The 460,654-nt window shown below is 43.6% G+C and overlaps 4 protein-coding genes, 1 long non-coding RNA gene and 1 pseudogene across 11 annotated transcripts; 3 read left to right on the top strand and 3 right to left on the bottom strand.

Annotated features, from left to right (window-relative positions):
- Positions 1-8,572: 8,572 nt before the first annotated feature.
- Positions 8,573-53,498, top strand: CCDC14 (coiled-coil domain containing 14). Its single transcript, XM_060010780.2, is given in 14 exon segments — positions 8,573-8,635; positions 8,637-8,747; positions 15,568-15,623; positions 15,943-16,015; positions 16,259-16,328; positions 16,418-16,543; positions 24,853-25,089; positions 25,203-25,297; positions 26,175-26,676; positions 29,056-29,197; positions 43,062-43,144; positions 45,402-45,620; positions 45,913-46,045; positions 51,842-53,498. Coding segments are annotated over 14 exon segments (2,835 nt in total). The 3' UTR covers positions 52,767-53,498.
- A 24,968-nt stretch (positions 53,499-78,466) lies between these two features.
- MYLK (myosin light chain kinase) lies at positions 78,467-346,711 on the top strand. Of its 4 annotated transcripts, none has more exons than XM_060010779.1 (33): positions 78,467-78,629; positions 83,101-83,159; positions 169,716-169,883; positions 213,917-214,124; positions 227,797-227,845; positions 228,766-228,931; positions 229,889-230,054; positions 232,317-232,335; positions 233,494-234,029; positions 234,564-234,770; positions 239,180-239,314; positions 242,401-242,553; positions 257,524-257,661; positions 259,273-259,470; positions 260,170-260,419; positions 266,960-267,031; positions 267,464-268,593; positions 275,533-275,649; positions 283,697-283,783; positions 297,520-297,570; positions 298,341-298,468; positions 300,441-300,594; positions 307,894-308,196; positions 315,835-315,867; positions 315,966-316,059; positions 317,370-317,573; positions 323,012-323,229; positions 324,503-324,626; positions 332,671-332,823; positions 335,455-335,578; positions 340,746-340,875; positions 342,342-342,470; positions 344,694-346,711. In XM_060010779.1, exons 3-33 carry the CDS (start codon positions 169,719-169,721, stop codon positions 344,942-344,944), a joined length of 5,892 nt encoding a protein of 1,963 aa, XP_059866762.1. In that variant the 5' UTR covers positions 78,467-78,629; positions 83,101-83,159; positions 169,716-169,718; the 3' UTR covers positions 344,945-346,711. The 4 variants fall into 4 exon arrangements, with proteins under 4 accessions (XP_059866762.1, XP_059866759.1, XP_059866760.1 ...); XM_060010776.1 differs by having other exon boundaries at positions 342,339-342,470; XM_060010777.1 differs by lacking the exon at positions 78,467-78,629 and adding an exon at positions 78,829-78,843 and having other exon boundaries at positions 342,339-342,470.
- On the bottom strand, positions 120,316-120,573 carry LOC132424108 (small ribosomal subunit protein eS27-like). Its single transcript, XM_060009918.1, has one exon. It carries the CDS (start codon positions 120,565-120,567, stop codon positions 120,316-120,318), a length of 252 nt encoding a protein of 83 aa, XP_059865901.1. The 5' UTR covers positions 120,568-120,573.
- LOC132423892 (eukaryotic translation initiation factor 4 gamma 2 pseudogene) lies at positions 251,707-255,346 on the bottom strand (annotated as a pseudogene).
- Positions 345,553-367,088, bottom strand: LOC132424753 (uncharacterized). 4 transcript variants are annotated; one of them, XR_009519260.1, is made up of 4 exons: positions 367,024-367,088; positions 349,714-349,805; positions 347,171-349,640; positions 345,553-345,662 (listed from the first exon to the last, which is right to left on the bottom strand). It is a non-coding gene; the product is annotated as an uncharacterized lncRNA (long non-coding RNA). The 4 variants fall into 4 exon arrangements; XR_009519259.1 differs by lacking the exon at positions 367,024-367,088 and having other exon boundaries at positions 347,171-347,360; positions 349,510-349,640; positions 349,714-350,997; XR_009519258.1 differs by lacking the exon at positions 367,024-367,088 and adding an exon at positions 349,920-350,997.
- Positions 367,089-367,199: 111 nt separating this feature from the next.
- Positions 367,200-459,475, top strand: HACD2 (3-hydroxyacyl-CoA dehydratase 2). Its single transcript, XM_060010775.1, has 7 exons — positions 367,200-367,398; positions 369,925-370,042; positions 388,222-388,240; positions 428,637-428,725; positions 448,838-448,959; positions 451,012-451,190; positions 456,063-459,475. The coding sequence occupies exons 1-7, from the start codon at positions 367,244-367,246 to the stop codon at positions 456,143-456,145; spliced, it is 765 nt and encodes a 254-aa protein (XP_059866758.1). The 5' UTR covers positions 367,200-367,243; the 3' UTR covers positions 456,146-459,475.
- Positions 459,476-460,654: the final 1,179 nt, after the last annotated feature.

Below are 460,654 nucleotides of genomic sequence, written 5' to 3'. Positions count from 1 at the left end.
AACAACTACTCCTCCCCGCGGTTTGCATCAGCCAAAGCGGCCCAGCAGTTGCATCCACTCTGGGACCTTTGGCTGTTTGAAAGCCTGAAGACTGCAGGTGAAACCCTGAGCTGTAATTAACCAGGTTTAGAGAATGAGTAAAATACTTTAACCTGCCTCAGTCTCTCTGTTTCTCTCTCACTGCAGTCAAAGAATTTAAATATGATCTGGCCTGGGAATGAGGAGTGAATGGAAGCAGAGGGAACTGCCCCAATGTGAAAAACCCTAAGACAACAAGTTCATAAAATAATAAAAGTTAAAAGATCCTTTGTACCTTTGAGAAAAACAGCTTGAAATTAGAAACCAAACCTCAGTAGCCCTGAGCATAATCCCTGAAGAGGGAAGCTAATGAAACCCCAGCTATCAGAGTGAATCCTGATTTCATTCACAGATATGAAATCATTGATGATACTATAGCCATCGGTTGAGACTAAGCGCGATTGGCAATACCAGTGGGGCACTGCCCATTGCTTGTCTTCAAAGCCACCACTTGGTGTCCGCCGTTTTCCTCCTCTCCTGCTCTGGCTCACTGTGGCGATGCTTCCTATAAGCCACTGATATTGCTAAGCCACAGATGCTCATCAGGTCCCAGCATGTCTCCCAAATCAGCCTGCTTCAGCAGTCACCCCAAGGGTGTAAAACCTTTCCCTCTACCTGCGCTATGCTGTGTTAACAATACTAAGAATACTGTGGTAATGATACTAGCCAACATTTATTAAGCACTTACTATGTGCAAGTCACTGTGGACAACACTTTACATACATTCTCAAATTTTTCTTTATGACCTGACCTTACCAAGTCAGTACGATTAGCCCCATTATATAGACGAAAAAACAGTCTTAGAGAAATTAAGCTATTCATTGTCTCTGGTAAGAAGGAATTTGAATCCAGGTCTGTCTGATTCCAAACTTGTGCTGCCCTGTATGCACACTGCCTATGTTAGTATGGAGGTTCCCCCCAGAAACAGCCTCTGAGACAGGGATTTAAGTGCGTGCAGTTTATTTGGGAGGTAATCCCAGGAACAGTGGAAAGGGAGTAGGGAAAGTAAGATGGTGAATGGAAGAAAGCAAATAGAGGTGTGTTATCAAGCCAGTTATCCCTGGAGCCCAATCCTGCTGGAGGACTCTGGGAGACAGTGCAGAACACACCCCAGAGCTACCCCAACCTGAGGGGTGAGGAAGTTCTCCATCACTGGCTAAGGGCTGCTTCCTCACCCTGTTCCCATCTGTCATTGACCGAGGGCTTCTTCCAGGGCCATTAACTTGCTGGCATTAACAGCCTGCCCAGCTCATGGCCTGAGCTTGCTCTTTTTGCTCCAGAAAAAAAGCTCTTAGATAGGAAGTCACATTTGTACACAATAAGCAACCTTTTTAAAAAAAATTTATTTATTTAATTTTTGGCTGCATTGGGTCTTCACTGCTGCGTGTGGGCTTTCTCTAGTTGCAGCGAGTGGGGGGCTACTCTTTGTTGTGGGGCACAGGCTTCTCATTGTGGTGGCTTCTCTTGTTGCAGAGCACAGGCTCTAGGCGTGCGGGCTTCAGTAGTTGTGGCTCGCGGGCTCTAGAGCCCAGGCTCAGTAGTTGTGGCGCACGGGCTTAGTTGCTCCGTGGCATGTGGGATCTTCCCAGACCAGGGCTCGAACCCGTGTCCCCTGCATTGGCAAGCGGATTCTTAACCACTGCGCCACCAGGGAAGCCCCAATAAGCAACCTTTGAAAGCATGTGGATGGGTGCCAGCAATCTCCACACAACGCCTTACAGAGATTTTAATAATTTTTAGCATTTTAATCACTACTGTTTCTCTCCTTCGGTAAGGGACGAGTCCATAGGGGCTGCAGGGCAATAAGTGACTGGCACTGTGCTGTAGTAAAATCACACTTGACCTTCAAACCTGACACATTGTCCCAAACCAGCTACTTCGTGTAACTTCCCTAGATGAGATCATTCCGAAGGGGCTCTCTTGATCCTTGCTGCATCAGACCCATCCCACTGGCCTTCCTATCGTGACCAGAAATATCCGAATCCTAGGATGACCTCAGTTAAGCTGTCAAACTGAGACCCCTGTAACATATGGTTTGTATTTCTCCTTTAAAAAGAACAACACTCAGGAAGCAATAAAACCAAGATTTTTTTTAAGAAAAAGAAGTGGGCTCTTTCTTTCCTAAATGAAGCTATTTTGATTAAAGTGAAGACTGCAGATACTTTTAAAGCTTCTGTTGGAAGTGCAAAGATTATGGCTCAATTCCATTTTCTCCGTGCTCCATGCCCTCTCTCTCCTTGATGCTATTCAACCTGGCACCTCCTTCTCCCTTGTTAATTAACCAACAGCTTCCAAGATCACCAGGGCCCTGTAGCAGAAGGCGCTGGACACTCAAGTGTGGAAAGCTGGTTTTGAATTATGTAAGAATAGGATGCTTAACCTGAAATTCTTGGAGAGGCTCCTGAATGCCTCTGATAAAATTGTATACATCAATGTTTCATAAATGTGCACATTAGCATTTTTCTGAGGAAAAACTATACAGCTTTTAGCAAATGCTCAAAATTGAATAGGATTTCAAAAGATTAGGAACCCTTGTGTTAGAATTAATTCCAGATGTCACCAGATGGCTTGAGGAAAAGCAGTAGGGCAGTCTCAGCTCTTTCCAAGCAGAACTGAGCTCGTGTTCCTAACATTTAATTTATTATTCAGTCCACAGCTTTTGTGAATCTTGTCTCCTAGCTACAGATCTTAACTGTGTTTTTAGTTTGGATTTTTATATACTTTGCAACTTTGGTGTTTTCCTATAAACTGGAACATGGTTAAACATGAACAAAGGTTTTCACACTTTAGAGGCGAGCTGATTGGATAAAGCCACTGGTCCAACGTACTAAATTACAAAATACTGCCTAGACCAAGCTGAGTTGTTAACCATGATACAAAACTTCGCTATCAGGGGCTCCCTGGTGGTGCAGTGGTTGAGAGTCCGCCTGCCGATGCAGAGGACACGGGTTCGTGCCCCGGTCCGGGAAGATCCCACATGCCGCAGAGCGGCTGGGCCCGTGAGCCATGGCCACTAAGCCTGCGCGTCCGGAGCCTGTGCTCCGCAACGGGAGAGGCCACAACAGTGAGAGGCCTGCGTACCGCAAAAAAAAAAAAAAAAAAAAAAAAACTTCGCTATCAGGCTCAAAGGGCTGAGTCCTGAATAATCCTGAGTCTTGGAGCATTCAAGTGGCTGGCAGCCCCAGTGCAAAAAAGCAGCCCAAGCGCTGGTTGGTTCATTTATTTACTCAACAATTTAAAAATTCCTACTCTGTGTGAGGCATTGTGCTACATATTAGGGATGCTACACTGAATAAGTTTCCTGCTTTCATAGATATTAAATTCTACTTGGGAAGACAGACATTAAATAACTAACCACATAAGTGAAAAGTGATGCTGTAACAGCACAGTATAGGGGCACATGAACTAGGTTGCGGGAGTGGGGTGGAAGGAAAGGCTTTCTTGAGAAAGTAACCAGAGAGCAAACTCAGAAGCCTATGGCTTCAGTTACCACAGATGACTTGAGAAATGTGTTTCTGTAGCCCATATCTCTCCACCAAGCTCCAGACTCAAAGGACCAGTAGCCTACTTGATATTACTTGTATGACTCCAAGGCACTTCTAATCTACATGCCCCCAAATGAGAGTTCCTAGTTTGTAATCTTTTTCATAATAAAATGTTGGGGGGAAATGAGTTCATAAACTTCCCTCCTAAATATCATCTCTCCCACTACCCATCCAGATGCAAAACCTAGAAACCAAGGCCAATGTAAATACCTCCCCTTTGCCTTACTTCCCAAATTTATCTCTAAGTCCTGTTCATTTTACCTCCTATACTTCTCTCACATCTGTTCCCTCACATCTTCCCACACACCACCCTCTATTCTAGCTACTAACGTATTTCCTCTGGACAATATGGTGGCTTTCTATGAGTCTGATCGTGGTAGGAAACAGAAAACACTCTCAGCTAGACTTCTAATGACAGAGTTGTGGATGAGGAAACCAACAAGGAGTGTTCAGACACCCAGAGAGTAGCAAAACATTATCACCCTGAAGGGACAAGGGGAGCAAATGTTTTATTGGAGCCTGGAGAGAACTGGAGCCCAGTGGCTTCTCTGAGTTGTAGTCTCAGAGAGCCAAGGCATCAGCCAGAATGGTGCTAAGAGGGGAGGAATTCTCCAATATCTTTCCTCTTTCCCTCCTATCTTCTGCCAGGTGACTCCTATTGACTAAACAAAACCGAAAGCTGAAACGCAATTCTGAGTGATGCCATCCTTGCACACAGCTTGCGGGAGCCAGGGAGGGCAAAAATCTCCCTGTCCTCCAAATACTGCATATCTGTGCTCTGATCATTGATTGATGTTTCTGATCACAGAGGTGCAGACAAAGAGGTGGGTGGCCACTGTTGTTGCACATCCCTCCATTGTTGTAAGCCCCTCCCCCTCTGGTTGAAGTGACTCACAGGATTTAAAGGGCTGGCACCCTTTCTTCCTCCTTTCATTTTTCTCTTTTTCCTCTTTTGAGAGTCAGACATTAAAGACTGGGATATTCAAAAGCAACTATTGTTGCTATACAGGGAAAATTAGAATGTGACCATGCATGCCCAGGGAAAATCTTAAAGATTCAACACACACACAAAAACGTTAGAACTAATAAATGAATTCAACAAAGTAGCAGGATACAAAGTCAACACACAAAAATTAGTAACATTCCTGTACAACTAACAATGAACAATCTGAAAAGAAAATTAAGACATTTCCATGTATGTACAATATGGAAATTTCCACTATGTATAATATTATACATATTATAATTCCATGTATAATAGCCTTAAAAAGAATAAAATACTTAGGAATTAACTTAACCAAGGAAGCGAAAAACTTGTACAATGAAAACTTCAAAACAATGATGAAAGAAATTGACATAAATAAATGCAGCACATCCCATGTTCATGGATTGAAAAATATTTTAAGATGTCACTATTACCCAAAGTAATTCACAATTCCAATCCCTATCATAACCCCAGTGCCAGAGATGGAAAAACTCATCCTGAAATTCATATGGAATCTCAAGGTACCCTGAATAGCCAAAACAATCTTGAAAGAGAAGAGCAAAGCTGGAGGAGTTACATTTCCTGATTTCAAACTTACCACAAGGCTACCATAATAAAAACAGTTTGGTACTGGTATAAAGGCAGATAAATAAACCAATGGAATAGATAGAGAGCCCAGAAATAAACCCTTACATACATGGCCAAATAATTTTTGAAGGGTGCCAAGACCATTCAATGGGGAAAGGACAGCCTTTTCAACAAATGATGCTGGGAAAACTGGATATCCACATGCAAAAGAATGAAGTTGGACCCTTACCTAACATCATATATGAGAATTAACTAAAAATGGATCAAAGATCTAAATGTAAGACTTAGAAGTATAGAAATCTTAGAAGAAAACATAGGGCAAATCTTCATGATATTAGATATGCCAATAATTTCTTGGATGTGACACCAAAGACATAGGTAACAAAAGAAAAAAAGGGACAAATTGGAAACTTCGTGAAAATAAAAAAACTTCATTTTTCAAAAGACAATATCAACAGAGTAAAAGGGCAACTCACAGAATGGGAGAAAATATTTGCAATCATATATATGGCAACAGATTAATACCCAGATATGTAGAGAACTCCTAAAAATCAACAACAAAAATACAAACAACCCAATTTTTAAAAGGGCAAAGGATTTGAATAGACATTTCTCCAAAGAAGATATGGAAATGGCCAATAAGGACATGAAAAGATGCTCAACATCACTAATCATTAGGGAAATGCAAATCAAAATTACGAGATACCACCTCACACCAGTTAGGATGGCTACTATTAAAGAAACAAAAAAATAGGGCTTCCCTGGTGGTGCAGTGGTTAAGAATCCACCTGCCAATGCAGGGGACACGGGTTCGAGCCCTGGTCCAGGAAGATCCTACATGCTGTGAAGCAACTAAGCCCGTGCACCACAACTACTGAGCCTGCGCTCTAGAGCCCACGTGCCACAACTACTGAGCCTGCGTGTCACAACTACTGAAGCCCACGTGCCTAGAGCCCATGCTCCGCAACAAGAGAAGCCACTGCAATGAGAAGCCCACGCATCACAACAAAGAGTAGCCCCCGCTCGCCGCAACTAGAGAAAGCCCGCACACAGCAACGAAGACCCAACACAGCCAAAAATAAATAAATAAATTTAAAAAACAAAAAAATAAACAAAAAACCGAAAATAAGCATTGGTGAGGATGTGGAGAAATGGGAACCCTTGTGCACTGTTGTGAAGTAAATCAGAAAGAGAAAAGCAAATACTGTAGGCTAACGCATATATATGGAATCTAAAAAAAAATAAAATGCCACTGATGAACCTAGTGGCAGGGCAGGAATAAAGATGTAGACATAGAGAATGGACTTGAGGACACGGGAGGGGGGGCGCCGGGGGGTGAGGCTGGGGCAAAGTGAGAGTGGCATGGACATATATACACTACCAAATGTAAAATAGTTATAGCTAGTGGGAAGCAGCCGCATAGCACAGGGAGATCAGCTCGGTGCTTTGCGAGGACCTGGAGGGGAGGGATAGGGAGGGTGGGCGGGACACTCAAGAGGGAGGGGATATGGGGATACATGTATGCATATGGCTGATTCACTTTGCTGTACAACAGAAACTAACACAGTATTGTGAAGCAATTATACTCCAATAAAGATCTATTTAGAAAAAGAAAATATCATAAATCAAAGATGCATTTAATACACCTAACCTACTGAACATCATAGCTCAGCCTAGCCTACATTAAACATGCTCAGACACAGTACACTGTAGAGTATCCATCGTTTACCCTCCTCATTGCGTGGCTGACCGGGGGCTGAGGCTCCCTGCATTGCCCAGCATCATGAGAGAGTATTTTACCTCATATCGCTAGCCTGGGAAAAGATCAAAATCCAGAATTCAAAGTACAGTTTCTACTGAATGCATATTGCTTTCATATCATCATAAAGTTGAAAAATCCTTAGTCGGACCATCATAAGTGTGGACTGTCTGCACACAGTTGGAAAAAGTCTAGAAGGGAACGCACCAATGTTAAGAGTGGTGTTCCCTGGGTAGTGCGATCATGGGTGATTTTTATTTCTTATCTATAAGCATGTACTAATTAATACATGCTTTCTTAAAATAAGCAGGTATTAATTAAGAAAAATCAGAATAAGTTTGTTTTTGTTTTTTTTTGCGGTACGCGGGCCTCTCACTGTTGGGGCCTCTCACTGTTGGGACCTCTCCCGTTGCGGAGCACAGGCTCCGGACGCGCAGGCTCAGCAGCCATGGCTAACGGGCCCAGCCGCTCCACGGCATGTGGGATTTTCCCGGACCGGGGCACGAACCCGCGTCCCCTGCACTGGCAGGCGGACTCTCAACCACCGCGCCACCAGGGAAGCTCCAGAATAAGTTTTGACAAGTCAAGTCAACTAGGAAAAACATCTGAAACCTCAGGTGAATATGTGAAACACTTATAGAAGAGGGATGAAGAAGGGAGAGGTTTTCACAATTTAATCTAATTCAAAGCTAAATTTATTAAATACCTAGTTTCCCCAAATCACTCAGTATGAGTGTGCAATATATTGATGGACAGATTTCAGTTTCTGGGTTATTTTAATTCTAATTAAGACTTTCAAAACGTAGATTTTTTCCCTTTAAAAAAATGAAATCAATTGGGTTATTAATTTTTCCCCAACTTGATTTAAAACATTAACCCAAAACTAAATGCCTTAAAAGAACAAAGCCATTCACATTAAAATTCGTGCAGCATGCCAATGGTAAGAATATTGTTATTCTTTATTAACAGTGATTACTTCCACGGAAGAGTAAACAACTATGCTTGGAAGTAAAACCAAAATCGCAACTAATGAGCGCCGTTCTGAGATCGAGGGCCACAAAGTGAAAAATTTGCAACTGTCATCAGAATTACGCAGAGATAACGAGACCGAGGATTGATTTTTATTGATTATCAAGAACAAATACATTCAAAATGGTATACTAAACATCAACTAAAAATACAGTCAAAACCCAGAGCCAGAGGAATTCCTTCAGAAACCTGTTCGCCCTCTACAGCAGTCCCTTCCTCTGGTCCCGGCGGGTCCCCTTCGCCACTTCTCCCAGATGATGCAGGGCAGCGCTCCTCCATGGAAACCCTCGCTGCAGGGACGCAGGACGCAGAACTCAGGTCTCCCAGGTGATCCGAAATCCCGCTCAGCCCAGCGCTCCAGCTGCTCGCCCGGCCCTTCCCGGTGCGGCCTTCCCCCGGCCCCGCCCCCCGCCCCGCCCCCTCCAGGCCCCGCTCCGCCCCGCACCTGGCCAAGCCGAGCTCGCCGGCGTTCTGTGCGTCTCTCGCCCTCCGCCGGAGTGTGACGAGCCGAGGTCCGACAGGGGCCTATTGCGCAAGCGCAGGGCTGCGGACTGCGGGTAGGAGAGGTTTGTCTGCGCGCCGGAGACAATGAGGCGCGGCGTTCGGCGGGCTCCTTCCCGGAAGCGGAAGCTTGGAGGGCGGGCCAAGAGGGGGTCGGGAGTCCGCGGCGGTTAATTCCTTTTACAGTGCGGCTCTGCTTCCCTCCGCATGGGCTTTTCTGAAGCTGCGAGAGATGGTCAGGTCCGGATCTCGACCGGGCCAGGTGAGGTCTGCGGACCTGAGGAGTCCACTGTGAGGGTGGAGAGGGACGGAGGGAGTCCTCGGGCCGGGAGACGTGCAGAGCTCCCTGGGACAAAAAGTAAAAACGGAGACAGTGCTGCCGCACTAAAAATAAATGCTGGGAGAGGAGACGAGGCGGGGGTGGGGTGGGGACCTAATCGTAACACCCTAACACAGCCGCTCTGCCCTTAGATGTATATTCTGTTGTAATCGTTGGGGTCCACCTGAGCGCTGGCTTTGGTGTGGGCCCCGGGTTCGTGTCCAGCCTCCGCCGCTGGGTGGGTGACTTGACCTCTCGGAGTCTCAGGACGTTGTTGCACCAACTACAGGTTCTCGGCTTTTCCAACAAGTGCCGCTACTAGCTGGATCTTCCGTCACAGTTGCTGGTATTTTACTACTAGTTAAAAAAAAAACCACAACTCTCCCAGTTAGTGTCCCTGCATTTAGCCTTACCCCTCCTCAAATGCACGCCCCTCATCGATTCTCTTTTCTGCTTAAAATCCAGCTCTGGAACACTTCTTCCTGTTTTTTTTCCAAGATAAATTCTCAGTTCTTTGGCCTGTCCACACAGCCATTTTTCGATCGGGCCCGTGCATTCCTTACCAGCCTCCACCCCCATTCCAGTAATACCCAGAGCTCTTCACCTGTGTGTTCTCCAGTGCCCTGGGCGCCCGTGTTCTCTCAGGCCTCTGTGCCTTTCCTCTTTGTTCTGACTAGAATGCCCTTCTCTGCCTGAAATCTTCACTTTCCGTCTCTTGTCCCTCAGCTCAAGGACCACTTACAGAAGTCTTCTCTAACACTCTCACATTTCCATCGTTTGGGTGCCCCTCAGCGCCCCTTTTGTGCCCTTGCTAACCCTTATCAAGCCATTTTTCAGCCTAGAGACATTGCTCGGCTTCCTCCGCTACTAAACAGTTTATCTCTGTATTTTCAGGTAATCAGTCAACCAATAGGAATCAGTCAGTCCTCACTCAGACCCTCTACTTAGAGTGATCTTACTCCTCCTTAAGTATATCCACACATGCATCCCTTTGTTTGGTCTTCCTTCATTTATCAACTCACTTTTAATGCTGTCTTCCCCATTAACGTGAATTTTACATTTTTTTCCAAAACCTGGCTCCAGATTTTCTTCATGAGTACTTCCAGAGCAGCCCCACCCTTATAGATCTTTCTTTTATATTGAATGAATGCAGAATACGTGCAGTCAGCAAGGGGGAAAAACATGGTTTTTGTAGTCACAGTCACCTCCGGATTCAAATTCCAATTCTGCCACTACTGTCATAGTGATAGTAAGCAAAGTACTTTTTACTGCTCCGAGCCTCCTTTTCCTTATCTATAACATAGGTGTAAAATTCTGCCTCAAAGAATTGGGGAGATTAAATGAGAGAACCTGATAAAACATCTGTTTCACACTTGGCATAAATTGTGCAACACAATTTAGCCCCCTTAGAAACAGTTTATTACCATCTCAATGATAATAATAGCAGCTAACATTTGGGTAGCACTACTACAGATATTACATGTAATTTCTCATTTAATCTTCACAACAATCTTAGGAGGTAGATAACACTACTCATTTTATTGATGAGGAAATTGAGGGATGGAGACTTCAGATAACTTCCTTGCAGTTACACAGCTGGTTAGCAGTGGAGACAGGATTGAGACCCACATAGCTGGTGCCAGAGTCCATTCTTTTAAACATTACTCTTTTAAACATCTCTTAGATATATGACTTTGAACAAGCCACCTTTCTGAAATTTAGGTTCCCATCTCACAGAAGTAATAACAACTCACAGGGTGTGGATTAAGTGGAAATGAAAGGCTTTAGTACACTAAATTATTCTACTAATGTAATTTTATCTTGCACTTGTTGGTAGGAGATATGACTCCTAAGAAATATTTATGATTTTCTCAAATAGCAAAGTAGAAAGTTTAATGATAATACTTAGCGGGAGTAAATGTGAGATAAAGCAAACTGATTCTGTCATGCATTGCCATTTGGGGCACTTGTTTTGGAAAGTGGTTTTGCAGTTTGTATCTAGGTCCTTTAAACAACTAATAACCTGTTATCAAATAATTAAGCTTTTAATCTTGAATGTGAAAGGCTATTTTCAGTATGTGAAAACATTTCAGGTTTGTGTTTTGACTGTGAAAAATATGAAACAAACCAAGGGCATATTATATTACTTCCACTCAAGGAAATACTACACAACCATTAAAAAATTTGAAGACTATGTTAATATGGAAAAAGACTTAAAAGTAAAAACACAAGACTCAAAATTGCAACTATCTAGTCATGATGACTAAATAAATAATCCATATGAAGCTCCAGTAGCAAATAGCACAGCTATTGCCTAGATTTTGGTTTTTAAATACTGTTGTCCACTAAAAGGAACCATGACTTTTGGGAAAAATGGTCAACTCTAGGGCTGAGACCTAGATATATAAAAATAAAATGGAAACAACAGAGTGAAAAGGCAACTTATGGAATGGGAGAAGAATTTGTAAACCATATATCTGATAAAGGGTTCATAAACAAAATATATAAGGAACTGCTACAACTCAACAGCAAAAAACCAAACAACCTGATTGAAAAATGGGCAAAAGACTTGAATAGGCATTTCTCCAAAGAAGACGTACAAATAAATGGCCAACAGGTATATGAAAAGATGGTCAACATCACTAATCAAGGAAATGCAAATCAAAACCGCAATGAGATATCACCTCACACCTGTTAGGATAACTATTATTAAAAAAAGCACAAAACAACAACAGCAAAAAACAATCCAGAAAATAACAAGTGTTGGTGAGGATGTGGAGAAATTTGAATCTTTGTACACTTGTTGATGGGAACGTAAAAGGGTGCAGCCGCTATGAAAAACAATGTGAAGTTTCCTCAAAAATTAAAAATAGAACTATCATGTGATACAGTAGTCCCCCTTTGGATATTTATCCAGAAAAATTAAAAACAGAATCTTGAGATATTCGCACTCCTGTGTTCATGTAACATTATTCACAATAGCCAAGATGTGGTAACAACCTAAATGTCCATTGATGGATTAGTGGATACTCAATGGCATGTTATTCAGCCTTAAAAAAAGGAAGGAAATCCTGCTATATGCAACATGAATGAGCCTTGAGGCTACTATGCTAAGTGAAATAAGCCAGTCACAGGGCAAATATTGCATCATTCCACTTATATAAGGTATCTAAAAATAGTGAAACTCATAGAAGCAGAGGGTAGAATGGTAGTTGCCAGGGGCTGGAGGGAGGAGGAAATGGAGAGTTGCTATTCAATGAGTATAAACTGTTAATTATGCACGATGAGTAAGTTCTGCTATAATCATCATACTATAGTTAACAATACTATGTTGTGCACTTAAAAGTTTGGTAAGAGAGTAGATTTCATGTTACCACAATGAAAAAAAAACTGGATCAGGTTATTGTAAGCATTAGCTCAAAAAATAATGGGGACATGTTAAAAAGATACAGGAGCCGGTTTAAAAACACTCCTACTGACAGAATCTGGGACAATTTGAGCGTTAGTATAAATAATGATAATAATGCATCATAACCCGTTAAGTAAAACAGGAATCAGTAAGTCCGTACTAACAAATGAAGAAGTACTTCACTAAGGTTGAATGCCAACTAATAAATGTAGAAGGAATGATGTAAGTTAGAAAAATCACCATTTGACAAATGATTAAGGCAAGAATCCTCAACGGATGCTACTGGACGAAAGTTTGATTAATAGGATGTCTGTGTAATTTCAAAGTATCTCTCCACAAAATGCTTAATATTTACAAAGGTAAAAATAGTAACCTTGTAGTGAAAACTCTGATAGGCACCATCTTTAATCAAACTTAACATCGCCAGTAATGGGGCAAACTGACATCATATGCCTGCTCATATTGTATTGAGAAGGATACAACATCCCTTTTGTGGTATTCCTGCCAAAAAAGCACAACCTGAAACTAATCATGGGAAAGCAGACAAGTCTAAATGTCCAGAGGGACATTCTACCAAAGTAACTGCTCATACTCTTTAAATATGTCAAGGCTGTAAAAGACAATGAATGACAACCCGAGGATCTGTTCCAGATTAAAGGAGGCTAAAGAGATAGGACAACTTAAAAGGCAACATATGATCCTCGATTGGATGGGGGCCAGAATTTTTTTTCTATAAAGTACAGTGTTGGGATAATTGGCAAAATGTGAATAAGATCTGTAGATTAGATTATAGTATGGTTTCAGTGTTAATTCCCTGATTTTGATAATTATACTTTGGTTATATGAGAGAGTGACCTTGTCCTTAGGAAATATTTAGGCATAAATATTTTTGTATAAATTTATTTTATTTATGTTTGGCTGCGTTGGGTCTTCGTTGCTGCGCACGAGCTTTCTCTAGTTGCAGCGAGCAGGGGCTACTCTTCATTGCAGCACGCGGGCTTCTCATTGTGCTGGCTTCTCTTGTTGTGGAGCATGGTCTCTAGGCACGTGGGCTTCAGTAGTTGTGGCACAAGGGCTTAGTTGCTCCCCGGCATGTGGAATCCTCCCGGACCAGGGATCGAACCCGTGTCCCCTGCATTGGCAGGCGACTACCCAACCACTGCTCCACCAGGGAAGTCCCAGGAGTAAATATTTAAATATAAAGTGGTATCATGTCTGTAACTTAATCTGAAATGGTTCAGACAAAACGTAATTATATACTTTTTTTTTGAGAGAGAACATGGCAGATGTAGTAAAATGTCAGCAGTTGGGGAATCTTGGTGACATGTATACAATTATTTGTACTATTATTTCAAAATAAAGAATACAAAATAAATTTGAAGGAAATGTGCCAGTGTGATACTGTTACAGGGTGCTTTATTTTGGTTAATTTTCTCTACCTGGTTTTCTGTAATATAACCTAATGTGTGTGTTTTTTGGAGAAATGCTGTATATAATCTTACAATTATGCCATTATTTATCTCAGATAGTATACTAATTTTAATTTTGAAAGATAATTATTGTGGTAGTTGTTTTTAGACCTAGCAGCACAATGGTTTGGCTTTTTATTGTGGTCCTGGCCAGGACACCGACATAGATATTGTGAAAGGAAAGACCCTGAGGGGGTCATGCAGGGGCCAGCGGAGCTATGTTACATGGGATCTTACTTCCGCCAATGTTGGTTCTCACTGCTGGCTTTATGACTCCATCATATTCGAAGTTATCTTAAGGAGAAGTAAAACTTTTTATCAACCCAATTAAAAAAAATGTATTCTCAGTAGCATTCTTAGAAGGAGAGTGTACATATTCAAGCAAATAATAGAATATTGTATAACTCCAGAAAGTTTAATAGTTAGTGCTCAAAGCTGTCTTGGAATGAAATATGTAAACATGTCAAGAAAAATCCTAAGTGTAACTGCCAACAGTGACTACACCTGAAGGCTAGAATGAGGGAGTGAGTAGGGAATTTAATTGTGTCTTTTAAAAGTTGTATTTTGAATAGAGATTATATGATATAAAGTTTTTAAGATATAAAAAGGTATACCATGGAAAGTCTCCCTTCTTGCTCTGTCTCCCAGATTGTTTCCCTCCCCAGAGGCAACTACAATTAACTATTTGTTTTGTAACTCTCAAGGTATTGGATGCATGTAGAAGCAAATTTTTTTCTTTATTCTACACAAAAGGTACCCCACCTAAGGTATTTTTTAAATCAAAAATTAAAAAAACAACATATGTTTTTAAAAAGAAAGATTGAGAGAATGAGATATAGATAAAGAGGAATGGTAGAGTTTTCATGTGCTAATCTTGTCAGGCATTCTAAAGAACGTGGATAAATAAAATCAGAGTTATGGACTCTGCCCTGTATCTTGAATTAACTTGTATGTTTTGAAGAACTGGGGAATGTAAAACATGTTCAGCGGTTGAGTATTGTCCAAACTTACTATGGTAGATACTTCTGATTAAAATAATATCTCAACTTCATTTTCAGCTTAAATAGACTTAAGACACAAATGTATGTGTTGTTTGCTTGACATCTATATAGAACAAATTATAAGAGTTCAGTTGTAATTGTGGGTTTTATTAAAAATAGCATGGTACATATATAAAATGGAGTATTGGGGCTTCCCTGGTGGCACAGTGGTTGAGAGTCTGCCTGCCGATGCAGGGGACACGGGTTCGTGCTCGGGTCTGGGAAGATCCCATATGCCGCGGAGCAGCTGGGCCCGTGAGCCATGGCTGCTGAGCCTGCGCGTCCGGAGCCTGTGCTCCGCAACGGGAGAGGCCACAACAGTGAGAGCCCCGCGTACCGCAAAAAAAAAAAAAAAAAAAAAAAAGAGTATTATTCAGCCTTAATAAGGAAGGAAATTTTGTACATGTTACAATATGAAGATATTGTGCTAAGCAAAATAAGCCAGTCACAAAAGTACAAATAGTGTATGATTACATTTATATGAACTTCCCAGAATAGCCAATTAATAGCAACAGAAAGTAGAAGGGTGGTTACCAGGAGCTTAGGGGAGGAGGGGATGAGACGTTAATGATTAATAGGTACAGAATTTCAGTTTGGGAAGATGAAAAAGTTCTGGAGATGGATGGTGGTGTTGGTTGCTCAGCAATGTGAATGTATTTAATGCCACAGAACTGTATACTTTAAAATGGCTAAAATGGTACATTTTATTTTGTGTATGTTTTACCACAGTAAAAAAGGGAACGGAAACAATGAATAACATTTCAGGTTTTGTCCAAACAGCATACTGAGAATGTAATAGAAAAAATATTTGTATATATACTACAATATAATGCATTATGTCATAGGTATTATCTTCAGGAAAGCACACTGGACCTGCTAAATTAACAAATGGAAAGAAAGGGTAAGTACGTAAAGAAGTTTACAACTTCAGGAAATCTCAAGAGATTTTCAAGTGTTTGGGCTAGACTAAATTTTTCCTACCCTAGAGAACTAAATGGGGCTCTACCTTCACAAAAGTCTGCGGAGGGACTTTTCATATCTTACCCATGTTGATCATTTTAGTCTTTACAATCTTCATAAAGTCCTGCATAAATCCATCTTTTACATGGACAAACTTTCTTATCCAACCTTCACTGGAAAGAGAATGTCTATTTATAATATATTTTGGGAAAACAACTTTTTGTGTCATATGTAAAGATATTAACAAACTTGTTTTCTAGGACCCATTTGAGAAAGATATCTCGTCTTAATGCAGATTCTGGCTACCCCACTCATTCTGATTCAGAAAGTCAGGTAAGATTAAACTGAATAGATACAATATATGCTATTTTAATTAGTTTTCAGGTAAAAGCTAAGAAGTGGGAATAAAAATTCAAAAGTAAAGTATTAATTGCTCTAATGAAGACTTTTTACTTTAAAACAAGTCTTCTACCGATAATAAATTGCTTCTAAATAGGGAAATTTTTAAATTACAGAATTTTTTTTTCCTGCATTAAAATTTTGTATACAAATTTCTAAATGACTTTCTCTTTGCAGACTGAAACTGTACAAGGGCTTGATGGTTGTGCTGCTTTGCTGCGGGACATTTTGAGAAATGAAGATTCAGGTTTTATTTTTTAAATGCTTCTTTGCTGATCACCTTTTCTCAATTAAGTAGTTCTTTTAATGCTAATGAATTTTTGTTTTGATTAATAGTAGGTTCAGAAATAGCATATTCAGAAAATAGATATAACCCCAGACCTGTAGAAAGCAAACAATATGGATCTAAAAAGAAAGGACATGAAAAACATACTGTACCTTCTGTAGTCTGGAAGGAAATTTGTAAGTATTTTTTTCTCTTATTTATTTAAATATAATACTTAATTCTGGGGGTTTTGATAAATTATTGGGATTATGCAGTTGGATTCATTTTAATAACATTGGTTATTCAGGTGTGTGTGTGTGCTTGTGCTTTTTTTCCCCTCTGTTCAGCTTCTAATCACTGAGTAGTTACTTTTCCAAGAAGAAAAGTAGAAAAAAAAGTGGCTAGGTTTGTAGGAGGAAAGGTTCAAACTCATTTTGACATTTGGGAGGTGTATAGAGTTATCTTTGTTCTCCCTGCCCCTTGTTTTCATAGATATTCACAAATTGGTTGGGTTTCATGTGTATATTTATTGTTTTAAAAATACTTTATGTATATATATATATATATATTTTTTAAGTAGGTTCAATAGCTCAATTTTTGAGCTGCACAGTTAGAAGACATGGTAATAGGAAGGTAAAATTCCAAGTTGGATAAGATATGTAAGGAAAGAAGGCCTGCCACTGATTGATGGTGACTGTGGCCAAGGATGTTTTATACCCTCACAGTTAATCTTGCTGACTTAATTAAGTGTAATAATTCAGCAAGCAGTTTAGAATAATCAAGTTTTGATTATGTTGTTCCGTAGAGGCCTGTAGAACAAGATAGCCCAAAATGGAAATGAAAAAGTCCATAATGGGGCTTCCATGGTGGCGCAGTGGTTAAGGGTTCAATCCCTGATCCAGGAAGATCCCACATGCCATGGAGCAACTAAGCCTGTGTGCCACAACTACTGAGCCTGTGCTCTAGAGCCTGCGAGCCACAACTACTGAAGCCCGTGCGCCTAGAGCCCATGCTCCGAAACAAGAGAAGCCACCACAACGAGAAGCCCTTGCACCGCAACTAAGGGTAGCCCTCACTCATTGCAACTAGAGAAAGCCCACATGCAGCAACGAAGACCCAACACAGCCAAAATTAAATAAATAAATTTATTTAAAAAGAAAAAATAAAAGTCCACAGTGGGAATTCAGATGGTCAAGAATGGAACCAGCTAGTTCCACAGTTCAGGTGGGCCAAAAATGTTAACACAGCAGTGCACACTTAGATTCAGCTTAGGCAAGGAGTGAAGTCTAGAAAATTATCTACAGCAATAGCCCTGGGTATTAAGAGATCAGGATCCAGGCAAAGAGGCTGAGAAAACGAGGGCAGAACATTCATAGGACTAGAGGTTGATGTTGCAGGTGGTCCTGAGTCAGAGAACTAAGGCAGAGGAAACAACTTACTAACCTATCTTGGAGGCCAGTCACATTTAGCCTCGTATTGTCTTGACCTGCTCTGCTCAAGATGGCAGTCTGTAGCCAAATGTGGCCATTGAACATTCCAAGTATGGCTAGTACAACCAAGGAGCTGAATTGTAAATGTTATTTAATTTTACTTAAATTTAATTTTAATTTGAAAACTGGTACTTGATCCAGTTATTAGAAAACTTTTGAGTATGTTTGGAATAACAGGTACATGAATCTACTTTTTTCAACTGTAAATTTTTTTTTTTTTTCGGTACACGGGCCTCTCACTGTTGTGGCCTCTCCCATTGCGGAGCACAGGCTCTGGACGCGCAGGCTCAGCGGCCATGGCTCACGGGCCCAGCCGCTCCGCGGCATGTGGGATCTTCCCGGACCGGGGCAGGAACCCGTGTCCCCTGCATCGGCAGGCGGACTCTCAACCACTGTGCCACCAGGGAAACCCTCAACTGTAAATTTTATTAAATCTAATACAGATCAAGGATTTCTGATGAAAATTTACCATCCAGATTGAGATGTGCTTAATAGTAAAATACACAGTATGCTTAGAATATTTAATGCAAAAAATAACTTAATGTTAATTACATATTGAAATGTTAATATTTTGGCTATATTGATTTGAATAAAACATGAAAATTAATTTTACCCATTTTTAATTTTTTTAATATTGCTACTGGAAAATTTAAAGTTGCATATATGGTTTACATTATATTTCTATTGGACAACATTGGTCTAAACCAGGGTCAGCATACTACAGCCAATTTTGCTTTATAAATAATGTTTAGTCATTTATTTTGTAAATAAAGTTTTATCAGAGCACAGCCATACTAATTCATTTATGTATTTTCTTCTTTTTTTTTAAGTATTATTATTATATTTTTTTGGCTGCATTGCGTCTTATTTGCAGCACACTGGATCTTCATTGAGACACGTGGGATCTTTTGTTGTGACCCACGGGTTCTTCATTGTGGTGCACAGGCTTCTCTCTGGTTGTGGTGTGCAGGTTTTCTCTCTCTACTTGTGGCACGTGGGCTCCAGGGTGCGTGGGCTCTGTAGTTTGCAGCACGTGGGCTCTCTCCTTGAGGTGCTCAAGCTCAGCAGTTGTGGTGCACAGGTTCAGTTGCCCGGCGGCATGTGGGATCTTAGTTCCCCGACCAGGGATCGAACCCGTGTCGCCTGCATTGGAAGGCGGATTCTTTACCATGGACCACCAGGGAAGTCCCTCATTTATATATTTTCCATGGCTACTTTTGTGCTGCAGTGGCAGAGTTGAGTAGTTGTGACAGAGACAATCGGCCCTGCTAAACATAATATGTTTATTCTCTAGCCTTTTAAGAAAAAGTGTGCTAACCCCTGGTCTAATTCTTAAAGTAGAAGCCCATTTTGGGGGCCCAGTGGACAAAGAAAGGAGTGGTAGCGCCATCTACCTATTCCTCCAGTCTCTTACTTTTTTTTCTCAAGGCAGGTTATTTTTTGTCCAGGGCTCCCTTTCTCAGGGAACTCTCATTTAGAATGTACATGGCTGGCAATGGTGCCGTGGTAGCAACTTGTTGGATCCCAGCTTAGCTGTTTGTTATCAGAGTTCCAACAGAAAATAGATGGCTACACTCAAATTAAGATAATTCTAAGATGGTTTATTTACAAAGAAACTCATTACAAAGATGTGACTAGAGTATATGGAAACCACAAGGGATTGTGCTAGCCCAGTGCTAGCAGCAGGAACAGAGCTTTTATTATCCTTAGGCCTTAAGGAATGAGGTGAGGAAGAGGGTACTGGGACTCAAGAGATACTGTTGTGTAGAGTAGGCTGCCTTGAGAAGAGCAGTGACAAAGCCAGCCCAAGGTGGCCTCATAGAGAGGGAGTTGGGAATAAATACTTTGAATTCATGCTTCTTCCTTTCCATGATAATGCTGAGACTCCCATTGGATTGGACCCAACTGGAACCCTGTTGTATATCTGGTCTGGGATTTGATTTTCATTCTTACAACTAATAATTTAGCCTTACTGTGTCATGCATGTTGACAGGAGACACGAGACTCTGGGTCAGAGACAAAGGACTTTATTACTCATGCACAGCAGCATATTTGTCTTGGTTCTCCCTTGCTGCCATTTCCCACTGGGATGATGGGATGGACCCAGGTGGATACTGCACATGCTGTAGGTTTAAGCTTCAGCTGACGACCGCTGAGCTTGGGGAATCCACTGGTTTTGTAGTAATTAGTAAGCAAGCCTGTACTTGTCTCAGGGGGAAACATTACCTTATCCCTCAAAGTTGCTCAGTACAAACACAACCCTGAGAAATGGCCCAGGTAAAGAGCTTAGGTCAAGGCCTTACTTTTTTGGTAGACCCAGCAAAACATGTAGGAGCAGAAGAGACCCATGAAGGAATGTCTCTTAACAATGTAATCCATACAGATTAGCATCCCAGAGAGAGCAGAGCAGGGTGGAGACGGGTAGAAGACGGGTTTGGGGAAGCAAATGAGAGAGATCTAGCATTCTGGGCCCCTGGCATTAAATTCTTCTTTGGATTAGAGTCAGATCAGCAGTTCTGGCCCGTGATCAGGATATAATCTTATTGTCATTTCCCCTACACTTTCATCCTCGGAAAGACCTATATCCCATAGGACAGTCTCCCTTAGGGTTGCAGTATTAGAAGTGGTTCTCATTGACTTACTCCTAAGGTTGACTCTTCAGAAGCAGAAGCCTCTTTCCCTTTGCTTAAATTACTCTTTTTTAGTTTACCAAACTGTAGCACTGTCTAGAAAGGATCATCTTTTTTTTCTTTTTTGTGGTTAGCAGCTGTTAACCAGTACAAGGTTTTTGCTCTGTTGGCACAGTGCTCAAAATACACAAAAACCAAACTCAGCACTTGCTTTCTTTTCCATCTCTGCATAAGTGAGATAATCATAACTAGAACTTCAGGAATCTATTACAGCATGTTAACTGGTATCTATGTATCATTTTAACTTTAGCATACATTATCTTACTATTTGGTGTTAACTGTCTTCTGGGGCTTGGGCTCCGTACTTACTTTCTGTCTGGTACCTGCCTGATCACTGAGCGTCTGTGGAGTCACGCTCACCCACCCCGTTGCATACTGGGAGGAAGGAGGCAGAAAGGCAGTTCCAGAAATGCGTTGAGAGCTTGCTTGAGAGTGCTCCTGACACTCAAAGAAAAAAGACATTTTTTTAATAAGCAACTTTTTACATCTTGATAGCTGTGTTGAATGCTGTGGGCATGTGACCTACTTTCAGTATCATGTATATATTTCTGCCCTCACCTTGGGGAAATAAACTGCTACAGGCAGAATATTTTGAGCTTCGATTGCCCGTATCAAGGCCAGGTGTTCTTTCACGTATTTCACATTATAATAGGTATCCAGCAGCTCTTATCCGCAGTAGATGTCTGTTCTGTATTTGGGTGGCAGGAATTATCTTACCTGTCAGACAATGCTTGTACATCCAAGCAACAGTGCTGTACAGCAGCTAAAATTCAAGGACAGAAAAAGTTTTGTGGACTGAATAAATAGTTATCACCTGACACCAGTTAGGCATTGCTGTCCTAAGCTGTTTGGTAAAATGTTTATGTAGGGTGCTTTTTTATAGTGAACAAGAGCAAGAAAATATACTTCGTTTGTATTTGTGTAGTAACAGGCTTATTTTGTTGTTGGTGGTGTTTTTTTTTTTTAATTTTAAAATTGTGTATCCATTTATGGTTTTTAACTTGTCTTAGATAATTTGCTTTAAGATTTTGTCTCTTAAATACAGATATACAACATTCTCAGTAGAGTTTCACATAGAGTGAGTTAATAAAGGAGCAAAGTAAGTCATGTTAATTCTAAAGCTTTGAATTTTAAGAAGTGTTTGAGGTTTATTAATTTATGTTGGATGATGCCATCTGCTGGCAAAGGCATAATATTGTAGCTCCTCTTTATCAGAGATTGTGAAAACCATCCCTTGAAAAGTGAATGAGTGCCAGTGCTTGGGAACTATGAGTGTAAAATCTGAGAATTCCTCAAACCAGACAATTCTTATCTTATGGGACCAAAAGAAACCCAGGAGCAGAAGAGAGACCTAGGAATCAGGAGGAAAGGAAGAGTAATGTGCTGGATGGCCGTGGGCTGCCTGTGATCTCACCCTTCATCATTTTAGATTTCAAAGTTAAACTATTTTAGGAGGATGCTTTTCCATTTTGTTTATTATAAAATTGTATTTCCACTAAGAAATAATTTTTTTTTACAGAAATGTTTATTAACCAATTTGTTGTAGCTCATATATTCAGGGAGTGAAGAATAATTGTTACTGCATGTCACCTCAGAGGGCACATGGTTAGAGATATTTTATTGACAGCAGTTGGGAAGATTTGTGAATATGAAATATTTATTTGTCCGTATTAAGACTTTGTAGCCATTTGGTAATAGATATAACATTTATTGTGTTCTCACTATGTGCTAGACATTGATACTTTACATGTGCTGTTTACTTTTCACAACAATCTTATGAAACAGATAATGCTCTTATCATCATTTTTCTGATGAGGAAGAGGAGGCCAAGAGAGGTTGAATAATTTGCCAGAAGTTATTCAGCTAGTAACTGTTAGAGCTCATATTCAGGCCAAGGAAGTATGTTCACAGCAATAGATTATCTCAAAAGGAAGAGTATAGCCCAAGTCAAAATGGAAGCATCCAATATCTCCAACCATTTTCATAGTCAAATATTAATTTAGTAGTATTTTTCTATCTTTATTGGTTATAATATTTCATCTGCCTTTAACTTTTTGCTTTTACTTGTAAGTTTTATGCTTTTAGCAATGTTTTTATTTTCAATAAATTGTATATGTATTTGGGGAATTCCATACCATTTTAAAAAATTTAACTGTTTTCACTTTTTAAATAATTAAGGAGTAACTTTCATAAAGCAAGTGCATAAATCTCAATAAATTTTTGCATATGGGGTACACCCATATCACCCAGATGAAAATATAGAACATTTTCAGTACCCTACCAGGCTCCTACCCCTCAGTATTCTCACCACCACCTATCTCCTCATCCTTGAGTAACCACTTTTCTGACTTCTGTCTCCATTGGATAGTTCTATTAGTTTTGAACTTCATGTAAATGCAGTTGTACACTATGTAGTCTTGTGTCTGACTCTCACACAACATCATATCTGTTAATTTCATATAGGTAGTTTGAGTATATCAGTAATTTGTTCTTTTCCATTGCTGTATAGTTTCAGATGACTATACCACAATTCATCCATTTCTACTATTCATGGCTATTTGGGTGTTTTCAGTTTTTGGCTACTGCAAATAAAGCTGTTGTGAGCATTCTCATACACATCTTTTTGTACAGGGGTCCCCAGTTCCTCCCCCCACGGCCTCTTAGGAACCGGGATGCACAGCAGGAGGTGAGCCACAGGTGAGCCAGCAAAGCTTCCTCTGCCGCTCCCCATGGCTCCCCACCGCCCCCCACCGCCCCCCACCGCTCCCTCTGGCTCCCCATCACTCCCCATGGCTCGCATTACAGCCTGAACCATTCCCCCACCCACCCCGGTCTGTGGAAAAATTGTCTTCCACGAAACCGGTCCCTGGTGCCAAAAAGGATGGGGACCACTGTTTTAGTAGACATAAATACTCATTTCTGTTAGGTATATACCCAGAAGTGTAATTGCTATGTCATAGAATATATATTTAGCTTTGGTAAGCTTTTGCCAAAAGCTGTATATTTTTCTGAACTTACTTTGTACTCTGATAACCTATGATCTACCAAGAACACTCTCATTTCTATTAATAGTCTTTAAAAAAACATTTGGCAAGGGGATCTTATTAGACAAAGAAATAGATTTTGATAGTGATCTATAGAGTAGTGCTATGTAGAAAACTCTTGTTTTTCATGTATTAGTTTATTAATACCAGGTTTCTACTTTGTACTGCTTTGTACATAGATTAATACAAGACACTGTGGGAGAAAGTAATGAAGTATAAATACAGTCCTGCCTAAAGAATCTTATAGTTTAGTCAGGTAGACAAGAGAATGAAAGATAAGCAATATAGTACAATATGCAAGTGATATATGATTTGTATAGACAATATGTGCTCTGGGATGGTGGAGAGCAGTCACTAGACTAGAATGACTGGAAAAGGCTTCGTGGGAGAGAGAAGCCTTCAGATGAGCTTTGGTGAGTAGGTAGAATTGAATTGGAAAGAATGGTTCATCATGAGTGATGTTTTGGGAAAGTGAGAAAAGCTTGTTTTAGGTGTCTAAAATGGCCTGACTGGAATGAAAAATTTCTTAGTTGAGAGTGTTGGGAAGATGGTTGGAAAAGTATGTCATGGTTAAGCTTTGGAGACTTTAAATGTCAGGTTAAGTTCTTGTCTGAGAGCCCAATGTGTAGATTAAATCTACTTTTATTCTCACTCTAAAAGCTCTGATTTATTTATCTTTATCATTATTATTATTATTGTCAAAGCATCAGAATTGTACAAGGTATCTGTCTTTTCTATTGCATTCCCCCTCTCAAGAGCATGAACTGGACAAGGAGCAAGGTGAAAGAGTTTTACTGGATTTTAGAGAGAAGTAACCCCCCTAAGAGAGGTCTTTATAATTGGAGAGATTTTATTAGTAGTGTTTAATAAAGATTTTAAAGACATAGTGTAGATGATTTTTGACTGGAGAACCTAATTCATTACTTACTTTAAAAAAATCATTTGAGGGCTTCCCTGATGGCGCAGTGGTTGAGAGTCCGCCTGCCAATGCAGGGGGATACGGGTTCGTGCCCCGGTCCAGGAAGATCCCACATGCCGCGGAGCGGCTAGGCCTGTGAGCCATGGCCGCTGAGCCTGCATGTCCGGAGCCTGTGCTCCGCAACGGGAGAGGCCACAACAGTGAGAGGCCTGTGTGTACCGCAAAAAAAAAAAAAAAATCATTTGAGGTGATTTTCTTTAGGGGTGATAGCTACTTCTGAGAGTCCTTTTTTCCCTAATATCTTATGGTAAAGGTTTTTGAAGAATTGTATTTCAAAAACTTTTTTCCCTTCTTCCACATTAGTATCTTCAGATAATAAGAAACAGATTCCTAATGATGCTTCTGCTGGAAGTGAAAGAGACTCATCAGATAGACCACAAAATTGGTCACTACAAGATCATTATAGAATGTATTCACCCATAATATACCAAGCCCTCTGTGAGCATGTGCAGACTCAGATGTCACTGATGAATAACTTGGCTTCAAAGAACAACCCTAAAGGAATTCCTACTGCACCTTGCCACACTGTGTCTGGTTCTGGTTAGTATGAATGACGTTTTAAAAGGCATGATTATAAGCTCTAATTAAGTTGCCTGGTAATTGTATAAGCAGTCTGAGATGTGAATGACATTTTTTTCCCTTTTCCCTTTTAGAATCTCAGGCATCTCCATATTCTAATTATAGCTTATCCACCTCTACCCCAGTCCAGTTACCTCAGCAACCACCCTGCCCTCCAGTGGTTCATTCTGTGAGTACAGTTTATATACTATATAAGTAGTAATTTGCTTTTAGAAATTGTCGTCTTGAGAGAAAATTGAATTTGCTGATTGTATCTTAATGCCCTAGGATGTAAAGACCAATTATTTTTTCAAGTTATTTTGTATTAGAAAAGTTTTACTTATTAATTGGGGGAGGGGGAAAGGGTGAAGGGGGAAAGGGAAAGAGATTACTTGAAAAAAGAAATCACCCATACCTACCACCCAGGCATAATTGCTGTTAACACGTTGATAGAGCATGTTCCAGTTATTTAATTCTCTGTGTAGGTTTTGTTTTCTGGTTTTAATTTGTTAAGTTAGTTTTCTTTTAAAAATATCATCATAATTAAATTTTATAACGTTTTATATACTGCTTTTTTCACTTAACACTTTATTGTAATTTACCTTTTTGAAATTTTTAATAAGTTGTTAGTACTCTGTGTAGTGAATATACCATGGTCTGTGTGACTACTCACCTATGGTTAGACATTTAAGGAAGTTTTTACCACTATAACACTTCTCTAAATATATTTGTGCAAAAGCTTTTTCACCTTATTTTCTTACATTGTAATTTCCCAAAGTGGGATTTTGTTTAGTCCCAAAGTAGACTAATTTTTGATGTCTTTAAACCATGTGTGATATTTGTAAACGATCTATTTTAGTCATGGCTTTATAATGTTCCCATATTGCAGAGGCTTTAAAAAGCTAGAATATTGTGCTGAGGGGAAATTCAGTTTATTTACTGGTAATCTATAACTCTATCCTGCAAATGTCATCTTCTAACATTTTTCGTTTGAGTTTATTATAGTTAATGCCTACAAGTCAGTGCTCACATTTTTGAAGGCTTAACTTGTTTTTTTCTTTCTTTAGGAAGTTCAGACTGATGGTGACAACCAGGTTATATCACAAGGTAGAACAATTCCTGTGGACTGTACTGATGATGTTCTAAGGAATTCCTTCAGTACTAGTCTTGGAGTTCCATGTAGCCTGCCCCAAACTGACAAACCAGCTACTCCAACATTTCAGCAGCTAGGTCTTGCTAATGGAATTCTGCCACAACAAAGAGTTCCTAAGGAACCGGACCTACTAAAGGGTTTCCAAACATACACGAAACTGTTGGGTTCTCATCCAGACAGTCAGACTTGCTGCAGCCCCACCCTATTACAGCCAAATTTCTTGGCTATTAAAGAAGAAAAATATGTTAAAGAACAAATTGGAGAGGTTAGAAGTGAAAGAAAGGATTTAAACATACCCGTGCAAGATACAAGAATAAAGGATGTGCAGAATGCAAAAAATGTGAACCAGAGTGCTGAAAAAGTTAGAACTATCAAGTATTTGTTGGGAGAGCTCAAGGCCCTGGTAGCAGAACAAGGTAGATAAAGACTTTCTTTATAATTTTCTGTGGCACGTCATTTATTTTATTTTTTTTTAATTTTAGCATTAATTAATTAATTTTTAAAATTATTTTTTATGGCTGCATTGGGTCTTTCGTTGCTGTGCACAGGCTTCCTCTAGTTGCTGTGAGCAGGGGCTACTCTTTGTTGCAGCGTGTGGGCTTCTGACTGCAGTGGCTTCTCGTTGTGGAGCACGGGCTCTAGGCACACGGGCTTCAGTAGTTGTGGTGTGCATTCTCAGTAGTTGTGGCACGGGCCGTAGAGTGCAGGCTCAGTAGTTGTGGCACATGGGCTTAGTTGCTCCACGGCATGTGGAATCTTCCTGGACCAGGGATCAAACCATGTCCCCTGCATTGGCAGGCAGATTCTTAACCACTGCACCACCAGGAAAGTCCCTGTGGCATGTCATTTAAATTCAGAATAACTGACATGGAGTTTGTGATATTTTCCATAGAAATATGTCTTGTGCTAATGAGGAAATGAATTTTGTCTGTTTTATTCTTATTTTTTAGGTTTTGCTCCTCTTGTTTCCTGTGGATTTGAAATGTGCTAGGGAATATCAGTCTTTTACTTGAAAGTGTGTATTCATTCTGCTTGATTCAAAGGACCTTGAAAAGATTCAACCAGTTATAGAGATAAACTTTAAGGGGTTAGAGGACTCTAAACATGATTAACTCCCTAGAATAGAATGATAATTTTTTCCTATTTTAAAAAGGTGCAGAAAATTTCCTCTCATCATTTCTTTAATAACCAACTGTTATAATGTTTAACAAATCTCACTTTGAGAAGGAACCTAAAACGTTTTATGCCCTTTTAAATTCACTCTTGGGATTTTTTAATTAAATCAAGAAAAATGTCTTGGGTGGAGTTAAGAGACATTTGAGCCAGGTCATATTCATATGTTTTCATTATAGGTGTATATTCTAAATAATGGCTTTCATTTGGAGTGAGTTACAGATTTGTCATCTAGAAAACACAGTAATTAATTGTGGAAGCACTGATTGAATACCTAATATTTGCAGGCTGACAAAAAAAGTACCAAATGTTAAAATTTATCTAAAGGATTGTAGCACTGTTGATCCAGTGGTTTAATATATTAAAATCTCCTATGGTTTTAGACTTTAAGTTTGTTACTATTTTCTTAACCAAATACTTAATCATTGGCAACAATAATAATAGTAACAATATCATTTACTGAGCGCTTACCATGTGCCCAGCACTGTGCTAAGTGTTTTATATGCATTATCTCGTTTAATCCTCACAGCAACCCTATGAGGTACTGTTATTGTCCCCATTTTACAGATGAGGAAACTGAGGCTTGCAGAACAGTATTTCATTTAATCCTCTCAGCAACCCCATGAGGTACTGTTGTTATCTCCATTTAACTATGAAGAAACCTAGGCTTCAACAGTTAAGTAATTTGACTAAGGTACATTGCTAGAAAATGGTGGAGCCCAGGTCTCGGCCTCCAATGCTTACAAGTAAAACCCCTCTATGGAGGATTGGTAGAAGTCTGCTCTGTAATTGGGCACAGTTGTTTACTATGTGCATGTAAACATTCCATCAGGGTGTTAAAATACTCATGGAATTGAGTAAATTTTTGTAACTAGAATACACTTTACCTCTTTTGGATATCAGACAGTTAATATTATATTTATCAAATGTTTTCAGTTCACAGAAAATTTGAATAGAAATGAGGGGACAAAAATTAAAGGACAAAAGATCTAAAATCTACCTTCTCCCTGTGGCTGTTTGCCACCTCCCAAACCATCCACTCCCCACAATTAATAACAAAAATGATAACTGCTTTTGATGCTACATCAAATGAAGTGTAGCTGATTGTGTTAACCTACTTTATAAAATTAAATAATAAAATCTTATCTTAGTAGACCTTTCCTCAATGTGTTGCCAAATTGAATCACCTAAAGTGAGTTATTTGTTTATGCCAGGATCAAAGGTTCTATTATAAATGTTAATACTGTAATTAATTATAGGAAACCCTTTAGCAATTATAGGAGTCTAATATAGTCTTTTGGTAAATGTGAACTAGGAGATATATATAAACCATCTTCCTACTAGACATTTTAACTGAAAAAATCACTGATATAATTCTGTGACTTAAGATTAATCTTTAGTTTACTGAACTTAATGTCTTTAGAATTCTTTTCAGTAAGGAAATGCAGGTGGCAGGAAAGAGGAAAATAGGATTTGTATAATAAATTCATAAATGAGTTGAGTTTGTTTATAGCATGTATGTATATTTCTGAAATATTTTCTTTTTTAGTAATACATATGAATAATCTTATCCAAAAATAATTTATGATATTGTCTTTACTCATTTCTTCTGCCTTTTATAGAAGATTCAGAAATTCAGAGGTTGATTACAGAACTGGAGTTGTATATATCTCTGCTTCCAACAGTAAATGGAAACACAAATATTCAGGTTGAAATAGCACTGGCCATGCAACCACTAAGAAGTGAAAATGCTCATTTACGCAGGTAAGAATTGCTCTTTGAATTTTTTTGTCTCCATGCAAAGATGTCCCGTGGCCAGAACAAAAGTGCCTAATGATATATCTAGGGCTTCATAAGGAAAATAGATATATACTGTCTTACTGTGCTTCTACTGTGCTTCTACATTCCCTATTTTCCAAATATTGCTGGCATTCTCTAACTCTTCTGTTACTTCTGCCCACTAGTACATATTTTTTTACATCTGTTATCACTTGGTTGGTAGTGAATGGAGAGGAAAATGAACTACCTCAAGGTATTTATCAGGCCAGTCTAGGCCATACAGTAACAAACTCCAAAATCTCAATGGCATAGCACAGCAGAAGTTTATTTCTCCCTCACACCAAGACCAGCGTGGGTCATCTGAGGCTATCCTGTGACTCAGGATTTAGATTCCCTCCGTCTTAGGATCTACTATCTCAGTATATGTTATTTAGGAAAAAGAGAACATGGATATGGCAAACCAACTCTTACATGCCCTGGCCCAGAAGTATGATAGTCTCACTTCTACTTGTATTTTATAGGCTAAAATGAGGAATATGGCCCTGCCTAATATAAAGATCTGGGACATGAAATTTTCTCATACTTCCATATACTCCAAAGGAAAGGAGAACCTAATATGGGTGAACACCAGTCACCCCACTACATTCAGACATAGGAAAAAACTCATTTAAATTCTTAGATAATTTTTCTTTTGGCTATCTTAACTTATGTTGATATTATGGCCTTAATTTGTTTAGAAAAGATATAAACCAGAAATACAGAAATCACTTACACGTTATCAATAATATCTTAACTTTGAACATTTTGGTGGTGATCACCAAGGCCCCTGCTCCAGTGTCTATCAGTACACTTTGCAGAGGATTGGAGGACACTTTCAGGTGCTTCTGCAGCACTGCAGTGTGTGAGTGTGCCCTGAGAGGGCATTATAGTTGCGTGAGCTATAGACATTGTATCAGATGGGAACTGCAAGGACCTGCATAATTTTAAAAAACTGGAAAGCAACAAAATAGGATTCCTGGTTGGAGGATAGCTTAAATTCATGGATCTGGAGCCTGCAAAGGCACGACACCTAGTGAGATTTACTCATTTAGGATTATTTCTCTAAAGGTCATTAGTCTTTAGATACTGTGGTATATGGTGGGGTTTCTGGTTTAAATTCTAATAATACTGTATTTAGTCCTGACCTAAGGGATCCCTGTAATAGCATTAGTTTTTCAAAAGCAACACCAAGTATAAATAATAATAATGGTAATAGCCAATACTACTACTAACATTTATTGAATGTTTCTTATGTGCCAGGCCATAAGACATAATATAATATGTGCCATATATTATCCTTTATATGTCATCTCTTTAAATTCTTACAGCAGCTCTATGAGGTAGGTATTATGTTATTCTTATTCAGATGAGGAAACCAAGGCACAGAGAGGTTATGTAACTTAACCCAAGGTCACATACCTAAGATATAACAGAGACAAGACTCAAACCTGGCTGGGCAGTTTGATTTTAGAGTGCATTGATCTTAATTTCTACGCTTCTGCTAGGAAGTAGAGACTAACTTATTTATGCTTCTGCTAGGAAGTAGAGACTAACTTATTTATGCTTCAGTATTTATGTGTATTTTGTGGAACAAAAGAACATACTGTAATCCATTTAAAATAAACACATATGTTTTTAAAGGTATGACTATCAAATAGTTTCTTAAACAAGCATACTAAAACTTAGTCTCCAGATATTATCTATTTTAACATTGTGACCATGGGAAATATCAGTAGTTGTTATTTATTTATATTCCTTAGAACATTTTAAACTTGCTTTAGGAGCTAATTTATAAGCCATTTAAGAAAATGAGACTTAATACTTTATTGGTCTCTGCTTGTTGTTAATTTTTTTTAAGGGTATTAGCTTAACGTCTCACCTAATTCTTCAGACTTGGCATCAAAGCTTTTTGGCTGTATCCTTAGAGGACAAAGATTAAATAGCATGCTACTGCCATTGTTTACCTGACCTTCTAAAATTGAAATTATTGAAAAATGAGGAATTTGTCAGATACTCTTTTTAGCAGAACGAGATTTCCAGCACAAGTATAGGAATTTTTTTGCCTCTTTGGTAATCTTTATTTGGAAAGAAACATCCATAATCTCCATTACAAGTGAAAGTTGGAATGCATAGACTTATTCAAAAAGTGTTTTTCAGCTTTTTCAATCAAAAAAAATTTTTCTTTCTTTTTTGGGCATTTTGAAACTTCCTGTTCCTTTATGGCCAGAAAACTAATCTTTAAGGACTTTCTTGGTGTTTATTGCCATCTTGTGGCTTAAAAAAAAAATAGCTAGGTGCATTATTTCTTTGGCATTTGGGTCTGGGCAGTTTTTATGTGAGACTCCTGACACAGTGCTCAACATTTAGCCTTCCTGGTCCCTACCCATAAAATGTCTGTAGTGCCCTATTCACTGTGACCACCAAAAGGCCTGGCACGTTCCAAACTTTACTGGGTGAGGGCTGTGGGGGTTCCAGTTCAGCTAGAGAGGGACTTTAATATTCAAAGGGCAACTTAGAATTCACGACCATTTCCTGATATTAGACTCAAATATGAGACCATTGTGTACCCACACAGAACAAAAGCTGAAGTGGATGTCAATAGGAGGAGCTGGAGTGTGGCCTTCAGTCTTTTGGCCTGATAATTTGACATATGGTAACATAATTCTTCCAGATGGAAGTTACTAGAGGAAGAATAGATAGTTTGCTTTTATTTCACTTTTTATTTTTAGCTTTTTATTTAGTTTTTGAATTTTATTTAATTTATTTTTTATACAGCAGGTTCTTATTAGTTATCTACTTTATACATATTAGTGTATATATGTCTATCCCAATCTCCCAATTCATCACACCACGACCACCACCCCCTGCCACTTTCCCCCCTTGGTGTCCATACGTTTGTGCTCTACATCTGTGTCTCTATTTCTGCCCTGCAAACCAGTTCATCTGTACCATTTTTCTAGGTTCCACATATATGCATTAATACGCGATATTTGTTTTTCTTTTTCTGACTTACTTCACTCTATATGACAGTCTCTAGATCCATCCATGTCTCTACACATGACCCAATTTCGTTCCTTTTTATGGCTGAGTAATATTCCATTGTATATATGTACCACATCTTCTTTATCCATTTGTCTGTCAATGGGCAATTAGGTTGCTTCCATGTCCTGGCTATTGTAAATAGTGCTGCAAGGAACATTGGGGTATATGTCTCTGTTTAATTTCTGGTTTTCTCTGGGTATATGCCCAGTAGTGGGATTGCTGGGTCATATGGTAATTCTACTTTTACTTTTTTTGTTTGTTTTGTTTTTTGGTTTGTTTGTTTGTTTTTGCCATACGCGAGTTTCTCACTGTTGTGGCCTCTCCCGTTGCGGAGCACAGGTTCTGGACGTGTAGGCTCAGTGGCCATGGCTCACGGGCCTAGCCATTCCGCGACATGTGGGATCTTCCTGGACCGGGGCACGAACCCGTGTCCCCTGCATCAGCAGGCGGACTTCAACCACTGCACCACCAGGGAAGCCCTATTTTTAGTTTTTAAGGAAACTCCATAGTGTTCTCCATAGTAGCTGTATCAATTTACATTCCCACCAACAGTGCAAGAGGGTTCCCTTTTCTCCACACCCTCTCCAGCATTTGTTTGTAGATTTTCTGATGATGTCCATTCTAACAGGTCTGAAGTGATACCTCATTGTAGTTTTGATTTGCATTTCTCTAATAATTAGTGATGTTGAGCAGCTTTTCATGTGCTTCTTGGCCATCTGTATGTCTTCTTTGGAGAAATGTCTATTTACGTCTTCTGCCCATTTTTGGATTGGGTTGTTTGTTTCCTTAATATTGAGCTGCATGAGCTGTTTATATATTTTGGAGATTAATCCTTTGTCCATTGATTCGTTTGCAAATATTTTCTCCCATTCTGAAGGTTGTCTTTTCATCTTGTTTGTAGTTTCCTTTGCTTTTCAAAAGCTTTTAAGTTTCATTAGGTCCCATTTGTTTATTTTTGTTATTTCCATTACTCTAGGAGGTGGATCAAAAAAGATCTTGCTGTGATTTATGTCAAAGAGTGTTCTTCCTATGTTTTCCTCTGAGAGTTTTATAGTATCCGGTATTACATTTAGGTCTCTAATCCATTTTGAGTTTATTTTTGTGTATGGTGTTAGGGAGTGTTCTAATTTCATTCTTTTACATGTAGCTGTCCCGTTTTCCCAGCACCACTTATTGAAGAGACTGTCTTTTCTCCATTGTATATGCTTGCCTCCTTTGTCATAGATTAGTTGACCATAGGTGTGTGGCTTTATCTCTGGGCTTTCTATCCTATTCCATTGATCTATATTTCTGTTTTGGTGCCAGTACTATATTGTCTTGATTATTATAACTTTGTAGTATAGTCTGAAGTCAGGGAGTCAGATTCCTCCAGCTCCCTTTTTTTCCGTCAAGACCACTTTTGCTATTTTAGGTCTTCTGTGTCTACATTACAAATTTTAAGATTTTTTGTTCTAGTTCTGTAAAAAATGCCCCAGGTAATTTGATAGGGATTGCATTGAATCTGTAGATTGCTTTGGGTATTATAGTCATTTTCACAATATTGATTCTTCCAATCCAAGAACATAGTATATCTCTCCATCTTTTGGTATCATCTTTAATTTCTTTCAGCAGTGTCTTATACTTTTCTGAGTATAGGTCTTTTACCACCTTAGGTAGGTTTATTCCTAGGTATTTTATTCTTTTTGTTGCAGTGGTGAATGGGATTGTTTCCTTAATTTCTCTTTCTGATCTTTCATTGTTAGTGTATACGAATGCAAGAGATTTCTGCACATTAATTTTGTATCCTGCAACTTTACCAAATTCATTGATAAGCTGTAGTAGTTTTCTGGTGGCATCTTTAGGATTCTCTATGTATACTATCATGTCATCTGCAAACAGTGACAGTTTGACTTCTTCTTTTCCAGTTTGTATTCCTTTATTTCTTTTTCTTCTCTAATTGCCGTGACTAGGACTTCCAAAGCTATGTTGAATGATAGTGATGAGAGTGGACATCCTTGTCTTGTTCCTGATCTTAGAGGAAATGGTTTCAGTTTTTCACCATTGAGAATGATGTTTGCTTTGGGTTTGTCGTGTATGGCCTTTATTATGTTGAGGTAGGTTCCCTCTATGCCCACTTTCTGGAGAGTTTTTATCATAAATGGGTGTTGAATTTTGTCAAAAGCTTTTTCTGCATCTATTGAAATGATCATATGGTTTTTATTCTTCAATTTGTTAATATGGTGTATCACATTGATTGATTTGTGTATATTGAAGAATCCTTGCATCCCTGGTATAAATCCCACTTGATCATGGTGTATGATCCTTTTAATGTGCTGTTGGATTCTGTTTGCTAGTATTTTGTTGAGGATTTTTGCATCTATATTCATCAGTGATATTGGTCTGTCATTTTCTTTTTTTGTAGAATCTTTGTCTGGTTTTGGTATCAGGGTGATGGTGGCCTCATAGAATGAGTTTGGGAGTGTTCCTTCCTCTGCAGTTTTTTGGAAGAGTTTGTGAAAGATGGGTGTTAGCTCTTCTCTAAATGATTGATAAAATTCACCTGTGAAGCCATCTGGTCCTGGACTTCTGTTTGTTGGAAGATTTTTAATCACAGTTTCAATTTCATTACTTGTGATTTGTCTGTTCATATTTTCTATTTCTTCCTGGTTCAGTCTTGGAAGGTTATAGCTTTCTAAGAATTTGTCCATTTCTTCCAGGTTGTCCATTTTATTGGCATAGAGTTGCTTGTAGTAGTCTCTTAGCATGCTTTGTATTTCTGCAGTGTCTGTTGTAACTTCTCCTTTTTCATTTCTAATTTTATTGATTTGAGTCCTCTCCCTTGTTTTCTTGATGAATCTGGCTAATGGTTTATCAATATTGTTTATCTTCTCAAAGAACTAGCTTTTAGTTTTATTGATCTTTGCTATTGTAGTCTTTGTTTCTATTTAATTTATTTCTGCTCAGATCTTTATGATTTCTTTCCTTCTGCTAACTTAGGGCTTTGTTTGTTCTTCTTTCTCTAGTTTCTTTAGTTGTATAGTTAGATTGTTTATTTGAGATGTTTGTTGTTTCTTGAGGTAGGATTGTATTGCTATAAACCTGCCTCTTAGAACAGCTTTTGCTGCATCCCATAGGTTTTGGCTCGTGATGTTTTCATTGTCAGTTATCTCTAGGTATTTTTTTTATTTCCTCTTTGATTTCTTCAGTGATCTCTTGGTTATTTAGTAATGTATTGTTTAGTCTCCATGTGTTTGTGTTTTTCCCCCGTAATTGATTTCTAATCTCATAGCGTTGTGGTCAGAAAAGAGCCTTGATATGATTTGAATTTTCTTAAATTTACCGAGGCTTGATTTGTTACGCAAGATGTGATTTATACTGGAGAATGTTCTGTGCGCATTTGAGAAGAAAGTGTAATATGCTGTTTTTGGATGGAATGTACTATAAATATCAATTAAATCTATCTGGTCTATTGTGTCATTTAAAGCTTGTGTTTCCTTATTAATTTTCTGTTTGGATGATCTGTCCATTGGTGTAAGTGCGGTGTTAAAGTCCCCCACTGTTGTGTTACTGTCGATTTCCTCTTTTATAGCTGTTAGCAGTTGCCTTATGTATTGAGGTGCTCCTATGTTGGATGCATATATATTTATAATTGTTATATCTTCTTCTTGGATTGATCCCTTGATCATTACGTAGTGTCCTTCCTTGTCTCTTGTAACATTCTTTATTTTAAAGTCTATTTTATCTGATATGAGTATTGCTACTCCAGCTTTCTTTTGATTTCCATTTGCATGGAATATCTTTTTCCATCCTGTCACTTTCAATCTGTATGTGTCCCTAGGTCTGAAGTGGGTCTCTTGTAGACAGCGTATAGATGGGTCTTGTTTTTATATCCATTCAGCAAGTCTGCGTCTTTTGGTTGGAGCATTTTATCCATTTACCTTTAAGGTAATTATCAATATTTATGTTCCTGTTACCATTTTCTTAATTGTTTTGGGTTTGTTTTTGTAGGTCCTTTTCTTCTCTTGTGTTTCCCACTGAGAGAATTTCCTTCAACATTTGTTGTAGAGCTGGTTTTGTGGTGCTGAATTCTCTTAACTTTTGCTTGTCTGTAAAGCTTTTTATTTCTCCACCGAATCTGAATGAGATCTTTGCCCGGTACAGTAATCTTGGTTGTAGGTTCTTCTCTTTCATCACTTTAAATATGTCATGCCACTCCCTTCTGGCTTGTAGAGTTTCTGCTGAGAAATCAGCTGTTAACCTTATGAGAGTTCCATTGTATGTTATTTGTCATTTTTCCCTTGTTGTTTTCAGTAATTTTTCTTTGTCTTTAATTTTTGTCAATTTCATTACTTTGTGTCTTGGCGTCTTTCTCCTTGGGTTCATCCTGCTTGGGACTCTCTGCACGTCCTAGACTTGGGTGGCTATTTCCTTTCCCATTTTAGGGAAGTTTTCGACTATAATGTCCTCAAATATTTTTTCAGGTCCTTTCTCTCTCTCTTCTCCTTCTGCGACCCCTATAATGTGAATGTTGTTACGTTTAATGTTGTGCCAGAGGTCTCTTAGGCAGTCTTCATTTCTTTTCATTCTTTTTTCTTTATTCTCTTCTGTGGCAGTGAATTCCACCATTCTGTCTTCCAGGTCACTTATCCATTCTTCTGCCTCAGTTATTCTGCTATTGATTCCTTCTAGTGTAGTTTTCATTTCAGTTATTGTATTGTTCATCTCTGTTTGTTTGTTCTTTAGTTCTTCTAGGTCTTTGTTAAACATTTCTTGCATCTTCTTAATCTTTGCCTCCATTCTTTTTCCGTGGTCCTGGATCATCTTCGTTATTATTATTCTGAATTCTTTTTCGTTAAGGTTGCCTATCTCCACTTCATTTAGTTGTTTTTCTGGGGTTTTATCTTGTTCTTTCATCTGGTACATAGCCCTCTGTCTTTTCATCTTGTCTATCTTTCTATGAATGTGGTTTCTGTTCCACAGGCTGCAGGATTGTAGTTCTTCTTGCTTCTGCTGTCTGCCCTCTGGTGGATGAGGCTATCTGAAAGGCTTGTGCAAGTTTCCTGATGGGAGGGACTGGTGGTAGGTAGTTGGCTGTTGCTCTGGTAGGCAGAGCTAAGTAAAACTTTAATCCTCTTGTCTGCTAATGGGTGGGGCTGAGTCACCTCCCTGTTGGTTGTTTGGCCTGAGGCGACCCAACACTGGAGCCTACCCGGGCTCTTTGGTGGGGCTAATGGTGGACTCTGGGAGGGCTCATGCCAAGGAGTGCTTCCCAGAACTTCTGCTGCCAGTGTCCTTGTCCTCACAGTGAAACAAAGCCACTCCCCGCCTCTTCAGGAGACCCTCCAACAGTAGCAGGTAGGTCTGGTTCAGTCTCCTACAGGGTCACTGTTCCTTCCCCTGGGTCCTGATGCGTACACTAATTTGTGTGTGCCCTCCACGAGTGGAGTCTCTGTTTCCCCCAGTCCTGTCAAAGTCCTGCAATGAAATCCCACTAGCCTGCAAAGTCTGATTCTCTAGGAATTCCTCCTCCCATTGCTGGATCCCGATGTTGGGAATCCTGACACGGGGCTCAGAACCTTCACTCCAGTGGGTGGACTTCTGTGGCATAAGTGTTCTCCAGTTTGTGAGTCACCCACCCAGCAGTTATGGGATTTGATTGTATTGTGATTGCACCCCTCCTACCGTGTTATTATGGCTTCTCCTTTGTCTTTGGATGTGGGGTATCTTTTTTGGTGAGTTCCAGTGTCTTCCTGTCAATGACTATTCAGCAGTTATTTGTGATTCCAGTGCTCTTGCAAGAGGGGGTGAGGTGAGAGCACATCGTTCTACTCTGCCATCTTGAACCAATCTGTCACTTTATTTTTAGTTAGAAAATGTAATGGGAGAGCCAATGAGTTAAGAATTAGATATGCTGGATGTATCATTTAGACCATCTGGAGACATGTATGGTATGATCCAGGATAGAAACAGACTTGGGAGTTATTCACTGACCACATTTTTATTGAGCATTTACTACAGGTCTGGCACTGTGTAGACACTGGAGACAATAATAATTAAAAGCAAGTGATTTGTTTTCAGCGTGTAAGTGGTAAATTACCCAAGAAGGTATAGAGTGTGAACAAAGCCAAAGGGGAATTGCTGGGGAACAACAGCTTTTTAAGGAAAGAACACAGGAAGAGGAGCCTGTGAAAGAAACCCAAGAAGGAACAAGTAGAGAAGGATCAGGAAAACTGGGAGAGAGCAATACCACAAAAGCTGGGAAGAAAGAATTTACGGAAGGGGAGAGATGTTTGTATAACATTCAAAATAAACAAATTGACAAAAGGGACAAAGGTAGGTCAAGAATAAACATCACAAGGCAGTTCACCCGAAGAAAACCCAGGAAAACTTGAAACAGTATTCTATAGGTTCAAGGAAATTAAATATACTAGAGTCTCTCTTAGAAGCAGGAAGACAGAGATTGAAAAGAGAGAGTGCTTAAAGAAGAAGAGACAGTAAGAGGAGAAGAAAACTGGATTAGGTGACCTTGGAAAAATAAGAAAGCTAAAAATTACAGAAATGAAAGCCTTGTTAGAAACAAATAAATTAACACCAAACAAACATCAAGTCAGGGATAATGTATTCCATTAGAACCTAAGCAGGGGACTTTCCTGGTGGTTCAGTGGTAACGAATCTGCCTTCCAATGCTGGGGACGCAGGTTTGATCCAGTTGGGGAACTAAGATCCCACACACTGCGGGGCAACTAAGCCCCCGTGCCACAGCTACTGAGCTCGCACACCTCAACGAGAGAGCCCGCATGCCGCAACCTACAGAGTCTACACTCCCTGGAGCCTGCACATCACAACTAAAGAGAAAACCTGCATCCCCCAACTAGAGAGAAAACCCCGCGCACCACAACTAGAGAGAAGCCCACACGCCACAACAAAGACCCCGTGTACCACAACAAAAGATCCTCAATGAAGACCCCATGTGCTGCAACTAAGACCTAATGCAGCAAAAAAAATAAAGAAATAAAAAAGAAGCTAAGGAATATGAAGGCTGAATTTTGTTGTTGTTTTGTTGGTTTTTGTGTTTTGCTTCCCCGCCAAATAGTTCTGTTTCAGTTGCTACTAAATTCATAGTTCACTGTCTCCTGTAAGCCTTATCTTATTTCTCTTTATAAACCCCTTAAATATTTTTTATTAATTTATTTTTATTGCAGTAAAATATGACATAATATTTATTTTTTAACTACTTGTAAGTGTACGTTGCATTAAACGCATTCACAGTACTGTGTACCCATGACCACTGTTTGTACGTAAAACTTTTTCATCCCCAACATAAACCCTGTGCCCACTAAAAGTAACTCCCCTTCTCCCTTGCCCCCAGCCCCTGATAACCTCTATGCTCTTTTTTGTCTCAATGAATTTGAGAAGGCTGAATTTTTGTCTTTTTTGTTTGCTGCTGTATTTCTAGTGCCGAGAATTGTGCCTAGCACTCACTCTAATAAATACTCGTTAAATGACTGAATGCGTGGTGGATAAGCTTCAAGAAATCATACCAAAAAAATAGAGAAAGATTGATCTAAAAATTATTTTTAAGAACGTGGTATACATGGAAGAGAAACAAAAGAGATGCAAAATTGGCATAGTGTTCCTGCAAAAGAGAAGAGAACGAATAGATTAAATATTAAAAGATAGATAAATAAAGGGAAACTTACTAATCTAAAGATCTGTGTCAGCAGATCAATAGGGTATAGAAGTTCTCAGAAAAACTATGCAAAACGATCAATACCAAGACATGCTGGTGAAGTTACTACACCTCGAGGACAAAAAAATTTAGCTTTTACAGACGCTCAAAAGAAAAAGCAAATCATAAGGAGAAAAATATCAGATTGGCCTCAGCCTTTTCACAGCAATATTAATTGTCAGAAGATTATAGAACATCATTTACAAAGTTCTAAGGGAAAAGAAGATATGTGGTCCAGTGATCCTTTTAGTGTAAAGGTAATAGTCATATTCTAAAGTGTGGGAAAACTTAGGAAATATAGCACCCTTGGCCTCCTTTTGAAACAAAGATTCTTGAATGGCAAAGTCTAGTCAACCAAGAGCTGAGTTCAGGTAAAGGAGTAGATTAGAGATGAACATTGAATCTATACATAGAACTAAAACAACTGAAATTATGGGCTCAGAATGGACTGTTAGTAATCTTGACAGTAAAAATTCCAAAATCAATGTTTTTCATATCCTATTTCCTTTAGGCTGTTTACGAATAATTTTTAAAAATTTATTTTACTGAGGTATAGTTGATTTACAATGTTGTGTCAGTTTCTGCTGCACAGCAAAGTGATTCAGTTATGTATATACATTCTTTTTCATATTCTTTTCCATTATGAAAAGTAAACTTAAATATAATACATAATACTTTTAAATAGCATGTGTAACATTATCCATTTTTAAAAGACTTTTATTTATTATCATGTATCATTTTTATAGAACAATCATTTTTTAAAAGTCCGGCCCAAAAACTGGGAATGAGAGGGAAGAGAGTAGCTAGTGGTACAATTAGGTTGGAGGGAATGTTTTCCTAAATATGGGAGCAGTTTTATTATGCTTCTCAGCTCAGGTCCATGAACTTGTAAAAGAGAAGAGGAGAGAAGAATCTGACCAGGGACATACAGAATTGTCAGGGAAAGCGTCTGTCACACACTTGGTGTGTACAAGGACCTGCTGTTTTTCTGGAAAATATCAGAAGAAGCACTCCAGTTGGAGTTATGGGTTACCAGTCTATGCTGCCTTTTCTAAATCTGCCCTCTTTGTTGTAAAGGAGAAACCTTTTCAGAAAAGCTGAATTTTATTAAAACAAAAATGAAATCATGTTATACTATTGTTCTGTAGCTTGTTTTTTTCACTATATAAGGTCTCTTGGAAATCTTTCCATGACAGTCTCTTTATTTATTTATTTTTAATAAATTTATTTATTTTTATTTTTGGCTGCGTTGGGTCTTCATTGCTGTGTGTGGGCTTTCTCTAGTTGCGGCGAGCGGGGGCTACTCTTCGTTGCGGTGCACAGGCTTCTCATTGCGGTGGCTTCTCCTGTTGCGGAGTACAGGCTCTAGGCATGTGGGCTTCCATAGTTGTGGCATGCAGGCTCAGTAGTTGTGGCTTGCAGGCTCTAGAGCACAGGCTCAGTAGTTGTGGCGCACAGGCTTAGTTGCTCCACAGCATGTGGGATCGTCCCGGACCAGGGCTCAAACCCGTGTCACCTGCATTGGCAGGTGGATTCTTAACCACTGCGCCACCAGGGAAGCCAGTCTCTTTTTTTAAATACCTGTGTATTAGTATTTCATAGTATGGATATATCATAATTTATGTAGTATTTTGTTTCCAACGTCTATTAAATACTGCTGTTGAGAACATCCTTATATATATCTACAAGATTATAGATGATTTTGCACATATAGAACTATTCCTGAGGCTAGATAACTTAGAGCTGGAATTATTTTGTCACAGATTGTGAACATTTTACATTTGTTGGATAATGCCAAATTGACATCCAAAATGGTTACACCAGTAGACTCCCACCAATTGAAATAATCCCTTTCCCTATACCGTCACCAACAAAAAGTGTTATTTCCTTTCATTTTTGTCAATCCTGTGGCCATAAAATATCTCCTGTTTTAAATTTGCATTTCTTCATATTAGTGAAGCTGAGCATTTTTCATATGCTTATTGGCCATTTCTGTTTCTTATGTGAATTGCCCATTCTTATCGTTTGTCACATTTTATTGCCCTTCTTCCTGATTTGTAGGAGTTCTTAAATGTTACAGACCCTTTGTCTGTTATATTTTGATGTAGTTAAATCCGTCGTTTTTTCCTTGGTGGTTGCTGGATTTTGAGTCTTGCTTAGGAATGCCCTTCCCACTTTTTAAGATTATGTAGATTTCCACCTAAAACTTGTATAGTTAAGTTTTGTTCATTTTTATATTTTATGTTTAGCTCTTTAATCCATTCTGAATTAATCCATACAAATGATGTGAGGTAGGATCTATAATTTTAGATTTTGTAACAATAATACTTTAGTTTTGATTATTTCCAGGTAAGTAATTCTGGAAAGATACCAGAGATACATTTTTTTAACTATTAACTTCTTAGAAGTAAACACTTCCTTTTGTATGTTCCTATTTGTGAAGCAGCTACATATTGTGAAGTTCATTTTGGGAAAGAGTTGCTGCTTATTAGCATTCTCTTTACTTAATGACATTAACTTTTACATCTAATAAATTAGTAGAAGCATAAATTTGTGTTTTCCAATTTTTACAGTGCATGACAAGCCAAGCAGATAGATGTCTGATAGCAGTCGGTCCCTGTAGGTATTCTGGTTCGTAGTTATGACAGATCTTTTAAAAAGTAGATAATTACTACAGTAATAAAAATACTTCCTGGGAAGGAAGACAGAAGAAGAAAATAGCAAGAGGAGACAGAAATGAAAGAAATAGAAACAAACAACGAAATCACTGAAAAGGGAACAAAAAAGGGAAGGGGAAAAATAAGTTAACCTTTTTCTAGTGAGGGGTGGTTTTATGCTATCCCAGACAATCTTTTAAAAATTATCTCAGGCCTTCTAATAATAGCAGTAGTGTGGTTTTGTTGCTTTGTTTATTTTGTTTTTGTCTTATATTTGGGGGATAAAATGGAGTTCTGCTGTTCTAGCCACTATTTGTGTTGTCTACTTTAATAGGCTGTCAAATGTATACTGTTAAATGAGCTTGGGATTCTTGCATTCATGTTTCTTCATTATTTCATTTAGGCAATTGAGAATTTTGAACCAGCAACTTACAGAACGAGAAAAAACTCAAAAGTCATCTGGTTCTCTGGAATGCAACCTTGAATGTAGGTAAAAGAACTTAAGAACTGATGGTAAATTCTTTGTGGCTCTGGAGATGTTGATAAAGAATTGAACTTTCTTAATTACTTTGTGTTAAGTGGACTTTTTGTTAAGAATCAACATGAAAAAAGTAAGAATAATACTCATTAAAATTTAAAATAGTGCAGAAACACAAAAATAAAAGATTCATGCTGTGAATTCCCAATAATACCCCTATTTTTAAAATTTATTTATTTATATTTGGCTGCATTGGGTCTTCATTGCTGCTCACAGGCTTTCTCTAGTTGCGGCAAGCAGAGGCTACTCTTCGTTGTGGTGCGCGGGCTTCTCATTGTGATGGTTTCTCTTGTTGCAGAGCACGGGCTCAAGGAGTGCAAGCTTCAGTAGTTGTGGCACGAGGGCTCAGTAGTTGTGGCTCAGGGGCTCTAGAGCACAGGCTCAGTAGTTGTGGCACACGGGCTTAGTTGCTCCGCGGCATGTGGGACCTTCCCAGACCAGGGCTCGAACCCCTGTCTCCTGCATTGGCAGGCGGATTCTTACCCACTGCGCCACCAGGGAAGTCCCAATACCTCTATTTTTTTTAAAAAAGACTGTATTTCCTTTCACATATCTCCTGTTCATATACAATTGATTTATTTCATAAATACTGCGTATCTACTAACAGATGGGCACTAATAAAACTATATATGTACTTCTTTTGTGAAAATGAGATTACACTGTATATACTCCTGCAGCTTGTATTTATTCACTTAATATGTAGTGGACATTTTTCTCTATCAAAATATATAAATATGTTTCTTTCTGTTTAAGAACTGTGTAGATATTCTGTTTATGTAGTTCTGTCATAATGTATTTAAAGTCCTCCGCTGATAGATATCTAAGTACTTTCCCCATTTTCCCAGTACAAATAATCCTGCAATGAAAATCCTTGTACAAATATCTTTGTGCACATGTGTGACTGTTTTTGTAGATTATAGCCGTAGAATTTCTGAGTCAAAGGGTATAATATATACTGTTGCAGTTTTGACAGATATTGCCAAGTTGTCCGTATGGATCACAGAGCTTAAAGTAAAAGAAAAGAAAAAAAAAAAAACTAATAGTACTAGAGGAGAAGATAAGAACTTTTTTTGTATTCTTAGGAACTTTTCCTAAGCCCAACAAAAACTCACATGCTACAAAGGAAAGATTGATAAAGCATGTCCCAGAAATCTTTTTCATTTTATGCACAACAAAATTATAAATACATTCAAAACGCATCAACAAAATGGGGAAATTTTTTTTGTGTGATATGACAAAGGCTTGATTTTCCTAATATATAAAAATATCTCTTACAAAGAAATTTTAAAAATATGAGCACCCAACAGAACACGCACTTCATAAACGCATTCAACTTCACCAGAGTAATTTTGGAAAAGATCACTCTGGTTCCATTATGAATAAACCATGGGGATGGGTGGGAGAGAGGAGGCCAAGATGGAAAGTGAGATCAGTGGTTGCCATTCTAAGCAGCCTATCTCTTTTTATTCTCTACCATCTCCCTTCTTGTTGCCTTGAGAGCATGTATTACTATTCATAATGACTTGTTTGCTATCAGCTCCATGAGAGCAGGAACCATGTCTCTGTTGTTCACCACTGTATGCCCAGATTCCACTTCACTCAAGGCTGCAACTGTTAAATGAAAGGTGCCATTTTATAGCCATTAGAAAGAATGTGATAGGTCTGTGTGCTGATACATAACAATCTTATGGAGGGGGGAAAAGGGAAGGTTAGAAACTACGGGTATAGTATGATTCATTTATGCTTAAATATATGTTATATGCAAAAGTATTTTCCAGAAGGATATCAAAGTTAATATTGCTTGCTTCTTGGGGGAGAGTGGAGGTGGGGTGGGAAGGGAGACTTTTCATTGAGACTCATTTGGTATCATTGGTATTTCATGGTGTTTGAATTTTTTTTACTTTGTATATATATTACTTTTTTGTTAAAAAAGGTAAATGAATTTTTTTTACTTTGTATATATATTATTTTTTTGTTAAAAAAGGTAAAAAAATTAATGCCTGAAATACCAATTGGAGAAGAAAGATATGACTTCTGCCAATCAGTTCTTTTAAATACATTTAGTATTTACATAGAACTGCTCAAGCATATAATTGTTAAGCAAAATCAATAAATTCTAAGCCTTTTCTTTTAAAAAAAACAGCTTTTCCAGGTTTGTGGTTTTTAATCTGGGGTAATAATTATTTGATCGATTTTGTCTTACAGTGTTTTCTCTTCAATCATTGAACAAGTCACTGCAAAATCAATTACAGGAGTCACTAAAGAGCCAAGAATTACTACAGAGTAAAAATGAAGAGCTTTTAAAAGTGATAGAAAGTCAGAAAGATGAAAACAAAAAGTTTGCTGGTATATTTAAAGAGAAAGATCAAACTTTACTTGAAAATAAACAGCAATTTGACATTGAGACAACAAGAATGAAAATTGGTATGTGTTTGAACTACAGTTATGGTCACTTTTTAAAAAGTAATAGGGGGCTTCCCTGGTGGCGCAGTGGTTGAGAGTCCACCTGCCGATGCAGGGGACACGGGTTCGTGCCCCAGTCCGGGAAGATCCCACATGCCGCGGAGCGGCTGGGCCCATGAGCCATGGCCGCTGAGCCTGTGCGTCCGGAGCCTGTGCTCCACAGCGGGAGAGGCCACAACAGTGAGAGGCCCGCGTACCGCAAAAAAAAAAAAAAAAAAGTAATAGGGAAACTAAAACTTTTCTGTTGTTTTAGAATTGGACGAAGCTTTAGTCAATGTGAAAAGCTGCCGGTTTAAGTTAGAAGCTGCAGAAAAGGAAAATCAGATTTTGGGAATAACATTACGTCAGCGTGATGCTGAGGTGACTCGACTAAGAGAATTAACCAGGTAATATTGACATCATTTGAATAACTTATGCCTTTTGTTAGATGTATTTATGAACTTCAAAATAATTTTGGACCTGCTTTCTTACCCCTACCCTTTTCTCAATGTTTTTGCTAATTTCTAATGATGTTTTCTTCTGTTCCAGTTAAGATAAATTCCAAACATGGCTAACTGCTTTTTTAAACCATGTGAAAAGGCCTCTGATGAGGAGCTAAAGACTTATTTGGCAAAATGGTTAAGAGCTCTCTGAAGCCAGAGGAACCTGAGTGGAATCCTAGCTCTACCATGTATTAGCTGTATGACTCTGAGCAAGATAGTTAACCTTTCTAAACCTTACCTGTAAAGTGGGGACATGATTAGGGTTGATAGGAGGACTAAGAAATCATTCATGAAAAGCACTTAGCACCGTAAGCCCTCATTCATAAGATCTTGGGTAAGTCATTTAGCCTCTTTGAGCCTCATTCATTTCATCAGTAAAATGAGGGAGTTGGCAGCAACTTCTAAGATCCCTTTATTCCTTAACATGTCTTAAATAAATAAAACCACCTCACTCAATTTTTAAATGATATGCACTTATAAAGTTCAGTTTTCTCTTGAGATGGTTCACGAGAATTAGATTTTAAACAAATTTTTTAAATCCTAGAGTAGTCAGTTATTTTAGGCCTGAATATCATCAGATCTGACCATGCCTTTGAATGATCCTGGAAATTCATAGTTCTAAACATAAAACAATCCTGAATAGAAAACAATCTTCTTCGTACTTCAAATGAGAAGACCCATTTTGAATTACAAGCTTTTTTCCCCAATTTTGAACTATAAACTTTTAGGGAAATAGATGAACTATATATATAAATAATAATATATATAATATTAATTTTGCTTTGTAAACATATTTGAAGTGACTTTATAAAAGCTATTATTAATATAGAAATATCACTTTTTTCCTCATTCATCTTTCACAGAATAATTTCACTCAAACTTTTATTGAACAGTGAAAAAAACAAAATACACTTCTTGTATCCATGTAGTATTATAATTAATTAATTAGGTTCTAGGCAGAGTTTCTAAAAATTGGTTTATACCACTCTTGTTCAAAGTGAAGTAATTAGGAGAATGTCCCTTCTTATGAAAGTCTTTATAAGGTCTCCAAAGGAAAGCGTCTTCTTTTTTCTGAGGAGTAATTTGGGGTAAAAATTCTGTTATTTTTAAATATTTATGGTAAAAGAAGCCAATCACAATAAGCCACATATTATATGATTTTATTTCTAAGAAATGTCCAGAATAGGCAAACCCATGGAAACAAAAGGTAGATTAGTAGTTGGCAAGGGCTGGGAGAAGAGGGGAAGAATGGGCAGTGACTGCTAATGGGCGCAGAGTTTCTTGTGAGGGTTCTGAAACTAGGTAGAGGTTATGGTTGTACAACTCTGAATATACAAAAAACCCACTACGTTGTACACTTTAAAATGCCGTATTTTATAGTTTATAAATTATATATCAGTAAACTTTTTTTAAGTTAAAAAATAACTTTTTTAATACATATTTTTTAACATATGTATTAAAGTACATATGGTATATAGTCAGTTTGGAAAAGAGAAACAGGACAGCAAGGTAACATGGTCAAGTTCCATGAATGGTTGCTTCGGTGTCACTGGCAGCATCTCCTCATTCTAAGGGGCATGGTTGTTGGCCCCAAGCAGAAAATCTAGCTCCCTGGGAGTTTTCTTCCCTCAATTTCTTTTTCATACTACTAAACCCAGCTCCTTTATGGGCATGACATTAGAAGCTGATGTTATCTTTTTTTTATAAAGCACTTGGATTTTTTTCAAAGTCCTCTCTTTATTATTTCATTTGTCCTCATCTATGGAGGGAAGATTTAAATATCTGCATTTTCATGGTTGGGGAAACTAGGGCCATGTAAGTTAAATATTAATAGAGAGTTAATAACAGAGCTGGGACTAGAACTCACATCTCTTAATTCCTAGCCAGGTTTTCTTTCACCCTCGTACATGGTATGGTCTTAACTAAAACAGTTTATTCCTGGTGACAACTCCATGCCTAATCTAGTCTACGTAAACCTTAGGATTTTTTCCCCGGGGAGATGGATGGATAAATGGATGGGTTCATTTGCTTATTCATTTATTCAACAAATGTTTATTGTATACTGTGGTCCAAATATATGAGTGTGAAACACACAAGAAATATTTAATCATTTTAGTTGCTAAATATCCACATCGTTAAGCAAAAAGCTATTCTAGTTCTTTGATGATGTATGAAGGGAAATAACATCTTTTTTTAAGGATAAACGTGTGGTACATTTGTGAAGAAAATTGATAGCAAAAATGTAAGAACAGTTTTCAGAGTAAGTAATAGTACAGTTATTCTAGAAATTAGCATAAATGGAAGCCCAAAGAAATGAAGGCACATACCTGACTTTCACACCCAGTTGGGACGTGAGCTGGACTTCAGCCAAGACTTCAGATTCCCTCCTTAGCCTTGCAACGACAATGGATTCATTTGCCAATTGGAGCCTTAACATTTACCCTAACATAGAAACTGAGAAAGGTCATTAATTCTTATATATTATCTGCTTTTAGAAAAGACTGTGTCTAAAATGTTAGATATAGACATTTTGTTCTCCTTTTCTTAAGACTCAAGAACTTTCCTGTCAGTTTTTTTCCATTGTTGTTAAGGACCTTTTCTTTTTATGCTGAGCATAAATCCTGCCTCATGACTACTATTTCAGCTATTAGTCAGACTAACTAGACTCTAAATGATTATAGAAACATAGTAGGCAGGCTTAGCACAGTGTCTTATAGTTCTGCCACTGCATTTTCTGAAGATTCAGTACTAGCTTCAAAATGCTAAGTATATATACCCACTGATGGCAATTTTTGTTTTGCCCTTTAAATTAAAGAGCAAAACAACAAAAAAAATGCTCTTGGAGCTCAGATGTCAAAATTCACCCACACTGGTGATTTATGATATATTTGGTGGTACCCTATGTAATTCAATTAATTAGGAACATCTCCAGTCCTATAGCTGGGCTAACTGTGACCATTTAAATTTTACTTTTGACGTTAGAGAGTAAAGCAATGACATCTGACAATACAGATAAATCTTCATGTTCATCTATCCCATATCTTTTCCCTATAGCCATGCACCTCAGATAGGTATATATTTTTGTGTGTGTGTTAAATAGTCTCAGAGATTTCACAAAATTTTTTAATGCCTTTCTCAGACTACTGGGGAGGGATGATGGAACTAGAAGTTTCACATACAAGTTCTAAACAGATTTCCTAAACCATTTCTTTCTTCAACCTTCAATAGTTTTTTGTTTTGTTTTGTTTTGTGGTACGCGGGCCTCTCGCTGTTGTGGCCTCTCTGAGCACAGGCTCCGACGCGCAGGCTCAGCGGCCATGGCTCACAGGCCCAGCCGCTCCACGGCATGTGGGATCTTCCCGGACCGGGGCACGAACCCGTGTCCCCTGCATCGGCAGGCGGACTCTCAACCACTGCGCCACCAGGGAAGCCCCCTTCAATAGTTTTGAAATACATCTTTATCACTTTTTAAAGATTTTACTAGAATACATGTTATAAAACCATTAAAATGTGAGGAAAATTAATATATTTTCAGTAAATAATTAGTAAATATTCTTCTAATAGCTTCTGAGAGCACTCTTACAAGTGCTGATAGTTATTTAAATTATTATAAATAGCCAAGAAAGAACTTTACATTTCTTATTATGAAAATGTGCCAGTTTTCCAAGCATTAAAAATCAGTGTGTTTAGCTGAGTCTCATATACTAGAAACACAAAAATAACTACTTCGTAGCTATCTAGGTGCTTGTATTGCTTCCTTTTAAATTTTGGCCTATTTTTACTTACAGAGATTTAATTTCAAAGACAATGGTGAGTCACATTTTGTTTACACATGCGAAGCTTAGTGATTGCTATTAATTTCCAGAGATTAAACTCTTATTACATTGTCCTTTCCTTCCTTTCTGTATTGCAGATTTTGTGCACAGCAGAGATAACATTTTTAAGTCTGGAAAGGAACTTCAACATAAGGATTTCTTTACTAAAAATAAATAAAAATCGCAGTGTGCAGTCTTGTTGAATTAACTAGTGGATCATTATTCATTACAGCATTTCTTTAAATATACATTTCTATAGCATATTTTTTAATCTTTTAATAGTAGCTCATTAGCTTCTTGAAAGAGGTATGAGGAAAAAGTGGCTGGAGCCATTGCCATTTGAATGGTAATCAGAACTCAAAACATAGCATATTTAAGATGACAGTGAAAGCCAGGTTGGAAAAAAACTATTTTTTTCCTTTTGTAGGAAAAGAATCACTCATTCTGTATCCAAAGATATAATCACTGCTAATGGTTTCGTATAAAGGTTCCTTTTAGTATTTTATTTGGATGTGTGTAACTGTTTTTACAAAAGTAATATTGTTATTGTGTTGCTTATGGTCTGTCTTTTAAATTTAACCTGGTATAATAAACATTTTCTTATCAATAAATATTCTTTACAACATGGCTATAGATGGCTGTGATGCAATAAGACCATAGTTTACCTAAATCAGTCCACAGTATTTGAGGATATTAACCCCATTTATTTTCTGTTATAAATTACATCTTTGTAAATATATCTCTGGGTACAGCCTCTTGGTGAATATCAGTAGGATAAAGTTCCAGAAGTGCAACTTGGTGGGTCAAAAGGTGTGGGATATACAAATCTTTACGGCTTCTGATATATTGCTGGTCTGCTCAGAGAGTGTACACTCCCACTAGTAATACCTGCTTCTCCAAGCTTCTCTAACAATGGATATTCTTATTTTCCTATGTTAGCTTGATAGGCCAAAAAAAATCACATTTAAAAACTTTGAATTTCTCTGATAAGAGTTGAACTTTTAAAACATACTTATTGGCTAATTGTAGTCTTTTAAAATTACCTGTTGATGTTCCTTGTATCTTTTTTTAAAATTGGTGTGTTTCTTTTTCTTACCTGTATTTAAGAGTGTATTATGATTCAATTCAAATAGACTAAAGCCTTGGTATAAAATGGTTTTAATAGGACTACTAATAAAAGCTGCCACGAAATAAAAACTCACTTAGCCTGAAACTGTGCTAGGCACTTTACCCTTATGTTTTATTATTTTATCTTATTTAATGTTCACTCTAATTCTGAAGTAGTTACCTTCATTTTGCAATTGAAGAACTTGAGATTCAGGAAGGTTGAGTGACTTGCCCAACATCACAGCTAGCGATAGTGTGAAGATATTATTCCATTTCTGTCTGACTTCAAACCCTGTGTGGTTTTCCTTATATCACACTTTTCCTGGAGCCTAGCTGTTGCTACCTAATTATACTAGATAATTATCTCTATCCTCTTTTTTTTACCCAGCACTATTCCAGCGTCCTTTGCATATATATTTTGAATGGAAAGTAATTTAATTACTAACAGAATCCACTAACAAATGAGTAATATATTTACCATTTTGCAATGTTGCTCAAAAATAAAGCATCTCTGTACCTTAAGAGAGAAATTTTTCTGAGCCTCTATTTTTAGATATAATAATAATCGATTTGATGCAGACCAAGATCTTTTATCATTTCTTATTTTAATTTACTCTTTCCAGAGCATATTCTGTGATTTTGTGCTTTTAGTTGCTTTTTCCTGTATTAAGAACCAGGTGCTTGCCTCAAATACTTTCTTTTAAAGATGAGGTATATTTAAATAAATGTAAGAAATGGGTACAAAGAAATAATTAGTGTACTAAATTCTTCTTAACAGAACTTTACAGACCAGTATGGCAAAGCTTCTCTCAGATCTTAGTATGGACACTGCTCGTTGCAAGTCTGGGAGTAATCTTACGAAATCACTCCTGAACATTTATGAAAAACAACCTCAACATGACCGAATCCCTGCTCACACTTCCATAATGAGCTATCTAAATAAGTTAGAACCAGTTCACACTATTATTACACGTTCAGAGCCACTTTCTACAATTAACAATGAGGAAAACACAATGCCAGATAGACCCTATGAAAATGTTCTGCCCTCTGAAGGCCCTCAGCATACTAATGCTAGGAACATGGAAGCATCAGCCCCTGGAATCATTCCTGCCCTTTCAAAACAGGATTCTGATGAGGAGAGTGAAATTACAACTTTAATAGAAGATGAGTGTAATTTGGATAAGACAATTTACATTCCGTTTGCTAGAAGCACTTCTAAAAAGAAATCACCACTATCTAAGAGATTATCCCTCCAGCTACAGATCAGTGTTGCTCCACCGCAGATGGTCAGTGGACTTGTGGCTGAAAAAGAAAATAAATTGTGTGCACCTGGAGTTTGTTCCTCTTCCAAAGAGGAAGGAGTTGCACCTGAGAAACTTTCCAGAACAGCTGATATGGAGGACAAGCAACTCCTCAGGATAATAAAGGAAGCCATTCGCAAGATCCCTCCTGCCACTGAGGAGGCAGAGGAATTGGCTGCGTGTCATGGCCCCTCCACTTGTCAGAACAGCAGCATTCAAGTGAAAAGTAGTGCAGTCTCTGATGGTAGCTTTTTAAATTCTGATTTAACCTCTGACTGGAGCACTTCTTTTTCAACGTTCACTTCTCGTGATGAACAAGACTTCCAAAATGGCCTTGCAGCACTGGATGCCAACATTGCTAGACTCCAGAAGTCCTTGAGGACTGGTCTTCTGGAGACGTAAACTCAGAAGAAAAGTTGTTTTTAAGAATAGAACTTGGCTACATTGAATATATATTTTAAATTTCTTTAAAGTTTTATATTATGTGTGAAATAATAAATTGTATGAATAGTAAATTTATTATTGGAAAATATTGACACTGGAACTTTTAAAAACAAGTCATCTTAAGAAAGTGACATTTGCTAAGAGAAGAAGGTTGTGTGTAACTAGGAAAATACTGTAAGTATTGTAAATAATATTTAATTTAGTATTTATCAATTAAGAGTTTATTCTTACTCTGCTGGGCTAAGGGTGCAGGTTGGAAGGACTCTGGTTATTCTAAAGGATAATGGGAAGGGAGTCTCTGGGTACAATTTACTATATTAAAACTAGAGTTTCTTTTCTCTTTCAGGATTCCTGTTTGGTTTTTAATGGCATTGTGTTTTTATGTGGAATGCTCTGTGCTACAGGCTGGTGTTATTGGTGAGACATAGAAACATTTATTTTAAGAGAAAAAGTGCCAATATCTCTATTTTAAAAAATCATTGATTGGTCCAAGAAAATATAGATAACATCCTAAGTTAGCATATGGTTTCTTAAAACTTTGGCACTTTATTTTTGTCACAAATACATTTAAGACCATTAAAAAGTAAAAGACTAATAAATGCTAACAAAGAAGTTTTAGTTTTGGAAATTTGGTTTTTTAAATAAAGAAGTGTTTGTTTTTTGTCATTATATTTGAACATGATGGACTTTTTAAAAACAATATTTATTTATTTATTTATTTTGGCTGCGCCGTGTCTTAGTTGAGGCAGATGGGATCTTCATTGTGGCATGTGGGATCTTTTAGTTGCAGCACACGGACTCTTTAGTTGCAGCATGCGAAGTCTTAGTTGCGGCATGCATGCCGCAACTTAGTTGTGGCATGCATGGGGGACCTAGTTCCCCGACCAAGGATCAAGCCTGGTCCCCCTGCATTGGGAGCACAAAGTCTTACCCACTGGACCACCAGGGAAGTCTCTGAACATGATGGATTTTATAAATCTTGCACTGGTTGTAATTCTGCCTTTCTGGACCAATTTTTTCTTTTTTTCAGCACTTTAGCTGAGAACATTTTCTATTCTATAAATAATACGAATTAGGTTGGTCTGTGCTTCTCTAAACTAGCACTCCCTGACTACTTGGTATCATTTCCTTCCACGTAAACAGCACATTTTAACTCTTAGAAAACTGCGTAGTGTGCTATCACTGATATGCCATACAAGTCACCTCCCTGGTGTCATTGTATTTAGTGCTTGGGCAGGCTTTAGCATTAAAGAGTGTTCTGCTGGTCCCAGAACCTCTTCCTGCTAGTTTTTAAGTGTTGGGGCTGCAGATTCTAAAGGGCCCAGATATAGTCTCTTTGACATGTTCAGATTTTATAGAAAGAGATTTCTTAGGTCTAAATATTAAATGAATTCTAAGCTATTTTTACAGAATTGTCCATTAATATTTTTAATTTCTTACTTCCAGTATTCATAAATTAATTCCTTGTTGTATGTGGAGGTAACAGTTCACAGCCCTTGAACACATAAGTTCAGAAGTACAGTTCAGAAATACAAAATAATAAAGCAAGGGAGAAATTTGTGTCATCTGTGTATTCCTAAATATTCAGTTGTTATTCATATGCAGAAGTAAATTCTTAAGATTATTATATGATATCCAAGAAGATTGTCCTCTTTTACCCTTAATATAGGACGGGCATCCTAACATGCAAAGAAACATTTTTAATGTTTATGGGTTCAGTTAACTAAGGGTTAATAATTTGATTGAAGAACAAATGAGACTAGAAAAATCCTTGGGGGACCTTTACCAGGAGCTTACTGTTTATTTGATTAAAGACATACACATGGCATAGAAACATGAAAGAATTTGGTTAAATTTTAGGATGGAATATGACCCTAGCAAAATGGATGGAATAGACAGTGAGTTTCATAGAAGTTTAGAGTAGAAAGAAGTCCCAAAATGGTAGAGGAGGACCTAGAAGAGAAGAAACTTCATTTGGATCTTAAAGAATGTATAGGACTTGAATAATTCTGTAAATATCCTCAAAATGTTAACCCCCTATAAGGTCAGCATCATCAGAATGTGGAGGCTGAGTGGTATATTCAGAGAATGTTAGGTACAGCAACCTGACTAAAATAGAGGGTTGACGTTCCTTTATGGTAATGGTAGTAATAGATGACGGTAACACAATTTAGAAGAGCTGGGGTCAGACTGTAGAACGTCTTGAGCTCCAGGCTGAGGAATGACCATTATACATTATGAAATCATTGGGTGTAAGGGTATCCTGGGGGTGTTTTTTTTTTAAATTGAGGATCACCAGATGAAACTGGATGTTCTTAAAACTGCATAGAGTAATGGTAAATAAGAAGGATTAGAGGAGAGAGAGGCTAGAGACTACTTAGAAAGCCATTGCAGTAGTCCAGACATAAATTGATAAGCCTTTAGCAATAAGAGTGAAAAAGGAGAGACAAATGGAAACGTTTTCAATAGGCTTGGTGACTTAATAGGAAATGAAAGAGAAGGAGAACTCAAAGATGACACCAAGGTTTTTAATTTGATCAGTTCAAGTCTCACTGAGCAAGCACTGTCTAAAATGAAAAATCAAGTTCTTGGTTAAGTTCAGAGTTAAATTCCAGTGTAAGTCTTGATAACGGTAGTGATAATGGAGAGTGGGCTAAAAAGGAGAGGAAGAGGGCCCATTCTCAGTAGTTCTGATCTTCACACTAGGAGTCATTGTAACTGCCTCATCATCGTCTCAGTAGGGTCATTCTAGTCCCAAATCCCGGTGTTCTCACAAAACCTTTTCTGATATCCTAGAATGTGAAAAGCATATGGACTGTCCCCTAACCTCTGAAAGGATGAATTCAGGGTCTCCTGATAGGTACTGGCTGTAGAATAGGAAGGAACTATTCTCCAGCATTTTGTCACTATTCTACGGTCCTTTCTTGGATCTGTGGAGATAATGTACAGGTTGTTCATTATGGATTTAGTATTTGTGAATACCACTGAAGATGGAAATTAGAATCTGATTCTATTTGACCAAGCGTAGGGATCCTAGAATCAGGGCTAAAGAAGCCAAAGAAGTACTTGGTGCACATTTTTCTCTTATTCTTGCCACCCTTGGAGTTTAGTGAATTGTCCAGAAATCTCTACTTTTTACTAATGGTGGCATTTATGTCAAGTGCCTTAAAAATAAAGGCCTTCAACCACATGGAAAGTAGGGCAGAATTGCAAAGCCTAGTTAGGTAGAAAGGGCATATGCAGCCAAATCACAACTTAAGTGTATCTAGTGCTCATATTATGGGGCAATCCCTTCAGCTAAAGGTTCATTCATTCATTCAATGAATAAATGAGATGAAAGCTCTAATATGTGCCAGGTGCTATTCTGGGTTCTGAGAACACAACAGTGAGCAAGACAGGTATTCTCTACCCTCAAGGAGCTTATGTTACAGTGTGACGCAAGCAAAGGGTAAGTGCTGTGAAGGAAAAAATGGGGTAAGGTCACAAAGAATGACAGAAGTGGTTAAAGTTTTAATTATTAGAGTAAGAGGCCCTTTCTCAAAATTTATTTTTAGGAGTCTAGAATTTAAGCATTACACTAAAGTTGGATTTGATTTATGAGCTAACACTCCCTTAATCATTTTTCAAATCTGTTAATTCTTGCTTTCCTTTTGCCTAAAGTTGCTTAAACAAATGTGTTCTATGACTATATAACTTATATATTGGTGTTTTAGTATATCATGTGTAGAGAACTGGGCATATTTTATTTAAAGCAGTTGGCCCGAGTATGACCTCCCAGAGAATTATTATCAGAGATGGTAAGATCTTAGGGACTTCTGAAGGGCTTAAAATTGGTTTTTGAAAGCACTTCTATCTATAAAAGTCTTCTCTCTCACTCTCATACCCGAAGAGGAAATCTGTTTTACAGTGATACCTACTACTGGTAATATCCCAAATGTACCTTTTGCTTGGACCACCCTTTTCCTCAGGCTCATGACAAATTCTTACTCATTCTTCAAACCCAGAGTACAACTTCTGCACCTTGGATATACCTCTACTGATGCATCAGTTTACATTTCAGCCTCTCCTACCCTGTGTACGTAAGAGCAGGGACCAGGATTTATTCATCTTTGACACCCCGTGACACTAGGTACCTATTATATAGTAGGCAGTTAATAACTACTGCTGGACTTAACTAAATCCCTGACAAATGGTCATCGAGGCTTCAGTTAATTTCCTCCTGGTGTGGGCAAGGTCATGCAACAGCTTGTTATAGCTTTATTACATACATCTAAGCTCCTAGCGTTAGCCTCCTTGTAACTTTTATTCTTTATACCTATTATTAACTTCTGAAGCAAAATTCACTTGTTTAGCAAACAGTTGCACACTACTGCTTGTGCTGTGGAGAAGCCACAGATTCTTAGATCTTTAGGAGGGGAGATAGGGCAGAAACTTAAACTGTCACCAGTGCAAGGATAATTTAGAAATATGGAAATTGAAAACAAAAATATTGAAGACGTTTGCTCAAGGCCCCACAGCTAACACCTGAACCAGATATTGTGATTCTCAGTCTACTTTCTTCACTATGCTGTCTCCTTGATATCAGGTGAATCTCATGACCACTTGAACCCCTGGGTCCCCAAATCTGTCACCAGAATCTAGCTGTATGCCATTCTCTCTCTACTAGCATGGTCTAATAATAAAGGAATTCCTTCTGTAATTTATCATGAGGATTAGATAAGTAAAAATGCTTTGCAAACTGTCAGTGGTAAATAGTTGTTAATGATCACTAATTATATATAGTTGGTCTACATGTATATGGGCGTGTACTGTGCTGGACACTTAAGGTTTCATTTTTGCTTTATGAAAGACACACAATGTTCTTAAATTCTCTGTTTAACATGTGGCATAATGCTAGTAAAACAATTTTCCCACTTGGCCATTTCCATCAAAAGTCATTATCTAAACTTGCTTTTAAAATGGATGGAGAAAGTTACATGAGTTTTCCCCCATCAACACTGGCATTCACAGTGAGTTCGGACATTTCCAGGACCCCAGCAATATCTTCTGTTCCGCTGGAGAGTAAGAGGGCTCATTTTCCATGGAGATCTCAAGGAGACATGCAGAAGTATCACAGACTCTCCAGCAGGAAGATGTGGTCCCCTTTGGAGCTGGAGACGGACACATTTGTTCAAATCTAAAACAAGGAATGAGGTCCACTGCCCAGCAGGGAGCACACAGCCAAGGTACATATTTTCACCCCACCATCCTTTCCAGATTATTCTGCACTTGGCTGTGAGCTCTAGCCCCAGAATGGGGTTGGAGACCAGAATCAAGTATTTTAAGAGTCAGCAGCTCCAAAACAAGCAGAACAGATCCTTCTGGAGGGTAGTAGTTTGTGGTTTGGCAAGAAGAAAGGAGTAAAGGAAAAATAAAATTTTAAATCCAGAGCCTCAATAGATGGAGAGAAAATTAATCTTTTTTCTTTTTCTTTTTTTTAGGTCAATACTATCCAACTTGCTGTCTTAGGATAGGGAGATAGATTGGTGGAAGATGGTACACAAACTAGAACAAGCCAATAAATATTTGAGTAAGTAGGTCTTCACCATTTAGAGCAGTGACCTCTATGCCACCACTCCACCCTTCCCCTGCCACAAAGCTAATGATCATTTTTTTTCACCAGAGACTCAGACCACTTGTCATCACCTCTTCCCTCCCCACCATCTCAACTGGTCTAAAAAGCCATCTGGTCAGATTTCTGTAATGATGGATGACTAACACATAAGGCAGCTCCTCTTGTCCCCTAACTTACCCATAAAGAGTATGAGAATTTAAATTGTCGTTTTGTATCTCTGGCCAAAGTTTGAGAAAAGGTCATGATAGATCATTGATGAATGTAAGACACTTGAAAAGGCAATGATATTTAAGTCTATGGGAAAGTTCATTTTAATAATGGTGCATTAGAAGAGAATGAGCCCTGGATTGGGAGTCAGGTGACCAAGTGAGTCTGTCTTCATAGTCTTTGTGACCTTCAACCATTTATAATTCATTAGCTCTCTAGTGTGTGCCACACTGAGTATTTAAACACAAGACAAAGTGTGCCTCTGAGGGACCTAGAGCCCAAGGACCTGCCAAATGAGGAAATATGATCTCAAAGACTCTCCAGCTCAAAATGCTACAACTTCCAAGGAGATGGTTTGCAACCAAAGGAACTAGACACATAGTGCTGATGGACACTCACACCATGTTGGTGTCATATAGAATTTTAGCTTTGGGTTGCTGTTCTTTCTCTTTTCCTCTAATACTCATCTCTTAGGTGTCCTCCATATTTATTTTTCTTCTAGATGATATCACTTTTAAAGAGTATCTTTGTGTGGTGACTTTCTGAGGACTCGAATATTTTTTTTTGTCACCCTCACATTTAAACTATAGTTTCCATTGGATTTCAATGTGAAGATGGAAGTGTAAAGTTGTCCTTTCCCCTTCTTTTGTAGAAATCAAAAACAAGAGAAGTACAAATGCCATTTGTGAGGAAAACTAGGAGGCAGCTCTAAAACCAAGTCACAGATGAGCTAGAAGAACTGCCAGAAGCAGTAGTTATCAAGCAGGGTACATATGATAAGAAACAGAGAGGGGATGCTATGGGTTCCAGGTAGCAGAAAGAGCTAGCAGAGTACGCTTCTTAATGATGAACAGCTCGCCCAGAGGGAAACGTTGTAAATCCTTAGTTTACGAAAATGGAAAGAAGTTCGATAAGCTTTATGTTGGGGGGAAAATATAGATGCCTATTGCCATGTAGAGAAGTAACGCTAAACAAATCACTGCACAAAACTGAAGATTAAGGAAAATTCCAACCCTTCTTATACACAAGCATTCTGCAAATAGCTGATCCAGGAAAACCTTCCTTATCTGCTTCAAAAAAAAAAATCAGTCATCAAGAAGGACCAGCAGAGGATCTATACTAGAATTTTTTGAGGAAAGAAAAGAGAAAAGAAATAGAAAAATAAAACTAAATTAAAAGCCTTATCAAGGACGTCCCTGGTGGCACAGTGGTTAAGAATCTGCCTGCCAATGCTCGGAACATGGGTTCAATCCCTGGTCCAGGAAGATCCCACATGCCACAGAGCAACTAAACCCGTGCACCACAACTACTGAGCCTGTGTTCTAGAGCCCGCGAGCACAACTACTGAGCCTGCCTGCCACAACTGCTGAAGCCCACGTGCCTAGAGCCTGTGCTCCACAAGAAAAGCCACCACAATGAGAAGCCCACGCACCGTGAGGAAGAGTAGTCCCTGCTCGCCGCAGCTAGAGAAATCCCGTGTGCAGCAACAAAGACCCAATGCAGCCAAAAATAAATTTTAAAATAAGTAAATAAAAACATCAAAAAAATGTTGCCATAGGGCTTCCCTGGTGGCGCAGTGGTTGAGAGTCCGCCTGCCGATGCAGGGGACACGGGTTCCCGGTCCGGGAAGATCCCACATGGCGGAGCGGCTGGGCCCATGAGCCAAGGCCGCTGAGCCTGCGCATCTAGAGCCTGTGCTCTGCAATGGGAGAGGCCACAACAGTGAAGAGGCCCGTGTACCGCACAAAAAAAAAAAAAAAAAAAAAAAAAGGTTGCCTTAAAGTTTTGACTAAATATTTGGGCATGAACCTTTTTTTTTTTTTTTTAATTTTTTAACTTAAAAAAATTTTTTTTGGCTGTGCCAGGTCTTAGGATCTTTAGTTGCAGCATGCGGGATCTAGTTCCCTGACCAGGAATCGAACCCGGGCTCCCTGCATTGGGAGCACAGAGTCGTAACTGCTGGACCACCAGGGAAATCTCTGGCCATGAACTTTTAAAACTGATTTTAACGAATATTTATTAAAATCAAGAACATTGAACAGAGAAGCAAAAACTTAGGGACAAGGCGATGAGACAGCAGGAGGAAATGAAGCAGAAGCTGGCAGAGTTTAGGAAAGAAATGGAAGGAAAAGATTAAGCCACCTCAGAAACGAAGGCAAAATTGACAGTAGGATGAGGGAATATCAGATTTAAAACATAGTGGCTTTGATATAAAATCCTAGGTTCAAACTTGTTTTCCTTCAGCACTTTGCACATTACACTGTTGCCTTCTGGCTCCCAGTGGCTCTGAGGAAGACTGTCATGGACCAGAGCCTTGTTGCTTTCAAGGTGATATAATTTTCCTCTCTGGAAGCCTTTAAAATTTTCTCTGGCTTTGATGATCTTAAATTTCACTCTAATGAATATGACAGTGTTTTGTTTTTGTTTTTAATGAATCCTGTTAGTGCTCTATGAGCTCTTTAAATCAGTGATCTTACATCCTTTTATAATTCTGGAAAATTCTCAGTCATTATTTCTTCAAATATTTCCTTGTAATTTGTTTTTCTCTCTGCTTTGATTCCTATTAAGCTTCTACTTCAAACCTATGTGTCGCTTAATTTTTATTTTGACCAAATAATGTATATGTGTAAGATCATATCATGCTTGCTTTTTTTCACCAACATTCATTCTACACCTCCTATCCCCATATTAGCCCCTTTTGTATTCCCTAGCCACACACCTGTAACCTATATTCATAACCAGTATTTTCTCCATGCTCATAAAATCCTATATGGATCCTTGTATTTATAGAAATTTCAGGGAGTTGATCATTGTTTTGCAAAAATGGGTCATAAGATACTCATTTTTCTGTATTTTTATTTTCTCACACTTAGAAGTACCTATGAAAATCCCTCTAGATGACTAGTATGTCATTTATATGGACCTAATTCATTCTTTTAATATTCTATGATATGGAGATGTAATACTACAATTTATTCAATAATTTGGATCAGTTGTATATAACAGAAACTAGTTATTTTAAGTAGAAAATGATTTAATGTAGGAAATTTGGGACTTAGTAAATCATTAGAGGGACCCATATAGCAGGCTCTAGGCTGGGCCTCCAGGGATGACTCCCACAACGGTCCCAAAGAACCTGCCCCCCAAGGGAACTACAACATCCAAACAGTCAGGAAGTTGCTGTCCCAGCTGCAGGTTCCAGAATCATGACACCCTACCTGCAACCTGGGGGGGTAGGAAGCTACCGCCAGAACTTTTGACTCCAGACCCATACTGCGTCTGTCAGAGCTGCACTAGTACATCTGACTGGTGAAATTAAATCACAGTCTAGAACACTAGCTTCAAGGCAGTCTGGGAACCATGTCTTTAGTTTTTCAGCCTCTGCAAAATAGAAAGACACATAAGAAAAGGGTGAACTAGAGGGAGTGTGGACCAGTCTACCAAATCTGCTGTAGACTGTAGATGGCTGTAGATTGGGTTCCCCTATGAACAGTTTCACAGTAAACATACCTGTAATGTGGCTTTGTGGATTTCTACTTCTATTCCTGAGGAATAGGGCCCCAGGAGTAGAATTTCTGGGACAAAGGATATATGTATTTTAAAAAATAGATCTTGCCAAATTGCCTTCTGCAAAGGTTGTAACACTTTACATTTCTGCCAGCCATGTGTGAGAATTGCCTTCATGCATACCACGCAGTCAGCAATAGGAACGATGGCTTGGGTGTGTGTGTGTGTGTGTGTGTGTGTGTGTGTGTGTGTGTGTGTGTGTTTGCTTTTTATTGTGGAGAATTTCAAACATGCACAAAGTAGGCAGATAATATAATGAATTATCATGTTCCTATCTGGCAGCCTCAACCGCCATCTGCCATGGCTGATTCTGTCCCTAATTCCCCCTGTTTTATGTTATTTTAAAGCAAATTCCAGATGCCATATTATTTCATTTATAAATATAAGTATAAATGTATGTCTAGGGCTTCCCTGGTGGCGCAGTAGTTGAGAGTCCGCCTGCCAATGCAGGGGACACGGGTTCGTGCCGCGGTCCGGGAAGATCCCACATGCCGTGGAGCGTCTGGGCCCGTGAGCCATGGCCGCTGGGTCTGCGTGTCCGGAGCCTGTGCTCCGCAACGGGAGAGGCCACAACAGTGAGAGGCCTGCGTACCGCAAAAAAAAAAAAAAAAAAAAAAAAAAAAAGTATGTCTAAAAGATAAAATCACACAATATTATTATAATATCTAAAAAATTAACAATAATTATTCATTAAATATTCAGCCAGTGTTTACATTTTATTTGAGTAAGGATTCAAATAAGGCCTACAAATTGCAACGAATTAAAGTGTTTTATGTGTCATTTAATTTATAGTCTCTCTCTCCATCTTTTTGTTCCTTACAATTTATTTGTTAAAAGAACTCAGTTGTCAGTGCCGTGAAGTTTCTTGCAGTCTGAATTTTGTAGGTTGCATCCCTATGTTGTAGTGGAATGTTATCCTAGTTATTTCCTGTGAATTGGTAGTGGAATCTAGAGGCTTGGTCAAATTCAGGTTTGACCTTTATGACAAGAATAATTCATAGATGGTGTCTGTTCCTCTACTGGGACTCACATAATGTCTGGTTGTCTCTCCCTTTGTGATGTTAGCAACCACTGATTGTCAATGTCCAGATCCATTAGGGTTGCAAAATGATGACCGTCCAACTCTATCCTTTTTCATTTGTGACACAGAATACATCTATAAAGAAAAACTCCCTCCCATCTGCTATTTGGTTGCCTAACAGTTCATTTACATAAATAAGAAAAATGCTTAATTCTTTCCAGTTACTTACCAGTTTTCAAAATAATGAATTGGTTCCCTAGTATCCTTCAGTGGTGAATTGTTTTTCAGTATCGTTATGAATTCATGGATTAAATTTATTTGATGTGTTTTAATCCACTGTTGTTATGACTCTTATTGGTACTTAAATTGTCCCACATTTGATCAGTGGAAGCTTTGCTATGGCTGTTTTTGTGTTTGCCAGTGTGATGGGTGTCAAGCAATTTTATGTTACTTTCATTTTTATTTCCCTGATTTCTACCATATGAATGAATTTGACCATACTCATGTGTTTGTTGGGCCCTTTGGCTTTACTCACTAGTGAATTCTTTGTCTGTATCCTTTGCACAATTTTCTATTCCCATTGTTGATTTTGTCTTACCAATTTTTAAGGGTGCTTTGTATAGAAAGTAATCCTTTGTGAGAATATAGTAGCACAAACATTTTTCCAGACATATTGATTGCAACTAACTGTCTTAGTATCTTTTGCCAAAACAAACAAACAAAAAAAAATTATTTGTATATGGTCAAATATGCTTGTTTTTATTTTATAGTTTCTTAGTTCTTGGTAAGGAAAGTCTCCCCAAACCATAGATTGTACATATAATCTCGTAGACAGTTTTCTTCAAGTTTAAAAATATTTTTCTTTTACATTAAAATCTTTAATCCATTTGTAGTTTACTTTTGAATTTAGTATAATATAGTAGTCCATTTTTATTTTCTTTCAGATGGGTAGCCTGTTATGACTGCACTTTAAAAAAAAAAAGAATTCATCTTTTTCCCATTGAACTACCAGTTTGGCACACAAACAATAGCCACTGTAATATAATTATCAATTATTTATTCTGTTCCACAAATACATTTTTATACACCCTTACTAATGCCATATTGATTTGAATACATAAACTTTATAGTACAACTGATATCTTAGTAAGCCCCTGTACATACCCACTCTGTCTTTTCTTACATTTTTATAGTTGTGTTAACTATTCTTTGGCATTCTTTTTCTATTGAATTTTAGAATCATTTTATCTAATTCCAAGAAAAACCTTGTTGGAATTCTAATTGGAACTACATTAAATTTATATATTAAAATTTGTAGAATTAACAGTTTTTTATTGTCTTTCCTTCTAGGAACATGATATGACTTTCAATTTATTAAAATCCTATTTTGTGTCTTTTAATAGTTTTTTCCCTCAGTTTGTTTCAATATAGATTTTGAGTCTATCTTGTTAAATTTATTTATAGTATTTAGAATTTTTGTCACTAACATGATTTGAATGGAATTTTATTAGCAGCATGAAGATTCTAAAGGCATAAGAAAGAACTTTTTAGACAGACTGTCCAGTCACTGGAACTTGTAATTGAATTGAAAGCTCCTTCTCATATTATCAGGAAGGAAAGGTGGATATGCATCTCTCTAAGATCATTTAGGTAAGGTCTTGCTAAGAGGTTGGGGGAGGGAACCAGATGAGCCCTGGAAGACCCACAAAGAAGAGGAATCTGGAATGTTGCTGTTTTAGCCAACATCCTAATGTCAGCCCTCATGTGAGGGCTCTTGACTTAATTAGCCAGTTTTTCTAGTGGGTACATGGACATGTAGGAGACCATTATAAAACATGCTGGGATAATCCAGGGTAAAAATTTCCCAAGGAAGTTTTTCTTCTGTTTGTTTTTTCCCTCTTAGAAATGCCATTTTGCTGTTATGATGTTGTTTGATTGTTTTGGTTTTGCAATGAATACCTTTTTGTCGTTGTTTATTTCCACAGATAAATAATTACAATAAATATACTCCTTCATTCACTTTGTGTATTCATAGATAATGGAAAGAATTTTAGCCCACTGGAGGCCAGAGTTAATATGATTTGCAGTGCATCTTCTCATTCAAGTTTCAAAACAACACCATGAAGTAGACAGGGTTTATTTCGTTTGTATCTCATTTTTTAACAATTAGTAAATTAAGGCCCAGAAGAATTTACTTGTCCAAGGTCACACAACTAGTTAATGACAAAGCTGCCATGCAAACCAAGTGGCTGACTCAGAAGATCTTAGCACTAAACTATACTCCCTTCACACAACAAATTTGAGGTGGAAATGTATGACTTACTCTCTAACCTCCATTTCTACTTCTGAAAAACAAAGGATTTTTAATAGATGATATCATCTGGCCACAGATTCTCATTATGCAGAAAACTGAGTTTAACCTTAATCCACTAATGCTGATCTAGGTGGATTTAATGAATTCATAAACTAAGGTGAGCTATTTAATATTTGACACTTGTCAGAGATTAATCAATTATATTTTACCTTCTCTTTCTTCCCTTTCTTTCTCCTTTGGCTTTCCTAATAAGGGCCCAGCAATGAAGAGGACCAGGCCAGAGAAGGGATCCAAAGACAGGAAGGAAGTGCAGAGGATGTGCACAGACAGATGGAGGCCAGGACTTGCAGATTAAACTTCCTAGGAAGGCAGTAAAAATAAATGGAAACCCCATCCCCATCAAGCAAAGGAATATTTTCTACAACTAGTGTCTTGCTGTGAGGCGATGGGGCTAACTTGCATTATTTCAGGACATCAAAGGGGACAAACAGAAAAATTTCTCTCTGAAGCTGACTTATTTAATCTTGACAAATCAGCCATCGTGCACTAGGTTTGTGTGTTTGGACCATGGTATTTTTCAGGTTAAGTGATATATTTCCAATAACTTTATGCAAACCCTCTTGATCTCTAGTCATTAGCCATAGTTTATAAGGACTGGTACAGTCCAGCCCCCATTAACTCTTAAAACTGACCAGCCAGGATTCCCTTTCAGGACAGGACTTCACATTAAGGATAAATTTTTGGAAGTGGAATAAAATTGTCATAATAGGGCAGGATACAAAATCAATAAGCAAAAATCAGTTGCATTTCTGTATGCTAGGAATGAGCAATCAGAAAAGTAAATTAAGAAGACAATTCCATTTTCAATAGCATCAAAAATGAATAAAGTAGTTAGAAATAAATTTAACCAAGGAGGTGAAAGACTTTTACACCAAAAACTACAAAACATTACAAAAAGAAATGAAAGAAGAAAAGAAAGAAAATAAATGAGAAGACATCTTGTGTTTGTGGACTGGAAGGCTTAATATTATTAAGATGACAATACTATCCAAAGCAATCTACAGATTCAATGCAATCTCTCTCAAAATCTCGATGTTTTTTTGCAAATATGGGGGGGGAAAAGGTCCTAAAATTCATATGACATCCCAAGGGACCCCCAAATAACCAAAACAATCTCAAAAAGATGAACAAAGTTGGTGGTCTCACATTTCATGATTTTAAAACGTAATACAAAACTCCCAATAATCAAAACAGTGTGGGATGGCATAAGGACAGACATATAGACCAATGGAATACAATAGACAGTCCAGAAATAAACCCTTGCATATATGGCCAATTGATTTTTGACAAGACTGCCAAGACCATTCAATGGGGAAAAAGCAGTCTTGTCAACAAATGGCACTGAGAAAACTAGATACCCACATGCAAAAGAATGAAGTTGGACCTTTACCGTACCCCATTTACAAATATTAATTCAAAATTGATTAAAGACCTAAATGCAATAGCTAAAACTATAAAATTCTTACATAGGAGAAAATCTTCATGACCTTGGATTTGACAATAGTTTAAGTATGGCATCAATATCACAGGCAACAAAAGAAAAAATAGATAAATTGAATCTCATCAAAATTTAAAACTTTTGGCATCATAGGACACAATGATGTGAAAAGGCAACCCACAGCATGGGAGAAAATATTTGCAAATCATATATCCAACAAAGGATTAGTATCCAGAATATATAAAGAACCCCTAAAACTCAATGATAAAAAAAAAAACAACAATCTAATTTAAAAAGGGGCAAAATAATTCAAAGACATTTCTCCAAAGAAGATATACAAATGGCCAATAAGCACATGAAAATATGCTTAACATCATTAGTCATCAGGGAAAGGCAAATCAAAACCACAATGGGATATACTTCACAACTGCTAAGATGGCTATTATAAAAAAAAAAGAAAGAAAAAAAATCCCAGAAAACTTAAAATGTTGATGAGAGACTTCTAGTTTCTGGTCTGGAATGTAAGAAGTATGGACATCTCCACCCTGACAACACATAAAAAGCTGAACAAACTGAAAAATTAACAACACTTCTTAGATCTGTAAGAGAAGTGATCTCACAGGGCAAACCATTGCTTCCAATATTGGAGAGACAAACAGATGGAGACAAAGGATCACAGCTTACTGCAAAAACCCATGAACAGACACCTCTGCAGGAATGAGCGCCAGGGGAGGAAAAACCTGGATTGACAAATTGACAATTGTCAAATTGACATCAATTGACAAATTGATGGAAGCTCAGTGTAGAGGAGTCTAAGAGTTAAAAAATTTAGAGACACCCAGACATGGAGTGGGGAAGTGGCCTGCACTTTTGTGCTTCACCTCCAATACCTAAAGTTGGTTCTCACAGTGAGTATCAAAGAAAAGAACAAGGATAACAAATAGAACATAGTAAGAAATATGGTAGCTTATTACCCAACTATACCAATAATCACTTTGAATGTCAATGGTCTAAATGCACCAACTTAAAAGACAGATATTGTCAGAGTGGATCAAAAAACAGGACCCAATTCTATGCCGTCTACAAGAAACCCACTTTAAATATGACACATTCAAATTCAAAGTAAATGGTTGGATAAAGATATACTATTCTGGGCTTTCCTGGTGGCGCAGTGGTTGAGAGTCCGCCTGCCGATGCAGGGGACACGGGTTTGTGCCCCGGTCTGGGAGGATCCCACATGCCGCAGAGCGGCTAGGCCCGTGGGCCATGGCCGCTGGGCCTGCGCGTCCGGAGCCTGTGCTCCACAACAGGAGAGGCCGCAATGGTGAGAGGCCCGTGTACCACAAAAAAAAAAAAAAAAAAAAAGATATACTATTCTGACACTAATCAAGAAAAGCAGGAGTATTTATACTAATTTCAGACAAAGCAGATTTCAGAGCAATGAAAGTTAGGGATAAAGAAGGGCATTAAATAGTGCTGAAGGGGTCGATTCTCCAAGAAGACATAATAATCCTTAACATGTATGTGTGTAACAGCAGAGCAACAAAATACATGAGGCAAAAACTGATAGAACTACAAGGAGAAATAGATGAATCCACTATTACAGTAGGAGACTTCATCACCTCTCTATCAAAAATAGATAAGTCAGCAGGTAGAATCAGTAAGGACATAGTTGAATTCACAACACCATCAATCAACTGGAAAAAAATTGACATCTATAGACCATCTAACAACAGAAATATACACATTCTTCTCAAACTCACATGGAACATTCACCAAGATAGACCACATTCTGGACCTTAAAGCACACCTTAAATTCAAAAGAATAAAAACCACACAATGTCTGCTCTCAGACCACAATGGAATTAAACTAGAAACCAATAACAGAAAGATAGCTGGGAAATGCCCCCAAATACTTGGAGATTAAACAATATGCTTCTAGATAACACATAGGTCAAATAAGAAATCTCAAAAACATTGGTAAGGATGTTGAGAATTTGGAACCTCTGTGCATTGTTGGTGGGAATGTAAAATGGTACAGACACTATGGAAATAGTTTGGTTGTTCCTCAAAAAGTTATAAAGAGACTTATCATATGACCCAGCAATTCCACTCTTAGATATATACCCAACAGAGTTGAAAACAGGGACTCAAACAGATACTTGTATGCCAATATTCATAATGTCATTATTCATAATAGCCAAAAAGTGGAAACTATTCAAGCAGCCATCACTAGATGAATGGATAAACAAAATTTGGTTTATACATACAATGGAATATTATTATTCAGCTATAAAAAGAAATGAAGTTTTGATACATGGTACAATATAGATGACCCTTGTTTTATGCTAAATGAAATAACAACACCAAAAGGACAAATATTGTATAATTCCACTTATATGAGGTATCTATTAGATTAGGAACATTGATAGAAACAGGAAGTAGAATGGAGGTTACCACAGACTGGAGAGAAGGGGGTATGGGGAGTTATTGCTTAATGTACATGGAGTTTCTGTTTGGGATGATGAAAAAGTCTGGAAATACGTAATGGTGGTGGTTATACAACACTGTGAATGTACTTAATGTCACTAAATTGTACATTTAAAAATGGTTAAAATGGTATATCTTACGTATATTTTGCCACAATTTTTAAAAAGTGAAAAAAAATTGACATGATAGGGAAAACAGAGTTGAAGGAAAAGGAAGAGCCAGATAAAAGTGAGTGAGAGGAGCAAAGCCAGGAAATCTCAGAAGTCCAGCCACCAAAATTTTTTTTAACATTCCACAGAAACAACAAAATGGAGAGTTCTGTGAAGTTAAAAAAGCTATCTGGGGCTTCCCTGGTAGCTCAGTGGTTGAGAGTTTGCCTGCCGATGCAGGGGATGTGGGTTGTGCCCGGGTCTGGGAAGATCCCACATGCCACGGAGTGGCTGGGCCCAAGAGCCATGGCTGCTGAGCCTGTGCATCCGGAGCCTGTGCTCCGCAACGGGAGAGGCCACGGCAGTGAGAGGCCCGCGTACCACATACACAAAAAAAAAGCTATCTGGATTAAATCTCCTTCTAGAAGTTCAGGAAAATAAAATTCATGTTAAAATGAACAACAGAAAAGAGTCAAAGTCAACTCTCCAGCAAAACTAAGGAAAAAAAAGGGAATAAGGATCAGATCAGATTAACATCCCTACGATGAATACCTGCCAGAAAGATATGCTCAAAAAACAAATCAAAGCTCTAATGTCCTAAGAGAGCTGAAAGTCATTGAGAAAGTGACATAAGAACAACATACATCAGAATTAGAGAAACTCAGAAATTGGATCAGAATTCAAAGAAGAATTAGAATAGTAAAAAAAAAAAATTGAGAAATGAAGATTAAAGTATAAGTGACACAAAAGCAAAGAAACACAACAAACAAAACATTGAAAGAGAAGGTGAAAAGGAGAGAAAATTTTAAAATCAAAAAGAAATGAAGGGGGGTTCCCTGGCGGCACAGTGGTTAAAACTCTGCCTGCCAACTCACGGGACATGGGTTCGAGCCCTGGCCCGGGAAGATCCCACGTGCCACAGAGCAACTAAGCCCATGCGCCACAACTACTGAGCCTGTGTGCCACAACTACTGAAGCCCACGCACCTAGAGCCCGTGCTGCACAACAAGAGAAGCCACTGCAACGAGAAGCCCACACAGCACATCGAAGAGTAACCCCCACTCACCACAACTAGAGAAAGCCCGTGCGCAGCAATGAAGACCCAAGGCAGCCAAAAATAAAAATTAATTAATTTAAAAAAAAGAAATGAAGAAGGAAATTCAAAGTATTTGAGGGAAAGGAACAAATATTGGAGACAGGCAAAAGAGGTCCAACATACAGATGATGGAAGTTCCCAGGGAAGCAATTTAAAGCAAGGGAACAGAACAAATATTAAAAATTATAATTACAGAAAAACTTTCCTAAAATTAAATATATAATGTAAATATAGAGAAATTTAATATATATGTTTAAAGCTACATTTTAAAAGAACACACTGTCTACCTGAGAAATAGCAAACCAGAATAATCAATATACATATTCTAGTAAAATCACTGGACTTTAATGAAAAAAGATAAAGTTCTTTAAGTATCTATGCAAAAAGAGCATATAACTTAAAAGGGATAGAAAAGTAGACTATCAGACTTTTTAACAGCAATTCTTTATGCCATAAGTAAGTGTCAAAACATATTTAAGATTTTCAAGGAAAGAAAATGCAAGTCAAGTAAAATATCCAGTAAAATTGACCTTCAAGTATAAATGGCATAGATATATTGTAATCAACATAAAAAAACTCAGGGAATACTCTTTCCATAAGCCCATTCTAAGGAATCTACAGAGGACAAGCTTTCAGACAACCAAAATGGCTAGATTAGAGAGACATAAGGAATTTATGATGAGGATTAAATATGTATTTACCTATGGAACTAAGATTAAATGAGGGCTGGGAATTTCCTGGCAGTCCAGTGGTTAAGACTCCATGCTTCCATTGCAGGGGGCACGGGTTCAATCCCTGTTTGGGGAACTAAGATCCCGCATGCCGTGTGGCATGGCCAAAAAAAAAAAAAAAAAGATTAAATGAGGGCTAAATGAGGAAGATTATAGTACACACGGGCTAGCTATAGAGGCTGACAACTATTAGAGCCCAACTATAATAAAATGGATAATATATGCAAAAATTACCTGTTTTCAACAATTAGAATTGGTGATGATAGTATTAATATTGTTACTTTGTGATTGTTGTGTGTTTAATATGAAATAAAACAAAGTAGTAAATAAATTCTTTTTTTTCAATAGGTTTTATCTCCAATTGTTTATTGCTAGTAAATAAAAATAAAATTACTCTTTGTATATTAACCTATTGTTCTCTAATGTTGGTAAATTTATTTATTAAATACAATAGTTTTGGTGTATATTTCTTAGCATTTTTAAAATAACAATTATGAAATCTACAAATAAAGACACCTTTGCTTCTTCCTGTTCAGTCTGAATGTCTTTTAATTCTTTTTTACACGTTATTGCTGAAATGTTGAATAAGAGTGATGAGAGAGGACAATCTTGCCGTGTGCCAAATTTTATAGCAAAAACATACAGTGTGATAACTAAGCATGGCGTCAGTGCTATATTTTTCTGTAGAAGTTCCTTATCAGATTGAGGAAGTTCTGTTCCTAATTTGGTGATAGTGTTTCTTATCAATTTGTTGTTAAATTTTTGTTATATGTTTTTTCCTGTCTTTATTTAGATGATCATATGGATTTTCTCCTTTATTCTGTTAATATGGTGAAATGTATTTCCAAATGTAAAACCAAATTTGCACTCCTGATATAAACATTACTTGGTCAATTACTTTATATATAAATCTTTTTTTTTTACTGGATTTTATTTGCTAATATATAAAAGTTTTTTCTTTTTGATGATCATATGGTTTTTATTCTTCAATTTGTTAATATGGTGTATCACACTGATTGATTTGCGTATATTGAAGAAACCTTGCATCCCTGGGATAAATCCCACTTGATCATGGTGTATGATCCTTTTAATGTGTTGTTGGATTCTGTTTGCTAATATTTTGTTGAGGATTTTTGCATCTATATTCATCAGTGATATTGGTCTGTAATTTTCTTTTTTTGTAGGATCTTTGTCTGATTTTCGTATCAGGGTGATGGTGACCTCATAGAATGAGTTTGGGAGTGTTCCTTCCTCTGCAATTCTTTGGAAGAGTTTGAGAGGATGGGTGTTAGCTCTTCTCTAAATGTTTAATAGAATTCACCTGTGAAGCCATCTGGTCCTGGGCTTTTGTTTGTTGGAAGATTTTTAGTCACAGTTTCAATTTCATTACTTGTGATTGGTCTGTTCATATTTTCTATTACTTCCTGGTTCAGTCTTGGAAGGTTATACCTTTCTAAGAATTTGTCCATTTCTTCCAGGTTGTCCATTTTATTGGCATAGAGTTGCTTGTAGTAGTCTCTTAGGACGCTTTGTATTTCTGCATTGTCAGTTGTAACTTCTCCTTTTTCATTTCTAATTTTATTGATTTGAGTCCTCTCCCTCTTTTTCTTGATGAGTCTGGCTAAGGGCTTATCAATTTTGTTTATCTTCTCAAAGAACCAACTTTTAGTTTTATTGATATTTGCTATTGTTTTCTTTGTTTGTATTTCATTTATTTCTGCTCTGATCTTTATGATTTCTTTCCTTCTACTAACTTCGGGTTTTACTTGTTCTTCTTTCTCTAGTTCCTTTAGGTGTAAGGTTGGATTGTTTATCTGAGATTTTTCTTGTTTCTCGAGGTAGGCTTGTATTGCTATAAACTTCCCTCTTAGAACTGCATCCCATAGGTCTTGGATCATCATGTTTTCACTGTCATTTGTCTCTAGGTATTTTTTTATTTCCTCTTTGATTTCTTCAGTGATCTCTTGGTTATTTAGCAACATATTGTATAGTCTCCATGTGTTTGTGTTTTTATGGATTTTCCACATAATTGATTTCTAATCTCATAGCCTTGTGGTCAGAAAAGATGCTTGATATGATTTCAATTTTATTAAATTTACTGAGGCTTGATCTGTGACCCAAGATGTGATCTCTCCTGGAGAATGTTCCATGTGCACTTGAGAAGAAAGTGTAATCTGCTGTTTTTGGATGGAATGTCCTATAAATATCAATTAAATCTATCTGGTCTGTTGTGTCATTTAAAGCTTGTGTTTCCTTATTAATTTTCTGTTTGGATGATCTGTCCATTGGTGTAAGTGAGGTGTTAAAGTCCCCCACTATTATTGTGTTACTGTCAATTTCCTCTTTTATAGCTGTTAGCAGTTGCCTTATGTATTGAGGTGCTCCTATGTTGGGAGCATATATATTTATAATTGTCATATCTTCTTCTGGGATTGATCCCTTGATCATTATGTAGTGTCCTTCCTTGTCTCTTGTAACATTCTTTATTTTAAAGTCTATTTTATCTGATATGAGTATTGCTACTCCAGCTTTCTTTTGATTTCCATTGGCATGGAATATCTTTTTCCATCCCCTCACTTTCAGTCTGTATGTGTCCCTAGGTCCTAAGTGGGTCTCTTGTAGACAGCATATATACGGGTCTTGTTTTTGTATCCATTCAGTGAGCCTGTGTCTTTTGGTTGGAACATTTAATCCATTCACATTTAAGGTAATTATCGATATGTATGTTCCTATTACCATTTTCTTGGTAATTGATTTGGGTTTGTTTTTGTAGGTCCTTTTCTTCTCTTGTGTTTCTCACTTAGAGAAGTTCCTTTAGCATTTGTTGTAGAGCTGGTTTGGTGGTGCTGAATTCTCTTAGCTTTTGCTTATCTGTAAATCTTTTGATTTCTCCATCGAATCTGAATGAGATCCTTGCCAGGTAGAGTAATCTTGGTTGTAGGTTCTTCCCTTTCATCACTTTAAGTATATCATGCCACTCCTTTCTGGTTTGTAGAGTTTCTGCTGAGAAATCAGCTGATAACCTTATGGGAGTTCCCTTGTATGTTATTTGTTGTTTTTCCCTTACTGCTTTCAATAATTTTTCTTTGCCTTTCATTTTTGCCAATTTGATTACTGTGTGTCTCGGCATGTTTCTCCTTGGGTTTCTCCTGTATGGGACTCTCTGTGCTTCCTGGACTTGGCTGGCTATTTCCTTTCCCATGTTAGGGAAGTTTTCAACTATAATCCCTTCAATATTTTCTCAGGTCCTTTCTCTCTCTTTTCTCCTTCTGGGACCCCTATCATGAGAATGTTGTTGCGTTTAATGTTGTCCCAGAGGTTTCTTAGGCTGTTTTCATTTCTTTTCATTCTTTTTTCTCTATTCTGTTCTGCAGCAGTGAATTCCACCATTCTGTCTTCCAGGTCACTTATCCGTTCTTCTGCCTCAGTTATTCTACAATTGATTCCTTCTAGTGTAGTTTTCATTTCAGTTATTGTATTGTTCATCTCTGTTTGTTTGTTCTTTAATTCTTCTAGGTCTTTGTTAAACATTTCTTGCATCTTCTTGATCTTTGCCTCCATTCTTTTTCTGAGGCCCTGGATCATCTTCACTATCATTATTCTGAATTCTTTTTCTGGAAGGTTGCCTATCTCCACTTCATTTAGTTGTTTTTCTGGGGTTTTATCTTGTTCCTTCATCTGGTACATAGCCTGCCTTTTCACCATGTCTATCTTTCTGTGAATGTGGTTTTTGTTTCACAGGCTGCAGGATTGTAGTTCTTCTTGCTTCTGCTGTCTGCCCTCTGGTGGATCCGTAAATTCTTGAGAACTGGAATTCTCCATGTGGAATTTCTTCTGAGATCCTGATGTAATTTAGAAGGGGTTAATTGAAAACACTGTAGTCCTGAAATTGAATTAGAAATAGTAACATGAACTCATGAAGTATTCTATCCCAATTTTACCTATTGAAAAGACCTAGAAACAGTTACCAACCTAGTAGCAATGAACACCCCCTAGTGTCCATATCAATAAAGGTATCAATAAATAAAGGTAATTAGTGCTTCTTTTGGAGAAATGGCTGATTCCAGGTCTGGAGCAGCAAATGTACAAAATGAGCCTGGAACATCTTGTCATACTAGGTAGAAAGGAAGATACCTACTGGCCAAAGATTGGACAGTTTGAGCTTTAATAAAGATTAGAATTACAGTAGATTGAAACACATCAACTAGATGTAAATCCATGAATTATAATGACACTAAGAAACCTAATTAAGTCACCTTTTGAGGATGACAGAGAACCAATTCATTATCTTGGAAACTGGTAAATTAAAAGAAAAAAGCAAGTATTTACCCAAATTTTCTCTTAAGAACTTATCTCATGGTAACAAAATACTGGATGAGAGGAAACATCTCCTTATAAACTTATTCAGCTAAAAAATAAAAACAAAATTATAGAATTAAAATATCACCATTTTGCAACCCTCAATGACTTAATTCAGGGTTCTCGGAATTCAGCATGAACACCTGCTAGCCTCAAAAGAAAAAGAGCAAAACCAGACATTACCAACCTCCTGATGAAAGAACACACCACCATCTGCAGTTTTGCCAGACAGATGGAACCTCAGACTGGTGAAACCTCTGGGGCAGTTGCCAGTTTGCAAGAAATGCAGAGGACAGAGGAATATACTGAAGTACCCTATTAAAATACAGTTCTCAGGGCTTCCCTGGTGGCGCAGTGGTTGAGAGTCCGCCTGCCGATGCAGGAGACTCGGGCTCGTGCCCCGGTCCAGGAAGATCCCACATGCCGTGGAGCGGCTGGGCCCATGAGCCATGGCCGCTGAGTCTGCGCGTCTGGAGCCTGTGCTCCGCAACGGGAGAGGCCACAGCAGTGAGAGGCCCGCGTACCGCAAAAAAAAAATAAAAATAAAAATAAAAAGTACAGTTCCCAGACTGTGGGAAACTCCACAGATCAAAAGGCCTACTGTCCTTCAACAGATAAATTGTAACAAAAGGCTTAAAAGGCACATCAAGTTAAAAAAAAAAATGGGCAAGATGCAACTTGGGAGATAATTATGTAAAGAAACTAGCAAAAGTGATAGGGATAGGGATGGGGCACATGGAGAGGCTTCTGGGGTGGCTGGCAGAGGTCTATTTGCTGACTTGGGTGGTGACTACAAGGATGTTTGCCTCATAAAAATTCACCAGTCTATATAATCTATATACTTGTTTTGTGTGGTTTTTCTGTACTTGTGTTTTATTTTACTATAAAAAGCATAATAAGTACTCCTTTACCTGGAATAAACAGTTTGGGGGGGGGAAGGAAAGGGTCCAAATGAAGAGATCAGGAAGCTCTACAAAATATTTCATATCAGATGCAAACTAAATATTAGGCAAGAGGAAAAATATTAATTTTGAAAAGGCTGTATAGTTATCCTCCAAACCAATGAAGGATTCTTAACACACAACAAAGGAAAATATCAGAGGAACCCTGGGGCTAAAGTTTCAGAGCTGGAAGATGCCTGAAAAAAACAAAAAAACAAAAAACATCCCAAGGAGCTTCCTCATTTTCCAGATTAGAAAACTGAGGGCCAGAGATGGTGACTCCCACAAGCTCCACGAAGCTAGTGCCAGAACCAGGTCTAACACTCAGGTCTCTCAATCTGGGACTCTCCACCACAGAACAGACTTTGCTTCCTTTAGATTCAATTTTTTTTTTTTTTTAAGAAGTAGCTGAGTTGAACATTTTTAATATTTATCCAGAACATCCCATGATAACGTTTCAAATTGCATTCACAGCTGGATCTTCTGAGGGGAAATAAGATATAGAAATGCTTTCTCAGAGCTGGGTCTGGTTAGCCTAACAGCAGAATTGGGTGGGGGAACCCTGGCCTGAACCTTTGAGAGACTGTCTCTAATCTTAGGCCGTTCTCTCTTTGCCATCTATAGCCTCTTCCTCTACCTCTACCTTCCTCTTTTTTGCCTCGCCTTGGTCTGATTGCCTCTCCATTAAGTAGATATAGATCATACTCGCACGTTTAAAAGTAACTGTTAGGCGCTATCCTAAGCACTTTACCTGGCTTATCTCAGTGAAGCCTTTACATTCCTATGAGGCAGATTGTCCCATTTTAGAGATAAGAAGACAGAGTAACAGAGATTAGTAACTTGCCCCAAACTTTGCAGCTGTAAAGTAAGCGGTAGGGTTCTCAACTCCAGAACCCGCCTTTTTTTTTTTTTTTGCGGTACGCGGGCCTCTCACTGCTGTGGCCTCTCCCGTTGCGGAGCACAGGCTCCGGGTGCGCAGGCTCAGCTGCCATGGCTCACGGGCCTAGCCGCTCCGCGGCATGTGGGATCTTCCCGGACCGGGGCACGAACCCGTCTCCCCTCCATCGGCAGGCGGACTCTCAACCACTGCGCCACCAGGGAAGCCCCAGAACCCGCCTTTTTAAGGACTGTGTTATCTAGGCAGAACAAAATTGCACCTTGTGTCCAATTTTGAAAATGAGCAAGTTTTTCGCGATACTTTGTCCAAAAACCAAAATTGCATTCATTTGGGGGAATCTACTCGATTCGTTGTTGTTTTTGATAGCCATATCAAAGAAAAAATTAATTTTAAAGTCTACAGAGTTTTTCCAGTGTGTTCTTCTTTTGTGTATCAAGTGGTCTTCCACGGGAAAACATGAGAAAACACCCTGAAGGCCACCAGTCCGGTGTGCAAGGAGGAGTTGGGGCGGTGCGGGGGAAGGGCGAGGTGAACCGACGTCCAGCGCTCGGTTCCGCTCCGGATTCTCCTCTCCCGACCAGTGGGAGGAGGGCGGGTAGGCGTGGCGGAAGGACCGCAGGTCCATTCCCAGAGCGCTATGCAAATGACATGCAAATCAGCGCGTGTGAGCCAGAGGCGGCCTTTTGGGTCTGGACTCGGAGCGCCGTGCTCTCAGTCGCTAGCACGCTCGCGTTTGCTCTCCCACTTGCTCGCTTTCTCGCCGGCTATTCACCCTCGCCCCGCCCCGTCCCGTGCGGGACTGGCCTCGCGGGCTCCCAGCGCCGCCCGGTCCGCAGCCGGCGGCGGATTGAGCGCTGAACCTGCGCTGCGCGCCGGTGGCCGGGACGCCCCCGCCGAGCGCCGTGCCTCGGCTCCCGGGCCGCTTTCGCCGCGCGGGTGAGTGAGCCCGCCCCACGCTTTTGTCCCGGCGCGGTCCCTGGGAGTCATTCCTCGAGGGCGGGGGTCCCGGGGTCGGGACCCTCCCTCGGGAGCCTGCCCCTGGCTCCACTGTTCGAGAGGGGTTCCTACGTGCGGCGAGGAGTTGGGGCGGGGTGTGGCGCGTAAGGCGGCGACCCCAGCGTTTCCAGGCAGCACGGTTTTCTTTTGAAAGGTGAGGTGCTTGGAGACAGTTATGCCGTTGTCTCTATAGGCGTCATCCGAAGGGGGCGCTTTTGATTTGAGGGCTGCAAATAGCCGCTAGCCTTCAAGGAAGAGAGGTGGGCTCTTCTCCCAGCTGCGGGGGCGAAGGTGCCACGTGAAAGTCCTTCTAGCCTAAACGCGAGTCAGGGAAGATAGGGCAGTGGCGGCAGCCCCGGCGTCCTAGGCAAAACTGGGGCGTCGGGCGTCACAGTCTTGCTCTCCCTCCCTGCTCCTCACTGAAGCCCCTCGCCTGCTGTGCCTCCTTGTCTTCGACCGGAGTTTCATGGTTGAAGGACCCTTGTTCGCAGATCATTGCGGTTGGAAAGTTTAGGCTAAACTAATTCCCAGGTGTTAGCTGTCTATGGTTAAGGCAGAGCTCCTCCCTGGGACTTGTGGCTACTTACACTCTTCAAGACCCAAAGGGCTGAATTTCTAGGAGTGGTATTGCAGATGTGAAGACGGGCTGATGGGGAGAGCATCTCGTTGTCGTTGGGAGGGCACATCCTCTATATAGTAATCTGAGGGAGAAAGACCCAGCTTCTTTGAGTCCTAGAAGGGGTAAAAATAGCCCTTGCAATTGAAGGAGCTGGGCCCTGGTGGGGGAACACCCGGGCGGTGGGAACAGTGCCAGGCCTCAGGCCGCTGGTTTTACCATCCCTCCTCTCTCCAAGCGCAAAGAGCAGAGTATGTGCAGTCCGCCCCCGCACCCCCCAAGACCTCGGGAGCCTGCCTAGTGTTGCATCCCCCTTCCAGCTGGGGCTGTAGGTTCTTCCCTGCTTTAGTGCAATCTTTTGTCAAAATGCACAACTTGTCAATGAGTTATTTGCAAATGAGGGGCTTGAGAGAACCGTTTAGGGAACCCCTCACACTTCAAAGCATCAGGGATCCACAATGCAAGTCTCTGGGGGAAGTGTAGGTGCTTCTGGGTGCCTAAAAGGCATTTCAGGTTCTAGTAAAATATTTTTTGTTTTTTTCACTTTATTTCCCTCTTCCCCTCCATCTCTTTACTTTTAAATTCCTGACCCCCTTCCCTTCTCTCTTCGGTGATCCTCTGTCGTAGTCTCTTTCCCCGCCCTGCGTACTGCAGGGATGTAGAAGGTGAGGCTGCTGGCACCATAGTGCCCCAGGCTGGTATGGAATGTTCTTTCTTCATGCCCAGAGTGAGGTTGGCCCTTTGTCTCCCATCCTAGGTGGGCCAGTAGCCTTCATCCAGAGCAGGGAGGAGCCTGGGTACTTGGCCCTGGGTGGGGAGTGGCTGGACGCTGGCTGCTGGATGGGGTAGTGGGTACTCTGGGGACAAGAGCCTTTTCACCAAGATGTGCCTCTCTGTCCCTTCACTCATGATACAAAAAAATGCTGGTCCTCGGGCACTACTAGGCATGAGCTCGGAAAACTACCCCACAGTGGCAAAGGATCTGTGTGTTTGGTTTCTTTTGTGCAGTAACTAAATAACTGAGGAGGGGGTAGCTGGGGCCTTGGAGTATTTTCTTTATATGAGGTTTGCTGATCCTCTTATCAGGAGACTTTCCTCGGGGGTTAGATCTTGGGGGACATGTACAGAGCAGACTAGGCCCTGGGGAAGTTCCTGGTCTAACTGGTAAGCTTAGGTGGACTCACCTGCAGCCTGGACCTTAGACAGACAGGTGTAGTCACTATAGGGCAGGGGCCTCTGGCTGGCAGCTGCAGGGGAGTCTGCTGGGAAGGCTTGTCAGAAAAGGAGGCTGGCCCCAGATGGTGCTGGGGTTGAGAGGCCCTTGCAGTGCCACAAGTGGAGGAGGGGTTTTGATCGTAGCTGGGGAGTTCTGCCCCAGCCTCAGAGAAATAGACTGTGAATGCTCTGGGGTCACCGTGTACTCAGTGTCTACAAGAATGACCCCTTGCTTCCCCCCCAAGATAAGAGTCTGAGTCTGTGAAACAGTTGATTTATTGGCGCTTTGCTTTTTAAGAGGTTCAAGAGGTGACAGTTTGAGAATGCAGCCCAGCCTGGAGGTAGGGGTGCAGAGATCCCATGAACATGTGGACTTTTAGTATCTTTCTGAGAACAACACTTCTTCGTATTCTGGAAATATACACCAGGGCCGCTTGGAAGCCTAACTGCCCTTCCCCCAGTTCAAACCAACACACTCTGATTGGGAAATTGTTCATTCTTAAAAGCTTCCTGTCCTATCCTTTCTGTAAATGTAGGGAAATTTAGAGTACAACCCTTAGAAAGTAACCTTTCCCAACAGAAGACGTTGTCCTCTCCCAGCTTGACTATTTGTCATTCTCCTCTGACCTGCAGAGAGTGCACCCAGAGGACACGAGGTAGGACTGTTTGCATGTGGACACTTGGGTGGCATGGGGCTGGGAGTCCAGAGTGAGAACAGCGCAGAAGAGTCACTAGGACAGGATCCTGTGCCACGTGACATCTGCCTCCTCCCTTCTGCTCCCTTAGCCCCCTGCTCCACAAGCACTGAAAGGTGAGTGTGCTGGGCCAGGGTCTGCCGTGTGAGCCTCTCCCACCTGTGCAGTTCCGCAGATGAATGCCCTTGTCTCTTTATTGAGTTTTGGCTTCATACTTTTCCATTTGTTTTAAGCCAACAGGTTGAGCAAATGCAGTTCTTACACTCTCAAGGTGGGTGGACCTCAGTATTTGTCACTACAGGTCAGCAGATGCGTCCCTCCTGCCCTGTTGGATGCACCTGTTGTCAGGGCTGCAGCCCTTGTGAAATGGAGGCGAGCCAGTAAGAATTGCTCCCTGTTTGTAGCTTGTGGGGATAAGGCTGGATTTCCAGAGGCTCACATTGTTCCGCTGCTCACTGTCCCTTTTATCTGAGGGTGAATGCGTACAATGGACACCCTACAAGGGAGCTGTGGCAATTTATGTATAGATCTGGCTTCTTGAATATCCCACTGTTGTCCCCTCCCCCCATTGTTGGTACTTCTGTCCCCCTTTCTCCCCTCCCCTCTTCTCTTGGGCCGTCTGGAGACAAAAGAAATGGGATGAGGAGAGGATTTCCTTTTCTTTCGGATCTGCTGCTTGATTCCGCCCTCCTCCCCCCACCCCGGACCCTGGGCCCCCAGATCGGATGGATGCTGATTTGTTAACGCAGGACCTCATGAGTTAGTTCTCATAATCTTTCAGGAACCAAATAGCTACACTGTTGAGCTTCCGTCGTTGAGGATGCTGTTTATGTTTTTTGTTTTCAGAGATGGATATTTCTGGTACAGCGTAGCTCTCCTTCAGATTTCTGGCAGGACAGGCAGCGTGAGAGTAGAATGTGATCTTTGGAATTAAACTTGGGTTCAGAGCCATCCTGTTCCCTTACTGGCTGGATGTTCCTGGATGTATGATATTCAACCTCTGTGGGCTGACTGCAGTTTCTTCTTCTGACAATGAAGGTGGTCATAAAAATGAAATGAATATGTGGATATAAGGAGGCACAAAAGAAGGAATACCCGTTCTTCTACATATTGAGTAGTGTTCGCTAGGTCTGTGGAATGACCTGTACATCAGCCAACAAACATGAATTACAGACCTCCTCTCCACCTAGCCCTGTGGAGGATTATAAAAGGAAGTTAGTATGCCCAAGAGACTTCGGGTTTTTGTGGGGAGACAGCTAACATGTATGAAGTATATAATTAGAAAACAGGGATAAGTTCTGTGGCACAGACTCATTTGGGGGAATTTCAGAGGCTGGCGTGACAAGGAAAGGCCTCGAAGATGAGGAAGAGGGAGGGTGGGTACAGGCCCGAAGAGAAGAAGGTGGGAACGCTTGGTTCCAGTGTCCAGATGCTCTCAGCTCCTCCTTTGTTAGAACCTGGTGAAGAACCTTTGACCCTGTGGAGAGCTCTCAACCATGCAGGACAGCTTGTCCTGAGATTTATTTTGGGGGTGTTTTCCCTCTGCTGCCCAGAATATTCCTGGAACAATTTTGTTTTCACTTTATACTGGATCAAAAATTATGTGAGGCAAATCTATAGCCAGAGTGCAAGCCCATCCCACGAAGACTTTTGGGTTCCCGGGGCTCTGTGTTCTTTCCTCATGCTTCATTTCTGTCAGTCCACCTGACACCTGCATTATCGTGAGGTGGACGCCCTCGTCTAAGGGGCCAAGGCGTTGGTGGCAGAACCGGGAACAGCCAGAGCTATTATCACTCCACCCTGGTGGGGGATGGTGATGGGGTGGGAAGGCCTGACCTCGGCCAGAGAAATGGATGCATTTCGGTTCTATCATCTGTCCCACCAGGTTCTCCGAAGTCCTTGAAGGCTGGCCTCTTCAGTCTGAGGGTGCCCTGAGGAGCAGAGGTGAGTGTTCCTTATCTGGTCTGACTCTGTGATCACTGCCATCTCTCTGCTGCCAGGGCCCCTGCGTGCCTTATATCTGCCCACACAGCTTCCACCCGTCCCTGACATCCTAGCCCGCGTCCCACCTGATAGCTAGACTCGACACCTGTGGCTGACACTGTCTTCTGGGTCTGCCTCGACTCTGGAATGTACCATCTTTCACAGGAATTTTCACCCTATGAACCATTGGAGGCTCTGGCCATCTGCACTGACCCTGGCAGGAATGCTCTTCTCCTTTTTTAGGGCTGGACTAGGTAGAATGTCTCCTGAGGCTGTGTGACAAACCAGGAAGAGGCCGTGGTTTGGAGTCAGCTCCAGCGCTGTCCAGGTCTCTGCAAGGGCACATATAAATGGAGCCCAGCCTGGAGTTAGGGGTTCAGAGATCCCATGAACACGTGGACCCCTTCTCTGCTTGCCTGAGGAGGCCGTGGGCAGATAAACAAATGCTTGGTAACTTTTATTGCGATGCAGTTATAAGGTGTGGTGGCCCACTAGGCCTCGAGTTCCTGAGGGCAAAGGCCATGGTTCATCTCCGTGTCCTTACTCTTAGACCAGTAAGTAGTCTTAGTACCTGACACGCCACAGGTGCTGGGTTGAAGGCCTGGCTAGTGAGTGAGTGGGAGTGTTCAAGAAAGATCCTAAGGCATCTCCCATCTGCTCCCAGAGAAGGTACTTTTCACTCATCTACCTCATGGTTAGGCATAACTTCCATTTTTCTCCTAAACATTATGCACTTTTCCTGCAGAGTACTAAGCCTATTCAGAGAATGTGTCTAAAACGGACCTGTTTCTACCCTTCCTCATTATCCAGGTTCATTTCTCAGTCCATATTTTTGTTTTAGTGTCAACAGAGCATAGTCGCTTGGTTGGTAACCTTGTGGAAATGGATATGTTCAAGAAGAGGCAGTAGGCTGTTTCAGTGTGCCCATAACTTTCCTCTTATTACTACCGAAGCTTCTATCTTCATCGCAGGGCCTCATGCTGGGCATGAGACAGTTAACGCAGTTGCTACTGATTTTACCCCATGGCGTTTCAACGGAAGTGTTTTAGGGAGTTCTCAGGCTTTTTTTGTGATTGGGCAGTCACCTAGGGCACCGGCTGGTTGCAGATGACCACGGCCACGCAGCCCCTCCTCCTGTGGTTACCCCCTGCTCTGGTTATCCCAGGCAGAGAGAATCCCTGGGTTTTACTTTCATATTGCTATTGCTCACGACCAGACCTTTGCTAGCTCACACTTGGACCATAAACTGGCTTCTCTGTGGCACAAATACATGTTACACTTGATTGCTTTGTTAATCTTAAAGCCCAGTCTGGCTGTGTCACTCCACCTTCAGAAACCTTCAGTGGCTCCCTGCTTCTCACAGAAAAGCCTTAACCTGAAGCGCAAGGGCCTCTGTAATCTGACCTCCAAGGCAACAAGACTCATTAACTTACTGTCCCTGAACCCAGTTTCCTATCTCTTTGTGTTTATGAGTTTATCCTCTCCAGGAATATTCTTCGCTTGCCTCTTTGTCTGACAAGTTCTTCTATCCTTAAATATTTGTTCAGGGAATGAATTAAGTTCCTAATACATGTCAGGCACCTGCCCCAAAATGGAGACTGCCTTTGACCTCCTGAGCTTCAAGTTCCCCTCCTCATTTGAACTTCCGTAGGAACCTTGAATTGGTCCCTGTAAAATTTGTTTGATGGTGACAAGTCATATATTATTATGGGAAGTTTACTTGTTTAGTTTTATTCATGCTAAAATTTTTATATCTACAACCACACAGAAAAAACTTCAAGGGAAAGACATGCCTAAAGCCTTTATCTCCTAATAGCAGTCTTCCAGATCCCACTAATAACAAAAATTCCTTTGGGAGCCTTGTTGGCAAAATAATCCATGCCTCCTAGTCCCCAGCCTAGACCTGGGTGTGGTCAGGGAATCTGTTTTTACAAAGCTCCCCAGGTGTTTCCAATGTCAGCCAGATTTGAGAATCAATCTTGGTTGCTTTTTCACTATGTAATTATTTCTTTGATTTGTGTATTAGGAAAGATTCTTCAAAATTAACAGAAACCAACTCAGGCTAGTTGAAGAGAAAAAAAGAGGTAATAGTTGTATAGTGAAAGGAGATAACATTCCCATATTTTCTTGATTTCAAGTTACCATAGGCTGTAAGATTCATATCACTTTCTAGATTCTTAGGGGAAAAAAACACTTCCTTTAATATACACAATTTTAGAAGAATTTCTAAATTTCAATATGCTTTTATTCATATTCACTTTCTTTATCATTATCACAATCAAAGTATTCAGATCCTTCTGAATTGTGTTTGTCTATCAGAATTACACAAGACTTCAAGATAAAATGCTGTTTTTGATAATGTGTGCTCATGATATTTGAATGTTGAGCCATCCTTGAATTCCTAAGATAAATTCTTGAATAAATACTTGGTCATGTATAGTTTTGGTAAACACCTTGTCGGCTTTGATTTTCTAATACTCTATTGGAATTTTTTTTTTGCATTTATGGTCATAAGTGAGATAGAACTAATAACTGTCTTTGCCCTTGGCTGATTTTGTGTGTGCCCACGATTTTGACATCTTCAGCCCCTTTAGGATCGACAGACTAATTCTGAGGAGTACCAAAGTATACCAGGGTTTTATCTACGTTTCATTTAGGTTAAACTTTTAGCTCTGGTTTAAGTCCTATAAGAAAATAATGTTGCTAAAAGTCTTCTTCTGAAAGTTAACTGGAAGCTTTGAAAAAACTATTGTTCAGTACCCAGCTGATCATGTGTTGCACGTGAATTAGTGACACCAACTTTTCCTATCTTTGAAAAGTCTATGCTTTATTCTGATACATGTGGCAGTTTCTATTGCCTTTGATTCCATTGCTTGACAAGTGGTAGGTGTTGTTTTAGTTACACAATAACTTTTCTTTTCCATGCTGCATCATGGCGGAATCTTTTCTTTTTTTTAATTTTTAAAATTTTGGCTGCATTGGGTCTTCATTGCTGTGCACGGGCTTTCTCTAGTTGCGGCGAGCGGGGGCTACTCCTCATTGTGGTGCACAGGCTTCTCATGGCGGTGGCTTCTCTTGTTGCGGAGCCCAGGCTCTAGGCGCGTGGGCTTCCGTAGTTGTGGCTCATGGGTTCTAGAGTGCAGGCTCAGTATTTGTGGCGCATCGGCTTTGTTGCTCCGCGGCATGTGGGATCTTCCCGGACCAGGGATCGGACCTGTGTCTCCTGCATTGGCAGGTGGATTCTTAACCGCTGCGCCACCAGGGAAGTCCCCAGAATCTTTTTTAAGACATTTTTTTCTCATTAAAAAAAATTGAAGTATAATTTATGTATAATAAGATTAACTTATTTTGGTGTACAACTTTGCATTTTGACAAACATAGATAGTCATATAAGCATTACCACAATCAAGATACAGAATATTTCCCTCACTTCCAAAAATTGCCTTGGACACTTTAAAAAAATTTCTTTTTAAAATTAATTAGTTTTGGGGGTGCTGCATTGGGTCTTCGCTGCTGCGCGCAGGCTTTCTCTAGTTGCGGCGAGCAGGGGCTACTCTTCCTTGCAGTGCATGGGCTTGTCATTGCATGGCTTCTCTTGTCACAGAGCATGGGCTTTAGGTGCACAGGCTTCAGTAGTTGTGGCTTGCGGGCTCTAGAGTGCAGGCTCAGTAGTTGTGCACGGCTTAGTCGCTCCGTGGCACGTGGGATCTTCCTGGACCAGAGTTTGAACCCGTGTCCCCTGATTTGGCAGGTGGATTCTTTTTTTAAAAAATTTTTATTTATTAATTTATTTATTTTTAGCTGCATTGGGTCTTCGTTGTGGTGCACGGGCTTCTCATTGTGGTGCCTTCTCTTGTTGCAGAGCACCGGCTCTAGGCATGCGGGCTTCAGTAGTTGTGGCACACGGGCTCTAGAGCACAGGCTCAGTAGTTGTGGCTCACAGGCTTAGTTGCTCCACGGCATGTGGGTTCTTCCCAGACCAGGGCTCAAACCCGTGTCCCCTGCATTGGCAGGCGGATTCTTAACCACTGCACTACCAGGGAAGCCCTGGCAGGCAGATTCTTAACCACTGCGCTACCAGACAAGCCCACCTTGGGCACTTTTATAGTCAACTCTTCTACCACCTGAAGACCCTAAGTGGGAATCACTGGTCTGATTTCTGTACCTATGATTTTGCCTCTCTCAGAATGTCATATAGTACGTAGCCTTTTAAGTTTACCTTCTTTCATTTAGCCTATATTCTGCTATTCATACCTATATTCTAGTAGGTATACTTTTATCAGCGTGTTGCAGAGTTATCTGTGTTGTTGGCTATACCAGTAGGTCATTCCTGTATGCTACTGAGTGTTATTCCATTGTATGTATTTCTCTATTAGCCAGTTGAAGGACATTAGGGCTGTTTCCAGTTTGGGGTAATAATGAATAATTCACTCTGAGTATTTGTGTACAGGTTTTTATGTGAACATAGATTTTCACTTCACTTGGGTAAATAGGAATGGGATTGCTGGGTGATATGGTGTATTATAATAAAATGGCAAACTGTTTTCCAAAGTGGCTCTACCATTTTGCATCCCCAGTAGCAATGTACAAGGGTTATAGTTTCCATATCCTTGTCAGCACTTAGTATTGCCAGACTTTTAAAAATTTTTAGATATTCTAATAGGTATACTTTTATCATTGTGGTTTTAATTTGCAATTCCTTAATGAATAATAATGTTTAGCATCTTTGTTTCATTTTCATTGAGTTTTGAGATATAATTTTTCATTTTCTGGACATGAGTCCAGACATGTTTAGCAAATATTTTTTCATTGTCTATAGCTTGTCTTTTTATTCTCTTAACAAAGTCTATTTTTGCAGAGCAGAAGTTTTTAATTTTGCCGAGGTCCAATTTATCAATTGAAAAAATATATTCTTTTGGTGTTGTATCTAAGAATTACCTAATATGAAGTCATTAAGATTTTCTCCAGTACTTTCTTTAAGATGTCTTATAGTTTTAGGTTTTACATTTAGGTCTAATCCATTTTGAGTTAGTTTTTGTACATGGAGCAAGGTATAGATAGAGGTTCTTTTTGCATACAGATGTCCAATTTCTCTAGCACCATAGTGAAATGACTATCCTTCCCCTTGAAGGATTGAATTGCCTTTGTATCTTTGTTGGAAATCAGTTGAAAATATATGTGTGTGTCTGTTTCTGACTATTCTGTTCCATTGGTTTATGTGTATATCCTTTCAGCAATACCACACTGTCTTGATTATTGTAGGTTTGTTTTAAGTTTTGAAATCAGGTAGTGTGAATCCTTCAACTTAGTTCTTCCTTTTCCAAATTGTTTTGACTATTCTATATCTTTGCCTTTCATATATATTTTAAAATCATTTTATTGGTTTCTGCATAAAATCCTGCTGGAAGTTTCATTAGTATTGTATTGAATCTATAGATCAGTTTAGGGAGAATTGACATGTTAACAATTTTGGGTCTTCTAATACATAAATAAACTCCATCTCTGCACTTATTGAGGTCTTTGATTTCTTCATCAGTGTTTTGTAGTTTTAGCATAGTAAATATTGGACATATTTTGCTAGACTAATAGCTATGTATTTCATATTTTTGGTGTAATTGTAAATGGCACTTTCAGTAAAATTCTGTTTTCCAGTTGTTCATTGCTAGTACAGTTGACCCTTGAACAACTTGGGGGTTAGGAGTACTGACCTTCCTTGCAGTTGAAAATTCGTGTATAACTTAGAGTCAGTCCTCTGTATCTGTGATTCCTACTTATCTGAGGTTCTGCATCTGCAGATTCAACCAACCGAGGATCATGTAGTACTGTAGTATTTACTATTGATAAAATTCATGTATAAGTGGACCCACTTAGTTTAAACCCATGCTGTTCAAGGGTCAACTGTAAATACAATTGACATGTTATTTCAGTGGATTTTAAAAAGATTTAAATCAGAGGATAAAGTGTACCAAAATATGTACCTATAGAATTTGGAAATTAATATAATTGGTATATAATTGTTTGAAGCTAACCAACACCATAAAAATATGTAATTTAGGAGGCTGAGTTATAGAACCAATTTTCAACCCTCCTCTGCCTCTTAACTATTTCCCTGAGCTTTTCTCTTTCTAACAATTGATTTTTGTATATTAATCTTTGTATCTTGTGACCTTTCTTATAAATTTATTTATTTATTATTTTTGGCTTCATTGGGTCTTCTTTGCTGTGCGTGGGCTTTCTCTAGTTGTGGCAAGCGGGGTCTGCTCTTGGTTGCGGTGAGTGAGCTTCTCATTGTGGTGGCTTCTCTTGTTGTGGAGCACAGGCTCTAGGCATGCGAGCTCAGTAGTTGTGGCTCGTGGGCTCTAGAGCACAGGCTCAGTAGTCGTGGTGCACGGGCTTAGTTGCTCCACGGCATGTGGGATCTCCCAGACCAGGGCTTGAACCCATGTACCCTGCATTGGCAGGCAGATTCTTAACCACTGCGCCACCACGGAAGTCCCTGTATCTTGTGACCTTTCTAAACTCACTAGTTCTAGTAGCTTTTTTTTAAGATTCTTTGGGATTTTCTATGCAGGTAATATGTTATCTGTGAATAAAGACAGTTTTATTTTCAATCTAATTTATTTGACTTGTATTTATTTTTCTTGCCTTGTTGTGCTGGTTAGGATCTTCAGTATAATGTTAAAAAGGAGAGGTGAAAATAAACATCTTTGTCTTATTTCCAATCTTAGGTGGCAAGCATTCAGTCTCATACCATTATGTTTGATGCTAGCTGTGTGATTTTTGTAGATATTCCTTATTATGTTGAGGAAGTTCCCTCTACTCCTAGCTTGTTGAGATTTTTTAATTTGAATGGATAATGATTTTTTTTCAAGTGCTCTTTGTAGATCTGTTGAAATGATCATGTATATCTTTTTTTTTTGTCCAAGAGTTGGCAGATGTTTTCTTAAAGGGCAAGTGTCTTAGTCTGTTTAGAATGCTATAACAAAATACCACTGAATGGATAACTTATAAACAACAGAAATTTATTGCTCACAGTTCGGGAGGCTGGTAAGTTCAAGATCAGAGTTCCAGCATGGTCAAGTTTTAGAGTGTCCTCTTCCTGGTTCATAGCCAGCACTTTCTTCCTGTGTCCGCTACATGGTAGAATGGGTTAGGGATCTCTTTGGAGTCTCTTTTATAAGGGCACTAATCCTATTCATGAGAGCTCCATCCTTATGACTTAAGCACCTCCCAAAGGTCCCACCTTTTAATATCATCATCTTTGGGGGTTAGGATTTCAACATATAAATTTTGGAAGGACACAAGCATTCAGATCATAGCAGCCAGAGAGTAAATATTATAGCCTTTGTGGGCCATAAGGTCTCTACTCGACTCTTACAAGGTCTCTAATCAGTGACTCAGCTCTGCCATTGCAGCATGAAACCAACCATAAACAATACATAAATGAATGCGCATGTCTGTGTTCCAGTAGTTATTATTTACAAAGACAGGCTGCATAGTTTGCTGATCTCTGCTTTAGTCTGTTGATATGCTGAATTACATTAATTAATTTCTGTATGATTAACCAGCCCTACATTCCAGGAATAAACTCCACTTGGTCATGATATATTATTAATCTTTTTGTATATTGCTGGGTTGAATTTACTAACATTTTATTGAGGTTTTTTGTGTGTGTGCATTTATACTTATGAAGGATATTGGGCTAGTTCTCTTCTTATAATGTCTTTGTCTGATTTTGGTGTCAGGGTATTGGTTACCTCATAAAAGGAGCTGTGAAGTGTTTCCTCCACTTCTATTTCCTGGAAGAGTTGTACAGGGTAGCTATTGTTTATTTCTTAAACTCTTGGTAGAATTTTCCTGTGGAGCCATTTGAACCTGGTGTGTTTTCTGGGATAGTTTTAACTGCAAACTAAATTATTTAAGTGTAGGGCTATCTAGGTCATCATTTTTTCCTTGAGTGATTTTTTTAAACATCTTTATTGGAGTATAATTGCTTTACAATTGTGTTAGTTTCTGCTTTATAACAAAGTGAATCAGCTATACATATACATATATCCCCATATCTCTTCCCTCTTGCTTCTCCCTCCCACCCTCCCTATCCCACCCCTCTAGGTGGTCACAAAGCACTGAGCTGATCTCCCTGTGCTATGTGGCTGCTTCCCACTAGCTATCTATTTTACATTTGGTGGTATATATAAGTCCGTGTCAACTTGAGTGTTTTTTGGTAGTTTGTGCTTTGGGGGTAATTTGTTTCATCCAAAATGTAGAATTTATGGGCAAATATCGTTGATAATATTTGCTTATTATCCTTTTAATGTCTTTAGGGATTATAGTGATGTCTCTTCTTTCATTACTAATATTTGTAGTTTGTATCTTTTTTGCTCTCTGCCAGTCTGGCCAGAGGTTTGTCAACTTTATTGATATTTTCAAAGAACCAGCTTTTGGTTTCTTTGATCATTCTCTGTTAATTTTCTGTTTTCAAGTTCATTGATTTCTTCTCTTTATTATTTGTTTTCTTCTGCTTGCTTTGGTTTAGTTTCTCTTCCTTTACTAGTTTGCTAAAGTGGAAGCTTAGATCATTGATTTGAGACCTCCAGAATTCTCCTTTTTGGGGGTAGTTGGGTTGGGAAGGTGAACATGGAGGTATAGAAGGAGTCTTCTGCATTTTATTATGAAAGCTTTAGTAAAAGCCTGTGCCAGATTCTTCCAGAGAGCCCTGAGGTTTTTACCTGCGAGTGGGACCAGTGGGAGGGAGGAGTGGAAGTTGTACCTTGGTCTGTTTTCCTTGTGGAAGGCAATGGCCTGGTCTTCCAGCCCTGAGAGTCTGGGACCCTAATGCTCGCATCTGCTTCCCAACCTGGTCTGTAGAACAGAGAGTAGAGGGAGTTGGAGTTGCTGTAGTTTTATGGGTGAAAGGGCTCTTTCCCAGTAATTTAGATCAAGGGTCAACAAACTTTTTCTGAAAAGAGCCAGTAGTAAAAATTTTCAACTTAGCAGGCTATATAATGTCTGTCACAAGTATTCAACTCTGCCATTTTTTTTTGTAGAATGAAAACAGCCATAGATAATATGTGAATGAATGGTCATGGTTATGTTTCAATAAAATTTTATTTACAAAACCAGACAGTTTGGCCTATGGGGCATAGTTTGCCCACCCCTGCTGTAGTCTGTTAATGTGGTGAATTACATTGATTGATTTTCAAATGTTGAACCAGCCTTGCATTCCCGAGATAAGCTTCACTTGGTTTAGAGCATCTGGTCTGCACCTATCCGTGTCTTTGTTTCTTAGCTTGTCACCGAGCTGGGAGCTTCTCAGGACCAGGGTCATAGTATAGTACCACCTCTTATCTCCCATCAAGCATATAGTGGATGGTTAGTAAATATTTGCGGCCCATGGAAAGAACTGTGCATGTCCATGGTGCTCCTGCTGACCTCCCTTTATGGTCCCCTCAGGGGCTCAGAGGAAATGGGGGCTGTGTGGAGGAGTTGGGCCCAAGTGCTGTCACTGCAGGCACAGGCTGATCTTTCATTTCGGAGTCTATTTTGGAAACATGACTTAAGTTTGGTCTGTGGGGCACTGCTTTCTAATTACTCTCTCCTTTTCCTAAGAATTGTGGTTGACACAGGAAGTCAGGCATCCAGATGCCAGCCTAGTGCTGGTGTTCTGAAAGGGCTTGACTGACCCCTACCAGGGCCCTGGTCTCCTTTTACAGAGGGTGTGCCGTGTGTGGGAGAGCCGGAGCAGGAGGGGGTCCCGTCTGGCTCCTGAATGTGAACACGCCTGACCTTTGTGTCTCTGGCAGCTATGTGTTGACCACGTAGTGCCATGGCAACTTGGTGCACCAGACAGATTTTGTGTAGGCAGGTTGCAGAATCCATCTCGGCTACTTCTTCTCGTTGACTGGGAGAGCAGGTGTGTGGTTGATGGGGAGGTCCGGGCTTTGCAGCTCACACACCTGGGTTTGAATCCCAGCTCAGCAACGTATTAGATGGGTGATCCTGGGAAATTATTTAACTACTCTGAACTTCCCTTCACTCATTTCTAAAATGAAGATGCTCACAACCTCCCAGCATTGTTGCGAGGGTTACATTAAACACCCCACCCCCTCTCCTGAGAGATGAGGGGGGACTCTGAAGGATATTAAGCAGGGAGTGGTGGGCAAAAGAAATGCAAAACAGGTTACAAACATGATGGGAAAATCCACTAGACATCTAGGGTATGGAGAGGGGTGTTAGTCGCTTTCTCCCTTCTCAGGTATTTTTTGACTGAAGGCTGGGGAGGGGTGACTCAGGGGCTGAGTGTCTGATTTTGCTCTGGAGTAGGGAGGGGCCGGCTACCAGGTCTGGGTGGGGCCTGGGATTGTTTGGTGCTTTTGCCTTATTCAGCCTGGTTCACTGGGATGGGAACAGGGTCCTGGGACTGTGCCAGACTCTGGTGAGTGGAACCGATTGCATAATTGCCTGGTGTTTGACAGTGTCAGACCCCTAGGACCTGGTGACAGTAATAACCGTCCTTTATACATGTGTAGGCCCTCACTGTGGACAGAACACATCTGTACCATCCTTACTGCCCAGTGACGTGCGGGAGGGGTGAGGAGAGTTCTCTCCAGATGCCATCAGGACGCCCCCACCTCTTTGTGTGCTCTGGGGTCTCTGCTTTCCTTTGCTGGCATTCTAGACCCCTGAGTACGGTTGTTAGGGGATGAGACCCCTGTGTCTCCTGCCGGAAATCAGTGAATCAAGGAAACTGTTGCTTCCAGGCCCACCCTGCTCACCCTCTGGAGGAATCAGACCAGGGCTTTTACTAGAGAGCTCATAAAACTTGTGAGAGGATTGGAAATTAAATAAAGTTCCAGTTTGCTCATCCTGAGATGATTTTATATTATCGTACCTCAAAACAACATTAACGTGTAACATCCCTGGTTAAAAAACAGTGTTAATCTTCTACTACATGAAAGACAAAATTCTAACTGTTCAACTCGGCATGCAAGATAGGCTACAATTGGACTCCCACCCCATGAGATATTCAGTTGTCATTGAGTCTGTAAGTACTTTTCATTTGGATAATGATTTTATAGTTTACTTAATGGTTCACACATTTTGCATTTAATTTTTTCAGTCTTATGGTGTTATTCTTGTTCCTGTTTTATAGTTGAGGGCCTAAGACTCAGGGAATTTAAAAAGAACTTGTCCTATTTCACATGGCCATGGTAAAGTCACTACTCTAAGCAGAGGGCATAAAGTAGTGGTCACTTGCCACTTGCTAGCTGTGTGACCTTGAACAGGTTTATCTCTAAAAAAGGGATAACACAGCTTTGTCATAAGATTTTTATGAGGGTGAAAGAAGATAATCAAGCAAAACATTTGGTGTATTGTCTGCCATATAGTAAGGGCTCAGGAAATGTTAGGTACTATTATGACACTCTCTTTTAACTGTTCTGCAATTAATGTTTCCAGTTTTTATTCCACAATTATGAGTAACACTGCTATAATTATCTTTGTCCAAATTGTTTGTTTTTTTTCTGTTGTGTCATTTCCTTGGTATTCCAAGAATAGCATTAGCAGGTTGAAAGGTACATTACGATCCTCTTCTTTTTTTTTTTTTTTGCTTTTGTTCCATATTGCCAAAGAGCCTATTACTGGGATGATTTTTGTTTAATAGGTCGCTATTGGACCCATGAGAGTGACCAGTCTTCTGTGGATGGTACTTCCCTGTGACCTCTCAGCTTGTCACAGGGACCATCAGTCGTTCTTAAGTAGGATAAAAAGGCCAACAGATCCTAGACTGGTTGGAGCCAAACCGTATACAACAGGTTGTGCCCATAGCAAGACATAGATCAAGGTGGTCAGCAAATTGTACCCCAAACCCTAGGCATGACTGGCTTCTCACCTGCTTCCTGCAGGCTCCCTGGGTGGACTCGGTACATGCACTCTTGGTAGATATGAAGGATGAGGAGTGGTGAAGGGGGAGGTGGGAGCTGATTCTGAGTAACTGACCTGGAATTACAGGGAGAAAGCCTGTGTATGGGGACCACGGGTACCTCCAGACTTTTTATATACGCAAGGGTGTTAGTTTCTTAGGGCTGCTTAGAACAGCAGAAATTTATTCTTTCACAGTCCTAGAGGCTAGAAGTCTGAAATTAGAGTGTCAGCAGAGCCACATTCCCTGTGAAGGCTCTAGGAAAGACTGCTTCCTCGTCTCTTTTAGCATCTGGTGGGTTGCTGACAAACCGCTGGCATTCCTTGGCTTGCACATGCATCACTCTAATCTCTGCCTCCATCTGCACGTGGCTGTCTCTCTTCTGTGTCTCTGTGTGTTTTGTATGTGTCCAAATTTCCCTCTTCTTGTAAGGACACCAGTCATTTCATTAGGGAGCATCCTGCTCCCGTGTGAACTCATCTTAACTTGCAAAGACTCTATTTCCAAATAAGGTTATATTCACAGGTTGGATGGGAGGCGGGGGGTGGTTAAGATTTCAACGTGACTTCTTTTTTTTTTTTTGCTTTTATTTTTACTTATGTTTTTTTGAATTTTTGAATTTTATTTTTTTATACAGCTGGTTCTTATTAGTTATCCATTTTATACATATTAGTGTATATATGTCAATCCCAATCTCCCAATTCATCACACCACCATCACCACCACCCCCACTGCTTTCCCCCCTTGGTGTCCATACATTTGTTCTCTACATCTCTGTCTCAATTTCTGCCTTGCAAACTGGTTCATCTGTACCATTTTTCTAGGTTCCACGTATATGCGTTAATATACGATATTTGTTTTTCTCTTTCTGACTTACTTTGCTCTGTATGACAGCCTCTACATTCATACACGTCTGTACAAATGACCCAATTTCATTCCATTTTATGGCTGAGTAATATTCCATTGTATATATGTACCACATCTTCTTTATCCATTCGTCTGTCGATGGGCATTTAGGTTACTTCCATGACCTAACTACTGTAAATAGTGCTGCAATGACCATTGGGGTGCATGTGTCTTTTTGAATTATGGTTTTCTCTGGGTATATGCCCAGTAGTGGGATTGCTGGGTCATGCGGTAATTCTATTTTTAGTTTTATAAGGAACCTCCATACTGTTCTCCATAGTGGCTCTATCAATTTACATTCCCACCAACAGTGCAAGAGGGTTCCCTTTTCTCCACACGCTCTCCAGCATTTGTTGTTTGTAGATTTTCTGATGATGTCCATTCTAACTGGTGTGAGGTGATACCTCATTGCAGTTTTGATTTGCATTTCTCTAATATTTAGTGATGTTGAGCAGCTTTTCATGTGCTTCTTGGCCATCTGTTTGTCTTTGGAGAAATGTATATTTAGGTCTTCTGTGCATTTTTGCATTGGGTTGTTTGTTTTTTTAATATTGAGCTGCATGAGGTGTTTATATATTTGGGAGATTAATCCTTTGTCCGTTGATTCATTTGCAAATATTCTCTCCCATTCTGAGGGTTGTCTTTTTGTCTTCTTTGTAGTTTCCTTTGCTTTTAAAAGCTTTTAAGTTTTATTAGGTTCCATTTGTTTATTTTTGTTTTTATTTCCATTACTCTAGGAGGTGGATCAAAAAAGACCTTGCTGTGATTTATGTCAAAGAGTGTTCTTCCTATGTTTTCCTCTGAGAGTTTCATAGTATCCGGTATTACATTTAGGTCTCTAATCCATTTTGAGTTTATTTTTGTGTATGGTGTTAGTGAGTGTTCTAATTTCATTCTTTTATGTGTAGCTGTCAGTTTTCCCAGCACCACTTATTGAAGAGACTGTCTTTTCTCCATTGTATATCCTTGCGTCCTTTCTCATAGATCAGTTGACCATAGGTGTGTAGGTTTATCTCTGGGCTTTCTATCCAATTCCATTGATCTGTATTTCTGTTTTGTGCCAGTACCACGTTGTCTTGATTACTGTAGCTTTGTAGTATAGTCTGAAGTCGGGAGTCTGATCCTGCAGCTCTGTTTTTTTCCCCTGAAGACTGTTTTGACTATTCAGGGTCTTTTGTATCTCCATAAAAATTTTAAGATTTTTTGTTCTAGTTCTGTAAAAAATGTCACAGGTAATTTGATAAGGATTGTATTGAATCTGTAGATTGCTTTGGGTAGTATAGTCATTTTCACAATATTGATTCTTCCAATCCAAGAACATGGTATATCTCTTCATCTGTGTCATCTTTGATTTCTTTCAGCAGTGTCTTATAGTTTCCTGAGTATAGGTCTTTTACCACATTAGGTAGGTTTGTTCCTAGGTGTTTTATTCTTTTTGTTACAATGGTGAATGGGATTGTTTCCTTAATTTCTGTTTCTGATCTTTCATTGTTAGTGTATAGGAATGCAAGAGATTTCTGTGCATTAATTTTGTATCCTGCAACTTTACCAAATTCATTGATCAGCTATAGTAGTTTTCTGGTGGCATCTTTAGGATTCTCTATGTATAGTATCATGTCATCTGCAAACAGTGACGGTTTGACTTCTTCTTTTACAATTCGAATTCGTTTTATTTCTTTTTCTTCTCTAATTGCCATGGCTAGGACTTCCAAAGCTATGTTGAATAATAGTGACGAGAGTGGACATCCTTGTCTTGTTCCTGATCTTAGAGGAAATGGTTTCAGTTTTTCACTATTGAGAATGATGTTTGCTGTGGGTTTGTCATGTGTGACCTTTATTATGTTGAGGTAAGTGCCCTCTATGCCCACACTCTGGAAAGTTTTTATCATAAATTGGTGCTGAATTTTGTCAAAAGCTTTTTCTGCATCTATTGAGATGATCATATGGTTTTTATTCTTCAATTTGTTAATATGGTGTATCACATTGATTGATTTGTGTATATTGAAGAATCCTTGCATCCCTGGGATAAATCCCACTTGATCATGGTGTATGATCCTTTTAACGTGTTGTTGGATTCTGTTTGCTAGTATTTTGTTGAGGATTTTTGCATCTATATTCATCAGTGATATTGGTCTGTAATTTTCTTTTTTTGTAGTATCTTTGTCTGCTTTTGCTATCAGGGTGATGGTGACCTCATAGAATGAGTTGGGAGTGTTCCTTCCTCTGCAGTTTTTTGGAAGAGTTTGAGAAGGATGGATGTTAGCTCTTGTCTAAATGTTTGATAGAATTCACCTGTGAAGCCATCTGGTCCTGGACTTTTGTTTGTTGGAAGATTTTTAGTCACAGTTTCAATTTCATTACTTGTGATTGGTCTGTTCATATTTTCTATTTCTTCCTGGTTCAGTCTTGGAAGGTTATACCTTTCTAAGAATTTGTCCATTTCTTCCAGGTTGTCCATTTTATTGACATAGAGTTGCTTGTAGTACTCTCTTGTGATGCTTTGTATTTCTGCAGTGTCCATTGTAACTTCTCCTTTTTCATTTTTAATTTTATTGATTTCAGTTCTCTCCCTTTTTTTCTTGTTGATTCTGGATAAAGGTTTATCAATTTTGTTTATCTTCTCAAAGAACCAGCTTTTAGTTTTATTGATATTTGCTATTGTTTCTTTGTTTGTATTTCATTTATTTCTGCTCTGATCTTTATGATTTCTTTCCTTCTACTAACTTCGGGTTTTGCTTGTTCTTCTTTCTCTAGTTCCTTTAGGTGTAAGGTTAGATTGTTTATTTTAGATGCTTCTTGTTTCTTGAGGTAGGCTTGTATTGCTATAAAATTCCCTCTTAGAACTGCTTTTGCTGCAGGTTTTGGATCATTGTGTTTTCGTTGTAATTTGTCTCTAAGTATTTTTTGATTTTCTCTTTGATTTCTTCAGTGATCTCTTGGTTATTTAGTAACATATTGTTTAGCCTCCATATGTTTGTGTTTTTTACGTTTTTTTCCCCCTGTAATTGATTTCTAATCTCATAGAGTTGTGGTCAGAAAAGATGCTTGATATGATTTCAATTTTCTTAAATCTACTGAGGCTTGACTTGTGACCCAGGATGTGATCTCTCCTGGAGAATGTTCCGTGTACACTTGAGAAGAAAGTGTAATCTGCTGTTTCTGGATGGAATGTCCTATAAATATCAATTAAATCTATGTGGTCTACTGTGTCCTTTAAAGCTTGTGTTTCCTTATTAATTTTCTTTTTGGATGATCTGTCCATTGGTGTGAGGTGTTAAGGTTCCCCACTAATATTTTGTTGCTGTCGATTTCCTCTTTCATAGCTGTTAGCAGTTGCCTTATGTATTGAGGTGCTCCTATGTTGGGTGCATATATATTTATAATTGTTATATCTTCTTCTGGGATTGGTCCCTTGATCATTATGAGTTTCCTTCCTTGTCTCTTGTAACATTCTTTATTTTAAAGTCTATTTTATCTGATATGAGTATTGCTACTCCAGCTTTCTTTTGATTTCCATTTGCATGGAATATCTTTTTCCATCCCCTCACATTCAGTCTGTATGTGTCCCTAGGTCTGAAGTGGGTGTCTTGTAGGCAGCATATATATGGTCTTGTTTTTGTATCCATTCAGCGAACCTGTGTCTTTTGGTTGGAGCATTTAATCCATTCACTTTTATGGTAATTATCAATATGTATTTTCCTTTTACCATTTTCTCAATTGTTATGGGTTTGTTTTTGTAGGTCCTTTTCTTTTATGTTTCCCACTTAGAGAAGTTCCTTTAGCATTTGTTGTAGAGCTGGTTTGGTGGTGCTGAATTCTCTTAGCTGTTGCTTGTCTGTAAAGCTTTTGATTTCTCCATCGAATCTGAACGAGATCTTTGCTGGGTAGAGTAATCTTGGTTGTAGGGTCTTCCCTTTCATCACTTAAAATATATTGTGCCAGTCTCTTCTGGCTTGTAGAGTTTCTGCTGAGAAGTCAACTGTTAACCTTATGGGAGTTCCCTTGTATGTTATTTGTTGTTTTTCCCTTGCTGCTTTCAATAATTTTTCTTTGTCCTTAATTTTTGTGAGTTTGATTACTATGTGTCTCAGCATGTTTCTCCTTGGGTTTATCCTGCCTGTGACTCTCTGAGCTTCCTGGATTTGGGTGGCTATTTCCTTTCTCATGTTAGGGAAGTTTTTGACTATAATCTCTTCAAATATTTTCTCGGGTCCTTTCTCTCTCTCTTCTGCTTCTGAGACCCCCATAATGTGAATGTTGTTGCGTTTAATGTTGTCCCAGAGGTCTCTTAGGCTGTCTTCATTTCTTTTCATTCTTTTTTCTTTATTCTGTTTTGTTGCAGTGAATTCCACCATTCTGTCTTCCAGGTCACTTATCCATTCTTCTGCCTCAGTTATTCTGCTATTGATTCCTTCTAGTGTAGTTTTCATTTCAGTTATTGTATTGTTCATCTCTGTTTGTTTGTTCTTTAATTCTTCTTGGTGCTTGTTCTTTAATTCTTCTAGGTCTTTGTTAAACATTTTTTGCATCTTCTCGATCTTTGCCTCCATTCTTTTTCCGAGGTCCTGGATCATCTTCACTATCATTATTCTGAATTCTTTTTCTGGAAGGTTGCCTATCTCCACTTCATTTGGTTGTTTTTCTGGGGTTTATCTTGTTCCTTCATGTGGGACAAATTCCTCTGTCTTTTCATTTTGTTTATCTTTCTGTGAATGTGGTTTTCCTTGCACAGGCTGCAGAATTACAGTTCCTCTTGCTTCTGCTGTCTGCTGTCTGGTGGATGAGGCTATCTAAGAGGCTTGTGCAAGCTTCCTGATGGGAGGGACTGGTGGTGGGTAGCGTTGGGTGTTGTTGTGGTGGACACAGCTCAGTAAAAGTTTAATCTGCTTGTCTGCTGTTGGGTGGCACTGGGTTCCTTCCATGTTGTTTGTCTGGCCTGAGGTGACCCAGCACTGGGGCCTACCGGGCTCTTTGGTGGGGCTAATGGCGGACTCTGGGAGGGCTCACGCCAAGGAGTACTTCCCAGAACTTCTGCTGCCAGTGTCCTTGTCCCCACGGTGAGCCAGAGCCACCCCCTGCCTCTGCAGGATACCCTCCAACACTAGCAGGTAAGTCTGGTTCCATCTCCTATTGGGTCACTGCTCCTTCTCCTGGGTCCTGATGCATACACTACTTTGTGTGTGCCCTCTACGAGTGGAGTCTCTCTTTCCCCCAGTCTTGTCAAAGTCCTGCAGTCAAATCCCACTAGCCTTCAAAGTCTGATTCTCTAGGAATTCCTCCTCCCATTACCGGATCCCCAGGTTCAGAAGCCTGATGTGGGGCTTGGAACCTTCACTCCAGTGGGTGGACTTCTGTGGTATAAGTGTTCTCCAGCTTGTGAGTCACCCACCCAGCAGTTATGGGATTTGATTTTATTGTGATTGCGCCCCTCCTACCATCTCATTGCAGCTTCTCCTTTGTGTTTGGATCTGGGGTATCTTTTTTGGCGAGTTCCAGTGTCTTCCTTTCGATGATTGTTCAGCAGTTAGTTGTGATTCTGGTGCTCTCCCAAGAGGGAATGAGAGCACGTCCTTCTACTCCGCCATCTTGAACTAGTCTCTCAACATGACTTTTTGGAGGACCCAGTTCAACGCACAACAGAGCAACTAAGAAGAGAAAGTGGAAGATGTCCATTTTCTGTGTCACTGACTGCATTGTGGAGGGGCTGTTGATGGAGGTGTTATAGGCATTGGTAGCACTATTGGTGGGAATGCTGGCTGTTGTCTTGGGCCAGTGCTGGTTCTAATCTTGGACTCCCTTACCCACCCACTCTGGGGACTGGTCTCAGACTATGTCAGTGACAGATGGGGAGGATCAGGTGCAACTGGCTGGGGTGATGCAACCAAGGGAGAAAGAGCTTAGTTACCAAGGGAGAAGGGTTTTCCAGTAATCAGTGGAGAGTAGGAGCAAGAGCCCAGGGCTGGGCAGACGTGCACGTCTCAGGTTAAGTCTTAGGCCAGCTGGAACACCACGGCTTCAGTTTCTCCACTGAAAGGTGAGGGGGTGAGAATGGATGGCTTCTGAGGGCCCTTTCTGCTTTGGCATCACGTAATTCTTATTTGAGAGTTGTGTTGGAGAAGCTCCTTGACCCTGTGGATTTTTGTGAGGTCTGTCTAGCTGATGGGGTATGAGCAAGTGACATGGGAAGGGTGCTTAGAAGGAGACAGCCATGGGGGCCTGGTATTCCCATCCCAGGACTTTCCGAAAGGGCTTTGTTCAAGTCACCTTCTCCATGAGGCCTTTCCTGGCCACCCTCTCTAAAATATTGATCCCACACCCGTCTCCCGGCTTTATTTTCTCTCCTTATATTTAACCCCTATCCAACGTGGGTTATATTTTCCTTACTTGTCTCACTTACTGTCTGTTTCTACATTAGGTAGTAAGCTCCCGGAGGGCAGGGATTTTTATCTAATACTAAACAGTAACTGTCACATCTAGGCAATTAATACGTTATTTGTTGAATGTTAAACGATTGAAGATATTATAAACTTGATAAATGGGGTAAAAATTTTAGAGGGGTGTTCCAGTTACAATCTTTGGGGGTGTCGCTCTTTGTTGGATTCAGGGCCCCGGCTTAGGCTGCCCAGGGCCCTGCCATGAGTAGCACTTGTTTTTGAAGGGATTGTTCCAGTCATCCATTGCTGGTAACAAAACACCCCCAGACATAGCAGCATAAAACAACGTTATTATGTTCAGCATAGTACTACTAATAAATATTGTTCTTTATTATGCTCAGGAGTTCTGCAGGTCAGGAATTTGAGCAGGACATGGTGGGGATGTTTTCTGAAGACCTGGGTGGCTCAGATGACTCAAATGGTTAAGAGCTGGAATCACTGGAGGCTTCTTTACTTACAGTCTGGTGCCTAGGCTGAGATGACTTGAAGGCTGGGGTCATCTGGGGCCCATGTAGCCAGAGTGCCTACATGTGGCCTCTGCATGTGGCCTGGGCTTCTTCACAGCATGGTGGCTGGGTTCCAAGAGGGAGTGTCCCCAGGAGCCTTTGGAGAATGAGCACTCCATGAGAGCCAGGTGGAAGCTGCCTGGTCTTCTATGACCTGGCCTCAGAAGCCACACAGTATCACTCTTCCTGTACTCTGTTGGTCAAGACAGTCACAAGCCTGCTCAGATTCAAGGGGGAGGGAACACAGATTCTCCCCTACCTCAGTGGGAGGAGTGTCAAAGATTTTGAGACCATGCTTTGAAACTGCCACAGGGATCTCACTACCCTTTCACCAGACTCAATCTGGAATGAACCTTGAGTGAGATTTCTGGTACTGCCACCTTCAGGATAGGACTTACCATGAATTCTGACTATTCTTCAATCTTACTCTCACTAACTGGGTTTCTTCAGGCTGGGGTCCTGTCACTTTACCTCCTTTGCAGCCTCTAGCAGATTATCTGGCTATAGTAGGTACTTAGCAAGTGAGTTAGAGAGTAAATGAATGAACGAACAAGTGAATAAAGGAAGTAGGTGCTTTCTGTGCTGGCATAACACTGCTGAGTCTCTGTAGGAGGCCTTGAAACTCATACCTGTCAAGGCCAAAGTTTTCTGACCACCTTCTGTTCATGTGCTGAACTGCTGAGACCTGTAGCTGGGCCCCTGGACACCCAGGAATAGGTTCCTGTAGAGGAGGCAAGGGTGTTGGGATAGGAAGTGTGTGTTGTGTTAGGGGATAAGTAGTTGTTTGACTGTAGCCAAGAATTTCTGTATTTCCATAGGACAATCATATTGATAGAACGAGGCCGGAATGCAAAGGCCTTGTTGCAGGCTGAGAGTTTTGAGATTGTTAAGGGAGAGTCATCAAAAGTTGCTGAGCAGCAGCGTTCACATAATAAGAGCTGTGAGTGAGAAGATTGACATTCAGGATGGATTGGAGTGAGGGAACACCAGCAGTAGGGAGGACAGTAGGTCTGCAATCCAGGTATGAGTCCATGGCTTGGACCTAGCTGGAGATTGCAGAAGAGCCAGCGAAGGGAGGAATGTGAGTGATGTAAAGGTAGCAGGTGTTGGAGACCATGTGAGTGGTGACAGGAAAGAGGGTAAAAGATGGTAAAGCAATCTTATATTGTAGGTACTATTTTCTGTTATTTCGTTATGAAAAGTTTCAAATATGCAGCAAAGTTGAAACAAATGTACAGTGAATACCTATATACTCTCCACCTAGATTCTAAAATTAACATGTTGCTGTGTTTGCTTTGTCACGAATCTATCCATCCTACTGTTATCCATCCGACCATCTTGTTTTTGTGATGCATTTCAAATTAGGTTGCAGACATTAGTACATTTTCCCCTAAATACTTAAGCACACGTACCATTAATTAGAGCTCAATAGTTGTTTACATTACTTTCCTTTCGAGAAAAATTTACATATGTGAAATGCACAGATCTTAACTGTACCATTGTCTGACTTTTGACAAAAGCATGCAACTGTGCAACCCAAGCCCCTTTCAAGATTTGGACATTACCAGCATCCCAGGAAATTCCTTCATGTTCCTCCTCAATCAGTCCCTGTCCCCACTCTTCAGAGGCAACCACTGTTCTGATTTTTAAATCATAGATTCCTGTGCCTTTGCTAGAACTTCATATAAATGGAATTGTACAGTATGTACTCTCTGGTTTGAAGTTTCTGTCACGTGGTATAATGTTTCTGAGATCCCTATATCTTGCTTTCTGAGTGTTGTTCAAATATTTTGCCCATTTAAAAATTGTGGTTTTTCTTATTGAATTTTAGGGATTCTTTATTTATTCTGAATACTCCTTATTTGTCAGATACGTGATTTGCAAATCTTTTTCCTAATTGTGGCTTGCCTATTCATTTTCTTAACAGTGTCTTCCGATGAATAGAAGTTTTAAATTTTGACAAGGTCTAATTTATCATTTTCTTTGTAAGGCTGTTCTTTTCTCCATATCCTGAGAAACTTTTGCTGACTCCCATATTACAAAGATCATCTCTTATATTTCCTTCTAGAAGCTTTATAGCTTTAATTTCTGTGTTTAGATCTATCATCCATCTCAAATTAATTTTTGTGTAACATATGAAATGGGGGAGTCAAAATTCTTTTTTTCCCCTAATGGATATCCAGTTGTTCCTGCCGCATTTGTGGCAAAACACTTTCTTTTTTGGTAGGTGCTGTTTTTATCCTCATTTTGCAGATCAGGAAACTGAGACAGAGCTAGATTAAGTAACTTGTTCCTAGGTCCTGCAGCTGGTAGGGTCAGATCCAGAATTTGAACCCAGAGCCTGTATTTTTATTCAGTATGCTCTGTTTCCTTCTCATGCTGATGACTCTGAGGTTTCAACGTGAATACCAGGCAGCTAAGTGTAAAGCGTTGGCAGAGAAGTCAGGAAGCAGGGTGAGTTTCATTTGGGGTTGAGCTGGGGAGCCCGTGGGATACCTGAATGGGTGTATTGGGAAGCAGATAGAAAAAGGAGAGAAGGACAAGTAGGGAAGGGGGAGGTGGACAAGGGAGGAGGGATGCAAGAGGTGCTGAAAGGCGATATTATTCGGCCCAACCTGAACTTCACCTTGTTTGTTTAGCATCAGGGGTTTGATAGCCTGTCACATCAAACCTGGTCCAGAAGAGCCCGTGAGATAGGCAAGATCCAATTTGTTTAGATCTTTTGAATATAGGTGATAAGGGTGACGTGAGCAAGAGTCATAAAGCTAGAGAAGAGAAATAGATTAAGTGAGGCAGGGAGAGTCAGCAAGCCTCGTGATCAGAGTGCTTACTCTCAGACCGACTTGGCTTCAGGCCTTAATCCAGCCCTGCAGCTCACTGACCATGGGAGTGCAAGCAAGTTACTTCATCTCTGTGTCTTATTTTCCTCATCTGTAAAATGAGAATAATACCAACCTCCCTGAATTAAATTAGACAATGGACTGAGGGCACTTAACACAGTATCTGACACATACTCAATATTCAGTAAATGGCATGTTAGTCATTTTTATTACGATTTGGTATTTTAAGAATGTGGTTAGTACCTGGAATATAGAAGACCCTCTAGGAAGCTTGCTGAATGAACAAATGACCTCGAGAGACACAGGATTCTCCAACTTAAATTGCACAACTTGGCAGTTTGAGAACACGTGGCCAGGAGGTCAGAGTACGAAGCTAGGATTGTGAACTGGAGCTGGTCTCTAAATATTCCAGGTGGCACAGGAGCCGGTCCAGATGGCCGGGGCTTAGCCAACAGGGCCTTAAAGACTTCCTGGGGAAAGATGCAGACGGCTGCCCGGATTCTGCACGGGGTCTCTGCGGGCCTGGAGCTCTGCTGCGGGCAGGGAGGATTCTCCTGCTGAGAGCGACGAGAGCTCCTAGACAGCGAGTAAGAGAGCACCCTGCCTGTGGCAGGGGTGGCACCTTCTAGTGCCGTTGTCCAGTGGATCACAGAGACCCATCTCTATCTCTGGTTTTGATGAATGTATCCTGCAAAGTTTAGCTGCGCTTCTAGAAAAGCCCATTTAAATGGAGTTTGTGTGATTAATTTTGAGTCCAGTTCACTCTGCATATGAACAGCTAGCAGGGTCAATCAGATATTTGTTGAGTGCTTACTGGGGACCAGACTCTGTGCTAGGTGAAGACACCACTTCTGCCTTCCAGGAGTTCACCATCTAGTTAGGGAGATGACACACACCCAAAGGGCTACGAGGTAAGTGTCAGAGGTAAATGGCTGAACACATGAAATGGCCAGAGGACAGCTTGGGCAGAGCACATGAATAAATGCCTTCTACAGGGGTTGTCAAACCGGTGATAGACATTCGAGTCCTTCAGCATTCTCTCCAGCCCACCACTTCTCCCTTCCAGGGGTGATAACTAACATTTGAGTGCTTCCTCGGAGAGCAGGGCTTTCAGTGGATTAACTCATTGCCCTTTCTGATGACCCTATGTGGTGAGCTCTTTTAGCATCCCCATATTTCAGACAAGGAAATGGGGGAACAGAGACGCCAGGAGACTTAGTCAGGGTCACCGAGCTGGAAGTGATGGTGCTGTGGAGGAAACCCAGAGCCCACCTTATTAGGCCCACAGGACACAGCTGACTCTGTTTTATGGCTTTCTTCTTTCAGCTGTACAGCAGGAAGGAAGATTCTTGACATTTCTTTCATGATCTTAACATGTAATCATTGTGTCCAACCAGTTTTTAACTAAATACAGCCTCCTGTACATTTTGCCCTGGCACTAATTCAGCTAAAGTATTCTTAATTTCAGAAGAGAAGGCAGCAAGACTGAACCACTGTGTTTATTGACCAATTTAGACTGTCTCAGGGCACAGCTTTGAGGATTGGAGCACGCCGTGAGTGAATATTTTAACAGCCTGTGGCAAGATGACAGCATCTTGGCCTCAGACACAAGAATTATTCTCAGACAGGGCTTTTTTCAGTGCCGTAACTTTAACCAGCTGGAATTCTTTTCCATCCTATTCAACCTCCCGAAGTCAAGAATTTTGCCTTTTATTGGGAAATCTGCATTTCATTGTATAGATAGAACACTATGTCCTTGGCTCAGTGGGTCTCCAAGAGAAGCTGAGTCTTTATTTTATTGCAGGCGCTGGGTGTCCTAAGGGCTCAAATACCAGCAAGTCTGTTTCAAGCATGAGAGGTTGGAGACCCAGCAATGTTCTGATCAAAGAATGTGAGAGGCAAACTGTCCACCCCAGTGCAACCCGAGCCTTGTACGTGAGAGAGTGGGGAGGAGAGAGAGGGGTGTTGCTGAACAGCATGGCGTCCTGTGCCGGGCCTGCTGGGGATGGGCGCTGCCACACCCGCCAAGATAGGCCAGCAGAGTTGGGAGATGGGCGTCTGAATCACCACACTAGGAAGTCCTCGTCTAAATCACAGTAGTCCTCTTAGGAGGGTGCGTATTATCACCTCTTCATCTGGTGATGCCACATTGCTGTAAATGTTTTTCGAATTTCAGTTTTAGAATAGTGTTTAAGGTTTAGAACAGTTCCTTCTTCCTTCTGAGGGTGAGTTTTGCTTTTTATTTAGCTGCATCCGAAAACACTGAAAATCCCCTTAAAAATGTATTTATGTATATGAATGTATTGTTTCTACTGCCTACAAGAAATTACTAGTAACAGTTTGATTGCCCATACCTTACCAAAACCAGATGACATCAGTCATTTAAATTTTTGTTAGTCTAATGGATAGTAAATGCTATCTCACTGTTAATTTAATTTTTACTTACCTCTGGTAAGATTGGGCACGTTGCCATGTTTTCTCGCTATTTGTAAATCGTTCTTGTCCTTAGCTCATTTTTCTATTAAATGATTTGTCTTTTTCTTCTTGAGTTATAGAACCTCTTTATATGATAGTGATAGTTGGACAGTCTTTCTATGATAGTGATAGTTGGACAGTCTTTCTATGATAGTGATAGTTGGACAGTCTTTATATGATAGTGATAGTTGGACAGTCTTTATATGATAGTGATAGTTGGACAGTCTTTCTATGATAGTGATAGTTGGACAGTCTTTCTAACATCTTGTGTTATGATGACACTTCATCTTTTGAACATGGGTTAGGTTTCTGGAAATGGCTGGCATTTGGTATGATTGAATCAGGCTGAATTATATGTGAATTCACTTATATAATCTAAGTAGTAAATACAATTGGAAAAAGTGGTTTTGGGGACAAGCCAGCTGACTCTTGCAAACAGCTTACCTGGAAGGAGCAGAAGGTTCAGGTATACTAGAGAATACCTAGTAGCCCTGAGCATTCAGCATGGTGGCATCAGGCAGTATCTGGTACAGAGGGAATGGAGAATGTTGCCTAAAAGGGTATTCTGGTAAATGGAGGTTATTTAAAAGGGCTTCTACTCTAGCTAACATTTACTGAGTGAGTGCCGTGAGTCAAATGTGCTGTGGGCCAAGAACCCTTCTGTCCACTCCAATTGAACGGGCATCCTTTAGAAGACAGTGTGTGGGAAGGTCACAGAGCCTAGCCCTTCACCAGTCAAAATATGGTGTTGACCAAGCATTGCCCAATCCCCCCAAATCCCTGTAACTAATTATAGACACATATTTTACATCCATCTTTTCTGTTTTTTCTATGAGGCTATTTCTGTAGTAGTTTAGCATACAGCCTCTGCATCAGACTGCTTGGTTTCAAATCCTAGCTCTGTCATTTACTAGCTGTGCGATTTTGTGTAAGTTATAAAACTTCTCTTTCCCTTGGTTTTCTCATCTATGATGTGGAGATAATAACACCTATACCTCATAGGATGTGATAAGGATGAAATGAAGTAATGCCCACAAAGCACTTAGCACATTAGGTGTCAGGATGGAGTGGGGAGAAGCATTTTGGTGAGCTGAGGCCCATGACTCTCCCAGGCTGTCCAGGGAATTACTAAAGAGGCCAAAGGAGTGAGTGGAAGGTTAGAGCCCATCCACATTTCTGGGAAACCAGCTCCAGTTTTCCTTTCCTTTGTACTTCGAGGCCTCTCCCTTTCTGGAGACCTCTCAGTTCTTCCAAGTCCCACTGCATTTTTCTGCCTATTATATACCATCCTCAGGGCCAAGGCCAATACCACGGGATCTGGGCACCACTGCAAGTGATAAAAATAAGCTTCACAAGGAGACAAATCCCCAGAGCTTAGGCAGCAGGAAAACTACGAAACCTTGGGGCCCTGAATGAGAAGGGCCCAGAATCCAATACCAATAGCGACCCAAAAATTCTTGTTGCCTCTGTCTGATTCTGCCTGTAGCTGAGAGTTGTTAGGTCATAGGCCCCAGAAGCACAAATGGCAGAATGGAGGTGGGAGGGGAAAATGAATATATACAGGCCAGGGGACAGCTCCGGAGTGGGCTGTTTTAGGCTGGCCTTGCCTCAGTGTAGAAAACTTAGGGCCATAGCCTGGAACACACAGTTTCTCTATAGGAAAGAAGGGGTGTCCTCAGATTGCAATAACAAAAACATTTTTGGTTTTGGAGTCATATCCAAATTCAAGCTCCAGCCTGTGTGACTTTGAGAAACTACTAAACTTCTCTAAGCCTGTTTTCTCTATTGAAAAATGAAGATAACAGTGCCTACTTTGAATGACTAGCGGCTGTGAAGATTAAATGAGTATATAAAATTCACTGTCATGCAAACAGAGGGCCCCGTTACATAGGAGCTGTTCTTATCAGTAAATGCTCAATAAATATTGGAATGAGTCGTGTAGCTAAATGGAAAACTGGCTGTGTTACGGTAGACTTGGCAGAAAGCAACCCCCCAGATGAGCACACATACAAAAGTAAACCCCTGGAAGTTAGTGCTGAAACTGATGTGCCCCATCTCATCCCACCTGGTACCCTGATGAGGCCAATTCGGGGAAGTTCCCGGTGGATAAACAGATGAGAGTTGTGGTGGTATGTTATAGGGGAATGCCAAATTGAGTTGTTCCAACGGAAAGTGAAATTTCTCCCTATATGCTTATAGGCAAGGAAGACGTCTCTCTCCAGGTCAAGGGGAAGGAAAGCTACTTGTGTTGTGCGTTCTCCACTTATTAATTCCAGACTAAGTTATATCCCTTTATTTGTCCAGTAACTATAAGGACAACGTCACAGACACTGAAGACTCAGGTGCCCATGCCCCAGTGTAGCAAGTTCTGTTCCAAAAAGAATGGACTTGTAGTTTTGAATATGCCACATCACAGTATTTCCTGTGTCCTCTTTCCATCCCATTCTTTCTAACTGAAGTTTTTGAATGAATGGGAAAGATTATATTAGTCTTTCAAGTTCTTGCCAAAGTCCTCTGTTCTGGTTCGTTTGATCAATAAATAGCTTAGATCTAAAAGGAGAAGTTCCCAGATCTCCAGGGTATATGGTAGCCAAGAGCAGTGGTTCTCTTTGCCGTCCTCACCATGCTTGCCTTTTGGACAGAGAGGCTTTAGTGAGGTGGAGATGCTTCTCTGGCTCAAGAGAGAAATGATTGACATTCACATATGATCCCCTTGTCCTTTGTTAAAGTTTCATTTTGGGGGCACGTGCAACTTTGGGAAGGAGGACCAGATTCCTAATGTACATTTTGTTTACATTTTGAAAACTGATTCCCCAAACTCATATCTCTGAGGGACAAAAGGAAAGAGAAACAAAAAATGGACATCACCAGCCTCAGATGTGAAGTAACCGTCTCTGTGGATCATAAAAGAAGAGAATTGCAAAAAGGTGATCAGAGACTGAAGTTTCTTGTGCTGTAGGTTGGTTGGAGGCAGTGGCTATGAAGAGTTTGACTCCTATGAAATAAAGGGACCCAAAAAATAAGAGTGCTCTGCAGGCATTGAGAAACCAGAGTAAGGCTTGAAGCCAGGGCTGAAGAAGAGCTCACCAAGTCAGGAAGGAAGGCTGGGTGTGTGAGAGGGAAGGAGGAGACTGGGACAGGAGTTGTGGGCTAAGGAAGGCAAGAACAAGCACATAGCCTTGCTACCAGGAACTGAGCCCAGCTGCCTGCTGGTTCTGTGACTGCGGCTGCCGTGTTCTTGTGGGACTGTAACACCCAACGTGCTTCTGCACTGGGGGCTCGGAGGGTCAAGGAGAAATGGGGTCAGAGAGAGAGGAACAAAGTAACAAAAGTGAGAAGAACAGACTCAAAAGGAGCTTGCAACTCCAAAATTGCAAATAAATGAGGTAACAGAATCAACTGTAAGAATAAGAAATTATCCCAAATGAAATTAATTTTATAGACTAGTCTGAAAATAACTTTATAATAAGTAGGTAGAGGATGTGCCCTGCCCTAAAAAAAGGCATAACTTTCATTAAAAAATAAGGAATTATGAAAAAAAGCATAAATTAGATCAGATATATATAAAAAATTAAAATGTGAAATGAAAACTGTAGTTATTGAAATAAAGATACAATAGATAGGGTACACTGATTCCTAGATACCACTGAAGTAAGTTAACAGATTGGAAAGCAGTACAGAGAAACTTACCCTGTAAGTTTAGAGATATGAAAGATAAATTGACTGGCTTCAACATTCTATAATAAAAGTTAAAGAGAGAACAGAGGGAATGAAAGAGAAGCAATATTTAAATACATGGCTAATAATTTTCCAGAGTTGACTAACTATGAGTTCTTGGATCAAAAGTATCTCCGAATACTACGGAGGTTAAATAAAAGTTAACCCACAGTTACACATATTGCAGTGAAACTGCATACTATCAAGGGCAGGGGGGAGACCAGTATATGAAGCTGCTTGGGCTGCCATAACAACATGCCATAGACTGGGTGGTTTAAACAACAGACATTTATTTCTCACAGTTTTGGAGGCTGGGAAGTCCAAGATCAAAACTGATTTAGTTTCTGGTGAGAACTATCTTCCTGGCTTGTAGATGGCCGCCTTCTCACTGTGTCCTGACGTAGCAGGGAGAGAGAGAATGCGAGCTCTCTCCTGTCTATTCTTCTAAGGACACTGATCCTATCTGATCAGGGCCCCACTGTTATGACTTCATTTAACCCTAATTACCTCCATAAAGGTCCGGTCTCCAAATACAGTCACATTGGGAGTTGAGACTTCATCATATGAATTTAGGGGGGACACAAACATTCAGTCCATAGCAACCAATTAAAAATCAGAGTTAAAAATATGTCATGGGGCTTCCCTGGTGGCGCAGTGGTTGAGAGTCCGCCTGCCGATGCAGGGTACACAAGTTCGTGCCCCGATCCGGGAAGATCCCACATGCCGCGGAGCGGCTGGGCCCGTGAGCCATGGCCGCTGAGCCTGCACGTCCGGAGCCTGTGCTCCGCAACAGGAGAGGCCGCAACAGTGAGAGACACATGTACCGAAAAAAAAAAGAAAAATCATATATAAATAAATGACTAATAGATGTTTTAGCAGCAGGAGAAGTAAGAAAACAGACTTACAACTTCTAAGTGTTGGACCTAGAATACTATGCCTAGACAAACTATCCTACAGCAGTGAGAGAAAAATAAAGACCAAAGGTATAAACTCAAGACTCTCATTAAAAGAACTATTAAAAGATATACTTTAGAAGGAAAAAAATCAAACAATGAGAACGGATGCACAATATAATAAACAACAGTGAACACAGAAATTGATTAAATATATTTATATTCATTTAACTGTTAACCTATAAAAAATTCCTGAGTGTGTGTGAGTGTGTGTGTGTGTGATTTAAAAATATGATTAAAATGAAAATTAGGCGACAATAGCAATATGGGGCAGGCTATTCTGGGGGGAGGGATGTTAAGGCCATATTCAGAGTCAGGAAGATGATAATTATGGACTATGTAAAAAAAAAATTATAATTGTAACAGTTGAGGTTTGCTGCATAACAGACCACTACAAAACTTAATGGCTTAAAAGAAACACTATCTTATTCAGCTCTAGAATCTTTGGGGTAGCTGTGTAGTTTTAAAAATCTGGGCCAGCTCAGCTGATCTTGACCATCACATACATCTGTGATGGGCTGGTGGCTGGCTAGATGATCTAGGATAGCTTCAGTGTCTGGAAGTTGACGGCCTGCATGCTGGGATGCCTTAGTTCTCTTCCAAATTGCCTCTCATCTTCCAAATTGTCTACTGAGGCTGTTCACATGATAGTCCAGGCTTCCAAATGCAGCCAGAGAGCCAGCCTCCTTTTGCAAGCACTTTTTAATCTTCTGTTTGTATTACATTTACTAATGTCCTGTTAGCAAAAACAAGTCACGAGGCCAAGCCCAGATTCAAGGGGTGGAGAAACAGACTCCACCCCTTGGTAGGAGGAAAAGAATTTGTGGCTGCTTTTATTTTTTTTAATTAAAAAAATTTTTTTAACATCTTTATTGGAATATAATTGCTTTACAATGGTGTGTTAGTTTCTGCTTTATAACAAAGTGAATCAGCTACACGTATACATATATCCCCATGTCTCCTCCCTCTTGCATCTCCCTCCCTCCCACCCTCCCTATCCCACCCCTCCAGGCGGTCACAAAGCACTGAGCTGATCCCCCTGTGCTATGTGGCTGCTTCCCACTAGCTATCTGTTTTACATTTGGTAGTGTATATATGTCCATGCCACTCTCTCACTTTGTCCCAGCTTACCCTTCCCACTCCCCGTGTCCTCATGTCCATTCTCTATGTCTGCTGCTTTATTCCTGTCCTGCCCCTAGGTTCTTCTTTTTTTTTTTTAGATTCCATATATATGTGTTAGCATACGGTATTTGTTTTCTCTTTCTGACTTACTTCACTCTGTATGACAGACTCTAGATCCATCCACCTCCCTACAAATAACTCAATTTTGTTTCTTTTTATGGCTGAGTAATATTCCATTGTATAGACGTGTGTGGCTGCTTTTAGAATCTACCACAGTTTGCTCCTTTGCCACAAATTATTCACATTTCTCCCAGTTTACATGTCTCATCCTACATATAGCATCAGGCTGGAAGGTTGCGATCTCATGATCTTATCACATCAGGATGAATGAGGATCCTTGGGTAAGGCACCTCTTGATTCAGAGATCTGTGAATTAAAGTGACAAGTCACCTTCTCCCTGCACACCTGACGTACAGTGGTGAGACAGAGACAGGTTAACTGAATAGACGCATCCCTTCAAAGGGGGGAAGATCAGAGGATACATAAAATCACTGGTCTAAAATTCCCCCTAGGCCCTTGATCAGGGCTTAGTTCTGCTTCCTGGGAGTGCCTTCCCATTCCATTGTTCTCCAAGGCCCTAGACTCCATTCTCTAGTCCCTTGGTTCCTCATCTTGAGAAATCTTTCCTTTCCATAAGAAATGGCCATGTTAACAGTTCAGCAGCTTTCTCATCTGGCTTCCTGCCCATGGGTAGTTGAGAGCCTAGAGCCTTCTTTGCAGTTTAATCAATCTTAGTTCCCTCTAGTCCAAGCTGATGGTGCTTTTGCTGGTATAGTTTTGTTTTGTTTTTGTTTTTTTAAACATTTTGGGCTTTCGGTGTAACAGATTATAGTCTGCTTTATTCAACAAAAGCTATACCCACAATTATTTTTTCTCTAGATTTATTCGCTGTGATTTGGGATTAGGCTTCTGTCATGCCTTTTTGTCTAGTTGAGAAAGTATACTAGGCACTATCTTAAATCTTTCAGAGATCTTAACAAGTGGCCATACCCTTGCTTTTCTCTTTGTCCTAAGGTCTCCTTTTACTTTAAGAATCTTGTACTTGAAGACTATTCAGATATGGGGAGACTGGAGATGAGAGTTTTATTTTCCAACACAGCAGGCCCTGGGCCCGCTGTATTCCATCTAAATTCTGGTTGCAAACTGAACATTTCCTTCTTTTGCCCATTCTTCTGTCTTGCCATATTTTATCACATGCAGTGAAGAGTGCCCAAGTGGCACTTTCCAGATTCTCTCTGGAGATCTACTTAGCTGTAACCGAAAGTTCATTAGGTTCATTTTTTTTCCTCTCAAGGTAGTGTCAACTTCACTTTTACCAACTGTTCTGTCTCTACATAGTATGAGTCGTCATTTTCCAGACCTGCTACAGCAGGTGGGTTTCTGGGTTTGTTTGTTTTTTCATTTTGGCCACCTTTGCAGTCTGTTTCCTTACTGATTTTCTGGTCGCTGCCCTATTCCAAAGCCAGCACCACATGTTTTAGGATTTTGTCATGGCAGCACCCGACTCTTGAAACCAATTTCTGTATTAGTTAGCTTTTACTGTATAACAGACCACCCCCAAATTTAGGGACTTAAACCATGGCCATTTTCATTTATATCACTACTTTTTGGGTTGGCTAGGTGGTCTTTCTGGTCTGGACCAGCACAGTTGATCTCTCAGTTTAGTCAAGAAAGCTTTTCTTTCAGGAAAATTTATGACCTTAAATACATTTATTAAAAATAAAAAAAATGGGCTTCCCTGGTGGCGCAGTGGTTGAGAGTCCGCCTGCCGATGCAGGGGACACGGGTTCGTGCCCCGGTCCGGGAAGTTCCCATATGTCGCGGAGCGGCTAGGCCCGTGAGCCATGGCCGCTGAGCCTGCGTGTCCGCAACGGGAGAGGCCACAACAGTGAGAGGCCCGTGTACCGCAAAAAAAATAAAAATAAAAATAAATAAATAAAATGAAAGATAGTTGAATATTGTATTATTTAAAATGGCATTTGGCTGTGTGTAAATGATCATGGGTTAAATGACCTAGAGGTTTAATCTTGTCATGTAACAGGAAGTTTGTTTTGTCAAACTCAAGTTCCTGTACTGATGCACAGTAAGGCCAAACAAACTGAAACATCAGAGTTTGGAGCAGTTTATTGATAAGAGGGTGCCAACCAAGAAGATATGAGACATAGGTTTTTCTCAGATCCATCTTCCTGGCTCGCTGGACTATAAGGTTTTTAAAGGCACCATTTGGGCTGAAGGTTGTGGAGGGCATGATTTTCTTCTGATTGGTTGGTGGTGAGGAAACAGTGTTGTGTTTCAGGAATCTTAATCACCAACCTTCTGGTTCCAGCCAGTCTGGGGTCTCTGTGCTTGTGGTCAGCATGTAGTCACCATCCTCCACCTGGGTGGGAGTCTTAGTTCCTGAAGAACAACTCAAAGATATGCATCAGATGGTTACTTATATCCCTTGAAGAGGAACTAGGACTCTGATTGCTGAACTATTGTTTCTTGACTGCCTTTCCTTTGTTTCTGCATTCTCTCACTTCCCTAAATCATAACTGGCTCAGCTCTTTGGAAATCAGGGAAGGCCTAGGACACTAAAGCCTTTTTCTACAAACAGGAAACAGGGGACACAGAAAGGCTTTTGTACCTGGGAGGGCGCTGCAGGGTCCTGCTCAGTTTCAGTCCCCCCTTTTCTTTGATACTCCTCAATCCTGAGGGAAACTGGTGCAGTATAAAAAAGGAAATAAAGTTTTGGTTGGAGAGGTTAATCATAAACTTTGCAGAGGTGAAACCGCACACCTCAGATTGGGACTTGAACCCAATCACACCTCAAATGGGACTCAAACCCAGCCAAAATTCAGACTTGGACTTGAACCCACTGTCTTTTCATTGAAATCGCACACCTGGTCTCAGGATTTAATGAAGCTTAGGTTTTTTATGTCTCATAGCAGAAAGAATTCAGTGAGAGACAAAGTGATAGGTAAGAAATGGATTTATTTAGAGAGATACACATACCATAGACAGAATACAGTCTTATCTCAAAAGGCAAGAGCAGCCCCAAAATATGGGATGGTTAGTTTTTGTGGGCTGGGTAATTTCATAGGCTAATAAATTGGAAGTATTCCAACTATGTTGGGGAAGGGGCGGGGATTTCCAGGAATTGGGCCACTGCCCACTTTTTGGCCTTTTATGGTTGGCCTTGGAACTGTCATGGTGCCTGTGGGTATGTCATTTAGCATGCTAATTATTACAGTGAGTGTGTAATGAGGATCAAGGTCTACTGGAAGTCAAATCTTCCACCATCTAGGGCCTAATAGGTTCTAACCAGTTTATGTCATATTCTGTTCTTAATGGTTGTATCATTCTTTTAATGGTTGTGCCCTGCCCTCTTCCCTCCTGTCTCAGAGGAACACAGTTTTATGGGGGACTTGATTTCATTTGGAGGTAGACAGTTCAAATCAGATATGGAGGTTCCATGATGCCATGATAGCCCAGGCTCTTCTAACTTTTGACTCATCTAAACTTAGTTTTCATACTCATGCTAGCTGCCTCATGGTTGTAAGATGGCTGCTCTACTTCCAGTTTTGTATGCACATTCCAAACATGATGAGGAAGAAAAGGACAGGTTATGAAAGAGGCATGTACCAGCTGAGTCTGCTACCTGTAATTAAAGAGTTTTCCTGGAAGCCCTACCCAATAATTTCCACTTATATGTCGTTGGTAACAAGTGTGTCATATGGCATTTCCTAGCTGCAGGGGAGTCTGAAAAACATAATTTGTTTGTCTTTTAGCTTGGCATATTGATTTCCCAAACTAAATAGGGGTTATGCTAATAAAGAACAAAGGGAGAATACATATTGTGTGGATGACTATTACTGTCGATGCATGTCCATCTCAAGAAGATAGACAAGGAAGAAAATAAGCCTTTAGAAAAGTAAAAGTAAGGAAACTAAGAGGACAAACAAAATGAAATAGAAAGCAATTTAGAGGATCAAAAAGAGTTATAAAATAGATAAATCCCTAGTTAAGTTTCTTATTTTTCAAAAAAGAGCTACAAATAATATTTTGAAAGAAAGGGAACTATAACTACAGATGCGTAATAGATAATAAAAATCATAAGATTCTACTCTGAAGAATTTTATGACAAAATTTGGATTGGGAAAAGACATAGTTTTCTAGGTAAATATAATTTGCCAAAACTACTTTAAAAAATATAGAAAATACCAAAAAGCAAAAATCATTAAAGAACTTAAGCTGATAACCAAGACCTCATCTCTCCAAAATATCAGGCTTAGGTGGTTTACATCTGTACTTTATTCAACTTCTAAGAAGTAGATAATCCTAATATTAACAAACTGTTTAAAAGAATAGAAAATTAGGAAAAGCTATCTACTTTTACAATGATAATATAACCTAAATACCCAAACCAGACAAGAAGAATACAAGAAAGGAAAATTATAAAACAGTCCAATTTATAAACATAGATGCTTATGGAATAGTTGCAAATCTGTTTCAAATATTTACATTCTAAGTAGAGTTTATGCATGAAATTAAGAATGATCCAACATCAGAAAATATGTTAATGTAATAAATCATGTTAACAGATCAATAATACCTACAATCTGTAAGAAACAGAAAAGTTAGTTGTCAGAATTTAGTGTTTGTTCACGATTGAATAGACTTCTCAGGAAACTTAGAAGGGAATTTCCTTAACTTGATAAAGAGCATCTATCAAAATATTCCAGCAAAAACTATCCTTAACAATAAGACCCTAGGCTTCTTTTCAGTAAAGACATGAAAAAGATAAAGATGCCCTCTCTCACCATTCATATTCAGCATTGTACAGGAGATTCTAGCCAATGCAACAAGATAAGAAAAATGTTGTGAATGTTGGAAAGATATGTCCTTATTTGCATACAATATGATTTTCTTGAGTTTTTTTAAGTAGAAAATATATAGGAAGAGCTTGCCAGTTTCCCTAGACACAAAATCAGCATATAGAAATCTTATTCACCGGTAATAACCAATTAGAAAAATTAATAAATAAAGGATCCCATTTTCAATAGTAATAAAAGCTTCAAGATACCTAGTGGTATGCCTAACCAAAATATGTACAGGAAATTTTTGGAGGAATTACAATTACTGAAAAGAAAAAAGTCTTAATAAATGGGAAAAAAGGCAGTGTTCATGAACTGGAAGACTCATTATAAAGATGCCAGTTGTCACCAAATTAATTTATAAAATGAATGCCCTTCCAAGTATGGATGAGGACGTGGAACAACAGACTCATTCACTTCTGAAAGGAGTGTAGATCAGTACAACAGCTTTAAGGAACAATTTAGTTACACCTTTTTTTTTTAATGCTTCAAAGACACAAGTCTGAAGATTTATTGAGGACAAGGTTATATACAAATCAGAATGTTCCCTAGAAATGACACCTGAATAAAAAAGGACAAGTGGCCTCTGGATATAAGAGATCATTGGTGATCCAAGGAAATGTTTTAGGTTAGAGGGATTAAAAGTAACAGTTGAATCACCATACATTGTCACAAACTTGGTGAAGGGAAGCATGTTACCTGGAGTTAAAGTGCACAGGAAAGGTAACAGGCACTTTAAAGTGGCAGAGGATTGAAATATTCTTTTGTAAGCTGAAAAGAAATGAGAGACTCAATAATTGTAGTTTATTACGTTAGAGAGGTAAAAAGCCAAAAAGAGGTAGAGGAGCCAAGTACAGTTCACCCCTTTTTCTCTGGTAAGAAGCAAAAGAATTTCTTAGAGGGCTAGGTTTTGAGTGCTTCAGCTAGATACCCTTAGGACCACACAAGATTTTTAATGCAGCGTCTGTCCTGGATGTATTAAATAACTATTATCTTCTTTTATTCTGCCAATGCGTCGATCAGTGTGAAGATTAAGGTGTCCTCCAGAAGTTCTTGGGTTCTTACCAGATTTTCCTCTTTACCCTCTTTGCGGTGTTGGCATCAACAGCTTTCCTCTTTCTTGGTAAGGAGTCCTTATATTCAGCCCTGTGGACTTTTGACTTGGAAACTGCCTTCCTTTGATTTCACAGATTGCCCCAACTGACTCTAGAGTTGCCCCTGAATACGTGAGGTAGGAGCTTCCTAGCAGTAAAACAAGACAATAAACAGGATGTATCCAAAATGCGTTTATTGGGATGGTTTCCCATTCATCTTGATTCTGGGTGCTTTTAGTGCTGCTTCCATCTGAAGGAGCATCCTTCTGTAAGCCTTGCTTTTCCTCCTGTAGGCTGGCAGAGGACAATAGAGCAGCCAAGACACAAAACCACTGTTTGTGCACGGCTAAAGACGGTGGTGATTTTATAGCAACCTGGGCATTTCACATCCATGAAATAGGAATTGGGGCTCTGTACCAGGCACTTCTTGTGTTTCTTCTTCTCCTCTTCTGGAGAGGGATGAATGAGATCCTTTGCGAGAGTCATGTTATCATGGGAAGGTCATCTCCACCAGAAAGCTGGTTACACCTTTTAATGCAGAAATTCTAGTCCTAGATGGAGAATCTTTCTTATGTTTCAGCAAATGCATTAAAATATCTATTGCAGCAAAAAAAAGAAAAGAAAAGAAAGAAACGGTTTAAATGTCCATCAGTAGGAGAATGATAATAGTGGTGTACTCATAGAATGAAATGCTGTACATCTTATGCACAGGAGCAAAAAGAACTATTGCTATATTTCTTAACAGATGGATCTCAAAAACATAGTTGAATGAAAGAAGCAGGGTATGGAAGGATATGAAAAGAATAATATTTATATAAGTTTTAAAGTCTGAAAAGCAATAATAAATAGTGTTTATGCTTATATTTTCTTTTTAGGAATCCATGCAAACATGCCAGGGAATGATAAACAATGAGTTTGTGATGATGCTTCTCTAGGGAGAAAGGAAAGGGCTTGAAAATGGGAAGAGAGGGCTCAAAAATAGCCTCCAGTGTATCTGATGTTCTTTTTATTGAAGATCTGTTTGTCGCTATGTTGGAAATCTTTCACCATTTAAAAGTTGTTTTATCCTAAATGCAATGAGGTATCCTGGATTGGATCCAGGAGCAGAAAAAAAGACATTAGTAGAAAAATTGATGAAATCCAAATAAAATCTGGAATTTAGTAAATAATGTACCAATGTTGGTTTTGTAGTTCTGACAAATGTACCATGGTAATGTAAGATGTCAAAATTAGGGGAAATTGGTTAAAGGAACTCTCTGCATCATCTTAGCAACTTTTCTAAAAATCTAAAATTATTCCGAAATGAAATGTTTATTTTAAGAAGTGAGGGCAGAGTTTAGAACACTTTAGAACACTCCTAGAGGGCAAGACCAGTCTCTCTGGTAAGTCTGATTTATTCCCGTTTCATGTTTGGTACTCCCTTAAAGTTCAGAGATCTTAGAGCAGGAAGGGGCTCTAAGAGAGCACCGTATCCAGCCCCTTTCCTCTGGGAGGTAAGACAGGTAAGGTATTTAAAAAGAAACTCCTGGAGACCAGAGAGGCTGAGGAACTCAGTGAGCAGGGAGGACTGGAACCAAGTTTTATCTCCTAGGATGATCTTTGTTCCTACCTCATTGCCTCTCATAATAAAGACAAATGAGGTTGAACAGCCTCCCTTATTTGTTTGTTTTGAAAACCGGAGGAAAAGAATTACATATCACCCAGAAATGACCAAAGTCACAAGGTAGAGAGGTCAATGCGAGGTTGGTACATCATTTTGTCTCTTTGTTATGAACCTCCTTAGGATTTGAGACTGCCTACCCCCTGAGGGCAGAGTGGGCTGGGATGGGAGGGAACTAAGAATTGTAGAATGTATCTGTGACCTCAGTCCTTATCAGAACCATCTGGATCGATGTAATTGCCCCCATCTTACAGAAGAGGCAACAGGCTTAGAAAGGTTAAATCACTTCCTCAAGGTTATAAAACTAATAAGAGGTAGGCCTATTGTGATACGCTGATGTAATAAATTTGTTATGTTTCCTGGAAATAGCTCTTAAAACCTTTGTAATTTCGTAAGTGATAAGAACTATATGGACATCTTTTGTTCCTAACTCCTTAAGTAGCACTAGAGCATAAAGATGAAATGGGTGTTTTTTGTTATTCATAAGAAACCTGTTTCAACCACTGAGTTTATATTAATGAGGTCATTTTTGGAAAGCCCCTAGAAAACCATAGGAAGGGGGATAGTTGCCAGCAGAGCCAGCCAGGTGATTAGAGAGTTGGAACTTTCAGTTCCACTTCCTGACCTCTGGGGAGGAGAGAAGGGCTAGAGATTGACTTAATCACCAGTGGCCAATGATGTATTCATTCGTACCTATGACAGGAAGCCGCCATCAAAACCCAAAAAGATGGTGTTTGGAGAGCTTTTGGGTTGTTTCATCTATGTGCCAGGAGGCTGGTATACCCCAGACTCCACGAGACAGAAGCCCCTGTGCTTGGGACTTTTCCGGACCTCACCCTATGTATCTCTTCATCTGACTGTTCATTCATGTTCTTTACTATCCATTGTAATAAACCATTAATCTAATAAGTAGACTGTTTTCTTGAATTCTGTGAGCTGTCCTAGCAAGTGATCAAACTCGAGGAGGGGAGTCGTGGGAGTCTCTGATTTATAGCCAGTCAGTCAGAAGTCCAGGTAACAACCTGGACTTGCAGTTGGTATCTGCAGTGGGGGCAGTCTGTGGGATCTGATGCTCTCTCCAGGTAGATAGTGTCAGAATTGAATTCAATTGTAGGACACTCAGCTGGTGTTGCAGAGAATTGCTTGTTGAGGGGCAAACCTCTACACATGTGGTGACCAGAAGTGAAGCAGAATGTCATCACAGAGTAGAGAAAAGTAAAGGAGAGTTTTCCTTTTACACCTATGTTATAGGAAGCCAGGGCAGACTCTAAGAACTCATATTTAAGGAAGACCCCTCTGAAGTCAGGGGGGATAAATTCCCCAGAGCCGACAGCCACTCTTGGAAGAGCTGGGGCTGGGAATGATGTAGAACATGAGCCAAGGCAGAACAACAGCCCGGAACAGACTGAGAAGAGCTTCAGGGGAGTGGGCATCAGGCCTGCCAGGGTTAGAAGCCACTGCAGATTCTTCCCTCCGGAAAAGAAAAAGTCATGTGGGTAAGTTCCCTACGCTCCCGCTCCTCCTTCCTCTGTCCCATCTCAGCTGCAGGGCCTGTGTCTGCTAGCCTTCCGGGGAAGGGCTCCCTAAAACCAAGGGCCTCGTTTTGTTTAGTTGTTGTAGAAGAGGCTCATGTGACTGAAGAGGACTCCTCAGGGCTTGATTGGGGTGATGTGGTTGACAGTAAACTGTAAATCTCTATGTAAATGTGGTTGTTGGCCGAACAGTGTAAACCTGGGAGGTTTGTGAGGGCAAGGGGAGGAAAGTGCCTCTTGAGAGAGGTCTCCCAGGAGAATATGAGATTAGTTGAGGTTCAGTGAATTCCTTTGTTGCTAACTCAAGAAGCATGTTTGAAGGATAAGCTTCCTCACTTAGAGTAGAGCATCCCAGACTTGTCGCCATAGTGACAGTGCTCAAACGCAGGCTTTAAAACCAGAAAACACCAGGTCAGAGGGATTCTTTTGGAGCCATGATTCTCCAGTAGAGGACTCAGCTATTGTGTGCTATGGAAGAGAGGGACAGGGAGTTTGAATAGCTTCCCTTCCTTCCTGTCTCTTGCTGTGGGGCTTTTGTTTTGGTTTTTCTCTCTGAATTGATGTGGCCTTTGGAAAGGGGTGCCTCCCTGCAGAAGGAACTTGTCTTCATTAAAACCTGTGTCAGAAGCTGGAGGCACCAACAATAAACTATCCTAAAAAGAAATTAAGAAAACAATCCTATTTACAATAGCATTAAAAAGAATTAAATACATATGAATAAATTTAACTAAGGAGGTGAAAGACCTATACACTGAACACTATAAGACATTGATGAAAGAAATTGAATAAGACACAAGTAAATGGAAAGATAGCTCGTGTTCATGGATTGGAAGAATTAAAATTGTTAAATCATCTGTACTACCCAAAGAGATCTACAGATGCAATGCAATCCCTATCAAAATTCCAATGACATTTTTCACAGAAATAGAACAAACAATCCTAAAATTAGTATGGAACCACAGAAGACTCTGAGTAGCCGAAGCACTCTTGAGAAAGAAGAACAAAGCTGGAGGCATTACAATTCCTGATTTCAAACTATATTACAAAGCTATACTTATCAAAACAGTATGGTACTGGCATTAAAACAGACATGTATCAGTGGAACAGAATAGAGAGCCCAGAAATAAACCCATACATATACAGTCAACTAATCTTTGACAAGGGGTCCAAGAATACACAATGGAGAAAGAAGAGTCTCTTCAACCGATGGTGTTGGGAAAATTTTGCATATCCATATGCAAAAGAATGAAATTAGACCCTTATACTATACACAAAAGCCAAATAAGAATGGATTAAAGACTTAAACAGAAGACCTGAAACTTTAAAACTCCCAGAAGAAAACATAAGAAAAAAGCTCCTTGACATTGGTCTTGGCAGTGATTTTTTATATATGACACCAAAAACTCAGGCAACAAGAGCAAATATAAACAAGTGGGACTATATCAAACTAAAAAGCTTTTGCTCAGCAAAGGTAACCGTCAACAAAATGAAAAGGCAACATACAGAATGGGAAAAAATATCTGAAAACCATATATCTAAAAAGGGATTAATATCTAAAATATATAAAGAACTCATATAGCTCAATAGCAGAAACAAAACAAACAAAAACCCACCACAAATATATCATAACCCAATTAAAAAATGAGCAAGGGACCTGAATAGACATTTTTCCAAAAATGACATCCAAGTGGCCAATAGGTATATGAAAATGTGCTCAACATCACTAATCTTACTGATAGTGCTGAAGGACAGAACAAAAAGTAATTCTGAAGGAACTGTTACTGTAACTGAAGCTTGTAGAAGGATAGGGATTTTATATATATATATATATATATATATATGTATATATATATATATATATATATATATATATATAATTTTATTCTGTTATATATCTGATTCTAAGTGTTGAAAACTGACCTAAGTATTCTTCACTAGTTCATGTCTTTATCCTTTCATGTGTTTTGTGAATTCCTATAGATAAAATGTGTTTTATGGTTATTAGTCTTACAGACAAAAAGTTCAAGTCATCTCATTGCTTTGAGTTCTCTCCAGGGTTCAAGCTTTCCTCTGCTGTGTATCATAGGGTGTCTGACCCACTAGTTGCTAATGTTATCTGGTAGTGTTATTCTTGGACTTTAATGACCTCAGAGTTTCCATATTACCTCCTTCTGTTATAACACAGCATACAAGTAGGGCCTGAGGAGAGTTCTCCAAACCGAGAATTTCAGGACAATTTCTCTATAGAGGGTTCACTAAGAAATCCACAGGAATCATGTAATGCCTAGCAGATGTTCCTTCTCTTTAGGGAAGGCACACATGTCTCTGGGGTGTTGTATGTTTCCAGATACTTGGAAGTCTTCTAGGTGGTTCTTGATGTGTCTAATATGGAATAATCCCCAAAATATATTAAGTGAAAAAAGCAAGGTACAAAACAGTGTGTTTTTAAGAAAGAAAGTGGGGACAAAAACATATATGTATTTTTATAACATATTCCTAGAAGACACTGATGACATGGCTGATTCTGAGGAAGGGAAGTTGGAGCTGAATACCTAGGAGCAGGGGAGGGTGAAAGACCTTTTACTGCATACCCTTTGAATCTTTTGAATCATATAAATGTATTGACTATTCAAAGAGAAGTACAAGTTTGATTAAAAACAAAATCCTTCTACCAAGAAATAAACCAGCACACCTGTGGTCACTTTATCTACAGCAAAGGAGGCAAGAATATACAGTGGAGAAAAGATAGTCTCTTCAATAAGTGGTGCTGGGAAAACTGGACAGCTACATGTAAAAGAATGAGATTAGAACATTTCCTCACACCATATACAAAAATAAACTCAAAAAGGGTTAAAGACCTAAATATAAGACATGAAACCATAAAACTCCTAGAGGAGAACATAGGCAGAAAACTCTTTGACATAAATTGTGGCAATATTTTGGGGGATCTAGTTCCTCATGCAAAAGAAATAAAAGCAAAAGTAAACAAATGGGACTAATTAAACTTAAAACTTTTGCACAGCAAAGGAAACCATCAACAAAACAAAAAGACAATCTACTGAATGGGAGAAAATATTTGCAAATGATGCAACTAACAAGGGATTAATATCTAAAATATACAAATGGCTCATACAACTCAATATAAAAAAAAAACAATCCAAAGAAGAAATGGGCAGAAGACTTGAATAGATTTTTTTCCAAAGAAGACATAGTGATGGCTAACAGGCACATGAAAAGATGCTCAACATCGCTATTAGAGAAATACAAGTCAAAACAACAAGTTATCACCTCACACATGTCAGGATGGCTATCATCAAAAAGTCTACAAATAACAAATGTTGGTGAGGATGTGGAGAAAAGGCAATCCTTGTACACTGTTGGTGGAAATGTAAATTGGTGCAGCTGCTATGGAAAACAGTATGGAGGTTCCTCAAAAAACTAAAAATAAAACTACCATATGATCCAGCAATTCCATTCCTGGGTATATATCTGGAAAAAATGAAAACACTAATTTGAAAAGGTACATGCACCCCAATGTTCATAGCAGCACTATTTACAATAGCTAATATGGAAGCAACCCAAATGTCCATCAATAGATGGATGGATAAAGAAGGTGCTGTATACAATGGAATATTACTCTGCCATAAAAAAGAATGAAATTCTGCCATTTACAACGATGTGTATGGACCTAGAGTGTATTATGCTAGTGAAATAAGTCAGACAGAAAAAGACAAATACTGTGTTATCACTTATATGTGGAATATAAAAAATTAAATATATCTAGTAAAACAGACCCACCAATGTAGAAAACAACCTAGTGGATACCAATGTGGAGAGGGAAGAGGAGAGGGGCAAGATAGGGGTATGGGATTAAGAGATACAAGCTACTATGTATAAAACAGATAAGCAACAAGGATATACTGTATAGCACAGGGAATTATAACCATTATTTTGTAATACCTTTAAATGGAATATATAAAAATACTAAATCACTATGCTGTAAATCACTGTAAATGCTGTAAATCACTATCTGTACCTGAAACTAATATAATATTGTAAATCAACTATGTTTCAATAAAACAAAATCCTTCTAGGGTGGTTAATCTGACTTGAGACTTAAATTGGCCCCTGATAATTCACTCTTTGCTCCCATTTCTCATCACTTAGGTCTTCCCTCTCAGACCCTCTGTCCCTGATCATTTGCCTGCAGCAGACATGTTGCAATATCCCCCTCCCTGTCAGAGTCTAATAGAGACTAGGCACAGGGGTGAGCCAGCATTTCTAAAATATCTCTGGTGACCAATGGCCATGTTCAGCCCTGAACCTTCTAGACTGGCTATTCTCAAACTTGAGCCTGAATCAGGCTCACCTGGAGGGCTTGTTAAAACACACCTGGCTGGACCCACTCAGTTTCTTCTATTCAGCCGGTGTGGGGTAGTTCCAACAAGTTCCCAGGTGATGTTAGTTGGGAACCACACTTTGAAAACCAGTGCTCTAGACTAGTTTCTCCTGTGATGTGTTGATGTGCAGTTTTGATGTCCCAACTGTGTCCTCATTTAGACATATAAAGAAAGAAAAAACGGGAGAGGTTTGTCCCTTTCCACAGGCATGCGTATAGCTCGCCATCATCCAGCTCTCTCTCTAACCAACAGTACTCATCAGGCTCCAATCCCTTTATAAAATGATCGGCATGTCACCACCAGCAGGACTGACACATCAGAAGCCTGCATCCCCCTTCATCTGTACTCCCAGAGCAGACATTCTTGTAGTCTTTGCTGTCAACTCTCTGTGAAGATTTAATTGGTATTTAAGGCATTAAAAGAGTCATGCTAATTACTGATTCCCCTTCCACTGTTTCTCAGCAGGGGTACTATTAGCATTTTAGATGAGATAATTCTTTATAATGAGTATTCTGTTTAATGTAGGATTTTAGCATTCTTGTCCTCCCACCCCCAAGTCATATGGGAATTAATAATCCCACCACATTTCCGAGTGCCCCTCCCCCTCGAAACTTCCTCTTCCCCTCTTTGCTGCAGAATGCGTGGTGAGGTGCCCTGAGAATCACTGTGCCTTGTATTTAAGCTTCCAGACCCCTGCCCAAATGACATTGCTTTAGTTCCCTGCAAAAATCTCAAGTCATGTTTTAATATTTTTCTTACTTTCATAAGTGTTGATGTTAAAAAGGGGCCGAACAGTGAGCATTTCTTTCTGAAAACCCTATGGGTGGAATCGTTCATGTGATGTTCAGTTCCCTCTCTGCAGAGATTAGCACTGTTTCCTGATGAAGTGCCTTTGCATCCTCACAGCAAGGAGAATTATGTGACCCATTCTGTTTCCTTTTTTTTTTTTTACTATGAGTGTCATGAAACTTAGGGGACAGATGTAATGCTTGATACGTTTGTAAAATTAGTTTAGAAAACCATTTTCCATATATTATCAGCTTTTATACAGTTTTAGTTTTTAAATAATCAGTTTAATTTTGTATTTTCTTGTGAGTGACTTCGGGTCCTTTTGGAAACCATCCTTGATGCAGGTTGAGCTGTGAAAGGATTATAGCCGGAAGTGGCCTAATCCGCTGGACAAAAGAATGGGCTCCGCGGAGCATCCCCGGCTCCCGTGGGCACAGGGTGGGATGTGGGCCTGAGGCACAGGAGAACAGGTGAGGAGGTGCCTCCTGCTGGCAGCCAGCGGAAGAGTGGCTGGCGAGGATGAGGTGCCGGGTGTGCTCCAGCTGGAGGTGGAGTCAGGGTCAAGCCACAGGTGCCTGAGCCCTTTACCAAGGGTGGAGAATCCTTGAGTAGAGGGGCAGCACACGGACTGAGCTTGCTGGGTGGAGAGCAGTTCCGCTGGGACCGACTGGCTTAGGCCATGAGAGACACAGAAACCATTACTTACAGGAGCACCCATCCTGCTTCAGCTCCCACCTGGTCCTGTGGCCACACGGGTTACCAGCAGCAAGTGGGTTCAGGTGGGGCTGGCACCCTTGGGATTAGCTCTCTGCTGAAGCTCCCTGTCCGGGTGGGAGAGAACGTCTAGCCGTGGCACTGTAACAGGGTGAGAATTGCACCCCATCCCACCCCTCTTCAGAGGGTCCAGTCACTCCCATTTCTTCTTCAATGTACACCTCAAAGTGGGGGGGACCACCACCCTAGACTGAGCATCCACCCTCTAGTTCTCCTGTGTGATAGAAGGGATGTGTAAGGACCTTTCCGCCTGAAAGTTCCTCTGCTGAAATTCCGTCATGAGCATTTGATTTCCTTGGGTTTACAAAGAATCTTTTACTAATACCCCTTCTGGAAGGGCAACACATAATGGGCTCAGAGATAAGTCATTTGTTCCTTTGAGAGAATGGATTTACTGCATACGCTTGATATAAGTATTTGTTTCGCTCTTAAGGAATATCTGAGATTTGCTGCTGGAGGGAAACAGGTTTGTGAAGGGGGGAGAAGGGGTGAACTTCGGGAGTCTGGACCAGGCTGAGGGGTGGGCGCCGTGGGCTGCCTGCATGTGGGTTCTGCGGGGCATGGGACGTGGGCTGGGTCCTGGGACAGTGGGGGGCGGGGGCTCACTCACCCCTGAGGACAGTCTTCTCCCAGATGTGGGTACTTTCTCCCCATCCTGTGGGCATCCCCTTCCCCTGGCTGTGTCACCAAAGCCGGGCCCCTCCAGAGACCCCAATGGCTTCCTGAGAGGCCTGCCAGGTGTCCTTCCTCCCTCATCCCTGCTAGGGACTCTCCCCAGACACTGCACCCTCCTCCCTGGCTCCCCTGCATCTGTCCTCTGTAGGGGAAGGAAGCACCTTGTTCTGGTTCTCGTCGTAACCATTGTTCCTGAACTCTAAACCCATAGCCGCCCACACGTGGTCATAAAAGCAACAATTGTTGACCTTGGGACATTTCCAACAGCCTCTCTGGTGATGAGGTCCTCCGGCTGCCGCTTCCACTCCCTGTTGCATGTCTGTCCCCGCCTCGGCTTTCCTGTCCTCCTTTCTGCCAGGCACTGGCCAGGTGGCTGCCAGATAGGCTGCCCCTGCTGCAGTCCAGAACACTTCACGAGTGTCCTGGCTGAGGGCTCCCCACGGTGAGGCAGACCTCCAGGACTTCTTTCCTTGTCCTCTCAGCCCAACAAGCAGCAGAGGAGACATCGGTGAGTGGGCAGAGTTTAAATTGTGCTGTTGACCCCACCCCCTCAGTCCGCCCTGAGGAGCTGCCGGAGGGGACCACAGCGCCCAAGGTGAGATGACACCTGGCCGGGTGCCCAGGCAGGTGGGGGTGAAGTCAACATGCGTTAGCATTATCTGTTGACCTTGGCTTAGCCGGTCAGAATTCTAGAACTGGTCAAGTCAGTGGGACCATCGGTGGAGCCAGCCAGGAATCAAGATTGCTTAAGTGCCTGCTGGGTGCCATGGCCTCTGCTAGAAGCTATTCGTACTGCCGAACTGTGGTGCTCCAGCTTCCCGACTGCCCCAAGCTTCTTCCTCCACTGCTCCAGGAGGCTGCTGTGATGAACTCCATTTGGTTTTTTTTGGTTTGTTTGTTTGAAATTAATTAATTAATTAATATTTATTTTTGGCTGCATTGGGTCTTCGTTGCTGTACACGGGCTTTCTCTAATTGCAGCGAGCCGGTGCTACTCTTCGTTGAGGTGCGCAGGCTTCTCATTGCGGTGGCTTCTCGTTGCAGAGCACGGGCTCTAGACGCACGGGCTCAGTAGTTGTGGTGCATGGGCTTAGTTGCTCGGAGGCATATTGGATCTTCCCGGACCAGAGATCAAACCCGTGTCCCCTGAATTGGCAGGTGGATTCTTAGCTACTGTGCCACCAGGGAAGTCCCTCCATTCGGTTTTGATTTCCCCTTTGACCCTCTGTTTCCTTGTCAAGCAGACCTCGTTGGGGTTGGCGCACAGGTAGAATTCCGTGTTAATGTGCGCCCAGCTATTCCGGGTGCTAACCAAGAGCTGCACAGACGTGGTCATCTCCACTCTGTTTAGTGAGAAGTTCTGTGTTAGGGTAACATAGAGTGAGTGTTTAGATGGGGACTTCTTTGGGCAGCTATCCAATGGTGAATAATATTTCAAATAATATTCTGAAATATATTTCTCAATAGTATTTCAAACATGTCAGTGATCTTTTGGGATTTCCTATGTGTTATTTGAGGGGGGGCGGGATTCATTGCTTTTTGCAGGTTTAGCCAGTGAGGGAGATGGGTTTTCTGTTGCTGCCATGCTGACGCTCAGGCTTATAGCGTGTCAGGGGTCCTCAGCCAGTGTCAGCCAGGGGGCCATCTGTTCACTCTCAGCGCAAAGGAGGCTGATGGGGCCACAACCAATTCTAGTGAAGCAAAGAGTGTGAGAAGGAAGAGGAAGGGAAAGAGGAATTAGTGAGAGGAAGCGTGGCCTGTGCTTTTATATAGCACTGATTGTTTTCCCCATGGTTCTAAAGGTGCTTTGAGCTATGGCCCCATCACTGAAGTGAGAGAGTAGCCTCTTAGACTACTTGGAAAGGCAAAAAAAAGTATGTAGGGGCTGCTCTTTCATTAAGAAAATAAATCCTGTAACTTTAAAGGAATTAAAAAAAAATGACAGTGAGGTTGGACTCTGAAGTGGCTGATAAAGAAAAAAAGTAGTGGTGTCCTACTGCTGCCTGAAAGAAAATACAGAACCTGCATCTGAGATGGGAGGCATTATTTTAGTATTCAGGGGAGGCTGGATCAAAGTGAACACTCTGTATGTCTGAGCATGGCTCCCTTGGAAGGCGAAGCCTTAAAGCCATGACTTTGTGAAGCAGCAGAGGCAGAAGATCAAAGGATGGAGAAATTAACGCAAGTTGCTTTATTTTTATTTATTTATTTATTTATTTTTTTGCGGTACGTGGGCCTCTCACTGTTGTGGCCTCTCCTGTTGTGGAGCATGGGCTCCGGACACGCAGGCTCAGCGGCCATGGCTCACAGGCCTAGCCGCTTGCGGCATGTGGGATCTTCCCGGACCGGGGCGCGAACCAGTGTCCCCTGCATCGGCAGGCGGACTCTCAACCACTGCGCCACCAGGGAAGCCCAAGTTGCTTTATTTTAAAGGCAGGTTTGCCTCGGCTAAAATGGGGCTGAAAGTAGAGCCACTGGTGCTGAGAGGGCTGTGCGTGAAGCCCTTTCTGTGTAGTTACCAGCTTTATGCTCAGGACCCGGAAGTTTGCAATGAGGAAAAGAGGACAGTCAAACTTCTGTTGTAAAACCTAGAGCAGATGGGGCTGCAGAAATCATCCAGTACTCTCTTTTTCCTCCTTAGTGAGGAAACAGGGCCTCATGAGCACAGCCGTTAACCTGGTCGGTGTAGAGGCTGCCCAGAACTCGGTGCCCTTCTCCAGGGACCCTTAAAGTCTGAGCCAGTGGGCCCCTCATAGATGATGCAGGGACCTTTAGCAAATGTTTCTTTCTTTTTTAAAGTATTTATTTATTTATTTTTATTTTTTGTCTGTGTTGGGTCTTTGTTGCTGCGCGCGGGCTTTCTCTAGTTGCGGCGAGCGGGGGCTACTCTTCGTTGTGGTGCACGGGCTTCTCATTGCGGAACACGGGCTCTAGGTGCGCTGGCTTCAGTAGTTGTGGCACACGGGCTCAGTAGTTGTGGCGCATGGGATCTAGAGCGCAGGCTCAGTAGTCGTGTCGCACGGGCTTCGTTGCTCCGCGGCATGTGGGATCTTCCTGGACCAGGGTTCAAACCCATGTCCACTGCATTGGCAGGCAGATTCTTAACCACTGCGCCACCAGGAAGGTCCCGCATGTATGTATTCTTTTTCAGATTCTTTTCCGTTATAAATTATTGCAAGATATTGACTATTGTTCCCTGTGCTATACAGTAGGATCTTGTTTATTTTATATATAGTGTGTATCTGTTAATCACAAGCTCCTAATTTATCTCCCCTTCCCTTTTTCTAACTGTAAGTTTGTTTTGTGAGTCTGTTTCTGTTTTGTAAATAAGTCATTTGTATCATTTTTTAGATTCCACATGTAAGTGATATCGTATGAACTTTGTCTTTGTCTGACTCACTTCACTTAGTGTGATAATCTCTAGGTCCATCCATGTTGCTGCAAATGGCATTATTTCATTCTTTCTTATGGCTGAGTAATATTCCACTGACTGGGTTTTATTGATCTGTACCTGTGGGGGTAACCAGGTGTGAAGGTCTGGCCATCTCTGACTGGGGACAGTCTGTTGTGGAACAGCCTCAAAACCCCCTAAGGGTTGAGTACATTAGGAGTTAATCTGTGTAGGTAGAGAGATGAGTTTTCTGACAATCGGGAGTCTGGGATGAGATTTGGATCCTGTCCTGTCTCTTACACAGACATAATGAAACCAGAGGACCATTGAATCATAGGAAAGCATAAAAGCAGTTTCTGGATGGGACACTGTGAGAGCTTTGAAGAGATGGGAGGCCACCTTGAGGAGGCAGGACCAGAAGTTGAGAGCCCTCTATAGCACAAGGGAGACTTGGGGTGTGGGATGAGAGTTTAAGCTGGTAATAAGCCTGCAAACCAAGGATCCATCCCCTGGAGTTACCCTGGGAACCTAATTACTAAACTTTCCTGGGTAATCCTTGACCATGGGGCCTGATAAAGTCCAAGCTTACTGCTGAAACTATGTTATTATTCATTTGATATCCATTAAATCCATCACAGATTAATTATTTTTCAAAAGAAAGAAAACTATGCCACAGTTCTGCAAGTAACTTATGACCAGATGTTGAGATCTTGGTATACCCAGTCATGCTTAAAAATATTGTAAGAAATCTTCAGACAGTAAAATCTAAAAATAAAACCCCCTCAATTTAAAAAGATGAATAAGAGAAAAAGCATTGTAGTTCAAGAGATTTATTGGCTCACTTATTTTTATTTATTTTTGAAAAGAAACATGTTATAATTTAATGCCAGATGCTGAGACCCAGATATACCCAGTTTTGTGGTGGAGAGGGAGGGTACATATAAAATGCAAGAAAGTACCCAAGGGACAAAACGATGAAAATCACTGGTTGCTTATCTGAATAGTCAGTGGGTACCTGTGAGCTAGAGTTTGTCACGGGCATGAATCCTTGATCTGAAAATAAGGGACAGTGGTAGTGGCAGTGGTAGAGGATGGGAGTAAAGATCTTGTCCCACTAATTTACGGTGTCTGAAGAAGATTTGGAACCACCGACAGCTTCATATCTACCGGCTTCCTACTAAGCTCCTTGGGGTGAGTTGAAATTGCATTTCATAACATTGTCCCTAACTGTGCCCCTGTCTCTCTTAGTGCCAGAGATGAGTCTGAAGCGCATCCATGGCAGTATCTGCACTTCCCTACCCCATTCACACAGCCGCCTTCTCAGATCTCCACTTGCTCTGGGTTACAACCTCAGGGGTTTTAGGCCAGATTTCCCAGCAGGACCTGGGTGTTCTTACCTCTTCTTCCTAACTACACCAGCTGGTGTCCTGCTGATCTTCAGCTGTGTCGCATCCCATAGGTCACACATCTCTCTACCTTTTGGAAGTGGAGGTGTTAACATAGAGGCTCCCCCAGTGCTCTCAGTAAAGGGTACGGGGAGAACAAAGAGCATCCTAGGATGACTGTAGAACTCACCGTGCTCTTAGCCACAAATTGAGTGAAGATAGAAACCTGTCAAGAGCTTTATACAATTCAAACGTGTGTCTCATGCTACAGATGAGAACCTAGATTTAGAAGGAGGGTCTACCTGGTCTGGTGGGAGAAGTGAGTGGAACGGGAGGAGAGACTGTGGTCTGTGCACCTCTGACAGAGGCACTGGAAAGGGGGGCCTTCAAGTTCAGAAGATGTCTCCCCTCAAAAAAACTTTAGAAGACACCTCAAATGAATGGAACTTTCGATTAAAATCAAGAAGATGAAAATCGAAATGAATAAATAAGGAAATAAATAAAAATTCTTCACTTAGAATTTTTAGAAAATCAGCTAAGTGTAGATAGACTATGATAAGGTTGATGATAATTTAATATCTTTACTGTAGGAGTCAGGGGGTGGTTATTTTGTCACTGTCTCTTCTCTATAGGTTGTCTTTAATCACTATGGAGGGTCTGAGATTTCACCAATTGGCAAGCTAGTGAGTTTGCTGCCAAGGTTTCGTGAATGCTGGCAGAAGATGAGCTCCATGGCTTAGGGACAGGACTTTATGATTCATAACAATGACAGTGACCAGAGAACCAGCATTTTCTCTCACTGGTTCTTTGAGCTCCAGTTTCCATAGGGTGACACCTGCCCACACAGTGGAGAGAAATCCTGAGACTAGGGAACTCAGACCTTTTATAGTGGACAATAAGCATGCCTGTTCTTTGCTCCAAAGAAAGACACTCTTTCTTCCAAGGTTGTTTATGATACACATATTCTTGAGAAGATAATCTGGAGCAAAGGCAGTCGGTGCCTGTGCTTGTCGGATATACAGCACATGAGAGACCCATAGAGAATGGCCGCTAGCTGCTGCATCCGTACAAAGGGGAAGGAAGCTAGTGTGCATGGCCTGCTTGTTCTGCACCACGCACTGACCAGGAGACTTCTCACAACTTACCTCATCAAAGCTGAGAGGTGGTGCTGTTGTTTTATGAGTAAGAAAGCTGGTGAGTGATGGAGTATCAGCTGCAGGATTTGCGTATGCATTGCATGCTTCTTACGCTAAGCATTGTGCCAAGAAATAGCTGAGACTTAATTAGCTGCGTATCAGCTGCCTCACCAGGCACGGTTCTAAGAGTTCTCTATGAACTGACTTACGCATTTCTCATGACTAAGATTATCAGGTGCTGCAGAGGAAACTGCAGAGGAAATTGAGGCATGGGGGATGATGGCGCCGAGATTCACACCTGTGGTTTATCCACTGTGCTCCTGTGTGCTTTCTTCAGTCCTCAGGGTCACACCAAGGGGGTCCTGGTGAAACTAGCATGAACCCAGAGGATGTGAAACGGTTTGGAAACAATGGCAAGCAGGAACAGTTGAAAGGGTCGAGTGTGTTTCATCTGCAGAAGGATAAAGGATAAATGATGATTGTCTTCAGATATTTGTAGCCATGTCTTGTAGAAAGGTAGAGTTCATGTGGCTCCAGGGGACAGAATTGGGTCCAGTTAGGCGAAGCCATATCATGGCTCAGCAGACCCTGCTGTACACAGTGACTGGAACTCCTTCCCCTGCCACCCCTTCCTGTCCCCTCTCTGAGCATTTTCACCTGTCAGACATGCCCAGAGAGAGTTCCTGCATGAGTGGGGTGGGGGGGAGTTCCAACTCTAGGGAACCCCAGCCTGCCCTAAGGGGGCTGGAGGGGTTAGTCTCAGATGCATCCCTAGTCCTGCAGTTCCCGGCATTCTTACAGAGGGACCCACCAGGATCTTGGCTAAGTCCTCCCTCCATCCCTGATGGGTTTGGTTCCATCCCTGTAATCAGCAGCCTCATGGCTCAGCCAGGTCCTGGCAATTGTCCACAAACATATCAGTCCCACCCTTGCCCAGTTTGGGGCAGAACAGCATTCCTCTACTGGATGGGAGGTTGAGCTCGAAGATCTCCCTGCACTCTTAACTGTGTCTGTGGTTTTGTGATTTACTCTTTCCTTGTCGAGTAGCCCATGCTTTAAAAAGCAAGTGGGACCAGGCGGTTGGGTCCATTGCTTCTCTGTAAGGACCTGGCTGTGGACCCATGGTCACTCCCCTGGTCTTGGGCAGCTCCAGTCCTGAGTGGAACAGGTCTGGTCCAGATGCAGGTCCAGGAAGGAATTTGGGAAGATGGTGAAAAATAGGAATGGTGGCAGCTGGTTTAATGGCATCTGTTCCACTCAGCCAGAAACATCTGTCAGAAGCGACAGACACCCTAAATGTGGTCTCAGTTAGCCTGTGCGTATCTTTGCAATAAGTGCATTCTCATCAAAGGATTTTAGAGAGTGATGTTTAGCCCCATGTAAAGGGCATGATCAGGATCTGATCTCTGATCCCGAAATAATGTCTCTGCTATCCCAGATGTCGGGAGTAACTAAAAATATACTTAAAACTCTGAGGAATTCTTGGTTTACTGGACCCGTCTCCTTTTTCTATCGACCTCCCTCCGGAAAGCAAGAGAACAAAGAAGTGAGCCAAAAAGCTTTAATTATCTAGTCTGCTGACATTATTTTATCTGAGCCGCCGACATTAAATTTGCACAGCGTTGCATTTCAATCCCAGAGCTAAGAGCAACCTCTGCACACTTGGGCCTTTGTCCTGCTGCTCGTTGTGGCCAGTATTCTGTTTTCTACCCCATCCCACCCTCCCTCAGATTTCTTAAATTCCGGAGTTCTGGGTGGCACTGGAAATTATCTGTCTGTGGAATGTCCATACTTTAGGAAAGTCCCTGAACTTGTGTGTTTATTCCCTAGTTCCGTTCCCCTCAACTAATCGTGGCCATTTGTGGTTGAGTTCTGGCATGTGCCCATCATTGAACAAACCTGGATGTGGTAGGAGCATTTTGCCCTGTTTCTATCACTGACATAAATGAAATTCTATCAGTTTCTATCATTGACATGTGGAGAAGGAAGAGAAAGTCTGGCCAGTTTGTTTTTTTCTTCCTTCATATACAAATTTAATTTTCCCTGTTATATCTTTAACATTTCTGGCCTGGCAAATGTACCTTCAATTTCAGTTTGGTTCTCTGGGCTGTGACCTTTCACCTGGTTTAATGTTGACACAGTCACCTGTTAGCTGGTTTATTTAGCACCCAATTGATGCTATTGTTATTGCTACAACTAGGTCACATTTACTGAGGGCTTCTGGTGTGCCAAGGACTGTGCGGAGGGCTTCCATCTTCAAGCCTCTTCAAGCAAGTACTGTTACAATCCTGCCCATTTTACAAGGGAGGACACAGGCTGAGAGGAGAAAACATTTGCTGAAGGTCCTACGGCAGAGCTGGGATCGGAAGCCAGGCACTGTGGCCCCAGAGTTGGTTAATTTCACACCCTTTTTCAAACCGCCCACGGGCCCTCTGCTGTGCACACAAGTGTCCCCACTGATGCTCCAGGGAGTGTCAGTGTCTTTATGAAACCCCATCCCCAGCAAGTGGTTAATAAGAAGTGACTGTGCAGGACACCACCATGGAGATACAGCGATGGCCAAACCTGAGCCCTTTCCCCCCACCCTCCAGGGCGCTGCGGAGACAGAGCCTCCACAGTCAGAGCAAGGGCGCTGTTTCAGGGTCTTCTCGGCCTGGTGATAGTGATCCTGCAAGCTAGAGACGCCTGGGGGCACTCCCCTGGGCCGTGCTGCTTGTGGTGGTCCCCCACAGACACTTTTCCACCTGGAGCCAATGTTGTGGCTGGACCGACCCTTGTGGTTCTTACTAAGACTGCAAGCTGCAGCTCAGTAACAACCATCAGGGAACTTAGAAAAGACAAGGCTTATTGCTCACAGGTCCCTGAGGGTGCAAGGCCTCCCCGGGACCACACAGCGAGGAGTGGGGGGAGAGAGGGAGAGAGAGCACGAGATGGAGCAGACCTGGGGTTCTGCCTTTATTGGGGTCGAGGGTTGGAGGACCTAGGGTTTCAAGTGTTCACTCTTTATTGGTGAATTTAAAGCATAAAAGCAGGAATTAAAGCACAGGAAGGGAAAAACCGTCGAACGGTCAGTTATCTAGGTCACCAGAGCTCTCTCTAAAAAAAAGGGAACCTCATGGGTGGGGCGGCCTGGCTGTTTATCTAGTCCTGTAGCTGGCATTGTGTTTATTCCAAATGGCTGTCTTTGAAGTGGAGGCTTCAACAGTCAAAAGCTACATGTCGGGCACTTATATCACAATCAGAAAAGCTAGTTGTCAGGCACCTTTGTCTCTTGTGTTTGCTGCTCCGTCTCTAGGGTCTAGAATAGCACCTGGCAGGTAGTGAGCTGTCAAAACATATGCCATAAGTAAACGAACTACTAATTACACAAAGCCACGGACAATTTTACAAATAAATGAAAGAATACATTAATTCCGAGCAAGTGTGAAGGACATAAACTGAGATTAAAGGATGGCCTTTTAAACTATGTGCAGTGAGCTGTATGAAAAATTCCACGTATTGTCCTCATTTTCTGTCTTTTATCACAGACTGGAAAGTTTGTCTGAGTCTGTGCTCAAGAACCTGTGTCATAAATCCTGCTGGGAAGGCCTTAGAGAAGAGGATACCTTGAGGTTAAGGTAGGACTCAGCTGGGCAGAAAAGGCTCAGAGGCATCTGGGGCTGCCCGCACTGGCAGGATTACAGAGGAGAGAGAGCAGAGGCCCCATGTTTTGCTTGATAACAATAGTTGTTTTGAACTTCATGACTCCTTGGGGTGGGATCCTTCCCTGTCTTGCTCAATACTTGCCTCATTTCCCAAGCCTTGCCTAACTTGGTCAGATATCTAAGTGCACATCCCTTCAAACTGTGCGGGAATCCCTGGACCTGGCTCATACCTGGGCCCTGGCACCAGATCAAGGAGCTCAAGATCAAACTGGGGCTGAGGAAGGAGAGCAAAATATTTGGGGAGCCAGGAGTCACCCCAGGTAGTACATTGACAGAAATTAAGAGGACCTGGATTTGAGAGCCATAAAAATTTCAAGCACTTTGACCTAGTAATCGAAATTCTTGAAATATATCTTGAGTAGATATAATCTAGAGTGAAGGAGAAGTTATGTTCATGAAATTGTGACTTGTGATGTTGTTTGTTTTAGTGAAATTGGAAACAACCTAAATGGTAAATAACAGGGACGTGATTGAGTAAATGATGGTTCATCCACTTGACGGAATGTTACAAAGTTATTAAAAATGAGACTTAGGAAGAATGTTCCGTAACCAGGAAAAATATTGTGGTTTAGCATGAACAAAAGTATGAAGTTGAAGGCAATGATAGTGTGTATGTATAATTTTGTTTTAAAAAGTACATATATAGAAAAATACTGGAAAAATATATAAAAAACGACAGTATTTATGTTAGGAAAAAAGTTTGCAATCATTTGCAATCGTACTTACAACCAGACTTTCAGCAAATATTATTTATTTATGAACAATGACAAAAGTGGATGGAACAAAGGAACTAGAGTGAGTTTAAAGTTCATGCAGAAAGTCAGCAAACAGTGCAGAAAAGGGAACCCTCCTACACTGTTGGTGAGAATGTAAATTGGTGCAGCCACTATGGAGAACAGCATGGAGGTTCCTTAAAAACCTAAACACAGAGCTGCCGTATGGTCCAGCAATCCCACTCCTGGGCATATATCCAGAAAAGACAAAAACTCTAATTCGAAAAGATACAAGCACCCCAGTGTTCACAGCAGCACAATTTACAATAGCCAAGACACGGAAACAACCCAAGTGGCCATCAACAGGTGATTGGTTAAAGAAAATGTGGTACATATATAATGGAACATTAGTCAACCATAAAAAAGAATGAAATATTGCCATTTGCAGCAACATGGATGGACCCAGAGAATATCATACTAAGTGAAGTAAGTCAGACAGAGAAAGACAAATATTATGCGATATCACTTATATGTGGAATCTAAAAAATAATACAAATGAATCTATATACAAGACAGTATACAAGACAAAAACAGACTCACAGATATAGAAAACAAACTTATGGTTACCAAAGGGGAGGAGGGATAAATTAGGAGTATGGGGTTAACACATACAAACTACCTAAAATAGATAAGCAGCAAGGAATACTGTGTAGCACAGGGAACTATATTCAATATCTTATAATAACCTATAATGGAAAAGAATCTGAAAATATATATATAACTGAATCACTTTGCTGTATACCTGAAACTAACACAGTATTGTAAATCAACTATAGCTCAAAAAAACAAGTCAGAAACTAAGACGCTGATGGTCTAGAAAAGGAGCGAGGACAGATATGAGAACATGTCCAAATGTAACCCAGTGCGTGAAATAACATAACAGTTTCCTGGACTGAGGGCATGTGAAGTACAAGCTTGGCCGGAACAGAGTGAATGTGGCCAGGGAACACATCCTTGAAGTCATGTGTCACATCCAGACTTAGGGAGATGGTGGGAGTGAGTAGGGTGGTCACACACATCCTATTTCCCCTGGACAGTCCCGGCATAAGTGTTGGTAGTTCCTCTCTTCACTCTCAGAAGAGTCCTGGTTTGGGTAATATGTCATGTGTTCACCTTAGTTATTGAAAAGGAAGGAGGAGGACAATATAGGTTGATGGTAATTGCTCTGCCGGTTTCCTCTAGTGCATAAGAGCTGGTGAGTTAAGATTCCCTGATGCTGAGGCAGGCCCAGGCCTGATGGAGACGTGGCCCATTTGAATACAGCTCTGCGTCCTGATTAGTGGTAGGATAATCACAGTGGTTATTCCTAAGCTGCTGTAGCATGTAGCTAGAATTCATATTTCACTCTGACCCAGGAGCTCCTCTTTCACTTCCATCCTTCCTTACCTATCCCACAAATTGAGTGCATGACCGTTAAAGTTTTCATTGAGCAGAAGAGTATCTACAGTGAGAAGAGATAATTTGTCAGCTGAGCCGTCCTCCTATTTGTGCACCTGGGAGCAGTTCTCCCTAGAAAAGTTCTGGAATTTTAATAGAAAAGCCTATATATGGCTAGTGCAGAAATACATTGAAGTGGTAGAAAATAACTTGAAGCCAACAAGAACTCGGCCTGGGAGAGCTCTGTTTCTTTCTTGGTGTCTACCCCATGTTCCGTTGGCTCTGTCAAGGCTGCCTTACTGGGAACCCCCTTTCAGAGCAGAGCACCAAGCTGACCATCTGTGATGCAGCCTGGGAGCCTGGCCTTAGGTTCAGCTTGCAAGAAAAGTGCAATTGTGGAGGAGGCCCCTCCCCTGTGCCCACAGGAGGTCGGGTCCGACCCCGAGTGCCCAGAGATGCCCAGCTGGACCTCGCGGGGCTCGGGGAGTGGACTCAAGGGACGTCCTTTAGGCAGCATCTCCTCACAGTGTCAGCTCAGAGGGGCTTCTGGTCCATGGGGAAGCCATACAGATGCAGCTTACTGTGCACACTAACAGGCAAAGAAATGCTTCAGGGATTGCAGAAGTGAAGAGATAGCTAGATCTTTCGTAGATGGTTTGTCCTGTTGTTTGGTTGAGCATTGCAGGTGGCAGATGTGGGGATAAGCTAGCTCTCTTTGGCTTTTCCTGGGCTTAAGCAAGAAATTACCTTCTGGAACCTGGATATTATTTTATTTTTCTAGTTAAGAGGTGCGGGAAGAGGGTGGGGGGGGGGAGCATTGTCTCAGCTAAGAGAGAGACTTGCCAGGAACCTGCAAAGATCAGCTGAGAGAGAGGACACCCAAGCAAGTACGCACTTGTGCCAAATTTCAGCTTCCCAGAAGCTCACTTTGGCCTAGAAACCAAGAGGAACAAAGCCATCGGGGAGATGGAACCAAGCCCCAGCTAACAGGTGTGAGGGGGAGCAGAGTTCTTCAGTATCAATAATTTCCCCCCATCAAACACTGGACTCTAGGAAGTCCCAGGGGACTGCTTTCTCTCAGAAAAATCCCGAATTGAGTAATCATAAAAAAACAGAGTGAGAGGAAAACTGATTCTTACTTCCAGCGTGAATGATAAATTGTTTCATTAGAATAGTTAGAAGTGCATTATTAATTGAATAGGTCTATTTGGTATGGATAAGCACATTTAGTAGTCCTATTTTGGCCTCATCGACCACACCTGGAGAGGCCTAGCTGGTTGGCTGCTACGTACAGGGGATGGAAGCTTACCCAAATTGCCCTGGAGAAAATGTTCTAACAGCTAGGATGGCCACTTCAAAGCTTTGCAGTGATGGGAAACAACGTACTTCCTTTCAGAGTCCTGTACCCATCTTATTACTGCGGGGGAGAGAGAACACTTAACACCCAGTAAATGCTGGGCCCATGCTCCCCTCTAGGCAAATGCTAAGAAACGAACTGCTGATTTGTGTTGGCTGCGTGTCCTGAGCAGGGTGCAGAACTGTGGGGTTCGGGAGTGGAAAACGGGAAGGGTTTACCAAGTCCCAGTGAACAGGCCAGGGCCCACCAGGCTGTTTTACTTCCAATCCCACTTTCCTGGCCCCTGTGGTTATATTGTTCTCCTTTGTTGATCTGGCCTCCCCAGTAGGATTCCAAGTCCCCTGTCTTCAAGGTCTGTGCTCCCCTGGCCAGGTGTGAGCCCCGCTGACACATGGGGTAGCCCTTGATCTTCCTGCTGGGCCCCTGTTTCCGAGAGAAGATGGGAGGGACAGGGGCCCTCTCCTCCCCACTGGGGCCAGTTGAGCTGACACCTGTGAGCTCGGTCCTCTCTCCAGAGGGTCAGTCACACTTGGCTGTGTTCCTGCTGATGCACCGTGCTCTCCATTGCCCATCAGTTTTCTCCATGCCCTTTCCTCCGGGTTCCCAGGGGTCGCCATTTTCTTTCTCAACAGCGCCCGTCCGGAGCAGGTTTGGTGTGGGAGAGGAGAAGAGACACATGTTAGCCTTGTCAGTATCTTCAGTGACGCCTGAGGAGGAAGGGAGGGAGACATGATTGGTGGGAAAAGTCCTTACGGGAGAAAATGCGTCACTCTCCGTTATCGTCCGTTGTTGCAGATGCTAAGAACTGGATGTTCTCAGCAACATCCCTAATCGCCTGCCGAGACAGAGAAGCAGAGGGCGTCCTTTGGGAGGGAGGAAGGGAGGCAGGCAGGCGTGGTGCGGAAGGGCCTTGAGCCGCAGCCCAGCGTGAGGGGACAGCAGGACGGCCGAGGGCCTGCACACCTGGTGCTTGAGTGGCTTCTCCCGCCTATTCAAGGAGCACGAAAGGGAAGGTGAGAGGCGGTGGCCTGCCCGCCCCCAGCCAATGTCCTGGGTCCCGGAGCCTGTCTAGACGAGGTGTGAGGGGCTCCCCAGTCAGCAGCTCCGGGGGGAGCCGGGACAGGCTTAGAACATCAGGTGGGGCCTGTGTGAACCTCGAGTGGCTCAGCTTTAAAGAGCCACAGCTGGAGGCGAGACTCTAGAACCTGCAACACGCTCAGGAGGAGCTGCGACAGAGCGGGTGGGAGCTGAGGGGCTGGGCTGGGGAGAAGCAAGCAGGCTGTGAGCTGCCTTTAACTACTCTCGGGGTGGGGGGGCTCTCCCCCAGCAGGCTGATGGCTCCTGCTGTCCAGAGGCCTCCTCAAGGCCAAAGTGAGGAGTGCTGGCCCTTCCAAAGCTGCTCCCTGAGTCTCAACTTTCTCGAACTCCTGTCTCTTCACCCCCTGATGTTCTGCTCCCTTTTCCTCCCAACACACAGAGAGCCATGGGGTCCGGGACAGAGCTGGATAAACACACAGTGATGGGTGTGTGGACAGACTGTGTGTTCTGACCCTTCAGCCAGGGTTCTTCCGGCCCTGCTGGGAGCACAGTGTTGATAAACCTGGCTTGATTGGCTCAGGCGATCAACATGGATACCACAGATAATGTAAATATTCTAAGCAGTCACAACAGTCGCATCTTTTCAGCATGCTTTTGTCCAGATGTGGAGTAGGCCTTTAGACGACATCAGGGACCTAAGAAGTTGGGATCTGGAAGAAGATTCTTATAGATGCGAACCACAGGAATGAATGAACTTCTGGAATTTCCTTGCTGAGAGGGGTGTGCGTGCTTGTGGCTGTGGCTTTTGGCTACTGTGCATACATTCTGCTTCCTGGCATACAGGGCTTAGCTAATGACTAGCAGGCTGGTTGATCAGTTCAGAACCAGGAGTGACTTGCAATTGTCAAACGAGTTCCCTTAGCACGCACCCCCGCCACCCCCCACCCCAGTCCAGCCCCCTGGCGGGAGGTTAAGGGTAACTTGTCAGAGCTGCTGTCTGCAGACCAAAGTGAATGAGGCCCCCGCAGGTGCTCAGGCTCACAAAGGCTGACAGGATGTGCAAGTCAGGTTATAACTGGTACATTCAGGAGGGATGTTAGAGGTCTTCTAACCCCAGAGAGGTTAGGATACTCCCACAGAGCCCACTGTTAGCAGATGCTGTCTCTGAAGTTTGGTGGCTCTGGCCTTAAGTTGCGCTCTTCTCTCTGAGCCTCAGTTTTCTTACTGATAGGCCGAGGGTAAGCTAAGGCACCCTTGTATTCTGGGGCTATGCATAATAATCTAGGACAAGACACCAGCACCCTGGACTCCGACCCACCCCCAGCTCCTCCCTCTTGCATCACTAACGGTGTGACATTGTCATCAAGGCTCTGAACCTTGGACTCAGAGGCATGGGTTCAAATCCAGCTGCTAAGAAGTAGCTGTCATTGTTAGCTTTGCGATTTTGGATATATTGCTCAACTTCTGAGTCTTCTTTTCATCTTTAAAGTGAAAATCATACCTCTTACAGAGTTGCTTTGAAAAGGAAAGTTAAGTAAAACTCTCAGTAGAGTACCTGGCTCGTGGTAAGCATTCAGTAAATGGATTATTTTTATTAGTAATAGTAGATATTGTGGTTCACGGTCACTTCACTGGGCTGGACCTGAGGTTTCCTTTCTGTGATACAGGGTTTGGGTGGGAGCAGTGCTTCTCTGACTCTGCCATCCCCAGGGAATTGGAGGAAGAACTAGTGTTCTGAGGGTAGGGGCTTGGGGTGTAGCCTGAAACAGCTTGCAGAAAGCATCACATTTCTTTGAAGTCTTAGGGTAATTTGTAAAATCAACTTACAGTTGTCATTTGGTACAACAATGTGAACACATTGGTTCTCATATAGAAATGCTTCCCCCAGATCTTTGAGTATAGTTCACGTTCCAGGAATGAGTTGCTCCACTCCGGGGTTGGGGGTGTGATGGCATCATTTCTTTTTTTTTTTTTTCTGTGGACTTTGCCTTTTTTTTTTTTTTTAACACCTTTATTGGAGTATAATTGCTTTATAATGTTGTGTTCATTTCTGCTGTATAACAAAGTGAATCAGCTATATGTACACATATATCCCCATGTCTCCTCCCTCTTGCATCTCCCTCCCTCCCACCCTCCCTATCCCACTCCTCTAGGTGGTCACAAAGCACCGAGCTGATCTCCCTGTGCTATGCGGCTGCTTCCCACTAGCTATCTATTTTACATTTGGTGGTATATATATGTCAGTGCTACTCTCTTACTTCGTCCCAGCTTGCCCTTCCCCCTCCCTGTGTCCTCAAGTCCATTCCCTACATCTGGGTCTTTATTCCTGTCCTGCCCCTAGGTTCATGAGAACTTTTTTTTTTTTTGATTCCATATATATGTGTTAGCATACGGTATTTGTTTTTCTTTTTCTGATTTACTTCATTCTGTATGACAGACTCTAGTCCATCCACCTCCCTACAAATGACTCAGTTTCGTTTCTTTTTAATGGTGGAATAATATTCCATTGTATATATGTGCCCCATCTTTATCCATTCATCTGTCAGTAGACACTTAGTTTGCTTCCATGTCCTGGCTATTGTAAATAGTGCTGCAGTGAACATTGTGGTACATGTCTCTTTGAATTATGGTATTCTCAGGGTATATGCCCAGTAGTGGGATTGCTGGGTCATATGGTAGTTCTATTTGTAGTTTTTTAAGGAACCTCCATACTGTTCTCCATAGTGGCTGTATCAATTTACATTCCCACCAACAGTGCAAGAAGGTTCCCTTTTCTCCACACCCTCTCCAGCATTTATTGTTTGTAGATTTTTTGATAATGGCCATTCTGACCTGTGTGAGGTGATACCTCATTGTAGTTTTGATTTACATTTCTCTAATGATTCGTGATGTTGAGCATCCTTTCATGTGTTTGTTAGCAGTCTGTATATCTTCTTTGGAGAAATGTCTATTTAGGTCTTCTGCCCATTTTTGGATTGGGTTGTTTGTTTTTTGATATTCAGCTGCATGAGCTGCTTGTATATTTTGGAGATTAATCCTTTGTCAGTTGCTTCATTTGCAAATATTTTCTCTCATTCTGAGGGTTGTCTTTTTGTCTTGTTTATGGTTTCCTTTCCTGGGCAAAAGCTTTTAAGTTTCATTAGGTCCCATTTGTTTATTTTTGGTTTTATTTCCATTTCTCTAGGAGGTGGGTCAAAAAGGATCTTGCCGTGATTTATGTCATAGAGTGTTCTGACTATGTTGTCCTCTAAGAGTTTTATACTGTCTGGCCTTACATTTAAGTCTTTAATCCATTCTGAGTTTATTTTTGTGGATGGTGTTAGCAAGTGTTCTAATTTCATTCTTTTTTTTTAATAGATCTTTATTGGAGTATAATTGCTTCACAATACTGTGTTAGTTTCTGTTGTACACCAAAGAGACTGTCTTTTCTCCATTGTATATTCTTGCCTCCTTTATCAAAGATGAGGTGACGATAAGTGCGTGGGTTTATCTCTGGGCTTTCTATCCTGTTCCATGGAGCTATATTTCTGTTTTTGTGCTAGTACCATACTGTCTTGATTACTGTAGCTTTGTAGTATAGTCTGAAGTCCGGGAGCCTGATTCCTCCAGCTCCATTTTTCTTTCTCAAGATAACTTTGTCTATTTGGGGTTTTTTGTGTTTCCATACAGTTTGTGAAATTTTTTGTTCTAGTTCTGTGAAAAATGTCATTGGTAGTTTGATAGGGATTGCATTGAATCTGTAGATTGCTTTGGGTAGTATAATCATTTTCACAATGTTGATTCTTCCAATCCAAGAACATGGTATATCTCTCCATCTGTTTGTATCATCTTTAATTTCTTTCATCAGTGTCTTATAGTTTTCTGCATACAGGTCTTTTGTCTCCTTAGCTAGGTTTATTCCTAGGTATTTTATTCTTGCAGTGGTAAATGGGAGTGTTTTCTTAATTTCTTTTTCAGACTTTTTTGTCATTAGTGTATAGGAATGCAAGAGATTTCTGTGCATTAATTTTGTATCCTGCTACATTACCAGATTCATTGATTAGCTCTAGTAGTTTTCTGGTAGCATCTTTAGGATTCTCTATGTATAGTATCATGTCATCTGCAAACAGTGACAGTTTTACTTCTTCTTTTCCGATTTGGATTCCTTTTATTTCTTTTTCTTCTCTGATTGCTGTGGCTAAAACTTCCAAAACTATATTGAATAATAGTGGTGAGGGTGGGCAACCTTGTCTTGTTCCTGATCTTAGAGGAAATGGTTTCAGTATTTCACCATTGAGAACGATGTTGGCTGTGGGTTTATCACATATAGCCTTTATTTTGTTGAGGTAGGTTCCCTCTATGCCTACTTTCTGGAGAGTTTTTTTTCATGAATGGGTGTTGAATTTTCTCAAAAGCTTTTTCTGCATCGATTGAGATCATCGTATGCTTTTTATCCTTCAGTTTTTTAATATGGTGTATCACATTGATTGATCCGCGTATATTGAAGAATCCTTGCATTCCTGGGATAAACCCCACTTAATCAAGGTGTATGATCCTTTTAATGTGCTGTTGGATTCTGTTTGCTAATATTTTGTTGAGGATTTTTGCAGTTATATTCATCAGTGATATTGGCCTGTAGTTTTCTTTTTTTGTGACATCTTTGTCTGGTTTTGGTATCATGGTGATGGTGGCCTTATAGAATGAGTTTGGGAGTGTTCCTCCCTCTGCTCTATTTTGCAAGAGTTTGAGAAGGATAGATGTTAGTTCTTCTCTAAATGTTTGATAGAATTCGCCTGTGAAGCCATCTGGTCCTGGGCTTTTGTTTGTTGGAAGATTTTTAATCACAGTTTCAATTTCAGTGCTTGTGATTGGTCTGTTTGTATTTTCTGTTTCTTCCCTGTTCAGTCTCGGAAGGTTGTGCTTTTCTAAGAATTTGTCCATTTCTTCCAGGTAGTCCATTTTATTGGCATATAGTTGCTTATAGTAGTCTCTCATGATCCTTTGTATTTCTGCAGTGTCAGTTGTTACTTCTCCTTTTTCATTTCTAATTCTGTTGATTTGAATCTTCTCCCTTTTTTTCTTGGTGAGCCTGGCTAATGGTTTATGAATTTTATCTTCTCAAAGAAGCAGCTTTTAGTTTTATGGATCTTTGCTATTGTTTCCTTCATTTCTTTTTCATTTATTTCTGATCTCATCTTTATGATTTCTTTCCTTCTGCTAACTTTTGGGGGTTTTTTGTTCTTCTTTCTCTAATTGCTTTAGGTGTAGGGTTAGGTTGTTTATTTGAGATTTTTCTTGTTTCTTGAGGTAGGATTGTATTGCTGTATGCTTCCCTCTTAGAACTGCTTTTGCTGCATCCCATAGGTTTTGGGTTGTCATGTTTTCATTGTCATTTGTTTCTATGTATTTTTTGACTTCCTGTTTGATTTCTTCAGTGATCTCTTGGTTATTTAGTAGCCTATCATTTAGCCGCCATGTGTTTGTATTTTTTACAGTTTTTTTCCTGTAATTGGAATCTAGTCTCATAGCATTGTTGTCGGAAAAGATACTTGATACAACTTCAATTTTCTTAAATTTACTGAGGCTTGATTTGTGACCCAAGATATGATCTATCCTGGAGAATGTTCCATGAGCACTTGAGAAGAAATTGTATTCTGTTGTTTTTGGATGGAATGTCCTATAAATATCAATTAAGCCCATCTTGTCTAATGTATCATTTCAAGCTTGTGTTTCCCTATTTTCATTTTGGATGGTCTGTCCATTGGTGAAAGTGGGGTGTTAAAGTCCCCTACTATTGTTATGTTACTGTCGATTTCCCGTTTTATGGCTATTAGCATTTGCCTTATGTATTGAAGTGCTCCTATGTTGGGTGCATAAATATTTATGTTGGTTATATTTTCTTCTTGGATCAATCCCTTGATCATTATGTAGTGTCCTTCTTTGTCTCTTGTAATAGTCTTTATTTTAAAGTCTATTTTGTCTGATATGAGAATTGCTACCCCAGCTTTCTTTTGATTTCCATTTGCCTGGAATGTCTTTTCCCATCCCCTCACTTTCAGTCTGTATGTGTCCCTAGGTCTGAAGTGGGTCTCTTGTAGACAGCATATATACAGTTCTTGTTTTTGTATCCATTCAACCAGTCTGTGTCTTTTGGTTGGAGCATTTAATGCATTTACATTTAAGGTAATTATCGATAGTATGTTCCCATTACCATTTGCTTAATTGTTTTGGGTTTGTTATTGTAGGTCTTTTCCTTCTCTTGTGTTTCTTGCCTAGAGAAGTTCCTTTAGCATTTGTTGTAAAGCTGGTTCGGTGGTGCTCAATTCTGTTAATTTTTGCTTGTCTGTAAAGGTTTTAATTTCTCCATCAAATCTGAATGAGATCCTTGCCGGGTAGAGTAATCTTGGTTGTAGGTTTTTCCTTATCATCACTTTAAATATGTCCTGCCACTCACTTCTGGCTTGCAGAGTTTCTGCTGAAAAATCAGCTGTTAACCTTATGGGGATTCCCTTGTATGTTATTTGTTGCTTTTCCCTTGCTGCTTTTAATATTTTTTCTTTGTATTTAATTTTTGATGGTTTGATTAATATGCATCTTGGCATGTTTCTCCTTGGATTTATCCTGTATGGGGTCTCTTTGCTTCCTGGACTTGATTGACTATTTCCTTTCCCATGTTAGGGGTGTTTTCAACTATAATCTCTTCAAATATTTTCTCAGACCTTTTCTTTTTCTCTTCTGGGACCCCTATAATTCGAATGTTGGTGCATTTAATGTTGTCCCAGAGGTCTCTGAGACTGTCCTCAATTTTTTTCATTCTTTTTTCTCTCATCTGCTCTGCAGTAGTTATTTCCACTATTTTATCTTCAGGTCATTTATCTGTTCTTGTGCCTCAGTTATTCTGCTATTGATTCCTTCTAGAGAATTTTTAATTTCATTTATTGTGTTGTTCATCATTGTTTGTTCACTCTTTAGTTCTTCTAGGTCCTTGTGAAATGTTTCTTGTATTTTCTCCATTCTATTTCCAAGATTTTGGATCATCTTTACTGTCTTTACTCTGAATTCTTTTTCAGGTAGACTGCCTATTTCCTCTTCATTTGTTAGGTCTGGTGGGTTTTTACCTTGCTCCTTCATCTGCTGTGTGTTTTTCTGTCTTCTCATTTTGCTTATCTTACCGTGTTTGGGGTCTCCGTTTTGCAGGCTGCAGGTTCGTAATTCCCGTTGTTTTTGGTGTCTGTTCCCAGTGGCTAAAGTTGGTTCAGTGGGTTGTGTAGGCTTCCTGATGGAGGGGACTAGTGCCTGTGTTCTGGTGGATGAGGCTGGATCTTGTCTTTCTGGTGGGCAGGTCCACGTCTGGTGGTGTGTTTGGGGGTGTCTGTGGACTTATTATGATTTTAGGCAGGCTCTCTGCTAATGATTGGGGTTGTGTTCCTGTCTTGTTTTTTGGCATGGGGTGTCTAGTACTGGAACTTGCTGGCCGTTGGGTGGAGCTTGTTTTTAGCGTTGAGACAAAGATCTCTGGGAGAGCTCTTGCCAATTGATATTATGTGGGGCCGGGAGGTCTCTGGTGGTCCCATGTGCTGAACTCGGCTCTCCCACCTCAGAGCCTCAGGCCTGACACCAAGCTGGAGCACCAAGACCCTGTCTGTCCCGCGGCTCAGAAGAAAAGGGAGAAAAAAAGAAAGAAAAAAAATATATTAAAAACAAAATTTTTTAAATTATTAAAATAATAATAAAAAAGAGAGCAACCAAACCAATCAACAAATCCACCAATGATAACAAGCACTAAAAACTAAACTAAGATAAACATAAAAATCAGAAACAAATCAGTCATAGACAGCAAACCCCAAATCTACAGGTGCTCCCAAAGTCCACCGCCTCAGTTTTGGGGTGATTCGTTCATTGCCTATTCAGGCATTCCACAGATGCAGGGTACCTCAAGATGATCGTGGGGATTGAATCCGCTGCTCCTGAGGCTGCACGGAGAGATTTCCCTTTCTCTTCTTTGTTCCCACAGCTCCTGGGGTTCAGCTTTGGATTTGGCCCCACCTCTGCATTTAGGTTGCCCTCAGGCACCTGTTCCGGGCCCAAACAGGAGGGGGTTAAAGCCACGGCTGATTAGGGCTCTCTTGTTCACTCAGGCTTGGGGGTGGGAGGGGAACGGTAGTCATAACTGGAATGAGGGGTGAGCCCGCAGCGGCAGAGGCCGGTGTGATGTTGCAACAGCCTGAGGTGCCCTGTGTGTTCTCCCGGGGAAGTTGTCCCTGGATCACAGGACCCTGACAGTGCAGGGCTGCACAGGTTCCCAGTGGGGTGTTGGGATGTGTGTGTGGATAGCGATCTGTGCTTGCGCACAGGCTTCTTGGTGGCTGCAGCAACATCGTTAGTGTTTTATGCCTGTCTCTGGGGTCTGAGCTGGTAGTCGTGGCTTGTGCCCGTCTCTGGAGCTCACTTAGGCGGTGCTCTGCCTTCTGTGGGCACACAGGGAAGGAATCCCCTCTCCTCGCACACCCCGAAACAATGGTCTCTTGCCTCTTAGGCAGGTCCAGACTTTTTCCTGGACTCCCTCCCGGCTAGCTGTGGCACACTAGCCCCCTCAGGCTGTGTTCACATAGCCAACCCAAGTCCTCTCCCTGGGGTCTGACCTCTGAAGCCCGAGCCTCAGCTCCCAGCCCCCGCCCACCCCAGCGGGTGAGCAGACAAGCCTCTCAGCCTGGTCAGTACTGATCCTCTGTGCAGGAATCTCTCCGCTCTGCCCTCCGCATCCCTGTGGCTGTGCTCTCCTCTGTGGCTCCGAGGCTTCCCTCCGGCCCGCCCCCCGTCTCCGCCAGTGAAGGGGCTTCCTAGGGTATAGAAACTTTTCCTCCTTCACAGCTCCGTCCCCGAAGTGCAGGTCCTGCCCCTACTTTTTGTCTCTGTTTTTTCTTTTTTCTTTTGCCAGGTACAATTTTTTGCCAGAAAAATCCCCACCCAGGTACGTGGGGATTTTCTTGCCTTTTGGGAAGTCCGAGGTCTTCTGCCAGCGTTCAGTAGGTGTTCTGTAGGGGTTGTTCCACACGTAGATGTATTTTTTGTTTGTTTGTTTTGTTTTGTTTTGTTTTGTGGTACGAGGGTCTCTCACTATTGTGGCCTCTCCCGTTGCGGAGCACAGGCTCCGGACGCGCAGGATCAGTGGCCATGGCTCACGGGCCCCGCTGCTCCGCAGCATGTGGGATCTTTCCGGACCGGGGCACGAACCCGTGTCCCCTGCATCGGCAGGCGGACTCTCAATCACTGTGCCACCAGGGAAGCCCATGCAGATGTATTTTTGATGTATTTGTGGGAAGGAATGTGATCTCCATGTCTTACTCCTCCGCCATCTTGAAGGTCCCCCCGATGGCATCATTTCTAAGGTCCCTTCCAGCCCTGACATTTCAGGTTCCCAGGGTGAGCAAGTCTCCTCCACAAAGGGCCTGAGGTTGGTACCCAAGAATCCTAAAGGAACCTCGAGAGACAGGCTCCCCTGTGCCCCTCACCCTAGTGGGACTGCACAGTGCTAGGTGGGTGCTACCAGCAGAGGAGGAAAGATGATGCAGCCCCTCAGAGTGAAGACTGAAGAAGCCTGAAGGAGGAGCAGGGCTGTGTCTGAGCCTGACTTTCCTCCCTTGGGCTGATAAACCTGGTTGGGTTGGGTTGGGTTGGCATCCCTCCACCACCCCAGGTAAATTCCAGGAAACACTAAGCCATTGTTTCTCATCCAGAGCTGCAGGCTGTACTGGGGACAGGTCCTCATGTCATGGGAGGGCAGGTAAGGGCAAGGGGTGAACTGCCTGTGGAAACACAGGGCTTGTCACACTGCCAGAGCATCCTCCTGGCCATTCTAATGCAGCACCCAAGGCCAGGGTCTGGGGTTGTGCCCAGCCAGAGGGAGGAGAACCGAGGGGAGTCTGGAGAAGAGCAGCACACTTTGGGGGAGAACAGAGAGATGTCTGGCCTGTGAACGGGAAGAGAGAGCATCTCTGTGCGTGGGGTGAGGCATATCTACTGATGGTGGCGTGAGTCCTACATAGACTTGCCAGAGATTAGCCAGTAAGCATGGTCTCTCCCTCAGGCATGAGGGATTGAAATGAAGTCACCCATTTCTTTGGGACAAATAAAAGGGGCTTTCTCTGGGCAAGGGATTGACTACGTTAGTCAAATCTGTGCGCATCAGATATCATTCCAATAAAATCTGAGGGAATATCAACACAGTTGTTATACTGGAAACTTCCTTTTGGGCATGGTGTTTATTATGATAAGATTCAACATATCTTGCTGAATCCTTCCCAAGCATGTTACCAAATTGAGCCAGGATTTGGAGTAAGAAGGACTGGATTCTAGTTCTGCTTTATTAGCCATTGACTTTAGGCAAGTCACTTGGTCTTTGAGCCTCAGATTTCCTATCAATAAAATGGGGTTGTAACGTACCTCAATATGTTGTCAAGTTGAAATGAGATCTTGATTGGGAAAGCATTGCATAAATTGTCAGTAGCTCGAAGTTTATTATAAAGCAAAAGCTTTTGGTAGCATTATCTAAGAACATGCTACCCTCTAGGCCCTCTGCAACCTAGTTTCAATCAATTTAATGACTGTATCTCTCAAAACCTCCCTTGACCCATCCCTTTCCCAGGTGAGTTTCCTTGCACTGAGACATGTACCACCATCTTCCCCTGCCCAGCTCAGCTCTCTCCTGCAGGGCTCACTTGCTTAGATGATCAGGATTCATTCTCATGAATTCTCGTGCCTTGGAAACTTCAGAGATCCCTGCCCTCCTCTGGTCTTTGAGGATACATAAGTCCACTCTGGGCCCACTTCCTCATCTGTAAAGTGAGGGGGTTGGGCTAGATGATTTAGGTCCCCTACCAACCCTCACATTCTGCGATCCAGCCGTATTCCACTGTTCTAACCAGGAAGCTAGAATTTGGGATGAGAGCAATGCGTATTGTCTAGCCAATGACAAGTAACTGAGTAAAAGAAGTCACTGTAAGAGTGTGAATTAGTAATCTACTCTCTGTGATAGATGAGGCTATGTTTGAGGCAGTATTTCTTTTTTTTTTAAATTTCTTTGTTTTTTTTTTGTCTGCATCGGGTCTTAGTTGTACACGGGGTCTTCACTGAGGCGTGCAGGATCTTTCATTGAGGCATGGGCTTCTCTCTAGTTGTGGTGTGCAGGTTTTCTCTCTCTAGTTGTGGCGCGAGGGCTCCAGAGCACGTGGGCTCTATAGTTTGTGACACATGGGCTCTCTCATTGAGGCACGTGAGCTCAGTAGTTGTGGCGTTCGGGCTTAGTTGTCCTGCGGCATGTGGGATCTTAGTTCCCTGACCAGGGACTGAACCCATGTCCCCTGCATTAGAAGGCAGATTCTTTACCACTGGACCACCAGGGAAGTCCCTGAGGCAATATTTCAATGAACGAGAGCATATAAGTGAAATGTGATATCTCTGATTGGTCCTCCTAGTTGACTGTTACCAGAGAGTCATCATTTGCTAAGTGCTTGCTATGTGCCAGGCATGGCTAGAAATTGCATTGCAGTTCCAGTGTGTTGGGTATTCTGAGTATCTACTTTGTGTTAGATACTTGACCTTCCCTCTAATCTCCACAGAGCCCTACAGAACAGATTTACGGATGGGAAAATTGAGGTTTAGTGAGATTAAGTAAATCACCCATGGTCATCTGGCTACTAAGTGGCAGAAGCAGGTTCAAGTGCAGCATGTCTGACTCCACAGCCTGTGATGGGATGGCTTGCCCAAGTCCACTGGCTGGCATCACCACCAAGCTTACTCGTAGACTGTCGATTTCTTGTTCCTAGTGTCCCAGGAGTGGCGGTTACCCCAGCAGTGTTCTCGATTCAGTTCTGGGCTTGACCCTAGGGTAGGAATTGATCATTTCTCTCTGGTTGGGGCGGCCAACCTAAACATTCCAGGGGAAAAACTCACCAGGATTTGCACCCTCCCTCCTCTGGCACGTTGGCGACACCCGGTCTTGGCTCCCTCCTCATTCCTCTTCTCCGTGCACCTGCCCCCTTGTCTCAATGCTAACCAAGAGTGGGAGAGAAACTAGAAACATTGTTGGCCAGGCCTTTGGCTTCAGCTGGAAGAGGCAGGTTTCGTCTGTGGGAGTAAGTAGAAAACAATTACAAATTCGCATTTCAAATCCCGGAGCCTGTGGGAGTTGGTGAAGCAGGCTGGCTTTCCTCATATTCTCATGCTGTGTCAGGGTTTGCCAAAGAAGGATCCCCACACCTCTCAGTAAGGGAAGCTCGGGGAAGCAGGGATGTGCTGGAGGCAGCTTGGACCCCAGGAGGTCCAGCAGGAGTTGTGGACGCCTGTGGCTGGAGAGAGTCTTCAAACTCAGCCCTAGGACTTACCAGCATCCACATCTCTGCAGACCCTCCTGTCGACTCAGCCAGTGCCTGAGCCTGTCACGGGGAAAGGCAGGCCTCCCACAGAAGGGTCTTTCTCATTCTCTCTCCTCGCATCAGCCAGGCATTGGTCCAGCCACAGGGCTAGTGTTTTCCCAGGAGACACAGGCCATGGGGTGCTGGCAACTCCCCTAAACTGTGGGGAGAGAAGCTGGGTCCATGTTCAGTAGCCGGGCCTGGGCGAGCTCCACTCACAGTTCACTTGCAGCCGTGTCCTTAGAATCCAAGGGCCCTCCCAGCACAGGATCCTCTGGGCCGGTCCCCTCAGATCATCACCACAGGGCCAGCTCCCGGCAGAAAGCTGAGGGGCAGCATGTGCTTCCAGTGGCTCAGAAAGAGGGGATGGGACATGCCTGTCTGGAGCTGGAGAAGCTGCTCAGGGTCCCTCCAGGGAGGGTGTGATGAGCAGAATCATGGACTCCCTTCCTGGGCCTTCTTTTCCAGAGCTTTCCTAGGCTTCACTAAAGACCAGGAGAGGAATGGCCGGGCAGACTCAGGGCACAGAGTGGGGACCCTTCCCTTTTCTCCCTCTCCTCCACTCTCACCCCTCAGACACTACATCCCTAATAGCGCACCCACCACCCCTGCCCACCTGCCACCCCTTCCATGTGCTCCCCCTGCCCAAGACTCCAGTTTCAAAATAAATGACTAAATGTTGGCTAAATGGGAGGGAGGAGAGGAAGAATGAAGTGGTAGAAAGAAAAGGAATATATTCCACTTACTTTATGAGCAAATGGCTCTCCCCAGCACCCTGCCCTATTAATTTTGCTGTTAATATTTGCCGCTCTGCTAAGGGAATCGCCTTAAGTACTTAGTCCACTCCTGACACTTAATAAGTGCTCACTAAACAGGAACTGTTATTGGTTCCTTTTTCTCCTCTTTTTCCTGGGGTTTCCCCTCAGCTCTTTCAGCCCCAGCCCCTCTCTGGACAGACCTCACAGAATCAGCAGCTCAACCTGGGAGAGGCCAGAGGCTGCGAAGCCGGAATGACTGCATTCATGCCCATTCCGAGCGCTGGCCCAGGCTTCAGTCTTCATGGCTCGTGCCTGTGTCTCACAGGTGTGCGCCGAGGACCAGATGCGCCTGTCCGCCTGTGAAGCCCTCCGTGGAGGGCCTGGAACAGAAGTCTCTTCTTTCTCCTCTCCTGGTGTCCCAAAGCATCTTGTCTCTGCTGTGGGCTTGGCTCCCCCTGCTGGAACCTTTCCTACCTGCCCAGGTATCCTATGGAGAGCTGGCAACAGTCCTAGAGACACAGGTGAACTAGGGCAGGAAGGTCCAGAGAGGCCCTTCAGGTCAGAGAGAGAACCGGAGATGGGAAGTGGCTTTCTCAAGGTCACACAGTGGCTAGGGTGCAGTCACAGTGGGCACTGGAGCCTCCGTCTCTCCTGAGCTACTTAACCGTCAGGTGCTGCCTGCCCATTTCCCTGAGCTGGCCCCCTTGTTGGCCAAGGCTGCTTCTGTGCTCTGAGCTTCTGACAGAAATCTTACAACAGCAGTGACAGCAACAACATTAACCATAGCAGCCACCATGGATTGAGCTCTTATTCTGTGCCAGACACGCAGGCCGCTTGACCCCATGTCCCCTGCGTTGGCAGAGACTGGGCCGGGCTGTTTTTCTACACATTGCTGACCCTCATAGCAACCCTGCAGGTAGGAGAGTATTAATAGCAGCTCCATTTTACAGATGAGTAAACTAAGACTTTCAGAGGTGGTCACTTTTTCAGGCCACAGTTTCACAGTGGAGGATGCACATCTGACTGCACAGCAGTCTGTTCCCTGCTGAGGGGCCTCCTATCGATGGAAGCCACAAGCACCGTTCCTGCTCCCCCAGTGGATTTCCTGGGCTCCCACGGACCGAGGTGGGGCTGCTCCTGCCTGAGTCCTCACTGTGCTCATCTCACGGGCACATCGGCGTGGCTTAGCAGGATGGAGGGGGAGGCAGGGTATTTGAGAAGGGGATGGTTGAATAAACACGCCTGTGACCCCAGACTTACTTCTGCAGGGATGATACTGCTAATGAGCTGAGTGAACTTTAGGATGTGGCTAAGACTGTGATAGGAATGTGCATGTTGCTAATTTAATTATAATCAGGGTTTCTGGCTCTGATTTCTTTTTGCATGTGACTTTTACTGCAGAAAGCTTCTCTCATCTGGTCTCATTAAATCTCAAATTAAGCAAGAATCCCTACAGTAAGAGAGCAGCTCCAGGAGAGCAGGCCTCACTCGTTCACACTGTGTGTTCCTTTGGCTGTGTTTTTTTGGGTTTGATCCCCTTTTAAGAAAATTTAAAAATAACTTTCTGCCAAAGATGTGGGCACTCAGGGTAGAGCTGCTGAGTGGACACCCTCCTCCTGCCCGTGGTCTGCTCCTCTGATGACGTGGCCGGGCTGAAGCGGGTAGGTCACCTGCCTGTAGAAGCCCAGCCTTCCTTTCTTTAGAAAATGTATGTATGTATGTATGTATGTATGTATGTATGTATGTATTTATTTATTTATGGCTGCGTTGGGTCTTTGTTGCTGCGCACGGGCTTTCTCTAGTTGCGGTGAGCGGGGGCTACTCTTCGTTGCGGCGCACGGGCTTCTCATGGCAGTGGCTTCTCTTGTTGCAGAGCACGGGCTCTAGGCGCACGGGGTTCAGTAGCTGTGACACGCAGGCTGCTCGACCCCATGTCCCCTGCAATGGCAGGCAAATTCGTAACCACTGCACCACCAGGGAAGTCCTCCCAACCTTCCTTTAATGTGTCTTTCAAGAGGAAAGGCCCAGGACGCCATGGGGAATGAAGGGCTGCCCTGTGGGCTCAGGGAAGAACTCAGCTGGTGGGGGGAGTAGGAAGGAGTGGGCTGGCTTTACCTGATATCCCTTAGGAACCCGGAAACCTGGGCCCAAGTCTCTCAAGGATGCCAGCAGGAAACCCAGAGAGTGTACCCAGGGCCGGGTATGATTGCGCTCACTTCACACCCAGGCAGCCTGAGAAGCAAAGAGGGGAAAGGATTCACAAGTTACGTGCCAGCTTTAGAGCCAGAACTGGTACCCATGTGTCTGGAACCAAATGCCTACAGGCCCCAGAGAGGTAGACTGTTTGTTGTTGTGACCTGTTCGTCCACTCCTTTCCCTACATCCTCTCTCTAATGTTCACATGTTTGCTCCACAACAAAATTAAGTGATACCATAGTTTGGAAGTGATTTTTTATGCTTTTTTAGCCCAACTTTCAATTTATTCATATATTCCACAAGTATTTGTCGAGAACTTACTGTGTGCTCATCCGTATTCTAGGCATTAGGGATACAGTAGTGAGCGAACCACCCAGGACCTGTGACCTAGTGGAGTGGCTTATGTTCCAGTGGGGGAGACAGATGTTAATCAAATAACCACATGACTGCATGGCGGCCAACTATGATGTATGTGATAGACACACCTTCCATGATTTTGTCCAAATTACTGTCCTTAGTTCTGTCCAATTCAAAATGACTTTCCAGTCTCTGGTGGCTCCCCAGAGACCTCTGTCTAGGAGACCTAGATCTGGAGTCACCTCTGTTACTCAGGGTGAGTAGCATTGTTTTTTTGGATTCATTTCTTCCTTTATTATCCATAAAATATTCAAATATCTACCATGTGCAAGGTCTTCCAGAGTCTGTGGTGCATAACCAGTCTTGACCAAGAACTCAGTTGCCTTAAAGGTGTACTCTTCATCAGTATCTTCACATCTCTCCGGTCCACATATGTTCAACCATTCCCCTTGGAAAAACAGATGGAATCAAATTAGGTATTGATTCACCCTCTCTCCCACCTGCCCCTCAAAGCCTCACACCACTACTCCTATAAAACCACTATTCCCCTTCCACTTGTGTGCTTTGCAGAGGACAGAAGAACAGATGGTGATGGGGAGAGCAGGAGATAGGGTAGAGCAATGGTTCTCAAAGTGGGCCCTGGGGACCCTGGGACTCTTTCATGGGCCCAGGAGGTCTAAATAATTTTTGTAATAAGATGTCATTTGCTTTTTATAATAAGATGTCATTGCTTTTTTCACTCTCCTTTTCTCTCAGACGGAGTTTTCCAGCAGGTACGAACACCGTGATGCCACAACCAACTGGATGCAGAAGCACATATGAAAATCTAGCTGTCTTCTGTTAAGCCAGACATTAAATAAATTTGCAAAAACAAACAACTCTTCTTACTAAACTTTGTTTTTGTTTCAGAAAATGTATTTTTCTTTTAAAAGTGTTACTTATGTTAACCTCATGGGCTTATTATTGATGTTTTAAATGAACTACTATTTCTTAGTTTTAATACAGTAAAAATTTAATTTAATACAGTAAAATATTGATAGCAGCAATTCACACACAAAAGCTCTTTGGGATCTTCAATAATTTTAGGAGTATGAAGGGACCCTGAGACCAAAATGTTTGAGAACTGCTGAGCTAGTGGCTAAGGGGTCAGCTAGGTGTTAGGAGAAGGCCAGTTACTCAAGAATCAGACATGAGCCAGTAGAAAAGCTTAAATCCACATCATTTCTGATTTGGACATCTGCAGTCTGTCCCAAGGTGTGAGTTGCATAGGATGAGAGATTCCTTTGGAACTATGGAAATACCTTCTGTCCCCTGGAGGAGAAGGACTGGACTGGGCATCACCTTGCTACCATGTTTTAGAAGTATGCGCCAGGGACCACTCCTGAAGCTCTCCAGGGGTCAGGACCCACGCTGCTAGGTCCTGTTCTCAACACCGTGAACACAGTCTGTGGAGCATGGTTCAAATCTCAGCCCAGATTCCTTAAGACAGGAGCACAGGAGTCCCCCATCCATCTGCTCTCTGAGCTTGCTCCCACTCCAGGGATCATAAACAGGGCTTCTTCAGCTCAAGGAGGAGGGAGCTGAGTCTCAGGAGGCAAGGGTCCCACGAGCCCTGGGTGGTAATCCCAGGCCACATGTGCCTAGGGATGGGTAGTGTTCCAGGCCAGATGTGGAGTTGGGGGTGTGCCCAGCCCCTCCACGGACTCAGCTCTCAGCTTGACAGTGTCTTCCCTTTGCTCCACACTCAGATTGGAACCTGCAGCTCTGAACAAGTAAAAACCTGTGAGCTTCCATCCCGGGTTTCCCCGGGACTCCACTCAGAGCCTCTGCAGCTGGCAGCCAGGGGTTTCAAAAGTCACCCCAGCCGGGAGGATTGGAACCACACATCCCTCTGACCGGGTGAAGTTGGCTGCTCCGTGCAAGGCAAGTTGCAACATCTGAGCAGTCAGACGAACGCCCCTTAACTTTTCAGTCTGGCACTGGGCACTACATCTCTGGCTCTCCTTCACTGTCTTCCTTCTCGGACAGACCTTGGACAGGCATCTCTGCAGTACAGTGGTAAAGGTGGCCGTCCACGCATCCCAACTCATGGGAGAGCTGCCCGGGGAAGAGGTCACGGTAAGGCGTGTCCGTTCTCTGCTGTGTGACCCTGCCGCACTGCCTGCTCCAGTGGGTCACAGCAAGTCAGCAGGCACAGCCCACAGCCAAGGAGCAGCTCGTTCCAGGATTAGGAGAGATTAGGGAATTTGTCAGGATTTGAATGCTCTGAAGAGAGAGGATTAAGGTGGGGAGAGGAAGCTGTCATTGCCTGGGGCATTTGCACCTCGGTGGTTTGCTGTGTTTGCTGTGTGCCTGTGGCTCCGGGGGTTCATGGCTGTCGGCCAGGCTTCCAGTGCAGAGCCCACTGGGAGCCCTTCCCTGTAGGGAAGGTATGGTATCTCCAGGATGCCTTGCTGCCGGATCAGGTGCTTAAGGACTACGATCATTTAAAATGTATGCACTTTGGGTAGGGAAGGGGGCAGCTGGTTGCTCTAAACTTGTTCTGCTGTGTAACTTGATTCTTGATTTTAAACTTTTCTCTGAGTCTTTTTGCCTCAGTCTTTTTGCCCTCTCTCTTGGCCATAGTTGAAAGTGTTCCTTTCTGGGTTCAGGAGACAATTGAAAGTGCTTTTGATCGAATTAAAGTCAAATTAATTTAGTGCTGCTTTGAAGGATTAATAAATTCTGCTACTTGTGAAAACCTTATTTGGAGGTGAGCTTTGGCCCAAGCATTGTGTGTATATGGCGGCGTGTGGCTTCCAGCCCTCAGACCACTGCTCTTCTGATCCCCTCCTCCGTCTTTTTTTCTCTTCTTACTTCTGTCTCTTCTTCTTTTTGTCTTTTTACATCTTTATTGGAGTATAACTGCTTTACAGTGGTGTGTTAGTTTCTGCTTTATAACAAAGTGAATCAGTTATACATATACATATGTCCCCATATCTCTTCCCTCTTGCATCTCCCTCCCTCCCACCCTCCCTATCCCACCCCTCTAGGTGGTCACAAAGCACCAAGCTGATCTCCCTGTGCTATGTGGCTGCTTCCCACTAGCTATCTACCTTACGTTTGGTAGTGTATATATGTCCATGCCTCTCTCTCGCTTTGTCACAGCTCACCCTTCCCCCTCCCCATATCCTCAAGTCCATTCTCTAGTAGGTCTGTGTCTTTATTCCCGTCTTACCCCTAGGTTCTTCATGACATTTTTTTCCTTAGATTCCATATATATGTGTTAGCATACGGTATTTGTCTTTCTCTTTCTGACTTACTTCACTCTGTATGACAGACTCTAGGTCCATCCACCTCACTACAAATAACTCAATTTCGTTTCTTTTTATGGCTGAGTAATATTCCATTGTATATATGTGCCACATCTTCTTTATCCATTCATCCGATGATGGACATTTAGGTTGCTTCCATCTCCTGGCTATTGTAAATAGAGCTGCAGTGAACATTTTGGTACATGACTCTTTTTGAATTATGGTTTTCTCAGGGTATGTGCCCAGTAGTGGGATTGCTGAGTCATATGGAAGTTCTATTTGTAGTTTTTTAAGGAACCTCCATACTGTTCTCCATAGCGGCTGTACCAATTCACATTCCCACCAGCAGTGCAAGAGTGTTCCTTTTCTCCACACCCTATCCAGCATTTATTGTTTCTAGATTTTTTGATGATGACCATTCTGACCGGTGTGAGATGATATCTCATTGTAGTTTTGATGTGCATTTCTCTAATGATTAATGATGTTGAGCATTCTTTCATGTGTTTGTTGGCAGTCTGTATATCTTCTTTGGAGAAATGTCAATTTAGGTCTTCTGCCCATTTTTGGATTGGGTTGTTTGTTTTATTGTTATTGAGCTGCATGAGCTGCTTGTAAATTTTGGAGATTAATCCTTTGTCAGTTGCTTCATTTGCAAATATTTTCTCCCATTCTGAGGGTTGTCTTTTGGTCTTGGTTATGATTTCCTTTGCTGTGCAAAAGCTTTGAAGTTTCATTAGGTTCCATTTGTTTATTTTTGCTTTTATTTCCATTTCTATAGGAGGTGGGTCAAAAAGGATCTTGCTGTGATTTATGTCATAGAATGTTCTGCCTATGTTTTCCTCTAAGAGTTTGATAGTTTCTGGCCTTATATTTAGGTCTTTAATCCATTTTGAGCTTATTTTTGTGTATGGTGTTAGGGAGTGTTCTAATCTCATACTTTTACATGTACCAGTCCAGTTTTCCCAGCACCACTTATTGAAGAGACTGTCCTTTCTCCACTGTACATTCTTGCCTCCTTTATCAAAGATAACGTGACCATATGTGTGTGGGTTTATCTCTGGGCTTTCTATCCTGTTCCATTGATCTATATTTCTGTTTTTGTGCCAGTACCATACTGTCTTGATTACTGTAGCTTTGTAGTATAGTCTGAAGTCAGGGAGCCCGATTTCTCCAGCTCTGTTTTTCGTTCTCAAGATTGCTTTGGCTATTCAGGGTCTTTTGTGTTTCCATACAAATTGTGAAATTTTTTGTTCTAGTTCTGTGAAAAATGCCAGTGGTAGCTTGATAGGGATTGCATTGAATCTGTAGATTGCTTTGGGTAGTATAGTCATTTTCACAATGTTGATTCTTCCAATCCAAGAACATGGTATATCTCTCCATCTGTTTGTATCATCTTTAATTTCTTTCATCAGTGTCTTATAATTTTCTGCATACAGGTCTTTTGTCTCCTTAGGTAGGTTTATTCCTAGATATTTCATTCTTTTTGTTGCAGTGGTAAAGCAGGATACAAAATTAATGCACAGAAATCTCTGGCATTCCTATACACTAATGATGAAAAATCTGAAAGTGAAATTAAGAAAACACTCCCATTTACCTTCTGTCTCTTATCGATCTGCATTTAACTGGTGCTGAACAAAACCCCCTGGGTAGGTGTATTTGACTCCAGCCACTGAGTGCTGCTCTGCCGATAGAGAAATTATTGCAGAAGCCACCCAGGCCCTCTGGTGCTCTCGACTGGAATGTGGTCAACAGGCTGGATGAGGGGTTAGAAGGGAACAAGGATGGTTTGGTTTGATTTATAATTATTATAATAATTATTATTGGTAGAGCATTCCAGATATGCCAGTAACCATTAATTGGCAGTGTGGACGGAATATGTTTATGCGGCTGATGGCAGTGGGCCGGGTGATGGGCCGAGCAGAGCTGTTTGGTGTGCCTGGCCAGCCTGGGACTGGGCTCTGGTTCTGCCTGTGTGGTGGTTAATAACTGCCCTACCCACCCTCCCCCACCCCTCACAGGGCACTTGCTGTATTGACTTGCCTGTTCTGTTTCTGACCTGAAGCCAGACCTTCCCTCCTGCCCAGGGATGGAAGACTTCTGTCTTCTGTGTGTATGGGGCCGAGCATGTTCCTTTTGATGATAGCATCCAGGGCCTTCGGGAGACCTCAGAAGGTCAAGATCAAGAGGATTTATAGAGAGGAGCCCGATGTCACCACTCTTAGTTTCCAGCTCCCCCGAAAGCAGAGTGGAAGAGTCTTGTGTCTTTGAAAGCCAGAAGTGAGAGCAGAAGGGGGTGTTACATTCCTCCGCCCCCCTTCCTTTATGCAACTCCCAAACCTCTGCCTATCGCATCTCCCATTACTGGGGAAGGCAGGAAATGCCTAGTCTGGGTCCGGGGGCCCTCCAGGAAGCTCACAGGATATGGCTACGATCAGAATTCAGTTTGGTTTCCACTTCTTAGCTATGTGACCTTGGACAAATGTAGTTGGTTTTCTGAGCCCTGGTGTCCTCGTTTGTGAAAGGAACATAATCAGAACTGCCTTGCAGGACCAGGAGATTGAGTGAGATTAGGGCTGAGCATGATGTCAGGTGCATGCACCCTGCCCGTTCCATGCTAGGACACACAGGACAGTGCTGCGGAGGCTGTCAAGGGGCCCCAGGCCCTCCTACCCACCTTCTCATGGTCTGCCATATGCTTCCCACTGCTGTTATACAATAATCCCACTCAGATACCCTTGCCCTGAGGATAATCAGGCTGGCCTGGGCTTGCCATCCTTGGTGAAAAGGGTGTGTCCTGCAGGGTTGGGGAACTTGCTTTCCCTTTGGGAGCTGGATGATGACCATGTTGACAGCTACCAATTATTGAGTGCCTTTTATGCTGTACTAAGTGTTTTATATATACTGTCATTCAAGTCCTCCCCTCAACTTTGTGAGATTGATATTGTCATTCTCATTTTATAGAAAAGGAAACTGAGGCCAGGAGAGTTGAAGTATCTTGCCCAGCTAATAGCTGGAAAGTAGCAGTGCCCTGGACTTGCGGCTGGCGACGACCCTTGTGATACCTGCCCTCACTCCACCCCACCCCTGGCGCTGGCAGCACAGAGTGTATTTGTCACCTCACTTCAGTGGCAGTGGAGGAGAGCAGAGGGAACAGTGTCCCCTCTGGGATATGGTCCTGGGAGGCTCTGCAGGATATAAGAACCCCCTGTTATCACACTCACCACACACACACATGTAATTGTTCACTGCTGTATCCCTAGCCCCTAGCTTGCAACATGGTGGATGTTCAATAAATTTATTTATTTTATTATTATTTTTTTTGTGGTATGTGGGCCTCTCACTGTTGTGGCCTCTCCCGTTGCGGAGCACAGGCTCCGGACGCGCAGGCTCAGCAGCCATGGCTCACGGGCACAGCCGCTCCACGGCATGTGGGATCTTCCCGGACCGGGGCACGAACCCGTGTCCCCTGCATCGGCAGGCGGACTCTCAACCACTGCGCCACCAGGGAAGCCCCAATAAATATATTTTAATTGAGTGAATGACTATATCCTGATTCTTGCCATGAAAATTATATCCTGATTACCTTGAAATGGTTCTGCAAACACATACACAAACACAATGATATAAATATGGCAAAATGTTAACTGTTGAATCTAGGTGATAGGTATTTGAGGTGCTCATTTTATCATTCTTTCTACTTTTCTGTTTGAAATTTTCCATAATGAAGCTTATTTTTAGTTTAAAATTTCTATATCATTAAATTCCTATTATTATTTTCCTTGTAAATATACACTCATATAACTGCCTGATATTCTACTGTATTTAACCAATTCTCACTGTTGGATATTTAACTGGTTTTTTTTTTCCTATTTCTATTTAACTGGATTATTTTTCTGTTTATTTTCCTATAAGTAATGTGATTAGCATTCTCATATATAAATTTGGGGCTGTATCTCTGATTCTTTCCCAATAATACCTTTCTAAATGTAGGATTACTGGGGAAAGAGATGGACATTTTTTTCAGAATCCTTTTGACAAATTGCTTTCTAGAAATATTGCTTTAGTTTATACTCCTCAGAAGGATATGAGTACCCAGAGTCTCACCGGTATTGTATGTTGTCTTTCTTTTTAAATGTCATTTGGTTAGTTTTTTTAACTAATAACTTGTCCTTGACTTGCACTCTTGGATTCTGACTGAGGCTAGGCAGCTTCCACTTGTGTTGTGGTCATTTGTCTATCTTCTGTGAACCGTCCAAGTGATAGCTCTACCCATTATCTGTCAGGCTGTTTTCTTATATATAAAATATCCTAGTCCTTCATTCTTGTTGCAAACATTTTATCCCAGATCATCAAATGCCTTTTAATGTTGTCATTGGTATGCTGTGTCATACGGAAGATCTCAGTGTTACGTGTGTGTGGTAGCAGCTGTCAGCTTTCTCGCTTATGACCCCAACCTCAGACCCCCTTCCCACCAGCCAACTCTGACTGCTAATAGGAAGCAAGAGTGTCCAGTGGGGGACTTCCCTGGTGGCGTAGTGATTAAGAATCCGCCTGCCAATGCAGGGGACACGGGTTCGAGCCCTAGTCCGGGAAGATCCCACATGCCGAGGAGCACCTAAGCCCGTGCACCACAAGTACTGAGCCCACGTGCCACAACTACTGAAGCCCATGTACCTAGAGCCTGTGCTCTGCAACAAGAGCTGCAGTGAGAAGCCCGCACACTGCAACAAAGAGTAGCCCCTGCTTGCTGCAACTAGAGAAAGCCCGCATGCAGCAACAAAGACCCAGCGCAGTCAAAAATAAATAATTAATTAAAAAAAAAAAAAGAGGGTCCAGTGGTTAAGAATAGGAGCTTTGGTGCCAGACACCTGGGATCAAATGCCAGTTCTGCCCCCTACTAAATACTCTGACCCTGGGCAAATGAGTTAATCTCAGTGAGCCTCGGTTTCTAATCCATAAAATGGGGATGATGAGATCATCTGTCTCACAGTGTTGATGTAAGGAGCAATTGAGCTATTATTTGTAAAGTGTTTAGAATAGTTCCTGGTATATAGTAAGTGCTGCATAAATTTGGTTTTTATTGTTACTTACTACAGTGAACCTGTGAGTCTTATCATTTGGAAAGGATTTTGTTTGCAAAGCTAATACCTCATCAGTGAAAGAGAAAGCTGGCTTTGTCAAGCAGGGGATGTGCCCTGTTTCACACAAACCTAGGTCTTTGTTACTTTAACTTGTAACTCCATTTTAGTTTTGTTAGATGTTATTAAATTTAAACAAACTAATTACATGCCCAGATTATCACTGTTCATTTCTGTCAGCTCACCCCACTTGGCATGGGACATAGGCTTGTGACTGACGATCCCAAGAAAATGAACAGAAAAATAAAAACTGGAAATACTCTTCCTCTTCAGTTTAGCAGATGTTTGTTGCAGGGCTGTGATAGGCCAGGTACCGTGGATTCCATGCTGAGTAAGATGTGGTCCCCAACCTGGAACCATCCCAGCCTGGTGAGGCTCCTACCTGGACTTGAAATCTGGAGCAGGGATACTTGGGACATATTCCAGGGGGTGGCAACGGGTGTCCAGTGACCTTGGCTAGAGGCTCTGACAACCTGGCTTCTCTCGACTGCTGCCTGTTTTCCCAGCCTGGTTCTCCAGCCTTTCCTGTGGACTTTGATAGCTTCCCTACTCCCCGTCTTTCCAACAAATCCCTTCTCCATTTATGAGAGCCAGAGTCCATTTCTGTAATTTGCAACCAGGAACTGATTCATACCTGTTACTAATTCCACTTCTAGAATTAATCCTAAGGAAATCCCTTCGTTCCAATCAACCTGCCAGCCCCCATAGACATCCTGTCTAGTCCCAATGGGGCCCTGGACCGGGAGTCAGGAGCCTGAGGTTTACTTGCCAGTGATGCCATCATTTTGCTTTGTCTCTCTGAGTGAGTGACTTACCTTCTCTGGGCCTCAGTTATAAATGGAGGAGTGAGCCTGGACAACCTTAAAATGCTCCCTTCTCTGACGTTCTGTGGCTTTTGAGGCTTTTTCACACTCCGGTCCCCAGAAGTGGCTAGGATCCTCCCTAGCCTTGCTTCCTTCCCTGCTTTCAACCCCGCACTCTCACCTCACCTCCCCTCCCCCGGGATCCTTGCCGTATGAACCCTAAACTCTTTTCTTTCTTGGACTGTGGGTCTCATTTTTCTTTAGCCCAAGAGCCCTCACAGTTCAGGCAAAAGCAGCTTTTACTTTCACCTTGAGTGCCTAACGCAGATACAGATTCTGAAGGTTCAGTGCCTTAAGTATGGCTTCAGATATCCATTGTAAAAACGCCGAGGAACATCTGATTTCTCTGTTCCTGCTCTAGCTGCCCCCTTCCTGGAAGTTCTCCACGGGGTTTTGGGGAGACCAGGACGTGGCCCTGGGAGCTGGCGTCTGGGGCAGACGGGGCTTCACCCCTGCAGCTGTGCGTGTAGGGGACCCAGGGACTCTCATTCCCAGAGAGGAGCTCCAGGCGGCCCCTGACCTAGTGGGGCTCCCTGAAAAGCCCACGACGCTGCGGCCCCAACCAGCCCCCTGGGCACGTCGGCCGCCTGCAGGGAGGACGGGCTGTACTTTGTCTCGTCTGACCTGATCTATCTTCCTGTTTGCAGGCCATGGGGGATGTGAAACTGGCTGCCTCGACACACGTTTCCAAAACCTCCCTCACTGTGGATCCCTCGAGAGTCGGCTCCATGCCCCTGACCGAGGCCCCTGCTTTCATTTTGCCCCCTCGGAACCTCTGCATCAAGGAAGGGGCCACCGCCAAGTTTGAAGGGAGGGTAAGGAGTGAGGCTGGGTGGGCGGCTTGCAGGGGATGTGGGGCAGGGTGGTTGCTTCTGCTCCAGCCTTCTCCTCGGCGGGCTGACCTGCCAGAAAGCCTGCTTTCCTTTTGGACTCACAAGTAAAGTGGAGATACGCCCACTGGCCCTATTTCTTTTGTTTATGGTTGACTTTGGGCCGTGCTGGAGAACTTGGGGGTGGGGAGGGACGCCGATGTTTTGCTATTAATGGAGGTCGTGTTCTGGGTTCGTGCACCTGATTCTAGGAGAAGAAGAGGGGGGCTGGTGGCAGGAAGTCTCAGATCTGACAATTGAGAACTAACTCTCACTTTTCTCTCACTTCCTACCTGGAAGGAGTGTTTGGTTAACTGACCCTCTCGTGTATCCACATGGTACATCCAGAGCAATGGGGTGGGAGCTAGGACCCCTTATCTCAGTTCTGTCACCTTTTGCTAATGGGTACTGGTCCCTTGCCCTTACTGGGCCTCCATTTCTTCCTCTGCAAGCAGGCAATGATAATTCCTCGTCCACCTTGTACTAGAAAGGAGAAGAGGAAGATGGGAAGAATAGCTGTAAGAATATGGAGGTTATGCCCCATTGGAGAGACTTTTAGTAAGCTGCTGGCTCAGGCCGCCAGGAAGTCAGATCATCAGCTTGATGCAGAGATGCACGTGGAAGTCAGGGGTTTGCAAGTAATATTTGTCCTGGATTAAACACGGACGATCTCCCCCAGGAAATGCTTTAGCAGCTAGAAGGCTTTGATCCGAGCAGAAGATGAGGTTGTGCTATGAGTCTACAAGTTAAGAGCAGGGACCTGAAAGCTTGTGGAAGGAAGGAGTCAAGAGCATCACTCTTCCTGGACGACACTGGGCCTTGCCTCTGTTTAAGTGGCACGTTTGGCTGGAGTGTATTCAGGGGCTCTGTGCTCTGCGCAGGCCTGTGTAGTTAACTGTTTGCTGGTGGATCTGACGTTCCTCGTCATATGTTTTACTTGAAGAAGGGGAATGTTGGTGATGCTGCTGAGGGGTCTGTTTCTTCTCTCTGGGCTCTACCAGGATGAGGGCTTTTTTCTGTTGCCCTGACTGTGGTCCCTCCATCCCCACATCCCCTCAGCTGGCAGGAAAGAAGCAACAGGAAGAGTCCCTGGGGATTTAGAAATGGGAGTGAAGTACTGATGCACACGACAACATGAATGAACACTGAAAACATGCTAAATGAGAGAAGCCAGACACAGCAGGCCACCTATTGAATGACTGCACGTATCTGAAATGTCCAGAACAGGCAAAAGTATAGCGACTAACAGTAGATGAGTGTGGTTGAGGGCTAGTGGGGAGGAGTGGGGAGTGACCGCTGAGCGATGCAGTGTTTCTTTTGGGGATGATGACTGTTCTGAAATTAGGTAGGGGTGGTGGTTGCACAACTTTGCGAATATGTTATAAAACACTGGACTTACACTTAAAAAATTCAAAGTGAACTTGTGAAAAACGGCTTAGCAAAACTGATCCACACCCGCCCTCCTGCCCTATTGCTTGTCAGAGATGAACTCCTCCCTCAAATTCAGAGAGTAAGAGATGACTTAGCTTCTGCAGATGAAGAGGCCTTGCTTCCTTTGCTGACTTTGGGGGTCATGAAGGAGCGGAGCCTTTGGGCTGTTTGCCCTGGAACCTTTGTAGAATGAGCACTGGCCCAGGAGTCCACACACTGGAGATCTCTGTTGCTCAGTTATCCTCTACTTGGCAGGTCAGACCTTCTCTGGACCTCAGTTTCCTTATCTGAGAAGAAATAACTAGTTGTTTCTATATTTTCTGGCCTGCAGGGATGTGAAAAGAAAGCGAGTTGAAGAAGAAAATGGTCAAAGCAGTTCATAAAGTCAAGAAGTGTAGTAATAACAGTATTTTTTTTTAATGAGGTGACGTTCATATACATAAATTTAACTGTCTTAAACAATTCAATGGCATTTCACGCGTTCACAATGCTGACTGCAGTATTCTTAAAGTAGAGCATTCTCTATGTGAACATTTTATTTTACTTATATTGAGGAAATAGTTGACTTTGTATATTACATGTGGGCTATAGGTCAAAGGGAATGTGTTCCTTAGAGGTCAGCCTTTGGAGCTCTGTTACCACTCACCAGCTTCCTGGAATTAACCCAGAACAGCACCTTGAGAGCATGCTGGTGTATAGTGGACACAGAAGGAAGACAATTCCAGAGAGATGTTAGGTGGAATGTCTGGCTCCATCTCAGAACTTGCAGAGAGAAACACAGAGGGAGGGGCTGTCTTAGAAAGCGCTCTGTAAGCTAGCGTGCTGTGAGTGTGTATTATCACTGAAGCAAAGGAACACCTTGCATCGGGGAAGGGCCACATCCAGTGACTCCAGAATGAGGAATTTTTGTTTGGATACAGAGATGCAGATGAGCAGCGGGTGTTCCTGACCTGCCCCCCTCAGAGAAGGGAAGGGTAGGGTGGTGGTGACCTGCGTGACACGAGCTTAGAGCAGGAGTTTCTAGTTTTAAAAGACCAAACGCCAAACGGTCATCCCCTGATCACAGCCAGGGGTTCTCTGCCTCTAGGGCATGTTAACCTGCTCTGCTGTGGCCACTTGACCTGTCCTGCAGCTGACCCCTCTGTCCAGGCCCTGGGACGCATCCTGTTGTAGAGGCTCATTCTGCACCAGCCGGTCCTGGTGTCAGTTTCACAGCGACCTCAGGACCTCAGGTCTCCAGTCACTGGGCTCTTGCAGAATCTCTTACAACTGAGCGACTTTTAAAATAAGCCTTCAAGCTACTTCTTAGGCCCAGGCTGGCACCCATCGCAGCCAGCAGGAACCCTTCTCTTCCTTGCAGCAGCCCTCAGGGCCTCTGTCTGCTTTCCTCTCCCCCCCACGCCCCTCTAGAAAGTTGCCACTACCAGCTCAAGCCCTAAAGCCTGGGTGTGGAGGGTCCTAGGATGTCCCAGCTTCTTCTGCAGAGGGCACGGGATCCTCCCATAACTGTAGAAACACAATGAGCCCCACAGATGTGAGGAAGTTATAAAGGTTTGTTTCCTACTGCCTTCTGAAGCTGGTAATCAGAAATTGGTTCAACCTTGTGTTTTCTGGTTTTATTCCTGAAAGAGGTAAAAACTGTTGCCCCCCCCTTTATCCTATTTTTTAGGCCAAAGACTTAATGAACCCCTTCCTCCCCACCTTCCTCTTTCTATTGAAAAGTCTTGGTGACCCAAGACAGGACCACAGGTGCCCCTTGTGGTTCTTGTCTTTTTCTGAGAAGCTCCTAACTGTGAGATGTTCAGCTCTGTGGGTCTCAGTCCATCACATCCTTTAGGGTTTTTCCACTTTGTGGCAGATACTTTGGACCAACGTGTAACCCACGACCAACCCTCTTTGCCCTTCCCTTTTCCATTCTAGAGGTCATTGCGAAGTTTTCCTTTGCAGCTAAGAGTTGCTCAGTGACACATTTGGCTGAAGTCAGCTAGTGTATTCCTAGGAAAGCATTTGCTTTTCTGATTAAAACAAAACAAGGGCTTCCCTGGTGGCACAGTGGTTGAGAGTCCGCCTGCTGATGCAGGGGACACGGGTTCGTGCCCCGGTCCGGGAAGATCCGACGTGCTGTGGAGCGGCTGGGCCCGTGAGCCATGGCCGCTGGGCCTGCGCGTCCGGAGCCTGTGCTCCGCAACGGGAGAGGCCACAACAGTGAGAGACCTGCGTACCGCAAAAAAAGAAAGAAACCAAAAGTCACTGGTTCTCTCATATTCCACCCCTGCCCTGCTTCCTGCCGTGAATGCAGATTTGATGGTTGGTGCTCAGGCAGCCATGTTAAAACCATGAGGGAACAAGCCAGAATACAAAGGATTGGTTGGGGTGGGCATAGGGGGTGGGGGGCTACAGCTGTGGAGGGAGCATAAAGACCAGCAGCTAAGAGACAGAAGTCCTAAGGCTTAGAGAGTTTTCTAGATAGGATCTTTGGCTGTGGTTATTCACACAGGAGATTTTATGGAAAGTGTTCCTAACTGATAAACAACACCTAATGAGATGCATGTGGAGATATCGTCTCTTTAAATGATGGGAATAACAGGGGAGAAGACATAACACAGAGAAGGACTAAAAAACCCTTTCAGACCTTTACCAAATCTACCAACAGTGAGGGGAGTGCTTGAGTTGAATGTGGCCGTGCAGTTAAAGCATTCTAGAGGAATTTGTGCCTCCCTGGCTGTGGCCATCTGGCTTGAACCAACAGGGTCTAGGGTCTATGAGAGAGAGTCAACCATATGGCGCTAAGTGGTGATTTAATGTCATTACAGAAAACTGCTATTTGATCAGGGTCTACTGATTAGGGCAAAGCTACCTACCCTGCCCCACCTTTTTTTTTTTTTTTTTTTTCCTCTGCCAGCTTAAGGAGATTATAGTTATCAGAACTCATACAACTTTGGATCTATGTCTCATCAGTACCACCTTTAGACCCAGGCAACCTGAGCCCACATTCTAGAAACCCCTGTTCCTTCATCTGGCTGCACCCTTGCCCAAGAGCAGGGGATCTCTCTGCTCAACGGATATACCCAGTGGAGCCACACCATCTGCCATGTTCTGAGCACCCAGGACCCTGGAATTCTCTACCAAGGGGCCCTGAGCCCACTTCTAAGGCCTGGGTGGGCCTACTCCCATGAGAAGACTTACCTAGGCCTGAGTGGGATGGTCAAGGGGCAGTTGTTTGCTTGGGGGGATAAGAAGGTAGATGAAACTCAGATGTAGGGATCTGTTGTCCGCCCACGGGTATAGCAGGACCCTGACAGCATAGGATGGACTGTGCCACTGCCTCGTGAGTGTTGCTGGGCCCAGGGTGCTGGGGGCCTCCACGGACAGATAGCGGAGGCCCGCACATGTCAAGGGCTGACTGAAATGCGTCCAGCTGCTCTGTTGCCCCCGAGGGCGGCTAAAGTGCTGACGGGCTGCTTCCCCCAACATGGAGTCAAGTGTGGAAGGAGCGAGATGGTAGGAAAAATACTAAAATTACTGGAGATTTCTTCCCTTCTGCCCTGGAATTCATTCTTATCAGAAAAAGCAAGCATAGTGATAGGCCCTGGCTGTGCTGTGAATGAAACGAGCTGATACTTCAGTGCCTCTTGAAGTACAGCCCAAATGAGGTTTCAGTCCAGACTGAGGGGCTCAGCGTTCACTGAAGGGGGCTTCACAACAACGGGCTAGCCTGGCCTCATTAAGACATGTTTATGTTTAAGGCGTGGAGGGTGGAGGAACGGAACAGGGAAGGCCTGACCCATGGAAGCGAGAATAACTCAATTTCCACTTTAACCAACATTGGTATCCTTCCCCCACTAACTGCCCAGTTCGCTTCTATCTCAGAAGCGCTCAACCACTTAGAGAAGTTTGAAGGAAGCATCTGGTCTGCTTTCTGCCCTCAGAAGTCTTGTTTTTGGCCATGACTTGCGGGATCTTAGTCCCCACCCCACCCCCCTCAACCAGGAATCGAACCCGGGCCCCGGCAGTGAAAGCGTGAAAGTGCCGAGTCCCAACCACTGGACCATCAGGGAATTCTCTGTCCTCAGAAGTCTTAATGATGTGGTTCTTGAGAAAAACGTGTACCTATAAAACAGTAGGCTATGACAGTATAATTAGATGCTTGAAATTGTTCAATTAAATAGTTTGTACTATAGGAATTTAGAGGAGATTAAATGAGGTTTGCAGTGGCTTGGAAACTGGTTTCTTGCTTCCTGACTTCTGTCCTTCCAGTTGGTCCTTCCAACAGTGCAGGTCTGACTATGTCACCTGCCTGCCTCAGTCCTCGAACCTGGGATGAGGTTCCTCAGCGCTGCCCACAAGGCCCTTCCAATCAGCTCCAAGCTCTCCAGCCCTGACCCCTCTTCCTCCCTTGCTCCCTGTGGCTCACTCCAGCCCTGCTCACCCACACAGCGGTACTTTGTTCTGGTATCACCTTTGTGGAGAAAGGGTAAACAAGGAAAGCATTTTATCTTCCCTATCGATTAGGAGTGGGGACAGAGTGTGATAGGCCTACTGGCGCCAGGCATATGGTCTTCGTCATTTTGTCCTCATGGTAAAGTAGCTTTATACCCATTTTTAAAAGTTAAAAAAAATTCTAATACAATTTTTAAAGGTTATACTCCATTTACAGTTATTGCAAAATATTGGCTGTAGTCCCCGTGTTGTTCAATACATCCTTAAACCTATCTTACAGCCAGTAGTTTGTACCTCCCACGCCCCACCCCTGCAGTGCCCCTCCCCTCCCTCCCCACTGGTAGCCACTAGTTTGTTCCCTGTGTCTGTGAGTCTGCTTCTTTTCTTATATTCACTAGTTTGTTGTATTTTTTAGATTCTACATATAAGTGACATCATGCAGTATTTGTCTCTCTCTGTCTGACTTATTTCACTTAGCATAATGCCCTCATATCCCCATTTTTTTTTTTTTTTTTTTTTGCGGTACGCGGGCCTCTCACTGTTGTGGCCTCTCCCATTGCGGAGCAGAGGCTCCAGACGCGCAGGCTCAGTGGCCATGGCTCACGGGCCTAGCCGCTGCGCGGCATGTGGGATCTTCCCGGACCGGGGCACGAACCCGTGTCCCCTGCATCGGCAGGCGGACTCTCAACCACTGCGCCACCAGGGAGGCCCCCCATTTTTTATAGAGGAAGAACCCAGGGGCTCAGAGTAATTACAGACCTTGCCAAGATTATGTCAGAAAGTGAAGGAGGCAGTACTTCAGCGTCCACATCTTGTGTTCCTCGCACTATTGATGTCATCCCTTTTACAGGTCTCATCTGGTTCCTTGAACTCAGTGACTGTTTCTTATTCGTCTTTGTGTCCCAGGAGTAGCACAATGCCTGCCACATGATGGGTGCTCTGTAAGTGTTTGGTTCCCTTGAGAACCAGGTTGGAAGGGTCTGACTCGAGACCTCTTGCCAGTCAAGCCCATAGGGCTTTGGTCCCCTGCTTCTTAGGGTCTTGTCTCCCCTTCCCCCACCCTATTCCCTGCTCCCTTCTTTACCTGAGGCCATGCCTTTATCAAGAATGCCCTTCCTTCTCCCACTGCATCTTAGCCAGCATCAAGGTCCTATTTAAACCCTACCTCCTTCAGGCTACTTTCCTTAAGTATGTCTTCTCTTTAAAGCATTTTAGTAGAGGACAGAGGAGCCATGGTAATAGGATGTGGAAGATTCCCAATAATCACATAAAATCATTCATGAGTAATAACCGCAGGAAAGAGTTGACTACTTTGGCCTTTTAAAAGCGTATTATTCATTAATCATCTCTGTGCCTATAATTTTATTATAAAGAAAAAAATGATTTAAATGTTAAACTTTTTTTAAAACAAAAATTCCAGCAAAGTAAAAATGTTGCTTGCCCTTGACCTGTACTTCTGCTCTCCAGAGGTAGCCACCATTAACAATTTGGGTATCCGTCCGGAAATATTCTATGCAAATATAGGCAAATATTCTATGCAAATATAGGCATAAATCTGTATATGCTTTTACATACACAAATGGACCCATGTACATATACTGATCTGCACCTTGCTCTTTTTGCTTAACATCTTTTGGCCTTTTTTTTTTTTTTTTTTTTTTTAACAATAGCACATAGATCTACCTCATAGGAAGATCTAAGCTAATCCTGAACTTTCCAACCCTCAATTGCTCCCTCCTCTGAATTCCTAGAATACTTACTTATCTGACTCAGTTTTTCTTTTATTAATGTGCAGCTTTATCAGGTATTGTTTATTGTCTTTTGTTTCCTCAATGCTAACGAGTTGTTTGAGGCCTAGAGCTGCGTTGTCCAGTAGGATAGCGATTAGCCACATACGGCTACTTAAATTTAGGTTAAATGAATTTAAATTAAATAAAATGAAAAATTCAGTTCTTCAGCCATGCTAGCCACATTTTCAGCACTCAGTATCCACATGTGGCTGATAGCTACCGTGTTGGGCAGCACAGATTATGGAACATTTCTATCATCACAGAAAGTGCTATCAGAGAGGGCTGATCAAGGCCACTCTTGCATTTAATTCAGTCCCCACGTACTAGGGATCCACAGCTAGAAGATATATTGACAATGGCTGTTCCATTCACAATAGAAATAAGACATTAAATTCTTGATAATTTCCTTAGGGCATAAAATCATTCAAAGAAAAATGTAAACCCTTGATGAACAAATCTTTGTTTTCCATTTTTGTTGAAGAGTAGTAATCTTGGTATCCCAGAAAGCTTGAATGTGCTCCCCAAAATTTCAGTAGCTGTCTGTTCCAGGTGACTCAGAAATTCTCATGACAAGGAGGCTGGTTCCTGAAGTATTTAAAGGAAAAGCAGCAGAATGGGAAATGACAGGGCAAGTCATGCTGAAAGTACAGTTGTCAGAAGTTGGTGGCCACTCTGATTCAAAATGCCAGACTGAATAGATTTATTAACTTCTCCTCCCTCCAAATGTGCCATTGAAATGAACGTAAAGGGTTAAAAAGAATTAATTCAGAGTTGCACTGAGAACAGGAGAGGGGAATTAGTGGATGAGGGATTTCCATGGGTTTGCATGGACGGATACATCAGCGCTACCCACCATAACATATAAGTGAGAGCCACATATTTGAGATGAAAGGATTTAGAGACTAGCAGTGGGCTGTAGGGCAGAAATTGGGGTGATTAAAGGATGTTTACTTAATATCTCTATGGAGAAAACTGAAGCTCTTGGTGTGGATATTAATCAGTATCTCCAAAGAAAGTCTTTTTTACTTTGCCACCAGGTGAAATGTGTTGACTGTCCAGTTGCCGTCCAGCTGCTCCATGCCCAGACACTCTAAGTGAAACCCACCAGTAGACGTGCCCCACTCAGGGACACGAAGCTTGCAGTCAGGCCCCTCATTCAGGGTGACAGGACTACACACAGTGATGGAAAACCTCCATTTAGGAACTAGTTCTTCAATCATAGATTGTGAATAGTTAACTCATGGCCACCAGATGTTTGAAGAAAATATTTATACAATATAATATTGCTATCAAGAAAATTGTTCTTTTTTATACATTTTTTAAAAGTTTTATTAATTAATTAATTTATTTTTGGCTGCATTGTGTCTCCGTTGCTGTGCGCGGGCTTTCTCTAGTTGCAGCGAGAGGGGGCTACTCTTCATTGAGGTGTGCGGGTTTCTCATTGCAGTGGCTTCTCGTTGCGGAGCATGGGCTCTAGGCTCACGGGCTTCAGTAGTTGTGGCACATGGGCTCAGTGGTTGTGGCACGCAGGCTCAGTAGTTGTGGCCCATGGGCTTAGTCGCTCCACGGCATGTGGGATCTTCCTGGACCAGGGATTGAACCCGTGTCCCCTGCATTGGCAGGCAGATTCTTAAACACTGCACCACCAGGGAAGTCCCTGTTCTTTTTTTAAAAGTCAGTCTATAGACAAAGCTCTAAAGTGTTAGTTAGAGTTACAGAACAGAAGGTAAACTCTGTAAGCTTTGACAAGCCAAAAGTAAAGGAATGATGAATGGTAAGGTAGAGGAGGGAAAGAGAGGAAGAGAAAACTCAAGGGCACTATTGTCCTCATCTTACATGGTGGGAAGTGAGGAGATACCATCTAAAACAGATGGATCAAATAACAGAGGCTTGAGTATATGACTTAAAACCATAATGAAAGAGGTAAAAAATGGTCAGCTCATCAGCCATATTTGGTACACAGACATTTTATGTTTGGTCAGCAGTGTTCTCAAAACATTTGAGCTAAGATTTACAAATGGAAAACTTACGCATACAATTCATTTCTGAATGGCTTTTCTCAAAAAATAAGATCTGGCCACACTTGGTCAGTGGGTACTACCCCTACATCTAAGCATGTCTTTGCCAGGTTGCTATAGTCCCAACCACTCCGATTCCCAGTCATCTCCCAACACATGGGCAAGCGTCTCTTGCCAGTTTTTTTTTGTTAGTTTGTTTTTATTCAGCAGGTTCTTATTAGTTATCCATTTTATACATATTAGTGTATATATGTCAATCCCAATCTCCCAATTCATCACACCACCACCACCACCCCCCGCCGCTTTCCCCCCTTTGGTGTCCATATGTTTGTTCTCTACATCTGTGTCTCAATTTCTGACCTGGAAACTGGTTCATCTGAACCATTTTTCTAGGTTCCACATATATGTGTTAATATACGGTATTTGTTTTTCTCTTTCTGACTTACTTCACTCTGTATGACAGTCTCTAGATCCATCCACATCTGTACAAATGACCCAATTTCGTTCCTTTTTATGGCTGAGTAATATTCCATTGTATATATGTACCACATCTTCTTTATCCATTCATCTGTCAGTGGGCATTTAGGTTGCTTCCGTGACCTGGCTATTGTAAATAGTGCTGCAGTGAACATTGGGGTGCATGTGTCTTTTTGAATTATGGTTTTCTCTGGGTATGTGCCCAGTAGTGGGATTGCTGGGTCATATGATAAGTCTATTTTTAGTTTCTTAAGGAACCTCCATACCATTTTCCATAGTGGCTATATCAATTTACATTCCCACCAAGAGTGCAAGAGGGTTCCCTTTTCTCCACACCCTTTCCAGCATTTGTTGTTTGTAGATTTTCTGATGATGCCCATCTAACTGGTGTTAGGTGATACTTCATTGTAGTTTTGATTTGCATTTCTCTAATAATTAGTGATGTTGAGCAGCTTTTCATGTGCTTCTTGGCCATCTGTATGTCTTCTTTGGAAAATGTCTATTTAGGTCTTCTGCCCATTTTTGGATTGGGTTGTTTGTTTTTTTTAATATTGAGCTGCATGAGCTGTTTATATATTTTTCAGATTAATCCTTTGTCCATTGCTTCGTTTGCAAATATTTTCTCTCAATCTGAGGGTTGTCTTTTCATCTTGTTTGTAGTTTCCTTTGCTTTTTAAAAGCTTTTAAGTTTCACTAGGTCCTATTTGTTTATTTTTGTTTTAATTTCCATTACTCTAGGAGGTGGATCAAAAAAGATCTTGCTGTGATTTATGTCAAAGAGTGTTCTTTCTATGTTTTCCCCTAAGAGTTTTATAGTGTCCGGTCTTACATTTAAGTCTCTAATCCATTTTAAGTTTATTTTTGTGTATCCTGTTAGGGAGTGTTCTAATTTCATTCTTTTACGTGTAGCTGTCCAGTTTTCCCAGCACCACTTATTGAAGGGGCTATCTTTTCTCCATTGTATATCCTTGCCTCCTTTCTCATAGATTAGTTGACCATAGGTGCATGGATTTATCTCTGGGCTTTCTATCCTGTTCCATTGATCTATATTTCTGTTTTTGTACCAGTACCATGTTGTCTTGATTACTGTAGCTTTGTAGTATAGTCTGAAGTCAGGGAGTCTGATTCCTCCAGCTCCATTTTTTTCCCTCAAGACTGCTTTGGCTATTTGGGGTCTTTTGTGTCTCCATATAAATTTTAAGATTTTTTGTTCTAGTTCTGTTAAAAAAAAATGCCATTGGTAATTTGATAGGGATTTCATTGAATCTGTAGATTGCTCTGGGTAGTACAGTCATTTTCACAATATTGGTCCTTCCAATCCAAGAACATGGTGTATCTCTTCATCTGTGTCATCTTTGATTTCTTTCATCAGTGTCTTATAGTTTTCTGAGTATAGGTCTTTTACCACCTTAGGTAGGTTTATTCCTAGTTATTTGATTCTTTTTGTTGCAGTGGTAAATGGGAGTGTTTCCTTAATCTCTCTTTCAGATTTTTCATCATTAGTGTATACGAATACAAGAGATTTCTGTGCATTAATTTTGTATCCTGCAACTTTACCAAATTCATTGATCAGCTATAGTAGTTTTCTGGTGGCATCTGTAGGATTCTCTGTGTAGAGTATCATGTCATCTGCAAACAGTGACAGTTTGACTTCTTCTTTTCCAACTTGGTTTCCTTTTATTTCTTTTTCTTCTCTGATTGCCGTGGCTAGGACTTGCAAAACTATGTTAAATAATAGTGGTGAGAGTGGACATCCTTGTCTTGTTCCTGATCTTAGAGGAAATGCTTTCAGTTTTTCACCATTGAGAATGATGTTTGCTGGGGGGTTGTTGTATATGGCCTTTATTGTGTTGAGGTAGGTTCCCTCTATGCCAACTTTCTGGAGAGTTTTTATCATAAATGGGTGTTGAATTTTGTCAATAGCTTTTTCTGCATCTGTTGAGATGATCATATGGTTTTTATTCTTCAATTTGTTAATATGGTTTATCACATTGATTCATTTACATATATTGAAGAATCCTTGCATCCCTGGGATAAATCCCACTTGATCATGGTGTATGATCCTTTTAATGTGTTGTTGGATTCTGTTTGCTAGTATTTTGTTGAGGATTTTTGCATCTATATTCATCAGTGATATTGGTCTGTAATTTTCTTTTTTTGTAGTATCTGTGTCTGGTTTTGGTATCAGGGTGATGGTGACCTCATAGAATGAGTTTGGGAGTGTTCCTTCCTCTGCAATTTTTTGGAAGAGTTTGAGAAAGATGGATGTTAGCTCTTGTCTAAATGTTTGATAGAATTCACCTGTGAAGTCATCTGGTCCTGGGCTTTTGTTTGTTGGAAGATTTTTAATCACAGTTTCAATTTCATAACTTGTGATTGGTCTGTTCATATTTTCTATTTCTTGCTGGTTCAGTCTTGGAATGTTATACCTTTCTAAGAATTTGTTCATTTCTTCCAGGCTGTCCATTTTATTGGCATAGAGTTGTTTGTAGTAGTCTCTTAGGATGCTTTGTATTTCTGCAGTGTCTGTTGTAACTTTTCCTTTTTCATTTCTAATTTTATTGATTTCAGTCCTCTCTTTTTCTTGATGAGTCTGGCTAATGGTTTATCAATTTAGTTTATCTGCTCAAAGAACCAGCTTTTAGTTTTATTGATCTTTGCTCTTGTTTTCTTTGTTTCTATTTCATTTATTTCTGCTCTGATCTTTATGATTTCTTTCCTTCTGCTAACTTTGGGTTTTGTTTGTTCTTCTTTCTCTAGTTCCTTTAGGTGTATGGTTAGATTGTTTATTTGAGATGTTTCTTGTTTCTTGAGGTAGGCTTGTATTGCTATAAACTTCCCTCTTAGAACTGCTTTTGCTGCATCCCATTGGTTTTGGATCGTCGTGTTTTCATTGTCGTTTGTCTCTAGGTATTTTTTGATTTTCTCTTTGATTTCTTCAGTGATCTCTTGGTTATTTAGTAACGTATTGTTTAGCCTCCATGTGTTTGTGTTTTTTACGTTTTTTTCCCTGTAATTGATTTCTAATCTCATAGCGTTGTGGTCAGAAAAGATGCTTGATATGATTTCAATTTTCTTAAATCTACTGAGGCTTTACTTGTGACCCAGGATGTGATCTCTCCTGGAGAATGTTCCATGTGCGCTTGAGGAGAAAGTGTAATCTACTGTTTTTGGATGGAATGTCCTATCTTGTTTTTTTATCTTGTTCCTTCATCTCGTACATAGCCCTCTGCCTTTTCATCTTGTCTGTCTTTCTGTACATAGCCCTCTGCCTTTTCATCTTGTCTGTCTTTCTGTGAATGTGGTTTTTGTTCCACACGCTGCAGGATTATAGTTTTTCTTGCTTCTGCTCTGTTGCCAGTTATGACTTTGCTTTTTCCTAGCCACATTCATGTTAACAGTGGGAAAGCTATAGATGGGCAGGAAGAGCCTCATGACATTTCTTGTCCCCACCCACTTTGTATACTTGGGTATCTATAGGCGTTTGAGTTTGTGATCTTGTCATTAATGTCCAATAGAAGATCTGAAAATCAAGAAAGGACTGTTTAGAGAGGGGCAGTGTAAGCCAGTGAAATTTCTCATCATTCATAGTGGGAATCCACTAAGTGTTCTCTAAATTCTTAAATCAAGAAAGAGACCCAGAGTATATTACCTAGAATTACAGAGTTTAATGATAAGAAGAATGGAAAGATGATTTCAGTGGTTATATCTGGAAAATGATACTATTCCAGGGAGAGGAAAGAGTGAGAGGGGAGGAAACCTTTTGTCATTTTATGCCTTCAACTTTCACCTTTTACCTTGTACACATTCTTACAGCTTGAAATTTTTTAACAGTAGAAAGGAATTACTTCTGTAATTTCTAAAAAACACAATAAAATTGCCAGTAAAAAGAGTTGGTATATCTATCTGAGTTCAGTGTCCAGATTCTATTTGATAAATGGTCAAAGATGAATACACTGTTTACATTGAAAGGAACATAAAGTTTAAGTGTGGAAAAATCTATAGCACTGCATCAAAATACATTATCCAACACTGCCAGCAACTAGGCAAATGGAAATTAAGGTACCTTTAAAGTATTTATGTACGTGAAAAACTAGCAATGCAAAAGATGCCAGAAGCCCACCGTTGGTGCTGTGAGGAAACAGGTGAAACAGGAAACCATGCCGGGAGCACCGATTGTTGGTTCAGCCTTTTTGGGCCCAGACTGGCAGAACGTTACAGGCATGGTAAAACTGTTCATGTGCTTTGCCAAGAATTCTGCTTTTGGCACTGTAAGTCAACTCTTAAAGGAGAAGGAGAAAAGTAGATGATACTAGGATGTTCAGAGCACTATTTAAAATGACAAAAAGGAATTAGTTTGTGCTCAAAAGGAGGTACTTAAAGAAACACCTCATTTGGGGAGCTATACCCCTAAATGGAAACGTGTGTGTATAACACAAAGTGGAAAGAGAAGTGGAGTGTGGACTCTATGCAGTGTGAGCACCGCCATCCAAAAGCATCTACGTGTTCACTACCTAAAATTAGAAGAGGAATCGGAACCATGTAAATAGAATTTTTTGTTGTTGTAAGTTCTCTGTGTGTCTGTGTTTTTTAATTTTGCGGTGACAGTTTACCTCTCAGGGAAGAGAAGACGGTGCTTTGTGGATACATCTGTCTCTACTAATAAGGCCTTTGGGCCTCTATTATTTTAACATGTTTCCAATTACTTGACTGTCTGCTTTGAAATGGAAACAAAATTGTGTGGCAAAATGAGCACTGAGAGATGGAGACACCGGATTCGGCTTTTCTTATTCTCTGTGTTTGCTCATGGTGGCCCGAGGGACAAGTGTGCAGCTCCAGTTTGGCATTCATCAGTGGGAATCTACATGGGCAATGGGAGAGCTTGTGGAGGCCTGGTTGTTTTTTACATAGATACAATTTCTATGGAAGCTGAGATGTTCACATTCCTTGTAATATACAACTTCCTTCCAACTTTAAGTGAAGTTAATTAAGATACAACTTTCTTTAAAATTGGCCAACATGAGTTGAGTTTCCTCTGTGCTCTGGATCCTGGGACTACAAAGAAAAAGAAAACGTGATCCCCATCATTAGTGATCTTGCAGTTAATGGATTATCAATTTTGGTAGTGGAGAATTAAACTTTTCCTCCTCTCTGAAGCCTTTTCCAGATCCTCCAGTCCATTGTATTCTTTTCCATTGCCACATTCTAGGAGGGTTATATTCTACAAGTTAGGATTTGATTGGATGGATAACATAATATATTGTGGAAAGAACACTGGACTGGGGTTCTGGTTCCTATGAAGCTGCCTCAAAGCTTTCAACCAACCACCAAACCTCCCTGAGTCTCAGATTCCTCCTTATAATAAATTTAGATGACCCTTAAGGCCCTTTGCAATCTGAAGTTCTATGATTCATATATTGTACTGTTTGTTCTCTATTTCACATGTCTGATTTTTAAAACATGTGTCACAGTCCCAGCTCCTGGTAGGTGCCCAGTAATAAGAGATTGTTTGTTCAGTCTGTGGATTTTCTAAATTTTAATCTCTTGCATCATGAATGTTCTGCTTTTATATAAGGTAGATTTGGAGTGTTTGGAGTTGATTCATTCACCTTGTGTTTATTGAGCACTTTACCATGAGCCAGGTACTGTTTTAGCTGGTCAGAACCAGACGTGTTGAAGGAGGGCTGTATCGGCTTCTGAGGACTGTAGTATTTGGGATCCACAAGTCAGGTTGGGAGTTGCACCAAACAATCTTGACAGTTGTTCCCATATTTAACATATTATTATTTTATTCAGTTCCAACATCTTGGGGTTGGAGATCTCTTTAAAGATATTTTGATGTGGACCATTTTTAACGTCTTTATTGAATTTGTTACTGTATTGCTTCTGTTTTATGTTTTGTTTTCTTGGCCACAAGGCATGTGGGATCTTAGCTCCCCGGCCAGGAATCGAACCCTCACCCCCTGCTTTGGAAGGCGAAGTCTTAACCACTGGACCGCCAGGGAAGTCCCTGGAGTTCTCTTTATGTCTTATTTTTAAATTGAGATATAATTGACATATAGGCATTATATTAGTCTCAGGAGTACAACATAATCATTCAATGTTTGTATAAATTGCAAAGTGATTGCCACAATATGTCTAGTTAACATCCATCACCACACAGTTATAAATTTTTTTTCTTGTGATGAGAATTTTTGAGATCTACTCTCATCACTTTTCAAATGTGCAATACAGTGCTATTAACTATAGTCACCATGTTGTACATTACATCTCCAGGACTTTTTAATTTTACAACTGGGAGTTTATACCTTTTGACTCCCTTCACTTATCTCAAATCATCCCCCCACCCACACCCCAGCAACCAGTCCTCTGTTCCACATGTAAGTGAGATCATACAGTATTTGTCTTTCTCTGTCTGACTTATTTCACTTAGCTTAATACACTCCAGGTTCATTCATGTCACAAATGAGAGGATTTCCTTTTTTTTTTTATAGCTGAGTAATATTCCATTATATATATATACACCACCTTTTCTTTATCCATTCATCCATCAGTGGATGGATTTTTAATAATACACCATTCATTTGGATAAAAAGTTATAATGTACAAAGCCCTTCTAGGTTTGTTAGAAGGTAGAAAGTGCTGATCACCCTGTGTCCCATTTCTAAGCTCTTGGGAAAGAATAGGCAGGATTAAGTGGAATGAAATGTATGAATGGAGGCCCAGTGACTCCCAGAGCACAGTGTTCTCAGGGAGAAGTAGACTGAAGAATGATGCCGGGTCTCTAATCACTTTCTGTGAGTCGAATCTGCCCATCCACTAGTGGACAGCAGAGCTGAAGAATGGCTGGCACACCTTGAGGGGTGAGAGCCCACCCATCAGGCGGGGTTAACCTGCCAGGGCTCCCGGCTGCTCCTCACTCAGCCCCATCCAGACTTCATCTTCTGCAAAGTTCTTCTTTCAGCTCTTCTTCTTGGCCCAGAGACTTCCATGGTTTGGGGTCCAGGCTCCCTGCCTGGCATTCGGTGTTGTCCACAGTGTGGGTCAGTCCCCTGGGTCAGTGCTTTTCCCAACCACCCTACGACCTGACCCCACCATCCCTGAGCAGGTCCTGGGCTTTGTCTCCCTGACTTCTGTCATATTTCTAACTGGAATCTAGACCCCAGATATATAAGTAGTACCCAGGCTCTTTCAACAGTCACTTCTACCAGGGAGCCCATCGTGCTTCTCCCTGCCAGTTACGTTCCCCTTCCTTCTGAATCACCTGGAGCTTTCTTATACTGTCTGTCTTTGGCTTTATGTTCTGGTTATTTATGTGCTTGCCACTAGAATGAGAGCTCTTTAAGGGCCATTTCTTACTCATTTTTGTATTCTTCATAGCATCAAGGATGGTACCCTGCCGTGGCAGGTATTCAGTAAGGCGTAGTTAGATCATAGCTAACAAGGATTTAAATTTAAATACAACTGCAGTCAGCCTAGTGATACTAAAATCCCATCCTTTGTAAACTTCTTTGCTTGGCAATTTGCTGGCCATCATAGGGAGCTGGATTGTCTCAGAACCAAGAGTGTGACGCTAGCAGGAGGGTTGGGCTGGTGGTCCTATACCTGGGTCTTTGTCTCTAACTTGCTCTGACCTCTGGACTTTAGTTTCCTCATTTATAAATAAAGAGGTTGGACCAGCTGACTCTGATGCCTTTTCCTGCTCTAACATTCCATGATTCCATAAACATAAAATTTAAATAAGATTTTGGAGTAGAGACCTAGTGGTTTTATTCGTGTGCCCACCAGCTGACCCCCAGGGCTACAGGAAGTTGCGACGCTCAGGCAGGCTGGCCTGAGTGGGTGGTTTACAGGTGAACTCAGTTCAGCAAACAGTAGCTCTCTGCAGGGTGTCAGGTGCACCTGGGGTAAAAAGATGACAGAGAGGACCAGGAGACCGTCCCGTCTCTCCATTCAAAGAGATTCACACTCTCAGTCAGCTGAGGCTGTGAATCAGCCCTTCCACACTCATTCCACACACACGTCCCAGACGGCTGGGACGCCATCTGGGAAGGTGGGATGTCAGACCCGATGGCTCCTTCAGGGTCGCTCCTGGACCTCGGCCTCTGTTCAAGGACACTCTGAAATGAGAGCGGGTGGGGCACTGTGACAGTGAATAGATGCTGTGTCCCGACAGGGCTGGCTGAGTGGTGTGAGAATGAGAAATAGGCCCAGTCTTTTTCTCTCACTGGGTGACACACTGGGTCCCTGAGCCAGTGCATCTCTAAGAGATGCAGGTCCGTCCCCCTCAGAAAACTCCTGCGGGATTCAGGGTAGGCTGAGGCGGTGGGAGCAGGGTGGGAGCCTGCGTGGACGGCGGCGGGGGAGGCTTGTCTGTGGAGTGTGAAGGTCTTGGCTCGCCCAGCCCCCCAGCCCTGGAAAGCCTGACGGGAGTGAAAAATGAGCCTGGAAGAGCTGGAGCCAGGAAGGCAAGGAAAAGCAAATCAAATCTGGATCCTGATTTTAAAGGCATGAGGCCGAGGGATCCAGGCACCTGGACATACTTTCCACAGCCTGTCATGCTGGCCTCACCTCATCCGTGAGCAGTGCGGGGAAGCCGAGGCCGTGGAGGCCGGTTCCCCGGGCTGCGGCCCTCACAGCCAGGCCACTCGGGGCCAGGCGCCACCCCAGTCAATGCCATCCCCTGTGGGGCCAGAGGACCGGGAGACTTGCCACAGTTAAGTCCAGAGAGGAGAGGGGAGACACTGGTTCTGGAAGTGATGAACATAATGACCTAGAACTGGTGGGTCCCACACACATGTAAGGAACGCTGGTGCTTGATTAATGACTTACCTGGGGCAAAGCTCTTATAATAAAGTCAAATCAGTCACCTCCCCCATCCCCACCCCTTCCTTTCTGACAGTCAGGGCATGAGTTTTTTGGAGTTTGGGGTAAAAATCTGGATACCTAGGTGCCTAAGTCATTGGTAGAGACCCTGTGTAGAGAGTGTGTCTCAAAGTGGGGTCCATCAGAAGCCACTGGGGTGCTTGGAGTTTCCCATCCCCGCCCCACTGAGGTGAGACCACGGGGTCTGCATCTGAGCACACCGGCCCTACACAGGCTCTTCTCCACACCACTGATGTGAAATCATTGGTCTCAGGAGGTAGAAGCACAGGTCACGGCTACAGGTCTCAGCTGCGCGTGGGTGGGGCTGAGGCTGTGGGGCAGGAGAGAACCGGACTTGTGTGCACCACGTAATTTACTTCTGGGAATGATGTGTCTGACGATCTGGGGTCGAGGGAAGGTGTTCTCTTTATTGCTCGAGCACGGGGTTGACTCCCAGAGATCAGCGGTTCTCAAGGATGTACTCTCTCTTTATGAACTGTGTGTATATAGTGCTTTATACCTAAAAAAGAGTAAAGTTTTTTGCCCCCTTCTCCCCAAACCAATTTTCACCCCCTTAGGGGTCGTGTTGCCCTTGTATAAATTAAATTTTATAATGCTTTGAATCCTTTACTGGCATAGAGGTGAGAGATCAGAAAAGAGCAAAGGGAAGATATGGGGAGGGAATAATAGACCTGGGATAAGACGAGCACACAGAAATGAGTGTTGTACAGTCTTGTAGAGTTGATGGAGATGGGTTTCAGATGTGACGATAAGCTTCCTAAGAATCACGATCTGGTACAAGATCCTTCAAAAGTAAGCTCATTTACTCAGGAGATATAATCACAGGACATAACTAGTAGGAGCTCTCCTGTGGTATGTACCTGGGGATATGTGCACATTTTCTGTGTGTACATAAGGGGAACTATCTCGATTTTAAAGGCAGTGAGAGATGCTATTGGGCAGAAGAGTGGAGGACCCTGGCTCTGTCGTCGTTCTCTGCTCTGCGATCCCCTCCTCCCCAGAACTCAGATCACCCAGCCATCTGCTCTTCTTTGTTCCTAAACCAGCTCAGGCCACCCCCCAGTTGCTCCACACCTCATTTCCCTGTGGCCCTGAGCTCTCTGTTCTACATTTGGTGATGCTCCCCGGACCTTTCAGTTCCCCCTAGTCAGGCATGATCTCTCCAAGGTTTCGGGGGTTAGAGGGATGGGTAGGGAGACGGGACTCCAGCTGCGGCAGAATGTGGGTGAATGCCTCTGGGAGGCCTAGTTCATCTTGCCTTCTTCAGGGAGCAGTGGTCAACCCTGTGCTTGTAAACATGGCCTTGCCAGGGCTTAAATGGTCATAAAATGTAGTGTAGGGAACCAAGAGCCTCCGTGCCATAGGGCAGTGGGAGGGGTAGAAAGAGCATGGGCTTTAAGATCTGTTCTCTAAGCTCTATAGAGAGCAGGGAATAATAATAATAATAATTGCTGCCTCACAGCATTATTGGTTGGGGAGTTGATGTCAACACACAGTACTTCCCTAATAAAATGGCAGGCATTATACTAGTAACATGATCACTAATCTGCCCATAGCACCTCTCTAAAGATCATTTATACTGTCCTAAAACCACCTAAAAATTGTTTATACTGTTTTGTATCCTGCCTTTTCTCACCCAACATATCATTTTTCAAGTCACTCTGTCAATACAGTTTTAATGGTTAATATTCCATTAAATTTGATACGCTACAATTTACTGAATCATTCCTCCATTGGTAGTTATCTAGATGGTTTCCAGTATTTCCTTTTACAAATTAAATTTTGGTGAACATCTTATACATGAAGCTTTCAATTCAGTAATTAATATTATTTCCTTGGGGTTGACTAGTTTGCAGTAGAGGGACTACAGGGACAAAGGCTTTGGGCCTTTTAAAGTTCCAGTGCTTTCCCAAAGGCTGGTCTTTGGCTTGACATTGCTCCTTCATCTGTGAGATACAAACTTAGTGTGTCAGTTTGTCCCCCGCTTCTCCCTGCCTCAGCTCACAGCCTGGTTCTTTTCTGTATCTGCCAAACTGCTCTCTGAGCCAGAATCCTTCTCTAGGCCCCAGTCTGCCTCTGCCCCTGCCTTAACCTCCTAGTGCCAGCTTCCTTGACACTGACTGACAAAGGGATGGGCTAGATCTCATAGTTTCAGGCTCGGAGATTCCACCAACCACACAGGGTCAAGTCTTGAACTACTCCTTGTTTTTCTTTTTCCCTTTTCTTCTCCACGCATCAGGTCCTGGCCCAAATATTTACTAATTTTAATCTTCCCCTTTGAATCATATCCTTATTCAGAGTATATTTGTCACTTTGTCTTCATTGGATCCCAGAGGAGGGACCCTTAGAGGTGGATACTGTCTCCCCCAGTAGAAAGAGGCTTCCTAAGATAGGGGCCAGGCCAACTGTACTGACTCTAACATAGGTGTGCAGCAGATACGGGGCTAGGTCCTATGAGCAGGAAAACACTGAAGACTCGGTTCTTGTTCACTAAGCATTGATGCAGCCTGATTAAGGAGGTAAAGTGTGTGTGTGTGTGCACTTGTCTTATAAGATTTCCTTTGTTGTCTTCTCCATCTCCTCTCTGAGAGTTTGTACTCCCTGAGTCGAGACTAGTTCATAATCATCTGTGTATCTCTTACAAATGACTAGCGCAGTACCGGGGAAGGGTGCTTTGCAAGCTTTTGTCAAGTGAGTGAATAAACAAACCCTCCTCAGTAAATAAGACCTAATGCCCTTTGGTCAGAATATAAAATATTATAAAATATGTGATAAAAGCTATTGGCAAGAAGCACTCAGAAGACCTCATGGAGAAGGTGGGATCCATCTTAGGTCATTCTAGGAGTCACTAATTTATTCAATTACAAAATAAGGCTGTGGTGCTTAAATCTTGCCAAAAGACCAGATGGTCTTAGAATAGCTTTTTGATACGTGGAATTTTCTTGCCCACAATCCTATCTGACCTCCTTGGAAGGCTGTAGTGGAAAAAGCATGAATTGGGGATCTTGTACAAATGACTTATCTTTTTTGAACTTCATTTTTATTACCTGTAAAATTAGCATAGTAATGCTGACCTTCCAGGGCCATTGGGAGGATTAAATGAAATGATGTGTATAATGTGGCTTGTACATCGTGAGGCCAAATGTTCAACCCCTCCATCCTTGTGTAGCAGGAGGGGGCATAGTAATGGCCTCGGGAAGCCTGTGCTGTGGTCTCCGCTGACCCCACAAAAGCTCTGTAACCCCAGCCTGACCTGCTGGTAGGTTGCTTAGGAGTGGAGCTAAGAAGTGACAGGAAAAAGATTTCATGTGCAGTTCATGAGTTAAGAGAATATTACTTAATTGTGGGTTTGATGGAAAACATTTTGTGAGGTTGGTTCAGATCTTTCCAGAGGTCTGCCAGCAACCTCAGAAGTGGAGCCTTATTGAAAACAGCTGGGGAGGAGGCTGGCGCCCAGCCTCCCCTTGCTTTTCCATGCCCAGAACTGTCTCGCTCCATGGATGGAGCTCAGCCCCAGGACTCTGCCAAGGCCCTGGCAGCCTCAGCTGGGGACGGGCAGTGGCTCTACTCAGGATCAGACTCCAGCTCAGAGGTTGAAACCAGTTAAACCTGAGAGAGGATTTGGCCAGGACCACAGTCGCTATTTCACTCAAGGCTTGGAGTTAACCACTGACTTGCATCCTTGCAGGATGAGTTAACCAATGTGAGGTTCTCTGGGCAGGGGTGTGGGGTGTGGGCTGTCTCCTGGGCGAGTGACGGATGGACTTCATTGTCCTTTGAAGTCCTTTCAGTGGTCCTGCTGGACACCAGCTAGGGAGTGAGGACACTGTTCTAAGCTCCCATTCAGAAGCCTCCCACCCTTTGCTGCAAAGGGCCTTCCATGGAGAATGCTGCCAGCTCTGCTACAGCCGCAGCCCATTTGGTCTTATTCCAGCTGGTCACCAGTCGTGCCGATTTCAGCTGGATTTTCTTACAGACAAGTATGGCGTGCCCTTCCCTCAGTCTTCCTTTCTGAGGGGACTTTTAGTCACAGCCGTTTTCTTTTTTAGTTACTTTCCAAAAAATGGGCTCCTAGAAAATTTGCATAATTTGAACTTCAGTAAGTTAGATTTTTAAATGTTTTTGGTGTTGTTCAAGAAGGTAAAATATATTCACTGTAAAAAAAAAAAGTTGGAAATACAGAAAAGTATAGAAAAGAAAACAATCCCACCACCAGAGAAAGAAGCTGTTTCTATGCTTGTATATTTCCTTTCAATTTTTCTCCTTTTATACCAGGAGGAACATATATGGTTATTAAACACCATATTATACATATTAAATAACTGTAGTTTTATAAGTTGCCCTTTTATGTAAATTAATATTTAATGTTTTCTTGTGTGCTGCAAAATTATAATTTTTAATAGCTGTATAGTATTTCATCCCATCTTTGTACCATAATTATTTAAATTTAATTAATTTATATGCCTTAGAACAATTCTTGAAACAGATTTATTCACTCTCAGCCCATAATTGTTCAATTAAATTTTTCTTCTAAAAATAACTTAGAGCAAGAGAATCATTCATACATATTCAAAAACAGAACTCATCCATATTCTCCAGTGCTCCATGGAAGGAAAAGCTGGTCCAATGAAACAGATGTGACAAAAGGTATGCTTCCTATTTTGGCTTCTCTGTTTTAATGAGTAGAGTAAATCCTTTTGCTGTTTTCATCTTGGTTTCAACATCCTGTCAGTATCCTTTTATCCTCTAAATTGATCTGGCATCCAAAATTGATCTTTTACATTCAAAAATGAATATTTCAAAGCTTTGCAGTTTCCTTCCTTTAAACAGTGCTGACGGAATATTCCTTCTGGGACATGATGGTGTGCCCGCCACTGTAGCCACGACCAGCTTCCATCCCCAGTGGCTGCCATCTGGCTGGATAGTTATTTTAAATAGATTAAGTTTTGGACATGACATTTGGATTTACAATATTTGCTCTTTTAAATAACTTAAACTTACATCCATCATCATGGACAACTTCGATAATTCCTAAGGCAGATATTAGACTTATTGAATCTTTTAAAGTCTTTTGATAGCTATTTCCAAGTTGTTAAGACAGCCTTGTAAGATCACCTTTACTATGTTAATTTCATAGGTAAGAAAAATGAAGTTCAAATTGTAACTCTCACATCAGCAGTGTTTAAGAATTTAATTTTCCCATACTCTTATAAGCACTGGTTATCACTTTACCTATTAAATTAACAAACTTTAATAATGAACAGTATCACATTTTATTTCACATATGCTTGATCACTTTTTTTTTTAACATCTTTATTGGAGCATAATTGCTTTACAATGGTGTGTTAGTTTCTGCTGTATAACAAAGTGAATCATCTATACATATACATATATCCCCATATCTCCTCCCTCTTGTGTCTCCCTCACACCCTCCCTATCCCACCCCTCTAGGTGGTCACAAAGCACCGAGCTGATCTCCCTGTGCTATGTGGCTGCTTCCCATTAGCTATCTGTTTTACATTTGATAGTGTATATATGTCCATGCCACTCTCTCACTTCATCCCAGCTTACCCTTCCCCCTCCCTGTGTCCTCAAGTCCATTCTTTACATCTGCATTACTTGATCACTTTTAAATTAAACATTTTTTATATGTTTGGCTGTCTCATGAACTTCTTGTCCATACCCTTTACTTTTTTCTTTATGTACTCGTTTTCCTTAGTTATACAAACTTATGTATTAAGAACTTCCACCTTTGTTTTCTATATGTAATTCAAATAGTTTTCATTCATTTACCTTTTAATTTTGGTCATAACTTTACTTTTGTACAAAAGTTTTAAATTTAAGTGGCTAAATATCTTTATAGTTTCTGCCATTGTTATCATAGTTGGAATCCCTAAGATTATATATGCATTTTTTCTAGCTTTTTTTTAAACTTTTAACATTTTAATCAAAATGGATGTTTCTGGGCTTCCCTGGTGGCGCAGTGGTTGAGAGTCCGCCTGCCGATGCAGGGGACACAGGTTTGTGCCCCGGTCCGGGAAGATCCCACATGCCGCGGAGCGGCTAGGCCCGTGAGCCATGGCCACTGAGCCTGTGCGTCCAGAGCCTGTGCTCCGCAACGGGAGAGGCCACAACAGTGAGAGACCCACGTACCGCAAAAAAAAAAAAAAAAAAAAAAAGGATGTTTCTCTGTGTAGTGTGAGGTAGGGATCTTAAATGTGATTTTTAAAAAAATGATCCATATTTACTTAATAATTTATTCTTTTCTCATTCATTTGAAGGCACTTTTATCATGTACTAAAGTCATATGTATAGAGATTGTTTTTGGATTTTCTGGACTGCTTTATTAATCAATGTATGTATTTTTGTATCCGAACCAAGACAGTTAACATTTTAATATTATAGCTTTTTAACATTTCCATATTTAATAGTATAATGCCACTGATTACTTTTAACCCAAGGACAAAATATTTTTCTTTATTTATTCAAGACTTCTCATATGTTGTTTAGAAAGTTTTGAAACTTTCATTACATAGATCCTTGCACATCTTAAGTTTATTCCTAGATGAAGTGTGTGTGTGTGTGTGTGTGTGTGTGTGTGTGTGTGTGTACCTTTTCTAACTGGTAATAGCTACTAGATTTGAAAACAATCTTGCTTTTTGAGTAGCTGGTTTATAACTGGCTAAAGCCAGTATCAGAGGTATATTCATAGTCTTTAATGTTTTTATTATAGAACAAAAAATACTAAAAAATAATGAACCAATTATTCAACTCACAAAATCAAATAATAGAACAAACCAAAGGAGACCATTTCTTTTATTTATATAAAAGACATGAGTTCATTAAAAGTAGAAAAATGATATTAATGAATATATTTAAGGACTAGTCTTGGAAATAGGAAATAGGCAAGGCCAACCAGACCAACCAGAGAAAAACAGGAAATATAAATAAAATTTAGAAATGAGACTCTAACCACAGATCTGGAGTTGACAAAATGAGATTTCCGTGTTCAGCTCTGATAATACATTTGGAAATCTTGAAAGAAATGTATTTTTTCTAAGAAAATAGGAACTACCAAAATTGACTAAAAAAAGAAATTGGAAACCTGAAAAGTTCAGTGGAAGAAATTAGAAGATTGAGGAAACATCTCCTGAAAACATGCTGGATCCACATAGTTTCGTGGGTGAGTTCATTAAACCCTTCAAGGAACAGATCGTTCCAAGCTCTGTATTCATAGCACAAAGGTTATTTATAGCATAAATGTAATGTTTCTTTCAAGTTCTCTCTCACCTTTATGCATTCAGCTCTGTTAATTTCTTAGAAGACTAGGATTTGGGGTGGAAGTCATCTTAGAGGGGATGAAGTTTCCCTGGACAACATCCCAGCCAGATGGTTCTCCAGCCTCCTTGTGAAGACTTCTGGGGATGGAGATCTATCATGTTACACTTGGTCCCTTTCATTGTTCAGGTATTGTTACCCTTCCTTGTATCAGCTTAAATCTGCCTAGATTTTGGACCTGTTCATCCCTGTTCTGGAGCTATGCAGCACATGATTGTTTTATACAAGAGCTCTTTATATATTTGAAGACAGTTATGTCCTCCTTGTGGTGTGTTTTATTCCAGGCTAAATATACCTATTTCCATCAACTAGCCTTTATGTTCCTTCAGTAAACATTTGTTGAGCACCAGCAAGGTGCCAGAGGGGCAGTAGGCATGGTCATCACCTCACAGATCATGAGCCCCTTCATCCATGTCCAGTTAACCTGTGGCACCTGGCAGTGGTGGTCAGGCAGCATGCGGCTGCCCTCTCCTTGTTCACACACCATGCTCTGTAGTATAGCTTAAGACTGGATGAAGTTTAGGAGACTCTTGCCAGCTCCTTTGACACATGAGCTGCCCCTGCCACTCTGATTTTGTCTAGCTGATGATTTAGAACCTTCACAGTACTTGTTCTCTGCTAACTTTCTGTTTATTTGGACATTTGTTCTTTTAGCATGTTGATTCTGTTAGCCTCTGTGCCCCCAGTATTGATGCTAACTCTAGTTCTCAACGAGCAGCTTTGCAGTCTTCGTTCAAGTAATTAATAACAATGTTGGTGCAAAGGAGAAATATGAAGTCCTGGGACTTACCAGAGAGACCAGGTCATTAATGTAAAAAAGCTGGTTGGTCACCTACTACGTGCCAAGGAGTTGGTGATTCACGGATGAGCCAAACCTCTGTAGTTCTTTCCACAAGCAGTTGTGGTCTAGTGCTATGAGACAGGCAAGAATAACTAAATATAGATGAATTATGAACTCTGATGAAACCCACTGAAGAAAGAACATGGGGTGCCCTGAAAGCATAACAGCATGACCGAGTTTGGGACATCAAGAAAGGTGTTTCTGAAATGATAGTTGAGCTGGGACTTAAAGATGGGAGAGGAGAGACATCAGTCAACCGTCCACTCAGTAGTGGATTTAGTAGTCCCGCTGGACATGGAGAGATCTTCAAAATAGGTAACATGTCTAGTTCCCCCTCTTAGGTAACTCACAGTCTTGTAGGGAGCTATGCTGAATGTGCCTGGAATAAACAAAAGCATAAGCTGTGTGATGGATAGTTGGTTGTTTCCAACTTGGGCTATTATGAATAAAGCAGATGTAGGCATTCATGTACAGAAAAAAAAGAAAAAAAGCATAACCTGTGTTACTGTCATAGCTGCTGACATCTCAGATTGTTGTCAGCCATTCTGATTCAAAATATTCTCATTTTTTCCAGTAAAGTCATCCAAATATTCTTGGAGTTCCAGTGTTTTGATGTTGAGACTTTATAACACCAACTCCTCCTTGCACCTGGAGGTTGCCCATGACTCTCTTGTCAGATAATGTGTCCTGATTTTATATGGAAAGTATGGTCACTGTGCTTGCTGTAGGGCAGAAAGAAATATGAAAGGTGATGTAATGGTGATTAGTTTGGCCCAGATTTCCTGGAACAGGCCTGATTTTAAACAGATAAATGTCTGCTTGTTTTTAAAATGCGGTCACTTTAGAGAATAGTGTAAGTTCTGAAAGCTGGGCGGTGAGAGAGATCAGAGGGCGCTGGATAATTGGGGAGACTCTCTAGTGGGGAGTGAGTGGTTCTGGAGGAGGGGGCAGAGAGGGGGAGGGTGTGGTGTCTTGGAACTGCTCCTCTCTTGGTCCCACTAGCCGCAGGTCTCTAAGGTATCTATCACGTTCACCTAATGGTGTACGGTGAGCGTTTTTTAAAAGGACAAAATTAGGAGGATAAATCTGATGTAGGACACATCCTGTAGACAAATGGAAATAGAGCTTTGCATCAGGGAAATAACTGAGAATTGGTTGTACTGGCATTTAGCCCTGGCTGCAGGATATTTCTTTTCAGCTTTGAAAATAAGTACTATCTCTTTAGAGCGGGAGCCTTGTCCCCAGTACGCAGACTACAGGTATATTCAGAGAAGTAGGCCCTCTGTGGCCTAGGTGTGGAGTGAGGACAGGAGCAGCAGTGGCCTGAGCCCTGAGTGGTGTCAGGGATCTTTGCCTGGGTGAGTCACGCGGGTCTGGTGACCCAGCTGGGGAGCAGAGCTGAGGACTCTGACGCTGCTGTGGCCCGTGTTTGTGGTTTGCATGTCAGACCCTGCCAGGGGGAGCAAAATCAGCTCCAAAGAAGCTGAGGGCCAAGGCAGTGCTGGTTTTTTCCACTTCTCCCTGTCCAGCAGAAGGAAGGGAAAAACACCAACCTTGGAAATGGGACCCCGGCCCTGGACCCGGCTGAGAGGCTCTTGACAGAAAACGGCTTTGGAATAAACACTGCTCTCACGCTTCCCTCCTGCCACTGAGAGTGATGGGCTCTGGACCCCAGGCATGCCCCTTCCTTCTGGGCTGCAGACTGGCCTGCCTCCCCTTGGGATCTGGACCAGGAATTCCCTGTCCTGCTCAGGCTACAGTGGGCCCCAGTGTGGGTGAAGCAGCTACCATGGGAAGGTGTCGGGTGAGAGGCAGAAAGTGTTACCAGAATTCCCAGAGGCTCGGGTCTCTCTGAGAAGGTGAGAGTGGTGGCAGTAGAAAGAGTTAAGCTTTTCTAGGCTAAAGTGGATTCTTAGGGGCACAAGAAGTTTACAGACCCTTTAGTAGCCAACCTGAAGCTGACCCTTTTTGCAACGCAAAGTATGAACCAGGCCATCTTTTCAGCAGCCCTCTTCCCTGAAGGCACCCCAGAGGCACCATTCTTCCCTGTAAATTGCTTCTCACTGCCGCTTCCTGACACTCCCCCAGGGACTGGCAAACCCATTCTTACCTCTTCCCTGTTCCTCAGGCCTGGAGTTGTCTGTAGCCGACTTGCTCTGAGTCAGTAGAGCCCTAACTTATAAGGGTGACCCCAGTGCCTGCCAGCACCTCCACTCATCACTCATGCTTAGCAGCTTCATGGGCTGCACCTGGAATCCTCTGAGCAGTTACCCACACTGAGGCCGTGGCCAGGCCCAGCCTACAGGCTCCTCGACGCTGATGCTCTAACAGTGGCGCCTATCGCATTTCTTACAGTACTCTGTGATTAGAAAGGAAAACGCATGCCCAGGCTTTTTGCAGACTGTTTACCCTCCTCCTTTCACTAGGGATATTCTAGGACACGGGGAGAAGGGCTATTTGGGCTGCAAAGCTCCCAACACGGGAAACCCTCAAGCTTCTCTTGTAGCAGTCTGGGAAATGGGTTGGTTTTGATTCCTCTCGACCAACCATGTGTTGGTCAGGCGGAAGCAGGCTCCACTGACCCTGAGCACACAGCTTTGGGGGCTGGGGAGGTATCCTAGCCTTCTAGCCAGTGATCATAGCTGGGCCCCAGCCCCCGTGGATCCCTGAGGATCACATACTTTAAAGGGACATTGGCAGGAGGGGGGAAAGGAAAGTTTGGGGTTTGTTTTTACTAAATAACTGGGCAGCTTTTCCCTCCATTTTTCCAGATGCTTCTTCAGAAAAGAAATATCAGTGGTTCGGACTGGGAAGTCTACATCTGCTTTAAATGTGTGTTTCGAACTAGGACTCAAACCCCTTTGGCGTTCCCTGCCCCCAACATGCCACCAGCAGACACCCATGCCACCACCATGCACAGGCTTGTTCACAATGGGACCTTCTGTGAGGGTCCTGGCATTTGTTTCTGCTCTCTTTCCTGTGTCCCCTGGGGCCCTGCCCTAAAATTCCTGAACAACAGCTTGTGCAAGAGCTGCACTGCATGCGACTCAGTTGGCAGGAGCAATGAATCAGGCAGAAGTGGCTGTGGATCACTGCCCGGATGACACTGGGATGTGTGTGGAGGGAGACTGGAGCCCCAGGGCTCCTCCCAGGCTGTGCTCCCACTGCCCTGGCCTGGGATCCATCTCCGCTCACCTCTCCTTGAGCCCATCCGGGTGGGGATCCTGAGGGGCTGCCGCAAGGCTGGCAGAGCTACTGGGAACCATCTCCTGCCTAGTCAGACTTGAGTGGCTGGTTCTCACCTACCCAGCTCTATCCGCCACCCCACCCCAGCTCCCTGGGGGCTGACGCTGTATTGCGGGGTGGCCCCCGGAGTCCTGCTCAGCTCACAGCAGCAGTGCCACCACGGGGCTCCCCCCATCCTCCACGGGCTCCTTCAGTCCTCCGTCCACGCCTCTTCTGCGGCACTGACCGTGCGTGCTCTGGTCGATCGCGTGCCCCTGTCATCCCGCAGGTGGGGACCCGCTCCAGGGTAGAGTACCAGTTGTCTTCATCTTATTTCCTGGTGGAGAGAAGACCTGTGTGGCAGGGGTACAGTGGGAAGGATGGAGCGGGGAGAGAAATAGGCAGGGACCAGGGCACATAGGGCCTTGTAAGCCATGGTAATTGGGTTTTATTCTTAGTACAGTGAGAAACCATTGGAAATTTTTAAAATAGAGGAGTGACTTTGGTCTGATTTATATGTTTTCAAACTTATTTCTTGATTTTAGTACCTAACATAAAGCTATTGTACCAAAGGCAGCGTATGTAGTATTTGGCAAAGGGGTAAAAACATACAGATAATTGAAACAGAGTTCAAAAATAGATCCACGTATGTATGACTCACTGATTTTTTTTATCGTGTAAAATACACATAGCAGAAAATTGACCATTTTAACCGTGTTTAAGTGTACGTACAGTTCAGTGGTATTACATACATCCAAATGGTGTGCGACTAACACCACCACCCATTTCCCAAACTTTTTCCATCTTACACAACGGAAATTCTGTACCTATTAAACACTAACTCCCCATTTCACGCCTCCTCCCAGCCCTGGCAACTACCATTCTGTTTTCTGTCTCCATGAATATCGTCACACTAGGTCCTCATCTAAGTGGAATCATCTAAGTGTTTGTCCTTTTGTGACTGGCTTATTTCACTCAGCTTAATGTCCTCCAGGTTCATCCATGTTGTAGCATGTGTCATGACTTCCTTCCTTTTTAAGGCTGAATAATATTTCATTGTATGTATATATCACATTTTGTTTATCCAGGCATCCATTGACGGACACTTGGATTGCTTCTGCCTCTTGGCTATGTGAATAGTGCCGCTGTGAACATGGGTGTACAAATATCTGTTCATGTCCCTCCTTTCAGTTCTTTTGGGTTTATACCCAGAAGTGGAATTGCTGGATTGTATGGTAATTCTATTTTTATTTTTGGGGGGAACCACCATACTGCTTTCCACAGCAGGTATACCATTCTACATTCTCACCAACAGTACACAGGGATTCCAGTTTCTCCACATCCTTGCTTATTTTCTGTTTTGTTGTTGTTGTTTTTATGATAACCATCCTTAAAATGAGTTTTTATTAAAAGAAAATGAAAACTTATTAATCTGTGGGGACAAATAGAATGAGAGAGAGACAGCAGCTGATGGGCCATGTCAACGAATTGATGGATGATGGAAAATGAATAGATGATTGGCTGACGGGTTTTAGCTTTCTGTGTTGTGCCGTGCCTGTGGCTAGGGAGTGGGAAATAAGAAAAAGTAAGCCTGCCTGTGCCAAAACAATTCCTAAAGAGGCTGAGAAGTGGGAGGCACCGTGTATTTTGAAAGCCTGGGTTGTGGAATGAAACTGAAAACTGGAGGATTGGTTAAAAATGTAATAAGGAGGTGGGCTTCCCTGGTGGCGCAGTGGTTGAGAGTCCGCCTGCCGATGCAGGGGACACGGGTTCGTGCCCCGGTCCAGGAAGATCCCACATGCCGCGGAGCGGCTGGGCCCGTGAGCCATGGCCGCTGAGCCTGCGCGTCCGGAGCCTGTGCTCCGCAACCGGAGAGGCCACAACAGTGAGAGGCCCGCATACTGCAAAAAAGAAAATGTAATAAGGAGCAGTTAGGGTCCCCAGTCCCCTTCCATACTCCATGTGCCGGGCCACTGCTCCTCCCCTCCACCTGAAAGATCGAAGGTTCTCTGAGGACAGACTGAACTTGACCAACTCTCAACTCCTGGGCACAAGGCACAGCTGCAGGCAGGGTGAGGTGTTGTACTCGAAAGGGCAAGGGGCTAAGTGAAAGTCACCGTATGAGATGAGACCCCTCAAGGCCTTCCCTCAGTCAGAGTCGCAAATGCTGGTAGACAGACTTAATTACTGTGTCCAAACCACCACCACTTAAGCAGGGAATCAGAAGATTTTCTCTTTGTGAAAACTGATCATCTCAAGAAACAAGATCCACAGATACGGATAGTTGAGAGTTTTTACCCATTCACAGTACTGGGAGATCCAACAAATTGATAAGGCCCCACTTGTGTGCACAGAGATTTTAATTTCTTCACTCACATGCATGAAGAGTCAGTGAAAGACCATCAGCTGTTCAAGGGAAGCCTCTGTTATGAAAGAGACAAAAAGAACCAGAAAAAGAACCAAGTAGGAACAGAAGACTACAGAAGACTTTGAAGACATTTCATCTCACCGCAGAGATAAGATGTTGCTTCCATTAAACAAGAAGAGGAGTTTATTCAAAGCAGTTTTGAAAAACTGAGAAAGAAGATTTTTTGAAAAAATTAATGATAGCTAAAATATTAACTTCAGTAGACTGGCTGGAAGATGAAAGTCAAGGAAGTCTCCCAGAGAGAACAAAAAGAAGGGGAAAATAAATGAGAAAAGAAGAGAAATGTAAAGGGTCAGTCTAGTAGGGCTAATATCCAACTCGGGAATTCTGTAAAGAGAACATAGTAAAAAACAATAGAGAGAGAACTGTCAAAACACAAAAATTCCTCACAATTGGAAGATATGCATTGCCAATAATGAAAAGACCTATTACCAAGGGTCCAATACAACGAGTGAACTAAGACCCACACCAAAGCAAATCGTCACGGAACTCTAGACTGTCAGGGATAAAGAGAAGATTCTAAAAATTTGGAATGAAAACATGCACACGCACGCCACACACCACACACCACACACCGGGTCATAGAGGAAGGACCGCCTTGGCGTTGTCCCTCTCACAGCAACACTGGATGCCAGAATCATTGCCTGCAAATGCCATGAAGCAATACCTTCAAAATTCTGAAGAGAAAGAGATTTTCTGCTCTAATTCCTTTCCTAGATAAGCTGTAAGTTGCGTATAAAGTAGAATATTGATACTTTTGGAAATGCCAGGTTTAAAAATTTAACCTTAAGAAAGGTTAAATTGTCCTTAAGAAACCACTGGAAGGGGACATGTTTAACCAAAGTGGATGGTTAAAGAGGATGGGTGACTGAAAGTCCCTGGACCACTGTGTGTCAGACCTAGACAGCATAGAGTTTAGATTGGAGGACAATGACAGAAGATTCCAGAAGGGCTCTCTCCAAAGAAGAAAAAATAAAAGCCACTGATGAATTCATTATCTGATGCATTTGACCATTGCTGAGAAGAATTTTATAGTTCTCTTGAGAAGTTGGGTTCTTAAAAAACGAATCAAACCAAAAGTATGGCAGGTATTAACTCCAGGAAAAATGTAATAGTAATATACTATGTAGCTTGGCAATGAGCAAAGTTAGAATGAAGCAAACACTAACACACTGGCTTAATAAAAATTCAGATGTGGTTATTGGGGGTGGGGGTGGGGGAAGATTTGAGGGCTGAAAGCTCATATTCCATATAGAGATGTTAAGAAATAAAGTCTAAAATTAAAAAGAATAAAATAGGTCGTTGTGTAAGGCTGTTATTTAGAAATACAGGGAAAAAAATACCAAAAGAAATGGCTAAAAGACTTGAAGGTGATTTCCTGAAGGAAGTGGAAATTGGGGGTGGGAGGGGTAGAGCAGAGGCCTGCTTTTTTTTTTTTTTTTTTAATGACTTAATGTACATTTTGACCGTGTACCTGTCTTGGTGAGAGTGAAAACAGTTTAAGACAGCATGTTTGATTGTGTTTTTCAGCCCAGTGGGCAGTCAGACACTGACGTTGCCCAGGGAGCAGCTTTCAGTTCCTTATCTGGCATGATTCTCTATGCAGATCAGGGTACCTTCGAGCAGCAGGGCCTGGGGAGGACATTCTGCCATAGAGCAGCAAACTCACACAGCTGCGTTCTACCCTTCGTGCCAGGTATTTTCTGACAGCATCACAGAGACCCCCTCCTGGCCATACGGATGCAGGCAGCCCGCAAGGTCCTGCTGCCAAAGCCCCACCTGCTCCCCCACCTCCCTCGCAGGCTGCCACCTGGGCGAGTCCAAGCAGAATGCAGGCTTTGTGCGATGACGTGCCTGCAGAGCGGGTGGTCAGCGGCTGCCAGGGGAGCCCGTTTAAGCCAAGGGGGCCAAGCCGAGATATTCTTAGCTTGTTGGGACCCCCTGGTCACGTTGGCCCACCTTTGCTTTAAACAGAATCGCCTCATATTCGTTGAGAGTCCTCATAGGCCGGGACCTTCCCAGTACAATCTGTGGCCAGTTTTTGAGTCTTGTGGCATCTGGGCTGTGCTGTTGTGAGGGGTCGTGCGCCGTTGCCAAGTGGGCTGTGCATTATTTGGGGAGGAGCCCTGTGCTCCATCTCTTCTGCCAGTGAAGTATGTCTCTGTCTCCCCAGATCCAACCAGGACTGGCTAGAAACTTCAGATTTATTACCCCAGATTTATTTCCTTCCCGAAATTTGCCCATGCCCTTGACATTCCAGGGCTGCATAAGTCAGTGAGGCAGAAATCAAGGGGATGGCCTCTGTCTCAGAGTTGCACGTGGTATTACAGGAGTGGAATGATGGTGCAGACAAAACTGTAGAGTGGATATTTGTTTTGAAATGTGCTTTGTGATGTTACATAAAATCAATGATCACTTTTCAAAAGGGGTTTGCTCTTTAAATAAAAATAATAAGCCAGTTCAGCGAAGGCAGAAGGTGTTTTCAGTTTAAAGGGTTAGATTTTTATCTAATTAAGGGCGTGGTGCCTCAAAGTTGTCTATAAGAATTCGAGTTGTGTAAGATGAGGTTCAACAAGCCCAGAAGTTCACAAAGTAGTGGTGTTTCTTAGGGCAGAAATACAGCTTTCTGCTGTTAAAGCTGGGAGCTGAATGGATTCTAAGGTAACTTATTATAAGGAATTCCTGACTTTGAAGAAAAGGAGAGACAGAGGATCTAACCTTTCGAATTTGTTAATATACTGTTGTACATATGCTATCTCATTTGCTCAGAAACTTGTCCATGGAAGTGGATAGTGATATCATCCCATCTTACAGTTGTATAAACTGAGGGTTGCCCAAAGTCAGGCAGCTGTTGCTTGGTGCAGCCAGCATCCAGCACAGGTCTGTCTGATTCCAGATGCCATATACCTTCCTGAATTAGTCAGGACTCTTGTTTGCAAGGGACAAACCAACTCCATGGGTTGAGTGAAAGACATGTACTGTCTCGTATGACTGAGTGGATCCCCGCTCTGCCATAGCTCTGCCAGGCTGTGCCTCCCTCTCTTTTCTTCTTCACTGTGTATGTGATGTCTTATTTTGCACATGGCTTCCTTCCCTTAGGTGGAGGCAAGAAAACAGGGGGCAGGGATGGGAGAATATGGCTGTGGACAGATAGCTTCAGGCTTACATCTTCCCAGCTTGAGGTCCCTGTGAAGAGACAGTTTGGTCTCCCTTTATTCTGGTTGAAATTGCAGGGAAGGGCTCTGATTGGCTGACGTGGATCATGGAGGTCTGAGCGCTTGGGCCGGGAGGCGGCTGCCTAATGCATCTCCACCTGACTCACCTGTGGTGGGTAGAGGAGTGAGTCTGCTGCCTCAAAGGAGTAGCTTACACTGGGAAAGGTAGGCAGGAGATCCTGAGCAAATCAAACAAAACCAAGCCACAGCACTAATGTGTTAAACTTCTATGATACCACACGCCTCTTATTAGTATTTTAATATATCTGAGAGTATATCTCAACTTGGCAGTAGAAACTGGAGAGTGAGCTCCCAGGCCAGCTTCACCAGCTGGAGATGCCGTGTCCTTGGACACCATCATGATGGGGGTAAAGCCAGAACTCAGGGCTTTGAGTAGAGAGGTTTGCAGTAAGGCTGGAATCCCACAGCCATCCCACAAGGACTAGAGTTCAAACAGAAGAACACTTGTTTTTATAGGAAAACTCTGAATTTGGAAAAACTAGGAAAACATCAATGTGAGAGTTTCCCTATTACACTTAGAATTCTATTTCTTTGTTGGACTGCTTCAGAATTTTAGGTGCTTGTGTCATTGAAAAGGAATCAGGGGCTTTCCTGGTGGCACAGTGGCTAAGAATCTGCCTGCCAATGCAGGGGACAATGGGTTCAAGTCCTGGTCTGGGAAGATCCCACATGCCGTGGAGTAAGTAAGCCCGTGTGCCACAACTACTGAGCCTGCGCTCTAGAGCCCGTGAGCCACAGCTACTGAGCCCATGAGCCACAACTAGTGAGACCACGTGCCACAACTACTGAAGCCTGCACGCCTAGAGCCCATGCTCCACAACAAGAAAAGCCACTGCAATGAGAAGCCCACGCACTGCAACAAAGAGTAGCCCCAGCTCACCACACAACTAGAGAAAGCCCGCACAGCAACAAGGATACAACACATGAAAAATAAAATAAATTAAATAAATAAATTTTTTAAAAAAAGAAAGGGAATCAAAAAGGTGCATGCATTGATAAGGTGAGCTAGATAAAAGGAAATCAAGCTTTTTGTTTGAAACATTCAGAAGGGCCTGAGGTATAACCCAAGACTGCCAAGCTATAGCCTGTCTCGTACTCTCTGTGGGAGAAACAGGATGTTCTCAGTCTGGCAGCTGTAGGGATATGGGGTTGTCTGTGTCTTGGGCCAGAGGAAAAGAAAACGCCATAGAAAGTGAGAGTGCAAAAAACTAAAAATCAAGTTGCCATATAATCCAGCAATCCCATTCCTGGGCATACATCTGGACAAAACACTAATTGAAAAGATACATGCACCACAATGTTCATAGCAGCATTATTTAAAATACCCAAGACATGGAGACAACCTAAATGTCCATGGACAGATGAATGAATAAAGAAGATGTGGTACATATGCACAACGGAATATTACTCAGCCATAAAAAGAATGAAATAATGCCATTTGCATCTACACGGGTGGACCTAGAAGTTATCATACTAAGAGAAGTAAGTCAGAAAGAGAAAGACAAATACCATATGCTATCGCTTATATGTGGAATCTAAAATATGACACAAACAAACTTATCTGGGAAACAGAAACAGACTCACAGACATTAGAGAACAGACTTGTAGCTGCCAAGTGGAAGGAGGGGTGGGGGAGGGATGGATTGGGAGTTTGGGATTAGCAGATAAAAACTGTTATATATAGAATGGATAAACAACAAGGTCCTACTGTATAGCACAGGGAACTGTATTCAATATCCTATAATAAACCATAATGGAAAAGAATATGATAAAGAATGTTAAAAATAAAGAAAAGAAAAGAAAGTAAGAGTGGCTGATCACAGATAGAGACCTGGAGCATCTTTCCCTGATGGCCCAGGTGGCATTCTCTGGGCCAGTTTGAGGACTGATGCTCTGCATTCTGCTTTTGTGTTTCGTGGAACTGCTTTGGTCCTCGCTGTTTCACAACTTGAACTTAAGGGCAGGGAGCATCCAGCAGTTTAAGCCTCTCACTAGTTGCTGTTTTTAGCTGGTATGATCTCTTCCTGATGGGTTCTGTGGGTTCACTTAAGGCTTTGACTGTTGGTTAACAGGATTATTCAAAGCCTTCATTAAGTTCCGCCTGTCCAATGGGCCGTGTGCCAGTTGCTGACACAGACCCAGGCCGCTAAGCTCAGTCATGCCATGCCCATGGCTGACCCTTCACTCTCCACTCTCATAATACACCCATGATGTAAGTTTCATAGGCATTTTCTGTGGTCTGATTTGCTGGGGGTGTTAATGTTTTAATTCTCCTTTCTGTGCCTCCATGTCCATTTATTATCTGGGTGAGCTTATACTTGGAGATGGGACAGAGAATTCTTCCACGCATTCCTCAGCATCACTGATTAACTTCCCATTATTCTTCACTTTTTAAATCACCAGCCCTGTTCTAGTCATTTATCATAGGAGAATTTCTTTATTATAGAAGAAGCTGCCTTGAAACAGGGGAAGAGGTTCAGAGTGATGTGCTACAGACAGGCCGGCAATCATAGGAAGCACGGAGACAGTTGTGTTGCAGAATCAGCTTGTCCAGCCTGCGGCGGGGTGAGGTGGGGCATCTGTCCAGCAGGTTTCCTTAATTTCCCATTCTTCAGGCTCAGCCTTTCCCATCGTCGATTCAGTTACTCAACAGGTTTCAAAGAAATACTTATTGACAACCCCTCCATCTATTGTTCCCAGCCCCAAGGACTTCTCAGCTCACTGCTCACGTCTTCTTTGTGTATCTTCCCAACTCCCCAGCGTCCTGCCGGGCCGTCTCCTTTCACCCTGGCCTTAGGGTAATCCTGGCTTCACTCGTTTTGGTCTCCCTCCGTCCCCATTGTGGGCAGAGTCTCAGTTTCATGTCCTGCCCAGCTCTGCACTGCAGCTGTGTGGGCTCGCATTGTGCAAACAGGGACAGGCCCACCCGGGAACAAAAGACGTGCAGGAGAGCATCAAAAACAGCAAAATCACCCCCTTTCTACCACTCACCGAGCTGAGAAGGCAGATGTGTTGCTCTGAGTCTTGTAGGGGTTGTGAAGGCCAGAGAACCTGGCCTTGTTCTGGGCTTATGCTCTGGTAGCCTGTCCTGGGCAAACTGGAATTAACTGCAAGCCCTTCACACACATCAGAGAAAAATGAAGAGACAGTACCCTTAAGAATGTTTCACTTTCAATCATTAAGTAGATCCTGAGACAGCACCAGGTTCTGGAAAAGCTCTCCAGCACGGCCAGCTGGTGTGACATGGCAGTGAGCAGCTGCCCGCCTGCAGCCCAGCTTTCGCCTCACCATCCAACACACACAGAATGAGCCCCCATTCCTTTAAGGGCCTTTTGAGGCCGTAAAGTCGCTGGGGACATTTTATGGCACTGGAGCACAATTTTACTATTTTAAATTATTATAGGGGTTATGGTTACTATATCTTTATTTGTATGACAGATTGTCAGCTATGCCCTTGATTTACTTGATCCCAGGCTTTTGTTCAAGAACACAACCTCCAATTAAATGTGGTTTACTGTGGCAAAAATATGATTCTCCTTAGAATGACCCTCTTTGGGGCCATTTCCAAAAACTCATTATGGTGACAAGTCAGGGCTGCCCACTCATGTTCACAAGCCTTCTTCCTTGTGGTCACTTGATTTTCCCTTATGGAGGATTAGAGAGTATTAAGGCTGTGGGCTGGGGCCCAGGGTAGACTGGAGGGAGAGGAAAGAATCTTCCCCCAGAAGCTAAGTGGGTCACTATTTAGATCCAGACTATTTCAGGAATGGAAGGAGCCTGAGCTATCAAGAGCTGTTTTCTCTTCCATGAAAGGAAGGAATTACAACCTGAAGAGGCTAGGAAGACAAGTCAGACCCAGGACTCAGGCCTGGCTCTTACACTGTCTTCTCTGTTCCACACTGACTTCCCTAGGCATGTCTTGGGCATGTGCATGGCACCCATCCCTGTCTATCTTAGACCACTGGGGTATTTCTGCTATAACAGAAATACCACAGGTGGGGTGGTTTCAACAACAGAAATTTATTTCTCACATGTTTGGAGGCTGGGAAGTCCAAAATCAAAGCACCAGCAGATTCAGTGTCTGGAGAGGTCCGGTTCCTGGTTCATAGCTGGCCAGCTTCTCACTCTGTCCTCACACGGTAGAAGGGGTGAGGGAACTCTCTGGGATCTCTTTTGTAAGGGCACTAATCCCATTCATGAGGGTTCCACCCTTCTGACCTAATCACCCCAAAGTCCCCATCTCCTGATATAATCACATTAAGGGTTAGGATTTCGACATGAACTTTGGAGAGACACATTCAGTCTATAGCACTGTCCTCCTGTTACTCCAGGGAAACAGCCCAAGACTTGCTTATGGGATGGCCATGACTTTTGTGAGTTCTTTGGCTTTCTCCCAAAGTGGGGAGCAGATATTGCTGTAGCCTAGAGGAGGCTTAGGGTCTATTAGAGATAGACCCTTATTAATGCTTTGGATTCTATAATATTTATGTCACCAAAAAAATGAATTTACAGTGAAGCACAGAGAGAGAGCCACTCAACTTGGAGACCAAAATTGTGGTCCCAGATCTGCCACTTTACTGCTGGCAAATCATCCACTTCTCCAGGCCTCTTTCCTTTGCTCTCTGGGCTTAATAATATGATTGGCCTTGCATGCTGTCACAGACACTTCTGGTACCCCACTCAGATCCCCTGCACCAGGCTGCTACACCCATTCCCAGCTGCTCTGATTGTTGACTAAGACCTGGGTTCCTGAATCCCTATCTCAGGTTCTGCTTCCTGGGAACCCAACCCAAGACACCTCCCTTGTAGTGTTGCAAGAATCAAGTAAGATTCTATATGTGGAAGACCTCTGAAAACTAAAGTATCACTGGGTTTTTACTGTGGTCTTAGACTGGGCTGTAAGAAATCCCCCATCTGTGGCTTCTTGGTGGAAGGCCCCTGGTGAAGGCAGATAAGGCGTCCAGGGAGGGCAGGGCTGCTGTCACACAACCACGGGTGTGAGTCCAGGCTTCTCTTCTTTCCCCACCCAGGAGCCCAGGATAGTGGGCCGGCAATAAAAATGAGTTTACTTGAAGTTGAGTAATTTTTAGGTAACGTTAGGTAGTGGTTGAACAAGTTTTTCATTATTGAGAGGATAAGAATTGGAGCTGAAAATCATTCAGACCTTGGAGCGGAAAAAGGTCATAGAAATTCCTGCCTTTGCTTCAGATGCAGGGTGTACAAAAGTCCATTGCAAACCACAGCTTTCTAAGTGGTACCAATTTCAGCATGTTTAAAAATCCCTGGATATTTTAATATAGAAGGGTGTTGCAAAGGTGGATCTGTTGGTGTGGGGTGGAGGGGAATGTATATGTATGTAGAAAATGAGAGGGACTTCCCTGGTGGTGCAGTGGTTAAGAACCCACCCTCCAACACAGGGGACTTGGGTTCGATCCCTGGGCAGGGAACTAGATCTCACATGCATGCTGCAACTAAGGAGCACACATGCCACAACTGAGACCTGGTGCAACCAGGATAAATTAAATAAATAAAAATTGAAAATGAGAGGAAAATGGAAAGGGAAAGAGGGATCTGTGTCCCTGAGGTCTGGAGCACTTGTAATGTCCCCAGTTAAACATTGACGCCTCAGGCCCTGGTGGCCACAGAGTTGACACCGCTGCAGGGGGCCAGAGTACTTGCTCGTGGAATGCTAAGGACGCCTTTGGTGAAGTTAATGATTCATCTCCTCCCAGTCCCAGGGTTCTGCACTGCCTTTCTCTGACGCTAACAGAAGGCCACCTGATCATCTGGAGGTGAGGCTGGCTCTGCCTGACAGGATGGAGGAGAAGATGATGATTCGCAGATTCACTATAGGACCAGACTCCCAAGGGGCTTCCTTCTGTAGGAAAGAGTTTCTTTCCTTACTTGTTTCCTGAAAATATGCTTTCACAGAGAAAAAGAATGCTTTAACACAGTGATTTTCTGATATTCCTTGGCATGAACCTTTGTGCCAAGATAGTGCCACAAGGTGATGTGTTTTATACAGACATGTGGCATTTGCTGCCTTCAAACATGCATAATGTTTTTTGTGTACCACTTTTATTTCCATTTCTAGATTTAAGTACCCTGAGGGGCTCCACAGATTAATGAATGGTTGTGGTATACATTCATTATACAGGCACACGAATATAAAAGGAACACATATTTTCATTTAATTTTTTTTCTGTTTTACAAAGGTCAGGGGTGTTATTTGCAGGAATATCAGAAAATGACAGTTAAGTAAAAGGAAAAGAGAGACCTAGAGGCAATCGCTGTTGACACTTTGTTTCATATTATAATAGGCATTATAATATGCACGTAGTCCCCTTCAACAGCATCACCCTGAGATAGGGTACGTGCTTGGTGAGGCTGCAATGGCCAGGCGTGACGGCACAGCCACCTCCCCTCCCCTTTCTCCCACGTGCTGATAAAACCTCCTCTCTGACCTTGCTGGGGCGTATAGGAGGAGTATTGCTGTGGGTCACTGAAGGCTTTCTTTGTAAATGTAATTTGGGGTCATCCAGGGAATTTTGGGTTGGCTTCATCTGTATCTCTGCTCTCTTGTCTTGGAGTGGATCCGTGGATAAAAGCTACTGTTACAACCTGTTTGTAACGCCAGCAATTTCTCTCTCAGGAGGTTTCTGTGATGTCTTCTGTGCATTTCCAGTGCTAAAATCCCCCAGTTCAGGTCCCAGGCTGTGCACTGACGGGCCAGTCTGAGCCCTGCTCCTCCGAAGATGAGTCCATTCCAAAGGACTTGTTGAGTTTCAGGGGTTTCAGCGCCCTTGGGGAACTTTCTCTGAAACACAAGGTGATTTCCTGGAATTTGTCTCTCTCTGCATTTTCCCCTCTTTGGGAAAGTATCTTCTCTCTGAACAAGTTGCTGTGAGGCTCAGATATGCCAAGTATTTAGAAAAGTGCTTAACACTTAGCGCTCAACAGATGTTAGCTGCTAACTATTTGTAGAGAAAGAGTGGTCTAGGGCAGCACCGCCTGATAGAAACATCACGCAAGGCATGTATGTAGCTGTACCTTTCCTAGTAGCCACATTAAAAAAGTAAAGAGAAACAAGTGAAATTAGTTTTAACAATATATTTTATTTAACCCGGTATATCAAAATGACTATCTTTTCAATATGTAATCAGTATTTTTAAATTATCGAGGTAGTTCACATTCTCTTTTCATACTAACTCTTCAAAACCCCACGTATAATTTACATTCACAGTGCAGTTACAGTGCAACTCAGGATCCGCCACGTTTCAAGCGCTCAGCTGCCACGTGTGGCTAGTGGCTGCCATTACTGGGCAGCTCAGATCTAGAACCTTGCTACCCAAGGTGAGTTCTAGGGACCAGCAGCCTCAGCATCATCTGAGAGCTTGTCTGAACTGCAGAATCTCAGGCCTGCCCCAAACCTATAGAAGCAGAATCGGCATTTTTAACAAGTGATTCGTGTTAGAGTAGGAAGCACTGCTCTAGAATCCCCATGCTCAGTCCCCACACACTGGGATTCTGATTTAATTGGTCCAAGGTCGGACCTGGGCACTAGTATTGCTTTAAATCTCCCCCTGGTGATTCTAGTCATGCATCCAGGCTTGAGAGACACTTGTGTGGTGGGCTGTGGAGCCAGGATGCCTGACTCGGCCACTTGCTACCTTCAAGACCTCGAGAAATCTACCAAAACCCTGCGTCTCAATCTCCTCGTCTCCAAAATGGAGATGAAAATAGTATTTGTTGCAGGGGATGTTACGAGGATTAAAAGAGTTAATACATGTAAAGCACCCAGAACAATACCTGCCACATAGGAAGTACTCTTTATGTACAAGCTCTCACCCTTTCTTCTTTTCCTTGAAGGTCCGGGGTTACCCAGAGCCCCAAGTGACATGGCACAGAAATGGGCAACCCATTGCCGGTGGGGGCCGCTTCCTGCTGGACTGTGGTACCCGGGGGACTTTCAGCCTTGTGATTCATGCTGTCCGTGAGGAGGACAAGGGAAAGTATACCTGTGAAGCCACCAATGGTAGTGGTGCCCGCCAGGTGACAGTGGAGTTGACGGTAGAAGGTGAGTCCCAAGAGGTGAAAGCCCTGGGGAGAAATGAGCCATCAGTTTCCCCAAGGCCTGCAGCTCCTGCCTCAGCCCTCTCTTGGGAGAGGGACGCACAAGAGAAAGCATCCCCATCCCGGAACTCAGGACCTGTTAGTCTGATGGGGGCAATGTGGTCCCTGGAACAAGGGAGGCATCCGAGGGGACAATGTCAGACTAGTCACACATCGCCTCCCTTTCTGCTCCAGCCTTCCCCTCGCTTCCCCTCACACTGAGACTGGTACCAGATTCCTCATCATGGCCTTACAAAGTGCATCCCGCTCCTGCCTGGCTCTCCAGACCCTTCTCCTACCACTCCTCACCCTGCTCGCTCCACTGTGGTCACACTGGCCCTCTGCTTGTCCTTGAGCAAAGCCTCAGGGCCTTCACCCGGCTGTTCCCTGCGTAAAGAAGAGCTCTTTCCGCAGCCCGGCCCCTGACTCGGCCCCTCACTTCCTTCAGGTCTCTGCTCAGACGTCCCCTCCTTAGAGAACCCTCCCTGACGACCTCATCCCCTAGACTCGCCATCCTCTCACTCCACCCGAAATTTTTCTCCTGGGACTGTCACTGCCTCCCCTTTGATTATCTCCCCCAAGCCCCGCCTCTAACTGGAAGCTCTAGGAGAAGAAGGACTTTAGCTTGTTTACTGCTGTTATCTCCAGCATCTGGAAAACTTCCTGGCACATGCTAGATACTGAACTGTTTAGAGAATGAGCAATGTTTATTATCATCATTATAAAGTAGTACATGCCCATCATAAACAACTTTGTAAAACTCAGAAAAATGTATAGGAGGTAAACATACAAGTGTGTTAACACTGATTAGTTATTTTGCCTTCTTTTTCCTTTGTACTTAAATAAAATTCTGTTAAGTTTATTAACTTTAAAAATTCCAGGAGAACATTTGACCATAAGTAAAACTGTTCCTTTTGCTGCCGGTGTATCTCCCACATGCTGAAGGCACTCCACTGGCGAGAACATTTCCAGTTCAGGCCACTGGCTGCTGCTTAAAGCCCTGATGTCTAAAAGGACATGTGGGTTCGTCAGACCCTCAGAAATATGGCAAGGTTCCCTCCACCCTTCCAGGCCTTTCTAAGGGCTTATAAACCAGAGGGTCAGACTCATTTCTCCTCTCTCAGAAAACAATCCTCCCAACCTGGTTTTCAGGGGACACTGTGTGCCAGAGAAGGTTCCAGAAGGGGGCGAGGTGTACCTCGGCCAGTGTTTTTCTTGTTCGCTTGCATCATGAAAGGACAGACAGGCTGTTTCACAGAATAGAATATGCATAGTTTGGATACTTTCCCCAAATTCTTTAACTGAGTGACGCATTCCTTTTAATGGCCTTCAAGTACCTGTGGGCTGGGGCATTGCACATGGAAGGTGGCCCCTGGTCACTCTCTGAATGACCCTCGTCTCGGCCAGTTCTGGTGCTGTGCTTTCCCCTACAATATACACTTTTCAATGCCCAAGCTTTGAGTTGAGGCCCACAAATAAAAATTACTTTATCCCCTTGTGTTAGTCAACCCAGGCTGCCAGTACAAAATACCACAGACTGCATGGCTTAAATAACAGAGATGAATTTTCTCACAGTTCTGGAAGCTGGACGTTCAAGATCAGTCCAGCAGGATTTGGTTTCTGGTGAAGGCTCTTTTCCTGGCTTGCAGAGAGCCGCCTTCTTGCTGTGTCCTCACATGGTAGAGAGAGGGAACTCTCGTGTCGCTTCTTCTTCTTCTAAGGGCCCCACCCTTAGGACCTCACTGAACCTTTGTCACCTCCTCACAGGCCCTGTCGTCAAATACAGTGACATTGTGTGGGGTGAGGGCTCCAACATATGAATTTGGGTGGGGACACAAAAATGTAGTCTATAACACCCCTTTTCTGATTTTCTATTTGGAGCTGGGGAAACGGGGAATCAGAGGTTCAGGGTTCTGGTCCCAACTTTTGCCGGTCAATGTGCGACTTTAAACTCTGGATCTCTGTTTCTGTAGAATAAAGGGTTTGAATTCAGTGGTCTCTACAACCTGGGCTAGCCCTTGTTTTTTGTGATCCATTGTAAAGGAAGGGAGTGGGTTAGGAGTACAGGAGAGCTATATAAAACCCAGGTTTCGTACGAAACCTTTTTTTTTTTTTTTGTTCCCATCAGTGAGGACATTAGATCTGATGTCTCAACTAAGCAGGAAAATTTTTATTAGGTCATGGTGCTCAGGGCAGAGGAAAAGAAAGAAGGCAGGAGAACTATAGCAAATGAGAGAAGGCTAAGGCTCTCAGCCCTGCGCCCTCCCCTCTGGTTTCAATTTGAGATCATCGAAGATGCTTTATGCCTTCTAACCCTAGGAGGTAGAGAATGACCTAAAGGCTGCAGTACCTTTAAATGTGAATGGCCCTGTATACCTTCTGCTTCTGCATCAGAGGCCAGTTTCAGCCCATGGGTGGTTTGGGACTACCCCATAGACCATAGCCCTGGGAGGATCCACTCTGGTCTCTGATGCCGTGGATAAGCTGTTGACGGTGCCAGGCTAGCCCAACCCTTGCAAAGGGAATTCAGCAGCCCTCCTGCTTCTCGCCAGCTCCCTGTGCTTTGCTTCTTAGCTATGCTTCTTATTCGGAAAGAGCAGAGCTTCAGGAATTAAGAGTATGACTCATGTATGGAGCCTTTTGACCCCCTAATGGTCAAGTTTAGAAGGCAGTGCTATCCAACGGTCTTGGATTTTAGCTCCACTCATTTCTGACTATGGGGAAATTAACCTTTCCGAACCTTATTTCCTTTTCCGTAAACTGATGCTAATGGCTGCCCCGTGGGTTGTGTAAAGATCAGTGCAGCACTGACAAATAGTAGGCACTCAATAAATGGTAACCTTGGGATGTTCAAACGTGGCATTAATATCCTGAGAACTACTTGCAGAGGGAAATCCTTGTGTGGAGAATAGAGGAGAAAGCTTTCTCCTCTGATTTCCTTTGGTAACCAGGGCCAAGAAGCATGCACTCTCCTCCTTGAGGGCAAGCATCTTCATGACAGGACCATTCATGACCTTGTGCAGCCCTAGCCTGAGCCCTGGAAAGGCTTTGTGTAGCCAGCCCTGACACTCGCCTACCTCCAGAGGACTGGTCACAGAGCAGGGAAGAGACGCGGTGCCTGCTTTCTGGGAGCTTTCTGTATAATGTAGGGGCCACAGCCTGTTCTCTAGCCCCACACTGTCCAGAGAAATACAATTGCCCCTTGAACTATATGAGTTTGAACCTCGCAGGTTCACTTATATGGGGATCTTTTTAAATAGTAAATACCACAGTATTACACAGTCTGAGGTTGGTTCAATCTGCAGTGTGGAACCGCAGACACAGAGGAACGACGAACGTGCAGAGGGCTGACTCTAAGTTGTACATGGATTTTCAGCGGCGGGGAGGGTGGGCACCCCTGACCCCCTCATTGTTAAAGGGTCGACTGTATAATGTGAGCCACACGTGTCATCTCAAGTTTTCTAGTAGCCACATTTTTTTTTAAAGTTGAAATCGAATTTAATAAAATACTTTAACTTAACGCAGTATATAAAACCCAGTATATCCAAGATACTATCATTTCAACATATAAAAATTATTTCTGAGATATTTTACATTCTTCAACATTTGCAGCGTATTTTACATGGTAACAATCTCAATTCAGACCAGCCGTATTTCAAGAGCTCAATAACTACAGGTGACGAATGCCTACTGTACTGGACAGCACAGCTCTAGAAGCTTGAATAGGGATAAACAAGGCTTACACGGAGAAAAAAGAGAAGCCCACGTGTAGGAACAAGGTGGCAGGTTGTCCTGGGCAATCACATCCACAGAGTGAACCTAGGGCCGTGGGGTGGAGTGAGGGGCGGGGCTGAAATGAGAGATTTACCCGAGCCGTGGTGGTCTGACTTTGAGAAGATCCTTTGTGTTTCAGGGACCAGAGAGTCACTTAAGTCATTTTGAGTAATAGAGGGTTAATTTTAAGGCCATGAGCTCAGGAACCCGGGGAAAGCCAAACTGGAGGCCCAGAGGTGATCGGGGCCTCAGGATGGCTCATACTCACCTTATAGGCTTGTTTAATACAAATGCAAGGGCACCCAAATCACCTGGGGGAATCTTGTTAAAATGCAGATTCTGGTTCTGTAGGCCTAGAGTAGGGCCCAAGTGTCTGCACTTCTAACCAGCCCCTGGGGGTGCCCGTGCTGCTGGTCCACAGGTCACACTTGGAGTAGCAAGGAAGGATTCAGTTACAGATGTGATATATTTTTCCTAGTACAAATGATTCTCAAATGTGAGCGTTTGGGCAAGTGGTTGCCCTTTTGCAGACCCATGGTCACAGCAAGTGTCCTTAGGGTGACCATTCATCCCAGCATGCCTGCTCTACCAATGTAATTATAAATAGAGCCTCCTTTGACTTTCAAAAGAGTCCCAGTTTGGATAATAAATTGCATGGTTACTCTAGTCATGATCAACATGTCTGGTGCACTGGGCAGTGAGTAAAGCTTTAAAGATGATGTTGAGAAATAAGGGCTTATCTAGGGGAAGAAGAGTAGCAAGAGAGTGGAGAGCGATAGTTTCAGAGGAAGTGGATAAAGTTTATTTTCGTCTCTGAAAAATAAATTCCAAGCCATTAACGACTCCGCCTAAGAGTGCAATGAACAACTGAAAAAAGAACTTTAAAAATAGTGAATATGTGTTCGCTGGGGAATAGATTCGGCCAGGGGCTCCTTCCTCTTGGGAGTTTTCTTTGAAATGAATAAATGGAGGTGGGGGGTAGTCAAAGACCTGTTTCCTCCCTCCTTTCTGGATCCAGCCTTGACCATCACTCTTTCTTCTCTATTAAGTGCACTATCCTTCATGCAAATTCCTCCTCCTTCACCTCCATTCCTGGGTGATTCTTCCCCCAGCTCCCTCCCCTGTAGGTGATAGGTTCTGAGGCTGCCACTTTTGTCTCTGTGGAAAAGCAAAGACATGTCCCCTCATCTTGGAATGTCTCACACAAGCAAAGAGTGCATCCCTCTATCCATTGCCTCGTTCACCACTCTGTTTCTCTCTGTGTCAGGCCCAATTCAGACAGGCTGTCTGCCCCCTTGGAGTTTACTTCCAATGGGGAAAGAGAGACTATAAATAGGTAACAAATATCACTTTTGCAATAGAATTAAGTGCTCCCTGACCATGCGAGCAAAAGAGAGCCAGGTGCCAGGCCACCTAGAATGTGGCGGCAGAAAGGAGAGTGACCCCATGTCATGGGATTTAAGGGAGAAGACTGGCCTCAGTGACCGCTAGCCAAGCTATTCTGGTGCTGCTGGCACCAGCATTCTCTGGTGATTTTGAATTTGTAGGAAATGCTTCTGCGCCATGTCTTTTGCTACTACCCTTTTCCAGGGTCAGACTTCTCAGATCCCTTTATTTTCACATTGGATTGAATTGATGACATTATATATTTGAGCCCATGTCTATTTACAATGGCTGAGTTTTAAATTATTGTATTCCTCAAGAACGTCTTTCGTGATTCTCCTTTTGTTTTGTTGTTCTCTTCTTTTGTACTGTCTTCTTTTACCTAAATTTTCTACCTTCTTAAAGACCTGTAATTATATTTCCCATTTGTATTCTTTATAAACTCTTTTCAGTCTGTTATACTCGCTGATGACTCTTCTTTCTGTAGGGGCATATGCCCTATTTTTTTTCTTACCCAGTCAGAATATTAAAATGTTCTGAGTTCTTGTCCTTTTCTGTCTCATCAATGGGAAAAATATAAATATGGTAGAGATAAAGATGATTCTTTTTGCCCCTCCAGTCTCTTTGCCGTGAAACAGTTGTGTGTCAAGACTGCCTCACTTATTTGCTACACGGAAGAGTTAGATGACAAATGACTTGGTCCCATTCTGTTCTGGAAGCATGCCTTCCAAATCTCCTTCTCCCTTCCCTCTTTTGTTTTCACCTTCCAGTTTCACTTTGCCTCTTTTTCCCTCCAAAATACACGCCAGTACCCCTGGCTGGCCCAGCTGCCATCTTTTCTTCCCATCTCTAACTCCTCTACCCATTTCTCCCATCTCCACCCCCAGACCTTTCCCAGTTGCTTGTAGTTCTAGCCTCTTCTTCATTCATCAGACCTCATTGCATGTGCTAACTTTGTGCTGGGATCTAAGAGCAGCAAGACTTGGTTATTGCTCTCAAGAGACTTTCTTGACCTCATATTTCATTGTTATGTTGCAATTAAGCAACAACATCAGGCTGCATTTAGGAAGTGCTGGCTTTGTGCGGTGCCGTGTGGGAGATGAATGCTTTGTCAGGTCCTTTCTGCAAGAACCTGGTTGGTCAGCTAAGACGTAGACACATTGAAAGCTAAGTAAAAGCACAACCCCAAGGCAGCACAGGTTTGTTTGCCAAATGATTGGCGCTTCCGCTCTGTAAACGTAGAGGAGGACGAGACATCTGGAGGCTGAAATGGTCTGCGGTATCTTCTTGGAGGAGGCGGGGCTTGGCTAGCCCGGACAGAGCGAGTGAGATTGGGATGGCAGATTATGATTCTGATGCTGGGGATGAGAGGAAAGTGGTTAAGAGTTAGGGCCTGGGGTGGAGGGTGGGGTGAGTAGACGGGCAGGAGCAGAGAGTAGTGGGAAATAAAGCTGAAGGACAGATTGGGAGGAGCCTGTGGGAGGTCTGGAGCACGAGGCGAGGCGGTTTTTAGAGTCATATCCGTTCCAGAGTATGAGTGGACGATTCTGCCCTGAATTGTTGCTTTTCCATTTTCCTACGGCATGTAGCTCTCCAGATGAACTGCTGCTCTTAGCCACAGCTTGAGGGACAGACCTACTATGTGCTTGCTTTGCTTCATGAATCTTTTTAACTTTACCTTTATTTTTCTGAACACATGGGTTTACTACAAGGATTACGATCACAGATTTTTCATGTGTTCCATTAGTCTTTGATACACCATCACTCTGCATGATCCCCAACAAAAATGGGTTGCTTATTAGTACAATGACTTTCTCCAGAACCATGCTTAAAATAACCTTCCCCTATGCTGCACTTGCTCACTGGGTGGCTTCTGATCAGACACCTGTACAGTAGCCACAGCCAGATGACTCCTACCACATCAGACCCACAAGCGGGGAGCGGCTCAAACCAGAGGTAAATTTCTCTTGGTTTCCTTCCTGATAAATTGACACAAGATCAGTCTTTATGACTTAAGTACTGAAGGGAATACCTGCTACTTGGCTTGGTGTTTCGGGAGGGAATCACAGTGGAAAGTGACTCTTGAGAAGTGAGCTGGCATGCCTGTGCTCCTTGGCCTCAGAAAGAAGACTCTAAGGAAAACAGCTATTTTGTCTCTGCAGAGGAGCTAAATTCCTCTTCAGAGCACTTATGTAAGACAATTGAGAGATCGCTGGCCACAATTTATTCAACTATGCCCCCCTCCAAAACAAAACTTCGTGTCACTACTCCTTTGAACTCATTGGGTAGGATATATGACTACCTTATCCATCAGTGACCAGGAAGTAATTTGTCTTCTAAGTGGTGGATATTTTATTTCAACCCCCTGAGGAAGAACTGGTTCTTTAGTGCATCAGTTTCCTGGGGACCCAAATAGAACTCCTGAAATGTCTACTAGGCGCCCTGGGATAACCTCCTTAGCCTCTACGCAAGGATGTATGGTTGACCTTTGAATAACAGTTTTGAACTGCATGAGTCCACTTATATATGGATTTTTTTTCAATAAATAGAGTACCTGTATTTTCATTTTACAGATATTTAAATTAACTTAGTGTGGGAGGAAGTTTGTGTTCAATTAGAGATCACAATATGCAGAATCAAAAGAACTAGGGTTTGAGTCCTGATTCTGCAGAACAGCTTCAGCTTCCTGCCCTTGGGTGAGCCATGTATGAATTCCTTCATTTTTGAGGCAGAGATAGAGTACGTGGATTTTCCACTGCACGGGGTTGGCATCCCTAACCACCGTGTTCTTCAAGGGTCAACTGTATTTGTTATTGAGTGTCATAGTGTAAGAATAATGTACATGTGTACATTCCAGTGAACGTGGACTGTGGCAGTGACCTCCAGAGCTCCCTGCCTGAGTGGAGGCTGTAGAGTGAACTGTTTATATAGGGTGAGGCCCCCATTTACACAATGACAGGCAACCCCTGGCCGAGGTGCATTAACATTTATGGTTAGGACTTTAGCGCCCTCTGGAAGACACAGCTGAAACCTTGACAGGTGATAACCCAAACCTCCTTTGGAAGCAGGGCAGCCCAGCCACCTCGTCATCCTCAAGTGCTCCCTCCCTCCGCTTCCCTGGTCAGTCACCAGATCCTGCTGTGCCAGTTCTCATTTGTCCCCACTGCCACCATCGTGGTCCTATCCACTCCGTCCTGTTGCACAGATTTCCAAATGGTCTCCCCAGTTCTACCCATACCCCACTCTAATCTCCGCATTGCTGCTGAAAATATCTTTCAAAGAATTCAGATGGGATTTTATCATTCCCTCCCTTCGAATCCTCCAATGATCCACCTTTAAACTGAAACTCAAGATCTTCAATAGGCCCTGCTCTGGGGTGTCCCCTCCCCCATCTTTGAAGCACTTTGCTTTTCTCTTAAGGCTCAAGTTTTATGCTAGCTTTTATTACACACATCAGTCTACTTGCTGAAGCTCTAACCAATGCCTTATGCATAATAGGGACCGAATCAGTGTTTTAGTACAGATGAGGTCTCAAGGATCCCATGTCATACAGCAGAAAATTGTTTTGACACCACACTTATAGTCATTTTTTCCCCCATTTTCTCTACTTCAGGGGTCTGTAACTTGTCTTGCTGTGTTATCTTCTTTTAAGGTTTCATTCTTTCTTTGTTATATAATGTCTTCTCTGTTATTTATCCTAACACGACTCTTTACTAATTTTTTCTTTTTTTCTCTTTATTGAGATATAATTGACATATAACATTGCTAACACTACTTTTTATTCTAGCGTCCACCTGTATACCTGTGTTCCTTCATTTCCGTGACTACTTGTACAGTGTGTTTTTTGATCATTCACCTTCAGATCCAAACATGCATATGAGTCAGTGCAGGCATCTATTTCATTATGTCTTCTAAAGTGCTTGGGCATTTACATTGAAATAGACATGCTTGAACATCTATTGATGTACACTATCGAAATATTGAAATTCCATATTGAAATAAACATTACTATACTTCCCTTTCCTTTTGTTTCTCCTTAACATTTCAGTCAGGGCTTTACATTTGTTTTCTTTTTGAAATTATATATACGGATGGTTAGCGGCCAATATTGATTCAACATGGCACAGGGGACATTGCTAAATACATGTTATAAAAAGTGGGTATTTGTTCTGATTGAGTGAAGAACCACTATTTTAAGCAGTCCTTAAAATCTCCTTTGAAGTTGCCTGCAAGTGGGGTGACTGCTCCCTGGTTTGCCTGGAACAGTCCTGATTTTACTCCTGTTGTCCGGGCAGAATTATTAATTATGCCCCTTTCAGTGTCCAGAGTCTCTGTTTGGATGATAAATTATATCATCGCACCTTTTTAGAAGTATGTCTTCTTCTTACCATCATGATCACATTATTCCCCTTTCAGCAGCATTCTCTGTGTCTACTCAGTCTTTGACAAAGTGTGCTTAGTACCTCCACTATGGAACTTTTCATTCCTAAAACCTGCTAGCATCCTCTTTTACTCATTCTTGAAAAATCTGAGATGACTGTTTAAATACCTTTGGTGCCTTGGCCTTTTTTTCCCTCTCACTAACTCGATCCTGTCTTCACTAATTCTCTTAACCTACTCTTCTATTTTGGGCATTTCTACCTTAATCCCCTTTCCACTGATTTTTCTACATAGCCCTGTTGTTCTGCCAGATTTTCATACATTCACAAAATTAATTTTGCCTTATCTGACAATTTGCAACCTCAAATTTTTGCCTATTAGCTATTTTAGCCCCAATTCTCTGTTTGCTTTGATGTATGTCTCTGGTGTTGACACACATTAAGATGAGCATTCCTCAGGCTTCCCTGGTGGCGCAGTGGTTGAGAGTCCGCCTGCCGATGCAGGGGACACGGGTTCGTGCCCCGGTCTGGGAAGATCCCACATGCCGCGGGGCGGCTGGGCCCGTGATCTATGGCCACTGAGCCTGCGCGTCGGGAGCCTGTGCTCCACAACAAGAGAGGCCACAGCAGTGAGAGTCCCGTGTACTGCAAAAAAAAAAAAAAAAAGATGAGCATTCCTCAATTCCATTTTTAGCTGACTGCTTTATATGTTACCTTTGGATTGTACCATAAACTGCTCTTACTGTGATACAGAAGTACCTCCAAACAGCACACTTTTGGTATTCTTTGAGGAAATGCCATATTTTTGCTCTATCTTTTAAGGAGTAGAGGAATTTTAACCTTTGGATTAAGACATTTAGCTCCCAAGAGTTTTAAAGATTCTTAGTATAATTTTTTTATTGTGATAAAATACATATTACATAAAATTTGCCATTTTAACCCTTTTAAAGCGTGCAACTCAATGGCATTAAGTACATTCACAATGGTGTGCAGCCCTCACCACTGTCTAGCCCCAGAACCTTTCATCACCCCAAACAGAAACCCCACACCCATTGAGCAGTCACTCCACTCCCCCCTCCCCCAGCCCCCGGCAACCACTCAATCTGCCTTCTGTCTCTGTGGATTTGCCGCTTCAGAACATTTCATATGAATGGAATCATACATTTTTTGTGTGTCTGGCTTTTTTTCACTTAGCAAAAATTGTCAGAGTTAATCTTTGTTGTAGCATGTATCATTATTTCTCTGCATGGCTGAATAATATTTAATTGTATAGATAGACCTTATATTGTTTATCCATTCATCTGTTGATCAGTCTAATTTTTTAAATTAATTATTTATTTTTATTAAAGTATAGTTGATTTACAGTATCGTGTTGGTTTCAGGTGTACAGCACAGTGATTCAGTTATATGTACACATATTCCTTTTCAGGTTCTTTTCCCTTATAGGTTATTACAGAATACTGAGTGTAGTTCCTTGTGCTATACAGTAGGTCCTTGTTGGTTATCTATTGACCAGTCTAATGTTTATCAGATCTTTACCCCAATGTGAAATGAGTGGTACAGTAGCATGATAAGTGCAGTGAATGGTACCTGGATATTTTAGATGAGAGTCTTAGTGATTGGTGTGTGCCGAATGCTGTGGGATAGAGCATGTATAAGAGGCGATTACGTTTTGATATATTTTCTTCTGGTTGTTTCACTATGTTTGGGTATTTTATCTTATTTTTACCTGATTATGATCACATTGAATAGAAAATTTTGCATGCTGCTCTTTTTTCATAAAATTCATTCGTTTAACAAATATTTGAATACCTACTATGTGCTGGGCACTGGCCTGGATACTTCTGAGGAATAAAAAGTTCTGGTGGGAGTATGGCTTGGGAGTTATTATGGATATTATTTAAAGCTATAGGACTAAGACCCCCCCGGGGAAGAGTCCATAGCGCTGAGGAGAGGACCCAAGACTCAGCCCTAGGGTGCTCTCAGAGATAAAGTTCCAGAAGAGAAGGAGGTTGAGGAAAGAATAGGCAACCTGGTAAAAGCAGGAGAGTCTGGAGGAGAAAGTGCTTTGGAGAGGAGTGGCCCCTGCTGTCAGGTGCTACTGAGTGAGATTGTCAGAGGATTAACCACTGGGTTTGGCAAGATGGTGGTCGGAATGGAGCTCCGTGGAGTGGAGAGCATCACAGCCCAGCTGGAGTGTGCTGAAGAGCAAATGATATAATATTTTTAACATATTTCTGCATGTTTCATATATTCTTAAACATAATTTGGTGGCAGAATACGATGTCTAATTGTACATTTTACTAAGCCACTTATTGTCTCCCTACTGTGTGACATTTATGTTGTTTCCAATATTTACTACTACAAACAAGACCAAAGTGAGTAGCTTTGTAAACTTTCTTTCCTACTTTTAGCATCGTTTCCTTTAACTGGAGAGACAGAAAGGAAGATGCTGATCTAAGAGCAGAGCATCTTTAAAGCTGATGATTCTCATTTGCTCAAATACCTTCTAAAAGCACTTCCTCCAGCGGTGTCCGAGGGACCCCAGCATCTTGACTGCAGTTGTCAGTTGGGCCTTCCCAGAGCAGGTCTCTCCTTTTATCAGCGTATAAATTCTTTTAACCTTGAACAGAGAATTGAATGACAAGAACTAAACCCACATTATGGGATGAAAACTGTACACGGCTCACTAAATAGTTATGTTAAGCAGAATGCAGGTACAGCAAGTGTCAACCCATGTGGCATCACAGCTTACATGTGAGGCAGGCGTTGTTATTAACCCTTTTCCACTAAGGTCCTAGTATAACCTTCAACCAGATATGGCTGAGGGAGGTACTCAGCCATGACCTTCACCTTCCATTCCGATGTTCCTATGCATTCACATAGATGTGATCAGCGCTGGAATTTAAGGAAGTTTACCCTTTTCCGGGAGACACCCTGCAGATCTCCCATTACAGCTGCCTGCCGATATCAGGGAATGACTTCTACCCTTCCCATGCGTGCCTTGGGTGGAGTTTAATAAACATTCCCGGGCTTCCCTGGTGGCGCAGTGGTTGAGAGTCCGCCTGCCGATGCAGGGGACGCGGGTTTGTGCCCCGGTCCGGGAAGATCCCACATGCCGCGGAGCGGCTGGGCCCGTGAGCCATGGCCGCTGAGCCTGTGCGTCCGGAGCCTGTGCTCCGCAACGGGAGAGGCCACAACAGTGAGAGGCCCGCATACCGCCAAAAAAAAACAAAAACAAAAACATTCCCAGTGTGTCTCAGAAAGAGAACAGCTTCCAGGCTGATTGTTATCTCAAAAATGCCCTCCTCTCCCCCTCCCCATTCCTCAAAAACACCCCACTGCTGTATAGTCACCTCCTGGTCACGTTGGGTGAAGCCGCAGTTGGGTGAAGGAGCTGAGCCCAGCCGCCTTGCACAGTCTGCTGTTTAACTGCTTCCCTCCCAGCACAGCAGCCCCTCACCCAGGACTGGCAGTGCCCAGCGTCCCGCTGGTACAGGTTCTGGGAGGTGCTGGCTGCTCTGGAGCTTGTCTCCTGTGATCTGCTCCATTCCAGCGGGACAGACCCTGCTGTTTGCTGGGCTTTAAGTGGAAGGGTGGCGTGGTGATTGGGTCAAAAAGGAGTAGATGTAGTAAGAGAGATGCATGTGCATCTCCCCTGTCCGTTCAACTGGCTCCTTTTCTGGAGAGGTCCTGATCGCCACAGATCATCCCCAAGTGGAAGGTCCAGGGGCATATAACCACTCAGCAGAATGGTGGAGTGTTCTAGAATAGGTAAACCGGGATGCTTTCCTGTACCATTACTGGCTCTGTGACTCAACTGGGCGACTTTATGTCTCCGAATCTCATTTTTTCTCACCCGTTTAAAAAAATAGAAGGATGTTGTAATACCAGCCTCCTTAAAGTATTGCAGGAAATCCGTGCGACGACGCATGTAAAGCGCCCACCATAGAGCCTGACCCAGTATGGGCTCGGTCAGGGTGAACTGTTCCGTCATTATCCGCGCCCCGCCCCCGCTGACTCTTTCTGGCTTTTGTTGCTCCCAGTGTGTGGCTCAGACCGGACTTTTCAAGCCTCTTTCTCTTTGTTTCCTACTTGCAGGGGGCTTTGTGAAGAAGCACGGTCAGCCTCTTGTTTCCAAAGCCTTGGGGTAAGTTCCAGGATGTCCAACCCAGCGTAAGGTCACTGGCGTTTCCTGAGGCCTTGGCAGAACAGCCTGGGGAGCAAGTCTTCTCAAACATCTTGGGTTGTGATGACTAAAGCGGGAGCCTATTGTGGTGTGATGTGTCAGTCACACGCATCTCCTGACCTGGAGGCCTCTATGGATACCCCTTTGACGAGTCCAGTTGCTAAATGCAAGTGGGTTATGTGGCCAGAGTCTGCAGGAGTCCCTAACAACCAAGGCAAATAGTCAGAAGACTTAAACAAGCAGACTTACAAGGGGCAGTCAGTATGTGAATTTCGTATGGCAAGTAAGCCTCAATTGGTGAGGGTAAGGAACAGTGGCTGCTGTAACAGGCAAGCCCCCAGATTGCAATGGCTCGACACAGGGAAAGGTGATTTCTTACTCAAGCAAAGTCAGTGCACATATTCTTGCACAGGTGGAAAACCTTCCTATGATCTTTCAGGGACCCAGGCTCCTTTTGTTCTGTGGCTCCATCGTCTCCTAGGCCTCGGAGCCTCAGCAGGACTCTGCATCCAGCCAGAAGAGTGGGCAAGAGAGGCTGTGGAGAATAGCACAGGAGGTTTTGATGGGTCCAGCCTAGAAACGGCACATGGTGTTTCTGCTTTCTGATCACAGTCTGTGGGCCAAAGCTGGGCTTTGGCCAGACCTCGGTAGAATTCAAGCATACCTAACTTCACGGGAGGCTAGTGACTGAAGGCTGGCTGCACGCTCAGGAGGTGGAGGCAATCGGTTTCGGTGCCACAGATCTTTTCAGACATGTGTTTGAGGCACAGAATTGGGAAGGTTGCCCTTTGCTGATTTCTGAGCCCAACTTAAGTAACTTGGGTGGGGACAGAGAGAAAAGCATCTGCATTGCTGTAGATTCTCTGCTGATTTCTTTACAGGGACAGATTTGCAGCCCCTGCGGTGGAGGCCCGTCCCAGCATCTGGGGAGAATGCCCACCAAAGTTTGCTACTAAGCTGGGCCGAGCGGTGGTCAAAGAAGGACAGATGGGGCGATTCTCCTGCAAGATCACTGGCCGGCCCCAGCCACAGGTCTCCTGGCTCAAGGTGAGGTTTTGTCTGCCCTGACTCTGGGTTAGATCCCTGGACTGCGGGGAGTCGGTCTTCCCAATCAGTCCCTTCCACTTCAACTGTAGAGCGTCCTTGAGGTTCTCATGTGTTTGGTAGCCGTGCCGGTTCTTGCCCCTGTTTGCACACTCTCCCTGTGTTACTCAGCCCACGATGTCCCGTAATCCACACGCTCACAAAACAGTATAAAACTTCCGAGTCAAAACAGACCTGACCATGTCAAGAGAGTGGAGTCTGAAGTCTGGGGCTGATTTCAAGGCACAGCTCCCTGATTGACAAAGCATGAGATGCTGGGCAAAGCATTTGATCTCTTAGAACCCCGGTTTCCTTATCTATGAGGCAGAGATGATCCCACCTACCTCCAAATACTGTTGGGAGGCTCCACGTGGGAGTGCTTTATAAATCATTCAGGGCTGAACAATGTGAAGACAGAGGTGGGGGGGTGGGGGAGGGGGAAGAGGAGGCAGCAGTGGCCGGGGGCAGCCCATGTTAACAGGGCAATGAGGAGCTCTGGGGGTCAAGGCCAGGGAGAGGAGCTTTTTCACAGACGGAACTCCTGTATAAAAATGAGTGACAGGATGCCTTTTCCCTGATTCCTGATTCTCCTGTACTGACCCTGGAACATCAGTAAAAGGAAGAGGAAGACAGAGGAGAACTAAAGTGAGGAATATAGGATTTCCCGCCTCACACTAGGGCTCCTTCGAAACAGGTTCCATACACCTGCCCTCAGCTGGACCGAACACCACAGCGCATCCATGCTCCTCGAGTCAGGACCCTTGGGTTGCCCTCAGGCTGCTCGCCAAGCATGTTGACAGAGCCCAGAGCAGAGGGCCCTGCTGTGCATGCCTGGTGTCTGTCCCACCTGGATTGACAGCAGGTAGGACAGAGTCAAAAGGTGAGCAGTTTCTCTGACCAAGCTGCCTATGCCATCCCCAGGGAGATGTTCCCCTGCAGCCCAGTTCCCGTGTGTCTATGTCTGAGAAGAATGGGATGCAAGTCCTGGAAATCCACGAGGTCAACCAAGATGATGTGGGAGTGTACACGTGCCTGGTGGTGAACGGGTCAGGGAAGGCCTCCATGTCTGCTGAGCTCTCCATCCAAGGTATCAGGCGGTGGGAGGGCTAGTGCCGGACTGTCCCTTCCTGGAGTCCCTACCCTCCTAGAAGGAGCTGCTTGCTCATTACGTGTCTGTGTGTGACACGTGTCGCACTTACCTACTCATGTGTCCCTCCCCAGGGGCAGGGTCTTGAATCAGAAGAAAGGGTAGCACAGACACGGCCATGGAGGAAGATGCTTCACATGTGTCTGCACACCTGTGTTCAGTTTTTCCTTCTTGCTCAGACTCCTTTTTTTTTTTTTTTTTTTTTGCGGTACGCGGGCCTCTCACTGCTGTGGCCTCTCCCATTGCAGAGCACAGGCTCCGGACGCGCAGGCTCAGCGGCCATGGCTCACGGGCCCAGCCGCTCCACGGCATGTGGGATCCTCCCGGACCGGGGCACGAACCCGTGTCCCCTGCATCGGCAGGCGGACTCTCAACCGCTGCGCCACCAGAGAAGGCCCAGACTCCTTTTTTATTTACATCTCTAATTGCCTTTTGGAAGAGTGGGCGTTGCTAATGTCTTGCCATCACCTCAGATTTAACCTGCCTGAAATTGATCTTGTCATCCATCCTGTCGTTCAGATCAGGTGCTCCCTCAATGTAACTCTTTGCTTCCCACCAGACTGGGCATTTCAGCATCGCCTATGACTCCTGTCTCTTCTTGCTGTAGTCATCAGCCCCAGTAAACTCTTCTCTTGAAATCTCTTTGAATACGCCTCTCCCTTACATTCCCCTTGGTTCTGCCAAGTCCAGCCTGGGGAAGCCAGAGTGTGTGGAGGGGGAAGGGGATTGACGTCACTTCATTCTAGCGGGAACCTTGAACGGGGTGGGATTTGGGGATCTGGGAGGGAAGCGACCTTACTCTCTCCTCCTTTCTTACCCTCATTTCTTTGATCTTCCTCTTCCCCGTCTCTTTCCTTTCTCAGAAAATACCCCTTCTAGCTTTCTGTACATTTTTGGCCCAAGTGTGTTCGCTACCCACAGAAACAAACTTATTCTACATTGCAGCCCAGGAGATAGATAGATAGATAGATAAATAGACAGATAGATAGATGGAGAGAGAGAGAGAGAGAGAGAGAGATTTAACTAAAACAAGTTTTATGAAACAATCCTGAGTAGTAGTATGTACAGTACATGCTGGCATTTTCTCTTCCATTCTACACCATTAAAAGGAAAAACCCTGGGGACTTTCCTGGTGGTCCAGTGGGTAAGACTCCATGCTCCCAATGCAGGGGACCCGGGTTCGATCCCTGGTTGGGGAACTAGATCCCACATGCTGAAACTAAAAAAAAAAAATAGATCCTGCGTGCCGCAGCTAAGACCTGGTGCAGCCACAATAAATAAATAAATAAATGAATATTTAAAAATAAATAAAGTGTAGGACTACCACATAAGAAAACGTTGGCAATTTTAAAAAAAGAAAAAGAAAAAACCCTGGTCCTGGCCATAGCATTTGGCTTCACAACTCACTACAGGCTCAGGACCTGCTGTTAGTCATCTGGAGAAGTGTTTTAGTCCCTCTCCCTTTACTTGCCCTGGCACTGAATTAAAGAACTGTCTCCTTCTGAAGCACTTAATGACATTTTGTTTGAAAATATTCCCAGAAAAAGCCCCTCAAATAACCAAAACAAAAAGGGATAGATAAGATTGGCAAAAGGTTGATATTTCCCTAATCTGGGTGTAGGCTTTCAGTGTTTGTTATATCCTTCTCTGTACTATTGTATATTTTGTAATTTTCCGTGATAAAAATGTTTTAAAATCGTGTGGCAAGAAAAACATATCTAGTAATTGTATGTTTTTTCTTTGAAGAACTGAATAAAATTACACTTTCTCTGTATACTTTAAAATGAAGCAGGTATTTGTCAAAAATGATCACTGGGGGTTTCTTTTTGAGGGCCACATGCAAGTTAAACTTTCTGGGTTTGAAGTTGTCAGTAGAGTAGTGTTTGTTTCCTTCTGTGGGCTAGAGAACAGGCAGCTCCAGTGCCCAGGGCGGGGCAGCAGAGCCTGCCATAAAGGTCCCAGGGCAGTGCTGGAAGCTTAACAGTGTCTCCAGGGCTCAGAGGAGTTTATCAGATTAACCCAAGAAGTTCAGGACCAGGGAAGCTGAAAGGAGAGAGGGAGGGAGGACCATAGGTGATGGGGAAAGTGAGAGTTTGGGAAGCCAAACTCTGTCATAAACAAGAGATGGTTGTCGTGTCACTTGCTGTTCTTGGTGTATAAAACATTCCACTAACGGTCCTTCTACCTTCTCCCTTTTTCCAGGCTTGGACATTGCCAATAGGTATGTGAAGGCTTTGTGATCATCATGTTTCCATCTTGAAACGCCCTGAGAGAAAAGAGGGCTCGTCATCAAGAAACGCCCTGAATTTCTGAGTCACCATGTAGGGGGGAGAACTGACTGTTTAGGAGGCACTGTTTTATTTGGGGTGTTTAGTTTTATTCTATTGAAATTTGCTGTCCAGATCCTGTGTCAGGCTTGCCATCAGCATCGGGACTCTTGAAGACCCTGCTCAGTGTCTTTCCTAGTTAGCTGTCATTAGGAAGGGCACTGCTCTGCAAGGATGCCCTCCACGTTCAAGGCCAGAATCTACTTGCTCACCCAGCACGTCTTCACCGGGAGAGCTTCCTTTCCTGAGCGTGAGGCTCTGTGCTAGATGCTGGGTAGGCATGGCGAGCTGTCTGGTGTAGAGAAGGGCCTTAAGCAGAGCCACACAAAACATGAGCGCTAAGCATAAGTGCGAGAAGCGCTCGTTTGGAGTAGAGTGTCAGAGGACCCCTCTTCGAAAGCTTGATGTTGGAGCCCAGGCCTGTGAGGAGTAGTATGAGCTAGGAGAAGAAAAGCCCAGGGAGAAAGTGTTCCAAACAGAGGTGTTGCAGGTGTGAAAGTGGTGAGTTGAGAGGGAGCCTGGGGGCCAGAGAACCCTGAGGGGCTGCAGCCTGGTAGGCACTGGAGACAGTGTCTTGGGCGGGGGGGCGTCCACGCAGAGCCACCTCCCACATGGCATCCCTGCAGGCCGTCTTGAACAGCTCAGTTTTACTCTTAATCGAGTGGAAAAGCTGTTGGAAATTCTTAAGCTTAAAATGTCATTCAATTTATGTTTTTAAAAGATGGACGGTGCGTGCTACGTGGAACTTGGGTTAGGGCCAGCGTGGACAGGGGACATCGCGTGTTCGAACCAGGTCGGGGCTCGTGGAGAAGAGAAAAAGGGCAGATGTAATAAGTGTGGATAGAACACTGGGCTAGGGATGGGTTTGAAGAATGGCTGCTTGTTTTCTGCCTGGAAACTGAGCAAACTGCATAGAAAGACATCGGCTCTTACTCTGTCTTGATCTGTAGGCTTTTGTAATCCCTGGAGTCTGGGCTTGTAATGCATAACCAGATGATTGTTCTATTTCTTCTTCTGCCCCACTGTCCCCCGCCACGCAACCCACCAAACAGGTCGCTTGTGAGAGGAACAAAGGTGGCCAGTTCAGACATCAGGAAGGAAGTGACCAATGGAGTCGCTCAGGGGCTGAAACTGGATGGCTTGGAGGCTGCAGCTGAGAGTAAGAACTGCTCCAGCATCCAGAGAGGTGGCTCCCCTGCCTGGGCCACGGGGAGCCAGCCTCAGCCCCTGAGGGAATCTGAGCCGGAGCCAGTGGGGGACTCGCCCGGAAAGGCCCTGAGGACCCCCGTCCTGCAGAAGACTTCCAGCACCATCACCCTGCAGGCCGCGAAAGTGCAGCTGGCACCGAGAGTGCCAGTCTCGGGTGCCCCGTCTCCTTCCAGAGAAGAGAGGGAGAAGCCAGCTGCTCGCCCTCCAGCCGCCCTCCATGCCAGGCAGTGTGGCCTGGGAAGCCAAGACACTGTGGGCCAGGTTGCTACCAGGAAGGTCCCCACGGAGGGCCAGGGGGACACAACATTCCCCAAATTTGAGACCAAGCCCCAAAGCCAGGAAGTCAGTGAGGACCAGCTGGTCAAGTTCAGATGCGAGGGTGAGTAGAGCTGCCTGAGGCCGCTGGTGCCCACACTTAGCCCCCGGGGGGCCACTCCCGTCCTTCCGCTCAGTGGTCAGAGTCTCCTGTATCCCCCGACCCCAGGAAGCACCTTACAGGGGTCTCCCCTCCGGAAGGACTCAATCTCGTCATGTCTCTTGTTCTGGAGAAACTCCTAGCAGTGACCCATTGTTCATGGTTAGAGACAGCACTGACCCTGAGCCCTAATTCTCACCACCCTCCGCGGGAAACCCATCACCACCATCTCCACCGCACACAAGCCGCAGGGGCCCCTCCTCTTTCCTCCCTCTGGCTGACCTGGAATCCTAGCTTATCACCTTGTAGCCTTCCTCCCCAGGGACCCTGCCTCCATCTTGGGATGTGGGGTGGAGGGGTAAGAAAGCAGGTTGAAGCGGGAGGGCGGCCGCACACGGGACTGGGCTCTGCCCTCCGGCTCAGCCTCTCCACCCCTACCTGCGCCCCACAAGTCCAGCGTGCTCTCGGGGGCCTCCCGTCCTCCACCTGGCCCTGTAGTTTCAGGGATCCCGAAGCCTGAAGTGACCTGGTTCCTGGACGGGGCCCCCTTGAGGAGAAGAGAAGGCACCATCGAGGTGTATGAAGCTGGGGGGACCCATTACCTCTGCCTCCTGAGAGCCCGGGCCAGGGACAGCGGGAACTACAGCTGCACGGCCACCAATGTCCGGGGCCGGGTGTCCTGTGGCTGGACCCTCCTGGTGAAAAGTGAGTACATTCCTCCAGGTCACCCTGGGTTCCCTGAGGGAGGACCTCTGTGGGGTGCTTCACACACCGCACAAGCGTCACCTCCTGCAGCCCCCTGCCCAGGGTGTACCACCCAACAGAAACATCGCCCCCACCCACCGGCCAAGGCCAGAGTCACTGCTCCAGGACAGTGATTCCTGATCAGGAGTTCGCATCCGAATCACCTCAGAATAAACATGCCCAGGCCCCAGGCTCAGCCCAGCTTGTGGGCTGCCAAGTCTCACAGAGAACCAGATCGACACACCGAGAGTGATGTGAGGTGATGTGAGGGCCACATCTTTTGTGCTCGTTATAGTGTCTGTTTATAAAAGCAGTGCATGTTCATTGAGAGGAATGTAAACACTCTATATAATCTTATGACTCAGAAGTAAATGATAGTTTAATATTTTTAGAACACGTTTAGCTTTGTGCTGTTTGTATACTGCTTGCTATTCTAATTTGCTCACATTACGTAAGCATCGTTCTATATTTTTTAATATCGTTTAAAAGCATGCTTTGGGGCTTCCCTGGTGGCGCAGTGGTTGAGAGTCCACCTGCCGATGCAGGGGACACGGGTTCGTGCCCCGGTCCAGGAAGATCCCACATGCCGCAGACCGGCTGGGCCTGTGAGCCATGGCCGCTGAGCCTGTGCGTCCGGAGCCTGTGCTCCGCAACGGGAGAGGCCACAACAGTGAGAGGCCCGCGTACCGCAAAAAAAAAAAAAAAAGCATGCTTTGTGATGGCCTTATAATATTTCATAGAATGATGTTTAGGCATGGCCTTATTGTTTCCATTTAGATTGTTTCTATATTTTTTCACTACTGTAACAGAACTGTGTTTAGGGACCCTAGACTCATGTCATACTGTTGAGGAACTTATTAAACCACAGCACATTGCAGGCTGATGGAAACTCTATGAGACAAATAACCTTCACCTATTTTTTCAACAAGTAAATTGCAAGCCAAAAGGAAAGAAGGAACAAACTGCAGGAAACTTAGATGAAAAGACACATAAGAGACACCAGTAGTTGCAATACATGGACTTTGCGTGGATCCTGATGGAGACACCTTAAAAAATTTTTGTTTGTAAGAACATCAGGAAAATTTGAGCACTGACAGGATATCCAGTATAAAGGAGTTAGTGCTATTTTTAAGATGTGATGGTGGATCTCGTGGTGATTTTTTTCAAAGTCCATATATTTTAGAGATATAAGCTGAGTTATTTACTGGTGAAATGATATGATTTGTGATATTTACTTCAGATATAATCCATGTGTTGTGGGACTCAGTGGCGGGTATGGATGAAGTGAGATTGGCCATTATGAAAGTTGAGAAACAGGGATATGATGATTCACTATACAGCTTTCTCTACTTTTGTGTATGTTTGAAATTTGCCATAATAAATGTTTCAAACAAAAGAGCTTACTAGTTCATTCACACAGTAAGATGCCATGAAGCCAGGGGAACGAATGTGCCTGACCTGTAGACCCTGCTAGTGAAACCCGTCCGAGATATGTGAGTACGGGGGACAAGCCAAGTGCAGAGACAGCCGTGTGTATCATATGCTGTTTGTGTTAAAGGAAAAAAAAATCTGTGTCCACAAAGCAAACTGATGCTTGTGTGTGCATAAACATTTCTGGAAGGGTCCACAAGTTACCTCTAGGAAGAGACACTGGGGGTCCAGGAAGGGGTGAGAGGTAGTCTTGCTTTTCACTGTATACCATTGACTCACTTCTTAATTGGGAATTTTACTACCTTTGTGGATTCCTCCGCAAGGAATAGTATCCATTCATTTGGAGGGGGGAGCGCCTGTAGGCAGAGGTCCCATGTCGGGAACCTGAGCTTCGTCATCCAGGACTCTGTGTCAGGGCGGGGGACTCGCCTAACATTGGGTCCACCAAAGGTTAAAAACCAAGAAGCTTTGGTTGGAGTGTTAGCTACTATTATTAAATGGAAGCTGTGCGTGGAGACCGTACCTGCAGCAAGTTGGGGGTGAAAGACGCTGTGGGTTTTAAAGCCACCGCAGAGCTGGGCAAGGGGGTGGAAACTGGGCATGCCACAAAGCTAGCTGTGCTCACCAGGATTCAGCTGTGTGTGTGTTTGTTTTAGAATGAAGGCTGCTCAGGATGCTGCAAGCCTTCGGGTAATTTCCAGAGTTCTGAGAAAGCGGGTGTTGAGTCCTTTTGCCAGCGTCCCTGTTCCTCGTCTGGAGGGGCAGACTTATGGAAGTCCTTAGTCTGCCATTCCAGAAGCCCTGCTTGACTGCTTTTCTCCTTAGCTGTTCTCTAGAAGGCCTCACCAAGATGTCGGTCGTCTAACGCCTCTTCCTCTCTTTCTTCCTATCGCTGCAGAAAAGCTGCCTGTTTCCCTTACCAAGACTTCTCTTTCCATCCCTCCCATCCCCACAAAGATCGGGTCTAATAATGATTAACTCTCCCACTATTTCTTCAGTCTCTCCCTGTCCCCCTATCTAGAGGCCTCTTTCTCCTCCCTACGGGTGTGCTCTGCTCTCCCCTCAACTAAAAAGAAAAAAAAAACTTCCTTCTGCTTCAGTGAACCTTAAGCTCCCACGTTCTCTCTCTCACTCTTTTACCCCAAAACTTGGTGCTACTCCAGTCTCCAGTTATTAGCTGATAATAACAGCTAATCCCCCACCGAAAGCCTGTTCAATGTGCCAGACTTCGTGCTAAAAGCTTTACTTGCATGGCCCCGTTCAGTTATCCCAACAATCTCACGAGATAGAGTTACACCCATTTTCCAAATGAGAATACTGAGCTGTAGTGAGGTTCAGTGACTTGTTCAAGGTCCCGTGCCTTGTAAAAAATAGCATATTCCTAACCCGTGTTGGTCTGACACAAAAGCCCATATTGCTTTCAGTGACTCCCAAAGGCATTTCTCTAATGGGGGAATTCGATGCCGTCCAAAGGGGTGGAGGTGGAGCCTCCCCCCACCTGTCCAGATAGGCTGGCATCCCTTCCCTCAGTGCCAGTCCCATTCAGATGCACCACATCCTGACTTGTAGCTGTGCTCCCACTGCTACTCTCCCTCTAGGGGAGCTCGGGGCTAGAGGAAGTGTGGATGTAAAGTCAGAGAACTGGGTGTAAAGCCTTGCTTCACCATCGGGCTTGACTATGGGAAATTATGAACTTCATCTATACAACGAGCTAAAGATAGCAGTCTCGTGGCATTGTCACCTCTGGAAAAGTACCTGGTAAGCCCTCGAATATTAGCCTTTGCCCTTAAACCTTTGCTGTATAATATGGTTTTCCCCTCATCACTGTATGGAATAGCCTCTTGAAAAGTACCAGTGAGATATCTTCTCATCACCAAATCCAGTTGCCTTTTCTCAGCTGTCAGCCACCTTGACTCTTCTGCAGCATGTTCTGGGTGTTGTAGAAGAGATTTTCTATCCCTATTGCTCTTAATTATGGCCCCCAAACTACAAAACACTCCCCAACTCACCTATTTAGAAAGCTTCTGGAGAGTTCAGCTCAGTGGTTCTCAGTGAGATTGTGCATCAGAATCATGGGGGGACTGAGTAATGCATTGTCCTAGGCCCCCAGTGCTTCTGAATCACTGACCTAGGTTGGAAAACTAGAACCCATGTAAGTCCTTGTCATTTGATTCTGTCCTGGAATTGGAAAAATTAATTATAATAATTTAAAATTGAAATGTCCTTACCAATGGGCATGTGGTCTCTGCAAGTGAAAAAGATATTCACAAGAGTGTGCAGGGTCTTTAGCTATTACATACAATGTTTCAGTGTTCGTCCTTGTACATATATCTCTTGAGTAAACCATAAGGGGATATTTCTGTGATTAGATCATAGAGGTTGCCAGTCTGTTTTTTTAATTTATAAATTGTTCTTTGAGTCAGCTTAGGCAATTTATGTTTTCCTAAAAAATCTATTTTATCCACATTTTCAATCTAATGAAACATTTTGGCCAAGGATTTTTAAAATAAAGAAAAAAAATGTGTGCATCGTCTGATGGGACACGTCAAAGACGATAAAAGACACCAGAAAGTAGAATAGGGCCAAGAAAGGGGGAAGGAGGAGCTCTGCGGATGCTCCAGGATAATGAAAGTCAAGACAGGATAGGGAGTGGGGAGGGACTTGTGTCCCGGAGGAGAGGCCAGCCTCGTCCTGAGCACTCCCAGACCTGGGGTGTCTTGTGACAGTGAAAAAGCCCCTGCCAGTGACTTTGCCTCAGGCTCCAGGTCTCTGCCTCAGTGGCGCTGCCTGCTTCCCTGTGTGATGATGGGTCAGGCAAAGCCAGGCCACCAAAGAAGCAAGCCCTGGGCGCCCAGAGCAGTGAGGTGTCAGCCTCCGGTCAGTCAACAGCACGGGTCAGCTGTGATCTGAGATGGCCTGTCTGTTCTCTGCCTTCACAGGGCTGGCCGTGATGGAGGCGGCCCCCTCATTCTCCAGTGTCCTGAAGGACTGCACTGTCGTTGAGGGCCAGGACTTTGTGCTGCAGTGCTCGGTGCAGGGGACCCCGGTGCCCCGAATCACTTGGCTGCTCAATGGTGAGTCCCCCCCTGCTCCAGCTGCCTGGGCCCTCGACCCTGGCTGCATTCTCACTTGGCTTCCCCACATATCACTCTGAACCGTTTATGCATGAGAAGGAAGCACGGGGTACAGAGAGAGTGCGGGACCTGGGAGTCTGCTAATGCCTGGCTGGGGTCACTCGGCAAGTTTTACTCCAGTCTGAACCTTGAGCTCCTCGTCTGCAAGACGAGAATAATGCCACCTACCTTCCAGGGTGGCAGTTGTGAAAATTAAATTAGATCCTTTATATAAAACAGTTAATGAGATGCCTGGCACCTAGGTGCACAAGCAATTTAGTTCCTTTTCATATGGCCAGGCTCAGAGTGGGCCTCAATAAATATTTGTTGAGTCAATAAATGAACAAATATACCAACAGATTAATGAACCACACTAGCAGTTGCTCATGGGATCTTGCCTTTTATTTGGCGGCAAGTGGTTTGGGGGTTTATAGACCAGTAATTCTTTTTAACATTATAGTCCTATAGAGACATCCAACTTTTTTTTTTTGACAAGTAAGGTCCTTTGGGAAAAAAAAATTATTATATATTATCACCTTTCTCTTTTTTTAAAAAAAAAAGTCTTTAAATTCCAAAAGTATGGGAGTACTCTATTATTAGAATTGAGAACAGTCCATAAAATTGGTGAAATTGAGTGGGGTCTGCTTTGGGGATCTGCAGGGAGAATGAAGGATCTGCACTTGTCCTTCTCCGTATTGAGTGGTTGGGTGACCTTGGACACCCCTCTTTACCTCTTTGGGTATCGTCTTCTTTATTGGTGAGGAGTTGGGCTGGAACAGAGGGTTCGGGTCTCTGGCAGCTCTCACGCTGATGGAATAGGCTCCTTAAGGGAGCAGCGGCCCGTCACCTGTGCACCAAATAGCCCCAGTCATTTCTGCACCATGCCATGTTGCCTGTGAACCTGCCTCATTGGTACAGTTTGCTTAGGCTTTGCTAGAAATGATCTTTAGTCAGTGAGAGAAGTTGCCTTGGGGTCTCCCTATGTGTGGTCTTCTTGGGCAGAGAGGTGAGAATTGGGGTCTCCACCCCTCTCTACGGACAGAGCTCCTATCGGATTCCGTGACTGAGCGAGGAGGCAGCCTCCTTGCAACTGGAACAGAGCATGGATGTTAAGGACTAAAGGAAGGGCTCTGAGCAAGAGAGTTTCCCTTCCGCCTGGCTCACACTCCAGGCCAGACATCAAGAAACATTGTCAATAAAGGACCAGTTGGTAAGTATTTCCAAATTTGCAGACCATGCAGTCTCTGTCACAGCTACTCAACTCTGCTGTCATGGCACAGAGCGCAGCCAGAGACAACATGTCAATGAATGGGTGTGGCTGTACTGCAATAAAACTTTATTTATGGACATGTGAATTTCACACAATTGTCACACGTCATGAAATATTCCTCCTTTGATTTTTTCCCACCATTTAAAATATGAGAAACTATCCTTAGCTTTTGGGCTATACAAAAACAGGCGTCAAGTGGGATTTGGCTCACGAGTAGGAGTTTGCTGACCCCTGGTCTACACCTCTCCAAACTGAAAAGCAACCCCACCTTACTCTTGGCGAATCTTGGCATTTTCACACTCTTCCCACTAGAGGGCGATCATGCACAAGTCGGGGACCCTTGGCCGCCGACTCTGATCTCACCAGTCTTGGAGCTGGGAGTTCTGTGTTGCCTAATTCTGAGTGCCCTGAGCCAACAACTCCTTTCTGGAGCCACCATTTCCCCCCATGCTTGTGGAGCCAAAATGAGCTGTGCTCCAGTAAAAGGAGAGCTCTCAAACAGCTTGTTGGCACAGGTTTCAATAGCAGAGGCACTTAGATGGCAGTCATGGAATGTACTGGTATTCCTAAGGAAGAGAGGTTTTAGGTACATGCGTGCGTGCGCGCGCGCACACACACACACACACACACACAAACACACACACGGGTGTTCAGTCCTCTCAGTAGCAGGATCCTGGCCCCTGGCTCTCCCAGCCCCCAGCCCCACTTCTATGAAGTGCAGTCGGGCCAGCGGAATCTCTTTCCTCTGGCCCTGTGGCTGACTTGGCGGTGCCTGTCATGGAGATGTGAAGTGTTGCTATGTGCAGAAGAAAACATTGGATTGCAGGGAGAGGACCTTTTGCTGCACTTTCTCTCTCTGCCACTGCCCACCCCCAGTTTTATGATGTGCAAACCAGGAGCCTGGGCTGACAAGGGAAGGAACTGACAGTTGCTTCGTATATGGTGAATGGAAACATTCCTGCTCTAAGGCCAGGATCTTCAGTAATGAGATTCCTTTTTTTTCCCTGGAAATGAAAGCTCACATCCTGGAATGATAAAATCACGGGAACATATAGCATTAAAGAAACCACTGAATTTCATGCCACACACTTCTGTCTCCATGCAGGACTTTATGTGAGCTGAATAAAGGGCCCTCCATGCAAGGGACTCTTGGAAGAAAGGGCCAGAGTCGTTTTTTAGTTCCCTGTATTTATCTTTTCTGTGAATCCTAAAATGCATGTCATTGCAGTGTTAGGTTGAGGGCGCAGAATTGCTTCTGGTAAATATCTGCAATGGGAAATGGAATCATTGATTCTGGAGACATCTGAAAGGAGCCGGGAGCCTCATGTGCAGTCTGGGTGAGGTCTGTTCTGCCTGAGGCTGGGCTATGGGCCAGATGACCCTGTCAGATTCTTTCCAGGCTCAGGACTCTGTGAAGTCTAAGATGTAGATTTGGGGACTATTTATTTAAACAGAATGCACAGGACTCTGTCCCTTTCCTGCTTGCATTCTAAGTGCCTCCAGAATCTGCCCCCCAAGTCCTACCAGCCCCGGCCTTGCTCCTGCACACACACAATCACTCCCTCTCCTTTACCTCGCTAGCACCTGCCTCTTTTTCCCCTCCTCGAACCTCCGTCCAGTTGGCTGGGGGTGGTCCCGACACATCATTAGCCCTCAGTGGGGCTGAGCAGGTATGGGGAACATCGTCGTCAGGACAACAGCTGCCCTGCTGAGGACAGGGCTCACACCCTGCCACTGGGTGCTCCCTGCCTGAGCCTTCCTGTGCTTCCCTCCACAGGGCAGCCCATCCAGTATGCTCACTCCACCTGCGAGGCTGGCGTGGCTGAGCTCCACATCCAGGATGCCCTCCCAGAGGACGAGGGCACCTACACCTGTCTGGCCGAGAACACCTTGGGGCAGGTGTCCTGCAGCGCCCGGGTCACCGTCCATGGTAGGAGCCCCTGGGCACCTCTTTGGAAGCACCTTTCCTGCCAACACATCTGCTTTGGAGAAAGGGCACCTCACCTAAAGGCAGGTGGAGGCGATGGCCTCCAGGAGCTCACAGTGACCAGGGTCTACCATGGGAGATGGACATGCAAGGCCAGTCCCCACCCCCTCACCCCACCAAGGCTGAGGGAAGATGCAGGGGAAAGAGGCAAAGACTCCCTTGGCTCAAGAAGCTTCCAGTCTGGTAGGCAGAAAACCGCACGCACTGAAAGACAAAGTATCCCTGGAGGACTTAGGCTCTCACAAATGACCCCTCACGCCCTGGGGGACACTGGGAGACACCGGGTAACGAGTGCCAGTATTGAGGCTTCCAGAGGGCCACCGTTTGTCCCCCTTTTCCTTCTGCCCTTGCTCCTCCCCAGCGCCCCAGGCTTGCTCTTATACCTCGCCAGCCTGGTGTCCAGTAATCTGATTATTATGGTTGTCCTCCATCGTTCAACACCAAGCGCTTAGTCCCAGGAAGTCCCTAGAGAGCCACAGACTCAGGACAGAGCTGTCTGGGCTGTGGTATCGGCAGGCATGGTGACAGTGCCAGGGAAGGACTTCTTGGGCCCCAGGTGTTCAGGTAAGCCTGACTCCCCAGCCCCAGCTGAGCCCGGGCCCCCAGCTCCCCCGGTGACTGGGGCCCGGGTGCTTGGAACAGATGCACTGTGCCCTGCTTTTCCAGCAGCCTAGCAGGAGACATGCCTCCCCGCTCTGTTCCCGCAGGGCTCAGCCTCCTGGGGAGAGTCTCCCTGTATGTGGGCAGCAGCAGCCCAGGGGTGGGGGGCAGTGCTCTTCCTATCTTACATAGAAGGGTCTGAGGGTCTCAAGAAATCAATGTCACTGCCTAAGCACCCCAAGGTCGTGAGCCACACTGGCCTTTTGAACCCAGATCGCCAAAGCCACTGAAACGTCCTGCCCTTTTGCAGAGTGCAAGTCCCCTGGCCCCAGAGTGGGGCTGACCCTCGCCCCCGGGGCTGGCCGTTGTTGCCCCTAGGGATAGAGGAGTGGCACTGGTGCCCTGACTTGGCTGTGGCCTGGCTGCAGAGGCTCCCTCCAGCCTCTCTGAGTTCTCTGCGATTCCTGTGAAGTGCCCGTGTGCACTGGCCAGCCAGCCGGAGACCGGCCCTGCTTCTTCCGAGGAGGCCCTCCCACTCGGCCTGGGGGCTGTCCTCCTTGCCCCCAGGTCTGTGGGAGGGGCAGGTCCTGGGTGGTTGCCCATCTGAGCATATTTCAAAGCAGAAACAGAGAGGTCCCCGGCAAGAACTCTGCCAGAGCCACATGGATCCGCTCTGAGAGCAGCCCTGTGTGAGCGAGGGCCCCCTCCCAGTGTGCGGACGGACTGGCCTGTGAAGGCCAAACAGAGGCTCAGCTACCATAAATGGTGAAGGAGGCTGAGACGTGGCTGAGCTCAGGCTACCGTGCTGGGCCGCCTGCACAGGGTCGGGGCAGGCCGAGCCTGGCACCGTGACAGCCCTGGCTCTGCTCCCAGGGTCCCCAGGAGGCTGCGGCCCACGTCCCGCACCAGCCTCAGCCGTGGAGTTTTTCTTTCTTTATCGGCAGCTTCTTTGGCTGCAGTCTCTGGCGCAGCTCAGGGGGAGGGAGACGACTGTAGTGGAGGCATTAGTCCCCTACTATGCCGACCACTGTCCTGGCCTCTCCCTCAGCGGCCCAGGCCTCCTGGCCTTTTTCTCCCATCCGTGTGGCCCCAGACCACGGCTGGGGCGTGGCTTTGGAGCACCTGCCCAGGTGTGAGTCCTGAGCACGGCTTGCTAGCCCTGCCGCTGGGCTGCTGTTTCCTCTCCGGGCCTCACCTTCCTCTTCTGTGTGATGGGGACACTGAGAGTCACCCCAAGTACTGTGAGGATTACATTAACAAACGCACTAATGATCTCCAAACATGGGACGTGCTCAGTAAGTGGGTGCCTTTACGATTGTGCAACGGAGTCCCGACCTTTAAACAGGTGAACTCCCTTCAAAATGCAAGTCTGAGGAGCGGTCTTACCAAAGGATCAACTTTGCCACACTGGGTGGTTGTTTTTCTGTCTGTCTGTCTGGTCGTTTGGTTTTGGTAAAGGGAAGAGAGAATCAGAATCAGAGAAGGGAAGTGTAGGGCCACACACTAAAGCCATAGCCTGAGCATCCGTTCTGGGGGCTCTGGCCACAAGAGGGCGCCATTCGGCAATGGCTCTCCCTCCCCTGGTCTGGTTTCCAGGGAGGAGCAGGTTCCCGGGCAACTTTTGCTGGAGGAGAGCTCAGCAGATACTTTGTTGAAGGCCAGACATGGGTGCTCTTTCTCACCTCTTTAACCTTTCGCCAAGGTTTTGCAATCATCCAGAGATTGCTGGCTCAGCAATTTCTGGCAATCGCTCTGACGTGATTTCTGCAGCCTCTTTTCCCTGCTTTCTCTGCCTTCTCTCCTCTGTAACCTCTTCCTCCCCAAATCTAACTCCCTCCCACAAATGTCACTTCCTCTGGGGTGAGTTCTCTAACCAGCTGTACCTCCCTTATGGTTGTGCTTACCTATCAGCAGGTCTCTACTGAGCACCTCCTTGGTGCCAGGCATCGTTCTGGGGAAGCGGCCATGAACAAGAGACAGGTTCTGTCTTCCTGCCGGTTACATTCTGATGGGGAGATGGGCAATCACCCACACCTGGCTTAATCCGATACCGACAAGTGCTATTATGAAAACGAGAATAGAGAGGGGGCTGGAAGGGATCCTTTCTTAGTTAGGTGCTGGAGGAAACCTCTTGGGGAAGGTGACTTTTGAGCAGAGACTTCATGAACTGGAAAAAGAGTGCTCCAGGCAGGCGGCACAGCAAGTGCAAAGGCCCTGAGTTGGGAATCAAGTCAGCCTATTTAAGAGACAGTGAGTCTGGAGCAAAGGGAGTGGAGGGGCCCAGTGGTAGAGACTGGGTTCAGAGAGAGGCAGGGCATGTGTTCAGTGAATGAATGAAAGAGCAATGGCGGTGGGTGAGTCTGCCCGGTAGTGCAGGGGGTGTTCCCTCCACCTCCTCACATGTCCGGGGTCTCAGGGTTCATGGGAGTGCTCAGCAAACCCACACACTAGCTCTCAAAAGCCCCCCAACAAATATTCCTGCTTTCCTCCTCCCACACTAGGAAAAATGTCCCTAGTAGTTAACCAGGCCGTGAAAGTCTTCCCTCCTGACCCAGATGGAGCCTAAAGGATGATTAATCTAAATTCCTGCAGAAGCCAGGAAGATCTGAAGGGGAGTGAATATTTCCGTGTATTTGCACTGAGTCATTGGTGTGGAGGCTTCCTTAGGCTAGAATATTTTAATTTATCTCCCCCTGGAGTATCTTTGTCAAGGCTAAAATTCTTAAGTGACTAGATTTATTAACCTGCTAATAGTGCCCATTTAGACAGTGTCTCAGCCTAATGGTTTGTTTATTTAAGTGAAGACCTGCTGGGCTCTTAAAGGTACCTAAGGACATAAAATGTGGGTAAGTTAAAAAAAAAATAATTAAAAAACCTGATTTCTAAAATAAAAAATGAAACTTAATAAAGCATATTTATTAGAGTATTTGTTTCGATAAAGAGCCTCTAACGAAAGCAACAGGCACCAGGGAAGTCAGCCATGCACTAGGCAGTGAAAGCATCCGTAGAAGCCCAGCTGGTTTTCAGATTAGTGACAAGCTCGCTGTGGGGCAGCTTTGAGTACTGACAGCCTCCTGCCATTAATTGGAGGATACTGGCAGGCACTTTGGACGTTGTATAATCTTTCCCTCTATGAGTTTAAAAACACTGAAAACATTAAAAAAAAATTTTGAGATAACCCTTTTTTTGTTAATTTTTATTCGAGTACTGTATAGTTGATTTACAATATTATGTTAGCTTCTGCTGTATAGCAAAGTGAATCAGTTATACATATACATATATCTACTCTTTTTTAGATTCTGTTCCCATATAGGTCATCGTAGAGTATTAAGTAGAGTTCCCTGTGCTATACAGTAGGTCCTTATTAGTTATTTAGTTTATATATAGTAGTGTGTACATGTCAATTCCAATCTCCCAGTTTATCCCTCCTCCCCCGCTTTCCCCCTTGGTAACCATAAGTTTGTTTTCTACATCTGTGACTCTGTTTCTGTTTTGTAAATAGGTTCATTTGTACCATTTTTTAAGATTCCACATAGATTGAAAACATTTTTAATGCTTACGTCAGCTAAAGAGAAACTTATTGAGGGGAAAGGATATACATCAGTTTTACCTTGTCGTTTTTGTTTGTTTTTTAAGAACTTTAGTCTGCCTACAATATGTGTCCAAAGTCCTCTAAATTCTATGAAGGCCAGCAAATCAATGTTAAATTATTTTATAACCAATATTTTAGTTTTATACAAGTTGATACAACGGAACTGGTGTTGTGCGCCATGGGGGCCCTTCTTGTCGCAGAAGGACTTCTGAGTATGTGTTTGTTTCCGTGTCATGGGTCTGGAGCCTTATTTTACTAATTGGACAATTAGAGCTACATCGTGGTCTACCTCTACAGCCATTGCAGGTCATCTCTAGCATTCATCTGCCCAGAGCTCTTGGTCAGGAATGCCATCCAGAATTACAGCTTTGCGTTCCTAATGGCAAAATGCGATGTGTGCTTTGACAGTGTGGTGGCGAGTATGGTTCCCAGACATGCCTCGGGAGGGAACGTCTGCTGGCTTGGATGGTTTACCTTTACATTTAGAGTCTGATTATAACTTCTAAGGCAGTAAGAAGGCTATGGTTGCAATGATTCCTGCCTCCCATCTGGCAACCCTATCATTACTGGTCAGAGATCCTTTTGGGGATGCCATACGTCATTGTTTCCTTTCATTCTTTTTCTTGCCGCTTCTTCCCATTTGCTTTTTAGGTTCTGGAGAAATCAATGGGGAGAAGAAAAGCCAAAAGAGAGAGCAAGGCTATGGGGGGAAGGATCTCTTTTTATGCCCACCGAAGTAGACCTTTTGCTGATGCTCTAAGTAGGTTTATTTGGTTAAGAGACGGACTTTTGTTGGAAGAGAGCTCGCATCCGTCCCCGGGGAAGGGATTTGCACTGTGCATAAATGCTCTGCAGATGGGGAGTGGCTGGGTGAAGGTAAGCTTCCTTGATGAGCCCTCTAGAGTCAACAGTCCTGGAACTTAGGGAAACGAGGAAGCTAGACCATGATCCCTGGACCTTGCTGGATTTTGAGCACCAAATAAAGAAGAAGGGAGAATTGTGCTTCCAGAACTGCCTTTTGTTGGTAATTTACTTAATTTCCGCAGTATAACAGGGTTTGGAGTGAATCGGATTTGCTGTTGGAATGGTATTTTGCATTTTTATGACTAAGCAAAATAGCTCAGGTTCAAAGCTTAAGGAAAATCTTCAGCAGATTGGAGATAAATGCAATGATTTTCCCTCCCCCTAACTATGCATCTTCAAAAGGTCCACGTGGCTGCACACCTGAGAGGAGTGGGGGATGCTAGGAAGTAGGGGAGGGCCCTTCCATGTCCACCTTTATTTGGTGACAACCTGTGGGTCCAGGGACGCTGGTGTCAGAGCAGGGAAGATGCTGAGAGACCGGGCCTGAGGCTCTGACAGCAGGACTTAGTAAAAGCTGTGACAGGCAGTGGTCCCTCCCCAGGTGAGAAGCCCTGGGGAGTGATGCCAAAAATCTTGGCTCTCTGTGCATCAGTGCCAAGCGGAAATATGGAGACAGAGTTCCGGAGGAAAAGAAATAGAGAAACTTTATTTGTTGCCAGGCAAAGAGTAGGCTAGCACCTCAAGAACTGTGCCCCCCCACCCCCCACCCCCGGGGAATCAGAAGAGGTCTTACAGGTGGAGCTCACAGTCTGGGGTAGATGATAAGGATCAAAGTAATGAAGGTCTTGCATTTTTCTTCTTACATTATTTCAAAACAGTCACAGCTGGTGTCAGGCAGCCTGGTAATTGCCTGCGGCAGCTCAGTCTGTTGTGTCTGAGTTACTGGCCCACACCTTTCTGAAATGCAGAATGCTACAAGGGGTGATTTGCTACAAGAGAGTTCAGGGAGTATAAACACCAGGTGCAGGATGTAATTCACACAGGATCAGAGAGTGTTAGGGGCAGGATGTAATTCACAGGGAATTAGGGCGTGATAGGTGCAGGATGTAATTCACATAATGTCAGAGCGCCTTAGAGGTTAGCTTTGTGAAGGGCAAATCTAGTTACAGACACTACAGATTAGTAACAGTTAAAGTAAAACTAGGATCGATTAATTCTTTCAGGTCAGTTTATGTTTCTTCTCTCACCTGTTCACTGTTCCCTTTATTTTCCTTGTTATCAAGAGAGGAAAAACCTCATTTCTGTTTTTGTTACAACATGGCAAGGACCCAGGGACTTGTATACACGGTTTCAGGAGCTCTTAAGATGGTAGGGTATTCTGTCTCTGTTTCATATATGTGTCATCTGTTTAAACACTTGAAAGGTAACATTCTATAATTTTTTGTTTTAATCTGACACAAGTTTTGAGTGAGCTGGGAGCCTGCTAAGGGCCATTTTCAAGGCAAACTACTCAATGTGTGTGCAAATTCAGGTCCATAACCATGGGGGTGCTCTAGAGAGCAGCGTGTAGGCTGGTACAAGTTGACAGGTGGAGAAAACTTCCAGAGAAAATTTCTAAGGAGAAATTCAGAATTGTTTTTCTTGCTAAACCCGTAGAGATGAAGGACCCAGAAGGGAAGAACAGGAGAATGACTGCAGTACAGAGGGAGACGCTGCCATCACACCAGCACTGGGACAAAGGCTGTAGGGGCTTCTTAATTTCAAGCCCAAGAGAAGCCAAAGCCCTCACTCGTGTCTCCAGGTTTGAGGAGCAGGGTTATACCGGTTATTGTATGCGAATTCATGAGAAAGGTAACAAATAGCACCTGTTGTGTGGGTACTTCACTTCCTCTAAATAAGAGCTTTTCAAAATCTAGTATTGGGTTAATACCAGTTCCTATAAGTGTTGAAACAAGACCACTATCAATTAGCTTTTCTAATGAGGAACATTGTTTTGATAGACAAAATCTAATCAGTTAGAAAAGCTGGTGGGTTTTATTTAATTGCCATAACAACTCCACTTTCCACTTTTGAATTAACTCTGCTTTACAGATGAAGAAAATCGATGCTCAGAGGTCAAGTCACAATAACCTAGCTAATAGGCAGCAGCTCTAGGCCTCCAGCTGCCTCAGCCCATCTGCTTTCTACTTTGCTGCTCTGGGACCCTGAGAAATATTTGTTTGATACTTTTGCTTCCCCAGAGCAAGAATTTTATGTTTAAGTTCATGACTAGGAACTGTCTTCAAAAACAGTTTCTGATGAGTCAAAACAGAGCAAACACGGCCAAGGAGGGAAAATTCGGAGGGTCTGTAGGGTCAGAAAGCAATGCTCCCCCCACATCTCTCTCCTTCCTTTTCCCTCAGTCCCTCTTCCATGTCCCTTCTTTCTCCCGCCCTCTCTTCTCTCCTCTCGCTCCTCTTTCCCTTTCTTAAGTCTTGCTACAGCTTAGTCTATGTGGCATCATTTTTACTTGTCAATAAACTGCTTATAAGCATTCTTTTTTTTTAGTTTATTTATTTTTGGCTACGTTGGGTCTTCATTGCTGTGCACGGGCTCTCTCTAGTTGCGGCGAGCAGAGGCTACTCTTCGTTGCAGTGCGGGGACTTCTTGCGGTGGCTTCTCTTGTTGCGGAGCACGGGCTCTAGGCGCACGGGCTTCAGTAACTGTGGCATGTGGGCTCTAGAGCGCAGGCTCAGTAGTTGTGGTGCATGGGCTTAGTTGCTCCGCGGCATGTGGGATCTTCCTGGACCGGGGCTCGAACCCGTGTCCCCTGCATTGGCAGACAGTTCTTAACCACTGCACCACCAGGGAAGTCCCAGCATTCTTAATCTTAGTTCTTGTCTTTCCCACTGGAGGACAGGCCAGGTCCTTTTCCTTTCTCTCAAAATGGAACAGAGCCCCCAGTACCTGGCTGCTCAGTTCAACAGCAGAGTTAAGTCAGTGAGTGAGTGGAGAGCCACTGCCCAATTGACCAAGTACCAGAGCAACAGATAAGTCCACTTCGGATCTTTAGTCCTAGGCCAATAAATCGAGGAGGCTTGGCCCATCCTTTATTCCAGAAAGAAGGGCCCCTCTGGGATTGGTCTCAGCAAAGCAGAGGAAGCACAGGTGTGGGGAAGCCCTGGGGTCTATCTAGTCTGGCCCCATTTGAGCTGGGTAGCAAGTCTGTCATAGGGTCCCAGGGATTCCTCCCTTGCTATTGGTGTGCCACGGCCAGTGCCTGCCTTCCCCAAATGAAGGAGGCTCAGGTTCCCTGAGGCTCCATGGCCACTGGGGGCCTCTCACCTCAGACCCTGGCCCGCCTTCCCCACCTCAAACCAGGACTGTGCCAGGTGACATCTAAAGCACAGCCCTAGAAGAGACATCTCTAGGAGAATCGGCGGCTCTGGGCATGAGCGCAGTGACAGAGAGCTCCCAGTGGAATCTAGGCAACTGGCCTTTGTCCTCAGGACAGGAAGGGAAGCATCCAGACCAGGACTCCGTTGGCCATGTCAGCTCTTAGGACAGACCAGCTTCCTTCTCTGAAGGAAGTATATAAAATCAGGGCATGAACATGACTTGATAAATTAAGTAGACTTAATTTCAGTACTATAATAAGAGGAACCAATTCAAATTCTCACAATTTGTTTCATACCCACGAAGACCACTTCAAGGGCATTTACGATCTCTCAAAACTGATCCGTTTTGTGCAAGTAAACCAGGCTCAAGGATATTAAAACCTAGCACATAAAGCCCATTACTAGAGGTAGAAATACAGGCAATATACTCTTACGGCAGCAACCATCAATTACAGTTAAGAATTTTTCTGTAACAACCAAATGGATAATCAAATATTGCAACAACTCAAGTATTACTGAGCAAAGTGCATTTCTACAGTATTCAGTGTTGCTCTTCAGTTTTCTAACCTAAAACAGCCTATGATAACTGGCAGCAAAGAAGGTCTTTGCAATAGACTGCCTCTGCTTGAGAACTTATGATGTAATATTGCATGCTGCATTTAATATACTACTTAAACATTAAAGATACTCCTAAAATATTTGTTGGTAGACTACGATGAAGACATTATACTACAAAAAAACCTTATGCAGAAGGAAATCCTAACTGACATGCTTCTGCTTTAAATATTGTGAAAACTTTACAGCGGAATGAATTTTCACAGTGGTTAGGTCAAATGCAGTTACATCATAGCCACAGTATGTTTTCCACAATTTAAGGCTTTGGCTGGTTCTTTTATAGTCAGCTTCTTCTGGTTCTTCTTCATCAGCAGTTTCTAGCCAGGTTAGCCACTGATTCACCTGGAACAAAGCCTTGCCTTTCCCTGGAAACTCTGGGGTTCTATCTTCTTTCCAAGCCAAGAAAGCTTCTTCTTCAATAATCTCCATGTCATAGAAGCGAACAAAAAAGAGGAGTAACATGCCTTTCGGGAAGTTGCTATCGTAGCAGTGCACCTGAAGAGCATAGAGGGCACTGACTCGTAGATCAACGTGATCATGAAGGAATTTCTACATTACTGGCTTGAAGGAAAGAAGCAGTTGTTTTTCGGAAGGAGCAGAGGAAGAATCTATTTCATCACTGGGTGGGTTTACTTCACTAGAAATGTACTATGGGAAGCTAGTCATTAAGATGTGCACAAATCCTTTCTCTACATGAAGTTTGGGAGAGATGTTATCTTTAATCCACTTATATATGGTTTGAGGGGATGGAGTCAACTTTATTGGCTTTAACAGTTCCTTCTCCAATTTGAGCCTCAGCTCTTTCTGCTGTAAAATGAGGGCACAGTCTTCCCTACTTCAGGGGGTGTTGAGGATAAACTGAGAGCTGCAGACATCCTTTAGAATCCTTTAGAATGGTGAGGTGCTGAACTTTGTAAGGAATTATTATAATGTTATCTCAATGGAAGCTGAGACCTTTCAGTTCTCTGCCTGATTACATGTGAATGTCCAGATTTGGGAGACTTTCCTCATCGTAGTTATTGTCAGGTTGAGTTTGCTCAACCAAAAACAGTCAGTTGGGTTAGGAAAGGCACAAAACATTTATTCCTGTACTTATCATGTGTCAGATATTCTTGTAGCTGTTTTATGGGTGTTATTCCTTTGAATCATCTGAAAACCCTGCAGTATTTGTCATGCATTATACTGAGGATATGTGCATTACCTTATCACTGTTGCATGATTGTCAGTAGCTGATGATAACTGTAGTATTCTTATCAGTTTAGAGGAGAGAACACTGAGGCTTAGGATAGGGAACTTGCTTCAGATCACGCAGCTCAGGCTGTGAGTTCACAGCACCTGTCTCCATCTGTCTCTTCTTGTTTTATCTAAGTCCACACAAGAGTGAGCATAAACTGATACGTGGTCCGTCAGCCACAGATGAGCGAGAAGAAGTTGTGTGTGGCTCTGGAATTAAATGACATACACACGCCTTGCCCTTTTCCCCGGCTTTCCCTGCCCTGCGTTAGCTTCTGGCTTGTCAAGGATCAAGAATGGGGGTCAGCATAGGACATTTGCCCTCATGGGGAGTTCAGCATGGGCATCACGGGAGGTGGCTGGCTCCCTTGGAAGAGACAACCTCCAGAACACCTTGGCCTTGCAGTCAGGAGACCTGGGGTGAGCTCTAGGTCTGCCTGTCACAGGCTCTGGGACCTTGGGCAACTCCCTTCACCTGAGCACGTCCTGGCCTCACTACCAGTAAAGTGGGGCAGTGGGGTTAGGACTGGGGTTTCAGGATTCACGTTAGGGATGCTTCTCTCAGGTCGCCTAGAGGAAGCTGCTTGTCTCAAAACTGACATCCTTGTTGGCTCCTGAACCCCAGCGCAGAGTGTAATTGTAGGGGGTGGGTTTTCTCACTCTGTGAAGATCCTGGGGAGGTTGAATGCTGGGGATGCCTCAGCCACCCACGAGCCCGATTCACCGTAGCTCTGGTCCCATGGGACCCTGAACGGCAGGTCTGAGAATAGGTTCATTCTGCACATTTCCTCCCAGTCACTTCCCTCTTCTCTCCTTCTTACAGTGGGGCTTTGGGGAGGCAAGAACAGGGTCAGAGGCGATGGGTGACATTGGAACTAAATGCCTGCCAGGGGCGGCTCCCACAGATGCGGGCACTCTCCCTCATCGCTCTCTGAGGGAGTGCCGTGAAGTTTTGTTCTCAGATTGCTTTAGATCTACTTTAGATGCATCCGTGGCATTTTGAAGCAGCACATTTGTATTCCTAACAATACTAGAACAGAGAGCTGTTCTAGTTTTTGTCTTTGTCTAGCCCGTGCACTCCTTCCCCCTTAGGTTATTTCCCTTAGGTTACATCAAAATGAGTCTGTAATCCTGGGGTGAGGGTCCAGGCTCTGTTTGTTCTTCTTTCGCTGATAAACCCACCAGCTAATTGCGCCCAAGCGGGTAGGTGTGAGTCAGCTCTCGCGCCAGCCTCTCACACCTGCGACTATTGATGTTGGATGGCCGGACAAAGTATTTTCACAGATTATCTCTTTCAAACCCCCGGGTCCTGTGATGATACTGTTATTACCCTAAATACAGATGAAGAAGTCGAGCTTCCGAGAGAGACAGTGACTTGCCCAAGACCAGGACCCGGCTTCAGATCCTACATTTCAGTGGCTTTCAGAGAACCAGTGAGCTGCCACCCGGGAGTCAGTGCCCAGGCCACCCTCTCAGGACAGGGAGCTATAGATAGGCATTTAGTCCCCACTGGCCGAGACCCGTAGGGTGGCCTGGTTTTGCCAAAGCCCCAGGCCAGAAAACTGGGCAGTAGGAAGACCCAGGAGACGGTGGGGGTCAAAGAGGAGCTGCACTGGCTTGAAGGAAAGGGAGCTGGAGTTTTTGATGTTTCCACAGCACCTAGGAATAAGAGCCCGTCTGCAGGGAGCTCTGCGAAGCTGGGGACTCTGGCTGAGAGAGCGGAGAGGCGGGAACAGGGAGGGCCCTGGACAGGCAAAAACAGTTTGTCCTCGAGCCTTCTCAGTCTGTGCAAGACAGGAAATTCCTCAACTCTCCTGAGGCAGCCTGCTTCCCTGGCTACTGCCACTCAGTCAGAGAAAGGAGATCTCTGCATTTCCAATGTTGGGCCCCCGGAGCCCACTCCCGGGGCCTTCTGCCAAGGCCAAGGCTGCCAGGCTGCCCCCTGTCAAAGGCAGTGATGCCAGGGGCTGGGGCAGGATGGCTCTGAGAGCCCATCCTCTGGTCATGGGCCCTGTCTTCCCTTGCACTCTGGCTCCACGCCCTTCACACGGCACGTGCCTTGGGGAAAATTGTCCTCCTACCTACCTGGTCTTCCCAGCCTCTCTCTCTCGCCTCATTCCCAGAAGCCATGCTGGGTGTGCTCTGCAGTGCACCATATTTTGTTTTCAGTGCCAGCAGATAAAAATCTAGTGGCCAGTTTGGAGTTAGGCCTTTCCCAGGTATGGAAAGCACCCTGGAAATGTGTCCTCATGGCTTCAGGCTTCCAGGAGAAGGTCTGGTATGTGTGGCCCTGTGCTAAAAAGAACTCAAAATACCACAGTCCCTCTTCCCCCAAACTTAGAGTTTAACTTAGAGATACCATAGCCTCCTTGGTCCCTACCCCTGCCCCCCTCCCCCAAAGACAAAAATAAGAAGGCTAACAAAGAGTTATTGAAGGTCAAAGCCACCTGGCTCACAGGACGAAGGGCAGGATCAGAGACGGGGCAGCTGGGAGCTTGCCCTGCACGAGGGCCATCCTGTGTGGGAAACAGACACCAGCCCAACCTAACCTTACGGCTCCTTCCCCTGTGCGGCTCACACGAGGCGGGTCAGAGCCCGGCGCAGGGAGGATTCTAAGAATAATGGAAAGCCTGTTTGTTAACCGATCTCCCCAGCGAATGGAGCGGGAGTGAGTAGGCCAGCCCCGAACCCAGAGAGCTGTTCTAGTTTTCGTCTTTGTCTAGCCCGTGCACTCCTTCCCCCTCCCAGAGAGAGATTCCGCCACCCCCCCTCCCCGTTTTGGTTGTACAACAAACTGCATATATTTATGGTGTTTAATTTGAAGGCTTCACCCATGAAACCTTCACCACAATTTTAAAAAATGAACATCTCCATCATCCCCAAATGCTTCCTTGTTTCCCTTTACAATCCCTCCCCAGAACGCCTGCCCCAAGCAACCTTTCTGTCGCTATATTTTGCATTTTCTAGAATTTTATGTCAATGGAATCATCCATTAGGTACTCTTCCTTCGCCTGGCTTCTTTCGTGCAGTGTAATTTTTGTGAGATTTGTCCCTGTCGTAGTGTCTCTCATTAGTGCCGAGTAGTATTCCATTGTACGGGTATATCATAATTTGTTTATTCATTCACTTGTTGATGGAATATTTGAGTTGTTTCCGGTTTGGGGCCGTTAGGAATAAAACCGCTATGAATGTTTGTGTGCAACTCAAAAATGTATGGATACGTGCTTTCATTTCTCTTGTGTAAATACCCAGGAGTAGAATGAATGGCTCACATGCTAAATGTATGTTTAACTTTTTAAGAAACTGCCAAACTTTTTTTTTTTTTTTTTTTTGCGGTACGCAGGCCTCTCACTGCTGTGGCCTCTCCCGTTGCGGAGCGCAGGCTCCAGACGCGCAGGCTTAGCGGCCGTGGCTCACGGGCCCAGCCGCTCCGCGGCATGTGGGATCTTCCCGGACCGGGGCACGAACCCATGTCCCCTGCATCGGCAGGCGGACTCTCAACCACTGTGCCACCAGGGAAGCCCGCCAAACTGCTTTTAAAAGGCTCTGTACTATTTTACACTCGCACCAGCAGTGTAGGAGAGTTCTAGTTGCCCCACATCCTTGCCAGACCCCAGTACTTAGGTTGATCCGTCTTTAATTTTAGTCATTCTAATTATGTAGCATCTTTGCCTTTCCTGAGGTGCTTAAAATCTCAGGAGATGGTAAAGGAGCACCATGCAGTCATAGAAAACAATGAGGAAGCTCTCCAGTTCTGTCTTATGAGAAACATCAAGATATAGAGTCAGCCCTCATGGGCTCTGCATCTGCGGATTCAACTAACCGCATATCAAAAATACTCGAGAAAAAAAATTTCAGAAAGTTTCAAAATGGGAAACTTGAATTTGCCGCACTGGCAACTCTTTACATAGCATTTACATTGTATCAGGTATTATAAGTAATCTAGAGATGATTTAAAGTATACAGGAGGATTTTAGGTTTTATGCATTTTATATAAGGGACTGGAGCATCTGCAGGTTTTGGTATCTGCAAGGGGTCCTGGTACCAGTACCCTGCAGATACTGAAGGATAGCTGTATTGTTAGATGAAGAAGCAAGATGCCAATCATTGTGTATAGTGTGCTATCATTTTTTTTAAGAGAAGAAAAATTAAAAAGTGTACCTATATGCTATTGTGTGTTATACACATGGACCATCTTTGGCAAGGTGAACAAGGAACTGAAAATCAGTTGCCTCTGGGGAGAGACATTCGGCCAGAGGACAGGGGTAGAAGGGAGATTGTACACATACCCTTTGTACCTTTTGAATTTTATGCTATATGAATGTATCACTTATTCAAAAGAGTAAATACAATTTAAGGGGGAAAAAAGTCTCATACGGTGCCAAGTTTTGGCTCCCCCACTCCCAGCCTCCATCCCCTGGAAGTGCTCCTGGGGAGCCAGAGCCTAGGTTGGACATGGCCCTACAGAGGCCTCATCCTTTCCTGCTGTGAGGCAAGAGCACTGTCGTACCACAGGGAAATGGGCACGCCTTGTTCCTAGGCATCTCCAGGGCCTCCCGAGCTCCTTATCCGGCAGCGGTCAGTTTCTGGTGGGAACCTGAGCCCCAACACATTCATGTGCTGAGTGCTCATTTCGTCTGTGTCTGCGGAATGAATGAGTGACTGTTCACCCCACATTCTTTTGCCACGCAGAAAAGAAGAGTGACGAGAAGAGTGAGTACCTCCTGCCCACGGCCTCCAGCAAGCCCGTCGCGCCCCTCTTCCTGCAAGGCCTCTCTGATCTCAGAGTCATGGACGGGAGCCAGGTCACCATGACAGTCCAGGTGTCAGGTGTGTCCCTGCATCTCTGTCCCCGGGGTATACGTGAAAACGGGCATGGTTGCAACATGGGCTTTGCTTCCCGACATCCCGCTCAGATCACTGTCTACCAGAAAGGCAGCCTAGGACTGTCAGTCAGTGGGCCCAAAGAAGTGGAGCCTCTTGGTCCCTCTCTTCTGCTTTCTCTGGGCTGGATTTTCTGGATTCGAGGTTAAGTGGTCCAGGGAAGAAGATGGCCATGCTAGAGAGGTGAGGGATTAACTGAGAACATAGTATGGCCAATGTAGCTGGAAGATTGTGGACACAGGTCCAAAACCAGATGATGTGAGAACTTTCTAACCCTTGGAAGGTAAGTCTCAGTTGCTCTATTCAAATGTTAAGGTGAGAAGATAGAACAGGGGTCCTTCTCAAATGGGTGGGGTGACACGAGTGTGGGATGAACAGCCCAGTGAGAGATTTTACTGTTTTTGCTAGAAGCCGGCAAGCGAAGCCTGCGGAATATCCTGGGACAGACTTACTGACGCAGGCTCATGCTGGCCTCTGATCAGTCCCGCGACAGCCTGGAGGTCCTTTCTGGTTTTTCAGTTCCTTTTGAGTTGCAGAAGCGATAAAGATGAGTTGGGAGAGAACCCATGGGCTCACCCTTTTAGGGATCCTAGGATGAACTCCCTGCTCCCAAAGGCTGAAGGCAGTCCCGGGACAATGCAGGCAGAGGCCGGGTCCCCTCCCCTGCACATACTCCTCGAGTTGATAGAAATCAGAGGCACCCTGCACCTGGCCTCCAGACACGTGCTGGCTACCCCATCAGAGACAGATGGTGGTCTCCTCTGTCCTTGAAAGAGCTTGATACCACGCAGCCTCCCTCAGCAGCCGTTCCCGGGGACTTGCTCCCCTGGAAGCAGAGTGCAATGGCTCAGCTCTTTCTGCAGAGGAAACCCTCACAGGTGGCCATTGTTTTATGCCCAAAAAAATGGCTAGAAGCTACCTGGGGAAGTAGACTAGTAAAAGTGAAAATGCTCTCCACCATGAGCTGGGTTTAGAAAGCCTGGTACCCATCGGGAAAGCCTGGTACCCATCTTCACCCTTGGACAACATTTGTATGGTAGCAAAATGAAGTGCTAAGGGAGCTTTCCCTTGGTGAAGACTGACAAGGGAGTTTCTGTGAAGTCCCCATGGCGTTGCCTGGGCATGTACACAAGGTGTGAGGTGTGCACAGCAGGAAACAGTGTGGAACCCACTGATCCAGCTACCACTCAGCATTATCAAGCAGTTTGAATTCTAATTTTAAAAACCATTCTTCTAGGTTTCCTCTTTTATCTCTGAAGTAATATTTTTCACTTCTGGATTCTTCCTGGTTTCCCCAAATCCGTCGTTAAGTAATTACAATGAACATGCATTGAGTACTTTCTTTGTGCCAGATGCTATTCTAATCAGCGTTTCTAGTGGGCTGCTGAGGTATTCATTTATTTCATCCTCCCAGTGAACCTTTGAGATAGATAGGGTTAGAATATGTTATGGATGGGAAAACTTATGCAATACAACGTCATAGTATTAAGTAGAGTTGCTGCACAGCCCGGGGAAGCACCTCCCTGACGAGCTCCCCTGCCTCTCCTCCCCGTTCAGGGAACCCACCCCCTGAGGTCATCTGGCTTCACAACGGGAATGAGATCCAGGAGTCAGAGGACTTCCACTTTGAACAGAGAGGCACTCAGCACAGCCTTTGTATCCAGGAAGTGTTCCCGGAGGACACGGGCACTTACACCTGTGAAGCCTGGAACAGCGCAGGAGAGGTCCGCACCCAGGCCATGCTCACAGTGCAAGGTGAGGCTGCCCCGCTGACCAGTGGCGGGCAGGGGCGGGGCAGGAGGCTTTGCTGCCATGGTCTCTCCGAAGGTGATTTGGAGGCGAGAAAAGCACGTGAGTCTACTTTGTCCCCACCACGGACCCCACGCTCCCTGGGTCCCATCCCAGCCCCAGTGGCAGCTCCCCATCCTACATCTGAGGCTGTGGCTGAGTGGGTCCTCCTTTCCCTACCTTCTGAAGCTCCTGCCCTCTCTGGGGTACTGGTGTCAAGCTTCGGAGAGTGCTGGGAGAGCTATCTCCTAACACACTAACGCTTTGGCAGTGACAGATGAGTTACGGCCTATGATGGTCCTAGCCTTGAGAGAACCCATATTTAAGGGGAGAGACAAGTTAAGCACGCATGAAGCAAGTGACAACCTTAATCGTACACATGTCACGCAGATCATTGGCACCTATCCCAGTGCCCCTGTACCTTCTGGACAGCCTCCCCATGCTTTGGATATACAAATTCATGTTAATATTATCCTGTGAGAAGTAACCAAGACAGATTTGCCATGAGAAGGATGTGCTCTACCTGTATGTTCAATAAAAGTGATTTCTGGACAAGCTGTTCTTTGGGTAACACTCTATCTTCCGACCTTCACTGCCATGGAGAGTTGAGTGAATGCTCTCTGCTGAAAGGCCTCCCTCTCTAACGCAATCCTTTGCTAACTTCAGAGCCTCAGGATGGCATCCAGCCCTGGTTCATCAGCAAGCCCCGCTCCGTGACAGCCTGCCTGGGCCAGAGTGTCCTCATCTCCTGTGCCATAGCTGGGGACCCCTTCCCCACTGTGCACTGGCTCCGGGACGGCAAAGCCCTCTCCAGAGACACTGGCCACTTCGAGGTGCTACAGAATGAGGACGTGTTCACCCTGGTTCTAAAGAACGTGCAGCCCTGGCATGCCGGCCAGTATGAGATCCTGCTCAAGTGAGTCTGCATGACCTGCCAACCTCCTTTAACCCCTACCCCCCAAATTCCTACCTCCCGGCAAAGTCCCTACCTGGGACTGGGAAGCCAGAGGAATCACAAAGTAACGTGGGGTTGGGCTTCAAGGTAAAGAGAGTGCAGGATTGGTGCTTTTGCTTTTGTTTTTTCCACTTCAATACAACAGAGGTTCACTGAGAGCCTTCTCCTCTGAGCTCAGTTCCCCAGAGTCCTCTGTCTTATTACATCCTGGCTTTTGTTCCCCCATTATTTCGTATATGAAGACTAGGAAGGAGGGAAGATGGATTCAAATTGGAAAAGCAGCAGGATAGACGGAATGTATTCATTATCTATTGCAGAGTAACAAATTACCCCCATACGTAGCAGCTTCAGACAACAAACAATTATACTCTCATAGTTTGTATGGGTCAGGAATTTGAAGCTGCTTAGCTAAATGAGCTTGGGCTCAGGGTTTTACGTGAGGTTTCAGTGAAGATGTCAGCAGGGGCTGCTGTCTCTGAAGGCTCGACTGAGGCTGCAGGGTCCACATCTATGATGGCTCACTCACAGGGCTGTTGGCAGGAGGCCTCAGCTCCTGGCTGTGTGGACCTCTCCCTAGAGCTGCTTGAGTGTCTTCATGACATGGCAGCTGGCTTCCACAGAGTTGGTGGTCCGAGAGAGAACGAGTTGGAACTTGCAGTGTCTCGTATGACCTATCCTTGGAAGTCACACACTATTAGTCCTGCTACACTCTCTTTGCAAGAAGTGAGTCGCTAAGTACAACCCGTACTCCAGCGGAGGGGAATTAAGTTCCACCTCTTGGAGAAAGGAGTATCAAAGAATCTGTAGACATTTAAAACCACTGCAGGGACGGTAACTCTCCCCACTCCTTCTTCCTCCCTTTCAAGGTCTTTCTAGGAAACATGGGAAGGTAAGCTCCATGAAGGCACACTGCCGTGTTCCCAGTGCCTAGAACAGTATCTGCCCGTAGTCAGCATTTGGTAACTATTTGTTATATGAATGTGATCCAGAAATGTTCTTCTACCCTCAAAATGTTCTAACCCGTAAAATTCCATGCCAACCCTGGGTTGACAGAGACAGAACGCCAGCCCCTAGGGTTGGTATTAGCATTGAAGAAGAGCACTTGTCTGCCCCTGGACTCTGCAAACAGGTTGTGCCACGTCCTGAAGATGGCTGGACTGCTCTGGCTCAGGTGCCTGGCCACTTTGCAAGGGGCTTGCTCTCCTGGATCAATCATTTCCCTGTGCTGAGCCCATCATGTTCAAGTCTCTGAGCTCTGTAGCAATAGGGCAAAGCTACTGCCAGGACAGAGCATTGTTCCTACAGTAATGACAAAACCCAGCGTGTGCTCCGTCTGCTTGGGTCCTTTCTGGGTATGTGCTTTACATTTGCATCATTAGCTTTCGCTGCATAACAGATCATCCCAAGACTTAGTGACTTTTAAGAAAATACCCATTTATTATTCATTGAGCATCTTTGGATCTGCTAGGGAATTCTACTTAGCTGGGCAAGGCTCAGCAAACCTCAACTGAGCTAATGACATGTCTGTGGTCAGCTGATGAGATGTTCATGGGCTGACTGGTCATCCTACCACCATCAGCAGGATGCTCAGAACACATCAACGGCCTTTGCCTCGTGTCTGAACCATTTATTATCAGGAAGGCCGATCTGCCTCCAAAATGGAGAGAAGATCGTTCCTTCTTCCTCTAGGCCAGTACAAGCAGTGGAAACTGATGGTATGCTAGAATAGAGCTTGTCTGTATGAAAGGAGTGGTGCTTTGAGATAATACTCATGTAATCAAGCTAGACATCCTAGAAGAGATGAGGTTTTTGTGGGATTCTGGGGCAAATGAGTAAAGTCTCGTTGGATAGGCTGAGCACGAGAGGGTAGGAAAGAACAAAGCAAGGCTGTGGGAAGTCTGCCAGGCCAGAGTGGAGGGTTGCACTGGGAGGTCAGCAGGCAGACTGTCTGGGCCCAGCTGGGGACAGTCATAAAACTTAGACTGTCCTAGCTGGAAGGGACTTCAGAAGTTATCTAGCCACCTCCTTGTTTAATAATGGGGGAAGCTGAGGCCTCAGGATCACGGCCACCCAAAGGTGAGTAGCAGAGCCTAGACTGGAAGCCTAGCTCTGTCTTTAAATCAGATGCTCCTCCATTCTTTGTTTCAGTGCACTGGGAACTTGGGAAGCCTGGGACATCGCACTAGGGTCCCCACACATGCAGCCCTTGCCCCTTTTCCCTCCCCAGAGTCCAGCCTCTTCATTCCTTTGGGAGGCTGCTGCCCTGGCCTTGGCTTTGTCCCCAGTGAGAAGGAGCCAGTCCGTGGAAAGTTGCCCTGGGGAGTGTGTGCCAGGCCTGCCAGGGGGCCCGCTGCCCTGTGGCTTTTCTCAGACCCAGACCTAGAGAGAAACCAGACCTAGACCCAGGACAGAATGCCTTTCAAGGAGGGAGACTAGGAGGCTGGGAAGAAGCCAGGCTGAGGGTGGGGGTGGGACAGGTACTCTCTGTCCTGCTGAAGTTGGGGGTACATACGGGTGGTTGGTTTCTACCTCCCCTTCCCTCCCCTAGCCCTTGTCTTCTGAACTAAAAGGGGAAATGTCAAAAAGTCAGCTCCAAATTCCAGCTGAAATATTTCAAAAATTGATACTTGCCAGGAAATTAGTTCTTTAAACTAATTTTGCATATAAAATCCATTCCAGGGGTGGGTGATTCAGAGTGGGACAGCGTCCAAGGCTTTGTAACCAAAGACTGGGGCTTCTTATTCAGGGTTTAGGAGGCAGGGAACACAAAGGATTCTGTTAGTTGTAAAAGGTACAGCTTACAGGGCGACAGCCGCATGTCCTCTGTGGCAGCACCTGGGCTGTACGTGGGGGTCGCGCCTCAGTCTCAGGCCTGACTTTGTAACTGAATACAGTATGTGCAGGCACCAAAGAGGGCCAAAGGGACTTCCCTGGTGGCGCAGTGGTTAAGAGTCTGCCTGCTAACGCAGGGGACAGGGTTCAAGCCATGGTCCGGGAAGATCCCACATGCCACGGAGCAACTAGGCCCGTGCGCCACAACTGCTGGGCCTGCGCTCTAGAGCCCGCGAGCCACAACTACTGAGGCCTGTGTGCCTGGAGCCCGTGCTCCGCAACAAGAGAAGCCACCACAATGAGAAGCCCGTGCACCGCAAAAAGGGGTGGCCCCAGCTCACCACAACTAGAGAAAAGCCCGCGCAGCAATGAAGACCCAACGCAGCCAAAAATAAACAAATAAATAAATTAAAAAAAAAAAAAAAAAAAAAGAGGGCCGAAGAGGCTGATCAGCTGGTTAGATTATCTGGGGTGTGGCTTCCAGGCAACAGGCCTCTCTGACCTTTGCAGGCTCCAGAAGAACCCAGGATTAGCCTTCAAAGTCTAGCAGAGACTTAAGTTTGTGGCTGCAGGCATAGTGACCCCCATGCCAAGGAATGATATACATAGTGGGCCAGCCATGGTATCCCAAGTTCTCTACCTCCCATCTGCCCCCTCAGACTGCCTGGGTACCTCAGGGTGAGGCCTAGGCAAGGCCACCTGTACCTGCCTCCTTCAAGGCAGGTAATAGGAAACAACAGAAGTGCTTACCTGCTTCCCCCATGGGGAGATAGAGCTTACTCCAGCTTGGGGGTCAGGGCACCCCACCATTTAGAGCCTCTGAGGGGCTTGGCGAGGGCACAGCAGGGCCATCTGGTCAGTGTCTGCTCCTGAGTTTTGCACCTGGGCTGTGTGCTACTTGTGAGAGGAGGAAACTCAGCTGAGGAGGTGTCGAAAAGGGCTCCCCAGAAAACATGGCCCTTGGGCATCCTGTTGTCCTGCCCCACGCCAACCCCAGGCCCCGTACCCTGTGCTTGAAAGAAAAGCGGGAACAGAGTGGGCTCTACTGGCCAGCAGCCTGGCAGAAGGGGGGTGCCAGGGGGCTGGGCCTCACCCCCAAGTGACCTCCCATGGTTGACCCAAGCCCTGTTAGCCTTCTGTGCTGAGTTCTCAGGATGCTCTGAGGGCCTCCCAGCTTTCCCAGGGCCCGACACTGAGGAGGCACCTAACTGCTGTTTGTGGAGCACAGGAGCCCTGGGCCCTCAAACTCCCCAAACCTTGAATCTGCACCCCCAAGAGCTTGAACATTGAGGAAGGTGACCAGGAGGTGAGAGGAGGGTTAGGGAGCACGAAAGATCAACCTCTCCTCCTGTCATGTGGGTCCCAGTGTCTAGGAGTGAACAGTGACCCCCCCGGGACCCTCAAGAGTCATCTGCCACACAGTGGGCTGCTGGGGCCTGACCCGGAGCTGGTCCTCCATTGGGAGGGAGGCCAGGCAAAGCAAGGTAGATACCCACATACATCGGCAGAGCTACGGGACACATGCTCAGCTCTCTGTCCACGTGGGAGTGACATAACACACGTTCCCAAACATGGGCCTGCAGGCACAGGTGCCCATCAGGTGGAGCCCACATGCCTGCAGTTGATACACACACACACACAGACACACACACACACACACAGAGACACACAAACACACACATGTCCCAGAGTAGATTTGTACTGAGCAGCAGCCAGTAGGGTGGGATGGGAAAGTTACAGGTCTTGGATTCAAGTAGACCCAGGTCCCAACCCCTTCCCCTGCTAGCCAGCTCTGTGAGTTTAGACAAAATTACTTAACCTTGATGAACTTCATTTTTCTTACCTATAAAAACAATGCTGGGCTTCCCTGATGGTGCAGTGGTTAAGAATCCTCCTGCCAATGCAGGGGACACGGGTTTGAGCCCCAGTCCGGGAAGATCCCACATGCCACGGAGCAGCTAAGCCCGTGCGCCACAGCTACTGAGCCTGTGCTCTAGAGCCCGCAAGCCACAACTACTGAGCCCACGTGCCACAGCTACTGAAGCCCGAGCACCTAGAGCCCGTGCTCCACAACAAGAGAAGCCACCGCAATGAGAAGCCTGCTCACCGCAACAAAGAGTAGCCCCTGTGTGCTACAACTAGAGAAAGCCCACACACAGCAACGAAGACCCAACACAGCAAAAAATAAATAAATAAAAACAAAACAAAAAACAATGCTGACTCCAACCTTTCAGAGCTGCCATGAGTAAGTGAGATGGATTGTGTCTACGGTAGGGTCTGGGGCATGTGTCAGCCCCTGAAGTGCAAGTAAGATGGCAAATGCAGGGAATGAGTGCGAGACCCCAAGAGCCCAACACTGCATCCCGGAAACTCCTGGGCCTCCCTTTCTTCCCTTTGCAGTGAATGAGCAGAGCAGTGCTCTGAGCCTCACTGGGCTGTGTGGGGAGAAGAAAGATAGTGGCTGCAAGTCACGAAGGCTGGAAGGTGCTGCATACAACGTGGTTATTATCAGGCAGAGTCACCTTTGGCTCTCAGATCTGCCCCTCCACTTCCCCTCGTCTGAGCAGAACCTTCTTGGCTGGTCAGAGCCCAGAAATGCCAGCAGGTGGCAGCCTTGTGGGGTCAGAGGGCTGATCTGCTGTAAGCCCAGCACAGCAAGCCTGGTTGCAGCCCTTCCTGAGCAGAGGGGCCTCAGCTGGTCATGAAGAGCTTTAACAATGGGCTGAAGAATCCGGAGCCCTCTCCACCCAATGGAAGAAGAAAATGGGTCACCCTTGTAGGGAGATACCTGTTAGGTTTTTAATACGAAAGGTTCTGATCTAAGGCATTTGCTGATGGGTAGGGATTGGAGGGTATTTTCATTTCATGAGCAGGTGAAGGGGACCTTAGCTGCTCCGTGGCATGTGGGATCTTCCCGGACTGGGGCTCAAACCCGTGTCCCCTGCATTGGCAGGAGGATCTTAACCACTGCACCATCAGGGAAGCCCAGCATTGTTTTTATAGGTAAGAAAAATGAAGTTCATCAAGGTTAAGTAATTTTGTCTAAACTCACAGAGCTGGTTAGCAGGGGAAGGGGTTGGGACCTGGGTCTACTTGAATCCAAGACCTGTAACTTTCCCATCCCACCCTACTGATTGCTGATCAGTACAAATCTACAGGTAGGGGCACCTTGTGAGGAGAAGGAATAACCACCTCTGTATTAAGGGAGCATGGAGCCAGACTCAGGGTCACTGGGCAGGCTGACCGGGGCCACACAGTCTAGACCAAGGGGCTCCATCCCAGCCCTTAGCTGTGTTAATCTTCACTCTTCCTTGACTGAGTGATGGATGGATCGTATAATTTTTGTAATATACTTACATAAAAGTAGTCCTACTTCTGGATGCCTACTGTAGCTATTGCCCAGAAGATTCTTTTTTTTTTTTTTTTTCTTTTTAAACAAGAGCTGGAAAAATAAAGCGTGACCAAAGTGGGGGAGGGCCCTGCCCTAAATCTAGGTCTGGTGTGGGTGTGTTAGGGTCACAGCTTAGCCCAGGGTCCTGTCTTCCCTGGGGTCAGCCAGCCAGCCCAGGGCCAAGTTCCTGCCTGCCCCACCCTCCTCACAGCCCTTGGCTGGGCAGGCCCTTGGCCCAGAAAGCCTCTTGATCTGTACTGATCCCTTGAATTCTTCAGGAACCGGGTTGGTGAATGCAGTTGCCAGGTATCACTGATGCTACAGAGCAGCCCTGCCAGAGCTGTCCTGCGGTGAGTACCACCCAGGGGCTGCCCAGCCAGGCCCCGTGCCACCACCCGCCCACCTTCCTCCTGGTCCCAGCAGGCCCGGCCCAGCAGCCCCAGATTGTTTGTATCCTCCAGGAGAGGCTGCCCGAGCCAAGAGGGAGAGATTGGAAGGGGGATGAGGGAGGGAGAGCCGGGGAGGAGAGGGGGGTGAAATTTTTTATTTATTTATTTTTTTTTGGCATGCACCCTTATAAGGCTACTGAAGTCATTACCGATGTAACAACCAACGAAGCAAGCAAGCGCCTCTCACCACAGTTCCCTTCTATAAACACGGCCTGGCCAGCCCCCCTCCCCCCGCCCTCCTTCCCTCCCTGGGGATGTGCTCTCCCCGACGTCTCTTTCTTACCCAGCCCCTTTTCCTCCTGCTACTTTCCTTTTTCCCTTCACTGGTCGCAGGGGAAGGGAGCCTGCCAGCGGTGAGGGCCTCTGCAGCCGGGGAGCCGGCGCTGATGGTGGTGGCGGTGGCGGCTACGGGAGCCTGAGGCCCGGCTGGCCAGCAGGAGGACAGGGCGGGCCCGACGAGGGAGACGGCGAGGGCGTGCGTGGGGTGCTCACGCGGCGTGTGGAGACGCGGCAGCACACCGAGGAGGCCATCCGCCAGCAGGAGGTGGGGCAGCTGGACTTCCGCGACCTCCTGGGCAAGAAGGTGAGTACCAAGACCTTGCCTGAAGAGGACCTGAAGGAGATCCCAGCCGAGCAGATGGATTTCCGCGCCAACCTGCAGCGGCAGGTGAAGCCGAAGACCGTGTCGGAGGAAGAGCGGAAGGTGCATAGCCCCCAGCAGGTGGACTTCCGCTCTGTCCTGGCCAAGAAGGGGACCCCCAAGACCCCTGTGCCTGAGAAGGTGCCACCTCCAAAACCTGCCACCCCAGGTTTCCGCTCGGTGTTGGGCAGTAAGAAAACGCTACCTGCAGAGAATGGCAGTAACAGCTCTGAAGCCTTGAACGCCAAGGCAGCAGAAGGTCCCAAGCCTGTAGGCAATGCCCAGCCTTCAGGGTTTCTGAAAACCGTGGGCAATGCCAAGCCGGCCGAGACCCCCAAACCCTTGGGCAATGCGAAGCCGGCCGAGACCCCCAAACCCATGGGCAATGCCAAGCCGGCCGAGACCCCCAAACCCTTGGGTAATGCCAAGCTGACTGAGACCCCCAAACCCTTGGGTAATGTCAAGCCGGCCGAGACCCCCAAACCCATGGGCAATGCCAAGCTGACTGAGACCCCCAAACCCTTGGGCAATGCCAAGTTATCCGAGGCCCCAAAACCAGCTGGGAATGAAGAACTTAAGAAGGAGGTTAAGAATGATGTGAACTGCAAGAGGGGCCATGCAGGGGCCACAGATAATGAAAAAAGACCCGAGAGCCAAGGGACAGCCCCAGCCTTCAAGGAGAAGCTACGAGATCTCCGTGTGGTGGAGGGTGAGAAACTGCTGCTCCAGTGCCAGGTGTCCTCTGACCCCCCGGCCACCATCACCTGGACCCTGAATGGAAAGACGCTCAAGACTACCAAGTTCATTGTCCTCTCCCAAGAAGGTAACACGGTTGGGGCCGGGAGGAAGGGTAGCTCTGTCCCAGCCACCGTCAGCTCCTGGAGCCCTGGCTTGTTGATGGTGTTAGTAGCCCAGAGCCTGGGTGGGAAAGGCCACTCTCTGTGCCCCTCACTCACGGGATTGGTGCCCGCCACACTCCATGGCTGGGGGACAGGGGTGGGTGCCTGGTCCCCCAGGCACATTCCCAGATCTCGGCATCTGTCTGGCAGAGCCCCCTCATGGCACCCCTAGGCGTGGCTCCTCAGAGCAGGCCTGGGCTAATGCCCAGCTTTGGCCCAGAGAAGGCTCCGATCATAGGCTTGGAAATGGGGGCACTGGGGTTAGGGCTGACCAGGGGCTTGGGGCTGAGAACTGCCTTTGAAGCAGCATTTTAGGTTCAGGTCAGGGTGTGCAGTGACGGGATGTGATTTGGGGTCAACAACTTAAGTCTTGATAACGTTGTGTGTTTGAAGGGACCCGAGGGGCAAGCCAAAACCCCAAGCAGCCCCTACGGCACACACTCACAGGCAGACAGAGCCACTCGCTTCCTAATTTGGATGAGACTTTCGTTTGCTGGTATTTCACATTCTTGGGTTGTGGAGAGAAGAGGGGGGGCCCTAAAGCCTGCCATCTGGGGCCTTTCAGGGTTTGGAGCTCTCAGATGGGCCAGTTTAACCTAGAGAAGAGATGGGGACGAGACGGGTATTTTCTCTGACCCCTCATTTGGTTTGAAATGTTTCCGTAAATCCCAGTCCTGGATGGGAGCTCCAAGGACAGCAGCCTTCCCACGCCCCACTCTGGTGGCCGGCCCTAGGGTAGAGTCTGGCCTGACTCGAGGCTGATGCTGGTAGCTCTGGACAGGGCAGGGCACAAGCTCCCGGGGTCGTGGCATTTTAACCTTGAGGGGTAGAGGGCAGTCAGGGCAGAGGCCCTAGCAGTCAGGTCCTGTCAAATCCAGATCAGCTGAGACAGAAGCACTCCCCCCGCTGTGCTGCCTTCCTTCCTGTCCTCTGACGGCACCCCTCTCCACCCCTCCCTCACCCCTCATCTGGCTTTCTTTCTTCCTCTTAAAAACCCTAATGAAGCATTTGAAAATGGCATCCCTCTGCCCTCGCGATGGAGTGTCTGTCTTCACTCTGCAGCTCAGACAGCAAATCTGGAGCAGCTGAGCGTTCTGAATCTAACTGCTGAAGGAGTAAAGGGGAAATTAGCCAGGAGAGAAAAAAAGGGTGTCTTTTCTGCTAATGTGTTGACACGATAGCTTTTCCACATGAAAATCCTCAGCTTGGTAGGGGCCTCCAGAAGTCATCTCATCCATCCCCCTGCCTCTGCTAGTTCGGCCTTTCCACACACAGGAAGGTATGGGGGAGCACCACGGTGGGATGAGATGTCCAGGGGAGTGGATGCCCAGCCTTCCCTGCCACCTCTGTGGGCCCCTCCCTGTTGGAAAGTTTCGGGTAAAACTGACCCGAAACCTCGACCAGGAGAATTTCCCAGGTTACCCTGTGGTGACCTCTCGGGGCGGGACCGAAGGTGGGCAGCTGCCGTCGTGGGGACACGTGTGGTCCCACAGTCCTACACGCTGTGAGGTCCGTGGCTGTACCACCCTCGGGGAAGCTGATGTCGGGACGGCTGAGGGCAATGCCCATGGCTGTGCAGCTGTTGTGGGACCTGCGTGGAACCTGCAGAGCCACCAAGAGCTGCCTATAAACAATCAACTGGACAAAGCAGTGTAAGCACACCTCAGCTCTGGTCTCAGAAACGCACCTGAGCCCTTAGAATGGGCTGTTCATACCCAGGGTGCCTTGATGTAGCATAGCTGCTGGGTGCCGAGACCCTTTTACACTGGCTACTCCAGTGTCACCTCCCACAGAAAGCACCTCAGACAGACCCTTTAGGTCTAAAGCTGGGGAAGAAGACATGATTAAATGAAGGCCAGGACAATGAGAGGATAGAGAGAGACTGGGGCGGGGGGGGCGGGGGGGAATTATGGAGATAGCCCCCAAACCAACTGTTAAAAAGGTTCTAAATATTTGTAATTCTCCTTTGAAAAATAAGAGTAGCCTGCACTAATTGAACACCACGTGCGAGACACTGACTGAGGCATCTTACTATGCTTTTCACTCATTTAATCCTCACAACCACTATACTGCCCATCTAACAGAGAAGTTAAGCGCTTTGCCCAAGGCTGCACAGCTAGTTAGTAACAGAGCTGGGATTGGAAGGCAGGCAGCTGAGTTCCAACGCCTAGACCGCTGTGCTGTATCACCTCTTAGTTAATTCTTGTTAACGTGTCAGCATCCTGGTCCTTCCCTGATCAGCTCCCCAGAGAGTGTTGTCTATCAAGGGAAAAGGCTAATGGCTGTTTATTCCGCAACACTGTCAACAGTTGTCAGGAGGCTGGAAGACTGGCCGTGCCCTCTGGGCTTGTGAGTTTCTGGTATTTTCACTGCAGTAGAGGAAGCTGACCTTGAAACGGGCCTGGTAGGGAGAAGGCCTGGTCTCAAAGCAGCAGCCACACTGTGTCCACTGTCCCTTCTCTAGTGCTTCCCTGTCCAAGTCTACAAGAGCCCAGGTCAAACACAGACCCAGGAGAAAACCTGTGGTAGAGCCTCGTCAGTGACCACTTCAGGAGGCTCCGCTGCAGGGAGTGGGACCTCCGAGAGGTATGAGTAAATCTGCTCCCGATAGATCTGGAAAGAGAGGACACACACGCACAGCGATAAACCTCTTCCAGCCAAGTGCCGATGATGGCTGCTGGGGGTGAGAGGAGAGGGAGCTGAGTGCTGGGCCGCAGGGAGAGGCTGGCGGTGAAAGAGCAGGGCCTTGATCTGAAGTGTGAAGGCAGGCAGGGCCCGCAGCAGGAGAGGGAGGGTGTGGGCTTCCCAGGCAGGAGGACAGGCAGCAGCCAAGGCAGGCCGGCTCCCAGCATCGGCCCCGTTGCATCCTCTATCATACTAAGAAGGAACTCAATCCTAAAGGCAGCAGGGAGCCATGTAAGAGTTGGGAATGGAGAGCAATAGACACACAGCTGGGGTTTACGGCTTTTGATTGATTCTGTGCCCAAAGACAAGGAAGGAGCTTACCGAAGAGGGTGGGGAGACAGGTGGTGAGGCCTGGACCAAGGTAGCCATGGGCACAGACAGGAGATAACCAGTGCAAGAAGCAAAGGCAGAATTAACAGAACCTGTTGCCTGGCTTGGAAGGGTGGGCGGCTGGGGTGGAGGAGAGGAAGGGGTGGAGGAGCGCTGAGTGTCCATGTGTGGGTGACTGGTTCACAGTGACGGCACCAGTGGAAACAAGGAAGGCAGCTGGTGTTTTGAGGGGTTTGTAGGGAGAAGGGGGGTTGCTAAGTGGGTTTCCCCATCCTTCACACCCTCCTGAGCATCCCCTCCACCCCCGCCTCCCTGGCTCGGAACCGTACTTGCTCCACTGCACTGAACCCCCTTCTGTTACCTCATCTAAGATCAAGATTCACTTCCCCCAGGACTCCTTCCCAGACTGTTGTCCCTGGGGCCTTTGGCCATGACAGACTCTTGTGCCCTTCCCCCATCAATGTGTGTGTCTGTGACCTACTGCTGGTGGGCACTGTTGATAGGTTTCAGGGGTGCTTCTCTGAACCCTGTACTTGAATAGGGCTCATAGCCCGCAGGCCCCCCAAAACATGATTATGTCCACTCTGTCTAGCACCAAGGAGAGCAGGAGAGGTGTGATGGCAGGCAGTTGAGTTGACTGTTCCTTCTTGGAGGGACCTGTGGAGGAGTCCTTGCTCTTCTTGCGTCCCCCGGAACGGCAGGGCGGAGGGTGCTCACTTACAGCAGCTGGGCCTGCCCTCCAGGCCTGCAGGCTGGCCTCACCAGGCCCTTTCTGGACCCGCAGCAGCGCTGCTCAGGCCTTGGCCCAGGACTGGGAGGCCCATGGCTGGCCAGTGGGCTCTGCGCTGCTCCTGAGAAGTGCTTTCATCTTTATGCCTTGTTTCCTGTCCCCGGGCCAGGCTTCTGTCCCTGGCAAACATTTCTCCCCATCTATGAATGAGGATTCATTTTTGTTGCTGCTGTCAACCGATGATTCATTTTTAATTGCCTTCAGTGTGGGATCTTGCAAAGGCTTTTTCAAAACCTGTGTAAGTCCATCCTACAGAACACAAGGATCTATACAGCACCTACTACGTGCGAGGCTGTATTCTAGCCCTTTTCATTGTATGCATAATCCACTTGAAGAATTCTGAGTTAGGCATTTTTTTTTTCCTTTTAGAAACTATACTATCTTTTTCAGTGGTAGGTTGTTTGATTAAGTGTTCGTGACTTTCTGTTGCATAGATCCTACCAGATCACCTGCTCCAGAAATATGCCTTGGACATTCTCAGAATGGCAAATTTTTGTTTTTAAACTGACTGCATTCCAGGCTCAGGAAAAACATTCATAATAGTCGCTGCCCTCCATGATCTAGCGTGGGAGAGAGGCGTGTGTTTCAGTAATGGCCTTGGGAGGCAAGCTCTGATAAAGGTGAACTCAGGGCACAGAAGAGGTCCACCTACGGCCAGGGGTGCTTAGAGATGGCAAGGAAGGCACCATCCCTGAGGAGGTGACCTGGAGCTGAGCTGTACTGTCCCAGCATGCCGGGGGACCAGGTCGGGAGACACTGCTGACTGAGGGCAGCCTCGGAACAGAGCCTCTAGGGCTTGGGACCCCTCCCTCTACCTCGTACACCCCGCACCTCCTCTCCCCACACACTCAGAGAAAGCATAAGACGGTGGGGTGGTCTTCAGACTCTGTGGCCTTGAGGGGCTCTCCCAGGGACCGGTCTAGCTGAGCCCTTCATTGGATCCCTGGTTCCCATCCCCCTCCCCTTCCTCTCAAAATTCCCCACCAGGCTGAGGCTTCTCAAAAAAAACTCTGGGAAACAGTTTTTCTTCTGGAGGTCAGGAATAAGCTGTCCCACAGGAAATACCAGATGCTTCAATCTGGGCCAGCCCAGCCTCCAGGCCTGCCGGGGGCCCTCCCCCAGCCCGCGCACACGGCCAGGGGTCCAGGCTATGAACGGCTAGGAAAAACTGCCTTTCTGATGCTTTCCCCCCCGTGAAGGGCAAGGGCTGTGGTCTACATGCTCCACCTCTCCCGGGGGTCTCACTACTGTTTTGTCCCATTTGGGTTTAAGGCTGAAGGCAGCTGGGGGACTGAAGCTGAGAGACAATCAAGGGTTCGACCAGGATGTCTGTTGGCAGTGGGATATCTGCTCCCCGAGCCTTAGCCTCAGACTGAGGGAAGATGGCAAGATGGGGTCCGTTTCTTCTAAGCCTCACGTTTGGGGGCCGGAGGTCATCTGCGCATGCCCCTGCCCTCCCAGATGAATGGAAGTGTCTCTCTCTAGAAGATAGTAACCCTCGTTCCCTGATTCCTGTGCCTCATATAGTTCTCACTCTCACCACAGAGTTCCTAAAAATCCAACCTAAATCCTTTCTGTTGCAGCGTCTGCAAATTCTGTCTCCTAGCCACAATGGGAAGCGATCCTGAGGCATTGCCGACCCCGGTGGGAGAGCATAGTGAGGTCCTTCTGAGAGGTGGGGTCTCAGAGTGTAGGAGGGAGGGGCGCAGATCAACCCCCAAGGGGTCGGCAGGACTGAGGTTTCCCTGTTGAAGACCTTACCCAGGTCTCCTCCAGCCTTAGTGAGGTTCTCTGGGCAGAACTGACATCACCCTTCCTCTCTCTGAATATCCTGGTGTTTGTTGGTCAAGTCTGTGCATCTGTCTCATGGGGGTGCGGGGACTTTTGAGATCAAAGGCCATGCTGCTTCGCACGCACACCTGGGATGCACACAGCTTTGCCCGCTCAGAGCCAGTGACTTGTGCCGGGCAGTGTGGCGGAAAGGGAGGTGGCCGGAGCCGGTGGCTCCAGGCGGCAGGATGCACGTGGCTCTGGCTGTATCCTCCTCCTCGTATGATGACGGCTGCCCTGACGACAGGGCAGCTTTGGGCAGGACGCCGTGCTGCTGGCTTGTGTGTGTGTCTGATGGCAGGAACGAGGGTACTGCTGCTCCTGCCTGGCCCAGCGAGCCCAGTCCTCAGCCTGGTGTCTCCCCACACCCTAAGGGAAACTCCCCAAACGTGTCCCCCAGGGAAGTAGCCAGCCCTGGGATGAGAGAGCTAGGATGGGTGAGGACCAGACTTCTGTTCATGCCCAGCCTGACCTCTCCTTCCCCCAACCAGGCCAGAAGAGGTGTGCTGGGGCAAGGGTAGCCCCGTGGAAAAGAAGGCCATCACTCTCTGAGGGGACCAAAGGACCCTGCACTGAGAGAGGCAGCCCCACAGAGGCCCTCTCCCAGCCCAGCGCCCCTCATCGGCCATGGTTCTCAGCTCAGATACCATTCCTGAAAAGCCAGCTCCAGGGTCCCAGGCTGGTCACTGTCTCCTCCCAACAGATCAGCCCACAGGCCAGTGTCCCTGCTGGACAGGGGCTCCTGCCCTCCCCCGCTCACCTCTTTGTTCAAAATGCCCTTTTGTAGGATGCATTCCCAGAAGCATTGCTGTAAGCAGGGCAGAGTGTCCTCACCTGCCAGTGTCCCTACCACAGTCTGTGGACCTGAGCCTGACTACTGCTTGTCTCTCTCGGTGACATCCAGTGTGAGGGCCTGGGTCCATCTGCCCCTTCTATTGTGCTGATGCTCTCCAAAGGCAGAGGCTCTTTCTCTCTCTTCTTGCCTTTCTATCACATCCCCATGAGAGAACTTGCCTGGGTCGGGGGCGGTTGGGTATACTTAGGGATCAGTTATTTTGAATCTGGGTTATCAGCAAAGTGCCTTGGCTCTGGTGGGGCGAGCAGTTTGGTTCCCACAGGGCCTCTGACTTCTGGGCGTGTGAATAACACTTGCTCTGATGCTCCAAGTGCCCGGCAGGTGTTGGGCTCAGACCTGGTCCACTCAACAAACGTTCCTCTTCCCACTCAGGCTCACTGTGCTCCGTCTCCATCGAGAAGGCACTGCCCGAGGACAGAGGCTTATACAAGTGCGTAGCCAAGAACAGCGCCGGCCAGGCTGAGTGTTCCTGCCAAGTCACCGTGGACGGTAGGTCGTGCCCTCCCACCCCTGCCACACGTAGAATCCCGCTTCTCAGCGCCCCCTGCCCACCGTACCTGAACAGGGCTGCAGCCGAGGCTGCCATCCCAACCTGAGGCTTTGTGGGTTCACTTTGTGGGTGACCAACCATCTTTTGCAAAACAATGAGCCAGGAAGGAAAGTGGGAGCTCTACTTGGTGGTCCCCTGTGACCTCACAGCCCTGCCCCCGGCTGGGAAGAGGGCGGCTCACCTTGCTGGTCCCCCTTCCCCAGTCCTGACCCCCACATGCCAGGCAGGAAAGGGTGAGACAGGGCAGGAGGAGAAAAGACACACCCACAGGAAAATGACTACAGAGTATTTTACAAGCCGCAGAGAACAAGTGTCAGTGCCAGCAGGACAGACCCGTGAGGAAGAGGGAGCAGAGCGAGGTCCAAGTGGGGACACTTCCTCCAGGAGGTGAGTAGGGGCTGAGGCTTCGGGTAACGGGGACAGGCCTGCCTCTGCAGTTAGAGAAAAGTACTCATGATACAGCAGAGGGAGAGGAAGAGACGCTTGGGGACGGAGAGGCTTACCAGGTCTGAGTGGTGTTTCTTGTGAGGAAGGGGCGAATCCAAGCTGCAAGGAATGGGGATTTGTCCTAAAGAAATGCAGGTAGTGTGTTTGTGACTTTCCTTTTCTCCTCTGTGTAGGGTTAGAATAAGAGGCTTGGAAGTAGATGGTTTAGGCCACCACCCTCACTTGGGACAGGACACCCAGGCTGTTCAGAGAGGGAAAGCTTCCCTCGTGAGGTTCCCTGCTCTATTGAGGGCCAAGCCAGGGCCAGAGTCCCATCTTGGGACTTGCAATCCAGTGCCCTTTCTTGGTATTTCGTTACTTGCCTGGAACTGTCTAAAAAGGTAGTTTGGGGGAAACAATTTCTTGCCCTTGAAATGCCTGGTTAGTAACTATCAGTGACACGTTAAAAGCTAGTGTCCAAATAAGGCATCTTGAAGACCAGTTTTGTTGTTCCTCTGACTTTGAATATAATCACTTGGCTTCTAAACCCCTAACCTGTTTCACCCCCGTTCCACAAGATGTGGAATCCTTGTCTCCATTCTGGATTTTGTAATATGGTTTCCTGATCATAAAAGCTGAGATCCGTGATACCTAATGAGTGGGAGAAAAGAAAAGAGAGTCTTAAAAACCAAAGTCTTTTTAAAAAAAACATATAATGGTAACACAAATTAAATTGTCAGTAGCCAACAGTAAACCTGAAACTGTAGAATATTGTGGGTGTCTCCCTGGAGTTCTGTGAATGTGTTTGTCACAGGGGCTCTGGAGTCTAAGGGAGCAGATTCCATGGGTCAAAGTGTATGGTCAGTTCAGAAGGGGGCTTGAAACACATGTTTTGAGGCTAGGGGCCGCTGCTTCTGATTACTCCTGTCACCCACCCAGATCAGAGTTCTGCTTCTTTCTAGACAGGTACTGCAGTTGAAAAAACAGTGTTTCTGGGAACTTGACCCCAGAAGCCTATTTCTAGCAGCGCCACACTTGGGGCCCATGCTGGTTCCAGAAGGAAGCCCTGCCTGTTAATGAGGTTATCTGCTTTGGGAATCCCTAGCCTCTTTGGGTCCTATTTACATGGCTAGCTGAAGGCAGGACTGCAATTCATTCTCCTTATCTGCAAAGTGTCAGCACCTTTTCCAGAAAGAGCAAATGGCTCATTTTTTAAAATTTTTAAAAATTTCCTTTTTCCCTAGAGAATACATTTGGGGATTCTTTTTTTTTTAAGGTTTGGGAATTCATTCTGCAACTTAAAGGGCTTTCTTTGCCCCTAAGTTAGTCTCCTTCTAATCTTGGCCATCATAATGTCCCCGATCCTCTCAGCTCTCCCCGCACCCTTAGGCGAGAGTACCTGGCTTAGAGGTCCCAATGGGCCGATGCACCCTTTGATATTATAGGCAAACTTTTATGTGTTTGTGGGTTAGAGCATTTTTCTGAAGAAAGGGTCCACAGGTTTTAAACAAATTCTTAAAAGAAGTCATGAATTAAAAGACAGTGAAGAACCGCTTGCCCTAAGAAGTAACCTTGCCTGAACTTTGAAGCCTAGCTGTTGGGCAGGGTCTTCCATTGCTCTCCATCTGCAGCTGCCCTACTGAACCTCTGGATAAGACCAGTCTTGCTTCCCTCCTAAGGGGCTGCAAGGTCCTTCTCGTCTCAGGGTGGGGACCACAGCTAATGCTGATGTCAGGCTGGCCCTGCCCCCGACAGTCACTCACTATCACTCACGTAGCCTATGCTGGACACCATTTAGACTATATATCTGTGGCTAATAGAATGATATATTTCAAGACCTCATGAAAACGACTTTGGCTCACTGGCTGTTCCGTCTTAGCCACACTACTACTTCCCTCTTATAGGAAAGACAGAGGGAGGTAGCCTTCATAATGCAGCACATCTGGCTCTTTTAATCCTGCCATTTGGGTTGTTTCCATAAGAAAAAGCGTGCTCTGTGCACTTTTTTTTTTTTTTTTTTTTTTTGCGGCACGCGGGCCTCTCACTGTTGTGGCCTCTCCCGTTGCGGAGCACAGGCTCCAGACGCGCAGGCTCAGCGGCCATGGCTCACAGGCCTAGCCGCTCCGCGGCACGTGGGATCTTCCCGAACCCGGGCACGAACCCGTTGTCCCCTGCATCGGCAGGCGGACTCTCAACCACTGCGCCACCAGGGAAGCCCTGTGCACTTGATTATGGTCATACCGCCGTTCCTTCCAGGTTAGCAGCAGACATGTCAACTTGTACCACAGAAGGCAGCTGAAGCCTGGGGTGGGTAAGGACTTGTCAGAAAACTCACCCAGGAGGAGAAAAAGCTGACCTTCAAGACCTGCCATGGCCTGCCGTGGCCAGAAACTCTTGTGCATTTTTAGTTTATGCAGCAGTTGGGCAGGGTATCTTTCTCAGTGGGAAAACCCAGGCTCAGCGAGGGTCAGCAGCCTTCCCCAGTCACTCAGACAGTAAGCAGGAGATGCCGTTTCCCTGGTTGTCTCTGATCCCAAAGCCCAGGCCCTTCGAGCCACCCTGCACAGGGAGTCACATGACTCCCTGGCATGAGTTACCCTGGCAGGACTCCAACCCAGGTGTGTCTGGTTCCAAAGTCTGCACCTTTCCACCACCTGCACGGCCTCCCTGTCTAGTGAGTAACATGACAGTGTCCACTTTCCGAGAGATCCAGGTCTTCCTTACTAACAGCCCTTCTTGCTGAGAAGTCCTTCTGCACCTCTGGCCTGAGTGGCCCACTCCCTCTCATTCAGACCCAGGTGAGAGGTAAGGAAGCAAAGCCCTTTGTAGGCCCAAATCCCAAGACCGGGCAGATCAGGCTGCCCTTCCCAACCACCTTGCCAAGGGCATCGGGCCTCAGCTACCAGTGAGATCAGGGGCTTTGTAACCGTGGAGGCTGGTGTGTGCATTTGGTAGGGGGTGGCGTCCCCATGGGCCTTCTCTCAACCCGTATGTCAGTGCCCGCTCTGCTCCTGGGGCTGGGGTTAAAAGCAGTGAACGAAACAAGTTCCTGTTCTCAGAGCCTTTACATTCGAGTGAGGGAGAGACAAAAATACGGATGAACAGATATGTCATACGATCTCAGGCAACAACACATGCTGCAAAGAAAGCAAAGCAGGGTGATGGGGGAGCGCGCTGTTGTTGGAGAGGGTGAGGCCTCTCTGAGGAAGAGGCATTTGAACAGAGGCCTGAAGGCATCTGGGAGGGCGTCCCAGCAGTAGCACGGCACAGGTTAAGGAACAGGAGCAAAACCCTGAGCTGAGACTGTACGGGAGACACTCCCAGAAGGAGAGGTAAGGAGGCCAGGGTGGCCGAGCCCCGGGCCAGGGGCAGAGTGGTAGGAACTGAGACTGAGGAGGACCAGATCTGCAAGGCCATGTAGGCTGTGACCAGGACGCTGGATTTTATTATAAGTGCGGCGGGACAGCCCTGGCCGTTGTAAAGGATCACTCAGGCGGTGACCAGACCCAGGAGGGCTAAGGGGGAGAGCAGATTCGAGGTTGCCACGATAGCCCAGGCATGAGATGATGGCAGCTTAGACTCTATGGAAGAGGTGGGAAATGACCAGATTTATAATGTTTTGACAGTACCGCTGATAAGATTTGCTGATGAATTGGAAACAGAGAGAAAGGGAAGTCAAAGATGACCCTTAGTTTTCGTGAGGGAGCACAGGTCAATGGTGGTACCACCTACTAAGATCAGGATGGGTAGGAGTGGGGGACAGTCAAGACTTTCGTGTAGGTGAAGTTTCAGGTGTCCATTAGACATCCAAGTGGGCCTGTCGTGTAGGTTGACCTTTAGATGAATCTGGAGTTGAGGAGGGAGGTCGGGGTTGGAGGCAGGACATGAGGAGCCATCTTCGTGAGGCCACTGAACGCCCCGGGAGTAGATGAGGTCCCCAGGGGTGGATGTGGATGGAGGAGGGAAGGAGAGAGCCCAACACTGACAAGTAAGGCAGGACAGAGGTCTGCGAAGGAGACGGAGAAGGACTGGCCATGGTGAGGCAGGAAGAAATCAAGCAGAGGGGGGTGTCCCAGAGGCCAAAGGGTGATCATTTCAATAAGAAAGGAATGATGGAGATCATTGTGTCAAAAGCCTTTGCCAAGTAAAATAAGGCAAAGCCTGAGCCTTAGCCATGGATTTGGTGACTCGGGGCAATTTGCTACTGTAAGAAGGGAGTTTAAAGCCTAATGTGAGGTGTATGCAGCTAATAACTAGCGGGTAGGGATTTAAACCCACACCTTGGCTCCTAGCCGCTGTGGTCCACTGCCTCCATGGCCAGGGAGCCCTGGTGACTGTGGCTGAGCCGACCCCACTTCTTTTGTTGGCCTCAGTCTGCTCCCACCCCCATTTGTTCTTCATATGGTCTCAGGCAGCTAAAATGTATTAGGTTGAACTAAATAAAATTGCTCTTTTAGTAGGTCAGAAACACTTGAATATTGGCAAATGGTGTGGTTCAACCCGAAACAGGGGTGTAAAGCACTTAGCATGGTGCCAGGCACGGCCTGAGTACCCAACAAATGCCACCTCTTACTCCGCATCTCATTCGCTCCTCTGTTGGGGTGTTGTTATTCCCTGTTTCCTGCTGAAGAAGGTCAGGAACTTGCCCAAGGACTCACAGTCACCGGCCTGCAGAGCCAGGAAGGCGCTCATCCTGGCCAGAGCTCTCTCCCTCCTGATTTTGCCAGCATGCTGCTCGCTCCTGGGCAGAGCAAGCGAGCAAGCGAGAGAGAGAGAGAGAGAGAGAGAGAGAGAGAGAGAGAGAGAGAGAGAGGCCAGCCCCTCTGCCCTGCCCCCTCCTGGGGCTCCTGGAAGCTCAGACCGCCCCCCAGAAGCCTCCCAAGACCTCACTCCCCCTACCTAGGGTTGCAGCTCTGGGAATGACCTATGTCGGGGGAGACAGAAGAAGAAATGCTGCGTTGGAAGGCTGAGCCCAGAGCTAGCCCAGGAGTGGAAGGGGTGAGGCATTGTCCATATAAGGACACGTTTTCCTCTCTATGTTGAGGCCACCCCCCCTCCTCACACCACCACCTTCCTCCCCACTGCTTCTTTGGGGGCACCAGCAGACCAGCAAAGAACTCCAGCCCTGGGGCCCAGATCTAGAAAGGGAGTTCAGTTTCATCACAAACTGATTAAAATAGACAGAAAATACATGCTGCTCTTAAACTTTTATTACTATTATTTTTATCCCTTGGGCAGCCATGTGAGCGCAAAGCTGGTTCTGATTAAGCACGTGGTCCTCTCAGCGCACTCCTTGCTTCTCACGGACAGACTGATGGCTGGTGGCTCGTGGTGCAGGCGCAGCCCACAGGGGGCGGGGGTGCTGCAGAGGGAAGAGGGGGCTCGTGGCACCCCTGTGGGGCTCCAAGTCTGGGGGTGTGCCTGGTCAGCCAGGGAAACGTGAGCCCCTTTCCTCACGGCCAGATGGAAAGATAAGGAACATCTACAAACAAGGCTCAAAGCACATGACGGGGTGGTGTACTCACAAGTCAGTGTAAAGCAGGCACCCAAGAGCTGAGGACGGATGAGGAGGCAGGAAACATACAGCAGGGGCCCATCCGGGAGGGCTTTATGAAGGTGGAGGATTCTAAAGCGGATTTGGAAATGCGGCGAACAGGAGAAATGAATGAACAGGTAAATGATCACCGTCGCACGCATTCTCTCCCTAGAGCCTTGTAGTGCTGTGAGGCAGAGAAAATAAGTGTAGTTTCCCTTGTACAAATGTGGAAACAGAGACCCAGGGCAGCTGAAATCATTTGCCCACGATCCCAGGATTGCTGATGACAGAGCTGCAGCTAGAGCCCTCTTCTCTCCATCCCTACTCTAATGATGCTTGGAAGCAAAGCCCATCATGACCCCACGAGGAGAGAAGGAATCTCAGTCCCCATCTCCTTTCTTTCAGGAGCCCAGGAAAACTGAGCCTCTCCTCCTTTGCTTGCTTATGCCTCAGTTTCCCCATCAATTAAAAAAAAATCTTGGTCCTTCCTTGTCTCCCTCCTCTGATGCCCCGGAACTCACTGGGAAAAAGACGGCAAAGCGAGTACTCATGCCAAGGAAGAGAGGACTGTCTGTGCACACTCTGGCCTCGCCTCCTCTTCCTTAAAAGGGGGGAAAACAAAGACATTTCTGGGTGCGCCTTTCTTTAAATTGTCATTGGTGCTGTCAGAAGTGCTGGTCTTGAAGGAAGGGAAGAAGGGAGGGCCCCAGACAGGGAACCATAGACTCACCCCATGACCTTGGTTTATGGCAGCCTGATCTACAAATGTCAAGGGAAGTGTACCCGCCCAGCCCCTGGTTCTGTGCTTCCGACCCCACCCCGCAAAGCCCCAGAAGCCCAGTCTAGGCGAGAGCACGTGTTAGAGTCTGGGATTGCCCCACCGTGGAGGCGGGGACAGGGAGATGGCCCTTCCTCCCCGGACAGGCCACAGGAATGTGGCCAAGCGGCAGCTGGAAAGTCCCACCCCTCCTTTCTCCCTCTGCCCTTCCTCTTCAGGAGCAGGAAAAGGATGCACAGGAAGGGGCTGGGAGGGGGAGGCTCCCTCCCAGCTTAGTCCCTGAAGAGAGTTCCTTGTGGGGAAAGTGCTGGAGCCCAGTGATAGCGGTGCAGCCAGCCCCTTCTTATCCCGGTCCCAGCAGCTTGCTAGAGGCCAGGCTCTTCTCGGCCCAGTGAGGGCCTTTTCCACCCAGCCCAGCGCTATGTCACCCTGCTGCCCTGACAAAGGAGGGTTTCCCCCGGCATCTTCCACACTGGGCATGAATGGGAAGAGGGGGAGCGGAGGACAGCCCCGCGGAGTGGTGCACTCACCCGGGCAGCATTTCAGCTCTGCCCAGAGGCTGCCGCTGCAGGGTTCCAGTGGCTCTGCTTTGGGGAGGGTGCGGAAGCCCCCACAAGGGCTCCAAGGCTCAGTCCAGAGCCCGTGAGGCGTGCCGGCCGCCTGCTCAGAGGCCTTCATCTGGAGGTCTGGAGGTCTGACTGTCAGTGTCCCTCGGTACAAGAGTCAGAGACAACAGGCTGCAAGCCCCCTCCAGACCATGAGCCCAGGGCAGCAGCCCATCCCCTGCGTCCCCTGTTCAAGAGACCTCTCTACACAGAGTGGGCTTTTGGAAATCCAGAATGTTTAGCCCAAGTGCGTTAAGACCCAGTGAAGGGAAAAGATAGGCACTGGTGAGCAGAGGGGCTCTGACTGTCCCCCAGCCCTGCCAGTGATGCGATTCTGGCGGCCCGTGCCTGCAGCAGAGGCGAAAGCGCTACCCAGCTCCCAGGGTAGCCTGTCCATCCATCTTCAGGGCAGCTGTGCTCTGCCCCTGATTTATAAGGCTGGGTGGCGAGGACACTCCTTCTTTGGTGCTCTTGAGAGGAAGGTGCCTGGCCTGCCCGGCAGGCGCTGAGGGCCCTCAGAGTGGAGCCGGGACGGGGAGGACCTGTTGGGGTTGAGGTGGGATGTTTATCGCGATGCCTCTTCTGCTTCTTCCCCTGGGCAGCTGCCTACTCATGTTTGTCGTTAACCTGTTTTGTTCCAGATGCCCCCACCAGTGAGAACGCCAAGGCCCCGGAGATGAAAGCCCGGAGGCCAAAGAGCTCTCTTCCTTCCGTGCTAGGAACAGAGAGTAAGTACTCGTTCAGCCCTTCCAGGCAAAGCCGGGACTGAGGGCCGGCCGCTTCCCTGCCTGTGCTCCTCGGAGCCTGGACCCTGCCACCACCCTGGTGCCCTGTGAGCTCCCGGTGACCGAGCCACTGGCCTTTTCTCACCCCTCCCACCTCTCCAAGGCCTGAGTAGTGCTGCACATCCACATCCTGTGGCATCGTCACTCAGGCCTTTTCTGCTTCCCACCAAGAACCCTGGGAGACCTTCCCCTAATCTCTCCCAGTTGAGTCTTTCCTGCCACATAGACCTTCTAACACAGTGGCTCTGATCAGATCACTCCTGGTTGGAGTGCCCAGCGGTCCCCAGAGCCCACCAGTCCCGTGGAAGTGAACCCCTCACATGTTGCCATCCTGGCACACCTGCCACATGTGAGCACACATTCTGACATCCAGCCTCAGCCTTTCTTTCCAAGCGTTGCCCCCCAGCTCCTTACTCCCGTTTCATCCTCAAGCCAAACTGAGCTCCTCTGTGTGCACCGGACATCCCTGTGTTCCTCCCTTTGTGCCTTTGCTCTGGCACCTCTCTTGTGGGACAGGCTCCCACTGAAAAGTCATCTCATCCCTGAGCTCGTCTTTGCTCCAGCTGAAAGGAACTCTTCCCTCCCGTGAGCCCCCATAGCACTCAGCATCCCCCTTCTGCCATTGGCTGTCCTCTTCCCAGGGTCACGGTGACGTGTCTGTGTCTCATCCTCCTTCCTCCTTTTTAAGTTCCGTGGGCCTCCAGCTGGGCCAGCGTAGGGGTGCACCTTTCAGGATGCCAGCGCCGTGACCTGCTCATAGAAAGGCCTTACCACCATCTCTTAGAACAAGCTTGCAGCTGTGGTCTAATAGCCAAGCAGGGAAGGGGCTTCTCCTATGACTCTGCCTGGCTCTCTCCCTCTTTTTGCATCTTGGCTTCCCCCAGAACCCGTTACAAGCTTTTAGGCACTGTGCCTAGGGTCCACGGTGCTTTTAGGCCCACAAAAATATTTCAATATCTTATAAAATGAGGGGAAAATTTCACTTTTAGGTCAAAGAAAATGTTTTAATTCATAACATTAATATATTCATCTTTATACCAGTGCAGTTGTAAAATATAATTTATGTACGTATGTATGTAAGTATATACTTTTTGTTTTTCTTTAGTGAAGGGAAGGAGCTTTCAGAGGCAAAAGTGCTTAGACTCCACAAAGGTCATAACGCAGCCCTGGCTTCCGCTACTGATTAATTATCGGTCTAATTTTGTTAGAAGCATGCTTCGAAACCTCCAGTTTTAACAAAAGATACGGGGTTGCTTGGGCATCCCCAGCACACTCTGTGTTTTAAAAGAGCAAAAGACAAGACAAACTCTTAATGACCGATACTAATAAAGGGAAGTGAGCTAGATTAATTCAAAGGCTGCCTCTCTTTTTCCGTTACAAGGCAGTGTTCTGTAACTTAGTTTTGTCCTCATCTCTTCACCTATTTACCTTCCCAATGAGGAGTTTTTACCAGCCAAGCTTTTGGGGGTGGGGAGCACGCTCAGCCTTCAGTGTGACAGGGCAGCCAAAGTGGAATGATAATTTCTCATGGATATTTATTTATTTTTGTCTGTGTTGGGTCTTCGTTTCTGTGTGAGGGCTTTCTCTAGTTGCGGCGAGCGGGGGCCACTCTTCATCGTGGTACGCGGGCCTCTCACTGTTGTGGCCTCTCCCATTGCGGAGCACAGGCTCCAGACGCGCAGGCTCAGTAGTTGTGGCTCACGGGCCTAGTTGCTCCACGGCATGTGGGATCTTCCCAGACCAGGGCTCGAACCCGTGTCCCCTGCATTGGCAGGCAGATTCCCAACGACTGCGCCACCAGGGAGGCCCTCTCATGGATATTTAACCACTGGGAGCCTCCAATTATCAAAAGTCGACGTTTAATAATAAGTTGTTGACAATGCATAAACAATTCTAAGACAAACCTGGTGAGAATGGGTTAATGATTTTAGCTTCCGAAAGGATTTCTTGGGCCTGTGTTCTATTTAGTTACGGGAAAAAGTCCTCGGGAGAGACATGGGGTCTCATAAGAGCGCCAAGTGCTGGTGAACTGGGTCTGATGCGATTGTTCTCCTCTCCTGGGGGCAGAAGCAGGAGTGCCTGGAGTTCGAGCTGGGAGGTCAGCAGCCTCCTGTCCTCAGCTCTGGCACATCTATTCCGGTGAGATCCCAAGGGAAGTGAGGTGGGGTCAGAGGAGAGCCGTGAAAGAGAAAAACAAACTGGAGACAGTGAGCAGACCCGGGACCTGGGCTCTTTGCCCTGGAAAAGAGAAGGCTGTGGAAAACCCCAGCCAAGCTGTCATCGTGCAGTTCCAGGGCAGGGGCCCTCGACCCTGGCTGCATGTTAGGTTCACCTGGGGAGCATTTAAAACCACTGCTCCCTGCTGCACCCCAGACTAATTAGATCAGAATCTCTGGCAGTGGGATCCCGGCTTCAGTGTATGTTTATGCTCCTGGGCCATTCCAAGGTGCTGTCAGCCAGGTTGGAAACTAGCTGTCCAGAGGGAAGCCCGGTGCCCTGGCACCGCTGGTCTTGAGAAGCAGAACCGGGTCTAACTCTTCTAACTCCATTAAATGTGGAACCACCGCGGGCCCCCGGCCCAGGTCCTCAGGGCATTTCCATCACCTGCCTTTAGGGAGAGAGCAAGATGCTCTGGTGGAGTCTGGGCGCCATGGTTCTTTCCCCTCCGAAGGGTGAAGAGAAGGGGGCTCAGTGGGCAGTGCTGTTCAGAGGAAGGGGCAACTGCAAGTGCTTCATCTCTGTGGCAAACAAACGCATTCGTGACTGCATCAACTCCAGCTGACACTGCTTGTCTGCTGAAGGGGAATTTCACTCTGTGTAGAAAGCCTTCACGGTGGAGTTACAGACAGATGTCTTACTCCCAAAAGAATGGAGGTGTGTGTCTCTATGTATAGTAATGGCCATGTTGAATCCCTCTGCCGGCCCACGCCTCCTGGCCCCCATCATCCCAGCCTGTCACTCCCTGGGGCACTGAGAGCATTAGCAGCACTTTTCCTTCGAAACCTGCAGAGTTTCCTGGGTGCCTGTGTACCACTGTGGGGCTTCCTTCCCAGGAGGCTCCTGAGAAGGCAGCTGCCCAGAGATAGGGAATGAAGGGGGTGTCTTTTAGGCCTGCACCCCCAGTTCTTTTCTCACTTTGGGGGATAATTTATATGATTTATCAATTACATAAGTTAAATATGCATGCCTTCTTGTTTCAACATTTTAACTAGTACAGAAGTTTACCAAGTACAATGTGAAAGCCCTCTTTCATCTTACCCCTAATTTCACTCACCTCCTCAAATTAATGCACAATTACTTTTTTCTGAATATTCACATATACACATGCAAATATCTCAGTTGGATTTTTTTCTCACAGAAATGGAATTATGCAGCCTGTACACCTCTGCAACTTGCCTTTTTCTCTTAGCATTGCCGTCCCCAGTCCCAGACATCTCTGTTTCCATGAGAAAGCCCAGATTCTCACGTTGCTGAGTGGTCTGACTGTGTATGTGTGTTCATTTTCATCAAGGGCTGGGAAGTACCTAATCTAAGCAGGAAATCCATCTTTCCTCCAGTGACTGAGGGAAGGCTGAGTGGTTTCCTAGTCAAATAGATGGTGGCCAGATCCCTGTCTGCATGCCCTCCCCTCCCCAGCTCGGATGTTTGGTCCTGTGAGGGAGCTGTCAGGTATGAAAGTAGATAATCCTTGTCTACACTGGCCTGAGAGCCCCCAGGGGCACCGCTGCTGCCTAGCTCTGGGGAGCGTGAGGGAAAAGCCAAGCTGATTTGCCCAAACACAAGGGGCCGGATGAGAGAAAACTGACGAGAGTACAAGTTAACCTGACAGACACCAACTCACAGGTACAGAAGTGAGGAGGGGGTCATCTGGGAAGGTTTGGGGATGAGGGAAACGCTAGGCCAGGTTATGAAAGAGGAGAGGAATGTGGTTTCGTTGAGGAGGAGCTGTAACACTCCTCTTGTGAGGGGAGACTGGAGGGAGGAATGCACAGGTATTATCGTGAGGGCCTCCGATTCAGTCACCTGCCCATCACACAAAACAAGAGTTTTTTGAGCACCCATGCAACAGGCATCATCTTAGCCACTCAATCTATGTCACTTCAGGCAAGTCTTATTCAACTGAGCTACAAATAGTTGTTCCCATTTTACAGATGAGCAAATCTGAGTCTTAGAGAACTAAACTATCTTGCCCAGAGTCTCACAGCTCACAGCTAGTTACATGTGGGCACTGTGAGGGCAACCCTGATCTCCGTTCCTCCCACGCCACCCTGTGCCTTCCATAGTCTCAGGGCCATCCCTTGTGCTGTCCACACAGTGGACACTGTCCACCAGTGGGGACAGAGATCTGCTACCATCAGAGCTGGGGGAGAAGAGTGTGACAGCCGGCGTGCTTCCCTGGATCTTGAGACCTGTCAGGGTCTTTGCTGCATGCCTCTCAATGGGAATTTTTTTCTAACTTTATTTTGATATAATTTCAAATTTACAGAAAAGGTGCAAGAATAGTACAAGAAACTCTTGTACACCCTTTACTTAGATTCATCAATTATTTGCATTTTGTTCCATTGTTTTGTCGTTCTCTGTGTATAAACTCATATATATATACACCATTCATCAAATATTCATATCTGTGTACCTATATACACTGTATATATACTATATATACACTATATCTGTTCATATATATTCACCATTCATCATATAGACATATATATACCATTTACAAATAGAGACATCATGCCCTTGATCTCTGAATATCTACTGTGTATCTCCTAAGAACATAACCACAATGCAATTATTAAAATCAGGACATTTAACATTGAACCGATACTGTTTAACCCACGGTCCCATATTCAGTTTTTGTCTATTGTCCCTCTATCCTTTATGGCTGCTTTCCCCCATCTTGATGGGAATTCAGTCTCAGCACTCCTGGAAAACTTTGTGCACTCCTCCAGCCCAGAGTGGGTCGTCTCCCACCTTTGGAGAGAGAACAAGAGAGACGTGCGTGGGCCTGGGGGAGAAGTATCCCCACTGTGACGAGGATGGGGGGCGTGGGTGGACAGCAATACCCTTCCTTGTTGGACCTCCAGATGCCCATTTACTGTGCCCGGTGGGGCAGTGCTCAGGCCCAGGCCATAGCCAAACAAGCCCCTGGGCTGGAGAGCAGGAAATGAACGTATTGGTTCTGCCTCTAATTGAACATGTGGCCTCAGTCAAAGCCCTTCCTCCCTCTGCACCTGTCAAATGGGGACTTTCTCCGACTGACCCCCCAGGCCTTTTCCAGCTCTGACATCAAGACATTCAATAGAATGCTTTTCTTTGGAGTGATACAGCGCAGGTGGGGCTGGCCAACACCCTTTGTATCATCTGGTACATGAAGGGTGGAAGCTCCGGCAAGCATGAACACACAGCAGCAGAGATATCCTGATGGGAAGGAGGCCCTATGCATAGAGTCCAGGCTTAGTGTGTCCAGCTGGAGGGGATCTGACTGGAATTTTGTGTGAGAGAGGCATTGATGAGGTTGAAGGATGGTTTGAGAAAATACAGAGAGGCACTGCCAGTGCGATAACAGGCTCAGGGGTTCCTCCTATCAGTCCGTAAAGCTGACGGTCTTTTAGGAAAGAGAGAGAGGAACATCCACAAGGTGCTTTTACAACTAGGGGACAGGAACCAGTGCCTGTCCATCTCTGAAATTTCAGTGCCTGGTGTGAAGTAGGGATATAATAGGTATTTCACTTTTCCAATGTATTTTTGAGTTCCCCTGCTTCTGGGATCTGGGGAGGATACAGCTGAACCACTTTACATTCCATGCCTGGCCTTGACCTTGAGCTTCACCTCTCATACCGGTCACTTTGACCTCACTGACTACTATCCCAGATTACGATGCTCTTAGATATCTTGGCCTTGGACTCCTGTATGTGTCTCTCTCTGAACCCCAAAGTCATCTTTGAAAGCGTCTTTGGATATCAAAAGCAGTGTCCAGTTATCCAGAAGATTTTCTCCAGGATCAAATCTTTCTTTTGATCAAACGCTCTCCAGGATTCAGAGGGCTGGAAGGAAATGCTGGAGGGGTTAAGACTTGGCATCGAGACTTGCTTGACAGGGAAAGATATGGGCCCGGGAGAGAAGCAGGACTATTTCCATGAATGTCTTTGAAAGCTGGCACCAACTCCTGGTTACTCCCAACCAAAATACTGGTCTCTGAGGAGTGATGGTGGTCATGCCACCCTCCACCACACCACGCATGTGGACCTGTGCTTCCACTCCCGGGCTGCCACCTCCAGATCCTTCCCAGCTCTTCCATTGTCTCCCACAAGCCAGTTTAATGGCAGGATGGATCCTCCCAGGGAAGGGCCTGGAGGATGCCCATCAAACAACACTGACACTGCTGTCCTGGCCATGCTGGGCTGCCTCTTTCACAACTGTCCTGACGTTCTGTGCCCTGGGGGCTCAGGGCTGGGTGTTTGTGGTAACAAGAGGAGCAGTGTTCCTCTGGAATCTTCTTACGTGACAGCCTTTGCTATGAGGGGATGTGTATAGGAAATTTGCCCAGAGATGTTCATTCTGGGAGAATGACTAATATTTTTCCACAGGTTTGTAAGGAGGGGTTGGAAAGGGCCTAATGTGTGTGGGGGGAGGGAGAGGGACATTGCTGGGGGGGGCGGCGGTTTCAAGTCCTCTGGAGCCCTGAGCCTCCCCCAGTGCAGGACAGTGAGATTCAGCCTTCCATCCCCAGGTCCTCACCTCCACCGTCCTGTTCTGACACAGCCCTGCAGCGTGGGTGCTGTCCCTCCACACGTCACCCAACCCGAGTCCCCTTCGGGAGCTCATGGCAGAAAGTTAATGCTGATTTTGGGAATTGTGAAGGGTTTGATGTCTATTTTTAGCTAGCTACCTAAAAAAGGAAATGTCCCCGGAGAGGCGGAGATCCAGGAACCTCCCTGTACCCTAGGCTGTTCATGCCACCTCCCCAATTCCCTTTGGCTTTCCATTATCTCAGACCCTTTTGAAGCTGTAAGACCCGCCTTCAGGCTCTGTAAATATCTCCCAATTGCTGGCTCTGATCTTTCTGGAGATCACTGGAGAGAGGGACTCATGTGTCTTCAGATTGAGCAGTCTGGAAACTTCTGTGGGGTGCTGACCTCTGCCCTCCCAGGGCAGAGGAAGGTTCATGAGGCCAGGACTAGGTGGGTGGGGGCAGGCTGGGGCAAAAGCAGAAGATGGATTACCCAGATAATTGGAGGCCAGCCTTCCCAGCCCAGCCCCATGTTTCCCAGAAACCTTCTAAATTCAGTGCTTTGATTTGTGATGTTCTTATTGGGTTGCTTCACTTCTTCCAGCCTCAGTCCCCTGCCTGGGGTAGAAGACCCAGCACCTGGCAGCTTTGATCTAACTGGTAACAGAGCAAGGGACCTTCTCCTTTTTGTGGAAAGTTGCACAAGGATTCAAGCCAATGGGCTTTATCTCTGAGCATCAGAGCCCAGGGGTGGGTTGGAGTGTTCTCGGGAATTCCCATGTTAACAGAGATCCTCGGGGGTTCCATTTATTCCTTTAAGAGCTGTTTTCAAGCCTGTGCCAGGTACTGAGCTACGCCCTGGGGATACAGAAAATGAACAGGATGGGCCTCGTTCCTGTCCCCAGGGAGCTTGCTGGGGTGTATGTGTGTTGGGGGCAGGTTTCTGCAATTGCAGTGCCTTGTGATGACTACTGATTGAACTGCCTTGGAGGGGCATGGAACCCATCCTGGCAGCAGTGATGCGTGAGCTGAGACCTGTCCCAGAATGTGCAAGAGTCAGCAAAGAGTTGACAACAAAATCCTGGCATTGCAGAAACTGAAAGGCCTTCAGTGTAGAGTACAGAGCAGTGCCCCCCAGAAGCTGGCACAGGAACCGGCAACATCCACACCCCAGGAAGGTCAGGAATCTGTGTTTTCAGCAAGTCTCCCGGGTGATCATCATGCACACTAGATTTTGAGAACCACTGACATTGAGCATACAGGGCATGGGTGAGGGTGTTCCCCAAGAGTTAGAAAGAAGGCTGGGTCTGAAAGTCGGGGACAAATCTTGAAGGCCCTTGTCAGGTGAGTTGGACTTGATCCTAAGAGGCAGTTGGCAGCCACTGGAGAGGTTTCAACAGTGGAGTGACATCAGACTTGCATTTGAGAAAGACCATTTTGGCCACTGAGTGATGGATGTATTAGTGTGGGGAAAGGGGACCAGAGGTCTAGGAGGTGGTACAGTTAGGACTAGAATGGTGACAGTGGGGATGTGGAAGTGGGACCAAGGAGGTTATCTTGTTGATGGAATTGAAAGATGTCAGCTCGTGACCGGATATGGGCAGGGAGGGGGCCTTGGGAGAAATGGGGATGAGAAGCAGTATGGGGAGAAGAACCTGGATTTGGTTTTGGATGTGTTGGGTTTGCGGTATGTGCCTAGGGAAATGGTGTCAGGTAGTGGGATGTATGGGTGGGCCCAGGAGAGAGGTCTGGGCTCCAGGAAAAATGAGGGCAGCAGAAAGAGGGATAAAAAAAAGGAACTCAGAGGGCTTCCCTGGTGGTGCAGTGGTTGAGAGTCTGCCTGCCGATGCAGGGGACACAGGTTTGTGCCCTGGTCTGGGAAGATCCCACATGCCGCAGAGTGGCTGGGCCCATGAGCCATGGCCGCTGAGCCTGTGCGTCCGGAGCCTGTGCTCCGCAACGGGAGAGGCCACAACAGTGAGAGGCCCGTGTACCGCCAAAAAAAAAAAAAAAAAAAAAAAAGGAGAGGGAGGACACTCTGCCCTCCTTGCCTCACCCTGTGTCTGAGGTTTGCAAAGATGGTTGGATTTTATTTTCCTTCTGTGATACTCCTCTCTGGCAATGGCTAGCACAGAAAGTTTGGGGTGCTGGAGAAGGGGGTGAGGGACAAAGGGCTGACAGCAATAATAAGATAATAAGAAGGGTGCATCCAGAGGAAAAGAAACTAGTTAGTGACCCAAGAAGTACTGAGAGCTTGGGCATCTGGACCAGCAAGAATTTTCCCTCTACTGAGGACCTGAACTGGGGAAGGAGCTTCAGGTGCAGCATGAGCGACCTCGTATAGGTATAAAGCTGACCTGACCAACAGTGTGGAGACTAAACAGGTGAAGGAAAGTACAGAGCAGTCCTCTGGGGATGTGTTTGGGGAAGAAAGGTGAATGGGTGGTAGGGCTGGTGTTAGAGCTTGCACTTTATTGCTATACCTTCTTTACAATGTAGCTTAATTCTTTACAACAAATTTTATTTATTCTTCCCACAGTCTTTGAATGAGGAAACTGAAGCTCCAAGAGGTTAAATAACAGGCTATAAGTCACACAGCTTAGGAAGTAACAGGGCAGTATTCAAACCCAAGTCCAGTGCCAGAGCCTACACCCACTGCATTTCTGCAAAGGGACAGAGAAAGGTTTCAAGGACCTGGTTTGAGGACGGGGCAGATTGTCAGCTGGAGTTAAGAGGAAACAGGAGGAAAGCAGCCATACACTGGGCAGCAAGAGGGTTAAGTCCTGTTTCTCACTTGGCCACATGTCGTTTTATAAACCCAGCAAGTCATCTGACTTTTATTCAAATCCATCTCCTTTTTCATGAAATGGAAACAACGTGAAGTGCCCTGCTTGTGTTTGGTTGGGGTAAGAACCCAGTGAGAAAAAGGATGATGACATCATGGGTTAGAAACTCAACTTGCTGAGTCTAGCTCTCTACGAGAAACCAGGATTAGAATCCAGTGACTCTGCTTCCTAATCCATTAAATATGTTCTCCTAAGCACAGAACGCAGTTAATGGATTTCAGCAGATGGTCCTATAAAATATGTATAGAAGAGGATACAGAACATTGTTAATGTTTCAAATAGTTGTTACTGATAGGAACCAAACCAGTTTCAAATGCTAACCAATTCAAACAGGAGGCGCTCGGAATTTGTAGAACTACCATAAAACTTTGGCCTTCAATCTTATTTAACTGTAACATAGAAATATTGCTATTAGTTCAGGCTCTACTTCTGGCCAGGTAGGTTTACCCAGAGCCCCCAAGAATAGTATAGGGGGGCACTTTGGAGTCATCTGCTTTCACTTTGTGCCCTTCCTTGCCTTCTGATTAACTCCTAGCCCACCACTCCAGGGGCTGGCAGTCTCCTTCCCTGCCCCCAGAGCTCATCCGCAGCTACAGTGTGCTAGGGCTACCATAACAAAGTACCGCAGACTGGAGGACCTAAACATCAGAAATGTATTGTCTCACGGTTCTGGAAGCTGGAAGTCTGAGATCAGGTGTCAGCAGGTTTGGTTTCTCCTGAGGCCTCTCTCCTTGGCCTGCAGGTGGCGGGCTTCTTGCCTCACACGGCCCTTTTTCTGCGTGTGCATCCCTGGTGTCTCTCCGTGTGCCCAAATTTCCTGTTCTTATAAGGACACCAGTCGGTTTGGATGAGGGTCCACCCTAACAGCCTCCTTTTAATTTGATCACCTCTTTAAAGTTCCTGTCTCCAAATATAGTCATATTCTGAGGTATTGGGGGCTAGGGCTTCAACATATGAACTGCGGGGGACACCACTCAGCCCATAACAACAGCCCTCCACACAGTTCCTCTGAAGAGATGGCTTTCCCGCTCCCAGGAGGTCAGATCCCGGCTCTGGTAGGAGCCCCTCTTTCCTTCCCTTGAGGGCTGCTCTCTTCCAGTTGTGCCGTCTCCCTTCCAGCTGCCCTGGATGCAGGGAAGCAGAGGCTTTGTGGCTCGGCCAATTCTGAGGGTTCCGTATCCCATCCAGTATGCACTCCCGAGGGATCTGGCTTTCCCCGGCTCTTCCCTGCCAGCGTCTCTGCGCTCTTCCTCTCCACCTAGTCCTAGCCTTCTGCTTTCACACCTGTTCTCTTCTCTCTCACCTTGGAAGAAACGTTAGCTTGACATTTCCTCTTCTTCACCTGCTTCTCTTTGTCCCTTTCACCTCCAGAATTCTTGATGGATTAGTTGACTCCCTAGCTGTGTCCTTGAGAATCTACTCTAGAGCAACTTCTGACCCCACCATCCCACACAACCTGCCCTCTCAAATACCACCCATCACCTGATGCTGGTCGTATCCTCCCAGTACCCATCCTCCTCCACCCTGGGTTTCAGGAACAGTCCTTCCACAGCCCCTCTCCTTCAGCCCAGCTCCTCCCTGAGAGTATCAGCTCAGATCAGACCCTGGCCCTTTCTCATCTTTCACTGTACTCTTTTCCCCAAAGAACTGACCCATCCTCACAGTTTCCATTAATGATTGCATGTTGGATCCTAAAATCTTTGTCGTTCAGCTTCCACCAACTATCTCTAGAATTCTGATCCTGGGCTTCTAGCCAATACACAGATTAAACTCTTTCATCGACCACATTCTCTTGAGCCAAGCCAAACTCCTCATCTTTCACTCCTAGATTCCACGTTCCATCGATAAAATTTTTCCCATTTATTCAAGGAAGATGTCCCTGAGAAATCTTTGTTCCTCCCTCTTGTTTAGCCCCGGAATTCTTTTAACTTTTCTTCCATCTCTTATTTGTATTTTCTTTTCTGCTGCCTTTGCCAAGGCTGGACCTTGATGTGTTTCTCCTAAGAGTATGGCAATAGCCTCCTAATTGGATATTCTTGTGCCCTGGAACTAGAAAGACCTCCAGGGGTCCTCTAGCCCAGTTGGACTGCCGTTTGTGTTAGGACTTCCTGTTACTCAGGACAGAGACCTAACTCTCAAACTTGACATTCTAGACCAGCACTGTCCAATAGAACTTTCTGTGATGATAGCAGTGCTCTCTGTCTACACAATATGGAAGCCACTAAACATGCATGGCTATGAGCACTTGAAATGTGACTAGTGTGACCGAGGAACTGAATTTTTTATCTTCTTTAAATTGTCACGCCATCTTCGTGCCACTGCTCTCTGAAACCAGCCCTGTGCTCCAGCCACCCTCCACCAAACATCACCCTGACTCTCTACTCTGAGTCACTCGGTTCCTGATCAATGGGGCTCTTCTCTCCAGGTTAGATCATCTCGAGTCCTCAGGTCCACCCTGTGTCGCACCTCCCAGCCATCTCCTCAACAGACACTGCTTTCTCTTTCTCCATTTGAACAACTACATCATGTTGGCTGGATAAAACATTGTTTAACTTTCTGTTTAACTTTTATTTTGAAATAATTTCAGAACTATGGAAAAGTTGCAAAAATAGTACAAATATTTCTTGTATACCCTTCATTCACATTCTTCAAATCTTAATGTTTTATCATTTTTGCTTTATCATATGTTCTCTCTCTTTCTCTTCCTCTATTTTTCAACCTCTCTTTCCTTCTACCTCTTCACAAACACATATACACGTATACATACACACGTACACATTATTGTTTATGAACAGTTTGAAAGTAAGTTGCACATGTGGTATCCTCTATACCTCAATACCTCAGTATATATTTCCTAAAAACAAGGACAATCTATTATAAAACCACAGCTATTTGATATAGTGTGGTTAGGGAGGATCTCACTGGTTAAGCAGCTCTTTCCCATTTTTCATATTATAATTTACATACAGTAAAATTCACCCATTCTGTTGCACAGTTCTTGACAAATGCGTATAGTCCTGTAACTACCACCACGACCAAGATATGGTTTCTACACCTTAAAATATGTCCTGTGCCCCTTAGTAGTCAACCCCTCCCCACCCACCTTTTCTCTGTCCCTACAGTTTTGCCTTTTCTAAAATGTCCTACAAATAGAATTATACAGTACACAGCCTTTGAGTCTGACTTCTTTTAGCAGAAGAGAAAGATGAATCATTGAGATCCATTCATGTTGTGTATATCAGAAGTTTGTTCCTTTTTATCGATGAGTGGTATTTCCTTGTATGACTGTACCACAGTTCATTCATTCTCCAGTTGAAGGACATTTGGATAACTTCTAGTTTTTGGCAATCACAAATAAACCCACTACAAACATTCATATACAGGTGTCTGTGTGCATGTAGGTTTTCATTTCACTTGGGTAAGTACGTTAGATGACTTTTGAACAAAGTTCTGAAAGAAATATGAAAATAAGCTATGAAGATAGCTTGTTACATATTCGCCATATTGCTATTTAGACAAATGAATAGGTTAGTGTGGCAAAACTGGTCTGTCTGGGTCAGTTTTCTTATGTGAGTCATTTGGAGAATGGGGTGGGGTAAGAATGAAGGAGACCATTGGTTTGTTCATTCATTTGTTTGTTCATTCATTGATCCATTCAACAAACATTAAAAAAATAAAAGCCACGGTCCACAGTCTGTGACCCAAAGGAAGCCTGAGACCCTTGGATCCACACCAAGGACTAAATTTAGTCAGTTTATCTGACATAATTTCCCTTATGAGTTTCCTGAAAGGGTAAGAGAAGAGTTAGTGAGTTTGGGGTTATCATCATAGAAATGGACAATGGAAGCTTAAGCATTTTTCAGAGTTTTTATCTCCCTGGAGGCTCTGGGGACCCCTCCAGAGGCCCTGTTGAGAAGTGGTATTCAGTCGCTCATGAGGTTGTCCATGTGCGACTGCAAGGTCTCCAGAAAGACATATTCAAGGGAGGGCTCCATCTGGATGAGGGGCCAGTGGATCAGACTGTGCCCTCCTAGGATTCAGGAGCCTTGTAAAAAAAAATAATAATAACAGAAAATAACCTGTGAACTTCTTTGTTTCAGGTGATGCAACTGTGAAAAAGAAACCTGCCCCCAAGACACCTCCGAAGGCAGGTAATTGGTCACAGCAACATTTGCGGGCGAGGGAGTCATCTGCTTTGAGGGGTTTACCCTTTGCTCTGCTAGACTGACCACTGGGGATGTGGTCCCACCCCGCTCCCCGATTCAAGCTCTGCATTATTCAGGCTGAAATTTCCCCAAGAGTCCCTGTACACCTTGGTCCCCCACCCTCTTCCACTACTTGCCTTTTCTCCTGCTTCTCTGGTATGGACAGCATCACACGATACTGGTGACTTTCCCATCCCTGCTGTGAAATCCTGCTCACCTCTCTGTCCTCCAGTCTGCCCCTTACTGAGATAATCCACTTTGTGCTGTTTTCATGCTCTGCTCTGTATGTCCCTGTGATAGGAAGCCCTGTCTGTTTTCCATGGAAAGACATTTGAGGATGTGAACCATATTGAGCCTGTCAGCCAGGGTGACCTGGAGGTTAGAAGGCAAGATGCTTTGTAACTAATAAAGGAGTAAGGTCACAGATTCAAAAAATTAGGGTAAGGCACAAATTCCACAACAACCAACGAACGGAGAATCATGCCTTGTAAATTGTGTGGGTCACTTCTGAGGGAATCAGGATCAAGAGACCAGCAAACCTAGCAGATCCGTCAGCCCAGGTGTCTGAAGCAGTGGTCATTGCTCAGTCTTACCCTGAAGGTTCCGGAAGGTGAGAGAGGAGCAACAGACCAATGTGGCTGGCAGCGTCGAATGAGATTAGAATGTCTGAGGCTCCCTCCTCCTCGGAGCTCACTCTCTCCCTTGTCCTCCCCCAGCCGTGCCCCCTCAGATCATCCAGTTTCCTGAGGACCAAAAGGTGCGTGCAGGAGAGCCTGTGGAGCTGTTGGGTAAAGTGGCCGGCACCCAGCCCATCACCTGCACCTGGATGAAGTTCCGAAAGCAGGTCAGTAACAGAGGGCAGTGGCCCGAGAACAGCCCACACAAGTTCCAGAGCCGTCGTGGGCCGAAAGGGATGAGAAATGCTGTGATGAAGGGCAGCATCGCTGCTCATCACAGGGGCCTGAGAAATGGGAGAGCCCCTCACACCCCTGTCACCCACCCACCACATCTGAGCTCTTAATAACCTTTTCTTCTACATCTAGCAAGGACGCCTGTTTTGTAGACAATTTGTGTGATAGAGAAGAATATGAAGGAGAAAACAGAAACCACCTATGGCCCCCACCTGATTTGGGTATCTCTGTCTAGAATTCTACTTGGAGTCAGGAAAATCGAACCAGTGACCTAAATGACCTCTCAGACTCTAGAGCTTTCTGTGATTCTGTGCCAGCTCACTGAACCCTATCTGTGGCGACCACTTAAACTTACCGCATGCTGGAGAGATAAAAGCGCACCTGAGGATTTGAGTAGATCAGTTGTACGTTAAACAGAATTTTGGCTTACTGACCCAGAAATCTAACTTCCATTTATAACAACAGTCCTACAGGAAAGTGTTTGAATTTCCAAACAACCAGTTCCTTTTAGAGAAACTTGGGGAGCCTGGCCATTTTTCTGATCCCACGTTGGTAGTGTGTGCCCATGTGCCTGATGAGCAGGGGCCCCAGCCCGGCAGGCTGGCCCTGGATCAGGACCTCTACAGAAGGTGTGATGACTTCTTCTGAGCCCTCTGTTGCTCTATTTCCAACCCATTCAAATTGTCCTAAGGCCCAGAGGTGGGAGGCTAGTACTGGGGAAGAAAGAAGAGTTGGACTCAAAAGATGAAGAAGAGAAGCTGGCCTTATCCCAAAGCATGTTTGCTTGGGTTTTGTCTGGGCTAGTGGTGTCTGAAGTAAGATGGAATCTCAACCCTCTTCAGAGGCATTGAGCCAAGTCCCAGCTCCATCCAACAGAACTTTCTGTAGTGATGTAACTGTACCATGTCTGTTATCCAGTAGAGTAGCCACTAACCATATGTGGCTATTGAACACGTGAAGTGTGACTAGTGCAACTGAGGAACTGAATTTTATACTTCAGTTAATTAAAAATTGTTGTAACAGCTTTGTTGAGATATAATTCACACACCATAAAATGCATCCTTTTAAAGTGTACATATATTCACAAGGTTGGGCAACCATAACAATTTTCTGATTCCAGAACATTTTTATCACCTCGAAAAGAAACCCCAGACCCATTCGTAGTCATTTCTCCCCTTCCCCCAGACCCTGGCAATCTCCCACCTGCTTTCTGTCTCTTTGGATTTGCCTATTCTGGGCATTTCATATAAATGGAATCGTACAATATGTGTTCTTTTGTGTCTGGGTTTTTTCACTTAGCGTTACGTTTTCAGGGCACATCCATGATGTAACATGAACCAATATTTTATTCCTTTTTATGGCCAAATAACATTCCGTTTTCTGGATGTACCACATTTTGTTTATCTGTCCATCAGTTGATGGACATTTGGATGATTTGCCACTCAACTAAAATTTGAATAGCCACATCTGGCTGGTGACTGTGGTATTTGACGGCACAGAAGAGGTCAGAACCCACTGGGTGGGCTTTGTAAGTGACTTTGATCAAATCTGTTCTCCCACCATCCCATCCCAGAGCAGTGGAGGGGGCTGGAATGTGCCCTGTTTCCGGTCTGGAGCAGAGAGTGACAGCTCACTCCCGGCCACCAGACCCTGCTCAGTACCCTCCCTGCTTGTCCCAGATCTCGACCCTGTCAGGGCAGCTTGGCTCTAGATGCAGGAGAGGGGGAAGCTCAGAGTCTAGACCTTAGGGGGTCTTCCCCGCTTAGGGGGAAGCTCAGAGCCCAGACAAGACCAGCCCCACACAGCTCGGGCAGCTGTATCCACATCCCCAGGGGTGAGGATGGGTCGGAGCCCCCTTCCTTTCTGGCTCAAAGCCTCCAGTGCCTGCCCCACTCTCTGTCCCAGATCCAGGAGAGTGAGCACATCAAGGTGGAGAACAGTGAGAACGTCAGCAAGCTCACCATCCGGGCTGCACGCCAGGAGCACTGTGGCTGCTACACTCTGCTGGTGGAGAACAGGCTGGGCAGCAGGCAGGCCCAGGTCAACCTCACCGTTGTGGGTGAGTCTGGGGATGGGGCGTAGGGAAGGCGGGATGATGGACTTCCAGGCCTCATCTCCCGGGGCCGCTGCTTCAGCACGCGTTCCCTCTGCCCACAGGCTCCCTTTCTCCCCGCTCTCCCACTCCCTGCTCTCACACTGTTGCTGCCCTTCGTGCTTGTTGAGAATCCCAGACCTTGCACACACAGCATTTTCCTCGTCCTATGAATCCCCTCCCAGTTTCCCTTTCTAGCCAGACTCTGAGCTCTACCACTCCAACTCTCTCCAGCTAGCCCCTGTGACCCCTTCTCCCCCTGGTCCACTGCCTGCCCCCAACCCCAGTCCCCTCGCAAACCCTCACCTTGAATCAGTGCTGCCTTTCAACTTCACTGCCGCTCTGCCTGAGTTCAGGGCACGGCAGAGAGACCACATCAATCTGCAGACTCAGTGCTGGGCTCTGTCAATGTCCAGGCTCAGCCAGGGCGTCGGCGCTGGTCAGTGCCCGCTCCCATACCCTGAGACAGCCATTCCTCGAGACCCCCTACCCTGCAGGCCTTGGCCACTGGCCTCTCTGAGAAATAGGAGGCATCAGGCATGAACTTGCTTAGCTTGGTGGTCCCACACCTGCAGGCGTCTCTCTATCTGTCCCCGTGCTGACTCCACCCTCCAGGCTCTGGGTGTTGCCCACCTTTCTCCTGTGCTCCGGACCCCAGGCTCTTGAGGGCTCCAACCCCCGCCACCCCCATTCTCTTCAACTTCTCCCCAATTTCTCCCATAAATGTTGCCAGGACTCTCCCATCGTCGCCATGCGCACAGGCACGCATAACTCCTGCAGTATCTCGTCTCACTCTGGCCACCCTAGCATCTTTCTCCTGCTCTCTCTTCACAGCCAAACCCTCTGAAAGAGCCAGTCTCTCCTCTGAGTCTCCTTCTTCACCTCCCCGGCAACAATCTTCAACTCCCTGTAGCCTCACCCCCAGGCCCCATTAGTCTTCTGGGACTGCTCTTCTGAGGTCACCTTGCCCTCCTAATCCCCAATCCACTCCCTTTTTCTTATCTCCTACATCCCAGGATTGAGTTCAGAGTCTGTCTTCAGACTAATTGTCAAGGTCACTTTTTCCTCTCCATCTCAATCACTGTGTTTTTCATGCCCTGGTCAACTCTCTCTTGAAATATCAAACTAGCTTCCTAACTGGCCTCCTACTGTCCGTCATGCTCAGCCCACTGCCCCCCCCAACACACGTGGCAGGCGTTCAGGACAGCGAAGGAGCAGCAGATGGATAGCAGGCTGGTCCTAGAGCACTTTCGGGCCTTCATACGTGGTGCACACGAAAGCTTTTCACCTGGTGTTCTTTTTTTTTTTTAACATCTTTATTGGAGTATAATTGCTTTACAATGGTGTGTTAGTTTCTGCTGTATAACAAAGTGAATCAGCTATACATATACATATGTCCCCATATCTCTTCCCTCTTGCGTCTCCCTCCCTCCCACCCTTCCTATCCTACCCCTCTAGGTGGTCACAAACCACCGAGCTGATCTCCCTGTGCTATGCGGCTGCTTCCCACTAGCTATCTATTTTACGTTTGGGAGTGTATATATGTCTATGCCACTCTCTCACTTTGTCCCAGCTTACCCTTCCCCCTCACCGTGTCCTCAAGTCCATTCTCTAGTAGATCTGTGTCTTTATTCCTGTCCTGCCCCTAGGTTCTTCATGACCATTTTTTTTTTTTTAGATTCCATATATACGTGTTAGCATACGGTATTTGTTTTTCTCTTTCTGACTTACTTCACTCTGTATGACAGACTCTAGGTCCATCCACCTCACTACAAATAACTCAATTTCATTTCTTTCTATGGCTGAGGAATATTCCATTGTATATATGTGCCTCATCTTCTTTATCCATTCATCTGTCGATGGACACTTAGGTTGCTTCCATGTCCTGGCTATTGTAAATAGAGCTGCAGTGAACATTGTGGTACATGACTCATTTTGCGGTACGTGGGCCTCTCACTGTTGTGACCTCTCCCGCTGCGGAGCACAGGCTCCGGACACGCAGGCTCAGCGGCCATGGCTCATGGGCCCAGCCACAACGCGGCATGTGGGATCTTCCCGGACCGGGGCACAAACCCACGTCCCCTGCATCGGCAGGCAGACTCTCAACCACTGTGCCACCAAGGAAGCCCCATGGCTCATTTTGAATTATGGTTTTCTCAGGGTATATGCCCAGTAGTGGGATTGCTGGGTCGTATTGTAGTTCTATTTTTAGTTTTTTAAGGAACCTCCATCCTGTTCTCCATAGTGGCTGTATCAATTTACATTCCCACCAACAGTGCAAGAGGGTTCCCTTTTCTCCACACCCTGTCCAGAATTTATTGTTTCTAGATTTTTTGATGATGGCCATTCTGACTGGTGTGAGATGATATCTCATTGTAGTTTTGATTTGCATTTCTCTAATGATTAATGATGTTGAGCATCCTTTCATGTGTTTGTTGGCAATCTGTATATCTTCTTTGGAGAAATGTCTATTTAGGCCTTCTGCCCAGTTTCGGATTTCACCTGGTGTTCTTTGATCTGATCCCCTTTCTTTAGTTTCCTTAGGTCAGGAGTTTTATCTCTGGGAAGGCCAGTGGACCAGAGGCTCAGGGAATAGGTTTCTCATCTATAAAAGACAGGAGAGACCCTTGACCCCCTCACTCTCTGTGGTGACTCCTATTTTAATTGTCTCCTCCTGGAGTCAGGAACACTTTGCGGGGGGGGATTGGTGCTATTGATCCGGTTCGCCTTTCCACTTAGACCGGAACCTGAAGTATTGATTTGGTGCCACGCCCCGCCCATCGGCTGGTAGCAGTTTCCAGTTTTCCTTGGTGTTCTCTCTCATCTGCTCCTGCTGGGGGAACGTTAGGGTCAAGTCCATGGAACTGCCTTTCTGTGGCCAGCGCCCCCTGCCCCCACGCTCCCCACGGTGCCCCCCACTCCCCTCCCCCATCACCACCATACAGGCTGCAGTTGTGGCCTTTTATGGTTGAGTTTCTCATTCTCCTCGGCCGGTGCTGACAGGGCCATTGGCGTGGCTGTCCGCCAGCTGGCAGGAGCGGCATGTTAAATGCCGTCCTGGGAGGGGAATGGAATGGAGGGGAAGGGCTTTCTGTCTGCTTCCCCCTTGGAAAGCTAAGAATAGAATTGCTCAATAAAATGAGGACTCGCGTTGATGGGTACAGCAAATCCACATTCATTCAGAGCCTGGGGATTTAGAATCAGTCCAAAGTAAATCTGGATGAAGCCCAGGTTTACCTGCATGTCTCTAGCGACATCTGTGTATTATCTGATCAGGGTTGATTAAGTAGATGTAAAATGTAAATGAGATGAAACAGGAATTGTTTGGCCTACTCCAGACAGTTACAAGCACTTTGGAAGCACCCATTTGTAAGCCAGCTACATAAGGCCAGTTTAGCACAACTTCTACTAATTAGCGGTAAATGTCTCTTCTTGTATGTTTTTTAAAGTACCCCTGTCTTTTCAGATAGTCTCTGACTCCTATTTCTTTAAATGATGATAAAAATTAGCCTTTCCCTGGCCTTCCCTCGTGGTGCAGTGGTTAAGAACCCACCTGCCAACGCAGGGAACACAGGTTCGAGCCCTGGTCCGGGAAGATCCCACATGCCGCGGAGCAACTAAGCGCATGTGCCACAACTACTGAGCCTGTGCTCTAGAGCCCGCGAGCCACAACTACTGAGCTTGCACGCCACAACTACTGAAGCCCACGTGCCTAGAGCCCGTGCTCCACAACAAGAGAAGCTACCACAACGAGAAGTCCGCGCACCGCAAGGAAGAGTAGCCCCCCCTCGCCACAACTAGAGAAAAGCCCGCGCACAGCAGCGATGACCCAACACAGCCAAAAATAAAAAAATAAATACATAAATTCATTCAAAAAAATTAGTCTTTCCTTCAGTTACTTTAAATGAGTGATGTTTAGCTATTTTGAAGGCTAATTATTATTATATGTTAAGAGATAGTGCAGGGATTTGTGATGCGCAGAGGACCTCTGCCCACGAGTGGGCCTCCAGCCTCAGCCTCGGAGAGGTGAGGGAGGGGCCTCTCGGGCAGGAGAGAGCAGCTGGACCCAGATGAAGCCCTTCATGCGACTTGTCCAACACAAGAAAAACAGGCCACTCTGCGTATCTTTAAAGGAGAAAAACAAAGCAGAGAGGATCCCAGATACCCAGTAATCCCCCAATGCTCTCTGAGCTTGGAACTTGCATGATTTTTAAGGGCAGGAGATTTCTCATCGTAATGCTTGGCTTGGGCTTAAGCAAGATGCATTCTTGATCTTATTCAGCCTGATAGCTGGGAAAATAACAGGCCCCTGGAGTGAGGGTTCAGAGACCTTTTAAAATCTCCTCTTGGCTCCGTCACTGGCCAGCTGGGTATTCTTGGTAAGCAAAGTGCCTTGCCTAATCCCGAAGGGCCGGGATTACCCAGATAGATAACCTGGGGGCCCTTGCAGCCCTGCCATTCTCTAAAAGCTGCAGGTGGCTGCTGAGGTGCCAGTGGAGGGAGGACCAGGTGGGGTTAGGCCCAGTCACAGACCATCTTCAAACACACAGGCACGCAGGGACTGCCAGCGCAGTTACTCCAGAGAAGCAGCAGAGGTGAGAGCCTCCGTTTTCCCAGGAGTGAGAACATTTGCTGGAGAGAAAATCCTGGAACTGGTACCATCGGAGCCCCTTCCTTTAGACTCAGCGTTTCCCATTCTGCTAGTCAAGTCTCCAGGGAGCCACGAAAGAATTCCAAGGAAGCATGGAGCTCGGGGCCCCGGACACTGAGCCCGCCTGGCCTTTGCCAGGCCATGCCCAGGCTTCCCTCCCAGACTGAGTGCGTCTGTTTCTTTGGCCCTGAGAGCAGGCTGTTCTGAGGACGTCTATTCTGTCCTGAGGGTTTTCGTCCCCAGCTCATCCGGCCTCCATGTGGAGCGCCGTAGGTTGGAAAGAACAGAAAGCATCAGGCTCAGCCCGTGGCTCCCGGGGCAGGCATGCGGGTGGGGCCTCCTAATCTCCTATGACTTCAAACTTGCGTCTGTTCTGAACTCCTTAACATGGCATCAAATTCCTTGAAAGCATTGGGGTTTCACTTTGAATTAAAGCCACCCTCCCCAAACTTTGCATCTTCTCTCATGCTGCAGGCAGTGACATATGTCCTGTGTCAGTTCTCTCTCTTTTAGCCAAGAGACTAAATTTGGAACAGGGTAGGGGATTAATAGTACCTTTTCCAAAATACCCATTTCTCCAAGTTTTCTTTTCTTGACCAAAGCAGGAGGGGAGAATATCAGTCAGTGGAGTGTATCTGTATTCGTCATCTGAAACTACAGGACATTAAACGTGTCCAGTCGGTTTTCCAGGCATTTCCTTTGAGGGAGGGAGGCATGGAGTCTGTCCTTCATCTTTCTTTAGGCCTTTTGACTTCCTTAGCTGGGTCTTGAGAGGACTTGAACCACTTGCCTGTAAGAGAGTTTAGAATAATAAACATCTTAGCCAACACCAGAGATATTTCTAAAAAGACCAACATATCTTTCAGAACAAACAGTTTTTCTAAGAGAACATATTGAACAACCCGTGAAAGTGGTTCCATCATAGGAGGCCTCCAGCGTGACTGCCACCGGTGGGGAGTGGCTGTCACAGTCCCAGAGTCATTCTAGGGCGAGTCAGCCCAGGCTGGGGTTGCTGGGTATGGATGGCTTCCGGGCAGTGCGTTCTTGGCTGGATGTAGAAGCAGCAGGGCTTGGGGGAGGGGGGAAATGAGTATGTGTGTGTATATGTATATGTGGATGTGGATGTGTGTATAGGTATATATGTATGTGTTTGTGTGTGTGTGTGTATGTATGTATAGGTGTGTGTGTATGCATGGACACATACACAGGCAGAATGTTCTTTTTCTTCTCAATATGCTTAAGTCATTTGCAGGGATTTTCTTTGGCCTTCCTACCTTGCTGAGGGGAAGGAGAGTAGAAATCAAGTACTTTTACCTGGGTTTGCTTATTTGATGCTTGCAAAACCCCTAAGAGGTAGATATATATTAACCCCATTTTCCAAATGAAAAAGACAAACTTGTCCTGGAAGTTAAGGAATTAGCTGCAATTCACATAGCTTATAAATTCACAGAGCATAAAACATGGCTTTTAATTGCCAGTTTGGGGAGCTCTAGGACTCAGATTGTCTTGGAGGAGATGAAGGCTTAGTGAACACTGGTATCTGTAACTAAACCAACCACCTGCAGAGACTAAATCTGAAGAATCGAATTCTGTTCAGATGAACACCTGCCAAAAATCAGCAGAACTAAAGAACCGCATTAATGAACACACTGACTACCGTGATTTGCCTTGAAGTTGGCAGTGTTACTGGTTCTTAGCATTACTGGTCTGAATGGGAAGGCGGCCAGACAAAGGGCCGCTCCCAGTTTGTGTCCTCAGCTCATTTTCTGGCCCTCAGTCAGGGATGATTGTGATTTGCTACGGTGGTTCGCTTTGAAATTCTCTATCTCATTTTATACCAGTCCTAGGAGGATGACAGAGAGAGGGTAGGAGTAATTTTTTATATATTATAAAGTTAGAAATAAACTTCTGCAATAATGATGACAGTAAAGGCTACTCAAACAAGACGCTTTTCTAAGAACATCTCACAACAACCTTGTGATCCAGTGCTATTATCATGCACGTTTTACAGACGAGGAAACTGTGGCACAGAGGGGTTAACAAGTAATGAATGAAGACAGAGCTGTATTCAAAGCCAGTGTGTGACTTCAGAGCTCACTGTGCTGTACTGACTCCCAGCGGGGCAGGTGTTTCCCAGGTCCTAGAGAAAGTGGAGACTGACCCCTGGTTATGTCACAGGTCACTGACCTCAGGCCTGAAGGAGACACACACAGACACACACACACACACACACACACACACACACACACACACACACTGAACTCTCTCTCAAAGCATATTTTTGATGGGAAGCAGTCCACGCCTCCTGGGCAGCTTCCTAGGTCTGTTTACACAGAGAAATATGTTTTTGACTTGGGCAAAGCACAGGAAACCATGATGTGTAGACTGGAAACTAACCAAAAAAGAGGTTTTTTCTGAGCAAATCGGTATTTGTGGGGCTTTCCACATAGGCAGGTATGTACCTAGGTGTGGCCGTGTGGATGAGGGAAGGAGAGCCAGGACCAGGGATCGCAGCTCCTGTTCTCCAGGCTTCTCCCTCATGACAGAGCCAATTAAAGAACTTCTCGCCCTGCAGTCCTGCAGAGTTGGGTGATGTTGTGCTTCTCTCTCCCCAGACAAGCCGGACCCCCCGGCCGGCACGCCTTGTGCCTCTGACATTCGCAGCTCCTCGCTGACCCTGTCCTGGTACGGCTCCTCGTACGATGGGGGCAGTGCCGTACAGTCCTACAGCGTCGAGATCTGGGACTCGGCGGACAAGAAGTGGAAGGAACTAGCCACATGCCGCAGCACCTCTTTTAACATCCACGACCTGCTGCCTGACCGAGAGTATAAATTCCGTGTGCGCGCAATCAACGTCTATGGAACCAGTGAGCCGAGCCAGGAGTCTGAACTCACAGTGGTGGGAGAGAAACCTGAGGGTAGGCTGCCTTCCTTTCATCCCCGGCTTGCGATAAATGTGCATGACTTACCTTGTGTGTATAGAAGGCTGAACTGAGGTGGGTACAAGGGAACTGACAGGACATCACTGATGGCTGGCAGAGTCTTTTGGAATCTTGATTTCCAATGTTGTGATACTGATCTATACTCTAAAAGAGGTACCTATGATCCTTCAAAAAATACTGAACCACCGGTTTTGGTACACTCCCAGCAGGGCCGATGGTGTGTTAATCAGAAGCACAGTCCTGGGAAGCGGGAGCTCAGGTAGACCTATAGTTTCAACGTCTTGCCCTACCCGCTCATCCAGCTCCCTCCTCTCTTGCACTCATATTTGAGGGTGAACTCAGTGTCAGGGAAGACCGATAAGATTGGGAGCATAAAATCTGACAAGGAGGACAGCTAACTATAATGAGATGGGCTGCATCCTATTAGACCAGTATAAACAAATTGCGGAGACATAGCAGAAAGCATGAATAATTTTGCCATGAAGGTTGGGAAAGACTTCCTAGACGTAATACGTATGCTGAGTCTTGGGAAAAGGAATAGGATTCCAAGAGGTAGGGCAGATTGGGAGAGGCATTCCTCACAGAGGAAACAGTGTGAGCAAAGGTACAAAGTGGTAGAAATGCATGGCATTTGGAGACTCGTGTGTGTGGCCAGGGCATATGCTGTGTGAGATAGAACAGGAGGAAGCAACACGAAAAGGAGAGTGTGGGTAAAATCGTGAGTTCATCAAAGGTTTTCAGGCAGGGGCTTGATGCAATTAGATCTGTGTTTTTAGAAAGAGAGTTAGAGGAAGAATAGACCTTTGGAACCCAAGGGGTGGTCTGGACCACTAGTCTTGGGATCCTGGGAGCCTGTTAGAAATGCAGACTCTCTGCCCCCCACTTCCCTAGTCCCTTCTGAACCTTCATTTTAACATTATCCACCCTCACCCCCCATGGATTCATATACACTTGAAAGTTTGAGAAGCACTGAAGTGGACTAGGGGGATGAGATTGGAGTCAGTGAAATACCGGTTGAGCCCCTGTGGTGTAGTCCGGGAGAGGTATAGTAAGGCTCCTTAGGAGGTGGAATTGACCATTCCTGATGACTTCTGGGGCAGAGAATTCAAGGGAAAAGTTAGAAGAGTCTAAGATTACTCCCAGGTCCCAGCTTGGGCAACTAAAGACAAGTTCAAGAGCCATTTAGAGGTTGATTATTATGATTCATGGTGGCTAACATATATTAAACACTTGCTGTATGCTAACCATACATTAAGCACTTTATGTGCATTATGTCACGCATCTAACTCAACGAAGTAGATACTGTCATTACCCCCACTTTACAGATAGGGGAACTGAGGTTTAGAGGGGTGAAACTAGTTGCCCAAGGTCACAGAGCTTGGAAATGGTGTGTTGAAGCTTGAACTCAGAGCTGTCTGACCCTGAGCCTGAGCTCCGTTGGTTAAACTAATGGAGGAGGCCAGGCTGCCTCCCAATGACTTGGAGGTTAGATAGCAGGGAGTCCCAGAGAAGGTGGAAGTTCTGGCTTTGGTCCTGTTGAGTTGAGGTGTCTGAGGGATATCCATGGGGAGGTGTCTTCAGACTGTTGGATGGTTGAATCCAGAGCTCAGGAGAAAGGTTTAAGCTCGAGCTACAGGTTTGGGGCAGGGGGGTCTTCACTATTTAATTGGTAATTGAAGCCATGGGCATCAGTAAGTTCACGGAGAGGGGGGTAAAGAAAGTCTACACTGGTACAGAAATGAAGGAGCCTGCACGACCAGGAGAAAGGACTGAGAGGGGAGAGAACCAAGGGGAGGCTGGAGCTGTGTTGCAGAAACATGGAAGCAGCGAGTGGCAAAGAGGAAAGAGATGAGGATGCAAGATCTTTGGAATCAGCCCTTTGATAAGCCGTGATCTTTGAGAGCAAAGTCCATAGCGTTTCCACAGGGTCGAGAATGGTTGGCCTGGGAACCTAAGGAATAAATGGAAGAAGGAGAGGCCAGGAGTATGGAACGTTACTTCAAGAAGTTTCATGTGAAAAGAAGAAAACGAGCGCTGTGAATTTAAGATGGAGGCAAGGGGGCAGGGAGGAAGGTGGAGGGAAAACAAGTGAAAGACTTCTAGGAGAAGAGAGAGCTGTAAGATGTGAGGTAGAGAGAAGACTAAAGGACCTGGACAGGGCGCAGGTCCTGAAATCACCATATAGCCAGAGGCATCATACGTATGGAAACTGTCATTACAGTTTGATACCCCTCTTTAGTTTCAAAATTTAGGCATAAAACAGATATTAAACTTTACTTTCAAATTAAATGAGGGCTCCAGAAAGAAAGTTTGGAGATTGCCAGTGGAAAACACACCAAATTTATAATTCTGCCTGTGCAGCCCTGTCTTGGGGGCCTTTGCCCAGGGAGCCCTAGAGATCCCCCAGAGGGCAGGTCTCTCTGAGAGCCACAGTGTGCTGTGGCGGCGTGGATCGTGGAGCCCGGCCCGAGAGAGCCCTGCCAGACCTCTTTGCAGTTTCATGGGGCTCCTGCCCACCAGCCGCTCACAGATGTCTTCTGGGAGAAGCAGTAACAAAACTGTCATCGGCCGCCCTTTGACATGAGCAGAATGGGAAGCAGACTGGTTCGAGTGGGCGTGCCAGGAGAGGCAGCCAGGTTCCAGTCTGCATGTTTTTAGCATATTACTTTGTCCAAGAAGATGACTCCCAACCTCCTAGAAAAGTGATAGAAAAGGGGTAACGTGGCAGTGAGATGTGCATTAGCTGGAAGGGAAAACTTCCAGGTCTTTTAGGGCATGTACCAGGAGAGACTGTAGAATACCTGTTGAGCCCCACACAGAGGACCAGAGGCCACAGGAGCTGCGCGTGTGGCTCTTAGGAGGCCAGGACAGCAGCTTCCAGGGCTGTGAGGACGGTCTGTGGGGAGGAGGGGCTGGGACCACTTGGGTCCAGGCAGGTGGCCTCTCCCTTCTTGCCTGAGGCCAGCTGAACCCCCTTCTGTGGTCCTCAGATTCTCTTCCTGGGGCCCGTCCTGGCAGGAAGCAGACAAAGGGAAATGTTGAAATTGCCTGCAATCCAGAGGAGGGGTCCAGGCCACCCAGGGCTTCCAGGCTGGAAGATGCTCCCACCCCCAGGTCCAGCTGGCTTGTCCCTGATGGGAGGGGGAAGGGGCAGAACAGCACAGAACATCCTCTGAGGGGCAGAGGATGAAGGGGGGGATGGGAGGGTGAGGGTAAGGGGGTGTGGCTTCCAAGTGAAGCTCTGTGGACGGCTCAGAAGCCTGTCAGTTATAGCCTGGGTTGATCATCTCTCTCCTCTTTAAAAGTGCAATGGCTCTCAGAGAAGTGGAGGGTGTGTGTGTGTGTGCACATGTGTAGAAGAGGGATGTGATTATAGTAGCTCATTTCTGTGAGCCCGTGGGGTCTGGTGGTCATAAAAAGTCAGTGCCAATCAACCCTCCTCCCTCTAAGCACAGCTAATGTTGGCTCTCACCTTCCCACTGCTACCACGGCCCCTCCAGCCTCTGCCTCAGCAACTTCAGTTTTGGGCTTCATCCGGACCTCTCAGTTCCATCCCCGCCCTCACTCTGCATTCACTCACTCAGTGTGTCCAGTGCCCCTCCTGTGTTCCAGGTGCTGCAGGGGCTCTAGGGATACGGTGGAGGCCACAGCATAGCATGCAGGTCTCCACCCAGCTCTGTGGCCTCCTTATGCCAGAGCCCCCCACCCCGCTAAGTCTAGGACCCGTAACCTGACAGCACCCCTCCTCGTCTTCCCAAACCTGAGTAAACGAGCACCTCCCCTTCCCCCTCCCACCCAACGCAGCCGCTCTCTCCCATCCCAACCAGGTCTGGATCTCCACTCCCACCATACTCAACTCTAACTCTGAAATCCGCTCCGTCCTTGCTCCTAATCCTAATTTGTTCTAGTCTGTATAGTTGTTAGCAAACAGCTGTGATAGAGGCTGCTTGCAGAGTGGGGTAGAGATGCAGAGCCCCCAGAGAAGCAGCGGAAATCAAACGCTCACCCTGAGCTGCCGCGGCTGCCCTCTCCGGGGCGCGGGCGCCCTCTAGTGCCCGCTGGGCGCCCAGCAGCCCTCCGCCGTGCAAAGGGACCGCTCTGTCCAGGGAGCCGGCTAGACACGTGCCACGTGAGGGCCAGAGCACTCAGCCGGCCCTCCCCGAAACACCACTCCAGGGGGATGGTGTCATCTGCCTGCAGAAATATCTTTGAACCATCTTCCAAATAGTTCTTCCACTTAGCTCTTGGATCTCACAGCTCTTTCTGAGTGGATTTTTAAAAAAGTATCTCGTTGAAGTCCCTTCTACTGCAGTTTAGCTCCTTCCTGAACGGAAAGATGGACACCATGTGGCCACCTCTCTCATTACTACCTCTTTATGCTCAGAGAGCTTGGCTAATTGAATTGTGGCCTTTCCCCCACGCCTCTGGGGTTCCTCCTCTCATGGCCATTTCCTTTCCAAATAGAGTGGAGACAGGACGAGAAGGAAAAGGAGGAAGGGAAATGTCTCAGCCTGGAGCCTTGGTCCGAGTTCCACACAGAGGAAGGGTTGCTGTGTAACAGTGAGCCAGAGACCGGGGCCTGGGTTCCCTGAGATTGAGCTGGACCCCACAGCCTTGGTACCAGGAAAGCACGCTGCATCTTGACTGCTAAGGAGAGAGGCAGGAGTTGAGGGTAGGTGTGGTATTTGAGAGGAGGGCAAGAAGGCTAGCTCCATCTCTAACTGGTGTCAGAGAGATGGGGAGAGGCCAGTTCTAGAACTGCATGCCCTTTCAGGGCCACCTGGAAGATGCCTCCGGGAAACAGGTCATCGGAAAGCCCCTCATGGGCTCACAGCGCTGCTTCTGTTCCTTCACGAGGAGAGGACAGACGGTTCCTCCTAGAGATTCCAGGCCAGGAGAGCCTGTCTCTCTGTACTCTCTCATCCTGTTGCTCATTCTACACCAGGATATGTGGCATGGGGACAAAAAGGTCAGGAGAGGTCAAACCACTGTCTCAGCTAGGGCACCACGGATCAGGACGACGGGGCCTCCCTGCCACTAAATGTGGGTATTATCATTAATGTTTTGTCTCTAAGGCCCCATGCAGTGACTGGCATCCACAAGTGCTCAGTTAGTGATTGTTGAATTGACTTGAATCTCTCGCTTTCCTTAAATCCCCGTCTGACATACCATTGTTGAACTAACCTAAACATCTCTTGAACCTATTTATCGTTCTTCCGGTGGCTCTTGAGATGTGATTTCCAGATGCCTGCAGCGTTCCTCCTATGTGAGGTATAACGCTAAACTGTTCTCCCACGTTATAGTATTCATGAGTTGGTGAAAGTTCATAACCCTAATCTCACCCTTGGCTATTGTGATTTTTTTGTTTTTTATCACGTCTGCTTTAGGCTTCTTTCCCAACCAGAGAGGCCTAACCTTTTCTGATCATCTTCACATGGCAGCTCTTCCTTTCAATGGCCCACGCCTCCTCCAGCTCCACTGAGACTTTATCAGTGCCAACAGCCAGGGTTCTAGGATCACATGACCCCAGGCTCTACCAAGGGCAGAGTAATAACACCTGTTTGCAGCCGGTGCACACGTCCCCAGTGACAGCATTCTGTTGGCCAGAGCAGTTGCTTGAGGAATGGGGCTCCCACTTTTGGTTCTAACTAGATACCCTAGGGCTTGTCATGCTGAAAGTCTGAATGATTCAGTTCTCCCTGAACACATGACTCCATTACTACCTTCCAGGTGTGTTGCTCTCAAGTACATTTTGGTCATCTGTGAATTTGACAGTGTCACTGTCAACTCTCAAATCTGTGATTTAGAAGACTTGATCAGTTATACTCACATCCCGACAGTATCTGTGAACCCCACCACTAATCTGAGAGTCCCCATCGACCTTATCCTTTTTTTATTTTTCCATGGCATTTTCCTTTCTGTGACAAATATTCCTCCCAATCCCACTTGTGTTGGTTTTTTAAAATTAAACTTCATCAACAGCATTTTAAGAACTCTAAACAAATCATAGCCTCTCTTGTTCCCGGTCACATGCTTATAAACTCTCTCAAAACTCTTTTCCAGCAAGGGGTACTTATCTTGCATGGGAACTGTGTGACTTCTCTCAGGTTGCCTGCTTAGCTTTCAGTCATTTGTTCTGCCCTCAGCCTAACAGAGAGACTCACTGTCTACAGTTTCAAGCTGCACCTGGTCCCCGACCCACGCCTTCACCGCCAGCATTCCACTTGCGAAGCACACAGAGCTGGGCCCGCTCCCACACAAGCCCTCCTTTCTGGGCAGTGTCTGACCAACCCCTCGGCCCCGTCTGCCCTGGCCTTCCTTCCATCTGCCGTCCCTTTCCTGTCCTCAGTCTTGCTCTGCTGGGAGCTTCAGCAAATCACACCCTTTCCCCCAGTGGTTCGCACACACAAACACACACACACTTTAGAGATCCTTGGCCTCCCTCTCTGGCTTCCTCAGGTCTTTCGACCTCTTCAGGAAGCCTCCCTTGGTTCCCGCTGTCAGACGGGACACAGCCCCACACCATGGCCGAGTAGCACCTAGCACATCGCAAAGCATGGCGTCCGGGGCTAGCCAAGGACCCGAGAACCACCTAGAAGTACAGTGCTTTCCTTTTACAGATGAGGAAACTGAGGCCCCGGAAGGGAAGGGCACTTGGCGAAGGTCAAGAAGCCACAGTGGCTCTTTAGGGACTAATTATACCAAAGCAAAGGAAAGCCTGGACTTCAGAAGTGGGTGTATTCCTCTGGCCACCAGCCTGTCCCCTCACGACCCCCCATCCACGACTGAAACATCTGTGAACGGCCAGGGTGGGCTGCTCATGTCCCTCCTTGCCATACCCATAAACACCTGCTGGCTTCCTGCATGACGTCACCCACCTCCTCACTGTGTTCCATCATTTCTTTTAAGACACAACTCAAGGGCTCCTTCTTCCTAGGGCTCTTCCAAGGGCTCCTTCTTCCTAGACTAATTGCTCTGACTTTGTACTTGCCCCACTTGTGTCACCTTTCTCCATGGTCTACTCAGTTTGTACTGCGATATTTGTGCTTGATTATATAACACTCGTAATGGATATTTCAAGGATATGTGTTTTTGCCTCTCCAACGAAATTATATATAAGCTCCAAGAAAGGAGGAGAGATCATGCCATCTGTATTTTGTTTTGTACACCCATGATCACTGGCACAATAACTGGTACCTAGCTGGAATTCCAGAAAGAGTTCTCAGCAAATGGATAAATGGATCTGACACTAGTAGCAATTATAAGTTGCCGACTTTTGAGCCGGAGCAGAAAGGGACTGTCGTAGTTGTGTGTAGGTTCTGAAAGTCAGAGAGACTAGAAAAGATGTGAAGAAGGGCATGTCTAGGGGACCTCAAGGCTAGAGGGGGGTGGATGGAGGGGAGAGCTGGCAGAGGAGGGGCTGGGTGAGGATCAGCGCCTGCCGGTGTATACGTGGCCCTGTTGCAGCGTGGACCCACTGACCCCGTGGTGGTGCCCAGAGCTCTGGGCTTAGTGGTCTTGTGCCTGGGAAGGCTGAAGTCCGACAGGGCCCCCGGCATGCTTTGCTCTCGGTGGGCCTTCGTTACTAATCACCCACGCCCTCTCTCCCCCTAGAGCCGAAGGATGAAGTGGAGGTGTCAGATGATGGTGAGTGCTGGCCCCCGTCCTCGGGAAGACTCGAGGGGTAGAGCGGGGGTGGGTGAGGGGTCTGATGACTCACACTCACCCCGACCCCCACCCTGCAGATGAAAAGGAGCCCGAGGTCGATTATCGGACCGTCGTGGTCAATACTGACCAGAAAGTGTCTGACTTCTATGACATCGAAGAGAGACTAGGATCGTAAGTGGAGTGGGAAGCACCCTTCCGGAGCCCAGGGTGAGGGTGGCGCAGGCCCCGAGGTTAAGTTCCCTGCTTCCTCTTCCTGTCCTTCCCTGGGTCCTGCCAACTCCCCAGACTGAGGTTCCTGCAGAACCGGGAGGGCTTGACCTGTTGGCACCCGTGAAAGCATCACCCGGCCAGGGCTCTCTTAGGAGCTGCTGTGCCCCGGGATCCCTCCGCAAGCTTGAGCAGGCCCGTCCCCCTCTGCAATCCACCCCTCACATAGGACATAACCCAGGGCAGCGGGTCTGGCCCGGCCCGTCCTTAGGATCCCTTCCCTTTGATCCGTGCTCGCCGTTCAGCAGTTCTAGCTCTAGTGCTTCAGGAGAACGCGCCCCCTTGACATGTACCTCCTGTCATCACCCCTCGCTTTGTGAACTCAGGCCACAGTCTCTGCTGAGGCTCTTCCCTGGGCTGCAGAGACACCAGTGGACTCAGACCACAACCCTGGGCCCTCGGCACAGCCAGGCTGTGCCCACCAGCAGCAGCACCCAGGGCTGCCTGTCGCCCACTATCCCTGGAGGAGGAGGGGAGGTGGAAGAGAGAGGAATGGGGCTCAGCTCTTTATTTCCGGAGGGTTTCTGTCCAATAAAGGAGTGACACCAACCTCATCGCAGTCCTGAAGAACGAGGACCCTGCTCTGGGGCGGGAGTGGTGTCAGCGGAATGCCACCACTGCCATCCCTACAGTGGGAAGCAGGGGCCTTGCTAGGCTGTCTCCAGGCCCCCGGTACTGGAAAGCCGTGGAAGGAAGGCAACCACTCTGAAATTCCCGGTACCTGGGGAGGACTTCCCCAACCTGACGTCACGGGTCCTTTCGCGGGGGAAAGGGAAGGAAGTCTGTCGCCAAGATTGAGGCCTCAGCCCAAGGAGATGACAGTCCTGAAAGAACAGCAAGACTGGACAGGGTTAGGGCAGGGTTGGGGGCCAGACCCGGGCTGACATTGACAAGTGATGGAGAGTAGGTTTACGGCATCCGCAGTGTGCTTCACTGACCTAGAGCAGGGACTGGCCAACTTCTTCTGTAAAGGGCCAGATGATGGATATTTAGGGTTTGTGGGCCATTTGGTTTATGCTGCAACGACTGCTTTGCTCCTGAAACCCAGAAGCAGCCACAGACAATCTGGGCACAAATGGGCATGGCGGTTTTCCAGTAAAACTTTATTTAGAAAAAGAGGGAGGCCAGATGGGTCCCACGGTCCATCACTTGCCAATCCCAGGTCAGTGGAAAGCTGGGCTAAATTGCTTTTTCTCTCCTCCTTTCATTCACAGTGGGAAATTTGGACAGGTCTTTCGACTTGTAGAGAAGAAAACTGGAAAAATCTGGGCAGGGAAATTCTTCAAGGCATATTCAGCAAAAGAGAAGGAGAACATCCGGCAGGAGATCAGCATCATGAACTGCCTCCACCACCCCAAGCTGGTCCAGTGTGTGGATGCCTTCGAAGAGAAGGCCAACATCGTCATGGTCCTGGAAATGTGAGTGTCCCGCCGCGGGGCGGCCCAGGATCCCCTTGTGGGACTCCCCCGCTGTCCCGCCACCACCCTCCGCCCCGAGATGGAGAGCACTGTGGGCCAGGGTGTGATGTGCATGACACTCAGCAGCCCGTATGGCCGGGTGCTGACCACTGGGGACAGTCCATCTGTGCACGGTGCCGGCCCTGACCCACTGCCCACCAGCCCCCTCTGCTCATCTCCAGAATGCTGAGTTTGTGCACATTCAGACCAGCACCTCTGAGTGCTGGTCTGAATGTGCACAAACACACACACACACACACACACACACACATGCTCCATAGTGTGTTTTTTTTTTGTTTTTTTTTGTTTTGCGATACACGGGCCTCTCACTGTTGTGGCCTCTCCCGTTGCGGAGCACAGGCTCCGGACGCGCAGGCTCAGCGGCCATGGCTCACAGGCCCAGCCGCTCCACACCATGTGGGATCTTCCCGGACCAGGGCACGAACCCGCGTCCCCTCCATCGGCAGGCGGACTCTCAACCACTGCCCCACCAGGGAAGCCCAATGTGTATTTTTTAATCATTTCTTTTCCTTTTTTAATCTGAATTTTAAAAGTATATGATACAATCATATAAAAAAATATAAGAGAATACACAATGAGAAGTCCCATTCCTACCCCTGTCTCCCGTCTACCCTGTTCCTACCCTGCCTCAGCACCACTGGTAACCAATTTTGTTGGTTTTGTCTGTGTCCTTCCAAAGTTTCTTTATGAAAATGCAAGCATATATTATTTATATTATTCATATATGAATATATATATGTATGTATGTATGTATGTATATATACACATACTTCCCACCTTTTAACCCAAAGACAAGTTTCACTCAATATTCTATACTTGGCTTCTTTCCATTCAACAGTGTATCTTGGAGAGAGGCCCACATCAGTAGCCAGGGGGCTTCCTCACTCTCCCTGCTCCCTGGGATCTCAGCGCATGCATAGACCACAGGTTATTCGTCTTCTTTTGATAGGGTTTTGGATGGTTTCCAGGCTTTGGCTTTTGCAAAAAGGCAGTGTCTCTAACCTTGTACATATAGCTTTACACTCATGCCTGTGTACATCTGTAGGGTAAACTCCCAGAAGTGTGGGAGTGCTGGATCAAAGGGGATGTGCGTTTGAAAGCTTTAGCAATACTCTGAAAGTGCCTGCAGCATCCTTGAACTGCTCATCCCGAGCTTCAGGGATCTCAGTCCTTCGGAGAGGGCTGTGTCAACATCTCGGTGTTCCTTCCCGGGAAAGGTGAAGCCAGTGAGGCATCCCCAGTTTGAGAAGTGACTCCTCTCATTCCGTGAACCTTTGCTGTGTTTCCTTTCAGTTTGTGTTCCTCAGGAAAGGCAGTCGTGGTTAAGAGACAGACTTGAGTCAGAAACCTCACGTCAATCCCTGCTCTGCCTCTTGTTGACGACCTTGAATAAGTTGCCCAACTGTGCCAATCATTAGTTTTATTATCTGTAAAAGGAGGCTATAAACCATCTCGTGTACAATGTGGGGATTAGATGGAATAACGTGTGTCAGGCACAGGCTGTATAATTGCGAGTTATTCTTAGGAGTATGATGCATTGACTTTTTCTATATCCTGGTCTTTTTTTCACTTAAAATTATTTTGTGAGCACTTTAACACCCAACTGGTTTGTGGAACAAATCCTACTATTCAGGAAACCTGGGGTCAGCTTCTATTACTGTCGAGCTGTGATTTTGTAATTATTAAATCCTTTCAGCGAGGAGAGATATTTGGATTATACTCCCTTTTGGTTCTAAAATTCTGCAGCTCTGTGGAACTTGTACACAGATTCAAAGAAAATCTTCCTTCGTCTCTTAGAATCAGTTTTCAGCCCCGAATTCAAACTTCCCTCCCCACTTCTAGGAAAGATTTAGCCCATGTCCATGGCCTCACTCATTATACCCTCACAATAGCCCTGTGGGCTGCAGCCTTTCACATTTATTGTAGAACAGGTTGCTTGGTCCAGGCAGCGTGGGCGTGTGGGGACATGTGAAGAAATGTCTTATCTTTGGAACTTAAACCTTGAGCAAGCTCGTGAGAAGGTGCAGGAGCGGGTAGGAGGCAACCAAGCCTGGGTGAGGCTGGGCAGCAGAACCAGTGGGCAGAATACCATACTTAGCTTGGAATTGGGAGTTGGCAAGCTGGATGGAAAATGTTGGGAGAAAACGGACGAGGGCTTCAGCTGGTCTGGCTTTCATCCCTCCACCCCACGCCTCCCCCGTGGACAGGAGTGAGTCTTACATTCACAGATGCCAGCTGATTCTCCTGCACTTGGGGTAAGGAGCTTGCCCCTTGATAGGAACTCGACCAGAGAAGAAGGAGCAGGTTCATACTCAATCTGTACTTCCCTTCCAGCTTAAACAGACCTGGCCACTGAGAAGGCAAAGGCTGGCTTTCAGCTGTACGATTTGCTCTTCTCCTTGTTCGGTGGAGAAACTGAGATTAAGAGAAGGACAATCCCTGGTGATACAGAAAAATGAAAATGTATTGCAGGGCCCCAGGCTTCAGATCAGCCGCCTCAGATACAGTGAGAGCCCAGAATTAATGTGTCTTCAGCCTTTCTGACCTCCGATTATGAGACAGGCCCCTATCGTTGTAGCAGTGTTGCTCTGATACAGGAGTTCCTTCAGGCTCCAGGCCTGGAGTCAGGGCTGGTCCTTTTGGGACATTCCAAGGGCTGGTGGGCCCCTGAGCACTGAAGCAGATGTGCAGCTTAAGCTGAGTCAACCATCCATTGCCCATCTCACCTTCATGCTGCCATTGGCAAAACTGATCAAAGAATAAGCAGCTAGCTGGCATGAGACAAGGAGGAGAGGGTCTGGGTTTGGAGACCCGTGAAGTGTCGTCCTTCTGGCTGCCAGTGAGCGCTGGCCAATGTCTACAGTTGGGGGATAAATTTGATCCCTTGCAATAAGGTAGGTTTTCACTCATTCATTCACTCACTCATCACTGTTAATTTATTAAGCACACATTTCCTCCGCCCAGTCTTGGCCCATGGCTTTATCCCATCTCTGTGGGTGGCAGCTTCTTTCCACCCACAGTCTTGAGCGTTTTGAAAAGAAACCTATATAGAACTGTTTATGTAACCCCTTCCATCCTTGAAAATGGACCACAAGGACAGTTTTCAAAATACATCAACTAAATTTGAATAGGTTTGAACCTATATTTGCACCTCTACTGAATAGGTTACCTCTAGAAATGCAGCAGTAATTATCTCCACGGCTCAGATTCCCACCACTCATTGCCTCAGACGTTCCCAAGGACACTGCAAAAAATGGTTTCTTGCTTTTTCAGAATATTTTAAATTTAAAACCAAACATTTTGGGGTACCTTGTCTGTGCCAGATATTGCCAGGTAAAAACAAGGGTCTAGAGATGAGCCGTACCTTTTCCAGACATGTTCACAAACAACTTTAAGACAAGGCAGACTTGATGGGGAAAGTGCAGAGATGAGAGTGTGGGAACCCAGGGAGGGAAAGATCATATGATGAAATGGGGAGTGATTTCTCGGAGAACATGAATTTCAGCTGGCTTCCCAGGGGTGGTAACTGAGTAAGCCAATATTTCTCAAACTTGTCTGATTTTAACAATGACCTGGGGTACTCATTAAAAATATGGATCACAACCCTTCCAAGATTTTCTAAATCAGAATCTTCAGGGGAGAAGCTTGGGAGTCTGTATTTTCAACAAGAGCCCCCACTGGTTCTTTAAAAAGGAAAAAAAAAAAAAAAAGATAATTAACATTATTGAGCACTTACTATATGCCAGGCACTTTTCTAAGCACTTTACCTGTATTAATTCACTCAATCTTCACAGCAACCCTGTGAGATAGTGCTGTTTTTATCTGCATCTTACAGATGAGGAAATTGGGGCTCAGAGATGTTAAGAATGGCCTGAAACCTAGGAACCTAAGAACGGAGATTAGAGTTTGACCTAGAGCCTGGGTGGCGGGCAACAGAAATGAAGGGCTTGAGGACAGAGGCGCCACCTGCTGGCCACACAAGGACCTCCTTCTCGGTTGGTTCTAAAGCGTTGGTTCCAGCGCCCCGCAGCGGCCACTGGCACAGACTGACCTTTCCTGCTCAGCCCTCCCAGAGGTCTTTGTCCTGTGGTGATGGAAACCCACAGAGGCTTCCGTGTGCTGGGCCCCATGGTGCGTCCTTGTCTTGTCTCTCCCTCAGGGGTCAGTAACAAGATCCACTTGGCCCGCAGCAGGTTGTCAGATGATAATTAATATGTGCTGAGCACCCACTGTGTGTCAGACATGACGCTTCACAAAAGTTCCTTCATTCCTAACTACTGTGATGGAGGGACAGATGAGGAAACTGGGGCTCAGAAAGGTTAAGTAACTTGCCCAAGCCACAGAGACGGGATTCAAACTCGGCTCTTTCCCATCTTTGTGATGACTCCCTTAGAAGAGGGAAGCCCCTTGGAAGAGGACAGGCTCCGAAGGAAGCCCACTCAACCTTGTTCAGCTGGTGGATCACAGGCCATTGTAAAAAAAGAACTTACTGATGTCTGGATGCTGCATAAGTTACCAAGGGGATGCTTTAAGGTTTCTGAGCAGCGAGCAAGGAAGGTGGGTTTGGAAGGCCGGGAGAGGGGAACAGAGAGGCCCCATGTGACTCAGAATTTGCACTGAAGGGAAATATGCTGGCTGGCCAATCCTTAGAAAAGACGCCCACTGCAGGCCCCAGAACCACCATGGCCAGGATCCAGAGTCTATCCAGGCAGGAAGGATGTACTCCCAGCCTGGGCCAGGGAGCAGGGGAGGCAAGTTAGTTATGGCTGGAAGGAGTAAACTGATGTTATAGGCCTAGCCAGAGGAAGCAAATCGATCCCAACTGTAAGTATAATAGGTTACAGCCAATGACTTTTACAAAATGTGCTGGTGCTCTGTATTATTGAAGATATTTCTCTGCTTCTGGCTATGCAAAACAAATGCTTATGGGTACTTTGAGTTTTTAAACTTCAATTCTTTATGACCAGAAGACATGGCTGGAGAACAGGATAATCCCTTACATCTATAGTCATTTGGGGGAAAGAGGTTGCCTGGCAGTTACCCTTTTTGCTTAGGAGATCATTCTAGATCTCTCAGTTCATGGCCACCTCTGAGACTGCCTAGTAGATGCTTCCCTGAACCCCTCCAAAGCTTAGTGGGCACAGGCGGTGTCCCCCAAGCAGGAAACCAGGAGGACCGGGCCGTCCTCACACAGTGGAAGACTGGGACCGACATAACGGGGCAGTGGTCTGGGACTCAGGAAGCTGCAGAAAATGCCTGGCACCCCCATACACTGGGCTTTCCTGGCCGTGACCCCTTCCCCCAGCCTGCCCTGGCCAGGCTTCCTGCCAGCCAGGCTCCCTGCTCCTGTGGTCTGAGCACCCCCTCTGTCCCCGCAGCGTGTCCGGGGGTGAGCTGTTCGAGCGCATCATCGATGAGGACTTTGAGCTGACCGAGCGGGAGTGCATCAAGTACATGAGGCAGATCTCGGAGGGGGTGGAGTACATCCACAAGCAGGGCATTGTCCATCTGGACCTCAAGCCCGAGAACATCATGTGTGTCAACAAGACAGGCACCAGGATCAAGCTCATCGACTTCGGTCTGGCCAGGAGGTTGGGTAAGGCCGAGCCACCTTTCCTGTTGTCACCAACACGTCATGGCAGTGGCCATGGCTGTGTGTGTTCCAGGCACTGTATTAGACACAACAGTATTAAAGGGGATGCCCTGGATTGGAGCTGAGATCACAGACCGTGGAGACTGCCCCTCCCACTTACTAGCTGTGGGAACCTATGTCTCAAATTTCTTATCTGTAAATTGGGGTAACAGTAGGACTCACCTCATAGAGTTGTTATGGGCTCACTGAGTTAATATAGGTAGAGAGGGATAAGAGCAGTGCCTCGCACATGGTAAGCACTTTGTAGGTGTTTTCATTTGTTTTATCATTATTTTTTTCACTCTGGTGCCTTCAGCAGCAGAACATTTTGCTGATGGTGCTTCCTCACTTTTGCACCCTACTGTACAGTTTCCAGAGCACTTTCACCTACTTTCTCTCATCTGATTCTCACAGCAACGCTTGGAGGCAGGCAGGGCAGATTTTATGAGCCTCAATTTGTAGACCAGGAAACCAAGGTTCACAGTAGCTTTGCCCAGCAAGTCCCACGATGAGCTGGGGTGGAATGAGGACCTGGGGCCTAGTCCAGGGCTCTCTGAAGCAACACTGCTGTTCCTGCCCTTTCAGGAGGCAGGGCACGTTAGGGGAAGGCACTCAGGGCCTGAGTACCCAACCCAAGAGTCATTTTGGTGGGTGATGGTCCTCTATGGCTCAGAGGCACCACCTCAGGGTTATGGTTTTTCCCAACTAACCTCCCAGCAGCTCCTGGGAAGAGAGATGTGACACTAGATGTGGAGAGGTGGGTGGGGCAGGGGAGGAACATGGCTCAGGAGTCAGACCCCCTGGGTTAGGTCCTGAGCACCATTTACTGGGAGGCAGGGTTGGGGGGGAGTCACTCCCTGGGCCTCCCTTTTCTCCTTGGGAGATGGGGGTCATCCTCCTTGGCCAGAGCATTAAATAGGAAAGTCCTCGTAAAGCAGGCAGCAGGGTACAAATGACAGACTGAATGGTAGAGATTATTTTCAAGCACAAGTCACCACCCCTGTCTCAGGGAACTCATGGGAGAGACAGACACGTGGAGAGCCATTCCATCCGGGGCAGGGCGGTTCCACTGGTGTGTCGATGCCCTTGTTCCACGAGGAGGCTGTTGTCCCTGTGCCGTCCTGCAGGGGGAGAGCCGCTGAAGGCCGGCCTCGCCTGTGTCCCTCCCAGGCATCTGCTGACCTCGGGTTGGCTTAGGGACGTTCTGGCGATTGATCGCTCTCCATCCTGGTTGCAGAGAATGCGGGCTCTCTGAAGGTCCTCTTTGGCACCCCAGAGTTCGTCGCACCGGAAGTGATCAACTACGAGCCCATTGGCTACGCCACAGACATGTGGAGCATCGGGGTCATCTGCTACATCCTGTGAGTCCTGGGGCGCACGGCGGGAGGGTCCCCAGGCTGCCCTGCTGTTGACGGGACCAGGGCGGGTCCTGATGGGGAGCCCGCCTAGAGTCAGGAGGGCGGTAGGCTCCCAACCCCCTCCTCGCTGGCCTGCCTGGCTTCTGTGCTCCTGGTGATGTCCACAGCCCACGTCACACTTCTGCAGGAGCGTCTAGCTCTACACAGCAAGAACCCAGTTCTGGGCCCCTCACCATCCTTGATGCTGGCCACCTAGGGGCCTTTGGTCAGGAGGACAGGAACGTGGCTGGTGCCATGGCATTTACCTTCATGTGCGTACAGGGGTCCATAGAGAAGCAGGGAGAGAGGCCAGGTGTACATCTGCTGTGGGTGTCATCGTCATCTTCAGAGGACCGCACCCCATCCTCACGGCAGAGGGACCCCAAATTCCAGCCTCATCTCTGCATCCAGTATACAGACTAATTAATAAGCACTTTTGATGATAGAGCTTTTAGTGGGACCCATAGACAACAGAAAGCTACTGTGTAGTAATTAGAATTGGGAAATTAGGTGGAAAATAGGAAGCCATTCCGTTAAAAAATGCTGGAGAAAAGAGGGAAGGCCAGTAATCTAGACCAGTGCTTCACAGGCAGTAATATGAAGGAATCACCTGGGCTGCTTAGATTAGAAGTTCTGATTCAGAAGCTCCAGGGGACCTGAGAATCCACATTCCTAACAGGCGCTGGTTGCTGGTGGTGCTGGTCTGAAGACAGCCCTTTGAGTACCAGGCCCTAGAGCACACCCTCGTGTTGGGATTTGACCGATTTAGTCTCTGAAGCCTGAGGCTGCAAGCAGGCACTAGCCTTAGTGGCAGCCCCTGAGTTTGTGTGGCATCACACAGTTATGGGATGGTCTCCCCGAAAATGCAGATATGCATGTAGTCATTTTGTAAAAAAGTTTTTGTTGTTAAAGCAAAAGGACAAATTAAACATTTTCACAGAAAATGTGAATATTGACCTCTAAGAATACTTTCTTAGATCCATGGGGTCTTCAGACCCCAGTGTGAGAAATGGCTTTAGGTAACTCTACTGCACAGCCAGGTTTAGGAACCACTGTTACAAAAGCCTTAGCAGAAGCAGAGTGATTTTGTGTGTGTGTGTGTGTGTGTGTGTGTGTGTGTGTGTGTGTGTGTGTGTGTGTGTGTGTGTGTGTGTGTGTGTGTGTACACCAATGTGGCTTTTTCACGTGCTCAGGAGTCTTACTCTCCCTGTGGGCTATGAGGACAGCCTACCTCAGTTGAACCTGTGTCATAGGTTCTGTACCCCAGAGAGTCATCTTCTTCCCTGCTTGGGGTCACCCCCACCCACACAGCCTCCCCCAGAGCAGCAGAGAAGAAACTCTGGCCAGGAGAGCATCTCCCTGCCTCTCCCTACCCAGTCCCCTCCAGGAGAAAAGGAGCTGAGGAGTGAAGGAAACTGTGCCGGATTCTGTAGTGCTGGCCCCTTGGTAAATCAAGGAGAGCAGGGCAGGGGGGGCTGCCCCAGGCTGGATGGGCTCACGCCGGACCTTTGCCCAGGAGAGTGTCTTGGGACACGGTCTTTTGTCAGCTCCCTCTGTTCAGACGCAGCTGCCCTGTGGCTTGGCTTGGCCCTGGGTCCCCCTGCAGCCATCATGGAGACTTGCCTTACTCTCTCCATCGGTTTTCCCACTGCTGTAGAATCAGGACCATCTGTTTGGGCCTCAGAATAAACCTGGGGGTGGGGCATGGCAGAGATTCGATCTTCATTTGGCATTGAGGTCACAGGAGCCAGGGAAGCCCACATGGCTGCCCACTTCCCACAGTCCTAGAGCATGGCCAGCTGTCCCAGTTCACCCAGCACTGATGGGTTTCCCAGGATACGGGACTTTCAGTGCTGCAGTGAGGACCATCCTGAGCAAACTAGGACGATCGGTCTCCCTACGGGTCAGGGCCAGACCGGTGACTAGACGCTCAGTGAATTTGCACAGTAAACACACCTATACCCAGACCCGGAAACCACACAATACCAGGCCTGCAGCCCTCCCGGTGCCCAGGCTCTGGTTACTTCCTCAGGGGTAACCTGATCCCCATTCTAACATCACGCACCATGTTCACCTGCTTTTGAACTTTATGTAAAAGAAATCATACAGAAAGCTGTGTCTGGCTTCTGCCCCACCTTGTTTGTGGCCCCCATTCACATGGTGCGTAGCTGTAGGCTGTTCATTCTCGGTGCTGTGTAGTGTTTCGCCCTGTGAACTTCATCCAGTTGACTTATCCATTCTGTGCCGATGGGCTAGATTCCAGCTCGGGTTATTGTGAGTATTCCGGTACACGCGCTTTAGTGAATATCTTTATGCATTTCTGTTGGATATATAATCTAGAACTAGAATTACTGGCTCATAAGAGCACTTTATTTTAAAATGAAAATTCTTTGAGGTGGAAGAAGTAATTTGGATTACATGGTTTGCTAGATTACTTTTAAAGCTGAGACCTAGGAATAGGGAAGGGCTTTTTGAAATGGGGGGAAAATAATTTTGATGAACGGGGCACCAGCCTGAAGGCATCCGGACGGAGGCGGGAGGAAGGTGGAGAGGTGCCTGTGGAAGGGGGGCAGGTGAGCAGTGGGGGTGGCGGACACAGGCCAGCCCTACGCAGCCTCCTGTAGCCTCCCCAGCATCCGGGCTGCTCTGCCCTGCGGGACGTTTCCTGCTGCTCTCACAGTGGGGACTGAGGTCTGGGAGTCTCTCTCCTCAGCTTGGGCTGTCGGCAGGGCATGTGGTGTGAGAACGGAAGGTGCAGCCAGCCAGATTGCTTCCTCCCAGCCCCTGCTCTGCAGAATTCTGGAGCCACTGCCGGAAGCCCCCAGAAGAGGTTCTCTGGCAGCCCTCGTGCACCCTCCGTCCCTCTCTTTGGAGCTTGGAGTCCTTGCCAGAGGATGCCCCCCGCTCCCCACCATCTCCTTTCTGGGGCCAGTGAGGTATGGAGAGCTGGGGGACGAGTGGTAACAGGTGTATCCCCCAGCGCAGATTTGGTGAGCACCTCCTAAGTGAGCAGCTGTGTCCCGTAAGTTGTCTTGACTTTGCTGAAGGAACTCCTTCTCACACCGTCGGAGGGATCAGGGCAGAGCCTGTCACGGTACAGGAGACCTGGCTCCACTGCCTGCGCAGGGTCCCCAGGCAGGGTAGAGATGTAGCAGGTGGGGTTGGGGGCCCTTTACCCTTTCACCCCTGATTCTGAAGGGAGAAGCAGGTTTCGTGGATCTGCTGGAGACTTCTGCTCTTACCAATACCCATTGGTTTCTGGCAGGAAGAGAGAGGACCAGGCTCTCTAGGCCACACTTCAACGGTGAAGAAATTCTAAGCCCCGCCTCCTTTTCTAAGACCTCCTTCCCTCTCTTATTTCCCTCCCCCCATTTCCTTAGGACTTGCTGTTCCCTTACTGCCTATGGAGACACCAAAACCCTTCTCTGTGCCCTGCCCTCACCCCTACCCCAGAATTCCTTCTCCTCCTCCCCTCCCCCAAGCTGCTGCCCTGCTTTCTCCTCCCTACCATCTTCCTGCTGAGACGTCCCATCTCAGCTCATCTGTGAGCACGTACCATGGTCCAGCGAGGCAGGTCCATCCCCGTCTGGAATCTACCTTCTGGGGACAGCAGCCTAGTGAGCTGGGGAGAAGTCCCAGTGCCCAAGCATCAGGTACCTACTCAGACTCAGATTTGGATGCAGGGCTCTTCAGAGGGATCCAGCAGCTCCACCCAGGGCTGCTTCTTCCCTCTTAGCTGCTGAGTCCAGACATGCTCTCTATTGCAGGTCCTGAGACCTCCAGGCACCCCACATCCACACCAGGCCCAGACACCACCCGCAGGTTTTGCTCTCCAGGGACTTGGCCTGTGGTTAACATGACTAAACCCTGGGTCTGTCTTTCCTAGGCTACTGCACAAAACGATGCCCAGCTCTTCCTGTGGGGCCTGACCAGCCCTCTCAAATCTTCCCACCACACCAGGGAATGAGCATCCCAAGGATAAAATGGGATAAAATACTAACCCCCTCCTAAGCGCTCAGCAGTTCTGCTGGAAGATGTATGGCCTCCTTTGCTGGCCATTCATGCAGTGGAATCATCTGCTTAAAAAGCACCACAGAGAAAGTGTAATTCAAGAGGCATTTCTGCCTTCTGTCTCCTCATGCTCTGTCCTCCAAGCAGAACACGCCCCCGCATCAGATTCCCTGGTGAGGTTTGGCTGCAGTAAGAGATTAAGAAATTAGAACACCCTGCAGTCATGTCCTTAGTTGACTCATTAGCACAAAGACTAATATTTAACCATTAAAAATGAACATTGAGACTCTGTATACACTTGTGAAAGACAATGTCAAGTGAGGAAAAAGTAGACCATCCAAGAACTTGCCCACACTGATGACAATTTTGTGAAAACCAGACAAATTCACTGGTTATGTTGGGGAGAAAAACACTTTCCTCTACCTCTTTGGTTCAGTTCTTGGGGGTCTGCAAGTCAAACTGACAAAAGACAGTTTAACGGGACTTCCCTGATGGCACAGTGGCTAAGACTCCACGCTCCCAATGCAGGGGGCCCGGGTTCGATCCCTGGCCAGGGAAGTAGATCCCATATGCGTGCTGCAACTAACACTTCACATGCCACAACTAAGGAGCCCACATGCAGCAACTAAGACCTGGCACAACCAAATAAATAAATTTTTTTTTAAAAGGACAGATTAACAAAAAGAAAACAGATTTAATTATGTACATATGCACAGGTGTTCATAAAGAAATGTGACTCAAGTTACCTTTAAAATTTGGGGCTTATATACTACTTTAACAAAGAGTGATAAATTATACAGAAATAACTAGACGAAGGAAAAAGGGTTTGGAGCTTCTGGAGGGAGTAAATTGTGACAAGGTGACTAGGAAATGTATAGGGACTGTTCGGCGATATCTAATATGCAGATGACAGTCTTTCTCCTCTTCCTGGGAAGAGAAGAAATGGACAAATAGAACAAATGGAAATTTATGTCACCTTAACAAAGAGAAATTTATGTCCTGCTTTTAGACAGAAAAAGGGAGGACAAAGGGCTAATTGCCTTCAGCTCAAGGCAATTTTTATGCCCAAGTTCATATTTTGGGGAGGTATACTCTGATCCCCTTCAGTTAAAACCCTAGGTAAGACTAGGAAAAGAGGTGAGTAGCTGTGTTTTTAATGCTAGGGTTACTATATTTGTTAATTGGGTTGAACAACCCAACCATATATGATCCTATGCAAATTCTAGCAATAAAGAAAAAGTACAAGAAAGGAAGTTTAAAAATTCTGCAAAATCCCACCACCACGGAAAGGCGTTACTAAAATTCGAATACTGTCTTCATCGTCAGGCTCTGCATATTTTTTATTTTAGAGACGTACTGTTTATCAGGGGGAATGCTGGGGGAGCTGGGGCAGGTGAGGAGCCAGCCAAGGCTTGGGAGGGATTTCAGATGGATGGGCTGCCAGGAAGGAGGAGTGCCAGGGGCCAGAGGAGAGGAGGCTCTCCCCAACTATGAACATCACAGAGATTAAGCCCTATCTTTGTAGGATGACAGTTCCTAATTAGGAAAGGAGGTTTACAGAAGGCGGCCTTTCAGCATTCCACAGCAGGGTTGTTTACTTCCCTGCCCCCTCCCCCCTCTCCCGGCGATCTCTTGGAGTGCTGTAGGACTTCCCCTCTTTGTTTCAAATGGAAAGTGCAGAGACAGAATGAAGCATGTAGCTGGCAAGCAAGAGTCAGGCTGCTTCTTGATGGGACTAGTTAAGCCTATGGGCTTCCTGGGAGCCCCTAGGAATTCTAGTCCAGTACCCTTGGTGTATAAGGGGGGAAGCTGAGGCCCAGAGAGGGGAAAGGAATAGCATATAACAGCACAGACTCTGGCCTGGTGAGGTCCCACCCTTCCCTCATTGTGATATGATCGAGAATGATTATCTCCATGCCCTCTGAGAACATAAATGGGTGTCTTGCTTTAAGATATTTTAATGCCATCTATAAAACTCCTTTATTCAAAAGAACAAATATGTTGATTAGGGTGAGATAATTCACACTGAAAAAGCTCTTTTTCTTCTTTTTAATGAAGATTTTCACCAGAGGGTTCCTCCCATGGCAAGCTTTCCTTGCAATATTTCAATAGATTTTGTTTTACAAAACTTAGTTTTTCAGGGCCAAGTGTATTTCATAAGCTGATGCCTCTTGGATGCCAAAACAGCTCCCGAGGGGTTTGCATTATTGTTTATGATGAGGGATTTGGGGAAAGGGTTGTTAGTGAAGCCTTAACTTGGAAGGTTGATGGCATGAGGGCCCTAGATCCATCTCATGGGGCTCAGGTGGGGACAGGGCAGGACCAGCTACATAAATCATAGGGCCCAGTGCAGCATAAAAAGGTGGGGTGACTTGTGTAAACATTAAGAATTTCAAAATGATGGCAGCAGAGCATGAAGCCAAGAGTGGGGCTCTTCCAAGGCCCATGAAGCTGGCCCTAGGTCAGGGTGAGTGGCGGGCTGCACGGCTGGGGGGAAGATGAGGTGCCCGCCAGAGGTGAGAAGTGAGGCCAGTAAGCCAGACGTCTGCTCCGTTCGGCTTTGAGATACTTTACCTTCCAAATTTTATTTGGCTTAAGCTATTGGTAAGTGAGTCATTCCAGAGATCACAGATTGATGGGGCAGTGGGGGTGAACTGTGTACAGAAGAACTGCATAATAGCTATGGTCACAGACCAAGCTCCGTACTGCGGACCAGGCCTCCTGCCAGTGCTGTACGCTGTGATTTACTTCATCTTCCTAGAAATGACTGTACAAATTAGCGGTTAAGCAATAGGCTCATTGGGCTTTTCTGGTGGCGCAGTGGTTGAGAGTCTGCCTGCCGATGCAGGGGTCACGGGTTCGTGCCCCAGTTCGGGAGGATCCCACATGCCGCGGAGCAGCTGGGCCCATGAGCCATGGCCGCTGAGCCTGCGCGTCCGGAGCCTGTGCTCCGCAAAGGGGGGGCCGCGACAGTGAGAGGCCCGCGTACCGCAAAAAAAAAAAAAGAAAAAGAAAAAAAAGAAATAGGCTCATTGACTGCAAATCCTTGAGCAAGTTACTTACCCCCACTTGGTGCCTCAGTTTCCTTATCTGTTAAACGAAGTAATGAGTTACCTGCCTTAAAGGGTGGTGTTAAGACTGAATGAGTCCATCTGTTTTAGCTCTCTGCCCAGTGCATGGCACATAGTGGACATTTGATAGATGTCTGCTGTTATGAGAATGAGGACACAGGAGAAGGAGAACAGGGAGAGGTGGCAGTGGTGACCACTCCAAGTAGCAGGTTGTCCATCTAACAGAGGAGGAAGCTGACACAGAGAGATGAGGGGAATTGTCCAAGGTCACCCAGCGAATGAACAGGCCATGGTTCCTCTGAGGGAAGTTTTCTGGTTTGGCCTAAATGCCTCAGGCGCATTGACGTCAAGTATAGATGGATCACCGACCCGCATTGCAGGTCGACCCTTCGTGGACACACCCTTGCCGAGCCCCACTTGGGCTGGCCCTGTTCTTGATGCTGATGGTGAGAGGTGGGAGGGCGGGACAGGGTGCAGTGATGAGTGCTGTACCACGTGACCAGTCCACGACGGGTGTGTGTGTGTGTGCGCACGCGCCTGGAGCCCTGCGAAGGAGGCCATTCCTCCCCCCAGGACCTTGGAGAAGGTTCTGCAGGGCGAAGTTCTCGCCTGGGTGTTGGGGAAGAACAGAAGGCAGGGAGGAAGGCCCTGCAGTGCTGTGTGGAAGTGGTAAACTGAAGAAAAGTCCCTCCGCCTCAGCTTCACAGGCAGGTGGTGTCAACAGGCGGGCGACACCCCAGAAGTACAGTGAGTGAGCCAGCGGGCAGAGGCTGAGAGCCACGCCCCCTTCTCTCCTGGGTGGGAGGGGAGGCAGGGGTGGGGGCGTGTGGGGCGCTCTCACCTCTGACCTCAGGGAGCGCTCCCCTGGCGGGACCGCCCTCCCTGCTGGCCTCCCCCACTCACTGCTCTCCTCTCTCCTCCCCCAGGGTCAGTGGACTGTCCCCCTTCATGGGTGACAACGATAACGAAACCTTAGCCAACGTCACCTCAGCCACCTGGGACTTTGACGACGAGGCCTTCGATGAGATCTCCGATGACGCCAAGGACTTTATCAGCAGCTTGCTAAAGAAAGATATGAAGTAATGGGTCGCGATTTCAGTCTTTTCGGCCTCCCCACTCCCCGGACTGGGGTCCAGAGGCAGGGACTCTCTTTCCCTGTCGTGGGCCCCTCCGCACCCGAGGAGGGGAGAATGGGCACTGCGTGCGCGAGGGTCCTGCTCCCAGGTGCCCGACACTCTCCTGTCTTTCGAAGCACAGAAACCTCACCTGAAAAGCAGCGCTTGACTGCCTGTTGACGGAATGAGGCAGCTTGTGTGTGAATAACGACAGCCCCTTTTATTTTCCGTGTACAGCTGTGGCCTGCAGCCGCCCTGCGGAAACCTCAGCCCTTCTGGGGCTTGCAGGGGAGGTACCCTGTTTGCCGGTCCTGACCATACTCCTAGCTATTCTGGCTGGATGCTTATTTTGTATCTAGATCATGTAGGAGCTGCCTGCCTGAGTGTGGCCAGGTACCTTCCACCACTGGCCAGTTAGGCTGTGACCCCAGGCCACTGGGCCCAGCTCCATCTCTGTCCCCTGCAACCGTGCAGACTGTGAGGTTCTCTCCTCCACCTTCTGGGGCTGCCTGGAGCTGCCCAGGTGGTCAGCAGATGACAATAAAGAACATCTGTGAACGTCAGGAGGCCTGAGTGTTCAGGCATATAGACGGCCTAAGGCTGTGAGGAAAGGTCAGACGCCCAAGGTGCTCAGTCAGTATTTCAGGGGGAAGAGGATGGAGGTGGGAGCAGTAGAGGAGGCTAGAGCAGAGGAGGGGAGGTTGAGGGGGTCTTGGTGTGGCTGGAGAGAATTCACTGGCGAGGGGAAGCAGCTACCGTTACGGTAGGAAATGGAGAGGGGCCGTGCACGTGCCGGGAGGGCCGGCCTGCAGCAGGGCAAGGGAGTGGTGGGGTGTCGGCGGGGGGCCACGGGCTGTCGGGCGCCTCACCCACTCTGTGAACAGGTGGCCAGATGAGGCAAGGCCTGGCTCCAGGGGCCCCGGGGAGTCGTATTTGGCAATACAAGCAGCTGTAAGCTTTTCCCCAGAAGGTGGTGTTGAAACGGGTGGCGTGCCGGAGGAAGGCGGGAGGAGTCAGCCCAGAGGCTCTGCATGTGCACCAAGGGGACTTTGTGGCCTAGGTTCTGCCCTGTCTCCCTGGCCCGCAGACCCCTGTGAGGCTGTCGGTCGTCTTGCCCCCTCTGGGGGAAATCCTGTCTGGGACATGAGAGCACAGTTGCTAAAGGAGCGAGGCTAGAGGGTCTCTTAAGTGGTTCGGTCTGGTTTTCTGGTTACGCACCCACCTCTCAGTCCTTTTTAGCCAGCTCAGGGCCAAACTCCTCCAGAGGAGACATTCCACACTCCTTGACAGCGAGGTCTTTTTAGCACTTTGCTGCCCCAGTCTTCACCTCAGAAGCAGGCGTGACCCAAGGAGGATCTAGATGTTGCGGGGGGCCGAGATGCCCCTCCCGTGTGATGGGTCCCCGCTCCCCAGGTGCCTCAGGGAGGTGCGGATCTCCTTCCTAACAACTCTGGTCCAAGGATGGCTTCTGTCAACCAGGCTTCATTCACCCAAGATGTGGTAAATGAGGTATTGTGTGTATACCCTATTTTCTCACCTGACCTTGAGTTTATTCAGAAACGTGTTGGCTTCTCTGTGCTCGTAAAATGGACTCACCAAAGAATTGATTTCATATAGATCAAGACACTAGATTCCCATAAACTCAAACTCAGCATCTCTTCAACCAGAAATCTCCATCTATCAGCACTTTAAAAAATGTTTTTCTATTATAAGTTAATACATGTAAGTTGTACAAACTTTGAATATAAGAAAATAATCCATATCCCCTTATCTAAAGACCACTGCATTTGCTATAGTTAGCAAATTTACTTTTACTCATTTTCCTACATATGTTAGCACTTGGTATTTTGGGCTTCATTAGTCCTATGACAATTAAGGTGATGGCCCTGAAATATTTCTAGATTCCCAGAGCTTTCAGAAGATTAAATGAGTTTCGGTGCAGTTCTAAGGTTGTCATAATTCATAGGTTGTACAAAGCTGGATGCTTATTTTGTATCTAGCTCATGTAGGAGCTGCCTGCCTGAGTGTGGCCAGGTACCTTCCACCACTGGCCAGTTAGGCTGTGACCCCAGGCCCAGAGAATGTGATCTCTGAGTTTTAATGGGAAAAACCTGATACTCAACCACACCATAAGATTTGAGAGTTCACTGATTCTCGAAGGTTTGGGCCTAAGGTTTCACTCTTCTCTCCATCAGACAAGGAGGCAGAAGGATCGGGCCTCCACAGTTCCCAGCCCCCACATGACCAGCAGAATGACCCCACCCTGGAATACGGTGCCAGTCATTCCCAGACATGTCTGCCCTCCAGCACTTAGCCTCCCTAGACCCCAAGGGCAGGTCGTGAGACTCCAGTTGCTTACTGGTGTTTAGGCTTTCTCAACACTAATGTATTCTGGGTCTAGTCAGTGTAACCCAGACCAAGAGAGGAAAAAGGCCAAGAGCACAGTGATTCTCACCATGGTGGATGGACTGGGAGCAGACAGCCCTGGGCTCTGCCCTGTGTAACTAGGGACAGGTGACCTCCCGTTTCTGATCTGACCAGCAGTCTCTGTGGTCCCCTTCTGCTCAGAAACCCTCTGATCTCTGCCTCTATTAGAAACCGCTTGGACTGCACCCAGTGCCTTCAGCATACATGGCTAATGAAAGACACCAAGAACATGGAGGCCAAGAAACTCTCCAAGGACCGGATGAAGAAGTACATGGCAAGAAGAAAATGGCAGGTAATGAGGGGTCACTTTGGACTGGGATGTCGCCCCTCATAATTGCTTTATTCAAGCTACCCTCATTCCCAACTTGCCCTGGCCTCACTCCAAAAATGTTTACATTTGTTTCTGAAATAGTCTGGGACCAAGACTGACATTCCATGTCTTCGTGACTAGGGACGAGCAATGTCACCTTTAGGACTATTTGGCAGCCCTGGAGAATGTGATCTCCTTATAGGTAGCGTGATGGTCTTGCATTTCTTTACAGTGAAGGAGGTGGGCACATGTTCCACAAAGAGAGACATGGGAGAGACATAGAGAGGTTACATGTTACTAGCTACATGTCCTTAGCCAAGTTACTTAACCTTGCTGTGCCTTCGTTTTCTCATCTATAAAATGGGGATATTAGTGGTACCAAATCTTTGTGAGATTCTCACTGTTGTGAGAATTATATGAGAGAATATTCATCTGGCCTTTAGCACATGGCCTGGCACATAGTAAGTGTTCACAGATGAGATCGGTAGCCAATATGTATGGAGGGCTGGCCACGTATAGGGACCATTCAAAGCACTCTCTATGTAGTTTTTTAATCCTGGGAGGCAGGTACTATTGTTATCCCCAGTTCTCAGACAAACAAAGCAGAGAAAGGTTAGGAAGGTCACCCAAGGTCACAGCTAGTAAGTGGGAAAGCCAGGATTCAAACCCAGAGACTGGCTCCAGCGTACAGAGTCTTAACAGCACACAGTTTAATGACACAAATCGCCTCTGATTGTTAGCAGATGGAGAAAATGATCGTCCAAAACCATAGAGAACTTATCATGATCTATTTTATCTCTATTATCACTACTAGTATTATAAAATTCCTGGGCTACTGGAGGGTGCACGGTTTCTATACTCAAGGAATGTACAGTGTAACAGGGACCTGAAGCAAATAGACATAAAAGGACATAACACACACCAAGAATTATAAATGTTCACTATAGCTCTCCATTCCCATATATGTGAGTGCGGACAGAGAATGGAACCAGTCACACCAGAGGTGGATGTGAGTCTGACAGGAGTCTGAAGTTGGCCATGGAACATGAGTAGAGCACAGAGAGGAGGGGATAACAGCACAGACGGAGGAAAAGGCGCAGAGGTGGGAACTGGACCTCACCCTGATCATGCTGGCCTGACAGGAGCAGTCTTTTAGCTGGGCATTCAGGGGACTGGGGCATTTGGACCTTGCCTTTGTGGCAGAGAACAAGGAAACCACCATTTTAGGGGCAACTGGGACACTGGTGATTTGCCACACAGAATGACTAAACCGCAGTTCACTGAAAAGTCCAAGTTCACACAAAGGTTGAGAGGAGCAAAGGTGAGAGAGGGGCTTCGGGTGTGTGGGTCTGAGAGACTTCACCCCCTGCACATCTCAGCGGCCTCCCCGAAGTGGGAGTCAGTTCTTGGTTAGCCCCGCCTGAAGGTTTGGGTGGATCTCCTGGCCTCTGTCAAGTACCTGGTGAGTTGGAACACGTGTGCCGCTTACCTTACCCTCTGGTGCCATTAGGGTCCAGTGAAATCAGAGGAGCAAATATTCTTTAAAAAAAAACAAAGCCACAAGAAGACCACAAAATCAAAGGTTGGCTTTATTAATGATCCTGTGGCCAGTAGATCTCAAAGAAATAGCGGTATTTCTGGCGCAGATACGGTGACTGGTATGGGGGTGGGGCAGTTCTCAGAGGAGGGAATTGCACTGGGTTTTGGTTGGATGAGGCCGTGGGCTAAAGGGCAGCCTTATTACTTCAGGCTTCTGGAGGCATCCACACATCTGCTGGTGAACCAAAGCCAGGAAGAGCCTAAACCCAGGGGATAGGCGCAGAGAAGAGATAAGGAAATGGGAGAGGAAATAAATGGAATTTTTCAGTCAGATGTGTCCGGAAACCATAATTTGTGGTGATATCTGAATCACATTTTTTTCTTGTTGTTTACAGTGTTATCAGCCATAAGGTTTTCTGAAAGTGAGAAGGGAAAGGACAGAATTCAGAAAAGGAACATTAATTTCCTATTTTAATATAGGTAGCAGCATTTGGAAATGGCTTTTCCACAGAAACAGTGGTTATGTTTCACAAAATTACATAGAAAAGTAGTCTGCAAAATCCCATTCAACACATAATGTCCCTGAAGCATATTGTCACTGGTAATAGTTCAGCTGCATCTGACCACCTTGTGTTACATCTCCTCCTTAGGAAAATGTTTTCCACATTTTAAACTCTGGATACCAGGACCTTAGCACCCCTGGAATAGGGGGTTCCCTCTGAGAGCAGCTGAGGTTCTATGTGCTGGGGCGGAGTGGAGTGGAGGGGGATAGAATGGGGTGTGCTGTGGAGGGAGAGGGCCAGGGCAAGCACAGGGGGCCCACAGCGCTCTACAGCTGCGTAAGAAAAGCTTCCTTGCTATCATTCTGGTGTAGTTTTTTTTTTTAAAGCTTATGACATTCTTAAGGATTTTTTAAATTTATTTTTGGCTGTGTTGGGTCTTCGTTGCTGCGCGCGGGCTTTCTCTAGTTGCAGTGAGCGGGGGCTATTCTGTTGCAGTGCGTGGGCTTCTCATTGCGGTGGCTTCCCTTGTTGCAGAACAGGGGCTCTAGGCGCGGGGGTTTCAGTAGTTGTGGCACGTGGCCTCAGTAGTTGTGGCTCATGGGCTCTAGAGCACAGGCTCAGTAGTTGTGGTGCATGGGCTTAGTTGCTGTGTGGCACGTGGGATCTTCCCGGACCAGGGCTCGAACCCATGTCCCCTGCATTGGCAGGCGGATTCTTAACCACTGTGCCACCAGGGAAGCCCCTGGTGTGGTTTTCATAAAAGGGGAAGGAAGTAACATGGGAACAAGCCCCAACAAGCAAGCAATAGATAGATGACTCATTGTATTATTGATTTTAGAATGAAGTTATTCTGAAAGAGGGTAGGTTTTTTATTTATATCAAAAGAATGTTGAAGAGACGTGGTGGTGAGTAATAGCATTGAGGGTGGGTAAGTTGAGCAGGATAACAGGGCCTCTGCATGCAAAATGGAAGCAAAGGACTAGGAATTGGAGGCTTGTGGGCAGCCATCTTTATTCTCTGAGAACCACAAAGACTTCAGCAGTATGGACCAAAGGGCCTTGGGGAAGAAAGCTTTTGACTCAGTATAGCACGGAGTACTCTTGGCCATCACATTTAGATAATACGCATTCTCAGGGGAAATTGTAGTCTTGGGGCTGTTGGTGTTTATGTAGGGCCCATGATGGCTGGCTGACTCTAGGGTGATCACCTTGCCGAGGTTTTCCAGGGCCTGTCTCAGCTTTATCCCTGTAAGCCCCTCAGTCCTGGGAAACCAGGCTGGTTAGTCACCCTCGCTGGCTCTCCCAGGGGAGGGAGTCTGTGCTCTGTTAGGGAAGCCGTTACAGACCCTGCCCGCCTGGAACACAGGAACCCAGCCTTGGCAAATTGCCGTCCAACAAGAAAAAGGCCTCCTCAAGACAAGAATGGAACTTATCAAGAATTGAATCTTTCTTTTTTGATGTTTTAAAAATTTCCAAAGGTCTCAGTTAGTAAAGCAGCAACCAATTTTCAGCTCAAAGGCATGAAACTGGAAGGCTAGAACATATAGTTCTGACAAATAACTTCCCCACCAACTAGTTTTTCCCATGAAGCAGCTTCCAAAGATTGACCTCTGATGTGTGGGTTATTAAGATTTTCCCTGTTGAGCACTTATATTTCTTCCTGTTTTAGAAATTATATGGTCTATTGCTCCATCTGATGGAAAATTTCCCCCAATGTGTGGTCTATTCGTTTGTTATTTGCCACCTTCTCTGAAATATTGTAACGCTTTGATTTGCCTTGTTCTCATAGCTTCGTATTAGTCATTTTGTTAACAGAAGAGGAAAGACTTCATTCTTCCACACCATACAAGTGGAGACAGTCCTGCATCCAGGTGTTTGGGATTAGGGAGCCCATGGGCTCAAGGGGAGCGTTCCCTGCTGCACATTTGCGTGTCTGAATCACAGTCTTTCTGTAGAAGACTAGAGCTGCAGGGAGATTTGAATCTTCAGGTCCCACAGTGAGGCCCAGAGAGGGGAAGTGATTTGCACACGTTAGCAGAGTAATGAGTGGTTAGAGAACTAGCCTGTCCCTTGTCAGGCTGTTTCCTTCCTCTCTCAGCAGCTAGTCTGTGGTGCACAGCATCTGGACGCCTCAAAAGACGCTTTGGGTGCAGGGCTGGAAAGCAGTGGTTATGCCTTAGTTTCTTGTCTTAGTCATTCCATTGACCTTAGAAAAGGGGTGAGAATCTTTACTTAAAGGTGAGAAACACAGACACAATGTGTATAATTGGGGACTTCTTGACCTAAATCCTATGCTTGGTAGAATTTTCACAATGCAAAGAAAATTTTCAAGTCCTGGCATCTTTTTCAGTAAAAATTCTGTCCTCTCCCAAGGTGCCTTGACTAAGAAAAGCAAAGTGCTGTGCTTTTCATTTCTTTGGGTGCTGCTTTTTGATGCTGGGTGTACATCAGGGAAGAACTGTAGACTTGTGCTGGGGCCAGCCAGAGTATTTCTCGAAATCTCTTTAAGTATCTGAATCATAAATAGAACTAAATGAGACCTTGGAGATCATCCTGTCCAACCCCCTCCTTATACAGAGAAGGAAACTGAAGCCCAGGGAGGTTAAGCGACTTGCCTATGGTCAATAGAAGGCCTTTTTTTTTTTTTCTCTTTTCCCAGCGGGACCTGTGGGATCCGTAGTAACTATTCTCTTGGCCAATTAAAATCCTATCACTAGCATTGTTTTATGAGAAACAGCCTCCACTGGGCCCTGTCAGCAGTTAAGTCTTTGGAGCCGTCTCAGCCTGCAGTTGCTTTATATAAACTATCCCTTTTATGGGAGTTGAAGCACAGTATGAAAAGGGTTTTTGTCTCATGTTGACCTTGTTTAGTCACATTAACGCACACATCGGTTCCAGGCCCCATTCCATTCTCCGAACATCTTCTGACACGCTGATAGTGCTGAGCAGAGCAAGGTTGGGCTCACTCCTCTGCAGAACCTCGGCACGCAGGAGGCCCTTGTTTCAAGGACAGCTGCTTCTCCTGGGCTGGGCTCTTTTCCCTGAGCCCCGCTGCCCAGCTGGAACCAGTGACACCGCCTGAGTCCAACGCCAGTGTCTATTTTCCAGAAAACGGGCAATGCTGTGAGAGCCATTGGAAGACTCTCCTCTATGGCAATGATCTCAGGGCTCAGTGGCAGGAAATCTTCAACAGGGTCACCAACCAGCCCACTCAATGCAGAAAAACTAGAATCTGAAGGTAAGGAGCTCCAGGAAGATTTTCTCCAGCCCGATGGTGACAAAGGAAGGGATGGGGGATGGACAGGCATTTAGAGGTTTTTTTTTTCTTAAGGTGGGGGGATTGGGTTTTTTAATAATACAATATACAAGGAAAAATTTGAAACTACTTTTACACTGCCCTGACAATAATTATTAAATGTAGTATTCTTTAATTGTTTCACCTTAGGTTTAACTATTTTCAGAAGGAGAGTTATTTGTCTAATAGAACTAGATGATCTCCACTAACCTTTTCCCTATATTTTACATAAGAATTAGCAAAGGCTTTATTAAAAGTTTCGTTTTTCTCATTACAAAAGCAATGCTTGTATAACAGGCAAACATAAAATAAAAATCACATATAGCAGTGTACTTTTTAAAAATATCCGTTTTTTTTAACGTGTCTTTGCGTTTTCCTTTTAAACAAAAATTGACTCATATAGTCCATATTTGTTTGGTATTTTTCATGATGCTGGAATATGTCGTTTGAACTGGGTAGACAGTGACTGGCAGGGCCCCTCCTAGACACCAACAGGGTTAGTTACTTGCCCACCGTCTTTGAGATGCTGCCCCATCCATCTCCTCAGTGAAGGCCTTGGCCTCTTCCTGCTTCAGATGCATGTAGGGTCTGGCCCTTATCCTGAGGTGCCTCATTTGGCCTGAGACGCTCCTCCACCTCCCACCACTGCCTGATGCTTTTCGTATCCAAAGGTGAGAAGCTGAGTCTAGCTCCCTTTGTGCGTAAGACAGGGTAATCGGTGAGGCTGCTTGCTGAGCTGCTCTGATGCAGCCCGGGACCGAGACTGCTGCACATGGGCCTGGTCCCTCCTGCTCCAGCCCTGCCACTCTCCAGGTGACCCAGAAATAGCCTGAAGGGGAAGGAGAGGATCAGGAGCCACTCAAAGTTACAGCTTTTCCCTGGACCAATCCCAAACCCTGGTCCAGAGTCATACACTGTGAAGGCAGTATCCGTGTGGAGAATAGAGCTATTGGCAAATCGCAGATGCCTCTAGGACCTGGCTCTTCCCTTCCAAGGAGCAGATGAAGGCCTGCTGCTTCCAGAGGAGGGCAGAGGGGGTACAGAGATCAGGTGGGATGGCGTGCTTCCGTCCTTCTTCGATACCCTCAACTGAATCCTGAAGCAGCATGAAATGCAGCCAGATAACTTTTTTAAAGATTATTTCCTTTTTCAGTGTGTCAGCATAAGGGAGGGAGTCCAAACATTTCCCCAGTTTGGTCACAGTTCTCTCTTCTGCCAAAATCATTTGGCAGCAGGCCAGCCAGTCCCCAGGAGAAAGGTGTGCTTATGATTCAGTCCTCTAAGCGCCATTATTTGCTAAATTATAACAACTTAAAAAAGAAAAAAAGAAGTCAGCTTTTTTAAACCAGGGAAGAGGAGAGAACAAGGAATAAAGAAATTACCATGTCCTCTTCCCCGTCTTCTAGAAGATGTCTCCCAAGCTTTCCTTGAGGCTGTCGCTGAGGAAAAGCCCCATGTAAAACCCTACTTTTCTAAGACCATTCGTGATTTAGAAGTTGTGGAGGGAAGTGCTGCTAGATTTGACTGCAAGATCGAAGGTAAGTTTGTAGCTGTTCTTCCCTTACCTACAAAAGGGGTATGGTTGGCTGGTGGGCCCCTACTGTGTGCCCTTGGCAGAATGTCAGTTCTGGGGCAGCCAGGCTGTGAGGGAAAATGGGTCAGGAGGAGTTGGCCCACTGCCCCACTCTACCTGCTTAAGATTAGGGCCATTCAGTGACTCACTGAGGGCACACCGGATATTTCACCTACTTACATCAGCCACTACACCCAAGTTAAAAGTGGTTTATCATGGACCTATTTGGCTATGGAATGTGCTTAATGAAATGAGCTTTGCAAGCTTATGGGAAGCATGTGAACTGCCCACCAAAGGCTCTCAAAGGAAGGCTGGCACAGAGCATAGGATGCAGAGAAGGCAGCTCTGCTGTTAATCACTGGGCTCTGTGACCTTGGGCGGTGATTCAGCTCTTCTGAGCCTCTAGTCCTCATCTGTAAGACAGTGTCTAATGCCTTGAGTGGCTCTGGAGACTGTGAGATAACATGTGGAAAGGGGAAACCTTTCAAGTCTTTTAAAGATGTCATGGAGTCAAGGGAAAAGTTGTGGATCTGGTAAGTGCAGAGACAGCCTGCGGTGTGACTTCAAACTGAGGGAAGTTGGGATCCAGGCCCTTGTGCTGTCTTCCCCATGTTTCTCTGCCTGCTAGAAATAACGTGGCCAGAATGAGTTGTTAGAGCTCAAGGGACCCTAAGGGATCTTAGCATAGCACCTGAGAAGTTAGCAGTGTTGGTGACACATAGCATTTCAGTCTCAACAGACTGCAACATTCTAGAAAAATAAGTGGCAAGATAAGACAGGCCTCTTTGCTTCAGGTCTGTGACTGTTGTGTGCCAACCAGAGTGGAGGGCTATCTCCCATTTCGGTCAGACCAACTTCCCCAAGGCAGCATAGCACAGGACAGCAGTGATAACGAACCATGCCTCCCACTTTGTAAGATTCTCCAGCAGTATGGCTAGATAATGCCTTTTGGGTAAAGTAACCCAAAGGTAGGAATGAAAAAACAATTTTTCTCCTGCATCACTATATTACCAAGATGCCTTATAAATGCCTCGCCTACCATAATCTTTCTCTTTTTTCATTCAATTTTTTTTAAAAAGTGGATGTGCTGCCTTTGCTAGTGTGGAAGTGCTCAGATTGGGGGTTCTGCTGAGAGTCCTGGGCCACTGCTTGTAGCTCTCACCATCACCGCTGTCTTTGGGTCTTAAGTTCTTTACTTTTTCCTTTATTTTTTAGAAAATATTATTTCATAATAATTATCTTTTTGCTTACTTTTCTCTTTGGGATTATTTTCTTGGTATTTGCATCACTTTGGATGCTGAGGAGAAAGTAAAGCATATGGATGCTGTTCGTTAAAAGCAAAATTCTACTCGAAAAGAATGTTAGAATTCTTATGTGTAATTTGTATTCTAGCTGGGGCTACAATTTTGTCCTGTAAAACTACTTCTCCAAAGTTTAAAAACCAGTCAGTTAGTATTATTATGTTTTTAAAGACATAAAACATATATTTTAATGCTGAACTTTGCAGCAACATGACTAATGCATAAAATGAGACGAATGAGTCTGTCTTTGGATCAAACTAAGACAAATACTGCTTTCTTTTTCCTAGCAGTATTGTCAGTTCCCCTAATTTATGTTTTACAGGTCTGTTATCATCTTTGAATTATAATTTATACACCATAAAATTCACCCATTTTAAGTATACAATTCAATTATTTTTAGAAATATACAGAATTGTGCAGTCATTACCACAATCCAATTTTTAAACATTTCCATCACCCCCAAAAGATCCCTTGTGCCCATTTTTTCTAACTCTTATTTATTTAAATTTATTTAAGTTCTTTTATACAAGATTAAAAAAAGTTTTCTTTTAATCCAAGAAGATATTTAGCTCCAGGCATGTGGTTGGAACTGGGACAGTGTTCCGGGGAGTTAGCTATATCTGTGTTAAGGTGGGAGGTGGTACAAGCCTTACATGGCTGGGGAACGGGATGCCTGTACAATACCTTATGTGGCGTTTCAGATATTAGTGTTTACAATACATGCCCCTATTCAAATGTAAATATCAAAATAGATGGTAAAAGCCAACATCATAATTTTTTTTCCCTTTACCCCCTTAATCAATAGAGGTAGCTCAAGAGTTTGCATGAACTGATAATAAGTTTTAAATAATAGTTTCTGCAACTTGTGTTCCCTCCCTATGATACAGGATACCCAGACCCTGAGGTCGTCTGGTTCAAAGATGACCAGTCAATCAGGGAGTCCCGCCACTTCCAGATAGACTATGATGAGGATGGGAACTGCTCTTTAATCATTAGTGATGTTTGCGGGGATGATGATGCCAAGTACACTTGCAAGGCTGTCAACAGTCTTGGAGAAGCCACCTGCACAGCAGAGCTCATTGTGGAAACCATGGAGGAAGGAGAAGGAGAAGGGGAAGAAGAAGAGGAGGAAGAATGAAACAAAGCCAGAGAGAAGCAGTTTCTAAGTCATATTACAAAGACTATCTCTCTAAAGCTCAAAAAACCCAAGACAGTAGAAGCACCTAGTGTGATAGATTACTTAGTTAGGTCATTTGGGGGTTGATTCTTCAGCAATAGTGGTTGATACCCAGCAGCGTTACTGAGGGGCATTAATTTAAATTAGCTGGCACCTTAAGATTCTAGTACAGCTAGATTTCATTTTGGGAAATCACCAGTAACTTGCCTGACCAACCAATTTTAGAGAAAAAGTAACATAAGGAAGCTTTATCTGGGCAAAGTCATATAAATTCTCCAACTGAAAGCACTCATGAAAAAACAAGGTCACAGCCCTGCCCAGAGGGTCCCTGGAGATGGGGGTCTCTCCCAGCTCCTACTCCAGAGAACCGGGTCTCCTCCAGTCCTGTAGCACTTCATTCTGCAGGCAGTTGAGCCATTTTAACTTACGAGGCACAATATTTCCAAAGCATACTATAGACATTTGAACTTTTCATTTCCATCCCCTGTTCTACCAGCCAGTTTTTCTGGATCTGGACTTGCCATGAGTTTAAGCATTAGGGATATTACACTTCTTAGATTCTGAAGACCCGTCTCCTGCTCATGGATGACTGGCTTCCTTAGGAAAAACAGAATCTCCTTTCTTCCAAAATCAGTAGGAGATCTAAACTTATCCCCTCTTTGAAGATTTCTACAGGAACCTATGGAAAAAAAATGGAAAAAAAATCCTTGTTAATGTGTTTTTCTGAAACCAGGATTCATACCTGCGCTGTTTTAGAATATCAGCTCTGCATGTGTGGTAAAGATTTTTGTGTTTGAATGTATGAAAAAACAGTTTGCTGAAAAGTTAGTCTTAATTATTTATTGGCCACTATGAAATAGATTTCAGCTATAGAACTCCACATACTTTGGAATCTCATTCAGGATAGTCTGAGTTTAATATACCTTCATTTTTAAACGTGCTCCAGAGAACTCTACTTACCTTATGGATTCCACGAGACTTTTCTTCTTGAATGTGCATCAGTCATGCCTTGCCCCCGACCTTGAAATATATTCTTAACCTGATAAATGCACTCAGACTTGCATCTTTAGGAATTTTTAACTTTCTTTCACTACATTGGCACTTAAATTTTTCTTTATAAAACTTTTTGAAGGGCATAAACAAAGACCATAAACTGATATGCCTAATACATTTCCTCTGTGTGTAACATTCCAAATACTTTTTTCTTTTCCACTGTTTGTAAAGCGCAGCAGTTTAATATTTCAAGGGACTTTTTGCGAGTTCCTTAAGAACTAATTTTAAATTACTTCAGTGCAATCCTACACAGTATCAACATTAGAATTTTGATGTTACTTAGTCTTATGTTATCTTCCATTCTATTTTTATCTGCTTCTTGCTGCTAGTTTCAAATTGCCAGTATTTTTCTTTTTGCTTTTTAAGCAGTTACAACATTTTTCATATAGCCACAGTATTGCCACAGTTTATTATAATAAAGTGTTTTAAAATTTGATTTAGAGCATTCAAAGCTTTTCTTCATCACTTTTGATTGTGTTTAGACTATAATCTTTGTGTGCATGTATGCTGTATATGTGCGCGCATGCGTGGTGTGTATGTTTGTTTACAGGTTTTTTGATGCCTTCTTGAAGTTGTGTTAATGTTCTCCCAGTTTATTATGCCATCAGAATGGTAAATGAGAACACTACAACTGTAGTTAGCTCACAATTTTTAAATAAAGGCTACCACAGTGCATGCTCTTTGTTCAGTCTTTGCAGCCTTCTTTTCCCTTCCATGCCACCAGTTGTAGACGACCCAAACAGATGTCAGAAACTAAAAACAAATGCTCTGCTGCATAAATGGCTTACATGCTGGGAGAGACTTCCCTGGTGGTCCAGTTGTTAAGAATCCACGCTTCCACTGCAGGGGGCATGGGTTCGATACCTGGTCAGGGAACTAAGATTCCACATGCCTCGCAGAGCAGCCAAAAAAAAAAAAAAAAAAAAAAGGCTTACTTGGTTGTGCTTTACTAAGGAACAGAATGACTTGGGCACTTCTAGTTTATACTGCGTAGCCTAATTTGCACATTTACTTCAAAATTTCTCTCGAGCATCATTTTGGTTCAATTACATTCTAGTATCTACAGTACGCTCATAATGCTAAAATCTGACATTTTTAGTAGGTCACAAAATCATCATCGTCATTAATATTTACCAAGGCTTGGTCTGCATTTGTAACTTTGGTGCAATTTGTTACTAGCAGCCGAGTGCTATCTTTCCATGTCTTGATAGTGAAGCATTTGTTCTCAGGAAACCATCACTCCTGCTTCACAGGAAGTCTGTTTTCAGATATCAGATGGTGGGCCCCCCCAGGCCTCGAGTATTCAAACAATACTGTAGATATTCTAGAAAGAATCAAGACATACTATTAAATGTTAGACTAGATGATTCTATGATTCCACAGTATAGTCTGGAAAGAATCCATTGTCCAGATAATATTTAAATTGTTTCACTTTTTTAAGGCAACCACAATCCACAAATGTTCCTAGTGAGGAAATTATTATTTTTAAAGAAAAGGACTTTTTATTCCTCGCTAGTGAAAAATGTACCTTATATTCTGAAAGAAAACAATTTCCTTCCATTCCATTCTCTTCCCAAACATATAAAAAACAATCCACTGATTATTCCTTACATCGCAGAGCTTCATATTAAATGAATTTCTATGTATAACTAAAAAGACATGCTGACTCTTGTCAGCTCTAACTTAAAGTCTTTTTATCAAGTTTGAGTTCTACACATTTTAATAAAATCTGTGCTTTTAATACATCTGTGCTATTGAGTATCAATGAGCTAAAGAATAACTGAATTCTAAAGAAACTCAACTCTCCACTTTTCAAGAAAACACAGGTAATACTACTTTCTTTAACCCTTGGGAATGCCTCTGTATTTCGAAAAGGAAGCTAATGTCTGTGACAGTCATTACTGAGGCTCTTTGCCCCCTGGCACATGATTAGGACCACATTCCTGACTCCCTGTGTGAGATGGGAGATGGGGCTGTGTGACTAATTCCAGTCAGCGAGGTAGAAGCAGAAGTGATGTTCATCCCCTCTGGTCCAGAGGATTTAAGTACTGGTGCAAGACTCTCCATAGTGACTGGCAGCATGTCAGATGGTGGCTACTTTATCCACCTAGGTCCCAAGCCAATCCCAAATGAGTACATAACACAAGCAAGAAATAAATCTTTGTTCTTATAAATCCCCAAGATTTTAGCATTCTTTGTGGCTGTAACATAGCCTAGACTATCCTGTTATAAGGTCATCACTGTATTCTAGATCTATTCTGACCAATATGGTAGCCATGACTCACCAGTGACTATTTAAATTTAAATTAATGAAAATAAATACAATTTAAAATTCAGTTCCTCAGCTGCACTAGCCACATTAAGTGCTCAATAATCACATGTGACTAGTGGCTGGCTATCTTATTGGACAGCACAGATTAAAACGTTCTATAAAGTTCTATTAGACAGCACTGTTTTAGATGGACTAGGAGGAAAAGAGAAACTCCAAATTTTACCTTAACTATGCATATCACTTTTCAAATTGTGAAATTAAAACATAAAAGTTTACATGAAATCAGTCTGGAAAGTATGGTCTATAGTTTCATCAATCATATTGGATAACACAGACTCAATACTTACATTATTGTGTTTGATTATTTATGTTCATATATTTTTTCACTTTTTAAGACATTTAAAAAGTACCAGTTCTGTGCTTCTCACCACAAAATCGAAATAGAGACCTGCAATTCACAAGCAATTACCAGATTACTTGTGATATGAAGCAACCAGTTAGGCAAAAAATCTCTGGTGCTTTTGGAACTTGTAGCTACTTGAGACAGGGGAGCATCCAACAGGGACAACTGAGATAGCAGAGAAAGAGACAGCACCCCTGGGGCAAGATTTCCGACAGTGAACCAAAAGGAAGGGGGAGGGGCCATCCTGATAGCTACAGTCATTTAACCTTAGTGGCTTTGATCATAACTCCCTTCCCATTGGAACTGGAAATACCCAGGAGATCTACAGCACTTAGAGACAACAGTCAGTTTCTAACTGCTGGTTGTTTGAAATTTTAGCTCACAGGCCTTGCCAGTGTTCCAAATGCTTGTACATTGCAAGGAGGGCTTCATGTCAGAGATCACAGCCCCAGTAGTGACCACACAGAAGTACATGAGAACTCTTCACAAGACATCATTATTTGACTCTCTGGGACTAGATTTCTTCCAGCTGGAGATAACTAAGGAAGAAGAAGGTTACAAGTTAACCTAAAAGTCAATTCATTATTATTAGCTTCTTTTGGGCAGACATCAGTAGCTTCCAACAGTTAAGAGACAGGTTAAGCTATAGGGCTTCTTCACAGTCTTGCTCCAGATGGTATGTTACAATGACCAATAGCCTCTGGTCAGATTTAACAGACATTTATTAGCAAGCAGTCATACAGCCTATTCTGTAAGCTCCATGAAGTCCCAGATCTGTCTCTCCAGAAAGCATCTCACCTGTTCACTGAAAGCAAGCACTGCAGGATATGAGGGGTAGGATCTAGCTGACCTGGGAAATCAGCCAAGTGGAATCAGTTCCAGCTCTGCTTCTCACTGGAGTTGTGTAGCTTGTGCTTCAGTTTCCTCACCTATAAAATTAGAGAAATTATATTTCCTCCTTCACAGGTCGTTATAAAAATTAAAAGAGCTCATGCACAGTACCTGATCCTTACGGTCAGCTCTATCCTTCTAGCACTCGGAGATGCTAAGATGTGTCAGGAACATCCTCTACCCGCAAGGAACTGATAATACTTCTGTAGAAACAAAACAAATATGTGGAAAAGTTATACACTAATGAAAGATGGAAAGAATTATTGAAATTCCACCCACCTCCGGAAAAACATCTTTGTAACTGAAAGTGCACATACAGCTGTATGAAACACAATTGCTCTGAGTTTAGGAAATGCTACAACTGCCTTCTTGGTCTCCGGAAAAGTTTTAACTTCCAGTCTCTAAATACTCTCTTCTTCATAGTCAAAAGAGAAAAGCTCATCTGACCTTATGAGTCTTAATTTCCAATCAAGAGGAAATTTCTCAAAGTTGGCTTGACTTTAAACACACACTTAACCTTTAATCCCCAAAAGTTCTCTAATTTTTAATTCATATTTACAAAAGCTAATTCACATTGACTTGTTTCTGGCAGTATATTAACCACAGAACAAATAGGGCTCTGCTAGGCAGTCCCAGGAAAAGACTAGGTAGACACCTTTTTTAAGTTGTCTAGAAAGCTCAAAATGCTCCTATTTTCTGGAGAATCAAGAGATTAAGGGTTTAGAAAATGGGAAGCTACCATAGTCGAGAGAAGACCAAACATGAACTCCAGAAGACAAGCAGTAACCGTTCTCTTCAGAACCCCATTAAACCGAGAGTGAAGGAATACTTTTTATTAAAGCTATAAACCCCTCAAAGACAAATATGGGAGAAGAAAGATGAAAAATACCAGAATTTTGGAAGGTGGAAAGCAAACAGATGAGCAGGTAACTTACTTAGAGCACAGAAGCTGAAACCTGACTTCCTGCAGAGAAGAAGGCCAACAGGAAGGCAAGTCAGTTTTACTCTGAAGAAGCCTAAAAGGTTAGAGACTGAGGGAACCATGTACCTATGAAGGGGAGCCTCAAAAGGAATGTAAGGCATCAACTCACTGATGCATTGAGGTCATTGCAGGTCAAAAGTCCAACCAGGAAATCAATGCAGAAGTAGGATGGGATATATAGGAGTTAGGACAGACAAGGGTCCAGAGTCCAGGAAGTCAGTCTGAACACATCAATAGTACCCACGTTCAAAGTACAGAAAAGAGCCTGATTCTGGAAAGGCATCTGCTTGCTCAAGGAGTTTTTAAACACAGATAAAGTCATTTAAAGTTAAATTGGTTGTCCAAGAAGCCAAATCATTTAGACTTTTAATAATGCACCCTGTTAATGAGGGAGATCAGCTCGGTGCTTTGTGTCCACCTAGAGGAGTGGGATAGGGAGGGTGGGAGGGAGACACAACAGGGAGGAGATATGGGGATGTATGTATATGTATAGCTGATTCACTTTGTTATACAGCAGAAACTAACACACCATTGTAAAGCAATTATACTCCAATAAAGATGTTAAAAAAATAAAATAGAAATAAAATGCACCCTGTTAATGAATGTCTTATATTCATTTACTTAATGTAGAAGCTCAGTTAACTAATTTCCATTTAATCCAACTTGCCCAACCTAACCACAATTTTCATTCTTTCTGTAAAATAAATGAACTGGAGCCCACACACTTCTGTTCTACTAACTGATGGCCACTGAGTAGTATTATTTACCAAGAGTCAATTGGATTTGTTCTTAAACTTCTTTATGCCAGTTGTACAACTGTAATTACATAATTTAATTATTATATAAATCAATAAAAATGGGGTGCTGAAGGGAAGAGAAGCTGTTTCTATGGAAACTAAATTGAGGCTAGTGGTCATACGTGGCAGATTGGACACCTGAACTTATCTCCTGCCTCCCAAAACCTCACTAAAATGAAAGTAAAGGCACAAAAGGCATTAAACCCACAGGGCAAAGAATAAGAGAGGTGATACATTAGACTTGAGTTGTTGACAAAATTTTGGGATAAACTAATTGGTAAGTAATTTCGTTTCAACTTTTTCCACACTGCAAGCATCTTCGGGGAGAAACCGTCAAAAAGCAAGCTGAGTCCTACCACAGAACAAGGCAAAAAACAGGAATTAGATTGACTGTCCCCCCTCCATCTCCTCCCTTAGCCGACAGGCCCTCTGACAGTCTCTCCTCGAACGCTGGCAGGAAAAGGGGTCTTTTAAAGTTAGACCAGAGGGAAAAAATAAATAAAGTTAGACTAGAGAAGCTGTAGACTGGTGGACAGCAGACACAACTGAGAGTGAGAAGTAGCAACTCAGAAAACACAGGGATCGGGCAACAATCCCAACAAAGAGAACATCAATGTGTTCTCTGTATCTATGATGTTGGTTGGGTTTTTGTTGTTCTTGTTGTTGTTGTTTTATATTCCACATATAAGAGAGGTCACACAGTATTTGGCCTTCTCTGTCTGACTTATTTCACTTAGCATAATGCCCTCGAGGTCCATCCATGTCACAAATGGCAAGATTTCATTCTTTTTTATGAAAATTTTATATATATATATATATATATATATATAAACATCTTTATCCATTATCTGTTGATGGACACTGAGGTTGTTTCCATATCGTGGCTATTGTAAATTATGCTGCAATGAACATGGGGGTGCATATATCTTTTCTAGTTAGTGTTTTCATTTTCTTCAGATAATGCCCAGAAATGGAATTGCTGGATCATATAGTTATATGATCACATAGTTATATTTTTAATTTTTTGAGGAAACTCAATACTTTTTTCCATAGTGGCTGCACCAATTTATATTTCCACCAACAGTGCCCGAGGGTTCCCTTTTCTCCATGTCCTTGCCAACAATTGTTCTTTCTTGTCTTTTTGATAAAGTCATTCTAACAGGCAGGAGGTGATGCTTCATTGTGGTTTTGATTTTCATTTCCCTGATGATTAACGATGCTGAGCATCTTTGCAGGTACCTGTTGGTCATCTGTATGTCTTCTTTGGAAAGAAAAATGTCTATTCAGATCTTCTGCCCATTTTTTATTATTATTATTATTTTTTTGCGGTACGCAGGCCTCTCACTGTTGTGGCCTCTCCCGTTGCGGAGCACAGGCTCCGGACGCGCAGGCTCAGCGGCCATGGCTCACGGGCCTAGCTGCTCCACGGCATGTGGGATCTTCCCGGACCAGGGCACGAACCCGTGTCCCCTGCATTGGCAGGCGGACTCTCAACCACTGTGCCACCAGGGAAGCCCCCATTTTTTAATTGGATTGTTCTTTTGCTATAGAGTTGTATGAGTTCTTTATATATTTTGGATATTAATTCCTTATCAGATATATGATTTGCAAATATTTTCTCCCATTCAGTAGGTTGCCTTTTTATTTTGTTGATGGTTTCCTTTGCTGTAACAGAAGATTTTTAGTATGATATAGTCCCATTTGTTTATTTTTGCTTTTGTTGCTTTTACTTCTGGTGTCATTATGTGTGATAATGTCATCACTCTGACAGCTTACAATATTCTTGTGATTTAAATTTTTCTTAGTTTTGATTTCTAATATGGATAATATAAAGTAGTTATAAACCACATAAATAAAAGTTCTTTAGGGGCCTCAATAATCTTTAAGAGTTTGAAAACCACTATTCTAGGCGATGATTTAATCCTAAATATAGCTAGGCAGTGCACTTTACTCTGAAAATCCCAGGCAGCACCCAAAATGTAACCAATACTACTGTTGTCTCCTCTTCCTTTTGAGTTTCCCACCAAAATATTCAACTCACACAAAAATATTAAAGAATTTACTGATTTTGTAAGGTAGGTAAGGTAAATAAGGGAATTCATATTGATCAGCATTTCATTTGAAAAATCCTCCCAGACCTGTCTCTTCTCCTAGGTTTCTCTCCTCTTCTCTTTATCTTTCACTCTCTTCCCTCCCCACTTTGCAGGGCAATTTAAGTACATCCAAGATGGGGGTAGAAAAAACCAACATGTCACTGCTATCTACCCTCATTAGAAGACATAAAGGGATTCATTTTTGATAAACTTAAAGAAAAAAATTTACTCACAAAACCACTCATTGGGGAAAGAAAAGCAGAATACATATAAACAGAAAGAACATTAAAAAAAAAAAAAACCTAGGGCTTCCCTGGTGGCACAGTGGTTGAGAGTCCACCTGCCGATGCAGGGGACACGGGTTCGTGCCCAGGTCCGGGAAGATCCCACATGCCATGGAGCGGTTGGGCCCGTGAGCCATGGCCGCTGAGCCTGCACGTCCGGAGCCTGTGCTCCGCAATGGGAGAGGCCACAACAGTGAGAGGCCCGCGTACCGCAAAAACAAACAAAACAAAAAACCTAATGCCCTTACTCAGCCAAAGATAAACACTAATAATATATTGGTATATCCCCTTATAGATTTTTTCTCTCTATAGACAGATATACCTAACTGTTATAAAAATAAGATCTTAGTACACACCATGTATAGTCCACTTTTCTACTTAATATATTCTAAACAATTTCCATATCAAATGCATCTCTGCATTATTTCCCCAACTTTTTATTTAAAATTTTTTCAAACTTGGAGAAAGATTGATAGAATAGTTCGATAAACACTCTTAAACCCTTCAGTAGAATACTGTTGGGAGATGATCCACTCCATATTGTTCGGAGATGATCCACTCTGAACATCTCACTTTTCTGGACAATTCAGGTCTTCTGATCAAAAGCATTTACAATCAATTCCAGTATTTGTATAAGGAGCTGAAGGGGATCAGAATGTACCACCCCCCAAATATGCCACTTTGGCATAAGGACTATTTTGAGCTGAAGGCAAGTGAGAAACAGCAGATACAGAAAAAGCTCTCTATCCTCCCCCTATTTGCCTAAAAGCAGGGCATAAATTTCCCTTTGTGAATGTGTCCCCATCCTCTCTCATATATCAGGAAGAGCACAATAACACTTAATCACCAGACACGAGTTGACTCTAAACTCGTCTCAGCCCAGAGATGGCAGCTACATAACAAACTTTACTAAAAACAACCCTTATCTTCCATTAATTTTCCCCACAAGCTTACCTTCCCACAATTCACTGCCCATAAAAACCTAAACCCACGTTCCTTTGTCTTGTCACTTCTCCACAAACTTATTGCTCTTTGTTAAAATGGTATATAACCCTCTGGGTCTGACCACCTCTTTGGGGTTTTCACTTCATTTCTGTGAGGCCCCCCACATGTAATATGAAGTAAACCTTTTTCTCCTGTTAATCTTTTATCAGTTCAATTCGCAGGGTCCCAGACACTGAACCTAAGAGGGTAGAGGATACAGGGTTTTTTTTTTTCCTCCCCTACAGAGACATTCCAGTAGGGTAAGGATTAGATATGTTTCTCTTCCCAGAGATGTTCAGAATAGTAAAGATAAAGACCTCTCCTTCCCATCTTGGAGAAGACTGGCTTACATTCTAGAACAAAGACAAGGTTTCTCTCTCTTTGGAGGGCAGGAGAGACAGGTCACCAGCAGCCATATATAAGATCAGAGTTTCCTAATATTTGTATAAGGAGCTGAAGGGGATCAGAATGTACCACCCCCAATATGCCATTACAGGGTTCCTCTCCTGTAATGCACCCCACTGCATATGCAGGTGTACCATCTGGCCCTCACTATGTTGCCCTGTGTGGATGGGGCTTGGTAACCAACATAAGATGTTGCTCTGGCTGCTGCTTTTGCCATAAATGATAAACTGTTTTTGTTTTGTGGCTCAGAGGGCTCATTATTTGTGTGTGTGTGTGTGTGTGTGTGTGTGTGTGTGTGTATGTAACAGTATAATATATATATAAATAACATGTATATTTTATTTTATATATATAAACATACACATACATACATACATCCTCTTCCTGCCCCTCTATCTGGACCCAGACTAACCCCCACACACATACCTTAAGCCACAAAGTACACCCTGAGAGCAAGCTCTGCCCTGCTCCTCTTCCTGTGAAACCCCACACTCCATCCACCTGGACCAGGCCCCAGACCATGTGTGTCCCCCATGGTATTCAAAAGAAGAGAACATTTCCTCATTGAGGGACCTGGGTAAAGAGGCCAGCTTCCTCAGCACAGGGTACTGGAACTTGGGCTGGGTCACAAAGAGAGAACAATGCCTTGAGGCTGTCCTTTGGGAGGAAGACCCCAAGAATTGGCAGTAATGGTCTCCAGGGACAAAAATCTGGAGCCCCTTGCTGCGGCTGGGCCCTGAAAGAAAAATATACATGAAAATACGAGAGTGTGTGGGGTGGGGGCCAGGCCACCTTGTTAGCTTGCAGGCAGAGTAGACATTTCTGACCTGTTATAGTTTTTGTCTTAACAATCACATCATTTTCCACATTTGCCTTTGCTCACAATTTCTCTCACACTTGTGCTCTCTGTTACACACACACACACACACACACACACACACACACACTTTATTTTTGCTGAATCATTTGAAATTAAGTTTCTGCAAAATCATTTTTAATGTCTGAATGCTATACTATTTTAAACCTCTATCATAATTTAACCAGTCTGGACTGCTGGACATTTAGATTATTTACAACAGTTTGATACTGTAAATAGCATTGTGATGAGCATTTATAACTAACTAAATCTTTTTTCACACCCTAAATTTCTTAAGATAAACAGACTCACAGACAGAGAGAACAGACTTCTTGTTGCCAAGGGGAAGGGGAGTGGGGGAGGGAAAGACTGGGAGTTTGGGATTAGCAAATGCAAACTATTATATATAGGATGGATAAACAACAAGGTCCTCTACATGGGAATAGAATCTAAAAAAGAGTGGAGATACACACACACACACACACACACACACATATATCACAAATTTACTTTGCTGTACGGCAGAAACTAACACAACGTTGTAAATCAACTATATTCCAATAAAAAATTTTTAAAAAAAATCAAGGTCCTACTGTATAGTACAGGGAACTGTATTCAATATTCTGTGATAAACCATAATGCAAAAGAATATGAAAAAGAATATATATAACTGAATCACTTTGCTGTACAGCAGAAATTAACACAACACTATAAATCAACTATACTTCAATAAAATTAAAAAAAAAAAAAAGTTGAGCTAAATCCCTTAAGATAAATTCCAAGAAGTGTACTTATTGGGTCAAAGGACATTCATGGTTTGAAGGTTTTGCTATGTATTGTCAAGCTGCCTTCCAGACAGTGTTATCAGTCTGTACATTCAGTAGCAAAATTTAAGAATACCCATGTCCTTATATCCCTGCTAACAGTATTATTTTTATCTTTGACATTCTGAAGAAGAAAAAAAAAGGGGGCATCTATCTCATCATTTTAATCATCATTTGTTCATAAATGTTATTTATCTTCATTGGTGTGTTTATTAACCATTTATAAGGAGACCTATGGCCTGAAGCTGATCATAGAAAGTCATCAAGTACTAAGGCAGCTATCTCACAGTCTCTCATAGAGCGTCTCCTCTCTCCACATCTGCTCAGGTGTCAGCTCAAATTCTCAAAAGAATAATGTGATATAACCTTTTCATATTAGTCATATCACTGGCCATTCTATGGGCTAACTGGAAGTTTAGAGTGGAATTTAGAGTTTGAATCCTATCACTCACCCCTCCTTTTCTGCAGGGTTTTGTATGATAATGAAACTATAACAATTCAGGAAGGTGGGGAATGACCTCAGCACCATCTCCTATCTGGCCATTAACAGAGAGCCCTCTACATGAAAAGATACTCAACATCATTAACTATTAGAGAAATGCAAATCAAAACTACAATGAGATACCACTTCATACCAGTCAGAATGGCCATGATTAAAAAGTCTACAAATAACAAATGCTGGAGAGGGTGTGGAGAAAAGGGAACCCTCCTACACTGTTGGTGGGAATGTAAGTTGGTACAGCCACTATGGAAAACAGTGTGGAGGTTCCTCAGATAACTAAAAATAGAATTACCATAGGATCCAGCAATTCCACTCCTGGGCATATACCTGGACAAAACTATAATTCAAAAAGATACATGTACCCCTATGTTCATAGCAGCACTATTCACAATAGCCAAAACATGGAAACAACCTAAATGTCTATGGACAGATGAATGGATAAAGAAGATGTGGTACATATATACAATGGAATACTACTCAGCCATAAAAAGAACGGAATAATGCCATTTGCAGCAACGTGGATGCAACTAGAGATTATCATACTAAGTGAAGTAAGTCAGAAAGAGAAAAATACCACATGGTATCACTTATATGTGGAATCTAAAATATGGCACAAAGGAACCTACCTACAAAACAGAAACAGACTCACAGACACAGAGAACAGACTTGTGGTTGCCAAGGGGGAAGGGGGTGGGGGAAGGACTGGGAGTTTAGGATTAGCAGATGTAAACTATTATATACAGGATGGATAAACAACAAGGGCCTACTGTATAGCACAGGGAACTATATTAAATATCCTGTGATAAACCAAATTGGAAAAGAATATAAAAGAAGAGTGTCTATATGTGTATAACTGAGTCATTTTGCTGTACAGCAGACTGGCACAACATTGTAAATCAACTACACTTCAATAAAAAAATAATAAAAGAAAAAGAGAGAGCCCTATAAGGGTATGTTTTGGGGCACGTGACCAACCATGGAGATTGCTGACATCTGGACTTTCAGCTTCCTGAATTGAAGATAGCCTGGCCAGTAGCACAGGGCTGATCAGAATTACACCCTACTCCCTATTCCCAATCACAGACAGAGAAACTAGAAAAGATGCACTGCAGGGCAGAAGTAAGAGTCAGCCTGGCTGCCTTTCCTGACTGTGCAGAATCTCTCGTCCCCCGGTTAAAACATGGCCCAAAGAATTTCACAGATCTTAATCATATTACTCTTTCCTCCTCCCTGTGGGGCCAGATATGTTTATTTCTGATATTTCCTGTGATGGGTGTCTTTCATTTTTGGCCACCCAGTATCTAAACACACTTCCTATTTGGAGGTAATTCCAATAAAGAAGCTCAAGTGTGGGCAAATAGCCCCTTTCCCATCTGCCTTGTCTCTAGAATTTGGGCATGTCAGCTTCCAACAATATGCTCCTACCTACAACCTCGACTCTGGAGTGAATAACACAGAGAAGTAAATGGCAGTTTAGAATCTTTCCAGAGGTGACAGAGGAAACAATAATGGCAGCATCCAATGCCCAATGGTGGCTGTGCCAATGAGAGAAGTTGTTAGATACTAACCAAACTCTTCCTGTGTATTGATTTGGTCTCTATTTTTAGATGTCTAATTTCCCTTGGCTCCTGTCGATGTTCCAAACCTTATTCTTCAGCTTTTCCATCAATTTTGTAAGCTATCCAATGTCCTTTCAATACACTCCTCTCTAACTAACCAGTTTTGGTCTCCATTGTTCAGGAAGCTGGAAATCTGATTAGTACATAACCTCTTTTGTACAGAAGTTGCCTTTTTTTATGGAGATGAAAAGATGAGGAAGAGGGGTGCCTCCCTATCAATAACTCCTGGATCAGGTGCCCAGCTCAAGTCCAGAAGTATCCACTATCCTGAATGTGTGATAAACATTTCATTGCTTGGTTGTATAGTCTTACCATCTGTATATGTATTCCTATCTGTAGTCAAAGGGATGAAGATAATAGGGTACAAAACATGGCCACTATCTGTCACCAGGGTTTTGCCTCAGCAGCTTCCCTTTAAAAGAGGTGCCAGGGACTTCCCTGGTGGTCTAGTGGGTAAGACTCCGTGCTCCCAATGCAGGGGGCCTGGGTTCAATCCTTAGTTGGGGACCTAGATCCCGCATGCTGCAACTAAGACCCAGAGCAGCCAAAATAAATAAATAACTAAATAATTTTTTTTAAAAAAAAAGAGGTGCCAGCGATGCTGTCCCCTTAACATCTTTTTTTAAAAATATATATTTATTTATTTATTTTTAGCTGCGTTGGGTCTTCGTTGCTGTGCCTGGGCTTTCTCTAGCTGTGGCGAGCAGTGGGTACTCTTCATTGGAGTGCACGGGCTTCCCATTGCAGTGGCTTCTTTGGTTGCGGAGCACGGGCTCTAGGCGTGCGGGCTCAGTAGTTGTGGCTCCCGGGCTTTAGAGCGCAGGCTCAGTAGTTGTGGTGCACAGGCTTAGTTGCTCCGTGGCATGTGGGATCTTCCCGGACCAGGGCTCGAACCCGTGTCCCCTGCATTGGCAGGCGGATTCTTAACCACTGCACCACCAGGGATGTCCCCCCTTAACATCTTTATTATACCCAGATTAACTACAATAGCTTCTTACATGATCATCCTGATGCAGTATTTCCTACTATCAGGACTCCTCTTTATTTTTCATTATATATCATTTATGTATATCAAGCATATAAAGTATATCTAACATATAAAGTATAAGCAAAAAGCACCCAAAACATAAATATACATCTTAATGAATTATCACTAAGGGAAAAACCTATATAACCACCACCCAGGTGAAGAAATAAAGCATTTCCATTACTCCCAGAACTCCTCTCCCTGCCACTCTCCGAATCCTTGCTACTTGTCCCCCTCTCGGTCATAAATTCCTCCCTCCCCACTATCCACCTATCTTACCTATCCTGGGTAAGTATCCACTATCCTGACTTTTGTGATGATAATTTCTTTGCTTTTCTTTAGTTTTACCACCTGTGTATGAATCCCTTAAACAATATAATTTTTCATTTAGCCTGATTTTTAATTTTAGATGAATGAATCATACTGTATGTATTCTTCTGTGCCTTACTTCTTTCACTCAATATTGTTTGAGATTTCTCTGCTATAACTGAATAGAGCTGCAATTTGTTCACCTGCATCGCTGTAAAGTATCCCATCGTAAGATATACAATTTATTTATTTATTCTACTGTAGATAGATGTGTTCCATTTAGTGTGGGACTATAACGAAAAATACTGCTTTGAATATTCTGATATATGTACCCTAGGGAATCTTTAAGGCCATCAACCTGGCATTAGAAAAACAGTCATGGGATATGTGTATCTTTGACTTTCCTAGATAATGCCAAACTGCTTTCCAAAGTGAATGTGCCAACTCGCCACTTGCAGTCCCCTCACCAACAGCTGGTGTTATCAAACAGTTTCATTTTACCCACTCCAGAGAATGGCTAATGGTATCACACTGTGCTTATAATTTTCATTTCCCTGATTAATAAGAGGTTGAACATATTTGCATATGTTTACTGGTCATTTATATATTTTTTGCCCACGTTTTCAATGTAATTATCTCTTACAGATTTGAAGGAGTTTTCATACGTTGTGGAGACTAGTCATTTATTAATTACATGTGTGGCAAATATCCTCTCCCACTCTGTACCTTGCTTTTTTTTTTTTTGCTTATTTTATGCTATCTTTTGATGAACAAAAATCCTTTACTTTAATATAGTCAAAGTAGCAACCTTTTCATTTACAGTTGGTACTTTTTATATCTTGTTTTAAAATTCTTTCCTTACCTTTGAGGTCATAAAGATATTCTCCTATACTAATTCTAAAAGCTTTAAATGTTGACTTTCACATTTTAAGTCTAGAAATGATTTTTGTGTATAGTGTGAGGTAGGAAATTTTTTTTTCCCATACGAATATCCACTTCTCCCAGAATCATTTACTGGAATGTTCATCTTTTCCCTACTGTATCTCTGTCATAAATAAAGTGACTATATATGTGTGGGTCTGTTCCTGGACTCTCTATCCTGTTCTATCAGTCTATTTGCCATCCTTATGCTAATACTATACTGTCTTAATTGTAAAACTATAGTTTACAATAAATGTAGTTACCTTGTAGAGCAAGTTCTCCCAATATCCTGGTAATTTTTGGACCATTAAAATTTCCATATAAAATCTCAATCTGCTTCTCAAATTCCACAAAAATCAAAACAAACAACAAAAACTAGTTGGTGAAATTTTGATTGCGATTGCATGCAATTTATAAATTAATTTGGGGAGAACTGTCATCTTTACTGTATTGAGTCTTCCAATCTATGAACTCAGTATCTCTCCACTTATTTAGGTCTTCCTTAACATCATCCAATAATGTTTTATAATTCTCTACGTAGAATTGGAACAGTAGCACAGAGGCCATACCTCTTAAATTATGCATACCTGTTTAAAATTGTTGTTCTCCTGGTGAACAGAACAGTTTATTATGAAAGATTTTACCTCTAGTAATGCTTTTTGGCTGCTATCGATACAGATGTATTACTGTATTAGTTTTCAATTACTGATGTAACAAATTACCACAAACTTAGTGGCTTAAAAAACAATACAAATTTATTATCTTATAGTTCTGTAGATCAGCAGTCCAGTACAGGACTCACTGGGCTAAAATCAAGATGTTGGCACGGCTGCATTCCTTTCTGAAGGCTCTAGGCAAGAACCTACTTCCTTGTGTTTTCCAGATTCTGGAAGCCCTTTCCTCCATCTTCAAAGCCAAAAACACTGCATCTCACTCTGACTTTCTTCTGTAGTCACACTGCCTTCTGGCTGACTGATTCTTCCTCCGCCTCCCTTTTATGATTACAGAGGACCCACCCAGATAATCCAAGATGATCTCCTCATCTCAGGGTCCCTGATTTAATCACACCTACAAAATCCCTTTTGTCAAGGAAGGCAACTTCTATGGTCTGAATGTTTATGACCCCCTCAAAATTCGTATGTTGAAATCAATGGGTTGTGCCCAAATAGAAAAAGCCCTAGAAAACTCACTTGATTAGTCTCAGCCCTAGCACTGGCATTAGCATTTACCTTCAGAGAAATCCTGGCTTTTGCTTTTACTAACTGATCACTGTTCTGGTTTCAATTTCCTATTCTTTACCATGCCCAACATAAGCCCTCACTCCACTTCTGATCCCCACTTTGGAGATACCCTTTACTTTCCTGCAAATTCAGCAATGGTTTAAAGAATGTTTATCATTTTTCAAGTCTTTGGGGTTTTCTCTCTCTCCCTCCCTCCCTTTCTTTTGGTAATGGAATGTGGTAGGCTGAATAATAGCCCCCAAATATGTCCATGCTCTAACCCCCAGACTGTTATTTATAAGGTAAAGGGGACTGGCAGATAAGATTAAGTCAAGGATTTTAAGATGGGGAGAGTATCCCTGACCATCAGGTTGGGCCCAATGTAATCACAAAAGTTGTTGTAAGAGAGAAGCAGGAGAATCAAAATCAGAGAAGGTATTCCAACAACAGAATCAGAGATTGGAGAGACTGGAGAGATGTGACTGTAGCCAAGGAATGCCAGCAACTTCTAGGAGCTGGAAGAGGTAAAGAATGGATTCTCCCTTGGAGCTTCCAGAAAGAACCAGCCCTGCCAACACCTTGACTTTATCCCTGAAAGAATCATTTTGGACTTCTGATCCACAGAACTTTAAGACAATAAATTCCATGATGTGTCAAGCCACTAACTTGTGATAATTTTTTACAGCAGCAATAGGAAACTAATAAATGGGAGTTGATTTTTCTTTTCGGATAATATTTTCAACCTATAACTATTTAAGAACCTGATTCATTACCATGTCTTAGTTCAAATTTAAATTCCTCAGTCCAGCAATCAAGTCCCAACTATTTATTTAGACTTATTTTTATCCCTTCACCCTTGTTAGCTTTCTGTAGACACAACATGGCTGTGTCCTCTTACATTTTTTACCTTTTATCTTCTCTCACTTTAATGACTTTCTACCTTTTCATAACACATCCCTATGATTATGTTTGAGACATGCCTTCGAGAAGATTTTCCTGACTTCTCTCCTCACAACAATACTGCTTTGTAGTCCTCAGAAATAATGTTTATTTAGACCACTCTAACCTGCTTAACATTCTCAATTATTCTTTGAATGTAGCAATTCTCCCAATACTCGGCTTGGAGTAAGATACTTGGAGGCATATAATATGCATTCAGTATCTGTTGTTTTTATCTGCTTTATTAGTTTTCTGTTGCTGCAGTAACAAATTACCACAAACTGGGTGGCTTAAGACAAATTTGTTCTCTCACAATTCTCTAAGTCTGAGATCAAGGTATTGCAAGGCAAGTCTGTACTACCTCTGGAGGCTCTAAAGGAGAATCCATTCTTTGCACCTTTCAGATTCTGGTGGCTGTCAACATACCTCCATTTGTGGTTCATCACTCCAATCTCTGCCTCTGTGGTCACACTGCCTCCGTGGTCACACTGCCTCCTCCTCTTCCTGTGTGACTCTTTTTCTCTGTGTGTCTGTTCTATAAGGATATGTGATTGCATTTAGGGCCCACTGGATAATCCAAGATTATCTTCTCATCTTAAGATCTTTAATTTTAATGTATTTTCCAAATACGGTAACATTCATAGATATTTGACATCAATGAGGGGGGGTATTTTTCAGCCTACCATACCTGCCCAACATCTATTCTCTTCTTCTGATAACAACTCCCTTATTACTTCTGGGGGAACTATACCCCCCAAATGCGGGGGATGTATAAACTCAATTTATATAGTTTGGGTGAAGCCTCCCTCCTCCTGCTATGTGTATATGACAAAGACCTGGCCAGTCAGCATATTGTATCCCCTTTGGTTGCAATGATTGGCTCAGTGATGGGCATGTGAGTCAAACTAAAGAGATTACTTTCCAGGGCTTTTATTGGAACAAATGGGATAGAGCTGTGGTTTGTTGTTGTTGTTGTTCTGGGACTGCTAGATTAAGCAAAAGAAATATATTGACTCTCTTGCTGGGGAGAATAACGAGAAAACCCACAAAATTGAAGGAAAAGCATCAAGTACCAGACCTCAGGGACTGGAATCAAGACCCAAAGCCCTCAAAACACAGAGTCCCTCGTGTTTGCTTGGTTTCTCCTCTCCCCACATGGAAGGGAAGGTGACTGTCTGGAGCCAGGAGCGCAACCTCTTATTTTTAATAATCCTGACAAAAAGATGAACACTACACTCCAGCATCCTCATATCAATTTCACAGAAGAACTCTAATGAGCTCTGCTTGTGTCATGATAGTCCTAAGGCTTGAAATAATTACTTTTGCTAGAGAAATCATGCTTGATCCAGACAGAATCATGTTGCTGGCAATGTGTCAGGCAATGAAGGGGAAAACACAAACAACTCAAACAAACCACTACTACAAGAAAATACCACTATTCCTGTCTAATGAAACTTGTGGTCTATTGGGGAGAGAAGTCACATGAGTAAATATAAAATTACTGTGGCCTGTGTCATGAGAGGAAGTACGTGGAGACAAGGTGAATGACTCATTCCAGAAGTTTAGGGAAAGTGATGGCAAACTTAGATCAGAAGGAGGAAGGTAGGGATGGAGATTCTAGGCAGAGAGAACAACAGGCTCAAAGCCCCTGTGGCAGAAAGGCTCATCACTCATTGGAAGAACTAAGCTAAAGGTAGTATGTCTAGGGAGAGCATGGTGTGACGTGAGACTGAAGAAGCAGGTAGGAGTTAAGACCACGCACATTATTGTGGGTCACATTAAATATTTTATACTTTACCATAATTGCCATTAAAAGCCATTTAAATGTCATAAGAGAGTGGGGGGAAGGTAGTAGAAATGAACAAGTTTGTATTTGGAAAAGATCACTGTGACTATACTGGAGAGAACAGACTGGAGTCTAAGTGACTGTAAGAAGATATGTTGAGTTTTAAATTGATTTCCGACAGAGCTTTATGCATTCCTGCCTCCTACTTTCCCACTAAGCAGGTTATATTGGGAAAAATATCAGTTAAATGAATGAAAGAATCTTTTAGATAGTGATTATCTGCTCTGCAAAATGACTCGCTTCTTTATTTCCTTTGCAAAAATTTTTCCCTCTGATCACAGTCTGCAACGTGAGTACACCAACTTGCACTTTAAAGAAGTCAGGAAAACCAGGCAACAGGATCTCTACACAATCGGTGGGGCTGTAAGGATGAGACACTGACAACCGTTTAGTTATTACCTCTCAATCTTTAGATATCTCATGGCTCTAAATACCATCACCGCCCTGATGGCTGTCAAATTTATACCTCTAGTCCACACTTCTTCCTGGAACCTCAGTGTCTATATCTGTCTACTCAACCTCTCCACTTGAATGTCTAATAGACGTCAAGCTCAGCAAGTAAAAGATAAAATCTCAGATTTCTGCCTTCAAAATAGCTTCTTCTACAACTCAATTATTCCAAGCTACTCATAATGTCTTTTACCTCACACTCCACAGCTAACATAACAAATCTTATCAGCCCTACTTCTAAAATATGTCCAGAATTCAATTCAGTTTTCATCACCTCAACTGCGACCACTCTGGCCCAAACCACTACTCGCTACGGCCTGGATTACTGAAACAACTTCCTAACTGATAACACTCTTCACCAACTAACACAGTTATTTTCACCTGGCTCCCTCTATAACGTCTGGGAGACCGAGGACTTGGTCTTTCACTTAGTGCCATGAACCCCAGTGCAATCTCGCAGACGCTCCATAAAATAAATACTTACTGGAAAGAATAAATAAGTATCGTATACCACCACATGTACAGTAATTAATTTAAAGAGAGATTTGGGCATGAGAAAATTGACGGTTAGGAGACTTCTAATACAAACCAAAAACCGCTAGAACAAAGCAGTGAATGGAAAGTGAGGTCAGCTGGTTGAAGCAGGTTCCCCAAGCTGTCCCGCTTTCCTTAAGCAGACATATTTTCCATATAAGCCAACATCCCTCTACCTTGGAATACTGTGGGTGGAAAGCTTCTCGCTCCACTCGACACCTCACCCTTAGCCGGCAGCCTAATCGTCTCATCCTCGTCCTGCTTCGACGACGGGCTTCGGCGACGGGCGAGCCCACGCGGCTTCGGGCTGGAAGACGCATTTGGGCATCCTCCAGGCCCTCAAGAATGACACTGGATCCTAGGCCACACGGGCAACTTTAATCGGATAGTAAAAGGGACATACTTCTCGTTGACGTTCTCCACTGTACAAGTAACTTAAAATCAAAAGGCAGGGAATAAACCTTCAGAGACAGAATCTTCAACCCGGCTAGCAGTTAAGATAAAGGGCAGTTCCCGCCGGCCTCTAGGGATGATGGGAAGCGAAATCAGCGTAAATTGCCCTGACCCAAAATGGCAGGTTACTCGAACCGCGTGTATAGGGGTGAAGATACGACCACTGCGAGAAGTCAAGATGAGAAGGGAAAATGAAAGCATCATTTTATTAATCCCACACAGAGGCGGAAATTATAGGAGAGAGAATAACCAGGGACGACGAAACAGCCAGACGGCAGAAACAACTGGCCTGTCGAATAAGGCCAAACACAACATTGACCTAATCCAAGATGGCGCCGGAGGTGATTACCGGAAGCGCAAAAGCGGCGGTGATTACCCTGTTCCACGATGGCAGTGGCGACTGAGGCGAGCGGAGGGGCGGGAGGGCCGGGAGCGTCTTTGCCCTCCTCCAAGATGGCGGCAGCCGTGGGCGCTGTCCCTGGCTCCGCCCCGCGGCCTCGGCCCCGCCTCTCCCTTGTCCTTCCCACCACCCCGCTCGCAGTGGCCAGTCTGGGCGGAGGTGTTCGCGCGAGGATAGCGTGCTCCCGGCGTTTGATATGGCGGCAGCCGCGGCGACTGCAGCGACGAAAGGGAATGGGGGCGGCGGGGCCCGGGCCGGGGCCGGCGAAGCCAGCGGCTCGCGAAAGAAAAAGGGCCCGGGGCCTCTGGCCACGGCGTACCTGGTCATCTACAATGTGGTGATGACCGCGGGGTGAGGCTGGGGCTCGGGAAGGCGGGGAGAGAGTCTGGCCGGGGAGGGGGCTCTGCGGCAGGAGGAGCGGCCCGGCTGGCCCGCCGCGCGCAGCGCAGCCCCGGTGGCGGGAGTCCGGTCCCCGGCACCTGGGCTCCGGGGGCAGTCGAGGCTGAATCCGCCTGGGTGCTTGCTGGGGGTCGAGCAAGTTCCCAGGTACCGAGCTGGAGTTCCAGTGCTCCAAGGGGGCTCGGGGGAGGCTGCCCAGGCGCTGGTCCGGAGGGCCTTGGGAGGACGTATGGGCTAGCCACACGTCCATGTCTGAGGGGCGTTGTGCCGGGCGATCCTGCAGCGCTGAGAGCCCAGGCGGCAAGTCACGAATGGCGAGCTGTTCTCCCCAAAGGGAGTGGAGGGAGCTGTGTCTGCAGAGTTGACCATTTATTTCGGCGGCTGTTTTCAAAATCCAGGATGAACTTTAATGGGAAAGGTAGTGGAACAGCGTTCAAAGTTTTTGCCCAGTGACATGAGCAGTCCTGTGCTTTAGGTGAGTTTAGACTTTGTAGGATGGATTGAGGTGGGGAAGACACTAGAGATGGAAGGCAGAGTTACTGGGGAGAAGCGTAATAGACCCTGGAAACAGATTTTACCCCCTCTTGTTTCTCCTTTATTTCAGTCCATCCCTTGTCGCAGCGAGTTTTTAGTTATGACACTAACTGTGTGACCTTGGATAAATCATTTTATTTCTCAAGACATCCGTTTTTTCATCTGTAAAAACTAAAGAGTTGAGCTAGGTGATCTCCAAGATTCCTCTAATTCTCTGACCCCATTATTTTTGATGACAAGGATCACAGGATCAGACTGTTATATATTTTTAAATTTTATAAATTTGTAAAAAAAATTCTTAACATTTTATTATGAAAATTTTCAAACATATAGAAAAGTTGAAAGAACTGTATAATGAACATCCAGTTTTATTTATTTTTAAAATAGATAATACATTGGCCAGGTGCAAAATTGAAAATGTATGCACGGGCATACAGTGAAAATCTTCCCTCTACCTTCCCTTCCACCCAGATTTCCTCCCTGGAAGGCAGATAATTTTGTTTATGTTTCAGATACTGATACAAGCAAATATGTGTACATAGGTATTTTAAAAATATGAATGCTAATGATTAGCATTTCAGCACCTTGCTTTTTTCACACACACAGACGCAAACACATCTTGAGAGGATCATAGGCTTTATGGCTAGTATTAGAAATAGCCAGTATTGAAACCTAGGCTCAGAGAAGTTGTGACTTGCTTGACTTGAGGTCACAGAACTTGTTAGTAGTAGTTCTGGGTTTAGAAGCCATATTACAGATGCATGTTTTCTTTATCACATAAATGGTCACAGAATGATTTTAAAAGAATATTCATCAGTGCATATGTGTGTATTTATATATAAAAATTCTTGTCATCTTAGCAAGGGCTTTGATGAGAGCATTGTACTGAAGAGGGATTTTAAGATACATTGGGGAAGACGAAAAGAAGCCTTTATTCCTGAACCATGAACATAGAGAATGGGGTGGAGGGTAAGGAGTGGTATCTTAAACCAGAAGAAAAGTTGGGGATATGAGAGTAAAGTAAGCTTTTTTTCTAGGCTACTGAAAATGCTGAACCAGTTACACCATTAAGGAATTCATTTCTTTTTTTTTTTTTACAAACTCTTGTTCGATGTATTTGTATGATAGTTTCTAGAAATAACATAGACCACATACCCCACTGCTTAGTTAAGATTTTACACATAAATAAATCTGTTAGCACCTTCAAGGAGACACACCTTAATAATGATATACCTCATTTAATTATGGAACTTAACAAATAAAAAACTACAAGGCCTGAGAAATTTATTTTGGAGGACAGTAGAACAGAAATGTAGAGTTCAGAGCCATATGCCTAAGTGCTTCCCTGTTTTGTGTTTTGTATTGATCTGGCTTTCTTTACTAAATTGATTTTGGGAATCTCAGCTTAAAAACCTTTTATTCTTTTTAAAAAACAAACCATTTATTCATATGTCATTTGCAGTCTTTTAAAAGAATAGATTTTAAGGTAGGGGTATGTTCAATGAGATACTTCTAAAAATAGTTTAAAACATCTCTCCACCCTGTTGTTATTACAGACCCTTTAACTGCACAGGGCATTTAAAATTTTCCTTTAATAGTTTTTTTCTCTTGTCTTGGACTTCCTGGCACCTAATTTAGCTGCTCAAGGACCAATTTAGCTTATTTCCCTCCTTTTGGTCTTGTTCTCAACGGGCAAGGTTGCCAAAAAGCTGAGCTCCAGATGGGTGAGGTGCCACTGTGCTTTTGCAAAAAGCACTCTTCGTAGGGTGCTGCTGGAGGTGCAACATTTCTGTGCATTACATACAGCTTAGCGTTTGAGAGTGATAATCGATAAACCTAGGACACAGATCTTGAGGTCACCTTTAGTAATATCTATGATTGCCACATCTTTCTATTATAATCCTACTTACTTTTTTTTTTTCTTCTGATTGCTCTTTTTCTTAGGTGGCTCGTTATAGCTGTTGGTCTGGTCAGAGCATACCTGGCTAAGGGTAGCTATCATAGCCTTTATTATTCCATTGAAAAGCCTTTGAAATTCTTCCAAACTGGAGCCTTATTGGAGGTGGGTCCTGAGATTTGTTGTTGTTGATTTCTGTTGTTTTAAAATTAAAAACAAGCTACTAAATTATATTGAAGTAGCCATGTTTCTGCTGGATTTGCTTTAAATGTTGAAAACTTGCCTCGTAGAACGCCGTGTATAATGTTGATACCTGGTTTATCTTTTTGACATTCTACATAAATAAGATCTCATTTAACTTGTATTACCTGGAATATATTTTACATTTAACTTTTATTGGCAATCAAATGAAACAAGCTTATATTAGGATTTTTAAAAATTCTAGGGACTTCCTAGGGAAGTGTTAGCAAACTCAGATACTTACAGGGACCGGGCATATAATGGGAACAGTGAAGTTGGTGAGTGTAGGATGTCAGGAATGATAAATATAAGAAATAGTAGAGCCTGTTTAAAAGCCTCCAAAAACCTTTTTAAACAATAGTTTATTAATTTCCCTGTATTAAGGGTAATATATATATCCAGTCCTGTCTTCTGGGGTAAGTATATGATAGGATTTTTGACTTGCAATTCAAATTATTTTAAGCAAAAGGAAATTTATTGGCTTCTGTAGTTGATAAAGATAATAGGGTTAACTTACAAAATCAAAGGAACCAGCTTGGGAATGAGAACCAAGGATTTGATGTTGCAGCACTCTCTTTCCATCTCTCATCACTGCTTCTCTCTATTTCTCTTTGAATATTAGTCTTAGGCTCTCCTACTGCAGATTGCCTTCTCCACCTGGTGGGAGAGAGCTTATTTTTTCAGCGTTAGGGAAGGTTTCTGGTTGGTCTTACCTAGACCAATCACTCTTGCCAGTGATGTGAAATACTTGATTAGTCAGATCTAGGACACATGCCCATACTTCTGGCCAAGGGACTGTAGACTTCGTTAATGGAGAAGGGGGAATGAGGTAGCTTTGGGCACACACCATAGCTGCCATAGTTCATTATGGTGAAAAATTTTCGGGTTGCAGAGAAGATCTGATATTCAGTTTCATTTTACCTAGCCTTTAGGCCAAGCCCATCATGACATTTGGAAGGCTGTTTAAGAAAAGACCATTTATCTCCATGAAATGAGATGTTACCTCAACCTCTCACCCTCTTTTTTTTTTTTTTAATTAGTTTATTTACTTATATTTGGCTGCGTTGGGTCTTCGTTGCTGCGGGCAGGCTGGGGGCTACTCTTCGTTGTGATGTGTGGCCTTATCATCGCAGTGGCTTCTCTTGTTGAGGAGCACGGGCTCTAGGATGCATGGGCTTCAGTAGTTGCAGCATGTGGGCTTCAGTATTTGCAGCATGCGGGCTCAGTAGTTGTGGCTCACAGACTCTAGAGCGCGGGCTCTGTAGTTGTGGCACACGAGCTTAGTTGCTCCACGGCATGTGGGATCTTCCAGGACCAGGGCTCGAACCCCTGTCCCCTGCATTGGCAGGCGGATTCTTAACCACTGCGCCACCAGGGAAGCCCTCACCCTCATTTCTGAAAGCAGGAAGTTGTAGGTTTTGGGTTTTTTTCTCCCAGAAAGCAGAGAGATTTCAATACTGTCCATACTTATATGTTTAAGTTAGATGGTATGATGAAATGAACGTACAGCTGGAGGCTGAGTGCCCTTATTCTAAGCATGCTGGTTTTACCAACTTACTTTGTGAATTTGGGCGAGTCATTTATCTCTTGTCCACCTTGTTTTCTCATTTGTAAAATAATTAGTTTGAAGTAGATTTGTAAAGTTCCTTTCTGCCCTAACAGTTTGAGTTTGAGGAGACTAGCAAATCCTTGTGTGGGCCATATTGTAAACTTAGAGGCTTAAATTTTGGGGGGAAAGGGGCAGTAGTAAATAAGTATCACTTGTCTGTCAGAGCTTTGGCCAGCACAGTTCTCAAGCTACAGAGAACCAAGTTTGGAGTCAAGACCATCAGAAACTGCCTGAGTGCTTGATATAGTAAGTTGTATCCAACTGGAATACTTCAATAATTTACTAATTTAAAGGGGATTCTATCTCTGTAAGACTTGGTAATATTAGAGGTATAATTTTTAAAATTTAAGGATATCTTAGGGAAGGTTGTGACATTAAATAGTGTGATGCAAAATCTACTCAGGAACCAGATCTTAGACTTGGAGGGATTAGCGCATTTATCCCTATAAAATTTTTAATAGGGATTTAAGAAAATATTTTGGAGTTCTGGTTTTATCTCTGTTATCCCCACTAAGACCCAATTAGGTGACAAATCCTGGATTTGATTTTGGGAAAAGAACTCTGCAAAATGAACGAAGACTCCCTGGGATGTGCAGAGAATTAGCTTTGTAGATGGCAGTGATGGCAGTAGACCCCTCAACCTGAGACAAGAGAGCAGGCTTGCTAGAGCTGCATCTCCTGAGCCGTCCATTAAGGAATGTTTTATTGCCTACCTAACCTACATAGTATAATAATGTGCTTAGTGTTGTTTAATTACAGATAAGTTGTCCTTATGGAAATTATTCGTGCTTGACAATAAACCGTGTTTATAGGAGGAAAAAATGAGTCCAGGGAGGTCAGCTGCTCACTTATATCTCTGCATGAATATTCTGAATAGTAATCTGTGTGATTATTCTTTAGTAGGTTCTGTGGGAATTTGCTTTAAGAGGAAATAGAGATTACTTGTTCTCAAGAAACTTCAAATCTTCTTAGGAAAATATAACACTTTGCTTTTTAAAAATATAAAACATTTACTAAGCAAGTGTAAATGGGCATGTAGTAGTGTAATACAGAAAGACTTTCTGAGGAAATTAAATGAGTTTTTGCAAAATGGGTGCAAAGATACATTGAGTTTGTGATACAATAATATAGCTTTTTAAAAAAATATTTATTTCTGGGGCTTCCCTGGTGGCGCAGTGGTTGAGAGTCCGCCTGCCGATGCAGGGGACGCAGGTTCATGCCCCGGTCCGGGAAGATCCCACATGCCGCAGAGCGGCTGGGCCCGTGAGCCATGGCCGCTGAGCCTGTGCGTCCAGAGCCTATGCTCCGCAACGGGAGAGGCCACAACAGTGAGAGGCCTGCGTACTGCAAAAAAAAAAAAAAAAAAAAAAATTTATTTCTTTGGCTGCACCAGGTCTTAGTTGCGGCGGCAGACAGGATCTCCATTGCTGTGTGCGGGATCTTCATTGTGGCATGCAGAATCTTTCTGTTGTTGTTGCAGCATTCAGGACCTTTAGTTACGGTATGCGGGACCTTTAGTTGCGGCATGTGGGACCTTTAGTTGCGGCATGCGGGATCTAGTTCCCTGACCAGGGATTGATCCTGGGCCCCTACGTTGGGAGCATGGAAGCTTAGCCACTGGACCACCAGGGAAGTCCCAATAATATAGCTTTTTAATAAAGTAGACAGAAATCCTAATTTTTTTCCACATACGTATCCAAGAATGTCTTGAGTAATTTTTATAGATAGTTTTTCAAAATATTCCACAGGTGATAGTTAAATAAGTATGTGTTTGAGTCACTGTAATAGGTGCCATGGAGGTTGAGCCCTTGCTAGTAAAGACATTAAAATCCTACTGGGTAGATGACTATGTTAGGACTCTTGGCTGGAGATTATAGAAACTGACTTAAACTGTAAGGGGAATTTATTATAAGTGTATAGTATGTCCCATGGAATCCAAGGGTGGGGATGCAGCTGGGCTTTAGGAATGGCCTGGAATCTGGGACTGGAGCACCACAGGGAACCCAGGAGGTCTTGCTCTGTCTCTTATCTCTACTATTGTCTCTCTCTCTTTTTCTCTGATTCTTCTCTTCTTGCAGACTGGGTTTTGTTTTTGGTTTCTTAGTCTGTGTGGCAGACAATGGTAACAGAAAACTCCTGAGATTGTAGTTTCTGCAATCGAGAGCAGCTAATTAAAAACAATATTATTTCCATTTCCATATTCTTAGCAAAGGGCCTATATATGTCCAGCTTGAATCAGGTGCTTATTCCTGGACCTGTAGACAAGAGTAGGGTCACATTAACCATATAGAAGTTGGAGGGAAGGGACAATTTATAGAAAAGTGGTGCTAGGCATTAAGTCCAAGAAGTATTTACCAAAGTAATGAGACGCAATACAGTGAAGATGGTAAGGCATGAGATGATTTATAAATTGTTAGAAGGTAAAATACTGATAACTTTGTGGGCCAAGGGATCAGTGTGTGAATAACTACAATGTGTCTTGAGTTGAATCTGAGAGCTAATTAACATAGGTAGCAAAAGTATATTTTTAAAATGCCATTCATAGATAAATAAAATATATCTCCATACCATAAAATGAGTGAATTACTGGTACTTGTTATAACATGGATGAATCTTGAAAACATGCTTTGTGAAAGAAGCCAGAAACAAAAAGCCATGTGTTGTTTGATTCCATTTATACAAAATGTCCAGAATAGGCAAATCATAGAGACAGAAAGTAGATTAATGGTTGCCAGGGGCTGTGGGGAGGAGAGAATGGGGAGGGACTGCTAATGGGTACAGGATTTCCTTTTAAGGTGATGAAAATATTCTTGAATTAGATGGTGGTATGGTTGCACAACCTTGGGAACATAACTAAAAATCACTGAATGTACACTTTAAATAAGTGAATTTTGTGATATGTGAATTATATCTCAATTTTTAAAAAATGCCGTTCAGGGGCTTCCCTGGTGGCGCAGTGGTTGAGAGTCCGCCTGCCGATGCAGGGGACGCGGGTTCGTGCCCCGGTCCGGGAAGATCCCACGTGCCGCGGAGCGGCTAGGCCCATGAGCCATGGCCGCTGAGCCTGCGCGTCCGGAACCTGTGCTCCGCAATGGGAGAGGCCAGAACAGTGAGAGGCCCGCGTGCCGCAAAAAAAAAAAAAAAATGCTGTTCATCTATAATGAGCCGGATAAATTTTCTTTTTACTTTATTCTTTTTTTCGGGTCCATGATGTTCATGGATAAGGACAGACTATCTTTCTAGCTTTGTTAAGAACTGAGTTAAAGTTTAGAAATTAAAGATCCTACATTATGGCGCTTTAAAATTATTTCTAAGAGAATTTGGATTTCTAAATATATTTAGTTAACATAAGAATGTAATTGCAGCAAAGACATTTTCAAATACTCGTAATTGGATGTGCCTCTGTGATTGACAGTGAGGATTCCAGTAGGTTAAGGACTGCTCTGCAGAGACATTAATTGTTGAGACTAATACAGACCATCTTCAACACATGTACATCAGTACATATATTCAATATCATTTACCTGCCACCGTCCATCTTGGAATATCTAATGGACCACAGGCACCTCCTTTCCTTCTTATTCTCTTCCATCTCCTTCTAATGCTTGGAACCCTCTTATCTACTTAAAAATAAAATAAAATAAAGAAAAATAGTGTCATTTGTTATCTTTTCCTAGAGTTGATTTAGGACTGGGTCTGAAATGGCAGAACTGGTTCTGGAGAAGCAGTGAAGGAGAGAAGATAGCTTTTGTTGTTTTCTAAGCCCCATCTCTGTATTCTGGTCTAATTCTCATGCCTCACATCACAACTCTCCTCAGATCCTTTAATGAAATAATAGGAAACTGATTTTGGATATTTCTCTAAGATATAGCAAAATCTTAAGAATTTGTAGGAAGAGGGCTCCCATCTTATCTCCCTGCCAGTTTTTGTCTTTTTGCCTCAACTACTGGATGATTTTTTCCCACAGAGATACTAGGTGGTTGGGTTCTGTGATATTACTAATACTTTAGGCACATTATATATTAACTTTGCCTTTCTGAACTCATCTGGGGACATAACCATCATCTGTAATATTTTTCTTCCTTTTGGAAACATGCTAATTTCTCAGTAATTTTAAAAAGGAACTTCTGAAACACAAGCTATATGCACATTTTAGACTAACTTTATTCTGAGGACTTGTTTTGAGAAACCAGCCCTCTAAAAGAGACTTCTGAAAAGCTAGCAGAGCAAGTCATAGTAGAGCTATCTGACACAAACAGGAATGACAGCAAACCCAGACAAACCAGCTTCAGAAACAGTGTGAAAACCAGAGGGAAATAGAACTTGGGTATAATTAATAAGTGTCACAACATTATAAGGGAAGAGGGAGACTGTGGGAAACAGGAGTCCACCCACACAGGCCTCACTGCTTAACAACTCAAGCAAATTGATACGGTATTCAGAGAAGATAGGTATTGGCTATAGAAAAGAGTGTGCTAAAATTTTTTTTTTTAAGAGAACTAAAAATGTCAATGGTGGCGGTTCAGGGCAGGAAGCAGACCACAGTGCAGAGAAATAAGTGATACTGAAGATTCAAGAAAGGCAGGAGTTCCTAGTTATAGTCTCAGCTAAAACAGATTACAGAGCAGAAACCATTGGGACTGTTTAGAGTATACTATTTGAATGTCAAAAAGAACATTACAAAATACATAGTGCCAGGCATATCAGAGATATTATGTGTTGGTGGACTAGCTAATGCATAAATGATTATCAATAAAACAGGAAAACAAAATATACAGGAAAGTAGTGAAACTTAACAGATGAATAGTATAGTAGAACCCAGGTATCTAGAAAACAGAATGAGGGTATACAACCTGTCAAAAAGTACGGCTACCAGAAGTAGAAAAGATTGGAAAGTATAGCTCAAAGACAATCAGGAAAAATTCTAGAAAACTATTCAGAACGGAAAGCCCCTCTCAGTGCGGTTATTGAGAGTATATGGAGTTGTACATAGGCACTGTTTTTCAAGAAAAAAATCCCTTCCCTTCCTGGGCACCTATTTGTTAAATTTTTAAACTTAAAAGAAAGATAAGTGATTTCTAGCAGAGAAGAGATCTTAAAATGTAATAGTAAAACAACTTGGGACGTTAGACTTTGAAAAATAAAAAGATTTATATGAAGCTAGGAGACAGCATTAGGTTCCTGAATAACAGACCATGCAATTTCCTACAGATGGAGACATTTTGAAAACACCTACCAAAATAATAGAACTTTGAAAGAACCTTATCAAAGGGTTTTTAACTGATATATAAGTAAATAAAATTAACCAATTCTTTTTTTTTAATAAATTTATTTTTTATTTATTTATTTTTGGCTGCGTTGGGTCTTCACTGCTGCATGCAGGCTTTCTCTAGTTGTGGCGAGCAGGGGCTACTCTTTGTTGCGATGCACGGGCTTCTCATTGCAGTGGCTTCTCTTGTGGAGCATGGGCTCTAGGCGTGCGGACTTCAGTAGTTGTGGCGCACGGGCCTAGTTGCTCTGCAGCATGTGGGATCTTCCTGGACCAGGGCTCAAACCCGTGTCCCCGACCTTGGCAGACGGTTTGTTAACCACTGTGCCGCCAGGGAAGTCCAATAAAATTAACCAATTCTTTAGACTAGCACTGTGCAGAAGAACTTTCTGCAACGATAATATTCCAAATCTGTGCTGTCTGATATACTAGCCGCTGTTGAGCCCATGGGGCAGGTGAGACTGAAAATCTTGAGTTTTATTTACTTTTAACTGAAATTTAAATAGGCACATGTGGCTAGTGACTACTGCATTGACAGCATAGCTTTAGACCGTCATACAGATTGCAAGGTATCCACATGTAATTTCATAAAATATTTCAGATTCTCCCAGGGTAGAACGAAGTGGGAAGGAGGGAAAGCAAAGGAAGACAAACCTTGTGATGTAAATTTTAGGTCACAACAGAGTTTATAAACTTTTTAATTCATAAGACAAAAGTAATGAGAATAATTATTAAAATATGGTGATGTTTTCAGGTTAGGAAAATCAAAAGAAAAAAAAGCAAATTGCAGATATTGGAAAAGGTATGGAAGGGTGCATATCAAACTGTTACTAGTGCTTACCTCTGAGGACGGATGTGGTATTTGGGGGGAATACAAGGGAATTTCTGCTTTTTATTCTATATACTTTAGTGTGCATTTACATATCACTTTGTGAATCTTTAAATTAAAAAGGAAAGATATAATATGTAATAAATATGTAATAAAGTATAATAGAAAACAAAAATGAATTAGGAAAATAAGATTTAAAAGTTCTTTGAGGGCTTCCCTGGAGGCACAGTGGTTAAGAATCCACCTGCTGGGCTTCCCTGGTGGCGCAGTGGTTGGAGGTCCACATGCCGATGCAGGGGACATGGGTTCATGCCCCGGTCCGGGAAGATCCCACATGCTGCAGAGCGGCTGGGCCCGTGAGCCATGGCCGCTGAGCCTGCGCGTCCGGAGCCTGTGCTCCGCAACGGGAGAGGCCACAACAGTGAGAGCCCACATACCACAAAAAAAAAAAAAAAAAAAGAATCCACCTGCTAAGGCAGGGGACATGGGTTCAAGCCCTGGTCTGGGAAGATCCCACATGCTGCGGAGCAACTGAGCCCCATGGGCCACAGCTGCTGAGCCTGCACTCTGGAGCCCACGAGCCACAGCCGCTGAGCCTGCGTGCCACAACTACTGAAGCCCACACACCTGGAGCAGGTGCTCCGCAACAAGAGAAGCCACAGCAATGAGAAGCCCACACACCACAACGAAGAGTAGCCCCCGCTCACTACAACTAAAGAAAGCCCACACACAGCAAAGACCCAATGCAGCCAAAAATAAAATAAATAAATAAATTTATTTTTAAAAAAAGTTCTTTGAAAAAAGAAGAAAATAGACAGCTTAGATAGGTTATCTTTTGATTTAAAATGAAGTACAGAATTTTACATCTGTTAAATTAAAAAGACAGTAGCAGTAACAATAAACTTATAGGATGATTGACTACACACAAATGCATTGTTTCTGATGTCTTTGCAAGTAGACTCATTAATTTTATCAAAGTAAAAAAGTAGGATGGTGGTTACTCGTTTAAAAAGCAAAATTCAACAATCTGTTGCCTGTAAGACTGACGTAAGCTTACTAAAGGACAAACCAGCCTTCCACGACCAAGCAGGCAAGAAAAACAGGACCATCCTGCTTAAGATAAAGTTGATTTCAGAGCAGAAGCCAAAGAGAAACTTGCCGCATTTACAATTTGTCACGCAGAAGGAACATGGTAGACACATGTTGGTGGAATTTATTAATGGCTGAATGATTATCATAGAAAAGCTGACAGAAATGGCTAAAGAAGTAAAAATAGAATTGTACTTGAGAAGGGTCACAGTATATGTAAAAGAACACTGGAGACAAGAAATTGGGGTACTAAGACTTGGTTGTGCCACTTGGTCTCAACCTCTCTGTAATGAATATTCTGGATTAGATGACCTTAACACTTTTTTTCCAGTTCTAAGTGCTGTGGGGCTTCAACATTTCACAGTCAGAATATGAAAATAAAGCAGATAATGAATTAATAAATTATAGAGCCAAATACAGCAAAAAAGGTCAGATTAAGTGACAGAAAAAGTAACAGTGATTACGGAAATTTCACCTATTTCCTCCTTCAAAAATGGATATAAAAGGATTTTGAAAACATGTTTGGATTGAAACTTTTGAGAGAGCGCACTAAATACCCTCTTTTTCTTGCTTATGTTCTGAACATTGGGAAATAACTCAAATTGTATAAGGACCCTAAAAATCACCTTTGTTAGTGATAAAGGCCTAGCGGGAGGCTGTGTGTTAGTGTGCAAGTCAAGCAGGTTTGCTAACTGAACTCCAGAGGTAGACTCTGCCTCCCCCAGGCAGCAGGGGCCAGGGCAGCATGGAGAAAACCAGAGAGCTTGGGGTTCTCTGTGGAAGCCCTAGGTTGGAGCTGAGGTACGCATGCCCCATTCTTGCCAATTTACTGATCAGATGCGTCATCCTTCCTTTCCCAAGTAAAGTGATTAATGGGTGGAGAGAGACCAGAAATATTTGGAAGAAAAGCCTTCTCATGAAGCCAGAGGAGAGGGGAAAGGTGTTTGCCTCTAATCATAATCATCTATAACATAAGTGCTATATATTCATTGTAGCAAAACCCAGATATACATAAAGAAGAAAAAACATGTCGGTCATAAGATAATGATAACTGCTGATAACGTATCGATGTCTTTCAAGGCTACATGTTGTTATATAGGTAAGTTTTAAGACAAAAAGATGAAATCATAAATACATATAATTTTCAAAACTAACCAAATACTGGTAAACATAACCCAAATTAGTTCTAGACCTCTCCATAACATGAGTGTAGTAGAAATGCTTTGTGGAGCTGCCCAGCTCAGGGGGTTTTATTCTCTGGAAATTTTCACAGTTCTACCACTAGACCCATACTAGCTGCATCTCTACCCCTGACTCTGCCTTCTCAGGCCATAGCTCGCTGATCCAGGGTTGCACACCTGGCCCAAACTGGGCTGGTCAGACTTTTCTCCAGGAATGTGGAATTTTGAATTGAAAGACAGAAATTGGAACTTACTATAGCTGAATGATGTTAAATCCATGAACTAAAGCTGCTTGGGTTCGTATTCCTCTTGAGACTTGTTACTCTTTTTTGGACTTTGTTATTGTTATTTTACCTTGGATTAAAAATGAAACTGAAGGGTGAATAGACACAGCACAGAGGATTTTTACAGCAGTGAAACTACTCTGTATGATACTGTAATGGTGGGTACATGTCATTATACATTTGTCCAAGCCCATAGAAGGTATAACAGCAACATTGAACCCTCAGCTACGGACTTCGAGTGACAGTGATGTGTCAGTACAGGTCCATCAGTTGTAACAAACATACCACGCTGGTTGGGGATTTTGATAGTGGGGAGGCTGTGCTTGAGTGGGGGGCAGGGGGTAAATGAGAGAGCTCTGTACCTTCCTCTCAGTTTTGCTGTGAACCTAAAACTACTCGTTAAAAAATGGAAGTCTTTTTAAAAAATGAAACTGAACAAACTTGTTGGTAACTTACAAAATTAATTTCCTTAGTGCAAATCTTAGAAACTTTTACAAAAAAGATGTTTCAAAGTAACCTATTGTGAAAGATGACATTCAACATTGAGCTTGAATTTTGAAACTAAAATGAGCTTATTGCCACTGGGTGGAAATGGAAAGGGTTCAAGAGAGAGATGTTTACTGCTTTTTTTTTTTTTTTTTTTTTGCAGTTTTTCTTTCTGTAATTGATCATGAGGTTATAGTTGATACCTGTGGCTTCCTTCTTCTACTACCCATTCCATATTTCCCTTACCCACAGCAGTGACCCAAACCTTCATTCCCAAGGGGTCTGAGTCCTTAGTCATTCTGCCTCTTTTTGGTTGCTGTAGTTTTCCATTAACGTTTACTACTGGAAATGCTAAGAGGTGCCTCAGAACCCCTGGCTTCCATATATAGTCCGCTTTGCCTCGATTGTGTATGGCAACATGATATCCCCTTGGCAACCAGGATTGACCACTCCCTCCATAGATAAACCCCCTTTTTTTGCCTATTGGTGCAGTAGCATGAATAAGGAGCCCAAAATGCCAAATGGCAGTCTAATCTTCCAATTCAGTAGAACCATTGTTGTCACCTGGTGCAACCAGTAACCTTGTGGAGACTAAGCTCTCCAAACAAGTAGAGCTCAAAGTTGCCAGGATGGAAGGCAGAAATTCTTTACGTGGGTTAATAGGTATAATAGTGAGAGTAGCCACTCCTACTTCCTCCCCTTGATTCTTGGACCTGTGTAATCCGGTGATGAGGAATACAGCATCTGTGATTCAAAGTATAAACTGTGTCCTGTAAGGCAGAACCCTATTCTTTCAAGGTGCTGTCTCCCAGTTGGCATCATAACTTAGTCTTCGGTAAATCATTCTACCTTTCAACTAAGCCAGGCATTTCTGGGTGATGGCATATGTGGTTAAGAGCAAACGATCCAGTGGGCCTGAGCCCACTGATGTATGCATTTCTTTTGCTGTGAAGTGAGTTCTTTGATCAGACACAATACTTTGTAGAATGCTATGATTGCAGATCAGGCACCCTGTGAGTTCATAGATGGCGACACTGGCAGAGGCATTGTGGGCAAGGAGGGCAAATCCATATCTAGAGTATGTGTTTATTCCAGTGAGGGCAAATGTCTGCTCCCTCCTTGGTGGAAGAAATCCCATGTAATCGACCTACCCTCAGGTTGTGTGCTGTCCGCCTGGGAAATGATGCTTTATAGGGCCCTTAATTCTGATCTCGGCTATTGGCAGATTAGGCGCTCAGCAGTAGGGTTAACCAGGTCTGCCTTGCTAAGAGGAAGTTCATGTTGTTGAGCCCGTGCGTAGCCTCCATTCTTGTTAACGTGGCCAATTTGTTCATGGGTCTATTGAGGAAACACTGGGATGGCTGGGAAGAGTCTAGTTGACGTTAATAGTGTCCATCATTTTGTCCACCATCATTAAGAGTCTCCTTTACAGTAGATGCCATTTGGTGAGCATTCACGTGAGACAAATATTTTCAATGTCTATGCCCATTCTAAGAGATCCATCCACATACTTCCTCCCCAACCTTCCTTGTCACTATCTTCCAATCCTGTTCCTTCCAAGTCCCTGACCATCCAGCTAAACCATTAGAAACTGCTCATGAATGAGTCTAAATCTGTACTTCTGGTTATCTCTCATTCCAGACACAGGAGAGAAGCAAATGTACTGCTCAAAGTTCTGAATATTTATGGTTTGTAAGGCACAGATCTCAAAATCAACAATATATGTAGTGGTTAAGAGCACCAGCGCTGGAGCCTGGCTGCCTGTGTACAAATTCTACCAGTTCCATTCATGCCCCAGTCTCCTGCTGGCTTTGGGGAGTCTCCTGGAGAGGCTGGGGAAGGGGGGCTCACCCAGGGAACACAGACACGGGTGGCAGACACATTGGGGAGCATTCAACCGCGTGAACACTCCTAGCAGCTGACATTGGATCATTAGCACGATGACATATTTTCAAGGGAGATTTTGAACATGGCAAGTCTTCTGAATGAGGTATGCTTATTTTAGTTCAGTAATTCTCAGTAGATCTCAGCAAGAGCAGTGTGACCCCTCTAGAGTGCGATTTAGAAAACTGAGAGGGTATTTTGATTGCCACATGAATGGGGGTGCTACAAGTAGATGTCCTGCACTGTCTGAGACAGTCCAACCCAGTGGAGGTCTGTATTCCCCCTGACTTTTGTATATACCATGGGCTGATCCCTCTCCAAATATAAATTGATAGTTTTGTAGTACATATTCATACGAAAAATCTTCACGAGAAATTAAACAAAAAGCTTATTAAGTTAGAAGAAGGTCATTGTCTTAGTTTTCTCTTGCTGCATGACAAAATACCACAAACTTAGTGGCTTAAAACCACACTCATTTATTAGCTCACAGTTCTATAAGTCAGAAACTGGGCTTGGCTGGGTTCTCTGCTCAGGGTCTCATTAAGGTGCCAGTTGGGTTGGCTTCTATCTGGGGGCTCTGGGAAAGAGTCTGCTTCTAAGCTTATTCAGCTTGTTGACAGAATCCACTTAACCTGTGGTTGTAGGTCTAAGGTCCCATTTCCTTACTAGCTATCAGCTGGAGGTCACTCCTAGCTCCTAGAGGCTGCTTTCCAGTCCCTGCACATGGCCTCCTCCATCTTCTAAGTGAGAAATGGCATATTGAATATCTTTTGTTCCTTGAATATCTTTGAGTTCCTCTTCTGCCACCAGCTGGAGAAAACTCTCTGCTTTTAAAAGACTGGCCTGGTTGGATCAGGCCTACCCACATAATCTCTGTGCCTTAAAATCAGTTGACTTTGGACTTTAATTACATTTGCAAAATTCCCGCCCTGTGGTACCTTGTTTAGTGTTTGATTGGATAACCAAGGTACAAGAATCTTAGGGAATCATCTTTAGGATTCTACCTAGCACAGTTGGTATGAATAGGGAGCTTAAGTGAAATAAAGGTATCATCTCAAAATAATTGAGTAATTTGTTCACTCTGCACATTCTGTTCTGTAAACATTATAGCATTTTCAGCTTGCATATTTAGTTGAAAAGGATTCCAGTGCAACAGTGCTATAACTGCAAAAGCAATGAAATTTTTGATTGAAAATATGGAACAGATTGAGATTCCTGTTCAGACTTTAAGTTAATGGAGACTCGTTAAATGCAGGGATCTCATTCAATTTCTTTTTTTTTTTAATGAATTCATTTACTTAATTTATTTTTGGCTGCATTGGGTCTTCGTTGCTGCGTGCGGGCTTCCTCTAGTTGCGGCAAGTGGGGGCTACTCTTCATTGTGGTGCGTGGGCTTCTCATTGCAGTGGCTTCTCTTGTTGGGGAGCATGGACTCTAGGTGCGTGAGCTTCAGTAGTCATGGCACGTGGGCTCAGCAGTTGGGCCCATGGGCTCTAGAGTACAGGCTCACTAGTTACGGCCTATGGGCTTAGTCACTCCGCAGCATGTGGGATCTTCCTGGACCAGGGATCGAACCCGTGTCCCCTGCATTGGCAGGCAGATTTATTTTTTAATTAAATTAAAAAAAATTTTTTATTTATTTTTGGCTGCACTGGGTCTTCATTGCTGCGTGTGGGCTTTTCTCTTTGTTGTGGTGCATGGGCTTCTCATTGTGGTGGCTTCTCTTGTTGTGGAGCACAGGCTCTAGGCGCACAGGCTTCAGTAGTTGTGGTTCACAGGCCCTAGAGCGTACGCTCAGTAGTTGTGGCACACGGGCTTAATTGCTCCGCGACATGTGGAATCTTCGCGGACCAGAGCTGGCACCTGTGTCCCCTGCATTGGCAGGCAGATTCTTAACCACTGCCCCACCAGGGAAGCCCCCTCGATTTCTTTAATATAACTATTTTAATAATATTTTATACTGCCTTTTTTTGAATCACTACAGTTCAGTTTTTTCCTAAAACTATCCACAGTTAAACAACTACTTTATCACATCTTGCATTACTGTTTTTTTGTCTAATCCATCTTCTTTTCCTTATCACACCATTCAGAGAATATTGTTTCCAAGTTCTTTTTACAGACCAGGCACAGATTGTATGTCCCAGTGGGATTTCAAAGCAGAAGGATGTTTTCTGTGATACTTTCTTCCTACCCTATCCCATGACATAATCTAGGGGATTATTTTGACACCACACTTACAAATAAATAAGACCTAGCTTCATTTGTGATAATGTTGTACTTCCTCATTTTCTCTACTTTGTTATTTACTTGCCATGTTGTTTTAACTTCAGTTAAGATTACTCCCCTATGTCCATTATTATCTTAATACTGTTTTTATTTTAGGGTTGGTCTGTACCTCTGTTCTTTTATTTTCCTTTTCTTATCCAAAGTGCTTTCTTGTATTCTTATTTTTAAATCCAAACTTATTCATCATAAGTTGATACATATATCTGACTGCTTCATTATGTCCCCAAGCATTTATCTGTGGAAATACATATTTTTTTAAATAAACTACTATCTTTTTATTTCTTCTTTACATATTGGTTAGGACACTTTATTTGTTTTAATTTTTGTGCAAGTAAGTTGTATCATCTATGAATTTTATATTTAGTAAAGGAGGCATTATAAAATATGTGATTAAAAAGGGGAGATTGGGTCTCATAGGACTAAGATTTGTTCTGTCACACAAAGAAGACATGATAGGCCTTAAGGTTATCCATCCTTTCCTGCAGTGTCCTATTGTAAATCAGCAGCCTGGATGTCTTGCCACATACATGAATAGAATAGGTTTTCTATCTAGGCACTATCATCTGTCTTGTCTCAAAGGATGCTCATCACTCATCTTTCATTCCATTTCATTTCAGTCAGCACGTATCTTAGTTTTCCTCAACTTTGCAGCAGGAGGTTTGGCTTATCTTGTAATATTCACACATTTGAGATTCTTAGCAGTGTTTTCTTTTGAAAAATATAAGATTTGCAGTCTGGTAATTCTTTTATCAGTTATCGACATATTTGTGCAGCTTGATTTTTTTTTAATCCAAGCCACCCCCATCCTCCTCCCTTCAGAAAAAACTTAGTGAAATCATAGACTTGAGCACAGAGTCTTATTAGGCATGGTTTTTTTTGGTTTGTTTTTTGTTTATTTTTGGTTGCGTTGGGTCTTTGTTGCTGCACACAGGCTTTCTCTAATTGCATTGAGCGGGCTTCTCACTGCAGTGGCTTCTCTTGTTGCGGAGCACAGGCTCTAGGCACACGGGCTTCAGTAGTTGTGGCACGCAGGCTCAGTAGTTGTGGCTCGCAGGCTCTAGAGCACAGGCTCAGTAGTTATGGCACATGGGCTTCGTTGCTCTGCAGCATGTGGGATCTTTCTGGATCAGGGATCGAACCTGTGTCCCCTGCATTAGCAGGCGGATTCTTTTTTTTTTTTAATTAATTTTTTTTTAATTTTTAATTTATTTTTGGCTGCATTGGGTCCTCATTGCTGCGTGTGGGCTTTTCTCTTCATTGCGGTGTGCGGTCTTCTCACTGTGGTGGCTTCTCTTGTTGTGGAGCACAGGCTCTAGGTGCACAGGCTTCAGTAGTTGTGGCACATGGGCTCAGTAGTTGTGGCACACGGGCTCTAGAGTGTAGGCTCAGTAGTTGTGGCACACGGGCTTAGTTGCTCCGTGACATGTGGGATCTTCCCAGACCAGGGCTGGCACTCATGTCCCCTGCGTTGGCAGGCAGATTCCTTTTTTTTTTTTTTGCGGTACATGGGCCTCTCACTGCACAGGCTCCAGACACGCAGGCTCAGCGGCCATGGCTCACGGGCCTAGCCGCTCCGCGGCACGTGGGATCTTCCCGGATCGGGTCACGAACCCGTGTCCCCTGCATCAGCAGGTGGACTCTCAACCACTGTGCCACCAGGGAAGCCCGGCAGGCAGATTGTTAACCACTGAGCCACCAGGGAAGTCGCTAGGCATTTTTTAGATAGAGCTAAGTCTTGTCAAGTTATAGCTTTTTCAGGTATAACTAATGTACAGTGAAATGATACAAAAAGCAGTATAGTAGGAATAAAATCTAGGTTCTTGATCCGCTACATCACTTACTACCTTGGTGAAGCTGAGCAGTGTTTCTAAGCCTTCGTTTTCTCATCTGCAAGTAGAGATATCTGTCCTGCCCATCTGCCAGGGTTATTGTTAGTTTCAGACAACACAATGACGGCTTGAGAAATGTATTCCAAAATGCACTGCAATGGTTGTTAGGTCTTATCATCCAGAAAAGCTTTGGTCATTAAATCAACCTTGTAGATGGCTTCAAATTACTTCTTTACTACCACCACCCAGGTTAAAGCAGTGCCAGATACAGGATGAATTTGGAAGGGGATTTGGAAGAACCTAATTGGCTGGTTAGATGGCCATTGAGATGGAGAGGAGATAGCAGTCTCACCCATGCGCTGGAAATAAAAAACTGGGGAATACATGCCAAAAGCATTGGCAGGACTTGGAAACCTGTTTGACTTGGGAGTGAAGGAAAGGAAAGAGCAGTTGAATCTGAGAGTGGGGGGGTTGGTGATCAAGAGGCATGGTAGGTATGAAGGAAAGGAGGGGTGAGCTTCCTGCTGAAGCATGCCATCTTTTTTTTTTGTTTTTTTGTTTGTTTGTTTGTTTTTTGTGTGTGGTACGCGGGCCTCTCACTGTTGTGGCCTCTCCCGTTGCGGAGCACAGGCTCCGGACGTGCAGGCTCAGCGGCCATGGCTCACGGGCCTAGCCGCTCCGCGGCATGTGGGATCTTCCCGGACCGGGGCACGAACCCGTGTACCCTGCATCGGCAGGCGGACTCTCAACCACTGCGCCACCAGGGAAGCCCGCATGCCATCTTTGAGTTGCTGCTGGTACACCTAGATGGAGATGTCCAAAGGAATGTGGGCCTGGAGTTCAAAGAAATCTGGGGTTAGAGATTAGACTGGGAATACCCCTATAATGAGATCACAGAATGAGATAAGATGGGGTCCAAGGGTAGAGCTTTGTAGAATAAATGTCTGCATTGAAGGACCTGCCGGGTAGGAAAAGGCTCTTCTGATCTTGTGTTCCATAGTCTGTGATAGTTCTGTTCTGTACAAATGGGACATGGGAGTTGTTGTACACTGGCTGCTCTTACCATTTGATGTATTATAGAAGAGGTCCTTGACATTTGCTAAACTACTGGGTAAGATTTATTCCTTAGGAAATCTTCCATAGATACACAAACTAAAAATGAATAAACAAAAAACTGAACTAGAATTTACATTTTGTTAAATAGTCTGTAGCCAAGTTTGAAAATTGAATGTTCATTTTTCGAATTCAATATTGCTGGCAGACACTGCTCTATTCTTCTGAAAGGCTAGAGTGTATGAAATAAAACTATAATATTATTGATCTTTACTAATTCTCTTTTCCCCCCTTTTTCTCTCTAGATTTTACATTGTGCAGTAGGTGAGTATGGAATTGCCCCCCAACTTATGTAGAGTGGATTCTGCTTTCTTTTTTTAAGTCATGAATGATAGGTTGATTAGATTCTTACTGAACATTGAAAAACTAACCTATTTAATCATTATATATAAAATTGCTTAGGCTTTTGGTTTCTAAAATCATGGGTACTATTTAGATGTTATCACTGAACACTTTATTAAATGCCATGGCTGTTTGTCAATTTAAAGAGGCCTCTCCTGCCTTCTCAGTACAAGGGTAAATAGAGAAACACCTGGCATATTTATAAAAATGTGACTTGGAGTGCTGGGCTCTGTTGAAAGCCCCCTCTGATTACTTAAATGTTATACTCTCTTTCCTTATTTTTTAAAATGGAGTACTGCATTTATTGCCTACCTCTCAGATGAATATTTAATGTATGTGAGAGGGATTGGAATGTACAAGTACAAAGGGTTATGTCAATGTGAGAGATTTCTGCTAAAAGCAGATACAATGTGATTCCTCTTTGGGGAATGCGGAGGGTCATCAAATTCTGCTCTGGAACTAAGGCATAGCTTCTAGTCTGGGGCGACTAGACTCCTCTAAGCAGAAATCAATTTTGGAAAGTTGATAGACCCTGTGGAGTAAACCCATAGCGGTTGCTGTGCATGTGGACTTGTCTCTCCAAGGGAGGATTTGAAGTTGCTACTCACTGAGAAGCACCAAAAGTCTGAAAACTCCAGAACTATGCATTCAAACCATTATGGCCCTGATCAACATAATGGATAAATTAAGTGGGTACTTACTATATTCGGGGCACTGGGGAATTCAGAGATGAGGGGACTTACGGTTCAGGTGGACACACAGCAAACTCTCTACCATGGGCCTTAAAGGGATCACTATGATACCTGGGCTCTATTACTTTTAAGGAAGACAAACATCTTCCTTATAAAGAATTGCACCTCGGCTATTTTCTCACTAGGAGGAGGTCTACAATCAGAGATTTCTCAAATGATTTGCAAAATTTTGTATGGATGTGTCTGTGTTTGCTTGGGAAGGTGGGTAGAATTCATAGCTTTCATAGATTCTCAGAGGAACGTGATTCAGAAGGTTAGGAAACTGCTTTAGCACCTTTAAGCAAGAGATTTGCAAGGAGCTTGGAGACTCATTTGTCATGTGGTCTGCTTTCCCAGAGAAGGTCAAGGGACCTGGTCCCATAGCCAGTAAATGGCACAGCCTCACATGGGACCTGGCCAGTCTGAGCCAGAGCCCACCTGACTGACTTTATTTTACGGTGAACGGGTTTCAGCTAGTGAATAATCTTACATACATTTCCTTTTTAGTCCTTTATCTAGAGTTTTGAGGTGAAAAAGTTGTCCCTTCTTAAGTGCTTAAATTTGTAGATTGGGGGATATGTTCAGCCAGAGAGAGTTCTGGAACCAGTTCAGGCCTTCTCCATATGACTGAACCCTGTGCCCCCAGTCTCCCCCCTCTCTTAACCTTTAGCTGCCTCCGTACAAAGCTCTTATTAGATGCATGTTTTCCAAGCATGTGTATTATTATTTTAATTAATATTGCCTTGTATTTTAATACACAAATTCCTTTTATCTGTCTTAGAATATATTCTCATGCCTCTATAAAATTTCTACCCCTGGAAATAAAGTTTCTGACAAGTATATTTATTCATTCATACCAAGAACATGATTGAATGCCTACCAGGTGGGGCCAGACACTGGTGGGTGGTGGGAGCAGAGAGCTGAACAGGCACAGGCTCAGGCTCAGGAAAGCCACACTCAGATGGGCGCCCCTCTGAGCGCCTCTGGCAGGATGCACTCCGAGGAGTAGCATCTATGTCACACTCCCCTCTGATGGTTTGTGGACAGGTGTCCCTAGGTCTTGGTTTGGTGCCTGACACACAGGACTTTAAAATTCCTTCTTATTTTCTCAAGAACCTTGTTCCATCAGTGATTCTCTCTCTTGCATCATCACCCTTTGTCATCTGCCTTTTCCTTCTCAGCTCACAAAATGCTCAGAATGCTCCATCCTAAAAATAATTTTTAACCTAACCTTTGACCCTGCCTTCCTCCCTCATTACTACATAAGTCCTCTTCATCCCTTTTACCAGATTTCTGGTATACTCTTTCCACTTCCACGCTCCCATTTATACCTTAACCCAGCAGTTGTGCTTCTGTACCCCTTGTCCTACTAAAATTGCCCTCTGGTCTAAAATCAGCACGAGTTTCTGTTAAATTCTGAGGAATTTAATGTTTGGAATGTACTGAACTTCTCAACTACGTTGGGTACCACTGATGACCCCCTCTGTGACATCCTGTTCTTTTATTTTACATCATACTGAGCCCTCCTGGCTTTTCTGGTCCTCTGTGGTTCTTTTCTTTCTTTGGGGGCTTTTCTTTCTCCCCTTGCCCCTTAATTGTGGGTGTTCCCAGTATCTGGCCCAGCACACTGCTCTTCTGCCTGAACAGGCCCTCTGGGTGATCTCTTCCCTTCTCATGGGTTGAGGTACTTAAGACCCTCAGTTCTTTAACTCCAAGCCACACCTGCACCCCAGGCTCCAGACTCACCCCATGAGCTCCTGGATGTCCACTCCTAGATGTCCACCTCCTTCTCCTCAGCAGCCTCCTTCTTCTTGTCAGGTGCTCCACCAGCTTCCAACCACGATCCATTCAGTCACCCATTCTAGACCTAGTGCTCATCCATGATGTCTCCTGTCCTTTCCCCATACTCCCATAGCCAGGTGGTCATCAGGTTTTCTCAATTCTGTTTCCTAAATAGTTCTCAGATTGTCCTGTTCTTTCCAGCCCTGTTCAGGGTCTGAGTATGTCTCATCTGGACTCCCATATCACACTCCCTGAACTTGTAGGTTTATAATATTAATATTAGTAATAATAAGAGCGATCATTATAATAAGAGCATTTACTATGTTTCAGTGCTTTACATTCATAATCTACTTACTTCTCATTTTACGGTTGACAGAACTGAGGCTTAGAAGGTTTTATATCTTGCCAAAGTTCACTTAGCTAATAAGCCCTAGAGCTAGAAGTTGAACCTGTGGCTGTGTGCCTCCAAATCCATGCTTACAGTCCTCGAGGGATTGAGTTAAAGGATGATTCTGAGCATGTCACTTCCATGCTTAAAACCCTTCGCTGGTTTAAACATCTTCATGATTTGGACCCTGCCCACCTCCCTAGCCTTACCTATGTCCATTCCCTGCCTCCCACTCTGTGCTTCAGCAACCCTGACCTTCTTGCGTCCCCCCGGCCCCCCATACTACTGCACTGCTTCCTGCCTCTGGTCTGTGCCCAGGCTTTGTGCTCTGCCGGAGTGGTAGCCCATCCCCTGCAGCTGGCAGCTTCCCCCAGTAAACTCTCCTACCACCCTCTGGCTAGATTACATACCATTCCTCACTTTTCTGTAATACCCTGCAACTCACTCTGTTATCACACTTTCCACAATGTATTATGGTCTGTCACTATACCTATATCTCCCACCAAGATCACTGAATTTTTCCAAGAATGAGAACTGTCTCCTATTGATTTCTGTATCCCAGCACCTAACAGTTCATGGCTCCTAGTGGGAGCTCAGTGAACTTTTGATCATAATCTTACTAAATTCTGGTGAAATTTTCTGAAACTTGTTTCAAAATGTTTTCAGTTTCTTAAAAAAATCAGTAAGAATACTAATAAATAGGCTGTTTCTAGCATTAGCCTAAAGGCAACCCTTTATTTTTTTACTCATACGACTTAAGTTTACTTTTGGAATGATGGTTTATTTTCCTGTTGCTTTCTGAAACTTTTCACTGTGATAGCTTGTTCTTTTAGAAACTTGTTTTAATGCCTTGAGATGTCTTTAGTTTACATATTGTTGATGAGAAGTCTAGACCTCAGTCAGACCTGGGTTGGTTACTAGCTGTTACTTTCAGGATGTAACTCAACTTTTGTGTGCCTTCATTTCTTCCTCAATAAAAGGAGGATAATAATACCTACCTCTAGGGTTGTTGTGAAAACACGAGAGGACACACATGAGAAACACTTAGCTTAGTGTCTAAGATATAGCAATGTTGAAAATTGCCCAATAAAATGATAGTTCTTATTATTAACAATAATAATGTCATAGAATGTTAAAAGTTTTATTCTGTCCCTAATGTAATGTTCCATATTTAGATTTATATAAGTGTAACTCTTCCATATTCTTATTTTTCCTAAATTGTAATTTCTGTGTAAGTGAGTGCTTCAGGGCCACCTGTTCTTAGTATGGGTTGGAGTTGCTTCTTGTCCATGGTTGTGACAATGCAACTTGGCAAAAATAGCCTCCAGAAATAGTAAACTAAAATTCCACGTGAGAGATTCATTTCTGTAAGAAAGTCAGGCCTCTGTCCTTCCAAATGGGTTTCCATGCCCCAACTTCTTTAAAGTGGGTTGTTTGCTCTCCACTGATAATGCAGGAACAAGATTTCTTTTGCAGGGAGGGAAAGGGGACAAGTGATAGCCCTTTTGAGCACATGTTGGGGACATATTTTTTTTAATTAAGGTATAATTGACATATAGCATTGTTTTAGTTTCAGGTGTACAACATAAGGCTTTGGTATATGTATATATGGTTAAATGATCACCAAAATAAGTTTAATGTCCATCACCTCATATAGTTATAATTTTTTTTCTTGTGATAAGGACATTTAAGGTCTACTCTCTTAGCAACTTTAAATATGCAATCCAATATTATTAACTGTAGTCGCCATGCTCTGCATTACATCCCCAGGACTTGTTTATGTTATAACTAGAAGTTTGTACCTTTGACAACCCTCACCCGTTCCCCGCACCTCCACCCCTTGCTTTTGGCAACCACCAGTCTGTTCTCTGTATCTATGAGTTTTGTTTTTTGTTTTTGTTTCCTAGATTTCACATACAAGTGAGATCAAACAGTATTTGTCTTTTTCTGGGATAAGATTTCTTAAATACTGTGGTCGCAGCCCTCAGACCAAAATTCATAATGCTTTTATTTACACAGTGTTTTTCTTTTTGGAAATGAGAATTTAAAAACCCAGTTGAGACATGTCTTTTACAAGACTGCAAAGAAGAGTTGTGGTTTTCTTTAACCACATGGTACAGTTTGTACTGAAAGAAGTATTACCTGTTTTTCTGTGTTGTGCTCAAGATTAGATTGTGGAAGAGGCATATTGGATATGGGTGGTTCTCAGCTAACTCCAGAGTATGGTTACCCCACTTTGTTGGGATAGAAATTAGAGGTAGAGAGACTACAACTGATGATACTCCTTTTTTTTTTTTTTTTTTTTTTTTTGCGGTACGCGAGCTTCTCACTGTTGTGGCCTCTCCCGTTGCAGAGCACAGGCTCCGGATACGCAGGCTCAGCGGCCATGGCTCACGGGCCCAGCCGCTCCGCGGCATGTAGGATCTTCCTGGACCAGGGCTCAAACCCGTGTCCCCTGCATCGGCAGGTGGACTCTCAACCACTGCGCCACCAGGGAAGCCCCTAATGATACTCTTAATAAGATGTAACATTGTGTGTTTGGTGAACCTTTGTATTGGAAATTATACTGTCAATATAAATAACTTTGGAAGTTCTCTTGATTGAAAACTGTAGAACAGGATCTCAGTCATAGCCCAGAGGGTATTATGTCTGAAGTTGAGTATTAGCACTCTGATATCATCAACAGACAAGGACAGAAGCCCTTTCACGTAGGTATCCTAGATTTGTGGTTTCAAATATTTGCTGTACATTCCAGCTTGCACTCCTCTCGTAAACTGATGATACCTTTTACTTAATTATTTCTTAACAATTAATTTTAAGAAATTTGTAATCACCCTAATATTAATAGGTAGCATATTGCTTCGGACTGATTTTATTAAGTAACAAATGGTGCCAGGGAGGAAAGGGGCAGCTGCCGGAGAGACAAGCACCAGAAGACCCAGTCTCCTACCAGAAATCTTATCCCTCCCACCAGTGAGAATGAACTAAATCCTCTCCAAACTGCAACGCCTCCTCCCATCCGCCCCCCCTCCCCGGCCCCCCAGAGGTTCAAGCTTTTATTACTCATTTACAGTGCAATATTGTGAAGGACATGCCCTCACATATTACTAAAGCCAGACCCAGAACCTTCCGTGTTGCAGCAGAAGAGAACTCTGGAAGGAAAGCATTGTGGAGGAAAGGGGTTATTCCCCCAGATTTGCTCACCTGGAATTCTGCTTTCACCCCTGCGCCCAGCCCTCATGAGTATGGCTGGGCACAGAAACAAAACTGCCTTCTTTGGTGCCTCTTAGCTTAGTTGACATTTTTTAAATGAACTTTACCAAAAGTGAGAAAGAACAAAAAGGGAATGAGTATCAAAAGTACAAACAGTATAAAAATAGCCATATTCCCAAAGTACAAATTTCTGATCCTGAGATCTATGTCCCCTTTTGTTAGTGGGAACTGACACAGGGTCACATGGACCTTGCTGGCTCTCTTCCACCCTGTTCTTAGTGTGTCCAACCCTGGAACCCATTTCCCCAAGCCAGTTTTCCTGGCTTACAGAATACAGAATGGTGCAGATTTAGATTCAGAAGTTGCTTTCTGCCTGGGGGCATGTTTAGTGGTAGTACTGACAGGGGAAGGAGATGCCCTTTGAGGTGGGGAAATGGACTTAACCTTTCCCAGCAGGCCGGCCTGTGTCTGCTGCCTAGAGGGCTGTCTGGGTGCAGTGGGCTGTCTGGGTGCAGTGGGGAGGTTAGAGGCCTGGTCAACTCCTTGCTATTCTGTCTTTGTCATTTATTGAGTACAGTCATTTCCCAGCATCCCGACACCAGAACTCTACCAAGACCATGTTCATAATCTTTCCCAAATCAGCCAAGCCCTTCAGACCAGTCTAGCTTAGTCTCCCTCTACTTTGGCGCTTTGATTATTCTGTTGCCTCCTGATCACATTTTGCCTCCTCCCCTCTAGACAGAGAGAGAAGAGGAAAGAAAGATAGTTTTAGCACCTGCGTCTTCTGCTCCTCATACCCAAAGATTCAGCCACTTTCTCTGAATAAACTTTGCATTTTCACACTCCATGGTTTTGTACATAAAATGTCCCTTTGCCTGGAACATCCAGCTCCGTAAGTTGTTCCTGGCTGTGACTGAATGTACTGAGATGAAGGGAAGGGACAAATAGGGCATATGCTCATCAGGAGCCCAACGTGCCTGAGCAGGGAAGGTGAGGGGCTTACCCAGAGCTCACGCACACTGCCTGGCACCTGGCAAGCACTCAGTAAGCTGTAGCAGCTCTTCCATTGATTATTAGTGGGCAAAACATAATCCCTGAGGGTTTCTGTGCCCAGTTGGAAAAGGGAAAGCCATGAATAGAGCCTAGATCAGGGAATTTTACCCTTTGCCATTCTTGCAGGAACAGCTAGGGGTTTGGTTTGAATGGAAGCCTGTTACTGAGATATTTTAAAATATCTTCTCGGTAAGGTAATATTATCTTGTTTTCCAGTCCATCAGGAACCAAGCTAAGGCAGACCAACCCCATTGGAAACACTACTAGCTGTGTAGCAAGTCAGGCATCCTCCCTCTGGGCATTAGTTTTCACATCTGAAGAAGTAGGAGTTTGACTAGATAATAGATAATCTCTAACATTCCTTTCAGCTGGATGATCTGAAATTCCATGAAACTAACTATGAAGTAGCTTCAGAGATGGTCAGTTATCTGGGCAATAATAGAAAAGGAGGATGCGCTAGATGTTTAAATATACCTATGTATGAGTATTAGGAAACTTGTTTCAAGTACAGTATTGATAGATTTAGTACATTTTCCCTCTCAGTGCATTTTTTATTGAAGTATAGTTGATGTACAAAATTGTATGTTACAGGTGTACAATATAGTGATTCACAATTTAAAGGTTATCTCCATTTATAGTTATTATAAAATATTGGCTATATTCCCTGTGCTATACAATATATCCATATAGCTTATTTATTTTATACATGGTATCAATAGTTTGTACCTCTTAATCCCCAACCCTGATCCTGCTCCTCCCTGTTTCTCTCTCCCCACTGGTAACCGATAGTTTGTTCTCTATATCTGTGAGTCTGTTTCTTTTTTGTTAAATTCATTAGTTTATTGCATTTTTTGGATTCCACATATAAGTGATATCATACAGTATTTGTCTTTCTCTGTCTGACTTATTTCACTTAACATAGTGCCCTTCAGGTCCATACATGATGCTGCAAATGGCAAGATTTCATTCTTTTTTATGGCTGAGTAGTATTCCATTGTATATGTATACCATATCTTTACCCATTCATCTGTCAAGGGACACTTAGGTTGCTTCAATATCTTGGCAGTTATAAATAATGGTGCTATGAACATTGGGGTGCACGTATCTTTTCAAATTAGTGTTTTGGGGGGTTTTTGGATATATACCCAGAAGTGGAATTGCTGGATCATATGGTAGGTCTGTTAGTTTTTTGAGAAACCTCTTCCGTTTTCCACAGTGGCTGCACCAATTTACATTCCCACCAACAATGTGCAAGGCTGCCCTTTTCTCCGCATCCTTGCCAACATTTGTTATTTGTGTTCTTTTTGATGATAGCCATCTGACAGATTTGAGGTGATATCTCATTGTGGTTTTGATTTGCATTTTCCTGATGATTAGCAGTGTTGAGCATCTTTTCATGTGTCTGTTGGCCATTTGCATGTCCTCTATGGAAAAATGTCTCTTGAGTTCTTCTACCCATTTTTTAATCAGCTGGTTTGGTTTTTTTGATGTTGAGTTGTATGAGCTGTGTATATATTTTGATTAACCCCTATCAGTCATATCATTTGCAAATATTTTCTCCCATTCAGTAGGTTCTCTTTTCGTTTTGTCAGTGGTTTCCTTTGCTGTGCAAAAGGTTTTAAGTTTAATTAGGTCCCATTTGTTTATTTTGCTTTCTCAATGCATCTTGAAAGCCCCAGCAGAAAACTGAATTGGGGTGGGAGATGGACTCACACACTTTCTATGGCATACATTTACCCATGACCATCACTAGATGGCACCCTTGTATTAGTAAGGAGACACTCTGAAGGTAAGGACTTCTGGAGGACGTCCAATAAAAATAGTGACGAATCAATAGCTGAAACTGAAAAGAGAGAGAGAAAAGAGAAGTGGATGTTTTTCCATCGCTCTCTCATGCCTTGATCATTAATATTTTAGGTAACAAAAAGCTGAAACTTCCTGCATTGCCCTGGAGATTATCTCATAAATATTTCTTAATTATAGGCACAGGGTATCTCTAAAATTAAAAATTACCTTAATTTGCTTAATTGTAAAGCTAGAGACAAAGAAAGTATTTCAGAAGATCTCTGGTCAGATGGTTTGTGACAGTCTGAAGTCAGTAAACCTTCCACTTATGTTCTTAGCTTCAAAAGCAAGATTAGTCCAGCAAAGCTGGAAACACCATCTAGTGACCGAGTTAATTGCATTGAGCCAAAAAGTGAAAGTTTAGCAAAAGAATTCTTTGATGTATGATTCCACAGCAGGAGTTGAATGCTAAATAGTGTATTAATGAAGGAAGCAAGAACACTTTGGAATATCTGGAATATCTGTATGACGTAGTATGTCTTTTATAGTTTTGTACAGCTTTCCTAGGAAAGGAATTTTTTCTTCTTCATTCATAGTGAACATCTTTCCACTAGTATTTTAATAACAGTTCCTGCCTCACAGCGTTCTTTCAATTAGCAATCTGCTTTTGAGATTCATCCATATCTTCACATGGTTTGAAAGTTCATTCCTTTTTATTTCTGAATAATATTCCACTGTATGGATGTACAGTTTGTTTATCCATTCACCTATCGAAGGATATCTAGTTTGCTTCCAGTTTGGGATGGTTATGGATAAAGGTGCTGTAAATATTTGTGTGCTGGTTTTGTGTGGGAAAAAAATTTTTTTTTGCATTTTCAGATCAGTTGATTATGTACCTAGTAGCACAATTATTGGATCATATAGCAAGACTGTTTACTTTTGTAAGAAACTGCCAGGCTGTTCCAAGTAGCTGTACCATTTTGCATTCCTGTCAGCAATGAATGAGAGTTCCTGTTGCTCTGCATCCTCACCAGCAGTTGCTACCTTGGGTTTTAGCCATCATAGTATATATGCAGTGGTTTCCTTTATTTTTTTCTTTTAATATTCATTTATTTGGTTGTGCTGGGTCTTAGTTATGGCAGGCAGGCTCCTTAGTTGCAGCTCGCCTGCTCCTTAGTTGCGTCGCGTGGGTTCCTTTAGTTGCGGCATGCGGGCTCCTTAGTTGTGGCATGTGAACTGTTAGTTGCGGCATGCATGTGGGATGTAGTTCCCTGGCCAGGGATCTAACCTAGGCCCCCTGCATTGGGAGCTTGAAGTCTTAACCACTGCACTACCAGAGAAGTCCGAGTTTCCTTATTTTAATTTTCATTTCTCAAATGACAAATGATGTGCACATTTTTTTATATTTTTATTTGCCATTTGTATACCTTCTTTGATGAGATTTCTGTTCACATCTTTTGCCCACTTTTTAATTGAGTTGTTTGTTTTCCTGTTGAGATTTTAAAATTCTTACTATATTTTGGATGTAAATCCTTTATCAGATGTATGTTTAGTAAATATCTTCTCCCAGTCTGTGACTTGTCTTTTCATTCTTTTAATAGTCTGTTTCACAAAGCAGAAGTTTTTAATTTTAATGAAGTCCAACTTAACCAAAGTTTAACTGAAAACCAACCAACTTTACACTTAACCAGCTTAAAACCAAAAAATTGCTTTTATGAAGGAATTTTTTTCTTTCATGGATTATGCTTTTGGTGTTGTATCTAAAAACTCATTACCAAACCCAAGGTCACATAGATTTTCTCCTGTTTTCTTCCAGAAGTTTTATAGCTTTACACTTTACAAATAGGTCTGTGATCTGTTTCAAGTTAATTTTTGTGAAAAATGTCTAGTCTGTTTCTAGATTCACTTTTTCACATATGGACATCGGTTGTCCCAGCACCATTTATTAGAAAGACTATCCTTTCTCCATTGAATTGTCTTTGTGCCTTTGTTGAAGATCAGATATTTGCATGGGTTTATTTCTGGGCTCTCTATTCTGTTCTGTTGATCTAAATGTCAGTTATTTTTCCAATACCATTCTGTCTTGGTTGTAATAGATACAAGGCCTCCAACTTTCTTCTTTTTCTTCAGTATTATATGGGTCTTTTGACTTTCCATATAAACTTTAGGATCAGTTTGTTAATATCTACAAAGTAGCTTCCTAGGATTTTTGACTGATATTGTGTTGAATCTATAAATCATGTTGGGAAGAATTGACCTCTTAACAATATTGAGTCTTTTAGTCCACAGACATGGACTAGCTCTCCACATATTTAGATCTTACTTGATTTCTTTCATCATTGTTTTGACGTTTTCCACGTAAAAATCCTGTACCTATTTTGTTAGATTTGTACCTAAGTATTTCCTTTTTTTGATGTTATTACAAATTTTTTTTTTTTTTCAAATTCTGGTTGTTCGTTGCTGGCATATAAGACAGCAATTGGCTTTTTATGTAGTGGCCTTGTATCCTGCAACCTTGCTCTACTTGCTTATTAGTTCCAGGAGGTTTTTTGGTAGATTCTTTGGGTAGATCTGTATAGATAATCATGCCATCTATGAATAAAGATAGTTCTGTTTCTTCCTTTCCAATTTGTATACTTTATTTCTTTTTCTTGTCTTACTGCATTAGCCAGAACTTCCAGTTTGACATTCATTATGTTCTTTACTCGGCCTTGCTTGTGTGTTTCTCCTGGGAGGTCTGATACCAACCTAATATCTTGCCCTTTTAAGATATTTTGTCTTTTGGGGACTTTCCTGGTGGCGCAGTGGTTAAGAATCTGCCTGCCAATGCAGGGGACACGGGTTCGATCCCTGGTCTGGGAAGATCCCACATGCCGCAGGGCAGCTAAGCCCATGCACCACAACTGCTGAGCCTGTGCTCTAGAGCCTGCGTGCTGCAACTACTGAGCCCGCGTGCTGCAACTACTGTAGCCTGTGTGCCTAGAGCCCGTGCGCTGCAACAAGAGAAGCCACCACAATGAGAAACCTATGCACCGCAACCAAGAGTAGCCCCCGCTCGCCACAAATAGAGAAAGCCCATGCACAGCAATGAAGATGCAACGCAGCCAAAAGGAAAAAAAAGATATTTTTTCTTTTTACCTGAAAATCATAAAAATTTTTCTGTTTTTCCACCTTTATTGAGATATAAAAATTATATATATTTACAATACACAGTGTGATGCTTCAGTATAAATATACATTGTTAAATGATTGCCACACTCAAGCTAATTAACATATCTGTTACCTCACAGTTATCTTTTTTTTTGTAGTGAGGACATTTAAGATTATTCTCTTAGCAAATTTCATGTATACAATATAATATTATTAATTACAGTCACCATACTGTACATTAGTTCTCCAGAACTTATTCATCCTGCACAACTGAATCTTTGTATTCTTTGACCAACATCTCCCCTTTTTCCCCATCCCACAGCTCTAAGCAGCCACTATTCTGTTCTTTGCTTCTATGAGTGTGACTTCTTTTAGATTCCACCTATGAGTGAGATCATGGAGTATTTCTCTTTCTTGCCTAGCTTATTTCACTTAGCATAATGTCCTTCAGGTATACCCACATTGTTGCAATGACAGCCTTCTTTTTTAAGGCTGGATAATATATGTGTGTGTATCATGTTCTCTTTATCCATTTATCCATCAGTAAACACTTAGGTTGATTAAGTATCTTAGCTGTTGTGAATGATACTGCAATGAACAAGGGAGTAAAGACACCTCTTCAAGATACTGACTTCGTTTCCTTTGGATGTATACCCAGAAGTGGCACTGCTAGAACATATGGTAATTCTATTTTAAATTTTTTGAGGAACCTCCATACTATCTTCTCTAATGGCTATACCAATTTATATTCCTACCAACAGTGTATGAGTTCCCTTTTCTCCACATCTTTGCCAACGCTTGGTATCTTTTGGCTTTTTGTAATAGTTATTCTGATGGGTGTGAGGTGGTATCTCATTGTGGTTTTTGATTCGCATTTCCCTGATGATTAGTGATGAGCTTTCTTCATATACCTATTGGTCATTTTGTATGTCTTCCTTTGAGAAGTGCCCTTTCAGGTCCTTTGTCCATTTTCTGTTTTGGTATTTGTTTTCTTGCTATTGAGTTGAGTTCCTCATATATCAATATTTTGGATATTAACTCCTTATCAAATATATTATTTGCAGATATCTAGGTAGGTTGTCTTTTCATTCTGTTGATTGTTTCTTTTGCTGAACAGAAACTTTTTAGTTTGATGCAATCCCATTTGTCAGTTTTTTATTTTGTTGCCTGTTCATTGAGGGTTATATCCAAAAAAATTTGCCCAGACCAATGTCAAGAAGCTTTTTCCCTATGTTTTCTTCTAGTAGCTTTGCAGTTTCAGATTTTGTATTTTAAGTCTTTAGTCCACCTTGAGTTGATTTTTTTTACATGGCATGAAATAAGGGTCCAGTTTCATTCTTCAACATGTGAATATACAGTTTTCCCAGCACCATCATTGCAGAGACTATCCTTTCCCCATTATGTGTTGTTGGCAACTTTTTCAAAGATCTTTTGACCATAAATGTGTGGATTTATTTCTGGGTTCTCTATTCTGTTCCACCGGTTTATATGTTTGTTTTTATGCCAGTACCATGTTGTTTTGATTACTGAAGCTTTATGGTATATTTTGAAATCAGGTAGTATACTGCCTCTAGCATTGTATTTTGTTTGTTTGGGGGATTTTTTTGGCTCAAGATTACTTTGGCTTTTCAGGGTCCTTTGTGTTTGTGAATTTTAGGATTTTTTTTTTCTATTTCTGTAAAAAACACCATTGGAATACTGAAAGGAGCTGCATTGAATCTATAGTTCACTTTGGGTAGTATGGACATTTTAACAATATTAATTCTTCCAATCCATGAACACAGGATATCTTTCCATTTATTTGTGTCTTCAATTTCTTTTATCAGTGTTTTATAATTTTTAGTGTACAGATCTTTTATCCCCTTGGTTAAATTTATTCTGAAATATTTATATATTTTTTGATGATATTGTAAATGGAATTGACTTTAATTTCTTTTTTGGATAGTTCATTGTTAATGTGTAGAAACACAACTGATTTTTCTCTGTTGATTTCCTGTCCTGCAACTTTACTGAATAGTTGTTTTTTTTGGGAGGGGGGGTGAAGTTTAGAGTTTTCTATATATAAGATCATGTCATTGGCAAACAAAAACAATTTTCCTTCTTCCTTTCTGATTTGGATGCCTTTTATTTCTTTTTCTTTCATAATTGATCTGGCTAGGATTTCCAGTACTATGTTAAATAGAAGTGGTGAAAGTTGGCATTTTTGTCTTGTTCCTTAGAGGAAAAGCCTTCAGCTTTTTACCATGGACTATGATGTTAATTTGTCATATATGACCTTTATTATGTTAAGATACATTCCTTCTATACCTAATTTGTTGAGAGTTTTTGAGAAGGTTTAGAATTTTGTCAAATGCTGTTTTGCATCTATTGAGATGACCATATGACTTTTATCTTTCATTTTGTTAATGTGGTGTATCACATTTATTGATTTGCATATGTTGAACCATTCTTGCATTCCAGGGATGAATCCCACTTGATCATGATGTATGATCCTTTTAATGTGCTGCTGAATTTGGTTTGCTAGTATTTATTGATGATTTTTTCATCTGTGTTCATCAGAGGTATTGGCCTGTTATTTTATTTTCTGAGTTTAGAAGTATTCTCTTCTGTTTTTTGGAGGAATTTGAGAAAGATTCATATTAATTCTTCCTTAAATGTTTGGTAGAATTCACTGGTAAAGCCATCAGGTCTTGGGCTTTTCTCATTGGGAAGTTTCTGATTATTGATTCACTCTCTTTACTCATTATTGGTCTGCTCAGATTTTCTCTTTCTTCTTGATTAAGTCTTGATAGGTTGTATTTCTAGGAATTTATCCATTTCTTCTAGGATATCTAGTTGACATATAAATGTTTTTAGTAGTCTCTTATGATCCTTTGTTTTTCTGTGATATCATTATAATGCCTCTTTTTTCATTTATAATTTTATTTATTTAAGTCTTCTTTCTTTTTTTCTTAGTCTAGCTAAGTATTTGTCAATTTTATCTTTTAAAAAAAACCCAGCTCTTAGTTTCATTCATCTTTTCTATTGTTTTTCTAGTCTCTGTTTATTTCTGCTTTGATCTTTATTATTTCCTTCCTTCTGCTAACTTTGGGCTTAGTTTGTTCTTCTTTTCCCAGTTCCTTGAGGTATAAAATTAGGTTGTTTTAGATCTTTTTTTTTTTGATTTACTTATTTACTTATTATTTATTTTTGGCTGCATTGGGTCTTTGTTGCTGCACACAGGCTTTCTCTAGTTGCGGCGAGCGGGGGCTACTCTTTGTTGCAGTGAGAAGACTTCTTATTGTGGTGGCTTCTCGTTGTGGAGCATGAGCTTCAGTAGTTGTGGCACACAGGCTCAGTAGTTGTGGCTTGCAGGCTGTAGAGTGCAGGCTCAGTAGTTGTGGCGCACAGGCTTAGTTGCTCCGCGGCATGTGGGATCTTCCCAGACCAGGGTTCGAACCTGTGCCCCTGCATTGGCAGGCAGATTCTTAACCACTGCACCACCAGGGAAGCTGAGATCTTTCTTAATGTAAGCATTGTTGCTGAAACTTCCCTCTTAGAACTACTTTTGATGCATCCCATAAGTTTTGGTATGTTGTGTTTTCATTTTCATTTGTCTCAAGATATTTTTTTATTTCCCTTTTGAATCTAATTTTCCAATTTTATTCCTGTTATTGGTTTTTAGCTTGATACTGTTGTGGTTGGAAAAGATACTTGATATGATTTTAGTCTTCTTAAATTTGTTAAGACTTGTCTTGTGGCCTAACATGTGATCTATCCTAGAGAATGTTCCACGTGCATTTGAAAAAGAATGTGTATTCTGCTGCTGTTGGATGGAAAGTTCTCTGTGTGTCTGTTAGGTCCTTTGGATCTGTAGTGTTGTTCAAGTCTGCTGTTTCCATATTGATGATCTGTCTTGGATGATCTGTCCATTGTTGGAAGTGGGGTATTGAAGTGCCCTGCTAATTTTGTACCGCTGGCTATTTCTTTCCTCAATTTTGTTATCAGCTTTATATGTTTAGGTGCTCCAATGTTGGGTGTGTATATAATCAAAATTAATATGTCCTTTTTGATTTGACTCCTTTACCATTATGTAATGATCTTCTTTGTCTCTTGTGACAGTTTTTTAATTAAGGTCTATTTTGTGTGATGTACTTTAGCCACCCCTGATCTCTTTTGGTTACCATTTGCTTGGACTATCTTTTTCCATCACTGCACTTTCAGCCTATGTGTCCTTGAAGCTAAAGTGTTTCTCTCGTAGGCAGCATATTGTTGGATCTTGTTTTTTAAGCTGTTCAGTAACTCTCTGTCTTTTTTTTTTTTTTTTTTTTGCGGTATGCGGGCCTCTCACTGTTGTGGCCTCTCCCGTTGCAGAGCACAGGCTCTGGATGCGCAGGCCCAGCGGCCATGGCTCACGGGCCTAGCCGCTCCGCGGCATGTGGGATCTTCCTGGACCAGGGCACGAACCCATGTCTCCTGCATCAGCAGGCGGACTCTCAACCACTGCGCCACCAGGGAAGCCCACTCTCTGTCTTTTGATTGGAGAATTTAATCCATTTACATTTAAAGTAATTATTGGTGCTATTTCTATTGCCGTTTTGTTTATTGCCTTCTGACCATTTTGTAGTTCTGTTGTTCCTTTCTTCCTCTCTCCCTGTCTTCCTTTGTGATTTGATTTTTTTTTATAGTGGTATCTTTGATTTCTTTATCTTTTGTGTATTTACTATAGTTTTTATCTTTGTTGTTACCATAAGACTTACATCAAACATCTTATAGTAAAATAGTCTCTTTTAAGCTGATAACCACTTAACATTGACCACATACAAAAACTACACTCTAACTTTTACTTCACCCATGTTTTTTTGTTATTGGTATCACAATTTACATCTTTTATGTGTTGGGTATCCTTTAACACATTATTGTAGCCATAGTTATTTTTAATACTTTTGTCTTTTAAGTTACATATCAGAGTTAAAAGTGATTTACATACCACCATTCCAGTATTAGAATATTCTGAATTTGACAATATTCTTACCTTTACAGTAAGATTTTTACTTTCATATGTTTTCGTGTTGTTAGTGTTCTTTCATTTCAACTTGAAGAACTCTTTTTAGCATTTCTTCTAAGGCATGTCTAGTATATTGAACTCCCACAGCTTTCGTTTGTCTGGGAAAGTCTTTATTTCTCCTTCATTTCTGAAGGGTAAACTCTTTCTAGATATAGTATTCTTGGTTGGCAGGGGTTGTTTTTCTTTCAGCACTTTGAATATATCATCGTCTCTTGGCCTAACAGAAATCTGCTGTTAGTCTTGTAGGGATTCCCTTGACTGTGATGAGTTGCTTTTCTCTTGCTGCTTTCAGAATTCTCTTTGTCTTTGACTTTTGATAATTTGATTATATTGTATCTCAGTGAAGATCTCTGTATATATAATTTCTTTGGGGTTCTTTGGGTTTCATGGATCTGGATGTTGTTTGCTTCTCCAGATTAGGGAAGTTTTCTATCATCATTTCCTTAAATAAATAATCCATAATTTCTTTCTCTTCCTGCCCATTTCTCCTCTGGGACTCCCATAATGTATGTATTGGTTAGTTTATGGTTTCCCATTGGCTTTCATCACACTTCATTCTTTTCTCTTTTCGTTCCACTGACAAATTTCAAATGACCTGTCTTCAAGCTCAGTGATTCTTTCTTCTGCTTGATCAAGTCTGATCTTGAAGTTCTCTGTGGAATTTTTCAGTTCAGTCATTGTGTTCTTCAGCTTCAGAATTTCTATTTAGTTCTTTTTTATGATGTCTGTTTCTCTGTTGAACTTCTCATTTTGTTCATGTGTTGTTTTTCTTGTTTCATTTTGTTATCTAATTGCATTTCTTGTAGCTCACTGAACTTCTTCTGTGATTATTTTGAATTCTTTGTCAGGCAGTTTGTAGATCTCCATTTCTTTAGTATCAGTTACAAGTACTTTATTGTTCCTTTGATGGTGTCATGTTTCCCTGTTTATTCATGCCCTTAGCCTTGCATTGCCGTCTGTTTTTATAAACTGGCTTCAGCTTGGAAAGCTTTTCACCAGTCGACCTGGCCAGAAATTCTGGGCAGGCTATCTGATGAGGTCTGTGGGTCAGCTTGCTGCTGGAGTCCTCAGGCGAGCTGGCTTTGTGCCTGGGTCAGCAGATTAGTGGGCCTGGCACCTGAGTCCGCTGGGGTGTGTCTGAATCCTGGGTCCATAGGGGCCAGTCTGCCACTGGAGTGAGCCTGGGTCTGTGATCATAGGCCTGGGTCCTAGGTCCATGCAAGCCAGTCTGGAGCTGGTGGCCATGGAGGTTTGCCTGGCACTAGGGCCAGCTTGGAGCCTGGGGCCCCGAGGGCTGGACTGGAGCCAGGGGCTGCAGGGATAGGTTTAGTGCTGGAGTTTGTGGTGAAATTGGGTGTTTACTTCACTCTCCTTCCCCCATCGGAGGGTATTTCCCTCTGTACTATGCTACCCAGGCTTGATGGTGAAGGGTGATGCAGGTCATCCTTCCTATTCTGGTCTTCAGTGAGTCTTTTCTTATTTCTGTGCTTCACCCAGGTGCTGTAATCTCTCACCTGGAATCCTTAGCTATTGTGAAAGTACTTTAATGTGTGGATAGTTTTTCAAATTGATGTTTCTGTGAGGATAGTTTTTCACATTGATGTTTCATGCTGAAAAATCCTATTCTGCCAACCTGCTGATATCACTGAGGAATTTTTTCTTTATATTTAAAGTCTAATAGTTTTACTAGGATATGCCTTAGAGTTGACTGTTGCAGGGCAATTTCCCAGGTACCTAGTAGCCTCTTTTGATATGTAATTCAGGCCTTCTTTTATTTCTGGAAAGTTTTATTGGATTATAGTTTTAAATTTTAGTTCTGTTTCATTACTTTTTTTTTTCAGGGGCTCCAAATATCTGTATGTTAGATCTTGTTTGCCTCCCTTCTTTTTCAGCCATTTTCTCTCTGATCCCTTTTACTTTAATTTCATTTTTATTCTCTTCGCTGTTTTGCTTCCTTTCTTCAGTGCCCTTTGTTAAATTTTCATTTAACAAAAGAGAATGTATTCTCTTTTGATCACCTGAAATTTAAGTAGTCCTTAGGTCAGATATCATTTTGTCTTTCTCTTCTATTTCTGTCCTGAGTTCAGCTTTTGTTTCATTTCTGCCTGGTTTGGTCCATTTCTGTTCTTAGTTTTTGAACTTCTGATTAAAAATAATTTTTCATATACTCAAATGCTTATTTAATAATATTCAGTTTGGAGTGTTGTGTTAAAGTTTCCTTTGTGATTTTTTTTTGAGTGCATTTTCATTAGCTAAAATGTTTGATCCTCTTTTTTTGTTTTCTTCTGATAGTAGTTTTGTACGATTGTAAGTTGCTTTTATGTATTCATTGTGTGGCTAGTGTTGGAAGTTTGGTTTGATTTATAAGATTACTAGCTTGAGGACACTTTTATCTGTAAACATATGAAGTGCAGTCTCTTCAAAGGATGCCTTTTGTTTGAGGAGATCAGTAGGAATAGGATTTGTACGCCTGTCAATTGTTTTGAGCTCTCATTTGTGTTACAGGAGTGCAGATTTCCTCCTGTCTCTTTCCTCCTTCACCATCCATTCACTAAAAGACATCTCTCCGTTCCCTTTTACCCATTTCTTCCCTAGAAGTGATGCCTTTTTGAGATTGCCACTTGGGTCCCACAGACTTAAGTAATTCCCTTCTCTGTCGTTAGTCTAATCAACAAAGTGTTTTTCTCAGTGCTTTTGTACCTAGGGTGGACTGCCTCTTCCTGGGGGAATTTTTACCTCAAATTTCAGCCCTCTGTTCCTCTCTTCTTGCTAACATGCCATTTTTCCAGACTCTCACTTTCCATAAAGATTTGCAGTAGAGGCTCAAGACATGGCTCTGCTGGAATTTGGTGTTTATAGTTCTACTTACATGTGATTTGAGTCTGTAGTTGTCTATATCTTTTAGTTGTGCTGAGGGTTTAGGTTTTGTATAGGTTTATTTGTTATTGATGGTCAATAAAAATTTTTGGAGCTTGTATAGTATTCATTATGTAGACATTGTGATTTTTAATCAATGCTGTATTTGTTGAATAAAGTTTGCAAATAACTGTATCTGTAGCTAAATCTATACACAGTTGTGACTAGTCTCTATAGATAAATTTATAGAAATGTGTCAAAGGTCATATCATATTTTAAGACTTTTACTAACGCATACTTCCCATTGCCCTTCAGAAAACCTCCAAGCATTTATTGAGTTTGTGCCAGGTGACAAGCACTGTACTGACTAAGCACCGAGAATACAAATATCAGCAGACCCCATCCTGTTCTCAAGCCAAGGACACAAGCATGAAGCAGAGTGTGACAAAAGTTTTGCCCAAAGGATAAGTTCAAAGGGGTATGGGAGCACAGAAGGAGAGATGACAATGCTTTTTGGAACCCTTTTCCACTGGAAGCAAATTCACCTCTGTCTTCACAGAATAATTCCTCAACTTTCTTACCTTAATGGAAACCTCATTCTCCGTAAGGACAGCACTTCCCTTGCTGCTTCTCAGTTCACTCTTCCACCTGCCCATTCCCTCTCCTAGCTCTCTTCCTATGGCTTAGGTCACCTGCACCTGTCCTTAGATTCTTTCACGGGCTCTTCTTTCTCTCTGTGTCCCTCAAATATTGGTGTACTTGGGCTTTGGTCCTTAGCCTTCTTCTTCTTCCCTGTGCAGTTTCCCTCTTTGACCTCACCACACCTTCCCCATAGCTTCATTGGCTCCCACATATTCTCTTCTGGGCCACACCAGCCTTCTGAGTTTCCAACTCAGCTGCCCAGATGAACATTGCCACTTGGCTCCTTTATGCACACCACAAACTCAGGATGTATAAAGTTTAAGTCATCATTTTATCTCAGACCTGCTTTTTCTCTTATTCTCTGGATCTGTTAGTGGCATTCCCAGTTTCTACTAGTTGCCTAATGAGAGACCTAGAGGTAAGCTATGACTCCCCCGCTTCTTTGCCTTTTTCACCATTTATCCCCCCCACACCCTTCTCTCTCTCACACTTGCTCTCTTTTCCTTGAAGGAACATTGTTTCTTTGCCTTTCCATGTTTTTATTCTCTCTGTGCTCTCATGTCTTCCTCTGAAATCTCTCTACTCCTCCTTCTTTTCCTCCTTGCCTTTTCTTCCTCCCCTCTATTTTTCCTGCCTCTTCAGTTTTGCTCATTTTCTCCATTTCTTTTTCCACTTTCGTCCTCATCTGTTCCGCCTGCATTTCCTGTTCTCAGACTCTCCTCAGCCCTCATTGCCCAGGTATGGTCATGCCTCTACTCTTCTTCCTTTAGAGAATTTGAGTTAGGATGAGACAGCTTGAGGCCAGAGTACCATTTCTAAAGCCTGAAGCAGGGAGAATGGTGTGGACAAAGTATCAAATACTTCTAGACTAGAAGCCAGCTCACTGTTTTCTCTCTTTCCCTTGTCTTCTGGGCATACATGGGTTTCCAAATGACAGCTCTGGAGTGCTTTGAAAGCCACAGACAGTTAAAACATTGGTGCAGGAAACACCTTCAGAAAGACTCCAATCTGATAAAAGAGACCTAAATGATTAGGAATGAGGGCTTTAACGGAATATCAATCAGTGAGCGTCAACTAATCTTGGTGTATGTAATGGTGGCTCTTTTTCATAGCCTTCATAGTTGTAACCTTGAGGTGTATGACTAACAATTCCAGGAGGCAGTTGAGTTGAATAAAGAATGTTTTGAACTCCTAAGTTATTCTGTTAATGACAGCTTCTCAGAAAGGAATCAAGTCTATAAATAATGGCAAATTAGCACCTTAAATAGACTGTTAGGAATCAAATAGACAGTTTGTTCTTATGATAGATTTTTGGAGCTGGAATGTATTATTTCTTTATTGACTTATAAGAAAAGAGGAAAAGTAAAGAGTATGTGACGATATAAGGCAGGAATAATCTTTCTACATGTATATATGTTTAATATATGTTGTTTAATTTTTTATTAAGTAAATAGAGTAGCTTTTGAAGGGACATTGGGGATATGTTGTTCTACCCTTCTGCAGTGATTAAAATGGTTACTGCTTCCACGGAATGAGCAGACACTCAAAATCATTTTTTACTTAATTTATACTTACATATAATTATATAATTCCATATTACATGTAGTTACATATATGTGGGTATATATTTTATATCTATAACATGTACATTATATGTGCTTATACATATAGTTATCTATAATTACAGATAGTTATGTAATTATACAATTTGTGTGATTATGTAATTACACATATTAATTATACAAGTTTTTATATATTTTACACAAAATGTATTAAAATATAATTTTATATTGAAAATATGGTTCTGATGAAAGGTTCTGTGTTTATTGATACATTAAAATTACCCCCAAACTGAGTGACTTAAAATCACAAACATTTCCTCTCTCATAGTCTCTGTGCGTCTGCAATTCAGAAGCAGCTTAGCCGGGAGGTCCTAGCTCAGCCTCTCGTGGTTGTAGTCAGATGCCAGCCAGGACGGCAGTCAGCTGAAGACTGGACTGGAGCAGAAGGATGTGCTTCTGAGATAACTCACTCTCATGGCTATTGGCAGGGGACCTCAGTTCCTCACCACTTGGTCCTCTCCACATAGGGCTGCTGGAAAGTCCCTTATGAAACGGCAGCTAGTGTCCCCCAGAGTGGATGATCTAAGAGAGAGGGCAAAGAGGAAGCCACAGTGCTTTTTATGATCTAGTCCCTAACATCACACACTATTACTCCTACCTTTGTCTTTTTGTTCAAAGCAAGGCACTAAGTCCATCCCACACTCAAGGGGAGGAAAAGTAGGCTACCTCTTAAAGGGAGGAGTATCAAAGAATTTGTGGGCATATTTTAAAACCATCCACGGGCTTGTTTTGCTTGATTTTCTCCTTCCTATAGTTGGAGGTAGTATAGCTTAGTGGTTAAGAGCATGGACTCCGAAGCCAGACTGCCTGGGTTTGGTTCTGCTTCTACCACTTACTCATTGTGTGATTTAGCGCAAGTTACTTACCTTCTCTGGACCCCAGTTCCCTTCATCTATACAATGAGAAAAATAGGGACTTTTCTGGTGGTCCAGTGGTTAAGACTCCACGCTTTCACTGCTGAGGGCCTGGTTCAATCCCTGATCGGGGAGCTAAGATCCTGCATGCTGTACACGGCGGCCAAAAAAAAAAAAAAAAAAAAAGAGAAAAATAATAACACCTATCTCATAGGAGTTGTGAGAAGTAAATTAGTTAATATAAGTAAAGGATGTAGAACCATGGTTGATGCATAGAGTACTCTCAATTAATAGTAGATTTTTGTATTATTGTTGTAGGTTGAGCAACAGCATAGCCTAATTGTTTCTCCCTTTACTTCTATATAGTTTAAAGTAAATCATGGTCTAACAGATAGCACCTAATACAGAGTTTCTGGTCATCTTGGCAGGTACTTCAGGGATACATGGTAGGAGCAAAATAAGCTGGTGACACTCGGTGTAGATTCCACCTGTAGTAGAATAGCCTGTGAGAGATTTAGCTTCATAATGACACACCATGAGGAAATGGTATCCCTCTCCACTCTGAAACTCTAACCTCAAAAGGGGTTTCTCCTAAACTTTACAGGAACCTGCTCTGGGATATGGGATCTGTGTTGATTATTCTTAGGGTTCATTCACACATTCAGCCCGTAAATATTTATTAAACTTCTTTGGAGTTCAAAACAAAGTGATTCTTCATAGTACTTTGTTTACTGTGAAGAATCAAGTAAAATACTATTTTCTAGCTCTCTAGAGTTTATCTCCTTTCATATAACATTTTCCTCTTAGATCTGTGGGTGATTTGCTTAGAGTATGGTGCTTATGGGTAGAGTTTTTCCTTAAAATAATCTGTGCAGGGGGAATAGGGTAATCACATTTCCAACACTTAAAGAAAAATGATTCATTTAAGGGCAATGAACTATTTATGATAGTTAAATGTTGCAGTAAATACTGCAGTTATATCTGGTAGATCTTGACCTGGCAAGCCACATTCTTGGCTCCAGGAAAATGTTTTTAAAAGATGCTCATGAATACCACATGTCATAATTGCAAAAGAGAGCAGATTTTTTGCTTTTGTTTTTGGACATAAAATATTTGTGATTTTGTTTTGAGATATGAAATCTGGTTTATAGATGATTTAGGAAATTGTTAACCAGAAGAAAATATTACACCAAACTTTCACCATCTTTCTTACAGATGCCATTAGTCTTCATGACTGGAAAGTGTAATTGGAATAGCTTCTTTTTAAAAGTGTTACCTTGTCCTGCACTCTGATATACTTTGACTTCTTAAGTCTACTCAAATTCCCTTCAGATTTTTGGTCCATTTTCTCAACTGCAAAAGAAAGAGTATATAAGTAGGATTGCATTTGGCTATACGTGCCAGAATTCTGACTACTGTGCGTTAGCCAAATAGGAGTTTCTTTTTCACGTATAACAAGAAATCTGTCTTTCTGCTCTACCGTTCACAGAAGTGTGTCACTTTTGTCTTGGTGCGTGTGGTCCTGTAGTTATAATGTGGCTGTGATGAGTTATGTGGTGTCATGTCACATTACAGGCAGAAAGTGGCTGCACAGCAAGGCTTTCCAGAAACTGTTTATTTTTCATTGGTCAGAACTGTGCCACATGGCTTCTTCCAACTGCAGGGGATTCCAAAGAAGCTAGTGTTTTAGCAGGGTACACTGCTATTCCATATAAGAGCAGTACTCTGTTAGTAAGGAAGAGAGGAAAATGCACACTGAATAATCAACCAGTAGTGGTTGCCACAAAGGATTTGAATGGTTGCTCAAGTCTTGAGCCAGTAGAGCAATGCATGAGTCCATCCACTTGGCAACAGAATATAGTGATATTAGAGTACTTGATGTGAATAATTAATCTGCCTTATATTTTTAAAGTTGGATTTGAAAAGCAAAAACATAGATTGGTTTACTTCTAGACAATATGTATGGTCATAAATCTCAGTACCCCTAAGTAATATATGTGATCATACATCTCAGTAATGACTTTATATATGATCAACTCCTCCCAGCAAAGTCTTTATTAGAATAGGGGGTATCTGAATAAATAAACTCTTCCAAAAGCTGTTTGCAACTTAGATTTTTGATTACGTGTGATTTTTTTTTTTGCTAAAATAATTGTAAATCAGTTGTGTGTGGAAACAATTATACATTGTTTTGATTGAACTTCTACCCATTTTTATTCTTAACAGAATTTGTAATATGGTGGCTATTAAATCATGTTGTGGTGATTTTTTTTTTAAGTGAAAAGGCCTTATTTCTAAAATAACCTTATTTCTATATAAAAGTGAAACATGCACATTATTTTTAAAATCAGCTAATACTGAAAGACATAAAGAGGAAAGTAAAAATCAATTTAATCTAACTACCCAGAAATAGTTATCATTACCTTTTAGATATATATTTTAATGCATATAAAGTATTTGTTTTTTAGGATAATGTATTTTAGGTGTTTAAGTAATATATTTAGGAATTATTTGTGAACACAGTTCAGTGTAAATAAGTATATTAACTGATATATCTCTTGACATAAAAATTTGGAAGGCTTCGAATAAATAATTTCATTTCAAACCTGAAAAGGTAAATGGAAGTGACTGTTTAATTTTCATTATTCATAGCTAAAAGTTTTTAAAGTAATGTTTCTGGAAAAGCTTGACATTAATAAATCCTTACTAATTTTGACTTATAACAAGAAATAAAAGGTTTTGCTCTGAGCCTAGGATTTCCTTATACCTCCTTAAGTCCATTTATTTATTTGAGGGATTCACAGTTGAAATATATTCAGAATAATAGCAGATGATTGATATGAAAATAGAAATTTTTTTTACAATGACCCTTTAAAGTTCTGTGTAGGTTGGGCCTTTTTGTACCTGAACATTCATTTGCCTATCATTTTCAAGCTGTAGATATATTCCACCTCTCTAGTTAAATTTAGCTGAGGAATTGTTAGGTTCAGGTTATAATTGCTCTTTCTCTTCTCTTCACTTTCCCAGCCTCTGCAGTACTTTGACAAGCTTGACTCCTCCTGCAAGTAGCGTTTTCAGTGTGTGTCTTTTATGCGCTGTCAACAGGCTCTTTCCATGTTCTGCTGGCCTCCTACTCAGTGAATGCCACCCCCGCCTCCACCCCCGCATTAGTGCAGGAATGGGAAATAGAGCTGGGCAGAGTCATTGTACTTTTAACATCTACTGTATGAACAGCCCTCAGTATGCCCTTTCTTTTATCCTTCTTAGATCTCTTGCTTACAGTAAGAGTCAAGTCGCCTGCAAATGGTTCTTAGTGCCTTGATTATGGGCTCAAGGTTCAAATATCTGGGCTTTCCTACAAGTATGGGTAACAGAGTGAAAACACTATGTTTCCCATTTAAATGCCACCTTAACATTATTTATTGGACAAATAACATTATAAATATAACAAGGGAATTCATTTTAATGTAAAGGAAAAAATGCCCTAAATTCTGCAAGTCTAGTCAGCAATTTTGTTTTTCTGTGTTTCCTTCCAGGCCTGGTCTACGTGCATATACGGTTTTTACATTATTAAAATCAGAGTGGCTACCGTTTGATTGCTGTTTTTCCCTTTAATATAACCATTTTCCATTTTTTTACATAATCTCTTTAGTGATACTTAAATGAGTTTATTTTTCAAATAGGTAATTCATTAAAGGGTATACAGTGAAAAGTGAGCCCCTGTCCCACCCTGGCTCTCCACTTATCCAGTTCCCTTCCCCCTTTCCCAAACTGCTTTCCTTAGGTTCTTGTGACATAACAAGATATATATATTCTTTTTTTTCAAGCTTGATTTTTTTCCCTTTACCAGTTTTCAGAATAATGTGTTGGTTTCCCAGAATCCTCTAAAGAAAACCAGTAAAAGTTTGTGGGGTTTTTTCCCATATACAATATTTTTTATTCTTTAAAAGGGTTCAGGGTTTGGCTTTAAATCCGGCAGCAACACTTCTCATCAGTCTAACAGCTCTGTCACCATGTCAGACTGGCTTCAACTAGCAATACTTCATTAAACCCAAAAGGAAAAAGTCAATTTTGAGGAAAAAATCCCGTTCTGAGAACAATTGACATTAGTCTGTAAGTTAAAACAAAATGAGGGCTAGCATTTCATGTTGCTTTATACACCGTTGTTCTCATACAGAACCAGAGATGTCATTTTCCTGACTCAGGCAGGCACTGATACTAATGGACGCGCACATGCATGTTCATATACACGTGCACGCGCACACACACACTCCTTCCTCCATACAACACAAATCAGAGCGTGTCAAAGGGACAGTGAAGGTCTTTGCTTCTTATTTTATCATCATGAACTCATGAATTTTAACATATCCGGTGTGATTCAGTCCATTGTATTTCTTCTTTTTAATGCTCAAATTGGCCATCTTTGGCCAGTGGGAGCATCTTCAGATTGTCTTCCGAGTCCTTTATGATAGAACCTCAGTCACCTTTTTAGTGTCCTAAAAAGTGACAGGGTGTTTCACGTTTATCTTGTATTCACTGATATTTTTAAATTACAAAATATCTCATTGAATTAGATGTATTGTCATGCCTCCCAGTGGAAAATGTTTAGATTGCCCCCATTTTTTAATACTAATTTTTCAACCAATATCTGTTGATATGTGAACTTTTTAGTCTTTGGATTATGCCTTTTGCATACATTTTCACATGTAGTTACTAATTCAAAGAGTATGAAGATTCTTTTAACAAAAATATTGCAATATTGGGACTTCACTGGTGGCGCAGTGGTTAGGACACTGTGCTTCCACTGCAGGGGGTGCTGGTTTGATCCCTGGTCTGGGAACTAAGATCCCACATGCTGCAGGGCAGGGCAGGGCCAAAAAAAAAAAGCCAAATTGAATTGCAAAGGATTATTTTTAATATTCACTAAGTTAATCATAAAAAATCATAGGTTACTCTTGTTTCTTACTTTTTTTGCTAATTATGAAATTGTATATACTTCCATGTTTGTTTATTATGTTTTTTATTATGTGAATTATCTACTATGCCCTTTGCTTATTTGTCCATTAAGGTCTTGATTTTTTAAAAGACAAAAACAATTGTGTCTTTATATGCTTCGAATGTTAACCTTTTGTCGTATTGGTTGCTAATACTTTAATTCTCTTATAGCTACATATTGACCAATAATTAACCTTCTTTGTGAATAACCACCAAATTTTAAACATAAATTTGTTTAATATTAATTTGTTGTATTCAACTATCATGTAAGCTTGGCAAGTCTCTTTACCTCTTCACACCTCAGTTTCCTCATCTATCAAGAACTGAGTCGAACTTGATCTCTTAGATCCTTTCCAACTCTGACAGCCAAGATTTTCTTAGCTAAACATCACCATACTTAAATAACCCTTATGGTTACTTGCTCTTTTAAATAAAGAATCTTTCCCAAGAAAGCCTTCTTTCACAACCTTCTAGTAAAGTTAAACTTCGTCTTCAATCTTCCTTCCCTACTCACAGGGTTTGGTAGAACTCTGAGAAAAAACATGGTTTAGCAGAAGTGTATTTCTTGGTTTGCTTAAGTGAAATCCTGTGATTGTTGGTTTTTTCAAGTAGTAAGGAAATGATTATACTCTCAAACTTGACATTAAATCTTCTGTTATTTCCAGTAAGTGACAATCAGATTGGGTTCAGCCTTTTGAAAAAGCTTTACATAATAGAATTTTCGTAAGTATATTAAGACAAAACTTGGTAAGTGTAAAAATAGAGGTACTAATAAATCTTTTCTTTTTTTAAGAAAAGCTTATGATGTCGTTTTGCTGGTGAAATATATATGAACTATCCCTATTTCGAGGCTGCACTTAACAGTCTGATCTAAAACACCTACAGCTCTATGAACAGTAAAACTAATCAGGTGGCAATTTGCTATTGGAATGCTAACTATAATACAGAGGTTTGAGTGAGGTTCCATGACTTATAATTGACTTGTTGTGTCCTCTTTGAGAATGGCTTCTAATATTTTTATGTTTTCATCTTTTTCAAAATGTGTCACCCTTTTATAATATGTTATCTTCAGAATGGTTGGAAATGTGTCATTTTTTTAATGTTTATATTTTGCTCTCATTCAGAGATTAGACTTCCAGTAACTTTGTTAAAAAATGGAGACCCCAAAAGTAAACAAACAAATGAAAGAAAGCCTCTGGATATTTGATAAAACCCTCCAGAGCTCATTTCCTTCAGAGGCCTCTGGATCTCTTAAAGCCAGTTTATTGTTACTTTTTACATGTAAGAACCTCAGTTAAGTGGAAGAGCAAGCTAGTGGCAGACACTCTGAGAGCCAACTATCTGAAACAGGAAACAGTGAAAGCAAACAGAAAAGTGTATAGAGGACATCCAGTAAACTTGAAACTACTACTGTAGTCAAAGCCATTTTACGTATAAGTACATGCTCAAACCGAGCCCCTGGACTACCCTGGCAGTCGAGGGGTTAAGATTGCACGCTTCCAATGCAGGGGGCGTGGGTTTGATCCCTGGTCAGGGAACTAAGATCCGCAGGCCCAGTGGCGCGGCCAAAAAAAAAACACAAAACAAAAATGAGCCCCTTGGTTCTGTTTTTTTCATGTACACTGAAATTACACGTGGATTGTTTTCTCTCATTACATTAGTCATAAAGGAGCTCTAAGCCAAGTTTGTGTTCTGCCCCAAGCAAGTGTACAGGCCTTCACCACATCCATTTAGGTATTGATTTCTCCCATGGTTTCAAGAGATTTTTTCTATCCCTTTTTCCATGCACTCAACTTCCTACCTTATATTTTTATTATGTATCATAGTGCTTTTCCAGCTTTTCTCAAGTCTGCCTAATATCTGTGAGGAGTATACTTCCTCTCCAGGGGTTTGAGAGTAAAGACCAGATAACTTGCCATAAATATGAAACACTTGAAGTCCCCTTCTTTATGTTTTAATGTAAAAATGGATTCCCCCACCCCGAATTTCAGGGAAAATTAATGAACCATGAAGATGCATTATATATATCCTGTGGCTTTGTCTTCTAAAGTGGAATTGCTTATGTAGAGGTAAAATTCCAATGAAAAACACCTGAAATTGTTCATACAACAGTACAACTTAGTATCGACTCTCAGTGAGTCCAGCACAGGCACTTTTCCCTCCAGTGTTGCAAGTGTTTACTTTTCCTTCATTTGAATGCCGGATAAAATAATTGGCTCGCATTTAGGGCCTCATTAGATGAATATTATATTATCTTTGTACAGTAAAATCACAATCAACATGGCCAGGAGACCGGAGACCACCACTCACTCCGGTGCACACATTCACACTGAAATGCTGGGTAAAGTTGCCCGCATGAATGTATTTTTCTATCTTATTTTCTTTTGGTTGAGTTCATACTGTTGAGTTTGAGTAAGTTGACTGCTAGTAGCATGTCGCTGGATTGGACCCTAAAGCACATATTTGGGGTATACATGCCCCAGTGTGAGAAGCACCTCTGTATTTAAAGTTTTGTCACATAAAGGGAAAAGATTTCATTCGAACTACACGGTTTTTCCCAATGCTAGACACATGAAGTATCATTGTACCTGATTTCTTATGCTTCTCCTTTATATCCATTTCAATTTGGTAAAAAATAAGCACTTAGTAACATTATCCTTTTAACACAAAATGTAATGCCATCTTACAGTTTAGTATGTCTTTTCGAAATGCCAATCTCAAATAAATCCAGAGGTTATCATATAAATACCATAATTTTGCTGTTGATTTCAGTGTAAGACACAAATTTCTTTTGTCAGAGCTCAATAAAGTAAGTGTGGTTATGATAAATATATTGAAAATTGCTTTCTGGGGGGGTCAGGTGCTGCAAGCCCAAGAGGCATGGCCAGTTTTCTATGTTCTGGAAAAAAAGAAAAGAAAATTGATCTTCTGTCAGTCCTTCTTTAAAAAACAAAAACAAAAGAAGCCAGTAATCTTCTTCCTTGAATTTCATACTCCCACTTTTCTCTTCATTTTGGCCAGAAATATTTTGTTTCCCTAAGAATAGCTTGTACTCTAAGAGAAAATATTTAAGAAAATTCCTATTTAAGATTGGAATTAATTCAATTCCAGAATTATCTTTTGCTGATGCCAGATGTTTCATTTCTTGTTAAGAATGATGATTTTTAATTTAAATTTTTAACTCATGTTTTTTATGAGTTCAAACAATGTGTAAAGGTACATAAAGTTTTAAAAAAATTGTACCAGTAGTGCTAATCGTCATTTATATTAGATAAACATCATCCCAGGGAGCATTCTTTTCACATATATATTAATATAAGGAAGAAAAAGTAGATGGATAGAAAAATCAAGTTATGGGCTTCCCTGGTGGCGCAGTGGTTGAGAGTCCGCCTGCCGATGCAGGGGACACGGGTTCGTGCCCCGGTCCGGGAAGATCCCACGTGCCGCGGAGCGGCTGGGCCCGTAAGCCATGGCCGCTGAGCCTGCGCGTCCGGAGCCTGTGCTCCGCAACGGGAGAGGCCACAACAGTGAGAGGCCCGCGTACCGCAAAAAAAAAAAAAAAAAAAAAAAAAACAACAACAACAAAAAAAAGAAAAATCAAGTTATATAGCTCATGCTATACATGCTGTTTTTCATTAAAATTATTGAGTTTATAAAAAAGAATATGGTGTAAAACCTTTAACCATGAGAGATACATTATTTACTAAAAGGCCCCTTAAAGTTTAACAAAAAGATTATGAAAAATTTAGATTAGAATTACATTTAGCAATATTTTAGGCAATATCTCTTAATTCTTCCATCTCTTCTTCCCTGACTCCATTTTTAAATTGTTACTAATTTAATAATATTATAAATTATAAGCATTTACACTCTGTTCTATAACCATAATTACCATAATTGTTTTGTCTTAGTGTTATATATGAATGGATTCATTGCCTACTATGGGCCCTTTTGCCATGACTTCTCCATTCCTGAGTTCTTTATTTTGATTTGTATCTTGTTTGGCTGAATTTCTGACAGCATGTGTTTCTCGGGGTCAGTCACATAGGCATTATGTGCCAAGTTCATTCACGTTTAGTGACGTCTACCTTTTGCCATTACACTAGAATGACATCTTGTCTGGGTGTAATATTCTTGAACATACTTTCTTTCCCTCAGACCTTTGTAGTGTTGCTTCATTGTCTTTTGACATTGAATGTTGCTGTGGAGAAGTCTGAAGCCAGGCTGATTTTCTTGCCACTTTGTAGGTAACTTGCTTTTTTTCCTGGATCCCAAAGTATTGTTTTTTTAACCAAGAAAGTTCTTGGTTTTACTTATTCACTATCAGTTGTTTTCTGAGATACAGTGTATTCTTTCAATACAGATTTAGTTCTTTCATTTCTTGGATTACACCCAAATACATTAAATACATTAATGTACTTAAATACATTAAATACATTTTCTGTTCCATATATTGGGTTTTCTACTTTGGGGATAACAATTATTCTTGTGTTGGATGGTCTTTGTCTTCTGTAATTATTATCTTCCTTCCAGTTGCTTTAATCTTTGACTTTTCCCTGAAATGCAATGCAAGCTTTATTTTATTTATTCTTGATTTAATTTTTTTTTTTTTCTTTTTGGCTTAAAACAGCACCTCTTTATTAGCTCATAGTTCTATAGGTCAGAAGTCTGAGTGGGCTCAGCTGTGTTTTCTGCTTAGGATTTCACAAAGCCAAAATCAAGGTATCAGCTGGGCTGGGTTCTTATCTGGAGACTCTAGGGAAAAATCTGCTTCTAAGCTGTTGGCAGATTTCAGTTCCTTGTGGTTATAGTGCTGAGGTCCCGTTTCCTTGCTGATTCTTGGCCTGAGGTTGCTCTCAGCAATTGAATGCTGCTCTCCAGTCTTTGCACATGGCCTCTCCATCTTAAAAGCCAGCAGTGGTGCCTCAGATCCTTCTTGTGCTTCGAATCTATCTGAATTCTCCTCCTGCCGTCAATGCATGCTTTATTTTTGTTTTTTTCTTGCATTATGTTCATATGGTTGCCATGTCTTTTGGTCTTGCTAAAGGGCAAGCAGCCCTGTCCAGCCATTTTATTTGCTGTGTTACTGAATCCTCCCTGACTGCATTTCCACAGTATTTAAGATTCAGTTGTCTTCCCCTCTAAGCTACAGTTTAAGGATGAAGGTTTTCCTGATTTATGTATTTTTCTACATGCTGAGGGCATGGTGGTAGGGCTTAGGAGAGTACACAGATATTGAAACATAAAGCCTCAGTAATTAAAACAGTGTATGCATGTATTGATATAGAAAGATCATCAGGATATTTTTAAAAGAAGAAAAGACTGTCATTGTGGAAAAAATTGGAAAAAGAGTGTGTATAAATGTATCTTTATACATTGACTTACATATTTGCTGTTGTATACCTAAAATATATCTCTGGAATGATAGACAAAAAATTAATTGGTTGCCTGTAGGAAAGGCACCTGAGTGGTAGTAGGATGGAACTGGGAGGGAGACTTTTCTCTGTGTATCTTTTTATACTTTAAAAGCTTTGAACAGTGTGAACGAGTTACTTACTTAAAAACAGGTGAGCTCTTCCTTCTCTTCTGAGATTTAATCGCTTCATCCTGGGATTCCTCAACCCTGTAGAAAGTATATCCTGTCCTCATAGGGAACTTTGTACCAGTCTTCCAACTCTGGGGGGTCTGAAAGGCTTAGTTAGCATCTGTGAGGTGGCTCCCAGTTAGTTACTTCCCCATCACTTTCCAGCCTCCACATCTGTTACACTCCAGTCAGAAGTTGGTGTTTCTCTCCCAATCTAGACCTGTTAGTGAAAATTCTTGCGATTTTGTTGATTCACCAATATCACTTTTTGGGAGTTGGGAACAAAGCAGGAGGTGTGCAATAATCCTTTCTTGGCTAGCACTTTTTAAAATATATGGCATAAAGTTGTACCCCATTCCTTTCTGGTTGCTGCTAGTGATTTTTGTTGTTGTTATTTAATGTTTATTACTTTTAGTTCGTGGATTTGGAATTTCGGTAGGGAGATTCTGATTTCAATTTCCATCATTCAGTTGAATTTCTGGCCCCAACTTTGTGTGTCCTTTCTTGCTTTGGTAGTGGGCTCCGTCTGAACACTATGCTACTCTGCTCCCAGCCTGTGTTGCCTTTCCTGTACTTAACTTTCAACTGGTCTTGGTCATATGTCGCCAGTCTCCCAATCCCACTACCCTGGCCCATGTGAGGGCTGCACCAGGCAGGGAGGATTTCTAGCGCTGCTCAGCTTTGCAGGGCTCAACTGTTTGGAGAGTCCTCAGAGCACCCTGGTTCTGGAGAAACAAGAACCTCATTGCCGAATCTCCTTTATACAGCTTTTGCTTGTTATGTGCACTCACACAAGTGCCTGTGCTGCTTTTATCTGCCAGTGTTTTGCTTCAAAAGTTCACTGCCTTTTCAACATAAATTCTCATAATTGTTTCTCAATTTATAACCTTGCCTTGCCAAAGATTCACACTGCTGACAGAGATATCTTTCTGAAACCAAGAAGCACTCATGCCATTTTCCAGTTTATAAATGTTTAGTAGCCTCACATCAACTTCAGGGAAAACGTGCTAAAAATAAAAGCTATCCCAAAGTAAATCAGTTATAGCCTGAGAGTGTAAGTTCACAAGGGCAGGGGCATTTCCTTCACTGTTGTAACCCTAGCATGAAGAACAGTACCTGGCACGGAGCAGGTACTCCAAAAATGTTTGTTGAATTAAATTAACAAATAATAGATATCTAGTAATCATTTTGAATGAATTTTGATCTAGTAATAGCTTACTGATAAGATTGCAGAATCTCTCCGTCATTTGGAAACAACCAATTGAAGCAGTCAACAATAAAAAAAATGTGCGGTTTGGGTAGTTTGAACATGCTGTTAATGAACATTGTATTCAAATAAAGGGTAATGGTATAACAAATGTTAACACAGTGGGATTGACTGTAAGAAGTCTAGAAAAGAAAGAGGATCTGGTCTGTCTTATCTGTCTGTATTCCTCATTCCACAAGGATTTGTGGTAACTTAAACACAAAATATAGTACTGTAGTATGCTTCATATTTGGCTAGAAACTTTCTGACTACCAAGTTGAAAAGGGCAACTGAGTTATATAATTCTTATCATTGGAGAGGAATGATGAGAGGAGAGGAGAGGAGCAAACACTTCTTAACATTAAGTTTTTAAACAGACTTCCCACTTGAGGCTTTATAGAAGGGGTATTGAGTGATAGGGTGGATATTACACTGCATACCATTCCTACAGCAGATAAGGTAATAATTTTTTAACCAGTTCTTATGAAACCGACCTGATGATAACAATAAACCCAACTCAGTGATGTCAGTTCTTTTCAGAGCTAAAGTAATATGTTTCATCTGTGTGGCCCTCTATTGTTTGTCTGGCTTGAATCCAAGGATAAACTTGGAGCTCCTGGACTTCATATGATCTTCCCTATGAAAGGGTTCGTTCCTCCCACTGGCCTTTTTTACTGATCTCTTAGAGGAGGCATTTTGAGATTGGGCTGTCAGGTGAGGGCCAGCAGTGCTAATTGCTGGGTGACTGGTTGAGGTAGGTTCATATGCTGTAGAAGCTAAGTGAGAGTTGGTATGGATGGCATCACTTGGAAGAGATTCAGGTGCCTAAGTAGGTAGATTCCCTGGATAGGGAATGCAGAAGCACCTGCAGGCAAAGCCAGAAACATCTCTGCATCTGCATCAAATTAGAAAGCATCGATCGGCTTTTTATTCTCTAACTTAATAAGATTTAAATTCACTTCTGGGGCTGTGCTAAAGCAGGCACTCTTTTATGCTGCTGGCGGGAGTGTATATTGATACAAACTTTTTGGAAAGCAATTTGGCGGTATATTTCAAGAGCTTTGAAGGCATTCATGCCATTTGACCTAGCAATTATACCTCTGGGAACTGTCCCAAGGAAATAATCCTTTTTTAACAAAAGGGTCTAAAGGGGCTTCCCTGGTGGCGCAGTGGTTGAGAGTCCGCCTGCCGATGCAGGGGACACGGGTTCGTGCCCCGGTCCGGGAAGATCCCACATGCCGCGGAGCGGCTGGACCTGTGAGCCATGGCCGGTGAGTCTGCGCGTCCGGAGCCTGTGCTCCGCAACGGCAGAGGCAACAGTGACAGGCCCGCGTACCGCAAAAAAAAAAAAAAAAAAAAGGTCTAAGCCTCAAAAAATTTTAAGTGTTATTTGTAATACTGCATTACTTCATTTATAGTGTCAAGAAATTGGAGCAATTTAAATGTCTCACAGAAGGAGAATAGGTAAGCAAACATATTCAACTCAAAGGAATATTATGAATCAAGTTAAAATTTTTGAAGAATATGTTTGTTGTAAGATAGAAAATTTCTTAAAATGTTAAATGAGAAAAGCAAGCCACAAAGAGTATAAACAATAGAAGTTGAACTGTATGTAAAAATATACTTAGAAGAAAAGACTGATGGGAAATTTACCAGAAAAGTAAATCTTTGTTTTTGGTTACCAAAACTTACTTTTAAGGAAAAAATCAGATAATTTTTGTTTAGCACTTTTGAAAGGGAAACATATATAAATATTCATGTCTCCTAGAAAAGGGAGCTTTATAGTAGAGAAGGGATAATTAATAAAGCTGTATATAACTGAATTGTGATATTCATCTTCAGATCTCCCAAATGCCTCTGTTTAAAGTCACACTTACAAAGCATTCTGATTTTGACAGCAGAAAAAAGCACCCCTAGATGAGGGTCTCTAAAATCCCAGACATTTAGTAATTACAAAGGCTGTGCCTTTATTACAAGTGAATAAATTGACATTTTGGTTTAATAACTGGGATTTGACTAATGAGTCAGTCTCCCAAGAGCCTAGTTCTTGCTCGTGAGTGGCATAAAATTAGATTTTTGAACTTGGAAATCTGAGGTCCAGATCCTGGACTTTTTTTTTTTTTTTTTTTTTGCAGTACGCGGGCCTCTCACTGTTGTGTCCTCTCCCGTTGCGGAGCACAGGCTCCAGACGCGCAGACTCAGCGGCCATGGCTCACAGGCACAGCCGCTCCACGGCATGTGGGATCTTCCCGGACCGGGGCACAAACCCACGTCCCCTGCATCGGCAGGCGGACTCTAAACCACTGCGCCACCAGGGAAGCCCCCAGATCCTGGACTTTTTTGATCCCTACCCAAATATAGCAGCAACCCTGGAGCACTGCTCAGACCGTTAGCAGTCTAGCCCATTGTTTCAGTGGTAAAAAAAGAAAGAGCAGAAATAAAAGGAAAAAAAAATCATGTTTTTATGTGATGAGCTGGCCTTTGAGTTAAAAAAAAAAAGCTAGAAAGAGTGGTGACCTTTCCTTGAGTGGCAAGTGCTTAATAACTCATTTAGGAAAACTTTTTGTTTGTCAATCTTTTTTAGTTTTTCTTATTTGAAATGCGATCTGGCTAAGTATATACACTTAATGTTTGACTCACTAATTAGCCTCTTTGGCAGTATTACATATTATATCATCAGGCTCTGTACTTCATTCGTACATATTTTTAAATAAAAGGTTTATTCACGTATCATTCAATTCATTCATTTTGAATGTGCAGTTCAGTATTTACAGTTATGCAACCATCACAATAATCAATTTTAGAACATTTTCATCACCCCGAAAAGAAACCCTGTACCTATTGGCAGTCACTCTCCATTTTCTTCCTAACTTTCCAGTCCCAGGTCACCACTAATCTACTTTCTGTCTCTATAATTTTGCCTACTCTGGACATTTCATGTAAATTGAATCATACAACATGTAATCTTTTGTAACTGGCTTCCTCGCTCAGCATAATGCTTTAAGGTTCATTAATATTGTAGCATGTATCATTACTTCATTTCCTTTTATTTATTATTTATTACTTTTTATTTATTTTATTTCTAATGTCCCATTATATGGCTTTGCCACATTTTATTTATCCATTCATCTGTTGATGGACATTTTTAATATTTCCACTTTTTGGCTAATATGAATACCACCACAAACATTCATGTACAAGTTTTTCTGTGGGCATATGTTTTCATTTCTCTTGGGTATATATATTCCTAGGAGTGGAATTGCTGGGTCATAGGGTAATTCTGTATTTAACATTTTGAGGCAGACTGTTTTCTAGAGTGTCTGCACCATTTTCTAATCCAATCAGCAATGCATGAGTGTTCCAGCTTCTCCACATCTCCACTTGTTATCATCTGTCTTTTTAATGATAGTGGGCGTGAAGTGTATCTCATTATGATTTGAATTTGCATTTCCCTAATGATGCTGAGCACCTTTTCATGTGCTTATTGACCATTTGCATATTTTCTTTGGAAAAATGTCTATTCAAATTCTTTGACATTTTTAGATGGGGTAGTTTTTTTTATTGTTGAATTATGAGTTCTTTGTATATTTTGTATATATTTCCTTATTATATACATTTGTAGATATTTTCTCCTACCTGGGGGTTTTCTTTTCACTTTCTTGATGGTGTCCTTTGAAGCACATAAGTTTTTAATTTTGATAAAGCCCTTTTTTTTTTCTTGTGCTTTTGGTGTAATATCTAATAAACCATTGCCTAATCCAAGGTCACAAAATTTACATCTATGTAAATAACTCTATTCCAAGAGTTTTATAATTTTACCTCTTACATTTAGGTCTTTGATCCATCTTGAGTAACTTTTTATATATGGTGTAAGAAAGTATCCCAGCTCCATTCTTTGGCATGTAGATATCCAATTGTCCCAGCACCATTTGTTGAAAAATAAATATTTTTCCATTGACTTGTCTTGGCACCCTTGTTGAAAATCAAGTGACTGTAAATGTGAGGGTTTATTTCTGGACTCTCAGTTCTATTCCATTGATTTATATGTCCGTACATTTATATTTTTCTTTTATTCATTCTACAAAGGTTTATTGAGCATCTTTATATGCCAAGCATTGTGCTTGACATGTCCATTTTACTTGCTTTTGAGAACCAAATCCTACCTCTTAAAAGCCCAGATCTTCTTTAAAACTCATTCTAAGATATAATTTTCTTTCATAGCCAAACCTATAGAGCTTTATATGATTTGCACATGGTCTTTTGGCAAGTTGTAGTTTGTCCAACTATATAAATGTCTAGAAGTCTGAGTGTATTTTAGAGGGCTCAGAAGAATGAAAATTGATCAGGGATAGTCCACTGAATGTATTGAAGATGAGGTTAGTTTTAAAGCGGAAGAAGAATTTACAACCCGTGATGAGGGGTTCCTGGCAGGTGTGGAGCTGCCCACGTGCAACTTGACAGGTCCGGAAAGTTGTCAAGTCTAGTTGCTGGGAGCAGTAAGACCAGTGAGGAATGGTGGAGAGGCTACTGGACTGCATACCCATAATTCTGCTTCCAGATTTTATTTTTGTAGCAGTTCCTTTCCAGTGTAAAGTTAACAAAGATAGGAGAATGTTTTCAGATAATGACTTATTGCTGGGTTTAAGATGAGTTAAAGGAGGGAAGAATTTTATATAATGGTGGTGGCTGGTCTCTAGATTGTGGTTGTAGGAACTGAAGGGAGAAGCCAAAGAAATGTAAACTTAGCAGAACTTGATGATTATCTGAAATAACTAAACATGATTCCAGTGTTATAACTTGAGAACATTGTGAAGATAATTGTACCAATGCTTACTGTTAAGAACAAAGTAAGAAGAAATGGTATATAAACTTTGATTTTGTCCACTTGTTGGCAGAATCTTCAAGTGGGTTATAAAAGATGCCAATTTAACCATTAGATAGTATATCATATCAAGTCTGATATCCAGGAGCTTCCAATATTCCAGTGACACAAATACCATTGATTTTCCTTCCATAGTTGCCTGTTCATTTTTGAAATGCGTATTGTAAAAGGAACTTTCAATGTCTAATTTTAAAGGTTAAGCAGTGGTTTTATTTTCTCTACCTGTATAAGTGGTTTTGAAAGGCCTACGAAAGGTACCTAGATTCTGTGGTTTGCTATTGCCATTAACAATCTTATTGTTTTGGGGGAGGAAAAAAGTTTTAATATTGACTACATAGAAAAACATAGTCTATATAGCAACGTAGATAAGTTTCAGTTGCTCATGATAGTTTTGGCTTTAAACATTAAAATTTTGATGTTTTAGAAAATCTATTACATTTTGAAACTAGTACAATACATTTATTTACCCATCCTAAAATTTCTTTCAGGAATTGTTCCATCTTCTGTTGTCCTGACTTCTTTCCAGGTGATGTCAAGAGTTTTTTTAATATGGGCAGTAACACATAGCGTCAAAGAGGTAAGTGTTTAAATTGACAAAAATAAAATAGCTATCAGCTTTAACAAATGTTAGTCAACTTTTCTTTCTCACATGTGTGTTATGGCTAAAGATGGAACTCCAGGTCATATCAGTATAGCCCAGATAAAAATCCCTTGTACTGTAGGAATTGGGTTACTAGTGGGAAACATACCCCAAATATGCAGTGTTGTGAAGAGAAGACTTATTACACAAAGTCCTGAAATCTCAGTTCCCTTGGAGATTGGGCTGGTATGGATGTGGTCTGCACCTCAGTTATATTTTTCTGCTTTCTTGTTTGGATCAAGCACCATAAACTCTGGACATCTTCATCCTTGTAGTGGGACCGTTGTGGAAGTGAGAGACATTAATGCGTTCCCAGAACAGTCCAATCTTTGTAGGACCAGGAGAAACAAACTTGTTTCCACCCAGCCCACCAGGGTTAATGGAATTCCCAAGTGTGCTGAGTCTAGTGGTTCTGGGAGGTCTGGGGTGGTGGATACCTGGGCAGGTCCAGGGATCTGTGGATATGCTCTACTGGGGGTCTGGGGTGGCGGATACCCTCTGCTGGGGGTCTGGGGTGGTGGATACCCTCCGCTGGGGGTCTGGGGTGGTGGATACCCTCTGCTGGGGGTCTGGGGCGGCGGATACCCTCTGCTGGGGATATGGGGTGGTGGATACCCTCTGCTGGGGGTCTGGGGCGGTGGATACCCTCTGCTGGGGATCTGGGGTGGTGGATACCCTCTGCTGGGGATATGGGGTGGTGGATACCCTCTGCTGGGGATATGGGGTGGTGGATACCCTCTGCTGGGGGTCTGGGGTGGTGGATACCCTCTGCTGGGGGTCTGGGGTGGTGGATACCCAGGCAGGCCCAGGGATGCTTCTTGTAAGAACTGGAGGGATTTACCATGGGTGTAAATCCACAACTAAGCTTTCATTTTCTGGTATCAGGGAAGAGAATTGTTTTCTAGTATGTTTTTGGCTTTTTAAAAGTCAGTTATTACTTGCTAATGTCATCGTGAGGAAGAGTACCTGTAGCCACCAGGAAGATTCAGTTTTCAGTTTTCCAGTCCCAGTAACTTATCACCAGCATTATTGGCTTCTTTAGCCTCATGAAATTTGCTAATCCGTTAGCATTATTCTGGTTTTTTCTTTGTCTTCTATTACCCTGAAATCCCTGTCAAAACATTTTGTTTTTCAGAATTTACTTAGACAGTTCCATTTGTATTTTAATTAATGATTTTTTTAACTTGTTACTGGTGTATGATATACATACAGAAAAATGCACATAGCTAATGAGTTTTTAAGCAAAATTGACTAAGCTAAGTTATTGTTTCTGTTATAGATTCACAGACTTTTTCTTTTAAGCTCTTTCACTCCTTGAAGATGTCTGTCTACACTTTCTGTGTAGGAAGAATGTAAAACAATCTCATACTTCTACATGATCACTTTTTAGAGTAATCACATTTCTTAAAACAAAAAAAAAAGTCAAAAACAGGCAAGTAAATCCTAATGTAGCATATTGCCCCTTGACCTCATTCTTGTTTCTGGAGTCAGGAAAAGTTATTGTTTTCATTGGTTTCAAAGTTCTTTCTATAAATCATTTTTAACCTGTATTTCTTCCTCCTTTACGTTTGTGTATACACTCTGTCCTTTCCATTTTAACCAGCAACCCGAATTTTTAATTTCCCAATAGTCTTAAGTGACTTAAACTTTCTTCCTAATAGTAACTCATTTATATTCTTAAACAGGTAATTATGTACTTTCGATAATTAAATGAAGATAGAGTGTTTTCAACTCTGGAGTGTTTAATCAGTTTGCCAGTAGAGTCAGACCCTAGGTGTCCAGGAGCTAATGCTCCAGGTGATGGGTTGTTCATGACCTCTGCTTCTCCTCTCCTCTGCTTCAGTAACCACTCTTCGGGCTTCCCTGGTGACGCAGTGGTTGGGAGTCCGCCTGCCGATGCAGGGGACGCGGGTTCGTGCCCCAGTCCGGGAAGATCCCATATGCCGCGGAGCGGCTGGGCCCGTGAGCCATGGCCACTGAGCCTGCGCGTCCGGAGTCTGTGATCCGCAATGGGAGAGGCCACAACAGTGAGAGGCCTGCATACCGCAAAAAAAAAAAAAAAAAAAACCACTCCTCTGCTTATTAGCACTTCTGACAAACAGGGTGGTAGACAGACAGGTAAATCAAAAATGATTACAGTTCAAGTTAAGCAGTTGTTACCATATTGCTGTTACCGACATTTGCCAGGATTTCCTGGGCAGAGCAGGAAGACAGCTTGGATTAGAAAGCTATTAAATGTCTCTGTGGATTACAACTGTGTTGACCTGGCCATTGCCCTCAGTAACCTCCTGCCTGACAGATGCACAGACTTGACATTTAACAGATGGTTTCACAGGTAGTGTCATATTTGAGCCTTACAGTAATTTAAGTTATATGCTTGTTAGATTTGCATATTCATAATTGTTTCTCTGCAACCAGACTTACCCAATTTCTACTATTGTTAACATATCATTTTCTTAGGACTGTAGTAAATTTTATTGTCTTTCTGTCACCTCTTGGGTCCTCTTCTTTTCACATATACCCTATTGATTAATTGACTTATTCCTTTCTCACGTAAATAGTATTTGCTGTTCCAAGATCACACTTCTTTTCTCCTCATTCCCCTTTTCTTTGAAAAGAACCCATTCATCATTTTGTTTATGGCAGTAGATTCCCTCCTGGCCCACCCCAAGTTGCTAATAGGTAATAGCTGTTGCTGTGGCGTTTCAGAGGCCAGTCTGCTGTCTGTGACCTGTTCCTCACCCCCTTCTCTTGGCCAAAGGCTATTTTTCCTGCGTAGAGTTTCGTGTTAGCTATAATTCAGTTTGTTCTATACAACATTACATATGGCTTCCCTGTTAAACTTCCATTCTTCTGTTTTACCGAAACATCTTTAAAATATCTGTATTTTCTTTATATCCAGCTTTGTTTATTTTAATGGTGGGAATCACATAACCAGTGCATAGGGAAATTGACCTCAGAAATAACTGCTTCATAAAATATATATCACTTTCTCATAGTAATGTTCAAATTCTTTTCACAGTACTCTACTTTCATTCTCAGTTTGTTTTTACATCATATTTCCCTCTAAAGTGGACACAGGTTCTTCATTTTCATAGCATTACGTTTGGATTTGGACTGTTGTTCCACCCTCTCTGGCCTGCTTATATTTTCTATGCTCATTCCCCTGTTTTCTGTAATTGTACATGATGTACTAAGGTATAGCCTGTATACCTTTTAAGACTAGATACTACTTTTTTCATATTTGAGGTATATTTTCTTTTAAGACGCCCGTTAGGACATGCATCCTTACTTGTCATTATAATTCTTTACTGCATGGAATGCTAGTCACGTAGATGTCACCAGGTATATCATAGAACTAAAAGGTGATCAGATGGTTTTCTTTAATGATGTATAAGGACCCACCATCACTAGCAGGACACCTTGATGAGCAGGATATTAAAGAAAAAATGTCTCTATGCTCAAAAGCTTTTTCTTGACCTAACAGAGCAAATAACCTTCCCACTTCTTTCCTTTTAAATGGACTTTTTATATAAGCAAAATAAAATTTCTGATAAAACAGACAAGCTCAGGGTGGGACATAGGGTTTGAGGGATACAGGAGGGAATCAGAAATTCTAGCTAACCTGTTTCCTTTCCAGTTTTCCCACCTGACCTCCAGAACTGAACTGGCTTCTTTCCCATTCCTTAGCCAGGCTGCCCACTGCTACTGCCACATCAGGCCTCTATGGGCATTCGTTCCCCTCACCCTCTGTTTGGGTCTGTGTCTTTGTCTCCTCATTGAACTGAAAAAAGATTGACATTTTTCAGAGTGAATTGCAGTGGGAGATGCCACCTTCTGTCCCTCAGTATGACCCCCCTTCAGAAACAGACAAGTCCACAGGGCACATATTCTTCCTTGTCCAAAAGTAGCTAAGCCAAGCCCCAGATTCCTGGACACACAGGTAGGCCACTGTCCCTTTTCCTGGCCCAGGCCTCTTTGGAGAAGCCCACACACATCCTCTCCGGAGTTCTTAGTGTAAGATCGCCATGTTCTTGGAGCAGAAGTCCCAGGGCATGGGCAGCGGTTGAGTAAGAAGTTGCTGGGCTCTCGCTGACTTTAGCCTAAGTGCAACAAACACCTTCGACACCTTACCAGTGGTAATTTGTGTAAAATAGACTATACTCTGGAGTGCTGAGCCTTCTCTCCTTTCTTCCTCACCCTTTGCCACCATTGGAGAAAAGGATGTTTGCCCACATTCCTTTGGAATGCTCCGTAAATTCTCCTGATTTCACCAGTCAGCTGTTTCCCACTTCTTTCTGGCATGCCACTGGGCTCTGTAACACTTAATCTGCCGTCTCTGCTAACTTCTCAGCAAGATGCCTACAAAAAGCTTGCCATCAGTGTTTAAGAAAGTTAGTAACCTCCAGTTATGATAAAGATATCATTATGCTGTTTGTTGTTGTTTGAGGCATTACAGTTTACAGAGGGCTTTATTAAAATATGTTATAATTATCCACTCTTGACAACTGTCTCTTGAGGTAGGTTGTAGTTCCATTTAAAGTTTGGAAGCTAGAGAGGCAAATGACTGTCTGTCAAATGGCAGAGTTGAAAAGCAGACTTCTGAATTCACAGTCTTCCCACTGCATCAGAACTTGCTCTCACCGGTTAGAAATGTGATGTAAACACATCCTTATTTTTGTGTGCTAACCATACTTTCTTCATCCCGTGTGGAGTTGAAAACCCCCATCTCAGACCCAGAAGCACTCTTCCTCTTCAGCGGTTCTGTCACACCACATGCATATGATTCTCCACTCAGATCGTTTACATGTGAAATGTACAAAGTCAATTGTAGGCCCTGGGGGCTCTTCTGCAGCGCTTCGCCCATGTGCTTCTCTGGTTTTTTAGTGCTCATTTTAGGACACTCTGATTAAATCTCTCCAATTAATTGGCCTTTCTCCATGAAAATTCCAAGACTATTTTTCATACTGGGGTTTATGGACTATTTGGAACAGAATTACCAGAAAGCTTCTTAAAAATGCACTTTCCAGGTCCCGCCCCACATTTGATAAAGAATTTTGGGGAGTGGAGACAGAGAATCATCACTGTTATTAAGCTCCTTGGATAATTTGATGAATTCTAAGGTTTGAGAAATGCTCTAAGAAACTGTAGTGTTGTGCTGTAATTTTATTTGCCCTTCTTTTTTCTTGATTTTACTTCCCACTTCTGCTTAGTTTCCTCGAGACCTCACCAAATTTCACCATCTCTGTCCCAAATCTGAGAGCCATAGTCTCATTCTTAGAGAATGAAAGCCTGGAGTTCCCTTACCCAGCTAAGTGGAGGGACTGTGGAGTTTCTGGTGCCTTCTCCAAAATCTAGTGTCTGTGGAGCTGAGGCTCACTTGCATGTAAGAGGAAGCTTGAGGGGCCCACCTTGAAGTCAGAGGCAGATTTGAAACCATGGCATTAAAGAAGCTAAAACATCATTTGTTTGGGGGGCGAGTTGGAGGGAAGGGCTCCATCCTGGGCAGGTGCTTCTTGTTGCCTGGCCAGCGCCACCAAGTAGATCATTCATTATTCCAGGTAGATTGTTATCGTTTCCACCCAAGGAAATACTGCACAAACATCTCTCTTCTTTGGTTTTCTCAAGAAATGTCATCTTCCTTGGACACTTTTGTTATTTTCTAGGTAAGTCCAATTCAGTATTCTAGAACATGGAGGCTTAACAGCCATCATTTTCATGAGGAGTGGGTGAGTGTGCACTTCGACACTTACCCTGTGGCTTAGGACAGAGCACTTCAACTTTCTGAGCCTTGTTTTTCTCATCTGTGACATGGTAATACTGGTATCTGTCCTGCTCATTTCACAGAGTTTTTGTGGAGATTAACTGAGGGGAATACGTGAAAACAAGGCAGCAGTGTTTAGAAATCAAGGTCTCTAGCATGCAGTTTTTTGCTGAGCAGCTTCTGAAACCCCTTATAAAGCAGTTTCACTTCAGAAGGATTGCTACTTCCTTCATAGATGCCACACAGTTTTTTTTTTTCTTCCTCTTTTCCTCTCCTTTTTCACTCTTGTGGAAGCTAAAGGACTAAGTACAGTGGTGTCCCCGATACTCCACGACTGTTTTCCTGGAGGATACGCCATGATCCTTTTCCTGTTGTGCTGCATTATAGGTTTTCCTTCTCTGCTGGGTCCTCCAGCTGGGCTCGCGGTGCACTCATGCTCTTGCTGCCTCTTGAGGTTGCTTCTCTTGTTAGCATGTTTCCTGTGGCTGCACGTGCTCCTTGTCCCTAACGGCCATCCATGAACATGGGCTTTCGGTTAGGCAGGAAGGGCACCTTCTTATCCATATCATTCAGATGAGGAGCTGAGAGGCTGCATCTGGGGCACGTTGTTCCCTCCTTGGGTACTGTGCTTGGACCAGAAGCCACGCCACTGTCTTCTAGCCCAGGCCATTTCCACAGTGACGTTCCATCTCAGTTAGCAAAGGACATTGGGAGACATTCAGTATCTTTTGGCCCCTTGAGTGCTAAATGTCTAAAGTTCTCCACCCTACTCCATCTGTTCCCTTACTTTCTATTTTAAATATTTCTGTAGGTGGATTTGCATCACCTTCACTTTTAAAATTAGCACCTCTCCTAAAGGTGGGAAGCCTCATTATTTGATTGCTAATCAGACACTGTCAGACTTTAGACAACTCCAAGACAGTTGTAGCAGTACTTTAATGCCACTTCCGCATCTGTTAATAATGGACACTTAAAGATAGTGTTACTTTTCCCAAGGCTGGATGGTTCACTTTGACATTGAATATATTTAGCATAGGTGATTTTGGCAAAATCAGGTTGTCTGTTTTTCCCTCAGTGTTTTTCTGTCCCTTTCCAACATTTTCTTGAACGATGTGTAAAAATTTTATTTCAAAATATTGCAAAATATTTAGATCCTTTTGGGTTCAGTGTAGGCTCACTTCTGATGTTCCATGTTGCATCTTTCTCCCATTGTCTTAGTTCTTTTGTAGTCCTTGGAAAACTTCAGTGGCATTCCTTTGTTCAAAATGTATTATACTCTGTTCTTTGATAATTAAGTCAGTTGTGTTTAAAATAAAATAAAACATCTTAAACCATACAAATGAGTGTTACCACTACATCCTACAAGAACATAGCCTCCCTTTGTCAGTTAATAGTTGAATAGGTTCCAGGCCCAGCAAAATCAGGAAATCAGTTTCATTTGTGTTTAATGTTAATCTTTTTCTCCTCTCGGCTCTCCTCCACTGCACCCTCCTCCATCGGTGACCCTGCCCCACAAACACCCTCACACTTGAAGTTTCTCGGGACCTTTTCTTTTGCTTTCTTACCCCAAGGGCTAAATCTGACATCATCCATTCCCATTCCTCAATTCTGGCACGAGAGGGAGCAGTTAAACCAGACAAACTCCCTGGAAGATTGCACTGTTATCTTCATTTGGGGGAATGTCATTCAGGGCAGGAAGGCCCAGGGCCTGACCTGTCAGCTCCAAAGGAAAGTGCCCCACTCTATGAGGTTCCTCTGGGACTCAAAGCCAGACCTGCCCCAGCCTGCCCAGTCCAGACTGCCCTGCAGATGGCCAGGCCTTTCAGGCCTGAGCACTATTGGTTTCTTCCTTTCCCTCTGCCCCAGAACTTCCAGATCTTGGGTTTCCCAGTGCATTTACAGTTCAGTTAGTCTTTTAAAATATTATGCTAAAACGCTTCTCCCCCATTTAATTGACGTTCTGGATGTATCAGTGGTGTCTCCTACTTTCCTCCTAATTTTTTTTCCTTCTATTTCTGATAATGGAATTTCTGACACAGAAGCTCATTGTTGGAATGAATCCTCTTCAAGCATAAGACATTTTCATACTATTGGGTAGTATCTTAATATATGTAATTGCTGCTACTTAGAAATAGTAGGAAGCCTGTTTAGAGCCAAATCTGGATACTTGGAGTCCTGAGATTAACAAAGATGTCTGACTTTTGGCACTAGGAAACTGTCATGGAATAGGAATGAGAATGATGAAAGAAAAAAAAGGTTACCTTGCATGTAAAATAGTAGTTTCCCAAAGAAGCACCTGAGATGAGATTTACAGGCTGGGAGCCTAAGTGGTTTCAGCTTTGGTTATATGTCATCAGCTTGAGTTGAAGAATAAATAATGCAGGGAAGTAAGCCTGTGTCATAGAAGTGTGCTGTCAAGTTGTACAGTCAGTGGAGAGTTACCAATAAGTGAATTTGACACTCAAACCAGTTTTCACCCATGGTTTGAAAGTGAAGTGAATTCAGGTGTTTATTTCAAGCCAAAAAGGGTAACTGTATAGTCCTGTATAGTGATAGAAACATGTTGGTTACCAGCATTTTTCTTTTGGATATTTCCTCTATCCCAGGACTGTACAAAGGAACTTTTGGTAATGGCAGAAATGTTCTGTGTCTGTGCTGTTCGATATAGTAGCTACTAGTTGTATGTGAACACATATTGAACCCTTGAAATGAAGTTAGAGTGAATGAGGAACTGAATTTTAATGTAATTTAATTTTAAATAGCCACATGTGACTGGAGTTTACTGTAGTTGTTCAGTGTAATATTATTTACCATTCTCTTTATTTCAGTCAGTTAGGTTCCATATATTTTATCTCATATGTGCATGACTGTGTGATTTAAAAAAAAAAAAAAAGCAGGGCTTCCCTGGTGGCGCAGTGGTTGAGAGTCCACCTGCCAATGCAGAGGACACGGGTTCGTGCCCCGGTCTGGGAAGATCCCACATGCCGCGGAGCGGCTGGGCCCGTGAGCCATGGCCGCTGAGCCTGCGCGTCCGGAGCCTGTGCTCCGCAACAGGAGAGGCCACATCAGTGAGAGGCCCGCGTACCGCAAAAAAAAAAAAAAAAAAAGTAGCCAAAGGAAATTTATATGGTATACTTGGTATGCTGTATTCTTTAAATCTGGGGATTTTTTGTTTAGTACTCTAGATTAAATTGTCATAAAAATCCTGATTGCAGGTGTGGGAAACAGTGTGGATGGTATTCTCATCTTTTGCAGAGGTAGCAGTTGATTAACTGGTGAGGCAAGAGGCCATATAGACCCTACCTTTGAGAGACCTGCAGTTTGGCCTTTGCAGTGGATTCACCATGATAACATGTCCCACATATGCCTTTGTTGAAAACCATTTCACAGGCCTTTTCTCTCCCATTTGAGTTCAAAGATACCATAGAAATATAGTCAACATTATTATCCCAGTGAGCTCAGAGATTCTCATTTCACACTAAAAGTGAGCTGGTGGCATACATCGTGAGCATTGCTAAAACATGTCAGCAAAGTCAAGGAAAGTTAAAAATTATTAGCTATAAACTGCTTTTAAACAGCTGTGCTCCACGGTACAATGAGTGGCATTTTTAAAGCATTGATAAATATTCATTGGAAAACTTTTTTAATATGTAGGAGGAGGAACTGTCTCTTAAATTATCTGCTCCTTTGCCAAATCGGTCCTTTATATGCTGTAGCTTTTTTCAGTATAACTGTATTTTCAGCATAAATATGGAGAATCAGATAACTTAATTAAAAATATATAAATGGACAAGAATACCAGTACGTTCAGTCTCCTGATAGTTGACCTGCACAGTGAATGCAGCAGGTAACTGGTCTCAGTGGGAATCTTGAAGATGACAGGGGAACCTGAAGAAATCATCCCTGTCCCCCTGCTCCTGTGAAATATATATGAAGTGTATTTCTATTGCATCTGGGAAGAGGGTTCAATAACCTTTTTTACCTACCCATATCAAGAAGCCCTATATAGTCAAGAAGCTCTCATTTAAAAGCTGTGATGCATCGTGGATAAAATAAAGCATATTACTAAGTCGTCTGCATTTTCCAGAGAGAGGACCCTTTTCCAGTCTGAAGTGACCCTGGTGCGCTTTGGGAGCTTGTAAGACGTGACTTGATACACATGTGTGGTTGTGTGTGGAAGCATGCTGAGGGTGTGCTTGCATTTGGAAGGGAGGGAGGAGACTAATTATTAGGCTTGATGCATTAAAGACTTTTAACTTGACTTTTCTCTAAATTGCTGCCATAATCGTTTGTATTGCATCTTCTCCCCTTTACTATATTTTTCTCTGGCAAAAAAATTACCAGGATAACCAAAAACTCGATAATCATGCATCTCTTTTGCCTTCTGCATTGGTGCTGTCTTTTTAGGTCAAGTTTAGGGAATCTTTTATTGAGGTTACTGCTTCAAAGAAGTGTATGTTGAGAGCTTTAAGTGTAAAAACTAATCAAATTAACCAAGTTTTTATATACTACTTAATAGTTTTTAAAACTTTGGAGTTTTTCAAATAGTCATGTTACATTTGTGTAGCAGTTTGCCATCTGTAGCAGAGCTTATCAGTTGGCACCAGATGTCTGTCCCACAGGTGGGTGTTAAAGGAAAGTTCAAGGAGAATATGATGACTAGAGGGTATACATCATCTCAGAAGAAAGGCCGTGCTCACCTCAGCTAGTGATTGGCAAATCGATCGAGTGTTATGCAGTCGCTCTTTTAAGAAAAAGCAGAAATACAGATTTTTTTTTTTTAATGTGAAATCTCTAACTTAAAAAACTGGCTCAACTATTTTTTAAAGCACTGTACAAACTCAAAATATATGTGGACCAGGATCATGGGACATTGTTTTAATATTTATGCTCCAGGGGATGGTATTCATAGCCTTTGAGGGTTTTTTTCTTTGTTTGTTTGTTTTCATTGGGGCCTTTGTTTTTATTTTCTGTCTTACTGACGTTTTTGCAATTCTTAAACCATCATAGAACAAAAGAACCTTGACATTTCACAGTGTATATTGCCAATTTCGTGTTCTTTTGACCATGTCAGTTACATTTCTGACAATGATCAATCCTGTCCCCTCTAGAGTGTTGGGTAGGCACTCTAGGATGATACATTTAGAGGTCTGGGGCGGACAGTGGGGTGAGTATGCCCCAGCTCTCCCTATGCGGCCACAGTAACCTACTGCTGGGAATACTGTTCTCGGGCTGTCTTGCTGTAGTTAAAGGACTGTTGCTTCGTAGAATACTCAGACTGTATTGGGTATATATGATCAAGGTGGGACTAATTATGACCCCATTCTGATGCAGTCCTCGTGTTTGAGTTTGGTTGAAGGAAATAGTTGCATGAAAACTTTTCAGTTAATAATGTGCTCTTTGGAGGTGAGAAAATCAAACAGAACTCAGGAAGATCATTGGGAAAGGCTAGCAGCTGGTGAGATCCTTAGACCTCCCAGAGTTGGTACAGGCTAATGCCTTTAACACTTACCAACAGGAAGCAAAACAACAACAAACAAAATATCATCTTGGTAATTAGTTAAGCCTAAGAGGCAGCCACCAACCTGTCCTGGGTCCCAGCAGTGGCTAGCATAGATAGTAGAAACTTAATACAGATTTGTTGAATTGAATTTTTCTTTCATGGAATAATAGTAATAACTGCTGTATATTAAATGGCTGGCATTTTACTAAGCATTTGATAGGTTTTTCTGACCTCACGTCAACCATGCAAAGGCAAATATTGCCTCAGTTTCCATGTGAGGAAGCTGAGGCTGGGAGAGATAAGGATATGCAGCCTGGAAGCCTGGAGGTCTGTTTAATTCAAGAGTTGCAATGACTGGAGAAGAGGCTAGTGGTAGGAACCTGCCACTCTTCCTTCATGTTTCCCAGGAAATGGGCTGAGCAGATAGTAGCATTAAAGTTGGACTAATGGGAACATATTAGCATTCAGACCTGCATGTCTGTCATAAATATAGAATTGATCATGCATTGCTTGTTTACCGCATGCTTATACATTTTTCTCATTGCATGTTCAGAAAAGTTAATTTCATGACCAAGACTTGTTTTCGTAGGCCAAAACGTTTAACTAGGCCATCATCCATGTCAAAAATTAGTCCTTAGTTATTGTGTTGTAATGAAAATAATTTTTTAACCAGTTCCCTTTGTCATTATAGGTTAAGAAAAATCTATGTAGATGCACATTTTTTTCTCCTTTAAAGGGGAAGAATATTAATATATAACTTGCATTTTCCATAGAAAAGGAATATTATTTTCTGGTTTGTTTACCGTGTACCCTATCATGGATTTTTAATAAAGACTAAATCATGAAGGACAATTTACACATGAAATTACCATGTGAAAAGACGCTAATCCAGACATCTTTTTTTTTTTAAACCACCACATGTCAATATTTATTACATTTCAACTTCTTGTCAAGGATGACATTCCTTTTAAGCAGATAACTAAGTGAGTTACATTTTTATTCAAAAAAGCTTCAGAAAGTTATGGAAAGGACCAGAATTGTCGTCAGAATTGTCCAGTGCCCCAGCCCAAACCTTCTGCTGACGTCACCATCCAGGCAGCAGCCCTGTGGCCTCACCCTCCCTGGGGAGCTGCCCTCCTCACCCAAGGCTGTTTCAACCAAGGCAGAGAACATGCAGGCCAGGCTGCAGATGGGTCAGACTACTGATTCAGTACCTTCTCTGCTCCGGTATTGTGCTAAGCACTAGGAAGCATGGGAAGGAGAAATCACAGGTGCTGCCCTTACAGGGCTTGCTCAGGAGCAGAACTGAGCAGTACGGTAGAGTGGGATAACTGACAAGGCGGGAAAGACAGGGTGCTGGCACCATGTCACGCTTCCGCTGCCCAGCTGTTTTAGCTCCTGAGGAGCTGTTCAACAGGCCCTGTTGTTCCTCCTCATGGGGTGGTCTTGGGGATGCAATATGTTAATACATATAAAGCATTTAGAACAGTGCCTGGCACTTAGTAAGTGCTCAATAAATGTTAGGTACATATTAGCTATAATGTAACCTAATCTTTTCCCAAAATTATAGTGACAAATTTCTACACAACTGTGTTGAATTCTATGTCCTGAAGCAGAGATATAATTGACTTTTAGAAGAGAGATATAATTGACTTCCCATAGGAATGAATTCTTTTATACTTATTAAAATGGTTTCACAGTTAGCTGGTGAAAATTTAGACATAATTACTTTTACCATACTTAAGGAATAATTAGCCCTACTAAATGGGAGTTATCATTATCTTAATCATCATTATTATCCTAATCTAAAGCATTTATTGAAAGTCTGATTTTGCTTCTTAAGTAAGCTAACCCCTTTTCAAAGCGAGTTTTCGGACCTGCCCTTGGGGTACTTACAGTGTAAGACAACAGTGATGTCGATACAGATTTAGGATCAGCATTAAACCTGTTGTTCCTTCTCAAGTGTGCTCTTATTGGTAGTCTTCGTTATAAATGTTCTTGTATCTTCTTTTATGGTTATGGAGCCCGCCTCTTCCAGCAGATTTAGCGGCTTCATATCAAAAGCAATTTATAGAAACCAGATGATATTGTTTGCTTCTAATTATGTCCCCAAAGTGGTTGCTTAGCTGTCAGGTGATATTTTAAAATAATTTCTTTAGAAGTAATTTCAAATTTACCGAAAATTTGAACTAGAACAGTACAGAGAACTCTCATGTTTCCTTCATTCAGATTCCCCGACTACTGACATTTTACTACATTTGTTCCTGTTCCTGTCACCTGTTCCTCTATATTTATCTACCCCTTATCATTCGTTTTTTTCTGAACCTTGAGAGCAAGCTGTACATGACGTCCTGTCACCCAAGTACATGTTTCATACACTCTCCTACATCACCTGCATAACAACCCTCCAGTCTGGAAGCCAAAACTGATACAATACTATGGTCCCATCCGCAGGCCTCATTCACATTTCACTAACTGTCTAAACTAAGTGTCTTTTTTTTCCCTTCCTGGATGGCACATATTTGCTAAGTATCTTCTATGCTCCAGGTATTGTGCTAAGCACCAGGATACACAGGGAAAGGAGAAACATGGGTGTTGCCATATGTACAGTGAGTTGTCAGATCTCTTTAGACCCCTCAGTCTAAGACTAAGAAGTCCTGATCTGTCTCTCATGTCCTTAACAGTTTTAAAGAGTATAGGCCTTAATTTCCCTAGGGTGACCCTCAGCCTAGATCCATCCAGTGTTCCCTCATAACCAGTTCAAGCCATGCATTCTTGGCAGAAATACCAGAGAAATGGTGCCATGCTCTTCTCAGGGTATCACATGAGGTGGCAGCACCATGACTATACCCAACCCACCCCTGGTGATGTTGACCTCAATCACCTGCTTCTGTTGGTGCCTGCCAGCTTTCTCCACCTTCAAGTCACCATTTTCCCTGTTTTATTGATCAGTATTTTTCGGGAATGATTCCTGGTCTCTATCAGCCAGCTCTGTGATGGCTACCAAATGGTGATTCTCTACTTATGTCATTTCTTTTCCATGTATTAGTTGGCATCCTACTGTAAGGAATAGCTTTCCCTTTCTCTCATTTATTCATTTATTTATTTTATTTATATCAGTTTGGACTTGTGAATTCCTGTATAATCCAGTGGATTGTAATCTGTTATTTACTTTGATGCTAAAATTGTCTGTGATTTGGTCAGTGGGAACCCTTTCTTCTTGTCCTTTTGACTTGTCTTCATCATTGTTTGAGCATTTCCTTACTTTCTGATAAAAAGATTTCCAGAATCATCTTGTACTTCCCCTGCCCCAGCCCTGGAATCAGCCATTATGCCAAGGAGCCTGGTTCCTTTTAGTGGAGGATGGTATATTTAGGAACCAAGATCTGGTAGTTGAGGTGCTCCTCACTACTGGGATGTTATTGCTTCTTGGTCCTCTCAGTAGAGAAAGCTACTATATACATATATGTATCAATACATCTATATGCGTATATACTCATACACATGTATATCTAAAAGTATTTACATCGCTGTATGTGTATATGTGTATACACACACACACACACGCACACGCACACATAAAATCATGAGCTCATACTGATTCCTCCAATTACAATTCAACATCTTGGTGTTCTTTCTAGCGTCTCCCTTCCATGTTTGTAAATACCTATTCCAACAGTGAGAAGTCCATTTTTTAATATATTGATTTATTTGCTCAGTTTACTTATTTACAACATGTCACTGATTTTCCAACCATACTAGCCATCTCTTACACCTGCCATCCCTGTGCCTCTCCCTCACCTCCCCATCCTCAATTGCAAGAGAGATGTTCTCCCCACAGCAACAGGGGAGTGTGTGTGTATGTCTAAAGCCCAAGAAGACAAGTCAGAACTGTTCAGAGTTTTGGGACAAGACCTGGATTCAACTTCTGTAAACCTCACTTTCCTCATCTGTAAAATGGGGGTTCGAAGAGGTAATATATGTTAGAAAGTGCTTGGCAGGTAGTATGAGTTCAGTAACTATTAGGTATAATTATTTTTACTGCTATTGTGATCATAATTATTAAAAAGAGGTTATTCCCCCCCAAATTAAAAATGGGCAAAAGACATTTCTCAAAAGAAGATACACATATGACCAACAAGCACATGAAAAAATGCTCAACATCTCTAGTCACTAGGGAAATGCATATCAAAACCACGACGAGATGCCACTTCATACTCATTAGGATGCTACTGTCAGGAAGAAAAAAGGAAAATAACAAGTGTTGGTGAAGATGTGAAGAAATTGGAATCTTTTTGCACAGTTGGTAGGAATGTAAAATGGTGCAGCCAATGTGGAAAACAGTTTGGTAGTTCCTCAAAAAGCTAAACATTGAATTACCATATGATCTAACAATTCCACTCCTAGGTATACCCAAAAGAATTGAAAACAGGTACTCAAATAGATATTTGTACACCCATGTTCACAGCAGCATTATTCCGATAGCCAGAAGGTGGAAGCAATGCAAATGTTCGTCAGTAGTTGAATCAGTAAACAAAATGTGGTATTTACATACAATATAATATTCAACCTTTAACAGGAGGGAAATTCTGATGCATGCTACAACATGGATAAACCTTGAAAACGTTATGCTAAATGAAAGAAGCCACACACAGAAGGACACATATTGCATGATTCCATTTAATTGAGGTACCTAGAATGAGCAAGTTCTTTTTTTTTTTTAATTGAAGTATAGTTGATTTACAGTGTTGTGAAATGAGTAAGTCCTTAAAGACTAAAAGTAGAGTGGTGGTTACCAAGGGCTGGAGGGAGGGAGAAATGGAGAGAGATTATTTAAGGGGTACAGAGTTTGTTTGGGATGATGAAAAAGTTTGGAAATGGATGGTGGTGATAGTTGCACAGCATGGTGAATGTACTTAATGCCACTGAAATATACACTTAAAAATGATTAAAATGGTAAATTTTAAGTTATATATATTTTATCACAAACATAAGGAGATTACTAAGATTTTAAGGTGACATAACGTGAAAAACTTGCCTATATGTATTCTTTTAAGACTACATCCTTTTTCCATAGCGTCCATTGGTTATAGATATATTGCCTCCCCCACCCCCCAGCAAAACACAACACATACACACACACACACACACACACACACACACACACACACGCAGAGTCTGCCAAAGGAAGGCTGAAGAATGATATTTGTAGAGGTTAACAGACAGGGAAAGTTGGGGGAGTCAAATGAATCTAAAACAGGGTTGACTTGTGGGCTACATGTAGCCTGCAATTTGTGATGGTTTTTACATTTTTAAAAGGGTGTAAAAAAACAACAAAAAAGAATACCTGACTAAGGCCGCATATGGCACAGAGCCTAAAATATTTGCTGTTTAGCCCTTTTCAGGAAAAGTTTGCCAACACCTGGTCTGAAACGACGCTTTGGACTGAATTGTGTCCCCCAAAATTCATACGTGGAAACCCTAAGTCCCCCAGTGTTATGGTATTTGGAGGGGGGGGCGTTTGATAGGTGGTTAGGATTAGATGAGGTCGTGAGGGTGGGATCTTCACGATGAGATTCATGCCTCTAAGGCACTAATATCCTTGCACATGATACCTTTTACATATTTTTAGAGAGAACTTCCCTCTCTCTCTCACGTTCCTCACAAGGAAGCAAACATGCTAGCACCCTGAGCTCGGACTTCTAAAACTGCGAGAAAATACATTTCTGCTGTTTGAGCCACCTAGACTATGGTATTTTATTATGGCAACCAGAGGAGACTGAGATAAACATACTGTTCACAGTTCTACCATTAAGAGACTCTAGTTCTCACCTCCGAGATTTTACCAAAATCTGTTCTCTTCACAAATGAAAAAGGTATCAAGAAGAGGAAAGAACACCTACCAGAGAAAGCATGATCAGGGGATTTCTTTGAAATAACCAGAGTGGTAAGCAGTAGGTTCCAAAATGCTAAGAAGAATAGGGTTTCTACAATAGCGATTTTCTTATGTGGCACCAGCTGTTTTTCTTTGAATGTAATAAAAATGACAGCTTTTCATATACTGATGCTCCCTAAGCCTTTTCAAGCAAACAGGTGATGCTATTTGTTTGTAAAGGTTTTTCTCTTGCACCCATTTGTTTCTCCAGCTTGAATTTCTTTGTAAACTCCCTTGGCTAAATTACACAAGCCACCCACTCCCCACGCCTCCTCTCCCTTTGTAGAGCAGGTGGCTGAAACCTGCTGTCTATGGTGTGGAGGGTCCAACACGCAGCTCACCGCACCAGGCAAAGGAAGGTTTCCTGGCCAGCCAGGCTGCCCCCGGTCCATTCCCCCGTGTGTGCCATGATTGTGAACATGCAGCTTTGAAACATGGCTTCAAGACATTTTTGGTCAACCTAGCCCAAACCTGCTCATTGATCTTCCTGGTTTTAACTCATTCCATTCTACTCCTATTTTGTGTTATTGGATACTTATCTGCAAATTAGATAAGCTTGATCTCTGACTTTATGTGAGCCCCTCCCTAATAACATGTTGTACTTCCTATTGATCTGAAGATATCATTTGTACAGAATGATCATTTTCCCCATCCTTAGTCTTTTTAAAATTGTGACATGGTCTTCACAGCTGGATTCTGGGAACAGACTGTTTTCACATTCATCCTGAGTCTGAGTTTGTTACAGTTCTTTTGTTTATAGTCTAGTGGGGCGTTGGGACAGTGAATCAAATAACCTGCAGGCTGGATCAGAGTGGGAGGCCGGGCGGGGGGGGGGGGGGGGGCTTCTTTGTTTGCTTTTCCCTTATTTGAAGGCCTCTAAGACTCCGTAGAAACTAATATCAGGTATCAAAAAGCAGGCCACTGATTATGATTGAATTGTTTTGCTTTACCAATATCTGTTGAGCTCCTACTTGAGAAAATCACAAAGTGCTTTTGGGAATCAAAAATGAATAAAACAAGCTCCCTGCTTTCAAGACGATTACAATGCAAAATATTAGAAGAACTTCTTGTTTAACCCAAAGGTCTTTAAGGAAGGCTTCAGCCCATAGCTGTAAAAACATATCTCCTTAAGATGAGGAGGATTACAAAGTCTATCAAAAAGCAAAGTGTGCTCTGAAATTATATTTTAGTATAGATGGGTTTTAAGCAAGGATTTGGGGACAGACTGAAAAATGAAACATGAAAGCTTTAGAGGGGTTTAGCTTTTGCTTTACTTTGGCTAATATAAGAGTGCCAGGAAAACAAAAACTACCCTTGCTCTTGACAGTATAAAATTCTTATTATTTTTAGAGGGTAGTAACTATGGATTTATGAAATTCTTTGTGAGAGCAATTTAGTTAATAGGTATGTAAATGACTACTTATTTCATTGTGTAGGTGGATCACTCCATGTACACTTTCTGAGGAAGAATGTAAGTGCTAAATTAACATTGCAAATGCAGAAAAGCAAAAGTTAAGGTTAGAATGCCATACCTTTGTTGTATTAGATGTTAGGAGTAAGACAGAGACGATCCATCTTGTAATTGAAATTTGTTTGATTTCCTCAGTGGAATTTCTTATTCACATTCAACTCTCTAACTGCTCTTTTCGGATGTAAGAAAATATAAGTGAATTGGTGTGCAAGGTTGTTTCTTATTATCGGTTTCCAAGTGCCAAGGATCATCATAACCTAGCTGAGGTGGGAAGAGGGGGTGCTGAAAGTTAATACCACGGTAATAAATTTTCATGCAAGATTTGCAGTCTAAGGCATCTAGTGAGAACATCCCGTAAAAAACATACATAAGGAGCTCTGTTTAAAGTATATTGTTTTGGGGACTTCCCTGGTGGTCCAGTGGTTAAGACTCCACACTCCCAATGCAGGGCTCAATCCCTGATCGGGGAACTAAGATGCCACATGCCGCAACTACTGAGCCCATGCACTCTACAGCCCGTGCACCACAACTAGAGAAACCCACACACCACAGCGAAGACCCAGCGTGCCAAAATAAATTGATTAATTAATTAATTTTTTTAAAAGTTAAAAAAAAAAGTATATATTTTTTTCAGCATGAAAGCAACTTCAGAGGAGGCTAAGTATTCCAAAGCTCTTCTGGCTTTAGCCACCTCCTGTGATCAGCATGGAAGCTTCTGTAATCCTTGAGTTAAACCAGGCCTCATCCGGGGGGGGGCAGAAGTCACCAGTGGGGGAGAATAAATGGGCCCTGCCTCATAGCTGGTCTCCAGCCTCCCTCACGTGAATTCATCCTGCCCAGGGAATTAGCTTCAGTTGTGTTTTAATCATTATATTGCCCTTCTTTGAAACTTCCTTGGATTCCAAGTTGTCATGCAAATCAAATTAAAATTCTTGTTAATGGAACCCAAGGTTTCCACCAATTCACCCTTCTGCCATCTTACCTAACCATTCTTGGCTCCTACTAACGCCAGTTCACATTCTCCACATCAGGTCAGCAAACGAACATGCAGAAACTCACTCATCGTGTGTGTTTCTCCCTGTGGGCTACAGCTCATACAGTTTCCCCTCCCTGTCTCTCTTACTCATCAGTAAGCCGCGTTCCTTCTCACTTGGCTCTACACAATTGTTGTCATAGGCATGCATGTGTTCCTTTATGTGGTAAGCTCTTTCTGTGCTGTGCTATGGCCATTGAGAATGAAGACCAGGGCTGTGTCGACTTCTTCCACCCACCAGCTCTGTAAGGGGGGTGAGGGACTCGGCTCCCCACATGGTGAGTGCTTCTTTGTTAAGATGTTTTATGTGTTTGCTTTTGCTTTTGTCTTCCTTTTCCTACAGGTACAGAGTGAAGACAGTGTCCTCCTGTTTGTTATTGCCTGGACAATCACAGAAATTATCCGTTACTCCTTTTATACATTCAGTCTATTAAACCATCTGCCGTACCTCATCAAATGGGCCAGGTAAAGAAGTACAGGGAATGAAGACTAACTTTTGAAGTGATCTATCACTGTATTTTTCCTTTATTGCCTAGATACTATTTTTTATTTCTAAAAATAAAATTGTGAGAATTCCCTGGTGGTTCAGTGGTTAGGACTTGGTACTTTCACTGCTGTGGGCCTGGGTTTGATCGCTGATCGGGGAACTAGGATCCTGCAACCTGCGCGGCGTGGCCAATAAATAAATAAGTAAATAAATACGAAATTGTGTGAGACGGGTTAGGTAGAAATCTGGTCTGTAGATTTCATCAGAATACGTGACTGTACATAACTTTGATTAGTAGAAACACTTTAAAATTTTTTATCTCTACTTATTTCCTTGGGATCAATTCTTTTCAGTTAAATTATTCAAAAGAGATTTGATATTACCATCCATTTTTTGTCCATAGAAAATTTTACTGACGAGCTTCTGCCATTTTGATGGACCAAGTCCAATTCTTGTCTCAATTTTGCCAACAAGATAACTCTTAAATTACTTTTTAATTAATAACAAATGTTACATGGCAGTTTTAGCATAATATCAGTTTAGTTTGCTTTGAATATTTTTAGCAGTAATATTTGTTATGAATTGTGTAAAAGGCTGATAGTTCATCTAATTATCTGAACTAATGTGTGACACAGTTGTGAGCAGTTTTCTGAGTTAGAAATGACTACAGGAAGGAGTGACAAAGCCAAAGGATCAAAATTGTCCTTGGGGGGCTTCCCTGGTGGCGCAGTGGCTGAGAGTCCACCTGCTGATGCAGGGGACACGGGTTCGTGCCCTGGTCCAGGAGGATCCCACATGCCGCGGAGCGGCTGCACCCGTGAGCCATGGCCGCTGAGCCTGCGCGTCCGGAGCCTGTGCTCCGCAACGATGGTTCCTAGACAATTTATGAGTCTAGTGATTAAACAGAGACATAAACCAAATGTCTCCAACATTTCAAGCATGTGAACTTCTCCTTTTTCTTTTCTTTTTTTTCAATAAACATTTGTATTAGAAAATGGGAAAAATATAGCAGTTTCTAACCTAGCTGGGCAGACTTGTGAAAGCTGTCTATCCTGGTTATAGGGAAAGTTTATTGACCAAACCCTGATTTTACAATTAGAGAAAGATTCTTTTGTCCATTGTCTTCTGTGGCCCATGGAAGAGTCTTCCTTTTCCACCATCCTCCTCAGCGTGGCTGAAGGTAGCAATGGAGAACATGTCTTTCTTTTGTCACAGATTTCTCAGCACGATTCCTGTACCTGGACACTGAGAGCCCAGTATTTATTGTCAGCCACAAACAGCCAAAGGCTTTTTAGAATCTGAGCTGGTGATTTCTTTAGCAATACTTACACCTCAGAATGGCTTCCCGTTAGTTCCATAGGATGAACCTCTCTGAATTGTTTTTGAAACCTGAGGAACTCCTTTTTTTAAAGTGAAAAAAATTGTGTGGAGTCACCCATGTGATAGTAATTGTAGTTTTTTTGACTGGAAAATTATGTAATGACTAAAGGCTTATCATAAAAATTTTTAATGTCTTTTAAAATTAGGATATATTTTATTTTTCACAGTAGCACGTACAGACATTTGAAAAGTTGTAGCAGTATACACACGTTGGATGTGCTGTTTTTTTCAGTCCACAGACCAGATTTTGGTGTAGATTGTAGGGATTCCTAGACACCATGCTCCGACACCTTCCCCCCCAAACTCACCCCCACCCCACGAGGCAGGACCCTTCAGTATAAACCATGACTCAGTGCCCCTACTTCACCAATATTTGGCATCATCTCAATTATTTTAGGGAGTTGTTTTGAAGAGTTGTTTATTTAGGCCAAATTTTGAGGCTGACCAAACACATTTTTTTAGAACATTCAGAAGCATACTTGCTTTGGCCCTTTTCAAAAACTGGCTTGTAAAACCTGAATTTAAGCAGTGGGTAAACAGGGAAATATATAAACGATAGCTTTCTACCAAGTAATCAGTGTTGGTGGGGGTGCATCTTTCTACTAAAGCTGGCTTCGAACCTCAGTAATGAATGTTTTGTTTTGTTTTAGGTACACGCTTTTCATTGTGCTGTACCCAATGGGAGTGTCAGGAGAATTGCTCACAATATATGCCGCTTTGCCCTTTGTCAGACAGTCTGGCCTATACTCCATCAGTTTACCTAACAAATACAATTTCTCTTTTGACTATTACGCGTTCCTAATTCTGATAATGATCTCCTACATTCCAAGTAAGTAGATGTTTATGCATATATTTATTTATGTTTCAGAAATTGGCTCAAGAATAACTAGAGTGAAATGCCTTTGGTTGTTTTTACACCGTAAATCTAATTTATTGGGAACGCTTTGGTTTTTGTTGAATGCCGACTGTCAGAGGGAATTTTCTCTGGTAGTAATTGAATAAAGATGAACCCTTCTCAATACAGCTGCCAAAATGCAGTCCTTCTCAGTGTGTGTTTTAAACAGTGAATTCCAGGATAGGTTAACTGTCTATTGGAGGAGAGTACTGAGTGGAAAGCCATTAAAGACCTTACCTTGAGTTTTTCTGTCTCTTGAGAACTGCTTGTTGTGGTATTTGAAAAACACTGTAAAGAGATTTTTACATTTTTACCGTATCAAAATAGACAGTTACTTCACTTTTAAGGAATTGATAGTTAACTAGAAACAAATAAAATAAAAATAGATTAATTTATTTTTTCTATATTTCTTACTTTCTTGTTTGGAAATAAACAGAGTCATCTGAATAGGACATAGTGTTATCTTCAGGATGGTTTCCAATTATTTTAATAATTCCGAAGGTTTAAATATATGGATAATCAAACATGTCTATCAGCACATGAACAGAGAGAAAAAGCCATGTTTGAGGCTTCTCTGAAATGAGTCACGTTTGCTGAGGAAGAGTTGTTTACTCCTTTTCTCAAATTCTGATGTTCAGTTGCAATCCTATGATTGATTTCCACATATCCAAAAGGATCTTGTTTTACCCAAGGACACGTAAAGTTAATGTTTCTTCTCATTTAGCTACTTCCATAGGCATTGTGACTCTGAATCTTATTTTAGTCTGTGAGAGAGATGCTACGTTCTCCGCTAAACCTCAGGTTGAATTCAGACTGGAGGGTTGGATTTTTCTTCAGCCCACAGCATCAATTGAGTGAATCATCCTAACAGTCATAGGTGACATGTTTGTGTCCCCTGTGGAAAATTGCATTTCATGCGTTGTGAGGAAAAAAACCCACCCCGATTTCATGTGAACGTTTATCTTGGGGAAGTTCTTGGATGCAGTTCTGCTACATGACTCATTTTCTACTCTTATTAATGATCAAGTCCTCCTCTCTGGTGCTAGAACCATGGTGGCTAAAGGCCATCTCTCTTCCAATGTAAAAGGTAGCTGATTTTCAAACAAAAGATAAATATGGAAGAGTGTAAAAATTTAAGTAATAAAAATTAACTTAGAGCTTTTCACCTTTCTAATTTTGTTCCCCTAGAGTTTCATTTCCAGTCTCTAGAGCAACAGTTCCTAATTGCAGCTTTGCCACACCCAGGCTAACACATATCCCAGCAAGCACCACAGGATTTATTTAAATTCAACATAGGTCTTTGAATGGCGATAGATGCTGTATTGGGTGACTGGGAGAGGGGCAAGGAGAATATCATGAAATCAACCCAATAACAAGGTGCTGCGTCATTGTCAGAAATCTGGGGCCCCTACCTCAGAGTTGCTGCAAGGTTTTCTGTCTGTGGAAGAGGAGGAGGGGCTCTGTTCCAGGAGCAGTTCTCCGGGGCAGCCCGTGTCTGTCTGCACCTCGGAGTCTTCTTTGTGCTCTGGTGGGCAAGCAGTGCTGCCCAGCCTTTTGCTTCTGCCTGCTGACCTCTCAGCGTAGCGAAGGGGCCTGGTCAAGCACAGGAGGATAGGATGGTAAGATTCCTGAAGGAAAACAAGCCCAGTTCTCTGGGATTGTCCTTCTTGGCCTGAAAAGAGAAAACACAGACCTTAGAGCCAGCTGTCTTACAGGGAGTAGGGCAGCGCTCTCCTCTCAACAGACGTCTGCTTTTACCTCAGTCCTTCCCCCTTCTTCCATTCTCAGCCTCTTTTTGATAAGGGAACTTGGCTTGGTTAAAAGATGTATTCTTTCATTTCTAAGGCAGTTTAACTCTTGTAGAACAAGGACAGGGATTAAAAGGTTCCCTCCAAATCCCTAACTCCCCACCCCGGTCAGGATGGTCATGCAGACCATATTTGTGTCTGCTGGCACTCACTATGCTTCTGGCCTGAGCCAATGGCCCTGAATGTTTTCAGTTGTTTAGGTTGTTAATACTGAGACCAGTTTGTACAGTTCATTCCAGCCAGCTGCACATTTCCAACTTTCCAAAACTTGGTATTTATGAGAAGAAAATGCAGAGTTAGGAGAGGTTGCTGTTGATAATGCAGCTTTCTTTACCAAATTTGGTTTCCTTTCTACAACTTACGTTTCTTTTAACCCTCTTTAATGGGGAGTTAATGATATACATATCTTACATAAAGCAGCACCTCTTCATTATGGTCCTGACCTGCTGTTGCGTTGGTGCACACATAGCCCATATTGTGTGTGGCCCATGAGCCGCAGCCATGGGAGTTTTCTCATATCGAGGTGCTTTGGAGTCCCTTGCAAGATGCTCTTTTCCTCCTCTGCTGCAGATGCAGTATGAGTATGTACAGTATCCACAGGACTCAGTAGACATCTAAGTCCTGTTTACATCACCTCCCCCCATCCTTGTGCAAATTGGTGAAAGTTAGCTATAGGGGTGTTAGCTATAGCCTTAAAAAGGCTGTAGAAAGTTAGCTATAGCCTTAAAAAACAGGCTGAGAGAAATGAGAAACAATGAGTAGGGTGAGGGCGCCAAGAAGCAGGGCACTCTCCACGTTGTCAGTAACCATAACCGCACCTCTGATTTTTAGAGCAGCAGAAGAGACTTGCCCCAAGCAGAGCATTTCCAGTTGCTCTCAGCCTTCAAGTCTTAAGAGAGCCCATTTCCTTACAGGAAGGTGGGTCCAGTGACACGCACAGCTCCCTACCCCGACTCCGACACACCAAGCCAGACACACATAACGTGCACAGCCGCCATCTCCACCCTCCATGTCCTGAGCTGTAAGAGCAGAGGGTAGACTTCTAAATGGCCCGTTGGCAGGTGGAGATTTTCAGTGTAGTTAAAAGCAGTAGCCATGCATCTGGAATTGTTTCAGCCACTGTAGTTGGATTCAGTGTGAACTTGTGGGTAATTGAGATGGAGACAGTGTCACCCAAGTTCTGGTCACCAGGGAGTCACTCTCAGAGCAGTAGAGAATTTCCAACCCAAGTACCCCCATTCTCCTGGCCTCCCCCACACATTCCTTTCTCTTGGGCACTGAGAAACCTCTGGAAGATGTAAAAAAATGAAAGGGCCATATCGGCTCTCCAGTTCCGACCCCTGACACTCTGTAGCCAGGAGGCCCTTGCCTGGGGGATGAAGAAGGTGTACTTGGCCGTCTTGCTGCCACTAAGGGCCTAATGAATGGCTTCTGGATCGTCGTCCTCCCTCAGAGCCTGTGGGGCTACAGCCACCTTATGAGTGGCGTAATAACAAATGCAGCCAGTGGAAAAGTCCTTGGTGTACTTTGCCTCAAAGTTTCCCTTTACTAAAGTAGGTCTGTAGAAATGTGACTGGCCACACATTTTCAAATGATTACAATTAGCATTCCTTATGGTTTAATTATATCTTTACTTCCAGTTTTTAGATTATAGAGCTTGTCAAATTTTCTGGCTTTCATACCAAAATAGTTCTCTCACTGTTGAATTTTATGCACAAGCTGGGTCTTTTCTGTGAATAACTTCCTGCCTGCAAATAGTGAGTGGAGTGGATGGCAGCCCAGTTCGGCACTGGGGCCTCCTCTGCAGTTTGTCAGATCTGTGTGCACACACCCACTGATGTCTTGGAGTACTTTGGGAGGATCATTTGACATTTGGCCAACTTGGAATCCATTTAAAAAGGAAGAAACTGTGAGAGGAGAGTTGGCAGTAGTAGAAATTACCTCCCCCAAAACACAGGTTACTGTCTAAAAAATAGAGATTGGAGCGGTTGGGAAGGGAAGGAGGGATAGTGTACATCCAAGACCATCTCACTGGAGTTTTTCACATGGTTTTTGAACCCCCAGTTTACAGTAACCTTGTGAAGGTCAGGTAGTTTAAACTGGCATTTCCCAGCAGGGACACTATAAGCATTTGGGATGGCACAGTTCTTAGTCACGGGGGACTGTCATACTTTGTGGATTTTGGCATTCCTGGCCCCTTGCGCTGAATGCCAGTAATCTACCCCCTTCAATACTCGCCCCCCACCCGCATTTCTAAAGACTCCCTAGGGAGGCAGGACCACCCTATTCATTTGAGAACCAGTCCTTTTTAAAGTAATCTATTAAATGACCAAGAACAGAACCTCCGGTGCCTGAGGGCTTGCTTTTCATGTGGACTTTTTCCTCATCCAGACCTCGCTCAGTGGTGTTCAGATCAAATGTCACAGCGTTCCTCCCCCTCTTCAGTCTTCCCACTCAAAGAACAGCCTTTCTCTGGAAGTACTTTCAGGAGATCCTCCCTGATGACAGTGCAGTAACAGAGAGGCCGAGACTAAGAGTCAGGAGCCCCGAGCCTGGTCCTGACTCTGTCAGTGATTTGCTGTGAGACCCCAGGCACGCGCCCACCCTCTCTGGGGCTTGAGTTCCTCCTCTGTGAACAGGAATAATAACTCCATCACTAGAATTCTTCCCCTAGTTGTTGGGGAATCAGAGACTAAATGTGAAGATAATATGAGAGAGTGTAAAGAGTATTATTTGGCGGCTCTGTGGCATCTTGATTGGTAATGGTAATGTCAGTAGTGTCTGTCATTCCAGTCCACACTACCCTTCCCCCTCGGCTAAAGCGGGAAAGTCAGTCCCTCTGTGTTTTTCCTCTCTCTCCAAGCCCACTTTGTTACCTTCCTTAGTTGCTGAAAGAGAAAGTGGTCAGAGAGTCAGAGAGGACCTCAAGTCCGTGTGCTTTACATAGAACATGTGATTTTAAATCGTCTCCTTAATGAATTCTTTCTTTTCTTTCCAGTTTTTCCCCAGTTATACTTCCACATGATACACCAGAGAAGAAAGGTCCTTTCTCATACTGAAGAACACAAGAAATTTGAATAATTCCTGCTTCCTGCACACCCCCAGAAACAAACTTTCCAATGACAAAAGATGCTGCAGACTTTTTCTGTTTCCAGTACGTTTCATAGAAAATAAGTAAGAACTTTTTTTAAAATACTAAAAAAAACCAAAACAAAACAAAAACCAAAATCCAGTGTCACGTGGGCCTGGGATTTTATAAAAAACAAAACAAAAGCTGTTACATAAAACATCCTTGCTGGTCCATCTCAGCATGTTCTTTCCACCAGAAGTTCCCAGTACTTATGATGGCGCTGGAAAGGGGTTTGGCGTTTTTTATCCTCCTGTTTCCTTCATGTGTCTGATAAATAAAGATCTGTAATACTAAATACTTGAGCGTTACAGTCTGAGTAATGAAGTTGTGCCCGCTCAGTGCCCAGCTTGCAGCAGCTATGTTTCAGTCTGCAGTGTGTTTAGCATTCCCTCTCAAAGTGCTTGACTGCATGCTGGAAGCCATTTGTCCTCTGGAATGCTCTGAAGTTATGGCTGGGACCTTCCCCCCTATCTAGTGAATGACTTATACAATGTATATATGTCTGTGAAACTTTGGAGTAGTGCCTATAATCAGAAAACAGCTAGAACCCTTTTGTTTGTTTTCAGTCGAGTCATTACTGCCTGCCACTACGAAGTGTGCCTGAATTTAATAAGTATGTGTATATTGTAGAGAAGCTACTTTATCTGGGGCTCAGCCTCAATCATATTTTAACAGAATGACAGTTCTCAGAAAGGGAAAGCTCAGTCACTAGTCAGCGACAAGTACCTTTCACAGTACCATTCTCAGAACACCCTTGAGCAAGGTGTTTGCCAAGAGCAATTCTTACTTAGGGACCTGACGCCAGTCTAGTCGCACAGGAGTAAAGAATCCATTAACGAAAGCACACGGAAGGCGTTACTCTAAAAATGGAGTCTGGAAGAACAGTCAGGAATGGGTTCATATGCCCTTATTATTTTACCTTCACATTTTCATTCATCTCTTCTGTTTGGATACTCTTCCTAATTATGGTCCTGTGTAATTCCCACCAAGTTGTAAGTCCAGAGGCAGTGAAATGTTCCAGTTGGGCAGTCATGAGCTAAAAGTAGTATTGTCCCCACATTTTGGATCAGCCAAGAAATACTTTGGACATATGGACATTGTCTAATTAACATGATGTCGCCATACTTTCATTGCTAAACTGTGCATTTAAGGCTCTTCAGGAAAGGGTTGGATAAAAATGTAAAGCCCAAGTTTAGATGTGCATTAGATTTTAAACACAGAGTGTTCTTTGTGCAAACTTCACCCCCGTTTTTTTTAATTGGTTGATCTGTAAAAGTCTAGCTTACTGACTGATTATCAATTAAAATATAATTGCTAATATTAGAAGTGTCGTAATGGAAAACTAATTTTTAAATGCTTATTTTCATAGAAGCTTGAAAATTAAGATGAAAATGAGAAGAAAATATGCAGCCTATAATTTGATGCAGGTAGATGTGTAATAAATTATTTTTGAATTAAACATTAAAATTCTGCTTCTTAAAGTTAGCACTCTTAACTTGGGCGTGTTGAGATTAGAATCTATTCTTGTATTTGATAAACAAAATATGTGGGAAAGATTATTTTTCATGCTTTTTCTTTTTATTTTTCCAAAAATGTATTTCTACTATAAAATAGAATCAATTTGGGTTATATTAGCCTTATTATTAATTTGAGTAAGATTTTTTTCATTTGTTTTTGGAATAGTTGTAGAAGATGGGATGAGAAATGTAGGTTTTCCAGGATTGCTGGCTTGGGGGTTTTATTCGGGCCTCTCTATTATAATCTGTCACTATGAAAAACAGCCTGTCACAAATAGTGGTTATGCATCAAATTGAACTTTGGCAACAAGAACGCAGCGAACAACTCCCTTCTCAAAAAGGGTCTCAACCCCAGTGTGCATTTTTGTCCATCAACATTTGAAATGCTCGTTGAAGATAAGTAAGCCATGCCACCACCGTGTCCTTCAGTCACCTCTCTCAGTAACTGGTTTCTTTATCTCTAACATGAATTCATTTCTCTTTGGAAGTGGTGGTGTTCTCTTATGAATTGAGAACATCTAACCCCACCAGATGTCACATCTTCTTATAAAGTGTGAATGAGGAAGGTGGTGTTTTGGTGGGTATTTTGTCAGACTTACCGTTTTCATTTCAGGGCACAGTCAAAGGCATCAACTGCCCAGCCCCCCACCTGATTGGGTGTTTCAGATCCCCCACTTCGGGTACCACCTTCTGGCAGAAAATTCTTTGAGGTACGCAGTAGTGCTTTGTAGACACGAGCTGCTAATCCGCATCTTGCTGTGTTCTATTTGCTAAGGTTGGGTTCATTCATTTAACACGTACTGACTATCATCAAAGGCACCGTGGAGAGTTAGTCATGGAATAAAGCACATCCTTCCTGATGAAAACGTTCCTCTGGAGCAAACTTCTGACAGGAAGGGTTTAGACAATGTAGCGTTAAGGCATGTGAAGAGATTGTGCCCTCACTTCACTCATGTTTCTGGTTATTCATTTATAATAAAAGGTTGGCATTGATGTGGTACAACCTGCAAATTATTTTCAATTCTGAGTTTCAGATAAAACGTTATAAGACAATATCCGTACATAATGCTCCTTTGAAATTTGGGTAAAAAATTATACAACCTTATATATAGTCATTTTTATATTTTTTCTATGTTGGGAAAACCAAAACTGTAATTTTATAAGTCTTTGATTCACTAAAATTATATAATTTAAATGTATTTTTTGTATATTTAGAAATAAGGAGTTCAAAGACTATGCTTAACTTTCTATGCATGCATTTGGAAGCTGTTTTTACCTGATAATGTAGTAATAAGTTGTATTCATAAAATACTGATCTGTGTTGCATTTCAAAATAAACTGGTGTGTGCTCTGCCTGGATTTGAAATACTGACCAGTGAGTCTAGTGATTTTTCACACTGAATTGGCCTGAGAATGGTGTTGTAGGATTACGGAAGAGTTACAGTTCTGTTAACGGATTCCAGCTCTTTCTTTACAGTTTTAAAATCTATTTCTGCTATTCACTAATGGTTCTACACTTACAGGAAAAATAAACAGATTATATTAAGAGGTTTCCAAAAAGTCATTCTTCCTACCAGTCAGTCTTCAAGCTTACCAAGCCAGTCTCCAACCTGGCTGCAGAAGGACAAGACAGATTCCTCATATAGGGGACCAAGAAAAATAAAAAATTAACCAGTAAAAGATTGAGGGCCCTTTTCTTACAATGTGTGTGTGTGTGTGTTTTAATCTAACTTTTCTAATGTAAGTGGAGAGGGGAAATACTGTTGCCCAGCAATGTTCATCTTATAATAAAACCAGTACTTGGTCAAGTGGTTGAGTACCTCCTCCTGAAAACAACTCCAAATACAGAGCAATCCTGGGCACTACTTTACACACTGACGTCCACAGTAACAAGTGGGCAGAAAGACACTGAGAAGGGTACTCGGCTCAGCCACTTCTGACCTGCTAGTACTAGACCCTAGATTTCCTCACCTCATAATGAAAGTGCTGATGCGTCCCTGTGCCGGTCGCTTTCTAGTTATTTCTCTGGGTGATCTCAGGGTGCCTCCAGCAGGGACATGCCCCCTCCTGAGTCTGCCAAGTTTTTCTCAGAGTTGTCACCGTTGTCCAGGACCGTGGTCTTTGTTCCAAAGAGGAACATTTTCTTTCTGAACGCTGTCTGGTCACAGGCATTACCAGTACAGTGGTTAGGACCACCTCTCTCCTCACATAGAGTTTAATCTGCTTCGGAGACAGGCTTTCATTTATGAAAAGAAAGAAAATTATTTCAACTGAAATTGAAGAGCGGAGGTAAAGTTAATAGTAGAGGCTACACAGAAAACACAACCTTTCAGTCTTAGGGTGGTGATGGGAAACCAGCCAGGGCTTTGTAATTTGTCATTGTCATATTTTATGGCAACTATGTGTACTGTGTTAGCATAAGCCCCAGCCTGAGGAATTACCATTGGTATAATTAAGAGACCTACTGTTACACACAGCGTTCCGAAAATACTGCTGTGTTGTTCTGTTCCCTTTAACAAGAATGAAGACTAGCTTTGCAATTCCTCATTTTTTTTTTTTAATCCCAGCACTACAAATAGACTGGTTCGTTGTTATACAGTTTAGTGGTGAAGAAACTGTTCTAAACAACTATTAGCAAAAATAGCCACACCTATTAAACATTCCCCTGCCGGCAACTGGGAACCAGAGTTAGAAGAGAGAGCTGTCTGGGGTTATTTTTGACCAACACTTTTACTTTAAACATGTGAGAAACTAATCTTTTTTTTTTTTTCAAATTTAGAGAGATACCCCGATACCCCTTATTGTTATAGGGGTAGGTCTCATTACCAAAAATAATCTTTTTTTCCCATAAAAAGGCAATTCACCTTAAAAGTCACTTGATGAGCAAAAATAAAATGTGAGAGGCGGTGTACTTAAGCACCTAGTACCCATTTCATAAATCTG

This window comes from Delphinus delphis, chromosome 4 (assembly GCF_949987515.2).
Source record: "Delphinus delphis chromosome 4, mDelDel1.2, whole genome shotgun sequence".
NCBI lineage: Eukaryota > Metazoa > Chordata > Mammalia > Artiodactyla > Delphinidae > Delphinus > Delphinus delphis.
This window is presented reverse-complemented; position numbering and strand designations above follow the sequence as displayed.

Bases quoted from the DNA above. Each gene is read 5' to 3' on its own strand.
- LOC132424108 (XM_060009918.1), bottom strand. From the start codon at position 120,567: ATGACTCTCGCAAAGGATCTCATTCATCCCTCTCCAGAAGAGGAGAAG.
- MYLK (XM_060010776.1), top strand. From the start codon at position 169,719: ATGGGGGATGTGAAACTGGCTGCCTCGACACACGTTTCCAAAACCTCC. The intron at 227,846-228,765 runs GTAAGTTCCAGG...ATTTCTTTACAG, and splicing joins CTTGTTTCCAAAGCCTTGGG to GGACAGATTTGCAGCCCCTG. The intron at 242,554-257,523 runs GTAGGAGCCCCT...TTTGCCACGCAG, and splicing joins CGCCCGGGTCACCGTCCATG to AAAAGAAGAGTGACGAGAAG.
- HACD2 (XM_060010775.1), top strand. From the start codon at position 367,244: ATGGCGGCAGCCGCGGCGACTGCAGCGACGAAAGGGAATGGGGGCGGC. The intron at 367,399-369,924 runs GTGAGGCTGGGG...TCTTTTTCTTAG, and splicing joins AATGTGGTGATGACCGCGGG to GTGGCTCGTTATAGCTGTTG. The intron at 448,960-451,011 runs GTAAAGAAGTAC...GTTTTGTTTTAG, and splicing joins TACCTCATCAAATGGGCCAG to GTACACGCTTTTCATTGTGC.